At 33.9% G+C, this 548,281-nt stretch overlaps 7 protein-coding genes and 1 non-coding gene across 22 annotated transcripts; 2 read left to right on the top strand and 6 right to left on the bottom strand.

Annotated features, from left to right (window-relative positions):
- Window positions 1-19,487: 19,487 nt before the first annotated feature.
- Window positions 19,488-35,657, bottom strand: LOC140434271 (apolipoprotein D-like). Its single transcript, XM_072522411.1, has 4 exons — window positions 35,423-35,657; window positions 29,478-29,700; window positions 22,406-22,557; window positions 19,488-19,906 (listed from the first exon to the last, which is right to left on the bottom strand). Exons 1-4 carry the CDS (start codon window positions 35,543-35,545, stop codon window positions 19,610-19,612), a joined length of 795 nt encoding a protein of 264 aa, XP_072378512.1. The 5' UTR covers window positions 35,546-35,657; the 3' UTR covers window positions 19,488-19,609.
- Window positions 35,658-46,910: 11,253 nt separating this feature from the next.
- On the bottom strand, window positions 46,911-62,727 carry LOC140433211 (aldo-keto reductase family 1 member A1-like). The gene is made up of 5 exons (XM_072521249.1): window positions 62,510-62,727; window positions 55,914-56,261; window positions 52,134-52,381; window positions 49,062-49,325; window positions 46,911-47,045 (listed from the first exon to the last, which is right to left on the bottom strand). Exons 1-5 carry the CDS (start codon window positions 62,579-62,581, stop codon window positions 46,991-46,993), a joined length of 987 nt encoding a protein of 328 aa, XP_072377350.1. The 5' UTR covers window positions 62,582-62,727; the 3' UTR covers window positions 46,911-46,990.
- Window positions 62,728-68,336: 5,609 nt separating this feature from the next.
- On the bottom strand, window positions 68,337-105,453 carry LOC140434270 (uncharacterized). Of its 3 annotated transcripts, none has more exons than XM_072522409.1 (12): window positions 104,736-105,453; window positions 103,251-103,514; window positions 97,929-98,621; window positions 93,887-94,008; window positions 90,146-90,296; window positions 88,091-88,264; window positions 84,166-84,472; window positions 80,377-80,659; window positions 77,460-77,685; window positions 75,435-75,641; window positions 74,593-75,042; window positions 68,338-72,057 (listed from the first exon to the last, which is right to left on the bottom strand). In XM_072522409.1, the coding sequence occupies exons 1-12, from the start codon at window positions 104,886-104,888 to the stop codon at window positions 72,037-72,039; spliced, it is 3,051 nt and encodes a 1,016-aa protein (XP_072378510.1). In that variant the 5' UTR covers window positions 104,889-105,453; the 3' UTR covers window positions 68,338-72,036. The 3 variants fall into 3 exon arrangements, with proteins under 3 accessions (XP_072378511.1, XP_072378510.1, XP_072378508.1); XM_072522407.1 differs by having other exon boundaries at window positions 97,929-98,717; window positions 104,736-105,452; XM_072522410.1 differs by lacking the exon at window positions 75,435-75,641 and having other exon boundaries at window positions 68,337-72,057; window positions 97,929-98,717.
- Window positions 105,454-111,022: 5,569 nt separating this feature from the next.
- On the bottom strand, window positions 111,023-111,658 carry LOC140433623 (uncharacterized). Its single transcript, XM_072521605.1, has one exon. It carries the CDS (start codon window positions 111,656-111,658, stop codon window positions 111,023-111,025), a length of 636 nt encoding a protein of 211 aa, XP_072377706.1.
- Window positions 111,659-119,241: 7,583 nt separating this feature from the next.
- On the top strand, window positions 119,242-120,872 carry LOC140434269 (lymphokine-activated killer T-cell-originated protein kinase). The gene is made up of 3 exons (XM_072522406.1): window positions 119,242-119,644; window positions 119,732-120,244; window positions 120,455-120,872. The coding sequence occupies exons 1-3, from the start codon at window positions 119,545-119,547 to the stop codon at window positions 120,808-120,810; spliced, it is 969 nt and encodes a 322-aa protein (XP_072378507.1). The 5' UTR covers window positions 119,242-119,544; the 3' UTR covers window positions 120,811-120,872.
- A 4,915-nt stretch (window positions 120,873-125,787) lies between these two features.
- baz (par-3 family cell polarity regulator) lies at window positions 125,788-482,199 on the bottom strand. Of its 13 annotated transcripts, none has more exons than XM_072522395.1 (22): window positions 295,360-295,561; window positions 237,551-237,866; window positions 176,112-176,315; window positions 161,090-161,418; window positions 160,661-160,990; window positions 159,309-159,469; window positions 158,262-158,494; window positions 156,073-156,261; window positions 155,163-155,327; window positions 151,690-152,084; window positions 151,369-151,630; window positions 149,252-149,406; window positions 148,864-149,189; window positions 148,252-148,320; window positions 144,166-144,251; window positions 143,696-143,831; window positions 143,417-143,591; window positions 142,448-143,021; window positions 141,652-141,816; window positions 141,141-141,286; window positions 135,357-135,443; window positions 125,788-129,520 (listed from the first exon to the last, which is right to left on the bottom strand). In XM_072522395.1, the coding sequence occupies exons 2-22, from the start codon at window positions 237,737-237,739 to the stop codon at window positions 129,223-129,225; spliced, it is 4,674 nt and encodes a 1,557-aa protein (XP_072378496.1). In that variant the 5' UTR covers window positions 237,740-237,866; window positions 295,360-295,561; the 3' UTR covers window positions 125,788-129,222. The 13 variants fall into 13 exon arrangements, with proteins under 13 accessions (XP_072378496.1, XP_072378494.1, XP_072378500.1 ...); XM_072522393.1 differs by having other exon boundaries at window positions 295,377-295,561; XM_072522399.1 differs by having other exon boundaries at window positions 141,168-141,286; window positions 295,377-295,561.
- On the top strand, window positions 298,886-300,996 carry LOC140433056 (uncharacterized). The gene is made up of 3 exons (XM_072521121.1): window positions 298,886-299,263; window positions 299,320-300,318; window positions 300,387-300,996. Exons 1-3 carry the CDS (start codon window positions 299,178-299,180, stop codon window positions 300,994-300,996), a joined length of 1,695 nt encoding a protein of 564 aa, XP_072377222.1. The 5' UTR covers window positions 298,886-299,177.
- Window positions 482,200-482,903: 704 nt separating the features above from the next.
- Window positions 482,904-483,010, bottom strand: LOC140435339 (U6 spliceosomal RNA). The gene has a single exon (XR_011950146.1). It is a non-coding gene; the product is annotated as a U6 spliceosomal RNA (small nuclear RNA).
- Between the last annotated feature and the right edge of the window lie 65,271 nt (window positions 483,011-548,281).

The following is a 548,281-nucleotide window of genomic DNA, read 5'->3' as shown; positions in this document are numbered from 1 at the left end:
GGTTGGGTTTACGGTTGCATAAGTTCTTTGTTTAATTTTATGGTTAGCTATTTTTAATTAAATGTGTATATATTTATGTTTATTAATAGGCTTGTCTATGGTGATTTATAATTAATCGAATTACTGGCAAATTGTGATAAGGGTATTAATAAAAAATATTATGCATAAACATTTCTCAGGCGAAAAAGAATTTATAACAATACACTTTGAGTGAAAGAGAAATTTAAATGAAAAGCTTTACAAATTTACTTTTCGGTATTATTGATTTTGTAGTGAATACACATACACATATACAAAATACACATACTTGTATGATTTTGAGATAAATAGAAAGTTAGCAAAGAAATATAGGATTAAAAAGGTAGGTAGGTAGGTACTGTAGACGGATTGTCTCCAAGTTTTTCTGACTTTCCAGTCGGTGGAAATATCTTTGAGTATCTGATAATCTGATGATATTAAATAGCTGCTACAAGCTAGGAATATTGAAAAGCTTATATGTTCCTACAAAAAAGTAACAAATCAGGTACATATTTATATACAAATATTTTACGTCTATAATTGAAGAACAAAAAAATGATAATCACAGTCTCCTCTTACAACTGTTTAATATAGGTGTGGTCTCAGTCTCAACAAAATATAAATTTTTTTGTATAACACCTGTGCGGGGTTTGTATACTGTTAACTGGTCACAAATGATCAATTATCAGTTATTTTCTGACCTAACTTAAACATCAAATATACATAAAGGTCAAAAATGATTCAGACAGAACGCTATAAGGTGTAGAAATTGAATGCCAACATAAAGTAAAGAACTATTGTATCCTGATGATCCAGGAGAATATGATTTGAAGCTTACAGGGAAAACAGGAGGTATGTCAGAAATAACACATTCTGAAATAAGGCGATTTTAATAGGTACTTCAAAACGGCACAAAGATTATAGTCTTGTCATTTACCTTGATAAAGGTATTACAAGAGGTTAAATATAAGGTTTCAGTTGAATTGCAAAAACGTAAATTATTCTACTTTCTTTATTTTGCCAAACATTTAGAAATTTTATACAATAATTCAAAATATTAAAGTAAAAAAGGAGGTATGTCAAGAAAAGTAGCAACAACGTTGATACAAAAATGCATTTTATTTCAGAAAACAAACAACGATTATTATAAAAATAATGTTTATGTAAAAGAACATAAAAATAGTTTTTTTCCAACAATTTTATAGCTTCTACCCGAGATTTGGGTCTCTAAATTATTGATGCGAAAGTTCATCAAAATAACGTTGGGCATCTGAACCACAAAATTTTTTTATAAAACTAATTAATTTGGGGATTTTATCTGTATAAGCATATGGAGGTAGCTCAAATTCCATTCCTGGCAATTTGGGGGTAGTCAATATTTGCTGTGTTATTACTGTGGTCTCCCAAGTTCCATTAAATATTGGTAGTACAAAAGACGAGGATGATCCCTAACAGTTTTTACCTCGCGGATGGGTCGTGTTAGAAAAGGGCATTTATTTTTATACTGCTTGCGTAAATATTCAGTCCATTTTCGAAAATACTCTTGAGGACATTCTTCAACATGAAACGGTAATGGTTTTCGTCTATCAGTTTTATACACTTCTGTCCAGTCTTGAAAAAGTTCGGCTTTTAATTTTTGATTGACAAGTCCAAAATCTTTGTCACATTGCAGGTAGGAATCATTTGAGATGTGGTGCTATAGAAGGATTTTGAAAATACCATGGACCCAACGAGTTACAAATGCAGAAGTGTTAAGAAGGCTACAAAAGGATTGCGAGGTCACAACACATCACAACAAGAAAGCTGGAATATTTAGGCCACATTACCAGAGGTGTGAAATATGATATATTAAGGCTCATAATGCAAGGTAAAATCAAGGGTAAAAGATCCATAGGAAGACGAAGAATTTCCTGGCTGAGAAACCGAAGAGAGTGGTATAGTTGCAGCTCAGTAGATCTTTTTAGAGCAGCCGCCAATAAGGTACGGATAGCTGTGATGATAGCCAACCTCCGATAGGAGAAGGAACTACAAGAAGAAGGTAGGAATGTCCCCTAACAGGAAAAGTTATTTGGATAGAGTCCAGTCTCTTCTCATGATGAACTATGTTATGAGTAAACCGAAGAGCAGTGTAGTTTTTATTCTGTCCTCTGCACGAGTCGCAGAAAATATTCAAGTTTCGTACTTTTCGATCAAGATAGTTGTAGATATAGTGATGAAGCAGTGAACAAATATCATCGCTACCTTTTTTGGCAACAATCTTGGCGTGCATAGAAAATATGGACTCAGCTGTAGACAAGACGTGTATATTGAACGAGTATAAACCCAATTATCTCTTATAGTAAACATCATTTGCACTAATATTGAGTATTTGCAGATTTTTTGCAAAATCCATGCATGTAGCCTCTGTGTGTACATTTTTTGTACTAGCTATTCTCGCAGCTTGTTTTCTGTTACAAAATGCTTGGGCTTTAAATTTATGTAGCTTATTTTCTGTGTCTAAACTCGGATTCACCAGTAGATTTCAGCGTTGGCTCTTACGGACAATGTTAATCAAATGGAAGAAAACGCTGCAGCGTTGCTAGTTCATCGTCGGCCTCAACGTGGCAGAGCCGGCTTCGTACTTAACACTCCCTTACACACGAAGCACTTGCAATTTTGCACTAACATTCACTGATTTGCCCTAATGACTGTTCCAGAAAATATTCGGACGTCGTCGTAATATAGTGCTCAACAATTGATAAGGATCATAATTATGATTTCAAATATTTTAAGTTTGTTGAGATCCTAGTATGATCACTTGAATAGAATAAATGAAAATAGACGACTTTAATATTCAACTTTTTGCTGACCCTAGTAAAAAATTGCCATAATGGCAAAATTTATTTTATTTCGTTTAAAATTGATAATAAAGTCGGGGTATTAATATTATTTTTAATTATATTAAATTTTTACAAACTTCGGCTATTTCTGGAGTAAAATATTACTTCGATCCTTATCAATTGTTGAGCACTGTTGTATTTGACGAATAGAAAATTTCTTACATCTCGTGTTGTCATATTTACGGAAATGGATGTTTGGAGACCTTTTGAATAGAATTGAAATGAATAGAAAGAAAATGCCACGATTAGTAGATAAGTCAAAAATATATTGAGGATACATTATTTATATTTTAGTAATATTTATACAGGGTGTTTCATTAACAGTTATCCATATAGTAATTGGAGATACCTTAGCACAAAATACGAAGATTTAACCTAAAACACTAATCACATGCTATGATTTTTGTGACTGATATTTTTAAGTTAAAGTTGATTTCATATAATTGAATGAACTATCTTTCAATAAAATCCTTGCAACTCATAAATATTGGCAATATCATTTTGATGTCTTCTACTTTAAAATGTTTAATATGTCTGATTTGCTGATATGAATAAGTCAGATTAAATTTAATTATTAGAAGAATTTTTTTACTAACAACAAAATTTTTGTAATTAATTAATATTTTGTATTTCGATAATAACCTCCGAAGTGAAAGTCGTAGAATTCGTAGAATAGCTTACTGACTAATGGGCGTTTGTAGAAATAGTTTAACCGTGTAGAAATTTCGGTATTGTTGTAATCAAATACCCATTTAGTATTTTCCTGATAATAGTATCTACTAATTGTTATACGAGTGCATATATCTATAGCAGTTTAGAAACGGTTTAACTATTTTGTGTGTGCATTCGAGAAGGTACGCTAACTTGTCAAAAAATAAGTGCAATTTATTTTTAAACTTTTTTTATGTAGGTACTGTGTCAAAAACATGGAGCATTTAGAGGTGAAAAGTTTTAAACAAGGACAAATCTTAGATTTATATGCGCGACAAATTATTTTGAATATGTTGATATATACAACAAAAACAAATTCCGATCTGACTCCAACACAAATTGTTTCTAAAACAAGTACAGGGCTGGGTGTTAGCGATAGGACAGTCTGGAAAGTTCGTCAGGAAGGATTGGATCATAATGGAGACTTACCCAAAATTCTGAAAAACCTTCGTAAACGGACCAAAAAGGAAACTAATCGGGAGTTTACCTACGATGAGAATATCAGGAGCCAATTGAGAAGACTTGTTCACATGGAATTTTTCTTAAAGAACATACCTCCCACAATCAAAGCTATCCTGGATGCCATTAATTTACACGAACATTTGCCTAAAATTTCCAAAAGATTATTTAAAGTCAGAACTATTGGATGTAGCAAACAGTTATGCAGATATATACGACAAATATAACATCGAAACTTTGGTCGAGAAATATGGTGTAGAAGTATTACGATTGCCTCCCTATCACTGTGAGCTTAATCCAATAGAGATGGTTTGGAGCCAAGTTAAACATTACGTTGCAACCCGAAACACTGACTTTAAAAAAGATCGTGTGCAACAACTCATCCATGAAGCGTTTACCAAAGTCTCTGCCGAACAGTGGCAAAATTATATACAGCATGTCATCAGAATTGAAAAAGAAATGTGGATAGCTGACAACCTACAAGAAGATATCCTACCGGTGATTATCACAGCCAACACCGGCAGTTCCAGTGAGGACGATTTTTCCGAAATGGAGTAGAGACCAGACACTGTTATTGTAAGTCTTATCTTTATTCATTAGGTAGCGTTTAGGCTACATAAATTTTTATTCTTTTATGAGCGTAATTTTATTCTTTGGTGTATACACACTTTTCTTTGTAATAATTGTTGAGACTGTTAATAGTAATAATTGATCCAAGTTGGTATATATCTTGTCGGTATATAAATTAACAATTTAAATTTGTAGCCACTACGGAGCTACGAATTTTTTTTTGTAGCAGTTTCCCTAGTAGACTCCGTTCTGTTGTTACACCCTGTATAATTTAGTAAAAAAGATTTCAAAGAAAATAGTTTTATTAAAATTTGTGTAATTTTCAAAACCATGAACTTGTAAATAATGTTACATTTACTTCTAATAGGATTGCATGATTAAATGTTATCGTACAGGAGCGCCAACGCGGTAGTTTTAGTGACTTTTGTAGAACTTCTAACTTTTTTCCCAATTCCATGGAATGCCAAAAAGGCCTTCTGACATACTGGAACTTCTTGTATTTCGTCATTTACATTATATATATATATATATATATATATATATATATATATATATATATATATATATATATATATATATATATATATATATATATATATATATATATTTAGGGATTCTACAGTATTCACTGCCTTCCCTCGCTCAACCGTTTCCATCTCTCTCTGCTGTTCCATTCTCCATCGTTTAGTCCTCTCTTACTCATGGCGTCGTCTACTTCGTTCCTCCAGGATTTTCGGGGTCGTCCTCTTTTCCTCCTTCCTATGGGGCTCCATTCGGTTATTCTCTTTATCCATCTGCTCTCGCTAGTTCTTCTTACATGTCCATACCACTTTAGTCTTTTTTGTTCTATATATGTTAGTATGTCTGTTTCTATTGATGTTCTTTGCTTTATTTCGTCATTACTTCTCCTATCCATTCTTGTTACTCTGCAGCATCTTCGCAGGCATTCCATCTCTGTTGCTACTATCTTACTGCTGGTTTTCTTGTTTATGATCCAATTTTCAGCCCCATATGTCATAATACTTCGCACTAATGTTTTATAAATCTGCGTTTTTGTCTTCATATTTAGGTGTCTATCCCACCATACTGAGTTAAGTTGTCGGATTGCTGTTCTTGTTTGTCCTAATCTTTGTGTAATTTCTTCCTCTGTTGTTGCCTTTTTCGTGATTATAAACCACAGGTATTTGAATTTATCCTTTCCTTTCATTGTTACGTTGTCATCAATCTCTAGATCTTCTATGTCTTCTTCACTTGTAGATAGGTACTCTGTTTTCGCGAGGTTAATATCTAGGCCAGCCTTGGTATATTCTTCTTGTAGTTTCTTCATTATGTAGCTGAGGTAGTCTTGGTCTTGTGCAATCACTACTTGATCGTCTGCAAAACTTAATGTATATAGGTATTCGTTCCGTACCGCTCCCATGCCTTCGCATTTTCTTTTCCATGTAGTCAAGGCTTTCTCTAAGTATATTTTAAATAGGGTTGGAGATGTGGAACAACCCTGCAGGAGCCCTTTTGTTGTGGTGAAGTCTACTATGATTCTTGTTCCCATTTTAATGGACACTTTATTTTCTTTATACAGAGCTTTTGTAGCTTCTATTGGTACAGTCATACGCCTTTCTCAGGTCCACAAATGCCAAGTGTTTATCTCTATTTTTTGCTTTTTTCTTTTCCAACAGTTGTTCCAGTGTGTATATGTGGTCTATGCATGATCTTCCTGCCGTGAAGCCTGCCTGATCCTCTCCGATTTTGCCTTTTATCGCTTGCTCTATCTTTTCTCGCAGTATCTTCCCATATAATCTTCCTATTGATGATATTACGCTTATTCCTCTGTAGTTTTCGCATCGTTTTCTATCTCCTTTTTTAAATATAGATGTCATATATGCCGCCGTCCATTCCTTTGGGAGCTGTTCTCCATTTATGGCTTTCTGAAATATCCATTGTATCATCCGGTGTAATTTTTTTGATCCGTATTTTATAAGCTCAGGTGAGATGCCTCCAGGTCCCGGTGCTTTCTTATTTTTGATTGCTTTTATGGCCGTTCTCATTTCCCTATCTGTTATTTCTATTTCTTGTTGTGGGAATCTGCTTCGTCTTCGCCTGTTTTCTTTTCCAATGAATTGTGGTCTCTGTTCTGTTAATAGTTCCTTGTAGTAGTCCTTCCATTCTTTGTCCTGTATATTTCCCAATTTAATTTTTTCTTTTGAGTTTTGTTTCAATCCTCTCAGTACTTTCCATGATTCCGAAGTTCTTGTACCTCCTATATATGTTTCAATATTTAAGCAGATTCTTTCCCATTCTTCATTCTTTTGCTGTGTTATTTGTTTTTTCACTTCTCTATCTTTTTCTCTATATTCTTTATAAACTTCATCGTTGTTTGTAGTCAGCCATTTTCTGTATAGTTGCTTTTTTTCTTGAATTATTCTTTTTGTTGGTTCATTTATTTCATAATAGTGCTGTTTATTTGTTATATGTTCTTTTTCCCCAAGGGCTTCGAATGCTGCTTGCTTTATACTCGCCTTTATATGCTCGTATATTTCTTCGATGTTGCCGTATCTGAATTCTATTAATTTTTGGTCTAGACGTTGTTGGTATAGTTCTCTTATTGATTGTTCTTGGAGTAGTTCTATATTGTATTGTTTTTCTCTTATAGTGTTCAACGGTTCTTCTGTGGAGGGGGTCTTGTTATGTTTCCAATTAATGCTCATTTTTGCTGTCAGTAGCGTTGCATAGTTGCTGTCCGTTATAATTTACATTATAACGGATTCTATATCTAAAGGCGGCATCATGAAGACGTGCAGAGTCCTCTGATACTCGTGGTGTTCGTTGCTGTACAGTTTGTACAGTACCTAATTATTCCGCATAAGTATATATGTTGGGCATCTGTTGACTCCATGAGGTTGATCTTTCTATAATTTGAATTCTTGCTTTTTCCGGTATTTGTAGAAAACACTTTAACCTAACGCACTTACAATCCGGTCCTATTATATGGCTTTGTCTATTTAATTTTTTATTTACTTCATGAATTCGTCCATATTTTCTACATTTCTTTGCATTATTTTCCTGTGTGTCCATTACATTGAATTTTATAAATTCGTCACTCTCACTATAAAGACATATATATATATATATATATATATATATATATATATATATATATATATATATATATATATATATATATATATATATATATATATATATTATAGACATATTTACAACTTGATAACTCTCCTTTTAAGTTCCGTAAACAAACATACACAACCTCTAAACACCTCTGAACCACGTACAAACTAAATGTATCGTCGGCGGGGGTCACATTGACATCCCTCCTTTTTTCCCTGTAGCGCTCGGACATGCCTCCTTTTTTACTCTGTATAACAAATATAAAAATATGTGTTACATCCTAACTAACCTCTTTCATCAATGTGAATTTTTTACATGAAATAGTATCCAGTTTGTGCCACTATATGGTCTAATTATCTCATTTTCGCCCGTCATTGGACATACCTTCTTTTTTCGCTGTACCCTTATCTGTAAATGTCATACAGATTGGAGGAACTCAAAACACTGACGGAGCACTACTATAGGTAATATTAATTATGTATGGACCATAGTCCACAGTCGAGAGATCTGGAGAAGCCAGCGAAATTACGCTGTCACAAATAAAATTGTATTTTAGAGGAAAGGAATACATGAAAGGAAATAAATTTAAAAGTATCAATCAAATTACCTGTATTCTTTTCAGAATAGTTGATTTTAAACTCTTTAGAATTTTAGATACATTTTACATTTATTGTTAGTTACGTTGTACTATTATTGGATAATAATGTAAGGGGAGAACTAATACGCACACTTTACATGAGTTGTTTTTACTTTTACTAAAACTTTCATTAGGTGCCTTGTTTTTCTTTCACAATAATAATTTTTAGTCACATTGTATCGTTTACATATTGCCATTTTTGCTGTTCTTGACCTTACTCAATAATTCAAATTTTGATTGAAAAAGTGCCGGGTGGTAAAGATATAAGCTGGCGCCCGTAGTGGAATACCAATCGTGCAATCGTGCACCTGTGTAAATGAAACGTGGGTACACTGAGACGAAAAAATTTGAGTCTTCATTTTTTTTTTAAATGTTTTTATTTAGTAAGAACATAACTAAAAGAAGAAGAAAAAAGAAGAAGAAGACTAAATGAAGAAAAATATCGTATAGAAAACGTAGTATTCGTAACGTAGTATAAAAAATATAAAAGTATAGAAAACGTTATTCAATCAAACAAAATAATAGGTGCAATTTTCTCACTGTACCCTTCCTTGGGGGAACAGTGAGACAACAGTATTTTTTTGATCTAATAGACAGTCTTAAATCGACATTTATTGCTGTTTTTTAAGACTTGTTACAAAAAGAGAAGAAAAACACATTTTGGAGCACTCACACATACTTTAAAAAATAGTATCAGTTACTAAATTAACAAAAAAATGACGCCCTCTGGTAACATGCGATTCTTTTAATATTTTAACAATGCCAAAAAATGCGAAGATTACCGTACTATAAGCCTCATGAGTCATCTCCTAAAATTGTTCCTAAAGATAATTGATAAGAGAATCTACAAGGTGTAAAAAGCTGTGAAAGTCAAATTTCCCCCAACCAGTTCGGGTTCACAAATGTTATTGGTACTTTTGTTCTCAGTACAAGTCTTATTCCAGAGATGCAGACGTCAATTCGAACAATTTTTGAAGTAATTCTATATAAAAATTATTCTAATAATTTTTCTGTTTTGAAAGTGCTTGACAAACTGAGACTGGGTATTTTGGAGGAACCATAATTCGGTTTATTGCAGGATTTTCCGCATATAAATTACTTTGATCGCTTAAAGTTGATGTTTCGTAATGTGGTCTTTTATGAGAAAGTGGTGGTGATGAATATGGTGTTATTAATAGGTAAAGCACTATCTCATTTCAGCAATTTGCAGGTAGGCAGAGGTAGAGCCTTAAAGTTACACTTAGGTACCTCTTGATGCAAGTAATAATAGCGAATACAAATACTTGAAAACCTCATCAATGAAACAGGTGACCAAAATCACGAGATAAAAAGACGTATTGAAATTGCCAGGTCTACCTTTATAAAAATGAAAAAATTATTTTGTAATCGTGATATTAGTATTCAGCTATGAAGTAGAATGTTAAAATGCTATGTATTTAGTACTTTGCTTTGCGGTGTTGAGGCATGGACTCTTAAATAGAGGAGGCAGAATAAATAACGATCCAGAAGTTATACTGAATATAAAAAAGAGAAAACTTGAATACTTAGGACACCTGATGAGAGGACAAAAGTACACATTCCTACAAAATATAATGCAAGAAAAAATCCAAGGACGCAGAAATCCAGGCCGTAGAAGAATTTCCTGGATGAGAAATTTAAGAGAGTGGTTTGGCTGTACCACTAACGAATTATTGCTTGCCAGCTTGTTATTATTCTTATTATTAAGTTTTTTGTAGTTCTTAAGTCTTTGATTCTTGAAGCTTGGTATAAATAATATTTTAGCTATAAAAAATAAATGTATTAAATATTGGATTAACAAGTCTTCTCCTTATTTTTGTATAATTATGGCTTTTTGACGTGACAACGTCTTAAACTAGGTTGTGGCTCGGAGTCACTCATGAAAAAGTGTAACGCCCGCTCACGTCTGTTACGATGAGTCACCGAACGAGAGAGAGGCCTGCCGGACCGGCGAATGCCTTGCGTCTCTCTCCCACTCAAACATGATCTGTCCGCTGCGCGCGCAGCACTAGAGAATTAGGCGCGTTGAATCGGTGCGTGCTTGTGTCTCTGTCTTTCTCGAGCGTTCTTGGCGTTGGAAAACCGAGAAAGCGTCATAATACAAGTTCACACGTGTGGTTAAAGTATCGTCAGCTGTGTCTGTAGTGAAAATGTGGAGTGCTTAGATTCGTCATTTACAACAACTACAACAATAAAGGTAAATAATTGTACACTAATATTTCATTATCGTAAACTATGATTGATTGATTAATTGTTAGATTGACACAAAAGTTGAGAAACTGAGTTTATAGGTTATGTTATACTATTGACAAATGTTGATAGTGTTAAGTAAATTATTAGTTTAAATCACTCTGCAATCAATCGTAATTCAGTCGATTGAGAAGAAACAGCGCGTTTCAACTGCAAACAACTATTGTGCAATTTAATAATATTCATATCAATAAATATTCTACCGAGAAAAAGACGTTGTCACGTGAAATCTTCGCCCGTAAAACCGACTTCACAGGCAACCGATTTTTTTGTTAACCAAAAGAACTAGAATAAATTTGATACCTAAGTGTAATGGTGTAAAAAATCAAGAATATTTAAGCTGACGCTAACAAACTTTTTTTTGTATTCGGATTTTATTATAATTTATAATAAACAAAGCCCTCTGGTAGAAATGTTTTTCTATAAAAAATTTTCTAAGCTAAATAATTAGCCTATGAATTTTGATTTACCCTTTTTAATCTTTGTCATATGAATCTTGTTAATGTATTCTGCCACTGGTTTCTTCCAGAGTTATTTAGTCTGGCTCTTTTTTATGGTAGTATTTACTGCCTTATTGTCCTTTTCTATGCATAAATTACTGGTATCGAGGAATGACCACTATTTTCGCGGACAGAACTACGCCAGGATAAGTACCCTACTACGGGAGGAGTACTTAAGAGTGTAGGCGCAAAATTTCGGGCCAATGCTTTTTAAATGCATTTATTTTTTTCGAATCCTGGGAAAACTAATAAGTATTTTTGAAAAATTTAAACGCAGAATAAAAGATTACATTATTACCGAGGGCCGAAAGTCCCTGAAAACTTCTATATGGTTTATTTTAGTAAGTTACAGAGGTGAAACAGGTGTTTATTTTAATTTCAAATATCCCATTCAAAAGGAACTTTTCGTTTATTTTAATGGATTTCGGCCCTCGGTAAACATGTAATCTTTCATTCTACGTTTAAATTTTTCAAAAATATTTATTAGTTTTCTCAGGATTCGAAAAAAATGAATGCATTTAGAAAGCATTGGCCCGAAATTTTGCGCCTACGCTCTTAAGATTTCGGCAACCCCAGCAGTTATCTATTGAGTTGAGTGTTTCTGTATTTTTTATAAATACCATTATATTTAAGTGTCACCTATTGACCATGTAACTTAATTAGAAAATTAGGAGCACGAATATGACGTTAATAGGTATTCTTCTTCTTGTAGTAAAAAAAGTTTATAATACGTTATTTGACGAGTGAACGCGAAAAAAATCACAGTTTATATATGTCACATGTACATGTTTATACATTAATATGTTTGAGTTATTTTATTAAGATTTATGGGTTCTATTATGCAGCCTTAGTTTATTCAGAAAGAAAATTGAAGAACGTTTAAAATAACAAACACCTTACACTTGCGAGATGCCCCCCTCAGAGAACGCAGGATGGTGCTATTTTATTTTAACGACAGTCGACTTCCTTCCATTTTGTAAAGGACGCTGAGCCAGTTGCTGCGTCATCTGTGATCATCGAGTTAGAATCTATGAGCATATTAACGTGTGTATTAAAAACGGCGTAGGTAGGCGTGGCTAACGGTGATACCAATATGGCGGTGGGATCATGGCCGGACTCAATAATATTAAAACTACTATAAAAATATGACTAGTTATTCAGAAGATTTAATCATAATCTACAAAGTGCAATACATTTTTAATAAACTATGATTTATTTATCCCGCGGTAAACACTAAAAACACGATATATTATACATAAAGATAAATTAATACAGTCAAATACTATTAATTTATTCTCTGAAGTACGGGCCATTACTTTGTTTACATATTTGTATACTAACCTGTAGAACGTTATTCCTGAAGATTTTTTATTAATATTGCTTCTGCCACTGCAACTACGTTGAGAACAAGAAACCATTATTATGCACTATCACAATATATTATTACAGTGTCTATAAAAGAATTATAAAATTAAAAATATTCGAAAAATAACAAACGTAAACAAACATATACGATCTGTCAAAAGTGTCAAAACAATATGGCTGAAGTAAGGTCGTTTTTAGTCAAGTGATGCCCTCTCCATAGATTCTAACTCGATGTCTGTGATACAGAAAAATATGTTTTCCTATTCCGCATTTTATGACTCCATTAAAACCACGAGATTTCAAATATATATAGATACAGTAAAACCTCCGTTAACCGAAATAATTGGGGGGGAAGCCGTTTCGGATAACAAGAATTTCGGTTAAAATAACATTGTTTTTTATAATATTCTTGATCAAAGTATTGGTATTAAAAAAATACTATGAGTTGATTTCGTAATGTTTTCTAATAAGTAAATCCAAAATAAAGTAATAAAATTAAGGAAAATGAACAAATGAACAACATTTTTAAAGAAATCTGCTATTTTTTTTCGTTTTCGTTTGACAACGATGTTTCTCTCTCCCTCCATCGTTAATTTGCAGGACGTCATGAGTTTGCCTCATTCGATTGTTCGACGAAACGTAAAGCAATCTGAAAAGGTCAAAACTTTATGTAATGACAATCTTCGTCATCTGATATGCTCAGGTTGTCTTGATAAAGAACCATATCAATGATGTCCTGGTCGATGAATTCACGTTCTGAGTCATCACCTGCTAACCAGTCACGTATCTCTTCTTAGTTAATTTCGTCATGTCCCGGCAAATTTTTAATGAAAGGTTTAATTTCTTCTGTCGTTTTCTAACTATGGATCGTCAATCAAAATCTTATCAAAAAGTTTGTTCCAGCATTTTTCAAAAGTTGAAGATTTGATCTTGGCCCAGGACTCAGCTCACCAATAAAAATGTTTTATTGTTAAAGATTTGAGAATTTCGGGAACACTTTTGGATTAATTCGTCTCCTGTAATAACAGATGTTTTGAGAATGCTTCTCTATAATGTCTCTTGAATGTCTCTATGACTCCCTAACGGGTGGATTAAGCTCGTGACATTCGGTGGCAAAAATCTGACAATTGTCACCATTTTATAGATTTTGAGGGTGATGCGAAATTTTCAACAAGCAACAATGCTTTGATGGGAAGGTTTTTTGATTTTAAAAAGGATTTTACACTTGAGACGAATTCATTTTCAAACCATTCTAAAAATAAAGTGGTCGACATCCATGAACTTTTTTGGCTTCTATACCTTAAAATGCCTTTTCGAAAAACCATTTAGAGCTCTTGGTTTTTGTGATTTCCCAACACACATAGACATCAATTGGTGAGTGAAATTAACGGAATTGTTTACGTTTTGCGACAAACATTTACTTTTTATTGACGAAATTATTGACACTGTCAGCCGTTTCGGTTAAACGATGTTTCGGTTAAAAAGGTTTCGGTTAAGGGAGGTTTTACTGTAGATATATATATATATATATATATATATATATATATATATATATATATAGATAGATATATATATATATATATATATATATATATATATAATATATATATATATATATATATAATTAATATATATATATATATATATATATATATATATATATATATATATATATATATATATATATATTTATATTTATTTTAAAGTTTAAATATTTTTTATTAAAAGATAGTAAAATTGTTGTCTTTATAACAATATTGCACGTATCCCGCGAGAATTAGATGACCTGCAGCACACCAGTCTAGAAGCCCGTGGAATGAATCAAGTGTTCGAAGCAGCAATTAACCAACGCCCAGACAACTCTAGAAGCGTAGGCGCACGGTATAAATAAGAGAAATTAAGTTGAAGAGAGTTAGTCTAATAAATATATTTGTAGCGTTCTAAAAATATAATGTTATAAATCGTGTTTTTAGTGTTAGTGTTAAAATACTGTAAATGAATTAAAACAAGTGGTAAAAGACTGAATAAAATTTAAATATTTAAATTATTATTATAGGGTTTAATAAAATACTTTTATTGATGGATCTTTCATTATATTGAAGTTTACAATACATCAAATAATGTTTACTAAATGACTAAACTTTGTGTTTTTGCTTAACTTGAGGTATAAATCAATCGGTTTTTACTCAGAAAGGCAACTTCACGAAAATATATTTTCTCTTTCTGGTATTTTGCTTTGCAATTTCGTTTTTACTTACAAAAATTGAATTGCGTAATGTGACAGTATTATTTTTTTCTTAAAAATTAAAATTAAATAAAATATTCTTCATGTTGGACCTTTCTTTACATTAATGTATACGTCAATTGATGTTTACACCCTAAAGAAAACCACTTAAAGAGAACTTCATTATTTGATTTATGCGCGAAAATGTGCAATATTGCTACTGGTACATTTTATTTGGTAATTACCAAAAAAGAGTATCGATAACAAAGTAAACTTGATGATTTTGCTTAATTTAAGGTATAGAAGGTATAAATTAATTGGTTTTTACCTCAGAAAGGCAACTTCGCAAAAAAATATTTTCTTCCTGGTATTTTGCTTTGTAATTTGGTTTTTTTTTACAAAATTGAAGTGGGTGTTTGTGAACACAGTTCTGTTTGTTTGTGAACGTCTGGTACTCTGTTTCAACAATTGCACTGTAAAATTTTACAGTGCATGTAACAATAACAATTTTTTCGTAACAATTAAAATTGAATAAAATATTTTTCATGTTGGATCTTTTTTTTACATTAATGTATCCATCAATTAATGTTTACACCCTAAAGAAAGCCGCTTGAAGAAAACTTCATCATTTGATTTATGCGCGAGTACATTTTATGTGGTAATTACCAAAAAAGAGTATCGAAATCAAAGTAAACTTCGTGTTTTTCCTTAATTTAAGGTATAAATCAATTGATTTTTACCCCAAATAGGAAACTACTCGAAGTAATATTTTTGATGTTTGGCTTTTTGCTTTGAAATTTGGTTTTTTTCCCATAAAAATCGAATAGATTATGTACAGAGCTCATTGTGTTTACGATCAAACGCATAACATTGCAATATCTGGGACACGTTATGAGAAATCAGCACCGTTACTCCCTGCTGCAGTCTATATTGCAAGGTAAAGTCAAAGGTAAGCGAGGACCCGGTAGAAGGAGAATATCATGGCTGCGGAATTTAAGAACATGGTTTAAGAAAACCTCAACGGAGCTGTTTCGAGCCGCAGCGAGCAAGGTCATGATTGCCAATATGATTTCCAACATCCGAAACGGATAGGAACCAGAAGAAGAAGAAGACAGAGCTCAGGTTGTGCCAAATTCTACGTATAAAGAAACCACTATTTTTTATTTAAACAGCTTGATCTGCATTTAATTCTGACTGTTATTATTGGTTAAGATATACCCAAAAATTAAAATAATATCAAATAATGCTTATACTAACAAATAGTTTCCTTTGCATGCTTTTAGCATTTACTACCTACGTGTGTTGTGTTATTTATGGACATAATTAAAGCTATCATTTACGGATGTCCGCGATCAGCATGGCTATCCTTACTTTGCTTGCACCTATTCAGAATAATCCGGTTGTAGACGTATTAAACCACTTTCTCAGGTTTTGAAGTCAAGATATTCTTCTTCTCTTTGATCCCCTCCTTCTAAATACCTTGCAACAAGCCATACCTCTGTTCATTTCTTATAACATGGCCAAGATATTCTAATTTGCGCTCTTTGATTGTGTTAATTATCTAATATTTCTTGCCCATTCTACGTAGGACCTCAACATTAGTCTCACGATCCACCAATGAAATTCTTAAGATGCGTCTGTAGCACCACATCTCGAAGGGTTCGAGCTTTCTTAAAGAAACTACGGAAAGTGTCCACGCGTCTACTTCATATAATAACGTAGAAAATACATAGCACCTTGTGACAAAGATTTTGGTACCAAGTGGTAAAGCGTGACTTCTGAAAAAAAACTTCATATTTACGAACGCTGATTTTTTTACAAGGTAGTAAAATTTACGAATGATCTTCGAATGATCGAATGAGCAGGTAAGGTGTATTTGTAATAAATAAGATTTTAAACTTCATAGTTTGATTTTTGCATAAAAATATGAAATTTTGCTAATATTACATCTTATTTGTCAAAAGAAGTATCTGGTTATATTGTTTTACACTTTATGAAGATGCGAGATTCAGATTATTTCTTCATTCATTAATATTTTTCGACACAGTCGCTGGCGCTCATTCCACAGCGATATTCGACGCCTAAATGTTTCGGCAGAAACCTAAGAGTGGTATAGATAACACTAAATCTTTCTTCTGGAATATCAGTTATCACGGCTCTTTGTGTAGCGTCTTTCTCGAGAAAAATAAAATCTTCTAAATATTTTAGTAATTTCAGAAAGTTATGGAGTCTTCTAATTACGTGAATTTCTTTTTTTATAATTTCTTAGTTTTTTTCTTAGTAAGAGTGGATTAGATAACACTGAATCTTTCTTCTGGAATATCAGTTACCTCGGCTCTTTGTGTAGCGTCTTCCTCGAGAAAAATAAAATCTTCTAAACATTTTAGTAATTTCAGAAAGTTATGGAGTCTTCTAAGTACGTGAATTTTTTTTTGTAATTTCTTGGTTTTCTTTTTAGTAAGAGTGATATAGATAACACTGAATCTCTCTTCTGGAATATCAGTTAATTTATCTCGACTTTTAACATTTCAACAACATTCAAAACAACAAACACGTTGAGATCTATCTTGTCCAAAACCAAACCTAACAATGAACAAGAAAGGACAAAGAATTGCATTTATAAAATACCTTGTGAATGCGATCAGTTTTATTTAGGTGAAACATCAAGACCATTAAATGTTAGAATAAGTGAACATCAATCCTATGTTAAAAATAGAGAATTTGATAGATCTCAAATCTGTAAACACGCATGGGATAATAAACATAGGGTTCAATGGAATGATTCAAATATAGTCCTAAAAGAAACGGATGGTAAAAAGAGAAAAATCAAAGAAGCGGCTCTAATTATGCTAAATGAGACCAATTGTGTCGCGAAATCCTCGGCAGAATGTAGTAGGATCTGGTTACCCATATTGAAAGAGGAAGTTATTAAAAGGAAAATACCAGTATTGGTAAGTCAGTAACATATAGAGAATACATCATTTATGTTTTTTAAATAACAAACATATAAGATCGGAATTTGGTGTTTATTGAAGGTAAACTAAATGCACGATCAAATACTTACCATGTCGGGATAGTATTATGAGGTTTTTTTCCTGGTTTTTCCCTCATAATTTACTATGGAATCACTAACAGGAGAATTTTACTGTCATCATGGCATGTATTTGTCTTTTTAAAGACGAATTACATGTTATGATCTTTTCTGACGGATATTCTCAAGTTAAAGTTGATTTCATGTAATCGAATGAACTATCTTATAAGTAAAGACGTCCCAGGAACGCAACTCAACAATATTGGCAATATCATTTTAAAGTCGTCTACTTTAAAATGTATAAGGTATGCATACCTAAGGTATGTCTAATTTGTCAATATAGATGAGTCAGATAAAATTAAATTATTAGAAGAATTTTTCACTAAGTAACAAAAAACAAAATTTGTTTAATTTACTAATGTTTGTATTTTGAGAACGATTTCTGAAGTGGAAATTGAAACGTCAATAAACGTATTTTAACCTCTAATTGTGGCTTATTCCCATTTAAATATAAATTAATTTAAAATGCCACAAGAAAATAGCTTCAGAACAATATTTTGTATAATAGTTTCTTGTCTTGGACACCATTTTCTTATTATTTCGTCATCAATAATATTAATTAAAACAAGGTACATAGATACTCACACAGCTGGTAAATGGTATTCTAGAAAAAACCTTCAGTGATAACCCAGTCGCCGGCGCTCGTTCCACAGCGATATCCGACGCCTAAATGTTTAGACAGAAACCTAAGGGTGGTATAGATAACACTGAATCTTGCTTCTGGAATATGAGTTGTATCGGTTCTTTGTGTAGCGTCTTTCTCGAGAAAAATAAAATCTTCTAAACATTTTAGTAATTTCAGAAAGTTATGGAGTCTTCTAAGTACGTAAATTTTTTTTTGTAATTTCTTAGTTTTCTGTTTAGTAAGAGTGGTATAGATAACACTGAATCTTTCTTCTGGAATATAAGTTATCTCGACTTTTGTAGTTCTTAATCTTAGACGTCATTTTTTTATTATTTCGTCATCAATAATATTAAATAAAATAAGGTTTAATTTTTCTTCCTTACCAAATTCAACATTTGCCCCTACAGATACTCACACACAGCTGGTATTCTCTATGATATTCTCGAAAAAACCTTCAGTGATAACCCAGTCGCCGGCGCTCGCTCCACAGCGATATCCGACGCCTAAATGGCATCGTATAGGTACAGGCAACCACTGGGAATTTCCGATTAGAAGTTACTTTTTACCCAGTACTATGAATACTTTGGATACGATACTATTACATCTTGCGATTGGGGAACGCAGTACTCGCAGCATATTTTTTTCCTTATAATGAGTCAGTTGTGACACAAGCGTCGGGTGATTTGCTGATTGAACATGGTGTTGATGTGCATGTGTCAATTTTGAGTTTGTTTATATGCTTTTGTGTGTGTGTGTGTCTCATGTTCAATCAATAAATCTCTAGTTATTTGCATTGATGTACTCCACTTGATTCGCGCTTTATGAGAACTTCCCCACACAGTTGTGCCAAGTACTGGAGAGCTCAGTCTAATGGTAATAATTGTAGATATTTATCTTGTTCTTCTGTGTTTAACATATTTTTAAAATGTCTGTCATCTTTCCAATTCCTTATATATTTCGCCCAATAAGTATCACCTTCAATATTCACTCTAGCTATATAAAAATAAACAAACTGAATAGATATGTATTTTTAAGTTTTATTTAATTTTATCCTAATACAGTCTTATAAAATTATTCATACAGCACAAACTAATTCAAGTTAATTGTAAACGAAAAACATCACATCTTAGTTCTACTTTCTATGGCAACCACTCAGTATCTGGATCTTGAGTTAGTTTAGAAGGTTTGGGATGATCCGATCCCGTATTATCTGCGATTTTATGGTAAACTTCTTTAGCCTTTTCGGAAATGTACTCAACTCCATCACCTATTTTTCCACCTGCTTTTCTGATAACTTCTGCAGCAGCGTGTGCAGAAATGGTTTCGTCGTTGATGTTTATGTTGTAACCTGCGTTGGGGTCTTTGGGACAGTTCGATTGGGAGATGATGGAGAGATCGTAGGGACTGATTTGAGCATTTTCAAGTTTTCCTCTCAACTAAAAAAAAATTAAAAATATTGAAATATAGAAATCATATTAAAAGAGAAGCAAAGCAGAATATGGAAATATAAAGTTCTCATATACAATGTTTTTTAGGTAATAATTGTTATAGCCCTTTATTAATATTTATTGGCAAAAATTCGAATTTTGTTAAATATCTTACACATGCAAACTTTTATTATCTCATGAATCAGACCCTTTGGTATATATTAATTACATAATATCTGAGGAGCCAACCAGAGACAACATTAAATCTAGGTCAGCGGTATAAAAAACAATTTGAACCGAAACTTTACCTACACATGCATTTTTTCATTCTCACTAAAAGGGTCTTTAATAGTCGGTAATAAGAAATATATAAATCATAACAAAACATATAAATCAACATATTTAGGGACACCTTTTAGAGAGTTAGACACATTTGAATTACTTACAGCAATTACTTGAATGTTAACTTTGCTTCTTGTTACTTTTTTATGTTTTTACTTTCAACTTATTGCTATGGTGCATCTATTCTTTGATCAGCTGTTAATATACAGTTGAGAACTTTTGTCACGTCATCGGAATAATTTTTGTCATAGATGCTTTAGTCTGCTTCTGTAAAATTCCAATTCTCGGAAAAGTAATGCCCAACCTAACCAAGCAGAGAAGTTCCAAAAATATTTATGATTTATAATAGGTCAAATTGTTGAAGATGACATATACAACCACATTTTCGCTTTTTTAGAATTAATGGTATGAACACTATTCATTTATACATTATGGTAGGAAGCATTGTCAGTGACAACAACAGATCCTACAGGCAAATTGGGGATTATCTGTTCTTTCAACCATGTTTTGTAATTTTCTGCATTCACGCCATCTTGATAATCTCCTGGCTTAGATCCTGATGTAAAAATCAAAACTACATTCGCTATGACACTCATTTGTCCAGCATCGTGTATGATAACCAACCTACTTCCTTTTGAAAGGTTTTTGAACAGTGCTTTACCACTATTATCTGATCAACTATTCCGCGTGGTATGTATGCATGTACATAGGTTTCATCAACATATACAGTTGGCTTACCTTCAGTTCTGTAGTATTTAATGTTGTATAAATACTTACGTCGATTATATTTGGTTTTCTTTTTTTTTTAACTCCCAAATCTTTTACAACCTGCAGAAAGAACTCACACTTCCAGTCTACTCGTACGCCTGTTCAAGCCTTTTTTGCAAAAGTTTCAATAATACACGACAGCCTTCAGGCTCATAAAAATGGTAAATTGTATTTCTAATAAACTATTTGTCGTAGCCCGTCAACTCTGCCACAGTTCCTTTCTTGGAACTCTCAATTATCTTCAGAAAACAATGTTTATATGTATTTACACACTTTGTAAATTATCTCTTTAGATTCCGGTGTCAACCTGATCTATTCGTACTCTCCTTAACAGTCCCCTTCTATAAAATAGTTTCGCACCTTTTTTTATGAGACTGGAAAACATAATAAGACTGAATTACAAACTCGTTTCAAATCCAGTGGTAAGGAATTCTCGAAAATAATTCTTATCAGTTCTTTGATTATCCCTAATGACTATATAATTTCCACAAGGAATCTACGTTCCTGTATTTGGCTGTATACCATATATTAAAAAAATTTATTAAAATCCTTTGTAAAAGGTATATATTTTTAAAAACCCAAACGGGCTGTGTTAGACAAAACGTTTTCGGAATCCATTATTCCATCATCGGTGTCTAGGAGTACATGAATGTAGCCACTAAATACATGGGTAAAAACCCGTTAACAAATAATTAGTTACATTTGTTATACATTATATTTTGTAAATTATTAGGATGTTAAAGTTACCGTTGGATTAGGTAACATGGCAAAAAATATATACCTTTTACAAAGGATTTTAATAAATTTTTTTGACTATATAATTATTTTAAAGATAAAAACAATCTTTGTAAAAACAAATTTCGTCTATTGTTTAAGTAATACAATATTTTGCGGATGCAAATATAAAATATTCTTCCCAAATTGCAACGCCACTACATATCTGTTTCTATTGTGTACGCGTACCTACGCGATAAAATATTTCGTGGAACTGTTCGCCACTACATTTGAAACAAGCTGTAACTATGGTTCGATGAGACAGACCATTGATCACGCGCAAGGATATGTTTATATTGAAATTGTCTTGAAAATGATTTCAATTAATATAGGTTACCATTTTTCACAAACAGTTTAAAATTATTTAATTTTTTTTTAATAATTTTAAACTGTTTGTCCTTGTTTAGTGTAGTTTTACGTACAATTTTATGTTTATGACATTCTGCGATTGTTGGATAGCCCAAAATTGACGAAATGCCCCTGAAAATGTTCTAGGAACCGAAAGTACTTGGGCAAGATTTAATTAATAAAACTGTGCTCGATATCTGCCTTTCATTTTATTAATGTTCATTTATTCGAGCATTCAACCTAATATCAATTAATTTTAAAATAGGCAGTACGTACCTTATTAACATAAAGAGAATCGAGTGTTTTTGTCCTTGATAAAATTGTGGCCGATTGACGGTGGGCAAAAGTCAATTTTTGGCAAGTGAATATTCCAGCGTAATTGCTGTAATCAGTATTAAACACAGTGAAACTTGAAGTTCCAGCAACACCTAAAAATAATAAATAAATATAGATACATAGATAGTTCTTAATCTTACCAAAACTTATTTAGTGAGATTTGGCAACAATGTTACGTATCCCGCAGATTCTATAGTATACATAATATACAGTCTACAAGTACAAGTATATAGTCTACAATACAAAAGTTCCTATCCCACAGTATTAACAGCTTAAATAAACTTTTATTACAGACTTCTTTTATTGAAAAAAGAAGAATTATTTTAAATAGTGAAAGTGTATACTAAACTCATAAAATTTTGGGTAGTATATATTTAAAAAATATATTTCAGTTGTTATAATTTAACATATTCCAGTAAATATTTGTATTAACCACGCATATAATTTTATTATTTGTTATTATACAATATATGGTGTAACTAAATTAATATTTATTGTCGGTAATTCGTAAAGTTCTATTTTATTTACCTTTGTTTACATTAATATTAGACAAGAGCACTTGTGCTTGTTTGTATAGTAATTTCCAGCCACTTCTAGTCAAAAAGTAACTAACTTCCCAAAAAAAAAAAACATTACTAAATCCAGTAGACAGTTCGGACCAGTGGCGCACCCAGGGGGGGTTTTGGGGGTTAACCCGGACCCTATTCCGACACTGTTACTTACACATCTTAAGGACTCAAAATGGAGGTAACATCATAAAAAAAATTTCGGTGACTACCAGCCAAAACCCCCCCCCCCCCAAAAGCAAATTCTAGGTGCGCTACTGGTTCGGACTGGGTATAGCGAACCGACTATATAAACATGCTTCTTTTGTACCGTTGCATTCTATATTTAAAGTCTTATTTTAGTCAATTTAGTTTTTCTATTAAACTGTTTATAAATATCTTATTTTGTATATATATATCGGATATATATCATATATATTCGGTATTTTGTTATTTATAAAAATATCAATAATATAATAGAATAAAATGGCATAAGCAGCTACAACACCCAACTTCTACAAGTAAAAAAAGACGCTACCTGCTCTATAATGAATTAATGGCGACGACAGGAAAAAGAACCTGTAGTTGAAACATATATACATGTCACGTGGATTGACTATCTAAAAAGCTATATGCAGAGGAGGAACAAACGACGGTAGAACCGGAAACACCGGAAATTACCACAAATGAAGAACTTAATATAAATGTACAAGAAGTTCGGAAAATAGTTAAAAACCTGTAGAACCGAAAACCAGCAGGTAAAGACGGAAGACGGGATACCAAACGAATTACTGAAATATTGTGGAGCAGCAATGACAGAACAATTAACAACATTAATTAATTAAATTATAAAACACAATAAAATACCGGAAGAATGGAGAACAAGCGAACTAATTCTATTATTCAAAAAACAAGATAAAAAAAAGCCAGAAAACTATAAACTTGTTAAATACTACGCTAAAACTTACAACTAATATTTTACAAGTGCTAATAAATCAAAGGATAAGTTTAGCAGATGAATAACAGGGTTTTCGTAGTGGAAGATCGTGCAGATGCAATATTCGTTATAAATCAAATTACTGAGAAATCACTAGCGTATAATAGACCAGCTTTTTAGTGTCTGATTGACCTAAAAAAAACGTGTGACAGAGTAAGACTCAAAGATGGAATCCATCTTCTGTATAATAGAGTTCCTCTAAATATTATAAAAACTATCGAAAACATCTACCAAAACAACAAAATGGAATTCAGAATAGATGAACAACTTAAAGAACCTATAGACATAGGCAGCGGAATAAGACAAGGGGATTCATTGAGCCCCATGCTTTTCAATTTGATCATGGATGAAATCATCAAAAGCATTAACAAAGGAAGAGAATACAGAATGGGAAACAAATAAATAAAAATACTCTGTCATGCAGACGACGCAATATTGATAGCCCAAGATGAAGATAGTCTGCAAAGACTGGTCCACAGATTTAACATAAGAGCAAAAGAATTTAATATGACAATCTCATCTCAGAAAACTAAAACAATAGTAGTCAGCAAAGAACCAACCAGATGTAAAATAGAAATTGATGGCATCAGTATTGAACAAGTAATAGAAATAAAATACCTGGGAATTACACTGTCTAGCTATGGAGGCCTGGATAAAAAAGTGAGAGATCAAGTACAAAAAGCAAACAGACTGACAGGATGCCTTAATAACACTATATGACGAAACAGACACATTAACACTGAGATGAAGTCCAGAATTTATAAAGCCAGTGTAAGACCAAAACTGACATATGCCTCAGAAACAAGACCCGACACAGCCACAACACAAATGCTACTGGAAACGGCAGAGATGAGAATACTGAGAAGAATTATAGGAAATACGGATCGAAAGTGAAGTGAAGACATTAGAAGAAAATGTAACGTACTGTGTATAAATGAATGGACACAAAATAGAAAAAAAGAATGGAATAACCACATAAGCAGAATGGAGAAGACCCGTGTCGTCAAAATAGCATGAGATAAGTCACCAATCGGCAGAAGAAGTATCGGACAACTTCGAAAAAGATGGAGTGTCAACCTTCCATAGAGGTATTAATCCGCCAATGAACAGGCAGAATTGCTTATAAAATGAAAGAAGAAGAAGAAAAGATACGTGTATAATTCGCATAATATAAAGTGCGAGGCATAAGTTAGGGATGTAGTTAATATTAAATAAACAATAATACAACAATTATACAACTGTATAAATCAATTAAGTCACTTATTACTGAGTTTTTAACTGGAATATCTGGGGGAAGTCAATAGTTATATTATCTCGTGGTTATCGAAACTTTTACTTGCTTTTTAAAATGAAATTTTTTATATTAAAAATGTTTATAAACAAAGCGAAAGATGGGCACAATCGGTCAAGTTGTTTTTAAACAGTTATATTTGTTTATCCCATTTGAGAGAACAGAGGTCATTTCAAATGGTTGCATAGGTGCTTCGTCAATACTTAAAATGTTTTTTTGGTTGATTCTGTTTATAGGGTCTCAAATTGTTTACTTACAAATACTTGATGCAGAATGACCATTACCATTACCATTATATTTGCAATATCCTTACCTTATGCCGCACAATATGTTTCTGCTTCAAATTAATTACGCTGTAGGAAGTATCATTAAATGGGAAATTTGTAAAATAATAAAAAAAATTAGGTTATTTGAAATTTTTAGTATCTGTAGTAGAAATAATACAAATTTTTTATAAAATAACCTTTGCACATATTTACTCAGCTTAATGCAAACTGAACAATACAATTTAGTCGACTCGGTAGACTACAATACAATCGTAAACAGATATTTTCACCAAAAGAGATATTTACGTCTTTAAAACTACTTAATTAAACATATTTACATCGATGTCAAGGTTTTCATGATCTTAGCTGCATATATTTTTTTATTTTTTAATAAAAATTCTTATTTTTATTCAAATAAACAGTTTTATCACATCATAAAAGTATAATGTTTTATTTTGTGCAATTTGCACAATTTTTGAGTTTATTTTCTTCAATATTTCGACAGATGAAGAGTGAATTTAATGAAATTGCAGATTTAAATACTTAAACCTTTGCCTATCGGATTCCAAAAACATATTTTTTATTATGAATACCTTTATGAATCTTTATGAACAATTCGATCAACCAAAGAATATAGACGCATAATTATGCGTATATATTTTTCGTTGACATGTATATATTCTTTGGATCAACCAGTGGCGCACCCAGAATTTGTCTTAGGGGGGGGTTTTGAAATTTTTTTATGCTACCTCCATGTTGAGTCGCTACAATTTGGGTTTTAGTTTAATTTAAAGTACTAAAGATAGCAGTTCCAAAGATTCAGGTATCTATTATCCTGCCTACCAACTAAAACCACCCTCTCTTACTTATGCGCAGTTGACTCTCGCACGTACCGTACTCCGAAAGTGGGGTGGCCACTGTAAGGCTGACGACATTTTTGGAACACTCCCTTCTCTTATCTAGATCTTATCTATTGTTCTGAAGCTATTTTCTTGTGGCATTTTAAAGTAATTACTATTTTAATGGGAATAAGCCACAATTGAAGGTTAAAATAATGTTATTGACGTTTGACGTTAATCCAACTTGTAAATACAATACATTTTGAAGACGGCTATCGCCGTATTCCCGTTCTCCTCAGGGAATCCTCCCTGTCCAAGGCATGCTCCTTCTCCAAACCTGTCGATTCCATCGCTCTTCGAATTCCTTCATTTCATGTGCGTCGAGGTCTACCTCTTTTTTTTCTTCCAGGGGGCTTCCATTTGTGAAGTTTTTGGGGCCAACGTTTGTCAGGCATTCTCAATTGATGTCCAAACCATTTTGAACCTCTTCTTTCTATTCTGTCAATGACCGTTTCTGTAGCATTCATGTTATTTCTTATAGATTCGTTAGTCTGCCTTTCCTGCCTTGATGTTCTAGCACTTCTTCTCAAATAATCCATTTCAACTGTCAACACTCTTCATGGTTCTTCATGGATTCAACCATGGTTTGCCCTATTCTTTTTTTGTTCCTTTTGGAAATGTGGTGATCCCACCATAAGGAGTTCAGACATCCTACAATTTTACGTCCATGATTAATTCGTGTTTAATTTCGGTTTCTCCCAAGCCGTTCTTAGCAATGAGTGGATCTAAATATTTAAATTTTTTCACTTGTTTGATTTCCACGTCCCCGTCTATCAACACTTCAAACCTAGCATCTGAACTGATAATTAAATAAATATTCTGTTTTCTTCATGCTGACTTGTAACCCCCATTTTAAATATTCTCTCTATAGACGCTTTATCATAAATTCTAGATCATAAGAATCTTGAGCTAGGATGACTTGGTCATCCGCAAAGTTCAGGGAGAACAGTATGCCATTTCCTATGGGGATTCCCATTCCCTGGCAGTGGTTTTTCCAATTTTGGAGGGCTGCCTCAATATATAAATTAAACAGTAAGGGTGACATACTGCATCCTTGTTTTAGTCCTTTAGTTACTTTTATTGGCTCTGATAGTCTATATGTAGTGTTATCCCTGTATACTTCTGTGATTATTCCTAAAAGGTATGGACTAATGTCGAGTTGTTGTTAAGCTTGCCACAATTTAAGTCTTGAAACTGTATTATACGCCTTTTCTAGGTCGATGAAGGCTAGATGTACTTCTGTACCAACCGCTATTCTTTTTTATATTAATTATAGTAATATACAAACGTCAATAAACTTATTTTAACCTTCAATTGCGATTTATTCCCATTAAAATAGCAATTAGATCGTATCTCTGTCATTAGCCCGGTTGGTGTTTCTCTTCTTCTTCTTTCTTTTTAATGACTGCTTGGATGTAATTGTGAACACTATTCCATCCCTCCGTCTTTCCCGTCATCTTCACGATCATCTCTTACAGTCGCAGGGTTCATACCTATTTCTTTATACATTCTGTTTCTCTCCACTGTATATCTATTACACTCCAGCATTGTGTGAGTAACAATGTCGGAATCTTCGCAGTATAGGCATTTATCTGTATGTGTCTTTCTGATCCTATGAAGATACGCCCTAAAACAGACAATCTACCCAGTCCCTTAGGCTCGGGATCAGCATCTTTGTCCACTGAGCATCATCTTCCTTGTTGTTCCACTCTTCTTGCCATTTTTCCATTGATCTTTCCCTTTCTTTTTTTTTATAGCTGTTGTCAAATGCTTTCTTCTCCCATAGAGATGTCTCTTTTCTTTTCTACTGCTAACACATGCAGGGGAACATAACCCGTGATAGTCCACAAGGCCGCCGCAGATACAGTCCTGTAGGCGCATGCTACTCGCAACAGACTCGTTCTGTTTAATTTTTTATAAGCCTAATATTAGGTATCTATATCTAAATATAATAAAAAATATTATTAATTATTGCGTATTTATCCAATAATTATTGTGTTCTACATATTTAAAGTGGTAATTTAATTATTCAATCAGCGTTTTGGATTTTTTGTATTGTGTGTGAAAAACAAATTACATTTTCCTACTATTCTTTATATATTGTTTACTTTATATGCCCTGGGGAGGGGGGTTTAACCCCCAAACCCCCCCCCCCCCTGGGTGCGCCACAGGGATCAACGTTGATCAATGAGTAATTTCAGACGCATACATTTGAGGCATGGCTAAAATTGCCGTTTTTAAACGGGCACCACAAACCATCAATGAGTTAAAGGATGCCGTAAGAGCCTTCTTCGCGGACGTGAGACAACCTTTATTCCAGAACAATACGAGAAATCTGGAATATCGGTATGAAGTCTGTCTTGAGAGAGGAGGAGCTCATTTAGAACATGTTATAAAGTGCCAATAATATGTATTTTTTAAAACAATAAAATAATTACAAGTTCAGTACAGTTTATTTTGGGCTATACTGTATTACTCTGGTCTGTTATTATAATTACTCATAATACCACTAAAGAGAATACCGTCACCTTAAGTTTATGGTTTTATTGTGTAGCCTCAAACCTGTCACTTCAGGGGTCTCCCGGCTCGAGTAAAAGATGAAAGCATTTTTGACCTATAGTTAAAAGAGATATCTGAACGACGCTTAGAATATTACTTCATGAACAGATTTTATGTTCATAAAGAAAGAAATTTTTGAAATAGAGATAGCCCACTAAAATTCACCGTTAGTATTATCGAGGATGGGCCTTAAACATGAAATTATACCTACTGTGGGGCAAATTGGTGCGTATGGTCTGTAGTCAAAACCTGCTATGCACCAGTCTGGCGAATAATATAGAGTTTAACGTGCTAATCTTATCTATTACTTAATCTGAAGGTTTTTAAGAAACTTAAAAAAATCACTTTACATAAACTCATGAACAAAAATCTCGAATATTGTACATCAGAAACTTGTACGTTACCAAGATATATTATTATCGTACGAACCGATTAAATCTTACAAATTTACTTACTTAATGGAAACTTCACAGTCATTCTTGCTGGAACCGATGGGTCTACTACTTTCAATGTTCCTCTATAATGATATCCATGTTTAACTGGTGTTAGCGATATTAAGAAATGCTGACTGGTTTCCTCGACTTGGTATTGTCCAGGTTCATCAGATTTGGTTATGTTGTAAAGTATACAGTTGCTTGCTGTGCCCGTTTTTTCAATTACGTACCAGATACCTAACATCTGAAATATAACACGCATTTTATTATAAATGCTTTTTAAATAATGTTAGATGTGTATAATCAATATGGATGTGAGAATCATAAATGCTCTATGAAAAATAGAAAACGTTAAGTAGAAGGGTTAAATAATAGAACACTGGTTCCCAAAGGGGTCCCTATGGATCCCAAGGCGTCCCTGTGGGAAAATTAAAATCGATCCGCGCAAGGTTTAATATAAAATTTAAAAAATGTGATTATTTTTATTAATATGAAAGTTAAAATAAATAACAATGAATAAAAGGAAAGTCCGTTAAGATTTGATTTCACGTATAGTGCCTCATATATTCGCTTATAGGTATTTCATCCTAGCAGAAATCATTAAAGCGACTATTCACAGAAGCTCTGAACGTGAAAACAAATCTATTTTACCGAAAAGGAAGCAACAATGAATATATTATTAGTGATTTTTTCGTGTCAAATAAAATATAAATATAAACATAAAATAGAGGAGCACGGGACACGTTGAAACACGGGGCACCTTGAAACATTGTTCGTATTTCAAATTCTGGCGGGTAAATGAGAACCTGTTACTATCAGTGGCGCTTCGGTCCATACCAGAACTATAACAGTACACAGTCTGTTATAGTTCTGGTCCACAAGAGTCCACAATACACATTGAATATAATAGTTTTTTCTCCCATCGAAAAATTTGGACGTCGTTTACTTTTACTGCTTTCACTTTCCATATTACTCACAACACTAAAATACATGTTCACTGCTTAGATAATCTAATCGAAATGTGAGTCATGTCCTGCGGTGGGACCACGATGAGTAGAATAATATTTTGCTGTCGTCACGTTGCATAGCAACGACGAATAGAATCGACGGTTGCTAGGCAACGTGATGTCAGCAAAATAGTATTCTACTCATCGTCATCCCACCACTGTTTACTTCGATACCAAAACAACTGAATCCCTGAGTAGCCGACTTTCACCGACTATCGCGGTTTAGGGAGGTATAACTATTACCTTCTAACCTAAAATTATTATTTATGGTAATTAGCTCAAATTTATAAAACTATAATAGAAAGTATTGAGTTGTACGGCGTTGTACGGCGATGTAGTATATCTTTTCCAAGTAAAAATATTAAGACAATAAAAGTTTTGATTCTAAAAGTATGTCGAGTAGGAGATAAAAAAATTGAACGTATTAAACGAGCACTGAAAGACGTATGTGGCGCCCTTCATCATTTTTAGTGGCGAATTTAGATTTCTCGTCCCAAAAAACTCAGCTTACCAAATTTCGTGTTGTTATCCCATGCCTGTCACGAAATATTCAAAAATAAAAGTTTAACTTTGACACCCTTCATTTTGCTTATTATCAACTTTCGTACTAAAGTAAGTTAGTTTAAATCGGCCTATTTCAATCTCAGGAATCTAAGATTAAGTTATGGCCATTCGTTACCAAACACCATGTATATTATATTAATATATATAATAACCCAAATGTCAATAATAATCATATTAAAATTAACATAATTATAAATAGGTACATATTTATTTAATACAAGTAGCTTTGTCGTAACTTCTTATGGCATTTTTCGTACGCCATTGGAAGACCTACAATAGCGATGAACCGTCACTATTACTTCTAAGAATTTACTGCCTACAAATGAGAAACTTTAGTATAGTTCTCTTTATTTCGTTATAACACTATAATCTCAGTACTCAGTTGTAGTTTGAACACGGCTAAGGAAATTGTGTTTCTAAATTTTTACGTGCAGACATCGTTTGATTTTAAGGTAAAAACTCCAATATTTTATCCAGTTGAGTAGCATTATTCGAAACGTTTATATTTACTGAATTGCTTTTATGCATTTTCTTTTCTATAATTGTGATGTTTTTTGTGAATTTGGCATAAAATAGAAAATATGGAAGTTTGGGGTATAATGAAACATAACTCGACGGGGCGCTTTGAAACGTTTCAAGGTGCCCCAATAATATTTAATCAAAATAATATTTTTATTTTTGTTCCAGTATGGTTCGAAATCTTTAGAGAAAAACCAATTAAGGTTTGTTTCCCGAGACTGACATGAATGATGCAGTAGAGCTCGTTTGTCAAGGCCACTCCATCAGGCGGGTAGCAGAATTAAAAAATTTAAACTATGTAACATTACCTAGGTAGGTGAAAAAGAAAAAAGACAATGAGTGTGATACAAATTTCAAGTATGTTCTGCACTACAATATACGACAAGTGTTTAAAGTAGAACAAGAAAATAAACTAAGAGAGTATTTGCTAATGTGTTCCAAAATGTTTTATGGTTTTCCAGTGGCGGAATGCAAGAAAGTGGCCTATGACATGGCAGTAATAAATAAAATAAAATATCCAATTTCATGGGACGCTAACGAATCGGCAGGACAACATTGGTTCTATGGGTTTTTGAAAAGAAATCCATCGCGCAGCCAAAGAACGCCTGAGGGATGTAGTTTGTCCCGAGCTACTTCTTTCACAAGGGCAAATGTAGAAGTGTTTTTTGACAATTTGCAAGCAGTGTACAAGCAGTACAGCAGTGTAAGCAAAAATCCTTACTTTGCAGATGAAACACGAGTATTTAATCTGGACGAAACAGGCACATGCACAGTTCAGAACCCTCAAAAATAACTGCCGAAAAAGGAGCTAAGTAGGTCAGCAAGTGCGCTGGTGCTGAGAATATTACTAATATGACAACCTGTTGTTTTATCTCAGCGAGCGGCGACTGTATCCCCCCCGTCATGATATTTTCACGTGTACACTTTAAGCATCACATAGTGCAGGAAGCTCCCACTGGTACTCTTGCTTTGGCAAACCCATCAGGCTGGATGACTTCTGTATTATTTGTTGAAGTTGCTAAACATTTCAACCGCCACTCAAAAAGCAGCATGCAATCGCCCACTCTGATAGTATGCGACAATCACGAGAGTCGTTTATCATTGGAGGCACTTAATTTGTGCAAAGAAAATGCAGTGACTATGTTAACTTTTCCACCAATAAACTGGTTTAAGACATTCAAAACGTATTACAATGCTGCAATAGATACTTGGATGATGCAGCATCCTGGACAAACAGTAAATATTTACAATGTTGCTGGTTTTGTAAAGATTGCTCACGAGAGAGGAATGAATCTATCAAACATCACTGCTGCTTTTAAGAAAACAGGGATTTACCTATATGACAGACATGTTTTCACCGATGCCGATTATTTATATAATTACGTTACCGATCGACCAATGGCGGACATGCCAGCTACTTGTCAGGTAAAAGAGGATCCATCGTCAGGTGATGCTCCTGCTGATAAAATCAACAACTCAACAATAGAAATCGATGCAGATGCCAACTCCTCAAGTTTCAATAACAACTCTCAAGACCCCAGTACTTCTACTACCATCAGTAATGTAAAAATTTCCTTATGCGGACCTTAAGATTTTAGAGGATTTCCCAAGGCAGAGAGTAGAAAAAACAATAGAAACGGTCGAGCAAGAGGAAAAAGTATGATAGCAACCAGTACTCCAGAAATGACTGCAATTGCCAATAAAACGGCGGTATCAATAGCAAAAAGAGAAATGGTCAAACAGAAAATAATACATTTTAATAAGGACACTAGGAAGAAATCCAATAAAGTCGAAGAGGTTCAGTCTTCATCTGAAGAAGATTTAGTCAATTATATTGAGACTGATGGCGACTTGGACCCCATTGAAGACATTTTCATTTTTAATGAAGACAAATTCATAGAACTGGATAGGTCATCCATTAAAAATGATTATGTACTGGTGGAATATAAATTAAACAGCCATAATGGTAAGTTCTACGTTGGACTTGTTCTAAAAGAAAAGAAGACGAGCGGAGATTTCGAAGTGAAGTTTTTCAGAAAAAAAGGACATAACACCTTTGTAGCGCCACCAGTTCCAAATGTATCAATAGTCGCTGAGAATAGCATTAAGATGATTTTGGAGAACCCGGTTTTTGAGGGATCAACCCAACGCCAAAAATAATTTATTTTTTCGGAATCGACTTAACTAATTTAAATATTGGCTAACTACTATATTCAACGTTTGAATTATTTTTCCTTTGATTTTATATTATTTTTTTTTATTATTGGGCATACTTCTAAGGCAATCTTGTTGGTTTATTGTACAACTTGGTCGTTTTTATATATGTTACATTTTACCCCTATGTACCCTATGTATCCCAGTGGTGGGGAACAATCATCGAGCAAAAAGACAAAAGAGGGAATCTAATCGTTATGAAAAGGCGACCAAAAAAGTGGCCTCTGATGGCGGACATATCCGGAAATGCGAATGCGCCAAATTTAAATTTTCCGACACTTATTAACAGTAGCTATAAAATAGTTTTCAGAATGTGTCTTAGACGAGAAAATTTTAATTAAATATTAACGATAACAGTCTAAAATGTGAAACAATTGTTAAAAAACTTCAATATAAATAAGATTTCATGTGACAGTTGGGACAAATAATAACATAACCCAACTAAATTTGATTTCTTAAACAAGGAAAGACTCCGTTTCCTTGTTTAATGTGGCCTCTCAAGATGGCACTTCCTGTCTAACAATATTTTTGCCCCCACTACCTTTACATTCCCTCTTTTGTCTTTTTGCTCGATGGGCACAATGAAACATTTTTTTTAATTGATTATTACTTAAAATAGTTAATAATAAGGTTTTTGATGCTACTATAAGTCTGTTCCTAGTACCGAAGGGCATCTTTTAAAACAAATTTGTTTCATTGTGCCCCGTGCTCCCCTACAAGTAATAACAGGATCGCAGTGAGTCAGACAGGTTTATAAAGAAACGCAACAGAGTCGATATTTGCACCAACTACTCTATAATATGAACTACATAAGAGTGACGAATCAATCTACAATTTAGTTCAGATAGCACTAGATACCTATAGTAGAAGAATGGAGTATCCAATGGAAAATAGCGATAAATCTAAAATCGACTAGGCAGTTATGTTCAAAAAGAGCAGAGGTAGCCCAGAAGAAGAGCTGACAGTGTGAGACAGACCTCGTGACACACCCTGTATAATCTGATGTTTATAAGAAATCAGTTGTCTTTTAAATTGGAGATAAATGTGGTTTAATAATGTTAAAGATAAGATATTTTTATTGTTTTATTCTAGCAGGCCGTGTATGAATGTGTCATAATTGTCATTATTTGTGATTAAGTTAAGAGATTATTTGCAAATGTCAAGATGTACAATTATGGTTTTGGTTTATCAACAGTTTTGATTTATAATTGTTGCATTTGTTGATTCATGGAGTTATGTTATGGTCATGATTTGTATTGTTTATAATCACTTAAAAATTGTCTATAAATGGATTTTTAAGATGAAATAGTGAACGATGAACAAATGGCACTAGCATACAAGACACCTGCATACCAACATAGTAAATACCAACATACATTCCGGGAGAAAGAAGTAAAAGAGAAAGATATCCATCATCATGGCAGAAAAAATAGAATTTCGGCATGGAGGGGTGATGTCTGGAGGAAGGTGATTAGTTTATTAAATTTATTTTTTTGTGATCGGGAAAATGTCAAGGAATTTTTTTGAGTGCATACTCGTATTTCGAATATTTGTATAACATTTATGAATCTACATTTCTGTAGTATCTGTGCCTTCAAGTTGGTTACGACTAAGTTAGTCGAATGTACTCGATGATTTTCTCAAAATAAAAATATTACTTACCCTGTCCATTTCAAATCCAGACATAGGTTCTATCACCGGACATGCCCCCAGGTGATACGAGTGCATCTCCACATATCCCGTAAAACAAAACACCAAAAACAACGCAACGAATTGTTTAAACATCTTCACCCGTTACTCTCTATTAGTGTTAACAATACTGACCGAAGTGATTAACTGATATAATTCAATTTATTGTTGACATTATATAGTTTGACGCCTTGCAGTTGACCAACCAAATAACTGAATGCTAATAGAATTGTGAAGTTTATTAAATTAGCACTGACCTTTAGGATTAGTTTATTAATACGTATGAATGAGACACAGCAGGTCAAATAGTTCACGATAAACTAGTTTTTACCAAATTCTTTTTAATATTTTGTTGGCTTGTTGGTTCATTGGTAAATAACGGCTTCTTAAGAAGCGGTTTTATTGTTTATTATGAGGACATGATTCATAGAAACTGATAGTGGATTTAGTAGTAGAGTAACAAGAAGTTAAATAATTTCATTTTGGAAAACGATGAATCATCTTAAAATATAAAATTTCTTGTAGAACAACAAAAATATATTTTTTTGGCATTGTTTAAAGAAACTATTTTGTTAGTAAAATGTTTAGGTATATTATTATCGGCTAAGGAAGTCCTACAGCAAAATCTCTTCTAACTAATCAAAAGTTTGAACAGATTGTCATGTTCAGTTCAAATAATTCTTTATGATTTAAAACAGGATCTCAGTTTTCGAAAGTTGGGATCACGGATGATTTCTAATACTACAGAGAAATAAGTAAAATTTAGCGGTGTTCACGACTCCGCAATAGTCAGGTATTTAAGTTTTTCTGTTAATACATTTCAGTGATGTTCTATATAAGCTTGTTTGTATCTTCAATAAAGCATTTCCTTTAATTAAAATTAAGTCAAAACATCATAACCCCTGGAGTACCAATGGTATCCGCTTATCAGCCAAGAATATGCGTTCAATACTGTACATCAAGAAATTTACTACACACTTCCCTGTCACTGAATATCATCTAGTACAGAGAAACCTATCTAAATCTTATCAAACCAGCTAAAAAAGCGTACTATCAAAATCGTCTGAGAAGCACTAAAAGTGTTGCAAAAGAAACTTGGTCCATAATAAGCGATCTTCGAAATAAAACTTCTTCTTAAAGTTCCATCTCCTATCGGAGGTTGGATATCATAACGGCTATGGTCACTTTGTTGGCTGCTGCTCTGAAAAGTTGTAGTGAACTACAGTTAAACCATTCTCTAAGGTTCCTTAGCCAGGAGATGCGTCTTCTTCCTATGCTTCTTCTTCCTTGGACCCTTCCTTGCATAATAATTCTCAGCAGCTCATATTTTTCTCCTCTGGTTATGTGACCCAAATACTCTAGTTTTCTTCTTTTTATGCTGTTCATAATTTCTAACTCTTTATTTAGACGTCGTAGTACCTCAGCATTGGTAATCCTTTGAACCCACTGAATTTTTAATATTCTTCTGTAACACCACATTTCGAACGCTTCTATTTTTCTTATGTGTTGTTTCTTCAATGTCCAAGCTTCCATTCCATATAGTAAGATAGAAAATATGTAACATCTTAGAGCCCTCAATCTGAGATGTAACTGAAGGTCTCTGTTGGTAAGCATTGTCTTCATTTTCACAAATGCTTGCCTTGCAGTTTCAATTCGGACTTTGATTTCTCTGTTTTGGTCATTTTTGTCATCAACCCAGGTTCCCAGATATTTGTATGTCTCTACTTTTTCTATTTGGGTTTGCTCTATCATTAATCTTTCATTTCCATGTTGCGTTTTTGAGACAATCATAAATTTAGTTTTTCTCTTATTTATTTTTAGTCCGTATCTAATGCAATAATCGTTAATTCTATTTACCAATTCTTGTAGCGATTCCAGGGTATCTGCATTATAACGGTGTCATCAGCGCATCTTATGTTATTTACTATTCTTCCGTTTACAGAGATTCCATCGCCCAGATCTGCTATCGCTTCCTGAAATATGGCTTCACTGTACACGTTAAACAGTAATGGTGACAAAACACAGCCCTGTCTTACTCCTCTCTTTATATCTATATTTTCGGACTTTTGTTCTTCTATCTTTATATTGGCCTTTTGATTCCAATACAGATTGATAATGATTCGTAAGTCTCGTCTGTCTATATCTTTGTTTCTCAGTACTTCTATTAGTTTTTCATGTCGGACCCTGTCGAATGCCTTCTGGAAGTCGATGAAACAGGAATAAATATCTAGGTTCATATCTAAGCATCTTTGAGAGAGGACATTAAAAGCAAACAATGCCTCTCTCGTTCCCAGTCCCTTGCGGAACCCAAACTGAGTATCATCCATATCATCTTCTAGTTTTCTATATAATTTTCCACGAATCACCTTTAGAAATATTTTGAGGGTATGGCTTATTAGTGATATTGTCCTATAGTCTGAACAATCTTTGGCATATACTGTTTTTGGTATTGCTACAAAGGTGGACACCATCCATTCCTGTGGGATTTTTCCAGTTTTGTATACTTCATTAAATAGGTCCAGAAGTACAGGTAGAGTTTCATCGTCTAGACATTTCAGCAGTTCCGCAGGTATTTCGTCTGGACCTACAGTTTTTCCGTTTTTTGCGTTTCGTATTGCTTGTTCGATTTCCTCTATTATGATCTCTGGCCCCGTTTCGCTGTCGATTTCTTCCGGTTCTTGTCGATTATCCTCAAACAGATCTGTTATGTATGTCTTCCATTTTTTAAATTTCTCTTTAATTTCTATAATGATTTTTCCATTTGCGTCTTTCAGAAGGGCATCTTTCTTTTATCTCAGTGTATTTGTCATTTCCTTTATTTTCTTATGCATATTAAAGCTATCATACTGTTTAGCATATACCTCTATTTCACTGCATTGATTAGCAAGCCAGGTGGATTTGGCCTCTTTTATTTTCTTTCCTATCAATCTCTGTTGTTCCTTGTATTTTGCCTTTCTCCTGCCTTTATGTTTTCTTCTTTCCTCCATTAGATCTAAGATTTCTGAAGTCATCCATCTCTGTTTTTTTCTTATTTTTGTCTGCAGTAGCTTTTCTCCTGCCTTTATTAAAGTTTCCTGTACCATGTTCCATTTGTCATTAACATCTGTTGTTTTTATCACGTCTTGTTTAATTTTCTTTAAGTTATCATTTATTTCTTGTTTTAAGCTCTGACGTATAGGTTCTTCTTTTATCTTTGAGATATCAAACCGTGGTATATTTGTTTGTTTTTGGATCTTCTTCAATTTTATCTGCATTACGCCTACTAATGGATTATAGTCTGAATTTATGTCAGCTCCGGGGTATGTTCTCAGAGGCTTTATAGCGTTTTTATATGTAGATTTTATTAAAATGTAGTCTATCTGGTTTCGAACAATGTTGTCTTCTGAATTCGCAGGCGATTTCCAAGTATAAAGTCTTCTTTTAGGTAATTTAAAATTTGTATTCATTATTACCATCTCCTCGCTTTGGCAGAATTCGACAAGTCTGCCCCCTCTTTCATTTCTTTCTCCCAAGCCAAATTCCCCCACACATCCGTCCACTTTTCCTTTTCCAACCTTGGCGTTGAAATCTCCCATCACCAACAATATATCATCTTTTTTTGTGGATCTTATGATTTCGTTCAATTGCATGTAGAACCTCTCTATCTCGGTCTCATCTTTGGCAGTTGGTGCATATATTTGTACAATGTTTATCTTTTTAGAGAATGTCTGTAATTGAATCATCATCAATCTCTCTGAGTAGGGAGTAAAACCAACTACTGATTTATTTGTCGCTTTGTCTACAAGAATGACAACTCCAATCCAAATAAAACTAACACATCTCAAACATTTTCCATTTCAAACCCTGAAATTCTAAATGAATACTGTGAGTATGTTAATGAGAATAAAAATATAACATCAACTATTTTGCCACAACAAGATCCCATTTCTTTTCTCCAAAATTCAAAAAAGGTCTCGAATTCATTTTTTATAAGACCAGTTGATAAGTCTAAACTGATCCAAACAATCAATAGTATCTGACACTTGGTGGTGTGTACGAATTGAATATTAAGGTTAATAAAGATATTGAAAATTATTGTTTATTTGTCAATGGTGAAACATGGCATAGAAGGTTTGACCATATAAACAGAGTTTATTTACATAAAATGAAAGATGGATTAGTAGATGGACTGAATGTGACTGGGGAAATTGACATTAAAAACAAAACTGTATAGTTTGTTGTGAGGATGCACAAAGACGATTACCGTTTTCACAGCAAGGTCATAGAGCCAGTAGTTTATTGGATATTGTACACTCTGATGTTTGTGGACCTATGGAGAACAGATCATTATGTGGCTCTGGTGGTCTTAATATTGTTCTGAAGCTATTTTCTTGTGACATTTTAAAGTAATTACTATTTAAATGGGAATAAGCCACAATTAAAGGTTAAAGAAAGTTTATTGACGTTTCAATTTTCCCTTCGGAAATCGTTCTCAAATATATTCTCAGAAAGGTGTTTAGGTATATAAAAACTCTGCGAAGTGACAATGGTGGGGAATTTTGTTCAAAAGAATTTGAAAGATATTTAAGTGTAAATAGTACTATACATCAAAAAACCAGTTCCTACACTCCTGAACAAAATGGAGTATCCGAAGTGGGGGGATATCAATTAAACAAAATTTAAATATTAGCGCCATATGTCATTTAGAGGAGGTTAAGATTGGTGCAATGTAAGCTGTCAATTATATTCACTTTTGGAACAAAATAAAAATAAAGTTAGTCTCAACTGTATACTCAACTGGTTCGTTTCATTTACAAGTTTTATAGGTTTAATGCCATGTAAAAATAATATTTAAAGAATTATTTATATAATGTGGAAACATTTTTTACAAGATCGTACCTTAGTCTAAAACTCAGAATATTGGAAGGTAAAGTTCAGGGCAAAAGATCAGTAGGAAGACGCCAGAACTCATGGCTGAAAGACCTGAGTAAATGGTTTGACTGCTCATCCGCAGAAATCTAAAGCAGTCTCCAAAGTTACACTTGTCATTTGGATCGCCAACCTTAGAAAGGAGACGGCGCAATAAGGAGAAGAATGAGTATTATTATTTTTTGAATATTTTTTCGAATTGGACTTTTTAGCAATTCTTTTAGTCCCAGTAGATATGTTCTTTTATCGCTGAATCCTATTTTATACCAATTTCTGATCATCATCCCCATCAACTTACCTATTTAAAGTTGTTCATTTTAATTACAATGTATATTTTTTTATTTTTACTTTTAGGTTATATGGCTAGTTTCTAGTAAAATTGAATATCACGTGTAGGGTCTTTACAAAATCCAGTTGCATTGAAAACAAGTAATATTTATTTACCAAATATCTACAATTCTTGGAGAATGTGTAAAAGGTCAATCGATAAGAGTGTAATCAACTGATTAGTGTTAGTACGTAGAAAATACATAATGAATTAGAAATTTGCATGAACTTTATAAACTTCGTCTATAATTCAAATCTTTTACTCGAATTAATGTGAAATCATGAATTACAAAGAAAATCGATACTAGACGTGTGTAATATATTATTTTTCTTATCCTCAGGTCTTCTTATTTTCGAAAGTTAGGAATAAATATCTTAAAAGTTTGCTTATTTTAACAGCACTGCAAATGCCTGTATTTCCATTATTGTCGGATTGTATTAGTTAGAATTTTATAGCATTAGATTTATTTCTATTTGATTCAGATAAAGATAAAGACTGAAATATGTATAATGCAGTAGCAATTAGACGAAATGTTATAATGCTTATGCTATTTTATGATATGCACCATAGTAAAGTTTTGCCACTGCTTCCTAAAATTACTTGGACCAAAATTGATTCGGAAAAATATAAAGAAAGAATGTCTTGTGAAATTAATAGGGTGAATGAGTGGACTCATCAACCAGAGATAACTTTAGAGTTACAGCAATGTATAAAAAAGTCAGAACACAAGACTCATTGTCCTGGTTGTCTTTCTGTTTGATGGCTTCTGTTTTGGATGGTTTTGGTGTCCTGTTTTAGGCTCTTGCCTCTTCAGGACGTGTTTGTTTTTGTGGGTTGTTGCACTGGCGTGTTCGTGGTTCACTGGTGGTGGTGGCCTGGTCTTCTGGTCTTTGGTGGAGCGCCTGGAGAATCAGAGGTGAAAGGCAGTGTAGTAACGGTTCTTTTCAGAATTTGTTTGTCTAAAAATATCAGAACAAAAGGGAGAATCTAAGCTTTTTAAGGCAAAGGAGGAGTGTAAACAAAGCCAGCAATGGTTTGATGGAGAGTGCGCAAGAACTCTTTCTTGCGCACTCTCCATCAAGCAAGTAATGCCATATCTATAAGTATCTAGAAAGATTAGCTCGACTTATGCAACGAACATATATAGGGACGTTAAACAGGAATACAAGCACCTTTGTGACTTCAAAAAGAAATAATTTTATAAGAATGCTGTATTGAGTTTAAGAAATACAAAACATTTAAAAGATTTTTGGGTGGTTGTTGGGTTGTATAAGATTGGAAGTTTGGCCATTAGGGAAGGTGTTAACTAAAACAGTTTACTGCAACAATTTGCAAATCATTTGAATACGGACATCCTGTGTTGTATGCAGAACCGTTTATCCTCAATGAACATTTAGACCGACCGTTTAGTATGGAAGAACTTTAAATAGTATTAAATTGTTTAAAACCAATAAAGCACCAGCAGTTGATATAATTTCTGCTCAGTTCTACAAGTTTCTTCCAGAAAACGGAAAAGTGGTTGTACTTGGGCTTGCTAATATTTTTTCGTCAAACCAGACTTTCCTCGGGGTTTTTATGATGCAATAATTATAAGAAAGAAAACATGGAAAGTGCAGAAAGTTATCTAGGTATTAGCTTCTTAAATGCAATAACCAAACTCATTGCGGCATTGACTTTAACCAGACTTACCTTGTGGATACAAAAGAATAACATTTTAAATGAGTTCCAGGCAGGATATAGAACCGGCTATTCAACTATAGAAAACATTTTTAATCTTACGAGTATAGTAAAAGTCCAACATGCACGAGGGGTAAAAAATGTTTATACATTTTTGTGGACTTTAGGGCTGCTTTTGATACAGTTGATCGACGGGCCCTTTTTTTTAGAAGTTGAGTCACTTGGGATTATCTACTAAAGTACTCAATTTGTTAAAAAGTATGTTCGCGAATAAAAAATCTCTGTAGTCTGGTCACAGAAAGGTCTATCTGAATGGTTTAACTGTAATGTGGGAGTGAGACAGGGATGTCTTTTAAGTCCATTACTGTTTGAGCTTTTCTTAAATGACCTACATGAAGCATCGGGAGACGGTTTGGAGATAAATGGTTTTATTATAAGACTTTTATTATATATGCAGATGATTTGGTTTTGATGGCAATCAACCGGAAAGTTCTACAGCGGATGATTCATGAACTGGAAAAATACTGCAGAATGTGGAATCTGAAAATAAATAGTAGTGAATGGTAATAAATGGTAGTGAATAACTATAATTATTTGGAAATGATAGTAACACAAAGTTGTCGATTAAAGCTCATCTAAAAAAGCGTTAGAATTTGGCAACAGTGGAGTTCCAAAAAGTGGTATGAGTCGGTCCTAGGATCAATTTTGATGTGGTCTTTTTGAATACGATGAGTTGAAAATAATTGGAAGATTTTACATAAAAAAAAATTTTTTCTTGTCCAAGGTATTATCCTAACTTTATGTTAGATTTGGAGACACCTATTGCTAGAGTCAGCCTATATATAATGAATTTACATAAAAAAATATATTCAAAATTTTTTAGGATATTCGAATGATCTTCTTCTTCTAGTGCCGTCTTCACTAATGAAGGTTGGCTATAACCATTACAAATTCGTCTCTATCTTCTGCTTTTCTTAAGAGCGTCTGTGTGTTTAACCCAGTCCAGTCGCCAATGTTTTTCAGCCAGGATATTTGTCGTCTATCAGGACCCCTTTTTCCTGCGATTTTATGTGCCCCAAATATGCTGTCTTTCGCCTTTTAATGGTGGTCAAAAGTTTTCTGTTTCTTCCCATTCTGTGCAACACCATTTCGTTCGTAATATGATCGGTCCATGGTATCTTCAAAATTCTCCTAAAAAGCCACATCTCAAAAGCTTCCAGTTTTCTCATTAAGTCAACATTAACAGTCCAGGCTTCGACACCATAAAGAAGAATAGAGTGGATATAACATTTTACCATCCGATATCGGATTTGCAGATTGAGTCTTTGGTTACTCAGAAATTTTCTCATTTTCAAAAAGGCTGCTCTTCATTGCACTTCCTCAATATCTTCATTTTTTATCTGGATCCTTGTAATGACTTTGCCCCTCTCTTACTGATAACCGTGGTTTTTGTTTTCTTTATGTTTAGTATTAAACCAAACTGTTCTCCAGTAATACAAATTGGTTTTAGTAACGTCTGCAGGCCTGTCTCACTTTCAGCGATAATGACTGTATCGTCAGCATTACGGATGTTATTTATATTTTCACTATTTATCTTGATCCCTTCTGTACAGTTTTCAAGTGCTTGTGTAAATAACTCTTCCGGAATATATATTAAATAGTAATGGTGAAAGTACACAGCCCTGTCTCACCCCTCTACTTATCTGTTGCGAATCCGTGCTATTTCCATATAATGTTACCACAGCCTGTTGGTTCCAATAGAGATTTCTCACTCTTATACTACTCATTAGAATGTTAGGATGTCAAAATTTCTTTTGAAAGAAATGATGAGAGCGAGGTGTGGCGGGTGGAAAGATTGGATGAGCATGGGAGAAAAATTTGGTATTGAGGAAAGTTGTGAATGGTAATGAAGAGATAGCTGGCCTAGTATTATTGAGAGTATGATGAAAAAAAAGAAGGAGAAGATACAGTGTCAAGCTGAGAATAGGGCGCTGGAATCAAATTTTTGTGGACAGTATAAAGAACTGCGGGAAGAAGGAATAAACATGCATTATCTACTGGAAATGGAAAATTTTTGGGACATTCGATGGCTGTTCAAATTAAGATGTGGAGTTCTATATTTGAATGATGAAGGAAAGGGAAGATGTGATACATTTTTTGGAAAAATGGTTTTAAGACAGATTAAGTTAAAGCTGTTGGGTAGAAATGAACTTAGTAGAGTGAAAGTAGTTACTATGATGAGACAGGGACGGGCTGAGTTAGCAGGTTATTGTAGAGAGGCATGGCCGTATAGGCATGAGTTAGTGAGCCTATTTAATTACTAAATCGATTAGCATGGTGTTAGTTCAATATGACGAAAATATTAAAATTAGCATTAATAATTTGATTGCGTATAGCTATCTGTCTTGTCTATCTTGTTATTATTGTTATTATTATTATTATACAAACAACTTTCACTTCCTCTAAGGGACAAATTTACTTATTACAAATGCATGCTATACCTTAGTGTTATTCATTGTTATTATTGTTAGGTCTAGTGTGAAGTCTTACTCTGTAGAATATACACATCTAGTTTATTACTATAACATTTATAAGAACATTTATTTAATTTAATATTTAGTAATTTTAATGACCTCGTTAGATAGAATTAGCCTTAATGTAGTTTTTTGTCTATTAGAGAATAATATTTGTTTGCCAACCCTCCTGATGGCATGTGCCAAGGAGAACAAATTTCGCTAAAAGAGAAATTTGTTCCCCTTCTTTTTTTAATAAGAAATAAAAGGCATTATTGATTGATTCATTAATTGAATGATTAGTCACTATTACTGCTACTATCTGCGCTAGTTCCACTGATTTTCTATCAAATTATAAGAACAAGAAATACATTTCTGTATAAAAAAAGCCTTGGTAGTCGAATTTATAAAGTGATATATTATAAGTGAAAAGATTGTATATAATATTAAGTACGAATTCGCCAGGCTCTAATTTCTACAAATAATACTGGTTAAAAGAAATATTCTTCCAGAAGAGCAGATTGCAGTTCCCGAATTCTTTGGAATAAGAGATGCGGGTTATGCGTTAGCCAATCTGTCGGATATAAACATTCAAATAATCCTTTACAACATTGGAGACATGTGGAAAAAGTCTGGCTCTAGAAGCGTACATACTAAGCTCTACTAAAAATGGTCAATAAAATATCCCAGTGTTGTTACGTATTATTTTCCATAATTACTAAATTTGTGCGAGCTTCTAATAATAAAGTTTCCCAGATCATAATGCTTCCGAGTTCATAGAGCGATCTTTAGTCAAAGTAGCAGTGTGAATAACGTACAGTAGATCTTCTTCAAATACTTATCTCTTCTATAGAAAATGTCACACCGAGAGTGCAGTACGGCTAATATAGGAATGCACAATTGCCGGATTTCACGCCTTGTGCTTGGCGATACAAACAGGTCCAAGTGGTAGTCACAGAACCGTACCCAGATCTCTACGCCGGGCTCTGTTATTTATTATAAAATAATATATTGATAAAATAATTGCCTTCAAGTAGCCAAATAAGAAGCATGAATTTGAATAAAAAGACCTTAAGTTTTTAGCGAGAATTTTATTATAAAACTGTATACTTTATTAAACTAACAAATGTATTTTAAATTACATTTCTTGATAGCTATAAATATACCGGGTGGAACCTCCGGTAACTCGATTTCCGTGCACCCAGCCCAATATCCAAGAAAAACTTTTTCTTTTGTAAATATGTGAAAAATTATCAGGAACGGGAATATCGAAAAAGCTTTGCACATTTTTTAATCCCGGCGATGTTATTAAAAAAACAAGTTGCGCACTTGAATCACTGCGAAATTTTAACACCTACTATGAAATTTTTTTTGTGGAAATCTGAAGTGCAGTTTTTGTCCTTGTTAAAACATAATGCAGTCTCGCATTTTTTACACACAACATAAGTTTACCTAGTTCCTTGGCATAGCAACCTGGTACTTTTCAGCGAAACCTTGTGTTATTCCATATGGGATAATGGTTTTCCTTGTCCACACTTGACCAGATGAGCAGGTATAAGGTTTATAGTGTAAGTTATTTAACATTATATTATATTTATACTTTATTAAACTAACAAATAGATTTTAAATTACATTTCTTGATAGCAAATCAAATAACACTCCTCGAAAAAAATGTCTTTTTCCACTAGCCATTCCTTGATTGCAGCTTTATTCCAGGAATTGTTAGGGAATCTCTCTTTACGGGAGTGGTACGATGCATTGTTCATTACAATGACATTCCTGCGACCTCATTTATAGTAATCTAAAACTATATTTGGACTTACTTGAGGAGATAACTACCTTTTAGAATTAGTGAATGTTATATCAAAGCGATCTTTGGAAGGATTTTAAGATCAAGCATTAATTTCCGTAGTCTTCCATACGCTATTTTTTACAAAATCATTGGTAACACTCGTATAATTAAACTTTATGCAGTTTGAAATCGCTATCTCGTTATTTATCTTCTCATAACAACATATTTGATGAAAATCAATAATACAGGGAGTGAAAAGGAACTTTTATTGTCACACGTGCTTAAAAATAAATGTGTTTATATGATTATAAAAGTATATTCTGCTATTCTGAAGCTTTACTAAAAGTAGGCCACGGCCATTCAAGCTGATCTGCTAACCTAAAATATGATAATAATTTAATAATAATAATTGATTATTTTACTATGATTTAATCTACTACATTGTTACAAGAGTTGTTAAGATAATATTCTTGTTGAGATTACTGCCACATCTTAAATCTGTACGAAGAAAAATAACTTGGATAATAGGACTTTTCATCAAAAAGCAATTTCAGCCATTTTTTTAACATACATTTTGTAAACAAACAGGTTAGGTTCGTAATATAAGTAATATAGATAATTAATACAAAAAATATAAAAGAAAGTCTAGTTATTGAAAAAAATAAAAGACACAATTAGCAAATCAATTTTTTTAATCGATATTATGATAGATACCTGTACGAAAAGGAACAACGAAGCGGTATTGTTACGGAATATGTAAGAGTCATACACGCTCTAAATCATTTAAAGACAATACATATATTATGTTACTTATAAATTTTCTCAAGCCTTTATTTTTATAAGCAATGTCTTTATTAAATAAAAAATAAATATTTAATAAATATTTCTTTATAAATTGATAAACGTACGACGTATAATATATATTATACGTCATTGTCAAATCTGTCTGTACAGGGCGGCTGATGAAAAGTCCTATGAACGGGTGAATCACACGATACTGTAGATTTCCCACCATTTTCGAACGGTGAATACAATAAAATACAGCTCAGTGATTCTAAAAATGCCGGTGGAGGGTCACGTATAATACGTGCACCAAAGAATATAGCATATATAGACGCATATACATAGACGTATGTGTCCATATTCTTTGCAAGCTCAGTCGGTGTCAGTTTAGTCGATGTCAGAGAGACAAAGTATTAGAAGTGAAATCCACGTTCCAATATTGCATTGAGCATGAGGACGAATCATTTATTTCGAACCGTGTGAGCCGTGTGTGAGTTTTGTGAAAGCGGTTGAAAAAAAGTGAAGACTATAGTGGTTAAAAAATATAAGAAATTAGACTAATTTGAACCTACATGCACTGTTTCGTGTTGCACAAGATAAACATTACTTCGCTCATATTCGTAATATGGAAGCTATTCCAGGGGGAACACCATTGTAGTTTAAAAAAATCGGGATAGGGTCTTGCAGGTCTAACAGGTAAGCGTATAGTGCTAGTGGAGGCATTTAAAAGAAGGAAAAACATATTTCTTGCATCCAAGGGACAACGTGAAAAGGACAAAGGGGGAAAGAACTAGATAAAATTCATAAATTTTGACGTATATAGGGAAAAGTATCACTATGAATATAGTTGGTATAATGGCATAGATAGAGAAATGAAAGAGAATCTGCTAGACATTGTAAGAACCTTGTTGAATGTTGTATGTGTATGCCCTTCAAGTTAGACTGGGTAAGAATGAAAGAAAAGCTTTCTATGATCAATAAGGGGACACACTTAGAGATATTCTAAAAGAGGGAAGAGTAATATTAGGAGATTATTTTAGTGCACATTTGGATCAATCCAAAAGAAGATATCAAGCGATAAATGAGGGACAAAAAAACCTAGAACTTGATGATACTAAGGAAATCAAAGGCACTGAAAAATGTAAATACTCAGGATTCATACTTGCAAAAAACGGAACCACTGAAGAGGAAATACCCAGCAAATTAACGCAGGTAAGAATATGTATTAGAGAAATAAACGGCTTACTATGAGATCACCAGTAACACAAAAAGAGAATTTATGATGCTATAGTATGGTGTAGAAAACTGGATAATAATAATAATATAGATATAAAACGAAGGATGGCACTGGAACAAGGTATACTGAGCTAGATAAAAGAAAAACGTTTAATTTGGTATGAACACGTAAGGAGAGAAGATCAATTGAGATGGATATCAAACATCTAGGAATGGAGTCCAATAGGAAGAAAAAGAAGAGTTAGACTACGAAGAAAATGGAGCAATGAACAAACGAGTGGTTACTTCCCTTATATCTATGTCGTTAAATGCTAACCGCCAACTTAATCTCTTTAATTTGTAGTAAACAAAAAGAGAAGCGCACTAAAAACTTACTTTGGAGATAATACGGAGTAATCTACAATACGAGCTGCTTCACCAACGTCCAGAGCTAACAGCTGTTCCATATCTTCTTCGTTGATCGAAAAATCGAATACGTCAAAGTTTTCTTCTATTCTGGAAGGTGTCACACTCTTCGGTATCACTACGATATCTCTCTGCAGTTGGAATCGTAAAAGAATTTGAGCTGCAGTCTTTTCGTATTTTTCGGCGACTGCTATCACAGTGGGGTCTTGCATCAAATTTGGTATATCTCTTTGTCTAAAAAATAAAGAAATTATTGCAGTATATAGTCAAGAAAATTAAGGCCTACATAGTGGAAAATATATTAGAAAGAACGTCATCATCATAATACTTGTACATTTCCATGGAAGCTGTATCTGTCTTTGCTTGAAAATCTTTTTTTGTGTATGGAATCCGTTTATTTTCTAAGACATTGATGCTTTCTGCAGCTCAAAGTATATTTGACCTTGTTGGTTTTAGCTGTCCAATATCTCTATTCCCCAAACTGTTGCTACAGAAATTTTTGGGAAAAGCGCCATGCATGGGATGCTCCAGTTGAGAATGGAATGACTGAGGAATTTTGTAAATGGGTTATTTATCTTCCTGAACGGTCGAGTATTAAGATTTCACGCTGGATTCAGGCTGGACTCATGGAAGCTGGTCACTGCAGCTAGCACATAAGATCAGATGCAAGTAAGAAAGCTTGTGCGGCCGTAGTAATTTTAAGAGTTGTTCGGAACGATGATGTTTCAATTTTTCTTGTAGCAGCTAAGAGTCGTGTTGCGCCGTTAAAAAAAATTCTATACCCATTATAGATGTTTGGAACTGTTGGCAGCCACTATTGGTACTAGACTTTATCAATCAAAATGTTGAGTGTTATTGCTCTAGTGATTTCACTACTGTTCTTTCTTGGATTCAACGTAAGGATGACTGCTCTGTTTTTGTTTTTAATAGAGTTCAGGAGATTAGAAATTTGGCCAATCCTGGGCTTTGGAAATATGCACCTGGTTTTCTCAACCTTCGACTCTCGATCGTGGGAGGGCCCAGAACGGTTGTACAGAAACGGAAATGATTGGCCCTAACAAAAAGTAGAGGATGATGAAGAAGTTTGTATCGAGAAATAGAAAAAAGCCAGTTCGTCACTATTGAACATGACTTCTGACGATTGAATGATAGATTGGGCGCTACGATTTTGTTATAATACAAGAAATTCAAATGAAAAACGTATGAGTGAATTGGTCGCTGAGGAAACCGATAAAACCAAAATGTTTGTATTAAAGCTAGTACAGAACGAAGCATTCGGTTCAGATACGAAACGAATTTACTCGCTAAACACATTTGTCGACGAATTTATAGATACTTATACATTTAAAGATTCGCATTACTAAGAGACTTGACATGGAAAATTTTCGTGTGCCTATCTTACTTCCGGGTGAAGATTTTATAATGTTAAGTTAATTTTGGGCTTACACAAAAGCTACGTAAACACACAAGGACTACTTAGTTTGCTCCGTAAAAAATATTGGACTTTAGGGGGGATCGTGCGGTCTATTTTAAAAGAAAGAGTCATATACAAGAGACAAGAAGGGAAATTGTTCGACGTAAAAACGCCTTCGCTGTCTCCGATATAGTTCGGGATGCTAAAGTATTTGAAATTTCCGGAGGGAGCTTAGCTTTTTACTTGAAACCGGGCGAGAAAGCATGGGTTTGTTCATCCTCTTGTGTCATTTATCGTGCAGTATATCTGTAACTCGTTACCTTTTTTTCAACAAATGCCTTTACACAAGCTATCGTCGCTTTATTGCAAGGCGAGGACGATCGAGAACGGTTTATAGTGACAATGCAACAAAGTATACGGGATTCGAAAACGCGCTTAAGCAACTGTACTGGAATACTATCGCGAAATATAGTCCTACACAACGTATTAAGTGGAGTTTTAACCCCCTACAGCTGCATGATGGGGTGAATTTTGGAAGCGATTAATAGGTATTGTGAAAGGACTTTTGCGAAAAGTTTTGGGTCAAGCTCCTTTCCATTATAAAGACCAATTTTCCATTCCATTCCAATTTTTGTGTGATTGTGAGAGTATAGGCAACAAATTCCGTTGCTGTATCTGTCGGATGATCTTGCTGAGTTAACCGCGGTAATACAGGTATATTTTGAGTGAACAAGTCAGTTACAAGTTACCGGATTGTGATTTTCTAGAGCAGAATTCTCTCACATGCAAAATATGACGTTTACACGAGTTGAGAAATCATTTGCGAAAAAGGTTTCGAGCTGAATATGTGACTTAACTCAAATAAGAAATGTAGAAGACGAAATTGTCTAAAGTGTCTATCGGGATGTCGTTTTAGTAGGTGATAGAGATGACCAGGTGCGGTAAGTTCGTCTTGCAACCGCACAAGGCCAACATCTGAGACTATTGCAAAGGCTTTACCCGGTGGAAGTCGTTGGGGTAGTTATTTCTGGTAAGAATGTCCCCAGTAATGCTATAGCCTGTAGAAGTAATGTGGTTCCACAGAGTGTGCCACAAGAAAACGTTTGTCAGGTCCGGGTTGAACAAGAATCAAATGAAAAGTGGGCGGGAGTGATAAAAAACAGCACCAGACTTAAATGAAAGATATACGCGAAGTGGGCGTGTGGTGTAAACTCCTTTAAGATTCAAGTGCTGTTTTCTTACTTGTAATTTTTCGCGACTCTCTGTATTTTGTAGAGAAATTGTGTGAAATTTCTCAAGGTGGGAGGATGTCGAGTTTGTCTACTTAAAAAGTCCTCTAATCAAAGCCCTTAATTTCATCTCTCACGCCGAAAATTGTTATGAAGTAATAACATTTAACAACTTCCTGTCACCGCTTAGTCATAATTTTTAGATATAGGGACAGGGAACTTAGAATGTTATAAATAATATTGCATAGTATTTGAGTTGGTAGCACCAAATGATAATAATAATAAAAATAAAATTTATGTATTTAAGTAATTTTTGTAATTTTAATTCATTTTCTATTACATATTTTCGAACCCGGGTTAAACTTAACAGTGCATGTTGACAAACAAAAGTATACTTACGATCTTCCTATTGAGCTTAAAAATTGATTGAACATTGGACACCCAAAGGGAGAATAACCTACAACGACTATATCGCGGTCTTGGCAATAGTAAACTAAATCTCTTTGTTGTAAATATATGTGATTTTCTATTTGTAAACACGCCGGTTTGATTCTAGCTTCATTGTAAATTCTATTCAATTGGCTTATATTAAAATTTGATAGACCTATAGCCTTTGCCCGGCCAGCGTCCACTTGTTCTTCTATTTTCTGAAATAAATATAAATAAAAACATGGTAAATTTGTAAAAACGTATATAAAAAAGGTTGTTTATCTTTTGTTACTAATAGAAACATGTGAATAAAAGCAATATTTGTATATTGTAATGTTAATTTTAATTTATTAGAATCTTCTAACACTAACACTAAAACACAATTAATTTATAACATTTATTTACTTAACCTCCCAAAACCTGACCACCTTAAAATTTATTCAAAAATGTTTTTCTTTTCAATTTAGTAAAATAAAATGGGTTAAGATACAACATAGTTTTTTTATAACAAGCATTTTTGTTTAAAATATAGCTAAGTTGCCGTAAATAGCTGTCTAAATATTCATACGCTAGGCTTTCACAAAACTACGATTTTATTATTAGAAATTATACAATAAAAAAGTAATTAGACTGACAGAATTCTTAATAACAGCTGGATTTACGTAAAACAATACACAGGAGCAGCGTTCCTTGATGTAAGCAAAACCTTCTACAGAGTCTGGCATAAAGGCATAATATACAAAATGAGAGACTACGGATACAGTGAGGCCATGACGAGACTGATCTCTTCATACTTTAGCAGCCTAAGCTTCAGGGTACGAATAGGACAAGTACTATCCGAGCATGGAGCTTCGGAGGCTGGAGTGTCACAGGGAGCAGTCCTGTCACCCCTAATGTATACAATATACACCGCAGATGTTCCAGGAACACTACTCAGCCTTTATGCAGGCGACACAGCGATTGCGGCCAAACACAGAAACTTAGAAGTAGCGGTCAACAATTTACAGACAGCATTGGATAACATTGAAGAATGGTGTATACAATGGAAAATAGCAATCAATTCAGAAAAGACACAAGCAATCATATTAAAAAAGAAAAGAGAAACCCCAGAGGAACAGCTGTTAGTGCCAGATAATCCCATCGAATGGAAAAAAAGAAGCGAAATACCTAGGAGTCACTATGGACCAAGGCTTAACCTTCATGGAACACAGTCATCCAAAAAACAGCAACAGCCAGAGCAGCAATAAGAGGACTCATAGGTAGAAAAAGCAAACTGCGCATAAACACGAAAATGAGACTGATAAACAGCATCATACTTCCAATAATCACATATGCATCTCTCGCATGGGAACACATAAGCAATTCAAATAAAAAGAAAATACAAGCAGCCCACAATAACATACTCAGAGAAGCGGCAAATGTACCCAGATACGTCGCTGAACGCTTTCTATTTAGAGAACTGCAACAAGTAAGGGTAATAGATAAAATGGCAGAAAAAGCCAGAATTAGGTTTGCGGAATTAGAGAATCATCCAAGCCCGATCCTGCGAGAGATAATAAGATATGATGCGTTCCATCGATGGAAGCACAAAAGACCAAAACAGCAAATCCTGGCAAACACATATGGTCTAGATAATTCGTAGGTCTATCAACAGAAGAAGCTCCAGCACGCAGCACTTGAAATTTTATTAAATGATGTTTATTTTCAGGACAACCTTCAAAAAAATAATAAAAATAAATAAATAAAGGCTTTAGCCACCAAAAAATTTAAAAAATACTAACAAAAAGGCGACAGCCATCCAAAAAAAAAATTAACAAAACTCCAAAACCTGGATATGAAGGGCTCACATCCTCGGACACCGAGTCGCCGAACTGGGTGTAGCCCGGAGCGAAGACTCGAGGACCGAGCAAGAAATTTCAGTTCGATGATAACTCGAGTTAATACACCTCGCTCCAATGAATTGTTACACCCAAACGTAATTTTTAGGGGTGAACATGTCTCACAGGCTGGGTTTACTTAAACTGCTTGCTTGCTTGAACGTTTACAAAGAAAAAAACCTCTCTGTGTTTGATTTTTGATCGGCCAATGATCAAGTCTGTTACATCGAACTTCATCAAGGACATTTGAGGTTCTTTGAGGTGTAAGAGTACGAGGTTTAGGTGGTAAGAGTATAAGGCAAAATCCTATTGGTCGAATTAAATCTATTTGTTTGATCTTTGGCTCAATATTTCTGAATAAGACCCATGGCGACCTCCCAACTCGATTATTTTCTCGTAACTCGTTTATTTTTTGTTTTTAAATTAGAACCCTCTTCTAACTCTTCTTTAAAATGCAAGGGTTTACACGAACGTCTTGTTTTTTCGACTTTTAATTTTTTAGGCTTTGGTATGTTCTTTGCTGATAAACTTGTTCTCATTTTTAAAGTTGAGGGTTCCAAATTCTATTCAATCCTTTCACGGTCGTGTTTAATTATTTTCACTGAGAACTTTCTGCTAGTAGACCAGGGCCCAATAAATTCACGCTTTTAGTATACACCAAATTTTCTTCCTCTGAAACTTCATTGACATTCTTTTGATACAAAGGTATCCTCAATTGAAACGACTTTCACATTTTTTTCCATTCTCAAACAGGAAATGTATTAAAAAACTCATCAGGTAATTCCATAACGTTATTTAACTTTGAAGCAGACATTTCTTGGATTAACGACTTTTTCAAGTGCAGCCCAAACCAGTTCAACCGGATTTAAATCCGGATAGTACGGTGGCAGTCAGAATAGAGTAATAGGTTGAGTTTACCGAAAGTACAAGCTGAATATAGCCGCAAATGTCAAAAATATTTCGGTTTGGCAGTGTTGACATGTTTTTATAATGCATATGTGGTATGTTTCAAATATAAAGATATAAAGCTTTTAAAAAGTACATTTTGATTATACTATTTTATGAGTTCTGCAACTTTTAATTTATATGAAGCAATAACGAGTAGATATTTGTCTCTTTCGAGATTAATTGCAAACATTTGTTGTAATCTCTCAACTGCTGATTTGACGATTGCCAAATCTATCTCCTAATCTATCCAAGGGTAATAGCTAAAAAATGTCTAAGAACTAACTGCAATTAATCTCTAAAGAAACAAATATTTACTCCTTGTTGTTTTATATAAATCAAAAATTGCAGAATTCATAACATAATATAAACAAAATGTACTTTTCTAAAGCTTTATCTTTTTATATTTGAAGCATACAGCATCTACATTATAAAAACATGCTAACACTGCGAACGCAACTGCTAACGAAATTTTTTGTTCCATGTTTGACATTTGCGGCTATAATCAGCCTGTACTTTCGGTAAACTCAGTAATAATATAAAATTTGGTCAACGCGCAAAAGGCTATTTCGAGCTTGTCGTACTCTACTGGATTGTGAATAATCTCAGTTTAACTGTCCATCGTATTTTCAACACATATATGTAGATTTTTAATTTGGGAGCTTTGTATTATTTATGACTTCGGTGTTTATCTAATAAAAATCATACTGAGTTTAAACGAGAAAAGTTATTAAAAGAACTGAATCGATTTTTCAACGATAGCAGAAACTAAAAAATTATTTTTCTTCACGTCGGCGTCCCATTGTAACCTGTAGTATGTAATAATATTAACTAATTATTATTTATTAAATAATTAACAATATGAGTATGTAATATTCTCATAATGTTAATTTCTGTCACTACAGTATAAGAATTAAATTATAAATACCTTCCATAGAGCAATATGATCAGTTTCAACAAACTGAGCGTTATCCAAACCATCATCGTAATTCATATGTACCGGGAACTGAACCAAGTACATATCCACGTAATCCATTTGTAAGTTTTCCAAAGACTTCAACATATATTCTTCAACAAGATCTTCGTGGACTCCAAAAATTGGCAGCTTTGTGGTAATAAAAACTTCTTCTCTCGTTAATTTTTCTTCCGTAATAAATTCGTTGACGATCTTGCCGATTATATGTTCGTTGTCGTAGAAATAAGCAGTGTCTATGTGACGGTAACCAGTTTCTAGAGCTGCTCGTAATGCTTCTTCTAGTTCTGTTTCGTCCGAACACTGCAATCAAATCAATATAATTTATGTAAATTAAGATTTTTTAGAGCAAACTCAAAGTTTTGATAATATTGTTATAACGTACGTGACTCTTAAGGCCTGTGTAAGATCTTACAGAAGGGATCCTTTACAGAAAAATGTAAGCGGTTATGAGGTAATACTTTGGTTGCATTTGTAGTGCATTTGATATATTGCGACTGGGATGATGCTGATCTAAAAGGTATTCAGGCATCAAATGTCCAAACAAAGGTGGCGTAGGGCATGGGCGACACAGCCCAAGGCCTCGCGGTCCGAGGGACCTCACGCCATGGAGATTTATGTATTACTTAAACCTAAGCCATGAATGTGCCGAAAAAGTACTTGCGTCGCTGTCGCTCGCGAGAAATACCGCTTCAATGCACGTCACCACTGGCCTAAAAAAGGGTATCCCCCTGAAAGTGCGTTCCTGTCTCTTGCAAAGAATTTCTGCTGCACATCGCCACCCAAAACAAAATAGGGTATTTCCCGTTCGTCAAACAGAAGCCTCCCCCTGCACACCGTGATATTCTATTTAAGAAAAAAAAACTGTTGTTCACTGTTTCAAAACGCTGTTTGGTAACTAGCCTAGTACTTAACTATTGATTTATTGTTTGTGATGTGAAGAAAAACTGGTGTACAGCTAGATTACGAGCAGCCAATTTAAAAATTTAGCACTGTAAAAAGTAGAAAATTTCTGTTCCTGTAATATTTAAATTAAATTGTTTTTTTAACGTTGGTAAGTCTTATCCTAATATCCTAAATATATTTAGGTGAGTTGTAAGTTTGACTAGATTTTGCATGAATAAAAGTTCAATAATGAAATGACACATGTTTTTTGTTTTAAAAAATCTGTCTTTACGCGGAGCAGAGGGCCTCGCAAAATGTATCTTGCCCACATAAAATTATGATCTTGCGCCGCCACTGTGTCCAAAAATCTTTTCAGTCGATAATATTGAAAAAAAAAACCTCAAATATATCGAAAATAATATTGAAATGATGGCATGGGCTGAGGTAAAATATTCCGGAAGCAAAGTGAGTTTCCGGATGAAGAGTATTATATGAGGAACAACATAGAAAATTTTTGCTTGCACTGGATATCGAAGGTAAAAGCGATACTAAAACAAAATATCGAAGCAGTGGCGGATCCAAGGGGTCGGTAGGGGCCATCGGCCCTCCTGTTTATCCAAGATAATTAATTTTTTGTAATTATATATAAATATTATAAAAACATTAAGTTTTTTTTCAAATGGATAATTATAAATTTTTTAAAATTACAATATATGAATTATATAAATATATTTTATTAGTACCGGACTATTACCGTATAGTAGAAAATAAAAAAATATATATTAATTTTTTATTTTATTAAAATTTTTCACTAAAAATATTTTATTGGGTAATTTTTTTGTTTTTGATTATAACTTTCATTATTTAAATATTTAAAAAAAATATATGTAAATAATTTATTGATCATCCATAATATTATGGTATATACAGAGGGGCTGAAGCCTAAACTCGTCTAAATCAATAATTAACTCATTTCTTCCGTGGATAAAATCGATATATAAATTCGAATAAAACTGCGAATGCCCTTATGTCCAACGTAGAAGCGTGTGACAAAAAATATTAAAGTTATTATAAATGTTTATAAGCTAAAAAGTCAGCTCTTTTCCAAACTGTTTTTTAATAACAAATTTAATAAAATGTTAAAGGTTTTTAATATACCTTAAAAATGAAACCTCAAAGAATCGACTGCTATTTACAAAAAACCTTTAGAGTGGCTGTTTGGGCAAGTGCAGTTGTTTAAATAGTCGCTTTCTGGGATATATAAATTAAATAACGTATAAAATATTTTAGTCCAGTCGTCAGAGAGTTGGCCTCTAAAAATCATACGAACAACAACCAAGAATATTAATTTTGGGACCCCAAAAAAAATGCAAAAAACGCAAAAAAATGAATTTACCAAGAATGTGTACGCCGTACACGCCGTATGTAAGGCGACATGAAATTGAAGATACTTAAAGATAAAAACGACAGAAAGAAAAGAAAGAGGTGGAATCGGTCGAAACTAAATACAGATAATGTAAACAGAAAATTCTGCAGTAAATTAGAAGAAAAACTACTAGTCCTAAAACCATCAAACATAGATAAAACATGGGAAGACATAAAAGATAGTATCTTAACAACAGCAGAGGAGACGATAGGACTAATGGAAGACAATAAAAGAAAGGATTGGTACGATGAAGAATGCGAGCAAGCTAGTAAAGACAAGGACAAAGCAAGACACAGGTGGGTGGCCACAGGGAAACAAGAAGATCTCCTACACTATAAAGAGAAGAAGAAAGAGTCAGACAAATGCTGCAAAACAAAAAAGAAGAAATGGATCGAAGAATTACTGCAGGAACTCGAAGCCAATAGTAATGACAATGCAAGACTATACAAATACATAAAATCACAGAGAAAAAAAGAGATACCGGCAAATATTGGAAAAATGGAATGGGAAACACACTATAGAGAACTGTTTAAAAAGAAAGACGAGGCTGAAAATGCAGAAAATGAAGAACAAACAGAAAATAGGAATGGAGAACAATCAGAGCCTCCCTCATACAGCGAAGTATTGGCGACCATAAACAGATTAAAGACAAGGAAAGCAGCAGGACCAGACGACATTATAAATGAGTTCTTCAAGAAAGGGGGAGAGGAACTAGCCCACAGAATCCACAACCTAATAGAACGAATATGGGAAGAAGAACGCATGCCGAACGACTGGAATTGTGGTCTGATAACCCCAATCCCTAAAAAAGGCGACAAGACAAAATGCACTAACTACAGGGGAATCACGTTATTAAATACAATGTACAAAATATTAACTAATTTGATCAGACAAAGAATAGAAAAAGAAACTAGAACAAAAATAGGTGAATACCAACATGGATTCAGGGAAGGTAAGTCAACAATAGATGCAATACACATTGTAACGCAAATCGTCGAAAAAAGTTACGAGCACGGAATAGATCTACATATACTGTTTATTGACTACAAGCAAGCTTTTGACAGTGTAATAAGGGAGGAGCTAATTAAGGATATGAATCAATTAGGCATCCAAGAAAAACTAATAAGTCTCACGAAAATGACGATGAAGGAATCCAAGGCACGAATCTTAACAAGGGAAGGCCCGTCAGATGAAGTACACATGGAGGTAGGTGTCAGACAGGGAGACTCCCTGTCAACAACATTATTTAACATTGCCATAGAGGGGGCAGTAAGAGCAGCCAAAATTATGGGAACGATTATCGAATCTTCAGCCCAACTGATAGCGTATGCAGACGATATTGCACTGGTTACTAGAGATTTAAAAACCATGCAGAACATAATATTAATACTAGATAAAGAAGCAAAGAAGAGAGGGCTAGTAATAAACCAAAGCAAAACGAAATACCTCAAGTGTTCAAGAGAGAATACGAACATAGAGAAAGAAATTAAGCTTGGTGCATATACATTTGAAAGAGTACACCGTTTCAAATACCTGGGAGTGATGGTGAATGACCGAAATGATAGAACGGATGAAATAAATGAACGCATCCTACTGGGTAATAAAACCTACTGGAATTACCAAAAATTCCTGAAAGAAAAGTACATTAGTAAGAAAACCAAATTAAAAATTTACAAGACTGCAATCAGTCCATTGATCACCTATGGTGCAGAGACGATGTGCCTAACACAAAAAGATGAAATGAGGTTGGAAATCCTAGAGAGAAAGATAATTCGACGAATAATGGGACCGGTAAGAATAAGTGTAGGCGAATTTAGAAGATTAACCAATGAAGAAATTAAAGAAGTCATCGAGGGTGAAGACATAATCAAGTTCGTGAAAACGCAAAGGCTCAGGTGGCTGGGACACACAGAAAGAGCTAACCCAGACTCTACCCTAAAGCGAATAACTGGATGGAGACCAACAACAAAGAGACCAAAGGGGAGACCCAAAACAAGATGGAGAGATCAAGTCTTAGGAGACATAAAGAAGCTGAGAATCTACAATTGGAAGGAGCGCTGTAAGGACCGGAAAGAATGGAGGAAAATTGTAGACAGGGCCAAGTCACACACGCTGAATTATCTGTTCTCTTAGAAACAACGCTTGAAACGATCGTCGATTTTGAATGTCAGTTATGCGCGCGAAATGAATGTTTATTAAAACTTGTATCAACTTGACGGTAAAAATTCGATATCTTTTAATCCAAGTGTCATATCGGCAAAATTTAAGATGCGTTTTAAAGGTAAAGACTACAGCTTTCGTATACCGTTTTTGTATTTTGCCGAGAATAAACTCAGTTTTTATAAAGGTGTTAAATAAATAAATGTGGCGCAATTTTTGCCACTTTTTACGATTCTCGTTAGATCAATAAAATTGATCAGTTTATTTCTAGCCGTAGTAAAATTTCCATTTTTAGAGATCAGTCCTTAAAACCTATGACACGAAATTTCAATTTTGAGTTGTGGCAACAAATATGAGGTATTTGAAATATAAATAAAAACGCCGAATTTAATGTTTTACATTCAAACGATCGCAGGTAGCTGGAAATGCATCCAAAGAGACGTTTTTGGTGTAGTTTCTAGCAGAAGTTTGGTTCTTTTGAAAAACGTACTGGTGTAATTGAAAAAAAGTTTTAAATGTTTTAGATCGTTTGTTACGTGAAAGTTTAAATCCAGTGTTTTTTAAGCATATTTCAAATGCTTCACATTTGTTCCCAAAACTCTAATTAAACTAAAAACTAAAATTTCATGCTTTAGCTTTTACAGGCTCTAGAAATCGAAACTTCATAGTGTCCAGTCAATGAAAGGGATATATTGTATTGATATCATGAGAATCATCAAAATATGGCAAAAATTTCGCCACGTTGATTTATTTAACAACTTGATAAAATCTGAGTTTATTTGCGGCAAAATACAAAAATTGCATAAGAAAGCTGAACTCTTTACCAAAACGCATCTTGATTTTTATCGATAGGACACTTAGATCAAAAGACGAGCTAATACAAATTTTATTGAACATTGATTTCGCGCGTAACTGTCATTCAAAATCGACGGTCGTTTCAAGCGTTGTTTGTGAGAGAACGATTCATTCTACACAAAAAGTGCTAATGAAGATTTTTGTTTAAAATTATCTCAGCTACATTTTTTATTTAAAATATTTTTTTCTACGGCGTACAGGTTCTTGGTATTTCGTGTTTCTTGGTATTAAAAAATCGATTTTTTACCCCCCTAAGAGGGGGGTTTTAGGGAAAGGCCGGGGGAAAAGTAATCAATTTTGTTGCATCTTTTTTGGGTCCCAAAATTAATATTCCCGACAAAATTCAACTTGTTCGTATGATTTTTAGAGGTTCAGAGGCATTTTCGTCTCTGGCGACTGAAGTATTTAGTCGATCTGTATGAAATTTAGCACATTTTATTAACTTATTAACTGCCATAATTGTAAGTATTTATATTACATGTCATTATGCAAAAAAACAAAGTTATTAACAGTCATAAATTAATGCAAAACTAAGGTTTTTTGCCATCATCTCGGTCAGTTGTTTTTGGATTTAACTTTTATTTAAATAATTGTTCCCTAAAATGTATAAGAAACGTTTTATATGCATAAAATATACTTTTTTTTACTTTTAAGATTGTTAAAAAAAAACAAAGCAATCAGCTGTACTTCTTTACGGATTTGTCATCAGCTACCCCCATATACCTTTTAGAATCTTCAAATATCAAAGATTTTTACGTGAAATTAAAGATTTTGTTACAGACAAACTGGTAATAGAATATCTAGAAATGCTAAGAATGTACAAAATCTGTATTTTTTAAAACAGTTTCCGATGTGAAAGTGGAAACATGAAATACAATGTTCCAAGTTAACAAATCTCATTATATAATAGTTATAAAAGTAAAGTGTCACAAAAAAATACATAGTTTCAAACCAATATAAAGAGATGCATTTTAAAGTATCCGATCGTTAATGCGTAGTTAAATTTCCAACTATTTGTGCTACCAAGTCACGGAAAAGGAAAGAGAAGAAGAGCTACTTAACATAAAACCTGAGTGCCTAGATTGACACAGATATATTCAGTGCTGCAGATGACAAAGTGCAAAGATTATTTTAAATTCCATTAAAAAGTAACTTATTAAAATGATTAAAAATAATAAACAATTAAAAACAAAATAGCATAAATAAATTTATCAAAAATACTTACGAGCCACGTCCCTAAGCCAATCGAGGGCATTTTCTGTCCTTCACCCACTTCCATATACATTTGAACGGCCATGTTACGACTGACAAGACACAATCTCAAATAACCCCCTATCTTCCTTCTCCAACTTCCCACGCTCAAAAGACACGTACATTCCAATACATATTTAATGGCAAACTCCAAAAAGATGCGCAATTTTACTCGAGTTTTCGAAATTAACTTTTCAGGTGGGCATTCCCAATTAAAAATTTACGAAATAATAAAACGGTCTAGGTCTCGATCGATTTTTATTTTTCTGACGTAGCGTAATCGGAGATATTTTTAGAAAGATAATAACATATTACTTCACAAACTATATTAATAATTCCTTTTTTCATCCCTTTGGTAAACTAATAGTTTAAAACGATCTAAAACCCATTGAAAGCCTTGATATTTTAAAAACGGAAAGACAAACTAGCCATAGGATTGTCACTAAAACTCAGATCACAAATAAAACAAAAAGATGATACAGTAGATGGTACAGTAGACTTAAAATTCAAACAATATTTTTAAAATTAAATAAAGTAACTTCATTATTTGTATTTTAAACAAATTATATTATTATTAAAATATTTCAAGAAATTATTATGTTTACTTCTGACAGTCCTGTCAAATTCGGACGACACAATAATTTACTAATAAAATATAAATAAATATCATTTAATAGTACATTTAATTCTAATATAAACTAAATAAAATGTTTAAAAATAATTATTATATTTAAATGAAATTGTTTTAAAACGAGAATTGTTATAAAAAGTTAAATAGTTGACTCAATATTGTTATTAATTGGATGACATTTACGACTTTTAAATTTTGACAATCGTTACGAATCGAATCTTTCATTGATATTTATTTTTTAAATTTTTTACTTCTCATTTAATGTCTGTATTTTGTTACTTATATTTATTAATATATATATATATATATATATATATATATATATATATATATATATATATATAGGTATATATAGATATATATATATATATATATATATATATATATATATATATATATATATATATATATATATATATATATATATATATATATATATATCAACGAAATGATTGAGAGTAGTGAATCGATTTGAAGAACCGCTATTTCGTGACGTCTTCTCGTGACGCTCGCTTTAGCATTTTACTATAGAGACAAAAGTAATACAACGCCAGTATAAAAGCTTTGCTTCAAAATGGTTTATTTCTAAAAAAATCTGTGATATATTTGGTATTTTTGAAAACAATCTTTAATTTTTCAAGACAACAGCCTTAAGAGTACATCACAAATAGTTACATGCCCATTGAGATCTTAAGGGTTTGACTCTTGTGCTACAAAATGCATATCTTCTACGAATTGTTCTAACGGGCTGACGAAAATGAAGTAAATTTAAGTGTTGGATACAATAGACGACTTATATTATCTAAAGACTCTCCATCATTGTGGAAGATTGGCACGGGCTCGGCAATATTTGAGGCTGTGGCGCCATTGAAGAGAGAGTATTTACTTATGTCATGTCCGACCTTATATAAACAACGCAACTAATACAATATATACTTCATCGAATTTAATTATCGTTGCACGTCATCCGCGTCATAGCCCGTGACGTCACATGATACCAACACGAAATATTTAGGCGGTAGGTGTGTTCTTTTTTAGAATCACTTTGCCGAGTACACTGGCATGACTTTATTATTTTGAATTTTAAAGTGAATACCTCTTGTTTTATATTTTTACCTATTTAATAAAAACTGTTCGTTTTAGAACAAAATTAGTGTGTTTTATTTCAAAAATGTCACGTAAGAATTTAAATAGTCGTTGTAAAGAGATGGTAGCTCTTTTGCAATAATTATGTAACCTATTTGATTTAAAATGGATTCAGGATTTTTTTATACTTTGACAACTATGTCAACTTCGATCTCTGTCGATGATAATGATGTGATAATAATGTGCAACGGTAAGTAAATTAGACGAACTGTATCTAAATCGAAAAAGTAGACAGACAGAAATTAATTAGTATCTCTGACACGGTTTATAATGTAGTAGCAACATGACCTGGGCCAACTTTATAAGTGTTAAGTTATACAATAAATTAAAAAGCACAATCCGTCTTTCTTTTGGTAAAGTGAACATGGAAAATAAGTTGGGTTAATGCAACGGGAGACCGACACCACAGTAGTATTGGAAAGTATGAGAAAAAAAAACCATAGACACTATCAAAATTAAAAAATTGCAATATTTGGACCATGTTATGAGAGGTGAACGCTACGAATAATTCTAGGTGATTCTATATCAATCATCCACCTGTGACTGTAAGAGACATGATCGCGAACATGACGGGAAGTAAGGAGGGATGGAATAGTATGCACAATTACATCCGTGAAGTTATTAATAATAAAGAACAAGAGAAACAGAAGCCGGACTAACGACAGATATCTAGATGTAGGAATCCATAACCCCTTAGTGTGTAGGAATATATAGGGATATGGATTCAACAGATAATTATTTTTTTCTCCGATTCACGTGCAATAAAAAAAACATACATTTCTTAACGTGAAACGTATATGTTTGAAAACCTACGTATTTTTTAAATCTGGCAACCACGCTTCGGGTAGTGAAATAACACTTACCTATTTATAGTGTGCTCATGTGCCATGTGGTGTAATCCTTTACAATAAGAAGCAAATTGATCTTTAAACATCTGCGTTTTACAAATTAGCAGTTTTTTTTATTTCTAGCTTAATCCTTGCTTGGTCTTTACAACAGCAACATTTGATATGTCGCATGTTAGGACTCGATCAGCTGTTTATTTTGTACACAGCCAGGGGCCTTCTTTAAGTCAATAAATCAAAGTTTATCTTATAGTAAATCTATATATATATATATATATATATATATATATATATATATATATATATATATAAATATATATATATATATATATATAAATATATATATATATATATATATATATATATATATATATATATATATATATATTTATCTATAGTGCCCTATGATATCTCGTAAGTCGCTACAAGTTCATTAACAATGAAGATACTGTAAAGTGCCCTTTTATTAGTCGCCTTGTTTTTTTTATATCTGAATATATTCGTTACACTTGGCTTGACCAGCCAAGTCTTGGATACAAGGTGTTATGGAAACCATGAAAGACAGAGCCATTGATGAAGACACCTGGAGAGATAGAAAAAGATGGCGATCGAAATGCGGGAAGCGGCAGAAGCTGTAGGATCCCCGCTTATATATATATATATATATATATATATATATATATATATATATATATATATATATATATATATATATATATATATATATATATATTCGTTACATCATCCCCTTTCATTTGCTATATCGCATGTTAGGATTCGATCATTGTTTATTTTGTATTCGACCAAAGGTCTTTTTTACGTCAATAAATCAAAATTTGTCTTATAGTAAATCTATTTGTATTCATAGTACCCTATTATATCTCGTATGTCGCTATACGTTCATTATTCATGAAGATACTGCATAGTACCCTTTTGGTAGTCGCCTTGATTATTTTTTATTACTTAATATATTCGTTATTTCCTCCCCTTTCATTTGCTATGTCGCATGTTAGAATTCGTTCAGTTGTTTATTCTGCACTTAGCCAGAGGCATTCTTTAAGTCAATAAATTAAAATTTTTCTTTTAGTTAAACTATTTTTATCCATAGTGCCCTATAACATCTCGTATGTAACTATACGTTCATTAATAATGAAAATACTGTGTAGTGCCCTTTTGGTAGTCGCCTTGTTTGTTACATATTCGTGATATCCTTCCCTTTTATTTAACGTATGACACGCTCGAATCGGATCAATAAGAAAGGAGATATGATGTAGTGCCCTCTTAGCAATGTGTGATTTTTGTCTCATACTTCGAACATATTCGCTACCTCCCCTCCTTTCCAATGATGTATCATACGTCACGATCCATTCTACCCCACCACAAAACGCTCAAAAAATGAGCAGAATGAACCTTAGCATTTTCTTATGGGATTTTACATGGGAAATGAAGCAGAAACGGTATAGCAACGTTTTTGCAGGTATAGTTTTTACTTAATTTTATTTAATTCTATTTACCTTTATTTAATCTTATTTAGTTTTTATTTTATTTTATTTTGGTAAAGCGTTGACGTTTTGGTAAAGCGTTAAACGTCATTTTATTTTTTTAGTAAGTTTATGTTTATCTTACCCAATGACATATAATAAATATATATTATACGTCATTGATCTTACTTTACAATTACAGTAACCTATATTTTTAGCAATTTTGCGAAAAAAATAATTACTGTGAAGTAGTAAAATTTCTGATATTTCAATACAACAATATTTGAATCATCAATTTGTAGAATGAATTAGCAATAAAGCAATCGTATTTGTTTCAAGGACAAAATATGATTGAAATGTCAAATGTTTGTAGTTCAAATTTCTTTCCTAGGTGGCGTCGTTACCTTACTGGACAAACGGTGTGACTTGTCATCATAGCCTTTTATATTCGCGTTCTCAAATAACCGGGCTGACAAAATAAATAACTAATAAAATAGGGATAAATCTCAACAATTTGAATAAATTAGAGTTTAAAACTGGTATAAATTTTATCAAATTTTAAAAATAGTGAGCTTGCTTGCCCTTCAACTAGGGGTCTTTTAAAATTCCCTATCAAATTTACAATGTCAACAAACGATATCCCTATTTCGTCCGCCATCTTTAAAAAAAAGTGCTGCCACCTATAGTCGTTTGAGAACGCGAATAGATAAATATTATTGATCCATCACTTACCTGCGTTTATTCGTGGCTAGAAACTATATTTAGTAGTAAGTCATATATGGCTTCATATGCATTATCAAAAATGTGCAATTGATGTCGGAGCCATATATGGTTTTGTATGCATTTTATGTTATTTTACAATATATATCTTGTGGCGTAGAGTTGGATAGCTAACAGTAGAATGTCTAACTATTAGGCAGAAGGCCGAGATTGGATCCCCAGCGCCGACGAAAATCTCTAGATATTTTTAAAACATCTAACGACCACAGGTCGACTCAGCCTGAAATAGCAGACTACCCTGCTATAATCTCAAAACTGCACTAGCGATGTAAAGATAGACCATTATACATGTATCTTTGGCGTCAAAAGAGTGGAGATATACCATATTTGACTTCATGCAATAAGTTGGGAGAACATGTGTGGATAAGAATAGTTTGCCAAAGAAACGAAATCGGCCATTATCAAAAGGTAACGTTCATTCCTCAACTTTAAGTCGTATTGGAAGCTAGGTAACTCGGAGATTGAAATCTCACGGTATTTTGATAAATTTTTTTAGTATTTGCAGACCAAACGTAACAAATACTGAACACCTTCAATGTTATTCGCCAGAATGACCATATCGTTAGCGTGACGAAATTTATTAATGGATGTGACGTTAACTTAGTCTTTTGTTTGGCTTTCTAGCGCAATTTCAAAGACTTTCAATGTTGAATAGTATCATCGACATTACAGTACTTATATTTAATAGTACTTATTATGCTCTGTCTTCATGTGTTTATCGTTTTTATGGTGCTTTTACATTTTTTAGTTATCTAATTGGTTCCCATAGTTTATGTACAGCTCTTTTATTTTTTCTCCATTTCACTCCTTCCTTCCTGTCTACACTTCTCTAGTTGTATTAATACAACGATATAATCAAATAGGTAAAGAGAACAACATTTATTTCAGGTACCAAATAAATACATACAATTAAAAACTCACTTTATTCACAAAATTTACAAGTAAGTAAAAAAACTTAGTTTCAGTCCAAATATCTCAAATGCCAAAGTAAAAGTAATAAATGTGTTCATTTTATGAAAAAAGAAATGTACAATGTGATCATAAATTCATCGTGGAAAAGAAAACTACAAATTCTAGGTCTTATTGAATGTGGATCTGATGAAATATCACGTCCTGTGTTGCTACGCGTAAAATGACAAGCAGAAAATTACATAAAATGATATTTACGATTCTGTCATATCGTGAAGATCTGTCAGTCAATCTAAATTAACTGACAAGTGACAATAAATGCTACCACCAATCGTATTGGACCTTGAAGCTGATGCTAAACAGTTAATTTCTCATGTTGAGGGAGCATCAGCTGAAATTAATGAAACTGCAGTGGATGTAGTTTAGTTTTTATATAGCTTTTGTTTTATATATAAATTTTCTTTTATATAAATTCTTACACTTATAAGTACCTATAAAAATTTTATTTGTATTACATGTAACTTCACAGAAATTAAAATAAGAATGTATATACCTCGCACAACTTTTTTGCAAAATATTTGTTCTATTTCGTGACAATTGTCTTGTATACTGAACATTTCATTATCCTCGAATTCGTTTCATAATATATACTATCCAACTACTTGGTAACAAAAGCCAATCTACCAAATTTATAGGCTATACTTGAATCTCCTGAAAATTTAATAATTTTTAAGCGTTTTCGCGCCACTACCAGAATGCGGCGGTCTACACCGAAGTACTGGTCACTTTGGGAATACACAAGGTGGCCAAGAAAGAATTACGTTTCATAAAAAAACTATCCTTAAAGGATATTGCAAAATATTTCTACTTGGCGCAGTATAAATGAAATAGAAACGATACAACTGGAACGGAAATAAACCCTTTAAGACAAAAAATGCCCTTTAAAACCCTAAATAAACCCTTTAATTATGATATTTTTTGTGACCAACCCGAACGAATTATATCAAAAATAGTTACATTAGTTCTAAAGCGACTGTATACTGCGCCATCTTGGCCAGATTCATAACAGTTATTGGAAAATAGAAATGATCACGCAATCACGGTAAATTCTGAACTATAGAGGAACCTGACTGAAGCTTTTTCGGTCCTATTGTAGAATATATCCCCGATTTATAACAAAAGTCCTTGTTTTCACCAACGGGGAGCCACTATTCATATTGCAAGAACGTCATTAATTAAATGTAGTGCGCACTTTTCTATACAAGGTTGAGAACATTTCCCGCAACCCTGTGGAAAAACGCGTTCGTGAATTTTTGCTCTCGGTTAGGGGAGTACGGGAGGATGAGGGTAATTTGAATTATTTTCCAAAACTAATCCATTTTTGATTGGTACCTGAATTTTGTAGTTTTCTTTTGGGTAGGAAATCTCTGAACACTGTGTATTGTATTAATTATTAATTTTTATAATTTTTCTGCCAAATATTTTTGTGGAACAAAACCTAAATGTAAATTATTATTGTGCACGGTATAGTTACGACACTGGGCATTACTATGATCACAAAACCAGAACTATATTAATAATCTATAAACTATTCCTAGGTAAACAATAATTCGGATTAAGTCGGAACAAAATTAAGTTAAAATTATGACAGTAGGTACAATAAAAACTTCAACGTTAACATAGTGTATTCCATGCAAAACTGTAACTTATAGTTTATCCATTACCTAGCAATGCTATATCTAAATATCTCAAAATTAATACCAGATTTGAATTTGGCGCCTAGGGCGTACTAAGTCGTTGCCAACGAAAAATAATGACAGCGTTAGAATTGCCAATGGTTAAAAATAAAGTGAATGTGTATCTGGGATACTCTATTCATTGATCCCAATACCAATCGTCTAGTAAATTTAGTAATTCATTTTTTGCTACGTTGGACAAATTCTAACTTCCAGCGCCTGGAAGTTACTACACAATTAAGCACACGTGTTTACGGCCAATATTAATTTTAACTGAAAATGAAAAGTTATTTACATACAGTTTAGTAACAAAATGAAACTGCTCCAATTAAAGCAAAGGTTTAAATGTTTATTTTTGAAATTTTGTAGCTTCTTCTTCATGATTAATCTTTGTGTTGTATGTTTCCGACATTGACTGTCAAAACATTCCCAAACTGAGTGAACCGACTATATCATTACCATTTTAGTACGTTGAAGGTTAATATCTTATAGATTATACACTTGTGGACACAAATATGGAATATTTTAATTGGATATGTTAATTGGACTATCGAGCAGTGAATACTGCTGTGAACAATGATTTGTTCATTTTGTTGATGTATCATGTTGTTGATAAGCATCGCTCAGGAGTTATTGGAAGAAGAAAAATTTATGATTATGGTTATAACGTCGAAATTCAATCCCAATGTAAACTGCAAAAAGAGTTAAGACCGAGAAAGGCAAGTTTGGTCAAAAGAGAAGTTTTGGTAACTGATTTATTTGATAAAAATTATGTGGAGCATGAGTTCTTGTCAGAAGGTGGTACGGTCAATAAACAATATTACCTTGAAGTTTGCTGATTACTTGTTTTTACCAAAATAAGCACCGACATTATGCCTAAGCCACCTTATTCACTGAACTGAAAGACGATCAGTAAGAAGACCACGAAAACGGTAGAATGACAACTTACTGGAGCCACATTGAAAAATAGTCATGTCTATATAAAAATAACAACAAGAAGAAATAGTTCTCCGACAAGCTGCAACTGAAAATAGCATATTAGGCAGTCAAGGTTACAAGCGTTGCCAATACAAAGGTGGTTGTAAAAATAATAAGTGTGCATGTCATAAAAACAATAAAATTTGTAATTCAAAATACCATGGTTCACTATCTTGTCAAAATAAAAATTATTAGTCTTCAAAAGTTGTTTTAAATAAAAAATAATACATCATTGTATATCTTACGTCGCTTGGAACTGGCTGCAGGAAGCTTAAGACTCACAGAACTGGAAGAAATTAGGGGAGGCCTATCAGTCACAAAATTGGGGAAGAAAACAAAAGGATCTTGCTGCTTCATCCTTTATTGAAGACGTTTCGTATATGAATCCATACACATTATCAGTTTATACAACGAATTTGCAGCTTTAAAAAGATGGATGTGAAGCATAAGTTCAACTAGGGAACTATGGAATTCGTTCAGTTTTTTTTTTAAGAAAAAACAACTAAGTCAGTTTTTATAAAATTTGCAAAGAACAGAAGTATAGGTATAGAAAATTGTGTAAACGAACAGTATACTTTCTCACATGGAAAACAAACAGAATCCCAAAACACTGATAGTGTGTGTTAGTATTTAGTTAGTATTTATAGTATTAAAAAATGTAACTAAATAATTAACCAGCCATTATCTAATTTAATGGTGATAGCTGTCAAGTTAAAACACATTGGCAATAATGAATTTAATGCTTCTTAGATAACACCTTGTAGTAAGAGTAGTACCTTATCTTTGAAAGTGTAAGATCTGAGGTTATATTTAATATAAAATTTGTATTAAATATTCTAACAAAAAGAACACATTAATATAAATAACAAAAAATATATCGTTTACCTTAAAAATCACTTTGTAATTAATAATAATCAATAATACAACTATATTTATCAACATTTGTAAAGCTACTTAATAATATTTACAAAAAACACATTAGAATTCTTGGAGAATTAGTCATTAGAACTTTTCAGCTGAAAAGAAAAAACAAATAATTAGATAAATCACAATAACAATTAGATATCGTAGTGTCCTAGAAATATGTGTCTTAAAAACGATAATTCACAACATCAAAATGCATTTCTTTATATCAAACTTGGGCTCTGAGGGGTACACCAACAGCAGATGTGGAGGCAATACTGGATATCCTCCTCTGCACTTCGTTATAAGAGGGGAGGCTGGAATGGAATAATATACACTGCGAGCGAACTAGAGCAAAATAAATTAACAAGAGCTTTGTAACTTAAGCGTATCAATATACAGGGTGATTTATTATGAATATCAAATCCCTGAGTTGTAGATTCTAGACCTCAAAATATGATGATTCTGCCCATTATGCCTTAAACAAATATTGCTAGTTTCCGAGATACCGAGTGTTTAAAGTTTAAATATGGATTTTAATTTTTACAATAATTTTGTATATTTTCACAATTTCCATTTCAAAATTGGCAATTTTACGTTTCTTTGGCATGAGGATTGCTAATTTAGACTATAATTTAGCATTGCTTATTTAGGGCGCTAGCTACACTATATATTCGACTAAGCACATGACAAAATAGACATTGGGAGGACATGCTCTAATAGGGCGGAAAACAAGCACAAATCGTTTCAGAATAGGTTTTCTTGCTCTTGCGGTTCGTGCAAAACCGTGTAATCAGTTAAAACGACATAGACCTGACGATTTTTAACCACGCGTTAAAAATCGAGCAGGGAGACATGTAGTCCCTAAAGTAATTAAAATTTATCCATTGTCATCGACCTAGAGTCACAACATAATCAAAATGTAACATTTGGAATGATGTAAACCCGTATGTGAGCTACAATTACACAAGGCACTGAGGATGATCTGTTCAGATCGAAAACGTTATGCTAGTACTTAAATTTTGACGACACTTTTTATAAAGTTTTAACTATGTTTTTTATACCACAATACAAGTGTGTGAAGTGTTTTAACTTCTGTGTTTTTTTAAACGATGGTATACAGCCAACTACGGGTTTTTCCCATTAATTTTAAATCTGGTTACTTTGAAGGAAAAGACACCTTAAGGCTGGTAGCTGATGGGTGTCCAGGCCAAAACAAGAATAGTATTGTATTAACGATGTGCATTGCTTGGCTGCACAGGACTAAAACTTCAATCACAACAGTGAAGCTTGTGTTTCCTGTTAACGGTCACTCATATATGCCTAGTTATAGAATTTTTGGTGGCATAAAACGAAGTGTAAAAAAAGAGATACAATTGTGCAGCTTGAAGAGTTTAGTAAGCATGGGACAGTCAAACTTTTAGGAAAAGACTGGACCAACCAAGATTGGAAGTCAGAAGCTAAAAACTGTGTTAAAGACCCAACAAATCTTCATTTCAAAATTCAAAAGTTAATTCTGACCAAGAAACAAAAGTCAGTAACTGTCAGTGGCAAACAAAACTACAGTTTCCCAATTAATTCAAGTTTGAGTGTCATGAGACCAGGGAAAAAAGTGTGGAATATAAACCCAACTGAACTTAGGCTTGGAGTCAAAATAAAGAACTTTTGTTATTAGTGTATTGATCGGGTTTTTAAATTTTATTGACAAATATTATATTAATATTTTTAACACATATTTCAAATTTTTTATTTTCACCAAAAAAATCTTTAGTATAGGGCACGCCCTGATGCATTGCTACTGATATTTTACTGCTGACTTAAGATATCAGCGACACCATCAGCAATAGTTTTGGTGACAAAAACGACTATCTCCACATGTTGGTTACAAACACGGCCAACTCCATATTTCAACGATAATATCCCATTAACTACAGTAAAAATCATAAATATTATTATTCCAAGATGCTCTGGAAATAATCAATAATCAACAAAAAAAAAATTCAACAGTACAAATTGTGTGGACGTAGTTTAAATAGTTTTTTACCTATACTGAAAGTTTTGCTAAATGGAGTTGGCCATCTTTGAAACCAGGCTACAGAATTTCAAAAACACTTTTTGCTTTATATAAAACATATAGCAATTGTCACAGTATATCGCTAAAGATTTCTTTTAGCAATAAACTGTGCTGCTGTGATGTGTGAAAATTGTTTTAACGGCCAGATGGGCCGGAGTGCCGCGGAGAAACTTGACCAAATGACGATTCTACACTGAGAAAATGTGAATATAAATAATTGAGTCTAAAGATTTATACAATACATAACTTTAAGTATAATTATCTTTTTATTATTTTATATTTTAAAAACTAATATGTTCGTTTCTGGAATATATTATGTTTTTTGAGTATTTTTTGGTTGTCTTTTAATTTTTAGTTATTGAACATTGACGTATTTTTTAATTCTGATTAAAGATGGTAAGATCTTAAGATGGTACGAAGTTCGATGGATCAGATAGTATACATATATATCTAATAAAACATTTAAAAAGCAGTATCTTTTAACCATAGAGAAATATAAAGTAGTCAGTTATTATTTTTTTTAATGACACGTTTATTTCTAGAACACAAATCAATATAAAAAATTATAACTTACCAAGGGTTTTCTATTTCGTGTACACCGCCTTTCAATTTGCACTTGGTCCAAACGATTCGAATTTTTTTTGGACCTAACAGACCTTCGCGGTAATTCAGATCTTCTTCTTTTTCGTGGTACATATTCAGAATAATCTGGATCGGACTCGTGATCAGGTGAATCCGAGCTTTCACTACCGCCAATTTTATCTTCTTTATCAGGTAATTTTTTATCAGGTATTTTTTTGTTTTCGTCACGCTCTGGGAGCGAAACAGTATGTGCTGCTTCTGGATGCATAATAAGAACATCTGGCAACAGTACATATGGATTGGGTAGAGATTTTTCTTCTGGTTTTTCGTTTTTACATTTGATATCTTCTATTCGATTGCCAGATGTACTTGCTCCCAGGTTTACATCACTGTCGATCTTCGAATGCTTTTCGTTTGGTTCCACCTTACCATGTTGGTTTTTCTGAAATAGACGAGAAAATATTCATTACTATTTTTAGATATTAATTCATGTTTATGATTTTTTTAATATCATAAAATACGATATACATTATACTAGTAGGTATATTTGGTATTTCAAAAGGTAATATTAAACTATGCGCTGGAATAAGTGTTAACCACCCTCCCTCCCTCTCCTATTAACTTATTTATATTTAGTACGTAAGCAAAACGTCCAGACAGGTCGATTTTTAAAATAATCATAGTATATTATTGCATCAATGTTTCGAACTTTACGCGATCCCTCTTCAGGTGAGAGTCATAACTTCGATTTTTTTTAATGGGAAAGTACATCATGCAACACCTCATTTAAAAGCTTTAACCTCATTTAAAAATATCGTCAAAAGTATCACTTACTTTTATTACAGAGGCCTTGATACGCAGTGTACTTCCCTTAAATTTCTCACCAAACACATCACGAAACTTTGCTGATAACACCTCTTCCATATTCTTCGTAGAGAGTTGCGCGTTTTCCTCCCATGTTTTCTTCAGCAAAACGTCATGTTCAGGGGTCCATGGCAAACTCGATGCTCGCAAACCCTCGCGTAGAAGTACCTTTTCCTTCTAAATAAATGACATGAATTACATATTTATTTTATGTAACATATTATAATGAATTAAAAGTAATGATGGTGCCACCTATCGGTATTAGCTTATGTACTTTCCATAACAGATCGTACAAGAAGTAAAAGTGACAGTATAAAATATTATTTGTTAAAAATAAGCATTATAATCATTATTTTATTTTTCGATTATCTCTGAAACCTACACTAACAAAATTTGAGGAGACGCAATCGACAAATTGAGGGTTTTTATTTGACACATACCTTGAGCTGGAGTGACAACTGATTTATTTTAATATAAATATGGTATAATTTCAGATAATCGAGAAAAATGAAGATAAAGTTTCTTCCTAGCTATAAGTTAAAATACAAGCGATAATGCCGAAATTATTTCACGAAATTTACACCAATGATTTCTGTGTGTACCGTCACATTTATATGCTAAGCCTTATAACATATGTAGAACTATCTAAGAGGATCCTGATGATTCTACAAGGTTCCATTACAGATGAAAATTATCTACAATTTTCTAGATTGATGCTTATGTTACATTGCAGAATCAACAGAAAGCTTCTGTGGAAACTACTTTAATATGGGCAAAATTTCAAATGCCTCTAAAATCTGGTAAACTGCAAAGCGAAAATTTTTCTTTCCGAGTAGTGTAGTAGTCTATGGTAGCGATTAACAGTAAAAAAATCAAAATTTTTGGTATTAGCATTTTTGGAAAAAAATGTTTTTTTGAATAAAAAAAAATCAGAAAGCTGTATCACAATAACTTGGATACATATTACCAAACTAAGAATACCAATTTATTCTATAAGTTAAATTCAACAATATTTGAGACTATGAAGGTAACCCCCTGTCTGTATGAACATTATATACAGGGTGCGGCAGATAAAAGACCAATTAGAAATATCTCGAGAACTAAAGGTATCTGAATCATGAAAATTGGAATGAGGGGGTTTTTGAAGAGTGAACTATTTTAATAAAAATATTTTCACCTATTTGCCATTTCCGGTTATATTATAACTTCGATTTTTTACTGTGAAACCCTGTATATCTTTTCATTTTAGAAATATTCCCGTTATTCTGAACATTACAGCATTACTAAGTAAGTACTAAGTAGTAATGCTTTGATAAGTGATCAGTGTAGTAGTCTCTGTGGACTCGGGAGACTGAGACCTCGGAAGCCCTGAAGAAGACATCGAAGAGGATGTCGAAAGCTCGACGCTATGATAATCAACGCGATTTAACTCGAAAGACTGGTAAGGTTAAACTAACCGCGGAAACCTTTCGGAACATATATATATATATATATATATATATATATATATATATATATATATATATATATCAACTGAATGAAACAGTCGATTCAACACAAAAAGATGATTTCCTCGAAATGTTTAAGTAAGTTAAGTAAGGAATGTGACAAATACCAAAAAAATATGCTAATGATACTAAGAGGTCAAACATCATAATGGAAGAATAAGAGCATCTCGGGATCGCTGGCAGTGGAAGCTCAGTCACAGTCATACTGTCTTTCTAATTTAACTGAGCCATTACTGTGCTTCAGCTACTGAGCTCGTAAAACTCTATGGTTATAGATTCGTAATAAAACTAATGTTACAATTCCTACAGGTGAACATAATAGATCAATTTATTCAATATGAAATACGGTCTGATTTTCTATATCATTCAGGACTCGTCACTCTCGTCAGTGTTGCCGCATTTACAACCTATAAATACGCCTACGCCTAATTGAAAAATTAATATACTGTATTGTATATTGAAAAATGTATTCCAGAATTAAACTTACCCCTAAACTTTCGCAGTTATTCTTGGAATGGTATTTTAATGTTCCTACTGGAACCTTCTTACCACACTTCGTACATTCTACTTTGTGGTTTTTTATATGTGTATTACACATTAAAGCATTTCGGAAATTCCTTTTACACACTTTACAAAAACGTGAATGTCGAACCATATGGCCTAGATGCTTTTCTATCGGATGTACGAATCCACAAATGTAGCACGATAATATTCTGAAACGACGACAAACGTTAAATATTAACATTACTTAAATTTGATGTATTCAAGTTTTATTATTAACCCAAACAATGATTGCTTTTCTGAATGTGATTCAGATTAAAATATGATTAAGTATAATAAATTAGTAAACCCAAAATTATTGAATTTATTATATTTATTCCCAAATGTACACCACTATTGCGCGTTAAGAGTCTGTACTTTATTTCATACAATGAAAAGACCAGTTCAATACATCTATTCGGGATGAAACTTTCTGTAGGTATAGTAAATATATATATATATATATATATATATATATATATATATATATATATATATATATATATATATATTTAGAGAGATCATGACAACAATATAACCAAAAGTATGCTACGTAAAACCGAAATGGATATGTTAGACTATTCCCAAAAAAAGAACATATCAAGTCCTAGAGTAAACCAAGAGAAAATAAATTATTTTGTCAAGGTATCGTATTCAAATTTATCTCTGAATGTATCTCTGATCAAACGATATCATATTAATAATCTTAAATATCCCTATATTTCTACATCTATAATTTCTTAATCCCCTACATCTTTTTTTAGATATAGAAGGGACATTTAATAATGTTACTACCAGCTCTTTGATAGGAGCTATGAGTAGACGAGGCGCACCTGCGGTAATATGCAGATGGATAAGGGCATCCCTGGTGAATAGGACAGTAATATCCACTCTGGGTAAAGCAACCATCAAAGCAAAAGTAGGTGGAGGCTGTCCACAAGGAGGAACTCTGTCCCTTCTACTTTGGGCAACCTTGGTAGATGATCTTCTCAGAAATCTGTCCACAGAAGGCTGTTACTGTCTATAATATGTTGTCAGGGGCAGGTTTGCTCAGGTGGTGTACGAGAGAATGCAAGCAGCCCTAAATATAGTTGACGACTGGTGTAAACAAGAGAGACTGATAGTCAATGCTCAGAAAACACAAATCGTCAATTTCACCAAAAAAACAGCTCTACAAGGCCTAAAACCACCGGTGCTGGGAGGAACAGATATTTCATTTGCCAAAGAAACAAAATACCTTGGAGTATATTTTGATCATAGGCTTACATGGAATACTCACATTCTGAAAACCACACGGTAAGCTACTATGTCCCTGGGCAGATCTAGAAGAATGTGCGGTAAGAATTGGGGACTTAACCCCAAAATGACTCTATTATACACAAGGGTTATTAGACCCATGATAACCTAAGGCTCGGTAACGTGGTGGACAAAGACGCAGCAAGTGGGAACAATAAGGCTGCTAGGTATTACACAAAGGCTAGCATGCCTGTGTATTACGGGGGCCATAAAAACAACTCCTACTGTATCGTTGGAAGTCCTGCTGAATCTACCACCACTTCGTATCTTTATACAGGGCGAAGCCTACGAATCTGTACATCAGTGATGCACAGATTAATCCATAGTAAGCGACATAATATAAGCCAGATGCATAGTGCTGACAACAGAAAGCTAATTGAGGGGCTAAAATCCAATATTGTGATGGGACAAACTATCGATGCAACAGCTACGAAATATAACTTTAACAATAAGTTTACAATTAAGATATCAGGCAGGGAAGACTGGAATAAAGGTATACCCATACAAGCTGCTGCTACCTGGTACACGGATGGCTCAAAAACATCTTAGGGTGTGGAAGCCGGCATAGTAGGGACAAATCAAGGGATATATTTCCCGGTAAGTCTAAGGATGTGAGTTTTCCAGGCGGAAATACCGGCAATCCATCACTACGTGGAAGAAATAGAAAGGCAGGAAAGAACGTTCTGTTCAGTTGCCATCTTCGCAGATAGTCAGGCGGCGCTTAAGGCACTCAATTCTGTAGAGGTCAATTTTAAGCTAGTATGGGATTGTGTGTGTGCCCTAAATAAACTAGGAGACCGTAACAAGGTTACGGTAGCCTGGGTACCGGGGCACAAGGGTCATAAGGGCAATGAAAAAGCAGATGAAATGACCTAACAAGACTCATGAATGCCATTCATTGGACCGGAACCCTTCTGCGGCGTTGCAAAGTCAGTAACAAGAACGGCTACAAGGAAGAGGGTAGCTCACAAATCTCTGGAATGGAGGAGGAATTCACCAGGACAAAAACAGGCGAAACAGTTCATTACAGAACATTCGCCAAAATTTACGACAAAAGAAATAAGCAAAGACAGAAAAACAGTCAAAGCTTCTAAGTCTTCTAACAGGGCACTGTAAGCTGAATAGGCACTTGAAGCTGATGGGATTATCAGATGATGACCTGTGCAGATTCTGTCACCTCGAAGAAGAAACAGCAGAGCACATGTTATGTCAGTGTGACAGTCTGGCAAATGTGCGGTTCTTTACATTAGAAGAAAATCCACCGGCAAATAGCTACATGGATGGTACAGTCTCGAAGCTATTAGACTTTATAAAAAGGGTCAGGCTAGATAATGCTATCTAGGACTAGAGGACCACAATAGATCTGAAAAGGTCGCAGTGGAATAGGCCAAAAAGCCACCTCTCTAAATATATCTATCTAACCCTACATCTTTTATTATCTTGACAAGACGGCAACCCTGTGCGAAATTTTCAATGTCAAAATTGGGTGACCTACAACGTCATTAGGATTTCAGAATTACGGAATTTTCACAATAGAATGAAATTTTTTGAAATATATAAATACTTACTCGAATTTGCCGTTTTCCTGTAAAATTCCAGATCTGACATAAGGTGATTGTAAATAATCATGATCATGTATAAAATATCCTTGATAGTTAAAAAACGTGGGCATCAAACTGGAATTATTCGGGTCCCAGGAGTTTTCATCCTCATCTCTTTTAATTTCATGCTGCGTAAATAACACATTGGATTGATTCGGTTCCTTTGGTTGTTTATTCGTAACTTGTGAATCTTTCGATTCGGGATCAAAATCATAACCTACGGGTTCTATGCGAAACCTTTTTTTCTTGGCTGAAACACAAAGTGTCAATTGAGAAAATTATTTTCTGAACTAAAACGTATATTTGGTAATGATGCTAAAACGGCTACTATTTGATATAATTATGTGTTGGGCTTAAATACAAAATATTTATCTGGTTGTACAACGCGATGCTAGTACCAAAGTTAGCATATTGTTATGAGTGACGATACTCTAATTACGACCGTGGGGTAAGAGTAATTCTAGAAGCCGAATTAACCACTTTGTCAGCAAAGTTCGAGAACTTATTTTTCGAAGTGTTTTTGTAAGCGATACCCATTTTATTGTAGGCGATAATTATTAGTGTATTTATAATTAATAATGAGATATTTTTTATTTAGTAAGCTTTTTTTTAGTGAGTTAAATACAAAGAAGAAAGTAATATTTCTCTGGGTAGTGGCCCAAAGTTAAGCAAAGAGGAGTTGTAAACAAACTCGCAAGAAAAAAAGCTTGGTTTTAAGAGGGGGTTGGTACTAGGAGCACAACTCTGGCGACAAAATCTCTAGTCATGCTGCTGGATCCCCTTTGCATCTTGAAATAAGGGGCATTGCAATCGGGTCAGCGCACATATTGAAATCACATAGGTATTGGAGGCCAGGGATCATATACAGAGATGGCGTTACTAGGGAAGTCACTCCTTGAGATGAGAGATGGGCAATTTCCCAGCTTGGCATGAATATGAGGATATTGTAGATTAAAAGGCAGAGTTCCTTAGGAGACGGATCAATATTGTATACAGATGGTTCTAGGGTGCTGAACACTGCCTGGAGTGATTACGGGGTGGATTGAGTAGCTCTGCGGTTACCACAACAAATACTGCTCAAAGAAACAGTGTACAGCCTCGGAACCGGATTGATACTATGAAGACGACCACGGCAAGAAATAAGGAGAAGCGAAAAACATCCAAAACCCAGATGAGAATTACTACTTGGAATATCAGATAGCTCAACTCAAGTATTACTTACTATTTAAATCGGAATAAGCCACAATTAAAGGTTAAAATACGTTTATTGACGTTTCAATTTCCACTTCGGAAATCGTTCTCAAAATACAAACATTAGTATTAGAAAACGGAAGCATTTGGATATCAAAAAATTGCAAGTTTCAAAAAATAGAAGTACCAGTTTTTAAAACTTTGACACCAACAGAAATAAAAATGTCGTAAAAATCATTAACTCACAAAATATTATCTGAGATGACACCTAAATGTCAAACTAGTAGCTTTAGCTCAAATTCAAGTCAGACAGATACCTGTAGCAATCAAAATAAAAGCCTTAATTGCAAATCTTCAAGAGCAGAACCTAAAGGAGGGACACACTGCAAAGATGAATTACAAAAGAAATCTGCTAAAAGTACAAGGAATTTGTATAAAGTTTGGATGTCCTAATAAAAGGAAAATAATACGTAGGGTTGACAAACATATGTGCGAAAAGTTAAAAGATAGAAAAACAGTTAATAGAAAATTGCCATATGTAATAGATAAAACTTCAGCAGATTCTCATGACGAATTTGAAGTACCAAAATGTTTAGCAGCTGTTAAGAAACAAAAGGGATCCCAAAACAAATCATCAAAAAAATATAAAAAAGAAAAATGTGGCGATTTGGATCCATACAAATCGAAGAAAAATAAGAAAAGTTCGCACGAAAATGATGATAACAGCAAACGTAAATCAGAATCAAATTGTAAAAACAACAGTGAAAGCACTAATGACAGATTTAGAAGAAAATTGTGTGCATTAGAGACAGAAATAAGGGATGCGAAAAGAAATTATAGCGTGTGCAAAAAAAGTCATAATTGCGGCGAAAATGAGCAACAAAGTCAGCAACTAAAAGTATCAGTCGATTTAAAACAAACTAATATTTGTATTTTGATAACGATTTTCGAAGTGGAAATTGAAACGTCAATAAACTTACTTTAACCTTTAATTGTGGCTTATTCTCATTTAAATAGTAATTAATTTAAAATGCCACAAGAAAATAGCTTCAGAACAAAAGTGTATGTCCTTCCTTCAGGAAATTACCAGCTCCCCTAAGCAAGTACAAGGGACCTATGGTCGAACTTTCTCTAATATTATTAAACATTTCCTAAAATTTATGGGAGAACGTATGGTTGATTTAATCTGACGCTTTAAAATCTAACTACCCCCGCGGTGTGAAAGGACGTAAGTTATTTAGAATTTCAATTCTTTACTCGCTGATGGGAATTTGACACGCTTTCTCAAGTTAGCGACAAACAGCTTAAAAATTGAAAAAGCATAACTCAGTAGCGTATCATTAGTATGTTGAAGGAAAATAAATTAAAAATAAGAACTTAAAAGATTAAAAAAATATTCTATGCAGACTTATTTTGAATTAATGAATGGATATGAAAAATGCAAAATAATAAACGGTACACTACAAATAGGCTATAGTATCGTGAATGCAACTTATTGTCAAACAGACTTCGGTCTAATAGTCATCATTTCTACACGGGTGGTGACAACTAAAAACTGATTGATTTTTTCTATCTTAATACATTCATTATTTCCTCCGCTTTCATTTGCTATGTTGCACGTTATGATTCGATCAGCTGTTTATTTTGAATCAGCCAAAGACCTTCTTCAAGTCAATAAATCAAAATTTGTCTTAAAGAAAATCTATTTTTATCCATAGCGTCCTCTTATATCTCATATGTCGCTATACATTCATTTATAACGAAGATGCTGTTTAGTACCCTTTTGGTAATCGGCTTGTTTGTTTTTTCTATATATTTGTTATATTCTCTCCTTTATATATCAACATAGTCAATATACTCTCATGTGATACCTCGTATGTCACTATATGCTCATTAATAACGAAGATAAGGTGTAGTGCCCTTTTGGTAGTCGCCTTATTTGATCTTAATATAATCGTTCTCCCCTTTCCTTTCATTTAACGCATCACACGATCCAATCGGACGCAACGGAGATATGATGTAATGCCGGCGCTGTAGTTTGCATTACGGACACACAAACAGAATAAGCAAATTATATATATATATATATATATATATATATATATATATATATATATATATATATATATATATATATATATATATATATATATTGCTTGTGTATACATTCAACATACTTCTTAAGAACAGTAATTCTTTAACAATAAATTGCATTTATTTACACTGTATAATAGACTTTTATTAGAAGTAAAACGGTACACTACAAATAAGCTGGAGTCTCGTGTTTGCCGCTCCTTATGATATTTGATTAATATATGCACAAAACACTAATTTTTACTTTACAGTCAATACATTTAAAACTCTATCTCCAAATGATCATCCATTGTTTCATTATTTCAAATATTTAACATTTATTTAAGCAAACATGTTAGGTTAGTAATATAAATAACAATAAAGTGTATATGAACAACAACATACATATGAACACATAATTATGATCAAAAATAGACGAGACTTCAAATTGAAACACTTAATTTTATAATAAATAGTTCATAACAGACTTACCTTGCTCGGGCTTTAATGAAACCTCAGGTTTTATTAGACGGCGCTGTACAGGTGAACGTTTCACATTACTTGTTTGCTTGGATACTGAAGATTTATTGACAGGAGTTTGAGATGCCTGACTAACAGATGCAGTTGTCTGACTGTCACTTACAAGTACCACAGGTTGAGATTTTTGATTGATGATATTGCCAACTTTGTCAATTTTTAGTTGATACAAGGTCCCGTTATTTTCTAGGCTAACTGTTGCTTCATCTTTGTTTAGAAAGTAGCCTTGTAGAGATTTTGGATATTTGAGATTTTTTGGAACCTACAAAATATATTAGACATACGTATTTTGTATTAACACATTAACATAACCGGAAAAAGAAAACGCGAAAATTTGCTACGGAGAAGACAAACTGGGGAAGGATTGAGAAAGGTGTCCAGATAACGCCGTACAATATCATAAGTGTCATCTCGATTGGCAATGAATATGGCAAATATCTTTGAGATTAACAAATTAGTTGGTTTCCTGTTGTATGGGTCTACTGTCTTATGTTAGGTGATATTATTTTTTCTTTCTCCCTATACTTCTCTTTCCTTCTAATATTACTTAAGCTAGTTCAAACTCTCAAGAGCATTGACCAAGGAGCTCCTTTTCCCACCTTTTTTGTCAGTAGCAGACCATGCATATCCATAACAACATTAAACAGGTAAGGACTCAGTAAACAGCCCTGATGCAAACCAACCGCCACTGGAAAACTTTCGGTCAACTTTTATTACTGTTCGAGTTATCTATCTTTAAATATTAAGGCATTTGTTAAAAAATGTTACAACCATCCTGTGCCAAACCCCGACTCTGTAAGAAAAATATAGCTCAAAAATATTGACTTACATAATAAAGTATAAGCATAAACAAATAATATTAGATTCGGAACTCACATATTTTAACTAATCAAATAAAGGGCAGATAAAGAGCACAGTTTTTTTATTAAATCTTGCCCAAGTACTTTTGCTACTAGAGCACCTTCAGCGGTATCTGAAATAAGCCAAGAAACGCTTTTTCAACTGAAGGAAAATTAATTAACTTCGAAAAAACTTGTTGATGGTTGGTAAAAAAATTTTTAATATAAAGTTTTAGACCTACCTCGTCAAAATTATAGGCTATCCAACAATTTGATGAATGTCATAAACATTAAAAAATACATTTAAACAACACCAGACAAAGGACAAACAGTTTATTTTTTTTTTAATTTGAAGAAGCTGCATAGTGGGTGACAGCAGGAGAGAGAATGGCTCCTCGTCTTAACGGAAATGTTAAAGTGACATCTGACATATGACAACTTGGGATGGGCAGTCACAATCATGGTGATGTGATCTGCACATTTCAAAATTCTATGAAACTGAACATTGACCAAAAGTCCAACTGACACTACTATTGGAAGTCAACTAATGAAATATGAAATTATATAGATTAAACCTGTCAGTAATAATTTGGGTGTTAGTTTGGGGGCAATTGAAGTGGACATAGAGTGTGAATGTAAAAACTAGACTAAACAATCTATTAGATTGTGGGTAGTTGACTACAATAAAAAGGTCTACCAAGCAAAAATTGAAAACAAAGTGTATAAATGGGGTATAATACCAATAGTTCAGTTAAACCCACAGTCAATGGGAGAACTATAAAATTAAAATGTCAGAGCATTACTCAAGATCAACTGACCAATAGTGGGAGATGTTGAAATATACAACTGTTGTACAAATATTAATTAAAACATGTAATTAATAAACTCTTAATGGATATACTCAGTGTAGGAGGTGTAAACAGTCGAGCTGGGTCCCCTACGAGGTGAAGCTGCAATAAATTAAATTAATACAATTTAAATTAATTTGAGTATAAAGACAGTGGGAGTTTTCATTTGTTTCCCGTGTAATTTAAAAATCTTCCAATAAATCCAACTCCAAGTAGTTTTTCTTTCTATTAATGTCACGTAAAATAGATGAACCAGTATTGATATTAAAATTATGTTTACTGGGTAATAAATGGTGACCCAAAAAAGAAAACCAAAGAGTTTGGTCTTTTCAAATGTTCTGAAATTCTAGTAGATAACTTTCGAATCGTTCTGCCTACATGAGAGACATCACAATCATCACATTTTAATTTATAAATACTTTTGTCAAGAGTGTTCATCCTATCTTTGGTGCTGATTAAAACGGAACCTAAAGTGTGACTTAAAGGAAATTTTGATGTCTTCAATTGTAGAAGTAAAATTTTTGATATTTTTTGGAAATGTTGCTGATATAAGTATAGGAGAAATATCTGATGTTATTTGTGGCATTGGGTTGAAGCAAGCATTGTGATGAATAAGCAAACTTTTCTGCAATTTTAAGTTTAGCTCTATTTAGAAGCTTATGGATGATATTGGGATCATAACCATTATTAAAAGCAATTTGAGTATTAAGTTCTAAATTGAAGTTCTCATTCATCATCATCATAAGTGGTTCGACAATCCGTTGTGGATCTTGGCCTGCTTACAAAGAAGTCGCCACTCCCGTCGATTCCTGGCAACTTCCCTCCATCTTCTAATCCTTAGAATCTGTAGATCTTCTTCCACATCATCAATTCATCTCATTCGTGGTCCTCTGCTTCTTGTGCCCTCTGGTTTTGAAAATGTTAATCTTTTCGTGTATTCGTGATTTGACATCCTAGCAATGTGTCCAGCCCTCTAAGTCTCTGCTTTTTCATTAACGGCCCCAAAAATCTTTTTAAGAATTTTTCTCTCAAAAGAATTCTCATTAGAAAGTTAAAATTTGTAACTGTTGAAAGCAGCCATTTTATGTTGGGTTGGCTGATTAGATGTTTCAAGTATAACATGATCTGTTTGAGTAGGTTTTCTGTAAATATTGTACTCTAGATAATCTTTTTTCAAGATATAGTCATATCCAAGAAGTTCAACTTATTGTCAGATTCTGGTTCCAGTGTAAAAGAGATGTTAGGGTGGAGGTTATTAAGATCATCTAAAATCTGTAAAGCATGATCTTAGGTTCACTGTATGAGAGCTATACAATCATCAATATATCTTGACCAAAAACTATTTTGTTATTGTTGTTGAGAAATTTCTGTTCTAAGGTGTGTAAGAAAATATCAGCTAGTTAGTTGTTTATATATTTTTTGATTAAATTGGAAGAAGTCCTGATCAATCAATAATTTTCCTTCAGTTGAAAAAAAGTTTCTTGGCTTATTTCAGATGCCCCTGAAGATGCTCTAGGAGTGAAAGTACTTAGGCAAGATTTAATAAAAAACTGTGCTCGATATCTGCCTTTCATTTGATTAAAGTTCATTTATTCGAGCATTCAACCATATATCACTTCATATATTTTAGTTCTGTTTGTTTTTGTAAGTAAAAATATTTGAAATTGAAATATCTAAAAATATTAACGTTTTTGCACTTGGACTCATTTGGTTCTAGCCCCCTCAATATAATATAAACCACAATAGCACCAAGAGGTAAAATAGGTAAAAAAAAATTAAAATCCTAAACACACAGGATAAAGAGGACTGCTGGGAGAAATATTGAAAGGACTAGAACAAAATACTAGAGAACTGATAAACAAGTAATTTTTTAATGACCGAATAATATTTTAAGAACATTCAAATATTATTCGGTCATGCAACGGCTGTTTATAATTTGAATATTCGACATATATTTTTTTTTCGTTATCTACTAAATGTACTATAAAAAGAAATGGGGTAATATGATAATGAAAAAATATTTTAAATAAAAAAAAATAAAAATCTGTAAAAGAAAAAAAATAGGGTACTGAAAAAAGGCCGTGAGAACTATATCAATATTTTAAATAAAAAGATAATAAAAATCTGCAATGTATGACAATTTACTTGAAGACATAACATAATTTGCAATGTCTTATTCAAATATTTACCTACCTTACTGACACCTGGGACTGCCTTTCTGATAACTCTAGATCGTGGACTTACTTGCAGACCGATAATTTTTGCTTTATTTGGGGGTTTACTAGTTAAAGGCGCTGCTGTGGTTAATTTGCTGGTATTTGTTATTTCTGGTTGATTTTGTAAATCCATTTGCATTTTTCGTATATCCTGAAAAAAATATATTAAACATTTTTTTTGTGTTAACGTATACTACAGTACCTGGCCTAATTTATTAAGCCAAGCATTAAAAATTTGCATTTTTTTTCAACATTTGAATTCTAAACGGTTTTGACCTGAAATTTAATTGCAGAGGTGAGTGATTTATCCTTTTTTTATTATTTTTTAGATTATAACCATATGCAGTGAAGTTATTGGTATAATTAAGGGTATTATACATTTTAAGATGGGGAAAAACGCTGATCTGTCACCAAAACGAGTAGGCCAGGTATTTGGACTCCTAAAAGCTGAACAAATGTCTCAAAATGAAATAGTCGTAATGGTAGGAGTATCGAGAAGTTCTGTAAGGAATATAAAACAGAAAATTACATCAGGAGTCAGTTTAGATCATCAAGGGCCACAGCGGAAGACATCGTATGACTACTCCTAGGGCTGATCGCAAAATAAGAGATATTTGCCTAGTAAACAGAAAGAAACTACTGCGAATGTTTACCCAGGAGATAAGAGATGAAGGAATTTGTGTTTCAGAAAGAACAGTTCGTCAGAGACTGATCAAGGCTTACTAAAGAGTCTATGGCTATGATAAAGAGTCGTTTCGAATGGGCACAAAAATACAAAAACTGGACAGTGGAAGACTGGAAAAAGGTATATTTGTGTTGTTTTGCTTGAATATCAATATTAAAAACTAAAAAAACATGAGCATTTCTAAAAATTTTGTTGATTTCAGGTCTACTTCTCGGACGAATGCGTTTTTCAAGTTTTGACAGAAAAAAATGAAGTTTGTTCGGAGACGTCCCAACGAGAAATGTCCGGCTGCATTGTGCCCACCATCAAACACCCACCGTCACTCATGGTCTAGTCTGTCCCGACCATCTGTCCCTACGTGGTGAAAAACACGATGAGACAAGACCACTACCGGAAAATCCTCGAGACTAGACTTTTGTCCCAGCTGCAGGAATGGTTTCCTGGAGAAGAGGAACCCATATTTATGCACGATGATGGTGCTCATTTCAACTTATTTAAAAAAAAAAAAATAATAATTATACTTTTTTAATAAATAAAAGTTTTTTGTTAACTTTTTTAATACAGTTTAATTACCTAAGAGTAAATATTCACAAAAAAGAACAAAACAGTATTTTTTTTTCAAATATATTCATAATCATGAGAGAAATAACTTTATATAGTAAATTTTTCCTTTATAAATTATATAGTAAATTTATATATCAAAGGTTGTGATAAAGTTGGTGACTTTTTTAATGAAATTTTGTATTTTCAAAAATTTTAAGACGCTTTTAAGAAAACTCAATTTCTATAAAGATGCTTTATTACTATATTGCATTCTTTATTAATTTTCTAGGTTAATGCCATGTTTGGAAATGCTGGTAGCGATCGGATGAAAAATTTTTATAATATGGCAGTGGACGATACGAGAAGGATGGTCTGGGGCATAGAATCTGAGATGATTAACCATATTTTGCATAACTGGGAGGAATATATACATATATATATATATATATATATATATATATATATATATATATATATATATATATACATATATATATATATACATATATATATATATATATATATATATATATATATATATATATATATATATATATATATATATATATATAAATAATACTGCATATAAATCTAGAAATACAAGCCTGCTTTATGAATTTTAGAAAATGCACTGGTAAACCGAAACTTGTACCTTGGACAGAACAAAAACATGGAACGTCAATGGTTCTAGATGAGTAATATGTCGTCCCCTATGGAGCTACTTACAGAAACGCACTAATTGGTAATTTCTTGTGACAGTGAAATGTCACAAAATGAGACCCTCCAATGAAAAATTGTACTTACCGAAATGGAGCAATTTTGAATCCTTATTAAATCTGGAGTATCTATATATTTATCTCTATCTTCTTCGCTGTACAAAGTGTTAATGATTTTCTGCACAATAGGCGGTTGGTTGACCTCCTCTGGTAGACTCAATGTGTCTTCGTCATCGACTCTAGAAATATACATTAATGTACGACAATATATATATATATATATATATATATATATATATATATATATATTGGACAACAAATCTTATTTATTTATTAGTGCTAATCCAATATTACTATACGTCACCAAACATGTGAAAGTACCATTAAATATCAATGGTTCAAAAATTCTCATGGCTGATCATGCTTTAATTTAAATTTATTCTGCATTTAGAAGACTACAAAAAGTCATTGGAAATAAACGACAAAATATATAAAAAAATATATAATTTATTTTATCGATCACCCAAATCAAAAATATATACGTTCAAAAATACAAAAGTTTATATTACTATTATTATATACTACTATATTACTATTACAAGAAACCCCCCTAATGACTCAATATAGATTATTTATATGTACTATGATGGTCTTCTTCCTTCTTGTATGTAGGCTTTAAAGCCTGTTTCTTCTTCAATATTAGCCTCCTAGTTCGTTCTACTCCTGTTTCCGTTTTTTCACCCATCCATGTATGTCTTCTATATTGCATGCTCTTCAAATGTTTTCGCTTCTCTCCCTATCCAACATACTTTTCCCTGATAATCATCGGAGTATTTTCATCTCTTTTGTAGTCGTCTCGTTTTAGATGTGTCAGGTCTTGTCTCCGCCGTGAATATTAATATAGGTCCAACATAGGCGGGCCCAAACCTGAAAGGAGAAGGGCTCTGCACGGGGTAGTGCAATCTATCGTTCTTTATGCGGCCCCAGTCTGGAGCGGAGGGATAGATATATCATCCTACCGGAGACTTTTAACACGAACAGACAGAACAAGCCTCTTACGCGTAGCAAGCGCCTATATAACTGTTTCTGCAGCAGCATTGTGGTTCATCACCGGTTGCATGCCCTCTCACATCTTGGCATGCGACAGGACCCGTTTATTTCATCGTGCTCGTAATACTGGTGTGCCTGAGAGAGCAAAACGTGAAGAGAGAGTCACATCTACACAGATGTGGCAAGCCGAATGGGACGCAACTGTAGATGAGGCACAGTGGACCAAGTGGCATACCGAACGTAAAGACGTAGCTCGAATATGGACACCGGCGTTTAGATTATTTCCTGTCGCAGGTTCTCAAGGGCCATGGGTGTTTCCGCTTATAGCTCTTCAGGTTCAAGAAAGCGGCTACAAACAGATGCCCTTACTGCGGTTTGGTCGACACTGTGCCACATACACTGTTGGAATGTGTAATATGGAGTAGAGATAGATTAGAATTGGAGAAAAGGAATGGTTTTCGTTTCGATTCCGTGCGTGATATGGTTGCGAGGATGTGTGAGGATGAAGACAGGTGGGCAAGAACCCATGCATTCGTTAGACAGACGCTCCAGTCCAAGGAGACTGAAGAATGACTGTTGTAGTCGAGTAGATTAGTAAGTAATTCAGTCGAGTCGATCCATTTGATTGGTTCACCAGCTAAACACATGGTATAAAGAATAACAGGTATGATACTCCTGAGCGCGAAATTGGGACCAAATCGCGCATTACGTCACAATGAGAGTGATTTTGAATATTCCCCGTAAGGACATTAGCAATCGGAACACAATTAATTTTTAATTCCTTCAGGAGGTTCCATTCAACCATTCAAAACGTGTTTTCTTGGAAATGTGCTTCATAAACTCCAATACGTCTTGCATAAATAAAAAGTCTGACATAGATAAACTGAGCAACATTTATTGTATATATATATATATATATATATATATATATATATTGTTATGGATCAGTTTATCGATCAGAAATAGAATAAAGAGTTTTTTTATTATTTTAATATACCACGGGCATATAAGTTAAAATACAACCCTGTACTTATTTGTAATAGTTAGAATAAGAGAAAACAGTGTTCCGTGAAAGACTGAGTGAATAGTGAAAGGACAATGGAACCCGTATAATTATAAATTTAAGAATAAACTTGTAATTGTATTTTGCGGTGGGCATTTTTCGAAAGTAAATAAGAATTAGATTTAGATATGAGATAACAAGAATTTGGAAACTTATTTCTGTTGAAAAAGGCAAAAGTGTTAATGGTTTCTGAAAAGTAATTTGAGTGAAAGTAGTTTATTTGTTTTAAATATCATGTTGGAAATTTTCTAAATCGAAAATAAGTGGGAAAGATGAATGCTTATGATTGGTTAAAAAGGAATGGTGGGAATGAGAAAGTTGAGAAGGTTTGTCTGGGAGAAATTGAAAGAATTATTATGTTACCGGCAGACCAGAAGAGAAGACGTGTTTTCGTGTAGTCAATCTGAGTACCAGTGTTTTCGTTTGTTAGTGAAAAAGGTGGAAGCTGAGGGCAGATCAAAATCGAGAAGATTAATACCTCTTTTGAGTCTGCATAGTCCACGAGATATAATTGAGAAAGAAAGGAGAATTTGTGAATAAAGAGTACCGGTCAAAAGGGGCTTGGGCTTGAGTTTTCGGAGGAGTAGTTTGCTGGTATGCGGTTTGGATCGATGCTGAGAACGGGAAAGATTTGATGGTAGCCGGACATAATCAATCAAGGAAGGAACTGTGGTTTGATCGAGAGGAGACATCATTGGTGTAAAAAAAATAAAGGTCAGTCAAATAATTTGAATGAAAGAAAACTTTAAGACATTCTAAAGATAAAATCAAATATAAGCATACGAACTAAGATTCCAAGTTTCAAAGAGTTAATTTTTTGTGAATAAATTATATTTTTATATGGTCATTTTTTTTGTAGATATTATTATAAAACAGGTCAATAGATAGTTTGTAATTAAAATTAAATTTAGAGTATAGAAGTTTGTTGGGAAAGATAATTGCCCACAAAAGTTATTTATTAATATTCATCGTATTGCTTATTGAAAATAAATAATAATTTGTGTGCATATTTATGTTGTTTTAATGTTAGTTCCGTTTCCTGTTCTATCCCGATTATGAGCAACTAGGAGATACTGAACCCACTAGAAGAGATATATAAAGTAAACTGATTAAAGTAAAATTAAGAAGGCACCCTGAGAATTTTTAATAGTAATTGATTTGTATGACTCTGCATAAATTAGTGAATTAATTAATTAAATAATTGGATTAATTAAATTAGTGTTAATTAATAATAAAACATCATAAAGCAGATCACAACAATATATTTCATACTCCTAAGGGATAAGGGTGGTTCACAAATTTTTAAATTTTTTAGACTAAACTTTTTTGAAAATATTAAAATCGCAAAAAGTCAAATCACAATTATTAAATAATGTTCATTTTTACGTTCATCACAATCGACTGTGGCTTATCTCCATATATAAACATACTATTTAACTTAAAAATGACACAAAAAAAAAACAGTTTTAGAACCGTTTTGAGATGTTAATGTGTTTTATTCAGATTTATCCAGATTTTTATACCGATGCTTTTTTTCTTAAACCTTGATTATTTCAGAAATATTTTGATTATTTCTGCAAAATGTTGAGTTTTATAGAAGTGCTAATTTCAACCTTTCTATTATAGCCTTAACTTAATCGGTGAGGTCTTGGTGATAAAAAACGCCCAGTAAAGATTGTGTACGGAAAATATAAGATAATAGACTCTTATACTTACGCAATATCCACTGGTCCTTCTTTAATCGGTTTAGGTCCATTACTGGTGTCATCAACTAGAGGTGGATTATTTTTAAGTAACTCCGATAATGATTTAAATTCTGGTTGTGTAGCAGGTACATTCTATACAATATTACAAATAAAAAGATATAAATAATGTATACTAAACAGACTAGGTGAAAATTAAATCATAGTGCCATATTAAAGTGATATTTTCAAAAGTTTGCTGGACATTTGACAACACTACTTTTAGACCATGGAATTAACGATTTTCCCACGACACTCGTTATAATAATATACAGTGGTACTTGGATATTACAGCCTCGGTAGTTATTTTCGCTACTTTCAAATTGTGTTCGGCTCGTTTTGTTTTAGATTTTAATTTAGTAATTAACTTTTTATTTTTTAATATGGTAAGTTGTAGTACTAAAAAGAAGCCTTTGCCTATTAAAGATAAAGTGCGTGTTATAAGAGCATTTGAAAGTGGTCGAAAAATTGCTGATGTATGTCGGCAATTTGGACTTGTTAATTCGACTGTCGGCTCAATCTTAAAGCACAAGGACAACATTTTAAAAGCCTTTAATGTTAAAAAGATTAGGAAGTGCATTCGTGGTAATGTAGATTCAGCTCTACTCAAATGGTTCAAACAGTGTCGCAGTTCTGATATTCCTGTGTTCGGGCCACTTTTAAAGGAGAAAGCGGAGAGTTCGGAAAACTGTTTGGTAAAGATTTCACAGGCTCTAACGGCTGGCTAGATCGGTTTAAAGCCCGGCACTCAATTTCTTTCGCGCAAATTGTTGGAAAGGCAAAATGTGTGGACGAGAACGTGACAGGTGATTTGTTACAAAACACATGGTCACAACTAAGTAACCATACAAGGATGAAGATATCTTCAATGGCGATGAAACTGGTGTCTTTTACAAATTAGCGCTAGACAAAACTTTAAATTTCAAAAATCAAAAATGTGTCGGTGTAAAGCTTTCAAAACAAAGAGTCACGGCTTTTGTTTGTGCAAACATTACGGGTACAGAGAAAAGAAAGTTTTTGGTTATGGGAAAAGTTTACATCCTAGATGTTTCAAAAACATAAAAACACTGCCTGTAAACTACACAGCCAACAAAAAAGCGTGGATGACTTCTGTTATTTTTGAAGAAGAATTGGGAAAGTGGGACAAGGAACTCTCTTCAAAAAAAAAAAAAAAAAAAAATTCTTCTCTTAGTTGACAACTGTGCCAAGCTTAATTGGACCAATATCAACCTAGTTTCCTTACCAGCCAATTGCACGAGTGTCTTGCAGCCTATGGACCAAGGAGTCATATGAAGTTTAAAGTACCATTATCTGAAACAGCTTTTGAAACGGATGATTTTTTGTATGAACAATGGGGAACCCGTGAACATTGCCATCCTTGATGCAGTTCAGTTTTTAAACAATGCGTGGAGTGCGGTTATGTCAGTGACAATTTTTTAGTGCTTTCGTCTAAGTAGTTTCTTCCAATGTTCAGGATGTTAACGAGGATGACTCCTACATTTCAGTAGACGATCAGGTAGAAACATTTCAAGTTTTAAGTGATAAAAATATTGTGGAACAAGTGCAAAATGTGGAAATGGATGTTGATGAAGATAATCGAGAAGACGGCGTTTATTGCCCTACAATCCAAGAAGCAATGAGAGCTGCTGAGACCATATTCAGGTTTACCAGTTCAGGGAGACATCCACAACTAACAAAGAAGCAGCTCAGATTATTAAGGACACTACAGAAAAACTTTATTTTTCGGAAAGGGTTATGCAGAAAAAAATAACTGACTTTCTTCAGCATTAGAGATTTTTTCATAAAAAATGTAAGTTCCATATACATGATATGTTTTATTTCTTAATTTTTTTATCCTAAATGCAGCTGTAATAATAAATAATGCTGTAATAAAATTTTGCCTCGTTAAAATTTCATTTTTTTCTACCTCTTTTATAACGTTACTCTGATATAGCGTCATTTTTTTACTGGATCCTTTAATGGCTCTATAACCAAGTTCCAGTATATATATATATATATATATATATATATATATATATATATATATATATATATATATATATACAGTATACTCCCTCTATAACGAACACGGTTATTACGAGGTTTCGCTTATAACGAGGTACATTAGATGTCCCGTGAAATTTCTATTGAACTATAACCCTCTATAGCGAGTTAAATTTGCTTATAACGAGATAAAATAAGATTGAAAAACGTGTTTTTTACGTTTTGGCCCGGCTGTAACTATAAATAAATACCCTTTTTAAGTGCGGGCCGCCCGCAATAAACTTCTTACAATTTATGATTCTTAGTCGGAAATGTAAAATTTATGATTCACAAGTGTCATTGTATTGGGTTGACCATTCACACCTAATAATATGGCTCCTAATAGACAAGAGGTATTTGTGGAAAGTGTTTTAAAGGTTGTCAGAAACTTTATCCAATGACAAAACGCAAATGAAGAAGCATAAAACTGTTTCACATCTTTAGAAAATATGATAGATAGAATACTGGACAATTTAAAGCAGTCAAAAATGACAAAATAACTTTATACGCTTTATACATATTTACAGAATACAGATTTTTTGTTTTAACGTATATCATTGACAGTAAAAGTAAACAACTCTTTTTTTGTTTTAGTGCATTTCATTGACAATAAAAGTAAACAACTTTGTTTTAAAAACGCCATTCAAACAATATTTATTAGCATCTTATATTGCTCCGAATGGCTTCAGTATAGAAAGTTAATGTTTTAGAAAACTACATATTCATATGTATGCACAGTATTATTGTTGATGGATATAACGAGATCCGCTTATAACGAGGTAATTAGTCTGCCATTTAAGTTCTCGTTATAGAGGGAGTCTACTGTATATATATATATATATATATATATATATATATATATATAATATATGTTCAGATAAATTTCCGCGGTCGGGTAAACGAAAATTACTAAGTTCTCGGGAAAATCCATGTTGAGAATTTAAAAGTCGACGTTTCGGCACCCATTTCGGAGCCATGGGTCTCAATCTGCCTACTCCCCTCACTCGTGACTTACCAGTATCTTGTTCTGTATAAATACAAGAACCGTCAAACGGCACTGAGGTCTCAATCTGCCTACTACTCAGTGTCGAGTGACGACCGGTCTGATCCTGTGTAGCTGCTTTTATACTCTCACTATGCGCAGAAATGGTCTTAAGGCGGGGGATCGCTGAAGCAGCGGTTGCCATGTTGCCAGCAGTCTTTTAGCGCCATCGCGCGTGTTTAAGCTGTTAGGGCGTTTTTCATTTTCGATGACTTTAATGACGAATAATTCTCGATTCTAAGGAGCGGATAGGAGCGATGGTTTTTGCGTTTTCGAAATCTATTGAGTGACCTGTCTGAATATGATGTTGGGCTAGGGCTGAAGTAGTATCGGAATGTTTGACAGATATACAATGTTCGTAAATACGGTTGTGGATTCGTCACTTTGTGTGTTCTATGTATTTACGTGGGCAACTGGAACAAGGTATCTCGTAGACACCATGGTCTTCATTGGGGATTTGGTCTTTTACGGATCTGACAAGATTGAACAACTTGGAGTGAGTAGTCACTCCAAGTATGTTTTTGATGTTTAGAGGGTTAAGAGTTCTACTGATCTTGTCAGTGACACCTTTGACAAAAGGTAGAAACATTTTGGGTTGATCATGCGGCAAGGTGTCTTTTTTGGATGGAATGGGGTTTAGATGTTTTCGTCGCAAATGCATCGTCAGTGCATACAACCAACATTATCGCCAAATGTATCAAAGGCAGTTGTTAAATACCTGTATCAAAGAGTGTCACGAAAAAGACTTTTTATTTGCCAATGTTTCTAGTCTATTTTTCCAATTTTATTTAATCTATGTATATAGCTCTATTGATATTGAGAGTTATTGATTAAGCTCGTGTCACACAGAGATGTGATACAATGTTTAATACTTTTGGGATAAACCTCGTAATTTATACATAAAATTAAAAAATTAAAGAGTATACTTTACCTTATTTTCTGTATTTGCCTTACAGTATGTTCTTAGGTGTTCTTTGGCTAATAAATTATTTATATTCACAGGTCTTAAATACGCTATGGGTTTGGATGATGATGTTTGGTTTATTTCAGATGTGGATGATGATGTTTGGTTTATTTCAGACGTGGATGGTGGAGTTGCTTTATTTAAGGCATTCTCAGTATCCTTTTGTGAAGCTTCTTGGTTAACTTTTTTTGGAATTTTCTCATCATCTATTTTTTGCTCGCCACTTAGTTGAGAATCTTTCTTTTCATTCTTCCCGTTCTCTTCATTTAGAGTGAAAACATTTGCGATTTTACATAATTCCTTTTCCGTAGAAATGGCCCTGTTTTTCTCAGCTTCAACTTCGTCTCTCTCTAAGGCATTTCCATAAAAATCAAAGTAATGACCATTTTGATCCTTCAAATAACCTGTATCTTCACATATACCTAAAACATTTTCTTCTGTGTTTGATGTTGACATTTGTTTCTGTGCTTGTGGTTGTTGCCGGGTTACACTTTCTTGGTCAAAATCATCTTTTTCTTCTTTTATCTGTACTAATTGACCTTCTTTGCCTACTGGTATCAGCATCGGTGGTGAACTATTTATAATGGGTTGAATATTAAAAAAAGTTCCCTTATTATCTGTCACTAAAATATTATCTTCAATCTGTGAAAGTAGCTGCACCTGCAATGGTTGTATTGAGTTAGATACTACAAGACTCTTGTTTGGTTCTACCGCTGGTTGGTCTGTCCAATTACCAAGTTTTTTCACAGTGTTTAACTGAAATTACGATATTAATTATATTATATGTACATATGTTTCAGCAGCACATATTAGGAATGTCCAAAATTAAAGCAAATGTGATCGAAAAAAAAAATATATCAAAATCAGCTAAAAAATTAATGTCAAGGAAAAGGAGTTGACAACAAAACAATTCTTTATTTGTTGGAGAATTGGTGCAAAACGTCATGAAGCTCAGAAATACGCATGCTCGAAGAAAAATGGATTCTGAAAGCATGGACTGTTTTAATTTCACACTGAAATGCGTGACATGGTCGGATCTACTGAAATGTATTGTAAAGTACAGCTCACATGAACTGCAAAATTTTATGTTCAAATTCTGCATTAGATATATGATGTGGATAGATTAAGTAAGTAATTAAATACGATTATATATAAATTTTAAATATTTCATTACAAAACCTATTATTAAGACAGGTTATTTTTAATATGAGTAACCCGCTATTTACACTTGAAGATATGATTTAATTTTTGTGCAAAGAAAAAAATTAATCTTAATAATAATGTATATTTAAAACATATACAATGTGTTTAACTATGTACAGTACTTGGCCAAATTATTAGGCTAACCATTGAAAATTTGCATTTTTTAGAATTAATAATTTTTATCAACGGGAATGTTACTTTTTTTTCGCATAGCAGCATTTAATATTCGCTCCGTGCAGCTTTATTAAGTATCGCCCTCTATTGGTTATTATATCATCACCATAAGGTTTCAATCATTAAAAACATTTATAAATCTGCAGTAATAAAAACAAAAATTTGTAATTAATCGTAAATATTGTCTGTATATTAATTATTTAGATATAAATAACATCATCTTAGTATTTTTAACATTATATTACTATTTTAACGCTGGTAACACTGACCTATCCACCACTTCTAGCCAACATTGCGTCCTGTCAAGTACAGCACGACCGGATTCACTTTGTATTTGAGATGCGCGAAAGAGAATGGCAACAGTGTAACTCTAAGCGAGTCAGGAAAAGAATGTACACTCCGTGCAGGTATTTTACTTAGCGAGACGGTTGGGCCGTTTGGCCTAAGACTGATCGTTCTGGGTTTACCGAGCGTCAGCACCATTTCGCATCCAAATCTCAAATACAAAGTGAATCCGGTCGTGCTGTAGTGTGCATTTTATAACCACAAATACTGTGTGTGGATATTGAGTTTAAACCAGTTTTGACCTGAAATTTTATTGCAGAGGTGAGTGATTTATCTTTTTTTTTATTATTTTTTAGATTATAAACATATTTAGTGAAGTTATTGGTATGATTAAGGATATTATACATTTTTAGATGGGGAAAAACGCTGATCTGTCATCAAAACGAGTAGGTCAGATATATGGACTCCTAAAAGCTGACCAAATGTCTTAAAATGAAATAGTCGCAATGGTAGGAGTATCATGAAGTTTCGTAAGGAATATAAAACAGAAAATTGCGTTCGAATTCAGTTTGGGTCTAAAGCCTAAGGGTCACAGTGCAAGACATTGTGTGACTACTCCTAGGACTGATCGCAAAATAAGAGATATTTGTCTAGAAAACAAAAAAAAAACCCACTGCGTATGCTTACCCAGGGGATAAAAGATTAAAGAATTTGCGTTTCAGAAAGAACATTTCATCGGAGACTTATTAAAAACAAGCTGCTTGCTAGGACATCAGTTCGAAAGCCAAGGCTCATTCCGGCTCTGATGAAGAAACGTTATGAATGGGTACAAAAATACAAAAACTGGACAGTGGAAGACTAGTAAAAGGTCTTGCTTGAATATCAATATAAAAATTAGTAAAACATGAGCATTTGTTGAATTCAGGTCTGCTTATCGGACGAATCCGTTTTTCAATCAAGTTTTGACAGAAAAAACAAAGTTTGCTTGTAGACGTCCTGACGAGAAATAAAATCCAGCATGCAATTGTGTCTACCATCAAACACTCACCGTCACTCATGGTCTGCTTTGTGGTATCCGACAAAAGTACAGGCTGTCTCTACGTGGTAGAAAACACGATGAGACAAGACCAGTAACGGAAAGTACTCGAGACAAGACATTTGCCACAGCTGCAGGAATGGTTTTCTGCTTATTTAAAACAAAAAAAAATGAAGTTCTTGACTGGCCAGACAACTCGCCTGATACATATGAAAGCTATTGAAAAGAGAGTTGCTTAAACAGCTCATATATGAATGGAATCATAATCCACACCTCCAGTAAACAATTCAGCCCTGTATTGAGAGCATACGTCGACTTGTTCAAGCCCTTCTAGCAGCCAAAATTGGTCATACAAAATATTGAACTTCACTACTTTGTAAAAATTATACTTTTTTAATATATAAATGCTTTTACTTAATTTTTGAAACAGTTTTATTACCTAAGAATTAATATTCACAAAAAAAAGAACAAAACCGTAATTTTTTCAAATGTATTCATAATCATAAGAGAACTAACTTCAAATAAGTACTCATAGTAAATTTTTCCTTGCTTGGCCTAATAATTTGGTAGCCAGGTACTGTACATTGCACAAATTTTGATTATAAATAAACCTTTAAAGAACAGGAAAAAAAGGATTTTGATTTTAAATTCAGCAAAATGTATTTGCATTTGTAGGTCGTTGTTGTTGTCAACGCTATTAGACAGTTCTGTTGCAGACTCGCTTCCGTCTTGCTTAATCCATCTTAATTTATATCTAATACATTCAATCACTTCATCTCTAATGAATTCTTGGCTGAAATACTCTTTTTTCAACATGCCTGCAAGTATTTACCCATATCTCTGGCATAGTTCCATTTAGCCTGGTGTTTGACCTCTATTTATAAGTGATGTTTCTTACCCCTTCATTTTTTAAAGTGGCCCATATTTTTTCAATTGGGTTAAGTTCCGGATGATATGGTGTTACACATAAAACCGTGTGTCCATACACTGCTAGTTATTGGTTTATTGGCTTATTGTGTAGCTCCAGTTTTGTTTCACTTTACCCGAAAAATTAATTCCTTTCTGTCAAAAATTTTTCTCACAACATCTTCTTTCCATCATGTCAAATTGATAGAAAGGTTTCCACGGAATATCTTAAGTATTTAACAGGATAAAATCGAATAATATTTAACGAATATCATAAGTATTTAACAGGATAAAATTACTGGCAACGAAAAAAGAATAAAACATTAATTGAAATATTTTTCAATTTCGTACATAAATTCAATGATTTATTGATTTATTTTGAAATAACCCTGATAAAAATAACAACAAAATACCTTGAAATGCAGTAAAAACATAACCTTAAAATATGAACATTCATAGTAAATATCTTAATACTTTAATATTCTTACCTCACAAACTCATGAAACAAATAATACCAATCACACAGAATGAATGTTCATAACCAAACGTCCTTATTTATTCTTCAAACAATTAAAAAAAGCAATACTTCCAACTTCTTATGGGACAAATACACACACGTTAGAAATGTTTGGAAAGGTTTTTAAAACCCCCGCCCATTGTGATGTCAGACTTAGGCAGTCCATTGTTTGTAGGTCTTCCTTACATGCTTCTAGCCACTTTTTTCATGGTCGTCCTCTTCTCATCTTTCCTTTCCCTCTCAGCAGCGAGACCTCTGCCCACCTATTGTCTCCCATTCTCGCAAGAGGACCTAACCATTCAAGTCTTTTTGTCCTGACGATCTAGCTAATTTCTGGTTTCCTATTCAACTCTTCAATCTCTGCATTTGTTCGCCTCCTCCAAATGTCTTCATAGTCTTTTACTCCTTTGAATATATTTCTTAAAACACCCCTTTCCCAGATGTTCAGCATATTTTCTTGATTTTTGTTCATAACCCACGTTTCGGCAGGTTGCTGTTCGGTATAGCCTCAATTTTGCTTCTCTGTAGATGTTTTTTGCTTTTAGTAGTTTGTTTAGGGCTCTGATCGTCTTTCTTCCCCGTTACTTGTTAGGGTTATTCCTAGATACTCAAACTCTGTCACCTTTTTGAAACAATACTGTTTACTCTTGTTGTTTGTGGTAGTCCTCAGTTGTGTGTCTGTCCCATTTCCATATACTTTGTTTTTTGCTCATTAATAAACAGTCCATACTGTTTAGCCTTCGCTTTAAAGAGTTTAAAAAACCTCAGCAGATCCTCTTTAGTTCTTGCAATTAACACTACACATCCGCAAAGGCCATGGCCTGACTTCTCTTGTCATAAATCATACCTTTCATTCATATTCCTCTCTCTCTCTCTCTCTCTCTCTTTCACTCTCATTCCCTCTCTCACTCTCTTTCTGTCTCTCCCTCTTTCTTTCTTTCTCTCTCTCTTTCTTTCTTTCTCTCTTTCTCACTCTCTTTCTGTCTCTCCCTCTTTCTTTCTTTCTCTCTCTCTCTCTCTCATTATCGCCTCTAGCAAAACATTAAAGATAATTGAAGAGTGAATTAGGTTCATGAGATTTGGTAAGTAGTTTAATGTTTTAACGAACTTCTAGATTTAGAAATAAATTTCTGATACATTCCTTAAAGACAAAATTTTAAATACTTACTGGCTTTCCGGAACTAGTTGCTCCTTCATTGGAATCATCATTCCAGTCTGATAAAATAATATCTGCAGTTTTTTTCATTGTGTTCATTTTTATCTGTTTAATAACAGAACTAAGTTCTACAACCTGATAAGCAAGTTTTTGGTTTTGTAAGTAATTACAAATAAGAGTTTCAGTCTCTATGCATTTGTTTTTGAACTTATAGGAGGTTATTAAACTCTCTTTGCACATAGCACATATTTCAGGACCATTAGATAATCCCAAATACTAAAAAAATAATCTTATTAAGGGTAAGTAGAAAAAAGTGTGTTACAATATAATATTTTATGTCTTCAATTCTATCTAGTATAACTGAGCGATCTAGTGCAAGACTTCATTATTTACCAAACAACATTTTTGATATTACTATGTACTTCAAAATTTATTATAAAACCTCATTTGCCTGTGTGTCTATTTTAAGTAGATTAAAAAGTTCCCCGAATATAGAAATCATGTAAAATGTGTTAACATAGAAACTAACTAAGGTGGAGTGAGCCACTATGACACAGTTAAAGTACCTATTTAAATTTAGTGACAGGTTTTGCAGTCTATGAGCAATTCTATGAATTTCATCTCTACCCATAACTCCACATTGCAATTGGCTGATTTAAATATAAATTGTTTGACTTTGGTAGTTGTTCGACACCATAAGTCTATTTCATCACAAAATATTACCTAGGTAAGCAGATCTTCTGTTACTTTTCATAACTAACACAGTTTAAATAGCTGAGTTTTATGATATTTACATTTTGAGTTTCTATGTTTAAAACCGGTTATAATAACAAAATAATAAAACTCTGTGTATTGGGCCACAATGATCTTTTTGTCTCATTGTGGCCCATTATAAAGTTGCTTTTTAAATTTTAAAAATAAATAAAAAAATGAATTTAAACATAAATAAGTTTTTAAACATCCTGTATCTTTATTTATCAGAAATCAGCTATGTTGAATAAAATACTTGAAAATTTAATTCACTATTTTTTTAAATAACCAAATTTTATTTTTTTACAATTTTTTTTATTTATTTAGTCTATTTTTTATTAATTTTTTTTCAGGTCGCAATGTTAATAAGTTTTTTAGTTTAAAAATTATGGATGATTTTTATTTATTGAAGCATTTATTTTATTTATAATATATTTCTTTATACTTAAAAAAAAAATAGATCTATAGTTTGATCATTATTGGTAACAAAATTCTAATAATAATCACAACACTTTTTAAATCTACTTTTAATATGTAATAGTAATAATTAAACTGTTTACTGGTTTTAAATATTCCCAAAAAAGATTAAAATTATGATATAATATTGTTTCCCAATAATTATTAAATCCGAACCTGTCATCCAACTTTCATTTAGGGACAATCCCAAAGTCTAACCTAACCTATAAACCATATATTTAACAAAAAAAAAATAGCTCAAAATTTACTATGAGGAATCTAAATACTTACCAAAGCTGGTACTACAGATCTTAGAATATGGGTGTATTTCAATCCATCACCTAGGCCACTATTTTCGTGTAAACCATAAGAATGGCCTGTAATAATACATAAGCAAGTTCTACAAACAGGAGGATCTTTTACTTCATCAGACATTTTCCCCATTTTATTATTATTTTGTTTTGAATCTGTTTTTATTGGGGTTTCTTGAACTTATCTTGTTGACATAACAGACATAACTGAAAACTGACAAATGACCAATGACAGATTGGCAAAAAAAAAACAAAAACTGGTAAAATCTAGTTTTTGTCTTAAAAACCACAACATCCAACTTGAGATTATATACTGTCTTTGCACTTATGATAAACAAAATCTTAGACGCCAAACAACGTATTATTTGACTTTCAATTCAGTTTAAACGGTAAACTAATGTCACTCAGTAATTTAACTGCGCAATACTTCCAATTTATTTTACAAGTTGGCACCACATGAATTGTTTGTCATGTGTCACTTTACTTTTCTGTCATTTGTCAGAACAGGTAAACTTTCTAACAAAACCGTAATTCACAATTTTAGTAAACTGAATTACTGTTGTGCATCTGTTGTGTTTGAATTTTACTTTGAAACGTCTGTTTATAATTTAAGGTTTCGTATACTATTTTATTCCGAGAAATACGTACATCAACTTTAGCTGTAAATAGACACTAAATACTAGCAACATTTCAGTATGAACTGACGATGACGAATATATGTTAGAATTGTCATTTGTCAAAGTAGCGTCTTTTGTCATGTTAGACAACCTAAAGGTTGGTACTGTTAATATCGTTCAATGATTTGCCTAAGAAGTTTTAAAAATTAAAACAAATTATTTAATAGAATGCAAAATATACTCTATACTGGCCTTCAAGCTTGAAACAATAAATTTAATGTTTATGATGTATTTAAAAACTAAAGGAAAATTTGATTTAGCTTGCTTGGTTGCGTTTATTTAAATATTACCAGTTTTATTCAAACGAAATATGCTTAAGTTCAAGGAATGAATTGTCACTTGTCAATATAGTTGTACCGCTAATTACGTTTGTTTAATTTTTGTTGTATTTTCATCAGTCTGTATAAAAAATAATTCTCCTTTGAGCGAAATTATAATAGTTCAGACATAAATTCAGTGTCAAGCTCGAGTGGGAATTATTGCTAGGTTATGTTTTGACACTGAATGCCTTGTCTGTTACAAAGGCTAGTTACAAACTATTGTAGTATCGAATGACTAGCAAAGTAAATGTCTGTATAAAAAGAAGAATCTGGGAGATAACCAAGTTTTTAAAAGTTTACAATTTTGAACTAAAATATAATCTTATCAAGAGGTGCTCCAAAATTTAAAATAATACTGGCCTATCTGGATGTTCGCTTTCTTCCTGATTTTTTGAATTTTCCAAAATTTGCAAGAGCTATGTAAGACAGCTTATACAACTGCGCATGCCCAAGCGATATTAAAGCGATTGAGCGCGTTTCATGCTATTTTGATTGATGCAAGTTATTGTCAAAAATTCATGTTGCCAATATAACAAAATTTATAAATTAAAATAAAACTTAACCTTATTGTGTAAGTTTAAATGTTATTTATTGGATGTAATAACTTGTGATTTATATTTGAATGTATTTAATGCTTAATGAATGTACTGAAATTTGCAAGTGAAATATCTAAAGTTAATCTTTGCATAGCCTAGATGTAAAGCTACTTTTAAAAATAATTGTTCTCAAAAATGGCTGCGTGTGGAAAGACAGGAGGCCATAAGAATAATAAAAATAACAAAAAAAGAAAAAATATTTATTTAAAATAGTTGTCTAGTTATATTTCACACTAAATTGTATACCAGAACAATAAAGTATTCTGATATGGGTCAACACAAAAGAATACATAGTAAGTATTAGGTTAGGTTATGTACATTTCTTTAACGTTATCTCTCTTGTTCGAGTACAAATATCTTTATTAAAGAATACCAAGTTAATTACGATATGCAGCACCAGTATGGCAGCAGATAATGCATAAACAAAAATACAGAACAATTCTGGAGAAAGCACAGAGAAAGGTCCTGCTGAGGGTCGTCTGCGCATATAAGACGACTTAGACAATTGCTTTACAAATGATACCAGGGGTGCCACCAATTCACCTACTATTGGGAGAAAAACAATCACGTACGGTATGAGTGAAAACGACAAAGCAGAAAAGAGAGGGGTAACCAACGCGAAATGGCAAGAAGATTGGGAAAACGAACATAGGGCTGTATGGACAAGAACACTCACGCCGCCATAGGGAGACTGACTGCATAGGACACGGCCATAGGGAGACTAACTCCTTCTTCACATAGTTCCCTACGGGTACGGCACGGGTTTTTCAGTGCGTACCTGGTAAGGATGGGGAAGCAAAAAGACGGCAACTGCGTTGACTCGGGGTTAACGACACGGCGGAACACGTTCGATTGCAAAAGATTCACGAATAAGAGGGCGGAGCTATACGAAAGGGTGGGAGAAGTTATGGCGAATACCATAGTGGAAGTGGCAGGAAGAGGAGAAAATTAATATAAAGAAATCCTGGGGGCAATAACTAGAAGAATAAAAAGGGATAAAAGAGGATAGAAGGAAGCCGTGCACGCTTGTTAGGACGTTCTAAACAAGACTAGCCACGCGTGTGTAGCTGAGAGTGGTTTTAGTTGGTCGGTAGGGCATAATGAACGCACCCGAGGGCACAACTTCCAAGACGAGAATTGTACTCAGGCGTATGCTTTTCCTCTGAATCCAATACACGATTTTAGAAGATTTTACACTCTCAAAAAAAAGTTAATCACGACATTCGTAAATTTATTTATAGGTTTTTTCTTGTGCTTTCCGGATTTTTGCTTTATAACATTTATTGGTACGGTAAAAAAATATTGAATACACATTATTTTTCTATATAATCCCCTCTTTTATTCACACATTTTACAACCGAATTGAAAGTTTTTTAATTCCATCCTAATGAATCAGGTTTCGTTTGTGATCAACAGCGCACAACTGTTTCCTCGCTATCCTCGTCGTCAAAGTGATGATCCTGCCAATTCTTCTTGAAAGACCCAAACATGGGATAATGATACGATGGCAGATCGGGACTGTAGGGCGGATGTTCCAAGATTTTCCAATGAATTTTGTCCAATTTGTCTTAAGTTAATGCAGCTGTGTGTGCCCTAGCGTTGTCACGGAGCAGAATCGCACCTCGAGTAGGTTACTTATTCTAAGTGCGAATAGCTGATCTATTCGAAGTGCGATAGGTTTTTATTCGTCGATAAGCCAATTTCTTTGTAGGGTTGGGGGGTACTTAGCGTTAACTGTACGTTGTTCATGGAGAAAATCAACGAGCAATAAGCCTCCAAAAATATTTTGTATAAGACGTAGACTTGAATTTTCGAAAGCATTTTTTCAGTGAACTGGTCTGTTAGTCGATTTTCGCCCTCCCGTGACAAAATTTTAATAATAATACGTTGTTTAACAGTCCTATGTACTCCTTGCTTAGATATCATACTAATAACCAATCAGCTCTGGCGATACAAACTAATATATTCTAATATTTTGATTAATACCGAAATAAATTAGAAATTTATAAAGTAATTTAAAATACATGGAAGACAATTAATTGATTTAATTTATTATAATACTAAAACATACAAAGAGTTAAGTCAACTTTCAAGAAGTAATTACAATAATGCAGAAATTTAGATGAAAATATGAGGGTGCGGAATGCTATTAGGGTAGCTTCAAGGCGATCTGCGTACTCTTCCGGAAGTTCAGCGATGCAGCTTAGAAGAAATGGCGGTGAGTAAAGTTTTATGACTCGTACATTTCTGAAGACTAAACAGAAAGTTTTTTAGGGTACATGTACGTCCAAGACAACCCCGTACTGTAGTCAACACCCCGAGATATGAGCGGGATACACAAGATGTATCAATACTCATACTTTTATGAAACGCACCTGGCGAATCATAAGGGCCTTCACTTTTTTAACTTTTCTTGAGTGAAATGTCTTTAATCTTTTCTATTCAGCCTCTCTTTGCTAACTCTTGGTTCTTCCCACCCTGAATGGCTGTTAGGTTTCCGAGGGCAGACGGTTCACTATATTTCCTTCTACTAGACACTCTATTAAGGCAACGGGAAACCACCTAGAGACTAACTTTCCCAAGAAACAATCATGGAAATGGCTGATAAATACTACGGCCCCGAGTACGGGCGCTCCTTAAACGGAGCAGGAGTGCTAAGAATCTCCCGATCAGTTAAAAGCATGAATACATTTTCTGATGAAAGAAAAATAGGTAAATGGAACGAAAGAAGCGTGTACAAACCAGGAAAGGTTCACAACACCATAAATGGTGTAGCAATAATCGTAACGAAGGAGACAGATGAAGCTGTAAAAAACATTGTCCTATTTTCAGATAGGCATGTGCGTGTATGAGGCTATAGTTAAAAAGTATTATACGTACTCTCAACAAACATATTCTATAATTTATAGATTCAAAGCATTTTACTAGGGTAATTATTCTTTTGCACACTACAAAGCTTACCTCAAAGATGTCTGCGTTGAATAACAGCTGTAGTATATAATGTTCAAGTTGTTCTTGAGGGTTCTTTTCCAGCGTATTTCCTTTACACAATAGAATGTCCGGTTTTTGTATCTGTAGCTCTCGCAACATACGTTTTTTACAAGGTAGGGTTGTTGGTTCTACGTCCATTTCCAACCTGGAGGGCCAGTAACTCTCCTGTTATAATTACCTCACCTTAAATATCTTGTACTTGTAATCAATACTATCACCAAGACCCGGTCACTAGCCATTTAGGCTGTTCCTTTGTCATCCGGGTTTGGGACCGGCAGTGGCGGGGTTAAGAGATCAAGTACAAAAAGCAAATACACTAGCAGGATATATATAACACTATAATGCGAATTACAATAAATACATTCAGAGACCGAAAGATGAGTAAAGACATCGAAAGAAAAGATAACGAATGGGGTATAAAAATGCTTAGAAGACTGAGATAAGGATTCATACTTGCCTACTTGGATCACTCTTAATTAACGTTTACAGCGAAGTCATATTTAAGAAAACTCTATCGGAAGTTGCGGCAGGTATTATGGTCAAAAGAAGTAATATAAGTAACATTAGACTTACTTATAGCTAGATCTTATGCGCTGGAGCAAAACTTCCTAAGATCTACATATGAAACATGTAAAGAAAAAAGGGGCAATTTGTATAAAATTAATAAGGAACAAAAAAAAAATAATCACGCAGATCATCTTAAAATGTAAAATATAAAGAAAGGTAAATGCCAATCCGAAACATTAGGGGAGGATGGGGCATTGTGAACCATCTAAGGAAGATATGCACATACTGTTAAACCAGAAATGATTTTGTTTTGTTTAATTAATTAGGGACGTTCATTAAACATTTAACTGTCATTTAGTTGCAATTGAAACATAATTTATTTAACGTATTTTCAACAAAAAAATGACAACTGACTATATGTCAAAAGTTCACATTGCCTCATAGGGTGGGGCAATGTGAACTACTGAGGAAAGTCACACTATTTCATTATCTAAGGGCTATGTTTGGTAAATAAAATCAAGTAAAAAGAATTTTTTTATTAAAAATACTTAGAAAACCGGTAACAGAACATTAGTAAAAATAGACACATGTTATATTTATTCAGAAATACAAAATTCACACTGAAATTCTTCATCATCTTCTGGATCTATTCCCGCACATGCTTCATGAGCCCATTTCAGACAGGCCGAGCAACGTACCCATCCTTCTTCATTGGCTGATGAGGAGAACCACTCGTTACAGTAAAAACATTCAGCATCTTCACCATTGCCATCATCTTGTACTTGATGGTTACATTTATTTTTTTCTTTCCCTTACCGTCTTTGGAAGGACAAACTTTTATTTTTTTGTTACTTCTTTCACTATCTTCGTGCTTATCATCATTTATTTTTTTCTTAGCTTTTTCCTTTTTCATTGTTTCTATTGCCTCCTTCGTGTTTATTTCAAGTTCTAATTCTAGCTTATACGGACTAGATGTCAGTACAGCCGTTTTACCTTTTTTGGATTTCCTCTTTGGTTCCATTAATTTACTTCTCTTTGGCAGAGGACGAATGTCTTTAGGGCTGTTTGCTCCAAATGAAGTTGTTGCTCTATTGTGTGCAGGGGAAATTGTCAATTGAAAATCGTTACCAGTATGAAGCTTTGCAACTGAGGTTGAAGCAATTACCTCATCTTGACTTAAGTGAGGCTCTGCAGTGAAGTTGAAGGAATTGCCTCATCTTGACTTGACACTGGTAGACTATTATTCTCCAAATCTCTTTCAGTCGTAGCAGATGGTGCAAAATCGAGGTCTGTAAATATATTGGGATCATAAGGTACTATCCCACATTTTTTAAAAGCGTTAATAGCAGTCAAAGGTGTTGCAGCTTGTAAGAAAGCCTCACCAAAAATTTTAGAGATTTGGAAAGCTGTTACCACTCTGCCTGGGTTGTTATTAAGAAACTTTTCTAATGCCATATCATAATATCGTGCTAAAGGAGCCATGACACCAACATCGGTTGGCTGCATTCGATGGGTGGAATGTGGAGGCAAACAAATGATATGTACATGTTTTTCCCTAGCCAAATTAATTACTTCTATGTTTTTTGTATGGCTGCTGTGTCCATCCAAAATCAATAAGATCGGATCGTCTTCACTTGGTTTCGTTTGTTGAAGAAAATGTTGAAACCATATTAAAAAGAGTTCACTATTTATCCAGCCACTATCGCTACAGGCGAATATTGAACCTGGAGGTACACCAGCTTGGAGTTCAACTTTCATTCTCTTTCTTGCAAAGATTAACATCGGCGGTATGAAGATTCCTGATGATGACATGCAAATAACGGCTGTTGTTATTCCACTTCTATCAGCAGAAGTAAGCCGTCCAACTTGTTTCCGTCCTTTATGCGTCAAGATTTTACTATTACATTTGGGGACTGTACCTAGACCTGTTTCGTCACAGTTAAAACACGCGTTGGATTGACATGTTTAGAATCCAAAGTAGCTTTATACAGATCAAAAAATTGTTTTACATTGTAACGATTAAAAGCTTCAGCTCTTGCAGCAGATGTTGATTCGGGTTTACGTAATGAAAGCCCTGGGTGCCGTTTTCGAAATCCGTACGCCCAATCTAAACCTGCAAGTTTGTTTGTTTTATTATATGGATGGTCTATGTTATTTTTTTCGGCTAACTGGAAAGCTAGGTGACGAAGATCAAGCAAAGTAATTCCGTATAAACGCTTCTCCATATCTAAGATATAATTATACAATTCTTCTTCCTGTTCCTTGGTAAAAACCGTTTTGTAGAAACCTAGACTCTTTTCATCAGGAGAAATTCTTGTTACTTTTTCTTTGCATCTGCGAATTAACGTTGCTTTCGGGATACCATAAACTTTACTAGCTTTTAAATAGCCCATTTCCCCAGCTTTAACTGTCCGGATAGCATTCTTCAAGGCAACAAGAAACCAGGATTGTTGCTCAGTTTTCCTCACATAATTTCGTACCATTTCTAACTGCAAAAGAAGCATATAATTAAAAAAGTGTCAAGAAAATATAATGGGGCAATGTGAACCACTCCTAGTCCACGTTTCCCCATGCGTAGTACACATTCAAAATATGGAAATTAACGTACCAGTTCACAACGTATCAAAAGCAAATCTTAATTATTAAAAGCACATTTTACAAGCAACACCGCAGTATCAAAAAGTTAAAATAATCATGTCTACTTACCGAGAAATCTTTAGTCAAAAGTAGTAAATTCCTTAGATCAGCAGCGACGAAACACGCGTTTTTAATTATAACACGTCTGAACGTACTCCCCGTGCGTTCACACTCATACTAAAAGTAGATAAGATGTCTACGCATATTTGTAGTAGTTACTAGATGCAGTGTTGCCAATTTTAAACAAAATAACCGATGTGGTTTACATTACCCCCATGGTCCATGATGCCCCGTCCTCCCCTACTGCTGCGTTAAATATGTATTAAAAACACAAATATGATAGATCAATCATCTATGATAAACCTATATTTCCAGAAATCTTTCGTTAAAATACATTTTTCTACTTCTTCTCAGCCTTCTATTCTCTATTTTTGGACATAGGCCTCTCCAAACTTCTTCCATCTATCTCTGCCCTGAACAACATACTTCCAATTTGTTCCGGTTATTTTTTTTTTTTTGATGTCATCTAAGCATCTCATCTATGGTTTTCCTCTTGGTCGTCTACCTTTGTAGGATCTCCAATATTGAATTGTGGCTTTCCAACCTTGGTCTTTTTATCTAGCAGTGTGGCCTCCGATGCTCCATTTGATTTTGACAAATTTTCCTCTTTCTATCTGACAGTCGTATATTTACCATACACGGTGCTTGACAACGAGCTTACACTCTCTTATATCGGAAAGAACTTACACGATATTTATGAAAATTACTTTATGGGGGTTGCAAGTTATGACGAACTTAAAGAAAATGTTTGGACAGACATGCCACTTCCAGTTATACCGGAAGTGAACATCAACTTTTTTATTTAATATGGAACACCCTATATATTATTGAATTTTTTAATGATATATAGGGTGTTCCATTTGTACTTTGTATAAGATACCATGCTGGTATCTGATCGGCCTATGGTGGAGCAGTACGGCAAGAGATAAGGGCTTGCGGCTCGGTGATACTCCTCCATAGATCCCTACCGGAAGGGCGTGTGTCGCCTAAATACCGGGTATATATATATATATATATATATATATATATATATATATATAAGGTACCATACGTAATCAGTCTATCTTCAGTGAACTTTTGGAGTACTTGCGTAACTAACCGCAAAACCAAACAGTAGTTTAGGTTGAAGAAAACATACTTAAAAGTATTAAACTATACGGCAATACGACGATGTAATTGGATCACTAACCGGGAATCATAAGTCCCTACTCGAAGTAAAATTTCTACATCCGAACTTTCGTACGGGTGTTTGTTAACTTATGGCTCCCGGTTAGTGATCCAACTACATCGGCATATTGCCGTATAATTTGATCATCATTTGGCTCTACAACTCTATGTGAGTCTTGGCCGCGTTTACTATTTCCCTCCATTGTTGTCGGTCCTGAGCAGCCATTTCCCATTGCTGTATTCCCATTTTGCTTAGATCACTGGCTAAGGCGTCCTTCCATCTCTTTCTTGGGCGACCAACTGACCTTCTGCCATCGGGCCTTTCCCAGAATGTGGCGTTCAGGAGTCTTTCGTCACTCGATCTTAGTACGTGGCCCGCCCATCTTATTCGGTTTGCTTTAATGTAGCGTACTATGTTTTCATTTCCATATACTGTCTGGAGTTCATCATTGTGTCTTCTTCTCCATTCTCCTGTTGTCTCTTCTCTTCTCTGCAAGTCCCATAGATAGTCCGCAGTATCTTTCTTTCCAGTACCAATAATTTTGTCGTTTCCCGCTGGTTCAGAATCCATGTCTCGCTTCCATACGTTATTGTGGGACGAATTATTGTCTTGTACACTCTTATTTTTGCTGGTATAATTTGATACTTTTAGTTATTTTTTCTTCAATGTAAACCAACCACTGTTTGGTTTTGAGGTTAGTTACACAAGTACTCCAAAAGTTCCCTGAAAATGTACTGATTAGTCCGAAAACTTTCTGAATTTTATTTTAATCCATTTCGATTTTTTAATTAAATATACCACTTACAACAGTAGTTTTTTACATCGATGTTCGAGTTTTTTAAAAAATTATTCTTCGTTATTATCAAAAAATATGAGATTTTGACCTATGGTGCTATATACGAATTTTATCTTAGACAAAATCTAAAAATGCAATAATATGCAGGGTGTTCCATTTAAAATAACAAAGTTGCTAGTATAACTGGAAGTGGTATGTCTGTCAATATATTTTATTTAAGTTCGCCATAGATTATAATCCTCATACCAATTTTCATAAGTATCGTTTAAGTAATTTCCAATATATAGATAGCGTAAGCTCGTCGTAAAACACCCTGTATATATAAAGATTCATTAAAGGATATATTATCGTCTGTTTGCCATATAATATGATCTTTGATGTCTATTTGACATATCAAAGATCATATTATTATAAACTGTAGAGGACCGTTGCGTTAGGAAGGTATATAAGCCTATACCGAAGACGCAACATAGGCCCGTGGGAATAACCGTATACAGCGCTATAAAAGCTCCCAAAATCCCTTTCAAACGAAGGTTTAATTTCAAAAAAGCGAACTGGGAAAAATTTGCTGATGAATTGGAAACACAAGTGAAAAATATAGTCCCGATCCCCAAAAACTATGACGCGTTCATCAAACTTGTAAAAAGAATCTGATGTAAACACATACCCAGAGGATGTCAACAACATTACATATCTGGTCTGAACGATGAAGCAAAAGACATTATGACAAAGTACACCGAAGACCCGTTTAGCGAAGTTACGGCAGAGATAGGGGAGAGACTGCAGCAAACACAAAGTGCCTCCAGACAACAACGGTGGAGCGAGACTTTAAGTAAATTGGATATGACGCACAGTAGTAAGCAGGCTTGGGATATGATCAAAAAACTTAATGGTGATTCCACAGAGGTGAAAGAGCTATGTGCAATAACGCCAAATCAGATAGCCTCCCAGCTGCTTCTGAACGGCACAACAAACAATCTTTGCAAAACGCCAAAGATTATAAGAACTCAAGACCAGGAAACCACTCTCTTGCGAAACCCATTTACCATCGAAGAGCTCAAAAATGGTATTGACTGTATGAAAAATGGAAAATCACCTGGGGTGAACGAAATCCTAACAGAGCAGATAAAACACCTCGGGCAAAAAGCGAGACAATGGGTGCTCGATCTATTTAACATCTGTCGCTCTACCGACCAGATTCCAAAACTGTGGCGTAAATCAAAAGTAGTAGCCCTTCGAAAACCTGGGAAAGACCCTGAACTACCGAGTAGCTAGCATCCGATATCTCTGCTATGCCATTTATATAAATTGCAGACACGAAAAAGTAAAGTAAGTATTATAAACTAAACACTTTACTTGACATTTTGATAATGTTCTGCTACAGATGAAAGACCAGGAAGAAATAATTTCGGTCTATAAGCACGTAAAACTTAAATATAATTATTATATACATGTTATTTTGTCATATTGTCACGTATAATTATTCGCACATTATTGTCACATAAACTCGCGGATAATCTTCAACGTCATACTTTTGCTACGGCAAGTACGATGTGTTAAAAGAAAACACAGAAAATTTAAATTAAATAAGTGAAATGTATTTGATAATTTGTAAAGACGATAAAACCTCTAGTGTTACAAGAAAAATTTGAGTTTCATTACCATTGAAATACAACTTTTCATCGCAAAATAGTGTCAGCCATTTTTTTCGTATCTACAGTTTTTTGTAAACACACATGTTAGGTTACGTTAGTAATATAAATAATAATAAAGTCTATGTGACAGCATAATTAGAATAAAAAATACCACAGAAAGTCTAGTTATTGAAAAAAAAAAAAGAAATATGAATATAAAGAAAAAAGTGTCTCAATTATTAACAAATCAATTGTTTAAATCTATTATTAATATGAAACCATGAATGAAAAGTAACAGAAAGCGATGTTTTTATAGTGTATGTAAGAGATATACATAATATACACTCTAAATAATTTAAAGATAATAAGTAAATATTATTTTATTAATTTTCCAAAACCTTTATTTCTTTATAAACAATGTTATTTCTTAAATAAATAATATGTATTTAATAATTATTTCTTTACAAATTTATAAACCAGTGACGCATGACATATAATATATTATACCTCATTGATCAAAACGGTACGAAAAACATGGCGGATGGCGGCTAATGAAAGTCCTATCAAAGAATATAGACGCTTCTATATTCTATAAGCTTCTATATTCTTTGGTCCTATTTCATCAAAAAGTAGTGTTAGCCATTTTTTTTTCGAAGACATTTTGTAAGGAAACAGGTTAGGTTCTTCTTCTTCTTGATGTGCCTATCATGACAATCTTTATTTTATTTGCAGCAGCGCGGAAAAGCTGCACAGATGTTGTATTGAACCAGATTCTGAGGTTCTGTAACCAAGATGTTCTTCTTCTTCCTGGACCACGTTTTCCAAATATTTTTTCCTTGCAGGATGGCTTGAAGGAGAGCATATCTGGATTCATTTCGCATAATATGTCCGAAGAACTGTAACTTTCTAGATTTGATGGTGGTCAGTACCTCTCGGTTCTTATTCACTCTTCTGAGTACCTCCTCATTTGTGACTCGGTCAGTCCACGGGATCTTAATCATTCACCGATATAGCCACATCTCAAATGCTTAGGCTAGGTTAGTAATACAAATAATATAGATAATTAATATAAAAGATACCAAAGAAAGTCTAGTTATTGAAAAAAATAAAGTGCTACAATTAGAAAATCTTTTTTTTAATCAATTATTATTATGATACCTGTGCGAAAAGGAACAACGAAGCGGTGTTGTTATGGAATATGTAACTCTTTATTAAATAAAAAATATTTATTTAATAAATATTTCTTTATAAATTTATAAACCAGTACGTATGACGTGTAATATATGTCTGTATGAAAAACATTGCGGCTGATAATATGAATTTTCACAAAAAATAAAGTCAGCCATTTTTGTCGAACAGACATTTTGCAAACAATAATGTTAGGTTAGGTTAGTAATATAAACAGAGATATTAAACCAAGATATTAGTTTGATTTTTTTGAATATAAATAATATAGATAATTAATATAAAAAATACCAAAGAAAGTCTAGTTATTGAAAAGAATGAAGTGTTACAATTAGCAAAACAGTTTTTTTAATCGATTATTGTACCTGTATTATGTACCGATTATACCTGTACAAGAAGCTCTTTCGTTGTTTAAGAAATCAAATTTAGTTGGGTTATGTTATTGTTTGTCCCAACTGTCACATGAAAGCTTATTTATATTAAAGTTTTTTAGTACATAGCCCAAAAAAAGAATAAGAAGAAGAAGAAAGTTTTTTAGCATTTGTGTCACATTTTAGACTATTATCGTTGTTTAATTAAAACTTTATTGTACACTTATTTTTAAGTGTTTGGAACATAGTGCTTATAATAATATTGGAACATAGTCTTAAATTTGGCGCTTTTTCATTTCCGGATATGTCTGCCATATTAAGAGGCCACTTTTATTAATTTTGGTCTCCTTTTCATAACGATTAGATTATCTTTTGTCTTTTTGCTCGATGACAAAAAGGAACAACGAAGGGATGTTGTTATGGAATAAGTACGAGTGCAATATGTAACACGCTCTAAAGCATTCTAAGACAATTTATATTATTTTATAAATTTTCTAAAGCCTTTATAAACATTGTTATTTCTTTATTAAATAAAAAACATTTATTTAATAAATATTTTTATAAATTTATAAACCAGTACCTATGATATACGTCATTGTCAAATCTGTCTGTACGAAAAACATGGCGGCTAATGAAAAGTCCTATTGTGTGATTAAGGGAAATATTTAAAATCATTCTGACTATAAGAAAGAAGCAGACACATTCACAAAATGTACTCTGGACATATTCAGCGTACTACCAACAAATATAGACGCATTAAACTGATCTTAATCACATGATAAATTATCATACAAGACAATGTATGTACAAAAAAAACAAAGGGTAATAAATGAGAAGTGGCTGTGTGCCGAAAAGTTAGAGATCTAATGAAAATAAAAAAGAAGGAGAAACAGTCAAGCTGATTATAGCCACAAATGTCAAACATGGAACAAAAAATTTTGATACAGCAGTGTTGGCATGTTTTTATAATGTAGATGCTTTATGCTTCAAATATAAATAGATAAAGCTTTAGAAAAGTACATTTTGTTTATATTATTTATGAATTATGCAATTTTTGATTTATATAAAACAAGAATAAGTAAATATTTGTTTCTTTGCAGTTAATTATTAGAAATTTTTCTTTGATAGAAATTGCCTTTTGATAGACTAGGGGATAGATTTGGCAATCGTCAAATCAGCAGTTGCCAGATGTTTGCAATTAATCTCGAAAGAGACAAATAGTTACCCAATATTGCTTCATATAAATCAAAAATTCCAGAATTCATAAAACAGTATAATCAAAATGTACTTTTTAAAAGCTTTATCTCTTTATATTTACATGCCAACACTGCTTAACCGAAATACTTTTGACATTTGCGGCTATCTTCAGCTTGTACTTTCGGTAAACTCGACCAATAGTTTGATTTCGGTTACATCTGAAAAAAATATGCTAGCACTTGTTTTGAAATTTATTCTGGATTTGTATGAAACATGAAACCTAGTTTGCCTATGGAATGTGGAAAGCGAACGTTCTGTGTTTCAAATAGGTTAGTGACAACTGACAAATGACATAAATTTAAAAATAACGTCTTCATTTTAGCACTGGACAACCGTTGTTCGTTCTTCGGTGATTTTAGTGTTTTTATTTTAGTTTTTTAGTTTGAGACAGAGTATATACCCCCCGTTTCAGAGCAGAGTATTTACTCTGGTTTTAGAGTGTGTACAAAGTCCTTTTTTACTTTATATTTAGTTCTTATGAGTTTTTTATGAGTACGACTTATGAAGTTTATAAGCACAAATATATACCATAGCAACTTATATACATTGATATACTTATATCAAAGAATATAGCTTATATATTTTAAACTATGGATAGTTTTAAAACTCCTTTAAAAAATAAACTTGCTGATAATGTGAAGGTTCAAATACCTCCGAGTCCGCTTATGAAAAAAATTGGATTTGGAACAAGTAAATATATTGTTTTAATTGCATTCTATAATAGTTACCAGTTGATTGTATTAGATAGTATTAAGCATTTATTAAATCTTATTTTAGGTGTTGTTGTGTATGAACTCCAAAGATCTCCCCTTCCCGGAAAATTTCGCTCACCATGGGCCATAAAAAAATTAAATCGGGCCCACAAAAATAGAGATGCATCGACATTTATTAACGAACGCCTCAAAAATGAGGCAGATATACTTCGAAAATTAGATCACCCAAATGTAGTGGGCTTTAGAGCTTTTACCAAGGATTCAGATGGAACTAACATTATAGCCATGGAAGAATGTACCAGTTCTCTTGGTGATCTAATTGAAAATCGTTTGGACTATTTGGGAGATGTACCTTATCCCAGTGATACTATCTTAAAAGTTTCCTATGATGTAGCAAAAGCTTTAGACTATCTGCATAATACTGCCCTATTGCTGCATTGTGATATTAAATCTTACAATATACTTGTTAAGGGAGAGTTTGAGGTTTGTAAGATATGTGATTTTGGAGTTTGCTTACCATTAACCAAGTCGGGGGAAATGGATAAAAATAAAGCAGGAGAAGATGCAGAATATATAGGTATATAAACATTGATTTTCTACCATTTTGTTAAAGTGTACAACATATATATACAATTATCTCAAAAAAAGATGTAAAACACCCAAAAGTAAAATGAATTGTAAGATTAAATATTTTTGTACGTTTTGTTAATTTATGTTTTATATACACTGCTTCCTATTTAACTTTTCATAAAAGGCTTATCATACTAATTTATTGTTACATTTACAGGTACACCTCATTGGTCCGCACCAGAAGTACTTCTATGTAATAGCACTATTACCACAAAAGCAGACATGTATTCTTTTGGGCTAGTAATTTGGGAAATGTTGTCTTTAACACCTCCAATAGATGATGACTTACTTGAAAGTACTGAAGATGAAGATTATTCAGATGACCTGCTCCCTATATCCATAAAAAAAGAACTAACAACTGTTAGACAAAGGCCTCCTCTTCCTGATGTTGATCTGGGACCAGAATATAACTTAGTGTTGGAGATTTATTTTTGTTGTACTACTGTTGATAGTAGTAAAAGACCAGATGCAAAGAATTTAGTACGTCTGTTTAAAGAAGCCCTTCAAACTTAAACTTGTTTAAAGATTATTAAAGATTTTTTTTTTTAGGGAATAAATTATATTTTAATAATGTAGATCTATTTTTGTATGTCTGCTTTAACAGGATCTAATATGAAATGTATTGTTAAAACTCATTAATTAAGATGGGTCAATGTGGTCACCAACATAGGATGATAGGCACCTTTAGAGAGAGATGCAGTTTATTTTCTGTTAACCCCTTAACGTATGTGCCCGTCTCAGACACGGGCGCGCCTTATTGGTAATTTTGTACGCGCTCGTCTGGGACACGGGCGCCGGTTAAATCTTATCCATCAAATTTTTCAAGCCCTTGCAAAGCGGATATTTGTATAAAGAGACATAATATGTAAGCATAATTATATCTTAAGTATTTTTTATTATAAAATAGATGACTCAGTCAGTATTGAGTTACTTAAAAATATATTTATTCTCTCATAACTTGCAATTTTGCAATAGTCACCGTTGATAACCGATATTATTGTCGAAATTTTGTTTTTATACCTTTTGTCTTGCCGGTGTAAAGTCGTCTGCTGAAGTTGATATTTATTGTGTTTTTGCGTTTGAACTAATTTGTGCCTTATTTTCATCATTATTATTATATTGTTTGGTAAGTAAATTTTGCATATAATAATTGGCGGGTTATAGTAATGTGTATATTTTTTATTTTACTAAATTTCATTATAATTTATCTAAAATACTATTTGAATTATAAATCAGAACTTTTCTTTGTTGCAATATATTTTGTTTTTATTTCAGTAAAACTGCTTGGAAATGAGTGACAGTGAATCAGAATACACAAATCTATCAGCAAGTGGTTCCGAAGAGAGTGATACCGAAATTGAAACTGATTCAGAGGAAAGTGATGTTGACACCTCTTTAGATTTAGCTAGAAATTGGTATCCTATTAGTACAAATCAGCCAGCCTTTGCTCCACCAAGATTTCCCTTTATTGGAGCTCCTGGATGCACTTTTGCTTTGCCTGATGAATTTGACGTTTTATCATATTATCAATTATTTTTTGATGATGTTCTCGTCAATCATATTGTAACAGACACAAATAGATTTGCTCAACAACAGGAAGCATCAACATCATGGTCACCAGTTACTGCTGAAGAATTGCACATGTTTCTGCCAATGAAAATACTTCAAGGAATTGTCAGCAAACCAGAGGAAAGAATGTACTGGACAGCATCAGAAGTCTTTGAAACTCCGATCTTCTCAAAGTTGCTCGCTTACAGGAGATATTATGATATCCAAAAGAATTTGCATTTTAGCAATAATGATGAGTACAATTCTGAAACTCATCCACAGCCCAAACTAAATAAAATATGGCCTGTTTTCAACAATATAAATAATAAATGCAGCTCTTTATATATTCCAGAAAGGGACATCAGTGTCGATGAAAGTCTTATGTTGTATAAAGGACGTCTTGGTTGAGTGCAATATATCCCAATGAAAAGGGCTCGATTTGGCATCTAACTTTATTGTCTCTGCGAATCAAAATCTGGATATTTATACTCTAGCATAATATATACAGGGAAAGGTACAAAAGTAAGTGAAGAATACAAAGATTTACCCAAGTCTTCCCAAGTGGTACTCTCCCTAATGAAACCACTGTTAGGTATGGGTTATTGCCTAACAACAGATAATTTTTATACATCTCCTCAGTTGGCAGACATACTAATAAAACAGAAAACAGATGTGTACGGAACTTTGAGTTCGAATCGTAAAGAAGTTCCCATAGAATTGCAACGGAAAAAGTTGAAGAAGGGAGAAACGATCGCGTTTCAAAAGGGGTAAGTAATGGTGCTGAAATGGAAGGACAAGAAAGATGTTTGTCTTTTATCTACCCTTTTATCTACCTTTTATCTACCTGTCTTTTATCTACCTTTGTTCACAACCCACAAATGGAGATTACAAGAAAAAGAGATAGAGAAGGAAATCACATTTCTAAACCGAACGTAGTCATCGACTATAATGATACAATGGGAGGTGTTGATCGGCTAGATCAACATCTTCATGACTACCCAACAACGAGAAAGAGGGGAAAAAAGTACTACAAAAAGATATTTTTTCATTTATTGGATATTTCGGTATGGAACGCATTTGTGTTGTACCAAAAAAATGGGGGCCAAAAAAGAAATTTGGAATTTAGAAAAACTCTAGTAGAGAGAATTGAAACTTATCATACACCCACTAAAAAAGCTGGAAGACGTAGCATACAACCTGGACCTTTACGTCTAACTGAGAGGCACTTTCCGGAATATGTTCCGCCAACCGAGAAAAAGGTTAATCCATGTAGGTATTGTGCAGTATGTTGCAACAAAAGAGACGAAAAAGGAAAGAAAAAGCGAAAAGAAACCAGATACTTTTGCAAAAATTGTAATGTGGGATTATGTGCTGTGCCGGTTCGTATGGTTTTGAATTATTTGTATTTTTCATATAAATCATATCATCATTCACAGTATTTCCTCTGCACAAAATTTTTAAATTTCAACGGATTTGCATACAAAAACAGTGCGCCACTGTCATCTATAGTAATTTGTAGGACCATTGGCATTATATATATATATATATATATATATATATATATATATATATATATATATATATATATATATATATATATATATATATAATATGCGTATATTATTAGTATTTGTATGACAACAAAAATAAATATTTCGCCTGATCCCCCAGGAAAGTAAAGGTTCTACGCCACTGAAAATATTTTTTTTATTCAATTATAATCAAAACAAAACATTTTCACTAAAAAAAAAATTCGATCATTTTTTGACCATAACTTCAAAATTAATGTGTACGTTAAGGGGTTAATCCTAATTATCAGTTTTTGTTAAATTTAACAAAATGTGAGTTCATAGTAGTGCCGATACATTAATTTGCAATTTTCTGATATTGTGGGGTTTCAAAATTTAGAATGTCTGGAGTTTTAATGGTTAAATCAGTTTTAAAGAAGAATAATTTGCATTCACTCTCTTTTAAGTATGTCTACTAACTCAATACTCTTACCTGTAAGACTCAAAAGACCCTGTCCTAATTTTTGTAATCAGAATAGAAGATCAATAGAAGCCATATATTAAGAGAAAATTGTGTTAACAACTCCATCCGCCTTGGAATTTGTTCTAAATAGGGTCATTATTTTCAAAAATATTTTCAAATAATAAATAATATTTTCTCATTTGATGGTTTTAATCTTCTAATTCTGCGATTTATATACCAAATCGGAATATTGTTCAGAATTTGGAAAAATGTTAAGTTGGAAAAAGAAATAAGCATACTTAAAGATAAGATTGTGTCTCTTGAAGACAATAACACTAAAAAATATATCCAGTGCTGTTTACTATGAAGTCCAGGAATGCATAGAAAGATCTCATAATCTTATGATTTACAATATTCCTGAATTCAACTCAACCAATCTCAATGACCATATTGATTATGATAGGAATAAAGTAAGTGAAATTTTTAATAGACTTGGTTTGCAGCAGAGTGGAGTTACTGTAAGTCGAGTTATACGAGTAGGCAAACTTATTGGGGTTATAAAGAGGTTAGCAAGACGCTTTGAAATTTCTTTACGGTTTTTCGACTAACAGAGCATAACACATTTCTATTGATCTATTGAAACTTCCCTTTATTAAAGACACTAAACTTTCTAACCGTTGACCCTAAATTGGTCACACATCTACTAATTTTAGGAATTAGATTTGGCATATCTCATGGTAGGTATTTCAAAGGCTAGCTGTGAATCTCCTAGAGGAAAGAAAATCACTTTTGGTGCCAGGGGTAGAGAACTAGCTCTTTCACGATTTTTGTTTATTTTTTTAAGTGCAGTAATCTCACTACAGCAATATATAGTTTTTCTATTTAGAGATATCTAGCGATACTAATATCTGATCCCTCGCTAAGATACATAAAATACATATTTATTCGTAGTAATACTAATACAGTTGAATTAGTTATCAGTTTCTTAGTAATTCGTTACAAGCTTAATAGAGTCATTGAGTTTTCAACGAGCAGACAGACGACAACGAGTGTACGTAAATTATTTTATTTTTGAAAAACTTTGAGAGGTGCATGGATCTTTTACAATTTTAGATCAAATCTTTGTCCACCTGTTGAGGTAATATTAAGTACCAGAGTAATCAAAGAAGATTACAATCGCATGCGTGTTTATTAATAAAATAAAACAAACTCGATTGGAATCGAATTAAATCAAGTGGAGTCGAATCAAGTCAATTGGAATCAAATCGCTCCGTAGTGTAGACTGTAGGCGATAAAAAAGCTTCCCCTTCTTGGAGTGCCAATCTCGTTTTTTGTTTTTATGTACGTATATTTCAACGATCTGTTGGAATAAATTGTTTTTTAATAATGTATTTTCTTCATTCTACTACCAACAAGTTCCCTGAAAAAATATTAAATTTAAACCATTTGATAGCATAGTTCGGCCAGTATCAGTCTTAGGTAAGTGTGTAGACTATTTCCACCGACCATATTTTTATTTCTTTATAGTGTGTGACATTTAATTAGTAATAGTAACTTCTATATCCTTTACATTTTTGGTTTTCAGTTGTTGTTTCTAAGTTACCTTCTAGATCAAAGGTTTCTTAACTTTCTCCTTTATTAAGTGGCGTCCTTTTCTCTTGAGCATCTTTTTCTATGTATGATAATTTTACCATACCCATCTATCTATTTAACTAGCGATATATATTATATTTTATCTTATCTCTGGTAATTTGTTCTGTTGAACCAACTACCAATTCCAAAAGCTAGTTTCGAACCCACGACTCGCTCTCCACCAACCATGATCTAGCTGCCGTTCGCAGTAAATCCAGTGGTAACCTTTTATAGCAACATCCAAAAAGGGATACACATTGGTATAGATTTAATTATTTGAACTGGACAAGTAAATAAAGTGGATTTGCTTTTCTTTTTCGATATTAAAAAAAAACTGCCTTTATAAAATATATATTTATTTACAATATAAAATATACTGTCTATGTACATAATAAAATCAATTTAATATAAGAACTGGCAAAAGCCTCATTCAATAAATTTAAAATTATGAGCACATATGTTAAAATACATACATTTATTTCGAATGTTTAATATGGAATGACAATTACAACATTAGTGATTCACATAATTCGAGTAATATACAAATATTGAAACGATTTTAGAACAAAAAAAAGTGAAAACAATTTATTTAAAGAAATACTGTAGTAGGTAAAGTTATTATTTTATATTTATGTGAATCACTTTGTTTGCGGAATTCTAGGAAGTATTTATATAAAGAAAATATAAATTAATAGTTTAATAAACAAATATTAAAGCATCGTCAGATGGTTGAAAATTTTTACTAATGAATCAGACGGTTTTATGATTTATTAATAATCAATGTAAAAAATGTTTAAATTTTTGACATAAGTAAGTATCATTACTATAATAAAATATGATAAGTAGAATTGCCTGCAATTTCTTAGCTATCGATAGTGTAATTGCAGAGGTTTATATGCTATTTTTTTAAATTTCCGATTTAATAGTCTTTTTGTCCTGTAATAGTACAGTGGGGCTAAAATTGTTAAAGCCACTTGATACAATTTACCTTAATGTTCAAATATATTTAAACTGTTATGACGACGGCTATAAGTACTTAGCTTCATCGTCCGATGGCGCCACTATCGCAAGAGAAATGTACTATCGTGTAGTGCATCCTCGTTGACGGCTATTGTTAAAATTTCACGATGTGCCGAGATTGTAGACATCTCAAAACATCGCGTGGGTCATATTCTGCACGAAATTTTGGGCATAAGAAAGCTGTAGGACGCGATGAGTGCCGCCTTTTCTAGCTCTGAGTTTATGACGCGGTTTAAATGCAATTCCAAGGAACTTCTGCGTCGTTTCGTGACCGTCCACGAAATATATATCCACTGGTACACCCCAGAGACTAAGAAACAGTCGAAAGAAAGCACTTCACCCGGCGAAAGCGCTCCGCCGTTCTTCTACCATGACAACGCATAGGCTCACACCTCCGCCGTCATAAGACTCGAATTGGACTATGAACTACTGGCCCATCCACCGTATTTTCCAGATTTGGCCGCGTGCGAATTCTTCTTGTGTGCAAATTTAACAAAATCACTCGCCTGGTAGAAATTTGAGTCCAATGAGGGGGTGATCGCCGCCACGGAAGCCTTTTTTGGATTTTTCAGACGGGTTAAAGAAGTTGGAGCATCGTTGGGTTACTCCACTAAACTACTATTAAAGGACATTAAGAAATTACAATTCAGAAATAAAAAAACTTTACAAGACATATCAACATCTGCCGTAACCCATTTTTGTATAAATTTCTAACAATGTTTCCTTTACATTTTGTAAATAATTTATAAGTTTTGTAAGGAATAAAATCGATTTTAATATAACTACAATTACGTTCAATATTATCACAATTACTTTTTACAATAACGTCCTAAGTTCAGCAAAAGGGCTGAAATATTTTAAATGTAAATAAAATTATTTCGATACAATTTAAATTTTAGTATAAAAATCAAATACTAGTGAATGATTGCTGTAACACAAAATGTTTGTAAGGTAATGTGTGTTATTAAGATTTCCTTCAAATTTCTGAATGACAAAATAAATAAATTTCAAAAGAATTTTGAATTTTTATAATTTTGTATTAATTAAGAAAGAAAATACAAGGGATTTGATTCATTGAAATATTTGGAATAAAACAACTTATAGTTCGTCCCAAACTCTTCTTTCAGTGCGTCATAGTCGATCGAATTCTCTCTAACACATTAAGCTAGAAGTGACAGACAAAAACGTGAGTCTGTGATTATTATACATAGAACTTAGAAAATTATTTATCGTAAAGCTAATTCTACTTACGGATGTATAATTGGTTGGAGTTTAGAATACGCTAAATAGATATCCAATGAATGATGCGCATAAATATAATTTGACGCAGAAGGTCTCGATCTTGACAGTACTTTCACAACGTCAACTGATAAAATAATTGTCATTCCAGGTTAGTATTATCAGACATTTTACAGTGAAAATTTAATTTTGTATTTATTGTCATAAAAATATTTTAAATATGCCGAGATATATCGAGAAAGAACAAAGACTAATATTAAAATTATTAAATTATTTTCAATTAGAAAAAGAGGGATTACGATCCTGCAACTGTCAAATTTAACTAAAATGACATGCAATAATTCTCGACATTCTTAAAATCCTATATTATGTCAAAATTAGTAACGCACTGAAAGAAGGGTTTGGGACAGACTGTACTTTCCAAATCACGCGTCTAAATGCAAAACCCGACAAGTCACATGTTTTACGTCATTCTAAGCATAATATAAAGGGCTACAGTTGCTGTATAATTTTAATATAAAAGTCGACATCTTACACGAAATATTCAGGATAGAAAACAAGCTCTAGATGCAAAATCCGACATATCCACAGCCGACTTCTGTGCAAACACCGACATTTCCACGTCAACCAATAAGAATCGAGATGGGTGTACCACGTGGTTAAGGCTCATGTCCGAAGGGATGGTTTAATAGTAGATGTGTATAGAATGCATAGTAGATGCATTAATGGAAATTGTATTAATAAAAAACGAAAAATTTTAAATATTACCAACAGGCTCAAAGAATGTAATGTAAAATAACGTCGTCAAGGTGACAGAATGAAAGGAAAAAATGAAAACAAACGAGCCGCTGATAAAAATGTTGACTTTCTAAAGTTATGTGTCTCATTACTGTCGTTCCAAAGATTTTATTTACCAGCACAGCTAACGAACGAAAGCTTTGGAAAATGTTTAATAAAACTGTAAGAAACCTGAAGGTTAGGGTTACAAATTTGATTGATGAATTATTCTAATGCATTAGATAGTGTCATATACCAAAAATTTGAAGAAAATCTTATTTAAAGTGCTTTTTGAACAATTAATAATCATTTATTAGCAAGGATGAACAATAAATAACACAATTATTAAAATCAATACGAGAATATCAGTCGATTAACCTAGTAACTGATATCAGATTGAACATCAATCGTTTATAAATATTAACTTCAGTAGCAATATTGCCAATATGTTCATCAATTCCAAAAGAGACCATTCTATTAGTGATGACACCATGCCGCCATATTTTATTGACGTGAAATTCTAAACAAACCAATGGGCCTATTGCCGCATCTTAAAGATTTTTGTGCGGCATTTTCGATGACTTAATAATGTTTCAAAAAAGTACAAAACAAACAAGTAAGCGATTTGGTTGTTTAGAATCAAAATCTGAATCTAACACCTCAAATATAAAGCTGGCATGACGTCATATTAATACGTATAAAACAGTTACCAAATAAAATATACGTCTAAAATGAAAATTACACTTTCGTCCCACTTTGATGATGCTCCCCTATCGTTACTTGCGTCACGAAAGGACCCCTTCCTCTACCAGACGTATGTCTGCCCTGTACTGGTTGATTTCTCGGAAGAGAGTTTGAATTAACATCTTGCTGGTAATGGGATGATTGTTGGGAGGTAGTTTGGGGAGCATTTTGTCGGGATCGGCCTCCGTTGAGGATGGATTGAATGCTTTCGTATTCGTAGTAGTTGGAAACGGGACGCAGTTGGTTATCTGACCTTGTTTGGCGCTGTGAATGATACTGATGTTGCTTTCGACTGAAAGTGGTTAATTGTGAGTACAAAAACTTTAATAAATGAGCAAACATCTTAATTACAAGTGATATGTAACGGAGTCTCGTAAAATATCATGAAGTGCCAAAATATTGAAAAAAAAGTGGTACTACTGTGTGGCATTACTGTAGACTAAAATGGTATAAAGTAATTTTATTATTTATTATTTTTATATACTTTAATAAAGTTGAAAAAGTTTACATGTTGTATATCTGACTCTTCTCGTATCGTAAATAGACTCTTCCAACTGTTTACTGTGACTGCGCACTACGAACCTCTATTTCATTTCGTGGCAATACTTCTGTGATGGTGGTCGACTCAGCATTTTACTATAGAGAGAAAGTAATACAACGCCAGTATAAGGATTTATGAAGTGAGTAAAACCGAGTCGCAAGCCCCCATATCTTGCATTAGTGTTCATCCATAGGACGATCCGATATACCAACATATTCTAGTCTAAGTAGCAGATCCATTTGGATTTTATATATTACTTTGGTCTTTTTGTTTTTCTGGCCAGGGTTTGATCTACTACACTAGATCATTCACAGTTAAGCCTCAGGCTCAGGTTTGTAAATTTTAAGGTTTTTGTGTCGTTTTTTCTTAAAATTTCCAGTTCTGTCCGATACTTTCATACTCCATTGGATCGATTTATTCCTTAGAAAAATAAAATAATATCATCGGCGATTTTGAATTTTCACCAGACTGTAACTTGGCACTCTATATGATAGAATTGGAGACGTTAGACGGCAGTACTGACACGATGTTTTAAATTAAATGTTGATTAGATTTCTTTGGAAATTGCATAGCTATAACACGTTAATTCGTGCAGCAGGTTTCTATAAACAATTGTAACTGTAAATCATTTCTTTTATCTTTTGCTAGCTTTCTTGTGCTTCAATCAATTATGGTGTTGTTTTGGCGGCCCTAATCCTAAAAGCCTTATTTTTATTGAGTTTGGTAAACCCATATGGCAAATATTCCTCCTTGAATTAAGTCGTTTTCTGTTGTGTGGTCCTTAGTTATGCAACCAGGACTTTTATTTCTTCCTATACTCTCCACCCCCCGATTTTAATCTTTTAATACAACGTTAGTTTGTTCAAAGTTCTTATGACGCTTCAGCTGTCCAAGGGGAGTGATGTCTTTCTAATATAACTGGCGTTAATTAGATGCGGGCGTAGCTCTATGCTGTTTAATTCCTCTTTGAGCTGTCCTGACGATACATATGTTAAAATAATTATCAACACTTTTTCAGACACGACTGTTAACAGACACGACTGTTATTGAAGTTAAATTATCAGATTTCCAATTTCGTGAAAATATAATCTATAGAGTTTTCTGAATATTTCAGGAGACCCCGCAATGAAAGTAGATCAACCCTTAAATAGACACATATTGTTTATTTTAAGGGATGATTAGAAACAAAGCAAAACATGCAAACTTGCTAATTATACTTTTTTTTAATAAACTTTTAATTATTTTGAGATCATCGTAATACTTAATCTAAAAAAAATAGAAGCATGCAAAAGCGATTCAAAAAATAAATACACACATATTAGTCCTCCCAAAAGATTTTTGGTAAAGTAGATAAGTGAACCTTTAAATGTGTTAGTTTAGGTAATCTAAATCCATAATTTGACATTATTATAGTCTTCAATAGATGGCGTTATAGTAGAAGCCACAGATCGAATGCAGTGCAGGTAAGATAGTCAATGTATTTCTTACGGGAGAACTGCCGACCAAGTTGCCGGTTTGCCCCGAACGACGCATCAGGGCCGGATTTAAGAATCATAGTACTGGAATATACGCGCACAAAATAATTGCCTACGGTTGTATAAAAGACTATCATTATTGTTTCAACTAAAGCATGATTCAATCATCGATGTATAAATAAGAGAGTTACATTGTCGAACTAAACAATAACATGAAGAAAAATACTATAAAAAAAGTAAAATATATCAAAGACTCATTGTCGATAGCTTATCTATATTTATCAACTTTCAATAGCGAATTTTGGGAAATAAAGATCATTATAAAGTCATTAGGAGAAGCGAATCATTTTTAATCCCCATTGTCCACTAAAGCAAACATGTCTCTTTGTCGATTGGGGTACTGGCCATTAGATCAAAAACTTGTTGGCAAAAACTATGAAAGCTCAGTTCTATTTAATTTTCGCAAGCGGATGAAAGTACCTACATCATGGAGCAGTTGCCAGTATCTGTCGTGAATTTCCAACAGAGTATGGACTCTTAGTGTGCAAGTAAAACGTGTGGTGTTAAATGTATTGAACTATCATCTGAACTTAAAAAATGGTGACAGCTTGGAGAAAATAGAAGAAGGTAGAAAATGTGCGGTGTGAGTGTTCGCAAAATTTATGACATCCGCGAAGAGGCCCAGTAAGACAAACTGAAACCGATACAAAAAAGGAAGAAAAACAGTTTCCAGTCCAATGTGAGAATACTTACAATGAAGGAGTGAAATCTCGAATAAGGAAAATTGTCCATAATTTTTTTTTTGTAAAACATACATGGTGAGGACCTATCAGCTTTTTCAAAAACCACATTTTGTAGGCTACTAATTGACATGGGTTTTGAATATGGTAAAAGAGGTCGAGATTCGATAATAATGGAAAGAAAAGATTCATATCCTGGAGACACAAGTACTGGTTTTGTGGCAAGGGCCGAATTAACTTTCTTGGCCAAGAAGGGAACAGCTGATTACCACGACGAAGTAAACGGGGATCTATATGAAGAATGGTTTCAGAAGACGTTAATTCCAAACTTGTCGTTGTTGTCGTTTTGCAATTGCGGAAAAATATGGCGTTAAGATTTTGAGACTGTCGCCTTACCATTGCGAGCTGAACCCGATTGAGATGGTGTGGAGTCAAGTGAAAAGGTATGTGGCTTCAAACAACGTTGATTTTAAAGAAAAAACGGTAGAACTGTTGATAAAAGAAGCTTACCAACGCGTATCTAAAGAGCAGTGGCATAATTATGTGAACCACGCCAAGAAAGTAGAACAAAAATGTTTGCGGTAGACAATTTGCAGGAAGATATTGAACCGGTGATAATTAATATAGAAGATGATTCAGAGGATAAGGATGATTTAGATATGGATTGCGATTAGTATTAATTATCGAGAAATATCATAGATTTATTTAATGGAAATTGTTTTACAAGAGTTCGTGCTTTAAGGGAACAATTTGTTGTAATGAGAAAATAAAAGTTGTAAATGTTCTTAATTTTGTACACTGTATAAAGATATCTCGCTGAATAGTACTTGCATGGAATTACACCACACAGAGTATAATGTGTAGATAAACTGCAATTTGCCGGCTTTTCTGGATAACTAGTCCCTAAAGCTACTTAGTCAGTTACATCTCACTCAGTCGATTAGTTCCAATGGTTCCGATCCTGATAAGTTCTAACGAAGCATTTCGCACCGCACTAAAATGAGTTGGCCCGGTAAAGCGGATCCAATGCTGCAGGACCGACGTTACCGTTCGGTTTGCCTGTTCGGTACCGATTCAACAAAGAAAATATATTTGTTTGCATGGTTTAGGGACCGCCCACACACGCCAATCACCAACGTCGGTAACAATTGGATCTGAATTACTGACCGACTAATATTTTTAGTGTGATTCGGAATACTGCGTTCTTTGTTTTCTATTTATTTTGAGGGAAATATTTCAACTGTCAGATTAAGAGATTGTGTTTTTAAATTCGACAAGGTATCTCAAAATAAGAGAAAAAAACACAACTTTAAACCTCGTATATGATTAAAATGAAGTGTTAAATGTTAATTGAAGGTCATCCCTTTCCTCTACACAAACACAAATGTTAATTTCAATTTTTTAAAAATAATTTTATGCCATTTTGAGACTGTCAAATAAGGTTTGTATGTTACACTAGCTGTTATGACTGCCGACAGTTACTTTCTTATAGTTTCCGTGATATGGATTGATTAATGGCGATATTTCTCCCATATTTCACTTTGAATAGCATACATTTCTTCAGTGTTAGGTTATGTTCAATATAAGTTAGTGCTTAACCACCTTTTCACTCGGTTTAATAGGTCTATTGTGTCTCATCCTTAGGTTAAAGCTGTCCTGTACGCCCAGCCTTTTTTACCAAAGTTTATTTTAGCCTTTGGTGACGCTTCTACAAAGTCGAACCCTGGGCAGTTGCATTGTTATACATAGCTGAAATTCTCAACCTAATTATTTTCCTTGGCATATCTCCGGACTGTACAAATAACCTAATGTATTATACTAAACACAAATTGCAAACCAAAATACTTGCATTTCGTAAGATGTAAGTCAGTTCTTTTAAATTTATCGGTGTGTTTTTCTATGAAACCAAAGTAATAATTACTCGGCAAGCGGTATAAACAAGATAAACAATTTCAGATTAATGTCTAGGCAAGTTTTAGAGAGCGCATTGACAGTAAAATCATAAATATAGTGCAAACATTATATTGGAACCAAAGTGCCATAGTTCAAATTGATGGGCAACACTCAGAAGAAATGAAGATCTGTAGAGGAGTTAGACAGGGATGTGTTTTATCGCCACTTTTGTTTAACTTATATTTTAAAGAAATTTTCCAAAACACGCTCAATAATATCGAAGCGGGAGTTACCGTTAACGGAAAATTAATTAACAACTTACGATATGCAGATGACACTGTGATCATAGCAACGAGTATAGAAGACCTACAACATCTTATCGAAAGCTTAAGTATGAATAGTGCTGAGATGTGAATTACTATAAACGCTAAAAAAACGAAGTACATGCTAATTACAAAAAGACCACAAAATATACATCACCTATTGACAATCAATGGTAACGTGATAGAACAAGTAGAAAAATATCAGTACTTGGGAACTTTGATCAATGAAACCAATGATCATACTGCAGAAATAAACAGGCGAATAGAGATTGCCAGATCAGCATTTATACGAATGAAGTCACTCCTAACGTGCAAAAATCTAAATTTGGAGATCAGACTACGTACCATTCGCTTTTATATCTTTTCAATATTCTTATATGGAGCTGAGATTTGGACATTAAAAAAATGCAATTTAAAAATAATCGAGGCTTTCGAACTGTGGTTATACAGCAGAGTATTAAAAATATCGTGGACTGATGGAATTACAAATAAAGAAGTACTGGGGAGGGATGGTAAAGAAACAGAACTAATCACCATTATACAAATCAGAAAACTGGAATACCTAGGCCACGTGATGAGGGGACCAAAATATGAAATTTTGAGACTCATAATACAGGGAAAGATTCAAGGAAGATCTGTTGGCCGAAGGCAGAACTCATGGTTGAAGAATCTACGTGATTGTATCAATGCAGATCGATTGATTTGTTTAGAGCAGCAAGTTCAAAAATAAAAATAGACGTTATGATTGCCAACCTCCGTAAGGAGACGGCACACTAAGAAGAAAAAGGTTTAGAGTTTAGCTTACATAGTAACAAGGCATTTAATTAACACGCACACATCACAAAATACAAAAGGATTAGACACAAAAAATATCGATAGTCTTGGTAAATAAAGGCTGCTACATAGCCTTACGACTCTATACTACAAATCTATAATACTATCTAATAAATATATTAATTACTAATCAATAATGTTAGTTAAATTTGCTAATTTTTTACTATATCTACTTTTTTTTGCAAAATATCTTTGTTATTTTTCTCTAAGCAGTGTATTTATTTTTTAAAACATTTAACGCCCACAAAAAGCTTGCGTGTGTTAGAAAAGTAAGAAAACGACAAAAAATAAGAAACAAACGGTAATTCTTAAAGGTGCATACCTTTCCTCCTCCACCTTTAATCTTTGCTGTTGCACCTGAAGACGCATCTGCACTATCTGACTATCAGATAGGGTGTCTTTATTGCGGCTAACAGGACAAAACAAGGTGTGTTACATACATATTGCAGACATAGACATTTTCAAAAGTTACGACAGGTACTGTTGTTTTGTAATATATCTAACTCTTTGATTAGCTGCTAATAAAACGCCGGTTATGTAGTAAAATAATATAAGTCTTCAAAATTATATAAAAAGAATTAAAAAAAAATCTTTGTATACCTTGTACACCTAAAGACACTTAAATTTCTTTGTTAAGTAGTAGTAAATCATTTATAAAGTTAAAAACAATTGATAAATTTTAAGATATGGCAACATTCAGTGTGTATGTATGGAGATGTGTAACAAATGTCAAATGTGATATGAAGTTAGTTAGTCGTTACAAGCTGCTGTGTAAATATCTTCTTCTTAGGGTACCATGCTCCTAGGAAACGTAAGCGACTACCAGTCTTATAATATTCTTATATTTATCTCGGTATTGCGCTACGATTATCAAAGGTCTGCTGTTAAATATGTCCATTGTCGCAAAGTTCTCAACCAGGAGAGTTTCTTCCGCCCCATTTTCTTCTTTCCTGATTGTCTCATTATATTTCCTGCTCCTATCAATGTCCAAGATATTCTAGTTTACACCTCTTAATGATATTTAAAACAGTTCGTTGAACTCTATTCTTCTAAGAATTGTTTAGTTTCGGGTTCTGATGAACCATGATATATTGAGTTTTCTTCGATACCACCACATTTCAAATGCCTCTATTTTATTCATACTTTCACCGATTAAAGTCCAAGTTTCACATCCATACAAAAGTACAGACTATACATAGCACCTTGTAAAGTTTTCACGGGATTTCAAATTCAATGAATTATTGGATAATAAAGGTCTGAATTTTTGAACTGTGGTTCTTGTCTGTTCAATTCGGCGTCTGATTTCGAAGGAGTGATCTAAATGTTGGGTGATTTGTACTTATTACACGGTATTTGTACTCTTTCCGGCATTAGTGTAAATATTAAATTTATTAAAATCCTCGTTTTATTTCTTTTTTGCTTTTATAGAACTTCTCATAGGCAATAAAAAACTGTCTTCGGCCTCGTTCTTGTTTCAATTCCGATACATCTGCATTTTTCTAAGAACCTAGAAGAACCTAAAATGTCCTCAGTTTCGAATGTAAATAAACAAGGTTGGTAACCCGGGAATAGAGGCACTAATAATCAATTTTTTTGCGCAATGCATACCAACTTTGTGCAATAGCTGTAAAAACAAAGTTTGGTCGAGTGATCAAACATGCGGCTATTATTCTTATGGATCGCTGCCAAGCATGGCACGATGGTTTTACATCTCGAAAATGGGGAACGCAGTAGGCGCAGCACAAATCTGTATGAGTCCGTTGCTGTGCGGTTGTCTGGTGATTTGCTGATTGAGCATGTGTGTATTTTGTATAGGTACGGCAATTTTATGGTACCGTAAATTTTAATATTTTTGCCTCTCTTCAGTATATATAGTTGTATAGGATGTACTGACCAACATAATGCTTTTTAGACATATGGGCATTAAGGTCTTTCATAGGTTTCCATTTGCTATCCATGCAAGATATTTTTGTGAGTCAGATACCCCTAATTGCGGCCCTGTGAGATCTTCGAGAATTTTCGGAGTGCCGGTCAGCTGTTTCGAGATAGTTCGTTCTAGATATTTGTAAATAAGAGCTTTTGAGATAATAAAGTTAGTTAAACTGCGTCGTGCTTTACTTCTCTGAATCCACAGAACAATCTAATAATATAATCTTTTTTTTTTTTAATTCATGCCAATCCTAAATTCATCCTCCAGATATGGCAAGGACGTTTCTGGACTTCTGCGGAGTTTCCTTTATTTTTGGAAATAAGAAAAAGTCACACGGAGCAATGTCTGGCGAATATGGAGGCTGAGGCACCATTACAGTATTGTTTTTGGCCAAAAATTCACGAACAAGCAATGAAGTGTGATCTGGTGCATTATCATGATGTAAAAGCCATGAGTTGTTTTTCCAGAAATGGCGTTAAAGGTAGTACTTTTTATTGACCGTTCGATCTCATAGCAAAAATTCATATTGCACTATGCCATTAAAATCATAGAACACAGTGAGCATAACCTTCACGTTCGACTGTACCTGTCAACCCTTTTTGGTCTTGGCGAACCAGAAATCCTCTACTGGGATGATTGAATCTTAGTTTCAATGGCATATCCATAAACCCATGTTCCGTGACCTGTTATTGTAAAGCTTTAACCTTTTGAGGAAATCTGGTTCGTCGTTTACATAATTTAAAAACTCCTGAGCAACTTCCGTTCGCCGCTGTTTTGGTTCAAAATTCAACAATTTTGGAACAAATTTTGCTGGCACGCGTTTCATACCCAAAACGTTTGAAAAAATATCATGGCATGTGCCAATTGATATGCCAACTTCCTCAGAGACTTCTCTGATTGTGATTCGCGGTCGTTCATAATCATTTGTGTCACTTTTTTTACGTTTTCATCGGTTATTGATGTGCTGGGGCGTCCCGGGCGTTCATCAGCTTCACAGCCATCTTGGAAACGCTTATACCACTCGTAAATACTTGTTTTTTTTTATAGCATGTTTACCATAGGCCTTTGTTAATAATTCACACTTTGTTACACTTTATTTCATTTTAACGCAAAATTTAATATAAATTCTTTGATCCATTTTTTTAAACAAATGGAAATCGCCGAGCTCAGAATAACCGTCGAACCTTAGCGGCTGCTGCAGACAAGGTAAACAATAAATATAGCTCTGCAAATTTTTTTGTATACTTTAGGACCATGTATACCATATATATATAATGTCGGTTTACAATGTTCTTCGACGTCTTACGATTTCCAATCTCCATCTCATTCTATCGTTCCATAGATCGTCCTCCAGTTCTCTTTCTCTGATTTCTTTATCAACTCCTTCCATGTATACCATCATGTATACCAACATAATAAAAATTTTTTTTTGACGATTGGACTCTCCAAACCCACGAAAATTTCGGGTATTATTTTAATAGACCTCGTATATAGATACGTATATGAAACGTTTTCCAATAATGGGATGAAATCCTTTCAAATGAAATTATCTTTACCACTATACTTCCAACTTCAACTGATAAACTCCCTCATAAGTTATTCAATTGATGCTACTGTGCTTGTTGAGTTGTTGAGTCGACGTGGTTGACGTTCGAGGCTGAAAATGATGCCAGATATATCGGTTCTATTTCGGTGTTGCCATATATCAAAACTTACCTTTTATAATATAAATAGTGATGATGAGCGTCACAAATTGGAAAACGAATAGGCATTTAAAAAAAGCAGAATCATTTAATCGTAAATATAAACGTATAAAGTGTTTTCCTGCCATGCGTTTGAGTCAGTGTGTTAGTGACAAAACGAAATGTGCAAAACAGATATACAGATAAGAACAAAAACAATGTTTAATAAAATAATAATCATTCAGACATGTTTTAATTAATATTGATAATTTTCGCTAAAAGATTTTAATAAATTTAGTAAATAGTAAACCATAAAAGTTAGTTCTGTTTTGTATACTAACTAATAATGTTTCACTATACAGGATTTCCCAATTTTTTATCTCTTACTTCACTGGGTGATTCTAGCTTCATTTAGATTGCATCGCAGTTACGTTATTTTTGACACTCGTTCTAATTCAGTGTCGTTTATGTTTTATTCTTAGTCTTATTTAAGTTCTTGCTGATAATGGTCTTATTCTCTCTGTGATTCTTATTTCTGATGTAAATTCTACCTTAATTCTATCTTATGCATCAGTCTCTGTAGTATTTCTTCGCTATCTGCCGATATCATTGTGTCATCCGCATATCATAAATTATGAATACGTATCTTCTTCTTCCCGTGCCATATGAGAATTAACCGACGTTGGCGATCACCATTGCAAAGGCATCTCGATCTTCTGCAATATGGAATAATTGTCCTGCATTTAATATCTGAGTCCATTCACGAATGTTTTTTAACCAAGAAACTTGATTTCTTCCTACATCTCTATGGCCCTCTATTTTGCCTTTAAGGATCAGTTGTAATATTTTATACCGACTTCCCCTTACTATATGTCCCAGATAAGACATTTTTCGATGTTTACCAGTCTTTAGCAGTTCTCTATCTTTGTTGACGCTCCTTAGTACTTCTTCATTAGTTTTCCTTGCTGTCCAAGGTATCTTCAGCATTCGTCTATGAAGCCACATTTCCAATGCTTCAGTTTTGTTCATGATCGATACTTTTAGCGTCCACACTTCTGCGCTATACATAAGTACGGACCAAACATAGCACTTAATCATTTTTTTGTCTTAGTTCGAAACTGAGATGATTATTATAACTGGTCCGAGTAAACATTGAACAATGTTGGCGACAAAATGCAACCTTGTCCTACTCCTCGTTGTATGAAGATTTCATCGGTGTAGTCTCCGTAGTAGTTTCATCTCCAATTTTTACGATAGCAGTTTGATTCCAGTACAAATTTTTAATGACACGAATATCCTTTTCATATATCCCTGATATTTTTCAATATTTGCATTAATTTTACATGCTGTACTTTATCGAATGCCTTTTAGAAGTCCACGAAACATGCAAATACATCTTTTCTTTGGTCACGGTATTTTCGTAATAGGATGCTAAGCGCAAAAAGTGACTCCCTGGTTCCCATAGCATTTCTAAAACCAAATTGGGTATCTTCGAGATCTTCTTCGCATTTGCGTCTAATTCTGTTGTCATGTATTCTTAGGAAAATTTTAAGAGTGTGGTGGCTCATTAGACTAATTAATCTATATTCTGAGCATTTTCTCGCGTTGTGTTTCTTAGGTATTGCGACAAAGATGGATTTGAGCCAATCTGTGGGAATCACTCTGGTGTTATATATTGAATTAAAAAGTCTTCCTACTACTTTTATGTTATCATCCTCTATTAGTTTCAGCAACTCAGTTGGTATATCATCTGGACCACAAGCTTTTCTAATTTTAGCATTATTTATAGCGTGTTCTACCTCGCATTTCATAATTATTCTCCAATTTGATTTGAACTGTTTTTGTTCATCAAATGTTTCAGATAACTTCCATAAGTTTTTCCAGCAATTTCGAGTCACTTATTCAGTCGCGTATCTGTGAAGTATTAGTTGGAGTTATCTGCTATTCAGACAGAAACGTAATACAATAATTGAGTACGATTGTGATTTCTTTGAATGTTTTTGAAAGTAGGTATATTGTTTCATGTTATGTTAAAATGGTTTGCTTTCTTCCGAACGTTGGCAGCCAATAGTAATCTTGACATATACCTTCAGTGCGAAAACTAAAGATATTGTGACGTTTGAAATGGTATTAATAACTCTTGTCTAGTTTTCTCCTTTAGTTTTATTTTCTGTATAAGACCATTATGACAAATATGATCGAAGACCATGACAAGGTTAGTTACAATGTCTGAACGATTCATATGAGTTATTAATTCTTAAAAAAAAGGTTCACAGAACAACAGACCCACCAAATAATCAATGTCTACTAAAAATAAATATATTAAGTATATAGAATACAATATAAACTGGGATAAAAAATAATATATATTTTAAAATATAGTAACAATAAATCATAATAAAAAAATATTATTTTGTACACAATAACTTATAAAAATAAAATAGTTAAAAGTAAGGGAATTTTTTATATCCACGAGTCTGTTTTTTCCATGTACCTTTTTACATTCAAGTCCTTATCATACCTAATGTGGTTCTGGAGTTCATTATAGTTGACGTAATGGGTAAATGGAACTGAGTCGGTGATGCCTGATCTACTTCCTGGTCTTCCATACTCTACGTAAGCATTTGATGGATCTATCCTCTAAAAATATACAAAATATAAAATTATATTGTTGCAAAGATATAGTAAATAATATATTAAGTATTTGCTTATAAAACCATTGCACGACTGGTTACCCACTACAGGAATGTAAACAGATTCGACGACCATGAAACATCAATTGAAAGATGACAGGTATGATTAAGAATGACCTTGACATATAATACAAAGTGGTCCCTGCATCTCTTTCTAAAGGGCCGGGTTTATCGACTACGTGACCTTCCTATTGGTCATTTAGCTCATCAATTTAGAAATCAATTAAAAAATATAAGAAACGAATAGTCATTTATTAGTAATCAGGTTACGATAGAATTTCTGCACCAATATTTTATTATTGAAGTTTTTACCTGTGGTTGCTGGTGCCGTGGATCGTACACGTCTCTTTCATCGCTTTGATAATAGGTATGTCTTTGGGTCATTCTCTGTTTATGCGTTTCCCTATCATGCCTTCTATGTTCCGACGAATTTTGCCTATATTTAACAGGAGGAGCTACCGCATTTTCTGGAATGACCTGGAAGAAAAAGTTGATATTTAACTAAAATTGATTTAGCTTACCAGAGTGAGAGCATTGACATAATGGCAACGAATGCTTAACGTGAAGGATCTGAGAGGAATACATAAAGTCCATGAAATATTTGTTGTATAGAATGTAAATGTAGTTTAGAATCTTAAACATATATTTCAAGCAGCATCCAGGAAGTACGAATAACCAAGAGTTGTTTCAATAACTCCATTTTGGTGACATCAAATGCATTAACAAAAAAATATATTTACGTTAGTATGGAACGATATTATGTATATGAGACTTATCTATTCTAAACTACGTACTTTGGTCATTCTGACCAATTAAAGTCATTTAGAATAGCTTGATATTTTCAAGATTCTAATATCCGAAATATTAACAATATATTGACCACCTCACATACGACAACCGTCGTATACCACTAGTAACTAAATTTTAAATACTATATGACAAAGTTGAGTGGTACCATGACCTTGACCACCAAGAAGTAGGCGTAGTTATTTTATTTTCACTCTGTTGAGCGGCGTTGTCAGCTAGATGTTGTTTCTAAAATTTTTATTCCTAAGTAATTGCATCCTTTGTATAAAATTAAACGATTAATAAAATAAGAGATTCTTACCTGGACTTGTTCAGCGTGCCTGTGTAAGTAACCATGCCTTTGATATAGAGGCTCCCGTATAATATGTTGCTGTTCTCTATGTCCATGGGACGAACTCTGTTGGGGATGGTGTAAGTTCTGGTTTGTTGTAGGCGAAGAACGACTTTGAGAATGAGAACCTTGCGTTTGAGATGCCATATGAGAGCTTTGTGATTGATGGGGAATGTTCTGGGAAGGGTGATGTGTCGTTGATGATTGATGAGAGCTCTGCGAATGCGAATTCGGATAATGCGTGTTCTGGGACTGATGTGACGATTGGGAAGAATTTTGCGAACTCTGAGAATGGTGCGAGTTCTGTGAACCTTGCGACTGGTGGTGAGAAGCTTGGGAAGTGTTTTGGTTCTGGGGGTTGCTATTTTGAGGTACTTTTTGTGAATGCTCTTGCGTTCGTTCTGTTTGACTGCTTTGCGTCCGGTTTTCGGTATCGGCGGTGTGTTGTTGAGGTACATTGGCGTTTGAATCGAATTCGTTTGTATGGTGATAGTGTTGGGCAGACTCTGCTGCTTGGAAGTCTAGTTTACGATGTTTGCCAAACCTGTACAATAAAACAAATATTTCTTCAAATATATACTTTACAAAGCTTATTTCAAAAAACTGTTTCATGAATATATAATAGCCCTAGTAGCATGTGAATTCCTTTTAGTTATTTGCATGCCTTGATTAACGCCAAAAGTTGTTTTATTACCGTGTAAGGCAGTATTATCAATCAATCTATCAATATTTTATAGTGCAAGTCAAGATGTACTGTTTTATGTTGCAATTATAGTAGATCATAATTGTAAAAATATTTTTCACACTTTGAAAGACTTACTTGCATCAAACATTTTTTATTTCATCTGATATTTTAGTTTTAAGAAAAGTTTAAAAATAGAAAGCATTATGTTGAAATTACTTTATATTGTAAATAAGTGACTTTAAAATTTTCTTTACCTGAACATTGAGCCAATGCCTTTAAATATACCGGGTTTCTTCTTTGCTGATTTATTTTTTATATCAATAGCTGCATTCAGAGAAGATTGCCTAGGAGCTCCTCGGATATTGGTAAAGCCATCCACTTCTCTTTCGTTTTCCATTGGACCATCAATTAACCAATGCTTTTTGGCGCCTAAAAGTAAAACAAAGGTAAAAAATGTTTTCCAATCTTTTATTTCACTCAACAAAATATAAATAAATTGCATGGTAATATATTTACTAATATTATATTTTTACCAATCTCACTTCGGTGATTTGGATCCACTACAGCTGCCCTAAAGCTTTCTTCACAGCCTTTCCCCCTGATTACTTTTAAAGCTCCATTAGGCCCTCTATAACTATAAGCTGGGTCGCCTTCTTCTTGCATTTGAATCTAGAAAGGAATACATTATCGATTAAAAAACATGTTTTTTTTTTTTGTTTAAATAATAAAGCACAGAAATATTCTATACTACAATATCAGCCAAAAAAAGTATGCAAAATAGATGAACACAGTGTGATCATCTTTTGAACGATCGTAAAATGTAGTACCGAGAGTAAGAGAGGAGTCTTACATCTCCTCTGTAGACAAGGATCAGTATTTGTTCACGTGTAATTGTTTAGGCGCACTTTTACTTGGCATCGAATTATTGAGACCTAGCAACTTAAATGAAATGATTTCATTGATTGTTTGTATTAAATATCATGATAGAAACAAAAATTCTTACCTCTTGTACCATTGTCTGTAACGATTCCAAGCTTGAAGATTTCTTCATACCTAAACTTGGTCCTAATTGGCCTAATTTATCAGCATCTATCGAAAAAAACGTGCAATTGATTTAAAAGTTCTGTAATTTGTTGAAACGAGAAGGCAATTCGGTAGAAATTGTAGATCAAACTTAATTTTTGTTTCTCTATTTGGAGATTGTTTTCCAAGTCTTAGTCCAAGTCCATTGAAATAAATATTTTAAATTTATATATTATAATTATATTATTTTATTATATTATTTTAAAATTATATATATATATATATATATATATATATATATATATATATATATATATATATATATATATATATATATATATATATTCACGTTTATCTACACAATTATAAGTCCCATATAGGTCCCACTGTAAACTTTAAGATGTTTCTAAAATTGCTGATTTTGTTATAAATTTACATTTTTATTAATAAACTTTGATTATTACTCCGAGAGTCGTGAGAGCTTGTCTTTTCAGTGACAACGACCCAAGTGGAAACTACATCAGGTTCTACTCGCATAAACAGGTTTCTAATAAAGTATAATGAAGATATGCGGAGCTCTGGAGAAAGTGACCACCAATTTCCTAGCTTATCATAGAACAAGAATCGATCAGGAACAAACAAAAACCGCGACGAAACTCAGCATGTTTCATCATTCAATCTTCGCTTGTCCACTGCTGGACATAGATCTCCCTCATAATTTTCCATCTGTTTCGATCTTGCCTCTTGCAACCAATTAATGTGGCAACGTGTTAGATCGTCAGTCCAACGTGTTGGTGGACGAGCTTTGCTTCGGTAGGCATCATCTCGTGGTCTCTATTCCGGTATCCGCTTTGTCCATCTGTTATCTGTCATTCGAGAAACGTGACCTGTCCAGTTCCACTTCGGTGCTGCTATTCTCTCTACAGCATCAGCCACTCCTGATCTTAGTCGTAGCTGGCGGTTTGGGATCTTTTCGCGTATTGCAACGCCAACATAGCACGCTCCATCGCCCTTCGAGCCACACGGATCTTTTTCACTGTTTTCCTTGTCATAGTCAACGTTTCCGCTCCGTAAGTCAACACTGGCAAAACACACTAGTTAAAGATTTTTTTTAAGACATATTGGTATGTTGGACGATTTGCAAATGTGGTTTAACTTATCGAAGGCAGTCCAAATCAGTCGTATATTATCTCTTCCGATGCGAATCTCTTGACCTAGGTACTTATAGGCCATTACCTGGTCTACGGATCTTGTTCCTACGCATATATCTTCGCTGACTACAAAATTTGTTATCATCTGGGTTGTAGATATAATTATTTTCAATCCCCCTACTAGCGAAGAAAGGTAAAGCTGACTTTAAAAATTTTTTGGCCTCGTTTATTCTATCAATTATTAGCACAATATCATCTGCACACCTCTGGTAGCTAAGCTTTTCTCATTATAGTTAATTCGGCATTATGTAAAGGCTTCGGCATTTTTTGTTGATTTATGGCGTCAAAAGCCTTTTCATAATCCACAAATATTAAAGCTAGTGATAAAGCTAGTAGCAATAAAACCTATTAAGAAACATTAATACAGATGAACGCAGAATCCACCCTTGCTGTAGATTCTATTACGTACGTTATACGAATTATTTTTCCAAAAAAAAAACTGATCCCAAAATGCCCCCGGAGCAGCTATTATGGAGGTCTGCTATTAACACGACCTTGGAAGAACAATTTGGGGCACTGTTCTTGTTCCATTTGGACTCTCCGATTTGGAGACTCCCACTGAAGCCAGTAGCCCTTCACTACTTGCCCATATTTGGCAATCTCCTAACACTGTGGCCTAGCTCCGCTGTTTAGAAACTCACGGACTATCTTTAGATCTGTATCTTTTTTCTGCTCACGGTCTAACTTTAGATATGGTTTTTTCGTCGGCTCGAGGACTAGCTTTACATCTGGATCTTTCCTCTGCTCACTGACTAGATTTAGATCTGGATCTGTCTTCTGCTCAGCCTGTAGGTTTTCCTTGATTAGAGCTTCTTCGTTACTTCCGCCCTCTATGGTTTTCAACTACCGAATCTGGCCCTCTCGCAGAATCGACAGTTGCACCCTTCGCATGGTCTTCTCGAGAGGTCGAAGGCATTTGCTTAACTTATTCCTGCTCGGTGACTATTAAGAAGTCCATCGGCATCTAAACCGTCGCTGCTTCGTCTTATTGTGGATATTGATAATCTGAGACTGCGTTGCTATGATGGGAATGGCCTGTCCGCAAGCACGTTGAAGGTGGCCTACCATGTGGTTACAATTGTAACACTTTAGGCGCCCTTGACGTTTTTGTTTCAAAGAATCAGGTATTGGGCCGAGATATTTCTCGAATTGGGCGGCCAACACCTGGGGCAGCGTATTTAAATCGCCTTCTTCACTTCGGTAGAACCTCTTACTTTATGGACTTTGCGTTGATGGCGGGACACATTCTTCACGACTTCATACTCCTATGCTGCACAATAGCGTCCTTTAATATTTGGTAGCATCCTCTTCCTAGTCGTAATGGCTGCTGGAGATCTACATCAAGCAGGCCATCAAGGAAACATTGGATGGTGAATTGGTGTAGGAACTCTTTCGAGGCTTCGGGCCAAGCGAGTCGTGTCATCATTTCTAGTTCCGTTCCGTATTCATGCACAGATTCGTTTGAGCCTTGGATACGCACTTCAGTTGACTCTGGTATACTTGCATCAAAAATTGCAGTATCTTAGTTCTAGAGCCGATAAGATGGTCTCATAGTTCTTTTGTGCGTCCTCTGGGATGTTTTGGGGGATTTCGACAGCTTTACCTCGAAGTACTAATATGAGAGCTGTTGCCTTCTGTTTATATGTCCATCCATTACTTTGTGCAGCGGCTTCGAATTGTCGTCTATACATTGGCCAGGAGGTGTCGCCGTCAAATGTATGGGGCTTAATTATTCCGTTGACAGGGGAACAAATCACTTTTGCTTTAACTTAACTCTCCGTTGCTTGGTCTTTTTATTTCTAGGCGGATATTTTCAAGGGTTCTCACTCTCATCATGTCTTTTCTCTACTAGACCTCTTGTTACTTCAACTTCTTTAATCATGTCTTCTTGTTTCTTCGATTTCTCTTTTCATCTTCCTTTGCCTCTTCTATTTCTCTTTTCATATCTTCTTTACTCACGTTTAAGGCTTTTAGTTCTGATAAAAGACTCATGCAAACTCTCTCTGTCTTCCTTAAGACGTTTCTCTTCAGCTTCTTTTTCTTCCTGAGGACGGTCCTCTTTAACTTCTTTTTCTTCCTGGCGACGTTTCTCTTCAGCTACTTTTTCTTCCTGACGACGTCTCTCTTCAGCTTCTTGTCGACGTTTCTCTTTTTCTTCTTGCCGTTATTCGTCAGTCTCTTTTTCTTCTTGACGACGTCTCTCTTCAGCTTTCTTTTCTCCCAAACGACGTTGCAATCATATACCGAATTTCCTTCATCTTGGTCTCGTTTCCCGTTTTTACCATATAAATTTTGGACAAAAACTACTTTCACTTAATTTCACTTTATTCTGGCACCAATTGTTACCTTTTTCTGCGGGTTCAGAAATTAAGTGAAATACGTAGTTTAACTAATTTTATTTAAACATTCAAATAAAAAAAAACAACTAATTCACTGTATAATTAATAAATGTCTCATTAATAATTATTATATATCACTTTACAAGATAAGCACTTCGTCTTAAATAATTAGATCGTAATTTCTAGATTTTGCGTGTCTATTACACTGAAAGCCCGGTCAGCGCTTTGAACCGAAATTCCAGAAAAATATCGCTAGTAATGCCAGGTACGTCAGGTAGAATTTTCGAGATATTACAGGAACGTAATTAGTCACATAACTTAAAAAATCTTAAAATTTATGAAGAACTATTCTTAGACGCTCTTTTGATTTCATGCTGTATAGCGACCGTACACGTTTTTTTATAACTAAATTTTTGTTTGTCTTGTTTTACTGTTTGATCATCAATGTCTACCGATGTCCTATCTCTAAATACTAGAGGATAGAATGACAAATGATAAAATGAAAGGAATGCTTACACTCGGGATGTTCTGAAGATCTATTAACACTTATGACAGACTCCACTGAACCTATACGGACTAAGCCAGCTGTTGGGTAAGATGAGAAAACACATACTATTAGCACATTTACTTAAACTAGCGATTTGTTAATTACATGATTTATTGGAAGAACGAAAAAACGAATTGCACTTCTAAAAGATTTCTGATTCTCTTTTCAATACATTGCAAGGATAGGTTTCCTTTTATAAACAGAAAAACCTTACCTGAATTTATTCATTTAAGTAGATTGCAAGCCCTATTTGTTAATATTCAAATGTTCATTTGCAAAACTTCGCGTGAATCATTCAAACAAATTAGTGCAAACAGTTGGATATCATATAAAAGTGAATATTAAATAATACTTATACAGATCGACGGGAAGGGTTGCTTCATCGTGAGCGTTGCCTCTCTGATCGATAATTCTGGATTTTTGGGAGAAACAAATTGACGGGAAGACAACGCTCGTCACGTTTAGTGAATCTTAGTTTATTTTAAAAAAATACATGACAGTTACTTGGCAATTAATTCGTTTTTTCGTTTTTGCTACTATAATGACATACACAGTTGACATAACAAAGCATTTTAACTTACTTATTTCTTTCATCTTTCTCTCCTCCCTAATCTTCTTTGATTTCTGATATGTATCGGTATTCTTGGCATCCAACGTTGCATGTCTTTTCTCTGACATACTCTGCCTTCCAAAAGCATCTCTAGAAAATCCTTTGGGATTCTCTAGAGACAATTGGCTGGCGTACGTTGCGTCGGTGCACTGAATCGTCGTTTGTGACGAGGTATCTGTACTTTTATCACCGTTGCTGCCTGATAAACTGGTCTTGTTGTCCTTACCGTCCGGTTCGTGTTCGGTTCGAATATCGGATATGTTCGTGGGAACTTTGTTAGTAATATGAACATTGATTCTAAAAGAAAACAAACATTCGTTAATAGATTATTCGTTTTGCTTTGTTTGTGGTTTACTTACTGTTGTTGATGTTGATTAGAGTGGGTTAGTACCCTGGATCCATACTCGTCTTCTATTAAAATAGGTTCAGCGGTAGCGATATTTACAGTAGTACCAGACATGTTGCCAAATGAGTTATTTCCAAGCATGCTACTCGTCCAAGTGTCGTGAGTAGCCTAAAACAATTTTTGTTTTTATTGAACATTACTAATTAGACATATAGATAACTTATTGGTTAGATTATGTATAACCATAGACATAAACTGATTGTTGCAATATTAGCCCGTTCCCCCAGTGCGACAGAAAGAACTGACACAAAGCAGTCCTTGAATCTCTTTCTAATTTGCCAGGTTTATCGATCACGTGACCTAAGTGATCAATGAGAAGGTCGCGTGGTCGATAAACCCGGTCGCTAAGACTGCTTGGCGTCCCTGCCAAAAATGCATTAAGTGTAATTTAAATGTAAATTCCATTTACATTTAACCATTAATTTACATAAACCATAAAAAATATTTTAGTTTTTCATCGTTTTATGTGAAAACTAACGTTCACGGAAAAGAAGAAGGATAGGCAGACGGAAGATAAGACTATTTTATAGAACGAGAAGAAGACGAATTGACAGATGGAAAAGTGACAGATAACATGAGAGCTGACATGACAGCGACATCATAGCCACCTTTTGTCATGACTTACAGATAATAGCTGAACTGTGACAGTCGCTAATGCAGATTCCTTATTTGACATGTGTCTATAATTAATTAATTTTGACTAAAAATGTCGGACGACTTGCGGTCTTTCCCACACACACCTCTTACAAACATAGATTAAAGCACTTTCAAATTTCCCCAGACCTAATGAAATTGTGACGTTACATCCTATCCTTTACATATAATTGAGTTCACAGTTTCCCCAGACCTCATTCAGATGCCCCTAGTCTGTCTACTTCTATTTTTTGTTCTTTTATAAGTATTTACACTCTTATAGAGAGAACTATAGAGTATAATAAAACACTGGTCTTAATATTTTTGTATTAGAGACAGGATTTGATAGAGTCAACCAAAATAAAATGCTTGAAGCTTTAGCAGGTTGTGTGGAATAGACGACTAAATACTACATATCCATACTGAACATAAATAAAAACAGTAAGTGTTAGGCTCCATGAAGATACTAAGAAATTTCCAATTGTAAGTAGTATACGATAAAGAGATACTGCCTCGCCTAAACGGAGTAAAGTTTTAACCCTTAAGTACTAAATGCAAAAAGGCTTACGGTACAATAAGTCAATATACGAATGATTTATAATTCAATTTACATTGAACCGAGTGAACCTATAGTGAACGAGTAACATTGAAAAACACACTTGTTTGTATAAATACGTTTGTAAACGCATACGGGATTAGAATAAGGATAAATAATAATTAGTAGTTGTTAATATACATATTAGAATAGTATTTCATAATGTTAGTGCTGGTCTCACATTTGTTATTGTTATTGTAAGCAACCGATATTGTAAACAAGGCAGTGACCTGTATCCGCATCTGAAATAAATACAGGTTTAAGATGCAAACAGTGACAAATAATTAACAGCCCCTAACAACATAATTTTATACCACATGGAGATCTCTGCGAACTAAAGGAAAAAACGTGGAAATAGTTATACCAAACAAAAAGTGGTGAAGGAAAAATGGACATTGGACAATCCCGGATGGACTGGAAGAGAGAACTGGTCAAAAGACACAGTGCTATATAACATTAAGTAAAAATTTAATTTTCTTAATCTATGCACTTCGTACGTAATGATGGTCAACAAGTTTATCTTCGGCAATTCAGTTTTTTGTTTTGGTCCTTCGAGCTTTATGAGTCTCGGTGACGTTGGGCTCTTCCAGTGCATGGATTAACGTTCCGCTTTAGCAACACTGTGCGCATTTTTGGTACTGACAAATTCCGGACTTAGACAGTTCAAGAGTTTTATTAGTCAACAGAATAGCAACTATAGCCAATCTGTAAAGGTTTAATAAAGACTAAGACTAAAGAAACTCAAATAGAGGACTGCAATATCAAAAAGAAAAGATCTTTGAATACGTTTTTAGGTTATAAAAAAAGAAAAACAATAAAATGATGTATTTAAACTTATTTACCTTGTAATAACTTTCATTCCGCAACTGTTGTTGTTGAAACTTTCCGTTACCGGTCAATCGTTCCAAAACAGGGTTCCACGTATGCATCGGACTTAATTGACTACTGAGCTGACCATTGAGCTGGGTATTAACTTGAGCTTTGTTGTCGGAAATATTGCCCATGCCTCCATGTGGATTGAATATTACCGTGTTTGCAGAATCACCACTGTTGCCGGAATTATTTACAGATTCGCTTTTTTCTTGAGAGTCGCCAGTAGAATTGCTAGAAACGATTAATTATTAACACATTATAAAATACTAGCAATTTTTTCTTTCACTTACCCCAAAATACTATCAAGGGAATTCTTCCTACTGCTATTATTTGGCGATTCTACTCGTCGAGCTATAGTTAAAGTAATGTGACCCGGGACAGGTCCTTCAGTATGCGGAATGGCATTCTTCAGCGTCTCCATAGCATCGCTGTTGGTCTGCTGCAGCAAAGATATGCCGTTGACGTTGAGCAATTGGTCGTTAGTACGTAGTCTGTTGTCTCTGGAAGCCGCTCCACCACACATAACTCCTTTTATGAAGATACCAAGGTCTTTGGGGCCGCTGGTTTTACCTTTCACGCTTACACCCAAACCGGCCTTTTCGGAGTCGTGCACGGGGATGTTGAAGGTTAGTATTTCGCGGTGTTTCCATGGGAACACCATAGTTTCGTCTATTTGGTCGGAAGGCTACAATTTACATAAAGCACAAATTTTATTTAGTTGTCAAACATCTTTACGATATGTAAATATTAGTAAGTTATGTTTATTAAAAAAGCTTTAACAGCAAAAAGCCAGGTAAAAGTATATATTTTCGAAAAATTATTTACTATTCTATGGTTTACACAAGGTTAAATATAAGAAAATGGGAAATTAAGTCACATTAATGAAGAATGTGTTGATATATTAGACAATAATATCTAAGATTAACAGGATAAGCACAAATAAAATGATGGGATATTTATTCAATACAACAACAAACAAGCTGTCAAATAATCTAAAAACACTCTGTATGTAAAAGATTAAAAGACACGTTTAATATAATTCCCTAACGAACAAGAACTGAGCGTTGGCAAATACTGCAAAGCGTACACGGTAACTGACAAGTAGATCAAGTACAAGATAATCATAAACTTTTTTCACATTTGTGTCATGATAGGTAGATGACATTTTTTGTAAAACGGAGTGTTCGGAAAAGTATTTAGTGCTTACTTAAATATTTTATTTCTATTATTGTTTATATTTTTAACGTATGACCTTAATTACTTATTTAATTGCTTGGTATTATCTTCTTTAAATTTCTCACGATAACATTGGCATTCTCTTCATATTTTGGGAAAAATCATGCCATTCTCTGGGAAAAATCATTAATTTTACCCCGAATATACTCGCAAGTGTTTTTGATTTTTTATTAGTTCGATAAGGCTGCGAACCAACCGAGAGTTCGACTATTCCCCACGCGATTTCTTGACTTAGAACCTTTACCCATTGCGTAGGGAGGCAGACTCGTCGTTCCATAAATAGGACACCGTCATATTACCCTATCAGTCCTGCCACGATGATTAGAATATTTACCACCGCGTGTTGCGAAACATCAATTCTTTACTCTGGGTACGACGAAAGCGCATTTTTTCCATTTCCATCATAAATACAAACATTCGTTGCAACGATAAGTATAACAAAAGGGAAGTGGTCATTTTTTACTGCTTTAATTAACCAGCTAACTTTATATTTCCTACATAAACATTGTTTATCCAGCTAATTTTATATTTTAATGTGTTAAAATAGCCGTTACCACCTAAAATTTACTCCAAAGTATTCCTCATAATTGTAAAGTCCCTTACAAAGATATCAAACAAATACACAACAATATCAAGAATTAACCATACAATCCCAGATTGACTCATAAATGGGAGAGAATATAGTTAGTTTCAAATACAGTTTGAGTAAATAAGAGAAAAGATTTCTGAGCTACGAATAACGGACTGTACACCACAAAGTAATAGATCAAATAATAAGCCGAAAATACTATAGATGGAGCAGATGAAAGTGGACATACAAAGATGGAGATAAAATGGAAATGATGGAGATGGATAAAAGATGGATATAATTTAAAATAAAAAAATTGAAGGCAGAAAACAGTCATACAGGAATCAAAAACACACCACAATCAAAAATAAACCAGAATTAGTAATAGAAAACTAGAAAACTTACGAGGGCGGTCCAATAAGGACTACAAAAAAACCAAAATTGTGGAAAACTGGATTTTTTTTCTCAACATAGTCTTCGTTAGCTCGATACAATTGGTCCAGCGATGCTCCAACTTCTTTAACCCATCTTGGTTTGCAAAGTAGGCCTCTGTGGCGACGATTGCCTTCTCATTCGACTCAAATTTCTGCCCGGCGAGTTGCAGATTATGGTGAATAGGGCAGCAATTCGTAGCCAAATTCGACCAATTTGGTCGTGACAATGGAGGTGTGAGTCGGTGTGTTGTCATTGTGTAAGAGCACTTTTTCTTCTCCGTTTCTTCTGCAATTGGACATAGAATCAACCCAATAATTAGGCATAGTAGAGCTCCGTAACTGTTTTGCCATTCTCTATATATAAAAATATATAGAGATATAAATGGGGACGAATGTAGACGTTATTCCTGTAATTCGCTTGTAAGAGCACGTTTGCCGGGTGAAGGTCTATTTCGACTGTTCATTGGCCTCTCGTGTGTACCAGTGGATCCATGTTTTGTCACCAGTCACGAAACGACGCAGAAACTCGTTCGGACTGCGCTTAAACAGCGTCAAATGCTGTACTGAAGTGATCTCACGGTTGCGCTTGTTGTCCGGAGTGAGCAAACACGGCACCCATCGCGCCGACAACTTTCTCGTGTCCAAAATTCCATGCAAGATATAACCCACGCGGTCTTTTAAGATGCCTGCTCTCTCGGCTATCGCGCGCACTTTCCATCGACGGTCTGCCAATACGAGATCGTGGATTTTTGTCACGTTATCCTCGTTATAGCTGTTTTCAGGGCGTGACTCATCTAAAACCTACATGGGACCACATTGAAACTCGTTAAACCAATTTTTGACGGTCATCATTAAAGAAGAAGAATCACCGTGCACATCAAAGTGCTCTTTCATTTGATTGCGTTATTTACCTTACAAAAACAAGAATCGAATCAACCACCGATATTGCTCTTTTTGCTTCCACGAGTCCGATTCGGCCGAAATTTTGACATTAGCCGTCAGAGAGAATGGACTACATGATAGTAAATTTCGCTTGCGATAGTGGCGCCATCGGGCGGTGAGGCTAATTACTTATCGGACCGCGGCTGTCATATTGTCAAAACTAACTACATGATGAAAAAGCTACTGTCTGAAAGATAACTGATCATTATTTGTCTATCTTACTGTAAATAGACACTATAAAATGTGCCTGATATAATGTTCATAATATTTAAACATTAAAATTAAAAGCAAGCTACAAAGCACACTTTTTATAAACATACATTAACATATACAATTTGCGGTATTTGCAAAACTAGCTGGTGCATTCGATAATAATTTAAGATTCGCACTTCCAAATTCTCTTAGAATACTGTATTATTATTATTATTATTAACTACTAATAAATTTTTAATGAAAATACTGTCCTCAAATTAATATTTATATAACGGATTCTAGTCATATTATCAAATTATTTATATAAACCAGCGATCTGTACTCTGTGCGAATCTTAAAACAATATAAACAAATAAAAAACAATAATTACATTGCCGTTGACAGCGTCCTGGAACTGCGATATGATTTTTGCTACTGATCCCTTTTCGGGGGTGCGATTTTGAAGCGCTTGAAGATGACTTTGCGGTAGCGGTGGAATGGTGGGTGGTATATCTTCGGGAGATTCCTCCTCGCGGACTTCTTTCAAATCGACGTCCTAAGTGACAAAGACAAAACAATAGGCTAAAGATAGACTACACTTTTGCGAGCAAAACATACAAGCAAATTGTTTAGAATATAATATTTTTCATAAGTGATAGATTCGACCGTTACTGGATAGAAATTCATTTTATCCAACAATAAAACACTGAAAACTTTTGTTTTCAACACTTCCACATTTTTTTTTACTTTAACGATATTCTAATTGTATAAATTTAAAATAAATCCACTTAACCTAACATAACCTAACAAATATTAATCTCAAAAAGATATACACCTGTACAAACTACATTTTACCCTAAATTCGAAGAATATTCTTCAAAAAATTTTGAAACAATTTGGGTAAACATAATATGAACAACCAGATAATGTCCAATTGAACAATCAATAAGTCAACATGAGATGGGCAGGGTATGTAGCTTGAATCTAACAAATCTTTATGTTGTTTTAAGACTTAAAAAAATATATTTTTAACTAGAAAGGCCCCCAAATGAAGCAATACAGGTGTAAATTATGCCACACTTAAGCATGCTCTGACAAATGAACAAATTGTGGAACTAATAAATATCAAATACAGCTAAAGAACTTGCTGAATAAAATTTAACTTCTTTTTTTCTTCTGAATTTGCTTGTATGTCTTAAAAACTTACTATAATAATATGCTATTTAAGCGATACTGGTCATACAACACGCAAAAACGAATAACACACAGACAAAAAGTACACAGTTTTACATAATACTTACAATTATTCTTGGCAGTGTAGTATCAACCACGTCCTCTTGTCTAGACACAACAATCTTTACTTTACTGCCTAGTGGTAAGCTTTTCAACAGAGCTACTGCTTCACTTTGTGTTTTACCGGTCATTTCTATGTTGTTGACTTCAAGAAGCCTATCTCCGATTTTCAGCCTACCATCTTCTATGGCTGGACCCTAAAAATATATTACATTTAGAATAAATACACGATTTCCAGAAGAAAAAGTACTTTATTTGATAAAGAAATTTAAATTTAAGTTAAGAATGGGTTGTAACTTATAAAATACAGTTGAATTTTTTCTGCAATAGTTACAAATGGTACGTGTCTCTGATAGGAGAATGTTTGTTTGTGAAGAAATGATGGCAATGTTAGATAACAATGTAATCCTATTAGGTTAGGTATGTTCTGTATCTTTATACTTCACGGGCATGCTAATCGTTAGAATTGCGGCCATTGGTCTGGGAAAGTCCTCACAGGATGAGGGAATAACATACACAATATTTTTGAAAAGGTTGGAATTGTTTGAGACCATATTACAGGTCCCTTTTTCATTTATGGCAATGTGAATTTCGATAATTATTTATCATTTCTCCAAAATAATGCCACACCAACTTAAAATCCTGATCCAGCAAACCCACAAGTTCCAGCGAATATGATATACTTTCAGCAAGATGGAGCAGCGGCGCATTAATGTTCGGCATTGCCTTAACCGTATATTTCCAAATCGGTGGATAGGAAGGCAAGTATCGATGAAATGGCCAGTACGATCTCCTGATCTAATCCCATTAGACTCCTTCTTATGGTTATATGTCAAAATATTAGATATAAAACTAAACCCCTCGACTTAGCTGATTTAAGAAGAGAAATAATGATTGCTATTAGATCAATCACGCCTGAGATGTTGAGTAACGTTGGAAGAAGTCTCTACGATTAGAATGTTGCCAAGATTTTCGCGGAGAGCATTTTGAACATCTACATTCACATTAATGTATTTTTTTGTTTTTATTATCAAGAAATAAACAGTATCACTTATTAGTTTCTAAGTGTGTTGTAGCAAATTTCTGTACTGAGATAATTTTCTTTTTTATGTTACTTCTTGCAATAAATTAGAAAACACTTATTGTTTCCGAAACAGTTAAAGCTAGGTACAGGATAGTAAAATTGAATAATATATAGGGTGTTGTATTTGAAATAAGAAAGTCGGTATTGGCCACGGTTACATGACACACCCTGTATGAAAAGTTTTTATTGCAAAAATTGCGCAACTAAAAATACTAATCGAAGTCCACAAGTAAAATGAAATTCCTGTAGCTGGCTGTATACCTACCATAAATCACAAAAGTTTTCTATAAAAATCCTTTATAAAAGGTATATAATTAAAATACCTTTTCGGGCTACATCACAGAACGTTTTCGGGCTAAAAACTCCATCATCAGTGTATTATCCGGTGTACATGAGTCAAGCAACTAAAGATTTGGGTAAAGACCCTTGAAATATTACAAAATGTATTATTTATTACATTTTTGTTAAAAATATGGTGTGATGAATTTTTTAACAGATACCCATCGAGAAGCCATACAGAGACATTGTCTCAGGGTCAGCAGCAACCCCCATTGGGAGTCTTACGTTGCAATGCAGGCTAGCTGTTAAAAAATAATACATTTTGTACCATTGCCATGGTTTTTACCTACATTTTTAGTGGCTTGGCTTATGTAAACCTGGTAATACACTGATGATGGACTTTTTAGTCCAAAAACGTTCAGTGACGTAAACCGAAAGGGTATTTTTAATTATATACCCATTATAAAGGATTTTTAAATAAAACTTTTATTAATCGAAGTGTCCGAGCGTTTTTTAACACGCTCCCATTTATTTATTATCGAATTTAATTCTTTTGGCTGTTCCACTTTGTATATTTATTATGTAAAAAAAGCGATGGAATTTTTTTGTTAATTACATGAGCAACTTTTGCTAAAAAATTTAATTACTAACAATTTACTGTGCTTGTATCTATTTTTGTCCTGCATATAATACTTTCCCAAATATTAAGTAAGTAAAAAATGGAAATGTCCGAGTTTTTAACGTCGATTTAATATACAGAGAAAATATAGTACATAAACTATAACTTGTTAATTGTACTTAAAACTAAAGAAAAAAATAAATCACTTAACTTACCATAGCATTGATATTCTTAATATAAATAGGACACTTTCCTCCTGCTGGATTGTCTCTGGTCGTTATGCTGAAGCCGAGACCGTGGTTTCCCTTAATTAGTTCTATCTCGATTTTCCTACCGATCTTCCTGGTATTGGCTGTTAAAAGGCCTTTCAGATTTTTAGAAATAGCTGGAACCTTTTTTGTCGGAGATACTGTCGCCACTTTAGTATTTGTACTTTCTGTAAGGTGTCCTTTTATAAATACAATTAGAAAAGTTATTTAAATAACGAGATTTTGTAGATCATCTATATTTTTGTCCTTTTCATCAATACATTGGATACAAAATGCTAATATTGCTGTCAAATATTATTAGTTTAAGTTATTTAAAAAGTGCTGATATTCGAAATATAGTTAATCTACATTTATCTCGCAGAAGATGATTTATTAAAAAGTTAATATAAATACAATAAATGCGGCGAAAACTATTATTTGCAATTGTATGCCAAAGAAAACTATAACCTTTAATAAAGCGTCAGCGACAAGAATTACCCTGTGTATAGATGGCGTGAGCAACATTAATTTGAATATTTAGTAGGAATTATAATAATAAATTTTTGTAATGTTCTGTATGTAATTCTATGTCCTCGAAGAATATAATTCCTAATACACCGCGGTGAAAAAAATAACTCTGAACGAGTGACTTTTTATGTAAACACGAAGACTAATTCTCATACTGCGCGGGCAAAAGAATAACTCGGTGACTCGGTGTCAGCGAGAACAATCACTTCTGATTCTGTGACTGTAAAAACTGTAACTTATAAAAATGATCGGTAAAAAAACTAACTCTTCAATGTATTTTCTAAAAATCAGCGGCGCAAAAATAACGTCAATGCGCGACAGCGAAGAAACTCACTTGTAATAATATTTGTGAAAATTATCACCCTTAAAATAACCGTTAATTATGATTCCAATTGTGTTTTTGTTCCACGCATTTCAATATGGGTATCCCACTAAAGTATTTATTAACGAAGTAATACACAGTAAATATTTACAAACTATACTTACGTTTTTGTTCGCATTCTACCATCGAAACGTTTTCTTTGTCGTCGGGGTAACTTGGGTAAATCGGCGGGGGCGGTTTTCGAAGACCTTCGAGTCCAGACGTCTTTATTACTTTCAGTCTTAATTCAGGAGAAGTGAGGGAGAGTTTAAACAATTCTTGTACCCTGAAAACAAAAATAGCATAAGAAAAAACCTCTTGATTTCTGTCACTTTTCACTGTCACATCAGGGTTGATCTCAAATCTTTTTAATAGAATATAACACGGATGGCCAGCCCACGGCACGCTATCATTGAGTGACACGAGGGAATCGTAGAAATGATACGCGAGGATTTAATGGAAAAATAAAAACTTTCATTTTTCCGTCAAACTCAGTAAAAGTTCATCTTTTGTACTACGACGGTGGCTCGAGCTGTAAAGCAGCAGATACAATCTTGCCAGACATCTTATTTATCGTAAGAAAAATCCACATCCCGATAAAGAGGAGATAATTGAAAATAGTTTACTAATATTCGCTCAAAATATCGGAGATTCAAACACAAAACATGTGGTGGACCAAATGGATCAGGATGTTGAAATACAAATAATCGTCGACTAGGAGACTGCAAATATTTGTCACTGACTTTGGATGAAAGCTGTGACATCACAATAATGCTTAGTGGAGCATTTGTATGTTTCGTAACAGATAGCTGGGACCTGGGGCTCTGGCCTGTTCAATTCTGGATAAAAAGTTCTGTTCAAAACATTTTGGGAAGAAACATTTTCAAACACCATTGTATAATCCATCAAGAATCGTTAGGTGCCCAAAACCTCTTAGGTTTTAGGTGAGACAAATCTATTCTCGATGATTGAGCCTGTAATGCGTTGTATTAATCAAAATCACGCTCAAGCTACAATTCGACGACCATTCCGCTAACGTTTTCAGAAAGAAAAAAAAAAGAATAGTAGCGAATTGCTCCTTTATTGCAGTATTCGGTGGTTGTTTGTGGAATCTGAAAGAGCGTTTTTTGTAATTTTTGGAGGAGAACAAGGAATTGCCATAAGAATGCTCTCTGTTTAAAAAATAAAGTCTGGACAATAGTGACACCCTGTCAAGAAAGTTTGGCCACTTCTGGTATATAATAATGTTCTTTTCCTCGTAATTTCATTAGTAAAAATTTATACCTTAAATATGATTCAATCATCTATGAAAATTATTTTTTCTTGCAATCCTGTATTATTCGTTCCCTGCACTTGAACAAGAAAACAGTGATGGTGGTAAAGGTCTACAAACGGTCAACAAGGAAAAACTAAGGTTGTTTTCTCGATATTTTGCAGCATCTATTAGCTTTAAATTCTTATAACAAAAAAAGTTTACCTCTGGAATGGCATATTGATCAAGTTTTCCCCATTGATCTCCACCACTCTGTCATAAATAGCCAATCGGCCATCCCTATCGATTCTTCCTCCAGGTTCGATTCCCTTGACCAACAATCCTCTTTCTCTTCCCAACGTATCATAATCTGGAATGACGTGAATGCCAAGGGGACCGGGTTCATTTCGTATCACAATAATTTCTTCGCCGTCGATCGTCGTGGAATTGTTAGCCTGTCCCAAAGGTTCTTTCCGTCTGGATTCTCGAGGAAGAGAACTCGTTATGTGTGGTCTGGAAGCAGCTGCTCGCTCTGCGGCCTCAGCCCAACGGTAACTAAAATAGTTAAAATGTGAATAATGCTATAGATACAGATTAAATCATAAAACTGTATCGGAGAAAGTATTAAAAAGTTAAGGAGTTTCTGGTACTTACCCAGCACCGTCCACGCCTAAAAACTGCATCGACAGCCTATTGCTTCCGTCTCTCGCTATCCTTCTAAAACTATGATCCTCTTCCTCTTCCCTGGAGTCGTCCATCCAATCGGGACTAGCGTATCCTGAACTAGGCGGTTCCAGAATCAAGGGTGCGGCACTCCAACGTTTCGGATGATCCGAGGGTGCGGGAGGCCCAGTGGGTAGTTGGTTCAGACTTGGTTCACTCCCTCTTCGGACCTGAAGAACTGGTACTCCCGACGCTATTTGTTCGCCTGTCACTTCTATGTCGGTGCGCGGGTAGTTTGGTCCGTATTTGTGTTCACCATCCTGCAAAATCAACAAAGAAAGAATTTTTAAAAACAATCATATACACTTCTAAAAAGAAATCCAGATAATAGTTATTTGGTCTTCAGAAAATAATTGTCCTACAGCGTCTTAAACTAAAGTATCAAGTAAATAATATTTTTTTACTACTACCAGATACTTGTTACTATAGCACGGGCATATTTTTGTTGTAGATAACTCAAAATGCCTCCGAAGGCATACTTCTACAAAAAAAGATAATATTCCAACATGGTTTTATTTTGAAACTAGAAACCCAACGGACTAGCATTTATGAGAAGAAAATATTGATATAACCATTTACCTTTCCCTTCCTTTCCTTCCTAAGGTAATTTTTTTGACGTTGGTTGAAATAATTATTGCTTGCAATGAAACATTTAATTTATTTCGTTTATTGCCCAACGTATATTACTGTTGAACGTTAAAAGTCTGTACTTTATTTCATAACAATGAAAAGACCTGTTCAATACATCTTTTGCAGTGTGGAACTACCTGTATAGTGGACAAGCAGAATAGATATAATATACAACACGGAAATTTACCTTTAAATTTTTATACATACTTTGGACATGTTTTGGATACTTTATCAAGATTTAATACAAACATCAAACATTCTCAGTTTTGACTAATTAGGACTTCGAGTACATTACGGAGGATTTCCAGTCAGCAGCAAGTTCGGGTCTTTATTCCTATTATTTGAAGACTCCTAGTTCGGTGTCCATACACTTTTATTCTTTTATTTGGAATCTGACTTTTATTTTGCTTTTTGAGATTTTTGTTATTTGGCATATAACTATTTTATTATAGTGGAGGAATTGCTCTGGAATCAATCACTCATTTAAGAGATAACAACAGAAGTTCGAATACGAAGTGTCACACTACATTACTCGACTTCACGAGTATGTAGAGAGTCACCTAGCCTCGATTAACTTTACTTCGACATTTCGTCCGAAGAACTTCGATCGAGAGTGTAGACGGCGTTTAAGACTAAAAGAAAAACTTGTAGTTTTTGTGAATCATTGTGAACGAACGAATTTGAGCTAAACTTCAGTCTAAACGTGCCTATAATTTCAAAATTTATAGAAAAACTACATAATACATACGTAAGGTAAACGTCGTTTCTAAAAAATTAGTTAACCTTGATGAAACACAAACGATCTTGAATCTATGAATGATGTTTAGCATTAAATATAGCTGATAAAATCAAGATTTTTATGCACTACCTACTTGCCAACGGTAGAAAGGAAATATTGTTATTCTGTAATAGAAAATTGTTATTTCCTCTTACCCAACTAGAATATTTATCGTGCATTTGTTCACTAGTTATAATGCAAACTAAGTGTAATCAAATTTCTACTGTGTAGAATATTTAAAATCTTTGAATTTTTCTGTACCACTTTTTTTACGCTTTTCTGTTTTAGTTTGTGCTATTTCGTACCATGAATTATCCTAACTATTCGTCTAAGATTTTCCCTGTTATATTTTCTATAGTATTGTGCAAATTAATGGAATCATTGTGACTTGTGTGTAATTAATTGTGTTTTAGTGTTACTGTTAGAAGACATACATATGCGATTTTAGTTTCCTTCGCTATTTCAAAGATAAGATTCTTGATTATTTCTATCATTCATCTTCCTCTAGCTCTCCCACCTGCCTCGCTCGCTTTTTCTTTCTCACTCGTTCGCTAGCTCTCTCTCTCTCTCTGTCTCTCTCTCTCTCTTTCTCTCTCACTCTATAATTCTACTATAATCTTTAATTTTTTTATCTATGAATACTTACTAAAATCGACTATTTACAAAAAGTGATATAAAATTGGAACTTTGCCTCATAAAAAATTTCACAGTGATCTTTCAGATCTACTAGTAACTTCAGTTTAATACCATACAACATTTTGAAAATCTGTAACCGTTTAGAGGTAAGAGTAAATTAATACATTGTAAATTTTAGAGTACAACATCCTGGTAAAGGGTACCTAGCTACCTAAGGTAGTAAAGTGATTTTTTGGCACAATTTATCATTCCAGTGTGTAAGTGTGTCTATTATATTTCTTGTATATTTCGTAGTTCACCACCACATAAAACGAATCTTTAAAACACATGTAAAGAGTTTGATACGTGTTTTATTCGTAACGAATACAATTATTTTTGTTTTTATTGTAATAAAATTACACTTTTATGCACAGATTTTTTTGTTATACCTAAAGTATTTATTAAGTAGAATAAATATTTTATCTCTTCGGTCAACGCAAATGTTGTAAAGATACCAAAAGCAATAACATTTTAATTATTAATTAGAGCGTAAATCATAAAACAAGTAATGGAAATGTTAATTAAACTTCAGGTAATATCTATTTTATGAATTAAATATCAACCTTGAAACAAATCAACGCATGGAAGTGTTTTTAAGATGAGCAAACATAACGAATATAAACGTTTTAAAGGTCCAAAATAACAGTTATTCGGTTTATAAGATATACGGAATATAAGGAATATTTAAGGAATACTTTAAATTGATAGACAAACAAAATTATTGAGAAGAATACAATGAAATAAAGTCGAACTGCATCTGAGACTATTAAACATCTAAAGAAATAAACGAATAAAAACAACAAAATTAAGCAAACACTATATAAAAGGAAAAGAAAAGGAAAATGAAGAAATTCCAAAAGAACAAAAAAGCTAAAGCAAAACAAATGACAAGTCAAAGAAATAGTCAATAAATAAATATTAATAAAAATAAAAGAATAATTTGAGCAAAACACATAAAAGTTTGAAAAATGGAATGACTAAGCTACATCCCGATGAAAGCTTATTAGAAATGGTAACAAGAATCACAAATATGAAAGGTGAACGGTATAAAAAAAATCATCACTATTACCATATTTAATGTAGAATAATAAATACTCATATATTACAGAGGAGTAAACCATATAGCCTTTTTTATCCCCTATATAATATATTATAAAATTCTCAGTTTCTATTAAACACACGAGTTGCGTTTTAAAATTTCGAACGAGAAAACATAATCTAAGTGTTTATTTGCGCAGCCAAATTAACTCGGGCCAAAGCAATCAATGTTTTTCTTTTTAATTCGTTTCCTCTGATTCGCCCATAGTAAGTCTTTTTTTTATTTTTCCCTGTATCTTATTTTCTTTTTATAGTTATAATCCATTATTTTTTGAGCGTCATTTTCGTATGAATTATTTATTTGATAGTTAGGTATTCAAGAGATTCGTTAGATTCGAGATAGATTATTGAGTCGAATGTTGATACTTACAATTAAAAGCAGGGTGATGGAAAATTAACGAGGAAATTGAAACTGAATAGTATTAGACAATTTTGAAGTTAAAAAATAAAATGACAAAAGCATTTGGAAATGCCAAAATAACCAAAACACCGAGAAGACAAAAGATCGAGTATTAAATAAAAAATGAATTATTCTAAACAAGATTTAAACAAATAAAATAATAAAGGGAGGAAACAAGACTGTTATTAACGGTCCTTTAAATTTAAAACTATATACTGCATTCAAATCCAAATAAGACAACGAGCAGTCTATGTCTAAATTAACTACTGGCAGAATAATTGATTGTTCGGCTTGATTCTTCTCATGTTTTTCATTTTCACAGTAAAACACGTTTTATCCACCAACGTCATATTTAGAATTTTTGGTAATTAACATTTTTGTATAAATTTTAAATAAATAGCCAAAAAACTGTCTTAATTGGAGCCAATTATACTTCCCAAGATTAAAAATATCCGAATATCCTGAATATATTCCGTTATTTAACGTGTGTAAACAAAAATTCAGCTGTTATTTTATTTTATTGACGAATACAAATATTTTTGTAATATATATCAGTGGGGCACATAATTCAAGGTGTAATTTGAATACAGATATCTTAAAAGTGATCCAATGTAAGCAGAGCCTGTAGCCTCAAATTAATTGAGTAGAGAAAGGCTTAGATTATTTATTAGAGAAAACTAATATTCAAGGTCAGCCCAAAACAAAACTATAAATGTTAACTTGTTAATTAACTTAGCTCATAACAAAGGAACGTTTTCTGATATAAAAACATATTTAATGCAAAATACACTAAATACACTACACAATAACATGAGATCAATTTCGCACACTTCGTGAAAAATTGAGTGGTGGCTGAACCAAAAACTTACTGAACCAACTAAACACTGCTTATTCCCCAGAAGATGGCCCCCAACGATTATCAACTGGAGTGTGCTGCTGGATACGGACGTTAACAGAATACCAGCACATTTTATTTGAGGTGTATGGTGGAAAGAGCTATCGGAACGAAGGCAGCTGAGACAAAAATCCATGTTTGATCAAAATGTACATGGAAATCTAATAAAAGAAGCGATCTCTGACAAAAATGAACGACCAGGTCCAGAAAACTGCATTAAAATAATCAAGAGTGTTTACAAAAAAGTCGCAGTTAAAACAAGGACTTTCAGAAACCTAATACCATATTGGTGGTCTGAAGCTATTGAGGTGCAGCGGAAATTAAGCATACAAGCAAGAAGAAAACAAACAAGGTCAAAGAAGCACGGCAACGACGAAGGTCCACTGTTAGAGTCCCATAAAGACGAGAAAAAAGCTCGTAAGAAGCTAATACAAGAAAGTAAGAAAAGTCCTTAGGAACAACTACGCAATAGCTAGAAGAATACATATGCGAAAAAGGCTATCACCTGGTGATAAGGGAATCCAAAAGTGCTGGTCCACAAATATAGTTGACCAAAGACACAGACTTGGAGCTTATAAGTGAAATCTTCCCGACGCATCAAGATACCTGTAGTATAGACCCACCTACACAAGGCGTAGTCCTCTTCGGCATGGAAGAATTTTTAAAGATGGAAAAGTACCTAATTCGACGGAATAACACCTGAAGTTATCAAGGTAACCGCCAGTTAGAACACAGAATTCCACGAAATCTGTAAAGTATCACGTTTAGTGTTAATACCAAAACCAGAGAAAACTTATCTAGTGACAAACGCATTCCGAGCCCTATATCTTCTAGCTGCTATTTATAAATTATACTAGTACATATTGAAGAACAGGCTAGAACAATACTTGGAATCCGGAGAGAAAAATTCTAAAAACCGTATGGATCCATGCTGTCCAGAAGGAGATAGACCTGACAGTATAAACTAGAAAAGTTGCCTCAAAAAGAAAATGATGCGTACTTATAACGGTAGATATCCGGAATGCCTTCAGTTCGACACCATGGTCCATAATGGTTGAGAATCTTGAAGAGCAGCATGTCTTCACTTTTATAATAAACCTAGTAAAAAGCTTCAGACAGATTAACGCCGGAAAAACAAAAATAATAATCTACCGCACATACACCAAGTGGCGAATTTCTAAGTGGTAGACAGATTTGTATACTTGGGCTCCCTGTTAACAATAATGGCGATTGCTCCTTATAAATCAAACGTAGACTAGCAATGCCCGAACCGCAACAGCTAAATTGATTAAAATATGGAAAGACCGACCAATAACAAGGAATACTAAGCTCAGGTTGGTTAATGCCCTTATTTTTCCCATTGCTACATACGCACCTGAAACATGGACACTCAAAGAAATCGATAGGAATAAGATCGAAGTCTTCGAAATGTGGGTCTATAGAAGAATTCTACGCTATGTCACGTTATGTCATGGACATAACATAGAACCAAATTATGGAAGAGCTTCATATAAAGGCTTCATATAAAGAAGAGCTTGATATTGAAAAAAGTAAACCGAGCATACCTAATTTAAGCTACTTACAGAGATGGAAGATCTGAACTACAGCAGGTATTGACTTTAGTGCCTCAGCAGGGCTTTATTAATAGGCCCAGTTCTATGGAACATTTTGAATGAACTTGTTCCAAAGAGGAGTCCACACAATAGGGTTTGCAGGCAATTTGGGACTAGTAATAATAGCCTGTGATACGGAGGACCTAATGTTTATAGCAAATGAAACACTGGCTAAAGCAGAATGGCCTGAAAAAACCTGCAGCTGGCATCCGAAAAACCGAAGCCGTAATCCGTTCAGGTAGGAGAGGCAGAGAGGACATAGTATTTGAAATAGAGCAGTCAACTATAGTGCCAAAATCCTTTGGAAAGTACCTGGGGGGTCGAAATAGATAGCAATCTTTCTTCTGGACACCATTTAAGCTGAGTAGTAAAGAAGGCTGCACTTAAGACTACGGCAGTGTCGAGAGTTTAGGCCAACGTAGAAGGGCCAATTTCAAGTAAGCCCTTTCTTAGAGCAATAGTGCAGTCGATTTTATTATATGGAGCCCCAGTGTGGTTAAGAGCACTGCACGCGAAGTCACATAGAAATAAGCTAGAGAATGCTCAAAGAAAAATAATGCTACGTATAGCCATTAAGTTTAGGACAATATCCACTATGACTACAAATCATAACGGAATCAATCTCGATCGTTTTACTTGAGTGGTAAGCGTAAAAGTACTGAAAGTAGAAAAGAAGACAAAATCTACTATGCAAAAATGATAGAATTTATGGAACAACACCTGTAAGAGGCGGTGGACACAGCAATTGATACCGGATACCAGAAAATGGATAGCGTACAAACATAAGGACCTGGTTACCATTTTAAGGCAGTTTTTGAGTGACCATGTTTATTTTCGAACATATTCACCTAGGACCGGAAAAACTCAAAGCCAAAACCAGCATTACTGTGACGCTGAAGATAGTCCAAGACACGCGATTCTCTAGTGCGATAAATGGGTCGAAGACAGACCATGACAGACAACATGACACTCCTACCGATCACGTGTTTGAAACTACATGTTTACCTTGAGCTTACCTTAAAATTGAATGAAGTATAGAAAGTTGACCGTCAAATTGCCAAGGATGAATGTGACGGATATTTTGGGTTAAAGACTTAAAAGAAAAATGACAGATAATATTATCGTAGTAGGTTTGCTCTTATATAATTCTGAGTGCACCAGTCGTTGAATGACTGTTGACTGAGGTTTTGAATTAACCACCAAGAGCCAAGAGTGAAATGTGCAGAGACTATTGTAATAACGCTTTACAAACAATTTTTTGAATTATAACCGACCCTAAGTCGGTAAACTCGTCCTTGTTATTGAATTATTTCCTTTATTTAATCTTCTTGATTTTTAAAATAATGAGTATAAGACTTACGCTACATTTATAGTCATTCAGATAATTTTAGTATGCAATGAATTGTGAGAAAGTGTATGAAAGTCTCTGCTTCGAAACGAAATTAATTGTGGTAAGACAATTACGTACGCATTGTACTTATAACACTACGGTATGTTAGCAGACAATGGTAGGTGAAGATATATATTGCATATTTTAAGTCTATATATGGTAGGACACCTACTGCCAATGTTAATGATAATCATATATTTTTTTTAACAATAGACATCAATAAAAGATAGTGTTATTCTGATTGCCTGAAATATGATCTTGCAGAGCCGGAATTTAGTACAACTTCAAAGACAACTTACTTACCGTTACGAAATATAAAAGAAGCAAAATTACAAAACTAAAAGCCAGAACTATGCAAAATATTTAAAATTATTGTCAAAATACTGCAAAATCATTTTACCATATCTCGTTTTTAAACTAGGAGGAGTACCTAATTCAAATTTACCGCGCTGTAATGCTTGTTTGTAATTGATCCAACCGCAAGAAAGTTTACTTCACTAAATTATAAAATTTTGACATTTAAAATTCATAGGTTAATTAAGTTATATAGGCGATTTTTTGTGTTTTCTGCGTTATTCTTTTAATTTTAATTTTTAGATTTTTAGTCTGCATTTGTATAAAAAACAGTTCTTTTTAGAACTCTTTAGCGACGTATTAGTGTTTTTAAGCTAAAAATATGAATTCAATGTCAAGTACCAGTGGTAATTGTCCTTCTCCACCTAAACAACGCCGAGTGGATTTGGGTCATTTATTATCAAATGAAAAACAATGCATTATAAACATACACACTTGAGTGCAAAACAATCGACTCAAAAGCGATATTTGAGATAACACCTTCTGTTTCAATGTAAGAAGTATGAAAATAAAAAAATGTAATGTGCAAACAATAACTTTATTATTGAACTTACAAAAACTTCTATTGCATTATTTGGAAGACGCATTTTAAAAATAATATGCAATACGAACAGAGTTTCCTAAATATTCATTATTGGAACTAATGTAAGAAAGACATTATAAACAGAGACATTGTTAATTATAAAATAAATTTCTTTAGTTTTCAGTATTTGATATTCCCAGCCCTACTCCTAATTATACTTCCAATCGATTTCTCATGGATCGGATGACTTTTCTAACAAATTCTTGAGACAATGCTTCCATTCATCATTAAGCGCCGCTCTCAATTCCATTATGCCCCTTGGTGCATGATTGCTGTCCCGGACACTTCGTTTAAGCTCATCCCAAATATGATCTATTGGAGTTATGCCCGGGCTCAATGCCGGCCAATTTATTGTAGGTATACCGATCTGTCAGATAGGTGGTGGTGACTCGTGCGGTATGGCATCGTGCATTAAAATAAAGGCATCACCAATAAATCCCGTGTATGGAACCATATGATCCTCCAAAATGTCTCTGATGTAACGATCCGCCGTTAAACCTCCTCACGTCCTCCACCAGGCAAGAAAACCAACTTGGTTTTCTCATTCATGGAAATGCCTGCCCAAAACATACAAGACCCGCTTCCATATGACACAATTTCTCGTATACAACATTGAGCCCTACTTTCATCGGAGTATAATATCCAGATGTTCGCTAGCAAATTCTAATCGCCTTTGCTTCTGGGATGCTCTGAGCTTGGGACCCGTAGCTGCTCTTTTTGGTATCAGGTTGGCTCCCTTCAGTCTTCTTCTGAATGGCCAAACGCTGGTAACCACACACCGTACCTCTCTAAGCTCTTCTTTGAGATTAGCACCAATCAAATGGTTTCTCCACTAGTTTCTCAGGGATTTCTATACAAGAATCGAATGCAAACAGGTTGCAGAAGGAGAAGAGATTCACGTAGTTCATACACCTTATCGACTAATATTTGGAAATCTTCTTTAGTGTTAGCTATAATATACATCTCCTAGTCCAAAGTACAGTCCGAAGTAAGCATCTGACTGGTACTCCGTAGTTTGCTTTTGATTCTCGGGAACGCAGAACTTTTGGCAAACAAATAGTTTGCAAACAAATAGTGCCCATTCAATCAACACGTACCTTTTTATGGATAGCAGCCAAATTATGAGAAATCCAACGACTGTAGATCTTTCTTACTACCAAATAATCATTCAAAATTATTTGTATTTGACTCATGTCTACGTTCAAAGAAGCACAGATCTCCTGATTGATAACACTGCTTCAATCTGCTTCAATCATGCCGCGCATACCATCAAAGTTTTCTGGGACAACAGCTTTGACTGGACCAATTTTTTTTTAGTTTTAACCATTATGCCAAAATTAATCAGAAGCTTAGGTTACATCTAAGAGACAGTACTAAGAGACTTTCATATTGTCTAATTCTCTTGATAAAATTGATTTCTCTAATATGAACTTGGTTCTTCTTCTTCTTCAAGTGCCCTGTCCGTTGCGAACGTTGGCTATTAACATGGCAATTCTGATCTTGGTTCCCAAATCGAAATTGGTGATTTATCAGATTTTTTCTTTCTATTATCGGTTTCAGTATTTTCAAAAGAAGCTTTTTAAACAATTTTTGAGTTTACAGGTAGTAATAATATTGTTCTAAGTATGTGAAATGAAATTCAAATAAGCAATAGTATATCGTGCTATATTTATAGTTTTTTAGGTGGAAACTTAACACCTTACCGCATAGTGGGTCATATATGGCACAATACTTAGTTTTATACCTATTCGTTAGAGATCGAATCTTATTTCAAAGTATTTATGCATGACATGTCCATATAACGCACATATTTCGTATAACAGGTAATAAAGCGCCATCTCAATATAGCAAAGCGAACTTTTATGTCAATTTGCAAATGGCCGCGATCTGACAGCTGTTCATAAGAGTTATGCAATTTGATATTCAATTATCGAAGTTTCTACTGAATATTTTTGTACAAAAAAATAGCGACATCAAGGATAGATTTTCAAGAAAGAATTTCTGTAAGTATTTTCACGTATTTCTTTATATTTTGGTATTTTTTGATCAAAAATATGCTTGTGCCACAATATGCACTGCCGTGCAAAACTCTCTTTCATATATGGCACAATATGCGTTCTGAACTAGGTATTACTATATTTTCTTTTTATTTTAGATAATGGATCCAAAAAAGTTTTATGGTGAAAATTTTGTGGTAGTGGACATACCAGATGGTAGTGAAGACGAAGGGTTATCAGATGATGATATTTCCCCTATTATGTTAGCCACAGAGTCAGACTATAAGGATGATGTAATTGATAATAATGAATCAGATATTATTATCCCAGAAACGGATTTAGAAAGCAGTTCGGATAACGAAAATGATATTTCTTTGGACTTTTTTTTTTGGACTGGAAATCATTCAACTTGAAAAGAAGGAAATTTGGTAACATCAGATGATGATATCAGATTTCTCGGTTCTACTGACCTGCCACCTGAGTTGCAACAAACGGATTTCCTTTACGCATTTTTAAATTTTTTTTTAACAAATGAGATGATCAAAGATATAGTTTATCAAACTATATTATATTCAGTGGAAAAGACCTCAAAAACCTTTGAAACTTTCTGAAAATGAGCTAGAGCAGTTCTTAGAAATCTGTATTTATATGTCAATAGTGCCATTGCCAAAGGCTAGAAGTTATTGGAAATCCAGCCTGAATCATCGATTGATCTCAGATGTTATGTCATGCAATAGATGGGAAGAAATAAAACGTTTTTTACATTTTGCGAACAATAGCGATGCTATTGCTGTCGGTAATCCTGGTATGATAAACTTTTTAAAATCCAACCGCTACTAAATAAACTAAGGAAGCAGTTACTCCAAGTTCCGAAAGAGGAATTTTTAGCTATAGATGAGCAGATAATTCTAACAAAGGCGCGTCATTCTATAAAACAATATAATCCGTAAAAACCCCACGTATAAGACGTTTGTTCTTAGTGGTGTCAGCGGATTTTCCTACGATTATGAAATTTTTGTAGGAAGCCAAACTAATGTTGTACCCGATGGTTTTCCTGATTTGGGGATAAGTTCAAATGTGGTTCTTCGACTAACACAAACAGTAAAAGACTTATAAATTAAAAAATATTCTTTGATAATTGGTTCAACAGCGTCACATTGCAAATTTATCTAACGAAACAGGCTATGTTACCACTAGGAACAGTTAGAATAAACAGCGAGCCAAACGGTAATATGCCAAAAGATGCTGAATTAAAAAAGAACGGCCGAGGAGCTATGGTAAAGAAAGTCGCCACAATTGATGGTACAAAAATATCTGTTGTTACATGGAATGACAACAAATTAGAAAACATTTTATCAACATATGCTGGGAGTATGCCAACAGAGAAAGTTAACCGGTTTTCGAAAAAGAATAAGACGCATATAATGGTTCCATGTCCAAAAGCTGTAACGATCTACAACAAGTATATGGGGGGAGTAGATTCCTGGATTAAATGTTGGGATATTATAGGATCAAACTCAGATCCAAAAAAATGGTACATGCGTATATTTTTCCATATTATTGATTTGATGACTGTCAATGCGTGGATTCTTTGGAGAAGAAGTGACAATGAGCATAATAATTTAGCTCTGATAGATTTCAAAATGGCAGTAGCAGAGTGTTTATGCAAAGTTAATAAAGCTGGTTTTACTACAAAAAGGGGTCGTCCGTGTGGAGCTATGGAAGAAAATTTACAAAGCAAGAAAAGAAGGGATTCAGCAACCGGTATTCCAATGCAAGATGTACGAACAGATGGATATAGTCATCTTCCATTATGGTGTAGTGAAAGGCAAAGATAAAAATATCCCTGTGGTTCAAAAAGCTTCATAACATGCGAGATGTGTAATGTTTTTCTTTGCTTAAACACAGATAGAAATTGTTTTTACTATATAATTAGAAAGTAATAAACGTAATTTTTTTAATTAATTTTACTTGTTGAATTTTGTTTTGAGTGTATGACTGTTAAATATATAACCTTATAAGTAGGATTTCCTTTTTATATCTTTACCGTAATCTTGAAGTCAAGTTTGTAATCATAGATTTTTTTTATAAAAAATAGAAAAATCATGCAGTAAGGGGTTAACTTTTACCATTAAAAACATTAAATGTCTTCCTATACCGTTTCTTGTTTAATTTATCTTGAGACGGTCCTGCGTGATTACACGTAGTGCGTTTCGTAACATTTATCATCGGTGCATATCTCGTTTTCGTTTCGAAAAATCCCACATCACCAGTAATTGCTACCATCATATTTATTGTGATACCTAGTTGCTTGTCTGAGATAATGCCGTTTTTAACCTATAATTTTCGATAAGGGAATTACTGAAATTAGAAACATGGTGAAAGTTCTTTAATTGTTGAATAGTTAATGGGCATTGACTGTATTTAGTTGAGGAAATCTATAAAAATTGTCGATGTAATTAAAATTAACTAGATAGCTGTTTAATTGGACGACGGACGGATGTCAGTTGATAAATGCCACCAATAAACGATGAAAAGTTGTCTTTTTTCTAATAAAGGACAGTGTTCTTGTTGATACAACTTTTTATTCAATCATTTATGCAACCTTAACATCACCGTGATGTCCAGAAAATCCTTTCTTATTTTTTTGGAGTTTTCTTTTAAACATTCTGAGTTTTGTTCTATTTTTCTACTGTTTCATTATTCTTTTTATTGTCCTTCCTTGATTCTTATCTCGTTTTTTTTTCTACCCTTTGGTTATTTAGTTGGTTAAACCTCTTAATGGCAAGGTATTCCTTTTCTCAATATTTGGTTGTATATTGTATCATGTGTTTTTATTGCTCTTACTTGATTCCCATTTTCATTCGTTTTTGTATATTCCTCATGGTTCGTATATATGTGATCTTATTTGATTCTATTTTTTTTTCTTGAATAATGTTGTTCCTCTCTTTCTATTAGGATGAATTAAACAAATCGGCTTTATTGTTTTACGAAGTATTCGCCTGTAAGATCACTACTCTTTTCCATTCGAACAAACCAATCGTCAAGTATTTATGGCAGTCCGAAATAGGTCTCTCAGAAATTAGATTTTTGTGTGCTTTGACCGTATCATATGGTGTCTTAAAACGTTTACAGCGTAGCTCGTTTTTGATTCTCAGGATCGCAAATAAATCACACGGGGCCAAGTCAGGACTGTATGGAGGATGACCCACCAAATCGATGTTTTTCGCCTTCAAATATCAGATGTTATATAAGTGGTGTCAAAGCAGTGTCAACAAATGGTTGTATTTCAGCATATTCTCATTTTCCAAAAAAAACTCCCAAACATTTGTTTGTTGGCATTGGTTCGTCTTGAAACACCCATACCGTTGATTGGTTTTTCGTTTAGGGGCTCATCGCAATATATTCATGTTTGATCACCACTCACCTTGTTGTCTCCTTCTCCGTTGAATCTTTTATGTGCCTAAGAAGTGCCTTCTTATGGACAGCAGTCAAATTATGAGGCATCCAATGACTGCACATTTTTCTCGCTGCCAAATGTGCACGGCAAAATTGTTCGTATTTACATTATGCTTACGCCTAACGATGGACGGATATAATGATAGGTAACATGTCAATCTACTTCTATCATGCTGCTTACAGCATCAATATTTTCCGGGACAACAGCTGTGGCCGGACGGCCTTCATGGAATTCGTCACTGAGGCTGGTACGTCCACGATAGAATTCTTTAAACAATATGTGAACAGTTAATGGGTTTGGATCCTTACAGAAACCAAGACGAAGTCGATCGACCGATTGTTATTTAGTTAGGCCAACTTTAAAATAGTATAAAACCAACGCACGAAAATTTTCACGACGGTTTCCATTTTTTCACGAAATTGATTGTTTTGAAAATTTATTCCTGCTAAACCACGTCATGCTTTTTAATCAATGTAAGATTTTCAATGTTGCTTACTTTCAATGTTGCTTGATTTTGTTTTTGTTAGATCTCTACATTCCTCAATGAACCACTGCTTCATTTCTTTAAATTTATTCTCATATCCGAACTCTAGTTGATCTTTTTACGACTCCCATTTGTAGATGGTTGTATATTCTTATTAAGAAATGATCACAGAGTCATGTAGTGTCCCCCTGAGTCATATAGTGAGCTCCTGATTTTTATAATGATCGGATGATATTTTTGTTTAATAAAGATATGGTCTATCTGGTTCGTTCGGTTACCATCAGGATATTGACTATAATCTTTGACCATTTTCATTAGTTTCTTCGTGACTGTTTGTTCCTTCGACTGATTTATACATAGCTACTTTTTCCATTTTCGCACTATATTCCCCCGAATTATATATAAATTATATTATATTATAACTGAATTAAACTCTTCTGTTACTAAGGTAAACACATAATTTTTTTTAACAGTAAAAATAAATTTCAGACAAATTTTCTTTCCTCCTAACATCAATTGGTTGATACGCACATACTAATAATCTTATTTCACATCATCCATAAACAGTATTTGAAAAATCAGTTCGCAAAACTTACGTGGAAAATATCCGGACTTCCTGTTCCGACCGAACTCCCACTGGCTCCATCACCGCCTCCATGGATATGGGCACCTTCCCCATCTTCGAAACTGGCGAGGATCTGTTCTCTATCGTCTGCTACGTCATTGAGTTTATCGTCTGGATCTAAAATACCACCTCCTTGAGATTGTAAATTGTGAACTGAAACCCACGAATCTGAACCCTGCAATAAAAAGCATAGTCAATATTTAAATCGTGGCAAAAAGGTATAACAGGTTATTAAAAATAGTTGACAAATGACATACACACTTATATAAGGACCATAATATCATTTTAGGTGAAAAATTGTGATAGTCTGCACTTGTTTTCATTAATTGTTCATCAGAGTAGATTTTTATAATTAAGCTACTACCATGGTAACAAAAAACTAATATATAGAAAACTTTTCTGAAAGATTTATTATTCACATTTATATATTTCAGGTTCATAATGTATTGCATATATGTAACATTATATTCTTTTGAATATGTCAATATGAAATGCATTGTAAATGTTACCCATGACTGATTCGTTGCCAATCCAATCTACCCATGGGAACTCAAAGGGAATAGCCTTTGGTCTGACAGTTCTTTTGGAAGATAGAGTGGATCATAAACGGGGCAACATCGTAATCGCTCTAAATTTATTATGTGTAAGATACATTCAATTGTACAAGCTGAGGAGTTGAAACCTGTACTGGATTAGTATCAACTGATTGACATTGATAGCTCTCACTAACAAGTAATCTTTGTTGTTTTCACATTTATAAAATGTGAGTACTTGTGCAGAACATATCTAACCAAGAGCTGCGAAACAAAGTGCTGTTACTTTACAGCAAATTTTGTGTTTTGTACTCTTATTTTTTGGAATTATTAAGACAACTGCTTAACGTTTACGTTAAATAAATAAATCTTTTCGATTATTTGAAATTTACTGGAAAAAGCACAACTTTAATCTTGCCCTGCAAATATTAATGCACGGGGCAAGTTTGGAGCATGTGGCGGGGTAAGACCGGAATTGTGATTTTCCACACAATAAGGGATTGCTTAAAAGGTAAACATGGTACAATTAATAAATCATTTGGCAGAAGAACAGCGGATGAGCTAAGAATAGCCAACGGCATAAGAATACAGAAGGCAACGGGAAACCATTGTATTAAAGATCGTAAGATATCCGTAGTCGAATCATCATGAAATGAGAAGACAGAGTAAGCAGACGTGTACTGATCATGGGTATTGGAGACCGAGATCCGACAAGAAAGGAGTCTGGGCTTTTCAGGTCGTCAACTAGCGAAATCCCTACCAGAAAAAGAAAAAAGCAGAACGTCAATTTAAAATGGAACGTGGAATGTGACCAGCATATTCGAATCCGGAGAAACACACAATGTAATCCAAGAAATGAAAAGAATTAACATCAATATTTTAGGAATAAGTGAAATCCGATGGATAGGAAATGGAAAATGTAAAGTTAGAACCATACGATATACTATTCGGGTAATAATGACACACATCGACATGGCGTGGCAATAATACTGAACATTGAAATCTCACCACACGTCCAGAATTTTCTACCTTTTTCCGAAAGAGTTATGCTACTACAACTAAAAACGAAAGACAGAAAAATAAACATAATTCAAGTCTATGCCCCAACGGCTGAAAAAGATGTCACGTGGTGACAGATATGAATTCATAAAACTAATCATGCACGGAAAGATTCAAGGAAAGCGCAGCATAGGGACAGGAATAATGTCTTGGCTAAGAAACCTAAGATAATGGTTTGGATGCAGCTCGACTGAACTCTTTCGGGCTGTAGTGTCAAAAGTTAGAATAACAGTGATGATTGCCAACCTTCGTCGCGGAGATGGCACGTAAAGAAGAAGAACAGCCATTTCAAAAGAACATGAAAGGCGACTTGCCGATCGACTCAAGGCAATGAAGAAGAAAGGATTTGGATTGTCCATAAAAGAGGTGTTGGAGCTGGTTGGGCAATTTATAAAATCCAATGAATTGAAAACTCCTTTTAAAGACGATCACCCGAGAGAAGATTGGTCTTTAGGCTTTAAAACGAGAAATAATTTATAATTAAACAACCGCAAGTAGTATCATTTTTCAATCCTTTTTCAACCCAAAAATATTTTAATTTATTGGAAACTACCATAAAAGATCTAGGATTAGAAAATAGTTCTTCAACTTGGATGAGTCTAGTTTTTATACTGACCCCTCCAAAACTAAAGCAGTTGGTGGTAAGAGCATGCTCTGCACTCGAACAATAGTGCACCTGGAATACAGAATTTAACTGCTGCTAGCAGCTTTTATATCGGGTGACAAAATCACACCACTTATAATTTTTAAAGGAAAAACGTCTGGGATCAATGGTGTGCCCCAGAGAATACTGGCTTTTCTGGAACCACATATGCTGCAACTGCCAACGGCATACAAGTCACGTGCTTCTGACCCTTAGACCTTAGCGTCTTCGAACCATTGAAGACTTCATGGGATCAAAAGTTACTAGAAACAAAACCATTATAGACGAAACGTACCAATTGTAAACTGGAATTGCATACAAAAGACGAAAACTCCTAGATCTCTAAATCAAAAGATGTTATGTTTTGAACAAGCTCCCTGGCTATGCAACCGCTCATTTTTACTACAAATTTATTGCAAAAATTATCACATTTCAATTTTCCAATATCTAGAGGATACTCCTATCAAGAAATACGACGTCGGGTAAATACACTTAGTTATAAATTGTAAGCGACCGACAGTATGCATTAGCATTTAGCGGTGTCCGTCCAGTACATTATCTTTCGCATATAAAATAATAAGTTATGTAAATATTCGCCATTAGACGTTGCAAAGAAGAGGTAAAATGTGCAAATTGTGCACCTAGCATAAAAATACCAACCTGTCGTGTTATTAGAAGGTTTCTCGGCTTGAAAAACTGGTATACTTATATGAGGGAGCTCAGGATCGAACTGGCTTCGATCATTAAACCGTCTATAAATCTAATTAAATAATTGAGGAAACTGTTTTAGCTGTTAGCAAATTTTAAAAATAATTAATCTGTAGCTTGTAATCTAAGGGATGGTACATAACACCATGACACCAGACGACCAAATGCCAACCGTACTTGCAAAAGTGATAGCAACTTGGTGGTGATTTTTATTTACCTTCCTGGTACCAATTTTTTGAACTTCTATACTGGCGTTGTACTAATTTTTCTCTATAATAAAATGTTGAGGCGATCGTCATGAAATTAGCGTCACGATATAGTTGGAAGAGTCTATTTACTCGACTAGGTAAGTCCGTTATACAACATGTAACTTTTTCATTTTGTAAACGTGAATTTCTTGTGATTTTGAAAATGTCGAATGAACAATATTTATCACCTGTGAAAGATAAATACAGTAATGATGATAGTGCTGGAAAAACACGTGATGAGTCTATAGATGATTCAAATAAACAAAATGTAGTAAGTAGTAAAATAAAGTCTAAAATGTACGTAAGTATCTTTGAATATTTTCAGTAATTTCAACACGTATTTATTAAAATTACACGTGTAATTAACAATAATAAAAATATTATTTAAAATTTAAAAATACAGAAAACATAGTATGAAGCTCCGCGCTACAGTACCGCCTGCTGTACCATTTTTTTTATATTCATTGTCAATGTTTTAGTTTTTAATTAAATTATATGTTTAAGGAAATATATCGTTTTATTTTTTGCTTAGTTTTGTGTTTTTTTGCGTGTGACACACCGGTAGTCTCGTGGTCCCACAATGAAATTTTAAATTCCTGGACTGCCTGACCACCGGTGGAAACACATCTTTGCAAGAAATTAATATACATTATTTCTAGAAAGTCTTAACCTGAAATGGAACTCGTTGAGGAACTGGAAAACCTTTTTATTGTGGATATGAAAATTCAAGAAGCTAAACATACAGGTTTCTCGGTGGATGATTAAACGTAGTTGCCAGATGAAAGGATCCGAACGAAGATTCGAAAGATGACTACAATATTTCTGGTTTAGACTCTTGTGACAACGTTTTCGACTTTGAAGATAACATTGTACCTCTTACCCAATTGAACGAATGAATAGAGTTGACGGGTTGTTCTAAATTGAAAAGTAATGAGATTAAGCTCTCTCCCCGTCGGATTCCTGCGTTAATATTTACTTTCGATGTTAGTTCCATGACGACTTTATGTTTTTTTGTGTTAATGCTCTTAACTTAAAAGGCAACAATTGAAATAGAGCACACAACATCCGAAGATATAAGAATCCGACGAGGAGTGCGACAAGGTTGCGTCTTATCACCGTTATTATTTAATCTGTATTTGGAATCTATATTCAGAAAAGCATTAGACGAGGTTCAAGGTGGAATCAAGATTAACGGAACCAGTATAGACAACATCAGGTACGCTGGTGATACCGTCCTAATAGCAAGCAACGCACAAGAACTACAAAATATAATAAATGCGGTAGTTCGTCATAGCAAAATGTTCGGTTTACATCTAAATGTTTCCAAAACTAAAATTCTAGTAAAAAAACAAAAAGAGAAATCAAACGATTTCTACGTGGCGAAACCGAATTCAAATTTTTACCACCGTGCCTTCTAAAACTTGAAAAGCAAACAGCTTGATAAATTACTCGGCAAGGGAATCTAAAAATTGCATCCACCTGCCGTTCATCATAGTCAAAATTCGTAGTGAATTCAGTTTCTGGTACTCCAAACGGAGTAAAGAAGTAAAACTGTATCGAAACAAAAATCTAATACCATCAAACAAGCGAGGAAAACATTCATGAACATGAAAATGTTTTTTACGAGATCAGATTTTAGTCTAGAGCACAGAATTCGAATGATCAGATGTTACGTTTCCTCTGTTTTCCTGTATGACTATATATACAGACAGATGCTGAGAATTTCATGGATACAAAAAGTTACCAATGGTGAGGTACCCTTGGCGCATGAGTAAACAAAAAGAATTACGCAGCATAATCAAAGAGAGAAAAACAATACTGTGTTGAGAGATGAAAGATATGAATTATTCCAAATCATATTGGAAGGTAAAGTGCAGGGTAAAAGATCAGTTGGAAAACGCCAGAATTTCAAAAAAGAAAGGAGGCCACGGAAAAGATATAAGGATCAAGTGTTAGCGGACGTGCAAATTTTGCTAGACGTGAGAACCTCGAGAAGATCGGCGCGGAATCGGCAAGGTTGGAGAGGTCAAGGCTCGATTTGAGGTAGTACCATTAGAAAAGTTTATATTAAATAACATAATGAACATGTAATAAAAAAAAATAGTCTCTCTTTATGCTCACCAATGAACTTTAAATGCAGTTATAGCAAATCCTGATCCACATCGGATGTGCTTATCTTCCGGTTCGCTTCCACAGTTTTCTGTTTATACAGTCGCTCTTTTCAGATATTTCACTCATAACCTCTCCCTTAGGCCTCCTTTTTGGGTGTTGCTAGATACCTCTCCCTTGCCAAAAGAGCTGGTGCTTATATTGATCTGCTTTAGTTCGAAAGCAGTCATGTTGATTTATCTTACAACTCACTCTTTCTGAAATAAAGAGGTATATTCTTTTAGTGGAATAGAAATGTTTAAATTTACACCACAGCGGAATATTCCAGAAGTGTGTGTACCAGGTATAACCTTGCAGTGTGGGTCGAGTGTTTTCTTTGCCCCATCCCTCTCGTATGCAGATGTCCACTTGGAAATGTCCATATGGTCAGAAATCATGATTTATTCGGTATCCCTAATTGTACTTATTATGTTACTATATCCTGGTCTAACCGGTACAATGCTCAGGTTTTCTCGCCTTCCGGCTTATAATAATATCAAAAGGAGGGGATGGTAGACTGACGCACTTTCATGAGTGCGTCTGATTACCGTTAACGTAGTTACCGCTCTCCTGATTATTCGTTCTATCTGCTGATTCTAAGTAATACTCGGGTCTAATATTACCTCAAGATACTTTACTTCACTCACCAGATTTATATGTCTACCATTTAGGATTACGGTCGTGTTGATCTTAGTCACTAGATAGATGATAAATTGCCAAATCTCGGTTCCGTATTTAAGTGAACTTTTAATTAGAGAAATTTAAATGTGTAACTTTGTTGTATTTCTCATTTTATATCTTTGTTGGACACAAAGAAGGAAGTATGTAAAGCATGGATCCACTGATTGCAAAGATCTAAGACGCATACATAACCCTCTGGCTCAGTTGTGATCTATCTCTTGGATAGACGACACTCTTAAAGTAGGGTAAAAAGTCCTTTATAAATAAATATTAAATACTACACGTCTAGTTTGAAACTTGGTTAAAAAAAGTTGCATCACTACAATCACTGGTAGTGATGAATACGTTGCATCTCTCTTAGCAAATTACAAAAACTTTAGGATCTTAAATAACTGACCAAACTAAAGAGTACAAAATAAATAACTAAAAGTATTTAGTTATCTACATTAGGCCCGTCCCTGAAAAAATCTAAAAGGATTTCAAGTCAAGGACATACTTAGCAGACCAGAAAAGATTTCATGGCGTATTAAGTAGATATTTTTACTATTTTCTACAATAAAAGTTGAATACCTATAAAAACTATGGACATATACAGCAATTAAACCTGTTTTAATTATGTCTTTTGTACCATCTCAGATGGGTGCTTAAGATGAGTATTTTGTAAGAAATACGTACACATTCTTGAAAATATATATGATATATATACGAAATTTATTAAGTATTAGCGAGATTTACATCTACATTGTAATAGTTGTGGTCGTAATCGCTAATATGTACTTTAATATGTAAAAGGAAGAATTTCCACAATTATGCGTGTTAAGCCCGCATTACACCATTTCACACAGGAATGTAGATCTATGCATGCAACTGCATAAATCCAACGGTCAGTGAACAAGTTATTTATCCCTGAATCCCTTTTTCTAACTTTCTTTAAACTTCTTTATGAGATTTTTAACCTAGTATAACAATAAGTTGCATTCAAATTTTACACCATTCAACCGTATTAATCAATTAGCCATATTTCATCAAAGTAGTGGGATCCTTCTTTTTGGTACTCCCATAACTCCCTGGACTTTTTCATTATTATCCAGATTTGACCATACGGCTCTCACTCCTTCTAAGGGGAAAATTCACTCATCCCAGAAAGGATGGAGCTCTGGTTGGACCCTTTCCGTGTTATCGAGCCCTAGGTGACTTGGTATGCTGGAGTATCTCCCAAAAATTTTCGTACACATCTGGACGTCGAGAATAGTACATCTTTCTGCATGGTCTTGTAGAGATGTTCATTCAGACCCAGCTTTTTTATGTTTTCTAGGAGGTTCTTCGGAATGACTCCAGCAGTAGAAAGGATAATAGATGTACTTTTCATTTTGTTTAACACACAGATTATTGTTGTTAGGTATCGCCACATCGATTAGTGCTGTTTGTCTCGTTAGTTTATTAACTAGTACGAGATCTGGTCTATTATGTGCTACTCTTTGGTCTGTGAGCACAGTGCGGTCCCAATATAGCTTAAAGTTGTCATTTTCAAGCATACTCTCTGGGACGTATTGATAATCTGGAAGATGGTTTGCTTGGAGAAGTCCCAGTTTGATAGCTACTTCTTGATGAAGGATTTTCCCTACTGAATCATGCCGTTACTTGTAATAAGTTTCAGTCCCCAGTAAGACGTTGGATGGTTTCTTGGGCTTGACATCCATATCGGCATTTGTCGTTTTGGAGTTGGGGGTCTTTGATAATATATTTGAGGAAATTTTGTTGTTGGTATAACCTGATCCTGAATGGCAAGTAATGAACTTTCTGTTTCAGGGAACATCTTTCCTAATACCAGCCAATAGTTCGACGCTATATTGTCGACATAGTCTTGACTGACTTCATTGGGATGTCGTCCGTGCAGAGGTTTACCCATCCAGATGCGCATTTTTGCGTTCTTAGTAAGAACTGCACAAATCGCAAGATGTAGAGTAGATGTCTCAGTCTGCATTTGAAAATAATTTATTAAATTAGTAATCTGTTTTTCTATTTGTTTATTTATATCCATAAGTCCTCGTCCTCCTAAATACCGCGGTAATGTCGTTCTTTCTACTGCACTTCGAGGATGGTGTTTTTGTGCCTTTGTGAGGTATGTTCGAACTTTTCGCTAAAGATTTTCTATATCCGTTTTCCGTTTTTGTCCACTTAACAATATCAAATGAGTAGCTAAGCGCGGAACATGCGTAGGTGTTTTTAAATTTTTACTGTTAAGGTGTGAACAAAACAGCTGTTTTACTCTTCGTATAAACTCAGTAGTTATCTCAGATTTCATTTGCTTATGGTCAATCTTCCGAGTTTGCTTTATTCCGAGGTATTTATACATATCATTTTCACCTATGGCCTCATTATTATTTATTATTATTAGAAAATTCGAAACTTCTCCGACATGTCCTGCCTAAGAATCCCCAGGTCTTCTTTGCTCTTCATCCAACCCACTTTAACTCTACTGCATGCATCTTCATCTATTTCCCCATTATGTTTATTTGTAAACCCCATCATTCAAATTCTTTTATTAAGTGCAAATCAGGCAAATTCTTTTATCATTGGCAAAAAGTAGACTACACTGAATTTTCATGGATTTTGACTCCCACTTTATTCTTTCACTAAGTTTCCACGTTAAAAAAAGAGTGCCAAACGTTTAAAACGTTTTAACGTTTGGCACTCCTTTCGTCAGGTAGCTGTAGCCTCCTCCGTGGTTCTTGTTAGTTGTTACCCTGGAAACTATCAGGGTATTTTAACTCTATTGTCACAAATTGTTATCTCCTTTCCTTTCCCAAGTTAACATGCTCTTTTTCTAACTTAGCTGCACAGTACTGATGACGAACAAATAGTCAGAAATACGTATAATATTTACGGTTGCCTTTCATCGATATACCTATTTTGTTTTTTGCTTTCCTGTTTGCGAGGTATGTCATTACATTTTACTTATATGTTACATTACACAAAAATTGACATAAACTCAACAGGCTTCCGGGTTGAACTGCGTCGATTATTACTACGTCGGGCTTTCGACATCCTCTCTAATGTGTTCTTCAAGGCTTCCGAGGTCTCAATCTCACGAGCCCCCAGACCCTACTACACTGATCACTTATTACATATATATTCTAACTAATCTAACAATTCTAACAATATTTCTAGGATAAATAACTCAATGTATTCTCATTTTTTATTTTGTTCAATTTACTTGCAAGTGATTAACAGCTAATTAAAACGGTAATTAAAATTATCACTTTTAGCGCAACGTAGTACCGATTGCCATTAAATTAACTTTTTGCTATAAAAGGTCGAAAATAGACTGGCTAATTCGATATTAATTGCCCGTAGTGAAATACTAAAATTTCACTTTAGGTCGATTTGTCACACTAGTGGATGTTTTTGAAATTAATTGGACAATTGACCTAGTAAATATCTAGCGAGTGATTGAGACGTTTGTAGAAAGTTAAGTTAAGTCTACTAATAAAACATTTATAAAATTTATCTATCTACAAATTTTTTTAGTTTTATAAAAAAATGGGTTTAGTGTTAAATTTTTAATTAGTTTATCTATTTTTTTATCAAGGAAAAATACATAATACTCATCTTTTAATATTGCAAGAAAGCTTAGGGGCTTAGTAAGGTTGTCCTCTTTTTATTCGGCTCTATAATACACTAGAAGATAACAGGACCAATGTTACTCTTCAATTACAATTTATTGCCAAAAGTTCTGTTTTTACCCAAAGTACTTCTTTTAATTAGGCTCGAAGATAGAATAAATAACGATTCAATGACTTCCTCATTACTCGTATGGCTGGTTCAGGAAATTTTGAATTCGTGGGTAACACCGCATTTCAAAGAATTCTATTTAATTCATGGTATTAGTTTTAAGCGTCCATGTCACTTCGAAAAGGCCTTTGACCGAGTAAACCATGACAAACTTATAGGTGCAACAGGTGAAAATTGATGACCGAGACCTCCGTATTATCAAAAATTTGTATTGGCATCAATGTGCAAACATACGAATTGGACACAACACGACGGAAGTAGTGGAAATACGACGTGGATTGAGGCAAATATGTATTCTATCGCCTCTACTTTTAATTCCTACTCCGAATTTATTTTCAAAGAAGGCTTAGTTGAACATACAGGCATTAGAATCAACGGAAATAATGTCAACAATCTCAGATATGCAGACGACACGGTACTTATTGCCTCCAATGAAGAAGACTAGCAACGACTTATGAACAAGGTAACCGAAGCATGTGATGAATATGGGCTAAAACTTAATACTGCTAAGACAAAACTTATGGTTGTCAGCAAAACGGAGTTACAACCAATGAACATCAGAGCGTATGGAATAGAGTTAGAAAGAGTCCACAATATTACCTATTTGGGCGCAAACGTTAACGATAACTGGGATATAAATAAAGAAATAAGAATAGGCATTGAAAAAGCCAGTCGCCTTCTATAAATTAAAGAAAATTCTAATTAATAGAGATATTACGTTAAACCTTAAAATTAGATTAATACGCTGCTACATATTCTCCACATTGCTGTATGGTATGGAGAGCTGGGCCCTTACAGAGACATTAATGAAAACATTGGAGGCCATTGAGATGTGGATTTATAGACGAGTATTGCGGATAAGTTAGGTTGATCGAATAAGAAATGAAATAGTTTTACATCGAATGAAAAAGAGCACAGAAATAACAAAAACGATAAAAATTCGAAAGTTACAATATTTCAGTCATGTAATGAGACATCCAGAGAGGTATAATCTTCTACACCTCATAATACAGGGTAAAATCGCCGAAAGTCGCCGGAAGGAAAGGCCCAGGCCGAAGAAGAACATCCTGGCTCCGAAAATGGTATCAAGAGCCCACCGCTAATTTATTTAGAGCCGCCGTAAACAAAGTTATTATTGCCAATATGATTGCCAATGTTCGATAATCGGACAGGCTACTGAAAGAAGAAAAAGAAAGTCCATGTCACATATCCATAAAAAAGAATGCTCTATATGTAACATCGGAATGTTTCATATAGACCTATTATATTTAATCGCGTTTGACCTAGAAGGTTTCTATTTGTAATTGTAGGTATTCATTTGCGAAAGGTTCTATGAGTAATTTCAATCCTCACCGTTATCTCTTCATCGTATGTATTTTCTTTACTCAACTACCTAAAGCTCATCAAAATGGTGCGACCGTAGATTTTTATCCGAATCGGTTGTATATTTAATTTACATACAGCCAACCATTTTGTTTTTTTGGTTGGTAATATTAATGCCCCATCAGCAACCTGTCTCGTGCACTCTATCCAGTATTTTCAAGTCTTCCATGGTTTATACGATGATGGCAATATCATCGGCGTATCTTATACTGTTCTTTATAGGATGATCTCACATCCTATTTTTACTCCTTCTGTCCCTCATGTAGGGCATCACGAAAGATGTTTTCTGTATATATGTAGGCTGAATACCAGAGGTGACAGAACACAACCTTGTCTTACACACTACGCGGTTACCCAACGTCTATCTATCTATATAAGGATTTTTACAGCTGTCGCCGCCTTCCTTCTTTCAGCCAACTTCTCCAGTCCTTTCTGTTCTGCCATTATCCATCTCTAAGGTCTCGTCTTTCTATGGCCTCGTCCACTTCATCCCTCCATGATCTTCGGGGTCTACCTCTTTTCCTCCTTTCTATTGGGCTCCAATCCGAAATCTTTGGTATCCACCTTTTATGATCTGTTCTTCTCACATGTCCATAAAAAATTAAACGTTTTTCTTCGATGTTGCTGAGTATGTCTTGTTCTACTGCCATTCTTCTTTTTATCTCCTCATTTCTGATGCGATCCATTTTTGTCACTCTGCAGCTTCTTCTCATGAACTCCATTTCAGTAGCTGTGCTGTTGGGCGTCAAGTCTATTCATGCTGAAATCCCAAACCGAACTTAACATAAATAACTTGACAGCTGTCAAAATGGACGACAGTTAAAAAAGTGTTACCAACTTACATTTCTGTACCTCTAAAAAAACAACCTTTATTTACGAAAGGCCTTAATGCTATATTTATATTTTCAGTCTTAATCACCGCGTATTTGGATTTCAACCGAATTACTTCATACTAGTAGGCGAAATAACATAAAAATACATAAAATACTAAATTCTTAATCTAAATTGTTTAAAAAAATTTAAATAGCTAACCAAATATGGTAATAAAGATAAAAAGAAAGCAATACATGACGTATCTTAGATTTATAGTGTCATTTAGGATTTTATCCACATTTAGACGATTTGATTTTTTTATGTTTACCTGCCATCAAAATATCTCCGATATGCAAATGTATCACGGTTCTATTAAAGATTTATTATAACGAGAAATATATTATAAGGTGAGTCGTCTTAAAATTTGTAATAGGATTAAGAAGTGTTACATCACATGTATATAATACGTATTTCTAGATCTTTACCGTAATATCATTTGAAAAATCTCTTAAGCCTATTAGAAGGTTGGTTCTTAATATAAATATATAAGTTAGGATCTTGAAGACTTGTGTAAGAAAACTTTAATAACAGTATTTGAAATGACGACAAGCTATATGATGATATGATTTTAAAAATCTATTTGGAATCTAGAAAATTATATAAATTTTTAATTAAATAATTCAATTATTATACAAAAATGATTTATATTATTTTATTACCTATATCAGAACATAAACCATAGGCGTCTCTCAATATTAAGATGTGTCATAAGAAGTCCTGAATCAATTTCGGCGTATCCTCCAATTTTGCTAACGACCGGTTTTCGAGATACCGAATAAATCGTTTAGGTCCGTTCTTATTCTTCTTAGTGCAGCTCAAAACTACTGTAACTTGAAGTAATTGTGTAAAGGCTATAGCGGGATAAGATGATAAATCTGGAGTCGGTTGGATTCTTATTTGGGATTGTACATATTTAGAAACCCATTTAGCCAAATTTTTAGCTCCTTAGGTGACCACGGGGTTCCCTATTGCAAAAACTTTTCCTAAGTGATCCTTTGCTTTAAAAAATGTAAAAAATACATGAACATACATTTTAATGCCTAAAAACACTTTAGACTTTTTTCAGATTTTTTGGATCAAAATTGAGCTCAGGAAAAATATTAAAATTTTTCAAAAAATGTTTAGGTTATGTAGATAATTTTAAAAAACTTCTAAATAATTACTTTTGGCGTATTTTTTTCTTTAATTTTAAATGCCGCAGTTAGATCTGCCATTTTTTCTCCGGAACATCCTAACAATTCGAAAAAAAAAAACCATTTTTTGGTATTTGTGTCCATGTTTTTAGCACACAAACTCAACTGCATGTCAATAAATAACGATTTTTGATATATTTTTAGTCTAAAATCTAATAAATGTGACAAACAACCATTTTTAACTCCCCCATCCTTTATTCGAGTGGTGATAATCATTTAAATTTTATCATTTATTGATTAAATTAATAAATAAATTAACAAAATAATTATATTTAATTTTCTATTTGACTGGCTTTCAATTTTTATTATTAACAATGTAATTTTATAAAATACCAAAATTACAAAATAGTAAAAAATGTTCAAAATCACGTTAGAATCATACTTTTGTATATATGAGATATAAGTTTCAAGTTATATCTCAAAACCTTTCTATTTAATCTACTTACTTAATACTTTCCATTAAAATATGGCGATGATGAAAGCAAAAATTCTTTCTTTTCAAAACTATGTTGTGTATTATTCAACGTTTTCTTTGATATCATTTTTATCAAAATTGAACAACTTTATTTTGATGAAATTATAAACTCACATATAAAAACACACTAAACTTTCTAAACAATATTCAGATTTTAACATTTTAAATCCATTCACTGCTCTCCATTAATTCGTTTCTAGTCATCATATATTTATTCTAAGCAGCCTTAAATTAAAAACATTAAATGAGAAGTATAGTATATTAAAGTATAAGTGGATATTGAGGTCTTTTACACGCGCGATTTTTCCAGTACGTTGGCACAGACGGAGTGCTTCTGAAAGCTTCTGTGCTTCCTAAAAACTATGATACTTTAGATATCCCGCCTAGAAGTATAACATTATAAAAATCAGAAAAATTAAAAGGCGGAGCAAAGAAATTCAGAAAAAAGTGTGTAAATAACAAAATTTCTTGAAAAAGCATAAAAACACGAAAAGGCAATACGATAAAGAACGGTACATAAAAATTTGGAATATCATAAAAAAAATAAAACCACCAAAAAACAAAAGCTGAGAAAAATTCGTAAATGATGTAAATGAAAATACACAACGAATAGCTGACAGTTCTGGTGTAATATAAGATCTATAAATGGAGACAAGAGGAAAGAAATCATGGATAATGAAAATGAATTAAAAACAAAAACAAGTGATAACTAAATATATGGGGAAGATTACTACACACACACACATACACACACACAGATAAATTTTAAAATAATTGAAGGAAGAAGGGACAAAGAAAAACAAGAACCAGAAGATATAAACATGGAAGAAGTAGAAGATGAAAAACAATGGCCGGTGGAATTATACCGCAAGGCATCGCAAAGTAGACAGATTCCAGTGGAATGGGGAAACAACCTGCATACAAGAAAAAGGATACCAAAGTCTATGTGATAATTATAGAGTCGTATGTTTATCTGCAATAAAATTCATTCTATACAATGATACTGGAAGAAAGAAAAAACGTAAAACAAAAATAACAGCTCTAGAAATAAAACATCTGAAAAAGATTGCTGGAAAGACCAAAATGGATAGATACAAAAATGAAATTAGACAAGAGATAATTCAAGAACCCCTGCTAGAAAAAATGGAGGAAACAGTTAGCTGAAACGGTCATATAAAAAGGAAAAACCAAAATAACTTAACCAAAAGGATAATAAAAGCAAAGAGAACAAAGAAAAAGGCAGAACAATTCCCATTATATTTAGTAGATAACATATAAATTATACAAGAAAATAGTTTCAGAAATTTACACATCTTGTATATAAATTAAGAATAAATATGGATCACATGAATTAATATACAACTTACAAAATTGCTTATTATCTGTGCTTCTGTTGTCTTTTTTGTATTTTTTAAATGTATAATCTATAATAATTATAGTAGTTAAAGACTTTGTCGCTGCTGACATTTTTATGTTACGTCTAGACATCGTTATTTATATGAAATAATCGTAATGTAAAGAAAAGTGTAATTTAGAAGTATCGTAAGAGAATAATTGAGAATTTACATTTCGAACAGGTAGCCATTTAGAGAAACATTAAAGTGGTTTCTTAATTGTATTAAAACAATAAACATGGTGCACACCAGTAGACAATCGTTTTTTCAACAATTACAACCTTTCCTTTTTCACACAATAATATCAATAATGAAAGTAACTGACCAGTTTCTCTTGTTCTGCTCATTTACCAGTTCCGAATAGTGTATTTGCTTCATTGGCGTAGTTGTATCCTCCATGAAAATATTAGAAAAATCAACGAGTTTTTAATAAACTCTGAAAAATCTATTATAGTGTAAAGTATTTATTACAGTTAAATTTTTAAAACAAAGGTATTTAAAAACAGAAGAAGAAATTGAAAGACAGAAAATTCATTCAATTTCCTTTTTATTAGATTACAATTTTATTCATTTCTCTAAATGTTCTCGTCTTACTATTGCTTTCATTGCAGCTGAGATGAGGAATTCCTCCCTCTAATTAACTAAAGGCTTCCGATTTTCATATTTAAAAGATTTCTGGATTTTCCAAGATTGTGGAAAACTCTTCCAGGAAATATTCCAGGATAATTTTAGAGAACTATGTGAGTTCAGTGATACAGATAATGATCTAGAGGAGTTAGAAAATACATTTGACAGCGACGATAGCAATGAAGATAGAGACTATGATCCTGCGCAGGACGAAGAAAATGTCCTCACAAAACTGTCTAACACCTGGGCAGATACACCAGCAGAAACTCATAAAAGAATAAGAAATACGTGCCCTCGTAAAAGAATTAAAATTACGCAGCCGCCGTCATCAGAATCAACATATACTGATAACTGTTTTGAACAAAAATCTTCTTCTTCATCCTTCTTGTATGTAGGCTTTAAAGTATTTTTCTTCTTAAATATTAATCTCCTAAATTGTTTAAATTATCGCACCATCTTTTTCTTGGTGTGCCAATACTTCTTCGTCTATTTGGTGACTTATCTCGTGCTATTCGTACTATCCTATCCTCTGCCTTTCTACTAATGTGTTCGTTCCACTCCTGTTTCCGTTTTGCCACCCATCCATTTATGTCTTCTTTATTGCATGCTCTTCTTAGGTTTTCGCTTCTCTCCCTATCTAACAGACTGTTCCCTGATATTCGTAGGAGTATTTTCATCTCTGTTGTTTCTAGTAGTCGTCTTGTTTTAGATGTGTCAGGTCTTGTCTCCACCGTGTATGTTAATATAGTTCTAATTGCTGCTTTATAGATTCTTGTTTTTGTGTCTTGTCTTATGTGTTTGTTCTTCCAGATTATGTCACTAAGAGATCCCGCCGCTTTACTTTCTTTTATGTTTTGTTGTATTACTTCTTCTTCAAGATCTCCGTAACTAGTTATATCTATTCCCAGATATCTAAACCTTGCTTCCTGCTTTATTATTTTTCCATCAATTTCGATTTTACATCGTAGTGGGTATTTAGATGTTGTCATATGTTTGGTTTTTTCTGCTGATATTTTTATATTGCACTTCTTGGCTGTTGTATTGAAGATGTGTTTTAATTTTTGGAACTCGTCTTCTGTCTCAGAAATTAATGCGGCGTCGTCTGCATAAGATAATATTTGGATTTCTTTGTTCCCCATTCATAAAAATCGTCTTATAATATGGGATAAACAGTCTTTAGTAGGTAAAACGGGTTATAAGTGGAGTAATTTGCCAATAAATGATGTAGGTCCTAAAGTAGCATCCAGAAATATTGATTAAATCCGTCCAGGTCCATCCAAATTAGCCAAAGATGCTATAAAACTTATAGATGTTTTTAATTTATTTTTCACTGGTCAGATTCTGGACGAAGTTTTGCTACGTACAAACCAAAAAATTGCAGAGTTACGAAAGAAGTACCAGACAAAAAACGCTACCGTTTTAGAAACGACATTACCTGAACTGAAAGCACTGTTAGGTTTGTTATTTTTATCTGCAGCTTTAAAAAATAATCACCTCTCAGATGATGTTTTGTTTGGTGGCACTTATTGTGGCCATAAATGATTAGCTGGTTGAGGCCATAGCAACGATGAGTAAAGAAAGGTTTAACTTTTTGATCAATTCTTTACGATTTGATAACTTCTTGACAAGAGAAGAATGTAAAAAAGAAAGTAGTTTTGCTCCAATATCTAAAATTTGGAACTTGTTTATTGAAAACTGTGTCAAAAATTATAAAGCTAGTTCATATGTGAGCATCGAAGAACATTTAGTAGGATTTCGTGGCAGGTATCCATTTCGCATGTACGAGTATATGCCAAACAAACCTACTAAATACAGCATAAAAATACTTATGGTTTGTGATGTAGCTACGAAATATGTAATAAATGGGTAAATCTACTGTAACCAACGGCATTCCTTTAGCAGAACATTTTGTCACAAGCCTGTCGAGACCTTACACGGAAGTAGACGTAATGTGACAATGGAATGGAACTGGTTTTCCAGCATCCCTCTTGCGAATAAATTAGTATCTCCCTCTTACAATTTGACAGTGGTCGGAACACTCCGAAACAATAAAGGAGAAATGCCTCCTGAATTGCTCGAAAACAAAACTTAAAAGTGAGGTTTTGTGTACGATGAAAACATGTCTTTATTACTTTATAAACATAGGCAAAATAAGACAGTTCTACTTTCAACTATGTATTTTTCTGGAAACATTAATCATGAGAAAGCAACCTGAAATTATCCATACATATAATTCAACTGAAGGGGCTGGAGATACGTTGACCAAACGTTTGCTGTACTAGGAAGACTAGAAGGTGACCGTTATGCATATTTTACAATATGATGAATATTGCAGGAGTAAACGCTTTTGTAATCTACCATCACAATGCAACAAACAAACAGGAGCCATTATCCAGATTAAATTTTATGCTGAAACTTCATGAACAATTAACTAAGCCATGGCAACAAATAAGTACCAACTTTATCAAGAAGTCTCAAAGAGAGTCTTTCCATGCTTTTGAATTTAACGCCAGTTGCTGAAGACCGCCTAGGTCTCCAAAGAAAAGAAAAATGGACTTACTGTAGTTTATGCCCTACAGCAAAGAAAAGAATGACAACTACCAAATGTTACAAGTGCGGGAGTGCCTTGCAATCAAATAAAAATTTGTAAGGAATATATATGTACATCAATAGAAGGTTATTGTTTCTATATTTGTAATGGTTATTATATGCACAGGTTTATCGTGTACATATTACAAGATTCTGTTATGTGCCAAAAGTATCTATTTTTTTTTGAAATTAAAACATTTTGTTCTAATTAGATTTAAAATAAAAAGAAAATACTAGATCTAAATCAGTGAGTACGTAAACATTTTCGTATGTTAAAGGAACGTTAGTATTATAGGGTTAATTTTGCAGTGATTTTATAGAGAGAAGACGATATGATGTAATAAAAAAAAATCGTAACGCCCATAACAAGCGCGAACAGTAAAGCACACAAAAGCCTAAAAGCAAAAACTCAATTTAAACAAGCAGTACGTGACTTTCACCTCCATTTCGCTACTATTTATTAAGAAGAGTATCAGGTACCACCTTACGAACCGTTTACACAAATAAACAGGTATTGTTAATTACCAGCCGAATTTTTCAAACCTCTGTACGTGATCTTTCGAAGATCGTAAATCTGTTCTTGACTAAATGTTGATCGTACCGAGAACTCGGTACTGAAATTTGAGTATTGGTACTTTTTTCAAGAGTACACGTAGAAACTACAAATCCGAAGAAGTATGCCCGCAATAAAATAATTTTTCTCCACGTCTATTCCTAATGTCGACATCTATTTCCGGTAGGGAAGCTAATAAATTTTTACGTTTAAAATTAAGATCAAAAACATGGCTTAAAAAGGTTCTCAAACTGTTCTTGTAGCAGGTCTAAGTTAAAATTTATGTTTATATGAGATTAAGCCACAATTGATTGTAATGAAAATTATACTTTCAACTTACGTTTCGACTTCCACTCCGGAAAAACTGGTTTTCAAAAAAGATTATTTGAAAAAACAGTGAGGTGTGTGAACTGAAAAAAACTTGACGGGTGACTTACTTTGGACTCGACCTTGTAGGTAAATAGCTATGCTTTTGCTTTTAGTGTGGTGTTTTTAGCTTCAGGATGATAACAAATTTTAATTATTTTATGTGTTTGTGTATTATGTCATGTTGTGTATTATGTTCATGTTGGTATATTCTCGTTGGTGCTGACTTCTTCTTTTAGTATTGACTGCTACATTCTGCTGATGGATTTGCTACAAAGGTTTATTCAGTAAGTAGCATAAGAGCTCCTTCTTTGATATTTCACTTTTTTATGTGTTTCTTTCATGATAATGGATGCATCTTTCCATTGTACTCTGTGTTCATTGACTTTTTTCTCTTCTCAATACCTCTGCCTATCTGTCACTTATTTTTCTGTTTTTATCATCTTATATACTATGGTCTTATTTATCATACATTCTTGTTTTTCTGAGTCATTCATGGTTTTGCCTTGTTTACATCATTTATATTTTGGTCTCTACTATTTTTTATCTTTCGAAGATTTTTAGTTCTAAAATATGCATTGCTATTCGCATTTTATTTATTTACTATGCAGCTCTTCAACCCATTGTGGGTCTTGGCTGGCTGCATTATCTGTATCCATTTCTTCCGGTCCACCATAAGGTCTTTGTCCACCATGTAATTTTGGTTCTTGTAAATATTGTTTTTCTTATGAATTAAATATGCCACTTAATAATTCTTCTTATAGTTCTCGAAACTGATAGGTATTTAATAATTACATTTCTATTCCATATGATAATCATTGATAGCATACTTCCCTGATACTTAATGAAAGATTGGCACAGTATACTAATAATATAATAGGATCCTACTAAAGAAGCTGTTTGAAAAACAGATCTACCATTGATCACATATCCCACATATCACCCATCAGACAAATATTAGAAAAAACGACGGAGTACGACATAGATAGTGATCACTATGTAGTTAGCACGATTTAAAGAGAGAATATCCAATTTAACAAAGGAGATCGGGAGAAGAAGAGAAAAACTCGACATTAATAAACTAAAAGATCCCTACATTACAAATGTATACAGACAGAAAATAGAAGATCAAATATGGACAAAAAACTTAGAAGAAGAAGACATTAACCAACTATGGGCAAATATACGAGATATTGTGTTACAGAAATCGGTTGAAATATTGGGCAAAACCAAGTCAGAAAAAAGAAATCAATGGTTTGATCATGAGTGCGAAATGACCACAAATAGAAAGAACGCTGCATATCAAAAAACCATCGACGCAGGCTGTACAAGGAGAAAAAAAGAAGAGTATAGACGTCTTAGAAAAGAGGAAAAACGTATCCAGCGACGCAAGAAGAGGGAATACGAACATAACACTCTCAATGAGATACAAAGTTTATTCGATAAAAATGAAACGAGGAAATACTACAAATTCTTAAAAATAATAGCCGTCGAGAATTTAAACCACGATTAAAAATTTGTAAAGACGCTAACAGTGAAATTCTACATGATAAAAACTCAGTTCTTAACAGATGGACATAACATTTCAGCGAACATCAAAATATAAACGATATTGAAGGAGGTTACAACATAGACAATCAACAAAATCTACAACGTCAACTACACAGTGGTGGTGATCAACTTTTTGCAGCAATCCATAAACTAGTAGTACTTATATGGCAGAACGAATTGGTACGAGAGTGGCTAAAGGGAATAATATGTCCGTTGCATAAAAAGGGTGATCAACTGGAGTGTAAGAACTACAGAGGCATTACTCTGTTAGCAGTGTAATGCCTCTATTATCTGATTGTTTCTCTATTGTTTGAAAGATTTAAATATTTTGCAAAGGATATTGTTGTCAATATCAATGCGGATTTACTGCTGGAAAGTCAACTACACATCAAATTCAAGCACATAGGAAGATTTTAGAAAAGTCACTCTACGTTTCTCTAGAAGGAGAAAAGTTTAATAGATCGACGCAAATTCTCGCATTCGCCGACGATATAGTTATAGTGGGCAGAAGTATGAGAGACATGGTGCAGTGTTTTATTAGGCTTGCGGACGCGGCAAGTGAATTAGGACTTGTGGTAAACGAGGAAAAAACCAAACATATGTTGGTTTCTAAAAACCCCCGAAATATCCAACAGAGAATTCAAATTAACAACTATACCTTTGAGCAAGTCACAGAATTCACATATCTTGGATCGCTAGTAAACGCAACAAACACGACAAGCGACGAAATAAAAAGACGCATAGCAATAGCAAACAAAACTGTTCACATTCTCCAGAAACATTTAAAAAATAAAAACCAAAAATATAAAACGTGCGGAAAAGCTCAATATATACAAGACCTTAATAAGACCGGTTTTGATATATGGGGCTGAAACGTGAACCTTATCTCAAAATGATGATGGTATTTTTGAGAGAAAAATTTTTGAAAAACTTTGAACTATATCAGTTATACACCGATCCAGATGTTGTGAAATTCGTTAAAGTGCAGAAACTTAGATGGGCATTGCTTGTACAAGAAGCAGAGGACGACCACGAAGGAGATGGATTGATGATGTGGAAGAAGACCTACAGATTCTAAGGGTCAGAAGATGGATGGAAGTTGCCAGGAATCGACAGGAATGGCGACTTCTTTGTGAGCAGGCCAAGATCCACAACGGATTGTCGAGTCACTTGTGATGATGACGACATAGACTGCCATTACAACTTCGTAGATTTTAAGGCAACGTACGATATCATCAACAGACCCCAACTATATTAGACTATGATCGAATTTGGAATACCAAAATGATTGGTATAATTAATTAAAATGATAATGAGAAAAGTTAAAAGTTAAAGGTAAAATGCGAGTACAAGGGGATCTTTTAGAACTATCTGGGATATTGTGAATCCTAAAGACTTGTACCAAACGTCATTTTGAGGAGGAAGGACGGAACTTTTTTTTTCTGCGAAGCAATACCTATACATGGGTATTGTATATACAATATACCTATCAATGGGTGATATGAATGCCAAAATAAGCAAGGAACCGCAGTTCTATGGCACAACAGGAAAACACTCACTGCACAATGAAACAAGCGAGAATGGGGAGTTTTTGATAAATTTTGCCACCAGTAAAAACATGGTTGTAAGCTCCACATGCTTCCCACATAAAGACATACACAAAATGACGTGGATCTCACCACGTGATGGAACCACAACCAATCAAATTGACCATGTGATGATAGACAAAAGGGCAGCCAGTAGTATCTCTGATGTGAGAACACGACGAGGAGCATGCTGTGGATCAGACCATCTTTTACTGCAAACCAAATTTAGGTGCAGAGTTAACAGAGAAAGAAACGAAAGACAACAAAGAACAAACAAACTAGACCTGGAAAAACTGAAGACTCAGGAATGTAGAGAGAAGTTCGAGCAAGAAGTCACAAATGAGCTAAGGACACAAGAACTGCACTCCATAGAGAGCAAATGGAATAAGATCAAAACAGCAGTGCTGACAGCAGCAGCGTCCACCGTGGGAAACAAGAAAAAGAAGAGAAGAGGAACATGGTTTGATGACGAGTGCAGGCAAGCGATAGAAGAAAGAAACGAAGCGCACAAAATGTACATAACAAGAAGAACACGGGAAAGACGAACATCATTTGAAGTCGCAAGACGGAAAGCAGACAAGATATGCAGAAACAAAAAGAGAGCTTATGAAAATGGACAAATAGAAGAAATGGAACAAAATTTCAAAAAAAACGAAATTAGAGGAGCTTACGAATACCTAAAAAAGATAAAAAGTGGATATAAACCTCAAACAAGCCTATGCAAAGATGAAAGTGGGCAAATAATCAGTGACCAACAGAAAGTCACAGAAACCTGGAAGCATTATTTTCAGACCCTACTTGGAACACAAGTAGATATGGAAGATGAAATGGGTACGAACCATGTAGAAGAGAACGAAGTTGAAGTAGAAGCTCCAACCATAGAGGAAGTTCTCGAAGCTATTAAGGCCCAGAAAAACAATAAAGCCCCGGGAGTTGACGAGATTCCAGCAGAACTGTATAAGGTAGGTGGCAACCACCTATCAAGTCATATCCACGCGCTTATCAAAGAAATATGGCAAGAAGAGAAAATACCCGACGAATGGAAGAAAAGTATAGTATGCCCAATCTATAAAAAAGGAGACAAACTCCAGTGCAAAAACTACCGTGGAATTTCTCTACTATGTACAGCGTATAAAGTCCTCACGTATATTATAAACCAGCGACTCCAACCACTAGCAGAAAATATTATTGGAGAATATCAGACGGGCTTCAGACGGGGAAGATCGACAATGGATCAAATATTTACAGTCAAGCAGGTCTTGAGCAAATCGTGGGAACACGACATTGATGTTCACAACGTGTTTGTAGACTTCAAACAGGCATACGATTCAGTCAAAAGGGACAGACTATACTATATATTGGCAGAATTAGCAATACCACATAAGCTAATTAGACTCATTAAAGCCACAATGGATGAAACTCAGGCATGTGTACGAATACAAAACAACCGGACAGACTTTTTCAAAATCTCGCAGGGACTAAAGCAGGGAGATGGGCTGGCACCAACATTGTTTAACCTGGCACTGGAGTATGCGGTTAGGCAAATGCAAACTGGACGAGAAAACCTACTGACCAATAAAACGGTTCAACTGGCTGCCTACGCCGATGATATTAATATTATGAGTAGAACACCAACAGGAGCACAGGAAGCATACGCAGAGTTAAAAACACAAACGAAAAGGCTAGGTCTGGAAATTAACACAGAAAAAACAAAAATAATGGTACAGACGAGAAGAAATATAATCCCACAAAACATTATGCATGAAGATGACATTGAAACGGTTGGAAATACGGAAAATGGAAACGGTTGGAAATATGGAAACATACCTGGGAGTAGAAATATATGCCGATGGAGCAGAGGATGGAGAAATACGAAAAAGGATAACGCAGGCAAACAAAGCTTATTTTGCCCTCTCCCATATATTTCGGTCTAAAAGTGTCCACCGAAATACAAAGATGAGAATCTATAAAACTTTAATTCGGCCAATAGCATGTTATGGCAGCGAAGCATGGGTCCTGAAAGAAACATCCAAAAACAAACTCGACACATTCGAAAGAAAAGTACTGAGGAGAATACTAGGACCTGTGAGGGAAAAAGGAATCTTCAGAATTCGATATAACAACGAGCTCTATCAACTGTATAAGGAAACACCCCTGTCAGACTTCATTAGAATACAAAGATTGCAATGGGCCGGACATGTGATACGAATGGGAGAGGATAGGCTACCAAAACGAGCACTGAACGCCAGAATGCAGGGAAAGAGACCAGTTGGAAAGCCAAGAAAGCGCTGGGAAGACACAGTAAGCAGCGACGCACAAGCACTTTTAGGAGTCCGTGTATGGAGAAGAGCAGCCACAGACAAACAAGGGTGGAGGCAAAAAATAAAGGAGGCCAAGGCTCATTTTGGGCTGTAGTGCCGTAGAAGAAGAAGAATACCTATACATATATCCCCGTGAGAAAAGTTATGGGACAAACAAAAGAAAAATTTCGTGTTTACCTGTTTTTCTTTTTGCTTCGTTTTTTGAATATATTTTTGTCAAGAAAAATTATTTTTGATTTTAAAATGTGACATTATGATAGGAAATTTAACTTTTCTGTAGTGCGAAAAGTGCATAGAATTCACCAAAATGTATCTTAAGGCATAGAGACTCATTCACTCCTGTTTCAAAAACACACCCCTTTATATGTAGCTGTCCGCGGTTTTTTTATATTTGGGGGCCCCTTTACCATATGAAACTATAAAAACCCTTTAACGTTGTAGTTCCTCTCTAAAGTAGATGAACAATATCCAAAAGAAGTCCTTTAGTATTCTAGCTCACTGTTTCTACTATTGTTGACCTAAATAAATCTTTTTTTCATCTTTAACATCCAGCATTTGATTGGTACATCGCAAGAGTGTAGAAGTATTAAATTATATTAATCACCAGACATGATGAATATTAATCTAACTGAAATAAATGGTTTAAATGAGCTCCTCCTATGTATATTTTAACATATGTCTAATTGTTAGGAAGCTCTTTGTTTGTGCTATACGTCAATAATCATTTTCATCTTAAAGAATACTAGTTTAGTTATGAAATGCACTACATTATTTGTAATATTTTACCTTTGGTGCTTAAACCTCGTCATGACCCAGACAAAGCACCGTCGCTACATAATTTACATCTATTTCTTATACAGCGTCTACATTATTACATGACGGGAAAAGTTCGACACACACACTATCTCTCGTCATCTGGTAACGCGATCTCCTTTAAGTAAAAGTCTATGGTGTCCTTAGAAAACAAAACTAAATCGAATTAAGGCCAAAGTGAAAGTAATCGTTGCTGGTAGGTATCGATCGCAAGATGCGAAAAAATTATAATGTAATCGGACGTGCGATAGGTGTGTATGCAGTTAAAGTATTTATAAGACCAACGATGCCGACTGAGGACGGAGCTTTCTTTTCAAGGTCTTTAACCCTACACCAAAGCCAAACAGCTGGTCAACCGTAGTGGTCATTTTAATATTAACAATGGATAATGAATTAGCGCAGAATGGGAAGTTAATTTATTACTTCGAGTTTATTCGAATATGAATAACAGATATCTTTTCGAAGTGAAATAGTTGTTTGTTATCCAATACAGTAACGAGAGTAACCAAATTAACAGCAAAATAATTATCGCTGCAGATCATCGATTTAATGACGTTATTAATAAATAGCCCAAAAAAGAAATTAAACAGATTTCTTGCCTTCATTCAATATCGTAGGGTATTTCCGACAAAATATCTATTCTCGTAACACTTAATCGGGTATAATGTTCTTTTCTTTTACAATGAGCTTTTAATATTTAAACGAAGTTGTATACTTTTCTTTATCTTATTTTTATGCAGGCAAGACATTTTCTGTCGCTGGTACTTGGGCAAAAGATCTTTGAACCAAATTTAAACTTTTTATAAGAAATTAGGATTTATCCTGGTTTAACATTTGTTTTGCCGGTGTATATCACTAATATAAACTTGTTAAATACTAAACAACAGGGTTTTCGTAGTGGAAGGTCGTGTACAGATGTAATATTCGTTATAAAGCAAAGTACTGAGAAATCACTAGAGTATAATAGACCAGCATTTCTGTGTCTGATTGACCCAAAGAAAGCGTTTGACAGAGTAAGACTCAAAGATGTAATCCATCTTCTGTATAATAGAGAAGTTCCCCTAAATATTATAAAAGCTATTGAAAACATCTACCAAAACAACAAAATGGAAGTCAGAATAGATGGACAACTTACAGAACCTATAGAAATAGGCAGCGGAATAAGACAAGGGGATTCATTGAGCCCCATGCTCTTTAATTTAATCATGGATGAAATCATCAAAAGCCTTAACAAAGGAAGAGGATACATAATGAAACAGGTGAAACAAAGAAATAAAAATACTATGTTATGCAGACGACGCAATATTGATAGCCCAAGATGAAGATAGTCTACAAAGACTGGTCCACAGATTTAACATAAGAGCAAAATAATTTAAGAAGACAATCTCATCTCAGAAAATTAAAACAATAGTAGTCAACAAAGAACCATCCAGATGTAAAATAAAAATTGATGGCATCAGTATTGAACAAGCAATGGAAATAAAATACCTGGGAATTATACTGTCCAGCTATGGACAAAGAAGTGACAGATCAAGTACAAAAAGCAAATAGACTGAGACACAATAACATTGAGATGAAGTCAAGAATTTATAAAGCCAGTGTAAGACCAATAATGATACAGCCACAACGAAAAGGCTACTGGAAACGGCAGAGATAAGAGCACTGAGAAGAATTTCAGGAAATACGCTGAGAGATCGAAAGAGTTGTGAAGACATTAGAAGAAAATGTAACGTACAGTGGATAAATGAATGGACACAAAATAGAAAAAAAAAAAGAATGGAATAATCACATAAGCAGAATGGAGGAGACCCGTGTCGTCAAAATAGCAAGAGATAACTCACCAATCGGTAGAAGAAGTATCGGACGATGGCCCAAAAGATGGTGTGACAACCTTCCATAGAGGTATTAATCCGCCAATGAACAAGCAGAATTGCTTATAAAGAGGAAGAAGAAGATGTCACTGATCACTTCACATTGACAAGGATATATATGGCAATTTCTTCCTTCACTTCTAATTTCTTGCATCACGGAATTCACCCTACCTATGTGGGGAGTAGTTGGTAATTTCCAGTCATTATTCCTGTATCCGTTTGTAATTCTAGTCTATTAACATTTATTAGAAATGACGAAAATCTTCTCTTAATACTGCTAATGTTTTTTTTCTATCTTGCATCCAATTCTTGCCAGTATCTTTGAAATCTTCGAAATCGCAGAATTGTTCTGCTGTTTCAAAAGTTTTTCTATCGCTTGGTGGAATCGCTAATAGGTGGAACATTTTACGAAAGGCCTACGTTCAATAGTGGAAAAATATAGGCTAATTGATAATGATGATTATATTTCTTGAGAGTGAACTCAGCCTTTCACAGACCACAACTTTTGTGGACCTTTGTTGGGCCTGCACTCGTAGAAAATTTAACACACCCAGGAGTTGAGGGCAAACGACCATAGACAACGACGTGTGTTGGCTGAAAGAGCTCTGAAAAAGTTGAAAACCGAACCTTAATTTTCAAATAAAAATCATCTTCAGTTCTTCAATCAGAGGTCGATGATTAGCATTATTGAAAGGAAGTAAAAACCAGAAGACGTCCGGGCAAACGAACAAACTTCTGGCCCTATCATCGGGAAGGGGCTCGTATTTAGATTAGAGCATCACCAAATAAAGTAACCATGTAAGTAAGTTAAATAACCGCGTTAGTAGCTAACATACATAACTGATAGGCACCTTAAAATTAGGACAAGGAACAAAACTGAGTAAAGCAAATCAGAGGAAATTAAAAGAATACTTCCTCTTCTCACATGCAACTCACATACAAGAACATTTACCAAAGACAAGAAAAGATAGTGAAAACACAATTATATATAATCTAATAATCAAAATACTCATACAGTGCATACCGTGGATTTACAAATGGCAAAGAAGACCAGAACTTGGATGTACAGGTAATAAAAAGAGCTGGATGCCAATACGTTACGATAAATAACGACAGGAGAAAGATGAGGAAGCTTATATCCAAAGGTGGACATTCTTGAATGAATAGATAGATAAGATTAACATCCCTTTAATCTTAAAATGTGTGGCTTAAAACTTACGCATAAATAAAATTGTACACGATGTTTTATAAATAATTTTTTTTTGTTACTTCTTCAACAAGGTTTTCTCTTTGATAGAAGAGATATTAACGCATTGGATGTTCAAAAAGTTACCTATCTGGGATTATTAATTTGATTTTTTTCGTAGGTATTGAAAACTTCCACAAAATTTATTATAATACTTATCACTACAGTCGTTTCGGGGGAGTGCCTTTCTCCACTTGAAAAACGCAGTCTGCCGAAACAACTGTAGCGATAAGAGATTATAATAAATTTTGTGGAAGTTCCAAAAACAAAAGTTTTCAGTGTTTTATTGTTATACAAAATGAATTTCCATCAAGTAACGGTCGAATCCATCACTTATTCGTTATTATTGTTAATTTTTGTGTTGTTATTTGTCACATTGTACAATTCCTTATTTATAAATGATATAATCATTGTTTATAGTTTAAAAATGTCTTTTATTTACAAAAAAGTAAGCAATTTTGTTGTTTATATCCAGAAAATAATTTAAAAGGTGCATATAGAAGAAGGATTTTGATATCGAAGCTTAATAATTAGTATAATTATTGATCTAAGAAATAAATAAGTTAAAAACTATAAATAACAAACTTACAGTGACAGCATTTTGATTAACACAACCACACTCGAAGTCTATTTTTCTTAGAAACTTCCTAAATCCCCGTGCCGATACGTTTTCGAAAAACTTTTCGAGTTTCACCATGTTTACACTCTATCACTAAGGTACAGTAACTGATACGTCGATACGACCTCGCTCTTCGATGGACACAGGTACACTGACTTGTCTCCTGATGCATTTGGTTTTCTTAGAACCGAGGAATTCCCATTAGTATGGACAACTGAAATATTTCTACCTGTCCGGTATTCTAGGTATATTACAAAAAACTTTGATTCATTCCTTCCCTAAGGGTCGCTCATCAAAAATAAGGGCGATGTGTCAGAGATTGATTCCGCAGTTGCAGGACCGAATTTTGGTTGGATTTAAAAAATAATTAATTGTCATTTGCGCTTATCAATTTTTAAAATTGAGGTAATTAAGTATATTATTTAATACCCATTAAATATCCATAAAAAGTCTCATTAAAAAAATGTAACTGAATATGGCATTTCTAAATGGTAAAATATTTGTTGATTTTTAAACAGTAATTATTGTAGAAAATGAGAAAGATTATTAACGGATTTTTACCGCTGTCGCCGTCTCTCCGTATTTTTTTTTTTTAGTTTTCTTATCATATAATTTATATCATCTTGATCTTCGGCAATTACGATTTGGTCATCCGCAAAGAATAAAGTGAAAAGCATGTCATCCCCTACTTTCAGTCCCATATTTCTGCATTTTTAACCCATTTCACTGAAGCTATGTCTAAATATATATTGAAGAAAGTAGGAGAAAGACAACATTCCTGTCACAATCCGTGGGTTGTATTTAATGGAGTGGTAACTCCATTTCATATTTGAATCATCAGACCGGTTATCTCTATTTATAATTTCGCGTAGCTCTAATAAAAACGGGATTTCTGACTATAGTCGCACAATGGGTACACTGTCATATGCTTTTTCCAGATCTATTTAAGCTATATGTATTCTCTATTCCGCTGCATTCTGTACTCTTTTTCCCAACGCAATTTTTAGTATATATATTATCTATAGTAGACTGCTTGTTCTTCCGGTGGTTTATTTATAGTGCCTTCCTCGATAAATTCTTCCTACCGTTGGTAATACATACTGCTATGCCCCTTTAGTTCTTTGGATCGGCTTAGTAACCTTTTTTGTGGATAGGCTAAAAATATAAGACTGTTTCCATTCTTCTGGAACATCCTCTTCATTTAGACATCTTTCAAAAAGTTTTTGGGACATTTCTAGTAATTTTACTGAGCCTAACCGTACTAGTTCTGAATTTATTCCCCCTGGACCAGGAGATTTACGTAGTTTTGTTCTTTTTACAGCTCTTTCTAGCCTTCCAAGTTTAAATTCATTCTGTCACTTGTTAATTGAATGCTCATTCTCTAGAAAATTTTCTAGTAATTTAGTCAATAGTTCAGTGAAGTACGACAACCACTGTTTATCGGATATGCTACTTATAGCACTTTGCTTTTATCATTCGTCTTTATGTTTTTTAGGGTCTTCTAGGCCTCAGAGCTTTTAGTACCTCCAATGTGGTTATCTATATAGTTACATTTATTTTGTCAGGTACTGTTCTTTTTCTTGAGTACTTCTTGTTTTACTCTTTTTTTCATTCGCTTTTACTATACATACACTTCTACCCTTCTACTTTCCATTTTTAGCTAAATCATTTCTTCAATGTTTTTGTGCCACCAGTACAGGTTACTAGCTTTTTTGTCTTTTCTTCCAAGTGCTTCTTCCGCTGCTTCTTTAATGCCGGTTTTTATATGTTGATATTCTTCTTCGGTAAATCTGTTTTCTTTAACAAGCCTTTGTTCCAGACTCCAAGAATAAAATAAACGTGTACTTTCATTATCTACATTATACAATGCTTCTTCTTCTTCTTCCTCGCTAGAATCAATTTGATTCTTCATTGGCGAAATAATATCTTTGAGATTATTCTTTTTTGCGGTCGGTCCACACTTTTTCTACGTTTGGTGATATCTCGCTCGATCACACTGTTTTATCCTAAGTGATTTAAGTGGTTATTCCATTCTTTTTTGTTGAGTATCCATTCGTTTTTACACTAAACATTATATTCCCTTCTGATGTATTCACTCCTCTTCATTACTATGATTTTGGTTTTCTGAGTTGAGATTGACATGATAAATTTCTTTACTCTTGTGTTGAACATACTAACACAGCTATCTTTATAGACTCTTTTTGGCTATCAATAGTGCCTGTGTGCATAACGAGTATTTTGAATTCTCTCTTCCTGTTTTGAAAATTAAAGAAAAACTATATAGAAATAAAGTGACAATAAAATAAAGATGAGATACCATAACCACCTTTTTCAAGTGAATAAAAATAATATAAAAAAACATTAATAAAATAATGACAGAAAAGATTCATTGAAGGTAGATGATATTATAAGAAGCTAAAAATCTTCAAAGAAAAATGATTGTAGGCATTATCTTGACAAAAAAGTGAAAAAATTAACAATTATTGGGTGTCAAAGAAGCCTTCACAATTTTTATCAAATATTTCCATAGAAACTATTTTTGTTATTTTTCTTTGCCAATATTGTTCTGAAGTTATTTTCTTGTGGCATCTTAAAGTAACTGTTATTTTAATGGGAATAAGCCACAACTGAAGTTTAAAATAAATTTATTCACTTCGGAAATCGTTATCAAAATACAAACTGTTGCGAACTGTTGTAGCACGTTTTAGTTTCGAAAGTAAGAAAGAAATTATACTGCATACAAACATGTGATATGAAGTAAAACAAAACTCCGAATGGGGCTAGCACGGAGCACGGGAGCAGGCGGACAGTGGCAGTGGCGACGACACGACACGCACCAGCCGCAGCGCGCGGTCACTCAAACACACCCGCACACTACGCAAGGGCGGATTTTGACGCTTCGCAAGCCAGAAATGGCCCGCGGGCCGTAGTTTCATTTCATACTTATTGGCTTAATGGATCATCTTCTAAAGGCATTGCTTAATCATATGATTCACGCAAGAACAACTATTTAGTCGGTACACTCATCTCAAAAGTACTACAATTAACGACAGGATATTTTATATGATTCTGTAAAAGCGTATATTTCTATAACATATAGATATAAAAACTACTTAAAAAGCAATTCTACATCACAATATGTCCTTGAACGATTACGGATTATTTAATATATGTTGCAGAAACCTAGCCACTAAATGTAAGAAGATTAAACTTCATTGAAGCATTAGGGATATGGATCCTTTGTCAAGTATTTAAATTTCCTGTATAGAACATGTTACAAACGAAGAGGTGTTAGAAGAGAACTTAAGAACTAAGAGAGGATTTGAAAGAAAACAATATTTGTGGTTGGGCAATATCTGAGACTACTGTGGAATTTCCATCGTGTATTTTGGCAGGCAGAAAAAGATGGTTGATCCTAATGTACTGAAAGTAAACGGAAGAAAATACACAATGAAGGAAAGACACAAATAATGTGCCTCAATTCACATCACAGTTACATGATAGCTCTAGTGATTTTGATAATTTTTGAAGTATAAGTATGTGAGTGATATTTAAGTGAGTATAGAACAGCTTTATGCAGTACTAAAACCTGTAAGTAAAACTAGTAACAAGCTATAGACTACAAAATTTAATATTGTATTTGGTTCCAAGTAATTCAACTCTTTCTTGTTTACAATGTAATATTATTTATAGTAATTTTAAACCTTGGATATGATTAAGATATCACTAGTTCATTATTGAGTAATTGTGCGGTTTTCTTTTGGGATTCTTTTCGTCTATTTCGGATATAGTGGTGACAGGTTTATTAAACAGCTGTCTCATTTAATACGAATTACTATCATTTCTAATTAAGTCAAAATTTCACTAAACAGCTTGATAAGGGATCAAAATTAAAAATAAATTTAGTAGAAGTATTTCCGTGAACAATGCGGTTTCTTAAATATGGTAAATATAAATAAATATACACAAACTTTGGCTTATATGGGTTAAAACTAAAAGATAACACGTTTCCCTGTAAAATACATAAATACCTACATGTATTGCGTTCGTTGAATATAGTCAGTACGTCAACGTTTGTATTTGATAGAAAAAAACAAACAAAAAATACACCTGCATCAGAGTAGCATAATATCTAAGAGCAATAGTGGTTTTTTAGCTATACCCTTTAGTAGCATATGAGCAAAAAATAATGACTAGATTTCTAAAATAAAAGTTTTACATCGAACATAAAGAATGAACCAAAAAATTTAAAGTGATATTTGTTTGATGCCCCTTTCAGTTTGGTAGTCAATATTTGGTAAATTCTATCATACTCGATTGGCTATCTTCATTGGATATTATGTATCAAAGAAGAAGTACTTACTACCTTAACTAAGAACTAGGAATTGTCAAAAAAACTGGCCAAATGTAAAGCCAAAGGAGATGAAGGCATTCGATACTCAAAATGTATTGAAAAATAATTACCAAAGACCAATATTACAACAATAAATAAAATAAATAACCATATTAAACATATCTATTATGTAGGTACCTGTAAAGAATAGGAATCGATAGGGTCTAGTAACTCCGGATCTGACCACTATTAAATTTTTTTCTTCTCTACTTGAGCACAATAAAATTTTTTGGATGTTTGGATGCATGAAATTCTGGGAACGAGGATATAATTTCGTTAATAACATTTTGTGATTATTATCCTTTGTCACGGAAGTCAGATATTAGGTGATCTTATTGAAGAAAACTGGGAGAATCGTAAAAGGAATTCAGTTATACAGGGTGTTTGGAACTGTATTAATTAGCTGTGAATAAAAAATGAGTATCTGGCGTAGATATGGAATATTTGTTTGGTACGTTCAAGGTAATTTGTTTAACTAGTTGCAAAACACCGAAGAAATTTTCAAAATTTTCATTCACAAAGCATTTTTCATTCATTCTTAAAAGAATTTTTCATTCTATGGAAAATGCATGTACGCTCTTGACACATTGTGAAAATAAGGCAGTAAAATATTACCCATAAATTAACAAAAAAATGTAATTAAATAATATTTATTAACAATAAAACACTTTTTGGCATGCGTTTACACTTTATAGTCTCTAATAAAATAGGTTGAGGAGGGGAGAACTGTTTGTCTCAAGTTGGTCATTCAGAATTATATCTGTTTTTTAATTTGTTGATTTCCATAGATTCTAACAAAGATAGCTTAAGGCCTTTATTTTGAATGTGAAGAATTTTAAATTTGTCATTAAAAGAATAATTATGATCTAGAAGGTGAAGTGCGTATGTAGACTCTGTTTTTCTATTATTGACAGCCCTTTTATGTTCTGGTATTCGTTTATTAAAATTTCTACCAGTATGACCGATGTAAGTTTTTGGGCAGTCGCCACATTTAAGTTTGTACATACCACTGTGTAAGTGTTTTTTATTTTGGCTCTTGTTGTTTTTAATATATTTGCCTAGGTTGTTATTTGTAATATAAAATATTTATTAACCCGTGAGAAAATAAGTTCTGGATCTAACCAAAAAAACAACATTTTTTTGAAAAAATGATTATTTATTCATGAAAATAATCTCCTTTAGAGGCGATACAACCATTCCAACGCTTTTCTTTGATTATCTTTGCCATCAGAATAGGCTTCGGTTTCGGTTGACTTGTTACGGAGCATTTTTTAGATCGAAAAGAAGGTAGTACTCGCTGGGAGCCAGATCTAGACTACACAGTGGGTGTGAAAGCAATTTAAAGCCCAATTCGTGAATTTTTGCCATCGTTTTTATCGACATGTGACATGGTGTATAGTCTTGGTAAAACAACAATTTTTTCTTGAACAAATGAGGTCTTTACTTTGCGATTTCGCTCTTTAAATGTTCCAGTAAACCAATATAGTGGTCTCTATTGATTGTTTTTCCATGTTTCAAATAGTCAATAAAAATACTTCCTTGTGGATCCCAAAATACAGTGGCCATAACCTCTCCGGCGTTTGATTGGATTTTTGATCGCTTTGTACGGCTTTCTCCGGGTGCTGTCCACTAAGATGACTGCCGATTTGATTCGGGAGTGAAGTGATGCATCAATGTTTCATCCATTGTTAGATACCAATGCAAAAATTACGATTCATTCTTGCTAAACATAACCAAACATCGCCAAGAATCATAATTTCGTTGTTGTTTTTGCTCTAGTGTTAAAAAACGCGGCACCCAATTGGAAAACAGCTTTCAAATACCCAAATGTTAATGTATAATAGTGAAAATGCTACCCCTTGATAATTCTAGAGTGTCAGCTTTTCTTGCAGCTTCACTCTGTGGTTCGATCGCGTTTGAATTCAGTAAATCACTCAATCTCTCACATCACACACACAATCACAGTTTGGCTCTCTCAACTAACCTTCCTCGAAAATCCGATGTTTAGGTAAAATTTTTTCTGCTCAGAACTTTCGTAAATTCCTAAATTTATGCATGACTTCTGGGTGACACTTTCCTTCTGTGGACGTGGACTATAAGTTCAGTGATTTTTTAGATAGGCTTGTCTGTATATCCAATAAGGCATTTTCTTTAATTATAATTAAGCCAAAACATTAAAAATCCTGGGCTACCAAAGGTATCCGCATATCAGCCAAGAATATGCGTTCACTACTGTACATCAAGAAATTTACTACCAATCAAACATTTTCCCTTTTAAACCATGAAAATCTAAATGAAAACTTTGTTATTGTGAGGAAAAATATAACATCAACTATTTTTCCGCAGCTTCTTCTTTATGTGCCGTCTTCTACCGAAGGTTGGCGACCATCAAACGATAGGTTTCTCTGTTTTGTGCCGCATGTATTATGTTCGCAGCTTCTGGTATTTGAAACCATTCTCATAAGTTTCTCAGCCAGGATTTCTTCTTTCTGCCCAAACCTCTTCTACCTTCAATCTTGCCTTCCACGATAAGCTGTAGCAGACTGTACTTATCATTACGGAACACATGGCCCAGGTATGACACTTTCCTGCTTTTAACAGTTGTTAACAATTCCACCTCTTTACCCATTCATCTTAATACCTCTGTGTTGGTCACTCTGTCTGTCCAAGGTATTCTCAGTATGCGTCGATACAGCCACATTTCTAGAGCCGCTAACTTCTTTATAGTTGCTGCTGCTAACGTCCACCCTTCAACTCCGTAAAGTAGCGTAGAGAGTACGTAGCATTTCGTGGCTAGAAATTCAAGAAATTTCAGCCACGAAACCATAAAAAACTCATCCATTGAAAATATTTTCAGTGTACTGATGTACCTACGTCTACTCTGCTGGGAGATGGAACACAATTCTGCTGGATCCATACCTCTCTCTATCGAAGTCCTCTGGACTTATAACTAAGAATATTCTGTGTCACTTTCCAGCAACCTCACAACATCATTTTCGCACTTTTTACTAAGTATATAATGTTATTAAATGAATATCTATTGTTTATATTACAAATTTTTGTGCCATCTATCAGTCGTGCGTCATATTCTGCCTATAATAATTAAATGTTTTCCAAAATTGGATCGCTTCCTCACTATCATTCATCTACCTTACCTATAAATATTGTCGTATTCACAAATAAGGTTTGGTGCTTAATTAATTATAAACTTTATTGACTGTTTAACAATATCAAACAGGTGACGCAAATTAAGGTAACTATATTGACAACAAAATTTGCATTTAAATGTACATATCATTTAGATAAGAATGCTTGGAATGTCCTAGAAATTAGAGGTCGTTTAACGAAAATTATATCGAGTGAAATGACATAATTATAATTGATAGAAATAACAGTTTGAAAAATGACCCTGTACGAGCACATTTAAAAAGTAAATTGCAACACCTATCGATTAATAACATTAGTCAGCGTCACAGAAACACGACATGCAAAATTATTTGACAAAATAATCAGAGATCGAATTAATAATAGTGCACGTTCTAGGATAAAACATAAGAGTTCTTTTTCTTCAATATTGCCTTGTGGCCTCTTGTCTTACAGCATACAGTCAAGTTCCATTCATTAACTTCGTTTTGTAATAGTTTAATGGTATTTAGTTGGCGACCGTCACGGCTATTCGTACTTAATTGGCAGTAGTACGAAAAAGCTCTGTCGTATTTGTTTAAAACCATGTGGCCAAGAGATTCTTCTTCTTCCAGGATGCTTGTTAGGTATTTTATCTTTAATTATTACTTTAACACTTCATATTATCTATTCTCATTTCGTATTGTGTGTCATATATACCCGAGATTGTGTTTTTGAAGTGTATGAAACAGTTATTTGGTGTTTTCAGGGAATCCTGAGTGTCTGGAAAAGTATGTAGTATTTATTTATGTTTTGTTTTATTATTCTAATATTTTTAACGTATGACCTCATTTAATCGTTAATATCTTTAAATTTCCTACGTGAAAATTGGCTATTTTCATATGTTTTATCAAATCTGAAAACCACTTGTCTAAATTACCACACGTCTGTGGGAAACCGTTCATTTTACTCCATAGTAACCGGTCAATGAAAGGGATACATTGTATTGACCTCCTAAGAATAATAAAATATGGCAAAAATCGCACCAAGTTTATTTATTTAACTCCTTTATAAAAACTGAGTTCATTTGCGGCAAAATACAAAAATTTCATACGAAAGCTGCACTCTCTAACTTTAAAACGCATCTTGATCTTTGTCGATAGGACACTCGGATCAAAAGATATTGAATTTTCACCGTCGAGACGATACAAATTTTATTGAGCATTGATTTCGCGAGCGTAACTGACATTCAAAATCACCGATCGCTTCAATCGTTGTTTCTAAGAGAACAGTTCATTCTACACAACATTATAATGTCTATACTTCATGGTCATTTGTTTACTACAAAAATTGCCATTTTTCTTTGCTTCGTTTGCGCACAAAATGTTAATATATCATAAGTAATTTCCATAATACTAGGGAGCTGAAAATGTTACAGAACAACTGTAACGTTATAAACGTCACATCTCTATTAATTTATATTTTAATAATTATTTCATTTAAATTTTTTTATTGATTTATTAATTTCTTTATCTTCAGTTTAATTTTTACTATTTTTTATTTTAGAAAATAGTTGGCGCCCTCTGTTTTTTCTTTTCTTCTTCTGTCTTTATTTTCTCTCTCTTTCTGTCCTGTAGAATAAATATTCGCCCTCTCACTTTTGTCCGGCAGACTATTCTGTTCCGTGTTGACAGACAAGCTAGTTTCATGATATCTATAGCAACATCCTATGACATCTGTGCTAACTTCATTCAGTCTCCCACTTTCTGTCAAAAAAACTTTTCTGTAGTGGGATTATTTTTTGCTTCTTTTTGAAATTTATACAAGAAGGCAAAAATTATTATAAGACTCATTTTTATGGTCTACAAATTCTCTTGGGTTTATTGGGTTTATTGGACATTTTATTGGATTTATTGGTTTATTGGCATATCAACAATTTAATTGACGAGATCGAATTGATTGGCCACATTCAATTTTAATAACAGGATATACAGCCATGTGTGACTGCAGCTCTCCAGAAGCCACAAATTCTAATTGGAGGACCTAACAGCTAGAACACACAAGCAGCCCATCGAAGCAATAAGTAGCACTTATTAACTGTTAAGCTTTGGCAAGGTTAATTATTGTTTTTTATTCTTTTAAATAAATATGTTTGGTTAAAATTTGTCTTATTTGCTATCAACTGAGAACTCAGGTTCAATCCCTAGTTTAAGACAAGACGAACTCACCCTTGAGATACTGAGCTAGGCAAGGTATAGACGATAAGCTCCCATGGTTGATTCAGGTATTATTTTTACAATAGTACTTCAATTTTCTTTGGTAGTCTTATCGTTACACAACATTACAAATGTGTCAGCTGATACACTTTATAGCTCAAAAGGCACCGTTGCTCAGTCGTTATAGGTGATAAGCGGAATCGTTTAGGAAGATAAAGAACACGTGAAAGATATACACAAAAAAAAACAAGAAAAAAAAAGGAGAAGAGCTACTGTTAAAAAGCTAGATGCCTCTGTTTTTAAATACTTGAATCTAAATGTATCCTCGATATGTTATTGACTTACTTATAGTGGTATTTTTTTTCTATTAATTTCCTATTTTAATATGGATAACGAGATCCTACTGCATTCTGACGAGGAATTTTCGACGCAATTGCATTCATTTAACATAACTGAATTATGATGACAGTCCTTTCTAACCAGTGAAGTCAAAGTGGGAAGAGCTTAGAATGTTATTGAGATACAAAATTTTCTCATGCACAAATGCCGCGTACTCTACTACAGCAACAGAAATATGATGCTTATAATACAAAAAGAATAAAGAGGTGAAAGGACCGATATAAATGTCACAATTAAACTGCATGTCAAATTTTATATGTCTATAGAGTCTAAGAAAACATAAAATTATATTAAGTTAATCCTATTCATCTTTAATCATGATTAAGCTTAAGAGACTGTACAAAGAAATAATAATAGTATTAACATATGCACTGCCTAACTTAAATGCGATGTAAATCTATTGAGTATTATGCAATTGTACCCAGTCTCATAGTCACTTTAAACTCAAATAAAGAAGGTGCAAAATACCTAGTTTACTGGTTGAGTATTATTCGGCCTCAAAATCAATAAATACTATCTCGGTAACCAGATTAGCGCAGCTTAAAACCTTATGAGAACTTGGCAGGTTAAAATTCATTGAACACCGATCGAAATTAAAGACATTGTTGCAAAGATTCCCAAAGTACTGGTCGAAATTGGGATTAATGTTGGTGGCGAAACTTTGGAGGGCACTGGAATTCTTTATTACTGTAAAAATTTGCAAAATGGTGATAAAAATAATATGGTGAAAAAGTACAGCGAAAAATAAGTGATTATACATGATGTCTCAGGTGTCATAGGTCAGACAATGTGTGTGCTTGCACTTCCACCTGTTGTATTTCTGTGCCATTTCTGAAGGAGACTTTAAAAAAGTATTTGATAGAGAAGAAATTTAAAGCTTACGTTAAATGAGCCCTCCAATAGCCATGAGATCTTGTCGTGTTGGAGGAGCTTGCTCTTCCTGCTCGATTTTTCTTCTTGGAAGACCACAATAAACCAGGAACTAACAAAATAAAGTAAACAAGGAAAAAGAATAACAGTATTCCACTATCAACATACTTCCGAAGATGAAGTGTTGATTATATATAACATGATTGCTATTATTGAGTAAGACCACTTTTGCCTTTTCTCTTATCTTTAAATACACAACTTAAGGAGGCTTAGTTTAGAAATTTAATGCACCCAGTTTTAAATAATTAAAATAAAAATATCACGATGTATATTACAAATTGGTGTCCAATTAAAACTTTTTGCTTCTCTGATTCTGACCCAAATATTTACAATTACGTTGAATAAACAAATCGATGAGGATACTTTTACTTTCCTCATCACTGTTGTTTCATTACTCAAGAATATTGATATACATGAGTTATATTTTTGTTACGAATGCTACAATTTAAAATTAAATCTTCAGCTGCAGTTTTCACAAAGCATTTTTAGTAATTTAACAATAAAATTACTTTGAGTTATGGTTGTTGGCCAAAGCTAAACAATCACAAAAATGAAATTGGAAAACTAAAAACAAAAAGACGAAAAAATATCCAACATAAAAGAAATGTTCGCAATGCACACGAAGAGATACAAATTAAAGTGGAAGCCCAGACTGGCGAGCCAGACTTCTAAAAAAGATTAGGTTGAAAAAATATTGGAACATTTACTTAAACATAATGCAGCTACCGTTCTCTGAAAATTTTTTACTTACTCCTGATTTCCCCCTTTGATTCATTCATTGATGCAAAGATCAATTGAGATGGTGTACTACTCGTATCAGGTATTAGATACTCATAGGACAGCGCACATAGTTTTAAAATGGCACCCAGGGTTTTGTGCAAAATGTCGCTTGTCAAAATGTTTAATGTGTTTTAAATGTATTCATTTTTTTCGAATCCTGAGAAAACTAATAAGTATATTTGAGTAAATTCAACGCAGAATGAAAGATCACGTTATTACCGAGAGCCGAAAGTCACTGAAAACTTATATCTTTATTTTGATAAGTTACAGGGGTGAAGAGAAAAGAGAAAATTTAGTGTGACTTTTAATTTTAAATATCTCATTGAAAAGAAACTTTTTGGTTATTCTAAGGGACTTTCGACCCTCGTTAATAATGCAATCTTTCATTCTGCGTTTAAATTTTTCAAAAATACTTATTAGGATTCGAAAAAAATTAATACATTTAAAACGCATTCAACATTTTGACAGGCGACATTTTGCGCCTATGCCCTTAATACTTAAATGTGACATGCGCGCCTTTGAGGCTGTCATCAATATCCGCTGATTCTGTTATAATATAAGTGCTTCATCCCAAAATTGGCCTAAAATATACAGGTGCCGTTTTCTGCGCACGCGAACTTCATTAAACTTATAGAAATATAGTAACGGCAACTACTATATAACAAAAACTGTGGACCCAACAAATGGCACCCAAATTCTAACAATGTTTGGTAGTTTACTATTGTACATATAAGAGTGGGTGCGGACTGTGCCCAAGAAACCTACATAACGACGCCAATGGGTACAACAAGAAGTTTACTTCTTTTAAAATGATTCTGACAGCCATGATATTTCTCTTGATGTATAAAGCAGCCACTACTACAAATACTGTGTATTTTTTGTCAACTTTCTGTGTACTTTGTAATTTTTCGCGATAATAAAATCTCTACACGACCAGTTTGCTTAAATGATATATCATGTGGTGTGAATTTTGTGCATTAGAAATTATAGATATTAAAACTATTTTAGTAACAGTGTATAGAACCGGAATGGGAATTTTAAAGTTTTTCTAGAGCGATTTGAAAAGTTATTGGTGTTTTGCTCTGCTAATTTTTTGGAAATAATAATAATTGGAGATTTCAACATTGATTTCAAAAAAGTTTCCAATGAACTAAACAGTTTCCGTGATCTAATTTCTAGTTTTGGCTTAACCATAAATATTAATGAATTTAATAGAATCACAACTAGATCAGCAACTTGCTTAGATAACATTTTAACAAACATAAGTAATGAGATAGTTAGTTGTGGAACTGTGGACCCATGTATTTCTGATCATTTTGCACAATTTTTCTACTTAAAAACAAAATCTGAAAAAAGTCATACTGCTAATACATACAGAAGACATATAACAAGTAATGGCATCCTGATGTTAAAATAGTCCTTACATAACATTGACTGACTTTCAGTTGTTTCTCTCAAAACAACAACAGAATTAGCTCAATGTATTACTGAAATGTATATAAAGTTAACTGAAATTAATTTTCCGGTAAAAAAATAACGAACTCGTAGTAAAGTTCCAATTTTTTGGTTTGATTAATTAATAGTAATACGAGAAAATCTTTCTACAGTCAAGATCAATATAAACTTGACATTATTCTCGACGTCTTATGTGCGCCAGTTACAGATAACATAAAACATGTTTGTATGTTCAAAATAACGGACAAAGAATAAAAGAAAGCCCTGGTACTTAATAATTATCGCTTGATGTTGCTCGTGGTGTTAAAATATGTTAATGATTATACTCTTCAAGAGTCTTCACTTAGAAAAATTCATTCAAGTTAATCTCCAAAATGTGGTTCTTATCACTAAAGTACCTCGTAGAAGTGCCTAACGTCTGTTGTGATTTACTATTACGGACTGTAAGGTGATATATCTCGTTTACACATAAAAAAGTTTTTATTGGCCATATGTTTAAATAGAAATTCAAAAAACAACAATAATTTTTAATACTCACAAAGATTAGGCTACAAATTTGTCCATAAAAGATGACATACCTGTAATAAAAACACGAAATTAGTAAAATTTTAGAATAGGTAAATAAAGGAATGTTTTAGCAATAAAATTTACGATAATTGAGATACCTTTAGAATATGCTGGAAACAGTGGACGCTTTAACAAATAAAACAATGTCAAAAATGTCAAATAAAATAACTTTTTCTATTAAAATTATTCGACTTACACAGAGAAAACATTTTAGGCGACTTTGGATATATGCATCGATGAAATTGGAGATCGTTTTATAGACTTCTGCAAGTTTATAGAGCGTTGATTATACATTTAAAAGTTAGCAGCAAATACTAAAGATACAATCATAAGAAACCAGATCGATTGTTTGAAAGTCACCGAAACTTAATCAATGTAACTAAAACATTACCTGGAGCAGATGTATGCTCAGATCATATATTGTGTTTCTTAGTGACATAAAGGTCAAACTTTAGCTTCATAAAGAACTGCCAAACAAATGATGCTAAAAAAACATAAACATAATGTCGAAAACCACTGGAATCAGATCAAAAGTATCAAGCAGGAAACGTTAAGAAAATATAAAACTATTTACTAAACGACAATGAATGACTGATGAAATCTTGGGACTGATAGACAACAGGCGAAAATGAAAAAAAAGACATCGAAGAATACATAAAAATCAATAAGAAAATTATAATGAAAATAAGAATTGTAAAAGAAAAATGGTACAACAATAAATGTCTTGAAATAGACGAACTGTAGAAAAATAATGAAACGTTTAGTACAACAGGTTGAAAGAATTAGGTGGAAAATTCAGATCAATTGCAGATCTATTTAACAAGTAAAGAAATATCGTTAACAAATAAGACCAACTGAACAGATAGGAAAAATATATTTAAGAGCTGTTTGAAGAACAAATAGAAATAGGAAATTATATCTGGACCAAAGATACCTTAGACGGAAGATAAACAGCACAGAATTGAATGGGACCAGATGAAATATTTAGCAAAGTAAAACGTAAGTATTCACTTATAAACCTCGTTAACAAAATATACAAAACAGGATACGTACCAACACGCTGGCTACACAAATGGCAACGTTTATAATTATACCGAAAAAATATACACAATACAGCGATCTTCGTATCGTCAATCAAATAAGCCATGTACTGACAATTTTTTCAAGAATACGGCACTTAAAATTCACAATAAAATATAAGCGAACAATTAGCGAAACCGCTTGACTTCAGAAGCAACCTTGGAACTAGAGTAGCGTTATTCAGTTAGTCGACATCATGAAGGCCTTTGACGGTGGTTAGCTCAAAGGCTTATCAAAAAAACCCATGGTTTAGGGGGGGGGGGGAGCTAAGACCAAATGTGAAGAAAAGAAGATAGCCTTCTGGCTATCATCCTTTCCTGGCTGGAAAATGGACATCCTCTCATCTATTTCGAGCTATGATCGCCAACTTTTAATTGGACATAGTACTAGAAGAAGAAGACGCATCAGAATCAATATTTATAAGATTTTAAATACTGCATTACATACTAAAGGGCTGTTTAAGTATTAGGTTTGCATATAGGAGAGAGGGGATCTTTGCTGTGCTTATTTACAATCGTTATAATCAATATATACAATCAATCAACATTTGGAAATATCCAATTTTAAGTTTGCAGGAAATGTGTGTAAGCAGCTGAAATATGGAGTTTGGAAATTGCTGGCTACAATGTTACTGCAAAATATATTGGACCTGGCGAACAAGATCTTCCTGATTTCCCAGACATTAAATGATATTCATGTGCGTGAATGCTAATAATTGCTTCAAATTGTAAAATGTAGGTACAGAATGCTTTCGTCCAAGAAGTGCCCTATTTACATTACTAGACAACAGATTTCTTCCACCACCAGTAAAAGTAAAACAGATAGTTGATGACTTGGTTTTGGATGATGGAGGACATTTTTTGAATCTTCTAATCCATTTAGCTCTACGCAATGCTTCACTCAAAGATTTCCTGCAAATGCCCAACGATAATTTTTTCCCAACGGTAAAATTGAAGCTATTAAGTCAAACATGTTAAACATGTGGTCTGTATGATGCTTCCGTCAAGACACTAAATCGGCACTGCGCATAAAGACGAAAATGAAATTGATAAACAGCATCATACTTCCAATAACCACATATGCATCTCCCGCATGGGGACACATAAGCAATTTAAATAAAAAGAAAATACAAGCAGCCCACAATAACATCCTCAGATAAGCGGCAAATGTACCCAGATACGTCGCTGAATGCTTTCTGTTTAGAAAATTGCAACAAGTAAGGGTGATCGGGCTTAAGTGATTAGAGAATTACCCAAGCCTGATACTGCGATAGATAATAAGATATGATGCGTTCCATCGATGTAAGCACAAAAGACCAAAATAGCAAACTTTGACCAACACATAAAGTCTAGATAATTCATAGCTTTACCAACAGAAGAAGCTCCAGCACGCGGCACTGGCAATTTTAATAATTGATGTTAGCAAAACCCCATAACCTGGGCACGAAGGCCCCACATCCTCGGGCACCGAGTTGCCTAACTGGGCGCAGCCCGGAGCGCAGACTCGAGGCCCGAGCAAGCAATTTCAGTTCGATGATATGTCACTAGAGAAAGCAGGAAAAGAGCGCCTCACTCTAGACTGCATTGATCGGGTTAGGATATCGTGTTGTGAGTGATGTACCCAGGACTTGCACACGAAAATCATTTGGCTGATAGTGAGTCCCTATCGCGTATCAGAGTGCTATAGGGGGGAAAGGGATGGTCTGGAGCATTCCTGATAACACTAATCAATACACCTCGCTCCAATGAATTGTAACACCCGAATGTCATTCTAAGGGGTGTGCAAGTTTCTCTGACTGGGTTTAACCAAATTTCCTAAATCGTCACATGGAGAACAACGTAGACATTCCAAAATCGGAGAAACGTGAGCAGATACACAACATTGAGCAGCAAACATCTAAATGTAATATCATCGAAAACTTAAGTATCATGAATTCGAATGTCATGGAATGAAGACTGTTAATTCGAATTAATAAGTATACCAAAAATTTAGAAGAACATTCATTCATTAACATTCGTGAATTTAAAAGAAGTTTGTTATGTTCTATATTTGTACCTTACTCTATGTTGAATACCGGGTCAATAAAGTTTGTTTAATTTAATATTATGTGCGTTACATGGGGGGGGGGGGTAAATAATTGTAACAAATCTTCTTATGTAATACTTGAACCGTCCCTTGATATAATTTTCCAACAGCCTGGATTTAGTAAATTTATATTTTCTGCGTTCATAAATTTTACAACGTAGGTAAAAATGTGGTAGGGGAAAAACTTATTTATGAGCATCGTATGTTGGAATTTATTAAAAGACAAAGACGCTAGTTTTGAAAAATGGTGTAGCTGCTGGCGAATGATAAGAAATTCTATTAAAACACTTGTTTCGGTCTGATGCATGAGAGCGGAAATTTTATTAAATCTAAATTCACCCTTCCATGGTACTTTCTTTATAGCTCTCGAGTTAACCTTTGCCGAATCAATTCCACCAAAAGTTAATATGCATTAGTATGAACGACATATTCTGTAAAAATAATTTATTTGTATGGAAATTATAACTTCTACCTTATCAAATTTCAACATCAAATCCAGATTAAAATTTAATTTAAACCACTTTATATAATGTTGGTAGTTAAGAAGAAATAGTCTACTACAATGGAGTTCAATTGGACAACATATATTTCGCTGCTTTTACATCCATAGGTCAATAAAACGGATAAAGATAGAAGGAACAGAAAATTTTTGGTTTTAAAAGAAAAAAATAACATAAAAAATTAAACAAGAGGTATTTACAATTAAAAAAAAAAAGATAGCGACTCGTCTATTTTTTTTTCATTGGTGAGAGACCATTAGCCAAACAAGTAACAGGTGCAAAGTAGTGCAGCATCTGTGACCACTACAAACAAATTTTCATACAAAATGCCATTTGCCACAAAAGACCAAGACAGTTGTTGAAGAATGCTGTTATACTTGAATGATTTATTTTCTTTAATTGTTTTAAAGTAAAAAGGTAAGATCTATACCTTTCTTCTTCAACTATAGTCATATCTAGATACTTCTGTTTTTTGCTTTTTTTTAATAATTCCTTTAGTATAGAACTATAAAAATCGGGTATATACATATGATTTTTCTTATTGTTAAATGTGGAATTAATGACATTGCATAATTCTCTAAAAAACTTTTTAGCACCGGATCACTAAATTTGTTCAGCGGAATGTCAGCACCAATAAAAGCTTTGCACAAATCTTCATTAAATTTTGAACGCTTTGGTACTGATGAAAGCGATGTAGTTATTAAAACTTATTGTTTTTGACGAGATTTCTTATCCTTTAAATGTTTATGCTTTGCAGTAAAATTTTAAAAATCTTTCACAATTTGAGTTAATACAGGACCCATTGATTGTTTTTCTTTAGACATCTTGAGATACGCTTTAGAGATGACTAACAACGAAAATGTACTACTACAGACTACCGACCACCAGTCGCCAAATTATTTGTATCCAACAATCATTGTCGTGTAATTCACTAAATTTGTGCTGCCATCTAACAGGAGTAATGACAGACGCGATGGCGTCACTGTTTAAAAACTGCAAGTTTTCTTCTAAACTCCGAGATCCGTTGTATAGTTTTATACGTAATAACAATTAAAAGTCGAAATAATACAACTACAAACTCTGTTTTTCTAGTTACTTAGGACCATATAAATCTAGACACGTAAGGTGTCCGAATTACTTCTTTTTTGTACAAATAAAAATACCCACTTTAAATCAAAATTTACCTAGGCATAAATTTCCAATGGCGCTACATCCCAAATCAAGCCTTGGCCTTCTCCAAATTATGCCACCAACCTTGTCGGTCCCGCGCCGATCTTCTCCAGGTTCTCACGTCTAGCAAATTTTGCGCGGCTGCTGCTACTTTATCCTCCCACCTTTTTTGTGGCCTTCCTTTTGGTCTTGCCGGTACCTAATCTTCCAAATGAATATCAATAAGGCCCCTCGTCCACTGGATCCGGAAGCTGCGAAATCAATTTATACAAATTCGGTCAAAAACGGACGAAAGATCCAAACTCGTGGCTAGGAGAGGAGCGCGTTGACTGGGCCCGTACCGTTCGTACGTTTTCGTCAGAATGCGGACGATGCCAGATCCGGAATCTAATTGGGAAATAGTCCGAAACTTGAATCAGGTGAGATTGACACAATGGACTATAAACGGTTAATTTTGCTCATACTGGAGAGATAATATCTATGGGATCAACGCGAATAGAATTACCAGATACGAAATGTACAAAACAGTTGGGGAAGGTTTCTATAAAATGAAATTTCCAGATGATTCACCAAAGGTGAAGAAGGCTAATAATGTATTTTAATGTATTCATTTACATTCAACAATAGTGATGTCGACTTGGAGATCGTACCACAAATGAGCCAATTCCCCAAATACTGAGGCAATAGACGATCGGCGTTCGTACGATTCCATTATAACGGTATTCGTCCGAATTCGCACCTTCCCAGTTCGCAGCTTTCCGGATCCAGTGGACGAAAAGCCTAAATATAAGATCGCGCTAAGCGCGTTGCTGGCACATGGTAATATTTATACGAATGCGTCAGGCGCGTTGCCGGAGATAAACGTACTAAAATATAAATCGTCATTAGTAGGATCAATCCTAATGTCATAATTCTTGTAGAAAAGTTTATCGTTACACTTGGTGGCATGCCTGCCAGCCAACCTGAACTTCTTCGTGTGTGTATTACCATTTTTTATAAACGGTGAGAACGAGATATGCATTTAAAAAAGACTAGGTATATATATAAAAGTGTAATTTGTTTGAGAATCACCGGATGACACTCAAGGTCGAGCCAGTCATTTATTTTGTTTTTTTAAGGTAGAAAAGTTTTGTTTCTGTTGAGTGTGATTAAAGGAAACGCGGAACAATTAGTATTGTTATGTACATGTAGCTAAAAGTTTTTGATGACCGAAGTAGATACATTAATCGTTGGACTGTGAGTTAATACTTTAGTGAGTATTTAAATGTTGTGAAAACTAAATTGTCGCGTGGTTTAGCACATTTGATGATTTACGATAAGATATTGTCACATTATGTTACGTAATTAACGAAAAATAAAAAACAGTTTTGTATTTTGCATTCTGCTGACGACCAAGATGTATTTGCTAAGGATGAGAAGGATACAATATATAATGACCAAAAAGTTGGATTGAAGAAATTTAAATATCATACTGTTGAAGGTACAAAACATAATCTAGTATTAGAACAGGGTGAAATTAAAAGTATAGATTTATACAAATACCTTGGTGTTACAATTACCAATTCGCCACCACAGGAACTGTGGTTAGGAAAAGAATTTGATAATACCGACACTTGACAAAACACTAAGCAGCACAGACAGCACTGTCGAGCACGGCGAAAAACTAGAATGCAAATTATGAGGTAAACCTCTACGAAATAACTAAATGGCTTCAAACTAAGTTACTACAAACGAAAATGTGATTTTGGTGACGCTATAGGCTAATTGACCACACGACAAGAAATGGAAATTCATTGATACCACTGACACACTACTTCTGTCATATCTGTACCTTCTATCTAGAGACACTACTTCTGAAACAAAGACTGGAGTCAGCACCAAAAAGAACAAAGACGTCTGCAAGTAATTGACTAAGCAGAACACAAGAAAACTTGTTAGAAACATTTCTATCATCATCATCATTCAATCTTCGCTTATCCACTGCTGGACATAGATCTCCCTCATAATTTTCCATCTATTTCGATCTTGTGCCTCTTGCATCCAATTCCTATGACAACGTTTTAGATCGTCAGTCCAACGTGTTGGTGGACGACCTCTGCTTCGGTAGGCATCATCTCTTGGTCTCCATTCCAGTATCCGCTTTGTCCATCTATTATCTGTCATTCGAGCCACGTGACCTGCCCAGTTCCATTTCAGTGTTTCTACTCTCTCTACTGCATCAGCCACTCCTGTCCTTTGTCGTAGCTGGCGATTTGGGATCTTGTCTCGTAGTGAAACGCCCAACATAGCACGCTCCATCGCCCTTTGACATACACGGATCTTTTGATCTGTTCTCCTTGTCATGGTAAACGTTTCCGCACTGTAAGTTAACACTGGCAAAACACACTGATTAAACGTTTTTCTTTTAAGGCATATTAGCATATCAGACGATTTGAAAATATGGTTCAGCTTGCCGCAGGCTGCCCAAGTCAGTCTTATACGACGGAGAAGCTCAACGGTTTGGTTATCTTTTCCTATGCGAATCTCATGACCTAGGTATTTATAAGCCATTACCTGGTCTATGGATCTTGTTCGTACGCATATATCTTCGCTGACTACAAGATTTGTCATCATCTGGGTTTTAGATATATACATTTCTATCCATCATCCAGCCTCAAGAGCCTCAAGAAATTCAGCTTTAAGCGGTGGTCTCCAATAAACGCCGTATAACGCGTATGGGGTTACGCCCTATGTCGTATCGATACGCTTTATGTAATAAATCATGGATGCCATCTCTTTTTGTACGCTGAATGCAGCGTGCATGGTGCAACTGTCGTACAAGTATACAGGCGAGACGTACGGCGTAAAACTATACGCGACCTACGATATTTATTGCATACCACCGCCTTGGCGGATGCTTATACAGCAGTTGCACGTTGCATTCAGCGTACAATAAGAAACCGCATTCATTACTTATAGGCCAGGCTTGTAGGTTTACGCCTACAAACGACTAATTTTTTTTGCATTTCTCCCGCAGCAAAACTTTTTTAATCGATTTTATATTTTTTTCAAGTTCAAATGTATTTTTTTGTAATTTTTCCAAGTGGGTCGGAAATTGTTATTAACAAATAACTTATACCAAAAAAACAATTGCTTTATGCGTATCTCATGTAAATAAATACTTTTTTTATTTTGGTAATTTCTCGAAAAATGCTTCCTTTTCGAGTTAATTTTTGGGATTTTTTTTTTCAAAAAAACTACTAAATTAATTGCGATTCTATAAAAAGCTTTATAATCTTTCAAGTACAAGTAAGAATATTTTGACAATGATACATGAATTTTATCTTGCTCAAAACATGGAACCAAATATTTCGAATATATGCATTTCGAGTAATCTACCGCTGTATATAATATTAAGCGTGTACGGTTGCAGCCTTAGATTAACGAAGTTGCAGCAATACAGGGGCGCGACGATTAGAAATTTTTGTTTAAATTTAAAACTATGTTTTTAGCAAAATAAAAAACCACTTATCCTTGTCAAAATATTCTTACTTATATGTGAAGGTGTAAATATTATAAAGCTTTTTGTAGAATTGTAATTCATTTAGTAATTTTTTAGAAAAAAATCACTAATTTAGGCATTTTTTCAACAAAAAATTACAAACAACTCGAAAAGGAAGTATTTTTCCAAAAATTAATAAGAGAGAAAAAGTATTTACTTCGATGAAATACGTCTAAAAAAATTTTACTCGAAGCGATTCGGGAAATTGTTTTTTTGTTATTTGTTAATAACAATTTCCGATCCACTTGGAAAAATTAAAAAAAAAATACATTTGAAATTGGAAAAATATATACAATCAAATAAAAAAAGGTTTGGTGCGATAGAAATGGAAAAAAATTTAGTCGGTATATTCCATTTCTAAGCGTCTTTTTATCGGTAAATCACTCGTCTATTATTTTGTAGAGCATACAGACACGCCGTATGGTGGACTTCAACAAACGCGGTATGCCGCGTATAGCGTTACCCCATACATAGCGTGTAAAACAGTTGCACGCTGCGTTGGACATACATTATTTTTTATATAAAGTATACAGGCGTATTTATGGCGTAACACTATATGCGGCGTGCGGCGTTTATTAGAGATAACCGCCTAAACTCAAATCTGCTACGATTAATAAAGATTTCACATTGCAAATTTCTATTTACTTTATACTGATAGTGACCACATTATATTTCCTAAACATGGCATTAATTTATTTGTCAGCGCAATATAAATAGAATTTCTATTTTTCCGCAGTTTTAACAGCAGAGGTTATCGATAAACAATTATCTAAATTACCTAGAGATGTTTGACATATTTCATATTTCCGTTTATGAGTTGTAAAACAATTCAAACAGAAATATGTAATGCAATATAAGGTACGCGTGTAATAAACAAAAAACGATATGATAAAATCAAGTTTTACGACTTTGAAAAAGTCATTATATGAACTGGTTTACCTCCGATGGCAGAAAATATGCAGTGTATTCTACCCGTTCTGGAGAGGAATTGTTTATTTTGCTTTGCCCTACGATTATTTATTGCGTTGCTAATTACTTCATGGGAGGGAAATGTGGGAAAAATCTTACGATTTATTACCACCATCTTAACTAGAAATTCTTGCTTGATCGTTATGATACGTACGCACAGGATTTACTTGTTCGCAAGAGTTATTGAGTTGAAGAAATCTAAACGCCAAATGAAGCAGTTGACTAATATGGAAATATGTTCACACTTATATATTTTATGAAATGGTTGGGCTTTTAAAACGTTGCGAAGAAAAGCTGAGGTGAATGTTAACGAAAACAAGTTTTTGGATAAAAACTATATACGCATTTTTCATATACGCTTAAATACAAGGTGTTTTGTTTCTATATCCAACTTTGTGTCTATATTTTTCTTACAAACATACTACTGACTTAATCACCTCAATTAAATACCGTTTTAAAAATATATCATCTTTAATTGAGGGTTCTCTAACTTTAAATTTAAATTAAACAAAGTGTGTGTGAAATAACAGGGAAATTTTTTATTCGTTTGGAAAGCCTTTCAATTTTATTCTGTATCCGCGGCTTCGTTGGTTTTGTTGTCGTAAATTATATATACATAGATTAGTCCAAAAATCTACGAAAAACGGCTTTGGCCACCAAAAAAAATTAATAAAACACTAACAAAAGGTACAAGCCACAAAAAGTACTAAAAAACTCAAAACACGATCAAGAGGGGCCCACATTCTCGAGCACCGTACCCAGGACTCCCACATGACAAGCACTTTGCTGATAAGACAGCCACTATAGAGTAGGGAGCATTGGGGGGTGAAGTGATTCTTGTTCACATGAGTTAATCCTCCTCGCTTCGATGAATTGTATCTGTCTAATGTCATACTTAAGAGTGTAGGCGCAAAATGCTTTTTAAATGCGTTCGTTTTTTCGAATCCTGAGAAAACGAATAAGTATTTATAAAAAATTTAAACGCAGATTGAAAGATTACATTATTACTGAGGGCCGAAAGTCCCTGAAAACTTCTATAATGTATATTTTAATAAGTTATAGGGGTGATAAAAAAAGAGAAAATTTAGTGTGATTTTTAATTTCAAATATCTCATTCAAGAAAATTTTTTGTTTATTCTACGGGACTTTCGGCCCTCGGTAGTAATATAATCTTTAATTCTGCGTTTAAATTTTTCCAAAACATTTATTAGTTTTCTCAGGATTCGAAAAAAATGAATGCATTTAAAAAGCATTGGCCCGAAATTTTGCGCCTACGCTCTTAAGGGGTGTGCAAGTCTCCCAGGCTGGGATAAACTTCGACAATTCTCTTTGTTGACGAACCCATTCATTTAAAAATGGGAAATCATTAAAGATGATTTTTCGATGAAAATTAGGTCAGTTTCCAATTGCTCCAGAACCCATTCAGCGATCACACGTCTATAGTCGCTTACCTGTAGTTGGCCAATCACATTTTATATGGATACAGACCCAAGTCACGACGCAAAAAATTCGCAAAGTTGTGGTTTGTGAAAACTCAAGGTCACAGTTCGGAAAACCCTATTGTAAGACCCTGCATCGAAAAAAAGAAAGCATTTTTCTCTCCCTTGGCATATCACTTCTTCTTCTTCTTCCTCTTTATAAGCAATTCTGCTTGTTCATTGGCGGATTAATACCTCTATGGAAAGTTGTCACTCCATCTTTTGCGCGGTCGTCCGATACTTCTTCTGCCGATTGGTGAGTTATCTCTTGCTATTTTGACAACACGAGTCTCCTCCATTCTGCTTATGTGGTTATTCCATTATTGACGCTCCGTCCGGCTCGCGGAGATAAGAATACGGCCGGGGTCAGAAAGCCCTGCCTGTCGTAAGAGGCGACTAATGGGTAGGAATTGGGAGGTGGAGAGCCGTCGCTTGAGGTGTCGGGTTGGTAGAAACGCACACGGTCGCTTCGGCGACACGGTCACCGGTCTACATTCCTAGTATCCGAGACGAGACTCTCGTGGGACCACTCTACTCTCATTCCAAAAGAGCTGGTGAGGTTGAACGAGCTGGGCCCGTATATACCTCTCCTGACCTTGGTTAGGCGTGGTGTGGGTGTCCCGGCACGTACCCACCGGGAGATCCAAGAGTGGTAGAGGAGAGATCCTCGGCGGCGACCTGTCTACGCGTGAGGTGGAAATTCCTCCGCCTGCCGAACCTATCCGCCCGTGGTGTGGGAATAACGGGTAGGCAAGGTATTCACAACACATGTACTACGGGGAAGGTGGAGCCCCCACGGGACGTGTATAGTGGACGTGTCGTGGTAACCCCACGGGGTAAACCACGGGACGTTTTTGGTATGCGTCGCGTGGCACCTTCACTTTGGTGTTGGACTCGTAGGGGCAGAGGTCTCGCTACGGGCGTATGCCGAAAGGTTAGGTAGCCCAGGGTCCTGCCAGGTCTTTATACTTGAAGGGCACGCACTATAGCAATGCTATTTTGACGACAGGGGTCTTCTCCATTCTGCTTATGTGGTTATTCCATTCTTTTTTCTATTTTGTTTTCACTTCTCTTTCGATCTTTCAGCGTATTTCCTGTAATTCTTCTCAGTACTCTCATCTCTGCCGTTTCCAGTAGCCTTTGCGTTGTAGCTGCATCGGGTCTTGTTTCTGAGGCATATGTCATTATTGGTCTTACACTGGCTTTATAAATTCTTGACTTCATCTCAGTGTTAATGTGTCTGTTTCGCCATATAGTGTTATTAAGGCATCCTGCCAGTCTATTTGCTTTTTGTACTTGATCACTCACTTCTTTGTCCAGGTCTCCATAGCTAGACAGTGTAATTTTCAGGTATTTTATTTCCATTACTTGTTCAATACTGTTGCCATCAATTTCTATTTTACATCTGGTTGGTTCTTTGCTGACTACTATTGTTTTAGTTTTCTGTGGACCAGTCTTTGCAGACTATTTTCATCTTGGGCTATCAATATTGCGTCGTCTGCGTAACAGCGTTACTATTATACTCTAGCATATCATTTCATTGTATGAATTCGTCTCATTAATTACAGCAATTTTGGTACACTAGTCCTCATCTAAAATCCCAAAGATCAACGAAGTTAATTATCGTTTGCATGGAATACATCACGTACACTTCCATACAAATATCTGCTTAAAAAAAATAATAATTAATGGTTTCGACAAATTAAGATTTATAACAGAAACCGAGTATTAAAATAAACTTTATTGGTTTTTTAATACCAAAACAAAAGCCTACAATAAAGATATAGAATTTAACGACACATCCTAAACGAGTGACTAATCAGTGCTAAACTTCGTAAATATTTTTAGCAAAAAGAATGTTACCGTTACGTAAGGAAATGAAAACTGATAAATGTTTTAAGCGGGTTCACTCTCCAATAAACTTTCACCTATTTTATAAGTTTTCCTCGGATAAATCCTATAAAACATGAACGATGAGCATAATTTTGGTAAAGTTTGTTCGGAAATAATATGATACTTCCTTATCGATTGGTGGGGATTTGATGTAGAAATAAGCTGCACTAGTATTACAGGTCTAATCTTGAATATGTTGCCTCTGTGGGTCCGTTTTAAATAGGTAAAAAGCTTTAAAATTGGTTAAATAAACAAAATAAAACTTAAGTGAAAAAACAATCTAGTAAAATTGAAATTAAATAAATAAATATTACTTACATGCCGATAGATGGATTATTACTTAATGTTTGAGAAAACATAGTTAAAAACTGTTATGGTAAACTGGTGACAGGTGATCATCGGCTTTATTGCAACGAATAAAGGGAAAATTCTTGAGGGAAAATATATTAACACCTAGACTAGGAATGTAGGCATTGTGTAAATTATTTGTTGAAATTAAATGTGATGTGTTATGTTATTTATAAGTTATTTATATTAATTAAAGAGGTATATTTTGGAAATGTGTGTTAATTTATTGAAATTATTTATGCTGAAACAGACAGCACTGTGATAATATAGGAAAGACATATGTTCTATTTTTGATATAAGTTTGGGTGTGCAATAGCTCCCACTTGTAATTATCAAATTATGATGAACAGATGTTGGTCTGTAATATTTGGTTTAATGCTTAATATTGTCGAAACACCATGAAACAAGACATAATGTCAAGCTTGTCTCAAATATCAATAGAAAAAAAAAAACTTTTAAAATCTCTCCAAAACTCTAATAAATTTTACGATGACGTTATAACCCATTTTGCTACTTCCAAACAACGTAGATAGAGTTAATTTATAAACAATTTTACGTTCTAAATTTATAGGAAAAAAAACAAAAAATCTCCTATGATGATTGAATTTATTAGACGGTATACCTATCTGAGAAGACAAAAAAACCTTGCCGACCCTGTCTCTAAAGCCACGAGCCGCCACTGTTTTCATACATATGTAGGTCTTTGGTTCTGGGGTTTCTGAGGTTCCACCTCTATTATTTTATGTACATCTCCTAAACATGGTAGCCTGGTTATTTTTTAGTATTTGTGGACAAAGAAATCACAACATCGGAAGACGAGCAGAATCTTGTAAGTTAACACACTAAAAAACAGATGATGCACGGTAAGATGTAAGGGAGAAAAGCCAACAATGGCCGCTATCTTGGCGTGTAAGTAGGTTTCAATATACTTCAAGATTTTGGCGACAATAGGGATGAAGAACTCGTATTCCGAATTGATTTATCACATAAACACATCCTTATTTGAGAAGATCTAATGCAAGGCACCAACAACATTTTCATTTCTAAAAATGACACGAGCTGCCTACCGTACTTCGTTAAGCCGTCGGTCCCCCTGAGTTAGTGTGTACATCGACACTAGCTACTGTACTAATTGCAAGCATAATTGCAGCCAATGGTATTGCCCGAAATTGAAACTCAATTCCGGCTTTACGATTGGTCGAATTGCAACGATAATTGCAGCCAATGGTATTGCCCGAAATTGAGTATTGGCTGTTGTGCAAGCTCCAATAGCAGAGCGCCATGGAGCAGTTGACCTAATTAATTTCGTATAAATATAGGTGCACAACGGCCAAAAATTCGTTCTGGTCTGGACAGGGCTCCGCAGAACCAGCCTTCTTGGCATTAGAGACCTTTTGGTTGATTTAGTTCCCAGAAACTCTGCTTTTTATTGCACCTTACCGCTATCCTTTTATTTCAGGATTTTTCCAAGTTCTCTAGCGACACTTAGTCTAATTTATATTTAAATTGTATTTATTTCAACTTTTTCGACTTGGGATATTTCTCGTGAAAAATTTTATTTCGAATTAAATAGTATTTTCGACTTAGTACGATTTCATATTTTTCTTCTATTTTCAGGGTATTTTCGACTTAGAAAATTTTGGTAAGATATTTATTTCTGATTTAATAACTTAGGATAATTTGAATTATTTGGTTATTTCTTTCAGGATTTTTCTTAAACGAACTTAGAATAGTTTCTTATTTGATTTATTCGATATTTTCATTATTTGAAATATTTTCGGATGTAAAATAACTTAGGATATTTTACTAATATTTTATTTCTTTTTTAGGGACTTTGAAATATTTCTAGTATTTTATTTTTCTTTATTGACTTTGAAATATTTTAGGTATAAAAATAACTTCTAACTAACGACATAACTTGCTTTGTGTTGATATTTCGTTACATGTGTTTGTTGATTCGTCCCGAAGTCACCACGACGAACACTTCTATCACGTTTTGGATGAAATCGACTTAGTAGAAATTTCACCTTTTTTCAAAATTTTTGGGAAAAAATTTTCACTTTTTTTCATGTTTACTTTTTTCTATTAATTAGTCTTAGGTGTGATAACTGATAACTTTCTCTTACAGATTCTTAGTTCTAAGACTAATTAACACTTTATTTGCAGATTCTTAGTTTTAGTAAATATTTATTTGCATTTCTTTAAAAAGGTATTTCCCTCTAGCTTTGTGGGCATATACGGCCTATATGTCCACGGATCCTTACCTGCTCCAGTCCATTTCAGCTATGGATAGTGCGACTGGACCACCTTCCCTCATTCCCGAGGGTTCAGGCCAGCGACACTACTTGAAACAGGATTAAAGATGCAAATGGCACCGGAACCTGTCGAAAGGATCTCCCTGACAAAAATGCCATTCTATATTATTATTATTAATGCAAAATTCATCAAAATTAATTACATACCTTGAATGACGTGATTTAAAGCAGACGTATTGCCCCTCTAAAAGTTCTGCATGTGGACTTTGTGAATTCTCAAATTCTAGCGAACAAATTATGAAAGTGATAAAGTGTATTTGTTATGAGAGCCAGTTACCGTTATTTCGTCCTCTAATTTCTGGAAAAACAGTACTATGACAAGTTTCTGTGTTACATGCCCGCTGCTTTGACATTTCGAAAACTAATATTCACGTACAAAGTGAAACTACAATTAATGGCTTGCAGGTTGTATGAAATCATGAAGAGTAATGTACCGTTTGAGGTACCAGGTTAGACTTTAAGTAATATAATGAACCAAATTTTAAAAGTATATACCTGCATGAGATGCTTAAGTTTTTTTTCTTTCGAGTTCTCCGCCTTTGCGTTTTGTTCTCTCTCTCTCTCACAATTATCGCCGACAAACAACATTTTGAAAATGCCAGAAATTGGCTAATTACACAAGGAACAAACCCCGTGAGAACTATTCTAAATTAATTTAAACATACGGTTCCATTGTTTTAAAACAAAAAGTATAGTACAGGTAATTGAATTGATAATGTGTGAATGTTTGTTTTTCAGAAAAAATGGGATTCTTGCTGCGTGCCGCTCTAAATCTTGATCAAATAACAAAAGGCTTGACGTACGATAATTAGTATTAATAGCTGTACCACGTGAAAGAGGAATTATTTTATTAATTTAACTTAATTATTATTTATTAATAACAGTATTATATTAATTAATGCATTTAAAACACGTGCAAGGTCAATTCACTATTTACTACTGTACTTGTGCATAATACAACAATATGAAACATGTTATAACCCGTTTTTATGTATTTTGATCAAATACACAAAATAAAAAAAAAAACAATTGGACCTGCACCACCTCGAAAAAAAGTTATATTTTTTCGCGTTTTTGTGTAAAAAATGCATTTTTAGGTTATGTACTTAACCTACAGGTCAAATAATCAGGATCAGGATCAAAATAGACAAATGGCGCCGAGTCCTATTTTTTAATAACATAAAAAGTAAAAATATGAGAAAATTGATTTAGGTTGTGTCGATCTAACAAAATATATTTAACCCTGCCAAAATTCCTAAAAACCGTGAAAAACATGGTTTTTTGGGAGGTTTAAAGGTGTTTCGCCAATATTTTTGAATGTCCTAAAGGCCTCATTTAATTTAGAGTATATAAAACCCTTAATTTATTCTATTTTGAAGTCTATAAGTAGCAGTAGTAGTAATAGTAGTGTCGAGTAGCTCGACAGAACTGTTGCCGGTCCCAAGCCCGGATAAAGGAGGAGGGGGTCTACAGCCAGGTTTGCACCCTACTGATACGACTTTAGAACCATTACAGAACAACAGGATTATGCCTCGGAACAGAAATGATTTATTGAAATGAAATTACCACAAAAATGAAGAACTTAATATAAATGTACGGGAAGTTCCGAAACTGCTTGAAAATCTGAAGAACAGAAAAGCAGCAGGTAAAGACGGGATACCAAACGAGTTAGTGAAATATTGTGGAGCAGCAATGACAGAACAATTAACATTAAATAATAAAATTATAAAACACTAAAATACCAGAAGAATGGAGAACGAGCGAACTAATTCTACTATTCAAAAAAGGAGATGAAAACAGACAGAAAACTACAGAGGTATAAACTTATTAAATACTACGCTAAAACTTACAAATAAAATTTTACAAGTGCTAATAAATCAGAGGATAAGTTTAGCAGATGAACAACAGGGTTTTCGTAGTGAAAGATCGTGTACAGATGCAATATTCGTTATAAAACAAATTATTGAGAAATCACTAGAGTATAAATCAGCATTTCTGTGTCTGATTGACCTAAAGAAAGCGTATGACAGAGTAAGACTCACAAATGTAATCCATCTTCTGTATAATAGAGAAGCTCACCTAAATATTATAAAAACTATCGAAACCATCTACCAAAACAACAAAATGGAAGTCAGAATAGATGGACAACTTACAGAACCTATAGAAATAGGCAGCGAAATAAGACAAGGGGTTTCATTGAGCACCATGCTCTTCAATTTGATCAAAAATCTATAAAATGAAATAAATCCCCCGAAACCATTTAAAAAAAAGATTTTTCGGATTTTTGAAGATGGCGGTCTATGCGGAAAAATCTGTAAAAAATCAGGGATATAGTTTTTGATCAAATACACAAAATAAAAGAAAAATTGGACCTTCAGCCAACTCCAAAAAAAAGTTACACGCTTTTTTCGAAAAAAAAAATGCATTTTTAGGTTATGTAGACTCAACCTAGGGGTGTATTAAAAATAAACACTTTTTTGTAAAACTATGTGGGTCAATTTTTTGAAATTTGTAAATTGATTGCGTATAAAAAAAAACTAAAAACGAAAAATTGACGTTTTTGGGGGTGGGAGGGGAGTTGGTAGGCTAAATTTGCCCTTAGCCTTATTTTTTAATCACATAAAACGTAAAAAGGAGGAAAAATCATCAATGAATGGACTAATAAAACATCTAAAGATGGGGATATACAGGGTGATCTATTTCAAATAAGTTCATTATATTTTCAGAAAAACGGGAAATGAGACAACATTGTAAATACGTAAGATTATTATTCGTAGGACAAAACCCTAACAAACCAAAATTTATATAAATCGTGCAAGCAGTTTCCGAGATAAATGAGACATTCCATATTTAAATCACACTCTGTAAATTTGTGTATTGTCATGGACCTTACCTTGCTGATGGACTTTTCTTTTAGAGAAGACGGTCTCGTTATTGAAATCCTAGTAGTTGCTCTTCCTGGCACATTTCTTTGCAGCTTTTCCACATTATAAGTCTGCCTCCAACCGAACAAAGACACTAACTTTTCCGCCACTTCTGTACACTTCGGTCCAGCATTTATTGTTTGACAAGTATCGAACATTTCACATCACTTTTCAACTAAATACCGTCTGTTAAAGCACTAAATTGCCACTACCAAACTGTTCCAGTTATTTTTATGCCTTTTAAATTATTTTTATATCACCTGTTTAGCTGAACGGTTTTTTAAGCTATAAAAAAAGATAAAATGTGCATCGAAACGAACTGATTTAATTGAGGTTAATTTTTTAATGATTCACGAATTCTCAAATTATAAAATATCTGTAGAATCTAGGAAATGGACAATAAAATGTGGTCAATGAATAATTCATGGTCTATATTTGTTGTGGATCTGATTTAGACTAAGGTATTCCAAATGACTAAACACCTCAAAACTGTTTTGATCAATAAAAAGATATGAGCGATAAAGATTAAATTGATAATATAGGTGAAATTGGCGTATTTATTGAAAAATGAGATAAATTGATTGCAAATAATGACTAAGGTTTCGTAAATTTTTTAAATAGATACTGAATAGATTGTTAATATCGCATAAAAAAGCTTCCTCAAATAAAATATTTCAACAAAAATAAATACTGGTTATTAAGAAGAAGAAGAATTTAAAAGGGAACGATTACTAGCCCCTTCCCATATCGTTGGCCCACATATGGAATTTGCAGTTTAAGTCGATTACCATAAACAAATTATACTCTGCATGTTTTTATAAGTTCCCATATTAATTAATATGGCATTTTTATTAATATTTATTTAAAACATTACCCTTGTGGTTTTTTATTTATTTTCAACAATAAAAAAAAATTTCACTAAACCCCGGCTATGCATTCACTTTTATGTCAACTGACGTTGATTTTTTCATAATTACGTTAAATCCAGAGGTAGCTATGGAAAATGACATCAAAACAATAATATTGTCAGTTAATATCAAATGTATTTTGTAGTATTGTAAAGCTTTTTGCCGTTTGTGGATTGTACAATGGGTCGAGGTAAAGTTATCGATGAGAAAATTTGTTGAATCATTATTAGATTTTTTAATTTTGAAAAATCCAATTCGGAAATCGCGAAGATGTTGCAATTGTCACGCTATAGTGTAAGAAATATAGTCAGAAGATACAAAACTACAGATTCGGTCGTCACAAAACCTAGAAATGTATGAAAACGTAAAATAACCGAAGCAGATCGAAGGGCATTAAGACGAATTATACACAAATTAGGATTTGGTACTTACAAAGTACGTCCTATAGTTGAAAAAATTAGTACGAATTGTTTTTAATAAATTTCATTTTATTTTAGGCTAAGGAAAAGCCACTTTTAATATTACATCAAAAGAAAAATAGACTAAGATGGTTGAAAGAGCATAAAGATTGAACTCAGTCGCAATAGGATTCAATACAATGGAGTGATGAGTCCAGATTTGAAGTGTGTGTTGGAGACAGTAGGAATCTTTCCATCCCGACTGTCTGAAAAGAAAAGTCAAATTTCCTGCATCTGTCATGATAAGGGGCAGCATGTCGTCTAAAGGTGTGGGAAAGTTACATTTTATCGATGGGATTGTAAATACGGACAAATATTTGAATATTTTAGAAGAATCTCCTTTACCGATTATGGAACCCCGTTTAACATCAGCAGAAGATTGTGTCTTCCAACAGGACGGCGCAGGTTGTCATACCTCAAAAAAGTTTAGGTTTAAAATTGATTTAAGACCTTGGTATACTACTTCTGCAATGGGTTTCTAACAGTCCGGACTTGTCCCCGATAGAGACGTTGTGCCGCGAAATGAAAAAAGCTTTGAAAAAACATCCTACCAGATCCGTCAACGAATTGAAGGAAAAATTGCAAGAAATATGGGATTCGTTTACATTAGAATTTTATCAGAACTTGGTAAAAACTATGCCTCAAAGAACTGTGAATGTCATTAAAAATAAAGGGGATGTAACTAAGTGGTAAACTTTCACATTTTTTTTTTGTTAATATTACATATTATATGCGTTTTTTTTTTTAATTTATTAGTATTCTGTTTAATCAATAGTTTTCATTACGTTATAAAATATTTTCTATAATTAGGAAATTAAAAAATTTTGTTCAATGCATTAAAACTTCTAAAATTTACGCTGCGCTTTTATTTTTGTTCTCTAAAATTTAATTTTCTTATCAATCTAACGTTGGTCCAACTGATATGGGAAGGGGCTCGTATTTACTCAAGTTGGTTAAGTACCTACTTCTTAAATACGAGTTTATATTATTATAATCTTTGTAGTATCTGGCGATATGCTTGTACTTTTCCTCACAAAACACACAAAATAGTTCAAATAAATTACATAATAAAAACTCACATATCATCTCAAGCATGAATCAAAGAATCCTCTAAATGATACGCCAATTTCGTACGAACTTGTTTTTTCTTTTGGTACTATTGTGGTACTTACATCATTTATATGGATACAACGCACTGCCGCCGATGTCAATAGACTGTTACGAAATACTTACGTCAAGTGAATAAAAATTCTAGGTAATTTTTTAATGTGTGTCAAGTGCGACATTGATGCTTTTTAAGTTTGTAAAACAATACCGTATTCAATAACAGAATTATTAGGTAGAGTTTGTTTTGCGAAAAAGGTAAAACAAAACGTTTTAAAAGCAAAAACGTTAAGTAAACTCTCGTGCGAACGAAAACCTATTAAAACAATGATAAAACACTCATATCATAATCAAATTGATTAGTATCAGTGTCTTTAGACCAGGTCGATCGACAACAGACAAGAGATTTTTGTTCGAATACAAATACTAGAAAAACATATTTTCATTTAAAATCAGCGTATAGCGTACTAAGAAATAAATTATATAAAATAATGGACGAAATTACCATCCCCGACCTGGGCCCTGATTCTAATTGGGATTTCGACTCAAAACATGTCGAAATTAATATGGCGACGTCGAAATGTGACTTTGCGAACCTTGTGGATTTCAGCTGAACTAACCAAACGACGTCACTAATTTTCGATTTATCGAAATTAATTTCAACTTCAAGAAAGTGGTTGAAATGTAATTTCGAGTCGAAATTAATCTGACATCTGACATGACATGGCTGCTGGGCTGGACTGGGAGAAGTGAACTTAGGTGAACTTAGGTTCAGTTTAGGTAGGCGGTGTTGTGTTTTGATCCTTGCAAGGAAAACTGAGGCAAAAAGTATTAATATGGCTGTGTTTTACGGACATTTGCTAGTTTTGGAGGAATTAGAGAGGATAGATATCCGACGCTCACAACGGAGGATAAGAAGAATGTTACGGGATACTCAAAATTCTTTTTCACTAAGTGATGCTCAATTTAGGCAGCAATTCCGGCATAATAAACAAGCTGCAAATTATTTAATAAGGGTATTAGAACCATATTTGGAAGAAGGTGTTTATGCCTCTAGAATACCCAAAATGTTTAGGGTTAGTGTTACTAAGCTGCAGTAAATTTAAAAATATATTAGAACATAACTACTAAGTCAAATCTTAGTGGTTATAACTTAAGGATCTCCCACATCGCCTTTTTTTTTCTTGCCATCTTTTCTTTCAATTCAAAATATAATTGAGAATGGCCAATATTTATGATTTAACAACTCAAACAAGAAAAAAAAGACGTTCACGACGTTCACGTAACGTAAACAAAACAAACAACAAACATTCAACAAGCGTAGTGCAGCCAATAAACAACAGGGCCAACCCAAATTTTCAGCAGTGTCAAAATGATAAAGTAAATATCCCCAGTTTTAACTACAATCGAAATGAATGAGAATCGCTAGCGATTGCGACTGTCATGGCGTAGTCGCTTTTAAATTTCGACATCGAAATGAAATAAAATCAGCACCCTGGATAGAGCTATAATGCATATAGAGTTTTAAAGAGTGAACGTTCACAAATGTTTGAAATACCTACCGGACTGTGGCATTGGACAGTAGTGAAACCATTTTTAATAAATCCAAATGATGACCCCGGAGATGATCTGCCTATTCGACAATTCAAGTGAAAAATAATGCTAACTAGTGTTTCATTTGTCTTGGAAAATAGGCGAACGACATTTTCGTAGTGCCATTTAATATTTTCTTTTATTTGATAATTTTAAGAGTTATCGGAAATGTTATATTTTAATATTTTGTTTCTTTTATTTACGTTTTCTTAGAAAAAGCTCTAGAGCAATTGTAATGCATGCTTACTCTATCAAACTGATTTTCGTACATGGGTTTGTAGGTTAAATTATGACCAATGAGAACTTTATTACAGAAGAAATATAAAAAGATATATTATTTCTAGCAAACAAGTAGCGATGGACCATTCACGGACGATCCAGATCGAAGTATTTATTTCTGGTGCTAACAATTAGCATATCGTAACACCTTCAGCGTCACGTTAGTTCACAAAATTTTTATTCTGACCAAAATGTTTTTTTGGATGAATATAATTTTTTATGTTATTTAGGGTGACTGAAGCAATTTTTTTATTTGCAGTTTATTTTTGTATTTTTCAAGGGTGTACCATCTTCGATACACTGGCCTAGCATAAAGTTTTTCGAAGACTTTCGCGCAAGCGCCATATGTATCAAAAAAGATACACGCCTTGTTTTTAATATATTTTTATTTCTTTTCAGATTCTGACTGACCAACTTCTTTGCTTAGAACATTAACCATTCTACAAACACCAGTGTTCGCCTGTAAAGATAAACAATTTGATAAAAACAATACTGCTGGAAAGTAAAAAACAATTCTACGAACAAAATAGTGTTATTGTGTATTTGAAAAGTACTTCCGTTGTGCTCTTACTGATTTAGTAGTCTTTGATTAAGATGTGTTTCTCTAAGTGACGATTTTGACAATGATCCAGACTTTGAACTGGGTTTAGATTCAAGCAATGATAGCAACACCGGTGACAGTGATCAATGGAATCAGCTGTCAACGATGATCCTTCGGTTATTGAAGTACCGTGGTCCAGTATGAAAGAAATTTATGCAGGAATCCCAGCAGATGCCGACCCCATACACAGATATTTCTGATCAATCACGACTACATGGGTGGCAACCAGTAACCAAAGAATATAGACGCTTATATATAACGCGAATATAGCGTCTATATTCTTTGCAGTAACTGTCAAGGAAATACGTTCCTTCTTAGCACTTGTATGGGTTTGGTGAAGCTGCCTTTTATGCGAGATTATTGGAAAAGCCATATATCATATAATATACCTTTAGCAGGCACAGTGATGGCCAAAAATCGCTTTGAAATTATTCTCAAATTTCTACACTTTGCTGATAATGAAACTTCAAACAAAGAAGAAAGATTGTATAAAGTTCGCGAAGTTATCGATATGTTTATCAGAAACTATCAGAAGGTTTTTACCCCGGGAGAGAAAATTTGTGTTGATGACTCTGTAGTTGCTTGGAGAGGCAGGTTGCTCTTTCGGCAGTATATCCCAAAAAAGGCCGCAAAGTATGGCATAAAAATATTTAAACTTTGTACTGAAAAACGTTATACATGGAACCTTCTGGTTTATTGCGGCAAACCGAAAAACACTGAATTCGAAGTGTCAGAAAATACAGATATGGTTTTAGCCAAAGATCTTTTGGGCGATGGTAGAACATTATTTATACTAAGTTACTATACCAGTATACCTCTGTCTTATCGACTGACGAAGACCAACACCTATTTCGTGAGAACGATTAGAGCAAATAGGAAATACATGTCATAAGATGTGATGTGTGTCAAACTAAGACGAGGAGATTTCTCAGCCAAACACACAGATGACTGGATTGCTGTTTTGAAATGGCGTGATAGGGGGATGCTGGAAAATTGTCAAAAAGTCCTCGGCATTGAAAACGCTCCCTTATGAAAGTCGAACGGGACGAACTACATATTCAAAAACCAATATATATTTTTGACTATAACAATGGAAAGTCGTCCATTGATGTTAGTGATCAAATGGCTACGTATTCCTCTGCATTACGGCCGTGCACGAAATGGTACAGAAAACTTATGTTCGAAATTATTTGGGGGACGATTTGGTCAATGCTCCGATTCTGTAAAACGAGAACACTATTCGTAAGAAGCTCACTATAACGCAATTTCGTGAAAACGTTATAACTTTGATGCTTGTAAAATGTTCTACACAAAACGTCACCATTGCTGGCCCATCTGGAACCATAAAACAAGAAGTGCATCATCTAGTAACAAATGTCCAAGATGGCAAGAAAATCAGAGGGCGTTGTTCAGAGTGTTACAAGAAATACGGAAGGAAAGGAGTAACAAATGGCGAGGGAAAAATTGTGAGAGCATCTCAAGTAAACACCAAATGTTCTGTGTGTGACATTATTATTTGTAAAAAATGTTATAATTCAAGGGCCTGCCTAGCGCAAGCGGTAGGATGCTTGCCTCGCACGCCGGTGGTCCGGAGTTCGAATCTTACCGCCGGCAAGAACAACTAGACATTTTAAAAAATGTCTATAGGCCCCAGGTCGACTCAGCCTGAATAAAATGAGTACCTTGGGTAAAACCAGGGGTAATAATAGGCGGTTGAAGCGTAGCACTGGCCATGTTACCTTCCTTGTATACCGTAGGCCCTAGATATAGCGGACTACCCTGCTATACTCCCAAAGCCGCGCAGCGGTATAAAACGGGAGACTATTATTATTATTGTTATAATTCAACGCACTAAATATCACATCAATTGTTTCTAATTTAATAGATATATCTTTATTTGTATTTTAAGAATTCGTATATTTTTGTTTTATCTTTCAGAATAAATATAATTTTTATAACACATTCGAGTATATAAATAAAAACAATAATAATATCTAAATATTAACTGATTATTGCAAAAATGGGTTACAAATAGTTATGTACTACAATAACATTTTTTATATGAATTTCTAGTTAGATACAACCTATCTTTTCATATCTAAGGCCAAACCCAGTTATACCAGGAAATTCGCTCCGGCCTTAATATTATTCTCTACATATAAAAACTTGTCCTTGAAAGAAAGTGTGTCCTTTAGGAGACACAACAGATCGAACACAACGAGCCACGTGTATCTTTTTCGGTACACAACGTTGAGGACAGTGTATATCTAAAAGGATACACTGGCGCTGCGGTGTTAATATATTATTTTTATTACTTTTTGTTTTTATTACTCCTTTATTTTTATAACGATTTCATACCTTTTACCTAAAGGGTTATACGATTTCATACCTTTTACCGATAGGGTCGAAACCATTCAGTATCTATTTATTCGTTGACAATGAAGTCTATATACGCTAATTCTATCAGTAAAGATTCCAATGACGTGAGACCGGAGTACTGATCCCGGAATCGTAAGTGATCAGGATGCGTTAATCCTGGTTTTAAAAATTTAAAAAAAGTGTTACTGTGTGCTGAATACTAGTCATTGGACGTAGAACCCTTAGCGAAATATTTGATGGCATCTCTATAAATGTGTCATAAAAGAAATACCTATCATCAGAATCAGATGATTATAGACAAATGCTTAGGTCGCAGGCAGAGACACAAGATGTGGAGATGGTCTGCAACTTAAAAAAAGCATGGTGTAGTAAGTGCATAAGGACGCTAGTAAAATTCGGGCGACAAACTAATAAGATTGTCAATAGATAGGGAAAAAAATGAAAAGGTCTAAGCTATACTTTATGGCTGCAGCACCAATGATAAAGATAAATCGTAGAATAAGGAATACAAATGAACATTAAGACCGTTATAAAGGCTACACTTCCAAGATGACGTTAATGATATAAGTACATGGTGTTACATCTTATTTACAAAACAATAAAGCACTTTTTGTTGTTATTATGGTCATGCAAAAACTAGTCTATTTGTAGGTATTTTTATTACACAACTGCAAAAATTGTAATAAAAATAATTTGACAAACAAAAAAAACAGGAAATCCTACGATATCTATAAGTCAAGTAGTTTACTGGTATTTCATGACAATCGTCTTGCAATGTCAATTACACGCACTAAATGCCGCAGCAATGCTAGAAACGCGTTAGGTGTTTTTTAACTTTTCTATAATTATTATATAATTAAGTCGATTGATCTATTGTTCGAAATGCAATAAATAACGTAAATTTAATGAAACAAAGATATGGTGTTAGTGAAACAACGTTATACAAAAGCATTATTGTTATTAAAACAATAATTGCGACTTTAATTTCAAGTAGAACGAGGTTACAATTCTGCAATCGTGAAGATCCTAGGAATTTCTTAACGAAAGTAGATTACGAGGTATATATATATATATATATATATATATATATATATATATATATATATATATAAAGCTAAAAAAATATTGACATATCTCATAATAAGGAAACAAAACAAAACAGAATAGGTATACAAGGTGGAAGCCAACCGTAAATACGGATTTCTGACTATTTAGTCGTCATCAGGATGGTGCAGACAGGTTATAATAGAAGACAATTATCTTCAGTAAGGATCACTACAGAAGTAATGCGACCAATTTGTGGTCTATCCTGCAAAATACCTTATTTTGCACTCTTACATAGAAAAAAGAGATTAAAATGAAAGTAGATGATTGGAGGAGGAGGTAAACTGTAGATGTATTGTCAGAAAAAAGGTAATTCCTAACATCGTCTAATAGCTTCCAGCAAGCTTGGATCGCAGTTTACCTATTTCGCTATCGAAGAGAAGTCTCATCCAAAAATTGATGTTTGAAAAAGTTGTGTGATAGAAAAAAAGGAAAAGACCAAAAATACGCTTACTGGACTAGATATGAATAGGAATGATCTACGAATTATCGTATGCCTCCTAACAAGACACTGTCGCCTCAAGGGACACATGAATAAAATCGGACGAACCGAAAGAGCGGATTGCAGATTTTGTCAGGCTGACGGCGAGAACACTTTCTGTACAACTGCCCAGGTGTTAGATAGGATAAGGCTTAATACATTTGAAAGGACTAAAAGGATAACTTTAACCTAGGAATGAGCCACAATATATTTCTTAGGTCAAGTGGAACAGTGGAAGGGTGGTTAAACTCCTACTTATATTAAACGTAACCTAACGTAAAGTAACGCTTCCTGGACGATGTGGAAGCAGATCTACAGGTACTGGGAATATTTTAAGAAAAACCATGGCTTATTAAGAGCCGGAGAGCTATAAAAAGAAGGTGAGTGATTAACTCACCTTCTTTAAGAGGAGCATTAACTGCACCTAATCTGTGGAACTCCTACTTTTATATTGTTGACAAACTCTAAAGCTTAGGGGTACGTTTAAAAGTTAAAGGTATCATGAAGAATATTATTCGAAATATCTCTTATGAACAAGGAATCATAATAATGAAAAGTAGAGATAAATTAAGAGTTTGACGAAAATAGATTCCAGATACATTCACGCTGTGCTACACTAAGAAAAATTGGAAGATCCTCCAATAACTCTTGTTGAGGTGCACAGTTGCTTATTATATCTTTAATAACATCTACTGTACAGACCAGTTTGCAAAAAGTGCGAAGAGAATATGCAAAATCCCGACTTGGATTTCTTGTTTTGATTCAAAGATGTATAGAATGCTCTTATGTTGTGTTTATTCCACTTTGTTGTATGGTGTTGAGGCCTGGTTTTTGTCAGAGACAAAAAAAGAGAATACAACCATTTGATTCTGGATATACAAAAGATATCTTAAAATCTCGTGGATCAATCGAATTACCAACGAAGAAGTCCCCAGATGATTGAATAATAATCGTGTATTCGTAATTATTATTTACAATGAAATGTTAAAATCTGGGATATCTTGGACATATTATCAGAAACAAAGAAAAGTACGAGTTACTCCTGATTATTATTCAAGGTAGGATTGGCGGTGGGACAGGTTCCTCAAGAAGAAGAATCTCCTGCCTTGCTAAAATGGTTTGCAACCGAAATATTTCCCAATTCGTATTGCTCTGATGATTGCGATCATCCGGAACCATTAGGACACTCCAAAAAGAAAAAAGGGCATCGTCTTGCAACAGCCTTCTTATCTTATATCATGGGAACCACAAACATAACTGGAAGAATCTTAATAAAACCAAATAAAATAATATACCACTACAAAAAGTAGGATCCACACGAATATAAGAAGAAATCTATTGATAAATATTCAGGACAAATCAATCGATAAATTCCCGTCAGCCTAGTCAAACACATATTAATAATGAATAAAGAAGCCTTGTTCGCCTTATTCACAGTGAACATACCACGGGATACAAGATACGTCTCAGCTCTTGTAAACATAATGCAAACACCCTACACTATAAAACGAGAACAATAAGAGAATATATAGAGATAGAAATACAAGAAAAATTCAAGGACGGAGATGACTCCCTAAACCTGTTCCCGACATATAAATAACTAGCTAACAAACTAATCCAATTGGCATGAAAAAAAATTACCCCCATAAAGTAAAGACCAATGCAAAACCCAAAAACACTCTTCAACATAATATAATAAATACCTGGGGAAAATCCCTTAGTTTTTCCCTGACAAAAACGTCTATCTACTTTCCTTCTGCCAAAAAAACAAGATCTGAACGAATGAATATCCGAAAACACAAAACACATCACCCTTGGAGTGCTCACACTACCAACTTAGAGCTGATCGAAAGAGCTGAGTACTGTATGCGTCCGGACTAGGACGCATACAGTGCTCCTGGTTTATGAACGTACGAAATTGAATAGACTTACGCTCAAATGATTTGCTGAGGAAGACCCAAGCCAGAAGAAAATTTGCCAAAATTGGCATCTTTCATAGAAGACACAAGATATCCGGGTTAGTGTTATTATTGTATAATATATAAAATGTATCACACTTAATACGCACAATATAGGAAAAGAAACAGATCTTACGAGCCTATATACAAGAACAAGGCCAAAGTTTTGATTTACCTGCACATAATTTTCAGTACGATTTGTTCTACGCTTATTTACCAGCATTAGTTAATATCTTCTTTCCCAAACAAAATATAAATTAGTCGTATATAAAATATACTGCTATAAACCTACAACAATCGACTGATTTTGAATTCATCGAGTTGTATACACCGATTAATAAGTTTCACACTTTTACAATGTGAACGTACTTTAGAGTTAAGGTTAACATCTATACATACGCAATGGATGGTGATTTGCACCTGCAGACTGGTTTGCAACATTGCATTCTTTCACGAAATTAAAAATTATAATGATTTCCCAATCGTTATTCCAACAGATAAAGATCTAATACTTTATAACACGTACCTAATAGAACGAACTACCAATGGCGTAACGTTCAGAACGAAAATAGTACGAGGAGAATTGCACGAAAAGCAGTATGGCTTTTAGAGGAAACAAAGTTTTATAAAAAGCCTTCAAAAAGTCGGATTAGTTAACTAAATATGACTTAAGTCGTTGAAATCAGTGTTGATAAGTTATAGTGTAAGGAATGCACATAAGTTAGATTTAATATAGTATAGAAATGTGTGTTGATATAAGGTTCTCATATACGTTAGTGTTTTTAGTATACTCTTGGTAACCATCTAAGTTCAATTTTGTCTTTTGACACGAAATCGACCATTTTCAAAGCTTCAAAACTAAGTAAAAAGTCATTTTTAAAGTTAGAAAGTACTTAAAATAAAGTTTAAATATCCATGTACAAGATTCTGATGAATTTTTCAAAATTATTTTATTGCAAAATCCTTGTTTTAATTGTTAACATTGCGCGCTCGACACGTACCGGTATCACCACTATACAAGTATGTTGTGTCTCCCTGTAACGCCGTGTATAGGTATCTGGCAAGTTTGTAGCTGGCGATTGAACCTCTATGAAATGTTTCATTTTCTATATCTTTTTATAATTATTAAATTATTTATCGACTAAAAATCTTTCAAAAATTTATACTTAATATTGATTCTTAATAATATATGTTGAAAATGCTACATTTTAAAGCGAATTTAATGAATAAGCAATTATTTACTTATTGTGCTGAGCGTAGCCTTTGTTCGATCTAGCCTGATTTCGAATATTTTCTTTCTGACGCGATAATTAAAAAAAAACTTAGAATTTAATAAAATATGGTAGGCATTTCCGTGGTGAGTCAAGGAACAGCTGTATAGTTTTTGGTGTATATCAACCATAATATGGGAATGTATTGCATAAAAAGTGCATTATTTAACATTTTGCAGTAACTTTAGCATGGGTTGATAGAATAAGACGAAATTGGTCGATTTTTTCGGGGATGAGTTTTGCGCTAGCGGGATAATGGGGTAATTTTTGAGGATTGGTCAATGTAACGATCAATAGCAATTAATTAACCAAAAGGGCCCTGTAACCCTTTTCGTTGCCGAGAAATAGCTAGGGCTATGCTAGCTTTACCCTAAAATTAGCATAATAATTGTTTCTCGGAATCGGTTGCAGCAATAAATTACTCCCTGGCGAAAAACTTTGGTAATAAATTAGGAATCAATTCCTTGTGGTTCGTTTTTTGGCCGATATCTTTGTTTTCCGGGGGTGTTTTGAGCTAGGGGATGATGGGGCAGTTTTTGGGGATTGGTTAATATACCAAGCAACAGTAATTAATTAGCAATAAAATATGCAGCCAAAATGGGCCCTGTTGGGAATTCCACCGCGATGTACACCAAATCTTCGTGGACTTTAAGCAAGCTTACGTTTCTGTTAGCAGAGAAGCATTGTGGGAGACCATGATAGAAATGGGAGTACCTGGAAAGCTGGTACGATTAGCACAGGTGAGCACAGAGAACGCTTCCGCACGGATCAGAATTGGCAGCACCACGTCGGAGGAATTCCTCATTGACACCGGGCTTATACAAGGAGATCTTCTCGCCCCCCTGCTATTTAATTTTGCACTGGAACATGCGGTAAGGAAAGCTCAACCACAACTGACAAACAGATTTGCCACCCAAGGATCAAAAATACTATTGGCGTTTGCGGATGACGTGGATACAATTGCACAATCCACCAGAGATGCAAAAGAAGTTTTCACCCTATTCGAAAACGGAGCCAAGGAAATTGGTCTGAAGGTCAATGAGGATAAGACCAAGTACATGGTGATTACGAAGAACCCAAGACCAGGAGTTAGACAAAACGTAACAATCAATGAATACAACTTTGAAGTCGTCAAAGAATTCAAGTACCTGGGAGCGATCATAACATCTGAAAATAAATATGAAAAGGACGTGGCAGCCAGGAGCATTGGAGGAAACAGGGCATATTACTCATTAATGACCGTACTCTCGGTACTCTGATACCGAGTATCAAACAAAAATATACTCAATACCAGCAAAAATAAGAGTGTACAAGACGATAATTCGTCCCACAATAACGTATGGAAGCGAGACATGGACTCTGAACCAGCGGGAAACGACAAAATTACTGGTATTGGAAAGAAAAATACGGCGGACTATCTATGGGCCTTGCAGAGAACAGACAACAGGAGAATGGAGAAGAAGACACAATGATGAACTTCGGACAGTATATGGAGATGAAAACATAGTACGCTACATTAAAGCAAACCAAATAATATGGGCGGGACACGTACTAAAATCGAGTGACGAAAGACTTCTGAACGTCACATTCTGGGAAAGGCCCGATAGGCCAGTTGGTCGCCCAAGAAAGAGATGGAAGAACGCAGTAGCCAGTAATCTACGCAATATGGGAATACAGCAATGGTAAATAGCTGCTCAGGACCGACAACAATGGAGGGAAATAGTAAACGCGGCCAAGACTCACATAGAGTTGTAAAGCCAAATGATGATGTAGAAGATGGACCCTGTATCCCTTTTTCTTGCCGAGATATAGCTATGGCTGTGCTAGCTTTACTGCAAAGTCAGCATACCCACTTTTTCTCGGAAACGGCTACAGCAATAAATTTTTTCTTTCCGTAATAAATTAATAATAAATCATAGTGTTAGTCTGAATTCGGCCTTTAAAATGGATATGCTAACTTCACAGACATGAAAATTATCTGTATACGATAACTTGGTCCGTGTTTCGATTTTAGAGCAATTGAATTTCGATTATCAGTAGAATACTTCTAGAATCTACCCTCTCAGCAAAGAGGGTAATATAAACACACATCGTTGTCTATGATCGTTTACCTTTAGCTCCTGGGTCAGTTGAATTTTGTGCTGGTGTAGGCCCAAGTCTCGACCTAAAATTGGCCTAAAGTTGTTTTATGTGAAAGGCTGAGTTTTTGAGAGTGACGTGAAATCTTCTGACTAAGATTCTCCAGTACACTCCCACGAACAACGGCGATCATTTGCAGATGTTTTAGTATGCTATATCCATCCATGATAATTTGGCATGACTATCAAACAGACTGAATAGATGACAGTATGAATACGTATTATTTGGGTTAGTAGGCTTGTATTATCTGATTTGGCATATACTACCGTTTGAGGATACACTTTACTTGTATGGTCATGAGGAAGTTTCTTCTTGTTCTTATAGCGTACGCTATGCACCATGTAGATGTTACTGCAGCATGTAGATGCATTATTTTTGTATTTTGACATATTATTTTTGTCATTTGTTTTTCACTGAAAACGTTTACTGCTACTTTGCGTTGTGTTGTGCTTTTAAGTATCCTAAAAGTATTAAAACTATTAGATGGTTTTATCTCGAGCTTCCTGTTTTGTTAGTTTAATGAGCTGTAAGATTGGTCTAGTCTAGACTCTAGAGGTTCAATATTAATCTAACTGGCGCCTATTTATCGTTTATTTGTATGACTTGTATTCATTGCAGCAACCGGAGACAAAGATCGTCTATCAAATAAAAACTCCAAATGACGTGTAGGTTTATACTGACATTTGTTTTATTTTTTACGGTATTCATTTGACGCCACATTTTATGACCGGTAAGGTTTTCGTTGTATCTATTCCTTGCGTTATTACCATTATATTCGTTTTCTTGATGTTTATTTCTAATTTTCTGTTCCTTTTACACATATAGCCATTAGTTTTTGCATCTGTTTCATATTCTTAGCTATTATTAGTGGATGATCTTAGTAGCAATAAGTTCCTGTAACCGGTTGTAGTTTGTAGAATGCATTGATCTTTTTTTCTCACTTTTTATGATTTATTTATCACTCTGTATCAAATGCAGATTTAATATCTATCTGGTGACGTGAAATATTAAAGAAAAAAAAGAATAAATATGAACCCTATAAAAAAACCCGCTCATGAATGTGGTATGTAAAAATGAACATTAATCTGCAAGGCAGCAATGAGAATGAACGGCTATGAAAAATATTAATTCACACGAACTAGGGGGATATTGTTTTCAATATTAATTAGCTGTAAATAATTAATGGCTAAACGTATACGTAGCTTTTCTGTTGCCTTACATGGTTAACTTCTATTATTAGTCGTCCATACGGAATAGCAACGTGAATGAGCAAGTGCATGATTGTTTTTATTTTTTTGCTGTTTATGTTAATTCGGAACTCAATAAATCTCTTCGGTAAAAATAATTGTAGTGTACGGAAGTTATTTCTTTTACATTTTTATATTTAATTGCACAGGTAAAGACTGCACTCTGCTGGATTCTTATTTAGGATTAGGCACTAAAAAATACATATTTAGAAACCCCTTTAGCCAAATTTTTAGCTACCTAGATGTCCCCCGACCATGTTTATTGCTAATAGAGCGATTCGGTTTGTCATTTTCAGACCAGAACAAGCTCAAAATACGACAGCCCACGTACACACGTTGTTCTCTCTTCACACGGAGATCCAAAAACGGCTTCAAGGCAAATAAGATGGAAAAATGGTTTTCAACATTACATTGAAAGCGAATGAATTAAAATCCACTGATGTAACATTCATTTTCCATAAGGAGACTTTCCAATACAATTAAATAAAGAAAATTATACGACACTGAAGATGTAAAATGTTGAGGACCTTGCCTATACACAAGACTAAAGGAGCAGGCAGGATTCAGGAAGCATTACAGTACAACAGAACACCGGATGGTACACCAACTGAGCTAATAGATGAAGACAACATAAAAATAATAACACTGGAGTGTTATCGATTAATTAGCCTAATGGACCACACTCTTAAGATTTTCCTAAAAATACTCCACAACAGAAATAGACTCAAATACGAAGAAGATACCCAATTTGGTTTTAGAAATGCTTTGGGAACCTGGGAGGCACTTTTTCCGCTAAATATCCTATTACAAAAATGCCGTGATCAAAGAAAAGATGTATTTGTATTCTTCGTTGACTTCGAAAAGGCATTCGATAAAGTACAGCATATAAAATTAATGCAGATACTAAAATAAAAAAGAAATTCGTGTCATTCGTATCATTAAAAATCTGTACTGGAATCAAACTGCTCTCGTAAAAATTGGAGACAATTACACCGACGAAATCTCCATACAACGAGGAGTCAGACAAGGTTGTATTTTGTCCCCAACATGATTCAATATTTACTCGGACCAGCTATTAAAAAAGGCACTTGAGAGACAACCATATGGAATCAAAATCAACGGGGAAGTATTTAATGTAATTTGATTCGCGGACGATACATTATTTCTGTTAGAAAATATTGAAGGTCTCCAAATTCTGTTAATTAATTAAATGGAATTTAAGTTGAAAAAGTTCACAAAATTACATCTTACTTGGGAAGTGTCATAATGGACCAACTAGAACTAAGACAACGAATGATTAAGTGCTATATTTGGTCTGTACTTTTTTATTGAGCAGAAGTGCGGACACTAAAAGTATCAACTATGTACATAATTAAAGCATTGGAAGTGGGGATTCAAAGACGAATGCTGAAGATACCTTGGACACCAATAAAAACTAATGAGGAAGTACTAAGAATGGTCAACATCGGAAAATATCTTATCTGGCACATATGGTGAGACGAAATCGATATAGAATATTACAACTGATCCTTAAAGTAGAAGGCCGTAGAGGTGTAGAAAGAAAACACGTTTCTTGGTTAAAAAACATTCGTGAATGGACTGAGATATCAAATGCAGGACAATTATTCCATGTGGCAGAAGATCTAGAACTATGATATGGCCCGTAAAGAAGAAGAAACCCTTTAAGAGTGTTTACCTCCCTGCATATGACTCGCCACTCTTTGCGGTCCAATACAGCTCTTTTCATTGGTGCAGATACATTAAGCTTCTGGAAATCCCTTTTGATGTTGTCAACAAGTCTTTGTCGCGGATGACCCAATCGATGCTTTCCGACTGGCGTCGATACAGCTATATTTCTGGTAGCTCCCTGATTACCACTTCTCAGGACATCAGACATCCATGCAAGTCTTTGGGATCTGACAACGCTGATTATTAAGGGTTGTTCGGAGAGGTTTCTAATTTCTGCGTTTGAGCGAATCTTTCAATTATCTTTGGGATCTTGCTTAGATCCTAGAATCTTTCCTAATATTTTGTTTTTAAAGGCGTTGTTGCCCTTTTAGTATTAGGCACCATACTTCGTAACCGTATAGTACTACTCGTCTTATAATAGTATTACAGATTCTCAGTTTTAGATTTTTTGACAGTAATTTTGATTTCAAGTTCCCTCAAAACTGAATTTTATTTAAAGTTTCTACAGCATTATTTCCCGCTGATATCCCCTCTTTAACTTCATTTGGGAGGGTAAAGAACTTCAAGTACTTGGGCTGAATACTGAACACCTGCACACAGTCAATAAAACTTCATGAACTAAAGAAAAAGTTACGATACAAAGAGGAATAAGACAAGGGGATATAACATCCCCTAAACTGTTCACACTCATACTTGAAGATGTGTTTAGTGATTAGCATAAAGGCAAAATATATGAGCAACCAACAAAACGAACATCTTGGTAATCATTGGTGGTGTAAATTAATACCTGCTAGCCCAGACAGAAGATCTTTAAAAATACTGAAGAGCAATGAGTTATATCGTAAAGATAGAGAACGGCTGAGGAAGATGAAGAAGATAAGACTAACTTAGCAAAAACACTAAAAAACAAACTTCTGGTCCAAAAAGCCATTTTAATCCCCTATTTGAACCTATGGAGCCTTGGGAGTTGCTTTTATAGCAATATAAACATAATACGTTTACAATTTGATGTAAGATGGAAATATACAAAGAAGAATAAGTACGGAAGGCAAAGAAAATGATGATAGTCAGTTGATAAAATGAAGATAACGTATTCACTATAAGCAAGCCCACTACTCCAATAGATTCTCGCGTCAAAACTGTAACTATATAGTTCTGATTATTAAATAATATTATATAAATAATCCTTCCCCTGTTAAACCATTGAAATGCCTCAAATATTTCTCCACCGGACTACTTTTGTTTTACCTTTGTGCTGTATTGTGCATTTTGCCAATTCAGAAAAATTTTATATCTTGTCTTCTCATTTAATCAATGAATCTTTTAATTTTGTCAGATTACCCAACGAGAGTATCGAATGACACCGGATACACGGTATGGCAGTCCCTATTGTTACATGAAAAAATGTATGCCTACATATTCATTATAACGTGCTTCATACGTTGTCGTATCAGTTTCACCGACCTCTTTCATGCTAGAACCCGTATGATAAAAAAATTGCTTCCTTATTTACTATAAACTACATTTTTAAATATACAGCATATCTACAACAATTAATTTGTAAATGTTAACCCTATAACACAGTTGTTTTGATTAAAATTTACAATTAGTCATTACCAAGTACAAAACTCACTTTTAACAGAGATAAATCTGCAAATTTAGCACAAAAACCAGACTGAAAATGTAAGTCATAAGTCTACTTGAACTTTGTCATCAATAACAATATTTTTACAAGTAAACTAATTTGAGTTTATTAACCTGAAAAATGATTACAAAAAAACTTTGGCCAAGAAAATCTACAGGTGCAAACAATATTTTGCTAATACGAGGTCGGGCTATTAAATAACGAGACTGCTTATGAAAAAGAGTTTTATTTTAAAAATTATTCTACGATCGAATGCTCTCCTTCAATATATTCCCCTTCCCTCGCCACACACCGTTCCATTCGTTTTTTCTATTGGTCAAAGCGATGCTGGACGTCTTCTTTTGTAAGAGCTTTTAGGAGCTCCGCCGTTTTTCGCTTCATCTCTTCCATCGACTCCAACCAGATTCCTTTTAAGGCAGACTTGATCTTCGGAAACAGGAAAAAGTCACAGGGTGCTAAATCAGGCGAATACGGCGGGTGTTCGAGCACTGGAATGCGTCTAGCGGCTAAATAACGCTTCACAGACAGCGCGTTATGGGCGGGTACGTTGTCCTGGTGCAAGATCCACGGCTTGTTTTTTCACAACTCCGGCCGTTTCTTACGAACTCGCTCTCGCAGCGTTGCCAAAACTTTCAAATAGTAAGTTTGGTTTACAGTTTGACCCTCTGGAACCCATTCAGTCATCACCATGCCGTTAATGTCGAAAAAAAAAACGATTAGCATGGCTTTAAATTTTGATTTCGACATCCTTGCTTTTATCATTCTTAGAGATGCAGGAGTTTTCCAGTGCATGGATTATCGCTTAGATTCAACATCGTATTTGAATATCCAGGTTTCATCGCAAGTGATGATGTTTTCCATTAATTCTCTTCATGGTACCTCTCAAGAAAACCTGAGCAGATCTGTTGACGTACGAGCTTTTGGTCAGGAGTCAAATTTTTTGGGACCAACTTCGCACAGACTTTCTTCATGTTAAATTCGTCATGTTTAATTTTTCTCATAGTTTCTTTATCGGCGCCGGCGTTTAAAGTCTCAGCAATCATCCGAATGCTCATACGACAATCTCCGCGCACAATTTCATTTATTTTGGTCACTGTTTGCGGAGTTGGACGTTGGTCATCTTCGGCGCTCTCTCGGCCTTCAGAAAACCGTTTATACCATTCGAAAACACGCGCACGAGATAGAGAATTCTCACAATAGGCCCCTTTCAACAAATTATAGCACTCAGTTGGAGTTTTTTTTTTAATTCAACGAGAAATTTTACATTAATCTGTTGCTCATGTTTTTCGTCACACATTGTTATCGGCACGAGAAAAAAACAAGTTCTTTTCTAACCTCTACAGAAAAAATACTACTACAGCGACAAAATCGTGTTTTCGTACTGAAAGAGTAGACACTTCCAGCTATCCAATGCTGCATTCGTTTCTCACTCTTCCCCTCTAGGACGCCTTCTGCGCGCGCAGTCTCGTTATTTAATAGCCAGACTCGTATTGGGACTAAGCCACATATTGTAAAATATTTTTTTATTTCACGTACTGGTTAAAGGTCTTAGAAAAGAGATTGAATAATCATATTGTCAGTTTAGTTCACACTGTGTCAATGATGACAAACGATTTGCTCTAAAGAGTTTGAAGTCGAACTGGATAAAAAGAGTAGCAAGAATAGAAATATATAATGATAAAAAACTAAATAAGAAAACTAAGTAGAAGATAGATATGGCCGCCATAACTGAAATTAAGATCAAAAACTGTAAGCGACTAAACAATAAGCTACAAGGTGTAGCAAATATATAAATGCGTATATATAATTCATACAGAAAAACCCACAAGAAGATAAAACATTATAAACAAAAGAGACAGCTAACATGAAATGATCATTACAATCCTGGGATAAATTTATTTCTGATATCGAACAGGAACTTCATGGAAAAGAAGCCATAGATGATGAAATATATAAAAGAGACAGCGAAACTGAACATAACCAGAGTCCAATGAGTACACTCAGAACTACAAAGAACTCTGGCACAAACCAGAGGAGTCAAAAAAATAACAATGTTTTAGACAACAAGAAATCGATGAAATAATAATAAATAAACTAGTAAGCACGCTTAAAAATATGAAAAATAGAATAGTTCAGTCTTTTCGACCCATAAAATATAGTGGAGGTCATTTTTCTAAAAAAGAGCAACAGAAACGACTGCAGAAACTACAGAGATGATTAAATATCGCATATAAAATGACTTAGAAAAACACAGGAATTTAACCTTGAACCTGACAGAGTTTTCATCAACTTCGAGAATCGAGTAGACCAAAACAATATTTTCTTCTTCTTCCTTCTCCTGTATTATATACGAATCACCTGCAACAACGTTCAGATTGTCGTTCCATCTGTTTTCTAGAAAATAATGAATGAATACGGCTACTCATTATATATATATATATATATATATATATATATATATATATATATATATATATATATATATATATATATATATATATATATATATATATATATGAGCGCTACCGGACTTGTAGGCCCCTGGCTTCTAAACACTTGGTTATTTCCCTCTCCATTTTTTCGGTCCCTTGCTTTCTCTCTCTGACAAGTCTTGCTTTACTGCTTCCAACCAGTTCTTCTTTGGACGTCCTCTTTCTATTTGTACGTCCTATTCCTTAGAAGAAATACCGCACATAACTGACTATGAAATAAGAATGGCCCTAATCAACTAAAAACAAATAAATATCCGGGAGAGGATAAAATTACAGTTGAAATGTTGAAAATGGGTGGCAGAAAATGGAACAGGTATTAAATATTTTATTTAATAAAGTAATTGATGAACGAAAGATTCCTCAAGAATGTTACAACTCTGAAGTCATTCTTCTATTCAAGAAAGGAGACAAAGTAAACATCGAGAATTACCGGCCAATATCCTTGCTATCAGATCTGTATAAATTACTAACTAAAATCATAACCAACCGCCTAACACATAAGCTCGATTTCTATCAACCTATCGAGCAGGTTCGATTCAGAAAACATTTTGGTACCATAGACCACTTGCACACCGTAAGAACACTGATAGAAAAATGCACCGAGTATAATGTTCCAATTCATATGGCTTTAGTCGATTTCCATAAAGCATTCGATTCCATCGAATTATGGACAGTGCTTGAATCTCTAGAAAATGCACGTATAGATTCAAGATACAGTAACATAATTAAAAACATATATGAAAATGCCACCATGCAGATAAAGCTGGACGAAAGCACAAAAACTAATCCCATAAGACTACAACGGGGAGTAAGACAAGGAGACACCGTCTCTCCCAAACGATTTACCCTTGCTCTAGAAGACATTTTTAAGAAACTAGAATGGAACAGCAAGGTATCAACGTCGACGGATCATACTTAAACCACTTGAGATTCGCAGATGACATAGTTTTAATCTTCTTCTCATATGCGCCGTCTCCTTTCGAAGGTTGGCAATCCAAATGGCAATTGTAGTTTTGGAAACTGCTACGCGAAAGATCTCTGCGGATGAGCGGTCGAACCATCTCCTCAGGTCTTTCAGCCACGAGTTCTGGCGTCTTTCTACTGATCTTTTGATTCCTACTGATTTCCTGGCGTCTTCCTACTGATTTCCTGTACTTTTCATTCCAGTATAACTTGAAGTAATTCATATCTTTCGCCTCTCAACACATAGTTTTAACAGCCGATAATATCCAGGAACTAAATAATATGTTACAACAATTGAATGCAATTTCAGAAGCGGTAGGCTTAAAAATGAACTACAACAAAACAAAAATACCGAGCCGAGACCAGACAAATATAACAATACAAAATCATAGCATAGAAAATGTTGAACATCTAGTTGTATATCTAGGTCATGTCATCAAACTGAGAAAACCAAATCAAGATGCTGAAATTAAAGAAGAACATAACTGACATGGGGCGCTTTCGGCAAACTAGCATCTATCTTGAAAAACACCTCCATTCCTGTAAACTTAAAGAAAAAGGTGTATAACACATGCATACTACCAGTTTGTACCTACGGCTTGGAGACAGTAGCCCTTACCAAAAAATCTGCTAAAAAATTAGAAACAACACAAAGTGCAATGGAACCAATCATGCTTGGAATATCACTGAGAAATAAGATTAGAAACACCGAGATAAGACGTAGAACGAAGATTAAGGATATTGTGGAAGAAATAAAAAAAAATGGCGCTGGGCAGGTCATATAGCCCGATATAATGACAACAGGTGGACACGGAGAATTCTAGAATGGAGACCAAGGACGACAAAGAAGCACGGGAAGACCTCAAAAAAGATGGGTAGATGACATAAGAGCAGTGGCAGGCAAACAGTGGATTAGATTGGTGCAAGATAGAGAAAGATGGAAGCAATTGAGAGAGACCTACATTCAGGAGTGGATGGAAAATGGTTGACAAAGAGAGATAACCGAAAACGGACAGCTAATATAGCTATACAAACAGAAAAATGGCAGAAATATTTCGAAGAAATATATCAAGAAACGGATAGAGAAAAAGAAAGAGAAACAATAACGAACTCAGAAGAACAAGATGATGAAGAAGAAGAATTGAAGTATCCAGAAGTGAAAGAGAAAACATGCAAACTTAGAAAACGAAGCCAAACTGAGATGACTGGAAATAAATGAAAATAAAACAAAATACATGAACGTCAGCAAGAAAAAGAAGACACAAATGACAGAAATGACAATAGATGAACACAGTTTCGAAGAGGTTGAAACATTCAAATATTTGAGAGTACTAGTCAACAGGATAAAAGTGTAGATATAAAAAGAAGAATTAAAGCGGGAAATACAGCGTTTTATAGAAATAAAAAAAGTTTAAAGATAAGAAGATAAGCTGGAACACAAAAATGAAAATCTACAAAACCACCATAAGACCAATAGTAGTATATGCTGCAGAAACATTTACATTAATAGCAAGAGAAGAAAAGCCATTGAAGGTTTTTGAGAGGAAGATTATCAGAAAAATTCTGGGACCAAAGAGGGAAAACAAAGAGGATGCAAGACAATGGATGAATCACGAAATACAAGAATGGATGGGTTAAGAGAGAGCACAGTTAAAGCAATAAAAGCACAAAGAATTAGATGGTATGGACACATAATGAGAAGAGAGAAGAGCAATTCGTTAAGAGTTATAACGGAATGGATACAACCAAGTAAAAGAACCAGAGGCAGACCTAAACTGAGATGGAGACAACAAGTGGGACAAGACTTAAGCAGTATGAAAATCAGAAATATAAAAAGGACAAATCAAAGAGAGAGGGGAGAATGGATAAAAGTAGTGGAAACAGCGAAGTCACACCAGAAACTGTAAAACCAAACCCAGAATGGGATGATCCCCCACACAAAAAGGATCTTCAAGTGAAAACAGCTTCAGCTTCTTTGGGAGCGTATAATTTGTATATTATATAATATTTTTTCTACTAATTTTAAACCCCACTATATCGTTATAATAGTTGGCAGATCAGTAGTGACTTCAAAACATTATTTATCAAAATTTCTGTAAATTTTTTTTATCTTTCCTATCCCACCAAAAACAATCCTAGGTCTATCAAATTTTACTGGAATTATTCGGTTGTTCCTATAGTAATGCTGGCAATTGCAGATCTGTGCTGGTTAACATTTTGTAGTGTTCAAGCTAACTATTATTAGAACGAACGTTTTTGACGAGGTGGTTCAGGACTCAAAGAGATATGATCGACCTGTTGACAAAACCGAGAAATAGAAAGATTTTAACTTTCAACCAAACTTCTCTATCCACTATATCGGTTTATTTTACACAAAAATTTACAGATTTTTCTGTGAAAATCGTTTGAAGACACCTTGTATATAAAACAATGACTAAAGTACATTATTCCATTGCAGTCAGCAAATTCTTTCTATATGACGAGTATTTTTAATAAGTGGGACCAAATTGTTGTGATAAGTAATAAACTGTCTTCAAAAGCAGTAAGTGTTAACAAATTATCTGTGTGTTCACCAATTAGCGATGTACGACTAAAAGATAAAGATATACTCAAAAAGGTGTAGCCGGAAGCTAAACGACAAAAAATGACTAAGTTTAAAGATATTACAGAGAGTGTTCTGTACACATTGTCGTAGGAAATGTATTTGTTATCTTCAAATAGTTAATATTTGACTATTTGCTTGCTGCGTGTATCCTAATTTTGTCGCTGACCTTGTTTTCGTAGTTAATCATGGATTTAGATAAAAAGGTCCGTGAATATATACATAAACAAAATTTAAATAAGCCAAATGTACAGCAACACAAAAACCTCAAAATTTTAGATAAGAATATTGTAATTAAGTACATAATATACATAATATGAAAAAAGTCAATACGGGGTTTCTATTTATGTTTTAACACGTTCAACCGGTATTATAATTTTTTTTCTTGTCCATTGGTCAGCATTTTATTTTTTGTAAATAAGACGGGAGTCGTGGATGCCTTTCCGCATTTCTGATTCATTTTCAAAAAAAATATTTGACAATCGAGTTATTGCACAACTTTTTAGAGGCATCACATTGATACCTCGCTGTCCGAGAACTATAAATTTGTTTGTCTGGACAGCGTGGCATTTACGTGATGCCTCAAACTTGTTCATTCTTGTATGAAGCAACGGAAGTATTTGACGTTATATTCTGAGTCATTCTTTGTTCGGTGCTCTTTGCGTACGGTTATTGTATGAGTGTACTATAAAATATTAGATTACACGAATTTTTTCGATGGATTCCTACGAAAAAGAACAGAAAAGACTTGTAAGTTTATACGAAGAGCTTATGTCAGATGAAGACGTAGGAGCGGACGACCCTTATGCAAATTCTGGATCATCAGATGATTATATACCCAGTGACACAGAAACCAAGGATTCTTCCGAAGAAATTCCTAGGAAACTGAGAAAATTACATGGCATCAGTGAAGTACCGGACGAACGCAAACTTGCAGTGACAGGGCCTAGCGGTGTACTAAAAATAGCGTTACGGGCCGTTGAAAATGAGGTAAGTTTTACTAAACTTTTATGTTCATTCTGGAAAGCCATACCTAATTTCTGTTTACGATGACCTGATACAACAGACAATAGAAACTGTAATTTCTGCATTTGCTCTTGTCGCAGAAGAAGATGACGGGGAGAGTTCAGATTTATTATGGAGCGAAGTTGACACTTTTAAGTTGAAAAATTTTCCGCAGACTATTCAGAATGCTGGGGCAAGCTGGAATATTACAACAATTTTACAGAAACTCCTTATTTCTTTTACAAACTATTTGTGACTGATGACTTGATCGATTATATAGTTGATCAAACGAATTTATACGCAGATCAACAGATAAATGGCCGACCTGTTGTAGCCAAATCTGAATGTAAATGTTGGATACCAACTACAAGAAAAGAAATGGAAATATTTTTTGGGGAAATATGGATGGAATTGCTAACAGCACCACGATTACGCGACTATTGTAGCAGAAATTACTTATTTGTTACCAATATAACACACAAAATGTCTAGAAATCGTTTTGAGCAATTACTTTCAAATATTCACTTCAACAATAATGAAACAGCGCCACAACCAAACTCACCAGATTTTGATCGGCTTCACAAAATATCTCCGTTGGTTCAAAAACTTATTTCTAGATTTCAGCAAATTGTTACTCCATGAGAAAATGTCTGTATTGACGAGACGATATACCGTATCGTCGACGCATGAAATTCAAGCAATATATCAAAAATAAAAAACACAAATTTGGTATCAAATTATATAAGCTTTGCTTAGAAAACGGCTACACTTATGACCTCAAAATTTACTGTGGAAAAGATAGTCAGGGTGGTCAAAAAATGAATTGTCCCGAGGTTGTGTGGGGGACGAAATGTTGAAACGTCTATACAAAGGCAAAGAAATTGAAAAGCCCAAAATGATTGTTGATTACAATGATTCAAAATCCTTTATTGATCTCTCAGATCAGTAAAAAGCGTATTCACTTTGCTTGAGACGAGGGAATAAATGGTACAGGAAATTAGCCACAGAATTAATGTTTGGTAGTGTCTTGGTGAATGCTCAAATTGTATATGCACAGGTTACACAAACTAAATTGACTATAACAGAGTTCAAAACAGAAGTCGCTATAGAACTACTGGGTGAAATGTCCGCTGAAATGAAACTAATATCAACGATAACACCGATGTCAGTCATGAGCTGTAGAAGGAAGAAAAAACATATGTGTGGTTTGCTACGTCAGAATGAGGAATGAATTGGGGCGGAAGGAAGCTCAAAACAAGTGTTCTCGTTCTAATTTTTTGTGCAACCAATGTAAAAAACATTATTGTATTTCTTGTTTTTTCTCAACACATAATGCTGTTTTAAAATAATAAGGTGTTATATTATTATACTTATTTTTGCACATTCTGAATAAAATCTTTTATTTTTTTCATAAAGTTTTATAATTTCCATATCTTTCGTAAAAACCGTCTCACATCCGATCAGGAAATATTATTTTGCTCCTTGGATCACTCTGTCAAACTTACAATGCAATTTATATAGCTGTGGGGGCACAGTTGAAGCCACGGTGTCCCGAATACAAAACTGTAGTGTGACATTAGAGTGATGCCTCACTGTCCCAAGAGTACTATTTAGCGAGGCATCATATTGATGCCACCCGGGGCTGAACGTGTTAAAAACAGCTTATAACACCAAATATTTTTATGAACAATAGATTGTTTTTCAAAATACGATTCATAAAGATTAAGGATCTATTGATAGTATCGATCCGCTATCGGTTAGATACCAATTCGATATTATCTCCTGGTGATCACATCTACGATTAGGATCACATCTAATTTTTTTTTAAATCAACTTTTTATTACAAACAGAGAATTAAACAATAATTCTCTGATATTCCGCGAATTTGTCTAGTATTTACTATTTCTTAAATTGCTTGAAATGTTGCATTCTATCACTAATTAATAAAGAAAAATAAATGTACAAAGCGGGATGCCCTCGAATGTTTGTTTATATATGTGCTAAAAGGTCGAAGAAGCAAAACGAAAAAAACATTTCCTATATTGTTGACATAACTGGACTTCCACTTAGGCCAATGTTTTACACGAATACGAGGTTTTCCAGCCTTGTTTGCAAGTGAGAAGTTGTGATAAGTAATGCAAGGAAAAAAAATCACATTTCTCATTGGGAATCGATGTCCCCGCATTCCTCGTATGTTAAGAAAACGACCGGTAACATAACGTTATTCAAGCAGTAAACCACACTTACCAAAACAGCTTTGGATCCGCCCAGTTGGATTTTATTAACTTTTTTATTAGAATCAATATCTTTTTATTTAAAAAAAAATTAAAATACTGTTCAGTAAAAGTCTAGTGACTATAATATAGAGACCCATTATTCCACTGTACAGTGTAAGATAAAAAATTGTTCTATATATTGTAGGCTTGTATTGTAATGATTTATAAACCAGAAAAATTAGTTAAAAAAAACACCATTTCCAAGATACTCATTGATACAGGTATGTAGGAGTTATTCTTAGTAAATTTGGTTATGATAGTACATAATATATGAAATATGCAAAATATTTTTTTGTCATTTTTCACTTATAAACAAGATATAAACAAATTAGGATAATTGTTTACTGAAAAAGCATGCAAAAACCTACAATTTGAGAGCTATTTAGACTTTTTGTTAATTTGTTGCTTAACAAATTTTAAAAAAGTGGATTTTTTCATTATCTGGCATTCTTTCTAGGTGACCAAGCCAGTTTAGTCTTTGTGACTTTACAAATCTAACAATATCTGCGCTCTGCATTAGTTCATCCAGCTCGTGGTTCATTTTAATTCTTCACGAACCATCGCTTCATTGGGTTGGTCCAAATATCTTCCTTGGTATTTTGTGCTCAAATATCTCAGTTGATTTTCATCAGTGGTTGAGGTCCTCGTTTCATATCCATATGTGACCACTGGTCTAATTACTGTTTTGTAGATTCTAAGCTTAGACTCACGATTCAGTAACTTACTTTTCATTAAGTCTTTGTATGCATATAAGCACTTATTACCGCTAAGAATCCGTGCTTGTATTTCTTGAGTGATGTTGTTGTCATTTATTATTGAGCCTAGGTAGGGAAAAGAGGAGGCATCTTTTTAGGTATGGTTGTCTACCTTCAGATTCTCGTGAATCGATTGTTGATTCGATTTTGTGCACTTCATATATTTTGTTTTGCTTTCATTTATATATAGACCAAACGTAGCAGCTTCTCGTTTCAGTTCTATAACTTTTTCGCTTAATATCCTTTTGTTGCGGCTTATTATGGCAACATCATCCGCATATGCGCATATTTGAATTGATCTTGCGCATATGGTATCTCCAGTATGTCTTGTTGCCTGCTAGTATTCGCTCCGTTATTTCTTCACTTCTTTTACTTTTACTTGCTTGTAGTTCCCAATTTTTTCTCTGAGAATAGAGCGAGTTTTTTCTGATGAGTTTGCCAATAGTTGTATTGTGTCTAAAGTAGAAACCCTCAATTTAGAAGAGTGATATCATAGTTTAAACGCGGAATATCCTCAAATTTAAATGTACACAGCGGCCCTCGAAAACTGCCTGTTTTCTCGATTCCAATTTGCGTTTCCTCATAAGAAATTACAGAATATATAAAGTAGTATATTTATTTGTGCTTCTCTATAGTAGACTTGACCAGAAGTTGTCGAACAGTGTAGCCAATTCTTGTTCACAAGTAGTAATTATGGTCATACAAAACCTGTATTCTTCCATGCAGCGATTATTACCGTCATAAAAATACAAAAAAACCTGATCTTTTCAATAGTAAAAATTAAGCACAAAATTGTAATGAAATAAATTTTATTTATATGTTCCGTTTCGTTACATATTTAATTTTATAAAATAAAAATCGATATTTTAAAACAATATTTTTCAATCGTTTGGCAACTTTGGAATTAGCGAGGGAACTCCGTTTCAATTCAAATCCACAGAAAGCCGTCAAACTAGTTTTTGTCGAGCGAGTGCCCATCAACAATAGGTTATTTACATTGGCGTATCTGAGAGTAGGGTATTTTATGCGATAAGTTTGTGTTATTGATAAAACGTGTTATTGATAATACGAGTGTTATAGTTTGTCGTTTTATAGTAAATGTTTAGTTATATTCTGTGATTATTTGGTTTGAGTTTTATTGGAGTTGGACGAAAAACCGAGTTGTTCCAAGAGAAGACTGCAAAATTCTGATGTTGATTCCAAAAATGAAATGCCGCAAAAGAGACGGAAAATGTTAACGTCCGAAGAGAAGGTAATAATACGAAACGTTTATGAAGCAATTGTCGGCAGAAAAATGGAATTAAATGTTAGCCAAGCGGTCGACATTTGTAGCAGTTTAACAAAAGTATCCGTTAGCTGTATTTATCGTGTACTTAAAAATACATCGGAAAATAAAAAGCAAGAAAAAGGTAAAACTAGAGGTAGGAAAAGCATTGTTTTGGATGACGAGACAAGGAATATTATACGTCGAAAAATTCATTCATTTTATTTTCGGAATGAAATTCCAACACTGAAAAATATTTCTCAAGAGCTGGAAAACGATGACTCCTTACCCAAGATATCTCGTAGAGTCTTAACCAGGACCATGCGTGAAATGAACTTTCGATATGTAAAACTCAACAGAAAAAGTATGCTATTAGAAAAAAATAAAATTATTGTGCGGAGAAGAAAATATTTAGAAGAAATACGCAAAATTCGCAGCACTGGACGCAAAATGTTATTTGGATGAAACCTGGATTAACCAAGGTTGGAAAAGGTCATAAAGTTGGAAAAGTTTGGCAAGATTTAAATGTCAAAAGTAAACGCGAAGCATTTATAGAAGGCTGAGATACAGGATTAAAAGCTCCATCAGGAAAGGGACGGCGTTTAATCGTCACCCATATAGGAAGTGATACAGGGTTTCTTGATGATGGTTTTCTTCAATTTGAGTTGAAAAAAACAGGTGATTATTAAAGAAATTGAAAGGGAGGATTCAAGAATGGCTTACAGAAAAGGGGATTGCATACGAAGAATGAATGCTCAAAATTTAGCTCCTTGACATTGCACGGTTAAGGAAAATTGAATATCTTAAATATGCTGTAGATGAAACTGCAAAAGATTATGGTGTCAAAGTTCTGCGTCTACCACCTTATCATTGCGAACTTAATCCCATTGAACTTATCTGGGAGAAAGTGAAAGGAGATGTAGCACGCAATAACAAAACGTTCAAATTAAACGAAATTAAGAAACTTTTGATTCAAGCAATCCTCCATGTAACTCCAGCGAAATGGGCTAAATGTATAGGCCACATAATTAAAGAAGAACATCGTATGTGGGAACTTGACACTCATATCAAAGTTTTACTAGAGCCAATTATAATTACACCAGGTGGTGAAGATAATGACATCGATAGCAGCACTGCATCTTCAGGTTTAGACAGCGAATAATATTTTCTAATAGTTTAATAAGAACATCAGCATAAAAAAAACCAAAAACAAAAAAAAAACGAGAAGAACATAGTAAGTGTGTATAGTGTTTGTGTTTAAACACATCAAACATTATTTTTATTTTGTTTTTATAGAATTTTATTTTGTTTTATAGGATTTTATTTTGTTTTGTTTTATACTGTTTAAGTGTTTTGTTCATTTTATTTAATAAGACAATATGGCTCTTGGCAAACACCCATTTAAAAAAAGTATCGCGCCACAAGACATACCTCTGGGGTGGTGTGGAAACTGTCTTAAAATTTGTTTTAAAAAAATTTCATTGTGTAACTGTTTAAGGACGGGTCACGTCAAAAGACGTTTTAGCGTAACTTCCGCGACAGCCGGTTGGCATCAGTAAACTTTCTGCAAAATTACTTCTTTTTTATAGCTTTTTGTTTGTGGCATTCTGTATTTTTAGGGGAATGTAGGGAATGAGCCACAAAATATTTATTCATATGTTTATTTATTGACGTTTCGATCTCTATATCCAGAGACCGTTTTCAATTATACAAATGATAGTACTATTTATTTTCTATGGCTTTTCGCTTGTCGTTCTGTATTTTTAGAAATGATGTTGGGAATAAGCCACAATATATTTATTCAAATGTTTAATTTACGGACGTTTCGATCTCTATAAAGAGACCGTTTTCAAACATACAAATGACAGATATATTTATTTTTCTATAGCTGCTTGTTTGTGGCATTCTGTATTTTTAGGGAGAAGGTTGGACATAAGCCACAATATATCTATTTACATGTTTAATATATTGACGTTTCGATCTCTATTCCGTTTTTAAAGATAGAAAAAAAAAAAGAAAATAAACAATATAAGATTATAAAAATATATTGAAAGCGGTCTTTGGATATAGAGATCGAAACGTCAGTAAAAACTTGTAAATAAATATATTGTGGCCTATTTCGAACATTAATATTTGAAAAATAAAATATAATTAACGTTAAAATAAAAGTAAGTGTACGTCACTGGATTTACAAACAGCTTTCCGCATTTCTGGGCCTTTAAACGATGACTCACTCTCTCAAATAGTGAAATTATACCATAATAGAACTTGAGCAAAGAGTACCCATAAACTGGTCCAAATGGTACAGCACATTTTGGGTCTGATCGCAGATTAACAATGAAAAATTTTGTCCATGCCACCAACAAATACATACAATTTGATTATTGTGAATATAATGAAGATTTTAAATAAATTAGGATGTCATTCAAAGAATTCTAGATGAACATTTAGAGCATAAAAACTCTAAATGAAAATCTAAAATAGAACGGAATAAAATAAAAGTAAGTGACATTTTTACAGAATCATATACAGTATTAGACAATAGAAGCGAAATAAACATTAAATATGGAAGAAAAAAAATTAGACTAGACGATTAAATAATGAGTATTATTTAATAACCCGGCCCTGCAGCGTATTCTCCGGTGCCATAACTGTTTCAATTCAATTTTAGTCTCCTTGTAACGCAACCAACCAACTTTTATGCAAATATAATCAGTGAACACTCCGTTTACCTCTCTCATATCTAATATTTATAACGATGATGAAGGTTCTTGAGCAGATCATTAACGGCTATAATCACTAATAATTAAAAATCTTTCTTCTTTTCGTTACGCACTGGTACGATCTTCTTCTGATTAGATAGAAGCCAGATCTAGGGCTCGAATCTAATAACTGTGTTTATGGATGGAGATCTACTAAATGATCAGGTTGGAGATCATAAATCGCTCCTTGTTGTTTATCGTTCGATATGGAATTAACTTTTTAAATGGAGCTGAGGCAACGGGAGCTATTAATGTAGTTTATTTACCCAAGTATGACGTTTGTAATTAGAAATGATCAAGAACAAATATTGAAATGTTAACAAGCAGAGATAAAACGGATCAAGTGAGAAAAGATAGAAGTAATTAAGGTAGAAAAGTAATCGGATCTACTCGAAGCACATTTTAAAGAAAACGAACAAAATATATACCTGGGTAGTATATATTCAAGTTGCCAGGTGGAATTCATATTTTAAACTATTTCATACAAATGGCCAAATTAATGATTTTTTTCCATATTTGATTTTGCCAAACGCCTAGTGGCCTCATATGGGACCACCAATAAAGAAAGATTTTTTTATTTCGGCTTAAATTTAAGAAAAATAAGTTGTTTTCACATAGTTTTAAATAAAATGATTGAATATCAATATGGGTTGTGTTATAGAGGTAGCACCTTTTATCGGAACGACCACATCGAGCGTCATAGACGGGAGATGGTTCTTGATAACTGGTCCTCATAAGACACCTAACTCTCACTTATGGCTCCACGAGCCACACCCCGGGCAACTGCATTGGTCTGCAGGCTAAAGTAAGTGAGGGTAGACAGATATGTCGAAAATTTCACCGAATGACTACCGGTATAAGTAGTCCCCCACTTGTCGGTCAACAGCTTTGTGTGGAAGAATTGACAAGTGGTAGGGCAACCCCTTGTCCTAGAGGCGAGAAATTACCTCTAAAGGCGGAGGAATCAAGATTGATCAACGGCATGGAGATGCGGAAAGCAACGGGAAACTACCGCATTAAAGATCTATAAGATATCCCTAGTATAGTTAACATGGCAAGCGACAAAGTAGAAATGGCCCTAAGTCCCCGGCAGCCCTTAGATGGGCATAGGGTGCGAAGAATCCCCGGGAGGATAAAGATTGCTACATGGAATGTGCGAACCATGTATGAAAGCGGCAGAGCGCACAACATCGTCAAAGAGATGGAAAGACTAGACATTAATATACTAGGAGTCAATGAAACTCGGTGGCCTAACTCTGGGCAATGTACAATTCGAAACCACACAATCTACTACTCCGGAAATGTCACTAAGACACACAGAAATGGAGTAGGCGTAATCGTACGCATATTAAAAAGGGTGTACGACAGGGATGCGTCCTCTCGCCGCTCCTGTTCAATATATACTCTGAACAAATCTTCAGAGAAGCACTGGGAGAAGTTTGGGAGGGTATCAAAGTAAACGGAGAGGTAATCAATAATATTAGATATGCTGACGACACAGTTATTATCGCAAATGACTGCAATGAGCTTCAAAGACTCATGCAAAGCATACACACAGCAAGTCAAGAATATGGTTTAGAACTCAATACAACCAAAACTAAATGCATGCTCATCAGCAGAACACAACAACCTCCGATGCAATTGACATTAAACAACCGAAAAATAGAACAAGTGGAGACATACACATACCTTGGAACCACAGTCAACACAAAATGGGACCAGTCAACAGAAATAAGATCACGAATTGAAAAAGCGCGAAACGCGTTCAACAATATGAAAAAGTGGTTCACAAGCAAAATCTCAATGGAACTAAAATTAAGACTGGTCAAGTGTTATGTCTTCCCGGTCTTGTTCTATGGAGCAGAGGCATGGACCACAACGGAAGCCACCCTGAAGAAACTAGAATCCTTTGAGCTGTGGATATATCGCCGTATTCTTCGGATATCCTGGACAGACCACATCACTAACGTGGAAGTAATGCAGAGAATAGGCAAAAGCAAAGAAATAATCTTCACCGTAAAGAAACGGAAGCGGGAGTACTTCGGACATGTCATGAGGCGTACTAAGTACCGGCTGCTACAGTTAATAGTCCAAGGAAGAATCGACAGTAGGAGGGGACCGGGAAGAAGACGACACTCATGGATGCATAACCTGCGACAATGGTTCGGACTAACATCGACCGAACTGTTCAGGGGTGCCGTAAACAAAGTCAAAATAGCCTTAATAGCCAACGTCCGAAACGGATAGGGCAAAGGAAGAAGAAGAAGATTGAATATCAAAAGCATTTTCTTTTCTCAGCGCTAATGGGTTTTAATGCTTAGTTTTAAAACAAGTGAGATGATACAAAAAATTCCATTTTTTTTCAAATAAATCGAAAACTATTAGAGATATGCAAAATTTTGTAGAGTACAAAATTGCAGGTTTTGCTTTTCGATACGTATACAGGTTGAACGAATTTAAAACGGAACATACGAAATCAATGTATTTCGGATCAACTCCGCTCTAGGTGGTTGGCCAACAAAAGGTTGTCAAATAATTATATTATAAAAATCCAATACTTCAGAGGGCTGCTGGATTCTGAACTCATTCAAGAACAAATCAAAACTCCACCCAAACAGGTTGCCTAGAATCACTGTGAAAACTAGACTACACAAGCAGTTATTATGCTGTCAAACCACCTATCGCTTAGTTATAGTCCAAGAGATAGAGCCGAAATTTTGAACTGATCAGTAATATGACATTTCTCTATTGGAATATATTCATTGTGACTGGGTTAAGACTTTGCCTTACAGGCGGACGCTTCTCAGAATAGTAACAGAAGTGAGCATACAAATTTTCAAATCAATCGGTATAAAAATATCATAATAAAATCAGTTTAAAAATTGTTACCGAGACCTAAAATGTGGTACAGTTGACGAGGCAAGTGGTACATTTGACCCCGTTTTATGGCTCTCTGTACCAACCCAGCTGTCCGCCACCCCTTATGTATCCACTCTCGCGTCCGCCCTTTGGGATTTCGTCTAGTTATATCAAGATCTTACTCTGGGCAAATTTTCAGCCATATTATCGATCGTTAATTTTTCCGAAAAAAAATGACAACTTCATCCCTGTATAGCCACCCCCTGTACCACGAGCGGCGTCCGCCTGTAAGGCAAAGTCTTAACCCAGTTACAATGAATATATTCCAATAGAGAAATGTCATATTACTGATCAGTTCAAAATTTCGGCTCTATCTCTCCGACTATTAGGCAAGCTCCTCTTTCCTTTAAAGGAGACAGATAGTTGAACGATATTTTATACAATGTCAATCACCGGGTATGGATTTATTTTTGTCCAAGTTTTATATTGGTCCACTATTTCAAATGTAGTTCAAACAGACATATATTAAATTGTATGTTCCGTTTTAAATTCGTTCAATCTGTATATTATGTATATGCATATGTAGGTTTCGGTTTATTTGAAAAAAAAAAAGGTCCAAAAGGTTCAAACTCAATTTTTTTTTCAAAAATAAATATTTTAATGCAGCCAAAGTTCTAGAGCATACTATAAGTACATTAATAAAGGGATAAAAAAATTGAAAGAAAAGTTCTATGAGTTTTTTACAAAAATGCATTGGTTTCTTTATATTCCCCGTTGAAACTTTCAATTTTAACGTTTGACGAAGAAGAAACAACCTTCAATAAGCTATTTCTTCGCTTATATTGGGGCTACAAACCCCATTCTTTTGTTTTTATAAGCTACATTTTTTATATCAATGACTTAATACATAGTTTTTGACTAATTCGCAAAAAACTGTTTTAAAAAGTGTTATTATGAGTTTAGCGGGCATATGTAGGCAACTAGGCAAGCTCAGAACTTAGAAACTCACGTTGAAGTTGTAGTACAATTTCTTCTTAAAGTGCCCTCTCCTCAATGGAGGTTGGCTACTACAATTTTAAACTCTTCTCTATCTTCAGCTGTTCTTATTAGCTGTTCAAAATTTAGCCCTGTCCATTGTCGGATGTTTCTGAGCCACAATAGTCTTTTCCTTCCTAAGCCTCTCTTTCCCTCGATTTTTCCTTTCACTATAAGTTGGGCATATTGGTACTTATTATTTCTCAGTATGTGGCCTAGGTATGATGTTTTTCTAACTTTTACTGTGTTAAAAAGTTCTCTTTCCTTGCCTATTCTATGCAGCACTTCTTCGTTTGAGGTATGCGATGTCCATGAAATTTTGAGTATTCTCCGGTAGATCCACATTTCAAAGGCCTCCAATTTATTTACGGTTGATGTTTTAAGGGTCCACGTTTCAACTGCATATAGAAGAGTCGACCAGACGTAGCATTTTGATAAACGTAGTCGAATTTCGAGTTTTATTCGAGAATCACAAAGCAGTTTTTTATTTTTTCGAAAGATTTTCTGGCCTGTTCTATTCTCGATCTTATTTCTAGATCAGGATTTAGGCTGCTATCGATCCAACATCCCAGGTACTTAAATCTATTGACCTGTTCTAAAATGTGCCCATTTATTGTGCAAGGTTGAGGTACGTTTTGGTTTTTTCGGATTGACATCACTTTGGTTTTTTTAATGTTTATTTTCATACCAAATTGCTCACAGGTCGAGTTGGTCTTGTCGATGAGTCGTTGTAGTACAATTAATTTGCTTTTATTGAGATTCTAACTATGTTTCAAAATAAAGAATGGTCCTCGTATATAGTCTTCCTTTAGTGGTGATGCACATCTTAATTGGTTCTCAAGGGTAACAATACCTGAAGGGACAGGTACTTTTCGTAACGACCACTTCTACAGGTGAACGCATCCGTTTCCTGTCTAAGTAGGTAAATATTTTTACTGTATGCTTTTCAGGTCTTGCTGTTACTTCCGGTAGGTTCGACCGTTTATATAAATTATATTAATATTCAATAGGAACTCACGAGCGAGCAAAATCAGTCAGATTGAGTATATATTGGCGGAGGAGCAATGGATAATAGCAATCGTAAATATAAAAGATTATAGTTGACGCTTATATATCGTGAATGTATTATGGTATCTGCTAAAAGTGGTTTAGTCCGTACGTAATGTTTATTGTTGTCATTATGTACAGGTTGAACTGATAATCAGTAACTATGAAAACAGTTATGTATATCGATAATTGGACCTTTTTATTAACGTCTATGGTAGAATGATACAGTAGGCATATTTTATTATTCGTACATACAATATTAACATTTAATTAACTAGAAAAAAAAATCAGTTATTTGTGTTATAATTTTACCCATTGATATACTCGTCTCATTTAACTGTGTTTATCTATGCTTTTATAAATCTGATGCTACTTTTTTTACACTCCCAAGACCAAAAGTGTGAATAACAATTAATCAGTTTAGATACATAGAGCATGTAGCTCAATATAAAGGTTAAGAGGTCTATATGGACAGATGGCATAGATTCTCTTTGTGAAACCAAGCACAAAACCGAACAGAATTAAATTGAAAATATGAAGACATGGTGTAAAATGGCGATCTTAAGTATCCCTGCCTCCGAAGGCGAACTTTAACTGAAATTACTATCTTGTGGAGGCAGCAGAAAGTCGCGTTAGTGGAAAAAGGGACAAATGGTAGAGTGAAGGATTTACCAACCCAACAAAGAAACGAAAATGCCAAAATGCTCTACAAATAAAACTTCACGGAACCAGAGAGGAAGATACTGCCGAGGTATGATGATGAATGCAAAACTGCAGCAGAGGAAAAAATCAAGCTAGACTTAATCAAGTTCAAAGAAACACCTGAAACAGCAGGGAAATTTATAACGAGAATACAAGCGACTAAAATATGCAGTCATCAGAAAAATGTACTCAGCCATATAAATACCATCGAAAGTGTAGATGCATTCACATATCTGGGTGCAGAAATCAACCAAAAAAATTCCGTAAGTAGCGAAATTAATGCACGTATTTCCAATGGGAATCGTACATACTGTGTTAATAAAAGATTGATGAAATCGAAATAATATTAGCCTTTCTTCTTTCTTTTTGTTTCTATTTTAAGGAAAAGGCGAAGAATTTTAGGAAAAGGTTCTGAATAACTCAGAAAATGTCAAAGGTTTTGATGAGCTACGCTTTTGTTTATATGATTATGAAGGTTGAAGATATGCCACCAACATCTAACTCAATTCAACTCCAAACGGGTATAACTTTAATACAAATTAAGATTAAGTAATTTTGTTTGAAAGTTTATAAATTAAGCTTTAAAATGAAACTATGTAAAGCTCATTTGCATGTGTAGAAGCTGAGTTATGATCGAAAAAGCCTCGAAAAATTAGAAGTTCAATGGATAGACGTGAGCTAAAATATGTCACAAAATTTAGTGACAACTTTGTAATAAAAATATTATTGTAATGGTCAATACAAAATAAAAAGTAAACTCATTGAACAATCTGGATGAGTATAACGAAGTGGTATCGCCATTTTTGCCCTACATAATCGTTCCGTTAATAAATTGCTTAGAAGCTGCATTCCGAGTAGGTACGCCGGGAGATAGTAGTATTACAATTTTTCTCCAAACGAAATACAAACTCAAGCACGTACTTCTAACTCGGCAATGCCCAACAAAATGTATCATAGGCCAGTGACTGTAACGAACTATGTTAAGTAAGGTCAGTTAGTAGTTGTTTTCATGAATACACGATTAAATTGTTTTACCTGGTTGGGACAAGCCGAAAGACATTTAAGAATAAGGCTTAAAACTTACGTTAAAGTAAAGTATCTGTAATGTTTATTTAAAAGATGGAATTATTACTATAAATATGGTGCAAATTTTGCATAGTGAAATGATTGGTGACAAGAACATTACTACAGAGCAGATTACAGATTACGATTTAAGACGGCTTACGGCCTATACTGTATAAATTTGTTTTGTTTTGCTTTGTTATTTAAATCATCTTAATCAACCTTGTCGTTTTGCTTTTCAGAGAGCCTGACGTTTCTCGTTTTTCCTCGCCAAGTACTCGCAATGCTGCAAGTCTTTAACAATCACATAAGACATGTAACACAATTTCCTCTTCCGGACATAACTGACAAATATTCTCTTCTATTAAGCTTATATAACTCAAATGTTTATTGAACCTAGTGACCGATCAACACCTGTACCATATAAATAATCTTCCGACTGTGGCTAAGTAAGCCTGCTGTAAATTTGACAGAGTGTTTTTTAATGAACTGTTTAGCCTGTCTAGGGTCTGGAGTGTTCCTCCAACAATCAATAGTATTTTTTGCGGTCTTTCATCAATGTTTGCTCTTTTCGGCATGTCTGCAATTGTAAAGAAAGGTTCCACGGCAACTAATGCATCTCGTCGAGACAATTCGTCAGTCTTCTCGTTGCCCTGGTACGTGGCTAATATCAAGCTACGCATGAACACCTAATCCATCCCATACCAGTTCTGAATTGACCCGAGTGGAACTGAAGTGCTTTTAGAGCTACTTAACTAATAGAGTTAATCGCAATGTTAAGTCGCTAAAAGTCTCATTTAGTATAGAGGTAATTTTCAAGGTCCAGGCTTAACTGGAACTCCTTCTCGGTGGTAAGTCTTAGTAGTCACAAGAAAACAACTGTCCTAGCTGTGTAAGATTAGACAATGGACAGGTCGAACGGTCGAACACTTGTTTCATCTAACTGCAGACCAAGAAATATTTCATCAGCTTGTTATTACCACGATAGCCAATGCTTGAAAACAAGCACGGCATACAAAGAAGAAGAATTGGAAGAAATCACGATCCTCATAAATTAATGTGAAAACGATAAGAGCAAAAGAGAGTATCATACTGTATTTTTATATCTATTTGTTTTGGAGCCCTGAGTATATAAAGTCTGGTATGTCCAGTCCTGATATTTTAGTATACAAAACATGTAATTGCAAAGATAGAAGATTCACAAAGGAACATTGACGTCTCTCAATGGTAAAACAACTATCCAATTAGACCATGTATTGATCGAACATCAAAATCAACAAATCATTAAAAAACAAAGAAGTATGAGACGGATCACTTTATAACTCTGACCACTTCTTAGTAAGAATAAACTTTGTATTAGAAGACACTCCAAAGATGAACCTATTAGAGACAGAAGTAAAAGCAAGCTGGGAAATGAAAAACGCAAACAAAGAAATGGTCGGATATGAACAACACTGCAAAAAAGACAGTACAGTGAAAGAAAGTCCCAAGACATCGAAGAAAATTCCGAAAAAAAAAAAGGAATTAAAACCTTCCGCCAAGAAGTAAGGAAAATTAATAACATAAAGTTACGTAATGTCCGAATGGAAAAATTTCTTCGATGAGCTGTTAAATAGAAGTGACGAAGAAGAAAAAGTCAAACACAATGTTTGAATGCGAAAGTACCCATAACAAACCAACAGAACAAGAAATGATAGACAAAATCAAGACTGAGAGAACAATCAGAGCTCGGGAGCAAATGGGATAAGGTGAGGAGCTATTAGGAAAGAAACTAGGTAGATTGGAAAAAGGAAGATACCAGTAGATTGGTTTTAAGCATGTATTTTTTAATTAATAAAAAAGGATATCCGATGCTTTGCGAGAACTCTACAAGTAACAATAAAACACTGAAAACTTTGTTTTCAAACTTCCACAAAATTTATTTTAAATTCTAATCACTACAGCTGTTTCGGCTGATTGCCTTTCTCAAGTGATCTGTTTTTGGTATGGGTTTACATTTATAGTCTCTAATGAAATAGGTTGAGGAGGGGAGAACTGTTTGTCTCAAGCTGGTCATTCAGAATTATATCTGTGTTTTTTAATTTGTTGATTTCCATAGATTCTAACAAAGATAGCTTAAGGCCTTTATTTTGAATGTGGAGAATTTTAAATTCGTCATTAAAAGAATGATTATGATCTAGAAGGTGAAGTGCGTATGTAGAATCTGTTTTTCTATTATTGAAAGCCCTTTTATGTTCTGCTATTCGTTTATTAAAATTTCTACCTGTTTGACCAATGTAAGTTTTTGGGCAGTCGCCATATTTAAGTTTGTATACACCACTGTGTAAGTGTTTTTTATGTTGGCTCTTATTGTTTTCAATATATTTGCCTAGGTTGTTATTTGTTCTGAAAGCTGGTGTTATTCCTTTCTTTTTTATGTGTTTGGCTATTTTTGTTGATATTTTTCCTGTATATGTAATCGAGCAGAAGGTACTGGGTTTTTTCTCTGGTGGTGGAAATACTAAGTTCAGGGCTTTCTTGTGTAGTTTTTGATTTAATATTTTATTAATTGTTTGTTCGTTGTATCCATTGTTTACTGCTATTTGCTTAATGATATTTAATTCTGTCTCAAAATTGTATTTTGACATAGGAATTGCTGTTAATCTATGTAACATACTATGATAGGCTGCCAGTTTATGTTGTGTGGGATGGGATGATGAACTGTGAATAGTCGTGTCAGTATGGGTAGGTTTATGAAATATGGAGAAGTCATGTTTGTTTTTAAGTCTTGTAATTTTTAAATCTAAAAAATTTATGGATTGATTTTGTTCTGTTTCTATTGTAAATTCAATCTGACTATGAAGAGAATTAATATACGATAAAAATTGGTCGAGTTGCCTGTTAGTTCCTGTGAAACATACCAGTACATCGTCTACGTATCTCCACCAATATAAAAACTGTTTGAATATGGGATGTTTTAAAATCTTTGTCTCTAGATGATCCATAAAAATATCTGATAGCAATGGGCTTAGAGGATTGCCCATTATAAGTCCTGCACTGTTATTTGTATATAATTCATTATTAAATTCAAAGTAGTCCTGGTTTATGCAAACTTCAAGAAGATGTAAAATTTCAGATGTAATGATTGGATTTGTACTATTTTGGTCTAAAAGGTTTTTTACTAGAATAAAAGTTTCTGTGGGAGGGATACTAGGAAAAAGATTTTTTACGTCAAATGAAATTAATCTGGAGTTGTTAGGTAACTGAAAATGTTGTATTTTATTAACTAGTTCTATTGTATTTTTTATGGTAAATTTAGGTGAAAATTTAGTGTGTTCTAAAATAATCTCTAGCAGTTTTTTTGAAAGTTTATATGACGGAGCTGTATAAAAACAAACATGACTTCTCCATATTTCATAAACCTACCCATACTGACACGACTATTCACAATTCATCATCCCATCCCACACAACAAACTGGCAGCCTATCATAGTATGTTACATAGATTAACAGCAATTCCTATGTCAAAATACAATTTTGTGACAGAATTAAATATCATTAAGCAAATAGCAGTAAACAATGGATACAACGAACAAACAATTAATAAAATATTAAATCAAAAACTACACAAGAAAGCCCTGAACTTAGTATTTCCACCACCAGAGAAAAAACCCAGTACCTTCTGCTCGATTACATATACAGGAAAAATATCAACAAAAATAGCCAAACACATAAAAAAGAAAGGAATAACACCAGCTTTCAGAACAAATAACAACCTAGGCAAATATATTAAAAACAATAAGAGCCAACATAAAAAACACTTACACAGTGGTGTATACAAACTTAAATGTGGCGACTGCCCAAAAACTTACATTGGTCAAACAGGTAGAAATTTTAATAAACGAATAGCAGAACATAAAAGGGCTTTCAATAATAGAAAAACAGATTCTACATACGCACTTCACCTTCTAGATCATAATCATTCTTTTAATGACGAATTTAAAATTCTCCACATTCAAAATAAAGGCCTTAAGCTATCTTTGTTAGAATCTATGGAAATCAACAAATTAAAAAATACAGATATAATTCTGAATGACCAGCTTGAGACAAACAGTTCTCCCCTCCTCAACCTATTTCATTAGAGAATATAAAGTGTAAACCCATACCAAAAACAGATCACTTGAGAAAGGCAATCAGCCGAAACAGCTGTAGTGATTAGAATTTAAAATAAATTTTGTGGAAGTTTGAAAACAAAGTTTTCAGTGTTTTATTGTTACATAAAATGAATTTCCATCAAGTAACGGTCGAATCCATCAACTCTACAAGTACTGATTTTCTGGTTATAAAATTTTTAGCTGCTAGTTTTTAGAATTGTGAGGGTACGAGGAGATTTTATTGAGACAATATCAAGCTGGCTTAATATTCTCTAGTTGAAATGGGGCTAAGGTAAAGAGACTCACTATCGACAACTTGGTTCAATTTACTTCGGGAAAAGATAATACAAAACAGTGATTTAGAATTAAATAGAAACATTTTCTTATACGTATTTCGCCCTAAAAGGGCTCTTCAGAATGGCTATTCACAGTCGCTCTGAACGTGAAAATAAATCTTTTCTGTCTTAGGAAGCAACTCTAACATGGCTTCGTATGGACGCAAAGAGCGACCCGAAATCTGATATTAACACCCGTAAACTAATTTTCGAAACCAAATTCAGATTTTTGCTTTAATCTATGCCTTCTAAGAATTGCAAGGCAAAACATCTTTAACATCTTTATCAACGTCTGCTTTGCCTTGCAATTCTTAGAAGGCACAGATTAAAGCAAAAATCTGAATTTGGTTTCGAAAATCAGTTTACGGATTTTAAATATAATAAAGTTTATGAATTTGAAAAAGTCAATAAAGTTCGTTTATTTGAAAGTAGCAGTAGAAAAGAACGATCATGAAAAGAACGAGATAAGCGCAAGACTAGTAGAAGATAACAGAAGACTAGTAAAAGGTAACATAACAGGAAATACGGAAGCCTGAGAAGTCTATTAAGGTCAACTTTCTATTCAAGAAAATAACCCTCAGAATATACCTAACAATGTTAAGATAAACTACTACATATGAATGCGACAAAGAATGACAACGGAAAGAATTCCAAAGATGATCTTACATAGGAGTTGGATAGTTAGTCGAAGGAGATGAAGACCGAGTACAAGATAGTTAGAAGAAAAAGTGGAAAGTGACTTAAAGGAAGTAAGTGTCTTGATCTCGAAATGAGAAGACAGCACAAGATAGTTAGAAGAAAAAGTGGAAAGTGACTTAAAGGAAGTAAGTGTCTTGGTCTCGAAATGAGAAGACAGCAGAAGATGAAAAAAAAAAGCAATAAGAAAAACTTTTGTGCATTTAGTAAAAAAAATAGTTTACAGTAATACAAATTTAACCTTGTGTTTAAGGCCTAAGAGTCCTTTAGTGTACTGCAAATAAATTAATCAATTAAGCAAGTACTTCTAACTTACTCCAATAAGGACATTATTGCAGTTATCTCTTGTCATCAGACATTTTATATTAATCACTATACATAGGCCGCAACGTTTTATCTAAAATATTCGTAGCACGAACTCCCTATTTGTATCTAAGATTCTACAAAGAACAATCTGCCTGGCCTAATGGTAAACCATAAAATTAATTATGTGAGAATGGAATGATAAGAGAATGCAGAAAATCATCTAGTGTGCAGTTATTCGCGGCACCGCCTTTAGAACTAAATTATGTCGGTTGCTTATACAGCAGTGATTACTTCAACCGAGGACAACAATGTGTATTTTTAAGTAGTACTGGTCATTTGGTGCATTTACAACACGGGGTCTAGGAGTTATGTTATGCTAATGTAGGGTAGGGCTCTGCAATTAATCTACCGCATTTTATCGTACTAAGCAAAGAGAAGAAAGTTTTATCAAGAGAACATCTTGAAAATGTTATGAAAATTCTATCATGATTAAAGATATGAGAACGGTATGAGAAAAATGGCACCTAGGTAGTTTTGAAAGTTACGTGATGTTAGTGTAAGGTAGGGCTGTATAAATAATACACCGTATTTAAATAACTGTTGAAGGTTATGAAAGTTTTGCTAAGTTTGAAAAGAGAAATGGGACAAGCCTAATATGTATTTGAAAATGATTTCTCTATTGTTTTAGAAATGAAAATGTTTAGATAAATTGGTGAGATTAAAAAAAAATTAAAATAGATGAATATAATGCTATAGAGGAGGTCCTAAAATGGAATAAAGGGTCCAATGTTCTCAGTTTAAGTATAGACAAAAACAAAGTTATGAGTAGACTTCGGCAAATATGCATATTGCATATTTTGCATATTGTGCATATTTTATGCAAATATTTCATATTTTGGCATATTTGTATAACAGTTTGCATAAAGTGCATAAAAGTTCAGATTTTTATACTGTATTTGAAAATTTTTAAACATACCAATTTATTTCAATTCTTATATAAAATTGTGTAGTCATTTTAATCAAGAAATGATCTAAGTACGTAATCTCTACAGGTACAAAACATTTACAATTTCAAAGAAGATCAATTTAAGTAGCCCTCAACATTCTTAGAAAGTCTCGGTCACTGAGGCATTCAGTTATTGGATAATCGCTAAGGGTTCGCTCATTTGCATTTTATGATCTAAGCGCCAAATCTATCTACAATTTATTGTATCTTAACAGCAGGTAAACGGCTAATAGTTTTGTTCCTAATTTAGGGATTTTCCAAAATCTCCCAGTTTATTGAATTAGGTACCTAAACATTTCTAATTTGATGCTCAGATTTGTAAATCATTTTTGTTTTGATATTCAAAGCGTAAACACTCGTTGTGCGTAACAAAAAGGAAGATTGTGATTTTATAATGCCTAAAACAACCAGTGCTTCAACTTGGATTAAACCTTATAAAGAGCTGTCTATGGATATGGGAAAAATCTACTGTTCAGTCTGTGGCAAAATTGTAAGTATCTAATATTTTCTATTAAATATCTAATATTTCATACATACAGGGTGTTTCCAAATGACACTTACAACGTTTGACTGTAGATACTTCTCGAAAAATTGAACAAAACGATATAGTTAATGAGGGGTCAAACTTATTTACTTTTCGAGATACAGGGTGTTAAAATTAAAAAAAATTAAATTCTTTTAGTTAATAACAACAATAACTTTAAAACCAATAAACGTATTTACTTGAAATTTAGTACTCGTAGGTTGTTTTTAAATGAAAAATAGCTTCCTTTAGTAAAATTGTCCATGGTACAATACAATGGTGTGTATTTAGAAAAATTTTTCACCTTTACTTTTTTTTATGAAGTCAGCTATTCTAAAACACAATTATTTTTATTGTAATTGAATTAACAAAAAAAAAAACTTTTGTTGAATTTTAAAATAAGTTATATGATATACTAATGGTTAGTAACAAAAACTAATTTGTGGATTAATACTGCATTTAAAACACTTAGCGAGTGTTTTTTTTTTCAAACCAGTTATTTGATTAACCAAAAACACCTTGTATATTTTTATATTTTAAAGGTTGGGTTAAAATAAAGGTTTTTATTTTTATTTATAGATAGCATGTAAGAAGAAATTTCAGATAGACCAACATGTGAGAACTGCTTCACACATTGCAAAAAAAGGAAAAATAGGAGGAAAACATCAAACTTCAATGGCTAAATGTTTCCAATCTACTTCAAAAAAATTAGATGAGCAAGAAACTTTTAATGAAGACTTGTGTCGCGCATTAGTGTCTGCAAACATACCGCTTTCAAAATTAGCAAATGTAAATTTTAGTTCGTTTCTAAAAAAATATTGCAAACTTAATGTTCCAAGTGATCGGTCTCTAAGAAGAAATAATGTGAACGGGCTATACTCGTCGGTGTTAATTAATATTAAGGAAGAAATTGCAGATAATTATTTTTACATATCTGTAGACGAAACCACTGATTCCTCAGGAAAGTATATTGCTCATTTATTGATTGGTGTTCTTAAAGAAGATACCTTACCAAAATCTCTTATTTCATGCCAGCAACTTGAGAAAACAAATGCTTTAACAATTTCGCGTTTTATACAAGAAACATTAGCAACTTTTTTTCTTCCGACAACTATTCCTTCTAATAAATTACTGCTTATTTTATCGGATGCTGCTCCTTATATGGTGAAAGCAGGACAAAATTTTAAAATATTTTTCCCAGATTTAATACATGTTACTTGTGTAGCGCATGGATTAAACAGAGTTGCAGAGGAAATACGAAAAAAGTTTCCTCTTGTAAATACCATGATATCCAGTGTCAAAAAAGTATTTCTTAAATCTCCTATAAGAATTCAACTTTATAAAGAAATGCTACCTAACATTCCTCTTCCACCACAACCTATTTTAACGCGATGGGGAACATGGTTAGAAGCAGCTAATTTTTATGCAGATCATTTTGTTAAAATAAAGAACATAATTGATACGTTAACAGATGAAAGTTCCCAATCTCTTTTGGATTCTAAACAAACTTTTCAGAGTAACTTGCTTCAACAAGAACTTTCATTTATAAAATCAAATTTTAGTTTTGTTCAAAAAACAATTACTCAGTTAGAATCACCAAAACTGTCATTGTTCGAAAGTACAGCATTAATAAAAGAATTTGCGTCATGTTGTCGGAACGTTAGAGGTAATATTGGAAAAGATATTTTAAAAAAATTTGAAGCTACTATGGAAAAAAATAAAGGTTACCATATTCTTTCTGAAGTAGTCAGTGTTCTAGCTGGAAATATTTCGGAAACAATTAATTTAGAACCAAATGTTTTCGTTAGTTTGAAAAATGCTCCCGTTACATCAGTTGATGTTGAACGAAGTTTTTCCATATATAAATATATGTACTCAGACAAGACAGAAGCCACAAGTTTTTGTTAGAAAATTTTGAACACCACTTGGTCATTTATTGTTACCATAATTCTAAATAAGTTTATTCATACTTAAAAATGATGTAGTTACTTAAAATAAATGTAAATCTTAATGAATAGTAGGAAATATTTAGTTATGTATACTTTTTTTTTTAAATAAAATTGTTACTATTTTACGATTTTTTTATTTATTTGTATGCATATTTTGTAAAATATTTGCATATTTTCGGGTAAACACGTGCATATTTATGCGCATATTTTCTACATTTTTATTTGCATATTTGCCGAAGTCTAGTTATGAGTCTTGTGCATGAGGGCAATGCCATTATGCAAGATCGAGAAGAAGTATTAAGTCGAGTAGCAGGTTTCTACAAGAATCTGTACTCCTGGATACACTCAGTGCTGCTTAGGAGCCCAAGGGACAAAAGAGCTACAGACAACGAACTAATTGGAAAATATATGAGAGATAACGAAGAAAAAAAAATGAAAATATGACTCAAATCCCAAATTAAAAATCCTACGACTTATATACTAACAGCGCTATACATTTCTGGTTTATTCGTACCAAGATGTTTGAGAAAAAAACAGAAACGTACGAAAATAATAAGGGGCGTCGATACTACGGTCAGAGTTATAAATGTTCCTGATGAAACTGATTCTCAAAGAAGATAGTCCTGTAAAACGTTTTGTGGAACAGATCGTGCTCCGTTTGGGGGCGATGTGCACTCTTACTTTTAAGAAATGTTCATAATCAATTTATTTTTAGAGAGAGTTTATTACTATTTTCATGATTATTCGCATTTTTGTGGGCGTTCCGGTTTCTGCACTTTATTATCGACGAAAGTGTGTCATCGGAAGTAATTTTGACAATAGGTGAATGTTTCTAAATACGGGTTTATTTATCAACATCAAATTTAATTTGTTAGCTAGATTTTAAACATTTTTAATTTTTAAAAATTTGCGTACAAACTGTTTGCATATTATTATTGAATAAAAATGTATCGTTAAATATTCAAGGAGTTTTCATCATTGTCATGAAGCTGAACTGACAACTGAATTACTTTCTTTTTCATAGAGATGGTTAATTCGTTTGTTTTTGCTTTTGCTAGAATATGTACAACTTTATTTTTAATTTAAAGATTTATTCTTTTTATCGATTATATAACTAGCTTTTTATCATAAATTGCCGTGGAACTGTGTCTTAGTGAAAAACATCTTAGATCTTTTGGGAATAATCTTTACCGTCTTTGAAAAAAAAAAAGTGCACACACATTTAAAAAACCAAGAACGTCCTCATTCAATCGCCATTCATATGAAAATAATTTATCACTGCCCGCAAATCGGAGTAAGCCAACAGAAATTTTTTTTATGCTACCTCCATTTTGAGTCCTTAAAATTTGTGAGTAACAGTGTCGGAATAGTGACCTGGGGTGGGTTTTAACCCCCCAAACTCCCCCTGGGTGAGGCACTGGTACTACCAACGAATATGCAGGTTAATGCGAATATGCTACTCCTTAACAAAAAAGTGTCCTTTGATTGAGACAATGTCGGAATGTAAATAAGCAAGGTTTGTAACCCGGTCAATAAAGGCGCTGATAATCAATTTTTGCACAATTCATAAAAAACCTTTTGGTAATCATTGTAAGATTAACATTTTCCAAAGTGGAGGAGGACCGAGATCTGCATCGAGCAATTCTTTCTTGCTGATATTTTACCAAACCTTACTTTCACAGCGATTGGCAGAAGTTGGTATGAACTGCACTAACAAATTTATTATTAGTGCCTCAATCAACCTGTTTACAAACCTTATTTATCAAATTCGAAACGGAGGAGACATCGCCTTCATAAGATTCCTTCTATGATCGTCTCCGTCTCTATTCATTGGTACTATCCTATTTAACCTATATAAGTAATATTTTACAGAAGTGGATGTTATGTAAACGAGGCTTTTGAAACATCATAAATATCTCTTATTCCTATTAGAATAGATTCGAGATATAGGCAACTAATACATAATATATATGAAAATGCAACTATGACAGTGCAACTAGTTGAAAACACAAAATCCCATCCCCATTAAGACAGGGGTGAGACAGGGAGACGTAATATCGCCAAAGCTTTTCAACCTAGCCCTAGAAGACGTCTTCAAAACTACAAATTGGTAAACCTATAGCATTAACGTTAATGGCAACAAGTTAAACCACCTCAGATTCGCTGACGACATAGTGAGTATAGCGAGCACATTCGAGGAACTGCAAATTATGATGGGGGAACTAGCAGCCAGCTCCCAATACGTCGGCCTAAAAATGAATATGAAAAAAAAAACAAAAATAATGACAAACACAGATGACCCCAGACGTATAACTATAAATGGCAGTGGGAACAAATCCAGGAATATATCTATCTAGGCCAAATCCTGAGACTTGACAAAGAGAAACAAAGTGCGGAAATTACTAGAAGAGCAAGACTAGCATGGGCAGGATTTGGAAAACTTAGTTGGATACTTAAGAACCGCAAAATACCCCAATACTTGAGGAGCAAAGTGTTCAACCAATGCATCCTTTCTATCATGACATATGGATGTCAAACCTGGACACTAACCAAGGCAAACATGAATAAACTAGCCACAACAGAAAGAACAATGGAAAGAGCAATGTTAGGTACACGACTGTCAGATAAAAAGAGGAACGACTGGTTAAGATCCAAAACAAAAGTCGAGGACATAGCAACAAAAATTACCAAACTTAAATGGAGCTTCGCGGGCCACACTGCTAGACAAAAAGACCAACGTTGGAATACTACAATACAACATTGGAGACCTTACGAAAGTAAACAACCAAGAGGAAGACCACAGATGAGATGGGTTGATGACATTAAAAGAATAGCTGGAACAAATTGGAAATATGTTGCTCAGGATAGAGACCGATGGAAGGAGTTGGGAGAGGCCTACGTCCAAACATGGACGACAGAAGGGTAAGAAGAAGAAGAAGATCTCTTATTCCAGACAAAAATGATGAATAAAAAAATAATTAAAAATAAAAAAATCCCAAACGGTGCATTTGGTGTACCTACATACCGTGGATGTAGCGTGTTAAATATAAGCGCGATAAGAGTTAAATAAGCGCTAAACAATTTGCATTTGGCCTAACACCTGAGAAACTGTTTAGTCTTCAAAATAAGCTATTCAAATTTTTTTTATTCCGAATTAACGTTTCTCGACATCTTTCGTCATTGACACGGGAGCAAAGTTTTACAATAGTACCTACAGAGTTACGATACAGAGTTTACAATAGTAAAGAATAACAATAGTCTTTAAGAAGTCTATTAGGCTCTCGAGTCGGCTTGAACAGTTAAGAAGTTCTTTTAAACTGTGGATTATATTGTTTTCAAGGTGAGTGGCCAAGAAGTGTTGACATTCTGTGAGGATGTGCTTGATGGTAATAGGAATATCGTTGCAGTGGGAGCATAACTGTTGGTCTGTAGAAGACATAAGATGACCGTGTGTCAAACGTGTTTGTCCTATACTCAATCTTCTAATTGCTATCTTCTCTTTTTTGTTCAGGGATGCTAGGAATAAATAACTGTTAACATTAGGTTGTATTTCTCTGAGCTTCGTATCTTTGGTGATCCAAAGGTCCTGCCATTTGCCTTAAAGTTGGATGTAGATGCTTCTTTTACAGCGCTGTCAGCTATCTCATTTCCTTGGATGCCGATATGAGAAGGCACCCATATTATTGTTACTGAAGTTCCTCGGGAAGTGTGGAGATGGATCGATTCTAGTATTTTTTGCACTAGGTGATGTTGATTGAAAATATTTTCTAACGAATGAATTGCGCATAAGCAATAGGGGCACAGAACTACACTTTGATGATTGCCAAAAGGGAACTTGAGAGCTTTTGAAATACTGAAGAGTTCCCCGGAAAACACGCTACATTCGTTGGATATTCGGTACTGTCCTAATACTGTACCAACTGTAGTGACAGAACAGCCGATCTCCATCTGCGTTTCGAGATGCATCGGTATATTGCACCTTATCATAGTGGGATATATTTACAATATCCTTTAAAGCTTGTCGAAAAATTATATTTGTTTGTTGCTTATTAAATTTACAGAGGGAAGTGTTTCTAGAAGGAGGTGTTCTAGACCATGGCGAGGATTCTGATTTTATAGACGGAATTGTTTCGAGATAAATTTGTGTCTTGACACAAGGATTATAAGATCTGTGTTATTGAAAGTATACATCTGGGCGAGTTTACGAGTCCAGCTCTTGGCGAGGTCAGAAGGTTAAATACTGGGTTAGTCGGATTCGATGAAATTCTCCTAGCTTAAGATAGGAGTAGTTGCTGCCTCTGAAAGTAAAGGGGGAGTTCATGAAATTCACAATAGAGACTTTCAGCGGGACTGGATCGAAATACTCCTAAGCATATTCGGAGAGCAGTGTTGTGAACAGAGTTTAGCGATTGTAATAAATTATTGGATGCTGACAAGTAAACTATATTACCATAGTCTAATTTGGATCGGATTATAGCTCGATATATTTTAAGTAGTAGATTTTCATCGGCGCCCTATTGATGGTGGGATGACTTTAAAATTTTGTAATCAACAGAAATCTTTTTCATATTATATTAAATATTTTAAACAATACTCTAGAAATACTCATAAGAAATCAATTATAGTAAAATGTCATTAATGTTAATTATTTTTCGAATACTCCATTATAATAAAGGAATCTTTATAAAACATTTTTCTATTATCAATTACCAAATCCAAATTTACTTAACGTTTTATGAGGAATGACGTTATCTGCTATTGTATACTTTGGTAACTAATGAGTGTTATATTATTACTTAGATTATATAAGTACCTATAAAATATTTAATGGATTGATATACATATGAAATTTAATATGGGTACGAATGAAACACTTAATATAAGGTTGTCATAGTGGTGCCCTATACCCCTTTAATAGCATATTAAGACCGGATCGTTGGTACTATATTCTGTTATATATTCTTCTAAGCAAGATGACAGACGCAGTCCTTGGATTACATTCAACCCAGATAGTTATAATAATAATTTTAAAAACTGGATCCTACAGGTCGGTCGAGGACGAACTAGTGAGGTTCTTGTATCTATCTAATCTAAATCGGAGGTAAATAGCCGGTTTGCCCTTGCCCTCGATTTACTGCTAATATATGGAGAGATCAGAATACTAGTGGACCGGAAGACAAGTCCACTTTTTGTCATTTACGAGTTAACAATGCTATAGCATGCCCAACTAGGTAACATTTCAGTGTAATAATGAACCAAGTACTAGTTCTGATAATATCCGCTAGGGTGCAAATTCTGGTGTTTAGTGACAGATTGATATTTCTTTCGAAATACTACTGAATCAAGCCCAGATAGTGTTTTAGTAGCTTTTGGCAGTTTATTACACATTATGAAAATGATTATTGCCCCAAGGGGGAAAACAGTGACGCGTAAAATTGACGACTCAGATGTTATTGTATGATGTTAAGTCATTTTTCTGCTACCAAAGCCACTACACAAGAAAGGACAATGAGAACAAAAGATACTTAAGCCCAGATTTGAATATTAAAAAAATGTATGATTTATCCAAACAGAAATGTGAAAGTGAGAACAGAAGTCCTATGAAAGTAAAATATTACTACCAAGTCTTCAGCCAAAAATTTAACTTGTACTTTACAACATCCTTCAAAGGACACTTGTAGCAACTGTGACAAGTTATTTAAAAAAATCCGTGCTGAAATTGACGAGAAAAAGACAGTCGACATAAAGGCAGAAAGGGAATTGCACTTAAGGCGAGCAGAAAACTGAAAAAAGATGCCGCGGAAGCCTCGCAGGATAAATATGTTTGCACATTTGACCTTCAAAAGGCATTGGCCTTTCCTTAAACTCACAACTTCAATACCCTATTATAAGAGAAATCTTTATATCTATAATTCTGGCAATCGTTGTAATTGTTTAATAACAACACTGCCTATACGCACGTCTGAGATGAAACTAATGGTGGAAGGAGTTCTGAAGATCTATTTTTTGAAGATGTATTAGGAAACATTTGTATGGAAATTCCAGGAGATTTAAACACCTTATGTTTTCTGACTCATGCACTGAGCAAAACGGGAATATAAGAACTAGCTTTACTCTACTGAAACTACTACTCAACGATACTGAATTCGGTATAATAGAGAGAGCAGCCTCATCATTAAAATCATAGAACATTAAAAGGCAAAAGTGAAAAAGCCTCAGTTGTTGGAGTTTTTGAGAACAAATCGCCTCGAAGATTCAATCACAAACAGGAAAAAGGACACTGAAGTACGCAAATCACTTGGCTTAAGACACGGTGGTTGAGGTTTAAAAAAAGAGCACCATTCCAAATAAAAATAAATTAATCTTTCAGTGAAATTTCGAGGTTTAGAACCTAAGACATATCGAAAAAAAAAAAGGTTAAAAAAGCCTGGAAGATCCGTGGAAGTACAGACTTTGTTGATTGTACAGAAGGATCAGCTTTACCCAACCAGAAGACAAATGAATTTCAAAAAAAGGAGGACATGTTTTCTCTGCTGCCTTCCATACTCCCTATTCATCATGGATACTTCAAAAACCTTCCAGGGAATCAGCCAACTCATCAAACCAAGGACAACGACGCGACTGAAGAAAATGACATCAAGTTCCAATAAGAAGGAATATTTTGTTTTAATATTTTTAATATGATCCCTAAGTAGATGTAAAAATACAGTGTATTAACAACATTTGGAGTTGGTTCATTATCTTCCTAATATTTTTAAGAATACATTTGAACTAAGACCACTTTTTGCATTTTTTGAGATTATACATACAGGCAATTTGGTCAATAAAACAATATAAATGCCTAAGTTACTCCTTAATCTTCTTCTTCTAAAATGTTAAATGGTAATATTGTTATGAAACTTTAACTTTATACCTCTGTAGCTCAAATGTAGCTAAGTGGACTAGTTCAATTTTATTTTGTACCACCAAATATATGAATAATACCTAATGGTCTTTGTAGATTGGAATAAGGCATTTGAAAACCTTTAGATATCATTTATAGTCCCTATTAAACACAATTAAAAAATATGTAAAAACATTTGAAATAATCTTTTATGTGGTAGGTAATCCGATTAATATTTGAATCAATCTGGTCTTTGGAAAAAAGTACTGGTAGGACTAATAGATTGTTGACACGTAGCAATAGATCTATGACGAATTTTTACGACTTCCATTGGACAAGTACAAAATATACTGATTTTCAGTATCTTAGTCAATCATGGGCGGCGCAATAGAAATAAAATGAATAGAAACAGGTGGACATGGATAATCCTCGAATGGAGACTACGGAAGACGTTGGTAGATACCTACATCCAGAGTGGATAGATATAGAGATAAAGGTTGACAAAGAGAGTTCTAGCTGTATTAAACAGATTTTTTTTATTCTTAACGGCAACAAATGCTTTAATAAATAATAGAATTAATTTAATATTGTCTGATTTTTGAGTGATATTGAGTATCTCAATAAGATCTAAACAATGCGAATAAAAATCATAACAAAATCGCAACGTGGAACATAATCAGCACTTAAAGGAACTTTAGTAAGAGTATATTAAAAAAATGACCTACAAATAGAAAGTCAAATAAGGATATATAAAAAACCCTGTACGTTTAATCAAATCAAGATTTTAGTAACAAACAACAAATCTTTACTACATTGAAAAATTATTTCAAATATTTAGATCGAAAAAAATATATATATATTTTGAGGTTACAGAAGGCAAGCACCTACATTTGCTCAGATAGTTATTAATCCAAGATGTCGCCTATATGATGAGATTATGATGAAAATTTTACTTTTAAAGTGTTTATAGTGGTTGTTAACAAAATGTGTTTGGACTTTTTATAACTACTTTTTGCAACCGAAGAAAAATAAGATATCCTTAAGAATTTTGATCACAATTACAGGATGACGACTATGCAATGCCCATGTTTGTTGTTTCAAATCGAAAAGCACTTGCTAAAAATGAATTTTTTGTAGCATAGTTTACATATAAAATGCAATGGAATAGAGGTGGTGAAGTTGGTTGTATCTGGAAATGTGTATTTTGTGAGATTTTACAATATTTCCCCACTGTCGTTCATATTCTAACTTTATTTTTTATTGTTTTGAGGACGTTTGGAATTATATAAATATTCAGAAAAAAACTTTTTGTGCTACCTCCTTAGTCAAAATATCAGATTTTTCATTACTTAATATGCCTATATGATGAGATTAATCCTTATGAGACATGAGAATTTTTTTTTATTTTCCAATAGCAATTTGTTAAGCCTTATTTTACAATATTAGAAATTTGGAAAGGACACTTTGGATTATAGATCCGTAGCGGACAGACATTATAAGAAGAAAAAATCCCAATGTGAGCGCTTTAGAGAAAATCAGGAGGCTGTGAAAAGGGTGGACATAATAATGTTAACTACATACATAAAGCAGAAAAAATCAATGCAGTTTATTTCTCTTTCTTTGAGAGTGCAATAGAGACATTCATCAACAGTTTTCAAATTGCATTTGTTTTTCTAAAAGATCTGATCTATTTTACGATTTCTAAGGTATCTCTTTCTAAAGATATTAAACACAATAGTGAAAGAGGAAATGTTTTGTTGTGTCTAAAAAGCGCTAGAAATTGCAGTTTTGTTTCCTATAAACTTGAGCAGAAACACATAGAATATATTCTGGTGAATATAAAAAGACACCTTTAAAAACATTATTACTTAACGTCAACATATTATAACTGACGGAGAATATTGTAATAAGACTGTCGTTAAGTAAAATCCATAACCGATAGAAACAATTTTCATGTGGCAAGGTCACATATTAGTACCTAATTATTTTTTTAGAACTAGTTAATTTGCTAGTCTGTCATAATAATTATTGCAATTAATTACTATCCAATATTTTAACATATTTTATATTATTAATAGGAAAATATGAAGTGTCGTTAAGAATTTTAACAATTCTAGTATTGTGACAAATTTCAAACGGAACCGTGAGCAAATTTCAAAACATACCATCCTCTCACTCTACCTCTTCCAACATACCAACACTAAACTACCTTACACAACACACCAATAAACAATTTCGCAAAATACCAGCGGCTGACATTTATTTACCATTCTAACTTTCTAACCTCAAATAAATCACGATCCAATGCACTACAACGGCGTCCGGCGAAAGAACGAAACTCCAAATTTCCGAAAATTTTGTGAGTACACTCGTATACGAAGGGCGCACTAGTTTTTGAAAAACAAATGAAACTCCTTAGGCCGATAACGCGCGATGCAGTCTGGTACGCTCGTATATGTGGTGTTCCGATTGGACTGACTGACAGTCGGTGAGGTAGATAAGCACACGAGTTCGGTTTTCCTACTGATATGGTGGGAACGCCGCGTTTTCTATTAGTGTACGAGGATCAGTCAATATATAATTAGTATTTTACAAAAATCAACAGCACAAAACTCTACAGGAAACTTGATGTAGCTTCTTATTCTTATATTTTTTTATAGTATTTTAATTATGCTTTATATTATTCGAGAAAACTCAAATTGCATTATAAATTCGTTAATAATTTTTTCACATTCAACTCGGACAATACGAACCCGTAAATAATTTTATTTTTTATTAAAGCAAACTTGGTCACAGTTTTAGGTCACGCTTTAGGTGTTGTAAGGGATCATTGGTTAAATTTATTAACTCTTATTTCAATAACCATCTATCTATACGCGGATATCCTACAACTTCTTGATGCATCCCATCAGGATCAATGAAATGAGTAAAACCGAGCCGCAAGGTTCCATATTTTGCGGTAATGCTCACTCAAAGGTCGATCGGATACGCCAACTTATTCTGGTTTAAGTCTAGATCCATTTGAATTCTATACTATTTTGTTAAGCTGTTTGTTTTCTGGCCAGGGTTTAAACCATCGATCCAATAGAGAATCCGAATAAATACACCTTGTTTTCTTCATGCAGTTTTTTTAATCATCGATTATTTTTATTCGGAGATGTGGAATACAAAAAGTGTCAGGTCGTGTTTCTGCCGCGTATGTTATTATTAGTCTGATGACTATTTTGCGAAATCTGCCTTTCATCCCTTTTCCGATATTTTTATCTCTCCATATTATTTCATTCAGGCATCCTGCGGCTCTATTTGCATGATTCACTTGATCTTCCACATTTCTGCTTCGAGCTTACCGTAGCTAGATTGTGTGAGCCTAGATATTTTAATTTCATCACTTGTTCTATTATCTGATCCTCCAGCTTCAATTTACATCTCAGTAGATCTGCTGTTATAACCATTCGTTTTTCTGGCGGTTATATTAAATTCTCCGTCGTATAAGACTGACTTGGGCAGCCTTCGGCAAGCTGAACCATATTTTCAAATCGTCTGATGCCAATATGCCTTAAAAGAAAAACGTTTAATCAGTGTGTTTTGCCAGTGTTAACTTACAGTGCGGAAACGTTTACCATGACAAGGAGAACAGATCAAAAGATCCGTGTATGTCAAAGGGCGATGGAGCGTGCTATGTTGGGCGTTTCACTACGAGACAAGATCCCAAATCGCCAGCTACGACAAAGAACAGGAGTGGCTGATGCAGTAGAGAGAGTAGCAACACTGAAATGGAACTGGGCAGGTCACGTGGCTCGAATGACAGATAATAGATGGGCAAAGCGGATACTGGAATGGAGACCAAGAGATGATGCCTACCGAAGCAGAGGTCGTCCACCAACACGTTGGACTGACGATCTAAAACGTTGTCATAGGAATTGGATGCAAGAGGCACAATACCGAAATAGATGGAAAATTATGAGGGAGATCTATGTCCAGCAGTGGATAAGCGAAGATTGAATGGTGATGATATTAAATTCGTGCAGCATACGCTGTAAATCATCTTCACTTTGAGAGATTATACTGCGTCTTCTGAATAGCAGATTATTTTAAGTTGTTTGTTCCCATTTGGTATCTTTTTTTCGCTCTTACTTTTTTTATTATTTCATCTATGATAAGGTTGAACAATAGTGGGCTCAGAAAATCCCTCTGTCTCATCCCATTGTCAGCTTCAATTAAGTCAGTTTTGATTATTCCTAGAGGTATCTCCCTTGCATACAATAGGTGGATAACGTCCTTTAATTTGACCCTATCAAATGCCTTCTTAAGGTCAACAAAACATAAGCATGCTGATTTTTTTTATTCTAACGATATCTTTTGCACTTGCCTCATTATAAATATAGCGTCGATGCATGATCTTCCCGACCAAAAACCTTGTTGTTCCTCTGCTAGTGTTATAATTTTATTCTGTTTATTTGTTATCACCATTTTTGTTAATTTTAGAGTTGTGTTTAGTCAATTAATCCTTCCTTACTTCGCTGGGTTCGATTTATCTCCCTTTTTGAAGAGAGATATTAGGATGCTTGAAGAAGAATAATAGAAGCCACCGAAATGGATGCATTTAAAATCAATCATTACTGACACCAAAAAGAAATAACTCATCTGGTATGGACACGTACAGAGAATGAATGACAACAGATTACTTAAACAAGTCCTCAATGGGATACCACATCATCGAAAAAAAGGGGACGCCCAAAAAGAAACTTGGAAAGAGGAAATTCGTAAAGCTATGAGTGTGAGGCACTTAGAGGATGGACAATGGGGAGATCGAAGAAAATGGAGTCTCGATATCGGGTAAAGTCGCCGCAGGAAAACACAAAAACAAAGTTAGAAGTTTCCGATAGAAAATTTCAAGAAAAAATTTTCAACCTTTCAAAGATACACCTACGCTGGAAGAGCGAAACATCAAAATGTGATAGCAAGCGGCATATACATACTCGTATATAGGCCGTCTACGAGAGGCAGATATTACAGGAAAGCAAGGCTAGAAGATTATTTTTTATTAAAAAACTTATCATTCTAAAACCAATAATGCAGCATGATACCTAGACGTAGCATGGAAATAATATATAGAAGGGTGCAAGACAAGCCCTGGAAGTATGGAAATAACAGGCCAGCAAAACGAATACTAAATGTTAATTTACCATCAACAAAAAGAGATTACAAGCGATGAAAAACATTATATCTTAGCTATAAGAAATGTATAACAGCAAGGAAGCGCAATAGATACATAGAAGAAAGAAACAGTGTGAACAGAAAGTTCGTGAAATCAAGAAGAATGCGGGAAAAAATTCAGTAGCGGAAAAATGGCAGTACAAAGCCCAAAAAGGGATTTTGTAATGAGTCATGAAAAGGGATTTGGTAACAAGGCAAAGAATTGAAACGAAACCATATAACTAAAAACTGGAATAACCAATAGAAGCCTCGTAAAATGTCACAATAGATGAACAGGCGATAATCATCAAAGAGCCAGTGATGAAGGCAACAGGGTAGTTAAAAAATATGAAAAACCCAAACGAATATAAAATACCAGATAAGTTAATTTAATACAATAATTGAGGAGCATACATGCAAAAACCGATAAATCCATTTTTTGAATTTTTTAACCTGCATATGGATTAGTATCAATTAAGTAGCCCTCTATGTTTCTAGAATATAAAATCCCAACAAAAACCGATATTTTTCCTTTAAAATGATGAACAAAGTTCACCAGTTCGAGCAAATGCCGATAAATCCAAATTTCAAGCAAAACCCGATATATCTTTAAATAATGAATTCGCCATCTATGTTGTAAATCCATAATATAGTGCGTACTTATAGCAGGTTTGTTTATGCTGTTTTGGGCTTCGTTTTATAGTAGTAGCATAAACAAAGAAGTATACTTCTTTTCCTATGGTAGTAGTTTGTAAATTAAAAACGAGAGGACTGTGTTAACATAAACACGTTGTCGGAATTAAGGGGGCAAGAATTAAGAGGTTATGTTATGTTGATTATGAATTACGTATTAAGCAGTTGTTTAACATACTCTTATTAAGTTTTAACAATGGAAGCAAGTGTGTTGGAAATTAGTATAGGAAATAGGAAAAAACAGAAAAGTGAGACCAAGAGGCAGAAATTGCAAAAGCAAAGGTAACAGGTAAAGAATAAATTAAGACGTTCGTTACCTAATCCATTTTTTGTTTTAGATATCGTGATAGCGATCCTCATTTGGAAAACTTTACAATAGTTTGCAAACATAATGGCCCTACTTATCACTGCAATAGCATTGCTGAAAGTGACATTCGAGCCATTCGAAATAAAATTTTTGAAAATAATGTGAAGTCAGAACAGGATATCAAATTGTGTCATTACATGTCAGTAGTTCCAATTGAAAGGAAAAGATCGACAACAGAACGAGCAATCAAGGGGCGTAACTTTTCCGTACACTACTTCTTGTCGAAAAGAGTCAGCAAGAAAAAAGTTCAGGTATGTCAGGCATTTTTTTTGAAATGTGTGAATATTAAAAAAGATCGCATAAACTACGTTGCTAAAACATTGTCAGACGGAAATATTCCAAAAGAAAATCGGGGTGGAGATCACGTGTCCACAAAATCTGTTGTCAAAAAGAATAAAATAAGAGAGTTTATTGGTAAACTACAAGGAAAAGAAAGTCATTATAATAGAAAGAAAGTAAGACGAATTTATTTGGCCGCTGATCTAAGCATAAAGAAATTACATGGCATGTACCTCACTCAATGCGACCCTGAACATAATGTAAACTTTTCGATGTTTAGAAGGATATTCGTTAATGATTTTAACATTGGGTTTTCTACTCCAGCATCAGATGTGTGCGCACAATGTACCAGACTTAAATTCAAAATTAGAACGGAAATTAACGAGGTAAAGAAAAGAGAGTTTCGAACTGAGTTAAGTATCCACCAAAAGAGGGCTAATGCATTTTATAGTCTGCTAAAAGAAACTCCTGAAAATTCCATTACATTCTGCTTTGATATGCAGCAGGTGCAGCCTTTGCCCAAAACACCTATTAATGATGCGTTTTATGCACAGCAGATTAGCATGTATGTTTTTTGCTGCGTTGATAGCCAATCCAAACATCCAACTTTTTTTACGTGGACTGAAGATCAGGCAGGTAGAGGATCAATTGAAATAGGTTCTGCACTTGTAAATTACTTGGATTCTTTAGAGTACGATAAAAAAACGGTGGACAAAACAAAAACTCCCATATTATTCATTCGCTGTACTTCTGGCTTAGATTTAAAGCTCCAGTTCAAGTAACAGAAATATTACTTGTATTTCCAGTCAGGGGCCATTCGTATTTGCCAGCAGACAGGGTATTTGGGAGAATAGAAAAGCTTCTAAGAAAAAAAGCCACAATTCTCTCTAGAGAGGAATATGAAGAAATTTACAAACAAATTGGAGTTGTTAAAAAGATAGGCACTGATTGGAGATTGTTTAATATGAAAGAGCTTCAAGTTGGCTTGAAAAAAGTAAAAGCGCTAGCCGATACAAAGAAAATTGTAATAAAAAAATTTAAAAATGGCAAATTCATAAAAATACGTTCATTCCAAAACTATTATTTTACCAGTGGGTTGGAAAATTTTGAAAAACTTTTGAAACCAAAATTTTCCGATGCTGAGTTAACCATCACAGAAAAAGATTTGACTCGGGGTATCCCCGAAAAGAAAAAAAAATCCCTTAAACACTTACTAAATCAACAGTTCGATAAAGATTGGGAGAAATTACAAGAACTTGACTGGTACCGGGAATTGCTTAATGGCAAAAGTTCAAATGAAAAGGATGAGGAGAAAGAGGAAGAGGAGACATGTGACTGCCTGGAAGAGGAACCAACACTTCAGATTTAACTTGACTTTTTTACTTTTTTCAACTTGTTAAACAATAAAAATAATTTTCTACATTCTAGTTTGTTTATTTTCTTTTATTAACAACAAAAATATGGTGCTCTTGCAAATATCTTTCCAGGCAAAACCCGATAAATTAAAAAAAAAATGACAAATAAAAACAGTAAAAAAAGATAATATATTAAAATTCTAGGATTTTATTACATGACTTACTACTACTATTTAATTCCAATATGATGTTTTTTTAAATTATTATGGGATTTTGCTGTATAAGTTTTTGGCATTTATCTCGAAATTGGAAAAAGTGGATTTATCGGTTTTTGCATGTATGCTCCTCAATTACAAATGCTAAAAAGCAGGAATTGTTGAAGAATATACAAAGTAGTGTTGAACATTGTAATTTAACTGAGAACAACAATAAATAATTTAACATGGACAAACAGTTCTTCAAGAAACTTGCAAAGCACAATAAAATAACTTTGTTGTGGGTACCATGGTACAAAGGAATTACTGTTTATGCTACTGGTGATAGTCTTGCTAAATAAGAAGTTAATACTTCTTTTATCAGACCAGACCCATTCTTCCGAAGACCAAAAATTTGCATAGTTCAAGATGTACGCAAAATGAAAAAAAAAACGAACTTTAAAAAGGGTGTCACAGAAAAACCATTTTTAGAGCTTTAGAAAACTAAAAAATCAGAGTGTCCTATCGGTAACTACTAACTTATACTAAAGAAAGACTCAAAATGATAAATAAGAAACAACCAAAGAAATGGACAAAACCAACTAACATTCAGGAGTTCGAAAAATATATTGGTAATTCATTGAAAGATACAACAACAGCAGGCATCAATATATTGAACAAACAAATAGTCAACACAATGCAACAGGCTCAAACTAAATATTGTCCGACAAGCAAAAAAGATGAAAAACTGAGTCAACCCACGAAAACCCTTATAGAACTAAGGCGATAAATGAAAGGAGATAACACTACAAGCAAAGAAGCGATAAATCAAATAAATAAGACGATCACAAAGGCGATAAGAAAAGACATAAGAAACTAGAATGTAGAAAAAACAAAACAGGCAGTAGAGCAAAATAAGAACATGAAACTTCTGAAGAGGAGCGTACAAAAGGGGAAAATAGAAATTAACAAACTGAGAAACAGAACTGAAGAAGAAACCACGAACAGGGATGAAATATTAAGAATAGTAGAAGAGTTCTACACAGAGTTATATAGATCAAGAAAAAAAGATAACAATACGAAACCTCCAATTACACTAAAAACTGGGGTATTAAACCAAGGATCAGATTTAATGCCCGATATAACAAAATCAGAAATCAAAGAAGCCCTGAAGAAAATGAAAAATAATCGAACTCCGGGTGAAGATGGAATAGTATCAAAAGCACTAAAAATTGGAGGGGATGTATTACTTGAAAAAATTAAACAACTTTTCAATATCTGCCTTCACAGCGCCAATATTCCAACACACTGGAACAACGCTACTATGATTCTATTACACAAAGCAGGAAACAAAGCAAATTTAGAGAATTACAGACCGATTAGCTTCCTCAGCCATATATATAAGTTGTTTACGCGAATACTAGTTAAGAGAATGGAAAGAAAATTAGAGACTTATCAATCAAGGGAACAGGCAGGATTCCGAAAAAGTTACGGAACAAATGACCATCTACAAAGTATAAAAACCCTAATAGAGAAAGCAGTGGAATACAATAAACCTCTAGTTCTAATATTTATAGATTTTCACAAAGCCTTTGACACAGTTGAGCTAAGCAAAATATTACAGGCGCTTAAAGAATGCAGGCTAGATTATAGATATACTAAATTATTATACAAAATATACCTGCAGGCAACAACCACTGTCAGATTACATACTAATAGTAATCGCATAAAAATAGAACGGGGGGTTAGACAAGGAGACCCAATGTCACCCAAACTTTTTAATATGGTGCTAGAACATGCTTTTAAGAATTTGGATTGGATGACAAAGAGAATAAAAATAGATGGAGAATATCTAAACAACTTACGTTTCGCCGATGATATACTTATAATAGCTGAAGATCTAGGTATGGCAAGAGAGATGGTACAGGAACTCGTTGTGGCTACAGAAAATGTAGGTTTAAATATAAATATCTGGAAAACAAAAATCATGACCAGTTTGGTACCCAACCAGAACATCAGTATTGGTGGGAAAGAAATAGAACTCATAGATAGATATAAATACCTGGGACATGAAATTATGATTGGCAGGGATAACCAGACTCATGAACTGAAGAGAAGAATCGGCCTTGGGTGGGCAGCATTTGGAAAACTGAGAGAAACTTTTAAAAGTGAGCTGCCCACATGCCTAAAGAGAAAGGTATTTGGTCAGTGCGTCCTCCCAGTCTTGACGTACGGAGCAGAAACACTTACCTTAACAAAAGCAGCAGCTACCAAACTGAGAGTCACGCAGAGAAGAAGCAGCGGTCCATGTTAGGAATAACTCTGCGAGACAGAATAACCAACGAAGACATCAGGAGAAGAACCGGAGTGACTGACATCATCGAGAAGATAGCCAGACTAAAATGGAGATGGGCAGGACACATAGCCAGAATGACAGATGGGCGATGGACAAAGAGGTTATTGGAATGGAGGCCAAGGGAAGACAAGAGAAGCGTCGGTCGACCACCTACAAGATGGTCTGACGATTTAAGAAGACTCAATAAAAACTGGATAAGAGCGGCGCAAGATAGACGGGATTGGAAACATGAGGAAGAGGCCTATGTTCAGCAGTGGACTCTTGAGGCTGGATGATGATGAACTTATACACCATCTCTGTAAAATGGGAAAAGTAGAGAGAGCAACATGCATATTCTGCGAAAATGTAGAAGAAACAGCCGAATACACTGTCTGCAACTATACTGTCTGCGACCAGAGTCTCTCTTGTCCTCAATCTTGCCTTGTAGAATCAACTGCAGAAGTCGGTATTTATATGTCGGAATACTATTACGCATAATGTGTCCTAAGTAAGCCAATTTTCTTTTCTTTACGGTGTTAATAATTTCTTTGCTTTTTCTTAGCATCTGGAGAATAGTTATGTTAGTTATGTAGTATATAGATGAAACCCTTAACATGCGTCGGTAGCACCATATCGCAAATACCTCTAACCGTTTTATAGCATCTTCTGTGAGACTCCAGCTTTCTACTTCGTAGAGGAGGACACTAAAGACATAAATATCTAAGAATTCTTATGCGTATATTGACACTTAAAAATAAGTTGCAGATAAACCTAAAACAATCCTTATACGGATTTGCTACTCAATGATTCTTCTCATTTGGAGATTAAAATGATCGGGCCAAGTTCACCGTTGAAACAGGAATACCAATAAGAAGGATAACTGTGTAAGTAATTCTTGGCAGAAGAAGGGGTGAAACTGGATTACAGTTAAACGAGACATGCCTTTGCAGGGGATTAATATTGCCATGATACAAAAAATAGAGAAATTAAAAAGATTATCCATAATAGGGATAAAAAAACTGAATGATAATTCTTTATTTATAACTGGAAGGTAATAATTAGACAAACAAGCCCCGTACATAACAAAAGGTGAATTAAGTAGTTGGATCAATGACAGTGATTAATAATTTTAAATTTATTTTAATATATGCACTCGTGAGATTTTATGTCATAAGTATTATTATTTTACTTTATATAAAATAGTATATTGCTTATTTCCTTTATATAAAATATATCTAAAATTCTTTATGTTACAGTTACCTCATGTTATTGACATGTTTTAATATAGATACGGCATTATAAATGCTGTGTCAGCGAATATGCCAAAAACAAACGCTCTGGTTCGAATTATTTTAATTATTATTGTTTGTTGATAAGAAGTAATATAAGCCAAGTGTATTCTATATATGTAATCTCATTTCTTTGGAGACGATTAAGTTTAACTTTTGTTTGATAATGTAAAGAATTCGGTACTTATCTTAAAAGCTGAGTTGGTTGAATTTAAGATACACTGCTCAGAGTAATTATGACTTTAGGTGCTTCTGTCAAAAAACAGAAGCTTGTCATATTTTTAATCTGCAAAAAAATTAAGGAAAGTGCCGAAAGAAAGTTATCCTTAATAAGACCCTTACAACGAGCGGTAAAACCTAGTAGTGGTCAGGTCCGTCTTGTCGATATAAGAGCAGACAATGTGATTTTATTCCCCAATGGGGAATCCCCATTTAAAATTTCGCTCCATAAAGTGGATATTCGTCACGTGATCTCTGTCGCTTTCTGCACATACGATGACTCTATATAACATATGAGGCAATCGGAAAGGATGGAGGATGTCTATGTTCAATCTAGAACTCACTTAGAGATCGCTTGACTCGAAAGTTCAGATCACGATAGAATACGAAATAAAGTTCGGCACAAAATAAAAACATTAATTTGCAGCAATAAAGGTATCTTCTGCTTCACGTGCCATATCAGAGTTATCCGACGTTGGCGATCACCATTGCACAGGCTTCTAGATTTCCTGCCACATGGAATAATTGTGGCAAATAGTTAATGTATATAACTTTGTTATACAAATAAACTTATTTAAATATAACATCAACAATGGGTTTAATATTGTAAAGATTCTATACAATAAACGAATGTGTATTTAAAAGTGGTACTTTACCACATGGAATGGTAGCAGCAGCTACCGAAACACCTTCTTCGACATGCAGCAACAAAAGTATTAGCGATTTTGGTTAACGAATTGTTTTTTACAAGTTAGGGAGACGCCTGATAATTACCCAAGAGATCTGCAATTTTAACGAAGTACGCTCATTTTTCTAAGCTTCATTGTTGACAACAATGAGTAAACAGCCTATTCTTTGCAACATTGTATTAACAACCGTTTATTGTTCGATAGTGCCTGCGTTTTTGTATGCGAAATCTTGGCTAACTATACGGGGAGAATCAAAACTAACAAAAAGTCTGTTAATATTTTAATAGTTTATATAAAATTGAGAAACTGGTACTGGAACACTGGTAAAAAGTTAAGACGTTATGAAGTTCCGGCCCTTTGTATCTAGAAATATAAAATGTATACTTTTGTTCATGAAGTTTTAAGCTAAGTAGATAAATTTAGCAGTAATTGCACTATAACGTTCACTGAACAATGTACAATGTAGTCACTGACAGCTATGATGACATGGGAGTGATTTAATTACAAATTAAATAAGAAAAATCCCAGCGGTTGGCTGTTTACCATAATTTTAGCTAGTTTCAACTTAACTCTTTATATGTTTTCACTGATGATGGTCGGATAGGACTGAAAACGTTCTGAAATTTTTAATTCTTTTCGGATAATTTAAATTTTTTAATAAATATATACCATTATACAGCAGAAGTTTTTACCTCATTGTGATTTAATTACATTTCGATTATTGATTTGTAAATTTAACTAAAAATTTTTATTTTTTTACCATTAATAATGGAAACTACCGTTTTGCAGCAAAATCGTATTTTTATTTTAATAAATTTAACATACTTATTGTAAATACTCACGTTCATTCAGAGAGTGACTGTGTGTGTACGTACCTGAAACAAAAAAAATTGTTACTACATTTAATAAAGAGTAAATATATATTGTACAATTATACAGGGTAGCAAAATAAACAAAACGATCAACATTTATGAGTGAAACAATTTACAGGGGTAAATCAATTAATAATGTGCCATGCAGCTCGGTTGGCAACACACTCTTGGATAGGCATGGGCTCGCTTCTGATTAGGTGATCCTCCTGAGGTATCTCGTTTTATGCCCTAATTAACTCTTCCCGAAGTGCTCCCAAAGTTTGAGGAGAATGCTCTTATATTCTTTCGTTATCCTGCTGAAAAATTGAATGTGGGAGCGTCTGAAGATGATACGAAGTTCCAGAATTTTTTCTGATCGTGGCTTGGTTATCATGCATCCCTTAACATACTCGGGATTCATCACTAAAAACAGCCCACATTCCATTTATGGTTCTAAGACATTCGTTCTCTGTACTATTCAAGACGATTACGTCGATGTTTAGGGGCCGAAATGAATAAAGGCTAAAACTGCTAATTCGATGATAAATTGTTCGCATTTTGCCAATTGTGCACCCCGATCTTCGGTTTTCTGTTCGGTTTCTTGTCGCCCGAAAACATCTAAACTATTGTGAACCATATTTGCAATTTCCCGAAAAGAAAGTCCGGCTTCTCTATGCCAACTATACGCATGCTATCAAAATCGTGCAATTGATGGACATTTAGGCGTCTTCGTGCTCTAGCCATTGTAAACGACTTTTAAAACAACCAAAAACCGCATACTACTACATTTTGATCGGTACAATATGGTTTTATTTGTGTTAAAAGTGAGAAGGACTTATTTTCGACGTATGGTGAATTGTGAAATTTAAAATATTAGGTAAAATTAAAGTAAAAATCTATAATTAAAATAAAAATAGAAAGTGTTTCGTTTGAAAATTCAGGGAAAACTTGTTTGAGGTTTGCACTATAAAACAGCGATTAACCGTATTATTATGTTATTATGCTATTATGTTTTAAATCGGGGAAAGATTGAAAAAGTTAATTTATTTAAAGCCTTTTGTTTGAGGTATATCGAAAACCAGAAAATTATAAATTGGATGGATTTCTGAGGAATCAGAAATTCTACTAGTGTGTCTGAAAAGAGATTACATGCCGGTAAATGTGAACGGTAGAGAAAAATTAAGTATGGTGAAATCAAAAGTAATTTTATTTTCGAAAAAGTTGTGGCAGTGGCGGTTCCATGTATGCTGATTGGTAGCAGTGCATAAGTTAATGTTAACAGTATTTGTAAGTAAACTCCATTCGCTTAGCTCGGGCATATTTTGACAGATTCATTGTCGGAAACCTACAACACAACAATTCCTACTTCTTAGTATTAATAGCTCAAGTATCCTACTATTGCAGACTTCTTTCTTTAAAAAAAGAAGAATTATTCTAAATAGTGGAAGTGTATACTAAACCCATCAAATTTTTGGGTAGTATATATTTAAAAAATATATTTTAGTTGTTATAATTTAACATAACTATTTATTATATGGTGCAGATAAATAAATATTGATTGTCGGTAATTCGCAAAGTTCTATTTTATTTACTATTTAGTTTGTTTACTATTAATATTGGCAATTTGTACGTGTGCTTGGTTGTATAGTAATTTCCAGCCACTTTTAGTCTGTCAAAAAGTAACTAACTTCGTAAAAAAAAATTACTAAATTCACTAGACAGTTCGGACTGGGAATAGCGAACCGAGTATACCTATAAATTATCATTGCGTCAGGAGAAACATCACAACCAAAAATAATTACAAATTTGAAATATTTTTATTGATTTTATTCTTCTAATGATTTCCTCTCCAGTGTTTATTTATCTCTGATTCTTTTCCAAATTCTTGCATATTTATTCTTATTAATTTTGTCTATACAGCTAATGTTATTCGCTTTTTACACCTTTTTACACATAAAATTATTTTCATTAAGAATTTTTATAGCACGTTGTATCTTTTTTAACGTAGTAGAATAACAGTCCAGTACCTATACTTTGCACAAATCATTGACTTTGATAATATACCAAACAGTTACCACAACGATTTATCTTTTATATTCAAGCACTGTGGTACGATTACCTCTTAAAAAATTTGCACTACAATGAAATCGTTGTCTATAACATTTCATCCATATGTTACTGACAGGTATTTTGATTGCTTCATAAAAAACAAACAAACATTACTTCTTAAAAAAAACTATCAATTTGTTAAATAATCAATACCTACTCTATCACTTCTGACATGTTAATAATGTAGATATTTTTTAATAAAAAAATTTGACAAACAATATTACAGTGTAAATGCCCTTTCTGTGTAATATATTTATATCTAGCGGTCTCTGTATGGTCAAAAGATTGTTAAAAAAGAACAATACGCTGAGAACAAGAACAGACATAAAAGTCCAAAGAAATAGAAATTTTTTAATATTTACATAATCTGAACAAATATTTTTTTAATCAGGCTTCAGACCTAACTTTTGAATTTTTTTCATCTAGGCCTAAGAGAGATAAAATCTGCATCATATAAAAGAAGATTTAAGCCACATAACTGCAGTGTTAAGTGAATTGATTTCTCGAAATTATACTTAATATTTTCTGGGTGGAATGGAAGTCCTATGGGAAATTTTCCCATTTCATTGTAAATAATTTCAAATCATTTAAATACGTATGTATTTTATTAGACAGCAAACAAAAAACTAACGGCACATAATGGCCACAAAAATATTTATCAGTTATTTTATGCATTTTCAGATGTCTAAAGAAAAAGAACAGCTCTGGGACTAACCAGCGATTTGAAGAAAATGGCTAAGATATTGCAAAGATTTGAAGGTTTGTTACCATAGCTACTAAACTTAAGAGAGACAGCTTCGGGCAGTAAAAATTAAAATATCATATGATGTAGGTACTAGACGAGAATCAGCGAAAGTCGGGATACAACGGCGTTTGGAATGCTAATCCTCTCCCCAACACGGTTAGCGTATCGAAATATGATCCGGCCATTCTCATGAAGCCTGGAGTATCGAGTTTTTTAGTTTAGTTTTGCGTTCCGGCTTTCGAGGTCCTTTGAATTGTGTTAATTTACCGACTAATGACGGGACTCACCGCGCCGACAGAAGATCGCCAATTCCCTATTCAATAGTGAGTGAAATATCAAGATTAGAACGAGGAGTGGCACACTCCGCGACGTTGGATCTCTGCTTTAAACAGGACTTCATAGAAAGGAGGAAGGTCTATTAAAGTAAGGTAACTACGCTACTAAAAAGTAGGTCACTAAGCCAATTATTAATGTGGATTAAGATATATATATATATATATATATATATATATATATATATATATATATATATATATATATATATATATATATATATGTATATAAATATATATATATATATATATATATATATATATATATATATATATATATATATATATATATATATATATATATTACAGGATCCAACTTGTAAATACAGTACATTCTGGAGACGGTTATCGCCGTATTACCGTTCTCCTCCGCCAATCCTCCCGGTCCAAGGCATGCTTCTCCTACAAACATCTCGATTCCATCGCTCTTCTAATTCCTTCATTCCATGAGCGTCGAGGTCTACCTCTTTTTCTTCTGCCAGGGAGCTTCCATCTGTGAAGTTTTTGGGGCCAACGTTCGTCAGGCATTCTCAATAGGTGTCCAAACCATTTTAAACCTCTTCTTTCTATTCTGTCAATGACCGTCTCTATAGCAATCATGTTATTTCTTATAGATTCGTTGGTATTCCTTTCCAGCCTTGATGTTCTAGCACTTCTTCTCAAATAATCCATTTCAACTGCCAACAATCTTCTCTTCAGGTCTGCATTAATTGTCCATACTTCAGAGCCATAACAAAGAACTGATTCAACCATTCACCCATTTTTTTGTTCCTTTTGGAAATGTTGTGATCCCACCATAAGGAGTTCAGACATCCTACAATTTTACGTCCCTGATTGATTCGGTGTTTAATTTCGGTTTCTCCCAAGCCCTTCTTATCAATGAGTGCACCTAAATATTTATATTTTTCCATTTGTTTGATTTAAACGTCCTCGTCTATCAACACTGCAAACCTTGCATCTGAATTGATAACTAAATATTCTGTTTTCTTCATGCTGACTTGTAACCCCCATTTTACATATTTTCTCTATAGACGCTTTATCATAAATTCCGACTTGGTCATCCACAAAGTTCAGGGAAAACAATACGTCATTTTGCTATGGGGATTCCCATTCCCTGGCAGTGGTTTTTCGAATTTTGGAGGGCTGCCTCAATATATAAATTAAACAGTAAGGGTGACATACTGCATCCTTGTCTTAGTCCTTTGGTTACTTTTATTGGCTCTGATAGTCTATTTCCGATTTTTAGGTAAGTAGTGTTATCCCTGTATACTTCTGTGATTATTCCTAAAAGGTATGGACTAATGCCGAGTTGTTGTAAAGCTTGCCACAATTTAAGGCTTGGAACCGTATCATACGCCTTTTCTAGGTCGATGAAAGTACCGAAGTACATCTAGGTAGATGTACTTCGGTACTAACAGCTATTCTTTTTTCTATTAATTGTTGGAGTATAAACAAGTTATCAGTGCAAGATCTACCAGGCGTAAATCCACTTTGGTCTTCTCTAATTAGATGTCCTATATCATCTTGTATTTTTCCATTTATTATCTTTCCAAACAATCTCCTGAAAGTAGGTAGGACACTTAATCCTCTGTAGCAGTTAGGATCTTTTCGATTACTCTTTTTAAAGATGGATACTTAATAAGCGGTTTTCCATTCAGATGGTACTTTAATTTGTTGGCAGCATTGTTTCATTAGAAAAGTTATTCGTTCTATTCGGAGTGGAGCTCTTGCTTTAAGTAACTCTACAGCTATATTGCCAGGTCCTGGAGATCACCCGTTTTTTATTTTAATTAACGCAGTACGGACCTCGTTGTTAGTAGTATTAATGTTACTATTTGTTTGTCCCTGCATACTGTATTCCTCTCCCATATATTCCAATCTGGACTCTTGGAGTAAATTTTTATAGTGATTTTCCCACTTTTCTATAGGAATAAAGTTGCTTAAGGAATTATGGGTGTTTTTCTTTAGATTAGTGATAGAGTTTTTAGATTAAGATTAAGATTATCAATTTATTATTTTTCAAAGTTTACCTATTATATTGTTCTGAAGCTATTGGTGTTTATTGAAGGTAAACTAAATGCACGACCAAATACTTACCATGTCGGGATAGTATTATGAGGTTTTTTTTTCTGGTTTTTCCCTCATAATTTACTATGGAATCACTAATAGGAGAATTTTACTGTCATCATGGCAGTATTTGTCTTTTTAAAGACGAATTACATGCTATGATCTTTTCTGATGGATATTCTCAAGTTAAAGTTGATTTCATGTAATCGAATGAACCATCTTATAAGTAAAGTCGTCCCAGGAGCGCAACTCAACAATATTGGCAATATCATTTTAAAGTCGTCTACTTTAAAATATATAATGTAGGTCTGAATTGTCAATATAAATGAGTCAGATAAAATTAAATTATTAGAAGAATTTTTCACTAAGTAACAAAAAAAAACAAAAATTTGTTTAATTTACTAATGTTTGTATTTTGAGAACGATTTCCGAAGTGGAAATTGAAACGTCAATAAACGTACTTTAACCTTTAATTGTGGCTTATTCCCATTTAAATAGTAATTTACCTTTTATTTTTGATATAAAAGAAAAAATTTACGTTTTGCCAACATAACAGTAGTGTAATAAACCGGTATCTGTATTTTTTTAATGTGCAAAAGAAGTTGAACCGCCTTATTTAAACGGAATTTACACGAAATTATAGAGATTTTAATGTAACTAAATTCATAATCAATGTAACAAGATAGCTGAAAATATTTTAGTATTGTTTTTGATTAACGGCTACAAAATTATCTCGACCTTTTTGCATCCGATCCGATATATATCCCTTTTTTAACTTCGCATACTGTGCTCATAGTCCTCTATTTGAATATTTTCCTACCACCAGTTCCAATGTTCGGAACATTCTCTCTAAGGACTTCTGTGACTTCTTTGTCAATATGTTCTTTCAGAATGTTACATCGTTCTTCAGTAATTCCACTGAATTGTTTATTTCTAACAGTGCAAGTTTTCTTCGTGTTTTATATTGTCGTAAGGTATTTATTTCCGAAAGAATCAAATTCCATTTCCTCATTCAAGCATGATTGGTTTGTAAAAATATAGACATTAATGTTGTTACTAATTACGAAATACTTTACTAATTAGATTACGTGGTAAAAATGTATTAGTTTAATTGGTTTCTACGTAGACTAAGATAAAATATATTGTTATCTAGAGAGTGGAAAGCAATAAATAGGAAATTATATACCTTGTTTCTAATTTAATTGGAAATAACATATTTTGAGATTCTTTTGAACGATCAATGCTAATTGAATCACTGAACCGGTACCAATGATTCAAAGAGTCGCCAATGTCAAAGTGCTGCGACGTCGAAATAAAGAATTATAAATTACAAAAATTATAAAAATGAGGAAACTGATGTTGCGAGCTTGTAATTTCGCGTCTCCACGACCCCCACAATTATTAAATAATCTTAGGTTTTATAGGTGCTAGTTCACTGATAAAAAGTAATTAGCTGTGTACTTAATAAATAAGTACTGTGTATAAATAAGTTCAAATGCTATTTGAACTTATTTATAAATTCAATTATTTTTATATTAAAAAAAATGTTTTCAAAATTAAAAAAATTTTCGGAGAAACATTTATTAGACTAAAACATTTTTTTATTAAATATTTTGAAGATGTAAGCAGTGATTTTTACTTACCAAACTAATTTTTATTTGGTAAGTTAACAAAAATTGTTTTTTCTTTTTACTTCAACCTTGTAAGTACTTTGTCTTTTTTAGCTCTTGATAATAATTGTAAACACAATTGAAAGCTCGAGAATAAAAAAATAGTTAACCAATAGCCCTATTATTGACTCCAACCCATCCAAAACAGTTATATATTTGTTCCAAACGAGTCACAAGTACTTCTTTTTTCTTATATATATATATATATATATATATATATATATATATATATATATATATATATATATATATATATATATATATATATATAAAAGCAGTGATAAAACAATGAAAAGGGATGGAATGTTAACTATTCATTATATTAGCTGAAACGCTTCGTTTTGTAGTTACAAAACAGCATCAGTCCATATGTGAAGTATATATAGTATTTTTCATATAAAAATGCGTGCACGTCATTCAAGATTTACGACGTCAGAACCCCACAGCGTTGCCGAAACATCAGAATAGTTAGTAAGTGAGGAATTTTTAAAATGTCAACTATTTGTCAAACTATTATATAACAGTAAATACACTTGGTTTTAAGACTACTGCAACACACTAAAATACATAAGAAACCATTTTAATACAAAATTATATATTCTAAATTTTAAACTTACCTCTATTTAGAACATTAATAGTAAAAACGTCCCGCCATTATTTCTTGTTCAAAATAATCTATCTTATATGGAAGCTTATCAGCTTTCTACAGACTATTTAGTTGTTTTGGCATAGCACAATCACAATACACAACAATAATTAGTTTTTAAAGCTATTAATCTAAATTTAATATGTATTTATAAATACAATTTATTAATATATAATATATTATGATCAAATTGTGTAAGAAATCAAAACATAAACAAAACTCTTACTCTAAAAAAGCGGCAACACCTTAAACAATTTTGCCACACGCTGAACTGTCAAAAAATTTGAAGTATTCCTATATCAGTTGCGTACAATTGTCTAATATATTTAATTAAAATTATTATTTTGTGGAATATTAGACTTAAAGAGTTATTTCATAAAATTTATATGATTAATAATAACAAATGTTTTTGGTTATTTATTCAATATAATTCTAAAATTCCCAATATAATGATGATGACATTTTTCTGATTGTTACATCATGTTGAGGCCTATGAAAGATCGGGCAGTTCCGTATTATTAGCTGTGTTAGGAAAATTTAAACTCTAAGGTTGACGTTCTGGAAATTTTAAATATAAGTGACGTCACTTTATATAAATTGTGACGTGCACGCATTTTTATATGAAAAATACTATAATACAATATCGATGGTAATTACAGCTACCCAGTGTTACTCAAATTTTACCGGTATGCACTTTTAAGTGCCTTTTAAACAAGTAATTATTAATTGTTATTTTAATGATTATTTAAAAATTTTACTGCGAAATGTTTTGTAACTTTAACTACATTTGTTTTCAATTTAACCTTAAAATAGACACGTGCTTCGTTTGTCAGTGTCATTACTTGTGTTTTAAATCTTCAAATAATTACCAGGCGGCTTTTTTCCAAGCTTCATTTAACATCTTCGTTATTTAGCTTCAGTTAACATAACGTATTTTGCCAATACGATTACATTATGTGAATTTTTTATTTTATGACCAAGTCTTCGTAACTCTGGGTAGCTGTAATTACCATCGATATTGTAATACTTCAGATTATATGGACTGATGCAGTTTTGTAAATACAAAACGTAACGTTTCCGCTAATATATGGAACAGTTAACATCTAGCTTGTTTCTTTTTGTTTCCTTTTCGCTTGTTTCGTTTTGGAAGGGATTCCACCCCTTTCAATTGTTTTATCACTGCTTATTGATTTTGATAGTCGCTGCTCCTTGTCCTTATGGATTCTGTTACAGGAAATATACCAATTGCAACAGAAGTGTTTTACTTCAATGTTCGAGTTTTTTAACACTTTAGATCTTTTGTATAGGAATAAATATTCACTTGTTTGTTTACACACACTAATATGGGAATTTCCCATTAAGATTGTTGGAGAATCGAAGAAATAACGCTGATCAAACGAGTAAATGTAGAGTGGTTTCGCTTGGGGATTTTTACCGGCGAAAAATCATCTATACGTGAGAATTGAGATAATTCAGGAACGAGATCTTGAAGAAAGAGGTTAAATTCAAAGGCGTACCACTGTTACCGGCTTTTTAGAAGGTAAAAGGGATTTTGTTTATTGTTTTTGAGTATTGTATCGTCTGCATATCTGAGATTATTCACTAGTGTTCCGTTAATTGATATGACTTCATTAATATCTATCTCTTCTGAGCACATATTAAAAAGTAGAGGAGATAGTACATATCCTTGCTGTACTCCCCTTCTTATAGGTATCTCTTTAAATTTTTGTTGGTCTACTCGTATTATGGCTTTTTGATATCGGTAAATTGGCAATTTCTGATCGATAAATTTGTAATAATTCTAACATCCTGATCATATATTTCTATGTTCCGTAATATATTTGCCAGCCTTCTTTGTTGTTTTTTGTTGTTTTATCAATAATCTTGATTATTTTCTAATCTGGATTTGCCCTTGTGGCTCTCCATTTCTTTTGATGATTCCTTATCAGTCACTTCTGTACCTCGGTTTTTGCAATACCTTTGGTGCCACACAATGGCTCTGGGCTTATAAAGGTTTCTCTTCAGCCTTGTTTTGCCAACAAATCTGCACGTTTAATTCCATTATCTAGGATATGTTTGTAGTTCCACATCCGTTTTAATTTGGTGAGTGGGTTATTTTGTTTTTTTGGTATCCATCCATGATTTCATCAATGCAGGCATAGGAAGAATAAACTTAAGCCTGGAATACAGGAACAGAATGTGCTCTTGTTCAATGTTTTAATTATCAACAGTGTTATCAACAAATAATATATTTTTACCTATTGATTAATATTCAGATACTATGATCCCTAAAGCATGACAAAATTCTCTTTCAAATGTCGTACATTCCCCTCTTAATGTAATAATAAATTCATTCAATTACCATCTATACTGAACGCTGAAGAAACTAAACCACAGAGGACATGACTGTTAATCAAGATTCACCCTATAGATCTCATTGCGCATACAATGACTGCCTAAATTGCAGACACAAAGACTAACTTCATTTATTTTCAGATTGTGATTACCGTATGAACTGTTCAGGATTGTCGCAGAGCCCATAATTCTGCTGGCGTTCAGTTTACACCACTCCCAAGTACATTGTTGATTGTACAGGTTCGGTGCTTTGTGCATTTAGAGAAGGTACCAAAAAAAAACATTTACAAATAAAGTTATTCCATTGTTCATAAATCATTATTGTCAATTATTACGATTATAAATTCATATTGACAACAGACGATGAAGACACTTACATATATCGTATGGATAGGATACCTGAGAAGAAGGAGGTGATTTACTAGCAAACTTAACTAACGCAAATAAAGTCTATTAAACTTTATATTAATAAATTCATAATTCCAAGCATTTTAGGGGTTACTACACTACATTCATGCACTAAGAGGTCCAGGAGTTAAAGAGTTAAATCAGTGTCTTATTGAATGGAGAGCAAGAAAATCGATTTAACTTTCTACCGACTTAACCGACATATCCCTCGGAAGGAATCAGTTATTTTCTGACCTAATTTAATAAATAGCAAATAATTAAATCTAAGGGCTTACCCTATGGCTTACTCTTATGTTATCTATCAACGAATACACTACAACTAACATGTATCACACAGTATACTCTGCTTTTTACACTAAACTTTTACACATTTACACTAACTCAAATTGTTTTGTCATTATGAGCCTTCTCTTTAGTTCAGTGTTGTCTAGAAGCAGGATTGCCTCGACATTCACATAACTATGCAGCCTCTGCTCGTGACTTGCTGCTGTTCTCTTGATTATTTCGGTCACAGTTTCCATACCCAGGTCCTGGTGGAGGTTGCTGTTACGGATATACCAAGGAGCATCAACAATGTTCCTCAGTACTTTACATATACCCCATACTGGCCTCAGTACTTGCGAGTAATTGGATAATTTATTATGAATGGATAATGTTGAATTTTTTCTAATCAGCCAATACAATTTCTATATCTAATATCAAGCTTCCCTCTTTTCTTTTTGACATGCAATTATTTTGCTAATGTTGCATAAGGAACTTGGGTATCATTTATTCTAACTGGGAAATTTTCAATTTTTTTATTTCTAAGTTAATGTGTGCAGATTTACTCTCATTTAATTTTATTCGCCACTTTTGATCCAGGTATGTATTGTATTGTATAGGACAATTCGGCTCTGGAGTTAGAAATGAGAGGAGAAACCTTGGTTAACTTCTTACAAGCCCACAAATACTATGCAATGAACACATTCTATAAGAAAAAACCTCAAAGAAAGTGGACGTGCCTATCCCCAGACGAAAAAACTCGGAACGAAATGGACTACATACTGTGTAACAAAACAGATATCATACAGGACGTAACACTAATAAATACGGCGTCAGTAAGTAGCTATCACCGAATAATTAGAGCCAAATTAGAGATAAAACATAATAAACATAGAAATAAATTTGGAAAAACTTGGAATATACACAGATAAACTAAAATCTAGTACAGAACAATATAAAAGCAAGTTAAAACCAGCGAAAGTATTAAATCTAGATAAACTTAGCTTAAATGAAATCAATGAAGTCATAACAAAAGAACTATTAAATGCAAGCTCAGAAGTGGCAACCGGTAACAGGAAACGAAAATCCAAAATAAGTGTAGAATCACAAAACATGCTGAAACAAAGAAAAGATCTTCTGAGAGACAACAAAAGAGACACTGCAGAATTTAAGCAACTTAATCGAGTAATAAGAAAACAGATAAAAGAAGACATTAAAAAACATCAAGAAGACCGTATAGAGCAAGTTATAGAGAAAAACCGAAGTCTCAAATGCACCAAACCAAAACTACGAAAGAAAAACATAATAACCATTCAAACTGAACAAGGACAACTAGAAGAAAGTAAATCTAATATAGCAAACTCAATTGAAAAGTTCTATGCCGATCTGTATCGTTCCAGAAACGATCCCCCTAACTACTCAAAGCAGAACTTGAAAAGGCAGATAAATGTCAACTCAGAAGTGATGCTCGAAATAAGCCACGAAGAAATAGAAAGGCTTCGCCCGCGAGAGAAGGGCTTAAAAAAATGTATTGTATTTACTGATAGTTGCAACTTATCAGTTGCTTCTTCACTAGTGTCTCCTATCGCTAGTATGGCTGTATCATCCGAGAAAGTGGCAATAGTGTTTTGCTCTAGCTTTGGAATGTCACACGTCTACAATATGTACAGGACCGGACCTAATACACTCCCTTGTGCCACGCCAGCTTTGATCTCCCTTAAATCGGTGTACATTTCTTCTTGTTTTACTCTGAAATATCTATTCGCAATATATGATTCTAAGATCTCTGAATACTGTTTAGGCGTATTTCTGAACGTACTTAATGATGTGGTACATAAGATTTTTTCTTTCTATAATTGGTTTTAATTTAAGCTTTTCAATAGAAGTTTTTCAAACAGTTTTGACATCACCGGATTGGTAGCAGAATTTATTTTATGAGCTTAGTCATTACTTCCTGGAGATCAGCATTATGAATAGTATCTTTGTCCTCTGTTTCTTCTGGGGGAAGGTTGTTTCCTCTTCCGAGTTTTGACCTATATGATACTCACAACATTTGTAGTTGACTGGACGCCGGTGACCGGTGCAGTCTGCGCACTTCATGGATGGATCATCACAATATGATCTCTTGGAAGTTCTCTATGTATTGTGCCGTTTTATGCTTTCTGCAAATTCACGCATTTGGCGATTGTGTGACATCTACTACTGGTGTGATGGAATATCTGGAAGTTGTGGCAATGCATTTGTTTTGTCAGTATGATTTAGATTTTCTAGTTACTTTTAATCGTGTCATTTTGGTCACTTTTCTCTAAAGAGTTCAGAATGCAGAGAATCATTCCATCAGGAACAGAAACCTTGATGATGATGATATCAAGATTGTAACTATAATTGCCCCGGATTATTTCTGTCTATTTCTGTATATAACAGTATACGTTTTGTTAACAGTCTAATGCAGTCTTCGTAATCTTTGTGTTATTCTATTTTTCTAATTGCAATACCTGCCTCTAATTTTCCCCCCTTAAATACGACATTACGCATTTCTTCTGAGATCATGTTTCTGCATTCTCCTGATCACCAAGTGATGCATTTTTTCTGCATATTTTAGCAGCATGTTATATGCCTAGGTTACTTTTATTAATTGGACTTAAATTTTTATAAAATGTACCCAAATATTATTTTTCTCAGTATATTTCCTTCTTTAAGATAATACTGACTACACCACTGCGTTTGAACAGGCATTAAACCATATATATTCCCATTCTTTTATGTTTAAACCGCCTGAATACATAGTTATTTAAATCATAGGTGCTTATTGGAATTCTTAGACTAGGTGTAACACTCTAGGGTAATTTGCAAAACGGTTGTATTCGTACAACGAAGTGAAAAATGCTAACTGCCGTGATTGCGAAAAGCTGCTAGATTATATTTATTGCTCTTACACTACATACCTCTGCATAGAGGTAATATTCTATTCTTTGAAGAAGAAATATTTTAGGTTGATTGCAATGAGTAATTTGATATCGTTTATTAAAATATTTCGATTAGAATAGAAAGGTCTCATTCATTATTTAATACGGAACTCATATTTTTCAGTCTTATAATAAATTATTATTATTTATTTTATGTCCCTTTGGGGCCTTAACCTCAAAAGTTACAATCCTCAATAATATAATAAAAACTACATAATTCTTAAAAGGAAATAAATCTTATAAATTACATAATTACATCTTATTCACATACTATACATTTATTTAATACTTCTTTCAAAATTCTATCTTTATAGTTTTTTAAGGCGTTTTAAAAATTTAAAATCTTGACCATAAAAAAACAAAAACATCTCTGATCAGGAAATTTTTGCAACAGAATGTTCAGCGAACGCAGTGCATCTTTAGCTTCGCACTGCATTTCTAAAATCAACAGTGCTTATTCGAGGTTTTCTTCACATTTGTGTCTGAATTTGCTATGAAGTATTCTTAGAAGGAGCACATAGAACTTCCGTCAGAAGAAATAGGTCCATATATTACAAAAGAAGAAATAATACACGCATTAAAAACAATGAAGACGGGGAAAAGCCCTGGAAGTGACATGCTTCCTATAGAAATCCTAAAAATTCTAGATGAGAAGCACATTGATGTTTTAGTTACACTCTTGAACCAAATGAAAAGGTCTTTCAATAATAGAAAAAAAGATTCTACGTACGTAAATCACCTTCTAGGCCATGATCATTCTTTTAATGGCCAATTTCACATTCTTCTCATTCAAAATAAAGTCCTTAAGCTATATGTATTATGTATTAGTTATGTAGAAAAGAAATGATCAACAATAGAAACAGGAAGCAGACAGTACTTATAGACCAACAAGGGAACATGATAATGGAAACAGAGGAGAAACTAAAACATTGGCAGACATACATAGAAGAACTGTTTGACGATCAAAGGCAGCCTCCTTGTGATAATTTTCCAGAGGAGACAGGTCCAGAAATAAGCAAAGAAGAAGTAATGCAAGCGGTGAAGTCATCAAAGAATAGCAAAGCTCCAGGACCAGACGAGCTACCAGCGGATATACTAAAGTTGACAGACGAAGATCGAATCCACTTGTTAGTAGACTTATTTAACAAGATTTATGAAAACAGTATAATTCCTGAAGAATGGCTAAGATCAACGTTTGTCCCTCTACCCAAGAAGGCACATGATAAGCAGTGCAGTGATCATCGCACGATCAGTCTGATGAGTCACACCTTAAAAATATTCCTCAAAATAATTCACAATAGAATTTACAGAAAATTAGAAGAAGATATCGGAGAAACTCAGTTTGGATTCCGGGAGGGATATGGAACTCGCGAAGCATTATTTGCCTTTAACATCTTGACACAGATGTGTTTGGATGTGAATCAAGATGTATTTGCTTGTTTCATTGATTACAACAAGGCGTTTGATAACGTCAAGCTTGACCAACTTTTAGAGATCTTGGAAGCTAAACAGTTAGACACTCGCGATATAAGAATAATATCTACTATGTATAATCAGAAAGCAGTCGCACGCATCGAAAATAGCACAACAAATGAAATTCAAATTAAAAAAAGGAGTTAGACAAGGATGTGTGATGTCACCAATGCTATTTAATCTCTATTCGGAAGAAATTATGAAGAAAGCATTGGAGGAAGAAGAGATTGGGATAAAAGTTAACGGCCAACCAATTAATAATATTAGATACGCAGATGATACGGTTTTATGGCGGATGACAGTAGAAGACCTGCAAGCCATTTTAAACAAGGTAGTCACAGCTAGTGAAGAGAAAGGGTTAACAATGAACGTCAAGAAGACGAAATTCATGATTATTTAAAAAAAAAACAAAGATTGAAAACCTGTACATTCACAATAACGAAATCGAACGGGTGCACAAATATAAATTTTGTTTGGTAACAAGCGTTAATAACAACAATGACATCACAGAAAAAATAAAAACTAGAATTGGAAAGGCTCGAGCTGCTTTTGTTAATATGAAGGACATTCTGGGAAGTCATGACATTAACTTAAAACTGAAAATGAGATTGGTTAGATGCTACATCTTCTCGACACTGCTGTACGGAGTAGAGACTTGGACTTTAAACAAGAGCAATATTGATAAACTAGAGGCCTTCGAAATGTGGATATACAGAAGAATTTTGAAAATACCTTGGACAGACAAAGTAACAAATAGTGAAGTTCTTCGAAGAATGAACAAAGAACGGGAGCTGTTGATCACCATCCAGAGAAGAAAGTTGGAATATTTTGGTCATGTGATGAGAGGGAAAAAGTACCGATTGGTCCAGTTAATTATCCAAGTAAAGATTCAGGGCAAACGAAGCATGGGGAGACGACGTATATCTTGGCTTCGCAATTTAAGAGACTGGCTTCAGTGCACATCTAACCAATTATTTAGAGCAACAGCTTAAAAGATACGAATAGCAATGATGATTGCCAAACTCCGTAGCGGAGAGGGCACTTGAAGAAGATTATGTATTAGAATCTACAGAAATTAACAAATTAAAAAATACAGTTATAATTCTGAATGACCAACTTGAGACAAACAGTTCTCCAGTCCTCAACTTATTCAGTTGAAGACTCTAAAGTGTAAACGCATACAAAAAATAGATCACTCAAAAAAATTGTCACTTGTTGATTGGGATAGGATATCGTGTTGGAGTTCTTGTACCCAGGACTTCCACACGACAAGCACTTTGCTAATAGAGAGTCCCTATCGCGCATCAAAGTGATATAGGGGGAAAGGGATGGTCTGGAGCATTGGGGTGCGGTGGAGTAGTTCCTGTATCCCGAATTAATCCTTCCCACCCCAATGACTTGTACATCCCGAATGTCGTTCTAAGGTGTCTCTCAGACTGAGTTAAATTAAATTGCTTGTTTGAAATAGATCACTTGAGAAAGGCACTCTGCAGAAAGAGGATAATAAGTTATAATAAATTGTGTGCAAGTGTTGAAAACAAAAGTTTTCAGTGTTTTATTGTTAGATAAATTAGTAGTGTTAAGTAATAAAATATTATAAATTAATTAATTGTGTTTTTAGTGTTAGTGTTAAAATAATTACAAAATTAAAGACCAAATAAATTAAAAATAACAATTTAGTACAAACACCAGTTTAATTGACAATTCAAATAAGATGTTTCGGTATTCAATTAACAGAAGATTGAAATACATACAATATAGTTAAAACAATTTCGTAGAATTCCTACAGGATTAGTAACAAGGTAACAAGTATATTATCAAACTACAATCTTCATTAACTTTTGTAATTTTATATTGGATTCGTTTTGACATACAATGACGTCATAGTTTTTTGACACTGGTCAAATTGGATGATCGGTACGAAATTGAATCTCAGTAAACATCAAAAACAAAATTCAAATCAAACACTTTAGACACCGTTCTATTCACGCAAGATAAAATATAAGAAAAAAACCTTTTGAAACCCGAGACAACATACCTGTTCATCGAGTAGAAATGATGAAAAACACACTTGAGCCGTCTCCAGTTATTTCAAATGACAATAAAGATTTAGATCTTCCCGTTCCCAGATTAGAAATTCAATATGACCTGAATAATGGTTTAAAAATGTAAGTTGATGGTTGCGATGATTGAAAAACAATCTTAATGAAATCTAAAGAGCTCTTTGGGCTTCTGTCTTTGTGTTGTTTAAGTGCACGTGCACGACTTCGTTTTATACGAAATAAAGGAATAAAGAAATTTCTTGCGGTATATAATATTATAAAAGAAGAAGAATTAAACAAAGATATTGCGTGTATTTTATGGTCAAACTGGCTTAGTTCCCTTATTCACTCAGTGTTGTTTTGTGTGTATTATTCATCTACGAATATATATCTATACGAACAGTTAAAAATGAAAATCAAAATGTAAGTGAAGGAACTAGGGTTTCACACCGGACAGGCTGTTGTCCCATCCCGTGTCTCGCACTTTCCATATGTCCTGTCCCACGGCTATTTTCGGTTTCTCGTCCAGCGTCTCGTCCCGTGTTCAGCAAAGCTAACTTACATTGTATTTTCTAAATAAGTAAATATATTTTTATAATAATGATATAAAGACTTATTAGCTGAATACTAATTTAATACCAGGGACCTATATGAAGCTTTATATTGTTGTTTTAGACATCGGATTCCAATATTCGATAACATAATTAAATGCAACCATAGTAAGAAGAAAATTTATCAGTGTAATGACTTGACGATATACAGCAATGGAGGAAAAAATTGTCATGGAAATTCTAAAATAGAACAAGATCGGCTGATTTGTAGGTTTCTAGCTGTAGAAGAATCGTTTAGAAAACGAGGTGGGACAAAGTCTCGGCAAATCTCTATTAGTTACATGCTCAATTTTTTTGGCAACTAAAAGCAAGGGGTTTTGTTTTTAGATACCTTATAAAAACAGCTACAAAACAGTATGTTCTCGATTTTTTCTTTAGAGTTATTAGAATTTCTAAAATCTTGGAACGAGAAGATGATCCTAAGGAAAGACGAAGGGGAGATAAATATCACATAAGTTAGCTTCAAGCAGAGAAGAAATCCGGAATCAAAAAATCAAAAAATTGTTTCGTCTATACCGCTTAGCTGCCAAAATTAAAATTGTCCGATTTTCAACATTTCAAAGAATTTTCGTAAAAGAGTTCAACATTGGGTTTAAATCTCCGTCAGCGGATATATGCAGCTTATGTGAAAGACTTAAGAATACTCTTAAAAGAGAAACAAATCCTACTAAAAAAATTGCTCTGCAGACTGAGAAAAGAATTCATAAACTGCGAGCTAACCAGTTCTACAAGTTAATGAAGGAAATACCGGAAAACTGTTTGGCTTACTGCTTCGATCTACAGTAAGTCCAACCCTGACCAAACAGCTGGTCAGATGCTTTCTACTTAAGGCAAATAACTTATTATAACTTTGGCATTAAACCAGTACACCCAGGTGTAGCAAACTTCTTTTTATGGACAGAAGATCAAGCCGGAAGAGGCAGCGTAGAAGTAGCATCTGTACTTTTACATTTTCTAGACTCTCGGAAATCTTACCAGAAATAAATGCTATTACTTTATTTTATGATGGATGTGGTGGACAAAATAAAAGCAAACACATTATCCATATGCTAATGTATTGGTTAGCCAATACTGCCACATTTATTACTATGTTTAAAATAGTATTTCCTGTAAGAGGACATAGCTTTCTTCCAACCGACAGGGCATTTGGAAGGGTCGAAAAGTTATTGAGGAAAGAGCTATTTATCAAGACAAAAGAAAAATATCATAAAATTTATAAAGTGGGAAAAGTCTATGTTTTGGAGAAAGTGCCATGAAGAGAATATAATAGAGAAGCATACTCAAGACCCCAAAATTAAGATCCAGGTACGAAGACATCAGAATTATAGAGTAGATCTTGACATAGAGGAGAATCAGAATTTGTGGAAGAGAGGAACAAATCTATTCTTCCAGAATTAAAAATTGCTCGCCTATTAACCCCTACAAAAATTAAGAACATGTTATCCTTATTGAAGGCAGAATATGGCGAAAATTGGGATGCAGATACTGATTTAGCATGGTACAAAATCTTTTCAGAAAACCCCAAGATGCAAACTGTCCTGAAAACTGTAAGTGGGAACTTAAAGAAACTTGTTCATGCCTTGACGAAGATCCAGGTTTTCACCTTTAGTTGTATGTTTTTTTTTTTGTTTCTTGTAATACTTTTTGTTTTTTCTAATTCTTTAAGACATATTTGTTGTTAACGATCATATTCACGAAAATAAAAATAAAATCAATCAAAATCTAATATTTACGTTAACCTATTCAAACAAAACTTAATAAGTCCATAAGATTCAAGTAAAAGTTGTTAATTTCAAAATTTAATATGATTTTTTAGGGCTGTTATAGCATTTAATTTATTGCTAATTAATATATGAGTAGTTATCCGCACAACAAATTCAGTTGCTTCAAAGAGAAAATAATCAACTTTTGCGTGAATGCTTTTCATTTAGTATGTTTCGCATTGTAATCACCTCCGATGATGAATCTACTTTCTTTAGAGTTCAAAAATGAGTACAAATATGTATTTTATGTTTCGGCTGGAAATATATGGCTAAGACTACTAGGTTATAGGTCTTACTTTTGATTTTCACAGCCGTGACTTGTATTTCTACTGTTTGTTATCCCATCTCTACTAGTCTACTATCCCAAGTCTACTATAATATCTAAGGTTTCATCACAAATTTTAAGCATGATTCTGGGATTAGGTCTGAATCTGCTGCTTTGTCATTTTTGCTGTTTTTTAATGCCATCTTAATTTCCTCTTTTAATACCTTAAAAACCATTTTACTTACTTCTACTTAAATCTGTTCTGTTCTATTGTCTTTCAACGACTCATTGAAGTATTCTGCCCATCTCTTTAATTTTTAGTTGTGAGCCAATTCATTAATTGTTTAAATTTATTTTATTTTTTAACCTTGTTAAGTACCCCTATAAACAAAATCAGTTTAGGAGAGATCTGTATCCAATAGTGGCCACAACGGATACACATAAACATATTTAAATAATCTAACTACTATATCCAAAGTAAATTAAATTTATTAAATAAATCAAAGTTATCATCAACAAAATTTAATAACCAAAGCAACGAGACACTATATTATTACAATAATTATTAAAATTTACAAATTGGACTTCTACTATATAGGCAATTTACAATATAATTCAATTATAATACAAGACACGTATCATAATCCTTTCGATTTTAAATTGTGGCGGATGCACCATTATGAGACCCACTCCATAGGCAACCCACACAACGCTCGAAGCCGTCGCACGAGTTGCATACCTTCAAGTGTACGCGGAAAGAATTTTCTGCGTGTGAATAAATAACTTGTAGGTGGCTTTGTATTATGAATAAAAAGGTAAACAATAATAGTCGTGGTCTGTGAGTCATAATACGTTTTTATTGAGTAATCTTCGAGTTAGAATTGATAGTTTAACGGCGAAAAAAAAACGTTGGGATATTTGTAGACGTAGTTTAGTTGTTTTATTTTTTTTAATTAATGAACATTCATACCGATTTTTTCCTCGTAAAACTAGAGCCAAATTAGGTTATGTTCCAGATAAAATTGATGTTATCATTAAATTGATAAAAATTGTTTATAGAATCATGTGAGATACGTTCTAAAAATATTGTAGTTTTTCTATTCCTGTCAACTTTCCGATAATAATAAGATCAAATAAATAAAGCCACTGCGAAATATTCTAATTACAAAGTCAATTACGAAAATCAAATGTGTTTGGGATACATTTTTACTCAGATCCACAAAAGATGCTTTAATGACAAGTGGAAGGAGTTTCCTAATAAAATTGAAGATTGAAATTAAAATTGAAAGAATAAAATTAGTTTTTATAGCCTTTAGACAAATTCTTTACAGTTCTGCTCCATAGATAAAAAATAATAATAAAACTAATAATAGTTAAAATAAAAAAAAAATGCCATACGATATTATTCCATAGAGCAGGGGTCACCAATTATATTTCCTCAAGGTCCGTTTCGAAAACCTACTACGCTTCCGCGGTCCAGACACTCCGGTCCAGCACTAGACTAGGCAGTGGACGTGGAGTAACCGTAGTGGGGGGTTACCCAGAAATCCTTCAGTAGTTGTAACCCCCCCTGAGGAGATCATCCTGGTTACGTCGTTGAAACCAGACAATTATAAAATTCCACAGAATGGTTACTATGTCAGAAATATGCAAATTGAAATAAAGTTATTATCAAATACAAAAGAATTTCAAAATTTGAAATACAAAAGAATTATTGTTCTATTACCTGAAAGTTTGGAAAAAACATTTTAGTTTTATTATAGACTGGTTGTACGTCAAAAATATGTAAATTAAAATTATTTTGCATTAAAATAATTTTAGTGTTCAAACAGTTTCCCTATTGTAGTTTGCTAAAAGAGTATTTTTAGGTAGGTACTTCCTGAAATTTTTGAAAACCGTTTAGTCGTAGCATGTTGTTTAGATTATAAGTATTTCTATATAGCATTAGTACTGTGCATTTTAATAATGAAAAGATATTTATATATTTAGATTTGATTATAATTTTACACTAGAATTTTATTACTATATTTTGAATTTAACGGTGGTCCGCAAAAAACAAGCTCACGACTCACGGTCGGATGTGGACCGCGGTCCGCCATTTGGTGACCCCTGCCATAGAGTAAAATACATTTAATAAGAGAATCAGTTTTATCTTCAGAAAATGAAAAAAGTTTTGTCATTTTTCCTGTTAGTCCAAAATGTATTAGATGCAACAAATAGTTCTTCTCATTTGGGCTATAATTTTACCACCTTACGAATTTAACCCCATTGAACTAATCTGGGCTCAAATAAAGACTTATGTCGTGCCAAACAGCAGACATCAAATTTAAACTTAAAGCTATTCGTCAACGACTTCTTGCTCCAATATGAAAAACTTGATGTTCTTGCCTGGCTTTAGAACTCAGGGTGAGTTTTAGCCGCATCGACTATCGCCCTCCATCATCTACGATCTTGTAATTCCATTTCCCATCGTTGTAACCTAATCTTAGGCAAATCTGTTTCGATGTCATCCTTTATTACTTCGTGGGTTATCTCCATGACAATTTCAGAACCCCTGAAAGGACCAAGAATATGGCAGTATATAATGTGACAATAACTACAGTACTACTACAGAAAATTTTGGTCTTCTCTATTAACAATCTACAATACATACTACCATAAAACATTATCAATTATTGTAACAGCAAATTATTAAAAATTTGTAACATTTAGAGTAATACATTGTGCCGTTTCACAAATGGAAATAAACAAATAGTCAAACTCAAGGATAGAAATGGCAACATCACATCAAACAGAGAATATTTGTTACAAATTGTGGAATCATTCTATGAGACATTATATAGCAACCAATCGACTCTAGATATAGTTGAATATCAGCAGAGGAAGGTTCAAAATCAGGGTTTCGAACATATCCCAGAAATCTCCTTGGACGAAATTTACAAGGCTCTAAAAAAGATGAAGAATAACAAAGCTCCGGGGGAGGACGGTGTCGTCACGGAAGCGATAAAGATAGGAGGCTCAGTACTGATAGCCAAAATTCAAAAGCTCTTTAATCTATGCTTATGGAATCAAAATATCCCAACAAAGTGGAATAATTCAATAACTGTACTCTTACACAAGAAGGGAGATATAGCAGACCTGGAAAGATACAGACCAATCAGTCTCCTTAACCATCTTTATAAATTATACACCCGAATAATAACTAACAGATTAGAGACAAAGCTGGATTTTTACCAACCTCGGGAACAAGCCGGTTTCCGCCCTAATTACGGCACAAACGATCCCCTGCAGTGCCTAAAAACCCTGATAGAAAAAACTAACGAATATAACCGTCCCTTGGCATTGATATTTGTAGACTTTGGCGTTTGATACAGTGGAACTACCGTCCATCTTAAGAGCACTACAAGATTGCAGGGTCGACCACAGATATTGTAATATAGTTAAAAATATATATGAAAATGCCACAACAACCATAAGTCTACATTCAGCAACTAATAAAATAAAGATAAAAAGGGGAGTCAGGCAAGGTGATACCATGTCACCAAAGCTATTCACACTGGATACATGAAAACCATACTCAAAGACCATAGTGAGTACTCAGTTAACTGGACCGTTTTTTATAGACGATTTTAATTGGGTATGGTTTCAGCACGTCGGAGCTCTAGCTCAGACATTTCCCGGACAATGGATTGGTAGATTAGGTAGTTTTGAATCGCCTCGTCGTTCACCCGATTTGAAACCTAAAGATCATTTTTATCGGGGATAAGTGTTGCAGAGCTAAGGCAAATAATTATGGATGAATAAACATAAAGAAATCTAATAGACGCATTCTACCATCGTTTAGATACTGTCAAATTAACAACGAAGGACTTTTTGAACACTTGATTGGGTAGACATTAATTTACCAATGTACTAAAGTTTCAATTATTATGTTTACACATAGGTAAAAGAAATAAAATTAGATTTACTCACAATCAATTTAATTTTACTACCAAAACGACCGGTTTCGCTTTCTACACTTTGCAAAGCATATTCAGGTCAAACAGTACAAAGTAAATTAAATGCTGAAATTATAAAAAGCCCATATTAGGGTGCTGTCTTATAAAGATATAGATTAAAAAAGGTTAGTAATTATGCCAATATTAAATGTGTGTTTATTAATATGCATAAAATTGATTTAGCAGACAAAGTGAAAACCCACAAATTGGCAAGAGATAATCTATTGAATTGTAATAAATTAGAAACAAACAAAATACTACTTACATTCCGGTACAAAAATTTTTAGATAATGATTCGTGATACATAGTTCAAACTATCCTGTAATTGCTGATAATGGGTGATCTTCGGTTAATGTTGTAACTGTCTTATCTGACAATTAACGAGGAAGTTTCTTGAGGGGAGAGATGTTAACAAATGAAATAGGAGTAAGGTATATGCGATTGTTTGTTAAATGAAAGTGATGTTTTATATTATTTAAATTATTAAAGTTATTTATATTTATTCAAGAGATACATATATTTTAGAAATGTGTGTTAATTTATTGAAATTTTTTACAGTATGAGGACAGTTATATGACAATGAATGAAATTAGATGTATTATTTTGTGGGTGTGCAATTTCTTTGACAAAAAACAATTAAGGACAAACAGAACACAATTAAAAGGACAAAACAGACATAAAACTTTTAAAAAGGGGGCTTATTGGCACTACATCACTTTTTAGCAGAGGAACTGGTAAAAATTGAGTTTTTTGTTGTCCCTATTTGAAATGGACTCACACAAGCAACACATTCATGATTTATTATGTTTACATTTAGTTGTACATAGTTTGATTCAAAAAATTTATTTAAACTACTAGGCGTTTCTAGGCTTTTGTTTTATCTTTTTAAGATGTTCATGACTACATAAAGTATTGTATAGAATTAAATTGGTATTGAAGTGGAGTTTCAATAAAGGTACAATATATAGGGTGTTGTATTTAAAAATCCAAAGTAACTAATGATATCAGAAAAATGGTAAATTTGACAACGTTACAAACATCAACTATCAAATCTCCATATTGCAAACAGTTGAATCTCTGTTTTTGTATAATTACCATCCATTTAAAAGATAATGAGGCGTTTCCAGACTTTTGGTCCACTCTGTATATACAACAAAATCTAAGAATACAAACAATGCGGGAATCATTAAATTTTATGGTTTTAAGTAAACGAAGATAGCAATAGCGCCTTTGTTGCTTTTATAACATTGACAAAATGAGAATCAATTTGCTTAACCTTGCTATGTAATTATCGTTCAAACCAATTGGATCTATAGAAAAGGCAGGTGCGTAAAATGGCTATTATTACGTTGTATAATCAGTGCCACTTGATTTGTTTTCCTGTCGTTCCTATTGTCTTGCCCTCTATGGATTCGTAACACTTATTAAGTTCGTTTAGCATACGTAGCTATTGAAAATTGTAAAAATTGGATTTGGTAATTTCTTTTTCAGGGTAGTATAACGATTTTTTAAAACACTATTTTCAAAATATAATTCACTTAGCCACTTTGAAATTTTTTTGACTTAGTCCAGTCGGCAGAGAGGAAAATGTCACTAAAAATCTTACGAGCAAGCTGAATTTTGCTGAGAATGTCAATTTTGGGACACCAAAAATAACACTTTTTTTGTAGAATGAACCGTTCTCTTAGAAACAACGCTTGAAGCGACAGACGATTTAAATGTCTGTTATGCGCGCGAAATCTATTTTTTGAATAAAATTTGTATCAACTTGGGGGTAAAAATTCGAGATCGAAACGATCTAAAACATTTAAAACTGCTTCTTTTTGATTGCACAAGTACGTTTTTGGAAACTACATAACTTCAGCTACAAATTCCACCTAATGCTTTCTTCATGGAAGCATTTCTCGTGACGTGAGATTGTTTGTAATGTGAAAGTTTAAATTCAGCTGTTTTAGGCATATTTCAAATTCCTCATATTTGTTACAAAACTCAAAATCAAAATTTCGTGTTATAAGTTTTGAAGAATAGGCTCTAACAATGGAAATTGTTTTTAACAGCTATATAGGCTAAATGAACGTGTAATAAGGCAATACACTGTAATTTTCCGTGTCACCACCGAGTTGCATAAAAATTTGGATTTAGGCTCTACTTACACTTTTGGACTTGTGTCGTGAGTTGCTTTTTATTTTTAAGGTGATGAAAACTACCCCTTCTAGAAAAAAATCGCATAATTTATTGTAAATTAAAGCGGGTAATTAATTCAAATCACCTTTTAATGAAGTGAATGAATGTCAATTACCATTAAACAACATAATTTAAGATTTTATTACAGTTTAATCCCTAAATCTCACCCCCTAGATTAGTTACAATTAAAACAATGTAATTGAGTACCTTGCCTAAACCGATTACATTGAAATTTGGATTTAGGTTATAGTTACCCTCCACTTCAAAATTGTGCCGTTGGTTGTTTTTATTTTTAGGGGTAAAAACGACTCCCATTAGAAAATAATCATATAAATGTAAATTCAAGCAATTTGGAATTATTATTTCTACCCTTATAAAAACCACTCCTTGCGAAGAAGTTCTAATAGTTGTAGTATTTTTTTTTTCAGTGCAACTATAAATACAATAATTTTTTAAATCAGAATGTTATGAATTTATTTTATTCCAACTTAAAAAACAAACCTTATTAGTTTGTAAGGATGGGTGAGGTTTGTAAGGTTTGTACCTTAATTACGACACATTATATGTATCTTATATCTTACAATGCTCCAGTATAAGCGTTCTGATATCTCCTAAAACATGTGATTGGATTTTAACTCATAACTCAGTTAGCTATGAAGTGCTTAAAAAAACCAGTTTGTAGGTTTTTTTAAGGCCAATAAGATTTAAATAAATTTTTTTAAACCCTTATTTTTAAAAGGATTGTGGTTGAAAGGGCTTGAACTAGTCACTAATCACTTTGAACAGCAATATCTTAGCCAATTTTTGTCTCACAGAAAACAAAAAAACAACCAAAATGTTCAAAAAGCAAAATCTATATTTTTTTACTCTTTAAGATTTGTCGTATCACTTTTTAAGTTATTTTGAAAAATAGGCATTTTACAAAGTTTCCAAAAATTTTCTTTTAATTTAAAACCATGTTTTTTTAAATAAGCACTTTGAGCCGATCATACTTACAGATCATATATAAATAAAGTAAATTATAAAGCGGTAATGATTAATTTTATTTTGTATGCTAATTAGAGGGTAATTTTCATGACGTTCTTACCAACAAAAATGTGGACCAACCAAATTTTTTAAACTTAAAACTTAAAAAAAAAGATAAAAATAAAGCTTTAAACACTTTCAAAAAGTTTTGATGAGTTTTCCTCGAAAAGTGCTTCATTTTTTCATTATTTCACGTTGAATAGTTACTTTTTAAGTTACTTGTGAAAAACCGTCTGAAAACGTGGTTCTTATTTTGGAGAGTGAACATTTTCACTTGCTAAAACTCAAAAAATATTGACTTGTGAAAAACTTTATAGAATAAAAGTTTCTTAGAATTAGCCAATTTATCCGTTTCTGGACTTATTTCAAATGTATGTTTTTTCACCCCCGAGAAGGAGTGGCCTTCACCACCAAATAGAAGTCACCAGTAAGTGAAGTAGGGGGTAAGGGGAACCTAAACCCAAATTTTCAAGCAAATTCGTCGTGACGAGGAATATTACGCTCCAAAATGGTCATTTATTGGAGTATTCTTGAAACTCACTTCATTTGCGGCAAAATGCAAAAATTGCATACAAACGCTGCACTCTTCGCCTTTAAAATGCATGTTGATTTTTGTCGATAGGACACTCTCATCAAAAGATATCTAATTTTTACCGTCGCGTTGATACAAATTTTATTTCGCGGGCGTAACTGATATTCAAAATCGCCGGTCGCTTCAGAAGTTGTTTGTAAGAGAACGGTTCATTTTACAGAAAAAGTGCTAATAAACATTTTTGTTAAAAAGGATCTCAGCTGCTTTGCCTCCTTCCCCCTCCCTATTAGAAGGGTTTTAGTGGTAAGCACTGGGGTAGGAGTGGCAAACTTTTTTGCATATTTTTTTGGGGTCCCAAAATTGATATTCTTAACAAAATTTAGCTTGTTGGTCTCTTTTTTAGACATCAAATCTTTGACGACTGGACTAACTGGTCCATTTTCGTGGACGTGGGAAGTAATATTTAGTTTTCAGTGTCAAAGAAAATAACTTTCTGTCCAGAAAAATTAGTATTTCTCAGGACTTCGCAACAGTAGGATATTTGAAGAGTTTTTCTGTTAATATATATCTAAAGTAAGAAAAATTATACGTTTTCTACAACGTTTCGGTTTTTGAGAAATACTGAATACTGTTTTGTTTATTTTCCTGAAGTTCTGTTCGGAAAAGCATCGATTGTATGAAACATAATTTTTTTTTAATATTACGAGTAAAAAAATGTAATACGATAAAAACGGATGAGTATGGACTATTCCTAATAATGTGGTAGTCTTCAGATTTTATGGTTTCTAAGATCCAATAGGAGAAGCAATTCGCATTAAGACCACAGGAAATCCCTTAACTTGGTTAAAAAAATATTACCCGCCACTGAGCCCTTTTATTGAAATTATTTCGTCAATTTTAGAATTGGTGTTAAATTGATTTTTAGTGACACTTGTATACCATATGTTGTAGATGGATATCCTTTGTGGTACTTTATTTATTGCTTTATTATACCACTTGAGTCTCAAGAGATGTCCTTTCAAGTAGGTACACCGGATACACACAAATTAATGTTCTTTAAAGAATTCTAAAGGTCTATAAATCATTATATACTGCAAATGGGGAATTTCAGAAATAGCAAATGTTAATAATGATTTCCGATAATGGGACCTTTATTGTACATCCAAACAAAGTTCAGAAATGGTCACCGGACTTGAACCAAATATTTTAGAGGCAGACCCTTTGGCATAGATTACTTCATGGTTTAGTTGAACCACTTGAATTTTTGTATCACTGATACAGAAGTGACTAAACAAGTGCTGTTTTAGGGTAGGTATTTTAAAAGTGTTTTAAAATTCCTTTTAAAGAATTTTAAGTTTTGTTAATAATTTTATACTAAAAATGGGAAATTTCTTAATGGAACATGAAACTAGTAGAAAAATCATGACCCTAATACAATTTTGACGAAAAGTTGTCTAGAAAAAGAAAAGAAAATTGTATAAATTCGCCAATCGCGGCTGCAAACAACCGAGTAGTGCCGAAATATTCAGTGAATATTTCAGTTTTTTATATTTTTTAGTGTTGCTTTAAAATATTTGTAACTAGTAAGGTAATTTTTAAACGTCCTGGGAAACAAAAAAAAAACTTTTTTAAAGGGCCTCGACTTCGCCTCCATATTTAGTTTTCACATACCGCTCCGAATATCTTGCGTAGTATCTTTCTTTCAAAAATCGATAGGGAGGATTCGTCTGTTTTGGTCAGAGACCATGCCTCCGAAAATTTATTTGAGAACTGGGACTATCTGAGGAACGACAATACTGATATGTCATATATTCTGGTCCCATCCTCTTTCTCCAAAATGGTACCCAGAAGAAAGCAATTGGACTTTTGAAGTCTTGGTCTTGCGCCAATAGACCTGGTCTTGGTCTTGGTATTGTACTCCCGGTCTTGGTCTTGGTCTTGCAGGAGTGGGGAATGGGAAAAAAATTGAATTATTAAGTGGGTGTCCGTAACAATTATATTTTTTATTAGCTAGGGTGACATATTTTAAAAAATATCGATACGATATTACTGTCGGCGTCGCAATGCAAGATTATTTTTATGAGTAGAGGGCGGCTATTCTCAAAATGTGGACAATTAATTTCAGAGCGAAGAAGTCGTCTGATGGAAAATAATATTTTATTTTTACATTATAATTATGACCTCTGAGCACGTGTCAAATGTGTTTTTTTAATGAATATTTTGGTTCAGTATGTATGTTTATGGTATTGTTTGTAATGCGTATAAGTCCAGTTTTTCAAATTTTTATTACATATTTTTTTGCGTCTCATAGAGTCTTTAAGCATCTACCCGAACTACTATACTCGCTAAAACCACACTCAGTTCTAACTGCAAGACGCAAGAGTCTCGCAGGCTTAGTCTTGTTCTTGCTTAAATCTTGCACGGTCAGTCTTGGTCTTGGTCTTGCAAAAACGCAAGAACAAGACCAAGACCGATTTTGGGCAACAATAGCGCTGACAAACTAGCCAATTTCTTTTAATTGTACTTCGTAAGTAGCAAACTTTTTACATTAAATAACTTTCTGTACTTTTAGTTTTTTCTTAAAGTTTTGTATTCTTATTCATTTCAGATTTACCTACCTTCTCCTAAATTTATAGCTGAGGATGACAGAAATGTCGAAACGCGTCCAATGTTTTAAATAATAAAATAATAGATTTTTTACAAGTTGTGGTTTTACTTCGAGTTGGTAATTGTATTATTCCCTAATTGGAGGTAACCGATGTCCTTAGATATGAACTCTTTGAACGCTTCGAAGTTTTGGTCTTTGGTAATAAAATTGATCATCCTGTATATTATCTCAGATTTAACAAAGAAGATTCAATAAAAATGTTATACATTCATTTAAAATCCATAATAGTTACTTAACATGACTAACACAAGACACTATTGTAAGTCGATTTTTTCCAAGAATTGTACGTAGCGATTATATATGCAAATATTGTATCTTTTCTAAGAATAGAGTAAATATTTTAACAATGATAAATCAAGAATACGCACAGGTGGTCAGGATTATTTGAATTCATTGTATATGTCCATGTAAAAATGATGTTGATAACTACTGGAATATGCATAAAAATTTAGCCATTGGTATCTCTAAATGGAACCACCACAAAATGAATTCATACTATATCAATAATACTCAGACTACAGAAGAATATTTGTCCAACAAAATATTGTATAGAACCACACTGTTTTTAATTTTCACAGAATATAGTTGACATACTTCGCTGAAACTTCAGCTTTCCTGAGAAGAATGATAATTTTAAATCATCACACTATTACATTATAGTTATCAATGGAAATTTGTGAAAACATTAACATATAGTTTAAAATTATTATTCTTTGTTACACAACGTCTACGACGTACGAGCGGTTTTTTACCAATTAAGTACCATACAGCCAGAGTAAGAGAAAGATTTCCTTAACTTAAACTTAAGAATGCCCGTAAGTATTAAAAAATCTCATGTATAATTTAAAAATTTCAAAAATATTTTCCAAATACCCATGATTTTTTTCAGAATAAAGAATTCTAAATTGTCCAAACTGCTGGATGCATCTTCTGATACAAAAATAAAGTAAATCGTACATGGGATTACCCTTTGATTGCAATTAGGGTAGTAACACCAAGGGTGTCATTGTGTTTTTTTTTAAATCAATCTTATTTTCATCATAACTCTCTTAGTTCTCATTCTAGAAGGTTTTATTTATCATATCTCATTTTAAAGTTTTTTTAATGTTCTTTAAAAAAGATTGAATGAATTTTCCCCGTAAAATTGACCGTTTTCGTGATACTCAATATGGATTTTTTTTTTAATTTTTTGTTCGAATAACAATTTCAATCTTTAATAGAGCATATCTCAGTTTGTATTGGGTCACTACAATATTAAATAAACGAATCACTTCGTTTTTGTATAAACTCCATTTGTAGAGTTATTTCTGATATAAAAAATTTCACCCCCGAGTCAGAGTGTGCTTTTTCCCCCAGCGAAAAAGCACACATCGGCAAAAGGTAGATTTTGATTGTTGAGGTGTTCTCTAGCTACTGTTAAAATTTCAAGGACATCGATGCGTTGTCAAGAAACTCATAGGTGAAAATCTTGATAAACTGGTCTATTATCTTCATAGATTTTTCCGAAGTGCGACCTGAAAAATCTTTTATGTATACGCTACAGCTCTCTGTTTCTGTCATTTTTTTTTTCGCCTTTATAGAGGAACTTTAAAGCCTGGATGAGTAGGATTCGAACGGGGTCGTTGCAGAAAAACAAATATACACACATCAAAATAATCTAGGGGACAAAAATAAAATGCGAGATTACAGAGGGATTTCAAATTATTTATTTCAAATATTTTTAATAAAATCTTATAAACAAGGGTTCCGAATATAATTTTTTTTTTAGAATCATGGCAATAACTCTTAAGAAAGTTAAAAACTCCATAAGTCAAAAAATCGTAACAAAAAAAAATAAAAAACTAATTTGTTGCCCCTCAACTCCCAACACAGTAGTCTTTAAGTTAAGTTAGTATAGCGTATGACCTCCATGGTTGTTGATTACTGTCCTACATATGTAAGGCAAATTCATGATCAGATGGTCAATGTCTTGCTGTGGTATTCTGTTCCACTCCATTAAAAGACCCTCAAGCAGTTGCTGTCTTGTATTGAACGCAATGTTTTGTTGGAAAATGTGTCTGCCCAATATGTCCAATACGTGCTGAATTGGGTTTAAATCTGGCGATTGTGCAGGCCATGGTAAAACCTTCTAGGAATGTTTGAACGACCCTGGCAGTATGCTGACGCACATTGTCATGCATTAATTGAAACTGGGGACCAGCTTGTTGTGCAAAGGGTACAACAATAGGTTCGAGAATAATATCGCAGTACTCTATTGCATTTAGAAGCCGTTCCAGACAAATGAGATTGGTCCTTCCACCAGGAGTGATGCTACCCCATATACGGCCGCCTTGCTGTCTATGAACATTGCCAGATCGTCTTCAAATTCTTGTCCATCTTGTATCTGCTGCAAATCCAAATCGGGATTTGCAGCAGATTTGCAGCGAAACGTCTCTTTGGCTTCTGTCAGCTTGAAGCATCCCGATAACACGCCACTGCGTTCTGCGATTTTAATGATGTCTGTCCATTATTGGCAATTGCAAAACTACATAAAAATCCACATAGACATCCAATGAAGAAATATTACTTTTAATCTTATAGACAAAAAACGCATATTGAAGTTTTGTTAAATTTTTATAGCCATTCTTATCAGCATTACCGTTCAAGTTAGTATAATAAATCGACAAAACAACAAAAAATATTAAAAACATATTATTTTTATATTTGCAGCTAAAATTGATTGAAAGCTATAAATATAGGTGCCCCTAGATTATTTTGATGTGTATGGTTAAACGGGAAAAATAGACCAAGATGTACCAACTGTCGTCTCCGATATATTCTCCAAGATTTACGACTCGTAAACGAAAATTGAACTGAAGTACAATATTGAATTGTAATATATTATGTTAAAGGTAAAAAAGAAGAAGACCGATGACAGACAGATGTCATCCGGTACCGCCATACCTATGTCTAATGAAAATCTAATTCCAAAAGTTTTAGATTCCAGTATTATACAGGAAAAATTGAAACAATCAAAATGTTCAAAAAAAATATTTTGACCGAAATGCAAAAGAATTAGATAAACTTAATAAAGGGGATACCATTTTAATTCAGAAAGGAAAAGTATGGGAAAGGGGAGTAATAAGAGACATAGTTAATGATAGGTCTTATATTATTCAGGATTCAAAAGGTACAGAATGTAGACGGAATAGAAAGTTTCTAAATAAAACAAATTTATCGTGTAATAAAGACTTTGAATTTATTTAAAAATGAAAATATCTTGCTTGACAATAACGAAGTACACAATGTTAGTACCCCAACTGGTCATGGTAGATATGATATCCCAACTGAATCTGATATTAAAATTGTGAGTCAGAATGATAGTGATATCTGTGAAAATCATAGTGACCATGAAGGTCTTACTGATATTGAGATTGAGATGTTTGAAAATGTTAATTTAAATAATGACGTTATTGTTGATTTACCTAGATTTAAAAATAACACTTGCATTTCAGATAACCTACTGAATGTAAGGGATGAGGAGGAAGGTAACACTATCATTAAAACAAATAAGAGATCTCACAAGCCTCCTACATATTTAAAGGACTATGTGTTAAATTGAAATTGTGGCTACTTGTTTGTATTTGTATTTTAGTTGAATTTGTATTTTAGTTTTGTACTATCTAAAAAAAAGGGAACGTGTAATATATTATGTTAAAGGTAAAAAAGAAGAAGACCGATGACAGACAGATGTCATCCGGTACCGCCATTCCGGCCAGGGTCATGTAACTTGTAACTTGTAGCTTCTTGATTGCTATAATAAAGATTCTGTATGAACTTCTTATTTAATATATATATGACCAAAGGAATCAAAACAGAATAATAAGCTGTCTGGCTGGATATGACATAGTAAAGTAATTAAAATGAATACTACTTCAATGTAATTTACGATTCAAAAATATAGTAATAAATACGACATAACTAATAACTTTTTATATACATAATATTAAACAACATATATTCAACAACAAACACACAAAGCACATAAACCCATAATTGATACTTTTTGAAACCTGATATTATATATCTAAAAACACATGTAATTTATATAAACGATCATTATTTTCTGGTATTACAGAATAAGATCCATAAATAAACATATTAATTTTATTCCAACGAGGAAATAATGTTTTTGTGAAGGTCGTTACGTTGAGTCAAAAGTCAGTTCAGTGTAGAATTTAATTGTTTCTTAAGAAAACATCATAGGTCGTGAACTCGCGAATTTTAAAATAATACAATGAAATTAATACCCGGATTTTAGTACCTTCTTACGTCAAAAGGATATAAAAAATATTTAATTACTTAAATAACCGTCTACAAGCCATATGCTTATTTCTCCATGATTTTACTAAAAATCTTCTTCTTTTTAAGCCTAAATATATTTTCTGAGACAGAAATTAAAGATGAAATCAAGGACATGAAAAACAAACTGGAGGATATAAAGCAGAAACTTAAGCAAAACAAAGTGGAAATCTTCTAATTGTGCCTATTTTCTAGAGATGTTGGCGACCACATTGACCCATCTTATTCTATTCACCACAGCTTGATATAGATCAGTTGACGTTAGGCCAGTCCACTTCCTAAGATTGGCCAGCCAGGATATACGCCTACGTCCAGGACCTCTCTTACCCTCAATCTTGCCTTGTAGAATCAACTGTAAGAGTCGGTATTTATTATTACGCATGATGTGGCCGAAGTAAGCAAATTTTCTGTTCTTTACGGTGTTCTTACTTAACATCTAAAAATTGTTAAGCCGGAGATACACATGCCTGTGACTAGCACCAGCTACTCTCCCCAAACTGGCAAGTGTGTACTTTAACTGGCATGCTAGTTCCTGGCATGCTAGCTAATCGCAAAGGATTTGATTTTTCTTGCAAGTATCATGCTGTTAGATGCAGCAGAACAGAAAATAAAAGACACAACTTTTATTAACTTAAGACAAACAAATGACATAAGATTATGAAAAAAAAAACTGGGACCAAAGAGAGAAAACGAAGAGGATGCAAGACAATGGATGAATCAGGAAATACAAGAATGGATAGGTCAAGAGAACATAGTTAGAGCAATAAAAGCACAAAGAATTAGACGGTATGGACACATAATGAGAAGAGAGAAGAGCAATACGTTAACGGTTACCAACCAGGTAAAAGAATTAAATGCAGACCTAAACTGAGATTGTTCTGAAGCTATTTTCTTGTGGCATTTTAAAAATTTCCAGAACGATTTCCGAAGTGGAAATTGAAACGTCAATAAACTTACTTAAAAAAAAGGAAAAGACAGTTAAGATTTGATTTCACGTACAGGGCGCTTGCGCATCCGCTTATACGTATTTCGGCCCAATAGGCCTCATCAGAACGGCTTTCGCAATCGCTCTGAACGTGAAATAAATCTTTTCTGTCTTAGGAAGCAACTCTAACATGACTTCGTATAGACGCAATGTAGCGACATCTGATAATAAAATTTGGTTTGAAAATTAGTCTACGATTTCATACCAGAAAGTGTAAAACCAAACCCAGAATGTGATGATCCCCCACTCAAAAAAGATCTTTAAGTGAAAACAGCTTCAGCTTCTTTAAGCGTATAGTTTGTATATTTATATTTGTGCTAGGACAACTATGGGATATTTATAGTAATAATAGGAATTACTAAGAAAATAAAAGAATAACAATTTACTATACAATACTCCTCAATAAAGAAAAATGTCAGAAGAACAATGTATTGCACTTTGTTTTCTTATTGCTTTTGTTCAGAACAGAGACACATGGCTGAAAAATAACAAATGTCTGGGGAGGATTTGATCCATCGTTCATTAGCGAAGATTCAGAGAGCCTTTCCATGGCTCTCTGAATCTTCGCTAACTTATCCATGATTTGTCGTTGTCCATGTTTGGCATCCGTATGTCCTTAATGGTAGAACACATTGTTTTGGAGGACGTCTGAAAGTTTTAATATAGTCAACGTTAGAATAAGTAGAACTAATAACAGTAGCTACATACATGCATAAGATGCACTAGAAATAAACAAACCAAGACACTTGAATGTTACGAGGAGCACTCCCGAATCATGATTTAGAATGTATAAACTTTGTAAATCATTATTTGAAATTTATACGATGTATATACATTGTAAATCATGATTCGGGAGTGCTCCTCGTAACATTCAAGTGTCTTGGTTTGTTTATTTCTAGTGCATCTTGATTGTGATTTTAGTATTGTTAAACAAAGTAGAGATGGCTGAGGCTCAGTAGCTATAACATACCTGATGATGATGTAATACCACAGAAGGACATCATTAGAAGTTATTAGATGGAGAGAAACAATTTATTGAAAAATATAATGAAACGTTTTTACAAACGTTCGGTCATTCTCCCTTTACCCATAACGCAAAAAAATTAACCATTGTAAAACATGGTTCTCATGACTTGTCGGCACATTAACATATTCAGGAAATTTACAAAATAGCAACATTTCTAGGAAATAATTTTTTCGTTATTTTTTTCCACCAAATTAATCTAGACCAACCTTCAAACTGCCTAACATAAAATATATACACTCATATAACACAATAAGTAAGTTTCATGGGAAATACGAATTCAGTTTTAATAATTTAAATATCTGAGAATTAGATATTATACCAACATTGTTGAATGAATTAATTAAACTGATTAATTCAATTCTTTTTTTAGCTATAAATGATATTTAATTATTCGTTAACACAAGTTTTAATTTTACGGTTTTTTTTATGGTTTACATTAATTTTTATGCAACTACATCTGGAGAAATGGGGTTTTAAATAGTGTAAATATATAAAGAGGATATTCCGTGGATAGTACGAAAAAAACAACGAAAAGGGGGGTGGGGGGTAGGGTTTATTTTCAATATTTTTAAGATTTTTTTTCTGAAAAATTGTTTAATATAAATTTATTTATAATACTAGTAAATTATAGTACAACATATTACAAGAATTATCTGAAATTTTCGTATAACAATATTAAAAATTAAGAAAATTGCTGCTAATGGATGAAAAAAAAAGTTACTTTGCGCTGTTCATCAAACTTAATACTAGATCATCTGTTAACAAAAAACCAAAAATATTTCGTTAGCTTATGAGTTTTCCAAGGAAATGTCGAGATATTTTTCATTTTATCGTTTTTCCAAATTTTAGAATTTTTTGAACGAAAATTTTTTGTTAAAATTTGACTAAAAGAATGTAAAATTAATTATAACAACCAAATAGACAATATCTCGACGTAGCGACCCAGTAATTTATCTGTAGAATCTGTGTGTAAAATTTGAGAAGGATCGATCAAGCAATTTTTGAGATACAGTTAACACCGACTTAAAAAAAATTATTCCGGAAAAAAGGCGTTTAAAAAAGTTAATTTTTATACTTACACAGTATCGTCTATTTTAGCCCTTGCCCTTTCAACCCTTGCTTCTTAATAACAGCCAGATAGTATAATTGATTCTGTAAAATTTCTTGGTATTTTTATAGACAGCAACCTTAAATTTTTTTTTAAATCCCTTCTCTCTATTCGATTGCCAAATATAGGCCTCTCCTAATTCTCGCCATTCATCTCTGTTGTTTGAAAGACGTTTCCACATTGGTCCTGCAGTTCTTTTAATATCGTCGCTCCAGCGCATTTTCGGTCTTCCTTGTGGTCTTTTAGCTTCATATGGCCGCCATATCTTCATTGGTTTTATGGTCTTTGAGTGAGATACCCAGCATCTGTCGTTACATAGCTCTCTGAGTTTTTCTGATCTTCGCAACCTTAAATGGTCCCTTCATATCGATTTGTTAAGTAAGAAACTAGACTCAGCTTGCTATGCAATAAGATCTGTTTCATCTTCGATATGGCCTTCCTTTTTGGGGTTCTAGTACAGCTGCTCAATCTGATGTTATTTTTAAATTACAAAAAAGGGTAATACGTTATCTTTTTGGCCTCAGTAGAATAACACATTTCAGAAGCTACTTCAAAATTCACTGGATTTTAACTCTTCCCTCTTTATATATTCTAGAAAGTGTTTGCTTAATTCGTAAACACCTACATGTTTTTCCAGCAAGACCTAATCATGACTAGTCCACCGGAAATTCAACCTTTAATATGTATTTACCGATCCCGTCCACTGAGTTAGTAAAGAAATCTATATTATTTTCGGCAAAAAAATTACACAACCATCTCCCTTTGCAACTTAAATCTACAACTTATTTCCTTAATTTCCGTAAATTGACAAAAGCCTATCTATCTGAAAGACCATATTATTTAGTGGAAGAGTTTCTAATAACTAAGAAATTACAGTACGTTTAGGTAAAAGCAACGAAGCAACGGTTTTATATATATTTGGGTATCACATGCAGCAACTTAAACTTTTTAGTTCGTAAGGTTTTATTATGCAATTTGCAATTTAGTTAAATTTTGCAATGGATTGTGTATTTTATTATCTTTTATTCTGTGATATTGACGATTTATGTAATTTCAGTAAATTTTAAATTGTTGTTATTTTTCTAATTTTTTGTAAGCTCTGTCCATAAAATTGTACAATTTTCAGTGACAATAAAGCATATTTCTATTATATTCTACCATGAATCAGAATCTAAACCACTTTAGAATACTATATGTCTACTAATTTATGGTACAAAGGTCTTAAGACCAAGTTCCAGAGATTAACGTGTCTCGCCTCAAGTAAGAAGAAGAGAACTACTAATTTTTTGTCTTAAATACTTTATAATAGAGAGGAATGCGTCTTAACAAAACGGAAAATGCATTTTTTATGTAAAAAGCGAAGATAAGTCTGTCGCCGTAGCGCCATAAGAGCTGTCGGCCTTAAGAGAAATATTTATATAAAGATTATTTAAAATAGTTTCTAATTTCGATAATTATTTGATATATAAACGTTTATTGATGACGAAATCCTACAAATGTCTACTTAAAATAAAATGGAAAGTTGGTAAACAGATTTCGTAACAAATGCTCATAAATCCACCTTAGAGAAAGAACGAATTAGCATTTTCGACGCCAATGAACTCAGTCAGAAACAGGTGGGTGCCACATGGCACGGCCATGGGCCAGGACATGGTAAAATTTTACAACAACCTGTCAAGAGGTTTGGATCTGCCATTTATTAGGGTGGCAGGTTGAACAGACCGTGATTTTTAGAGAATGTTATAAATGACACAAATAGGCCTGCTTTATTGATGGTATTGATGAAGGTTCTTGTATGGATAAGGGGAGGATGTTATAAATCGGAACGGAAACAGAGTATAGTTAGAATGAAAGCTGAAAAATGGAAATGTCTTTTAAAGAAAACAAAAAAATCTGTTTTTTTTTTTGTTAGTGCCATATTTTGTTTAAAAAGTAGGATAATATAGGAAATATTATGTAATAATGTAGGATAATACTGAAAATAAGCCTCAATATTTTCTAAGTAATTTCAAACGTAATACAAGCTATAGACAACAATAAAGAATATGAAATAATAATCCTAATGGGAGATTTCAAAGTTAAAATTGGAAGAAAGATTGCAGACTCTGAAAACAAGAATGGAAATTTCTGAGGCTTAAAATGTCTAAGACCAGCAGTGAGAGTTCAAAAAATTAGGAGAGAGTTGCCAATATTGTACCACTTAACATATTTCGACATAATAGAAATGAAGAAACACAATATTGACATCTGCGCAATCTCCGAAACAAAGAAAAAAGGCCAAGGAACATCAAATTACGGGTTCTTAGTAGGCCAGATTATTTCGTACTCTACATTCTACATTAGCTCCTGTTCCCGAGTTTTGCTGCCTTCATGGTCATTTAAATTTTCAGCCGCACAAAAGTCATGATATTTTAAGACCATGCGATCAACAGGTTACTCCACTAGTTTGGAAACCATTGACTGAAATTTCAATGCTTGCTGCTCTCCCATAGGCTTCACAAATCAAGCCAGCTACGTAAAGTATTTGGAAAACTTAGTTGGATACTTAAGAACCGCAAACACCCCAATACTTGAGGAGCAAAGTGTTCAACCAATGCATCCTTCCTATCAAGACATATGGATGTCAAACCTAGACCCTAACCAAGGCAAACAAGAATAAACTAGCTACAACAGAAAGAACAATGGAAAGAGCAATGTTAGGTATACGACTGTCAGATAAAAAGAGGAACGACTGAGTAAGATCCAAAACAAAAGTAGAGGACATAGCAACAAAAATTGCCAAACTTAAATGGAGCTTCGCAGGCCACACTGCTAGACAAAAAGACCAACGTTGGAATACTACAATACAACATTGGGAACCTACGAAAGTAAACGACCAAGAGGAAGACCACAGATGAGATGGGTTGATGATATTAAAAGAATAGTCGGAACAAATTGGAAATATGTTGCTCAGGATAGAGACCGATGGAAGGAGTTGGGAGAGGCCTATGTCCAAATAGGCCTCTCCTTCTCTTTCGTCCAGAAGGCTAAGAAGAAGAAGAAGAAGAAGAAGACGTGAAGTTGTGTAACACTTAATGCAAGGTTAGAACGAAGCCACTTTTCGACTGATTGAGTGTAGTAGCCTTTGAAATGCTTAAAGAATAGAATGATCTATCCAAATGCTGCACGCAATGGGTCGTATTCCCAGGCAATTGTAGCATTATTACACCGTGCTCTCTAGCTCTTCAAGATTTTTGGAGTGCGTTTCTATAATCATCATCATCATATATATATATATATATATATATATATATATATATATATATATATATAATGGTTTACATATAGCTTTATTGACGCTGTAACCTTACGTATGGAACTAGAAAACTTTACTGAAATAGCATGAAATACAAACAATTTGATAAAACAAAATAGACAAACGTGAACGTTGTAAAACTTCAGCACTTATCTCTTTTTAAGTTCCACTAAAGGATGTGAGAGCCCTCTGGCTTCCTGGTGGTACACTATTGTCGCCGCTACAAATAAGGCTACTTTCTTCTATTACGAATAAAGAAGCGAATAAAAACCAATACATATGTAAAATCCATGTAGATTCAGAGATGCATATTATTTTATCATTATAAATAAAAATGTTATAGTAGTTTATGATTAACATTTTCGTTAAACTTTTGAATTAATTTGTTTATTATAGTTTTAAACAAAATTGAGCCATAAACGTTGGCAGTTTGGTTAATGAAAGTTACATAACAATTCAAAATGAACATTTTAAGCTTTGATAAATGTTTCTATGTTAAAATGAAAAAGACAGAAAACATTTGATTTCACGTTCAAAGCGTCTATGTATCTATTGATACGTATTTCGACTTAAAAAGTCTCATCAGAATAGTTATTCATAGCCGTTCTTGGAAACTATCGAAACTATCTTACCGATGTTTCTATGTTAATTTCTTTGCCGAGATATTGAAAATTGATTTAAGTCCAAATTGGTTGCCTGTAGTATTTACTTTATTGAGTATCATCGATAAATCGTTGAAGTTATCGGCCAATATAACAGTATCATCTGCATTAAAACAGACAAACTGTTGTCGACTTTAACTAATAATAAAGAACTGTCTATACCTTAATATACTGCACACTCTATATTGTCTATCTTCGGTGCTAATTGCACAAAGCGTTTGTTTATAATCAGAATCTGTTGTAGGTTCCTCTAAATACGTCTCTGACTCTAAAGTAACAAGTTAATGTAACATTTTTTCGTTCAGCCTACCATAACGTTAATACGATTGCACCTGCTTCCTACGAATGTGTCTACCTGCGTGAATCCTGACTTTATTTTGTTTGTTCGATTAAAATCGTCTGTACCAAACTGAATTAGGTACAGATACCAGCGTGGTCATGGTTTTTACGTAAAATCCTTTTACTTTTTATCTCAGGCTATACACGTATAAGGTAATCGAGCATTATTTTGAGTCATTCACTTTAAACGTGGGTAATTTCGAAAATTACATTATCATTCTACCTTTGTTGAGAATAAAACTACTACCAAATACCATATTCACCCCAAACTGGTTTTCTTGTATTGTGAATGCAAGGCAGACTTTTGTTTTCGATTCATATTGTTTCGTTTTAAGTATTTGAAGAATACTCTGAGATTTATTGGTAGCAGGAACACCTCTGATATTAAAGTTTCATTTAATAGTGCATTTGAAGATTGTAGTGTTAAATGTACATGAACAACCTAGTATTGTTCGACGTATAGTTTCCAAGTGTTCTACCATGACCGGAATTAAAGAAAAACTCATTTATAGACTTTTGAAAATAACGACAGCAAGGAACAACTATAGAATCACTGAAAACGTCAACACGAAGAAAACTCCAGCAAATAGACAATATTGTACAACAAACTATACGAAGAAAAGTGCATTCATTTTAAAAAAGGGACAATCTCCAGGAGTTGGCTGTATACAATATAGTTAAAAAAACTCGCAACATAGAAGTAAATCACTTCTGTTGTATATTTAATTAAAAATTAAATTTAAAAATCCAACAGGATCAAGTTCAGTTCAGAACGTTTTCGGACTAATCAGTCCATCTTCAGTGAAGCTAAAAGCAAATAATCCCACTGAATTAATAAAAACTAATGGTAAAATTTTGCAACAACCATACTTAAAATTGTTAAATTATCTGGCTATATGCCGATGAACTTGGATTGCCTACATGAAACATTAGTCTCTACTCGAAAGAGTTCTTCTACATCCGAACTGTAGGAAAGTCAAATGCCAACTAATTTGATATGTCAAAAGTGATAATTGACTGTTTAAAGTGACAATGACATTCGGAACAAGATTGATTGTACATTTTTTTCAAAATGTGAGCCAGCTCAAACAGTAAAGCAGTTTTATTTTCAAAATATAATAACAATTTTGGACACACTTTTAGAATACATTAATAGTACGAAACCTTGCCATCGTTTGAGAGAAGCACGATAGAACATCTGTGCTTATAAAAAAAGAAGAAATAGTTTGTTGGAGGAGGCGATGTATAAAAGAAATTTGAAAACTAAAAAGAATTCGTTAATATTTTTTATGTGGATTAAACAGATTATGAACGACATTTTGTAAGACAAAAAAGAAAATAGGTTTGAAATGCTCGTCAGGTATTTACTGAAGGGTTATCTTCTTGTTATTGTGCCGTCTCCCTTCGTAGGTTTACGATGTAAATGACAATTGCAGCTGTGTGTCAAATCTTCTCCTCAGATCTTTCAGTCACGAGTTCTAAGGTTTATCTATTGGATTAAAATTTACAATTGGTAAAACTAGTTGAATAGAAGAATAAGAATGGGATGGGCTGGATTCGGAAAACTCTCATATACTGTCAAAAACCAAAAAATACCTTTAAAATTAAGAACGAAAGTATTTAATGCATGCGTCCTACCTGTTCTGACATATGGTGCCCAGACGTGGACGTGTACCAAGAGCAACTGAAATAGAATAAAGAAAACTCAAAGAGCTATGGAAAGACAAATGTTGAGAATATCGTTGAGAGATAAAAAGAGGAACGAGTGGATAAGATGCAAAACCGAAACAACAGACGCTGTCGAACATGCATTGAAATTAAAACGGAAATGGGCTGGGCATAACGAAAGATATCAGGATGGAAGATGGAATAAAGAAATTGGCCGCTGGAGACCATATACTGCAAAAAGGTCAAGAGGTCGACCGCAAATGATATATAAAGATGACATTGAGCAAAGCGCAGGTCCAATGTGGAAAAGACAAACGGAAGACAGAGACAAATGGGAGAGGCCTATATTCAACACATGAATAGATTTTGGGCTATAGATAGAGATAGAAAACTAGTGGTTTGATCAATCATACTGGAGGAGATAAAGTATTTGTTGATCGAGGTGTATTAGAATTCGATTGAAACTCTATGAAGGTCTACTATGAAGAAAACTCTTCCGATGTTTTCGCAGATTATTTTAGTCTGTCGTAGTTATGGAGACATGCCTTTAACATGAAAAAAGGCAATAGCGAAGACTATAAAGAGTGGTCTATGTGGCATACTACAGCAAAAATGGCACAAGAAAAATACTTTACGGAGTACGGCATAAAAATCGACCCTTTCACAGATATAATATCTTTCAAATGTGCAAGATTGGCCAGATATACCAAGCGGAGGCAGCTTCAAAGTGTTCAAGAAAAAAGAAAACTCAGTTCAAAAGCATTATCCACCGAAGAACTATTAAAAATCATCCAAAGCTAGGAAGCGGAAACCCCCGATGGAGCACAAAAAAAGTTTTTTCACCTTTGCTCATTTGAACTTGCTTGGAGAGGTAATGAGGCCGTAGACGGCAAGATTCACTTTTTCTAAAAGCAATTTGATGTTATGGGAGAATTTTCGGGCCGAATTGAATACAACAGACAGACTCTTTTTCAGATTTTATCAGACAGACTCTTTCTTACCGTTCCCCCAACTGGAAGGATGGATCTTGGTTCAAAAACTGTCCACTGAAAAAGTCAAACTACTATAGCTTATAATAATTGTACATTTAATATTGTTAAAAAATAAATAAAGATTATGTTTCGTTAATATGGTGCATTAATTGTCTCGTAAAATAGTCTTGTCGAATACAATTCGAGAGAAAATTATTTACCGGCAAAATTTTCTTCTGGTTTTATTCAAATTGGTTGACTTTTGGCAATTTTCGCTTATGAAATTTTGACAAAATCACTCGACTGACATCTAGTGATGTAACTGTCAAAATTTAATTCTCGAGAATAACCAGTAAACAAACTTTCATACCAGTCGAAAATATTGCCGGCAAAATTTGCTCTCTTGTGATATTATATACGAAAAAAATCATGCAAGCATAAATCCGCCAGCGAAATACCTCTCTAATGTATATTCCCTACTTAAAATATCAACAAAATTTGGCAAAATATTGCCAAATATCAGCAGGGTGGAGTCTCTTGAGTGGGTAACCCTGTATATTAATTTTTAAAGTGAGCTAAACACAAACGCGCTTTTATGGTTTGATTAAAATAGTCGAAATGAGAGTAACTCCATTTAATAAGAAAAAATATTAAAAAACCCTTATCACGATGCGCCAACGTTATCACAAAATAAACAACATAGGTATGTACAGAAAACGAAAAAATGTTCTTAAAAATATCAATAAAACGGTTTTTTATCGGATTTTGCCGCAAACATGGCAAATTATTCATAATCACATAATTTAGGTTGGCCATTTGAAAACGCGAATTATTCATTAAATCGCGAGATGAGATGAATAACCTTTCGTTCGATTCAAACACAAACTTGGATGTTATTATTGTTTTTTTAATAAATGGCAAAAATTGATAGTAATTTTATGTTATTATTGTTTGGGTTAAAAATTATAATGAAGGATACTACATCTAGGTTGTAATATTTGAAATGTCAGTAAGTCGTTGTTTTTCGATTATAATACAGTTGTTAGAAGATCAAGAAGAAACGTATAACCACAACGTACCGCTATAGCGGAAGGGACTCTCGTGGCATTATGAGAAGCCTTCAATTCGCAACAAAATTAATTTTATATAAATTTATGAGTAAAAATTAACTAGAAGAGATATTTATTTTTCCATCTTAACTGATCCTAAGTCTTAAATGCACTAATTGCGTTTTTTCTTTACAGCTGTTTTATTATTTATTAGATTATTTTATTTTAATTTCAATTTTATGTTCTTTTGTCGCACGCTGGTTCCTTAACATTCTCTAAAGAATTTCTTTGTTTTTTAATACACATAATATACAATAAATCTATTTCAGTATAATACAAAATTGTAACACATATTTTTTAATCTTTGCAATCTATGTTTTTGTCTTTAAGAAGTTGTATAAGGTGGTCATGTATCACTTTGTCGAATGCTTTGTTGTAATCCATAAAATATAGGTATCTTGATTTACATCTAGTAATCGTTGGGCCAATATATTGTATAAAAACAGTGCTAATTGGTATTGAGCGATGCCTAGAATAGAGTTAAACCGGTATAAATGATGGAAAAATTACATTTAAATTGAAATATGTCTACTATAGGACCTGTTATGACGTATATCATGTTTGTGACTGCAATGGAACATGATAATAAGAAAATTTAAATATATACTCACGAATTTAATGACCACTTTTGACCGATAATAAGATTGCTCGTACCTGAAACAAAAAAAAAACTGTTTAAGTGATTATTTAACATAATGACAGTACAAAAAATATAAAGCCAAAGCTCAATGCCAGACCCACAATTCGACTTGACTCCCTGACGATGACGATGTAAATGGGAATGCTTCCTTATTTTTTTTTTCACGACGATGCAAGCTGTCTTAAGCTCCTCTCTCCCGATGCGCAGAACTCACTTTTTAGAGGCATCTGTCAGAGGCATATCCCAAGCAAACAGAGTATATTCCAAACAAACTCTTAGGTTCTGCTAGCGGTATTTTTCAATTTAAATAAATAATTCTGCCATATTTATCCTCTTCAAAGATTTGAGACGCAATACTTTAAGTGTTTAATAGGAACTTACCTTTTCAAATTTCAAAGTACATACCTCTCCTTTGAAGATTTGTAAGAGGCAAATTAAAAGCATTAAGCAAATTTTTATAAGATATAGAATGGAAAAAAAATGGAACAGTAGGCCCTATTGTAGACTAGCGTTGAACTTCATACTATGTTTGCTATGTTGTAAATTATTTTGCTTGCTCCTAACGCCACCTGTTAACGTATTAACAAAGCATACGTTGTTGACTTATGATGACAAACCTGTCAAATTCAGACCAAATATTAATAATAAAATATAAATAAATATGATTTGATAGTAAATATAATTATTATATAAACTAAATATTATGTTTAAAAATAATAATTGCATTTACATAAAATTATTTTAAAACGAGAATTATTATAAAAATTTAAGCAGTCAACGTTGTTATTAATCAGAGGACATTTATGACTTTTATTAAATTTTGACAATCCTTACGTATCGAATCTTTTAGTGATAAATATTGTTTTAAATTTTTACTTCTCATTTAATGCCTATATTTTGTTAGATATTTTTTATGCAGTATTTAATTGAAACCTGACTAGAAACGAATATATGACTAGAAACGAATTGATCGAGACTATTGAATCGGTGTCAAGAACCGCTATCTATGACGTTACCCGTGACGACGCCATCTTGTGGCGCTAGTTCTGTAACGCTCAGTGTAAACACAGACGTGTCAACTACTACTTTACCCAATTTATGACGGAGCATGGATCTTTCCGGTCTTATACATATAGAATAAAAAAGACCGAGGAGTCTGTTTCTACTTGTATCTCGTGTACGGTGTGTGTCTTTTTTTGGAGCAGCCTATTACTAAGTAATGGGCTGGAGTAGATGGAAGGATGAATGGACCACCCCCATAATAATGTCTGGAGTTGCTCATACCTGTTGTTTGATCTTTCTCGTTAAGTTAAGATGGTTGAAATAACGGTGCGGTCGCTCCTTCCGCCTATCGCTCTGCACAAGGATGGTTACCTTACAAACCAAGTCCGGTGCAGACGTGGATGGGGTGGCGCGACTGGGATGCTATGGAAATCACGGAGCGCAGACGAAAGCGACATGGGAATTATGAGCAAAGCTGACGGGTCAGATGGTAATGCTCGCTAAGAGCGGTCCCAGACCCGTCGGTTGGAGAAAGAGGGGATGAGTTTAGTTGGTAGGAGGTCAGCTACGGTGAGGCGTAGTCGTCCGAATCCAACACACTTGAACACCTTCCCAGAGGTCTTTTGAAGATTCTCATGTCCCAAAAAAAGTCCCGTGACGCTCGCCTCAGTATTTTATTGTAGAGAAAAAAGTAATACAACGTCAGTATAGAAACTTCGCTTTAAAAATGCTACAAGAATATGTGATATAAATCTTAGCAGTTTTATAGAAGTGGACAAAAATTCAAAGAACTGTGGAGGATACCACAACATTAACAGAATATCACAACGTTAACGAATAGAAAAGAAATGGCAGCCAACCGAATAACCATGGAACTTCTAAGATACGGAGGTCTCTAGATACACTTTATAATGCTATATCTGATAAATCAATATTGATTGAAATCCCAAATACCTGAAACAGAGAAATGAAAGATATTAGATGAAAGATGAATGAAGACGTAAGATCTGGATATCGACTACAGTAATGAGAAAATAAAAGAATGGCTGAAAATCAACTAACTAAATTACAAACAGAAAAAAAAGAAGTATAGACGTGTTCGAGTAGTCCCCAACATTTTTTAAGTACACACCTGAAACAGATTTAACGGGAGCGTTCATCTTGGCACAATTTATGTGTATGCATAACAACCAAACTAACAACGAAGTAGTCCTGTTTCCAAACAGTCAAATAACTGCCTGTCCGTCTCTGCATTTTATAGAAACAATTAAGCCAGCACGGCCACCACCTGTCCCCCACTGACATACGTGATTTAGACCATTTTAAATTAAAGTCAGAAAAACAAGTCCTCCATCAAGACCTAAAATACCTCGAGACATCCTGACGTGTGTTACAAACTTCCCATTAGCATTCATTTGACATAGAAATCACGCAAAACTCAAACCCAGCGATCCGACCCCCTACAGACGGTGTTGTCTTTTTATTTTCAATATTTTTCGTTTGTTTTTTGGTTAGCGCAGCCCTCACAATCGGAACGGGCAAGTACCATGACACGGCTCGTCGCAACGACCGTGAACTTTGCCCTATCGCGGTGTGCCTTTAAGGCCTGAATTTGGTACCTACAATTTTCCAAAGCAGTGTCGGAATCTTAAGGGCATCAAAAGGCAAATACGAATTTTAAAACGAAAGACGGATCTAATTAAAAAGATCAAAAGTGTGGCAGAGGAAGTAATGAAATAACGCTTAGAGAGAAGAAATAATAACGAAACATAAAGTTAAGACAGATAAAAACAAAATTTCACATTTACAAAATTTTCAAATTCGATAGCTGTCATAGCTTCATCTCATCTTGGAATTATAATGGATTAAACCAGGTATGAAGACTAAAACTCAGTAAGAATAACAAATAGAGTGTTATAGAGTAACAAGCACATAATTATTGGACCATACGGCAATTGAAGATATGTATAAGAAAATAAAATAGGTCCATTAGCGCAAACAAGGCTTAGTAACATGATGATGTTATGATGATGATGATTCGTTATTATCGAAAATTTATATAGTAATTTGTAAATACCTAAATGTATTAAACTTAAGAATTTAAGAACTTAACAAATCCTGCCCACGCCAAAGGATTTGGAAAACTGAGTTGGATCTTGAAAAGTACTAAAATAGAACAGTATTTGAAAACCAGAATTTACGATCAATGTATTCTCCCTATACTCACGTATGGTTCACAGACGTGGACACTCAACAAGTCCAATATGGATAAAATAGTAAAAGCACAAAGAGCGATGGAAAGATCAATGCTCGGGGTGAGACTTATAGACAAAAAAACAAACAAATGGATTAGAAGCAAAACGAAAGTAAAAGACGCAGGAGAACATGCTGCCAAATTAAAATTGAGCTTCGCAGGACACAATGCCCGACTGAAGGATAAGAGATGGAACCACGAAATACAACAGTGGAATCCATGGTCAGGAAAGAGAAGCAGAAGAAGACCACAAATGAGATGGGCTGATGATAGATCGGAGGACACAACTGGAAGCAAGTGGCGCAAAATAGAAGACACTGGATTGATTTGGGGGAGGCCTATGTCCAAAGTTGGATTACTGAAGGCTGAAGAAGAAGAAGAAGATTAAACTTAAAACTCAGATTAAATTTGAAGACCTCAAATGCTAATCGATCTAAGTGCCATATTAACCAATTTCATTTTATTCCTGCAAAATGATCTATGTCCTGACGCCAATGCACTGCTGAAAGATCTAAGTGTCTAACCCCCTCCAAACGGTTTAAATAAATTCCAAAGGAATGCACTGTGCGCAAGTCCCAGAGCAATGGAACTGCTAGTTGATCTATGTCTATTTCTACAGATATTAATACTAGTAGAGCCTTTTGTGATAAATCTGAAATTAGTAGGAACTTCAAGAAGAAACAGAAAACCGCCAGATTTAGTGGCAAAACCTATGTTACCCTAAACAAAAAGAAAGAAATCCCAACAAAGCCACAGCCGTGTGAAGGGGTTAGTATAATATTTATTTACAAAATTTTGTAATTTAGGTCATTCTGCTGTTTCTGTACATGTGTGATTGTTGATGACAAGTTTATTTATCTTAACAGTTTCCTATTAGAATCTAATAAATAGGTTTTGGTTACCGCTATCACTATTCGATCCACATTTTACACATTACCATACAAAACATATACCCTAACTCATTTTTTTTTCAGGTGATTTGCAAGTGTAAAAACATATGCAATCAAGTTTCATTTGAAATAAAGAGGAAGTCCTACCACCAACTTGGATTGAATGACCAAGGTTCTTATTTGATGGGTTTGATAGACATTCTTCCTATTACCAGACGGCGACACGGTTCTTACGATGAGCCAGAAAGCAGCCGAAGGCAAAGCACTCTAAGTTACAGGGTACCTGATGGGAAGAGGAGTTCCTTAAAGTATGTAAAAAAACTTTTTTAAATATTTTTGGAGTTTCACTTCAAAAATCTCTTTTATTGTGAAGAAGAAAAAAAGTGGTGAAGTGGTTTTTAAAGATAATCGTGGTGGCCCCACTACATTTAAATTTACGGAGCACGACAGGAAACAGATTAAAACCACATTAATTCTTTGCCCCGAGAAGTGGGTCACTACGGCCGTTCAAAGTCCCAAAAGGAGTACTTAAGCTCTGAATTGAACAGGACTAGGCTTTTCGGATTACCGATACCAATGACGGTATTATGAGTGTATGGCATGAGGGCCAATCAGTGAGAGGAGGGAGTCAGATGGATGCCTGTATATTGCAAGCCTTAAATATAGGTATGTTGCCGGCTCACAAGAAAAAACTTGTATTAAGTGACAACTGCGGTGGTCAAGTCAAAAACCGTATGTTGGTTTTCTTGTACATTTACCTAGTATCTTTGGGCCTATTTGAGTATGTAGAGAATAAGTTCTTGGTACCTGGTCACAGCTTTTCTGCAGCAGACCGGGACTTCGCAGTTATAGAAAAGAGATCTAAGGTAGCAAAAATGCAAACTGTTAAAGATGTGGAAAACGTAATTAGATCAGCCAGACCATCATGACCATTCCGAGTGCTAAGCATGGATAGATTTTTTAACTTTGACGAAGCATCTGCAATGTGTATCAACACTAAAGATTTAATGATATTTAAAGTGTCGTATTTCAATATTGATCAAAACGAACCTGGCTACGTACTTATCAAGAAAAACTTCAGCGAACTGTATGGGTTTGACAAAAATGCTACGTTCTCAAGAAAAATATTTCTAATGAATACATAGCTTCCATGGAGCTTACTCAACAAAGGTTCCACTAGCAGAAAACAAAAAAAAAGGACTTAGGAAGCATGTTAGGTTTCATTGATGAAGAAAACAGAGATTTCTGCTATGAAATACTCTGTGATGGCACTTAGATCTTTACAAAGTTAAACATACCAATGGACTTAGATCGCTTAGAAGTGAAACCTATCAATGGACTTAGATCTGTTTAAAAAAGTATATGGTTAACATGCGTTTTCTCTGTTTCGTTCTTGTAAAACTGTACAAAAATTACAAAACCAACTATTTACATTAACTTGTTTGATTAAAACCACTTTTTGTAAATAAAATTGTATTCTGTACAGTTTTTTTACTTTTCCCAACCATTTTATCATTTTGATCTATTAAATCTCCATTCTTGCTTTTACAATAAAGTGTCCTATTTTGATAGCCACTCTTAATTTCTATAGTACCTTTATAAAACTTTCTTATTTTCTTCCTTCAATTTCATTTAATTGTCTTGTTTATATTCCCTTTTTCATTCCATTTCTCCTTTGCTTTTGATATTTATTCTTATCTTCCCCCACTTGACGTGATGTATTGCATATATTTCTGCTTGAGTATTTTTTTAAATTGAACTTCTGCTTTACATTTCTTGTCAACCCAATCATATTTGAATTTTCTTTTCTGTGTCTCTATTTTTTCTTTGTTTCTTTTGGTTTCAACCCGTAGGTTGAAATTCGAGCTCGAATTGAATACTCAAGATCTGCATTCCTTAAAATGAGACACCTTTTGACCAACATAATTCTTTCACTGAACACTAGTTTCGATTCGTGAAAACAAATATATTATATTCTCTTATATGGGACAGAGGTATGGACAATAAACCTAAGTGTTAAGAGAAGGTTTAAGGCCTTCGAGATGTGAGTGTTTAAAACACTCCAGAATATACCATGGATAGAGCATATCACTAACGAGACAGTATTGGATAAAATTGGCCATGACAGAGAACTTCTTAACATTGTCAAGAAGCGCAAAACTATCTACCGGAGAATACATTATGCGCTGTTGAGGTTGTTGATGTAGTGGAAAATTCAAGGAAGCAGAGGTTTAGATAGGAGATATTTATTGTTGAAAAACAGAGAGTGGACGGGACTCGATACTTAATTGTTTTATTGCCGACCTTCCGAAATGAAGGGGGCACTCTAGGAAGGAAATAATTAGAATTACCATCTTTGTAACCTCTGTAACTACTCACTTCTGCCTATTTTGCATAAGATTTGTCCATTTGGCTTGAATAAATACATGATCAATCTGGTTATCTTCCTGTCTTCCTGGGATTTGCCACCTAAGATTCCTACGATTTCCTCTGAATACTCCATCTATCTTCCTAGATCTATGTGTAGTTAGTAGTTATGGCCTTCTTTGCAAAATCTTTTATGAAGAAGTAATTTAAAATTCAATTATAGTAAGTATGCACAAAAGTAGTTCTTTATAATTTATTTCGGAATCGAAGAATTTCGATATTGTGATTAATATTTTTTAATTTCTTGCTTTTAATCTATGTAATACATTGGTAATTTTATATGATCTCTACAAGCAACAGGAAGGTCCTTGGTTTTAATAAAACTTTCGGCCACCAAATATAATGTATCAAGAATTTCTTAAATAATTCAAATCAATCGATAAATTTAAGAATGACACCCGCGGACTGGGCTTTCAGATAATAGGTATAGACCACGAACAAATTATTAACCTTTTCGCTGCTGAATGCTAACAATTTGTCGTGCCACCATTGCGCGAGAAATTATGACGTGAAAATAAATGCGTCTTGAGAAGTACAGGAGAAAATTGTCAAAACGGTAATTCTGTTCCAAATTAATCCAGACGTATGTAACCGCTAACAATAAAAAAAAAGATGAAAAATAATATTTCTTTAAATACTTTTTATTCAGAACACACATAACTAAATATTTTTCGGAAATGTCGAAGATGGAATAATATCGGAAAAATGGCGAGCAGAGATTACCCTGCCTTGAACGATATTATTATGGAAGTTTCTCAAAAGCTTTCTAATAAGTTCCAGTTGAAAATCTGGAAGCAGAATTGTTCGTTGAATTGTTGAATTATATAAAACGTGTACATTGAGACCATATAAATCAAGAGCATGGAAACACTTTTCGGTACTATTTTGTTGTTTTCCCTACTATTTCCACATAATAGCATATCAGTTTTATCCATTATCACCACATTCTGGCTTATAAATTGTGTTTGTAGGAAGTATCGAAAATAGCTGGTTAATTAATTGTAGCAATATATAATGAAATAAAATATATGTGATTGAAAATAAGAAAACAATTTGCATAACTCATAATATGATATCAATTTGTAAGGGACCGCATTCACCAATTTGTTAAAATGTGTTAATTGACATGTAGCGAGGACAGCATCTAAACTCGGCGGCCGGCGTCGCGATACAGACGAAATGAAAGACGGCATCACTGAGAAGTGACATCTTTAACGCTAGACCGTAGATGTGATCTCGAGTTCTTGTTAACTACTGCCCGTTTCATAGGGACAAATCCCCTTATCTAGCTTGTACTGGTCTAAGGTTAAGTTACTTTCTACCATTTAATGTCTATAGGTTATTCCACGAATATACGACTGTTTTGGATTACTTCGACAACGAATATTTTACTGTGCAAGTAGAAGTATGAAGGTAAATTGGTCTAATCATTATTCCAATAAAAAGGATCTACTATTCTTTGGTATGACATCTAAACTAAAATTATTTCAGTTAATAGATGTTCAGATAGACGCAAAATTTATTGTGAAATTTAATCAGAAAATAACAAAAATTACATTACATTACACAAACGCTACTATAAATAAATATAATGACAGACATTTGGGTAAGCTTTCCATGAAACGTAAACACCAAAGAGACGTGCCGGGTTTCTTTGATATTACACTATTTTATTACTTTATTAGGTACTACAACTGTAATAAGAAATATACTATTTTTAATATAAATGAAAAGAAATTGGCAGATCGATGGTTCAGAAACCAGAAAAAGAATCTAATATTTCACTTTGTTACTTTTAAATATTTGTTTGCGTTGAGTGGATGTACTCTTAAAAGTTCCGAAAGTAACGGGTATAACATACCGGCTATTGATAGCTAAAGTAACAAGTTGTTACAGATATTAAAAAGTAACGAAAATTTATATACAGTTTCATATTATATCGCTGACTGATTATGGCTGTGAATCTGATCGTTGATGATAGTTTATGGAGATTAGGAGAATAAGAGAATAAGTAAGTTTTTTTTTAATACTAATTGAATATTCGACTAAATAAATTACACTATTTGATCACTTAAGTATTGCTACACTTCGTTTAAATAACTTAATTCAAAAACCAACTTGTTTACAATACTAAACTCAATGATAGTAATTATATACTTCAAAATCTGAATTACTGTTCTATAAACTATTAACTCTATATTTATATCATAACTTCATATTTAAATCTAAGGTTTATATCTGTCATGGGGAGAATTTACTATTGTACAATTCAGCACATTGGACCATTTAAATCGATACCTTAAAGCGAATTTAAAACAGACGTATATTCGTGGAATGGAGTATATTCCATGCTCTTTAAACAATTTTAAGGGTTATTAGGACCGGCTCTTTGATCAGCGTTTTTGGCCAACGCAGGCTAGTGCCTGCGATATTGCATTGGGATGGTTTTTAAAAGGTTCCAGTACTCATCAGGAAGTTGATGAGTTGATTTGCTCTGTTCGATTTTTCGCTTCGATAATTGGTCTTAAGAAAGTTTTATATGTGAATAGCATAAAAAGTTTACTTGAACATAGAAGCAAAGTTATTTCCTAACGGTCGACTGGCGCACTGAGGGCACGAAAAACAATTTGCGAATATATTAGGCTAGGGCACCGAAATGTTTAAACAGACACTTCTATATTAGTTGTAAACAAAATAATTACAGACCACAATGATATAAAAATTGCTAAAAAATGAAGAATATAAGCCTCCCTGGATACTGCTTTTATTATAAATTTTGTTGTTTTATTGTGTAAAACTAAAATGTAATATAGCTTTCACGAACCTTGAAATAATATTCCCTTGTTTGTCTGCCACTGCTCGAATAAGGAGTTCTTCAGATGAAATAATACTTGCTAATGCTTATTCGGAATTTTCGCATGTGGGCGTTTGACGACGGCCGTTTTGGTTTTAGCTCATTGTTAAATATTATTAATCGGCGTAAAAGAATTCGACGATATGGTCTTGTGTTACCGAAGGCTCGACTTGCAAATGAGCGTTTATTATAGTAGTTGACGAACATTGTTTCAAATCGGGGATGGTTTCTTAGAAGTCGGACCGAGGTATTAATGTTTCACGGACCAGAAAGAAAAGAAAACAAATCGGAGGTTTACCATAAGATGAGTCATTTTTTAAAAATATTGCAACAAACTTGGGGACGATGATAAATTACATTAATTATAATTTTTAAACAATTATTATTTTATTTTATTTAAATGCAGCCCATCAGTCATTATAACAATAATTAAACTATAAATACAATGACGACAAATTAATATTGTATATCTAACGATAGAGTTATTTAGAAGGTTGTCTCTCCATTTTGCTAGAACAATGATCTACAATCCTGTTAGGAAAGAAACCAGAGCCAAAGAAGGAGTCACCCTGTTGGGACATATAAAATTTAATTACCAAATACAAGAATGTAAATAAATCTATAAATTAGCATAAAATTTAAGCTAAATGTCACTTTGAATAAACTTTGAATGTGGTAGCAATTGATGCACCTGAGAACAAACGACATCAATGTAATAATAATATTAAGTCCTCGTTTCATTCTTCTTCTTGTTTTTATGTAGACATGACACTGGTTTTCAATGTGCATCCAGTAAGTTGTCGTTTCATCGTTTTCGTGGCCTTCCTACTGATCGTATTGGGGAACCCTTTCTTGTCTATTTGTTGTCATTCGGCTTGTATGATCGTTCCATTCTACTCTTACCCAGTTCTTGATGTTCTCCACCTTGCATCTACGTCGTATATCTGTACTTCTGAATTTGTATTTCTCCATATTGTTTCATTCAGGCACCCTGCGGCTCTGTTTGCTCTATTCACTTGAACTTCTAGTTCAATATCGAGCTTTCCTTAGCTAGATAATGTGATGCCTAGATATTTAAACTCCACCACTTGTTCTATTATCTGACCTTCCAGCTAAAGTAGTAATTCTCATCTGGGTTTTGGATGTTTTTTGCTTGTCCTTATTTCTTGCCGTGGTTGTCTTCATAGTATCAATCCGGTTCCGAGGCTGTACATTGTTTATTTGAGCAGTATTTGTTTTTACGATTGGTAGATTGCTAACCTTGCCAATCACCCTCCACATTTTATCCAGGCTCGGGACCGGCTGTGTTGTACACACTAATACACCCCGCAACCACCCCAGCCAGTGTTGTTTCTATTCTGTACGTCATTATTGGTTTTCTTCTTCTTCACGTGCCATCTCCTCTAAGAAGGTTGGCAACCATCATGGCAATTCGCACTTTCGACACTGCTGCTCTAAAGAGGTCAGCAGAAGTGCAGTTAAACCAAGCTCTCAAATTATTCAACCAGGAGATGCGTCTTCTTCCGCGACTCCTCCTATCCTGTATTCTTCCTTGCATTATTAATTGCAACAAGTTATAACGCTCGCCCCTCATGACATGACCCAGATATTGCAGTTTCCTGACTTTAATTGTATTTAAAACCTCTTTATCTTTTCCCATTCTTTTCAACACCTCGACATTCGTGACTCTATCCACCCAACTTATTCTTAATATCCTTCTGTAGGCCCATAACTCGAAGGCTTCCAATCTGTCCGAAACATTTTTCTTTAAAGTGCAATCCTCCAACCCATAAAATAATACGGAGAACACGTAGCATCTCAGAAGTCTTATCTTTAAAGAAATTGAAATGTCCCTGCTGCAGAGTACTTTTTTCAGTTTGTTGAAAGAATTTCTTGCCTGTCCTATTCTTGCCTTAATCTCTTCTGTGTACTCATTATTTTCGTTAATTATTGTACCCAGATATTTATATTTTTCAACTTTTTTAATTTGTTCTCCATGTATTGTTATGTTTTCTTGGCGCTGTTTGGCTTTTGTAATTACCATAAATTGTGTCTTTTTTGTGTTTAGGGACAGTCCGTTTTCTTCACTGACTTCTACCACCCTGTCAACCATTTGTTGTAAATCCTCAAGACATTCCGCTAATAAAATAGTGTCGTCTGCAAACCGTATATTATTGATTGGTCGACCATTTACTTTTATTCCCATAGTTAGTTCTTCTTTATTGGTTTTACACATGATATATTCTTGAGAAATCCTCTCTCTTTATTTGCTTTATTTCTTAGAGAGATTAAAGTGATATAAATAAGAAAAAAAACGAGGAAAATATAGAAGTATGGCAAAAAGTCAAATTATCTTGTACCGAAAACCAGTGCAGAAGAGAAGAGGAAAGGCAAGGTCGCGTTAAAGATGGGATAATAATGTTGAAGAAGATTTAAAAGATAGAAGATTGAAAAAAAAAACGTGTACAGAATAGAAGTAAAAGAAAGTGAAAAGAAGTAATAAAGAAACCTGGGAATAACTGAAATATTTGTAATTTTGTACATCGTAAGATTGTATTATGTATATAGTTCTTCAAGAACTATTAAGCTAAATAAAATCAGTTTTACTATAAATCTTAACACCATTTAATTAGTTTCTTCGCGAAATATTGTCAGGTGCGGTTTTTTTTGTAAACTATGTTAAGTATTTTTCTTTTAAATGCCGACTTATTAAAAAAATATTTTGGGATTTTATTACCAATATCTATGCGTCGCCGTCAAACGAATGAAATCACTCCAGACATTTAATTGCACACCAAACGGAGAATTTGAGTACCTTGACTAATGTTCATCACAGGATTAATTATTTTATAATTTATGACCGTTTAAAAATATTTCCTGTTTTAAAGAATAAACTTGTTAAACTTTGTTTTGTAATTTACTTTCAATCGATGAAAAAATTCATTAATTACTATCGGCTCAGTACAAATCAAGTATGTAGTTACATTCCAACTTAATAACAAACATGTTACGACGTTACAGTGGATCCGCTGGATCTTTGCACATTGTCATCATTCGTATTATAGGAATTAAACCAAAATATGTGAGAGAAACTTACATAATGTCAGTTATAAGAATTAGAAAATGGCTAATATTAAAATGGACGTTTCTATACTTCTCTTCTATTTAATTTATTGCATTTAAAAAAATGGTTACCCCTTTCACTACCTGTTGATATAACAGATACTCATATACTGCCATAAACTCCTCCTTGGATTAATAATAAACCAAAAATTAACCTTTCGATTAATAATTATCACAAAAATGAAACCAATTCTTATGCAATCGTTGTTGACAACTTAGAGTTTGTCAACCCAAACTCATATGACGAGATTCTCTACACAGATGCATCTAAAACTGAGACAGGTGTCGAATATTCTGTAACAACTTCGAATAGTATCATTCAGAAGATCTGCCTTCCACAATCCACCTCTATCTATACAGGAGAGCTGTGCGCCATCCTGCAAGCATATTAAAAGGCTTATGTAACCAAACTAAAACCAAGAACACCGCGATATGTACAAATTCGATGTCCTCCATCGACTAGATTAAAAATATATATCCCGAACATCCATTAGTTCATGCCATACATGAAGCAACACACTGTCTCACTTCTTCTGGAACAAACATAACATTAATCTGGATTCCTTCATTCCTTAATGAGACTGCTGATACTGCTGCAAAAGAAGCATATATATTTAGGGATTCTACAGTATTCACTGCCTTCCCTCGCTCAACCGTTTCCATCTCTCTCTGTTGTTCCATTCTCCATCGTTTAGTCCTCTCTTACTCATGGCGTCGTCTACTTCGTTCCTCCAGGATTTTCGGGGTCGTCCTCTTTTCCTCCTTCCTATGGGGCTCCATTCGGTTATTCTTTTTATCCATCTGCTGTCGCTAGCTCTTCTTACATGTCCATACCACTTTAGTCTTTTTTGTTCTATATATGTTAGTATGTCTGTTTCTATTGATGTTCTTTGCTTTATTTCGTCATTACTTCTCCCATCCATTCTTGTTACTCTGCAGCATCTTCGCAGGCATTCCATCTCTGTTGCTATTATCTTACTGCTGTTTTTCTTGTTTATGATCCAATTTTCGGCCCCATATGTCATAATACTTCGCACTAATGTTTTATAAATCTGCGTTTTTGTCTTCATATTTAGGTGTCTATCCCACCATACTGAGTTAAGTTGTCGGATTGCTGTTCTTGTTTGTCCTAATCTTTGTGTAATTTCTTCCTCTGTTGTTGCCTTTTTCGTGATTATAAACCCCAGGTATTTGAATTTATCCTTTCCTTTGATTGTTACGTTGTCATCAATCTGTAGATCTTCTATGTCTTCTTCACTTGTAGATAGGTACTCTGTTTTCGCGAGGTTAATATCTAGGCCAGCCTTGGTATATTCTTCTTGTAGTTTCTTCATCATGTAGCTGAGGTCGTCTTGGTCTTGTGCAATCACTACTTGATCGTCTGCAAAACTTAATGTATATAGGTATTCGTTCCGTACCGGTACTCCCATGCCTTCGCATTTTCTTTTCCATGTAGTCAAGGCTTTCTCTAAGTATATTTTGAATAGGGTTGGAGATGTGGAACAACCCTGCAGGAGCCCTTTTGTTGTGGTGAAGTCTCCTATGATTCTTGTTCCCATTTTAATGGACACTTTATTTTCTTTATACAGAGCTTTTGTAGCTTCTATGAGTTCCGTCTGTATTTCTAATTTGTACATTGCCTCCCATAGTTCTGACCTTGGTATAGAGTCATACGCCTTTCTCAGATCCACAAATGCCAAGTGTATATCTCTATTTTTTGCTTTTTTCTTTTCCAACAGTTGGTCCAGTGTGTATATGTGGTCTATGCATGATCTTCCTGCCGTGAAGCCTGCCTGATCCTCCCCGATTTTGCCTTTTATCGCTTGCTCTATCTTCAAAAGAAGCAATAACAACCAAATCAGGCATCTCAAATCTGTTCAACTAGCCTGAGATCTAAATCGAAAATGGAAGAATTCAACCTCGAAATTACACAAATTACAACCTACCATCGAAACCTTTCAGCTACCTAACTTAAGTAGAAGAGACAAATTAATCGTTCGCAGACTAAGAATTGGTCACACACGGCTGGCACATGGACACCTGATGGCTTCGGAGAAATCACCTGTTTGTGAAAAGTGTAAATAATCATTAACCGTTCAACATATTCTTACACGGTGCGTCAAATACGAGCAAGAACAAAAAAATACTCTACACAAGGTCTTACAAATGTAATACTTAGCCATTTAGAACTTGTTCAGAATGTACTAGATTTCGTTCGAGAACCGAACTATAACAACGAAGGTTATAAATTATTATGGACGTGATTTTCCAATTTTTGGAAACCTATAGGTTGCCCAATAACATACAGTAAATAAATATTCAAAGCGTAGTAATCAGAAATAAGTGTTTTCATTGCATATAAGCTAATATAAGGGTTATCATCTAAAAAACTTGATAGAAATCTACCTCAGGGCTCCATCATCTTGATCATTTTGTTTATTAAGTGTTAAATACGGTTTTAAGAATTAATTAATGACATTGTTATTTTTACTAGTGTTGAGGACATTGATGAATTCAAGATCGAAGAGCTTTGAGCCTCGCAAAGGTTATTATTCATAAAAAATGACTAAAATTGTAATAAACATAAGAAGATGCAGGTTACACTAAATGGGAAAAAAATGTACATAAAAAAATTAAATAAAAAAAAACAGAACAAAATTCAAATAAAGAAACCTATATAGGGTAGTTGGGGGCAAAAACACGCAGTTTCGTTATCTCCTGTCGTCTTCAGAAATTATGATAGTTTAGAACTTTTTCAATGTTATTACGGGAAAGCCTACGTGTTTTTTTTTTTCATTTTATGTATAGACAATAATTCTATAAGTTCACTAATAAATAAAAGAAAAAAGTTTTTAAAAAATCTTCATTTGCGTACTCTTCCCCTACAAATTGGGCAGTAGTACGCAAGTAGGTATTTTTCCCCAAAACTAAAATGTATAAAACCCCAAATAAAAGAGATGGTAGGCGTTTAAAAGAAACCAATCTTTATTGAAAAAAACCAAACGTAAAATACAAAACGTTAATCTGAAAGGGGACGTATTTGGCGAGGTCGCCAGAGAATCCTACTGAATTTGAAAATCTGGGAGATTTTTTTGGAGAGAGAGTTTTTATTGGCTTTGAAAGCTTTAAAGCAATATCGTCCTTTCGAAAAAAGGCATCTTCCGTTGTATCACGAAAACGAAATGTTGTGGGCAGTCGCTTAAAAAGTACGCCTTCATAACCATTAACCATCATCATTTACTTGGCAGTCTTTGGCGACAAATAATCTGTATGATTTTTTCCAAAATCCTTCACTACGACAAAGCCATCAGGTAAAATATTTATTACAACATCAATGTCTTGCTCTTCATGGTTATCGGAAAAATTAATGTCATAAGAATCAATACTTTCTTGATAGGAGAGTGCTACTGATTCATCAGATGATGATTCGTCGAAAACTTTCCTTTTGGCGGCCGAACTTTAGCACTTTGAGATTTGATCTTTTGATTCTTCAATATTGCTTTCCCCTCCTCTTTTTCTGCTTCCTCCTTTTCTTCTTGTTCTTCTAAAAGTCGCTGCTTATTAGGTGTCGATGTTAATAGGGTTGACTTCAAACTTTTTCTGGTTCGTTTCCCTTTTATCTTAATTTTTGGGAAGGGTATAATGTCTGAAGGTGAAATTACTGACTGTTCTGATTTTGAAGACGGCTGGGGCTCATTCGTGTCAGTAACAGTTTCTTTTTCAATATTTGAAGGACCAGGAACATAAATTCTGATTCCGATTTTGATGACAGCTGGGGCTCTATCGAATCAGTAATAAGTTCTTCTTCTTCTTAAAAATCTACGCCCGAAAAAATATTTTTATCTAGTGGGTAGATTCCTGCAGACCGAAAGCCCTGCCTTGCTATATTTACAGTAGCAGTTTTTGCAAATGCTGTGGAAAACATACCAGCCACATGGTAAATGAAGAGAGCCTGTCCTGGATGGGAACTGGTCGAGCTGTAAGTGACGCTCTTATAATAAGCTTTTAATGGATTGAAAAATCCCCGATCGAGTGACTGGGTCTTACATGAGTGGCGATACATGATCATCTAGAATCAGAAGAATGGGGTTCTCCTCTGTTGGACTTGTATGTTTTTTAAAATGCTCCAGGGTACTTGATAAACGTGTTCATGTAACCACTATCAGTAACAGCTATGTCGCAGGCAGTGGGCTCGTCTTTGATTAGAAGAAGATTCATACGTTTTCCAGCAAATAAGAAAAATGGAGATACATGGTGACCAGTTACACTCATACACCAAACAGCCGTAATTGTTTGTCCTTGCTCGGCAGCTACAGTTTTTGCTACATCTCTCTTTCTAACTGGGGCAACATGTTTGGGCAGATGGTTTGGAACTGTCTGAATGCCCGTTTCATCGACGTTATAAATACGGTTGGAAGGTAACTTATATTTTTTTATAGTGTTCTCCAATATTTCAAAATATTGAGCTAGTTGCACTCTATTGAAACCAATGGTTCTAGCAATACTTGTTTTTCGTGGAACTCGTAAAGATAGTCGGTTCCTTTTCATGAAAGATCTAGTGAAGTCCCGACCAGCCTACTGATTTACAGGTGAAAATGGATGCTCAATACGGTTTCTTGCACAATAAGAGTGAATTAAAAAACGCAATGACTTCAGCGTCATTCCATAAAATCGTTTGTCGAGTTCTTTGCAATGCTGAACTATTTCATTCTCTTGGATCTTGGTTAGAACTGCTTTAAATCTGCCTAAAGACTGGACACCATTTCCTTTTTTCAACCTTTGCCGTAGTGCCGCTTCATGAAATCCCACAGCTTTTGCTGTCTGACGTATTGAAACGATATTATTAATAAGTTCACGAGCTTCGTACAAAATAAATTCTGTCAAAGGATTGCGCTCTGATTTTCTTTTGTAGTTTCTGGAAATAAATAAATAAATAAATTATTACCCTAATAAATCGAGCGCGGAGGTAACACTTGGTTTATAACAACTGTTTGTTAAAAAATATGTATATTCAAAGTACGAAAAGGATTGAATATTAAATGATTTATAAATACACTACAAACGCTGTCAAAACAAAACTTACAATAATTGCCAGTAGGTGAATCAATCACCGCCATCATCCTATGGCTGTCTTTGTTCGATGTATGCTGTTGTGTATGGACAGACGGCTTAAGTTCATCGATTTAGTTTCTGTGAGTAGGAAAGAAACGTCATACAAAAAATAATTCGTGAATAATGTCATACTGGTGCAAAGATCCAGAGGATGGACTGTACTAATGTATGGTATTGATGTGAGAAATCGTGCAGATGATTAATTTCATGTAAAAGTAGAATTGTATCATGGCAAAATGGCTAGTTTTTATTTGTTCCAATTCATGTCGATAAGAGGTAACATGAAAGCTACAGATTATTATTCGCTAGTGCTTAATGAATGCTGGTGAATGTGGAGAATATTGAAAAGGAATTAGAACAAAGACTAGAACACTGAAGACGAGCTTTTGACGAAAAATGTTTAAAAATTAATATTAATATAAATATTTAAAATAGAAAAAGATCGTGTTCCCTGAATATTAATTTTAGCTCTAAATAGATGGGGAAGCATGTAGTATAGAGTTAGCGCAAGATGGATGAAGTGGAAGTGTGTTGTGTGACAGAAAGATTCCAATGAAAAGGAAATTCTATAAAATTTCCACAAAAACAAAAAAGTGTAAAAGTATAAAAATATCGTCGGCATCTTTGACAAATATGAGGCTCAAGAGAATATAAAAAAAAAGAAAGTTAAAGTGGCAATTTTCCTTTGCCACTTTAGGTTTTTTCGGTTTAATATAAGATATATGTATAAGTATATATAAATTTACATAAAAAATTTAAAAAATTAAAGATTAAATGAACAAAAGAAGGAAACCCCACAGCGAAGAAAAGACGTATTCAAACCAATAAAAAAATATAAGAAAACTCTTTCTTAAGGTTACGTAATTTTGCTTTGTATTTTATACTTTACGACCTAAAGTATTTCTCGTCTGCAAACATAAAATTCTCAATGGGTTGGTTTCTTTTTAATTCTGCCTTTAGCATTATGCGGGTGACATAAATCAATTGCGATGATGTATACTTATCCGATATGTGTGTACTTTTCTGGTTTCATCGATATCTGGCATGTTTCTGCAGAGACGTGCATTTCCAAGAGCTTTTATATAAATGCGCAACTAATTAGTGCAAATATTGACAAAAATGCAAGTTATGTTTATGCAAATTTTACAAAAACAAATTCGTAGGAATTTGTTTTTACCATTCTTTTTATAAAGGTACATTATAATAATTACTAAGAGTGGTATAAGATGAACAAGAATTTATGAAGGCGATCTTACCACTATTTATAGCAAAGTAGCAATTCAATAAATTAAAGATCGAAGGACCACTCACCGGTGTGGAAATAAAAGAATAAAATAATTAACAACTATTTAATCTACTGTCTAATTTTACTGCTATTGCTAAATTAAGATCTGATCAAATCCTTTTGTAAAGTTCTGATCCCACTGACGATACCACTGGTCCACTGCTAAACACAAAAACCCTAGCATTATTTACAGTTATTAAAGGTGTAGCATTTTGGTTGTCCACTGTCTGTGACGAAATATCGAGACTTAAATAGTTTTATTTCCTACTGACCGAATTGCTGATAATATGTATACATCATCATCATCATCATCATTCTCAGCATATTCTACCGATTATGGTGCAGCCTCCCTTACATATTCATTCTTCATTTCTGTCTATGATTGTCTAAAATTCGCTCTTCTGTGCCATGTTGTACCGGCTTGTTTCCTTATGTCATAGTCCCAACTTAAATTTGGACGTCTTCCTGGTCTCTTGACGTCTCTTGGATACCACAGTGTAATTCTAGTGGACCACCTATTGTCAGTTCTTCTCGCTAAATGTTCCGCCCACTGCCATTTTAAAGATTTAATTCTATGGATTACATCAGTAACCTTTGTTTTCTTTCTGATCCATTCTATTCTTTTTCGATCTCTCTTTGTTATACCTAGCATGCATTACTCCATTGACCTTTGGGTGACTTTGAGTTTCGATATTCTGTCTTTCTTTAGTATCCAAGTTTCGCGTCCGTATCTTATGATTGGGAACAAAGTACACTGATCAAATGTTTTTTTCTTCAGGTGGATTGGCATCTTCGATTTGAATATAACTGCATTTCTACCAAAAGATGCCCAAGCCAGTTTCATTTTCTGTTGATTTCTGGAAGGTAGGAGCCAGATTTATGTATTATACATACTCGTCTACTGTCTCAAGTGCAGTGTTGTTTATTATTACATCTTGGATATCCACTAGCCCGTTGTACATGGTTTTTTTTTGCTCATTTTTAGGTCAACTTCACTTGGGAAGTTTGGATTATTGTTTATGATCGATATTTCCCGTATCACATCATTTTGTCTGCGGATATTTAGGGGCTATAGATAGCTTAAAGCAGCGAGAGTCATAGAAGTGGAATAGCTTTTAAGAATTAATTAATCATATACATCGTCTGCTTGATGACCCTGTCTATCTTATGGACAAGAGGACTGTTAATCCACGATTCTTCTCCCCAGATCGATCCAAAAAGTATCTGCATGATATTACTACCGATGCGGAAAGAGTGAGGTTCAAAGTGATACATAAATACTTTGACGTAGGATTGAATGGAAGAAGGACGTTCTTACAATTAACTACTAGATTACGTGCTTGATTGTTAAGATTAATTAATTATTCTCCCAGTACTTTCCTTTCTTGAAAAAGGGGAAAACTATTTCTCCCATTATGAATTTTAAACTCATTTATTTTCTTTTCCTTTTTTAGGAAATAAAAACTAAAAATAGACGCCTCTGTACTAATAGACTTATAGAAGTCCGGTGTCACTTCGGTCTTACCGACAACAGTGAAACACTCACATCAGCTGATTTTTAAAGAGCGAGACTATAAGTAGATAATTAAATTCTGATTTAAATAATAATGCAAAATAGGTAACTTTTTATTAGACACAACCTACAATCAATGATATCAATGTAATACAGCCGGTGTTTAATTACAGCAGTGAGGTATTAATAATTAGTCGTTTTATTATATTTTTATTTATTTTTTAAAACGCGGCTATCGTTAGATTGGTTTGTGAAAGCAGACTTTTAATATGAAATAAGTAAATCTAATCAACTCAGCAGATTAACGTCTATATATTGATAAAAAGTTTAAAACAAATTATTCGCTTTCAATCTATCTATAAAAGAGAGCTAAATATATTTCAAAAATTGCAGAAAAACATAGTGGTAAAAATTAGTTTCAGGTATAAATTGTTTTTCTGCAGCACAAAGTCAAGTGTGACAAAATATTAGGAACAATCTGGGAAAAAATTTATTTTATTATTTATTATTTATATATATTTTTTTTTCGACAGACTATAAACGATCGTGATAAGAAATCTTGTTTAAAATTGAATATATTGCCCTTAATATTATATAGAGTTAATTTGTTCAGTATAGAGTGCCTGCATATAGTATCAAATGCGCCTTCAATGTCAAATACAGCAGCGACGACTTCTTGACTTTTGTGAAAGCATCGGAAAAATGACTTTGGAGAATGACTAGATTGTCTTGAGTTGAGCGATTTTGTCGAAATCCTGACTGTTCTTTAGGAATTATGTTATATTTGTCAAAGAACCATAGAAGTCTTCTGTTAATCATTTTTTCTAAGATTTTGCACACGGTGCAAGTGAGTGATATTGGTCTATAAGCACTGGGTGACGAGCAATCTATGTTAGGCTTTTTAATGGGTATTATAATTGAGGCTCGCCACTGGTTCGGAACTTTGTTGGATGACCAGATTAAATTGAACACTTCAAGAAGTTTGAAGTGATCTAAGCTGGATAGTTTTTTTATAAAGATATAGGAAATATCGTCAGGGCCAGAAGCATCTTAAGAGTTTTAATGAGAGAAGTGAGTTCTACGTAAGAGAATGGCAAATTCAGATATGTAATATCCTTAATTGTTTCGGAAGAACACGGAGGAGTGGTTCAATGTGTTTTGTCAGGCTTTCGCCAATTTCTTTATTATTACTAATAACAATTACTATTTAAATGGGAATAAGCCACAATTAAAGGTTAAAGTACGTTTATTGACGTTTCAATTTCCACTTCGGAAATCGTTCTCAAAATTGAGAACGAGGCAGTACCTAATAAGGTTCCTTTTTTGACATAGGCTTGGATATATATGACTGGAGTCGGTTATAAGTTATTCTTTGCAGCCCATGAAACTCTTTCGGTTGTGGCTTTCATCATTAAGCAATGATGGTGTTTCCTGTGGATTAGAAGATTTCCAGTTCTGAAGCTCTTAAATAATGTTCGAGACTTCTTCAATGGTGAAGGATTCGTAAGGAATATTACCGTAGTTTGACAGTTGTAAGGAGTATGTTCAATCCGTTCAGCAGTGATTTTCCCAAAATTCGATGAATTTCTTCTTGCTTTGGATACGATTTATTGATATTTTCTACAGCGAAATTGAGTTTACTGTACAACTTTGTATCTCCTTGGGCGGTCTGCATAAAAGGATTTTTTTTTGTTTTAATGTGTCCAGGCATTGTTAACTGTCTTGTTTTTTGGATCATATTTGAGTTTCTTGGGAGTGCTAAGCATTATTCCAAATTTCTAACCTTTTCTTTTCAAACATAAAAACTGCTTGAGTAATCAAACCTCTCGAAAATTTTAAAGAAAGTTGTTGCATGTAAACAGATGCCTTCAAATGTCGGAATCACGTCGGAGCTCCATTTTCTATTCCACGTTCCTCTTTCTAATTTAAACTAATTACCCACAACTTATATTTATACAGTAGATCTATGGATTATTACAAACTCCCGTTCATATTAATAAAACAAAAATTACAAAATATTTAAAGTCTCTGACAACAAACAGTTGATTATATGCCAATAACCCCATATTCTTATTAATTAAACAATAAATAGGTAGCTGATTTACAAAAAATCTGCTCTGAGGTCAAATTTATATCGGTTCTATCTCATTCCGGAATAAAAGGAATTGAAGAAGCTGACTTTAACGCAAGAGATGCTACCCAACATCATAAATCTACTACAGTGTCAAAAAAGCGATATCAAGAGATCTGAGACAGTGTGTAAGACACAATCACAGTATTCCATGTGATTTTAAAACGTTATTGCGTGAACACATGGACGCTAAAAATTTAATTAATTATTTAAACGAATTTTTTGAACCTATTCTCTATCCTTCCATTGTTGGATGTAGGTCTCCCCCATTTCTCTCCATCTTTCCCTATCTTGAGCTGTTCTCTGCCATGTGGGACCTCCTTGTTTCCTGATGTCATCTTTACACCTCATCTGTGGTCTGCCTCTTGATCTCTTTGCATTGTATGGACGCCACTTTCCGATGGCATTGTTCCATTTCAGTTTTGCTGCTTGTTGTATCGCGTCTACTGTCTTTGTTCTGGTTCTGATCCACTGGTTACGTTTTCTATCTTTAAGTGATATACCCAACATTTGTCTCTCCATCGCTCTTTGTGCCTTCCTTATCCTATCCAAATTGGCCTGTGTAAATGTCCATGTCTGTGCTCCGTAGATGAGCACCGGTATTATACAGGAGTTATATACCTTGCTTCGTAAGTATAGAGGGATTGTTTGATTTGTTAGAAAGTAAGAATGTTTGCCGAACGCTACCCATCCCATTCTTACTCGTCTCGATATTTCGGCTGTTTGACTTTCTCTGTTAGCTCTGATTGCTTATCCTAGATAGATATACTCATTTACCTGTTCTATTTTTTCTGTTTGTATTTTTATTGCCTCTTGGTCTTCCGTGTTTGTCATTACTTTTGTTTTGTTGAAGTTAATTTTTAGGTCTTTTTGCAGTGATTTTTCATGAAGTTCATTCAGCATTAATTCTAGTTCTTGTCGTTCCGAGGAGATCATATCATCCGCATATCTAAAGTGATTTAGGTACTTTCCGTTAATACATATTCCTCTGTTTTCCCAATCTATTGATTTTATTATATCTTCGAGGTCAAGGTAAACAGTTTAGGTGAAATTATATCGCCTTGTCGGACTCCTCGTTTAACTTTTATATTATCCGTTATTAATTTGTCGTCCAGAATTACGGTCATGGTTGCGTTTTGGTAAATATCATGTATCAATTGTCGGCATCTTGAATCTATGCTACTATCGACCAGAGCTTCTTCCACTGCCCAGTGTTCAATGCTGTCGAAAGCCTTTTCATAATCTACGAATGCTAAGTACAGCGGAAGGTTGTATTCATTGGGTGTCTCAATTAATATTTTAAGCGCATGTAGATGGTCGATTGTGCTGTATCCTTTCCTGAATCCGGCCTGTTCCACTGGTTGGTAGTTATCAAGTTTATAGGTTAGTCGGTTGTTTATTATTCTTGTGAAAGTTTTATATAGTTGTGACAAAAGGGAAATAGGACGGTAGTTGTTTAGGTCTGTTCGGTCTCCTTTCTTATGTATTAAAATTGTGTTGGCATTTCTCCATTGTTTAGGTATTTTACCTTCAAACAGACATTTGTTGAACAGTATTTTTAGCATTTTTTTATCGTGTCTCCTCCTTCTTTTAGCAGTTCCGCCAGCATTTTGTCCTCACCGGCCGCTTTATTTCTTTTCATGTCGTTTATGGATTTTTCGATTTCATCTTCAGTTATTTCTGGTAATATCTCTGAGCCAACATTTTGTATTTTCCTCGAGAAATTCTGTTTAGATGATAGTGGTGGGTCATTTTTAGAACTGTATAGGTCTGTGTAATATCTTTCTGTGATTTTTACTATTTCTCCTAGATCTCTTTCTTCATTGTTCTCAGCTTTAAGCATGATTAGTTTTTTTCCCCTATATTTGTTTCCATTGTTTTTAAACTTTTGTTCTTCTCTATGATTTTCTTAATGCGATCTTCTTGGTATTTCTTTAAATCTTCCTTTATCTGTTTTCTTATGGTTTTGTTCAGTTCGGTAAACTCCACTGTATTTCTTTTGTTATCATTCAGGAGTTGTTGTCGTTTTTTTAGCATATCTTGTGATTTAGTGCTAATTTTTTGTTGTTTTCGCTTTTGTTTATTAGCAATCTTCAGGCCTTCTTCTAGTAGTTCTGTTATTTTATCGTTTCATTCGTCTAGTTGCAAACCCTTTAGCTGTGATATGTCACTTCTTTTTAAACGAATTATGCATCTATAATTTATTGTAAATTCGTAAATATCGGTAATGCCCAGGTGTGATCTAAAGTGTTAAAGTTCAGTGAATTTTATCAGCGAAAAATTCCGTCTTGGGATTTCTCTAGAGTTTTAATAATTTGTTGTTGCCAATTTTAGCAACAAATATATATATATATATATATATATATATATATATATATATATATATATATGTAAATAATATATATGTGACACTTCTACGTATCATTAAATATTCAAATTTCTTCAGTTATTTATAACAAGTCAGCTTTCACATTTCTAAATTTAGTATAATCGTTTTCGGAAACATGATTAATACAGACACATTTTTGTACGTATTTTTGCATATATATATATATAAAAGTGTTAATTATTATAAATTAATTTTTCCACTGTTGTCTGCTGCAGTGACAAATTGCGTTAAATAATGATTTAAAGAAATACTTACGAATTTAATTGCCAAAACTTACAAATTATTAAAATGCACATACCTGAAACAAAAAAAAAACGGTTTAAAAAAATTATAAAAAAACGAGTGTGGTGGCATTAAAGAACTTTATCAAAGATTATCAGTTTGGTTTAATAAAACGGCATTCTATTGAAACCTAGACCATAGAATATACAATGTAATAGAAACACTAGTATGATGTAACACACTGTACATTGAATAAAGTAGGTATGTATTAACACAAGCAATTGGACTACGTAAGTTCTAGGTTTTCACTCAACGTGACCGGAAGTCTATATTTGAACTCTTCGTGTTAGTTTGCGTCGATTGATATACGATTTCACTAATTTTGAGTCATGTTTGCCAAAATTCCGGTCATACTTTTTAACTAGAAGTGATTTAAAAATCGGAAGTATATATTTGCTGTCGTCTTGCTAAGGCGCGTTGAATAATATATCGCTTGTACAATTTTGGCGACTTTAAAAAAACAGTACTTCCGGTTGTAACCTCCGAACTGGAAGTTCGAGATCAAATTTCTCACCTTTAATACCATCTTTGATATTAAAAATACAAATCGCATGAGAGTAAAAAGTGAGTTTAATAGGTTAAGAAGAGTGCAGCAGTGCAATGCAGAATGAATACAGGATTGAGATAAAAAGATCTAATAGAGAAAGGTGGAGTAACCTGCTTCAGAATCTCGAAAGGTATCTGGGGGCAGGGCTTCAAGATTGTGTGTACCGAATTAAAGGGGAAAAAGACACCATAACCCCTGCCTGAAGAGGAGAAACTCCGTTTAATACGGGAGCTCTTTTCTTAGATGGAGGATAGGCGTGAGAGGGTTACCGGTTTCGTAGAGGCGGCACCCCTTACTGAGTTTTAACTCGGCGAGGCTATTGGACAAATGAATATCCAAAAGACACCTGGCATAGACAAAGTCATGCCGCAGACAGTAAGACTCGCCGCACTAAGATACCCGCTGGTTTTCCTGAGATTGCTAAACAAACTGCTTCAACAACAGCAGTTTCCAACACGGTTGAAAGATGCTAAGGTTGTCCTTATCCCGAAAAGTAGAGGGGCCGAGGAAGAGATGCGCTTTCGGCCAATTTGTCTTATTAGTTCGGTAGCTAAATTGTACGAACAACTTGTGAAAGGCCGTCTTGAGCGAGAGCTGGAAGAAAAGCATGCGCTGAGCGACCGCCAATATGGTTTTAGGGCCAAAAGGTCCACCATAGATGCAGTTACAGGAGTGACCTCTTTAGTCACGCAGGATACAAAGAGATGGGTGGCTCTCATCCTGCTTGACGTCAATAATGCCTTTAACACGGCATCAAGGGAAAACGTCTTGTCCAGACTGAGAGAATTGGGCGTTAGTGAGTAGCTGGTCAACGTGGTTGACAGATACATTACTGGCAGGTCTATAAGGAAAAAAATTCCAGCATCAGGTTGTCGCAGGGTGGTCCGGTTCGGTACTAGGTCTCATCCTCAACGGGGTGTTGAGGCTACAGATGCCAAGGGGATCGTACTTTCGAAGGCGAGTCAGAAAACGGACATGGGTTATGCGGCTAACACAGCCCTGCGTCATATGAGTAGGCGGACGTAGTAGAGAACGAGAGACAGCTAGCGCCTCACAAAACTGAAGTGGTAGTTTTTAAAGGGAACCGGGACAAATCCTCTCTTCGCTTTATAGTGGAAGGGTGGAGGTTGCACCAGTTAAATCGGTTAAGTATCTCGTCTGGCTGTCGGAAGGACTGAGGTTCGGAGTAAACATCCAAAAGACGGTGGAGAAGGCGAACCGAAGTCTGGAAGCGTTGGTACGGTTGATGACGAACATTGGAGGCCCAGGTAATACCAAAAGAAAGGTGTTGAATGGAGTTTTCCAGTCCGTGGTAACCTACGTTGCCACCATGTTCCCGAGGGTCAAGAACCGATAAGTACCAGAATTAGTTTATGGCCTCACGAAAATATTTTCGTTCTTTTGATTTCTTTTGGTAATAGGCAGTTCGTAAACATTTTCTTTCCAATTTATGGTGATAGGTATCTTTATAAGTGTTAAGTTATACAGTAAATTAAAAAGTACAATCTGTCTTTCTTTCGGAACAGTGAACATGGAAAATCAGTTGTGCTAATGCAGCGGGAGCCTGACATCACTCTTGATTGAGTGTTTGATTTTTAAAAAATACCTCAAAATGTCTTTTCCATTAATTTGTCGATATTTTGATGAATTGTGTGTATTCATTGAGTGGTTTCTTTCGATTTCTAAACATATTCCATTTTTTCTGTCTTCCGTAGCTTCTTTTTATGGATTGAATTTTTACATTTACTTAATTTCTTACTGTCTTATAGTTCTCGTATGCTTACAGCTTCTGTAATGCAAGTATGATTTTCTCTTCTTGAGAAGGTATGGTTCGTCTTCCTTTTGACTTCATATGGAATCTTCTTCATCAGATTTTTATAATATTTGTAGCTTGTTGCAGGAGGTCTCTACGTCATCTTCGGTAAAAAAGAAGTGCAAAGTATCCGATAATTGAAACTTAAGAAGCCTTTAATAGAACTATGGTAGCAAAGAGAAACACTGAAAAATTTTGTAACTTTCCTATTTTCCTGTCTAAGTTTTATCCAGATTCACAAATTTAAGAATTTTCACTTATAACATAATTATTTAATGTTCACTCTCTTGACCATTCTCACCTCTCAATTAATGTTATAAGACCTAACCTCTCACAATGTATTACGGAACATTTCCCCGATCAAATTCTACAAAAATACGATCTAGGTTGAAGCCAAAACTGGTAGAATGTCTCAACAAAACTTATTGTTGCCACAACAACAATACAAATTCTTTCATGAATCATTTTTCCGTGTAATTCCACATTCAAATTACGTTATGTTCGAATAATGGCTTTTCTATGGGCGATGAAGCGGATACGATCCGAGAAATGTTTTTACATTTTTTTATGTAGATGCTACGGATGGATTGTAAGATAAATATCTCTATTTACATTTACTTTCATAATTCAGAAACCGTAATGTGAAGATTAGACGTTTTTGTTTTGTAGTAGTAAATATTTATAGTTTCATGTTTATAATTTTCTGAATCTTACGAGACACTAATGGCCAAAGCTTAGAATTAAATAGTTAATATTGTTTTTGGTAATATTGGAATGAAATATTTAACGGCTTCATTAACGCAGTGGGTACCAGAGAGGCACTTTTCGGAGTACAGGTACTGATTCAAAGATGCAGGGACGTTAACTGCGACGTATACGCGTGCTTGATCGACTATTAAAAGGCATTTGACAGAGTTCAACATCAAAAGATGATAAACATTTTAAAAGAAGCAGACCTGGATGACAAAGACCTTAGAATAATTTCAGAACTATACTGGAATCAGACCGCATACATGAAAATTAACGGAGAAGAAACAGATCACATAAAAATACTACGCGGAGTTAGACAGGGATGTATTCTATCGCCGTTGATATTAAATATATACTCAGAAAAAATTTTTAACGAGGCTCTTTACGGAATAGACGAAGGCATCCTTCTAAATGGTGAAAGAATAAACAATGTTAGATATGCCGACGACACCATGGTGATAGCAGATAGTTTAGAGGGACTTCAGAGGCTAATGGACAGAATAAACGAGTACAGTCAACAGTACGGACTAAACATTAATACCCACAAAACCAAACAAATGATTGTAAGCAAGGAGAATATAAATGGGGCTCATCTATACATTAATGGGACGCAGATAGAGCGAGTAAAACAGTATTGCTACCTGGGAACTATTATAAACGAACAGTGGAGCAATGTACAGGAAATAAAGTGCCGCATAGGAAAGGCAAGAACGGTCTTTAACAAAATGAGCGCCATCTTCAAAAGTCACAACATATCCCTGGATACAAAAATGAGATATTTGAGATGCTATGTTTTCTCTGTGTTGTTGTACGGGGCGGAGGCATGGACGCTTACAGACACCACTATTAAAAAACTTGAAGCATTTGAGATGTGGCTTTATAGAAGAATGCTGAGAATATCATGGACAGCAAGGATCACGAACAAGGAAGTTCTAGAAAAAATGAAGAAGGAACCAGAGATTGTGTTTACGATCAAACGCATAAAATTGCAATATCTGGGACACGTTATGAGAAATCAGCACCGTTACTCCCTGCTGCAGTCTATATTGCAAGGTAAAGTCAAAGGTAAGCGGGGACCCGGTAGAAGGAAAATATCATGGCTGCGGAATTTAAGAACATGGTTTAAGAAAACCTCAACGGAGCTGTTTCGAGCCGCAGCGAGCAAGGTCATGATTGCCAATATGATTTCCAACATCCGAAACGGATAGGAACCAGAAGAAGAAGAAGGAATGAAATATTAGGCTAAGATAAAAAAAACATTTGTTTTTGTTTCCTCTTTTAAGTTCCATAATAAAATCCGTCACATTCTCTATGCAGGTCTACAGATATATGCTATAGTTTTCAAACAACTAATATGATCGGTAGATCTAAAAAGACTACAATCTTATTAAATATTTTGAAACTATTTAGTAACTTTATTCTCCATACACTACATAACCAACTGGTCATATTTCCCAATAATCTCTTAAAAACCGTGATTCATGTTTACCAACAGAAACAATGTATCTTTTGATCTCACAAGGCCGACGATTAATACAGTACCCACTTATTAATTGTCTCCGAGAGCCGATTTTGGCCAGTCAATCACTTTCGCTGAAAATCAATGAATGAACAAACAAACATCAGGAACCGGTCCCCACCCAAGCAAAAACAATCAACTCCACCACTGACCTTGTATCATCTACAAAAGTAGTGTAATTCCAGTAGTTCATAGACGTGCTAAAAAGTTGAATATCGCCAAACAAGGAAGGAAGCGAGTAAATAACAGACAGATGATGATTTCAGGGCGTTTTGTCGCCATTATGAGCAGGATTAAAGATGGCCGTTATTTGTGTGGACTATTACTTGTGGAAGATTGGAAAAAATATTGAAGTTGTTATTGAATACTTTAAGAAACCTTCTTTTTTGATTGAAAAGCAATTTTAAAGAATTGTAAACAAATGAATCAATTTTAATTGACCAAGTTTTCCAAATTCGATTTTCTTCTGCAAATCGATTCTGCGATTTTCTTCTAGCCGAGCTACACAGTCCGTCTTAAATAATATCTTTAGTAATTGGTGAAGAACAACAAAGTAACTTTGTTGAGTATCAGAGTATACTAAAACCTGTATCAGCGGCCACCTGTACTAACAGTCAGTTTCAAAAAATTTCCTAAACCGATTATATTATGTAGATTCCCTTATTTATGACTAGTATTTTCGGCCACCTTTATAATACGGACGCTGCCAAATAATCTCAAATGTTTCCATAATACGGACGCAGCCAAATTTCAAATTTTTAAGCCCATTTCATAGAAATTGACTTATTGATGCACCTGTTAAATATCCAATGCTATTATGTATTTAAATAGGTACCTACCTAAAAAGGGATGAAATACTGCATAATGAGGATCTGTCTTTCTAATACATAGATATGTATGTCGTTAGTTTAAAAGTTTTTTCCGTGTTCGAAAGGTTCTTAACTAGATATCCATTTGTATTTTATTATTGCAAGCAGAAGATAAGAATCTATGAAGCTTATTGAAATGGAAGATAAAGAGAGGAGTCAGGCAAGGATGCATACTATCACCTCTATTATTTAAGGCTTATTCTGAAGAGGTAATTCGAGAAACTCTGGAAGATGAAACAGTCGGCATAAGAGTAAATGGAGTCTTAGTGAACAACATCAGATATGCAGATGATACAGTAATAATAGTCGATAGTTTACAAGACCTGGAAAGACTCATAAGTAAAATAGTAATGTGTAGTAGGGAGTACGGACTCTCGCTCAATATCAAAAAGACGAAGTTTATGAAAATTTGTAAAAACAACCATAATACTAACGAAATCTTGACAGTAGAAGGCCAGCAGATCGAAAGAGTAAAAAAGTACACTTAATTAGGAACACTTATAACAGAAAATAATGACTACACTGCAGAAATCAAAGTCAGAATCGAAAAAGCACGTTCTAATTTTATGAAAATGAAAGTGGCAAAGATTTAATGTGCAAAGTCCTATGTGGCAAAGATTTAACATTAGCTCTTAAAGTACGCCTAACAAAATGTTACGTATACAGTGTACTATACTATGGAGTGGAATCATGGACGTTAAATCTAGACACAATGAGACGACTTAACGCCTTTGAAATGTGGACCTATAGAAGAATTATGAGGGTTTCCTGGGTAATAGAGTTACAAACAATGAAGTACTGAGAAGAATAGGTAAACAGAAGGAAGTTGAACTTACAATTAAAGAAAGAAAGCTACAGTATCTCGGACATGTGATGCGGGGCGAGAAGTATGGCATCCTGCGACTCATAATACAAGGAAAGATAGATGGCAGAAGAAGCATCGGAAGAAGACGAATTTCATGGCTCAAGAACCTGAGAGAATGGGTTGGATACAGCTCAATACAACTTTTTAGATCTACTGCCTCAAAAATTAAAATTGCTATGATGATTGCCAACCTCCGTAGCGGAGATGGCACCTGAAGAAGAAGAAGCTTATTGGCTTTGATACCGCTCTGAAAACGTACATATATTTTCTTTCTCTAAATATTTTATTGTAACGCTTTAATTTTTTTAGTTATAAGTGCCATAATTTTTTATTTCTGCTATATCATGATATTTCTATGCCATCCAGTAGACTGTATTTCGTTGAATTACGTCGTAGTTTCAAGTTTGCGAATAATTTATTTCTTATTTCTTGTTTATTAATCCATTTAAACATTATGTATTATATTTAGCATATACGGACTTTTGTGTGATACATCTGAAAACAACTTATAAAAACTTAACAAGCCCTTAGTAATCGATGGTGACTTCTGGAATTCTGCTTGAAATTCATTGGCAACCATTAATTACTCCTACTTGACAGTGCATTCTTACGTTGTTGGAATATTTTTGACAGTGTATTCGAATAAACAATGTATAGAGATAATATCTTCCTCTTTAATCTTGAATGCAAATATTGTGAACGAATCACAGAACGATATTGTAGGAAAATATGGTCTTGGAAAAAATAATGAGCGAGGAGACCGCATGGTTTAGTTCTGTAACACCTTCTTTCAGCTACCACCTAGGCTACTGCATACCTGGGAATCACCAGCAGACTCTTCAGAACACATGATCCGCAATCAAACAACTATCCATAAAAATTTTCAAAATGCAAAAACAGTAAAAAGCTCGTATCTCGGAGCTGACAACTAGTGATTATAACCCGTTGGTGTGGAAATTGCAAATCAAGTTCAAAAAGTTTGATAGACGCACTATTGATCAAAGAACGGACGTTACAAAACTCCGAGATGAAAAAACGAGGCTTGTGTTGCAAAAACACTTAAAATAAAATAGAAATGACAAGCAGAACACCATCAAATAGCGATCCCTTAGAAAATGGAGTAAGATCAAACAGGCAATCGAAAATACGTGCAAAAAGGAACTGAAGCCAAGCTTTAGAAAAAAAAAGGCTAGATGTTCGAAAATATTCTGCAACAAATGGACAATGGACAACAAAGAATGATAAATGATGCAAGAGAGAGGTGGCTGGCAGAAAAATGCAGGGAATTAGAATAGCTTAAAGAGAAATATGACCGTCACCATAACAAATCAAAAGTAGGCGACCACTGCATTTAGTGGATAAAGATATCTCACATCTACTGAAAGTGTAAATTTCATTTCATACTTGAAGAATCACATAACACCTGGCCCTGACGGTATCTACGGAAAACTTCCTAAAATTAATGTGTAAAACGGACTGTCAATTCACTGATATGGTACTACCACTATTCAACAACATATATGTGATCGTGAGGAATTCCCTCAGTAATGGACCAACTCAGTATTTATTACTATTCCCAAAAAACCGCTTACAAAGAATTGTGATCAATACCGAATAATCAGAATAATACGATACAAAAGTATGGACTAAAATTATCCACAATCGCATGTACACAAAATGTGAATCGAATGTGGCGGAAATCCAGTTTGTCATTAAAGAACGTTTTGTTAACAGAGAGTCTATTTTATCTCTTCAAGTACTCAGATGCACAGACATGAACCTGAATATATTTGTGTTTCATAGATTTCTCAGAGGTGTTCGATATTGAAAAGCACGAAAAATTAATAAGACACTTCAAAAATGGAGAAACACATTCGAAAAACTATACCTGCATCAGAATCATAAGAAGCCTATAATCAAACAGATGAGCAAAAATAAAAATCAAAATCTTGTCAAAAAAACATTCCAGTTAAAAAGAGAATTCGACAAGAATGTGTAACGTCACCTACGCTTTTTATCACGAATTAGAACTCAGAAGCGATCTTTGACGAGGTACTTTATGATGTTACAGGAGACATAATGATAAAAGGGGAGAGCTGATAAATAACATTAGTTATGCGGACGATACTGCCATTCTTTTTCCTATTGCGCCGTCTCCTTTCGAAGGTTGGCGATCCAAATGGCAATTTCAGTTTTGGAAACTGTTGCACGAAAGATTTCTGCGGATGAGCGGTAAAACCATATCGAGTTTTGGCGTCTTCCAACTAATCTTTTAACCTGTACTTTATCCTCCAATATGATTTGAAGTCATTCATATCTTTTACGTCTCAACACATGAACCAATTGTATTTGTCATTATAGCCAGCAGAATCTAATGGAAAGACTGAGTGAAGTATCTGAAAACTACGGATTAAAGCCAAACGCCCCAAAAAGAAAATGGATGGCAATTACGAAAAATAGAACATCTACAGAAAATCAACTGTCCACAATGAATAGAACATGACAACGAGGATTGTACCCAGGATTAAAAAATCAGCATCAAGCTTTATTAAAATGAAGAAAATATTTACCAGTGGGGTCATGGACCCTGAAAGGACCATTAATGAAAAAACTCTCGGCCTTCGAAATGTGGATATATAGAAGACATTTTTCAATACCCTGGACAGACCATATACAGAACAGAAAAGTACTGGAAAGAATGAGTTAATAATAGGAATTTGTTTTGTGAATTATAGTGAAAAAAAAACTATAATACCTCGGTGATGTTATAAGACTTAGTGAATATCGCCTCCAGCAACTCATTCTCAAGCGAAAAGTCAATCGATGGGTTCGGGTAGAAGAAACTTTTTTACAACTATTTAGACAAGCCTCCAACAAGATACGAATTGACATGTTACAGCCAACGTCCGAAATGGATAAAGCACGAGAAAAAAAAGAGATGTCATGTCACTTAACATCATTATATTTCACAAGCTTCTTGATTTCAGTGGCCTTTGCTTTAGCGTATATTTTATTTTATTTTAGTTTATGGTAGAATTAATAAAACGCAAAATGCCACAAGAAAATAGATTCAGATCAATGAAAGGCAACATTTGAACACGTACAACTTTTTGTTAGTGATTTCATATAAAAAAAAACTAGATGTAGATTCAACTGCGTACTTCTTGACTTATTTTATGTAGCATGACACGTACGTGTACCAACAACGTTGGGTAGAGAAAGTAAAAAATGTGATATAATAGAATCTACCGTTACAGATATTTTTCTGTTACGCCTTTGGATCTCCATATAACGTAACGCCATCCGAGAAGAATAATAACAAGAAAAGAATTCGTATTGGAGATTTAAAATCCTTGCCCGGGGCTAGTAGGTGACCGCACTAGCCACAGCACATTTGATGATGATGATGGAAGGAGTTACCATGACTCGACTTCGAGAACCTTTTTTTATTATTTCGGGTTAGGTTCATTTTGACACCGGTCAACCGGACTAGTTTTTTATGTGGAGTGAATTAGACACGAACGTTGTTTATTTTCTTCGTCGAAAAAGTATTTTCTTTGAATCATAGTGGTTTGGTCTTTTCAGGGAATACCGTTGTTGAAGCGAGTAACGCCTACTTAAATAATAATCTTTAAAGTACGTTTAACTATTTGCTGGATTCTTCTTCTTAATTAGATGCCGTCTACATTACTGACGCTTATCCATCTTTACGCCAAATTTTCTCTTATATTTTTTAACAAGAGTATTTTCTTCTTTTCGTAATCTATCTCTCCACTCTGAGATATAGAAGTTAGCATTTCTATTCTCGATGTGTAAGTCCTAAGTAAGTTAATTTACTCATTGTATTAACGTACGAGATTAAACGTAGGATCGAAAAAGCAAGGAGTGCCTTCCAACAGATGAAGAAAGTTCTCTGCAATTTAACCTTGAACTTACATCTCCGACTCAAAATCCTTAATTGTTATGTGTTTTCTGTTCTTATGTATGAAGCAGAGGCATGGACACTCACTGATGCGTCTTGCAGACAATGACAGTCTTTCGAGATGTGGTGCTATCGTCGCATGATCAGAATATCATATGTACATCATATAACTAACGACGCAGTAATGCAACGTTTACAAAAAGAACCTGAAGTCTTGAAATCCATTAAAGAAAGAAAGTTAGCATACTTCGGACATATAGTGAGAAATTAAAATAAATACAGAATACTACTGTTGATATTAGAAAGGAAAATAGAAGGAAATAGAGGACCAGGACGCCGCCGAATATCCTGGCTTAAGAATTTGAGACAGTGGATAGGTATGACCACCACAGACCTATTGCTAATAAAATACGATTGACTATTGAGGTAGCCAACATCCATAGAGGATAGGCACTGGCAGAAGAAGATTAACGTTTAGATGCCTTTTATCGGTTCCCATCATTTGTAGCACACTTTAGTTCTGCAGTTCATGAGATTTTTAAAATTCTTAGGAATACATAAGTAAAATACTAAAAAATCTTTTTTTGAGTATTCCTTCTTTTACCTTTATTTCTTTAGTTATGAATCAATCCGAGAGCTCTATCTTTTCTAGTTTCTGTTAGATAATGGTTCCTTTAATCTTGAATGACATTGTCTATTAATATGATATAATTGATCCGTAGGAATAACGTCATTTGACCAAAAAAGTTTTACAAAACATATCAGAAATCATTCGTTATGGTATCTTTCGTACAGTTTTAAACAAATTCTAAAAAACCTTGATTAATAAATCCTTTATCTCCTCCAATACGAGTTATAATCAAACGACGACCTTTACCAGTTGGAAACTTTAATCCTTCAGTCTCTATAAGCACAGATTTTTAACGTGCTTCTGTCGTACGGCCGTAGCATCCACAGAGGTAATCTCCGTATCTGGATAATCTCCGACCGCCGCTCTGGAGGAGGATCGAAGATTTCTCGACTCCATCCTCGACCTGGTGGTAATGGTGTGTACCTGTACCACACTCCACATAAAGTTCACTTTTGGCTCTGTAGTCCTCGAAGGCCCACCGACAATTTAGAATACTAAGAGCGTAGGCGCAAAATTTCGGGCCAATGCTTTTTAAATGCATTCATTTTTTTCGAATCCTAAAAAAACTAATAAGTATTTTTGAAAAATTTAAACGCAGAATGAAAGAATACATTATTACTGAGGGCCGACAGTCCCTGAAAACTTCTATAATATTTATTGAAGTTATACTTCTATACGCGCGCTCCACGTTGGAAATTTGTATGGGAGTGAATCTGTGAAATCATTACATATGTAAGATAATGAGTAAGAGAGAGACAGAAGATATATTTTCTCTCTTTTCCTCTCTCGAATATAAAAATGTTCCTTTTGTATATATAATTTAATATTATATATATATATATATATATATATATATATATATATATATATATATATATATATATATATATATATATATTATATAAAGATATATATACATATAATATTATACATTATAATAAAATATTTATTATTATTATTATTTATGTGATATGTTTTGTATTATTTATTAAATGTTCATAATTATATTAGTCTTTTGTATTTCAAAATAATAATCTCAATAAATCACTGTATGATCCAGAACTGTCAATTTTGAAATACATTTGTGTCATGTCCTCGGTAGTATAGTAGTCAGTATCCCTGCCTGTCACGCGGGAGACCGGGGTTCGATTCCCAGTCGGGGAGGACTTTTTTATTAATATTATTACATTATTGTCATTTTTAAATACTTATGGATATTACATTTTAATTTGTATTGTATTATTATATGGAATTATGTTGCACTGTATTGTAGTGTATTTTTTTATGTATATTATTGTCATTTTTAAATACTTATGAATATTGCAGTTTAATTTGTATTGTATTATTATATTAATAACAAAATAAACAATGAATTTTACTGCAGAGTATGTGTAAAAAAATTTTTGCATTTAACTCCTTTCATACATATGTATATGAAAATAAAAATATACATTTTCATCAAAATATTGATTCAATCCCTCATTGTTAGTAAGTTGTTATTAATTCTGTTTCTCTTTCTGCTATGTCTTACCTATATAATTACGTATGTAATGATTGTGCAGATTGACTCCCAAATAAATTTGTAACGGCGAATGCGTGTATAGAAGTGTAACTTCCACCGGCAGTCCCACTGGACTGCTACACCCGTTTTTATTTGAATAAGTTACAGGGGTGAAAAAAAAGAGAAAATTTAGTGTGATTTTTAATTTCAAATATGTCATTCAAAAAACTTTTTGTTTATTCTAAGGGACTTTCGGCCCTCGGTAATAATGTAATATTTCATTCTGCGTTTAAATTTTTCAAAAATATTTGTTAGTTTTCTCAGGATTCGAAAAAAATGATTGCATTTAAAAAGCATTGGCCCGAAATTTTGCGCCTACGCTCTTAAACAGTTTGATAGTTTCTTACTTGACGGTGTATTATTTTCTTACATGTATTGAATATGAGTATTCTAATTGCGGTGTACGCCCTAGATTTCGCAGAGATGCCAGCCCTTTACGTTTTGACGTGTGGTCGAGCACACACCCCACAAGGTGTGTAAGAACACCGTCGGAGTGGCGACTCAAGACGTTGATTATTTCCGTCAAAAAGGTTTCTACCGGCAAAGCGCGACTTCGGCTCGGCCACCGAGTGAGAAGAGATTCTAAGTCCACTTGGGTCTTTTATTCACTTCTAACCATCGGTGGTCCAGTGGAAAACTGTGCCAGTTCGGCATGATCTGAGATAGGTATAAGGCAAACTGTCTTTCCTATCTCAAAGATCGATGCTCGCCCAGGCAGGAAATGTTCACTCCAAGTCGACATTCACAACAAGGTCTAGCGGGGCTAGGAGTGTAAGACGACTAGCTCCCGATCGAAAGATGTGCTGCCTTTTTATACACTTTGTGTTTGCAACTTAGCAGCGATCTTCCACCGGGAGACCAATGACAACGCAGTTAATAAAACTGTTTGTGATTGGCCGGCCAGAGTGACAACCTGCGTCGTGACTGGTCACTTCTGGCGACACTTCTTCCAAAGGAAGCCTAATTCGTGCAAAATTTTTCAAAATTTCTCTTGTTATGTTTGGCAAAATTCCGTCCCGATTAATATCCGCTAAAAGTTTGTCCACTCGACGGAATTATTAACCCCTAGAAAGCGCGTTTTAACGTAAATAATATTGAAATTCCCGACCCGGTTTACTGGTAGGTAGGAGGGAAATAAAATACCTTCCGTGGACCAATGCTATATTTAATTGTAATGTAAAAGTTAAATTTAGCGATTTTTAGGCATAATTGAATGCCTCATATTTCTTGCCAAAACTCAAACTCGAAATTTCATGCTATAGGTTTTGAAGATTGGGCTCTAACAATGGAAATTCCATAGCGACCGGTCAATAGAAGTGATAAATTTTATTGATCTCATGAGAATCAAAAAATGTCAAAAATCGCGTAAGCTAAATATTTATGTAATAGCTTTATAGAAACTGACTTCATTTAAAAACGAATTGTGCTTTTGGCGATAGGACACTCTTTATATAGGATACAACTTTTATTTGAAAACTTGTATAGTATAGGCATATCATAGTACAGAACAATTAAAATTTAAGGGCAGTTATGTCAGCTACAACAGTGTCTTTGATAAAATATTTCAAAGACGTTGGTAGTAACGAGTCCCGTGTATATTAAAGGAAAGTAAAACACCATAGAAAATATTCTTAAAGGACAAGGGGATCCGTAAGGTAAAGACAACCTTCTCTGATATTAGTAAATAAATTTGTTTTTATCTACCATGTCAGTCTATACAGATAAAATCGCAAAAGCAAAGGAAGCATGAAACATAATTACTAACGAGCCGTAAATGACAAATGCAATATTCTAAAGCCAAACATATTCACACTGTAACGCAGTTTTCACTCGCTGTATTCCCAAGAAATTAGCGAACGAAACAATGGCAATCAAGATCTTATTTACAAACACACTTTGTTTTAGTTCGTTGTCAAATGACACGAACTTTTCTATAATTAATAAGCAATTTATTAAAAAACACCCAATCAGTAACCTGAATTGAATGGATCTCCAAGAGTTAGTCACACATATTGTTTTGCGGTGAAAAATGTTAGTTTTCTTAGTTATAGTCTGGCAGATTAAATTAAAAGAAAAGACATTTTACAGCTTTTTATTCATTTTAATTTATTTAACACGTTGCTGGAGCCGTCATAAATCCATCTGACGGTAGCAGCAGACGCATAAAGCATAAAAATGATTTAGAAATATAATAGGTGTTCCGATAGACCATTTGTAACATTAACGACATATATTTTAGGCATTGTTGCATCAGTATAGAAGGGGAGTTCATAGTAGATGTTGTGCAAATGTTTGACCTAATTTATTCGGGCATATTTATTATTGAGATTTCTTTCTGAGGAGCAGGTAAAAGTAATTTTACGTTAACTGAAAAATAAAAATAAGTTTTTTTAGCTATGAATCCGCAAGACGAGCACCTATTGAGGTTATATGAGGATGTGAATACAGATAAAGAGTCATACTCCAGTACACATCACTGAGAAGGACCTCAAGTTTGTACCACCAGGTCACAAGAAGATTCTTCCAGACAGGAGATATCCTCGCCAGAAACAGGGTGCAGGGGATACACTGTGAAACCCATAAACTGATGGACCATCTAATCGGGGTCTAGCTAGATCAGTACGGTGCCGAAAATAGTACCTAGATCACCAGGAGCCCAGTAGTATATAGATTAGGTACCCGAATAGGATGCGGTTCCACATAGCAAGCGGCACAGAAGCGGAATGATGGCTCAAAAGAAAGAAGACTATAATATGTATAATACATTTTGACATATAGGTACATGCGTTAGGAAAATATACGTTTTTATTTTTTTATTTTTTATTATAAAGAATCATATTCAGAGTAATATTCAGTTAGTGGAGAAAGTTATAATACAGGAAGTGATGGAAGTATTATTTCTGATTCCGATTTGATAATTCAAATAGTCAGAATAGGAAGATTAAAGAAATTCATGCGGAACTTCTCTTCGCCCAGCTATATTTAGACGTTATCGTGATTTTTAAGTTATTTGAAACAAAAGGCACCTGGGAATTTTGCAATTCGTTGTTTCATCCATCAACAATATTTAGTAGCTAAAATTCGAATGCTAGATTACGTGAAATCAATTGATAATAATGCAGTAAACAAGATTTGTAGCAACGCATTAAATTCTACATTATTATCTCAAGAAAATGAAGAAGAATTTCATAGATTAGGTACTTCTTTACACCGAAGTACACTAGTTCTCGAAAGGATTATGTTTAGCAAGATTTGATTCACTTGGAAGTGTTTTACAGTTTTGGTATACTAAAGATCCCGATTTAAAAAAAAACTTAATAAGATAGAATTAAGCCAAAGCTTATTTAATAGATTCGTTTACTAAATCCAATAAAGTTAAATCGCAGTTACAACGTGACAATTTGTTCAGTGGTAGCGTGCTGTGGATTAAAGCCAAACTGGTGATGAGGTATTTTTGTTTGTCAATTAGAATTGGCTCTATTCTGGATAACAGCAGTTTTTTCAGTATTTTAGACATAATAGGGAGCGGGCTAATAGGTCTGTAAGATTTTATTTCCTCCAAGGATTTTCCCGGTTTTGGAATTAATATTATTTGGGCTAATTTCTAAGCTAGAGGAAAATGTCCTGGTCTTAATACGCCGTTATACAGTCGGGTAAAATAAAGTAGGGCTTTTCTTGGTAAATATTTTAAAATTCTTACGGTAATCAGGTTAGTTACCATACCCTGGGGACTTTTGAGGTTTAATTTAGTGTGAATATTATTTTAGGAGTTTCAAGATAATGCGGAGATTCTAAATAAATTTGGATTTCATTATCTGTATCAATACGTTTATCAGCGAAAATTTCGGCATTCTCTTAATACTTTTTGCCGGATTGGAGGGTTGGAGAATTGAGGACGTTCTATTTGCCTGGTTGCTTTCCAGAAAGAATACTTGGTAGCTTCTGTAGACGAAAGAACTTCTTCTTCTTCTTTTTATGTAGACATGACTCTGTCTGTTTCAATGTGCCTCCAGTAAGTTGTCGTTCCATCGTTTTCGTGGTCTACCTACTGATCGTCTTTATTACTCTATTTGTTGTCATTCGGCTTATATGATCGTTCCATTCTACTCTTCAATTTCTTAACCATTTCTCGATGTTCTCCACCTTGCATCTACGTCGTATATCTGTACTTCTCTTCTAGCTCTGTCCCACAGTGTCTTGCCATCAATTTTAGTTCTTACTTTTTTTATTATTTTATCTATAATCAGGTTGAACAATAGAGGACTCAGGGAATCTCCCTGTCTTATCCCATTGCCAGCTTCAATAGGGTCGATTAGTTCTTCTGCCACTTTTACTTTTATTGTGTTGTTTTGGTAAATATTGACGATCGTTTTGATTTTTCCTAGAGGTATCTCTCTTGAGGTGGATAACGTCTTTTAATTTGACCCGGTCAAATGCCTGCTTAAGGTCCACGAAACATAGATATGCCGGTTTGTTGTATTCTAATGATATTCTTTGCACTTGCCTCATTATAAATATAGAGTCGGTATATGATCTTCCCGAACTGAACCTTGTTGTTCTTCTGCTAGTGTTATAATTTCATTTAGTTTATTTCTTATCACTTTGGTTGTTAATTTTAATGTTGTGTTTAATAAATTAATTCATCTGTCATTTTCCTGGTCAGATTGGTTTCCCTTTTTGAAGAGAAGTATTAGGATGCTTGATCTTCATTCTTGAGGAATTCTGTTTTGTTCTATTATTTTTTGGATTAGTTTTAATAGTTCAAATCTGGTCCTCTGTACTTTAGGAGTTCGTTCGGTATACTGTCCTCTCCTGGTGATTTTCTATTTTTTAATTTTCTTAATGCTTCCTTTATTTCTTCCTCCTCAATATTTATTTCTTCGTTTGTCGTCACCTCTGGTGTTGGTGGTTCATTATCGTCTTCTTCTTCTTCTTAACGTGCCCTATCAAGTCCCCTTGACGTTGGCGATTAACATGGCGAAACTGTCTCTGTCTTGAGCTATTCTAAAGAGTTGCTCAGCTTTCCTTATCGTCACCTTTAGCAAATAGGAATCGAATGTGGTCTACCCATGTTTCCTTCTGAATGTGTTTCGTTTTTATTAGTTCGTTCATCTCTTTTCTTTGTCCTCTGATCATTCCCCATATTTCTTATAGGCGAAAGATGTATGAGATAATAATATGTATACCATTGTTTTGTGGTAATTTAATAAAGCTTTTAATTGTGCTGTAGCTCTATTCAGAGTGGTCTTCTCTTGTGGTGCTCTCGTCAGCTGCCATCTACGTCTTAATGTTTGTTTCTCAATAATTTTTTGTTGGCTTTTATTGAGCAGATCATGAGTAGGAAGGTTTATTTCCTTGAATGTTGTTGATTCCCATAGAAAAAATAAAATAAATAAATAAAATATCAAATTGGGAAGCAATGTATCAGCCAATAAAAATACATTTCTAGGTAGTTAAGTTTTTTTCTTAAATAGACTTGCGCATCGAATAAATTTAGAAAAATTCGACGTAAGAAATCTCAAGAAAACAAAAATATCGGTAAGTGATCTACGGCACAAAAAGGGCGAAGGAATATTTATTTAAAATAATTCAAATAAGCACAGGATCCGAGATCCGACGAGGTAAAATGGAAATGAATCTAACTACTTCAAAAGAAGTTAAAAATGAAAATGATAACACAAATCGGAAAAAGGCCCCATGATCTAATATCTGTAGGCACCAGGACAATTTGAAGAACTCACCACAAAAGCAATAAGATCACCAAGCTGATCAATGCATTTTTTCGACTAAAATATTTTTCACAACTACAGAGGTCATCATGATTACCGAATATCAATCCGAAGGACAAATATGAAGACCAGACAATAGTCGGAATAAAACCATAACTAGAGAACAAGAAATATTTGAATTAACATGCAGAAAAGTTGAAAGCAGATCAAAAAATTATTATTTTTATGACAGATTATTCACAGAATAGACGAGAAGGAAGATAAGGAGAGCGATCCATCACATTATCAATCTAGAAACGCAGAAATGCCCAATGAATCAAAAGGAGTAGGTGCTAGAAAGACGGAATTTTTAATATGTGGATAAATTGGGGTTAAATTTGGTTGATAAAGTTTGGTCCCAATGACCTTTGTGGAGTGTTATTCACCAACGCTTTTGTTAAATATCACACCCCATAAAGAGGTGATAAACAGTTTATCTAATCTAATCCTTTAAGTAAGATTAAAATAATAGATGAGTTGATTAAGTACAGGTTTAATTATCAAAAAACAACAAACATACAAAATTAAAAATATTAAACTAAAAAAGAGATAAATTGAGAGTCTATGGATGTAAAACTCTTTTAAAAATGTTTATTAAAACGTTCTGTTATATCTACCAGTCCTATTGTACACCACGATGGCTGGTGATCACTGGCTATTCCTCGAACTCAAAACAAATCTGCTGTGATCCTATTGTACACCCCGATGGCTGATGATCACTGGCTATTCCTCGAACTCGAAGCAAATCTGCTGTGTCTTGAAACTTTGTCCTACACAAATCAGCAATCTCCTTAGCACTTTTAAAATTTATCGGTGTTATCACTAAACCAATAGACCCCAATGATCTATGCTAAATTATATACTTAGGTAACAATTTTCCTAACTCACTCTTATATAAATTAAATGGAGTTAAGGTACAATTATTTTAACCAACACTTCAAATTACAAACTTTTCACATGTGGTTGACAAATTTTGCAACACAAGTGTGTACAACTCAAACTGAGTCAATGTACTAAATATTAGTGTTGGTGAAAAAGTAACTATTCGTTACAAAGTAATCGTTACTTTCGAATACCCGAAGTAACGATTACAAATTTTGGAAATCGTTACATTCGTTACTTCGTTACTTATGAGTATTTTCTACCGAGTACAATATACCAGTACCGATTATAAAAGTAACCAAAGCGACTAAGGTACAGTAATCATACGCTCTGAATATACGTGAAAAATATACCGATACCGGCAGATGATAGATACATTCGATGTTGCCTTGTACTTAGGCAAATAGAAATTCTGAAATTCTAATGAAAATGATTTAATATTGTCAAAGTAAACAAATTTATACATTAAAAATTTATGAAATAAAAGAATTCAATTTTTTCACTCTAGCCATAAAATAAATGTATAACCAGATGGTTATCTCTTTAAGGGCGACGATATTTTAAGATAAAATTTTTTATGAAGAATAGGTATTAGTCAAGTTTCATATTATTTCTGTTTATACAACGAGTATTATAAATATAGACAAGGCAATAACTTTTATTATCTGCATACCTCTTCAAAAGAAGGGTACCAATTAAGATAAAGAAAACTCTTTAGATTATGATTTATTTGTTGGGGCTGGAATAAAAGGTTCTTTATGGGAAAGGTTTTTTTTAACAGATAATTAACTTGTGTAAAATAATGATCACAATACTGTTAAAAAATATATTTGGAGAACGAATATTCATAATTTATCCAAAGAAAGCAACTAAGGGTAATCAATTAATCATGATCACTTATCCCAAAAATGTCTTTGGTATGAATGTTTATAGAAAGCAATACAAATCTAAACATTCTAATGCTTAAATTGTTAATGCCATCACTAGCCCTTCATGTGGTAATAGATTGATAATGATGAAAAGGGTTTCTTTATATTTTAACTTGAACCTCTTACACTCGTTTTGTTAGTTGTGCTCGAGCTGTTTAGTAGCTAATACTGTAGAGACTTTTTTTGCGTAAATACCCCAAAGTGTATTTGTTACGTTTAGAAGTTTTGTTGTACAAGAAAGTATTTTGGTTCCTGTTTTTTCTCTTAACAAAGGTAAGAGCTAATATATTGAATAATGCTACTGGTATTTTTAATTCAACTGATGAAAGACAAATTTTTGTTAAAGTTTATTTTCAATAAAATCTAATTTTAGATTACATACTATGGAAGGAAAATATAAAAGAAGCGACATCTGGTTACATTTTTCTGTCTTGAGCAATGGCAAGGCAAAATGTAACATATGTGGAAATAGCTATTCCTATAAAGGAGGATCGACTTCCAATTTAAAAAAACATTTGGAAACAAAACATCATACCTTTGTTTTTAAAAATGTTCAAAGTCAGCCTTCTACATCAACAGCGACTATTGAAGGTAACTATACTATATCTTATAACATATTGAAGTGCTAATCATATGAAATAATTTTAGAAAGAAACATGCAAATACAACACCGCCCAGACGAACAGTCAGAGTCATGTTTAGCTTCTGTTTCTGGTGTATCAGTACAAGGCAGTAACACTAGTAAAGTAAGAACCATTAATTATCCATTTCAAACATCTATAGCTAGTCATTTTCTAAAACCGATTTCTTTGTTGAAAAAGCAAAAAATCAATGATTTAATAATAAATATGATTGTAAAAGATTTACAACCATTATCCGTAATTGAAAATCCGGGATTCAAGGAATTAATTGCCGGCCTTGAACCATCTTACTCGATTCCCAGTCGATTTACCTTCTCCAATTCTTTCTTGCCACAAAAATTTCAACAAAAACAGGATAAATTAAAGGCATTGCTCTCTAAGACTTCAGCTATAACTATAACTACAGATTCATGGACAGCTCAACATTCACAGACTAGTTACATTAGTTACACCGCTCACTTTATCGATAATGATTGGGGTCTATATTCTTGTCTCCTAACGTGCCATCAGTATGAACAAAGTCATACTGCTGAAAACTTAAAGGATGATTTATATAATGTTTTAAAAGAGTGGAACATTTTCGATAAAGTGTTTGCTGTAACAACCGATAATGCGGCTAACATGAAGGCTGCAATTAAGTTAACTGGATGGGGCCATATAGGTTGTTTTGCTCATACAGTTAATTTAGTTGTACAAAGTGGTATCGAAATCACCGAAATCGCTCCACTGAAGAGAAAAGTAAAATCAATTGTTGAACATTTTCATCGCAGCACTAAAGCAAATAATAAATTAATAGATCTACAGAAACAAATTAATGCCGGTCAACCTCCATTAAAATTAAAAAACGATGTAATTACTAGATGGAATTCGACTTATTTCATGTTCGAAAGATTTTTAAAAATTAAAGAACCTCTTAATGCTGCGATGGGAGTGTTACAAATTGGTGTGGAACTTTTAACGGAATTGGAGTGGTTAGAATTAAAAGAAATTTGTTTGGTACTAAAGCCATTTGAGCAAATTTCGACAGAAATGTCCGCCGAAAAAAATGTGAATTTATCCAAAATTATCGTTATAGTAAAGGGATTAGAATCAGCAATGCAAAAAATTAAACAGAAGATTACCACAACAAATGCAGCAGCGTTAATAAATCATTTCGGAAAAGAAATAGTTTTAAGATTTGGTTCTGTTGAATCTAATGGTCTAATGGCAAAATGTACGCTATTAGACCCTAGATTTAAGACAAAACTTTTCTGTTCGGAAGCAAATCTTAAAATGGCAAGGGAGCGATTGGAGAATGAAGTCGCCAACTTAATTGGTACACAGCAAAGAACTGCAGAACTCACCCCACCTGAAAATGAAATGGAAACCGAGATAAATAAAGAAGAGGAAAATTTAATATGGGAAGATTTTGACAAAATTGTTCATACTCCAAAACAGACAGACTCAAAAATCAAAGCAATAATTGAAATTAAATCATATTTAAATGAAAATTTAATATATAGAAAAGAAAATCCTCTTGATTGGTGGAAATCTAGGATTTCAATATACCCGCATTTGGCAGAACTCGCTAAAAAATATTTAAGTATAATGTCAACGTCTGTGCCATCGGAACGAGTATTTTCAAAAGCGGGTATATTGATATCGGAAAGAAGGAATCGGTTGAAGGGAAAAAATGTTGAAATGATTATGTTTTTGCATTGTAATCAACAACTATAGATGTTTTAAATAAGATACTTTTTTATATTTGAGTTTTTCTGTATTTTTTTTAAGTTTACATTGAATGTACCTATATACATATTCAAAAGATATATTCTTCATTATTTTAATATTTTATTCTTAGTTATTTGTTTTTTACACTAAAGAAATCTATATAGTTCCCTTAAATACCCCGTATATACATTTTTTTATATTTAGCAGTTTTAAAAAATTTTTTTTATTCCTAAAAGTACTATGTTCATTTTGTTGTTGCGGGTCTCCGATTTCTTTGTCGTTATCAAGGATGATTTCTATTAATTGAGAGCTGTCGATTTGATCACGCAATCTCTCATTAATTGCCCTTTGATACTGATCTAAGTTTTCTTTTAGATTATTAATATTTATACCGCTTATTGATGGTTTTACGATTAATTTTATTCTCTCTAGTTTTAGATCTAAAACAATTTTTGCTCTGATTAGTCTATGGTCGCTGCCTGTTTGAAATTTATTTATTACACTGATATCTTTTATTGTAGCAATCTTGTTGGTTAGAATGAAGTCAATTTCGTTCTTAGTGATTCCATTTGGTGCTACTCAAGTCCATTTTCTGTTGGATTTTTTCTTAAAGAATGTATTTGCAATATGCATGTTTTGGTAGTGAGCCAACTGAACCAGTCTCTCTCCCCTTTCATTTCTCTCGCCGACTCCATACTTTCCCATGACTTGTTCCTGCTTGTCGTTTCTTTTTCCCACTTTGGCATTAAAGTCACCAATTAAATACTTGAGAAGATATATTCTTCATTATTTTAAAATTTTATTGTTAGTTATTTGTTATTTTTATAGTAAATAATAATTAAAGAATGTGTTAAAACATTATATTTTTTCTTAATTGTATAGATTTTTGTTTATTTTGCTATATTTATTAGTTAAGAAACTTTGTATTTATTTGTAATCTAATTTAACATGCTTAATCACAATATATTCTTAATTTTACTTTATTCTTCATTATTTTAAATGTTTATTGTTAGTTATTTGTTGTTTATATAGTAAATAATAATTAAAGAATGTGTTAAAACATTATATTTTTTCTTAGTTGTATAGATTTTTGGTTATTTTGTTATATTTTTATTAGTTAAGAAATTTTTTATTTATTTGTAATCTAATTTAAAATGCTTAATCACAATATATTCTTAATTTTTTTTACTAAGTTTATTTATTTCTTGTGCTCTACCCCTTCTCTTATTCCATACTGCTATGAACGTGACCAAGATTTATAAACTAACGCAAAACATCAACGATAAGTACATAGTACTCATTTCATTTGTAATCTATATTCTAACATAACAACTAGTAATCAAAGTAATCAAAGTAACGAATAGTTACTTTGATTACTCGATACAAAAGTAACGAATTGTAACGAGTACTCGAAAGTAACGATATTCACCAACACTACTAAATATTTTACTTTAAGGACGAACGAAAACCGTCTTTCTTCGCCCTACTGATAAACGTGGACATAATATATCGGCTTATTTATTACTTCGCACGCTAATATTTAATTTCGACTTTAAAATCACGCGCTTTCGGAACAATATGACAATATAACACAATAAATAAAAAATTCGGAAAAGTCGAAATAGGAAACTGTATCTTTATAATGAATACAACCGCTATCGAAAATAATCAAACTGTCTGGCATTAATCATATGCTAACCGTCTTGACATGCTGTAAACCATATCTTTATATCACTGACTAACATCTTTGTCTTTAAATAATCCTCTCCACTACGATAGTATCGCTAGGAAAATAAGTATAATATTACAACCGTGAAAGCTTCACAAATGAGATGTATAATTTTAGAGAAAAAAAACCGAAGAATGCAGCATTGCGGTGTAGATGAATATGCAGATGTTCGAGGGATATATGATAGCGCGGAAAATGGTGAGCCGCGATAACATCTTAATGAAAAATTAGCCACGTGTTGTGTGCATTTTTTACATTAAAAACAGACGTGAACATGAAAAGAGCTTGAAGTCCACTAGATATGTATTATAAAAACCGTAGCTGTTGTCCCTTCCTCTTCAAACTAATGATCTAACCATTTTAGGTCGGAACAATTAACATTTAGTCATAGAAGGTGTAGAACAAACAAATTGCACAATGTACACAGCCATTGATTATTTATTCTGTAAAAATCTGTGCGAAGTAATTAATGGACATACAAGGTGTCCCAGTCTGTTACTTGGAAATTAATTCATATCGGGTCGAAAAGATTTTCATTGGTTTTAAATCAGCTTATAAGGTCATGCTAAGAAGAAAATTGTATTGATGTCCACGATAAACTAATAAGACTGGCGAGGGTTACAATCAATAATGTTATCTGTAAAGTACAAATACAGGGCGACTGTTCACATACATGACTACGACAGATATGCGCGTTAACGTCTCCTTTTCAACATATTCCTGAAAAAGTGACATAGGAGCGCCAAATTAGAGAATAGGCGAACAGTTTTCCTAAATCTTCGCAACTTATGGCAAAAGTGTAAATTGTGTTTGTGTGTTGTGTAAAATAATTATTGTTGTAAAAACAACCTATTTATAAGATTTTAATCGTAATATTACATTTATTACAGTTGTTTTATTAACTTTTACGCTCAGCTCGTCAGGTTAATGTATTTGCGAACCTCTCCCTCATAATCTCTCTACACCCCGCGTTATATAACTTCACAGTGCGAATTTAGAATGCGATTAGTGCAGATTGCGATTTAGATTAGTGCGAAGTAAAGATGGGGTGTGTTGTCGATCCCGAAAAGTGCGTGAAGCGTGAGTGATAGATGCGCTAACGTTAGAGATGCGCTCTCAATACTCTGTATCTTCTGTATCTTATTGCCTCCTAGAATTGTACAGATAATGATATTTTTGTAATTTTTTTTAGTATTATCAGAATTGCGATAATTATCAATGTAAAATGAGCCCTGAAGTTCACTATAAATAAATCTTAGGTGTAGGAAAAATACGTCTTAGGTGTTTTATTGCTTCATTGGTCCTTAATAAATATTTTGAAACAATTATGAGTTCAATTACGCCTCTCTAAAATGAGGAAAGTTTGGTAATAAATCTATCCTGTCCACCAATTATTTTATTCCAATATCTTTTGATTTTATTCATGATTGATATCTGTTAACTTTGTTTTATTTTAATATTTTTATTCTAAAAATAGTTGGCGCTCAACTTTACTATCTTACTAAATATTTCATTATTCTTCAATTTAAATTTATCACTTATTTCAGTTCTATTCCCATTTACTCTTTGTATAGTCAGAAAAGGGGAAGACAAGTACCTGTTTGCCTTCTGTCGTGCATAGGTATATTGTACAAGAGGCTTCTGAGAGGGCGAATCGACACAGTCATTGAAGAATCAGGCAGTACGGTTTCAGAAGCACGATTGATGCAGTGATGTAAGTCTTCCCGGGAGTAGCACAGGGTGGGGTTGACCAGTTCAGTGAGCGATCCTACTGCTCTTTGACATCTGGAATGCTTTCCGAATGGAAAGAGGTAATGAAGGTTTTACGAGAGAGAATGTGTCCAGTTTACTTGATGAATTTAGTTTCGGACTATCTGTCAGAGAAGAAAATTGTGATAGTAAAAGGAGTGGTGATTGACGTGACGGCTAGAGTACCGCACCAGTTCAAAGACTCCCGCTGTGGATCTTGACATATGGCAGGGATGTGAGCCAACAACTCGGAGAGAGTGAAACCCCTTTCGCATCTGCGAACGACCTCGCTATGCTGGTAGTGATGTGGGATGGGGAGGGCCTTATCTTCGATGCGCAGCGTACATGCGACCAAGTCGAGGAATTAATTCATATGCAAGACCGAGCTTATGGTTCTCAAGGGACCAAGGAAAAGGGACAATAAAATTTGAGTGTACAGTAAAGGGACTGATTCAAAAGAAATGGGTAAGATATTTAGGTGTAACTCTGAGTCATAATGAAAGGTCGGGGGTGCACGTACAGGAGGTGACTCACAGAGGTGCAATGAGATCTGCCGCGATTATGCCCAACATCGGAGGCTCCAAGTCTTTAGAAGAGGAGGACCCTTTATTCTGTTGTACACGCGGCGCCTGTCTGGGGTACGCCAATTTTAACAAAGTCGTAAACAAATCACCCAAATGGAAAGGTTCATTAAGGTGTCACAAGAGCAATGGGACGAGTTGAGGACGGTAACGCAGTGGACGAAGTCGCTGATTCCTAATCTAAGACGATGGATGGACTGCGGGCATCGAAGTTTGAATTACTTTCTGACGCAGATGCTGACAGGACATGGTTGTTTCAAAGCAAATCTTAACAGATTCGGAAAGGCAGAAAGTGGCAAATGTTTGACACTCTGTTGGTATGCGATAAATGGAGAGCTGAACAGAGCCTACTTCAGAGGAAACTACGAGCTAGAGAGCAATCAGTCACGGAACTGGCGGAGAACGAAAAAAATCCTTTTGCAAGTGTTCATATATGGATCCGAAATATATACCATCTCCAAAACAGATGAAAACTTTATGTAACCTTTGATCTGCTTAAAACCAATCAAATTACTGACGATATGCGAAGGAAATTCAATTAATAAATTTCTGTTACGTAGCAAATAGAGGGGCTTATAATAATAGGGGTAAATAGTAATATAGTTTTTTTACGGAAATGTAATTCACTTGGTTTTTAATTTAATCTTTTAATTCAACATTTTTACATCTTGCCGTTACACTTCAGTCATACAAATGTCTAAATAAACATTAGACAAGTAGATGGTAATGAAACAAACAACGAAAAACTGATTATAAACAAATTCAAGTGGGACAAAACAGTAAAGCATCTGCAACAAACCATCAATGACAATTATGTCAACAACTTATAACAACAAAAGAAAAACTCGGTTGTGAAATTAAGCATTTTATATACTCACTATTTTAACAAGCAACAAAATTGTTAACCATAAAAATTATCACCATTTCTTTATGTCTCTCACATAATTACCTATTCCTCAAAAACCAACGACGAATCTATTATAATCACTTGCCTTCTGGCAATATATTAACGAACACCGGACACTTTCTCTCAAAAAGTTGGTTTTTTTCTTAAAATCGAGCACGATCTTCCATGTTCAACATATTTACAAATATCTTCAACGGAAGTTTCTCTTTTAAACGCAGCCGATTCTGAGTAATATGTGTGATTAACGAATTAATTTTTGGTTTCAACTCAAATAACGACCGTCGATTCAATCTCCGTTACCTCGTGACAACTGGAATAGGTCAATTGCAGCATTTTGAATACTGGAGAGTCACATTTACTTATACAAAAATTGGTTGGCGCGGAAAAGTGAAATGTATGAATAAGGAAAATTTAAGGAAATATAGGTTTTTTTCTTTATTAATTTCAATAATAAATCAATTTTCTTTAAATGGTAAACCATACCTTCTAGAAATTTTTAATGGTTGGTCAGTGAAATGAAAGTATCTGCCTTCATCCTCCGACCTGTACGACTGATCATCTATTGAAAAAACTTCTAAAAGGCTTACAAAGTTTAGACTTAACAGTTTATCTAAAGTCGATCTCCTTTACTAAAAATTCAGTACGTATTTTATAGATTTAGGGCTTCCACAGACTGGTATTCAATTTACCCAATGCAGAGTTTCAGAATTTGGTGAGCGATTACTTACAAATGATTTAGTACACTGAAGTGATATCTACAACATATGAGCGACGCATGATTGACTTGTGACGTCCTTTTGACAGCATACAAAACTGACTCGACAAATCAGGTTAATATTTCACAAGATAAAAGTGTCCGTCTCACCATACTCAGTTAACCAATAATTGCCTTTTAGATAAATACTTAATAATCATACTGAACTTGGCCGATGGCCAGGATATATTGGCTTTAAGGGCCCCTGTAGTTTGCGGCTTATTCGCATAGATAAGAGACTTAGAAAACTCAACAAGAAAGAGTTACCTCCACGTGAGATGAACATGCCCTCAAATCGCTCGAACAGAATTTTCAATGTGGCATGGGCTCTGTGGCCGTAGTGTTGTTCTGTTAAAACTACATGTTTTTGTCCATATCATCCAATTCAGGTCTGGTCCCTTAAAGAAATATGAACCGATGATGCCGCCAGCTCAAAACGACACCAAAAGTGACTTTTTCGGGATGGATTGGACGCTGTTGTCTTCTGATTTAAATGATTGGTCTGGATCGTAAATTGACTTGGAAATTACATATTGACTATACATAAATCGATGCAATAAGGATTTAAATTTGTTTAAAGCAATTTAAAAGACGTGATGGGGAGCTGATGTTGAAACTTCTCTGCTTTTCTATCGATCATATTATATTAGATCTATAATTGATTATGGAAGTGTTCTGTATGGTTAAGCTTCTAAACATTCTAAACAAGGTAGACATTGTACAAAACTTAGGACTGCGCATTTGTTTGGAAGCTATGAAGTCAACTCCAAATAAGGTTTAACATGTAGAAGCTAAGAAGTAGGAATGGTCACAAGCTCGAGCTTAGCTCGGCTCGAGCTAAGCTCGGATAAGCTCGAGCGAGAAAAACAAAAAGAGAGGTAACGGGTACTAGTGAATATTAAAATATAGAACGATAACAGTAAGTACCTTTTTATTAGAAGTCTAAGCTTTCGTCTATATTTATTCTGTCGTTGTCACAATATTTTAATTATCCCTCCATTTTTAATATTAAAACATTGAAGTTTGGACATGCATGTTTCTCTCGACATCTAGCAAGAAATAATGTTTTTGATTAATATCTATGTACCGAATGTCATCATGGTTTTAGAAACTAATAACGGCGTTACTGATCATAGCCCTCGGAAGCCAAGATCCGGCAGAGGAGAAGAAGACAAGGACTCTCAGGTCGTTAATCAGCGAATTCCTTGTCAAAAGAACGCAGATGAAAAAATAAGACTGTCCAACACTAGAATAGGAACATGGAATGTTCAGAGCATGTTTCAGCCTGGTAAAATGCACAATGTTATTCAAGAAATGAACAGGTTGAATATCGATGTACTGGGTATCAGTGAAGCTAGGTGGCCCAACTCAGGTTGTTGTTCAACAGACGAAGCCACAATATATTATTCCGGTAGCGAGAATAACCAACACAGACACGGCGTGGCAGTAAAAGTTAATAAAAAATCTAATAGAGCGGTGGAATGCTATTTCCCTATCTCAGAAAGAGTAATGGTACTGAAGTTAGTGACATCTCATGCCAAACTGAATTTGATACAAGTTTATGCTCCTACGGCGAATGCCGACGAAGAAGAAGTAGAATTATTTTATCGAGATATCGAAGAGGCACTTAGAATAACGAAAACAAGAGAAATCACGATAGTCCTAGGTGATCTCAATGCAAAAATTGGAAAGGGACAAAGCGGAAAGTGTATAGGAAACTATGGTCTGGGAAATCGAAACGAGAGAGGAGACCGTCTGTTACAATTCTGTCAAGAGCAGAACTTTATTATTACAAACACATTTTTTATGTTACCAAACAGACGACTGTATTAATGGCGATCGCCCGCAGATACATCGGAGAAAGTAGTCAGGAACCAGATAGACTACATTATGATCAATGAAAGATACCGTAATGCTGTTAAAGCATATCCTGGATCAGACGTGGCCTCAGATCACAATCCACTTATAGCCAAAATTACACTCACCCTTAAAAATATTAAAAGACATCAAAGAATCCCTACAATAGACACAAGAAAACTTAAAGAACCTAAAGTAAAAGAATGCCTCCAACATGAACTGCATGTGAACTGCAACAAATTGAACACAAACACCAATGATATTGACGAGTACTGGAATCGACTAAAAGATTGTCTACTGGAACCCTGTAAAGAAATACTAAAGACTTCCTCAAGGAGAAAAGAGGAATGGATGAATGACGAGATACTCAATATGATGAAACAACGGAGACAATTTAAAAACAAGGATAACAATAAATACAGAGAGATAAACCACGAGATTAGAAAGACGATAAAGCAGGCAAAAGAAAAATACTTTGAAGAGCAATGCAAAGAGATCGAAGACCTTCAAAATAAATATGATCTGTTTAACCTACACAAGAAAGTGAAAGAACTGGCAGGACTAAGAAAACAAAATCCCACTTGTGCAATTCTGGATAGACACGGTACTGCTATAACACATACGGACGAGAAAATTCAAAGATGGGCAGAATATATCGATGAATTGTTCGATGATAAAAGAGGAGATCTGGAGCACATAGAACTTACGTCAGAAGAAATAGGTCCATATATTACAAAAGAAGAAATATTGCACGCATTAAAAACAATGAAGAGCGGGAAAAGTCCTGGACCTGATCTGCTTCCTATAGAAATCCTAAAAATTCTAGATGAGAAGCACATTGATGTTTTAGTGACACTCTTGAACCAAATTTATAGTTCAGGCGTATTACCCAAAGAGTGGTTAACATCTATTTTTATTTGTCTCCCTAAAAAGAAAAACGCAAGAGAATGCAGCGATTACCGCACCATTAGTTTAATGTCTCATACGCTAAAGTTACTACTTAAAGTCATCCATAACCGAATATATCACAAACTGGACATATACGTTAATAATACACAATTTGGTTTTCGCAAAGGCCTAGGAACACGTGAAGCTCTTTTTTCACTCAATATACTAATACAAAGATGCCTGGACGTCAATCAAGATATATACGCATGTTTTATTGACTATAATAAAGCATTCGATAAAGTAAATATTCGATAAACATTTAACGAATGTCCTGAAATCAAAGAAGATTGACTACAACGACCTCAGGATCATATCAACTTTATACTATAAACAGCGAGCAAAAGTACGTGTTAACGAACAGCTGTCAGAAGAAATTGAAATTAGATGTGGAGTAAGACAGGGATACGTATTGTCGCCAATTCTTTTCAATGCCTACTCCGAAGAGGTCCTGAAAAAAGCTCTTGAGGGTGAAACAGCTGGAATAAAGGTAAATGGAGTTCCCATTAACAACATTAGATATGCGGACGACACTGTGATCTTAGCCGAAAACATTGAAGATCTTCAGAGACTGGTGAGCAGAATAGCAGAGTATGGAAAAGAGTATGGTCTAACAATGAATGTCAAGAAGACGAAATTTATGAGAATATTGAAAACTCAAAGAAATAACGAGAATCTTCTAATAAACGAAACCAACGTCGAACAAGTGGACAAATATGCATACCTGGGAACAATGATTAACTCCACAAATGATTACAATCAGGAGATAAAAATAAGAATAGAAAAGGCTAGAGCAAATTTCAACAAAATGAGAAGAGTTCTATGTACCAGGGATTTAAAACTGGAACTAAGAGTTAGGTTGGCGCGGTACTATGTTTTTTCGACTTTATTTTATGGAATGGAATCTTGGACCTTGAATGCGACATCAATGAAAAAACTGGAATCATTTGAGCTGTGGGTGTACAGAAGAATTTTGAAAATATCATGGACAGAACACGTCACAAACAAAGAGGTTCTGGGAAGGATGAACAAAGAAATGGAAATTTTAAATTCAATAAAAACAAGAAAATTAGAATATCTCGGACATATTACACGTGGAGAGAAATACACCTTGCTCCAACTGATTATGCAGGGAAAGATCCAAGGAAAGAGAAGCATAGGGAGGCGTAGAATGTAATGGCTGCGCAACTTGAGAGATTGGTACGGATGTACATCAAATGAACTTTTCAGAGCAGCCGTCTCAAAAGTCCGAATAGCTATGATGATTGCCGACCTCCGCCGCGGAGATGGCAGTTGAAGAAGAAGGCCGAATGTCAGAAAGTACGAGACTTAAATCACATTTTCTTTGAGTGCACAAAATACATTTCACTTGCCTATAATTTAATCGAAGATTTAAATAAAATGTAATGTTCTTCCACCTTTTAATATAATGCTTGAAGAAATGATGCCCAATGCATGGTAAGAGAGTGTGATGGTATCATTGTATAGATAAAAGGGATATTCAGAACTGTAAGAACTATAATAGAGGGATGAAGTTAATGTCACACACAACGAAAATTTGGGCGAGAACTGTAGAGCGAAGGTTGAGGAGAGAGACATCGATAGGAGAAGAATAGTTTGGGTTTATGCCAGGAAGAAGAACAACTGACAAAGAAGGGGGCTCCTTGATCAATGCTCTTTGGTGATGATATGACGTCAGTAGAGGAGACCAAAGAAATATTGGAGGAGAAGTTGGTGGGTTGAAAAATTGACTATTGAAGAGGGGAGACTTACAGTTGGCCGGTTCAAAATTCAAGAAAAGAAGATGGAGGTAGGTGAAATGAAAATGTTATTGTGAATGTTGGGTAAGACTAGAAGGGACAGGATCACATGAACGACTTGATTAGGGACTAAAGTCTCAAAAAAGATTCAAGAACAAAGACTGCAATGGTTTGGTCACGCCGGATGTAGAAATGAAAAGTATGTGGGACGAAGGATAAACCTGTTAGAAGTTGATGGAAAGAGAGGTAAAGAAAAACCGAGGAGAAGATCGAAGAACTGTGTGGCAGACTTGATAGAGAAATATTTAGGAGGAGAAGACAAGATGGACAAAAATGAGTGGCGAAGAGGAGTAATGTACAACGACCCCTGAAAAGGAGTCTGCTTCTCTAAAAAAATGTAATGATATTTATTTTAATTTTTTTTTGTAATAATAGTCACTTTTTTTCCTTTAGTGAAATTGTTGAGACTGGCTGAGTGGGTAACGCCTCGATCAAGAAAAAACATGCAAATCGTTTTACGATAGATTTTTGTTCATTAAAATAAAAATATTTCTACAGTTAATATTTGTTTGATTTAATATGGTTCAACGTACTCGTTTTGAAATTATTATCTTTGATGTATGGGTGTTAAGCTTTAGCATTTTTATGAATTTGACAATTTATAGAGGGCGCTTATTTATGGCGGTTAATAATAAAGGCTTTTTGTCGTAGCGGCCAGCCTGTGCTTTCAATGTCGTGAAGAAATACTATACTATTTTCCACGAATCAAAAATGTAAAAATTGCAAGTACTAAAAAATAATAAAATTGTTGATTTAATTCCAAGGATGTATAAATTGACACTGATGCTGATAAATTCCAAACTAAATACTTTTTGATAGTGTTGTGTCTTTTGTAAGGCACATATTTACTAATTAATAGAAATATCCTAAATGCGAAGGTTTTACAGTGAACAAAAACAAACAGCAGATATGTACAAAACTTATCCACCCTGTTTTGTAAGACTGTATTTATAGTAGTTACCTAAGTATCACTTCAGCAAGTCTAGCGCTTCAGCTGTTAGATAAGGTGATGTTTATGAGATAAAATGGATGGCAAAATGGCCGCCAGCAAGGATACTGACCCTAAGGATATGTCGACTTGATTTCTTTGCTTTATCACAACCTGTATTAAATTATGCAATGCGAATTAAGTCCACAGGAGATTCTGTAGAAATACCACAAGCAGGAATTTTTAAGTAAACTCCATAAAAGGTAAGTTTAGACGCCAATGTATGAAGATAATAATTATAAAAGAATAAGTTCATTTAAAAATTAATCACAGAAAAATATCGCTTCGCTAAGTGAATTTAAACATATTCTGTTTAAGATTTACGTCTCTGAGATGTACAAAAATAAACTGAAAGTATTATATGGTTAAAGAAATTGAAATTTATGCGCCTTTATCCTTATGCAGGATAGGCTTCTTTAATTACATATTTTTACTTATTTCTGTTTTTGGTCATACCCGTATGAATACCGTCTATCACATGTCTGATCTAACCGTCTCTCATCATGTCATCCTTGGTTTCTTTCCTACTGCTTCCAGGAACTTGACATTCAGCCATTATTCGTATTAGTTAATCAGATGTTTAATCTTATTTTTTTTTTCTTTCTTTTTATCACACGTAATACTACGTATTACATATGTCCTACTTTTAAGTTTAAAACCTTTTTCTCCAAAAATCTCTCTCCATATTAGTCTTTGTTCCTTGAAAACATTGAAAGGGATTTACAAGGAACGTCACTTTGGAATTTCTGATATCTGAACTAACATATATGGAAGACTCTACACTTGGAAATCTCACATGGACTCTCTAGAACATGAGAAACTCTATGGAAACTTAGAGACTCTATGGAAACCAAAAATATCGGTAAGTCGTCTACGAGGCAAAAAAGTTTGGGAAACACTGGTCTACATTTCTAAAACTGGTTATCAATACATGCAAATATTAATTTCGTATTTTGCTCTAGAAATTTAAACCGAAATGAAGTTGTCTCCTTCTGTTATAGTCCAGTCGTCAGAGGGTTGACCCCTAAAAATCATACGAACAAGCTGAATTTTACCTAGAATAGTCATCTTTTAACCCCAAAAAAGATGAAAAAAAGTTTACCACTTTTACACCTGGGCTTCCCCCTAAAACCTCCCTCGTAGGGGGGTAAAAACGCAAAAAAATCGATTTACCAAGAATCTGTACGTCGTAGAAAAAAATCTTTTAAATAAAAAATGTAGCTGAGATAATTTTAAACAAAAATGGTTATTAGCACTTTTTGTGTAGAATGAACCGTTCTCTTAGAAACAACGTTTGAAGCGACTGCGACTGTTGATTTTGCATGTCGTCACTTACGCGCGCGAAATCAATGTTCAATAAAATTTGTATCAGCTCGACGGAAAAATTCGATATCTTTTGATCCAAGTGTCCTATCAACAAAAATCAAGATGCGTTTAAAGGTAGAGTTTTTTTAGAGTAGACTAGAGTAGGTGGAGTAAACTTTTACCTCCGTACGAGGGGGATTTTTGGGGGAAGCATAGGGGTAAAAGTGGTAAACTGCATCTTTTTTGGGGTCTTAAAATGAATATTCTCAGCAAAATTCAGCTTGTTCATATGATTTTTAGAGGTTCAGTGGCATTTTCGTCTCTACGACTGGAGATTAAAAAAATAATTAAAAGAGAAAATAATAAAAACCATTTACTTATATATTTTAGACAACTTTACAATGGCGTAAATTTACATCACGTACCTTAATAATTTAAAATTTCAACTAAAATCAATATTAGTAAAAAAATTGATGTTTATGATGGCTGGAGCAAAAAATATAGGGAATGAAGATGTTATGTACCAACAGTAACAATTTTCTAACTGATCAATATATTTTTTTCTGTCTGTCTCAGCAATCACTTCGAAATAATTTTAATAAAAAACGATTTTTTACGGAAATTTTAACCCTTTTTCAAGGAATTTCTAATTTTTTAACAACAAATGATGTCTTTGTAGCAACTTGGACATTACCTGATATTGCATAGGATATTAAAATATTTATTTCTCTTTCTTCCTTCATTGAATAACAGCATTTAAAGTACTACATGTTCGATTTCCATTGGGACTTCTAAGTTCCTTTCTATATGTTCTAGTGAAGTAAACATGTCTATAATTATTACGTTCATTTATACACTTAACTTGAAATGGACTTCGTTCAGCTCGCAATAGCGGGCAATATCGAAGGTAGACGTGAACCAGGAAGCATACAGTGTTCCTGATTTAAGACCATACAAGATTAGGCAGGGCTAGGCTCTAACGACTTGTCGAGGAAAGCAAACTCGACATTGTTTTAAAATTCGAGTTTTTATATAAGTGAGACTGATGTTTTATCTTTTCATTGCAGTCCAGAGCCTAGACAGTGGTATTCTGTCGTACGCTTCTTCAAATCGATAAAAACTAAATCAGTTTTTAGATTATGCGCTAGCTTTTATCTGGAATTTGTCGACAGTCGAACACAATCTGCAGTTTCGGGGAGAAATGGTATGTCACGTTGTTGGTTGAACTGTGAGATGGGGGTTAGGCAAGGCTGCATTCTTAATCCGCTGCTATAGAAAATACGTTTAAAAACGAATTACAAGTAGAATTACTTAACAAAGTCGAAAAATGTTCGAATTTACAGCACACACAACACTTGCAAGATTCCAGGGGGCGATGGTGGTAACAGCATCTGCTTATTCTGCATGTTCCATGCTTGGTCGATGTACCATCTTTCTTCGGCGGGCTCGTCTTCCTCTCAGCTATCCGGTTCCCATCTGCATTAACCACGGTGTTTAGTGTTCGAGTTTGCCCGAGCCTCCGTGGTGACGGGGACCAATATTGATAGGGCAAGCAGGGACTGTGGATACTCCAGGATCTCCGTAGCTCCCGAGACTTTAAAAAACTTTGAAGAATACTAGCTCGTCGAAGAGATTTGGTACACTGAAGGCATTAGGTCTGCTAAAGATCTCGATGTTAGATCGATAGTGTATAAGCGTATAAATGTTAGATTATTGAATTCTAACATCCGTGGCTCTCGACGCTGTTATTTTGAATCCAACGGTGGATTCACGTGTGTTGCCTTCCGTGTATCTGGAACGTGGATTCGGAAAAACTAGTTGGGCGGCATGTCGTATCGGGGACAAAGACTTCTAACATCCACTTCTCTCCCCGTACGCTCTGCAAGGTACTTCGTATGTAGAATACGAAGTGTACCTTGCTTTTGTCCATATTTAGGTAGGAGTAGCATGTGTATTAAGGTAGAACTAGTCTTAATAAAGACTATTTCATTTCTTATATGAAATAATAATGAAGACTAGTTAATAAAGACTAGCTAGTTTCTTACATGAAATAATAACATCATTTGAAGTAAACTAGAATCAGCCGCAAAGTCTGTAGGTGGTGGACTGTGGAAGAGCCTAGACATGAGGGCCCTAGAGTGTAAGGAACTCTAGCTAGAGGACCCGAGAAGGAACATGTCTTTTGGTTTGAAATCAACTAATATTTATTTAAACCAATAGACCAATGGGAGAAGTGTTCAAGGCGGGGTGATGCACATAATCGTGCTCATTGGTCGATTGACTGAGGCACTTAATGACATTATTTCTTTGTTAACTCCACTGTATATTGAGTATAATTTCCGATATTTTCTTTATCATATCTTGACCTTTCTTTTATTTTCTGTCAGCACAGTTATACTTATTCTTATCTATCTTTCTAGTTCAGTCATAACTTCTGATTGCTTCGTGCTGAGATCGTCGACATTCCATATTCCGATATTCATGTACCTTTTTCCTTTGCATCCCGTTTTACATATGATACTGCCAGTTCGTTTCGTTAGGAATGAATGCGACAATAAAAAAAACATTACGGGTGAAGAAGTGCTGGCCCTACGTTTCAACCTCCATGTTTGGAGGACTAGAATTTTCTGTTGAGGTTCATTCCCCTAGCCAATCTGACCCAGTTCTGAGGAGCCAGGACCTCGCCTTTTATTCTCTCTCGTCAGCTGCATTCTGTACACCATTGCACACCATGCACATAATGACTACGCGGCAAAATGCCTTCGAGGACGTGTGAGTAGGATTTTCTGGGAAAGCTGAATTCTATTTCTAGAACCTCGGACTTTTTTGCCAGAAAACAGCGAACATTACCCAGTTGTATTGCAGTACGAGCACCGGCAACTCATATTACTTCTGAAGTTTCTTACCAGCATTTAGCCACCAAATATACTCCAAATATTACTCCCACATACTATTAGCCACATTCGAAAGAAAAATCTTGCGACACATTTTATGGGGACAAAAGAAAACGGAATATGGCGAAGAAGATACAACTCTGAACTATACAAAATATACCAGGATTCGGATATTATAACATTCATTAAAATAGGACGGCTGCGTTGTATAGGACATGTAGAAAGAATGGAAGAAGGCGAAATACCAAACAAAATATTCAAACAGATGCCAGTAGGAAAAAGAACAAGAGGAAGACCGAAACTGAGATACTTAGAACAAATAGAAAATGATATAACAACCTTAAAAATAAAAAACTGGAGAAAAAAAGCTCGAAACAGATCAGAATGTAGAAGAATCTTGGAACAGGCCAAGACCCAAAAAGGGTTGTCGAGTCAGTGATGATGATGATGACTATTAGTTATGGTAGCTTTTATTTTTTTTATATAATAAATAAATATTATTCAATAAATGCTGTCTATTCTTCAATTTCTATTGAGTATTCTTTAATTAATTTACGCATCATATTCTTTACATTGTTCCTGTCATTTGAAATTATGACCTGGTCGTCTGTAAATTTAGCCTATATAGGCAAATATTGTTTACCTGGAAGTCAATGTACTTTTTCCAAAACTTTAAAGACTTCTATAACATGGATTTTGAGAAAGGATTGGGGAGAGACCTTTGGATAGTGCAAAACTATTAAGTGAAGAACTTTCCGATTTTTCAGAATAACAGATGAATTTCTCTTTTGTTGCAGGTTTTTTAGTCATTGGACCGGCTCCCCAGCACTAGGAAAAAACAATCTACCAAATCATTTTTAATTGTACAAAATGATAGAGAAGATTCATCTTAATGAGAGCCATCTTCGTATTTGGTCACGTAGTTCTCGAATCAATCCCGTAAAGTATAATATATGCATATAATTTCTTACGAAATTACCTTGCACAAAATCCATTAATTTCAGAAAAATGTCTCTCTTACTTATTGACATATATACAAAACAAAAACAACTACAATTTTAATGGTATAATTATCAAGGCCTATATAAGCAAAACGCAATTAGATGTACAATAAGAAGTCTTACATGAAAAATGCAAATAACCACTCATACTTGTTATTAAAGCACGTCTAGACAATTTTTATTCTTGGAATGTGAGAAAATTGTGGTATTTAGAATAATTCGCTAAATGTGCAAATTGCAGTTTTGGTACAAACAAGTGAAAAAGGCATTTCCAGAGAAAAAGTAAGAATTAAAAAAATTAATATATATGATTATATTATTATGCTCTTTTATAAAAAATATAGACAAATTATCATGGAAGTTACCCACGTCTAATTTGAACACGGTACTCAAAGAGGAAGATAAACAATATATTTTGATTTTTTCCAGATTATAGGAATAACATGTTTATGAGTTTGTGTATAAATATTGCTAAAATAGCTTCCATTTCAATGTATTTCACATCAATTTATTTTCAATATATTTCTTTGCTTTTATTTTATGCTTTTGTAGAGAGATAGAAATGGCTAAAAATTATTAGGAATGTATCTACAATACTGGATAAAGTGTCCACATGGAGGCCTTAATTTGCTTCAATTTTACACAAAAATACCAATATTCAAATTCCTAACTGTGTCCAATATTGTCCATTTTGTTATTATAATTAATTTTGCATCAAGGTAGTAAAATTTTCGAAAATGCAAAAAACCTTTTTTTACTTATAAGTTTGAAAGAAACAATAAAATGTTTTTACGAACAACATTAATAACAGTCAGGGAAACTCATAAACTAGCGAAATCTTTTTGGTTTTTGGTCAACAAGTCACTTTTTTTTCATCTTGGAAAATGGCTGTCATTTGCTCAATTTTTAATATTTTTGTACCAAAATTTCAGATAATACTCTTGAAATTTTGTACTATAAGCACTAATGTTATAAATAAATTTATATTAAACAAATCATGAATGTGTTGCTTGTGTGAGTCCATTTCAAAAGGTAAAAGAAATAATAAATTGGACTTACTCACAATCAATTTAATTTAACTATCAGACGACCGGTTTCGCTTTCTACAATATGCAAAGCATCTTCAGGTCACGATACAAAGTTAAATTAATGCTGAAAATAATAAACCCATATTAGGGTGTTGTCTAATAAAGGTAAAACAAAGATAGGTGATATATATTATATAAATTACAGTAATTATGCCAATATTACATGTCTGTGGTTTTTAAAAACGAATAAAATGTTTAAGCAGACACGGGGACAAAGGGGAAGTTCTTGAGGAGACAGATTTTATCCAATGAAGTAGAGATAGGTAAATGTAATTGTTTGTTTGATGAAAGTAATGTTCTATACCATTAAGTTCTTTAAAGTTATTTATAATTATTCTGAAGATATATTTATGAAATGTGTGATATTTATTGAGATTTTTATTTTTATTTTTTTTTATTTTTGTTTTGTTTTTGTTTTTACAAAAATAAAAATCTCAATAAATAACACACATTTCATAAATATATCTCCAGAATAAATATAAATAACTTTAAAGAACTTAATGGTATAGAACATTACTTTCATCAAACAAACAATTACATTTACCTATCTCTACTTCATTGGATAAAATCTGTCTCCTCAAGAACTTCCCCGTTTACTGTTAAACAATTACAATAGTTGACTTGAGTTCTCCAATCAACAATACAAGATAGTTTGAACCATGTTCTTTCAACCATCAATTAATAGAGTACCGGCATGTAAGTAATGTTTTATTTATTTGTTTATTTATTATTTCATTACAGTTTAATAGACTATTTTACCAATTTGTGGGTCTTACCTTGTCTGCTTAAACATTTTATTCGTTTTTAAAAACCACAGACATGTAATATTGGCATAATTACTGTAATTTATATAATTTATATCACCTATCTTTGTTTTACCTTTATTAGACAACACCCTAATATGGGTTTATTATTTTCAGCATTAATTTAACTTTGTATCGTGACCTGAAGATGCTTTGCATATTGTAGAAAGCGAAACCGGTCGTCTGATAGTTAAATTAAATTGATTGTGAGTAAGTCTAATTTATTATTTCTTTTACCTTTTATATTAAACAATTTAAAAAAAAATCTTAAAAATAGAACCTATAAATCGGAGGTTCAAGATTTTTAAGTCTGCTCCACCAACGCGGGATTTTTAATTCGGGATACGTTAAGAGGGAAATCTCCAGATTAGTTCAGGATTTGCGAATACAGTTTATATTTTCATTCCTATTTTTGCGTCATATCTATAAATCTAACGCATTCAGCGTTGTCATCTTTGTTTTATTATAAGGATTTTGCCTCTGCCGACTTTATGAGACAGGAACAATTTAAAAGATCTAATTGATACTAGTTAATTGCGTCTACTGTCACAAACCGACAATGAATATTGTTCCGGCCTGTTTGGCGTCTTCTATCCTCTGACACGCGTCGCTACGCAGGTGTAACAATTTGTTTCTATGTACGTAACGAGACATTGTTTTGATCTTAATAGGGGTATGGATGTGATCATATCACACCTAGCTCCCATACGCCACAAAGTAGAGATGAGCCCGTCACACATTGAACGCTTGATTCATAACGAATAATGGGTAATGAATCATTCGATACTTTTGGGAGGTAGCTGATACTGACAATTCAGTGATTATGACCACAAAATATATAACAATCCAAGGCTACTGTACTGTAGCGAATGACAACACAAGACATTAGGTAAACAAACCTTTCGCGTTTGACTCGGAATATCAAGAGAACGATATTACTGTTATTTCGGTATCTCTACCTCATCAGTCGCTCGAGTTGATTCAAATTCAAACCTGAAAGGTACAAATAATGCCTCCAAAATACTTCTCAATATTGTCCTGAAGCTATTTTATTGGAGCATACATTTAAATATTTTATAAAAATTAAATTAAGAATAATTGTCACATTGTATTTTGAAAACGATTTTTGCAGTGGAAATCGAAAAGTCAAAAATAAACTTATACCAAACTTAAATTTTGGCAAATATTCCCAACAAAAATAGTAAATACTTCCAACTTTCAGTGGTTCGCGCATAGAGGAGCCATCTTTTGGGTTTGAATTTTAATCAGCTCGAGCGACTGACGAGATAGAGATACCGAAGTAACAGTTACATCGTTCTTTCGATTTCGATTCAAACGCAAAAGGTTTGACTAATTTGTGCTCCAACACCATAATATTTGTCTTATTTCATCAGAACAGTAGCAAGCTTTTAATGAAATTAAAATTAGTTGTTTTGAGAACTGTGTGAACTATTGTAGTGTGCTAAAGAGGTTCTGAGATATCTTAGTGTTACACTCTCCTCCTTGCAGTGAAGTCTACGTCTTAAACATGATGGAAAAATATGAAAAGTCTGTTTTGTTTGTTTTGCAAATGGAGCAAGCCAAAGGGATGTGACAAGACAATTGAATGTGATTTCTTGAGACTGGCTCTCATCAACGGCGACCCAGTACGAGTGCCAAAAGATCAGATGACGATGGCTTTAATACTATTGCTGCATTGTGAGACCGGACGCAGACTGATAGAATGCTCTAAAGTCATATTCAGCAAACCCAAGGAGCAGTAATCAGCGTTTATAGTGTTCGAAAAAGGTTAAAAAACAGAATTTGACAGCTTGAAGTCTAGCAAGGGAGCCATTTCTTACTGCTGCTCAGAAAAGACGAAGACTTGCATTTGTCCCAGAACACGTTAGTTGGACAATAGACGATTGGAAAAAAGTATTTTTACGGATGAGTGTAGAATATTAATTTATGGTAAAGATGGTCGAAATACTATAGTAAAGATGGTCGAAATACGGTCTACAGAAGGAGTGGAGAACGTTACGCTGTGGCTCAGTAATGTTTTGGGCAGGGATTTCTTTAGAGCCATACCGATCTCATCTTGATTAAGAGGGGCGCATTAACAGTACACAGATACATAACGCAGATCCTTCAACATCAGGTGATGCAATATGCTGGGTTTAATGACAATGGTTTTCTGCTAATGTTCGATAATGCGAGACAAAAGATAAATGTCCCGTAAACGGGTGGCCCGTTTTCTCTGACGCGCAGTGTATATACCAATATCATTAACGAACAACAATGGATGCAACATTATGAGAATCCGTGGTATAACCTTAGTAGTTGTATAAAAAAATGTAACTCCATCTTTAAACGAACATTCCCAATTGTTTTTTCGAACGATTTCCGAAGTGGAAATTGAAACGACAACTAAACTTATTTTAAAGTAAAATTGTGGCTTATTCCCAACAAAAATAGTCAATTACCCTGTTTTAGTCATATTAACAAATGTTAAAACCCTGGAATGAAGAGGAAGACGCTTTGGATGAGGCTAGCGGTAATCTTAGGCGATTAAATCACAGCACAACGTATCAGCGAATCAGATCTAATAATATCAAAAGCAATCTTGATATGTTTAATATATACGGCCAAAGTTTTGTCAATTATTCAAATTCCAAATTTCAAAAACATAGAATGGATTTGACGGAAATATGAATCGGAGTTGGAACTGAACCAAGCTCTGGTTTTCTCATCTCTAGCATTTGTCAATTGTACTGCATTACCTTCAGTTTAAAAGTACTAATTATTTGTTTACTATTTAAACGTTTGTAAAATAAATTAGATTAATAATAATGGTTGCGAAACCATTGTTATTGTTGAACAGAAAAATAAAAACTACTTCACCAGTTAATAGCAAGAATTGTTGTTAGAGAAACAATACACATACGAGTATATTCAGGCTATTTGTACAATTTAAAATCAACAATACTGTATGATCTACCCACCTGGGGACTTACTCCTATCGTTTTAGAATTCGCCATCATTTTGGGGAGGTTACAAGGGAGGTTTGGGGAGGGAACAAAGAAGTTGGAAACTGGCGACCGTACGATGCGAAGAGACCAAGAGGAAGACCTCAAATGCGCTGGAGCGACGATATCAAAAGAGTCGCAGGACCAATGTGGAAATGCCTAGCACACAACAGGGATGAATGGCGAGAAATGGGAGAGGCCTTTATTCGACAATTCGGATAGAAAAAGGGCTATAAAAAAAAAATCAACAATAAGGTAAACAACTATTTATGAAATATAAATGCATCCTTTCTTTGTAGTAAAGTACAAAATTTACAATAAGGTTTTCTTTTTTGGGTTTAAGTCGAATATAGCGGAATCATCAGATGAAGATCATAAATATGCCAAATAATGTACTTCTTTTTTATATGTATATGATTAAAAATTCTACTTTTTATCTGACTTTTCTCTATTTGAAAAATTAAAATTTGTATTTTGAGAACGATTGCCGAAGTGGAATCAAAACCTCAAAATAAATGTATTTTAGAATGAAATTGTGATTTTAATGCTCATTACAGACACTGAATACTATTATAATGCCACCAGAAAATAGCTTCAGAACAATATTAAGAAACCGGTATGATCTTACTATTATTCAAAATTTTAGGGGATAAGAAATCCACGAAAAACTGCAACGGGTAGCAAATAGTAGTAATAAAGTTGCTACCCGAGGTCCAATTAGAGAACACGTCTCCGGACCAGTAACTTACGTTTCAGTGTTCATTTGTTTGTTCTTCTTACCAACTGCTTTGTTTCATTTCGTATTCTTCTATAGGTGTCTGGGAATTCTGGAGTATTTGATGTTTTGTACTTTGTGTAGGCCTCTCGTTTCTCTTTAACAAATATGATGGCACAAACGATATTTCTTCTTCAAAAGCAAGCGAAAATGAGTCTTATACCTTAACTTTAAACGGAAAACTGAATAGAATAGAGAAGGTAGTGCTTTTTATAGAAAAATATTTAAATAGTGAAAAGCACTGTTACTTAGTCTTCTCTGGATAGTTGAAATAGACGCAACTTTACTTCGCCTAACGGCACATTTTTCGGTAACTTCTTTAAACGAGATATGTAAAATAACCAAACCGTCCCCCATTTTATGAGAACACCTAAGCAGTAATTTTTTAAAAAAGGTTTATCGAAAGTTTATCATATTTAAAAGTTGTTTTATATAGAAGATTTGCAATACAATCATTAACCGAGGAAGTACAGAATATTTAGGTAAGGATTACACTGGGTGGTAACAATATAATAGGCATTTTATTAGCACGACAAACAAATGATTTCGTGAAAAAAATTTACAAAAATTAAAATCATGTACAGAGTGTTTTTAATAAAATAAACAAGATAGAACAAGTTATAACGTACCGGATTTTTGGCACGTTACACACAAAATGTAAAAAGATTCGCTCGTTTCGGAATTCTAAAAGTTATGAAGTAGTAAGATAGCTTAAGTACAACGATAATTGTTTTTCTCATACTAAATACGAAACTATTGCAGGTCTACAGCTTTTGCTAACTTGTGTACTATCAACGACCACTTTCTGCACTATTTAAAAAAAATACAAATTATGAAACGAATTCCATTCAAATTTACAATATTATGCATTTAAACTAGCCAACATACATACATTATTATACTAAATTATGCAATTGACTCAACAAACCCACCTGTTGTTTGAAGTTATTAGAAGTATATAATTTACTAAAAAATTGTTGGCTGCTACTACTAAAATTATGTAATACTAGTCAATAGCAGGTTGACTATAGAGATTTGTATGTATTGGAATATTCGACAGATATAATCAGTATATCAATGAAATGTTGTTTGAGAGTGTATTATGAGAACTTAGATACCAGGTGTTTAAATTATGTGGCAATAGTTGAGTAATATTGTCGGTATTTGCAAAAATCTACATGAATTTAATCACGCAGTCGCATTATGGTATCCCATAGTCCCACGAAATTATTGTTTCAATATTTTATCGGGGACAATAACTCAAAGTGTTATTTATTGGGTAAACTTTTAATTTTTTATTGGGTTACCAGAGTATATCTTCTTCGCGTGAATTCCTTAATCTTGTTGCCGAGAGGCGTGGAGGGCGGCTGTTTGGCTTATCTCCGGCTCTACGGGCTTCTTACGGTACGTGGAATTGGACCTAGATGTTCCTCGAGTGTCCACCATTCTTCTCTGAACAAATAGTGCAACTGAGGTTGATATTGGGTGAGATATGTGGAATCGTGTATGTTTTCGGGGCGAAAACTATCACAAATCCGTGACCAGAGCTTTTTAGTGTACATATATAATACAATTGAATATGTGCAAAAGGTAGAATATAAGTTTGAAATAATGTGCAAACGTCTCTCTCGTGCTTAATCTAAGTAGTAGAAGTTCCACTATAACGTTATCTGCACGACAGTAATTAGAAAAATAAGAAATAATATTTGTATACACAAATAAACATGAAATGCAACAATAAAAAAAGGCAGTTTGAGAGATTCCTTGACTTACGGAAGGGTTCCTCGAAAAATCCTTGTGTCTCCTTAACTTACGGAAGGCGACCACAAGTAAAATACAGAAATATAAATCATGACAATTCAAGTGATAACTGCAATTCAACTGGCAATGGCGTTGATGTTGTTGATGACGATGATAATCGAGATGCATCGGAACTTCTACGTGACAATTGAGCTAGCCTCTTGTTCGCATAATTTTTCTGGCACATTTGATGCATGACCACGCTGTCAACGTTTTCGAGCATCGCCTTCTGTTCTTCATCACCACGAATAATGCTTGATGATATGAGTTTGAACACCACATATTTTCACTGTAACAATATTGTCAGTTGTAGCATCTCCAGACACAAAACACTGCTCCATTTTGATTGCAATACGTTCACTCTGAAGAGCCTCAATCGATAAACTGAGCCTTTGTTCACGAGGCAAGTTCGTTCTTCTTTATGACCTACTACTGATGACTTCACATGATGCTACCTGCTACTGATGACCGCACGAAAAAAATTGCACAGAAGAAATTGTAAGAAATCGCATTTGCAGCAATTTCATTACTTACAACTGTGGATAAGTTGAAAGTGAGAGATATTGAGCAAAAATAGTTCTTCTTTAAATTCTTTGATCAATCAAGCCAAGCATCACGTTTCGCGTCCAACAAAAGCATTCTGAAATGCAGAGGCCAATTAATAACAACGTCCAGGATCATTGGAGATAGCTGTGTAATGAGTGCTCATCAGTTGACACCGTTGAACTTAGGGAAGAGCTGGCAACAGTACATGGATTACCGTACCCTATTTGCAGAGCTCTAAATATACGAAGAAGAGTCATGATACGATGTAAAAAGAATTTAAGAGATGGGATTATACAGAGAATACCAGATGTGTCTGCGGAGAAGGTGCAGGAGAACCAGCACCGCTCACAGACTTCAGACTGGCCAATAAACTAAGCATTCATGTGACGAAGAAATATAATTTAGAAGGCACATGTCATCGGAACACGGAAAGTAACTAAGCACCAAAATGAACAATTCAGGCTTCAAAAATAAACGCTGCGAAGATGAAACATCGATAAACGATGATACGAGAAACCAAATGGGTCAAAATAAGTATCAAGGATATCAAAAGAGCAACTGAACTGAAATAAAACCTGGAATAGAGAAAATAAAACAAAATTGAATTGGTATTAACACGTAAAAAGATGAAAGCAGAAACGCAAACTTAAGAAATTCACAAAAAAGGGTAAAAAATGGTAGTTTATCGCAACAGATGGAAAACAATATATAAAAGATTCGACACGATTTTACTCGAGTTTTGACAGGACAAGTGATTGAAAAGAAAACGTCATTAGTAATATGTAATTACTCCGCGTACTAAGAAAGATAAAGGTGTCGATTTTATTAGAGACATTCACAGTACTAGTTGAGAAATTCAGATAAATCTGCGTTGTTATCAGTTAATTTCAAAAAAGCAGGTTTGATTTTGCTGTAAAAATTACAAAACTTATCTGTAACATATTAAAATCTTGAAAAAGTATGAAAGATATCAAAATAGGAAAGAGACTGTATTTACATATAATATGTTGACCCGGAGCTGTTTAGATCTACATAACAATAAACCGTTTGATAAGTCAAGGAACTAGTATATATAAATGCTATAAAAATTGTTGATATCTAAATAGCAAGTATCGTTCTTTAGTTCTGACAAAAAATTATCTGTTTGCTCTATGTACCCTGTGTAATACAACATTTGTTCAATATTCTCTGTATCGAGGCGCTGAAAAAATCCTAGAGAACCTAACATATCACTTAAAGGTTTAAAATATTTAATTGGCACTACTCTAAAAATTACCCCGTCAACTTTATAGTCCAGCTCAAAGTTTAAAGAATACGATCATAAGATAAACGTAGAGATGGATTTAAAAGAAAATTATATGGTCTTAAAAAAAGGCCTTATTCATGAAAATAGTGTCGTTTTAAGCTGATACAATGATAACACTTTTCGAGTAATTCGATGTTTGTTGTAAAACGATTACTCTTCTTTTAGCTCTTTATCTTCAAATAGGCATGAATTGCTTGCAATTAGCCATCATTGCTATGGACTCAAAGTACAATGCGTGCATTTTTGCCATCGTCACCCTCTTTTTATTATTTGGCACATCTTTGTGTGTAGAAGAGCATTTTTTTCTACATTTGTGGTTATCTGTGGCATTATCTAGCATTCAATATGCGAAGTGGTGGATTCATGTTTAATCTAATATCACATTCTACTTAAAAACCCTTGATTATTGCGCCGTACTAGGTAAAAAATCCTCTAAATAATCGACGCGAAAACAGCTTTCTCATTGACAAATATTTATGAAAAATGGTTAATACACTTCCACCTTACAACTGCTAATTGACTAGGTTGTCAACGTCATAGGGGATAATTGTTAAAAAAGACTCCAAAACTCCAATTGCTCTCTTCTGAATATCATTTTGAAGATAGAGAATGGGACCAGAATTTGTGACACGTGTCAGTATTGTCATACCTACTGTCAATCGACATTGAAACTATTCGGCTATGCAATTGGAAATTATGATCTTTAAAGGGGTATGGAAATCTATGAAATATTAAATGGATGTTAACGATATGTGAGATAACTACAAAAGCTGGTTGCAGCTAGGTGTTTTGCGAGAGAAACTTTAGTTGTAAACTTAGATAGGCAACCAACCTTACTTTTCAATTTAAGAAGAGCCTAGTAAAGGGGGAACGGTAGCAAGTATTGTCCGGTAACAGCACCGGTCGCGCAATGTAATAGAGAGTATACATTAAGTCAAAATATGTTATAATAGAAAAGAAATTAAAAGTAAAACTATCCTAATGACACCAAAACTGGAGTCAAGAATCTAGTCAGGTAAGTTCAATTGAACTATGGCATTGAATTAATTTAAAAGTTTATGCTGTTGGAAATGTAAGGCTCTGATGGCAGAAGCTGTTCATTCTGTGCAATTTTTTTCCTGCGGTCAATATTTTGCGAGTTACAGGAAAACAGTGACTAAGTATAATGATTGATTATCTCGTTTATTATTACCTTTACAACATAAATGTACATAAACAAAAATGCAGAGAATTATATCTTACACAATTTTGATTTTTTGTGCTACAATCAACATTTCAAGTCCTACGCCTATGACAAGCCTAATGAGACACAAATGATTAACGAACCCTAGACGTTGACGTCATCAGTAGCTTATCATAAACATGCACAACCTTTTGACTGTTGATAAAGACCTATTGCAATCAAAATGAAGCAGTGTTTTTGTGTCTGGAGAGGCTACCACCGACAATATTGTTATAGTGAAAATACGTGGTGTTCAAACTCTTTTATCATCAATCATTATTTGTGGTGATGAAGAACAGAAGCGTATGCTCGAAAATGTTGACAGCGTGGTCATGCATCAAACGTGCCAAGAGGCTAGCGGAATTGTCACGTAGAAGCTCCGACGCATCTCAATTATCATCATCAACGCCATCGCCAGTTGAATTGCAGGTATCACCAACATTCGGTTTCAAAAACTACTGCTTCATATGCACAGAGAATGTCAATCCAGTCGCGGACAAAAAGCGTTCCATATTCGTAGCCGTGAATTCCTGGATAATTTGAAAAACCATTTAGACGAGCGCAACGACGGATTAGGGCGAGAAATGTTAGCACGCATGAGTGAGAAATGTTAGCACGCATGAACGTTAGAACGTTGATCTAACGGCTGTTGAAACGCGGTATTATCGAAATTACTTGATAAATTTTCTTTTTTGGTCGATGGGTGAGGCATCAAAGACATATTTTCTGCGAAATAGCCCAAGGAATTCATCATCATCATCATCATCCAGCCCCGTTTTCACATCCATTGTTGGATATAGGCCTCCTCCAAACGTCTCCAGTTCTCTCTATCTCTAGCTGCTGCAATCCAGTTTGTTTCTATTCTCCTTAGGTCGTCGGTCCATCGGGTGGGTGGTCTGCCTCGACTTCGCTTGTCAGCTCTTGGTCTCCACTCCAATAATCTCTTCGTCCATCTTCCGTCTTCCATTCTAGCAACATGTCCAGCCCACCTCCACTTTTGTTTATTGATTCGCAGTATAATATCGTCAACGCCAGTTCGTCGGCGTATCTCCTCATTTCTCACGCGATCTTTCAAGGTCAGACCCAGCATTGATCTCTCCATTCGCCTTTGTGTTACCCTCAGTTTTTGGGGCCCAAAACTGAGGGCCCAAGGAATTGTCTACAGTCAATTGTATCACAATTGTTTTGTAAGTTTTTTTTAATTAATAAATATCTTTAAGTTTTAGTATACTTTCGTTTAACGAATAAGAGTTTTTTTGATTGTTATCTCCCAGTTATTCTCTCAGCGTCTTTAACACTATCCACCCTCATGAAATGATTATTTATCTATCCATGAAATATACAGCAAAATTTCTTATGCCCATAATCTCTTGACATACAACCATCAAATACTATTTTGTATTGTTTTGAAAATATATGTTCTATAACAGTGTACTGCGTATATTGTTATATACATTTATTGACCAAACAAGTATAAGTTGAATTGGGTCATTTGAATCTAGGTAAAAGTGAAAGAAACCATTTAAAATGCTTTTCTAATGATTTATGTTACTTAAATTTTTGTTGTAAAATAAATTTACTTTGTGTTGACTTTTATTTTGGACCTAAAAAAGTTAAACAGTGGGCAAGTGTTAACGACTGTCATTAAATTAAAAATATTAGTTAAAAATGTCCAATTTAGTTTCCTGCTTTCACTAATGATACATGATTTAGAAACGAATATTAACTGTATCTGTTTTTGAATCAAGGACTAAGTAACTCGTGCTTTGGTGGCTACAGTAAACGAGAAAAATAGTTTAATTTAGAGAAAATTATATTTATTTTTACAAATAATATTTGAAAATTGGTACTAGCTCTTATTGGGTATTTAGTTAAGCATTAGTAGCTCAGAATTTTCTTGAAATTGGCGATCAACAGATAACGGATGATCTAGAAAATAAAGACTTAGTTTGCACACATCAAGCAAGCATATTCGTTATTGAGAAACATTGGTGCCATTGTAAAATGACAAAAGAGAGTCGTAAGATCATATGCCGTACATATGCGTTCTTCTTCTTCTTATTGCGCCGTCTCCTTTCGAAGGTTGGCGATCCAAATGGCAATTGTAGTTTTGGAAACTGCTGCGTGAAAGATCTCTGCGGATGAGCGATCGAACCATCTCCTCAGGTCTTTCAGCCACGAGTTCTGGCGTCTTCCTACTGATCTTTTGCCCTGTACTTTTCCTTCCAGTATAACTTGAAGTAATTCATATCTTTCGCCTCTCAGCACATGACCCAAGTATTGCATTTTCCTCTCTTTGATTATTCTTAGTAATTCTTTTTGTTTACACATGCGACGAAGTACCTCAACATTAGTAACTCTTTGTACCCATGGAATCCTCAACATTCGTCTGTATATATACATCTCAAAGGCATCTATTCTTTTTTCTATTTCAGAGTCCATTGTCCAACTTTCACAGCCATACAGTATGACAGAAAAAACGTAACATCTGATCATTCGGATTCTAAGCTGTAGACTAAGGTCTGATCTTGTAAAAAATGTTTTAATGCTCATGAATGTTTTCCTTGCTTGTTCGATTCTTGATAGGATTTCTTTTTTTGGATTACACTAACTATTGATATTTGTTCCCAAATATTTTATGGAATTTACCTGTTCTATTATTTGACCCTTGGCATACACCTGTACGTTTATTGGTGTCTTTGAAAATACTAAAGTTTTAGTTTTGGAAACGTTTACATGTAAACCGAACATTTCGCTGTGGTGAACTACCGCATTTATTATATTTTGTAGTTCTTGTGCGTTGCTTGCTATTAAGACGGTATCATCAGCATATCTGATGTTGTCTATGCTGATTCCGTTAATCTTAATTCCGCCTTGGACCTCGTCTAATGCTTCTCTGAATATAGACTCCGAATACAAATTAAAGAGTAGCGGTGATAAGACGCAACCCTGTCTCACTCCTCGTCGGATTTGTATGTCTTCGGATGTTGTGTGCTCTATTTCAATTGTTGCCGTTTGGTGCCAGTGTAGTTCTGAGATAATTCGCAAGTCTTGTTCGTCAACTCCAGTTGTTCTCAGAATTTCGATCATCTTTTGATGGTTAACGCATATGCGTTATGCAAACATATGCGTTACATATAGTAAAAACATCCAGGAGACCAAAAAACAAAGCAGACACCCTTAGTCACTCTTACCCGATCTGTATACAGAGTTAAAATATTGGTTTTTATTGAAGATACATAAATTGCACAAAACTCAGAACTATGCTCTACATTATATTCATTTAGATTAAGAGAAGAATACATAAGATTTTCTTTGACATAAATTGCAACTCCGCCTTTTTTCTTTTTTATCCTACAAAATAAACTAGCTAATGAAAAGTCGGAGATGCTAATTAATTTTAAGTTTTCTTCACTTTGCCAGTGTTTTTATTTTCTTTTTGCTTATCACTCATGTGTGAATGAGGTAGACTTGTGTTTTTGTTTAATGACATTTTAATGGGTTCTTGACTGGTAGAACCTAGAGTTGCTCGGGCCTGCTTTATTTACAGTTTGAGTCAGTTGTGGTGCGGATATCTGGTGATTGACTGATTGAGCATAATTATTGTACATGTGAATTGAGTCTGCATGTGTGTATATGTAAGTACGTTTAGAGCTCTCCCCTCATATAGAGTCAGTGTCTTTATTCGACTACAGTGTATGCGCGCTCGAGACTTACATACACAGTACAATAACTCTCTCTTTTTAATAGTATTTTTAAAAGAAAATTGTGGCGGCGACTAAATATTGTCTTTCTAAGCTTTTAGTTCTACGATGATACTCTTTTTCCAGTTTTTTTTTCTGTTGTAGAGCTATCTATTTACCATTACGTCGGTATAACACACCTCTTCTTCATCTTATCAATTCATATAGACCGGAAACATTCTTCTTGCCACACCTAGTTCACCAATGCACTTCAATTCAGCGGCTGATACCATAGAAAAAAATTGATTAATTTTCTCTGCAGAATTTCAATCGACATTTAGGTTTCTAGTCCGCACCGCCCATGAAACAACATTAAAAGGAACAGACTACTATGTAGTAGGTATTTATTTATGGCGTGCACATAATTATTTCTTAATTTAAGGCAATCAAGATACATTCACAATATTCCAGCTCGAGAGGTGAGCGGACCAAATAAATAATGAGTGAAATGTCAAAGGAAATGAAAATTACACGAAGAAACTGGTTTTTTACGTTATTAAAATGTACGTAAATCGTTTAGATAACCATAGCAATGGATTTGCTGGTAATGCGAGATGTACGAGGGGCGTGTTGGGTAAAAGATGACTCTGATTTCATCATGTTGAGATAATGAAACTGTCGTCACAGGATCGTGGATAAACGAGTTATTTATGCAATAAATAATACAAAACATATTGCCTTACTTAGTATTCCAAATCAACGACTCACTATACGCAGAAAATTAAACACATAATTGTTTGCAAAAGAATAAAAAATTATTTTGTTTGACCGTTTAATTTATTCACTGACTAAATTTTATCAACTTGTATCAAAAGTATTCAGGAATAAAAAGTCCAAGAATAAAAAAAGTTAATAAAATATTAAAGTTTATTGTAATTATACCTATTGCAAACTAGAAAGAACAGATTTTCAGTTTCGAATCGTTTCAACTGGAAGGGTGTTGAAAACGGACTGAAAATATTCGGGAGAAAAGTCTGGTCCTGAAATTATTTCCTTGTGACATTTATATAATATGTACTTTATTTATTTCACGGGAATCGACCAAAAAATATATTTATTTTGAAGCAACGAAAAGTCAGGAGACTTCTCGTCGATGGCGAGTTAGATTAGCTAAAATCCAAGCTTACTGGAAGCTATTCGACGATGTTAGGAATAACCTTTTATTCCGACCATACATCTACCTTTTTGTCTTTGAAAAACACCAACTTTTACACTCTTTACGTACAGAAAAGACGTTGGAATAAAACTAGATGATTGCTATTCTTTCCAATCCACGCTCCAACATTACTCTACACGTCTTTCAAAGTATTCACCTCTCATCAGGAGCACTTGTGGTTGTGGTAGATTAAACTGAAATGAATGAATGACAAACGTTATGACGGCCTCGATATGGGCTTTTTTTTGTTGCAGGGGGTCTGAGTAGGGGGATTAACAGTATCGTAGTTTTGGGAAACGAGGAAGTCTTAAGAAAGGCAAATACTGAGAGAGAACTACTCAATTTGATCAAGGTACGAAAAATTGGATACCTCGGCCATATCCTGAGAGGAAAAAAATACGCAATTCCTCAACAAATCATCCAGGGAAAGATTGAAGGCAAGAGAGGAGTAGGTCGCAAACAAATGCTATAATCACCCACTTGCTCAGGTGGGTGGTTTTCTGTTATTAAGTTATGATTTTTTAGTTTTGTGTAGTTATTATTAAGGTTGAGTTACTATTGATTTATAGTCTATTCCATGAAAATACTATTTATACAGTTCCCGGGGTTGTTAGGAACGGCTCTTAGATCAGTGTTTTAGGCAAGTGCAGGTAATGCCTGGGGTATTTTAATGGTATTATTTCCAAGATATTCCGTTAATCGGGAAGTTCGTTGCCCACTGTGTTTATAAGCTTAGCAGGTGGGACTAAAACTTTGATTTTTAGACGTCTAGTGAGTACTTGTCCTCGACGGTGGCATGTCTTTTTGAGATAACGTATCTCTTGCTTACGTTGAGTATCCTATCATGGATAGAATCTATGTTTGCTAGTTGATGGATTAACGCTGATGGATAGTCCCGGTTTTTACCCATGATTCTCTTCAGGATTTTTCTTTCGGTGGCCACCACTTGATTGAGTTGTGTTTTATTTAGCAGAGTGTAGATTTTGCTCTGTACTCGATAATTGGTCTTATGAATGTGTTATATGTATACAGGAGAGTAACATGACTGGTGTTCTCAAATTTGCCACTTAGAGCTGTTAGGAGTCTGGTTCCGTTTCTTATTCTGTTTAGGGTCTTTCGTAGGTCAGCGTTCCAATTGAGTGTCTTTAAAAATTCGACACCCAAGTAGGACACTGATGGTCTGAAATCGAGCCTTTCTCAGTTGAACAGTATAGGAGTTTCCTGTTTCAGCACTGGGCGGGAACATTTGAGGTCTCTGAATACAAGTAATTGAGTTATTGTTGGATTTAGAGTTACTCCCCATTAGTTGTACCATTCGACTATTGGGTCGAGTTGTGTGTGCCTTTTTGAATACAGAGCGCTCCCTACGGTTGGACCTTAAAAGAGCAATGTCGTGTCGTCAGGGTATAGCAGGATACTCTCAGATAAGACATGGGGGAGTGGGAGGTCGCTGTTATAGACTGTATAGAGAATTGATGTAATTATTGAGACCTGTGAGATGATGAGTGAATGATGTGGATAATTTGTCTTCGACTTTGACCCGTATAGTCCGAGCAGACTGGTAAGATCGAATTATTCTCAGGAATGGGACGAGCACTGCATCTCGTGGAGTTTTTCGATCAGTACAGCATGCCAGACCTGGTCGAATGCTTTTTGTACATCTCAAAAGATGTCATAGCTTGCCTGTTGTGCTCATTTATTGCCTGAGATATGAAAGATGCTGCTTCTGTCAATGCAATTTGTGTAGCAATTCTAAATCTAAATTGGAAGTATGGGATGATGTTGTACGTTTCTAGGTCTTCTATGAGTCTTTCTTTTAGGATGCACTCGTAGATCGTGCCTAGAGTGTTTAGCAGTGAATTTGGTCTGTAGGATTCAGCAGTTTGCTTGGCTTAGGGATCATGATTGTGACGGATACCTTCCAAGGAGTACAAAAGTATCCAGATGAAGGCAGGCATTGATAGTTTCGGCTAGCAGCGGGCATATGGCTGGCAGTTGTTTGAGGCATCTCCTGTGTATGCCATCTGGGCCAAGGACTGTGTTTTTGCCTATGCTACACAGTCTCCTGACGGAGTCGGCGTCTATTAAGGCCACTATCTTATGATAATTGGACATTCTTTGAAGTTCTGGTCGTGCCAGAAGATATTGTATGTTTCGCTCGGTTTCTATACAGAATCTTTGTCTGAAGTTGGAGTTTTCAGGGGTTATAAAGGTGACTTAAAGTGTATCTTTGAAGATTTCAGCCTTGTCTTAGTGGATTGGTGATTATTTGATTGTTGTGTTTGAGATATGAGTGATGTTGGGTTTTTGTTTAGTTAGGATTTTGATTTTTTTCCAGAATTTACCTTCGTCTCGGTAGTCCAGTCAAGCGGTCACCTGTTTCCATTGTTGTTGTTTTAACAGTTTAACGGCTAGTCTGATTACTGCCGAATATTCTGTAACTAAAATGAAAAGTTCTCAAGTATATAGCCGTTATAGTAACCAAAACATGCCTGAGTACGCTAGTAGCGACCTCTATATGAAGCAACGAGAAGTCAGGAGACTTCTCTTCGATGGCGAATTAGGTGAAGCTTACTGGAAGATATAAAACGATGTTAGGCATAACCTTTTATTCCGACAATACATCTACAGTTAACCCTTGAAAAACATTATCTTTTGTCCTCTTTATGTGATAAAAAACTTATGAATCGGTAGGTCTCTCCTGTTTTATTTGTGAGTACGGTGATTGAATTATTCCACTGATCCAATTTTTTCCTTCCACAATGCATTCATTCATTACGGCTTGTAGGAATCTGCGGACCTCTACTTTTACTGCTTCGATTTTTATTTCGTCTTCATCTGTTACTTTGTTGTTTTTTATATCGCCAAATGCTGTACTTTTCTCCGACAGAGTAATTTTAGAGAAGTTCTCTGCTCCTTGATTAATGACTCAACGTATTGATTTCGTGTTTTTTTTTGGATATGGTGTAATTCTTCGAAAATAGTTTCCGCTGATTAAGCACTTGTAATCAGTGTTATTAATGTTAGTGGTAGTAGACCACTACAAATAGTATACTACTATTTATTTGTTACCGATCGTTCGCTTGATTTTGCAGATATTATTGTTACCATGACTTTTAGACTTTTAAACTTTATCTCTACTATCAGTGTAATCGTCTATTTCTTATTATACGATTTCATGTCCTTTCCAACGACGTTTGAAATTTATTTATTCAGTCTTCTCAAATAAAAGACAGTAGATAGGCTAAAAACCTCTACTAAGAAATGCGAAAGATCGACATCAATTTGCCACTTTCAGTAATAAAGAGGGTTAATAAAGAAGATAGTTTTTGGTAGTTGCTTAGTATTTGGTAGTTGTATATTTAATAAATCAGTACCTTTACTTACTAAAATATTATTTGGATGAAGTTCGATATTCGATAGTTTATTTAAAAAATGTTGTGTATTATAAATAAATTAGTTTTATTGTGAACGTGATTTTATTCCTAATCAGCTCGTTTTGATCAGTGTCCCTGAAATGTCCAAATTACATCCTCACAATTCCAATCGCAATCCGATTGAACATAACCCCGATATTAAACCATAATTAAAATCGGCTTCATACGTGTATCTATTAAATTAAGTGAATATAAATTTTCATCGCATTTGATATGGTATCTTTAAACGCAAACCAAACGCCAAGATAAAAAAAAACAAATAGGTATCTTGTTATAACCGCGGCGACCTTGAAAATTGTTTATATGGTCGTACCTATTAGGTACCTATGCAGAATTGTTTATTAATAAATGATTAATTTGCTACACTGTGAAAAATCGTGTATGAAAAATTCATCTGACCTGCTTTCTGCTTATTAAAAATCTAGTAACGAGATAAAATTTTATCTAACCTCTTTAAAAGTATACAAATACAGGTCCTTATTTTGTTAATGCACACGTCTAGACATACTTAAATATATTTTTATACATGAATTGTCTAATATTTCGAATGTTTTAACGATGAAGAGTCAAAAATAATGTTTTAAACCTTTCACGATTGGTGGCAACTACCGAATCCACTTCCAATAGAGAATAAAGAAGGAATTTTATCATATCACACAAGTGTACTCAAACATTTAGAGATATCAATAGCGACCTTTTTACGTCCCATCACTTAAGTTTAGTTTAAGCATCATTTATAGGTGTCACGAACGGTACCGATCAAGCGTTGCATTCTTGCACTGCATAGTATTTATGTATAATAAATTTGTACATATCTGGAACGTTTTTTAATATAACAGTTGAATAACTCTTAAATTGTAATTATAAACGTATATAATCAATTAAGAATATATTATTCCATATATCAAGTATGTGCCTACTACTATTGGTAAAAAACGGGCTGACAGAGCAGTCCTTACAATAATGATTGTAAAGGTCGTGGCATATTATCGTGCACGTTGCGTTTCCAGCACATATCGTTTCCGTAAAATATAATTTAAATGGTTTTAAATATGAACAACGCACACTGTCCGGAACATTGCGTTTCAGACACTTGTTCAGTATATTCGAACACAATATATTACTGATGCCGACGGCTGCGTAACGAGTCGTAACCGGTTTGTAAGGATAATGTTAATTAGATACACGTCGTTTTCCCCTTGTTGTTTATTTAGGTCTTTGTTTGATTTTGATACAGACTATTTAAAAAAAATAATTTTCGAGGCTGTTTTTAATAGGAATTTAATAATAATTAATAGGTTTAACAATTATTTTAGAATGAATAGGATTCAGTTTAAATATGTTTTAAATTTAATTTCACCTTCAGTTAAAAAACAAAATACTACATTTAACGAAGCCATACATATCAAACCAAAAGTATTTTTAAAAAGAAGAGGTATCACTTCCGTACAAAAGTCCTACTTGTTTATCACTTCCGTGATTAATTGTCACAAAGCAATAAAAACACATGCATAAATGACAAAATAGCCTCAAAAATTATTTTTTAAATACTCTATATCAAAATCAAACAAGTTCCTAAATAAACAACAAGGGGAGAACGACGGACATCTAATGCACATTATCCTTACCAATCGGTTACGACCTACGTCCCGGACAGTGTGCGTTATTCATATTTAAAACCATTTAAATTATATTTTTCGGAAACTAAACGCTATGTGCTGGAAACGCAACATGCACGATAATATGCCACGACCTTAAGGACTCCTCTGTCAGCCCACAGAAAAATGTAAGCGGGAGCGGGTAATGCCGTTATGGTCGGGTGATTTTGATTTTGTAGTTGATGTAAAAACTATAATTTCTATATGAAAGAGGGGTGATAAAGAAAATCGACCAGTAGTTTTTGCCAGCTCCGTGCATAACTAGATTAAAATGATGAAAAAAGGGTACCTATGCACAAGTGATTGTCATAACCCACATTGTCAACCTTTCATCAAATCACTGAGACAGATACATATTTCCATCTTTTAGACATATGAATGAAATGTATAAGACAGTTTTTTCCCCATTTGGACTAAGTGCCATACCATTTCAGCTGATGTTTTGCCACGTTCTCTATAATTGTTTGTATGGTATGGTATTGACAAGTATAAAACCCAGGATGGACAGGACATGCACAGAGAGCCCAGGACCAACGACTCATTAAACGGAAATGATAGGAGACCCCAGTCGGCAAGATCTTTAGGCGTATCCAGACATACAGAGATACGATACAAATCGTATTGGCAGCGAAGTCCCAGGAAGGGTTTTGAAGCTGTAAAGAGAGAGAGAGAAATTTCACCATGGCTATTCCTGTAATTCGTTTCATAGATAATGGTGTATTAGAAGGCAAGAATGTACGGTTTTCAGGCTAACAATCTGTTCTTCGTGATGTTTCATTGGTTTTAAATTTTTAACCACTAGAAAGCTTCCCTTTATCCAAAAAATACTTAAACAGCCTATTTATAGTTTAAAATGTACATAAAATATACATATTAGGGCTATAGCTGTTGAATTTTTACTACTATCGAATGGCATTTTGCCGGGGAGATTATTTCGAATAGGTTTCAGCGCCATTTGCATCTTTAAACCTGTTTCAAGTAGCCTAGTGTTGATGCACGCAAGCCCAGGAGAACCGACGGCTTAACTCCGAAGCACGGTGGACAGCTAGTATTATTTCTAGAAATGAAAATGTTGTTGGTGCTGAGATATTCATCTACAAAACTATTATGTGTACTTTAGATAATATGTGAGAGCTCCAAAATACGTATATTTTTCACGCCCTAAAATTATCTCCCAAAAATATCATTAATAAGTCAGTTAATTTTCAAGCTTTGGTATATCTCTACATAGCTATTTGAAAGGTAATTTCAAGGGCTACACGGCTAGGTTCATTAGAAATCCAAACCACCCCTCAAGTTTGAAGAAATAACGTTTGAAACACTTGAAACAGGGGGTGTTCACACCAAGACATACATTTTAATCGGTGATATCTCCATTGTTTTTTGTGGTACAGAAGTTTATGAAAACGGGAATATTTATTGAAAAAAGAACTACATTTTTGTACTCTTTAATTTTTTACGCCTATATTATAGTTTTTAAGTTATTTAAAAAAAAAAGAACAATTTTTGGAAATTTTCAATATAGACGATGCAATTTATTAACTTTTTTCAAAAATAATGTCAAATCTCTTGGATGCAATGAAGAACACTAAAATAAAATGTAATAGGTATAGAAGAAAAACGATTAATTTTGATTCTGGTGGTTATTAGGTTAATTATATTGCCCTTTTTTGGTAAAATATTCGAAGAATAGGCAGATTCTAGAAAAGTCACTAGAATATAACATAGAAACACACCATCTCTTCATTGACTTGAAAGCAGACTATGACAGTGTGAAAAGAACTGCATTATATAATGCAATGATATACTTTGGGATCCCACCTAAGTTAGTTAAGTTGACCCAACTAACAATGAAAAACGTAAGCTCATGCGTTAGAATTGAAGGAGAAAACTCTGCGTTCTTTGACATTAATATTGGTCTAAGACAGGGGGACGCGTTGGCGTGTCTGCTCTTTAATATTGCCTTGAAAAAGGCAATCAGACAATTAAATATTAGAATGAATGGAACTATTTTTAATAGATCGACGCAAATTCTCGCATTCGCTGACGATATAGTTATAGTGGGCAGAAGTATGAGAGACATGGTGCAGTGTTTTACAAGGCTTGCGGACGCAGCAAGTGAATTAGGACTTGTGGTAAACGAGGAAAAAACCAAATATATGTTGGTTTCTAAAATCCCTCGAAATATCCAAGAAAGAATTCAAATTAACAACCATACCTTTGAGCAAGTCAAAGAATTTACATATCTTGGATCGCTAGTAAACGCAACAAATACGACAAGCGACGAAATAAAAAGACGCATAGCAATAGCAAACAGAACTGTTCACGGCCTCCAGAAACATTTAAAAAATAAAAATATAAAAAGGTGCACTAAAGCTTAATATATACAGGACCTTAATAAGACCAGTTTTGATATATGGGGTTGAAACGTGGACCTTATCTCAAAATGATGAAAGACTTCTTGGTATTTTTGAGAGAAAAATTCTTAGAAAGATTTTAGGGGCCGTAAATGAAAATGAGCTATGGCGTCGAAGATACAACTTTGAACTATATCAGTTATACACCGATCCAGATATTGTGAAATTCGTTAAAATGCAGAGACTTAGATGGGCTGGATACATTGCTAGGATATCAGATAACGAATACACGAAGAGATTAAGATTTTCAAAATCAGAGAGCACCAAAAGTAGAGGACGACCACGAATGAGATGGATTGATGATGTGGAAGAAGACCTACAGATTCTAGGGGTTAGAAGATGGAGGGAAGTTGCCAGGAATCGACAGGAGTGGCGACTTCTTTGTGAGCAGGCCAAGATCCACAACGGATTGTCGAGCCACTTATGATGATGATGATGATTCGAAGAGTCCATCTTTTACGAGCCGTACTTACTCAGTTTACATGCAAATGACTTTTTGTAGTGCTCATTTTAAAGGTCTTTTCATAGACTATAAAAAAAATTTGTATCATTATTCCCAAAAAATCAACCCTTTTCTCACAATTTAACGTTGAAGATCCAAATATTCGCAAAAAAGTCTCCTTTCTCCGACCATAACTCACTTTGTATTGTATCGACAATATCTTGTAAAAATGGGTCTGATTCTTCTTTTATAAGTTTAATTTTTCTTTTGCATACTTTTTCGATCAAAGGCATATTTTTTGAGTTATTCATGAAAAACCGTTACTTTTTTCAATGAAAATTCGCTGTTTTCGACCATAAATAGCTCATAACAGTATTGACTTTCTGAAAAAACTCTATAGAAGTTGCTTAGAATTTAATCCTCTATCGATTACCGTGATTATTTTGAGTAAAAGAATTTCCATCCCCGAAAAGGGGTGACAACCACCACTGGGGCTGAAGCACACATCGGCGTTATATAACTTTTGTTATTTGTGCACTTTGTTATCACCTTACCAAATTCCAATTGGGAGATAAGTAGCCTGAGTGACTGGAGTATAATGGGAGAAAATAGATACCAATGTGTCTATATAAATTGTGTTTATATCTAGATAAGTTATATACTTATATGCATAATTTTTCGTCTGCAAGCTCGTGTGCAACGGTAGTACTACAGTCATTACGAAGAAAAACATATTAATAGTTTTTCCCATGTTATAAATCATCTACACACCACAGAATATTTATTAAAAAAAGAAATTATTTTGTCCATTAACATATTTTATTTACCATTTAAATAGTGAGAACAAGAGCAGACTAATACACTTACATAAATTTACATAAAAACAAATAAAAATAACAATCCATAAAATCTGACTAATTTGATATTAAATGTTTATAGCATCACATTCATTGACGTGGAAACATTATTCGAACGGAAGCTCTTTGTTAGTGTCGAAATACTGATGATTTTTTTCAATGCCATGTCAGGTAACTACTTATTTCACAAAAAATGTATATAGTGTATATATTTGTTATGTAATCTCGTCAGATTTTAATGACCAGGATATATTATGGTAAATTAAATCTTCTGGGGCAGGGGCATACAATTTTAAACATTCTAGTGTATAACAAAGTATACGTAATTTGTGTATGATTGGTAACACGATGTGGGTGTTGATCGCTATTCCTTATAAGGCTCCTAGAAAGGTTAATATCCAGCATGGTCTAGAAATGGTCCATAGAGATATGGTTTATTGTTGAATTTGCTAGTTACGATCTCTTGGCTTCAGATAAAAACGACATCACATATTTTATATATGTTTATTGCAAATGCAAATATAGTTAAGAGGTTTTGTATAGCCTTGTATTTTTTAAACTGATTTGAATAATACATGTTCAATATAATGTAGACAGGGTTATAATTTTTTTTTTCAAAATTATTGATGATGTTGTTTGGTTATAGATTTATTCCAAACTTAGTTAAATCATGATATTCATGACGTATCAGCTACAACTCTACAGCATGTCTTAGTCTTGATAACTCGATTTTGGTAATAATATAATAACTCAATTGTAATATAAGACTAGGTCTGTAAAGGTAAAGCAAATATGGCCAAGTCATCCGCATATCTCAGCAACATATAACATATTTATCAACTTACAAACTATTTAGTCGATCTAACTCAGGTTTAGCACATTTCAATAACTCATTAATTTTTATAAATTCAAGTAGTTATATTAAATGTCATTATTTAAAAAAAAAGTTACTAACATTTATAAATTACTGCAAAACTTACTGCAAAACTTACTGCATAAATTACTGTATGTTTCATAGATCATCAAAATACACGTACCTGAAACAAAAAATAAACTTAAGACATTAATTAAATGTAATGTTTTAGGTGTCCATAATGCGTAACAGCTCTCAGTTATGAGAAAATAGATGAGACCGCGTGCAGAAAAGTTAGGTCAGAGGCGAATAAATGTCGCCAATAGCAAAATTCGGGCTTTACGATTGGTCAAATTGCAACCTTAATTGCAGCCAATGGTATTGCCCGAAATTGCAGCTCAATTGCGGATTTACCATTGGTCAAATGGCAACATAATTGTAGCCAATGGTATTATCAAAAATTGAGCATTGGCTATAGTGCAAGCTCCAATGGCAGAGCGCAATGGAGCTGTTGACCTAATTTAATCTGTATAAATATAGGTGCACGATGGCCAACAATTCGTTCTGGTCAGGACAGGTCCGCAGAACCAGCCTTCTTGGCATATAGAGACCTTCTGGTTGATTAAGTTCCTAGAAACTCTGATCTTTATTTACCTAAACCGCTATCCTTTTTATTGCAGGATTTTTCTAAGTCTCTAGTGAGACTTAGTCGATTTTATATTTAAATTGTATAGGATATTTCTCGTGAAATATTTTAATTCGAATTAAATCGTTTTTTTGACTTTTGGTAAGATTTATGTGACATTTTTCAGGGAATTTTAACTTAGCATAATTTGTGAATTATTGTTATTTTAACTTCTCTTTCAGATTATTTTTCTAAGTTCCTAAACGAACTTAGGATAATTTCTTTTGTTTAGTAATTTGCTAATTTAGCAATTTTGCCTATTTACTAATTTGACTATTTTTGGGACTCTGAAATATTTTCAGACCGAAAATAACTTTTCGCTAACATTATTTTTTCTTCTAGGGACTTTGAAAATATTTCTAATATTTTATTTCTTTTCAGGATAAAATAACTTTTTGAACGAAATCTGACATTTAGAAATTACACTTGTTTTTCGAAATTTTTGGGACTTACTTTGGGAAAATTTTCACTTTTTTTTCAATTTTTTTACTTTTTTTACTTTTTGCATTAATTAGTCTTAGGTGTGATAACTAATAACCTTCTCTTACAGATTCTTAGTTCTAAGACTAATTAACACCTTATTTACAGATTCTTAATATTAAGATAACTAACACTTTGTTTGCAGATTCTTAGTTCTAAGACTAATTGACATTTTACTTGCAGATTCTTAGTTTTAGTAACATTTATTTGCATTTCAATCAAAAGGTATTTGTTATAGAAATTTAATGTTATAGGTTTTAACAGAAAACCAATATGTAGCAATAGTTTTATTAATTACTTTTCAGCACATCCATCTCCCATGAAGACCAACCTAGTATTAAATATGAAAAGTAGGGTTCTAACTTTGTCACATCCTGAATATAGAACAGCCGGCCTTAAAAAACTAAAAACGATCCTGTTAGATAATTCATCCTCAGCGAACCTTCTGAATAGAAGTCTCACAACTGTTAAATACATTTAGAGAAGTGCATAACATCAAAATCGGAACCAGAAATATAAAACAATATCGAAATTACACACAAAACTAAAAACACCCTTAAATATTAAAGAAAGCTCCAATGTGCTGTACTCTCTTCTCTAGTCTGTAATAATTGTAATAAATTATATATTGGAGAAACGTCCAGAAATTTGTCCGGAATATTAACATCGCACAAGAGTGACATTAATCTGAATAAAGTACAAGCCTGTGCATTAAGTGAACATTCTATTACGATGGGCCACATGCCTAATTATGATCAAGCAGAAATATTGAGAAGGGAAAGAAATTACAACAAAAGGCTGTTTCTAGAAATGTGTTTAATTAAAACTACACAAAACACCTTAAACAAAAGAGAAGACATTGAAAATCTTAGTGCTATATACAGTAATCTTCTTTTAATGAAAAAAACAACTATATAAAAGTTCTTATAAAAATTACACAGATAAGAGGGATTATTCCAAGTTCAAATGAAATAATTTTTTTTTGTTTGTGTTTGGTTTTTCCCTTCTTAATTCATCATCAGTGGCATTACAGCTCGTTATGAGCCAAAGCCTTCTTCAGAACAATCTTCCATTCGCCCCTGTCTCTGGCAACTCTTCTCCATGCTTTAACTCCGATGGATTTTAGATCATCCTGTATGTTATCTTGATACCTAAGTTTTGGTCTTCCTCTGGCTCGTCTTCCCACTGGTCCTCTTCGGTCGAAAATTTTTCTTATCGTTGCATCTTCATCTGGCCTAATTACATGTCCTATCCATCGAAGGCGTGCTAATTTAATACATTTTACAACGTCAGGTTCCCCAAAACTTCTATATAACTCAAAGTTGTAGCGCCTACGCCACAAACCCTGTTCTTGGATTCCTCCCTATATATTTCCTTAGAATTTTTCCCGCGAAACGTTTAAGCAATTCTTGGTCGTTCTGTCAGTGACCACGTTTCAGACCCGTATGTTAACACTGGCATTATTAGTGTTTTATATATATATTGTAACTTTAATTTTTCTGGGTAGTTTTGGGGCCATATGTTTCCTCAAGCCATAATAGCACTTATTGGCAAGCACTATTCTTCTTTTAATTTTTTCGCTGACATTGTTGTCTTTGGTCAGCAGCGAGCCCAGGTAGACGAAGGTGTCCACACCTTCCAGTTACAGATCATCAATTAAAAGTCTAGGTATCTGGTTGACTGATCTAGTACAATACATATACTTGGTTTTCTGTGCGTTTATTTTTAATCCCATTCTAAGTGCAGACGCCCTTAGTGATCGAAATGCTTCGATTAGAGATTCTGTGGACCTAGCAATAATGTCTATGTCATCTGCATATCCGACCACTTGTACAGATTTATTACAGATGGTGCCATTCGTATTAATATGCCACTCACGAATTACTTTTTCTAGTGCAAGGTTAAATAAGAGACACCACAGTCCATCTCCCTGTCTCAGTCCATTTTTACAATGGAAGGGTCTGGAAAAGTCGTTTTGGATTCTAACTACACTCTCTACGCCTGTGAGTGTAAGTTCCGTTAGTTGAACAAGATAAAGCGGCATTTGAAATTCCACCATAGCCTGTAGAAGTTTTTGTCTGTTGACTGAGTCGTATGCGGCTTTGAAATCCACGAATATGTGATGGGTGTCGACTCCGAACTCAAGCGTTTTCTCAAGAATCTGCCTGACTGTGAAGATTTGATCCGTTGTTGATTTATTGGGTCGGAAACCGCACTGGTAGTTCCAAACTATTTGTTCAGCATAGGGGATCAATCTTCTGTACAATACGTTGGACAGTACTTTATATGCCACGTTAAGTAGGGCGATGCCCCTATAATTATCACACACCATCATATCTCCCTTTTTGTGAAGAGGGTGGAAAGAGTTCGGCAGGAAGATTGTCCAAACCGGGAGCTTTGTTATTTTTCAGTTTTGAAATGGCTTCTCTAATTTATTCTTCGGTGGGGGGCGGCTCTTGAGCGTTTTCATCCATTTCAGACAAAGTAATTTATATTTGGTCTTCTTCACGACTGTCGCTAATCAGTTCTTCAAAATGATTCGCCCACCTATTTAGTATCTGTTCTTTGTCACTAATTATGGAACCATCTCTGTCTTTGCATGCTGTTATTCTGGGTTTGAATTCTTTTCTGCAGCTGTTTATCTTCTGGTAGAATTTTCGCGAGTCTTTTCTATTGTGGCGGTTAACAATCTCGTTTAGAGCGTTTTCGTATGGCTCTTTCTTTTCCCTTCTTAATTACTTAAGTAAAATGAACTTTGTTGCTTGTTTAAAAGTGCAAACGAAACAATTTTTACATATTATGTCAAAATGTGCGATGAAGGTTTGCATAAGCATAGGCACTTCCTCTGTCAAACTAACCTAAAATGCATATAAAAAATAGAAGAGATATGGAAACCATAGCAATAAGTTTTGACTGAAAGAAGAAAAAAAGCAAATTAATAAAATGTCAAATGTTAAGTAATTCTGTTGACTATTTCACTCATCTTAAAATTTTCACATAATCTGACCAATCACAAACCAAAGACAGCTTGTGTTATCGTGAAAACACCAATTGTCTTTCAATTCTGATTGGTCTATCAGCTTCGTGTTTTCAACGACGTAACCATGGATACCGATCGCAAAGCAAAGTTTGACGTTTGCCAAAAAAATTATTGTAGCTGTATATGTCAAAATGAGTCGTTTCGGTGGTACTTCAAACGAAGTTATAAACCAAAACATTGAAGAAAATATACCGAGTAACGCAAGAAAATCTAAATCTTATATATGGAGACAATTTATGATGTTCTGTGTGGATCGCAACTACAAATTAGATGCAGAAAATAACAACGAAAGACTAACTAAATTCCTTCCTCTCATTCTACTGAATTTTTGACCTATCCCTTTGTTCATGAAATAGTCTAATAAAATACCACTCGTGATTTAATTTAGCTTATAAGTCTGTCTTTTATTTCTAAACTCAACTGTGTTTCTTAAAGAAAACACCACTCGTCCTACGGACTCGTGGTGTTTTCAAGCAACTCAGTTTCGTTTAGAAGTAAATCGACAGACTTTTCGCGAAAATTGAATCACTAGTGGTATTACTATTGAAGATACAACTCTAATGTAGTTTTTTGTTTTCATTTTTAGTATGTTTTAAAAAAGAGTTAAATAAACTCGAAAGCTTAACAAACCTTAAAGAGTTTTACTTAAAGGCCAGTAATTGACTAATATCTATATATATATATATATATATATATATATATATATATATATATATATATATATATATATATACACATATATATATATATATATATATATATATATATATATATATATAATGTTGTTCATTTTCAATTTACAATATGAAAAGTTATTTCAGAAATAATTTTAAATACACACTCATGGACACACACTCATGTATATCTGAATTATTTTTGTGTAGCAATAGACACCTGAGTGATTCCATGCCGACGCAACGGTTGGTTTATTAAGCAGGTAAAATCGCACTCAGTTATGAGTAAAACGCGAGCAGTTCGCTACCCTCTGTAAAAAAGAGGCAACAGCTGTAAAGACCGTTGGCGCGTGACCCCACTCGCCGGACACACGTTTTTCAAATCTCACCCCACTTCCTATTGACAACACTTACCCGTTATTATTATATTTATCAAACAGAAAAATATTATCCACATTTCTTTTATGCTAGAGACTATGATTCGATTTGTTCATTTTTGGCGTTCTTTAATCTTAGCTCCAATAAATTAACTTCAGAAAAATAGGTAATATACGTCTTTGTCTTTCAGACGGTGATCTAGCATACATATGGCTCAGTTGCCTTAAATTGTAGATCTCTATCGCACGATGAAGTTAAATAAATTAAATTCTAGACAGTTAATTCTCTATTTGCGATCACGTTTCTTGAAGTCAATTACCGTTTTCCATTCTATGTATTCATTCTATTAACGTAGAAATAATTATAAATAGAAGAGAAAAGAAAAGACACTCACAATTGGTTCAATTATGGTACCTCTAGAGGACCGAACTCTACAATTTCCAGTTCATCGGCATAAGGACCACTAAAAAAGGATGTTTCAATCATAATATACTTGTGTACTGCTGTAAACTATTTTCGTATATTGGCTAAATAAATTCTATCAGACTCTATTCTATTTATTGAATCTCTCATAGCATGTGATTAGGTTTTTGACCATTCGGAGAAATACCTTACTTTAGCGATACTCCCAAACCGGTTGATATTGGGAGAATTTGATATTAAGAAAAGTCTCTTTAGAGTATCGTCATCTACAAAAACAGTTAAAGGGTGTATCTGATATAAAAAATATAAAATTCCTTTTGATTTACAAGAGCAGGTGCAATTGCGACCATTATCAGATCATTTTTGCCATTCGTTAGTGTCTTGTACTAGGCAGATGCAAAGTGAAGACATTTATTTTATTCATAAAATATCAGTAAAATTTATTATACTATAAAGCAACGATGAATACTTTGAAAAAACGTTGAAAGTGCAATTAAGACTGTTTGCTTTTATCCATGCGGGTTTCTCATGGATTAGTGAAATATAAAGGCAAGAGTTATAATCGTACGGTTTACTAATGGAATCATGTTAGTTAAATTCTTCGTTTACATTTTTACGGAAATAACTTAAGCACAGTATATTGCTTCAATATACTGTGACTTAAGTATATTATTTAAGTCCAATAAAAAAGGCACGTTTCATATAAATAAAGTATCTGAGATTCGCTTTTTTTGTCATAAATATCGTATTACTTTTTGTCAAGGATTGCGTCAAGTCAACAATATGATCGGTAAAATCACAAGATAGAACAGTACAAATTGACAAATCAAGAAAAATATAGAGCTAGAACGTACGAGACTTAGAGGACTTGGAGAAAAATGTGAAACGTAATGTGCTGAACACGTTATATTTTCCGATTTTTTCTCCCCACACTTTCGTTTATTGAATCTAAATGACTAGGATATTCCGAAAATATACTAGAGTTATTCAAATTTTTCCCTAGCTACCTTGACCTATCATAATTCTGATCTAGCTTTCTCTCTGTGATCTGTTAAATCGGTCTTGTTGAGAATCTTCCTCGTGGTCTTCGGCTTTCTAATTTCCTTGGAAAATGAGTCTCACCATATTGTTTGTGTCTGATCTCATGAAATCTCCAAAATATTATAATTTTTATAGTTGTACTGTGCCAAAATAGTACTGATCGTTTGCTATAATTATTTGTTATATAATCGCTCCATGGTATATGTAACAATTTTCTTCAACAAAACATTTCAGTGTCGTCTATCTTTCTTCTTCCCAATAGTCTTCCCTTATTCTTCTTTTTCTTCTTCGGCCGTTCTCTATCTTTTCGATATAGATATTTCTCAATGTTCTCCAGTTTTCTCTATTCTCGGTTAGATGGTACCAATTTTGTCCCGTTGTTCTTTTTAAGTCATTATACCATCTTTGTTTCCGTCTTCCTACCCTTCTTCTTTGTCGCCATGGTCTCCAGCTTTCTTGAATTATAGCCCAATGTGCGGCCCAGTTCCATTTTGAGAAACATACTCTTTGTATTATGTCTTCGACTTTTGTCCGTTGCCTAATTCATTTGTTAGTTTTTCCATCTTTAAAGTCATTACTAAAAATTTTGTAGGTGTTCTGTTGTACTGAGATGGTTCCTGAACCCTGCCTGCTGCTTTGGTTGGTATAGCCCAAATTTCCCTTACAGTCTACTTATTATTATTCTCATTAAAGGCGTATATCTTTGGGAAATGATACTTATCGCTCGGTAACGCATGCCAACAAAATTTGACCAATACTCAGACCCAGAGATCAGAATATCCTCTTCAGAAGGTTTTTTGTGCACTGAATCTGAATTCAAAATTGACAAATAAGCTTTGGTTTCTAAGATATCGTAACCTACAAGTGCAAAATAGCGTATTTTGGCATAGACATATAATATAAATAGCCTAAGCGCTACAATACATCTTCATTCCCACAATCTTCTTCTTCCTATGCCGTCCCCATTAACGGAGGTTGGCGACCACATTTTTAAAAGCTTCTCTGTCTTTTGCAACGTGGAATAATTCGTCTACAGTCATGTTTGTCCAGTCTCGAATATTTCGCAGCCATGACTTCCTCTTTCTACCTATTCCCTTTTTGCCATTGACTCTACCCTGCATGATGACCTGCAGAAGGCTATATTTATTATTTCTCAATTCCCACAATGCTACAGAGAAAACTAACGTAAAACAGTCCCTGCATCTCTTTCTAATGGGCCGGGTTTATCGACCACGTGAGCCAAATGACCAATAAGAAGGTCACGGGTTGATAAACCCGGCCCACTAGAAAGAGTAGCAGTGACTGCTTAGCGTCAGTTTTCTCTGTCGCACTGGGGAAACGCGACTGTATTGCAACGCTCAGTGCAATACAATTTTTCTCTCAGAATCTGTTATAACCATCTTAAAGTTTAAGTCTCAATAGTTTAAATGACGTTGAGTTTATTCAGATATCTTCTTTTTTCGCTGAGATATCTAAAAGTTTATCTTTTAAAGTTTTAACAAACCTACAAATCATATGATTATATAGTACCAAGGACAATCGAACATCTAAATCCAAAAATCCCAAACTCATAAAACCCTATTCCAACAACCTCAAACTTTACCTCAAATCAATACAGTAATTGTGTTAACTGAACCAAATAAAACACCTCTACGCCTATCAATACCTATAAACCAGACCCTTTAATCCAGAAGCAGGAAAACCCACCAACAATAGCCAAAACCGCTGTTTTTGCACTTTTAAGTTAGGATATCTCAGAAACCAGAGTCAAATCAGCAATTTGGAGATCAGAATCGTACCTATTCAGCGCACCAAAAACCTTCGGAAAAGTATACTCTGTTTTCTGGGCATCAGGCTTGTGGTCTGTGTAATTTTCGAGACCTGAATCATCTTTTTTGTATACAGTAAAACCTCCGTTAACCGAAATAATTGGAGGGGAGGCCGTTTCGGATAACAAGAATTTCGGTTAAAAATAACATTGTTTTTTATAATATTCTTGATCAAAGTATTGGTATTAAAAAATACTATGAGTTGATTTTGTAATGTTTTCTAATAAGTAAATCCAAAATAAAGTAATAAAATTAAGGAAAATGAACAAGTTTAACATGCTTTTTTAAAGAAATCTGCTATTTTTTTGCGTTTTCGTTTAACAACGATGTTTCTCTCTCCCTCCATCGTTAATTTGCAGAACGTCATGAGTTTGCCTCATTCGATTGTTCGACGAAACGTAAAGCGATCTGAAAAGGACAAAACTTTATGTAATGACAACAAAAATTAGGAATCTAGTCGTGTCCCTAACTAATTAGGCCTACTGTATAAAATTCTTTCCTCTAAAGCATTGAAAATCTCGTCGACGGTCTTGTGCTGCCTGTTGCCTCTTGGGTCGTCATCTTCGTCATCTTATATCCTCAGGTTGTCTTGATAAAGAACCATATCAATGATGTCCTGGTCGATGAATTCACGTTCTGAGTCATCAGCTGCTAACCAGTCACGTATCTCTTCTTAGTTAATTTCGTCATGTCCCGGCAAATTTTTAATGAAAGGTTTAATTTCTTCTGTCGTTTTCTTACCATTTTCTTCTTCAGGATCGTCAATCAAAATATTATCAAAAAGTTTGTTCCAGCATTTTTCCAAAGTTGAAGATTTGATCTTGGCCCACGACTCAGCTCACCAATAAAAATGTTTTATTGTTAAAGATTTGAGAATTTCGGGAACACTTTTGGATTAATTCGTCTCCTGTAATAACAGATGTCTTAAGAATGCTTCTCTATAATGTCTCTTGAATGTCTCTATGACTCCCTGGTCTAACGGCTGGATTAAGCTTGTGACATTCGGTGGCAAAAATCTGACAATTGTCACCATTTTGTAGATTTTGAGGGTGAGGGCGCATTGTCAACAAGCAACAATGCTTTGATGGGAAGGTTTTTTGATTTTAAAAAGGATTTTACACTTGAGACGAATTCATTTTCAAACCATTCTAAAAATAAAGTGGTCGACATCCAACCTTTTTGGTTCCTATACTTAAAAATGCCTTTTCGGAAATATCTTTTAGAGCTCTTGGTTTTTGTGATTTCCCAACAAACATAGACATCAATTGGTGAGTGAAATTAACGGAATTTTTTACGTTTTGCGACAAACATTTACTTTTTATTGAAGAAATTATTGAAACTGTCAGCTGTTTCGGTTAAACGATGTTTCGGTTAAGGGAGGTTTTACTGTATCAATATGACCAATGCTCTTCCTCATTCGTCTGAGATATCTTTTTCTGTTAGGCATCTGTTAGGTAGATTTCCCAGTTTTTTTAGTTCCGTGGTACTTTCCTGTAACATCCCCATCTGCCATCTACATCGTCTGAATGAGGTAAAACCTCGTCTTCCCCTGCAACTTTTTTGTTTTTTATTTGGTGGAGTGCATAATGGATTTCTTCTATTTGGATGTCTGGCATTTCTTCAACGTTAACATTTATTATACGTTTTCTATTTTCTACACAATTTTCCTCATAGAGACTATCTTGTGGAGGTTTGGGGTTTTCAATGACTATGACATCCAACTGTTTTTTGAATTTGTCTTCATTTTTATTATGAGTTGATCAGCTTTTATTTTTCTTTTCTGTTTACATAATTTATTTTTTCCTTCTAGTTTACTGTCGATTCTAATTTTACTTATTAATATCCTGTGATAGCTGCCTATGGAGAATTGTCTTGAAATATATACTTTTTGTTGGTTAGTTAACAAGTTTATCTCATTTTTTTTTGGTTCGACTATTGGGACTAATTCAAGTTCATTTCTTGCTGTTTTTTTTTTTATAAAACGTATTCATTATATATACTTACACCTTGTTTGCAGCGAAGTTAGATAGCATATCAACTTTTTCATTTCTGGTACCCAAACCATACTTTCCTATATAAGTGTATTCATCGCCTGTTTGCTGATCTATTTTTGGGTTGAAGTTACCTCCTATTTTTGTGATATTAGTTTTATTTTTAGTTTAATATTATCTTTCAGGGTTTTGATAAAGTATCTATGGTTATTATGACGTACAGTTTATATATTAACACCAGGAAAACCAAAATTATCAAAAATGTCGTTTTAAAAAGTTCAAATTATGATGTCGTTTCAAAAAAGTTTGTGCATTAAAAACAATGTAACTGTCCATTCAAAACAACAATTGTGGACAATTAGTTTTTAATGGACAGATCATTGTGCGGGTTTCTTGATTACCATACCTTGGAACTATCCCTCTAAGAGATAGAGGGCTTTCAAATGTGGGTCTACAGACGCGTTTTCAGAGTGTCCTGGACGGATAGAGTCACAAATCAGGCAGTACGGGAAAGACTGAATATTTAACCTGAATGTTTAGTATAAAGAAGAGAAAAGGAGTTCCTTGGCCACGTCTCTAGAGGCACAATGAGTTCCTATAGTTTATAATGAAAGGAAAGATAGTTGGACGAAGAAACGCGGGACGTAGAAAAATTTCTTGGTAACCAAACCTTCGGAATGGCATCGGTCGAATTATTCCGTACAGCAGTTTCGAAAGTGAAAATAGCCATGTGGATCAGCAACCTCTACAGACAACCCTGTACAACCCAACATCGACTACCTTTACCAGATATAAATTTTAATCCAGTAGATAAACTCAGCCAATACCTAACGAGTATTTGCAACCTCTTTTATGTTGCCAAAATATTCTTACAAAATGTCGTTCACTAATCCGGATTTTACTCAGATCAAAAATATTAGGGCATTCTTTTCTAAATTTTCAAATTTCTAATAAATCACACGTTTCGTCACTATTAATGACTTCTGAAAGTTTATATAAACTAAAGTAAAGTAATTGTTATGTAGTGTAGAAAAAAATTATTCAAACAATAATTATTGGCACTATTTTTTTCATTTTGATACTATCGTAAAGTAAAATATAACAGGTACATTGTTGACATTTCTTTAATTACCGTGAAAGTCACGTACAACATTTTTAAAAACAACATAACGAGCTCTCATGTTGGCAGAAAGAACAAAAGAAATAAACTTTGCCAATAACTACTTAGACTACTTTACGTTTTAATGGGTACTCCGAACCTGCTGCTAAGACCACATTTCATAATCAACTGAAATGAAGGTGCTTAAACGTAACTGCCAAAAAGACATGAATATGAATAACGACTTCTTACAGTTTCATACTTTAGTTCTTACAAGCTATATATAGATGTATTTTTAAGACGATCAGGACCGTAATCGGAATAACACTTGACAACGAAATACCAAATCTTTGAAATTGAAAAGACACTTTTAATATGAATTTCAACTTTGATTTTATTTTTATTTTATATTATTGAAAAAGAGATGACAAATATAGAAAAACAAAATGTTTTTGAGCCATATGTTGCAATTTGTCGTATGATGGTTTTATAGGTATATTTTGAACTTTATTTTAAACAGCTTTAATATGTATGTAAATATGTATATGTATATAAAAAAATATAAGTTAATATGTATGTAAAAAAATAAAGAAACTCACAAATACCAAAAAGCAAGCATATTATGGGATACTCAAAAATGATGATAAACTCATTCCAGACATAAAAGATACACTAAGATTTTGGCAAGAATACATAATGAAACAAGAAGAACCACAGGAACAAACAGGACCGAAAATAATAATGTGCAAATTAAAACAGGCAATTAGAAATGCAAAGACTGCAAAATCAGTAGGCCCAGATCAGATACCCACTGAGCTAATTAAATGCATTGACGAAGAAACACTGCATATACTTTTAGATCTGTTTAACAAAGTATATACAACAGGAGTAATACCCGAAGATTGGTTGTTGTCCACGTTTGTAACACTACCAAAGTCAGTACTTGCGACAGAATGCTCGCAGTAAAAAACAATTTCTTTAATAAGCCACACACTTAAGATATTTATCAAAATAATACATGGAAAACTATACAAAAAAATAGAAGAAGATATAGATGACACCCATAAATCCATAGATGCATTCAGAGGAGGACTAGAAACGAGAGAGGCTCTGTTCGCTTTTAACGTTCTCGCGCAAAGACGACTAGATATGAACCAGTATCTCTATGTCTGCTTTATAGATTATGAAACGGCTTTTGATAGAGTACGACATCAGAAACTCATAAAACTGTTAAAAGAAAAGAATGTGGATAGTCGAGATATAAGGGTTATTGTCAATCTGTACTGGAATCACAAAACAAAGGTTAGAATCGAAAATGTAGATACAGAAACTATATAAATCAAAAGAGGTGTTAAACACGGTTGCGTGTTGTCCTCATTGTTATTCAACCTGTACAGCGAAGCTATTATTAAGGAAGCAATATCAGAGGAACAACAGGGTATATCAATAAACGGAAAAATCTTGAACATAAGATTCGCAGACGACACAGACAGTCTAGAAGCACTGCAACGCTTAGTAAATAGATTACATCAAGTCAGTTTAAAATATGGACTACAAATGAACGTTAAGAAAACCAAGTGCATGATTATTTCTAAGCAATATACAGTAGGAAGACTAAATATCGAGGGAAAACAAGTAGAAAGAGGGAATAACTACAAATATCTGGGAACCTGGGTAAATGAAAACAATGACCAGGGTAGAGAAATAAGGATATGCATTGAAATTGCAAGACAAGCATTTATAAAAATGAAAACAATGTTTGTTAATCGAGACCTTCCTCTGAGGATAAGAGCCTTAACACTAAAAGTAGATCATATAAAGAAGTTGGAATCATTTGAGATGTAGTGCTATAGAAGGATTTTGAAAATACCATGGACCCAACGAGTTACAAATGCAGAAGTGTTAAGAAGGCTACAAAATGATTGCGAGGTCATAAAGCACATCAAAACAAGAAAACTGGAATATTCAGCCACATTACCAGAGGTGCGAAATATGAGATATTAAGGCTCATAATGCAAGGTAAAATCAAGGGTAAAAGATCCATAGGAAGACGAAGAATTTCCTGGCTAAGAAAGCTAAGAGCGTGGTATAGTTGCAGCTCAGTAGATCTTTTCAGAGCAGCCGCCAATAAGGTACGGATAGCTGTGATGATAGCCAACCTCCGATAGGAGAAGGAACTACAAAAAGAAGAAGAACTTTACTTCCCTATGGATGTCTTTGGATCCAAACACCTGGGATAGAAAGAAGTATATTTTGTTAGCAAGCACTATCCTTTGTCCTCAGCTATTTGGACACTCAGGTATGTAAACTGTTTTACAACTATTTGCGTCATCTATTGTCAAATTCTGCAAGCTTCGTTATTTCCTTGCTTGCGTTAGTTTTAGAAAACTTCAAATACTTGGGAGTTCAAATAATTTCAAAAGCAGGAACTAACGAAGAAATACAGTCCAGGAGTCACTAGACAGTTACACGAACTTATCTGGGGTAATAGAATAACAAAAAGAATTTATAAAACAATAACAGAAAGTATTGGGTTATTGTAGGGCGCCGAACTCTGGGATGTAAATCAAAGAAACAAATCAAAAATTTAAGAAACAAATCAAAGATAGGTAGTCCAGTTGTAGATACGAAAATGCCACTAAATCTCTAAAAAATCATACGAACAAGCTGAATTTTGCAGAAAATGTGAATTTTGCGATCCTAAAAATACGTAAAAAAGTCTGCCACTCATACTCCGGGCTTCATCCTAAAACTCGCCTTGTAAGGGGGGGGGGGGGCACGGAAAACATCGATTTAGCAATTTAGCAAGAATTTGTACGCCGTAGAATATTTTATTTCAAACAAAAAATGTAACTGAGATAATTTTAAACAAAAATTTTATTAGCACTTTTTCTGTAGAATGAACCGTTTACTCAGAAACAACGCTTGAAGCGACCAGCGATTTTGAATGTCATTACGCGAGCGAAATTAGTTTTAAAAATAAAATTTGTATCAAGTCGACGGTAAAACTTCGATATTTTTTGATCAGTGTCCTATCGACCAAAAATCAAAATTCGTTTTAACCCTAGAATACTAACCATCGTCATTTTTACGACGCCAATGTCATTGTTGTAGTATATTGTGGAAGGGGTACACCAGTATCTCTCGCCCGCTCATCTATTCTTACATTAGTGTATATCGAAACGTTTTACAAGTACAGTGACGCCTACACTATTAGTGAAGTACCTGCAAATGAGCACAGCTTCGTAAATATTACGAAGGTAAGTGGTAACGTTATAATTGCCAAAAACAACGATATTGTCAGTTTTTATTTTTTTTATTGTCAGTTTTTATTTTTTTATTATCAGTTATTTTTTTATTATCAGTTTTTATTTTTTTTTAGTGTGAAATATGAATATGGAACAGAGAGACATGCACAGGCCCCTCACGCAGCGGGAGTTGGAAGCTGAGTTGCAATTGTGCCTGGAAGAAATTTGGCCAGATGAATCAGATAACAATTCTGATAAATCGGAAAGTGGATCTGAAACAGAAGATGTCGTTTTAGAAGCATTCAGTCCATCTGAATCAGAGTTCGAACCATCAAGTGAAAACGACTCAGATTCCGACCATGACTTGCCATCCACTAGTAAGAAAAGAAAAAGAAGTTCTAAAAAGAGTAATGAGTTGGAAAAACAGTTTACTTCAGTGTTTCCAAGAAAAGAAAGTAATGGCTCTAAAATCGACAAGGAAAATAAATGTCCTGCTCAGCAAACTCTACCAAAAGAAGAAAAATCTCCAGAAATTGCAGCTAAAGAGAAGCAAATTCGGTTGCCGTCGAGTCTAAAAGGTAAAAATGGACACAGATGGTCCTCTCAACCAAAGGCCGCAACTAAAACTCCAAAACGTAATTTCGTACATTTTGTTCAAGGCCCCACTAATAAAACCAAGGAAGCACAAACTCCCTTAGATGCTTTTCATTGTTTTATGAGTCCAAATTCACTGGAAAAAATTCTAGAATATACAAATGCCGAAATTTCTGTTAGGGCACAAAAATATGAAGTCGAAAAACTTACAAACTCGAAAGTGAATATTGACGAATTGCATGCACTCCTAGGACTACTTATTTTTGCTGCTGCCCAAAAAGACAATCATTTAGCGACAAGACAAATGTTTGATGACAAAATTTCTGGTGCGATATATAAAGCAACTATGGGCCGGGAAAGATTTGAATTTCTTGTAGAATGTTTACGTTTTGATGATAAAATATCTAGACCACACAGAAAGGAAACAGACCTATTAGCAGCCATTCGTGAAATATGGGATGATCTTATACAGAACTGCAAAACGTCCTATAAGCCCGGATCATACCTAACAATCGATGAGCAGCTACTGGCTTTTAGGGGAAGATGTCCTTTCCGGATGTATATCCCAAACAAGCCAGCCAAATATGGACTGAAAATAGTAATGCTGTGTGACGTAGGTACCAAATATATGTTCGATGCAGAATTGTATTTAGGAAAGGGAACTAAAACCAATGGACAGCCTCTAGGAGAATATTATGTAAAACAATTAACTCAGGGTGTATACGGAAGTAAGCGTAACATAACCATGGATAATTGGTTTACGTCAGTACCACTAGCAACGGAGCTCTTAAAACCTCCTTACGATTTAACTATTGTTGGTACCCTACGGCAAAATAAAAGAGAAATACCTCCCGAGATGATAAATCTCAAAAATCGTGAAATTGGTCATTCCTTATTTTGCTTTGATGGTGAAAAAACAATGGTATCCTATAAGACAAAAGTAAATAAGTCTGTGCTTCTTCTGTCGACAATCCACAATGGTCCAGTAGAATGTGATCGAACAGTAAAGCCAGATATCATTAAATTTTATAATGCAACCAAGTACGGAGTAGACACATTTGACCAAATGTGCGGAAACATGAATATTTCCAGAAAAACACGAAGATGGCCTCTTTGCCTGTTCTATGGCATGTTAAATATAGCTTGCATAAACTCTTGGATAATTTATAATCATAACCAACAACGACAGCAGAAACAAACCATCACCAGAAAAAAATTTATGGCCATTTTGTCTGAACAACTGACTGAACCTTGGCTACAGCATCGTGTAAATTGGCCAACTTTGAACCGCTCGGTAAAGTTACTTATTGAAAATATTTTAAATATGGACCCGCAGCAAGAACGAATATGCCCTACTGTGTCAAAACGTGCCATGTGTCAATTTTGTCCGTCTAAAAAACGTCGAATGACAACTCATCATTGCGAACACTGCCAACGTCCATTTTGTGGTGAACATCGCGCCCTTTGTTGTCAGCAGTGTAGTTCTAAAATTTAGAATTTATATTTTTTTGTTTTTCACAAAACATCTCAGATCAGAAACATCTCTTTGTTCAAAATAATTTGTAAAATTACGTTAAATAAAATACTTTTTCAGTGACCACATTTTTTTTCTCAGCGTAGTAAATTTTACGATGGTTAGTATAAATGAAGGTAAAAATAAGGTTAGTATTCTAGGGTTAAAGGTGGCATGAAAATCAGCTACTAAATATAAAATAAAATTCATTTCATGAAGAAGAATCTTATCTAAAATTCCGCAGATAGGTCAGTGACACTGGCACCAACTGACGAACGGTCGTACTTTTTTAATTAAATAATAAATATGCATAAACCATTAAAATACTCAACTATTTGCTAGAAAATAGTTCCTGAAGATCTTTACGAATATATTATTTTCGCTAATTCGAATAATTACAAAACAAATTTTATGGCAATATTTTCCATTACGTCTATATTTAAAATAAATAACAATATGGAATTAACTTCTATATAATATGTACAATAAAATAAAGCACCTATTTTTTTAAGACACAGGAATTTTTGAATATATGTATATATCCCATTAGCGTCTACAGTCACCATGTGATGACTGTAGACGCTACCTTTACACTGTAAACGATACCTTTTACGATTAATAAATAGTATAATAATTCTTCCTATACTAACATATGCATCTCTCGCATGGGGACACATATGCAATACATCAAAAAAGAAAATACAAGCGGCACATAACAACAGTCTAAGAAAAGCAGTCAACGTACCGAGATACGTGGCAGAAAGATTCCTCTTTAGAACTACAACAAATCAGAGTGACTGACACAATGAAAGAAAAAGCTAGGACAAAGTTCGCGGAGATAAAGAACCACCCCAGCCACATATTGCGAGAGATAATGAGGTACGACGCTTTCCACAGATGAAAGCACAAAAGACCCAAACAACAAATAGTAGAATAAAATCATAATACTAGAGAGAAAATCAACAATCACACCAGAGAGAAAACAAAACACCAGAGAGAAAACACTTAAAAAAAAAATAACAACGCACAATGAAGATAGTTCGTAGCTCATAACACTCGTGGACAATCGCAACGTACAGCGTGGATCCAGTTAATAAGTAGATAATTTATTATATTAATATGCACTAATTCTGATTTTATGTTTCAGGCATCCTACAAAAAAATCCAAAAAACAACAAAAAAACGGCTTCGGCCACCAAAAAAATAAAAAAACTACTAACAAAAACCGGCGCAAGCCACAAAAAATATATTAACAAAATCCATTAAAACCCAGGCACGTAGGGCACAACCCTTGAGCACCAAGTCACCGAACTAAGCCTAGCTCAGAGCGGAGACTTGAGGCCCAAGTAAGCAATTTTAGTTCGCGGATAAGCCACATTAAGATACCAGGAATATAGCGACAATGCGTTGTCATGAGTTTTGGATTCGGTTAGGAAACCATGTTGGGGTTCTATTACCCAGGACCTCCACATGAAGAGCATTTGGCTGATAGTTGTGCCCCTATCGCGCATCAGAGTGCTATACGGGGGAAAAGGATGGTCTGGAGCATTGGAACGCGGTGGAGTGACTCCTGTTTTTACTCGAGTTAATACACCCTCCAATGAATTGTTACACCCGAACGTAATTCTTAGGGGTAAACATTTCTCAAAGCCTGGATTTAATTAAATTTCTTGCTTGCTTGCTTGGATCAAATCAATTTTACTTATTTTAAAAGATCTTAAAATATAAAGTATTGTATATATTTTTGTATTAAGATTACAAGCGACAGTTAAAAACTCATGTAAATATTGATGTACCCATTTCAGTGGACTGGCACTACAGGAAGCTTTAGATTTGCCATATGAAGATGATGTAACAGACATTTTTTTTGAGCCGCCTGAATGAAATTTGCTTACGGATGAGGATTCAGGTGACGAAGACGAAGGTGCTCGTCAACTCCGTGATGGTGTGAAAGTTGTATTTGCAGAATCTGAACGTCTAGGAGATGTACAATCAGAACTAGAAGCAAAATATTCTGGTGTCCGATGCCATGAGACGGGACAGGTTTCTACAAATTTGTCATTTTATCCATTTTGCAAAATTATTATTATCCAAATGAGATGGGCAGATGATATCAAAAAGCACGTGGGCTCTAGGTGGATGACTATAGCGACAGAGAGAGAAGAATGGAACAGGATTGGGGAGGCCTATGTCCAAAGATGGACCGAAGAAGGCTAATTAGATAGATAGATAGATCCATTTTGCAGACAATTATAATATAGATAAAAATGACAATGTATGTAAATACAAAGTCAGACCACTTATAGTTAAATGTTAAATGTTATAATGTTAAAAAAATCGTTTATGGAGCATTTTGTCTCAGAAGAAAATATAGCTTATAATGAATCGATAATACGCTACTTGGGGCATCATGGATGCAAACAGAGAACCTGTAAGATTTGGCTATAAGGTGTGGTGTATATTTGATACACTAAACACCTAGTGGATATTTGATAAACTTTGAAGTATATCATGGAAAAAACCATAGATCTAATGAAGAATATCAAAAATATTTCGGAAAAGCTACAGCTTCCATGGTACAAATGTTCGAAGAATTGAGTAACAAAGGATCTCTGAGATACAAGTTTTTCGTTGATAATTTATTTACCAGTGCAAACTAGTTAAGTACTCTAAAAGCTAATAGATACGAGGTTACGGATACTGTAAGGTAAGAGATAATAGAATTCCTAAAAATTGTCCACTTGTTTCCAAAAAGACGATGGAAAAGAGGGCATCAGGGGAATATTGTTCGACATTAAATAAGGGAACTGGTATTCAATAGTAATAATTCGTTGGAGGGACAACAAAGTTGTAATAGTCGCAAGCACATGTTTTTGTGTTCAGTCAGTCAAAAATGTAGAAAGATTCTAAAAAAGATAGCAGGACTATATAAGTAAATAATCCATATCTTTTTTCTCAGTATAACAGCATGCCAGGATCCGATCTCATAGACAGTAATATATCTTGGTAAGAAGTAAAATATATATGGGTAATTTTTTTAGTATTGATTATAATATGATTGAAAGGCAACCAGTGGAAAATATTGTACCAAAATTATGAAGGGCAATAGCAAATCCGGAAAGTGGGCACAGATGAGACATACCGCCAAACAATTATCATATTCACTGTAGGTGTGGGAAAATTGCCTTACATGGCCTTAAGAAATCTGAAAGGGACAAAGGGAAACCGATTCCAAACACCCAGCAAATACCAACTATGGAAACTCCACATGAGTTGCCTTTGAGCTATGGAAGTCTAGGAAGAAGAGGACACCACCTTCACTAGTGGGGGCAGCACCTTCACGGAAAAATAGTGGGGGCAACACCATCACGGAAAAATAATAAAATGGATGATAATAAAATCACCCAAGAAAGCAAGATAATGACACGAGTATTATCATATAGACATTTAGAACATATATCTACAGTCCGCCAACGATTATATGCTGTAAGACTTAAATTTGCAAATGGCTAATAATTTAATTATGTGTTTTTTATTTAATTATTACACTATTAAGAGAATAACCCTGTACGTAATTGCATCTACTTCCCTCATGTCGACGTGAAATTCCACATGTGCATCCCACAAATTGTTTTTGATTCCGAACTTAGAATTTTACCCATAAATTATTTTTTCTAAGGCGTTCACCTCGTAACAAAGCACCCACACAATGTACTTGTAAAAATTTACACTGTAAAAATACAAACAATGTTGTTTGTTTGAACTTAAAACAATTAGAAAGCAATTGCTTGAAGTATGCATAAATCTCTAGATCACACCTTCTTCTTGAATGAACAAGTAAAAAAACTCTAAGTTTCTTTACTCTCTAATACTTTTCTTCTATTTTTTATTTTATCATTAGACTCGTACTATTATCACATTAGTCTGCATCGTTTTCCTTTTTTGTATACGTCATATAGTGGCAGACTTCGTTCATAGTATATGTTCATTGCATTGCAAGTAGAGACAAAGACGAAAAGGCAACAACAGATAAACAGAACATCCTAAAAATAACTAGAGAGTTTTATAAACACATCTATAGCAGCCAGCGACCACAAAAGACAATTTCCCGACACGAGTAAGCACTCTCATAAATCAGAGATCTGAAATATTTTCACCCAATACAGCGTCTGAAGTACGAGCAGCTTTAAAGGAAATGAAGAACCATCGGCCGCAGGAGATGAGGCAGTTATTCAGACAGGAGGGGAAATCCTACTAAAACCAGTAAGCGGATTGCTTAATAAATGCTGAGACGAGGTTACGATTCCAAAAAACTGGAAAGATACAGTGATAGTGCTGCTATAAAAAAAGGTGACATTACTAAATTAGAAAATTATAGACCCATCAGCCTCTTCACACATGTGTACAAACTCTTTATAAAAAACTTAACGAAGAGAAACTTGATTTTTATCAGTCCAAAGAACAGGCAGGCTTCAGAGCAGGATATGGTACATTTGCATTCCAAAAAGATATTAGTCGAAAAATGCATCCAATACTACACACTAATGGTCCTTGCATTTATTGATTACGAAAAGGTTTTGATGATGTAGAGTTTGAAACAGTACTGACAGTACTAAAACAAAGCTGAATAGATTACAGGTACACGCCACTAATCAGGAAATATTTATAAGACAGCTACATCAAATAAGTATACAACTACATAAAGACAGAAAAATTCAGCTTAGGTCGAGAAGTAAGACAAGGGGACAGTATTTAATCAAAATTGTTCACGGTAGCTCTAGAATCAATATTTAAGAACATTCAATGGCAAGATATGGGCAAAAATATAGATGAAAAAAGATTAACTCATATTATGGGCTCCACAATATTTCAGTAATTCGTTTGGTATCCCGTCTTTACTTGCTGCTTTTCTGTTTTTCAGATTTTCAAGAATTTCCGAACCTCTTCTTCATTTGTGGTAATTTCTGGTGTTTCCGGTTCTAGCGTCGTTTGTTCTTCCTCTGCATAGAGCTTTTTTAGGTAGTCAATCCACGTATCCTTTTCTATGTGTTTTGGTTCTACTAGTTCCTTTACCTCCGTTCTTTGACCTCTTATGAAGCGCCATATTTCCTTTTGCAGACCGTAAAAATCATGTTCCATTTCTTTCGAAAAGCGTTCCCAATGATCATTTTTTATTTTTCTTACAAGTACATGTGTTTCGTTTCTAATTGTCTTGTAATTATGGTATGCCTCTTGTGTTTTGGTTGACATGTATTTCAGGTAAGCTTTTTTCTTTTCTTTACATTTTTCCTTCACTTCTCTACAAAACCATGGAGTTCTTCGCCTTTATTTATATTTCTTTAACCAAAGAATTTCCTTGGCCAAGGCTAAGATATTAGACTTAATTTTTCTCCAGCTTTCTTCGACTCCATCACTTTCTGTGATACATGTGTTACTGCTTTTCTCGGTTATTCTTTTTTGGAATAGGTATCTTGTGAAGTTTTATTTCATTTCAGTTTGAAAATGTTGTACGGTTCATTTTGTCTTCGTTTTTGATATTTAAGGAGAGTACCGACTCGACGATATAACAGCAAGATATAAAAAATTTAGTCTATCACAGACCTATGAAAATGGTACAAATCTAAATCTGATGAGTGAAACGAAGGACCTTAAGATAATACTCCTATGGAGACCCTACTGAATCTCCCTCCTTTGCACATCGCTAAAAGGCGCGGGACGACAAAGGGAACATTACAGTACTACAAAGCTGAGTAACATAATTGTTAGTATTGTTCTAAAGCTATTTTCTTGTGGCATCTTAATGTAATTTACTATTTTTATAGGAAAGAAGACACAATTTCACTTCTGTCGCAAAATACAAAATGATAATCGTTTGATCAGGACATAGATGCAATTAATTTGGTGATGAATTCTCACTATAGGGTATTTGATACAAGTTCAAAGTACCCCTTCTTTCGAGCTTAAGCAAGTTGTACGAGAGGATGTTGCGTGAGAGAACCGAAAGGGTGATGGAGAGGTCTGGGGGATTGTCCCAAAGTCAGTGTGGATTTTGTAAGAGTTAGATAGAATACGGTAGACGCGTTGATGGTGGTGTTTCGAACGGTGGATGGGAGGAGAGATCGCAACAAGTGAGAGGTTCTGCTCCTCTTTAACGTCCAAAACGCTTTTAATACGTGGTCCTCTATGCTGGGTCCTCTAGCGGTGAGAAACTGTCCTGCATATTTGATGAATATCTTCTCGGATTATCTGTCCAAGAAGAAAATCAGGGTTGAGAGAGACATGATCGTATATGTAGCAGCTGGGTGCCTCAGGGCAAAAAGGTCGAATGAAGAAGTTATGCGACTTCATATATCTGTTCAGACATGAAAAAAACTACACCCTCAGTGAATTATAAAAGAAATATGGAAGAAAGACGCAGCATTGAAGAAAAAAAGCTATTGTAGATGAAAAACACCACACAATTAACTAAGCTAGAATAAAAAGTTTATTCTTTGATGTACAGATGATCTGCTTTAAGGATAGTGTTATTTGCGAATCGCACAAAATTTGAAAACTTGCCAGTTGATCATAAAAACTTTCCTTCGGTCATGCAGCATCTCTTGACAAATCCACTCCCTACGTATTATTAATTTAGTTTATTAATTAACCCCAACTCTTACTGTTTATTAATCTAGTTATTTTTTAACAACATCTTTCATGCACATTAGCAGAAAACACAAAATATTTTTATAATAAATGTTATATTGGCATCTAGACCTTCAACCTTTACCGATATTTTTTTTTATTTTTGTAGGTACTATCGCGTACCAAATAATCGTTAGCATGAGGTCGAAAACCCAGGAAAAAGTTGCAAAAATAGTTTATATAATAAAATCGAATACAAACTGATTATTTAACAAAACTGTGGCAATTATGGGGTTTATTGAAACGGAATATTATGATTAAATTTTTGATAGAATACGTCACGAGCTATGATTAGAACTAAAATATTACGATTGTTTTGTTTTCTAATGTACAACAAGTTGTTATTTAAATTTTGAGACAGAGAAGCGAAAAGAAATATTTTTAATGTGAATTTACTGTAGCATTGTAATATAGGGAATATTGGTTTTTTTATTATCATTATATTTACTTAGCGTCAAAATTAAAATTTTCTTTGTTTTGATATTTAATATCCTTTAACCTTTTGTTTGGACAGACAACCAACATATTCTAGGCGCTAGGGGGTGTTGATTATGCACTTTAAGTTTTTTGGTTGTGGTTTTTGTAATATGTTGGGTGTATAGAGATCTTTTTGAGAGGCTACCAGATTTTGGAGCGATTGGCAGCAGAACCAGATTGGCAGAGTTTTTTTATTTTTGTCTGATAAAAATACTTTCTTTGGGCAAAGTTCTAATCAGGAGGAGAAGTCACTCAACCAGGAGAAACCATATTCCAGAAGAAGAAGACGATCTAATTTGCAATTTCAATTTTGATCTTACATTTCTCAAAAAGGAAAATTATACGAAGATCTTTATACGAATAACATCTTTATCAACGTCTGTTTTGCCTTGCAATTCTTAGAAGGCAGAGATTAAAGCGAAATTCTGAATTTGGTTTCGAAAATTAGTTTACGGATTTTATTATCAGATGTCGCTATTTGCGTCTATACGAAGCCATGTTAGAGTTGCTTCCTAAGACAGAAAAGATTTGTTTTCACGTTCAGAGCGACTGCGAAAGCCGTTCTGATGAGGTCTATTAGGCCGAAATACGTATAGGCGGATGCGCAGGCGCCCTGTACGTGAAATCAAAACGTAACTGTCTTTTCCTTTTTATTCCGATATACTCTGTACGAGTACAAGAAACCAATTCGCTAAGAATTTTGCTTAGTTGAGGAGATATGTTGTGGAATGCAATTTTTAGATTCCCCATGTCTCTAATAACATCTTTATCAACGTCTGTTTTGCCTTGCAATTCTTAGAAGGCACAGATTAAAGCGAAATTCTGAATTTGGTTTCGAAAATTAGTTTACGCATTGTAGTACAATTCAAAATCCATAAATTTGATCTTGTGTATTCAGTTTTATCGTCCATACCTTCTTGGTGCACTTCTTTTAACGATAGAAACGCGCTTTAAAAACAGAAGAGTCTGTGTAGTGTAAGATATTTCCTACATACATCAATTCCTGAAGAAGACAAGAACCGCATTTAGAAAATGCCCATATAAAAATGCAATTTTCATCGTGTAGTTTTCTAAGTAAACGTCGTCTATTCTATTGTATCTGTACAAGTTCATCTATTTAGCATTAAACTCGGTAGGATTTGTCATCAATCGCCATTCCTACTCAGGTCATGCACAAAGTGTTTTGTTCTGCTGCGACATACCATTCTTAGTCACATTCTGAATGCTAATATGAGAGAGTGACTATTATTATCGTGATTTAAACCAATAGGAATTCGCGTTTTTTAATTCGATTGTTTCGTAAAATACACTATGTTCTCTTGAATGGGTTTTGTAGTGTTTACCGAGAATCGTGATATAAAATGTTTATTACGGTATAAATACTCATGCTCGATCGTTTCGATTCAATGGCGCTTCAAAAGTTTTTGGCCATTGAATCGTATATTTTTTGATTTTAAAAATGATATTATTCACTATATTTCTCCTAATATTTGAAGCACTGTCGATGACAAGCAAAAATACGGTTTTAATTGATAATTTATTTTACATTCATTTAGAGAAATATACAACTATTATAGTGTATTTTTATGTATGAGAGAGTAATAAAACAATAAATTATGTATGCAAATCCCTAAACTGTTGATACAGGTGACTCAATGAAAAACAGATATTTGTCAACAAGTTTACAGAAGTATATAGGAAAACAATTTTAAATTGAGTATGACCACCAGGTATAAAGGTTGGAGCAGAATACAATACAATAGTTGTGAGGGTTACTAATCCCTAAATAAGGTTGCCAGTGTCGGAGTGATGGAGGTTAACAGGTACTAATGAATTTGCAAGAAATGTAAGATGTTTATTTTATTGGTTATATATAACCAATAAAAGTTTAATAAGTACCTACCTATTTGCAAAATAAAGTTTAATTCTTTAGATAAAATAAAACGTTTTATTTTATCTATTTGCAAAATAAAGTTTAATTCTTTGCCTATTTGCAAAATAAAGTTTAATTCTTTAGATAAAATAAAACGTTTTATTTTATCTGAAATGAGTGCATTCCACGAAGTAAGGGTTTCAACAATCAAACATTTAATTCTTTAATTCCAGGAATCTACGACAGTAATTGACTAGATAATTACCTTCTAAACTTATTCCACAGAAAATGTGATAGTGGGTTTTTCCATTTTGTATATAGGAAGGTCCAAGTGGCGTATTCAAAATTCTTAACAGTTCACTAAAAGTAGGTACTTCAGTTGCAAGGTGCAGATTATTGTGTATACTAGTGTTATGGAAAATTTGGAAGTGCCGTGTAAACGCCGAAAAATTGGTCCTCTAACAGTTAATGAAAAAACATTAATATTTAATTGTTTTAAATCATTTACAGACAAACGTTTATGTGAAAGTGTTGATGAGACCGTTGAGTTAGTTAGCAGTACACTTGGTGTTGGGAAATCTACGATTTACAGAGTTATTAAAGAAGAGAAATGTGGTAGTTTTCAAATGCCACGTAATGCTCCAGGGAAACCAAAATTTCAAATAAAATATCATTTTAAAGAAGGACTTCGACGGAAAGTGCATGAATTCTTCTTTAGACAAGAATTTCCAACATTAAATAAAGTTCTTGTCTCAGTTCGAGATGATAAGGATTACCCAGAAATGAGTCGAAGTACGTTATGGAAACTTTTAAAAGAAATAGGCTTCCGCTGGAAAAAGAATCCCAGAAAGTCTATTTTATTAGAAAGAAGCGATATTGTCATATGGAGAAGACATTTTCTAAGAACCATAAAGGAAATGAGAAACCAAAAAAGAAAAATATTTTATCTTGATGAAACATGGATCAACGAGGGTCATACACCAAATAAATTTTGGCAGGATGAAACTGTTACAAGTCAAAGGCACGCTTTTGTAAATAACTTATCTACTGGTTTAAACCCACCATCAGGAAAGGGACGCAGGCTGATAATAGTACACATTGGCAGTTCAGTCGGTTTTGTTGAAGGTGGTTTATTAACTTTTGAATCAACTCGTACCGGTGACTACCATGAAGACATGAACGCTGATGTCTTTCAAGAATGGTTCGAACAAATGATAGATCTTCTTCCTAAGAACTGTGTAATAGTAATGGATAATGCAAGTTATCACTCCAGACTTATAGAAGGACTGCCCACAACCAAGTGGTTAAAAAAAGACCTGCAGAATTGGCTGAGTTCAAAAAATATTACGTACCATCCCGGATCTATAAGAAAGGAACTTTATTCGTTGTGTGCCCTTCATAAGGAAAAATTTAAAAAATACGAAATTGATGAAATTGCCAAAAATCGTGGAATAACAGTACTTAGATCCCCACCATATCATTGTGAATTAAACCCGATTGAACTGGTATGGGCACAGATAAAGAGTGAAGTTTCAAGAAAAAATACCACTTTTAAAATTCATGATGTTAAACAGTTGTTTTTGGAGGCCGTAAATAATGTAAAACCTGAAAACTGGGAAAAGGCAGTAAATCACACTATTAAAGAAGAGGAAAAAATGTGGAAGCTGGACAATATTACTGATAAAATGATCGAGCCAGTTATTATAAATCTTGGTTCTGAAAGTTCATCTTCTGAATCTGATTTGGATTTGTAACAAGTAGCTGTAAGTTTTATATTAATATTTTTATTCATCTATTTAACATACCTTAGACGGTTTTAAAAACTCTTTTTCTCTTTTGTAATTTTTAAAAATTAAAAAAAAAATGTGAATTTTTTAAAACACTTTTTAATATAGGCCAGTCAGTTCTAATATAGTGTGTGATAAAAGAGGTCACTTTTGTTTACATACACATAACACTTTATAACACTGAAATAATTCATTTATTTTTTACAATTATTCAAAGTAATTTTTCAATTAATCTTTAGCACGCCCATGGAGTGGTCGGAGCTACCAGTTAAAATTATGCTAATTACTCTCTCGTTCATAAAAATAAACTATAGTGTAAAAATAGAAGAAAATTACAAATTCTATTGTTTTGTAAATTGTAGCGGTAAGTATTTACTGATAAAATAATAACAATAACACTCAAAATTTTTCTTAATGAGAAAATGAAAACATATTACCTTCGTGTAATCAAGAATTAGATACAATAACTGTCGTCGGTCTCTTCATTTGGATTGTTTCGTAGAGTGAAGAAGGCGATAGAAATATATTCACAACTGGAAAGAGCAGCCAAGGAAATTTGATTTAAAATAAACATACACAAACTTTCTCAGAATTCGCTAGGTAACGCTAGACTTCGATAGGCTAGTCATGTATAGTCATTATAGTGAGGATGGATGATGAAAAAATACCGAGAAAATCTCTAGATTGTAAAATTCAGGGCAGAAGAAAAAAAGGTCTCGTAAAGAGCAGATTTGAGAGTGAAGAGTCAGTGGTTGCGCACAATTTAATGAACGTTAGAACTTAAAGGCGAGCGGCATGATCGCGAATTAAATAATAAATATTGAAGGTCGAAATATAGGAAACCAAGGCTCAAATTTGAGTGTCGCGCATTAAAAGAAGATTTTTTTGCATATATCGTTGAAAAAGTCTCGTTTTTCCGTCGTTAATTTCTAGTTTCTCTTCGAATTTTCGAAAATTTCAATTACAAAAGGGCCATATGCTCCCCATTAATATTGTCCTAAAGCTATCATTAATATCTAATAATAATAATATTTGCATACATAAATAAATAAATAATAATTGCAAAATATGGAATATAACAATGAGTTCAGTTAATATAAAGCTTTCTGAGAAAAATTCGAATTTATTAATTATCTTTTTTGACAAATCTTCATTATCTCGTAAAGAACAAATAATCTACCTGTCGTTCCTACCATTCCACCTGCTATTGGTACAACTCTTTGTATTTATTGATACCTGCTATAATATTTAAATTTTTTCTTTGAAAATGATGTTGTCTGGCAGTTAGTTCTAGGGTTTTTATTGTAGGAAATATTATGGGAAAGATATCCACTGTAATACCTGAATTTGTGGTTAACAATTTATATTAGCTTAGAAGTACTTTCAACAAAATTACAAAAAAAGGATTATTTAGTATTACAGTGACACAAGTATTCGAAGATGTATTGATAAATTCTTAGCCTACTACAACAACAAAAAATTGAAAGAACACGTTTTATTATTCATCATACTCTTTTTTTAAAATATAACATTTTTATAGAAATGCGACAAGCATAATATTACACAAAAAAGGCAACGAAAGAAAAATCTAAAGAGGTGTTGGACAGGATGACATATTGTCGCCAACCTTTTTATAATCGACAGGGATAAACTACATAACTGCAGTTGTGCTGATAAAATAAGAACTAGAAAGAGCCTGCAGAGAAATCGGTTTGAAAATAAATATCTCCAAAAGCAAAATACGTAACCCACCTCTTGCCCGACGAGGGTAGTTTTTAACAACTTAAAAATTCAGAAAGAAGGAAGTAGAACTTGTTTATAAATACATATAACTTAGACACCAAATTAGAATAGACAAGGACAACTAAACAGGTGAGGTATAGAAGTATGGCACATGGATATGCAGCGAACGGAGCTCTTAAAAACGTATTTAAAGACGGTAACATACCGATTAATATTACCCTCGAAATCCTCGATCAGTGTGTTCTGCCAGCAGCGGTTCGAAAACACTGTCCCTGACAATAAACAATGATTTAAAACTAAGGACAGCACAAAAAATGATTGAACGTTTGATAATAACTTCGTAAAATTCAAAGACAAGAGTAGAAACGGAGACCTACGAAATAGAACCAGAGTTACAGATTTTTGGAGAGAGACCAAGAACAGATAAACAACAGAAGACCACATACACGATGGCAAGACGATCTGCGAAAGACGACGAAAAATTGGATCCATATTGAACAAGATTATACATTTTTGATATAAACAGGTGAGGAATTTGTCCTGGAGTGGACCTAAGACAGGCTGATGATGATGATTGATACTCTTTTCTTGTGATGTGATATATTTATTATTACGAACCTGCAACATTCTAACAAAAAATATCTTGCTCTATAAACGAGTCGCCATAGCCTTCTATCATCTCTTCATTGGAATCAAATTTACGACCTTTTATGACATTTTTTTCATTTAGAGAAAGACATGATAGTCGGACGAAGCCATATCTGATGAATACGGACAGTGTTCGAGTAATTCGTACAACAAGCACAAATTGTTTGCATAACAACTTACGATTTGTTTGCACGGGTATTGTCCGGCAAAAACAAAATCCATTTGGATAACTTTCCGCATCTTCCCTTCATAACTTTTTCTCGCATAGTACTCTGTTATTGTTCTACCCTTATCCAGAGAATTAATCCCTTAATAATCCCAAAAAACTAAACCAAGCACTTTTCCAGCAGATTCTTCAACACGGAATTTCGTAGGCCTTGGAAAACCAGAGTGTTTGCAGCTTTATTTCTGAGTCGTGGAAGTCTACCCAAATTTCATCCATCGCTTAAGAAATTTGGATCTTTCCAAACTGAAAACTTGCATGCTTCTGGTCAACATTCAGACATTTATAGATCTATTTTGCAGAAATTATTTTTTATAGCCAAATCGACTTAAAGTATACCTGATATATGCATTGATATCAAATATTCAGTGTCTCAAATATTCGTTTTAACCCAATCCGATGATATGATAAGATCATGTCATAATCTACATCGCTATTAACGGGTGGTGGACATAAAAACTGGAGTGGCGCACTTCCCAAGTCGTGGGTGTAAGAACACTGACATCAGCAGAAATAGAAGGCGATCATAAATAATTTGGTACTGCGCAAAATCCAAGTGAAAGCACGTATATTTATATGATAATAACAAAAAGCAGAATACACTACAAAGATAAAAGTTGAAAGCATACAGTCACAAGATACCTATTCCAAAAAAGAATAACCGAAAAAAGCAGAAACACATATATATCAAAGAAAGTGATGGACTCGAATAAAGCTAGTCACTAATTAAGTCAAATATTTTAACCTCAGTTAAGGAAGTTCTTGGTGAAAGAAAGATAAAAATAAACCGTTCTTAGGGTGAAGAACTCCACGGTTTTGCACAGAAGTGAAGGAAAATGTAGAAGATAGAATTGTAAGATACCAAATAGATTATGTATTACTTAGTTAGACAAAGATAGATGAATGCAATTATATCAGCAAAAACATCCGAGTGCCGATAAAGCATCAGATCACAACCCAGTAGTGACCAAAATGAGGTTCAAAATGAAAATAATAAAACAATGTACAACAGATGCACAAATTAATACAAGTAAATTAAGGAACCCACTCATAAGAAATCGTCTGACAGATGAAATCAATATTCGATTAATGAATGTTAAAGAACATAAACTGTTGTTAAATGAATGTTAAACATTCATAAATGAATGTAGTAAAAATAAAAATAATCGCGTTAATTGGAAAAAAGTCAGTCAGATAAGATCCACACAGAGTTGTGACAATACACGACCATGATGATTATGATCAAGCTGTTTCTTCTAGTAGTATATAACAATCTAATTTGTAACAAACATATTTATAACAATAGGAAAGTTCGTTCAATCCTTCGATTCGTGTCAGATGTTTCCCCACTCGGATCGCTATAATCGATAACGTATAAAAAGCAGACATAATAGTGTGAATAGATCCTTATTGATCAATATTTTAACATGTTCTTCAATGCTGTCTATTCTGTATATAGACTAAAAATAATATAAGTACAATATAGCAGATTGAATAATAAAACGATATGGGATCATATGGGAAGAGAACATTTTGAAGAAAGAATAGCAGAATGCAAAAATGAAGAAGTAAACAAAAAATACGGCGAAGAAAAAGGTTAAAGAAGACAAAAGAAGGGCGACAAAGAAAGGAAAAACCATGAAACTTGAGTCGGAATTATAGAATGTTATGCTATGTACGTAACTTTCTTATAGTCCAAGATCCCAGAGCGATCAGACATAACTTATTTTCACACAGATGAAACCTTAGAGTCTGAGTAGCGTCTCGTGTGCTTTGAATACCTGCGTATTTATGAAACTTGCTGAGTGACACCTGGGCAGGTACCAGGTGAGAAAGGTAACTAAAAATAAGAGCTATTTAACTTAAATTTACATAACTGATTTTTATACATATTTTGTAGAATATTATTTTGAAAATACTGTAATAAGTGTCAGACACTTGTCATGGACCAGAACTTTTGTCAGACGCTTTCAAGCTCCACTAAAATTAAATGAACTTTACTTACTTTTACATGTCTGATTTTTAAATTATTATGGATGTTATTAATGGAACTATAATAAAGTTATATTTAATCAGTCAGACAAATTAAAATGACCAAACATCCCTCAAATAGAAAAATTAGTTAACCAGAAGTATGAGCGCGAGAGTGCTGTACGCATGAGCCTCAGAGTAAAAAATTCAAATACATTAACAATAGTTACTGTTTTCGATCCGATTAAATATTTTTGCTTCTCTATTTAAAAATCAGACATGTAAAAGTAAGTAAAGTTCATTTAATTTTAGTGGAGCTTTAAAGCGTCTGACAAAAGTTCTGGTCCATGACAAGTGTCTGACACTTATTACAGTATTTTCAAAATAATATTCTACAAAATATGTATAAAAATCAGTTATGTAAATTTGAGTTAAATAGCTCTTATTTTAGTTACCTTTCTCACCTGGTACCTGCCCAGGTGTCACTCAGCAAGTTTCATAAATACGCAGGTATTCAAAGCACACGAGACGCTACTCAGACTCTAAGGTTTCATCTGTGTGAAAATAAGTTATGTCTGATCGCTCTGGGATCTTACTCTATTAACAATACATCTAGATGCTAAGGTATTTCTTTTTACAGAACGCCTTCATAATATTTTGATTCTAAAAGGATTATACTTTTTATTTGATACGATAAAATTTCCTTAAAGATATGGGACATATAAAAAATAATAAAAATTAATTTGTTTCGAAAGTATACGTTTATCATTGAAGATTTGCCCAGTTTGTGAGGCCGCTCCTCCCCAGTAGAAAAATGTTTCTGATTCGGTTTCTTTGCGAATTCCTATTCAAAAATATCCCCTTTAAACAAATCTTAAGGATGCCGAACGAAATTTTTGGCAGAAATTGTTTAAACAAATTCTAAAAATCACCTTTTTTCTCCGGAAAACATTTTTTACGGTTTTTTTGGGTCATTTTAAATAAAAAAAAGGTCTCTTGTCTTGAAAAAGGTTTTTTCAAATGCGTATTTTTGCATTTTCAGATTTTAAATTGCTTATAACTCGAAAACTATCAACTTGAGAGAAAGATGACACCATATCTTTTTTTATAAAATATTTTTTGAATTTGTTTAAATAATTTTTGCCAAGAACTTTCACTCGGCACCCTTCAGATTTGTTTAAAGGGGACATTTTTGAACAGGAATTCGTAGATAAGCCGAATCAAAAACATTTTTTCTACGGGAACCGACTTACAATCAGGACTAGATTATTTCGAACATGATAGCTACTTAAAACTTTCTGTCTAAATAGGAATATGGAATGTATAAATTCACCAACATTCATGCCTTGCTTTTAGAGAGCCGGAAGCCATGGACGACACAATGGAACAAGTTTTTAGTTTTCGTCTAGCTGTAGTGCCATGTTTTTCGTGTACTCTTACAGAATTTAAATAACTTTAAATTCGGTGTACATTTAAATAAAAATCTAGTGTGCTTTTATAGGTTCAACTACCTAAAGAAACTAGTGGAAAGGCATACTAAAATATTGACATACTAATTCTTCGTTTATTTGTCAAAAAAATGTTTACAAGTGATACCTGATGACAAATCTTATTTTTGTGTTTTTTCCTATAATTTTTTTTTCCTATAAAACGTTTCTTATACATTTTAGAGAAAAATGGTACAAATAAGAGTTGTAGATCTTAAAAAGTTCTTTAATTTGCGAGTTTCTAAATTAAAATATGTATATAATTGACCGAGATAATTGCAAACTCTTTTTTTTAGCAGTAATTTATAAATGTTAATAACATTATTTTAAGCTTTTAGCTTAAAATTGAAGCCTCAAAGAATCGATTGCGATCTGCTAAATACCTCTAGAGCAGAGATTACCACTGTTTTCTTTTTTCTCTCGTAGACCCCTTATCATGTTTTTCAATTTTAGATATTCCATTGGAAAGATTTAAATTTCTATCAATAGTGACACATTTGTACACATTTATTAATTAAATTTAAATCAAAATATAGTAACTGCTACATGAAAAAAACTAAGTAAAAAATAAATCCATTTCATGTGAGATATGAACTTGATGTAATTACTATTTAAATGGGAATAAGCCACAATTAAAGGTTAAAGTACGTTTATTGACGTTTCAATTTCCACTTCGGAAATCGTTCTCAAAATGTATTTATAATTTTACTATAATTAGTCAATGAAAGTGTTTAATTTTATTGATCTCACGAGAATCGCAAAAATGGAAAAAATCGCGATACCTACGTTAATTTATTTAATACCTTTATAAAAACTGAGTTTATTTTCGGCAAAATAAAAAAACTGCATACGAAAGCTGGCCTCTTTGCCTTTAAAACCCATCTTGATTTTTGGCAATAGGACATTTGGATCAAAAGATATCGAATTTTTACCGTCAAGCTGATACAAATTTTATTGAACATTGATTTCGCGCGCGTAACTGACATGCAAAATCGACGGCCACTTCAAGCGTTGTTTCTAAGAGAATGGTTCATTCTACACAAAAAATGCTTATAAACAATTTTGTTTAAAATTATTCCAGTTACATTTTTTAAATATTTTTTCTACGGTGTATAGATTCTTGGTAAATCGATTTTTTTGCGTTTTTAGCCCCCTGCGAGTCGGGTTTTAAGGGGAAGCCCAGGGGTAAAAGTGGTAAACTTTTTTGCATCTTTTTTAGGGTCCCAAAATTAATATTCTCTGCAAAATTCAGCTTGTTCGTATGATTCTCTCTATAATGAAAAATTATCAAAACGATTTAATCTTAAATCTCCTCGGTTAAGGATGTCCAGTTTGTTACTTTTTTTCTGTTATGGGATCTATAACTGCACTGAAACTCCTTTTTCATAGGTTTGAAGATGCAATTAAAGCAATTAAAAGTTTCTCGCGGTATTCCATAATACGGCATAACTAGCAGGTATGTCTTTTTGGAGCCAGAATTGTTGATATCCGTTTCTAAACTGTACCTTCAAGTTCTTCGTTAGTGCTTATTCCAATCAATTCCTCTTCTAATGTAATATTCGTTTCTTTTAAAGTCACCAAATAAATTGATAATCCAGTGCGGTATTACCAGCGTCAAAATATCCTCAAATCTAGTTTCAAAATCTGAATAGACGGTAATCAAATGTAGGACATAGATTGAAACATCGTCTTCCTGGCAGATTACCTGGAACAAATTGGAGAACTGGGAAAATTCGTACTGTTTTTCTCTTTTCTTCCAAATTTTTAAACTTTATTATCGAGAAACTCAAAAACAGTTTCAAATAGTGTAAAAAATCTTGTCAGGCATAAGCCTTTCGACAGCCAGCATACATTAGTGTGAAGAAGTACCTAATTGATGGAAGTTCTCGCCATTTTCTCTTCACACAACTGCGCAAAAAACCGCGTATTCAACGCATTGTTTCAGATTCGGTTTACTGCATCAATGACAGATTGGAGGGACTCAATTTTTAGCAACTCTTGTTATCTCTGCATGACGCAGTGTATTGCTAATATTTCGGGTACATTTTCTTTTAAAAAACTTATAAAAACACGATAACGTCCAACCATGACTCCATCTGTAGCTACCAATATAATATTTGATACACGATTTGCTTTTTCCAAGAAGTAAGCCTTCAAAACATAAAATATTGATTCGCCTTTAGTATCAGTTGTCAAAGTTCTCGTAAATAATAATTCTTCGTGGATATTTTGATCCATAATAAAACGATCATATGCAGGTAAAATTGAGTGGTTGAGCTGTATAGGGGAACAGGTCGTTCGCAAATAATTACACAAAAAACTTTCAAACTCATGGCAAAATTAATAACACTTCGATAGTATGCGGTTTTTCGGATGTTGCTATAGCAACCAGATATTGTAAAACGCTCGCAAACTTCTGAAATTTCTCTTTAAGTGTTAATATTTCAAATCTCTATCTGTTTTATCAGGGTGACATATTCTCAGATGATCATAGCGTCATTTCTAAAAACTTCGCTGCATAAAAGACACAAAGGCATTTGTTTGTACGAAAATAATAATTGATGATTGAAATTTTTTGCCATTGAAACCCATTTTCATTTTATAGGGAATCATTGCTCTAGAGTCACTGTTTGGGCAGATAAACAGTTTTTTTGAATTATCGTTCTCCGGGATAAACAAATTGAATAACTTACAAACTATTATTTGGTCGAGCAAGTTGAGATTTAGCACACTTCAATGACTCATTAATTGCTATAATCTCAAGTAGTTATGTTACATGTCATTACGCAAAAAACAAAGTTATTAATATATATTTATAAATTACTGCAAAAATAAGGGTTTTTTTGCAATTATCTTCTTTTGATATTGGTATCATTTCAGAACATATTAGCGTTGGCGAAGGATCGAAAATTTGCAGACAAACTGTTTTTGAAGTAAAATAGATATATCCAACACCTACAATCTAGAAGTGATATGGGAAAAAGAATTTGATAATTTCAATTTGATCTTACAGCACGTCCGTTATTTCACTGTTAAAAACTGTTAATCCTCTTTTTTCGAAAACCGAAATTTTTTCAAAAAGATCATCTTTATAATCAGAGTTTATGTTTTTGCATAATTATTTGAACCAACAATAATCATAGCTCGAGCTTTTGTAGAAGAGACAACTGTCACTGCCCCATATACAGCATATATTATCTCAAATGTAATCTGAAAGTAGAAAAGAATTTACCAACACCCAATATAAAGAGAAATTATTTAAAAATGAATTAATAGTGAATAAACAAATAAAATCGCGCGTGGGAAAAGGTAACGAGTATTTATTAAAAATCTATTTAGGTTATTTATCTACACTAAATATTTGCTTAGTTTTGTAATAATATAATTGATAAAATTCTTTATAAAATCTTTACTATCTTTACATAATCAGAAGTAAATAAACTATTAAACTACAGTTTATGTGATACTTATAGTATCGTATAAACTATAGCAGCTATCCAAAAATTAAAGTTTTGAAGTTTAAATGACCCTGAACTGGGTATCTTTCGGAATCTGGGCAGAGGGCACTATGCCCTGATTCTATACTATACTATAATTGCCGATCGCTATCAAATCAATCCAGACTTATAGAACTGGAAAATGAATCTGAAACTATAAAATGAGACGTCATAGGAATCCGCGAAGTAAGACCGAAAGAATGAGAGGCATTGGAATTAGCGTCAGGAAACACATTGTTCTACCGAGGAACTGTACTAATACCGAGTATTGGATTCCTAATCAACAAGAAATGGAAACGAAGAATAGTAGAAATAACTAGTATCTCAGGTAAAGTAGCTAGCTTAACTTTACAACTATCAAAGAGATACAATATAAGATATAAAGAGAGAAATAAAAGGGGAGAAAGGCTGGTTCAGTTTGCACAATACCAAAACATGCCTATTGCAAATACATTCTTTATGAAAAAATCGAACAGAAAATGGAATTGGATAGCAACAAATGGAACCTCTAAGAACGAGATTGACTTAATTCTAACCAACAAGACTGGGAAATCGAAAAGGGAAAAAGATATAAGCAAACAAGAAAAGCATTAATCGTTACAGACAGAAATAAAATAGTACAACTCATGACAAAATTCTACAGCGAACTATACAAAGCCCCTGAAACACTTCAGAAGATGCAATCAGTGACCAAGAAGATGTACCAGACGTCCTTCCAGAAGAAGTAGAGTCGACAATTATTACAAAAATTAAAAGCGGTAAAGCAGCTGGAATAAACGGCATAACAGTGGAACTGCTTAAATACGCTGGTAAAAAATCCTTGAAAATCTTAGCAGGCATATTTGCGAACTGCCTAAGATCAAGATGCATATTTTTTTGTACCAAACCACTGGACGGTTTAGCTACAGGGCCCATCTTCGCGGCATATTGTATTGCTAATTAAGTGCTGTTGATTGGTATCCAATTCACAAAAACTACTCAACTAATCATTTCCTAGCGCAAAACCCACACCCGGAAAAAATCGAGATATCGGTTACAAACGATGAAACTAGAAAAGTGAATCGCAAGAAATTATCACAGGAATATCTAATTCAGGACATATTATATAATAACATAGTTTAACGTACATATACATGAAGCAGATAGAAATTTACTACGAATTATTGAAGAAAAGAAAATAACTAAGCATGGTGGAGTCATGAAATACAACAAAGTATCCAGAGAAAAGCATTGAAAAAATAGTTAGTTATATATGCCACAGCAGAGAGATCGATAAGACTATTTAGAATAGAAACAATTAGAAATGGGAAGCGAAGATAATACATACAAGAAAAGAGAAATAGATGAGATAAGAGACGATTTTTAAATTTTAATCAATATGTAATCAATCTGATTTTCCAGGTATACCTATATCATGAACGTTGAAACAAAGTCTTTTTACTTAATTCTTAGGTTTACTTCTTGGCAGATTAGAACCAGTGTTGTTATTCCTCATAGATCATCTTTGATCCAAAAAATTTTAACAGTCTTCAGTCCTCCCTTTACTACAATAATATTTATTTAACTTTGTTATCCCCTATCTATATTTATTACAGGGTTATCTAGTTCTTTACATTTTTTTTACTCTCCTTATCAACTATAATAGTATAAGCAAAGTATAAGTATTGTATGATCATCGTGGTATGTACTTTCATTAGTATAAAATATCCGTATTCAACTAAAATCAATTAGATAAGTACATTGCAACTACCTATATCTTTACGATATGCCTAATTAGTCATAGGTGTGTGTATATGTGCAATTAAAAACATTATGGATATATAAAAGTACTCCTCCTAGCAATTATCTTAACATTCATAATACTATTAACTGGTAATCAAGTTCTTTCCCTTTACCGTTGTGTTGAGCTATCCGATCGTTAATCTGGTTTATTGAGCAGTATAAACTCAAGAGAATAAAAACGGTTCTTCCTAGAACTACAAAAACTAAGAGCTCCATTCTGCTGGGTATTTTATTAACCAAATAAAAGCCGTGCAAGTTCAGGTAGCAATAACATACCAAAGTAGGTAAGTTGAATGAACCAATACAAATAACTAGTTTAGATTAGCACCGCCTAAAAAACGAGATTCTTATCAAAGACACGGGCTTGCATCGTATAATATGTAGGTATTCAAAGTACTTTAACGGTTAGTATGTTAGAGTGTTTGCATAAATAGTGATAAACATTGCCAAGGCAACGAACATTCACTGTATTCAAAACATAACCACAAAATTGCAAACACAAACAAAACTTACCTTTCCCGTAGCTTTTTTGTATCTTAAGGTGGCTTCCCGTATTAAGTCCTTCACCAGGATATCTCCATCACCACAAGGCACAACCACTCTGACATTCCCGAAACACACAGTAACCTTCATTTTCGAAAAAAAAAAATAATCGCGCTTTACCTCAGGTATCTTGACGCCATGCCACTTTTGTAACGTACATTTCACTTAAAATTTATCACTGGTCGGCCACTTCGAACACCTGTTAATTAATTAGGGAAGAATACCCGATTGTGTCGCGAATTGTGCACAAGGGCACAATTTTGAAAACAAACAATCGTTGGCTAACGTAACGTTTGCTTTCACTCGTAGAGTTTTACAAACTAAAAATTTTAAACGAGTTTTCCCCCCCTTAGGCTACCTGTGCGATGTGGCCAATGGTTTTCGGGATACCAGCATGTGGCAAGCATGACAACTATCAATGGAATGTTGTTTTTGCGACGTTGCCGATTTTTACAGGTAAACCCTAGTTTAAAGTAAAAAGTATTTGGATAATAAATATATCCGTCAGTAAAATTAAAAACATGTAATTTATTTAATATTTTGAAACGACGAAATAGGCATTTTTGAATTAAAAATATATTTTTTTCTCTGACAGTGAATTTTTCGTTATGAAGAATGAAGAGGAACTGTTCTAAGTCAAAACTTGTCTCGATTTGAATGTACATAATATTCAAAATAATTTTTTTTAAGAATAAATGTTCATTAAACAAAACAGTATTTACAACGAAAAACATACCAGTGTAAACATTATATTGGATATATATTTATTCAATAGTTTATTCGGATATTTATTTATTGCAAAAGCCGGAGAAGAACAACACGGTTTTCGAAAAAAAAGATCTTCTTCTTCTTCTTCGTTTTTTTGGGTTTCGATTGCATAATCATTTACCTAGTACATGTAAGGTCGTCTTGCTCTAGGTCTAGGCAATGCACAACCTGGGATAAATTTCTGTTTACTTTTCCATTTGTTTTTATTCTTCCTGTGATAGAGGAGAAGAAAGTGTTACATACATTTAAGGTTAGATTAGACTTTCTCATTTGGGGGTAGCTTCCAAACACTCTCACATTAGGAACGCTTCACGATTTTGCGTGTCATCCTTGCGAAGGGCCCATGCAAATCTTCTCTGTATCGTTCCAATTTTAGTATATGTATCGCCGAAGCGAGTACAAAAAAAAACAGGTCTATTAACGACAATGTCATTATCATAATCCTTCTTCTTCTTCTCCGTACGGGACATGATTTCTTGTTCGTATTTTCGTTTTATAGGCTGCCAAGACATTTAATGCCAAACTTGTTCGATCGTTCGATTCGTACTGTGATTTCTTTTTGTATACAGGGTAACCAGAAACTCTACTGACAAACGAAGAGATTCCTCAGATAATTTTAAAACAATTTTACTCTATTCACCTAGTCCAAGAATGCTCGCTAAGAGCGCTACGGCTCTTTGAAGACGACGCTTTCTAATTTTTTTTTAAATACATCCAAAACGCTACTGTTTAGAAAAACAAAAACTGGTACGATATTATCGATCCTCCAGAGTTAAATCGATTCCGTCAATTGCAAATTTGTAGTACCGGTCATAGGTATCCGTTTTAGGTAGGTCAATGGTTATTTTAACTCATAACTTTTTTGTCTTTAATTTACAAGCATTCGTGATACTGGATTATTAAATTCTGAAGTATTCTAGTACTTAAATGTACTGTTATTTTAAATCGGTAGAACACACCGTTTTATTGAAAAATCGAATTGAAATTTTTTCGTTTTTTCCTCATGAAAGTTAATTTAATATTTTCTGCACTAGTTGGCTTTGAACCGTCAACAGAAGTATAACCTACGTTTTTCATTGTCAAATTGTTGTGAGTTCGCGAAGTTTATTTTTTAGTTTTTTTACTTTATGGCATTCAAACACAACAAAAAATGGATTTTTTAATGTACATAATGCACTTTATATTCGTACGGTTGGTGACAATCCTCATGTTCAAAAATTTAAGCATCAGCATAAGTTTAACATAAACGTCTGGATAAGGAGTAGAGTAGTTGACGGTTATCTACTTGGACCTGTGGAATTACCTACTCGTTTAAATGGTGCTCATTACTTTTATTTACAGCAAACTGTTTTACCTAATTTGTTAGATGATGTGCTTTTAAATATTCAGCAAAACTTATGGTTTCTACATGACAGCTGTCTAGCCCACTTTAGCAGGAATGTACGAGACTTTCTTGATAATAACTGCGAAGACCACTGGATTGGAAGAGGCGGTCCAGTTGCTTGGCCAGCAAGGTCACCGGATTTGAACTCGTGTGATTATTATGTTTGGAGATACATACATAAAAGCATTTATTTCTTCCTTTCCGATACAAAATCGTGCACAACTCTTGTTAGGGATACAAAATGCTTTGCAACGAATTTAGAAATAACTTTGGAATGTTTGCAAGAATTCGGCGTTCTCTAAGCAAAAGGGCAAATTTATTCATAGAGACTAATGGTTACCATATCGAGCATCTTTTGTATCTATCTACCTTTGATATTTGTTTGTTGTGATAGTTTCGTTCTATCGTATTAAATATTTTGTTTTTAACAACCTTTAAATACAATTTTATTTCAATTTCTCTTTTGCTTCTTTTCCCAAACTATTTTTTACGAATTGTGTGTTGCATTCACTAAAATCAAAGATAATTCATAAGAAATATTAAGGTACCTATTAATTAAACTTTAATGACGAAAACCGAAAAATTTTTGAATAGATTTTTATAGAAAACGGTGTATCCTACCGAATTAAAGTAAGAGTACCTTTTAGTACCAGAATACCTGAAAATTTAATAATCCAGTATCACGAAAGTTTAACACAAAAAACTAATGTGTTGAAATAACTGTTGACTTACCCAAAACCGACGCCTATTACCGCTACTAGAAATTCGCAATTGAAATCGATTCAACTCTGGAGGATAAATAATCTAGTTTTTGTCTTTCTAAATAGAATCTTTCTGGAGGTATTAAAAAAAACTAATTACAAGGCGCCATCTTCAAAGAGCTCTAGCTTTCTGAATGTTTCAGACTAGATGCATTGTGTTTAATTGGCTGAAAATTATCTGAGAAATCTCCGGTCTTCGTTTATCAGGAGAGTTTCTGGACACCCTGTATAAGTATAATCAACTACTATTATAGTTTTTTTTAAACATTTATGTTGAGAAAATTTATGTTATTCATTGATTTGCCTTATTTCATTTACAGATCTCTGAAAATCTTTTAAAATGTTTATTAATAAAACAGTTTCTTCAGCACACCTTCAGTTGTTTATAGGGTTGAGTTTACCGAAAGTACAAGCTGATTATAGCCGCAAATGTCAAACATGGAACAAATAATTTTGGTACAGCAGTGTTGGCTTGTTTTTATAATGTAGATGCTGTATGCTTCAAATATAAAAAGATAAAGCTTTAAAAAAGTACATTTTGTTTATATTATGTTATGAATTCTGCAATTTTTGATTTATATAAAACAAGAATAAGTAAATATTTGTTTCTTTGGAGATTAATTGCAGTTAATTATTAGAAAGTTTCTTTGGCAATTGCCCTTTAATAGACTAGGGGATAGATTTGGCAATCGTCAAATCAGCAGTTGCCAGATGTTTGCAATTAATCTCGAAAGAGAAAAATAGTTACCCGTTATTGCTTATTATATAAATTAAAAATTCCAGAATTCATAAAATAGTATAATCAAAATGTACTTTTTAAAAGCTTTATCTCTTTATATTTGAAGCATACACCATATGCATTATAAAAAATATGCCAACACTGCCAAACCGAAATACTTTTAACATTTGCGGCTATATTCAGCTTGTTCTTTCGGTAAACTCAACCTGTTTATAGTCTTAACATTGAATGAAATTCCAACTGGCTCATCTTCTGGGATCTCTTAAAAAGCATGAATAAGAGAATACGATCCTTGCCTTTCCCCTTTTTATGTTTATTTTTTTGATACGGTGTTTTCATAGACATAGACGTCCTGGTGTTAAGCATAGACGCCCTAATGCACATAATGTCATTTTTGTATTAATACTGTCATTGTGGACTTAACCTCACTGGTACCCAATCCATTACAGGATCCAAACCGCTCAAATCAGTTACGTATTTGTTATATATTCTGGCGTGACTGATTATACTTATTAGTAGAAAATACATACTTAAAAGCTCCATCTACTTGAGAGACAAAGGTGGAAATAAGCCATGCTTGTGGAATAATCACAGTCCTAGATAGGTCTTTAAACAGTTCTAACAATACTTGCACAATAGATTTCAGCAAACAATTTTAGGAAGTCATTGTGCTTGAATAGCTTATTTAATTTCCATGATTATCATTTCTGAGGTTCCTCGTTACTCTTTATGTTAAAATTATCTGTTCTTTGTCATTGAAGAGTTGGATTATGTATCGTACTCAATTATTTAGTGTTGTTTCGTTGTTGATAATAATTATTCTATCCTGATTGTTTCTCATTCCATCGTAATTTTGTATGTTATAAATAATTGAGAATAATATAATATACGTAAGCGTAATAAAACTTAAAAAAGGTGTAGTAGAATGCACTATCTTGACTGTTTATGTTTGTCATGAACACAAAATGGTGTAGTAGAATGACAGATAAGTGCAATAACCTATTTGTTGTAACACTGTAATAAATAACTAGTTATTCAACTAAATAAAGTTCAAGAAAATTTCGTTTTGAGCTTGAACGTAGAGAAAACAAATACGAAGAGCTCATTATAAAGGTAGATGACAAAATTCATAGTTTTTATCTATGGATGATCAAGTTACTATGGTGGCAAATGTGCTAAATGTGTAGATATCCAATAGATAATTGTTACAAAAGATTCAGTCTAAAACTTCTTTGGCATGATGCTATCTTTGACTTTTCTTTTTTCTTTTTCTTTTTCTATGTCGATATATTACATATCCCCTTCACATTCTAGTGAGGCCACATATGTTATGATGTCGCATCGCCACCATTGATACGTCTTGGTGCCCAGCTGACTTCATACAATCTTTATTGATTTACGTTGATATGTTTTTAGTTTTCTCCCTTTTCCTTTTGTACATCCTACTCATTTTCCTTATCATTTGCCAGGTCCAAAGAAATAAAGAAAACAAAGAAGATGAGCAGCGCAGCCTTATTCTCCGAAAATTATGGAACTAGATACAATTATAGATCATACTTTCTAAAATAAAGAGAAACTACTTAAAATAAAGCTTAAAATAAAGCTTAAAATAGAGCCACGATGAGCAGTATAGGTTTACGCTAAAATCTATCCAAAAGTTGCATAAACAGATGTAGAGTATACACAAAAGATATTTCAGGTCAGTTAGTGAAAAATTCCGAATGACCACTATCTACAACCAATGCCCTTTTGGGATGATATTATCTTTTTTTTCTATCTCTATATCTTCTGTCTTCACACTTCTTTCATGTCATATATTATAAACGTCTTTGTAATTATTAATACTGAGTAAACTCTCATGTTTCTGACATGACGTAATCAAGTGTTGTTTATCTATGGTAGAAACATCTTTCAGGGAGTTATTGTAATTAAAAAATGGAACAATTTATTTTTAACTTAACTCTTCTCAGACCCTTTGTGTAATACTAATGCAAATCAGACTTAAATATACCACTATTAACGTTACACAAACATCGCCTCAACAGAAGACAAAGATGAAAATGAAATTGACAAAACTTATAACAACTTAAAAGGCGTGATGAAATTAATAGAAACTCAACACATCGCCATCGTAATGGAAGATTTCAGTGCTAGTGGGGTAGGGTAGAGTTGGTGAAAATGTAGAAAACTATGGCCTTTGAATTAGAAACAAGGGAGTCGATTTGTTTAGATTTAACAGATCAAAGATTTAATAATAACGAATGAATATTTTTTCAAGCTACGTCTTTACACACCATGGACATGGACATCACAGCACACATAAAAAAGTTAGAAACCAGGTAGTCTATATAATGACGGAGATATAGTAATTCCGTTAAGTGGGGTCGATGTCGGATCAGATCATAAATCTTCTTCTTCTTAAAGTGCCTATCCGTTCCTGATGTTGGCGATCATCACGGCTATCTTTACTTTGTTTATTGCAGCGCGGAACAGTTCAGTGGTAGTCGTGTTATACCCCTTTCGTAAATTTTGAAGCCAGGAAATGCATCTTCTTCCCGGTCCTCTCTTATCATTTACCTTCCCTGGAGAATCAGCTGGAGAAGGCCGTAACGTTCTTGATTTCTCATTACGTGTCCTAGATATTCCAACTTTTTAGTTTTGACGGTTATGAGAATTTCACATTCTTTCCCCATTCTACGCAGGACCTCCACATTAGTAACTCTGTCAACCCAGGATATACGTAAGATGCGCCTATAACACCACATTTCGAAAGCTTCGAGCCGATTCATAGATGCAACAGTCAGTGTCCACACTTCCATTACGTAGAGCAGAACTGTGAATATGTAGCAGTTCAATAGACGGCATTTTGTTTTTAATGATATGTCTCGACTGTTGAAAATGGTTCTCATTCTAACGAATGCTGCTTTTGCTTTTATTATTCGCTGTTTAATTTCTGTTGAGTGGTCCCATTGGCTATTTAAATTGGTGCCTAGATATGTATATTGCTCGATTCTTTCAATATTCTGTTGGTTGATTGTAAGTTGAGCGTTTAGTATTGGTTTTTTACTAATTGTCATCATAAATAGATAAATAAATTGACGAAGATCCCAGTCTGTTTTCAGATTAACTGATGGTGTGTAGGGATTTATACACAAAACGTATTCAATAAAAGATAAAGTAGCAAGATCCTTTTGTTTTTCTTTTCTAAATTGTAACCGATAACCCTCCCATAAGTATTATCCCTGCGAATTTTATATGTTATATGAACGTTATATGTTATAATGTTTGTTATTTCCTGGCCGTGAATTTTAAAGTAGAAACTTCCTGGTTTTCCTTTGTTTCTGCTTCTTAATGTTTTCCTTTTTTAATTTGGGTTTGTCGATCTGCTATAAATAAAACACTTAATTATTGCTTAAAGGTTTCAGCTATTTTCCATTTTCAATAAGCAGTTTAATTATTTAAACATTACATATTACTCAATATCAGGTAGTTCAAAATACGAGTGGTTTAGAGTCTTATGATAAATATCTGCCAATGGTGCATTTAAAAACAACTCAATTTATTAAATTAGAATACACATTGGAAAGATTTTTGATATCCATTTGTTTCTACACTATGTTTGTGTGCAACAATCCTTCTATGTAGATACTAGTGTGTTTGCCCAATATATGTTTAAATGTAGTCTTTACGATTTATTTTATAAATAACATATGACTGATGATCGTTATTAACATTGGGTTTAAATTTTGAAAAATATTTGCCGGATGTTTTTGTCGATTTATGACCAACATTAATATCATATTTTGCCGACATTTTCGACATTTGTTCAGAGAATCCATTAAAGTATGGTAAGGACATACAGTGTTGGTTTGATTAAGTAACATTGCTATTATTATTGCTAGATATGGTTTGGGTTTGTTTTGAATTTGTATTGGAATTAGATTGGTTTCTAATAATTCAACTTCTTTTTTTTTAATTAGATGTTTGTAAAATCCTGGTGGATAGTTATTTTTTTCTAAGATATGTTATAGAAAGTTATATAAGAACAGCTGATTTGAAAGTAGAAGCCAAAATATCGAACAAAAAACGCAAAGCTGAAATTCAGTAAATCAAAGAAACTATAGAAGGAACACATTAGTGCGAAGAAGTATAAAATACCATATGAAAATTACTTTTTAATAACTAAAAATAAAAAAGTTTGTAAGCTAAAATTAAATTTAAAAAGATATATAAATACAAAGAAAAGAAATGCTAAATAAAACAGATTTGAAAAAAAACAAAAATCTTTCTTTTTTGGATCCTTTTTTTATTATTAGCAATATTTGTATAAAATAATAGTAAATAATATTTTGATTATTGGTCTTCAATTATTTACAAAAATTAATTTCTAGTAAATCCTTGAAAAATATTTTCTTGGCAACACTGTAAAAAGTTCACGCTCTACCGGTAAGGTATGGAAACAATGCAATTTAAATTCTCATATCTTTTAGTACAGGTACTTTGGCAATCAATATTGCAATTCTGAAAGTAGGGTTGCCTATGTATTAGTTTATCTTTATAATATGGAGACCATTATTGTATTATGTTGAATTAAATTTTTGTAGCGTTTATATCAGTTTATTTTTTAATTATAAATAATGTCGTTTCTCCAAAAAGCGGGTGATTTTGATTTACTTTATGATCTAAGTAGTTCTTTGTTTATCTAGCAATCTCCACATATTTTTATTGTAGGTACAGTCTTTTGTACTTTTGTAGATAATTAAAAAAACTCAGTAAGAACCAAGTTAAGTTTTTAAATATACTATAACAAAGCAGTAATAGTAGAAATGTACAAATAACAATTTTTTATGGTATTTTCAATGAAAAAGTGAGCAGAAATACGATCTTAGATACAATATACGATGTAGTAAAAAGATAATCTGAGAAAAACATTCATTCATTTTGCATTTATGTTTTTCTTTTGTTAGTTTTTTATTTTGACATTTCTGCAGTTTTTCTTCAGATTATTTACTCCATTTATGTTTTCGTTTTGTACATATATTTGGAATTTTTTAATTTGTCTTCTGGAGCAAGTAGGGGCACGTTTTGACAATCACATGAAGGTAATTAGCTGTAATGAAAAATTTAAGCCAGCAAATACATTTTTTTTATTCAATATAATGTGCAATTGTACTCTTATATACGTACTTATTAAATATTGTTAGACCTATTGGTGTGCTATTGCCAACCTCTTTATTTTTTTAACAACCAAGCTTCTTATTCTGGTAATCCGAAATTTCTTATGGAACAGAAGTTCTAGGAGAAAAAAATTGAAACTAAGAGCCACACCTATACCGTATATAATGTAAGCTGCGTAACAATCCAGAATAGCTGCACTGGCAAAGTTTGCTCCTTGTCCAAGACATTCTGGTTTTCTGGTGTAAATGCGTTCTATAAAGCGATTTCGGATTCCGATCTCGGCTAGTTTTATAAGTCTGGAAAACACAAAAAGAATATCTTATTTGTAAAAGATATTGATTTTATTGTAAATTTATTTAAACTATTAGTAGGCCGAACTTAGTGCATCATATGCTTAATTGTAATGCACATGTTGGTCAATCCAATAGAGGATATAAAATGGGAATAGATTGGCATGAAATTTGAACTGTAGCTAGGAAGTAGCCCAAGAACAAAAGTTGTATAGTGCCGACGTGTGCATTTTTATAAAAAATACCCATAACATTCGATAGAAGGATAAATTATAAAAACACCCCCAACCATGATTTAACTATTTGCCATTTTAGAAAAATCCTTAGTCACCATAAAAATCATACCCAGATATACTTCATCTAATTTAAATACCGTTGCACGTCATAGCCCGTGAGGTCACATGATACCAACACGAAATATGTAGGTGGTAGGTGTGTTCTTTTTTAGAATTACTTTGCCGAGTACACTGGCATTACAGCCACTAGACATATTTTATTATATACGCGTAGAAATAATATTTACAGATTTCTATTAGTGTTAACTTAAAGAAATACACAATAATATGTTTCATTTAATTTGTATAAATGCATTATAAAGCGTTTTTATGAAGAAGCTTTGTTCGGAACACACTGTAACTGTAATCGAACGAAGGTGATATTTTGGCATAAATTGGTAACACTTATTTGACAGTTGTGGTGTTAAATAATGTTAATAAGTAATGAAAAAAGTGTTGTTTTTGTTTAAGTATTCCATGTTACATCTTTATACGACGCATACAAGCGGCTCAAATTGTTTTTAACAAGATTATTTCTTACCTCTTGTTTTGTTTTTATTTATTTACATTAAATATTAATTTGTTTTGTTGTGTTCTCCACTTTTGCAATAATTATGTAACCTATTTGATTTAAAATGGATTCAGGATGTCAATTAGATGGACTGTATACACTGATGGTTTAAAAACAACTGAAGAGTGTTTGTAGTAACTCCAGAGAAGGTCCTTAAATTCTAAAACTAACTAATGTTAGTAGCTACTATCCATACAGCCTAACTACGCTCTCTATCGTGCCATAGATCTAATCAATCTATAATTTGTAATCATTTGTAATTTATATTTGAATATATTTAATGCTGGACTAAAATTTCCAAATGAAATATCTGAAGTTAATGTTTTGATATATTTCTTCAGTTGGCAACAGTGAAAATGGTATCTCAAAAGGCTAGGCATGAGATACGCCACGCAAGACGGTCTTGCATATTATGAGACTTGTACAGCCTAGATGTAAAGCTATCTTTAAACGAAACAGCTACACATGCGAGTGACAACGTTGTTAAACTAACTCACGAAATAGCACACGTGTTTGTTGGTAGTTACGTTTGAGGTTATACAAAGAGCAGGTAAGGTTTTTTCCAAGTCTTGTCAATCTCGTATCGCTTACTATTACTATATTTACTATAATACTTATAAATTTTAATTTTTATTGAATTTTTTTGATACCATTTATGTTTTTTCGCTATAGTTTGTTAGTAATTAACACAGAGATTTATCACATGGAGCAAGTGCGTTTTTTGTGTAGGGGCAAATGCGCCCTTACGTTAACGCACTTGCCCCGGCATACAACCCGAATATAATTTTTTAATTCTCCGGTAGAGATGGTCCCAAATTACGTTCGAAAAACGGAAAGAGGTTCGCAATATTTAGCAGAAGCTCGTAATAGTGCTTTAACGGATATAAGAAATCAGAATTTCACTGTCAAGGGGCCATCGCGCTTATACAATATCCCTGTGGCAACATTGCAGGATGGAATGATGACTTGAGTGGAAGAAGAGATGCGAACGGATCAGAATAAGGTCGATCAACCGACATTCTATTGGCAGAAGAAAAGCGACTAACAGATTTGGTCAATTACGCGAGATCGGAAGAAATCACTATCCTGAAACTACCGGTTCATACAAGGCACATTCTCCAGCCATTGGATTTAGCGGTGTTTAAAGCTTTAAAATTAATGTGAGACAAAGAACTCGTGAAGTGGCAGCGACAGTTTGCTGGTCGGAGACTTCCCAAAAAAGTTTTCTCTAAGCTAATTGGGAAAATATGGAACAATTAACCGAGAAGTTATTAAAAATGGATTTAAGAAGGGCGGTAACTTTCCATTTTATGATAAAGTTGCACTAAAAAAATTATTGAGGCTTCTTCTTTAAGGCTATGGCAGATTTTAGCGGACGTCGGTGATCAGCGCCAAGAGACTTCTCTAGATGTGACAGATGTTGCAACCTTCGAGACAAACTCGTGAGTATTTCAACAATATGAACTTGTACTATGTAAGATTTTAGTGAGCTACTCTCGTAACCTTATGATTCTGTTTTTCACAAAACAAAAAAAAAAGAAGCGAATTGCAGCAGACAGTGAAGTGATCTCTGCTGGACGCAACAAAGGCACCTTACAAGACTTAATTGATGAAGACCAGGACGATCAAATCTCTCTACACGATGAGTCTGAAGATAGCGATTTCGTGGGCCAGATTTCGTTAGAAGAAGGCGAAGAGGACGAACTATTTCATGGTCCTCGCCTGAATTTTTTGTAGGAGACTGGGTTCTGGTAACTTTAAAGATAAAAAGCCAAAGTCGGGACAGAAACGACATTATATATATATATATATATATATATATATATATATATATATATATATATATATATATATATTTTTATATATATATATATATAGGCTACGTGATTTCTCTCATTAAAAGTGATACCCAGGTAAAGTTCCCGAGGAAAAAAAACAAATTGCTTTTTCTCAGATGGATGATATATCGCTTGTGGCAAAAGGGGATATCCTTAAAGTATTACCCTCTCCCCATGTTAGGAAAGGAATGCATAATTTCAATATTAAGTTTCATACAACATAAATTAAGATAAATTTTACAATTTTTGCCTTAAATAAAGTACTTTTTTATTTTGTGGTGTCATTTCAGCCCTCTGAAGATATTTTATTTTCAACATTATGAAAATTCATAATTTTTTTTCAGAAGTGTGTGCAGAAAAGCCGAGTAAATAAGAGCACTTACCCCGTCATGCAACGCAAGAAAAAAATATAAAACTATGCCCGGAGACGCATATACCCCAAACTGACGCGACATGGGCGCTACTGCGATATGTAAGAGAAAAAAATATCATAACTAATAATCGTGAAGCTAACCCAATTGAAGCATTGATACAATTAAAATAAAAATTGAATAAAGAGGGTGTACCTGCCGCACCTTACCCTACTAAGTTTTATAATATTTATTTATTTATCGTATGGCAATTACAACACATTTAGAACAAAATTACAAACACTAGTATATGACAAACTTTAAATAGTTGCAAACAAACATCAAGTGTATTAATATAATCAATTGACTCTGAAGTTGCAAACTGGAAGTCTTCAGGGCTACTATTGTAGGATCTTGAGGGACACTCTTCAATAATGTGGTCGATGGTTTGGTTATCCTCACAGTCACGTTGAGGAGACGGGTTCTTTCCCCATTTATGTAGCATGTATGCACATCTGCCATGTTTGGTTCGGATCCTATTTAGAGTGGACCATGTTTTGCGTGGAAGATCAAAACCTGGTGGCTTGTGGGTAATGCAGGGCATGTTATTCGGCCATGCGTTGCATTCTTGGGACCATGTATTTGTGATGTTGAACTCCTCATGTATCATTCTTGCCGTTTTCATTGGTGGTTTTCTAGAACGGCTACGGGTATTTCGTGATCTTCGGTATCTTGGTGGATCGGCAGGTTTATATTGTTCATGATCTTTTTGTATTCACGTGTAAGTGCGTCAACTCGTCGTAAATGTGGAGGTGGGATGTGAATTAATACTGGAAGTCATTGGGTGGGAGTTGATTTAATTGTACCAGCTATCATCCTCATAGTGCTGTGCAGCTGAGTGTCGAACTTTTTTACGGGTGGACTGTGTAGCCAGACTGGAGTACAATATTCAGCGGTCGAGAAAACAGAACACTGACCCCTGTGGTAGACCATTCTTAAGTTTCTTTGGTGGGCTGATATCTGTGCCCATCACTCCTTGAAACATTCTGTCGTTGAGCATGCTATCTATTATATGCTAAGTTTTATAAAAAAGATGGTTACAGGACAAAATGTTATGAGTTATGACTCCTTGAAAGTCGATTTTAATCACATTACACTTTTTGAAGAACTTGAATAATAGATCTTTGAATTAAACACTGGTAAAAGTCATTGGCATAAACATTAAAAAATAAAATGGTTATCTTGATTTTCGAGAAAAAAAATAATATGATTATAGAATTCATAAATTAACTACAAACATTGAAATTGAGCGTAATTAGTCGCCAGTCTATTTTATTCATATATCAACAAAAGATTCTGGGGGTTTTCTGTGTTTCAAAATATCGACTTTTTTTTAAAACATTTCAAAAATTTACAAACTTATGAAAAAAATAATGGAATAAAAAATTGGAGTTTTTTTCTTACTGAAAAATTAACTTTTATTTTTGTAGAACCAAATCTGACTGAAACTTTGCCAGGGTTTATTGGTTATAAAGTCACACCCTATTTGTCCCAAGTGCAGCCAAAGGAGAAGGGTTAGGCAACTTATTTATGTATAAGCAACGATTCTTACGCAATTTTAATGATATCCTTATATGGCGATCCTTTTCTAATTGCAGTATATGGTTCCCTAAGTTTAAAAAGTGATACCTCCATCAAAGAACATTTTTCGCCTTCATCAAACGTTTTAGCTATTTCTTTATAAGCAGAGGAAGGATCCGTTTGAAAAGCGAAAAATCCATTTCGCATTCTTGCTATTCCTTCTTCTAAAGACATAGATTTCGACTGCTTTTCTTTCTTAAATATTTTGTCATACGCAACTTTCACCAGAGGATCCATTGACAACTAAAAAATAATAATTAAACTTCAAATTTAGAAACAGAAGATGAGGTTGCTGGAATTAAAAAATATTTAGTACCTACATCAGAAATAATTATAGATTGAGATCAATAAACTGATCTATAATTATTGGAATAATAAAACAAGGGGAACTAAGAATAATGCCAAAGGAAGAACAAACAATTACCTTGAACATTTCCTCAATCAAACTATCATTTTGGACACCTAAATCCATTTTCGAATTAAATAAACCTTCTATGGTATTTGTACTGTCTGTTGTGCTTTGCAAAAGGGCTACGATATTAGCTGAATAAGCAGTAAATTGTTGTGAATTTATTAAAAGGTTCAATATTTATAACACTTACGGATTTAATTTATTTCTTTATTTATATTAACTTATCTGACAATAATTTATTATATATCCGTACGTTACAAATTCGCGAGCGCGGGTTCAGAATTAACTGTTCCTTCCAAATCAAATGTCCTTTATATATGCCATTGCCTTTACGCTAGAATCATCGAACAGCCTTCTCGATTTGCGGCGAAATTATAACGGTAAGGCAAACGGGTATTTTTTACATCGGCTCGACCGTTTCTGGAAGGTCCATTCAGGTAAATTTCTGCCGGCTAATAGAATACTCTCGTAAAATCTAAAAACAGAACACATTAGTCATAATATTTACGGTTATTTTAGGCCAGGATAATTATCGTAACATTGCCCCCCTCTTAAAAGATGGTTCCTCCTGGAACCTTGTCGGGACTGAAACCGGAACTGTATGCTGGTATCGGCAACTGGACCCTCTTTTACAACTTCCAGTTGTATAAAAATGACAAGGGACGGTTTTCTCTCCGCACCAGTAACTATGCGGATTGCAACAGACTAACACCTGGACTTCGGTGTCTTTAAAGATCTCCTCCACCATATTTCGGATAACCCTCCAATCTAATTGGCGGCACTCCAACTTTGGCATGGCTAACTTTTGCACGTCGGACTCTAGTACGTGCTCTCTCAATTGAAGTAAGGCTTCCCACACATCTCGGTAGGTAGGTTGGTCACGGGCAGTGTCTTTTGTTACCAGGTAGAAAAGGTAACGTGATGCATCTTGGAGTTTCAAGGTTTTACCGGGAGCTGGCACCTGGCATTGAAGTTCTGCAACTCGACCAAACTTCCTTCGAAAGACGGATGCCAACCCTGGTGCGTCTTTGATACTGGCCGGGATGGTAAGGGCCAGCGAGTAGTCATCGGGGAGCGCGAGTAGATCTTGCTTTTCTTCAGTGGTAACACCATGTCTTGCTTTACCGGTACCTCCATAGGCACCCATGAATTCCTCAAACGTGAGGTCAGACACGTCTTGGACTTGGTTTACTTCCACTTCTTCATCTACGTCGTGGTCACCTTCGAAAGACGCCAGCCGGTTATGGTGTACTATCATCGGCTTTCCCCTCGGAATCTTGCTTATTCGGTAGATGACATCGTTGATCTTCTCCATGATGAGGTATGGACCTTCCCAAAACTGCTGCAATTTGGGAGAACAACCTTTTCGCTTCTTGGGATTATACAGCCATACTTTGTCGTTCTTCTTAAAGCAACCCTTTTCGGCTTGTGTATCGTACCGTTTCTTCATTCGGTCGCTAGCGATCTGAAGGTGGGAACGGACCAACTCATGTACATCGTCCATTCTTCTTCGTAATTCGATCACATAATCTTCACCTGCTACATCTTCTCCAGGTCGACACCCAAATTCTAGATCACAAGGTAGTCGCATTTCGCGTCCGAATAGGACTCTGGCTGGTGTCTGGCCCGTTGATTCGTTAACAGCAGATCTGTAGGCCATTGTGAAGAACGGAAGGTATTGGTCCCAGTCTCGCTGATGATCGGACACCATCTTTGTCAAATACTTGCCAACTGTCCTATTCATTCGTTCTACCATACCATCCGATTGCGGATGATACGCGGTAGTTCTTGTTTTCTTCATGCCTAGTCTATCACATATTCCTTGGAATAGATCACTTTCGAAGTTCCTGCCTTGGTCACTATGGATCTCCAAAGGCACTCCAAATCGGCTGATATATTCTTGGATCAACTTATCTGCAACGGTGGCGGCCTTCTGGTCTGGAAGTGCGTAAATCTCGACCCACTTAGTGAAGTAATCCATTACTACCAGCATGTACTTGCCTCCATTTTCACTTTCTGGAAATGGCCCAGCGATGTCCAAAGCTATTCTTTCAAACGGGCTTCCAACATTATATTGTCTCATAGGAGCTCTCCTTTTTCGGTAAGGCCCGTTACTCGTGGCACAAATAGTACATTTCTTACACCAGTCTTTTACATCGTCGGAACTGTTCATCCAATAAAACCGTTCCCGAATTCGCTGAAGGGTTTTCCTTACACCAAAATGCCCTCCCGATGGACTGTCGTGTAACTGACGAAGTACTTCGGCTATTCTGCTCTTTGGGATCACCAACTGTCTTCTCTTCTCTGAACCGTCATCATTTTCCAGGACTCGTTTGAGCAAGCCATCTTCGATGATAAATGAGTCCCACTGGGCCCAATACGTCTTAACTACTGAGCATAGGTTCGATATTTTCTGCCAAGGTGGTCGACGGTTTTCCTCTTTCCATTTTCGGATTTTCTGTATAACTGGATCTCTCTCTTGTTCTTCCCTTATCTTAGTAGGCGTCCAGTCGTCGTTGAGAATCGTCGTTCTTAGCACTGCTGCTTCCTTGGATTCCGTTTTGTTGCAGTGGGAACACTCTGCTGGGCATGGCCTTCTGGAAAGAGAATCAGCGTTTCTGTGGCTAACTCCGGCTCGGTGCTCAATCTTAAAATCGTATTCTTGGAGTCGTTCGATCCACCTGGCTATCTGACCCTCTGGATTCTTAAACTGCATCAACCACTTAAGGGCGGCATGGTCGGTTCGGATTAAAAACTTCCTTCCATAGAGGTATTGATAGAAGTGCTCTACTGATTTCACTACTGCCAGAAGTTCTCTTCTCGTGACGCAATAATTCCGCTCAGGTTTTGAAAGAACTTTACTAAAATATCCGAGGACTCGTTCCTGTCCTCCTTGAATCTGAGACAGCACTCCTCCAATTCCCACATTACTTGCATCCGTATCTAAGATGAACTCTCCTTCTGGCAGTGGATACCCTAAAATTGGTGCTGTTATTAAATGCTTTTTCAACGTTTCAAAGGCATTTTGGCAGTCTATATCCCAGCGGTATTCTCTTGCTTCCTCTGTAAGTCGCGTTAATGGCTTAGCGATATCTGCAAACTTCTTAATAAACCTCCGGTAGTAAGTACATAGTCCAAGAAAACTTCTCACTTGATGTTTGTCAGTTGGTTTTGGCCATTCCTTAATAGAATCGATTTTTCCCTTATCCACGGCCACTCCTTCTTTACTGACTATATGACCCAGATAATTGACTTTACCTTGAAATAGCTGGCACTTCTTGGGGTTTAGCATCAATTGGGCAGCTTTAAGTCGATTAAAAACGTTTTCTAAATTCCTCAAATGATCTTCGAATGTCTCCCCCAAGACGATTATGTCATCTAAATAAACCAGGCATGTTTTCCAAGATAACCCTCTCAACACATTTTCCATAAGCCTCTCAAATGTCGCAGGAGCATTACAAAGTCCAAATGGCATAACGTTGAATTGCCACAATCCAGATCCTGTGGTGAAGGCTGTCTTTTCTTTATCGACTGGGTCCATTTCTACCTGCCAGTATCCAGACTTCAAATCTAAAGTAGAAAACAATTTACTTCCAGCCAATGTGTCCAATGTGTCATCGATCCGAGGCAGAGGATAACTATCTTTCTTGGTAACGTTGTTCAGCAAACGGTAATCCACACAGAACCTCGTCGTTCCGTCTTTCTTCTTAACCAGGACCACCGGAGAGACCCATGGACTCGTAGAAGGTTCTATCACCCCGTCTTTCTTCATTTCCTGAACAATCGTTTCAGCTTCCTCTCTCTTCGCCTGTGGTAATCGTCGAGCTGTTTGACGAATTGGCTTAGCATTACCAGTATCAATTTTATGCTTAACAACGGTAGTTCTTCCCGTCTTTCCTCCTTTCGGTACGAAAATATCACGATACTGCCGAAGAAATTCCCTTAATTTCCTTTTCTCCATCTGATTTAGAGACTGTCCTGCAACTGCAACCATTTGGTCGAATTTGTCGTTGGAATTATCAGATGTTGTCGCCTGACGGATTATGGATGTCACAGGTACACAAGTTCCTACTTTTGTCTCTCTCTTGATGGTCACTGGGTAGTCGTTAACATTGATAAGTCTCACAGGAATTTCTTTAGCCGAAGTCACCAATTCCTTTCCAATTATGATTCCACGGCCAACCTCATCGTCGTGGTTCCAAGGCTCCATCATAACAGGTGTCCCTTCGTCTACAATTCCCTGTAGTCGCGCTACTATGATCGTTTCGCTTCTCGCAGGCACGACTGTATCTTCTGTAATGGCTGCTTGCACAGTGTTGTCATTATGTGGATGGAGAAATACCTCCTCGTTGCCAACTTTGATTACCTTATTCTTAAAATCCAATTGGAATCCATGCATATTCATTACGTCCATTCCTAATATAACATCCTCTTCGATGTCAGCAACTATAACAGTATGGACGAACTTTTCTGCTCCAACTCCCAATTGTACCTGGATTTCTCCATGAATGTTGGCATTTTCACCTGTAGCGGTCCGAAGTCGCAACCTCGTTGGTAACAGTTTCTTACGGCTGTTTATAACTGTTGGACGTATAATGGTTCTGGTCGCTCCGGTATCCACCAACAACGTATGTCTTTTACCATTTATTTCTCCATCTACATATACACTATCTTCACGACATTTCAAAGAAGCTATTAGTATGAGAGGGTCTTTGGAAAAGTTTTGGGTCGAAGCTGCCCCCCTAAGGCTGACCCGTTCTAGTTTTCCTGATGGTGAGTTTCTTGATTTGCGTCATACCTAGGGTGCTTACAGGAGCTTCGTACGTGTCCTATTTCGCCACAATTCCAGCATCTGATGGTCTTCGTTTTCTTGTATGTCATGCTTTTCATCATATTAACGAGCTGGTCAAGTTTATCTTCATCTCCTTCCTCTTTTACAGTCCTAACTTTACTGTACCCGCCAGAGGCCTGCGTAGCTGACTCGTATTCGAGGGCGGCGGATAAGACATCAACCAGCGTCTTGTGACGAGCTAATCGTAGTGTTCTCTGCATTTCATGATCACGAAGACCATCAATAAACGTTTGAACGGCCAATTTTTCCATCATGTCTTCGGGAGCTGTTGGATAAGCATATCGTACCAATCTGGCAATATCTACCTCATATTCCTGAAGAGCCTCATCTTTCTTCTGTCTACGATTTTTGAGCTGCGACTGATATACATGCTCCAAATGTTCGTGGCCATATCGCATATTTAACCTCTTCTTCAGTTGTTCGAAATCATCGGTCTCCTCTACGGCTATGGTCTGAAGCACATCTAAGGCATCTCCTCGAAGAGCGATAGTCAGGTTTACAGCCTTTTCTTTTTCAGACCATCCATTTGCTCTTGCGGCTGATTCGAACTGTTTCATGTAGTTGTTCCATGATGATTTTCCGTCGAAAGTTGGGACTTTAACATGAATAGAACCTCCACTTCCTTCAAATTTCGGCCGTGTCTCCAACTTAAATTTCGTCTCGTCTTCTTTTATCTCCACTGTAATCGGATTGTTACCTCTCTCCGCTGTCCCTGTTTCTTCCATCTTCCTTTCCATCTCTTTAATCTTTTCTTCGAAGGCCAACATATCGGCAGCAACTTGGTTTTTTAACGAAGATATTCTATCGTCCAGGGCAGACATCTCAGAAGTGACTTTAGAGATTTCCGAAGAGATGTTAGCAGAGACTTTGCTTTCCAGAGAAGAAATCTCGTTAGAAACTTTGCTTTCTAAAGAAGCGATGTCGCCGGATACTTTGTTCTCCAATGATGCGATGTCGCCGGAAACTTTGGCTACATCACCAGAAACTTTGGCTACATCAGAAGAAACTTTCGAAATATCGTCAGAAACTTTGTTCTCCAATTTCGAAATCGACGAGATGACAGCATCATGTTTGTCTTCAAATATATAAGTCTCTGGATCTAGTCCTTCTTCTAGCAAAGCGTTCTTTAGTCGTTGGACTAACTCAGCCTTTTTTCCGGTGGAAGATAATTCTCTGTCTTCAAGATGTCTTCTTAAATTAGTCACTGTCAGCTCATAAATCGTAGCCATTTTCACAATTTATTTTATATTCACTTGTATTATTATTATAAGTCTAATTTATGTTCGATCTCACTCTGACACCATTTGTTGTGAATTTATTAAAAGGTTCAATATTTATAACACTTACGGATTTAATTTATTTCTTTATTTATATTAACTTATCTGACAATAATTTATTATATATCCGTACGTTACAAATTCGCGAGCGCGGGTTCAGAATTAACTGTTCCTTCCAAATCAAATGTCCTTTATATATGCCATTGCCTTTACGCTAGAATCATCGAACAGCCTTCTCGATTTGCGGCGAAATTATAACGGTAAGGCAAACGGGTATTTTTTACATCGGCTCGACCGTTTCTGGAAGGTCCATTCAGGTAAATTTCTGCCGGCTAATAGAATACTCTCGTAAAATCTAAAAACAGAACACATTAGTCATAATATTTACGGTTATTTTAGGCCAGGATAATTATCGTAACAAAATAAAAACATAACAGCTATAACAGCAAAGACAAAGGTAATCCTTCCAGAAACACTTTTTGGTTCGGCTTCAGCCCCTTGCTCCGTAAGTATTCCTATTTGCATGATTAAACTGTCAAGAATTCTTGGCTGGAGTTGCTCAACTTGGTTGTTATGATCTATCTCTTTAAAAACTGGGTCATTTACTTCCCAAAGTGCTATCAGATAGGCTACAAGAAACCAATATACATAATGTATTTAAGAAACAAGAACTTTTTGGAAAACTTACCCATGTTACACATGATTATTAACAGGACAACACAACTAAGCCACACGTACTGGTCAAACGGTAGCACGAATAAGTTCGAAACGTAGGTCAGGGGTGGTGCTCTTAAGATAAACTTAAGAGAATATGGACAACAAGGCGCAAGAAAGTCAATAGTTTCTATCTTGTCCAGTGAGATAAAAAGTGAGTTACCTACAAAAAAATAATAAACAATTTAAGGTAAAATTCTCATGTTCTGTATAACTATATATATTTCAATACATTTAAATAGTGGCAAAAACAAATTGCATGGATTGTGTAATTGTAATCTCTCTTTTTCTTTATCTTGTTCGGACATGTGATTCATAAAATTTCGGCCCAGTATCGGGCTACGTCGGTTCCATCTTTGTTGGCGAGCCACAAATCTTCGAGAGGACAGTTTCTGCATGTAAGAAGATGTTCCATATTCTGTGTTTCTCCACAGTCACAGTTCACATCATCTTGGTCGACTTTTCCCCAATTTGCCATGTTTGATTTTACTGGAGCGACCCCCGTTCTTATCCTATTCATAGTTTTCCACGTTTTAAAGTCTAGGGATTGACCGGTCCATTGAACCTGGGGAAGAGGAGAATACTCAGGCGGTTCATCCTGCACTGTTCCAAGGAAGCTTTTCCTATACTTTAGTCGCTTTCGTGGTGTTCGAGCTGTGTATAGGGCATGCCGCTCGTCCGCGATCTGTTTAATTTTCTCTATGTGCTCTGCGACGCCTCTGCGTGTTGAGGGCTCTGCAAAACCCGCTGCTTTATATAGATTTGAGAGTGGCGTTGGTTTCATGTACCCCGTTACTATCCTGCATGTCTCATTTTTCGCGGTATCAACTTGTTTGGTGTGGGCAGATCTGCCCCAAACGGGGCACGCATATTCAGTAGTTGAGAAACACAGTGCCTGTGCCGTTGTTCTTCAAAGGCCAGGATGTACGCCCCATTTACTTCCCGTTAGCTTTCTGAGTATGCTGTTCCTAGTTGTTACTTTCCCTCTCGTTTTTATGCAATGTTGTCTGTAGGTGAGGGACCGATCCAGAGTTACTCCAAGATATATAGGTTGGTTTGTGTGTTCTAATGTATTACCATTCCACGCAATTTGGAGTTTTCGCTTGGCTTCATTTGCGCAAAGGTGGAAAACGCAGACTTGGGTTTCAGAGGGATTGGGTCTCAGGGAATTTTGCAGGTAGTACGTTGTCATTGTTTTTAAGGCAGTTTCGAGTTTCTCCTCCATTTCTTCAAAACTGTTTCCTTGAGCACATATTGCAAGATCGTCAGCATAGAGGAAGTGCTTGGTTTCGGACGGTGTAGGTTGGTCATTTGTGTATATATTGAAGAGCATTGGTGCTAAAACACTTCCCTGTGGAAGGCCATTTTTTTAACTCTCCACCTACTTACTTTACCCTCCAGCATAATAAAAAAACGTCTGTTTTGCAGTAAGGAATATACGACCTTACCTTGATGGTGATCATTGAGAGTGTCGTATAATTTGCGGAGCAATGTTTTGTGCCTTACTGTGTTATAGGATGCTGTCAAATCTACGAAAGCAGCCCCTGTTATAAGTTCTTATTCAAATCCATCTTCAATGTGTTCTGTTAGTGCGAGGACTTGACCGGTGTAAGATTTGCCAGGTCTGAATCCTCCTTGTTGTGGGATGAGGTGCTTGTCGACATTTTTTCTATTCTGGCGAGTATGAGTCTTTTGTATAGTTTGAAAAAGTGACACAACAGCGATATAGATATGTAGCTACTGGGGTTTTTTTAGGGTCCTTTCCTGGTTTTAACAAGGCTATTACTTTAGATTTCCTCCATGATTTTGGAATTTCGCAGGTTTTGCAGCACGTGTTATAAAATTTCACGATCCAGTTTTTTGCTCCTTGGCCTAGATGCTTTATTTGTTCACTGCATATATCATCCACACCTGCAGCTTTCCCGTTTTTTAACCTGTTCATACCGTCATGGAGTTCTTTTAGTGTAAAAGGAGTACCTAGGTGGTTTGTCTCCGAATCCAATCTTTTTCTAATGTTTGGGCCCTTATATCTGTTCGTAGTTCTTCCATTCATAAGGAGTTAAGCAGCGACTTGGTTTGCTGTAACCTTGCAAGGTGGTTTATGTTCTTTTGGATCACCGCTAACTTTTTTTACAAGATTCCATGCTATTTTGCTACTATGTGTCATGTCCATTTTTTCCAGGGTCTCAATCCACTTTTCCTGTCTGGCTTGACTTAGCTGTTGGAGTAGTACTGCTCCGCAGTCAACCGTTTATTGGTTAAAAGGATCAGTGGAATAGAGGGTTTCGTATGTTCTCATTAGTGCTTTGGACTCGCTGGACATCCCGGGAACATGTTGTTGTCTACATCCTCTGGGGATAGCTTTTCTAGACACATTTTTGAGTGCCTCTACAAATTTTTCATAGTTCTCTACTTTTGGTTCAAGACGTAGCAACTCAGAATCTAGCATGTCTGCATACTTTTGCCAATTTGCCTTTTTAAAGTTAAATTGTAACGAAACAATTATCTGTCATATTTAACTTAGGTTGGTCTTCAGTATAGAGTACAACAATTTATATGTCGTCTGACAGTTTAACATAGATTATTGCCTGGTATCTCTGCTAGTCCATTTTCCAAATCTTCAATCATTCCGCTGCATTTATTGGAACCACTACCATGCGCCATTACTGGAGTAATATTAACCATTTCCGTGATAACTTTTAGCATGGCTGTAGTGACTTTCAAAGGTGCATCCGAATGTGTTTCCCTAAAAATAATAGAAAACAGATTAAACAACTTTCACCCATTCTTTTGCAAACTTAATTGTAATTAATAATAACCACGTTAATTGTAAAATAAATTAGATGTACTGAGAAATGGACATTCAAAAAAATTGGAATACTGACAGACCTCTTCAGATCTGAAACGATCTGAAGAATATTGGAAATTTTATATTTTTACTTACTTAAAATGGTCCAAATGATTATTTCCATCAGCAAAAAATGCAGTACTCGATATTTTCATATCCATACCCATTAAGTTGGATCTATTTCTATATGTTAGGTAATTATACCATAAAAATCCATGACCATGCTCCCATTCCGCTATAAAATCTTCCATAAATTCTATAGAATGATCATTTAGTTTGTACAAAGATTTAATTGAATGTATATTTTTATCTTTCAGTTTGTGAATAGTAAATATTTTACTGTCAATTCTAAAATATAGATTTTGCATCTTTTGATAGTTATCGTGGCCCCAAAGAATCCATGTAAATGGGGGATGGAAGAGGTTTTGTCGATTAGCCTAAAATAAAATTATTACATATTATGTTTCTAAGTTAAAATGTAAACTATAATTTGATAAAGGAGAAGAAAACAATACTTAAAAACACTAAACACATCACTCAAACGTAAGATAGAAAAAACTGGAAAGGAAAAATATGGATAGAGATGTAGAGTGTAGAAGTACATGATTATGTAGTTTAGATGAAAATAAATAGTCTATATCTAGGAAAAAAAATTAAAATCTTCTCATTGTATCAGTTGAGCCATCTGTATAGAATTTTTTGTATGAAGGGAATTTTTATACTATGTTCACTACATTTATAAGGTTGAATTCATTTTTTGTAATGTTTTCAATCAGAGTTCCTATTGGTTAAAGTTGTAGTTCATACAGAATAAGCTATTTTAAAGTGCAACATATGCAAGTGCAAGTACCATATTAGTCAAACAAATGTATTTAGCAATCGACTGCTAGGAAGAACCACCGCTGTTCAATTTAAGGATTCCCGAATTTTACCGCAAAATATCCTCAATACGAGTACAATCTCATATCGTGGTCGGTGTTTAAACCGATCAGGATTGAGCATTACGAATATATGAATCTGTGCTGGTTCTTTCTAGCTGGCGCGAGTTATATTACAAAAAAAACTTACAAAGAAGTAAAGAAACATCTTGAGATTAGTTGAAACTAGTTACCAACCTAGGTGTAAAAACCTTTGGATTACACAAAAATCATATTATATTGTAAAATTGTAATGACACAAGGTCGATATTGTAGGATATTACTTGTAGAACATTACATTTTCCCTCTTTGAAAGAAGGACAACTTCGTCCAATAGTTAGAACCAGTCAACTGGTTCAGTCCTCTAGGGACTTTCGAGCAGGGAAAATATATGTTCCTTTGAAGTGATATTCTGTAAGATCAACGTTGTGTCCTTACAATTTTACAATATAATATGATTTTCATGTAATCTAGAGTTTTTTACCCTTAAATTGTCACGATGAATGTCCATCGTCGATCATATCCTATGTACAAATAGTATACTAGGAAGATTCGATGATGAATGTTTGATTGCAGATTCAATAACCTCTGACCACGTCCCTTTGCTGTTCAAAAGTGTCTATAACTCCCTTCCACCTATAGCAATTGAAATATATAGATCAGATTATCGTAAAGGTAATTTTGAACTGTTCCATGAATTCATCAAATATACCCTCCCTGAGTTAGGCAACTGTTGATACAGGAATTTTCAAAATTGAGAGTCTTTTTAAGAAGTTTCATCCCTTTCAATTCCAACTACAAAATATGCTCAACATACTCCAATACTCCCCTCCCACAAAAAATTATTATTAAAATCAAAATTAAGCGTAGACTATTCAGAGAGTATAAAAGATTCCGAGATCCTATCATCAAAACAGAATATAAGAATATAACCGACTATCGGCGTCAATAAAACTAGAGGTGAACAAACTTAAACAAGAACAGTGGATGCGAGTCACCTCTGACCTCGACTACAGAGAAGGTTCAAAATTCTGGTACAAATTCAATGTACTAACCAATCAAAAACTTAGCTACATTCTCATCTGAAAGTAAATAACATCATACTAAACAATCCACAAGACAAGGCTGATGCTCTTAAAAATTCACTACAGGCCGCAATTATTTCCCTAAATAATCCAAATTTCAATGTACGTACACTTGAAACTAATGAACGGAGAGTGGAAGATATACTATACAACCCTCTACCGCACATGGGGGCCATCATAATCCAATGGTAGCTCCTGAGCAAGAGAACTCCGTCAGACAGACAGAACCTTTCGAAAAAAACCATCTCCCGACCCAGATGGTGTCCATAGAAGATGCCTCAAAAAACTTCCAGGGAGTATCATACCGCTGTTTACTAATATAATCAATGTATGTCTAGGGTTGAGTTACTTTCCTATCTCCTGGATCTCTAAACCAGAGAAACCCAAAACCAGTACAGAATCCTACAGACCGTTTTCACTCTTAAACACGCTAGGTAAAGTCTACGAGAGGATCCTCAAGGAAAGGCTCGTAAAATTTCTAGATGCTCACTTTATCATCCCCAATTTCCAATTTGGATTCAAAGCTCGTTACTACACTCAAAATGCATTGATTGAAGCAGCCACTTTCATCTCACAATCCATAAACAAACATAATAGGTTCGCCATAGGCATCTTTCTCGACGTCTAAAACGCTATTGATAAAGTCTGGCATGCAGGACTGAACTAAAATCTCCACCGAACTGGACTGCCTATATCCTTTCGTCAAAATCATCCATTCCTATCTTTCCAATCGGACAATCCGAGTAAAAGTAGCCAACAAACTCTCAAATCCATTTACTCCACTAGCTGGAGTCCCACAGGGCTCAATTTTAGCTCCAACATTGTACACAATATATAATAGTAACATCCCCCACCCCTGAACAGGTCAGAAACTATCTTGTTATATGCCGATGACACGGTATTACTTTCCGCTTGTACCCTCAGAGGGACACCGGGGCACACGTATGTGTTCGATAGAGCAAAAATGCAACTAAACAAAATAGTAAACTGGTGAAACAGATAAAGGATCACGGTAAACCCAACCAAAACACAAGTTATCTTATTCAGATCACCATAGACCAGAGTGGAAGAAGGAATACGGATAACTCTCTTAGGAAAAAGGCTTGCATACATACCAGGTCTCTTAATTGGGACACAGATCTCCAATACAGTATTAACAGAGTTAGGAAGATAACTAATCTCCTGGACGCGTTGTCCGGCAAAAGAGCTGGTACCAGCTGAAAAACTCTCTTACATACCTATAAAACATTTACAAAGACCTATCATCGAATTAGAGTTGTGTCTATCGTTCATTTGACGAGGACCGAATCAATCAGTGACCGACTCCGAATGCGATCGAATCATTTCAATCTTTCGTTCGTTTCAATACTTTTCGTTGCCATTTAAAAGAAATAACGAGTAACCGATTGATTGAGCTGAATCGACTGAAACCGAGAGCATTGCTTACGCTTATTTCATATGAGTATTTACCTTCACCTAAATTATTGGAATATCACGTTTATTTTTATCACTTACATATATATTGTTTAACATTTAAGTTCGTACAGATGCTTAAGAAATTATTTGAGATTCTAGAATTTATTATGTTTTTGTTTTTAGATTCTTTAGTGTAACTTAAAAATAATTATTAATTCATATGGAAATATGTGCTGCATCTAAATATAAATATTTATCGTCATTTAAACGTTTGGTCTTGCTCTAGCTTTGTTTAAATAGATATTTTATGATTTTAACTACCTAATAACTATTAACAACACAAGCGAAAGCAATCGCTGTGCCCGATAAAATATTTTCCAATTCCAATACTCCCAGTCTGTAGCTAAGTTCCTACCTTGCACGCAATTCTTAATTCACTATTTAGTATTTTAATTTTTCAATCATTCAAACGAACGCATTCAGCCGATCGGTATTCATCACAAGTCAGGAACGACCGAGGACCAAAAGTAATGAGAGTATTGGCTGTGGGATTTTGTTTTGGTTCGATCGGCGCCGTCGGCGGTCGAACGAAACGAATTAAAACGAACGAATCAATCGCGATTGATACAACACTACATCGAATACTAAGAGCCCTTCGCGTTGTATATCCGGTAACAGCCAAGGTGCTTTCTCCTCGAGACATGCTGGGCTTTTTCAACTTCTCCTTTCTTAAAAAAAGGCTCATCTTCAGCTTGCCCCGCTTCACTAGCAGAATACTGCCTTTCTCTTCTTTTACTTACGTTGCTGGACCATCCAAAACTTCGCAAAAAAGGGAGACCCTTTTTGACGAGGCACGCCGCTTAAGCAAGGTAATAACATGTTTAGATTCATTCATTCACATAAATTGGTAGCTAGTTTCAACTATTCTCAAGATGTACCACATTAATCATGGTCCGACTGGACCGAAAATATTGTTCTGAAGCTATTTTCTTGTGGTATTTTAAATTAATTACTATTTAAATGGGAATAAGCCACAATTAAAGGTTAAAATACGTTTATTGACGTTTCAATTTCCACTTCGGAAATCGTTCTCAAAATACAAACATTAGTAAATTAAACAAATTTTGTTTTTTGTTACTTAGTGAAAAATTCTTCTAATAATTTAATTTTATCTGACTCATCTATATTGACAATTCAGACATACATTATACATTTTAAAGTAGACGACTTTAAAATGATATTGCCAATATTGTTAAGTTGCATTCCTGGGACGACTTTACTTATAAGATAGTTCATTCGATTACATGAAATCAACTTTAACTTGAAAGATTTTTAATTTAATTAATTTAAAATGTTTTGAAGATATTTGTAATCCTTTTGAAATTTTTTTAAATATTTAAATTTAAATATTTTTTTTAGGTTTGGTATACAGCCTGCCTCTGGAATTTTTCCCTTTTATTTTGTAATTATATTACCTTTTGTAATAATATTTTAGAGTCACTGCAGTTTAAATCTAGTAGAAATAGTTGATAAGTTGTTGAAAAAGTATAAACCATACTGCTATTGTTAACTCCAATCTGACCCATCAAATTTTTAAATCCAAGCGATCTCCCCAGTTGCAGTTTTTCATCTAATAACAAAAAATATTATGTATAATAATTATATAAAATATTGGACAAAGAGTTCGGTCTTTTCTTTTTCGGCAAATAATAAATGAAATTAATCATCCGAAACCACGCGCCGTAAGTGGTCAAATTTAGCCGAAATCACGTGTCTGTCATGTATTCTCGGAAATATATCTCCTTGCTGGTCACTTTACATTGTATTAATAGAATATTATATTTTTGCTTATAAAAATAAAAATTATACATTAGATCTAATTTATAAAATATGTTTTGTTTTCATTCACATTAATAATGAGTCGACTAAGCGGATGAGCAGGAGTAGACTATATACCTAAAGATGTAAAATACTCAAATTAGTATATACTTTTTATTTCAGAAGGATATTTAATTATTTAGTCAGCCAATAGAAAGAGTGCTAGCAACCCCAGATGTATGTACAACTGTTTTCTTTCTATATCTTTCATGATTGTGTCTTCTATTCCCATTTGAATTATAATGTCTTGATTGATTATTCTATCTAGTCTGGATGTCCGTAGTGATCTTCTACGTAAAATCTATTTCCATTATTTCGATCTTTTATTTTTGTTTTGTTTATTAGTCTACAAGTTTCTTATAATATATTGCTGTTAATCATAACCTAATATATGTTAAATTTTCATTTTCAATATTCCTGTACTATATAAAGTATTATTTGTAATATATTTATACTTGTATAATTATTATGGACTTAATTTCCTTGTAGTCTTTGGCGGACTAATACGTTTTCATTATTTTTGATGACACGATGAACCCCATTTTCTTCTAAAAGAACACATAAATACTTGATCTTATCGATATTGCCATTTATCCACATCTTGAGTACTCTTCGATTAAGCCACACATCATATACTTCATAATTAAGGTCCCTATCATTTGAAATTATTATGACCTGATCGTCCGCAAATTGGAGTGTAGGTATATAAGCAGGTATTGTTTACCTTAATATCGATTATATCTACTTTCCTCTTTCACTTGAACCCTTTGCATCCCAGTAGTATCGCTGTGAAACTACCTACAAACGAATTTTTACTGAACATTCCAAAGGTTTCACGGTAAATCTACCTGTATAATGTGTTGCCTATAACCATTGCGTCGATCCTCAAACAATCACAGAGAGTTTGATGCATAAATTTGGTTTTATTGTATGAAATTGGAATTTTGGAAATGAAATATTTATTATAAAACAGAGTCTTTGGAATGTTACCGTATACGGATAAAGATAAAGACAATAATTCGGAGATCTTTGACCGAATGTTGCATTAGTTCTCAAACGGGACTAATTGTCTGTGTAATTTCAAAATAAATAGCATTTACCTAATAATTTAAATAATAGAGCAGAAGACTATATACTAGACAGGAATTAGAAACAATTCATTGAATGTTATTATGCCCGAATTTTTAAACAATATTTATGGATATTTTATCTTGGAGAATATTTTGTTAAAACAATCTTACCTTCTGACCAACAAATGTAGGCTGTATATTTAAAAGGATAATTTAATTTGACAACCAGATCCGTTATTAACTCTATCATTTCCGTATTATGTTGATAAGATAATTGAAAATATATTGTTAATATAAACAAAGAACTCTTTAGTTGCATTTTTCCGTGCTTTAAGAACTTTCAACCCAGTTACATCTATAACAGTTAAATAAGGAGTAAATCATAAACTATTTAAAACATAAATCGTTTATAATGTCCTTTCTAACAGGATTGTCGTAAGGGGTTGTAATATCTAAATAAATCGTTAGTGGGTGTTAACTTCTTTCGACTCTAAACAATCTTTTTATCCTTGTGTATGTGATACAATCAATATTTTTATCTTCATTGGGCCCAAATTAGCTTTCTTTAGAAATAAACTAATAACGCAAGAGGAAATAGGAAAGATTAAAATAATTTATGCAAAACCAGAATAGCCGAAATGTTGTTAAAAATAAAATAATAACAAACTTAGTGTTTTATAGAGTAATTTAAAAGAAATTTCAATAAATCATCAATAAAATATAGTTGTTAAATTCTTATTGCATTTCAGAGCCTCCTCTGATAATATTACCTTTCAAATGATCCCCTATTAAGTCAAAATGCCCCTAGAAAAGCTACAAGAAAATTATATAGTACTTGTTTGGTATTTCTGCATATTTATTGCCATGATTATTTGTTTCTTGTAGTTAATAATTCGTTAGGATTTATAAATAAATAGTATGCTTTCCTAAGCTACAAGAATTGTGGTACATAATTTGATAAATAACAGAGAATAAAAAAAAATAAATATAATTCGCTCCGTGCAGCTGAACACATATCGCCCTCTATAGGTTTATCATTTTACTAGCTTATTCTGTATATTTTTTGAACAATAATCTAATACCAATTTCTATATTTACAGAGTTTATCTGTGCTAAAAAAGAGTAACTATTCTATTATTGTTTTACAGACACGTTTTATAAAATTAATTATTACGTTGTAACAATATGTGGAATTTAATTGATGGTAATCGTTAAATAAAAGTTTCTTTCTATATAAATATTAGACCTTACAGCTGCAACCCAGAGGTCACATTAATGCTTTTTATGGTTTTGACTCGGAAATCGATAAAACGTGCAATCACTTTCACTATTACTGTAGCAATTTGCTATGGAACAAATACTACCTACCATCGTTTTGAACAATTATATTTATTACATGTTATAAAAATCTTACGTTTAAAAACGTGGGTCAGATAGCCAAGCAGACCAGACTTCACTGTGAATAATCAGTGGATTCGTGGTTCAAACCCTTTCCAAAAAATAAATTCTAACACAACAGTATACAGTCTAAATAGTCTGCTATTTAGGCTAGAATATGCTGCTGTATCGGATATACCACTTATTAACACTTATTAATTACTTTTACTAACAGTCGGTATATTTGTTATTTGGCAATTAATTATCTAAACAAATTATTTAAAAAAACATTGTTATTTATCTATTTTTATTTTTCAAAATAAATGTCTCTAATTAATTCAAATTTCGATGTATATTATAGACAATACTTTTAAGATGCCTGCATGAAACGCCACTGATCGAGAGTCAATTGTGCTGACCAAATTTGAATGTGCTAAAACGTATCTTGAATATATCTGTTGTTACAGCTGGCTCACTGTAAAAGACCGCATATTACCCATTAAAATGTACGGAGAGCTATCAAAATGTTGTGAATCAAAAATATTTTGATTTTCTTATTAGTAAACGGCGTTTTGATCGTACAATTAGTAAATTATGTTACATTTAAGAGTCACCCTACCAAAGGAGAAGTGTAGGACGTCCTATGCTATGAAAAGATTATGAATCAAGATCCACGACTTCAACTTGACATAAATATATTCCTGCCTACACTTAGTTTATTTGCATAATAAAGAAAGGACAAATATATTTTTATTTTGTCATTTGATAAAATAATAACAAATAGTGGCAACGATAAAAATCTCCAACTTTTTTATTATACATATAATTTATTAGATGAAACAATGCCTTCTCTGGAACACATTTTGATGTTATTGTACAATAACATAATAACATAGTTACATCACATAAATACACATATAGTCTATTTGTTCTATATAAGTATACTAAGTACATTTATTACCAACCGATTTCGGTTATAGCGTCTTCTGAATATTATTGGTAATCGAGTCTAAATAATACGTTGTGATTTAAGATACAAGTGGTAGACATATTATTAAAATGATGCAATACATCTTGCTTTTATACGAGGGTAAGAAATAGTACATGAAAACCTACAGTTTTCTCGTTTCAGGTATGTCTCGTAATGTTATCTTTATTTAAATAAACATATTTGAATAACCAGATCAGTTGACAATTACAATAAGTGATAACAAAATATACAGTGTAAATAAAAATGGAACAATTTGCAACGAGTTGCACTGATTGTAACCACGGGTTGGAAACTCATAATCATAGAGGTAACCGCGTAGTCCAAGTACATGACACGGTAATCTCGAATACGTCGAAGACATTATACCTGGACATCGCCACAACATATTACACATACTGTTTTTTGAGAAGCTTTTTTGTAATGTCTGCCTACCGCTGTGGAGATCTACCGCATTGGCGCTGACTTTGTGGTCTTCTTCGGACTAACAACCGCTCCATTTTGAGATCGCTTTGATGGATATGACCAAAGAACTTTAATATTCTAGAGTAAACGGTACTAGAAAGACGTTCTTTTTCTTACGGTGTCTGCATGGCTACCCTAACTTTGCTTGGAGCTATCCGGAGACGTCCGGTTATAGACGTATTTGATATCCACTTTGTAAGGTTTTAAAGTTAAGATATTCTTCTTCTCCCTGGTTCTCTCCTTCCGAATATCTTTCCTGGAAGAATGAGATGCAAAAAGCCATGTCTCTGTTCATTTCTCATAATTTGGCAAAGATATTCTAATTTGCGTTTTTTGATTATGTTAATAATCTCGCAGTCCTTGCCCATTCTACGTAGAACCTCAACATTACACACGATCCACCCATAAAATTTTTAAGATGCCTCTGTAATACCAGATCTCAAAGGCCTCGAGCTTTCCTAAAGAAGCTTCAGAAAATATCCATATAATAATGTAGAAAATACATAGCATCTGATGATAGAGATTTTGGTACCAAGTGGCAAATCATGACTTCTGGAAATATACTTCATCTTAACTATCATCTATAATGTCATATAAGCAATCTCATTGCTTTATTTGAGTAGCTGAGGGCTAACCGTGTAATTCCCGTATTTGATAATAATAGAAAAACGTTGATTGGTTTTAATTTCATCTGGAACCGAGAAATTTGTGCGGTTTGTTGAATTAAAAATATTGGTCTGTGGTCTCCATGTCTATATTTCAAAAGTGTTTAAGCGTCGTCTATGAAATTCTTCGATCAATTCTATCTAATTCTTTCGTATGCATAGTAAAATATTGAGAAGACAAGAGTTCTCTCAACCAAGAATCGAATCGCTTCTTTCTTAAGTCGCTGTATCAATTGTGTTCTTAGTTCTCTGTCAATACCTTGTAAAGCTTCTTGTGATCGGTCCTGCGTACATGTAAGTAGGCGGGGTCTTACACTAATTTAATTTATATGTTTTTCTGTCTAATTGGTTTCCATGCAGTTGGGAATCTTTGGGGATCATCTCTTGTATTAAAAATTTTTTTTTGTGTTTTTCAATTTCTATTGCTTCCCTGTTTACACGTTTGGTCCTAATTTCAGTGTTAGCTGTGTTTCATTTTAATTTGTTCTATGTCTAGATGGATTTGAAAGCCTTTCTATAGCTCATAAAATGTTCAAATCGACTATCTGAAAACTTTAGTTTTGCACTTGCATAACTTTGAAAATGAACTTTTTTAAAGTTGAATTGTAAAATGATTGTGGAAAAACTATTATTTAAATTTTGTTCTGATAATTCAACAAATTAGCAAGCATATAATATGTTTATGTAAAAAATCACAAAAAAACTTTTTATAAGTATATAATATATATTTTTTTATTTTTTCTTCATTAATATAATTTTTAAGATCTACAACCACATTTATCTTATGTAAAATTTAATTGCAAAACTTTTATTCCCCTTCAAAATTGTGCTAAAACCAATAGTTGCTGAGTTATAAAAAAAGAGGAAAAATATCGAATTTTTTAAAAATTTATTGTTTAATAACAAGTTAGGCCACTTTTGAGATCTCACGCGTAGTGAAATTATGATTTGTAGTGATATTTGGAAGCGATTTATACAAAAAACTACGTTTATGTACTTCCAACCCAAATTTGGTCATTTTAAAACAGACACCGCCTGGTTTGTAGTAAAATTTCTTATTTGGCTCCTTTAGCGTTATGGAGGCGGTACTAAATGTTTCAACCCACGTTTGGAGTGATTCCTACTAATTGACTTTTAATTACTACTTCGTTTTTATTTGTCGCAATTTATAAGAAATATAGAACTTTATGATTCACCAAGAATTTATTGGATGTGAGCATTTGGAAGGTTTGGTCTTTGTATTTTTATTTTTTGCTTTAAACAGAATAATATAGGAAACTAAATTTAATTATTGCTTGATATTGGAATCTCTAATAATATTTATAGTTAATCTTAAGTCAGATAACACAAGTAATATAATGTGAAAAATAAACACATAAAAATATAATACCATGGGTTAAAAATATAAATATCATATAATAGTTGTTAAAAAGATATTATTATAAGTGAGGAAGATATAATTAAATTATTAGAAGAATTTTATTTCCAACGTATCAAAACAAAATAATTTGTTTAATTTTTCAAAACTTGAATTTTGAAAACCGCTTTCGGTTTTCAATACAATAGTTTCAATTTTACAAAATGACAAAAGTTAAATTATCAATATTAAATTACTAAAGTTAAATTATTATTTATCAATATTCCATATCGTTCTGTACACCTTTATTTTTTTGTAAGATAACTTTTAACGCCTTGTATCCATTATTGTTGGAGATATACTCACCAATTATAACCAAGTACCTACTTGATTTCTGTATTAGAAACTCTAAGTTCTGTAAAATGTGCATTCACATAATTGCAGTCCTGCCTTTGACCAGGTAAATTGAAACGTTATTAGAATGGTCTTGTCGATATTGAAATTCAACAAAAAAAGTTGTTGTTCAATTCATTCTAGGACACATTGACACCTGTAGGTCCTGTACTTAAGAAATGTGTCCAATGACTCCCCTCTTTAAGTTCACGCAGTTCAGATATAAGGTTTATAGCTTCTATAATTATAGGATTGATAATTTAAAGTAAGACCCAGACCGATAATATTCACAGAGGAATTTCAAGGTACGCTTTCATTTAACTCCACAGAACAAATCAGCTTTTGAATGACCTTTTCACAACTTTTACTCCAGGTGGAGACACCCGTGACGAATTCACAAAGGAATAAGTTATAGAATCTGGCAAAACGCTCTAAGCAGGAAAAGCGACTAAACCTGATAGCACCCATGCTATCCTATCAGGAAATCATCCTATGAAAAGATCATCATTAAGGAGAAGGTGCAATGGATACAGGATATTATGAACAACCTGCTAAGAATGCAATAGTCCCCCGAAGATCTAACATCGGTAAATCTCATAGTTATCCCAAAACCTGGAAAGGAATTAGAGAAGCCTGGAGCGTACAGATCTATATGCTTGGTAAATACCTTAGGCAAGGTCTTTAAGATTCTTATGAAGACAAGGCTGGAGAGGGAAATAAGGGGAAAGGTGGCATATGCTACCGTCAGTATGGATTCAGGAGAGGAAAATCTGCGGTGGACGCCATTAGCAGGATCATGAGTGATATATTCAAAATGTAAGAGTAGATGGATTATATTTCTTCCTCGATATAAGAAATGCTTTTAACTGTGCTACACAATTACATAGGAAGGTAGGATAAGTGCAAATATCATAATGTCGGGAGCAATAAGGGGAGAGACTGAATACAAGGTAATACTGGAAGCAGTAACTCAAATTGCCAGAAAGAAGAAAGTATTAGAGAGGTTTCTGCAGCAAAGATAAGAGAGGATGGAATAGAGAGGGAGAGGGTGAGAGAGAGAACGAGTTATTCACGTGATGCACCGGTTTAGAGAAGACCTACCGCATGATTAGTCCCGATGACTTTAGTTGGTAGGCAGAGAGCTATGGATGTATCTGTGAGCACGACTCCTCTGGAGATAGACCCTTTCATTCTGAGTTCGACACACACCAGGTCCTCGTTAACGGTACTTCTTTTTTTTTAGTTGGTGAAGAAATTTATGTTTTTTTCTCAGCTTCAACTTACAGATGGAAACGACTCACTGATATATTGAAAAATTGTGGCCATACAACATTTGTTCCAAAAAGAGTTAATGTGACTCGATGGTCAGGACGATTTAATGCATTAAAAGCTCTTAATTTATGCTATCAAGATATAAAGCAAGCACTTTTAGAGTTATCCTCTAACGACGACGAGAAGATGCCAGTTTGCTGTCAAGCAAACAATTTACACGAAAAGATGGCTACGTTAGAATTTGGTATTTATGTTGCCTTTTGGTACGAAGAACTGGAAAGAACTGACCTAGCGAGTAAATCTTTACAAAGCGCAAATATGGACTTACATACATTTTTGCCTTTGTATAGCTCATTACAACATTTTTACGAGTCTCTTCGTGGTAAATGTAATTTATTTGAACAAAAGGGGCAGCTCTTATCACAACAAACGGAATACAGCAAAGAAATTGGAAGTCGTAAAAGAAAATTACAGTTTGACGAACCAGATACAGAAGAGATCCTTACACCGTAAAATAATATTAAAACCCAAGTGCTGTATAAACCGATTGATTATTTGGCAAATAATCTGAAATCTCAAAGAGAAGCTTATAAAGATCTTGCCATCACTTTCTCATTTTTATTTTCTCTACCTCTTTCAGAGGATAACGTGATTTCAGACAAAGCGTCGATAATAGTCGAATGACTATTTATTCATATTTATTTATTCGAATGACTTGGATATATGTATCTCTAGCAAGTGAGTGTATTCAATTAAAACATTTTATAATGTCACTACTAGGCCAAGTTGAGTATAAAAATCCAACAACTCACAGTGCTACTTATATGGTGGAGCTTTTGCATAAAAATAATATAATTGCGACCTCCCAAACACAGAAATAGCACTAAGAATCTTCTTATCGTTGATGGTTACTATCGCAACTGGTGAAAGATCATTTTCATCAGTTTGCATGTAGGAAGACCAGGAAAATTTGTTTATGTTAATTTACTTTATATAAGTTGTGAGTTTGTGTCTTTGTGGCTTTTTTGTATATTTGTAATAAATTACCTAGTAATATTAAAATAGTTTTAATGAATTGTTAACCTAAGACGCATCTTTACCTACTGGAGAGTGGCGGTATAGTATGACAGCCCCCGGCGGTCCATAAACTAAATCCGGCACTGCTCACAGTAGTGATGTGGTCTATGAAGGAGGATTCTGATCTAACTTTTTATGAAGTTTGATAATGTTACCTTTTTCCAGCCTGCTGTAAAGTGATTTATTTCCCTTGCGTCTCTGATTATGTGGAACAGAAGTTCAGCAGTTAGATACGAAATAAAATGATTAGTTGAATTGAAATTGCATTTATTAATACGAGGTTGATTCCATGACAAACAAGCAATTAATTGTAGTGAAATGTGCAAAACTCTCTATCCTAAAATATTAATTATACTTGTTGAGTAATGTTTTAATACTAATTTTATTAACCAACGCATGTTTCCATCTCTTATGACACGTTTTCAGCTTCATATGGGAATAGATTTCTGCCAACAATAATATACTGGCCATAGCTAGTCCAATGCCATAAATAAGGTAAGCTGCGTAACAATCCACTATAGCTGCACTTGCGTAAGTACCACCTTTTCCCTTGCATTCAGGTTTTCTATTATACACGCGCGCCACCAACCGTTTTTGAATACCAGATGATAATAATTTTGTAAGTCTGAAAGGAAATTATACAAAAATTATTTTTTTAATAAAGTGTATTGTTATCAAACTTCGATACATATATCGATATCAAACTAAGACTGAAACCTGTTAAATGTTTTGTTTAGTCTGTTGTTCCCTATGTCATTTGAAATGTGGGTATACCGGAGAATTTTAAAACTTCTTTGGACGTCACGAAAAACAAATGAAGGAATGTTAAATAGACTAAATAGAAAAACGACCATTGAGATTAGCGATCGAAATAAGAAAAACCAGGTAATTGGGTCATTTGCTACGCAAGTACTACAGAAGAAGAAAAAAAAGTACTTCATGCCTCAATTGATCATCTAGAAAAAAATAGGGGGAAATGAGATATTGGAAGAGACGAATTGTCCTGTCTGCGTACAGATAAATTTTTGCTACCATAACCGCTAACGCCCAATGATGAAGACGGCATATGAAGAAGAAGAACAATGTCTTGTACACTAAATTTTCAACTCTGATTTGAAATAGCTTATAGGATCTTGTAAGAGATATCATAATCAAGAACTTTTATGTAATATGTAACGTTAATTTCAAACTTCTAATTCAAAGAATACAGGAAGTTCGGTGAACATGTAATGGTCCGGTTAATATGGAGTAGCGTTTTTTTTCTATATTCTGCTAATGCTACCTCGATTAGGATTGGCTTACACGTACCGCCAGCTGTTGTTGCCCGCTCATACTCGGTCATTCCGATCTGCTTTCGTGTTCGTGGAGAAGCCATTAGCAAAAGTTTGTCCGGTGAGTATGCGAAGTTTCGGTAATTCTGCTTTGTTTTTGGCGATTACATTTTGGCGATCAGGTACGAATACTGTAGGTACCATTGTATGCATTAGCTATTCTAAAAATTAGCAAATTCAATTAATATCAGCTCATTATACAAACGCATAACGTCTAAGTGATGAGGATAATATGGAATATTCAATATAAGCCGATATTTCATATTGCTAGATATTCCGTCTTACCAGAAGCTCCGAAGTACCTATAATGTAGACATTTTTGACAGACACCTATAATGCCACCTAAGAAGCCTAAAGCTAAAAGACAAACCTGGAATATCGGTAATATGTCGAATGCTGCAAGAAAAAAGAAGGATGGGTTATTTAGCGGCATCCAAGAATTTTGGCGTTTCTTGTCTCACACTCTTTCGCTGTTGTAAGGAAGGTGGTGATTTTATTCAGAAAACATCATTTGGAAGAAAGCCAGTTTTACCATCAGCCCTAGAAAGTGAATTGGTAACATATTTTCCAAAAATGGGCTAGGATTGGCTGTATGCCTTTCTGGAATGGCATAAAAACACTCTCAATGTAAGAAAGCCCATAGACACTTCAGTGATAAGAGCAGTTGGCTGTAATTGGGAAAATGTTACTCAATTCTTGGACTAGTAAGAAAGCGTTATGGAAAAAACAATTTCGCACCTAATCGTGTCTATAATGTCGTGTCTATAAAGACAAGATTATGCATAGTACAAAGTATATATCCAGAAGTGACATGCGAGTCAAGAGGCAAGTTGGCGCAATTACTTCAGCAGAAAGGAGAACAGTTGTTCTCTAGGCGCAGGGCCTTTCGTTTTCCCGATGATCATTTTCCCCAGGAAAAAATCCAGCGAGCTGTTTAAAAAACATGCTCCACCAGGGTCTCCCTTCGCCTTCCACCCATCTGAGTGGATCCAGACCAGCTTGTTTACCCAGTGGTAAATCCACTCAAGACAGTCCTATACTGCTGGTATTAGATGGGCATCATACTCATACCAGGAACTTGGATGTCATTTTGAAAGCTAAGGAACATTTTGTGTCAATTATTTGTTTACCTATCGAGAGATAACTCATTTTGACGTATGTGAATTATTCGGGAATGCTTATTTAAAAATCTAGACAGGAGAGAGAGCAGTTAAGGCTTTAGTGCTATTGGAATTTATCCAGTTAAAAGTGATTATTGTGATATTTTCGGAACAAGACTTTTTACCAGAAAGTCAGCTGCAAAACGAAGCAAGAATAGAATCAGTCGAGGACCTAAATAAATCTGTTCTTCCACAGATATTATTCCATACTACAGCTTAAAAAGAAGGAAGGACCACATGGCAGAAAATGTGGTAAGTCGGCGATACTTACATCAACGCCAAATAAGGACGAGTTAGAGCAAAATATTTCAGTTGTTTCAAAGAAGAAAGAAATGGTTATGGGAAGAATTGATGATGACACACTAGGAACTAGAGGCATCATGTCCATGTCCAAGAAGATATGCAAACGACGCAAGCCAATAACAAAGTTAAAAATCATTAGATTCATATGAGAATAAGCGATCAAGATTCTTTGGCTGACGATATTCCCGCACCTATTTGATTTCTAAAGACCCTAACTAACATGACATTAAATTATATATTCTTGTTATTTTTGGACTGAATGTTATTTATCAAATACATTTTTCTCCATAAGGGAATGCATTTGGTCATCCATATCCTTCTTTTTATCAATTGTTACTCTGTTGTTGTGATTTATAAGTATGTATATAATAAAAATTGGTATTTCATATTCACCGAACTTCCTTTACTAATAATGTAAAAAAAAAACGTAGAGATAAAATTCAGATTCGAAAAAGATGTGTATACATATATTATTGTCACTGGCTAATTAATAAAGACTATAAGAAGATTATTTATAAATGCAATAGAAATAAAATTTAAAATTTTGATTAATTGTACTTACCCCACCTTAACAATTTCTTTGTACGGTGAATGTTTCCGCATCACAATATGCGGCGTTGAAGTTTGAAGTAGACGGACTTGCCTTAAGTCACACTTTTCGCTTTCTTGGAAAGTTTTTTTAACAATACCATACGCCACAGATGGATCAGTTTGAAAAGCAAAAAATTCCTTCCGTACTCTATTCATTCCTTCTTCCAGATCTAGTATATTAGACCTTCGACCTTTTTCCGACACTTTTTGGTATACAGCTTTTGTGATTGGCTCTGTAGATGTCTAGAAATAATGAGATTTTAACCATATTAAACTAATTGTAAATAAAAATTACTAAATTAACTAAAAATAGATATGGCTGCCGAACAATTTCAAAAGATTGTCATATTGGCGTTCGAAGACAATGTCGAAGGTATTTCGAGAAGGTAGAACAGATTTAAGAAATATCAGGGCTCCATAAAATTTTCTCTAACGACCCTCAGATAAGTATAACTCCAAAAAGTGTCAGGTGAATTTACTCAGAATGGCGAAAGAACTTTTCATGGTGCACTTTCCTGAGTGTGAAACAAAACTGATACCACTAGACGCATGGCAGCACGCGCATAAATTCTAGGACGCACTGGACTGAGGCACAAGAAGTGGTGGGTAAGAACAAAATAAAAAGTTATTTGTGCTGCATATGACTAGGATAAATGCTTGGAGTACTTCTAAATATAGAGGGAATATTAGACAATACTTCAAGGACGCAAGAACGAGTGCGATTCGTGTAAAAGATATAGAAGAAACAAGTTCAAAATGGTTAGACTGCACGAGGAGCCTTGTGATATTAGCAATGTCACTGGGGATACAGTGTCAACACAGGTAGCCAAGGGCTATTCGTAAGGAGATGCTTATTTCCTTTCTTGTAAAATCTGGTTATGGATGAGCTTATAGCTAGACTCAACAACGACTGATACTATGTTATGGGTTATGCAGGTAACATGATCATTTTAGCCTATGACAAATTGAATACCACAGTCAGAGATATAACATAACAGGCTCCGACTGTCGTTACAGAGTGTACTTCAAATGTAGGGTTTAATTTTAACCCCCAAAAGTCCAGAATCATACAATTTAACAGGGACAGAAATTTTGAGGAATTGGATCTTCTAAGCCAAAAAGTATAAATCTGAACCTGGTGAGGGAATGAAAGTAACTTGGAGTAATATTTGAGGTTGATTAACTGCTTAATATTCCCAATACTGACATACGGATGTAAATCTTGGACCCTACGACAAGCGGAAAGAAGAAAGATAGATGCCACTGGGTGTTAATGGTAGATAGACGCATTTGTGAAAAAATAGACGTTTTAAAATCAGAAATGTTATATTGCAACGAGATAGGTAATAATAAATTTAAGCAATGTGATAGTTATATTAGGACATAGTACCGAATGCATGATGATTTCTGATCATATGATATAGAGATGCAGTCCTAAAGGAACTTTCCAAATAGTCATATGACAATAGATGGATCGGCAAATAAAATAGACAAACCAGGCTGCAGGTACATATGCATATTGCAGGCAAACATATCTGGTAGACAAAACCAATCTATTCCAATAGAACAAACATTAACATAAGGAATTTAGAACTCAGCAGAAGCCTTGGGGTGAACTCTAGACTAGCGTGAGAATCGCGAAAAGAACTCGAAAGATTGGAGGAACTTACCAGTGTCACACTGATATGCGTTCCAAGTTATCCGTGAATACACTACAATAAAAGAACTGATGAACTTGCCAGAAGAGAATCAGCTACAGAATATTTCGGCTAAGAGCCAGCTAAGTAGTGTAAAATTGCACTGTCTGCAACTGAAAAAATCAAGACTCGAACATAAATTTTACGTGGACAATACATACGCTATGAATAAATTGTACATCGTAACAGGCTTCATTATTGGATACGTGCCAATCAAGAGACACCTGCACACAATGGGACTGTTTTATGGAGACTTAAGCTGCAGATTTAGTAGCAGAGAATCTCAAACAGTTAACTACATCTTATATAATTGCGTGGCATTAAAATGCAGGCGGAAAGCACTATTTGTAGACTCTTAAGTGACTATAAAAACATATGGTACCCATCCACTAGACCTGTACAAGCTGGTAAAGGATTCCAGAATTCTGGAACGAATATCATAAATTAATGGAAGACTTACAATAGGCCAATTGGCTGCAGTATAATCGGCTAAAACCAGATATCTCCCGACAAAAAAAAAGCTGCACTAAAAACTTTGAAATCGACAACTAATTAATCGGTAACAGCTTGGAACTGCAAACATTTCCTTAAGCAAGCATAAAAAAACAAAATAAATTTGCTGTGGGTGCAGGATAAGATAAAGCTCAATGACACCTTGTTTTACAAGTAATGAAGATGTGAAGTAAATATTTAGGTTATGGAGTGGCCTTCTATAATAAATATGTGGGATGAACTAAAGGGCCAGTTAACCTTAAACTTGAAAAAGCTTAGCTTGCCAAAGAGAAGAATGGTTCACAAGCCATCATTTACAGCTGAATAAGTTGTATACCTACACATTTGTATAAATAATTCGTATTTACAAAGGGCACACATTGATAAAATGTTGGCATAAAATTTTTTAAATGATCTGTTTATGGCATTTTAAATCCCATTTAAATGTATTGAGATGTATTATTCTCAGTTATTAGTTTATCTTTTTACCATGATTTGAAGGTCAAAGAACGGAGGTAAAGGAACTAAGAGAACCAAAACACATAGAAAAGGATACGTGGATTGACTACCTAAAAAAAACTCTATGCAGAGGAAGAACAAACGACGCTAGAACCGGAAGCACCAGAAATTACCACAAATGAAAAACTTAATATAAATGTACAAAAAGTTCGGAAAATAATTGAAAACATGAAGAACCGAAAAGCAGCAGGTAAAGCCAAACCTGTAATCAATTACCAAATGAATAACTGAAATATTGTGGAGCAGCAATAACAGAACAATTAACAACAATAATTAATAAATTTTTTTATTAAATTACAATTACCAACATTAATTAATAAAATTATAAAACACAATAATATACCGGAAGAATGGAGAACGAGCGAACTAATTCTACTAATCAAAAAAGGAGATAAAAAACATTCCAGAAAACTTCAGAGGTATAAACTTCCCTAAAACTTACAACTAAAATTTTACAAGTACTAATAAATCAGAAGATAAGTTAAGATGATGAACAACGGGGTTTTCTTAGTGGAAGATCGTGTATATATGCAATATTCGTTATAAAGCAAATTACTGAGAAATCACTAGAGTATAATAGACCAGCATTTCTGTGTCTGATTGACCTAAAGCGTTTGACAGAGTAAGACTTAAAGATGTAATCCATCTTCTGTGTAATATAGAACTTCCCCTAAATATTATAGAAACTATCGAAAACATCTATGAAAACAACAAAATGGAAGTCATAATAGATGGATAACTTACAGAACCTATAGAAATAGGCAGCGGAATAAGACAAGTGGATTCATTGAGCCCCATGCTCTTCAATTTGATCATGGATGAAATTATCAAAAGCGTTAGCAAAGAAAGAGGATACAGAATGGGAAGCAAAAAAGAAATAAAAATACTCTGTTACGCAGACGACGCAATATTGATAGCCAAAGATAAAGATAGTCTGCCAAGACTGGTCCGCAGATTTAACATAAGAGCAAAAGAATTTAATATGACATTCTCATCTCAGAAAACTAAAACAATAGTAGTCAGCAAAGAACCAACCAGATGTAAAATCGAAATTAATGGTATTAGTATTGAACAAGTTATGGAAATAAAATATTTGGGAATTACACTGTCTAGCTCTGGAGACCTGAACAAAGAAGTGAGAGATCAAGTACAAAAAGCAAATAGACTGGCAGGATGCCTTAATAACACTATATGGCGAAACAAGCACGTAACAGTGAAAATGTAAGGTACAGTGTATAAATGAATGGACACAAAATAGAGAAAAGAATGGAATAGCCCCATAAGTAGAATGGAAGAGACCCGTGTCGTCAAAATAGCAAGAGATAACTCACCAATCGGCAGAAGAAGTATCGGACGACCGCGCAAAAGATGGAGTGACAACCTTCCATAGAGGTATTAATCCGCCAATGAACAAGCATAATTGCTTAATAAAGAAGAAGAAGAAGAAGGTGAAGAAGAAGAAGAAGATCATGATTTGAAATGATTTATGGTGTAAACATTTGGTAAATCAATATTGTATTTTAAACAGCTTAATATAAGGCTATATACATTACCTCTAAAAGTCTCAGAACAAATGAAATATTCCGAAGTCCCAGTCCTATTCCAGAGTTCACCAAGTCTTCCGAATTCTTGATTACGTCTGATGTACTTTGTAATAGAGCTACAATATTCGCCGTGTATGCAGTGTACAAAAACAAAATGGAAATAAAAGTAAAAACAAACACCATCCTTCCAGAAATACTTTTGGGTTCAGCTTCAGCGCCCTGTTGGGTTATGGCACCTAATTGCACCAGTATAATATCAAACCACGCCGGCTCTAGTTTTGCAGCATTGTTGTGTTGTTTGTTGTTTTTGAAAACTGGATCAGTAGCTTCCCATGTTGTTATAATGTAAACTGGAAAGCAAAACATGGATGTACTTAGCTTTAGATATAAACTATAACTGATTAATTAAGCCGTTTATCCAGTCAACTTGAACTATTTTGCGCAATTTCTAAGGTATGATTTCGGTCATGTCATTTCTTGAAATAATTTCAGCAATAAATAATTTTTTTTTTCATATATTCACAAAGAAAATTCATAGATAAAACTTTAAAATTAAAGATTTTGTTTCCTTTTGAGTTAGTATTCCAAAAACAATAAAAACCAATGGACACACTTCTAAGTAGAGATTATACCTATTTTATAGCGAAAGCAATTTGGGTCAAATCCGAGAAATAAAACTTTACGATCAGGTGTCAGGTTGCAAACAACAATAAACGAGGGAAATAGAAATTTTCGAGATGAACCAGTTTTGTCCTGGTATAATAACAACATATAGTTTACAAGTAAAACAATAAGAAAGGAGTTGATGTTAGAATGATATTATGATTTAACCCGTAACTGGTGAGGTCCATTTTTTGTTACGTGTATGGTGAGTTGGGGTCACACTGACCCCAATTTGTTTTGCAAAATTAGACACTGATATTTGTTTAAATTAAAAAAAAATGACTTCAATAACGTAAGGACGTTTATTTTGTTATGACATAAATTTAACAAATATTTGAAATACTTATCACGCATAAAAAATTAAACTAAGAAACAGTCTCAACAACTAAGTTATTTTGTAACTAGACTAAACATTATCCAGGAACAAAAAAAATTTTACAATCCATTCTTATAGGCAATCTTTGCAAATGTGTGTTTCACACATGTGGCATATTGGCGCTTTGCAACTAACGCAAACTATCTTCGTTTTTATATCCAATGATCGTGGTCATTTTGAGCACCTTACTCTTTTTTCTAAAATAGCATTTTTCTGTTCAGAATGTCTGTTTTTAAAATGGAAGCGATATTACGTCTCAGTTGCTTGGCATTTGAGAAATAGTTAGTCTTCTTTCCATATGATCGTGCACAAGCTGCCGAGCCAAAGATTTGATGAATTCATACCTCGACCTTTGGGGGATTTCCAGGTAGGGATGAGTATATTATAAACGCATTGATGGAAGAAATATCCAAAATTGTATAAAAACAAGTAAGAGGCCATCTTCGGTGCGGAGTGGTTTAGGTACATATGAAACTAATGTAACTCTATCGCCAAATTGAAATAGAGATGATCCCGTGAGCCTCGTTTTAGTTGGTGAAAAAGAAATAGGTATCTCCCTTATATTTTTTTAACAGTACCCACGTAAGTTAGGCCTAGGTTCCTCAACTCAGTTATCACTTCTAAGGATGTAAACCAGTTGTCTGCTGTTAAGTTACGGTTAGAACCCTCAATACATTCTACTAGACGAAGAACTGATTGCGTTGGTTGTTTAAATTTTGTTTTCACTTCTGACAATGTTTGGCCATCACTTCCAGCACCTGTATATACATACTTATCCAAAAAGTAATTGGTTTGGGTGTCAGTTAGTGCCATTATCTTTAAGCCATATTTTCGGGGTTTTTGAGGCATGTACATGCGAAATAAACATCTTCCCCGAAAACCAATGAGCATTTCATCAATACAAGCATACTGCCCTATGCAATAATTTTTTTTGCTGTTTTCTACAAACTTATTGAAAATCAATGAAATGGGGGCAAGTTTTTCGGTTTTTTTACGTTCTTCCCTCGTAGTTTCGTCATCAAACCTAAGTGCTGTCAAAAGTACTAAGAATCGTTTTACTGACATGGTGCATCTAAAAATTTCTCTACCAGTACCGTCGGTGGCGAATATCGAACTCAAGTCATCCGTATTGGATTTAAATATGGCTGAGTAAAATAACAAACCGATAAACGCTCTCAGTTCAATAATGCGTAAATCTTTTAGATACCGTTCTATTACTATCGGTATATTTCGTTCTAATCCTGGCAAGTTTTTCATTCGTTTTAAGAACAATCTCTTCTAAAATATCGTTTGTTATTATACATTCAAGCACTTTTCTGGAGACACAATTTCCCAAGAGACTTGGCTGGCCCAATAACCCCAGGAAGATGAGAGATACTGTTGAAACTTCTTGTTCTTACGTTTGAAGGTGGAGCTTCTGCAGTCCACTTGTATCGATTTTTGCCATAGTACGTTCTCGAAGGGCCTGCAGTTTGTTGCTGCTCATGTGGATCCGAGTCCGAATTAACCTCCGAAGGTGCTGCATTTTGCGGGATATTATCTTCAACATCCAATAGAGGTTCCACGGTTTCCCCTCCCATTCAATTTCTGAATCAGTTTCGTGTTCGCTGACATACTCGGGATAGTCTCAGTCATCGTTACCGCTGAAATCACTCTCATTCGCGTCTAGAATACCCATTGTTCAAACCTAGGATCATCGAAATCCATTTTATTATATCGTGAGAGGTCCATTTTCAACTGAAAATAAAAAAACTAATTATTAAAAAAAACGTAGCCGGTGAGGCGGGGTCACAGTGCTCCACGGCGCAGTTATTTCCGTATAATTTGTAAACATTTACCTATTTGCTCACGAGTATCCCGCTCGATATCACACAACATACTGACGGAAAGGTACTGACTACTGAGGCGGTCAAGTAGTCGCGCTAAATAATCTAGGACGTATGTCACTTTAAAAATCTGTTGGGGCTCGCATGAGCCTGCATCACCAGTTACAGGTTAAACTGAAAGAGTATTGAAGATAACTTTGATAAACATCCACCTGCAGACAAAGTTTATAAATAATTAGTTTACTTTCAACAACAATACTACAACAATATACAACAATACTACAGTAATATAAACAAGTTCCCCTGTTTTTCTTTTTATCGACACGATATAAATAAATGTAAAAAGTCACATAAAAGAATAGAAATATGGACCAGTTTTGTCCTGGTATAATATTAAAATATAGTTTATAAGTAAAACATACATTATAATGTATGTTTATATGGTCACTAAAAGTAAAAGTAACCTTCATGTAATTTGCAAGTTCAGAAACAAAAACTGAATTATTGTGAATTTGGACTTTCCTAATTATGTATCCACATTATGACCCACATTTGAGCTGTGGGTGTACAGAAGAATTCTGAAAATATCATGGACAGAACACGTCACAAACAAAGAGGTTCTGGGAAGGATGAACAAAGAAATGGAAATTTTAAATACAATAAAAACAAGAAAATTAGAATATCTATTACACGTGGAGAGAAATACACCTTGCTCCAACTGATTATGCAGGGAATGATCCAAGGAAAGAGAAGCATAATGAGGCGTAGAATGTCATGGCTGCGCAACCTGAGAGAGTGGTACGGATGTACATCAAATGAACTTTTCAGAGCAGCCGTCTCAAAAGTCCGAATAGCTATGATGATTGCCGACCTCCGGCGCGGAGATTTCACTTGAAGAAGAAGAAGAATTATGTAAATTAGTATATTTAAGATATAAGTAATTCACTACACTACGGAATCAATGAGCAATTTATCTCTCTCTATCTTATGGCAACGTTGATCTTCTATTCGTTTCTACTGGTCCTAGAACACAATGTTGTCATGTATGACTTTTACAAAGAATATTATCGTACTTTAGATGTTTTCTATATATAAATATTGCATAAAAATATAATATTATACATAAATATTGATGTTATTAAAGACATTTTATTAGATACCTTAACAAATACAAAACGATCATTATTCTATGATAATTTTCTGCATGTCAATCATTAAACTATAAATTGCTAGAATATCTATCATTACAAACTGGCAACGATGTCATCGCCTTAATCGCATTCACATTTCTGAGAAGCTACTGCCTAGAATTCTGAGACTTTAGTTTAGTTAAATTACTTACCTGTAATGGATATAATTACGATTAATCCCATACAGCTGTACCATACATCTACGGTGAATGGAAGTTTGAACAAATTGGATACGTAAGATAATGGTGGAGCTCTATAGATGAATCTCAAGCAGGAGTGACAACAAAATAAAAGGTAATCCACTACTTCTACTCTATCTACGTACATGAATAAAACGTTTCCTAAAAATAAAACAGAACTGGTAAAGAGGACTAATTTTTAAGTACTCTGTATTTAGCTGAGAATAAACTCAGTTTATTCTGAGTTTATTCTCAGCTAAATACAAAAACTACATACGAAAGCTGAACTCTTTACCTTTAAAACACATCTTGATTTTTGTCGATAGGTCACTTGAATCAAAAGATATCGAATTTTTACCGTCGAGCTGATACAAATTTTATTGAACATTGATTTCGCGCGCGTAACTGACATGCAAAATCAACGGTCGCTTCAAGCGTTGTTTCTAAGAGAACGGTTTATTTTACACAAAAAATGCTTATAAACATTTTATCTCAGCTCCATTTTTTATTTGGAATATTTTTTCTACGGTATACAGATACTTGGTAAACCGATTTTTTTGCGTTTTCACCCCCCTGCGAGGGGGATTTTAGGGGAAAGCCCGGGGGTAAAAGTGGTAAACTGTTTTGCATCTGTTTTGGGGTCCCAAAATTAATATCCTTCGCAAAATTCAAATATCCTTCGCAAAATTCAGCTTGTTCGTATGATTTTTAAAGTTTCAGTGGCATCGTCGCTAATTCTTAAATCATTTAATAAATTTTCATGGGTGTACTTATTTCTTTTTTTGAACCATTCTTTCATCCACCTGCGTTTATTTTTTTTCGTTTCTTGTGATGCTACAACTAATGCGATAGCCACACAACTCTCCGTTTTTTTATTCCACATGTTGATAGTACAAGTTTCAGTCGGGAACTAATTTATTGTGCAATAATATTGATTCGTGTGTGTTGGCCTACTAATATTATTGTACAATATATGGTACAATAATATTGACGCTAATATTGACTGTCTAGGGGCCGCTTTACATCCACTTACACCAAGAAACTTTTCTTCTCTTCTGGTTCTGTTCTATCTATCTAGAATTCCTAGTGACATCCTTGATGACCTATTTGATGACGATATCAATGATAAACCATTGTAGAATCCTACACTAAATTCTGGTTCTTTGACGAAGTCAACTGACAAGCTGACAAGAAATTAACAGTCTATAAACTTATTTTAAAGTAAAATTGTAGTTTATTCCCAATAAAAGTAATAAAATTTAGTTGATTGGTTTAAAATGAGAGGTCCCTTAAGCTAGCGGGGACACATGAGCGGAATCCAATTTAACCTACGTAATATTTTTTCACCAATTTTTCACTAATTTATTACCACCCTAATAATTTTTCACCACCAATCCAACCTTAAGGGGAGCGATTCTGCTGGCTTAAGGTTCAAGCTAGCAGAATTCAAAAAAAAAACTTTTTGTTGATGGCATATTTTTTCACCAATTTTTCACTAATTTATTACCACCCTAATAATTTTTCACCACCAAACCCCCCTTAATGGGAGCGATTCTGCTGGCTTAAGGTTCAAGCTAGCAGAATTCAAAAAAAAAACTTTTTGTTGATGGCATATTTTTTCACCAATTTTTCACTAATTTATTACCACCCTAATAATTTTTCACCACCAAACCACCCTTAATGGGAGCGATTCTGCTGGCTTAAGGTTTAAGCTAGCAGAATTAAAAAAAAAAACTTTTTGTTGATGGCATATTTTTTCACCCATTTTTCACTAATTTATTACCACCCTAATATTTTTTCACCACCAAACCACCCTTAATGGGAACGATTCTGCTGGCTTAAGGTTCAAGCTAGCAGAATTCAGAAAAAAAAATTTTTGTTGGTGGCATATTTTTTCACTAATTTTTCACTAATTTATTACCACCCTAATAATTTTTCACCATCAAACCACCCTTAATGGGAGCGATTCTGCTGGCTTAAGGTTTAAGCTAGCAGAATTAAAAAAAATATTTATGATCTACTACAGTGTTCTGCTAGGTTTTTACGAATTTATTACAACTTTAGTAATTTTTCACCCCTTACTACCCCTTTAACAAAAATTAAATAAATTTGTTTTTTCAAAAATACTTGAATACATTTACACGGTGTGTGTGTGCGTGTGTGTGTGTGTGTGTGTGAAAAACACTTCTGTTGTAATAATTGGTATATTTAATTAAAAATTACTACTTACCTATTACTTATTAATTACTTACTAAAAGTACTACAAATTTCACTGGACTGATAAGTCCGAAAACGTTTTGAACTTAATCCTTTAGGATTTTTAAAATTTAATTAAATATACCAATCACAACAGTGTTTTACTTCAATGTTCGAGTTTTTTAACTATATGATATACAGCCAACTCACGAGAATGATCCCTTTTTAAGTTGTAAAATTTTGTTAAAAAATAGGTGGTGTACAAAACAACAATATTGCAATGTTTAGCATATAAAAAAGTTGGTGAAGTTGGTGTTTGTGTAAATTCTAGCATTTAAAGATGTAAACTACTTTCCTTATTTGAATTTCTAGTATTTATGGGAATTATCTTCCACACTGACACATACGGATTTCAAGATTGGAGGGTTATTGGAAAACAGATCCACTATTCAGCTTAAAATCTTTTTTGCAGAACATCGGAAGAGATCTTTTTCTTATAATTTTAAGGTGCTTAATCTTCATCCATAATCCAATGGGACCGAATGTTATTCCTGAAGATCGGTTTTATAGAATAAGAACAGTTATAGACTTTTTAATAATAAAATGACTGCTCTGCGTTATCCAGTAAAATAATTATCGCTAGATGAATCGATGGTACCGTGGAAAGTTAGACTTAGTTTTAAACAATATACTAAACAAAAGACATAAAAGACGATATCAAGGTTAGAATTAATTCGTAAATTAATTTATAAAAAAGCAAAGAAAGACGGAATATCGCACGCGAACATTTACTTATAAATAATTGCTAATAAATCAGAAAAGATGCAGAGTATGTCCTATCCTAAAAATAAGAAAAAACCCAATTTATGAGTGTGTGGATTGTGCCGAGAAACCAGATCTCTCCGTGGGCGATTCTTTCAAACATTTTCATAAACAAAATAAATAAGTTAATATTTTTTTGTAATAACCTTTAATTTTTACCTATATTCAACTGACAATGAATGAAAAATCGACAAAGAATTAAAATACAAATATCTTTAAATTTTTAAAATGCTGCTAATATAAATTTATTTTACTATATACGCAAATAATCTATATCAGCTGTTCTGACCAACCGGTAATTTCGGTCTCATTTGAATATACCTACTTAAAATGTTTTGCAATATAAATTCTTTATGTTATACACCTAATCTTAAAATTATGTTTTGACCAATCGTTAATACTCTTCTTATTTAAATATTATTAAAATATTAAATACCTAAATTATTTTTCAAATTTTCATCTACCTAATGAATGCAAATCTTTTAACAATAGGGTGCAATAGGTGCGCACGATCCCGACGACCATCCTTTACAATCAGATAAATAATGTAATAGACGTAATAAAATTATTTCAATTTGAATATTTCTTACCTGGTAATTTATTCTGTGAAATATAAAAATTCCATTGTATTTACTAAAACTCAACTTGATTTCAGTTATTTTATATTCATAAAAAGGACTAACGATTCGATTTCGCTTAGCCATGTAATACGACTCGAATCAGAGTCAATTTTTTAAAACGGGTAAAATTTATAGTCTTTGGAATAAAGTGTTTTCATATTTTTAATATTTAAACATTGAAAAAATAAATATTAGTTAGTATAGAATAACATTTGAAAATGTTTTTCAATTAGGGTAGTTGAGAAAAACATGACTAGGCTGGTAAAAATATAGTAAAATTCTAGCAGAGCACTCTTGTGTTTTCAAAAAGATTTTTTATTCACCTAGCGTCAATGTGTATCTTGTTAAATGTTTCCCATTATCTGAAGCTTAGGGGGTCAAAAATTATAAGGGTGGATCAAATTTAGTAAAAACCAAGCAAGTAATTTATATTTTCAGTTACAAGTAGAATACAGTAAAATTATAAAAATAGATTTTTTATCACCTTAAATTTTAAGGTAGTAGAATTATTGACTCCTCATAGAGGGTAGTTGAAGGGTGAAAAATTACTAGGATGGTAATGTATTAGTACAAATCTAGCATAATACTGTAGTATCTCATATTTCCGAAAAGATTTGCTTTGCATTCAACCAGCGTAAATGTGTAGATGGTGGAATTGGTGAAGTTCGTTAACATTTAGTAAAAACTAACCAGAGAGTTTCTTATTTTACTTATAAATAGTATTTAGTAAAATTATAAAACAAAACTTTTTCACCTTTAATTTAAACATAGCAGAACTATTGACTTCCACTAAGGGTTAGTCGAGGGATAAAAAATTACTAAGTTGGTAATAAATTCGTAAAAACAGCAAAATACTGTGGTATATCATAAATAATTTTTTTTAATTACGCTGGCTCGAATATTAAGCTAGCAGGAATGTTTCCAAATAAGATTGGTTTAGAGATGGAAACTTATCAGGGTAAAAATACTTTTTTATGTCAGTTATAAGTAGAGGATAGTGAAATTGTAAAAAAAGATTTTTTTCACGTTAAATTTTAACCTAACAGAATTATTGACTTATCACAAGGGGTAGTTTAGGTGTGAAAAATTACTAGGGTGGTAATAAATTAGTAAAACCTTAGCAGAATACTGAGATATTTCAAAAATAAGTTTATGGGAGCAAAATTATCAGGATGGTCAAAGTTTAGTATAAACTTAACAAAACACTTTTTTTATTTCAGTTATAAGTAGTGGACAGTAAATTTGAAAAAAAATTTCTCCTTAAATTTTAATCTAACACAATTATTGACTTTTCACAAGGGGTAGTTAAGGGGTGAAAAATTACTAGAATGGTAATAAATTCGTAAAAACCTAGCAAAACACTGTGGTATATTATAAATATGTTTTTTAATTCTGCTGGCTTGAACCGCAAGCCAGCAGAAAAATTATTAGGGTGGTAATAAATTAGTGAAAAATTGGTGAAAAAATATGCCATCAACAAAAAGTTTTTTTTTTGAATTCTGCTAGCTTAAACCTTAAGCCAGCAGAATCGCTCCCATTAAGGGGGGTTTGGTGGTGAAAAATTATTAGGGTGGTAATAAATTAGTGAAAAATGGGTGAAAAAATATGTCATCAACAAAAAGTTTTTTTTTTGAATTCTGCTAGCTTGAACCTTAAGCCAGCAGAATCGCTCCCATTAAGGGGGGTTTCGTGGTGAAAAATTATTAGGGTGGTAATAAATTAGTGAAAAATTGGTGAAAAAATATGCCATCAACAAAAAGTTTTTTTTTTGAATTCTGCTAGCTTGAACCTTAAGCCAGCAGAATCGCTCCCATTAAGGGGGGTTTGGTGGTGAAAAATTATTAGGGTGGTAATAAATTAGTGAAAAATTGGTAAAAAAATATGCCATCAACAAAAAGTTTTTTTTTTGAATTCTGCTAGCTTGAACCTTAAGCCAGCAGAATCGCTCCCCTTAAGGTTGGTTTGGTGGTGAAAAATTATTAGGGTGGTAATAAATTAGTGAAAAATTGGTGAAAAAATATGCCATTAACAAAAAGATTTGTTATTTTATTATTCTGCTAGCTTGAACCTTAAGCCAGCAGAATCGCTCCCATTAAGGGTGGTTTGGTGGTGAAAAATTATTAGGGTGGTAATAAATTAGTGAAAAATGGGTGAAAAAATATACCATCAACAAAAAGTTTCTTTTTTGAATTCTGCTAGCTTGAATCTTAAGCCAGCAGAATCGCTCCCCTTAAGGTTGGTTTGGTGGTGAAAAATTATTAGGGTGGTAATAAATTAGTGAAAAATGGGTGAAAAAATATTACGTAGGTTAAATTGGATTCCGCTCATGTGTCCCCGCTAGCTTAAGGGTCCTTAAAATGAGTATCTTGAAGAAACAGACGATTCGTTAATTAAAAGTTTTAATAGCAATAATTGATGTAAAACTCAATAAAACTCCACTACGTAATAAAATAACTTAAATTATTTAAATTCAGTTACAATGACGAGGTATTATTAGTATTCAGCTTCGTTATTTTTTAATTTTGAGTTATGGATATAAGTAAGTGAAGTTAATGATGTCGGTTAATTCTGAAACTTCATTTGAATAATCTTTAAAAATTATTTCAGGATGTTGATCATATAAGATATTTTTTAGAATAGGTTAAAATAGGTTTGAAAGTTATTCCATTATTTTTGATATACCTATCTAGGGAGTGTGTACCTTTTCTTGTTAAGGGTGTAAAATCTTCTAAAGACGTCTAAAGTTGGATTCAGAGTAGACCTCTTTAGAGCAGCGGTATCGAAAGTGCGAATTGCCATGATGGTTGCCAACCTTCTTAGAGCAGATGGCACATGAAGAAGAAAAATAGTAGAAGAATACGCCCGAGTGCATTTCCCCTCTTGAAAGTCGTACCTTGGGTGCACCATGATGCCTTGCCTACCAACTAAAATCAACCTCAGCTACACACGCGCGGCTAGTCTTGTTTAGACCTGTTAAAATTGTGAGAAATAGTTAGCCTCCCTATGGTTATTTCTCTCACTAGTAGGTGAATTGGTGGTACTCCTGCTATTACTTGTAAGGCAACTATCGAATTCTTCTGTATTTTTGTTTATACATTACCTGGCTGCCATACTGTTGCTGCGTATAGTATGGTGGAGTAGACCACTTCCATGAGAATTCTCCTTCTACCTGTCCCCGGACCTCCCATGTTTGGCATGATCTTTGTTAGCTCTGCTGTTCTCGATCGGATTTTTGATCGCAGCATATATTATGTGTTCTTCAAAGCTCTGTTTGGTGTCCAGTATTACGCCCAGATATTTGACTTTCTTGACAGGTAGGATATTTCGTCCTACCAAAGTGAAGGACACATGCTCTCTCACTCTTTGACACTTAAAGATTATGGTCTCCGTCTTCTATGAGGTTAGCGTCAATTCTCTCTCCTCTAGCCATACCCTAACTAGTTCAAGGGCTGTGTTTGTCCTATCCATTATGGGCTCATTCTCGAAGTGCTCCGCTGGTATGACTAGGTTGTCTGCGTAAGCAATTGTCTGTATTACCTCTCCTAGGTTTATCTCCAGTATGTCATTATAGAGTACATACCAGAGCAGCGGCCTAGGACCAAACCCTATGGCACTCCCGTAGATATCTTCATTGTGTCATCTTTAGTTATATGAATGCTCCTGTCTGTGAAATAATTCCTCAATAAGTTTTGCATGTTTGGAGATATTTCCATTTCTTCTAATAGTATGATGATTTTCCCCCAGCTTGCGTTATTGAATACGTTTTTGATGTCTAGGAAGAGTGCCAGAATCCACCTATGTCATACATGCTTATTTCTCCAATACTAATCTGTTTATGTTATCTATGGCATATCTGCCTTTTCTGAACCCATACTGGGGGTCTGACAAGCCTCCCTTTTCTGCTATTTCTTTTTTTGAGCCTTGGCTTTATGAGGATTTAGAATAGCTTGCCTAGTGTATTTAGCAAGCATACTGGCCTAAAAGCACCCGTTTCTTCCATTTCTTTCTCAGATTGAGGATAAGATTTGCCGCTTTTCATACTGTGGGGAATTTCTGTCTTCTAAGGAGGTCATCCATGATGTTTTTATCCAGTCTTTTCCTCAATAATGGCAGGTCCGGGTGCCTTTCTTGTCTTTAGTGCCTTTCCTGCTTCCATTATCTCTTCCATTGTGAAGTTGTTTGTTGGTGCCTCTGTAGGTATTACTTGGAAGACTTGCTGCAATCTTGCTGCAATATGCGTCCCGCATATTTTCCAGGATTTCACATAGGTATTTCCAGCACCTTCTGTTTTCGCTGTTTATTTCTCTGGTTAGTTCTAACTTTTTTAGTCTTTCGGCCTCCTGTTCTACTAGTCGGTGTTTTTTCCTGTCTCTGGTGACTTTTCTTCTTAATTCGTTGTAATTTTTTTTATAACTTCTTTGTTATCTGTCCACCAATATGGGAAGGTGCTCATTGTTTTTCCCCTTGGGTAACATTTCTCGGCTAGCTCCTTTATTGTTTCATATCCAGCTTTAAAATTATTTGGGTGTTCCCTCATTCCCTGTAATTCTTCTTTTAATTGTTTCTTGTTAATGAATTTGATCCGTCTCCCGTTTCTTGATTTTTTTTTATATTCTCCCTGATGTTGTATTTGATATATTTATGATAAGCGAGGATTTCCCCTTTTACTATATCCCATTATTCTACTTTTCTTTGAATCGGGATCATTGTCATCGTCACGTCGATGTGCGTATGGCTCTCTCCTCTTTTTAATGTTGGCTTTCTGTTATTTAATACGGCCAAGTTCATAGCTTGAAGTATTGAAAAAAACGAAACAAAAAGTAAGTGTGTACCTACACATTAAAAAATAGTTTACCTGAGATTTCCGCTCTGCCTGTTTGGAGATCCCCTACCACACCATTATATACATTAGAGTTGCTTAGTTTGAATCCGTAAGCCGATTGATATATGTTAAAAGTTGTTGCATTTAACATTTCTAGAGCATATTTTACCAGAATTGCGTTTACTTTCAGCGTAGGATCTCGATGTGGATCTCTAAGAAATATAAGACAAACACACAACATAAATAATAGTAATATATTTGAAAAGTTATACCTAAAGTCATCCAAGTGGTTATAAGAATCATTAAACATTGCTGTATAAGAAACGTTAATGGTCAGATGCATTAAATTTGTGCGATTCCTTGATAATAGATCGTTAAACTCAATAAACCCACTTTTGGGGCTCCATTCTCCTACTTTATTTTCCACAATATGTGAAGAATTTTCACTTATTTTATATAAAGACGTAATCAGAAAAATATTGTCATAATGATCCTCTTCAATAATAAAAAACTTGCAATCAAGTCTTAGATAGAAGTCCTCAAAAATCGAACGGTTGGTATGTCCCCACACAACCCATCTGAACGGAAGTCTGAATAAATTTATTCGTTCAGCCTAAAAAGTATCAAAAATTACAAAAAAAGTTTGTAAATGAAAAATATCTTGTTTCAACAGGTTATTAGTATTATCCGTTAATAACAAACAAGAAAGTTATTCAAGCACTTTAAAAAATAAAGAAAGGTGAAGCAGTTGTACCAGATGATATTCCTGAAGAATTGTGGAGAGCATTAGGAAAGACAGGAACAAGGTGGCATTTAATAGAATTATGGTGGGACAAAATCCAGATGAATTCAAAAACAGTATTGTTACACTTCTTTTAAATAACTTTATTCAACACTAACTTGTTGACAATACCTTACTACAATGTCTCGGGTACTTGAAGAAACCGAAATATCGGATAATAAATACCAAACATAATTTACACTTCATAATATGATAATATTTAAGTTAATGAATAAATCAATCAAATATTGTATAATGTCTTAATATCTTCTCTCCTAATATCTTTTTTTGTAGAGAATATAAAATTTTTCAGAATAATTAATAAGGTTTACCTTACCTTTCGTAAAATATCTCCTGTATGCTTACAACCAGCATCGAGAAGAAAAATTTGTTGTGTATATGGAAAAGCATTAACGAAGTGACCATCACTGCGTGAAATCATGGCTGTAAAATTACTTTGCCAAAGCGTTTTCATCAGAAGTATTTCATTTTCTAATAATAAAAATTAATCCCTGTTTATGTCGATAATTTAAAATTTATTATTAATAATATTACCTTTAGACCAACATACAAATGCTCTGATGTGACGAGACGAGAAATTGAGTTTAACCAAAAAATCATTTAATATTTTAATTATATTAGAATTTTCATACTGCAATGATAGCTTACATAGTAAAAAAGCTATGAATAATATTTGCATTATCTTCATTTTTCCATATTTGACTCAAAGGAATGTTCAAACCTTTATTTATACTCAACCTAGATATTATTTTAAATATGTAATTGCCAAGGATACGCTAAACGCTAACAGATCTGTACTGAGGAATTTTTTTTATTCAGTTAAAGAATTTCTTTAATTTTAAATGCTACTATTTTTGCTGTTAGTTAGACCAGGAATCAGTGCCAGCAAGTCATTAGGATCAGAGCTTGCTGCACAAAAAGGACGGGAGTTAAGAACTGCCTCGATTTGAGTAATAAGAGTATAGAACTCTTCATAAATCAAAACTTGTATGCCCAAAACACGAGGTATATATGGTTCTTAAATGATTTGACCCCCAGCCATTAAAATGAGGGGCGCAGGGCGGATTAAAATCCCAGGTGATAGAAAGAATCTCAGCAGCAGAGTGAGCTAGTTTATTAATTTCGTAGCTGGCTCCTTTAAAATTGGTACCTTAATCACTCCTAATTGTTAGGCATTTACCGCGTCGAGATACAATTCTATGAAACGCAGCCAAAAAGGACTCAGAACTCAGACTTAAAGTTACTTCTTTGTATGTTTGTGCACCTATATGTTTAGATATTAATAACGATAATAGTCCTGCAAAATCCACATAAATAGACAGGTTGGCAAATTTGTCATAAGATTTAGGTCGGCACCTAAAACAACAATGGAATTTGACAAACAGCGATAAATGGCACTTTTCGGAGACAGAATTAAAAAACGCTGAAGTAATAGCAATGGATGTTTAACATCAATAGACAACTGAGACTTTTGTACTCGACCTCCTAAATTTAAAAGACCATACTCATCAACAAAAGGTGTGAGTTAACGGAAAGGTTAGGGTAACAGAGAATTCTGTCTAATTTTGAGAAAAATATCCGAAAAACGTCAGCTTGTACCTGCGTAACAATGTATCGTCACACAGACTCCATCTCTAAAGGACTGACAAGGCAATCCGTGAGGATTGATGTATCCATGGGGTTGATTTGAACACATTTTGTTTACAATGATTGCGTCCAACGAGAAGATCGGGCTGTCACGATCACAAGGTTCAATATGACAGAACGTGGTACCCTGAGTAGTAACTACACGTTGACATTCCGTTTAGATATTCCATTGGGATTGATCAGTTCTTACCTAAGCGTCGAATACAGCTATCCGAAATAATATTAGCCATAGAGCCTGTATCCAGCAGGATGCAAATTTTTTGAAAATCGCCGTAGATATCTTTGACGTGTATCAACATGTTGATAATAATACAGACGAGAATGTTAAACTTGATTGTGTGGAAAGGTTAACGGTCATTAAAGACGTTGGCGCAAAACTAGCCTAAGAATGAGCTAGATTCGTTGGACCGTTGGTTGGTGAAAATGCAGAGCAGTATGATGCAGTGATTTGCAATCCCTACAGTAACCGAAGAACCTTAGATTGCAAGATTTGTTTAATTTCTATTAGGAGTGAATTTGTATTAATAGTGACAATTTCGGTATAATTAGCTGACGGAAGATTATAATCTTACTGGAGTTTTAGCTGAAAGATATATATTATTCTGAAATTGTGAGAGATATTGTGGCATAAAATAAAGTTTGAATTGACAATGAGAGTTTAAGAGATCATTACTCTACGTAAATAAAGTCTGAACTTTTTGATTAGGTGATATTCAAGTTAAATATTTCCAAAAGAGGTGCCGGCGTTGATGACAGCGGAAAAGTTCATTAGATTTTTTCTATAAACTGTCTGCGGAGCTCGACATGAAGTTCCAATGCAAATTAAGAAGTTGTAAATTTAATTGGATGAATAGACATCTTTAAATCTCAACTCAAGATATTAACAATTTGTTGACTGAAGAATTATACTGTAATGTTAAGTTATTTCGTTAACTAATTTGGTAAAACCCAACTCTTATTGAATAAAGTATTTAAATGCCTCTCTGTAAAACATTTTGGTAATATTGTAACAATGTAAGGTAATAACCACTTGTGGATAAATATTTCCATATCGTGTTTGTTTTGTATAAGCAGACTATATTTATGACAAATTTCGTTAAAGCATCTCCTCAATATTACTGGTAATTGGGTCTAAATAATAGGTTGCGATTTAAGATGAAGAAGTAAGGTATATTATTAAACTAATGATGTAATACATCTTAATTTTAGAAGATGGTATAAACTAGAGCATAAACAAAACGACTTTTGATATAATTTGGTTAATGTATAATAGAAGCGAGTGAATAGTAAACACTATCATTAAGCACAACTAGGTGAAACGGAATTTTTGCTTCAATAAACTTGAACAGTTTGCCGAGGAAGAACGATGAAAAGAAAAATTAATTGAAAAAAGGGGAAGGGGGAATTAATCTCTCTTTTGTGCTGAAGTGAATGTGTATTCAAGTCTGTCCTATTTATTACATTTTTTTTAAATCAGGAATATTTTTTTCTGCTTCTTCAGTTTTAACTTATTTATTTTTTTCTATAAAATTTCATTTATATCTGGATATAGGTCCTTATTATATCTTAATTTTTCTTATTATAATTGTTACGCCATCTTTGGAAGGTTAGCGATTTAAATGGTAGTCGTAGCTTTCTGTAGATGGTAGTCAAATCCTCTTCTTGGGTCTTCTGGCGTCGTATCACTGACATTTTTCACTTTATTTTATCCTCTATTATAACGAGTCTCTTAGACATTTGATTATTTTACTTTACTTTGGAATTTACTTAATATACCTTACTTATTGTGCTCGAAGTCATGCCAGCGACTCCCCAAGGAAGTACAGCTCTACCCCCACCAACAGAGAAGTAAACCAAAAGAGACTAAAACGGCACGTAAACTACCACTAGTACTTATAAAAAAAATTGGAAAAAACGACACCCTAGTGATACACCTCTCAGGTAAACAAATATCTTATCGATCATGCTAGCAGTTGGATACATAAAAATTAATGTAAACGACGAAAATAGCTACAGCACTCTAACAAAGACGCGAAATAGCGCAGATCTCGAATGGTATTCATCTGAAGATAAACAAAATAGGGGTTGTAAGAAAACCTGCACGTATGCATCAAACTTGCCAAGTTAAGGACATAAGGAAAGATCTAAAAAATAAGGGATATAAAATAGAAAACACAACCCAATTACTAAGAGGAAAGGACAAATCACCACTACCATTTTTTGCAATTACTGTCAGTGAAAAGGAAAATACAAAAAAAAGTATATCAAATCACCGAAATTTCACACATGAATGTCACCGTAGAAGCTTTTAGAAAACTGAAATTAATTCCCCAATGCAAACGATGTCAAGAGTATAGACATACACAAAATTATTACAGAAGAGAACCGAGATGCGTAAAATGCATCGGGAAACATTTAACAAAAGATTGAGAAAAGCCACAAAGTAAAGAACCTAAATGTATACACTGTGATGTGCCCACCGAGCTAATTATAGATAGAGGTTGCACCATTGCTATAGCTCTTCAAAATATACGGAACAAATAGAAAGCTACAATAATTATACCACAAAACAAGGCAGTAGACATGTAGAATCCTATACAAAACAAACCAAGAGAGGTTAACCAAATCCAAACATATGTAACAATTAGTAGAGAATGACCAAAACTCGATATCACTTACTAATATTACGCATGAACAAGCAAAAAGAATTTAATAAAAAAAAATTCTAGAAAGATTAAATAGCATAGAATATAGAATATAGTAGAAGATAAAATTGTGGAAGAGTTAATAATATTACATTGACACGTAAATAGCCTGTTGCAATATCAGCATGAAATACCATTTACCTTAAACAACCAACAAAATCGATATATGTTTAATATCAGACACAATTCACAAAACAAACGTACCTTAAACTGAGAGGATATCAAATATATAGCTCTTCACTCTAGAACAAGGGTGCTTAGACTTTGCGATCTATCACAAAATATTTATTAGACAAGCGATCGACTACCGACTATTAACTATACTGGAACCTAGATACTAATATTCGTAGATTTTTGAAAATACGTATAAACACAAAATATAATTGAAGCATCTAATCAAGTATCTAATACTAATAGTTGTTGTAAAGCAATAATTTTGCATGGTACTGCATATCATCCATAAATTGTTTGTAATATATATATATATATATATATATATATATATATATATATATATATATATATATATACCCGGTATTTTAGGCGTCACGCCCTTCCGGTAGGGATCTATGGAGGAGTATCACCGAGACGCAAGCCCTTATCTCTTGCCGTACTGCTCCACCATAGGCCGATCAGACACCAGCATATTCTAGTCTAAGCCGCAGATTCATCTAGAATTTTAAACTGCTGCGTTAGACTTTTTGTTTTTCTGTACACCGAGTTGGGGACCGAACCCACATCCACTGAACCACTCGCAGTGAAGCGAATGAGAAGCTGGCCGCCCAGCCCGCTTGGCTATCTGACCGACGAAAATTGTTTGTAATATGTTGCGTAATTACTGAGTTCCAACGTAAGCCCTCTTTTTTTTTATGTAGACTCTATTCTTCCTCCATGTCTCTGTCTGTTTTTGAATGAGCCTCCAGTAAGTTGTCGTTCCATCGTTTTTGTGGTCTTCCTACCGATCGTCTTCCTATTGGGGGACCGTCTCTTGCCGTCTTTACTACTCTATTTGTTGCCTTTCTGCTTATGAGATCGTTCCATTCTACTCTTCTATTTCTTACCCAGTTCTTGATGTTCTCCACCTTGCATCTACGTCTTATATCTGTACTTCTAGCTCTGTTCCATAGTATCTTATCAATAATGTTTCTAAGTGTTTTCATCTCTGCTGTTTCTAACATCCTTTTTGTCTTTTCTGTGTTAGATCGTGTTTCTGCCGCGTATGTCATTATTGTTCTGATGACGGTTTTGTGAATTCTGCCTTTCGTTTCTTAACTAACCGTAAGCCTGATGTGAGATATTTATCCGTACTCATTTCGTGTTTTGAATATTGCTATTTTACTTCTTCAACTCGTATTTAATACCTCTTAATTTAATAAAGACTGACATAATGCTCCGTCACCACAGCTTGTTATGTATGAAATAGACACTTGAGAACAATTGGTAACATTCGCCAAACGTAGCGGGGTCCCATTGCCTCATATATGCCTAGAATATTTCGATACTAGATTAGATCGACTCCAGATTGCGATCGACTGTTTGGGCACCGCTGCTCTAAAAAATACAGCTGGTGGAGAATTAGCATTAATAGTGAAAAATAATCCAATTCTCTTTAAAAGATAAAGTACCTATAGAGACTAAAGCAATCCAGGCAGCTAGTATAAGTGTCAAAACAAAACAATATGACGTAACAATAGCAGCTGCATATTTTCCACCAAAACATAATCTTAAAAAAATATGCCGAGTTGCTCAACACGCTTGGAGAAAAATGTATCATTGATGCAGACTTTAATTCTAAAAAAACCGTGGGGTCCGAGATTATTCAATACAAAGGGTAGAGAATTACATGAAGCGATATAAAATATAAATGGAAAATGGCACCCAACTGGAAAACCCATATATTGACCCACTGATAAAAATAAAACACCCGACTTAATTTGCTTTTTCATTTAAATGTTTAAGCCTTAACATATCATCAATAATCCCTTACTCTGTCCGTTACAATTAATAAAGAAAGATCAATTTAAACTTCTATTTATGTTATTGCCAATTCTCCTCGTCTCAACATAAAAGTTAGTAAAAAAGGTTTCGCTTTACGACCACAACGGACCATGAAATGTTTTTCCTATAGGATCAACCGCTTCGCTAATTCATTAGAAAAAACAAGTTTTATGTCTACCACGAATTGGGTCAATAATGTTTATTTGTTTTCGGAACTCGTAAAAGGGCAATTACTCTTCAGTTTTATTGTTTCATTATCATACAACTTCTTCGTAAATGTATAGAAGATATGGCTTATTATAACCCACTGTTTGGAACGATAAAGTTCGTTAAATTCGTTAAAGGGGGTTAGAAATTGGCGGGTCACCCTTCCCTATAAAATGTCGGATTGGAGCGGCATTTAGAGACTCCTTTCTCGGTTCCCGTGCTGGATATTAGATACAGCCCGACCTCTAAACCTTGTGTAACTGCATAGCAGCTCGACCACTTATCGATTCACTTCCATATACACGCGCTCTACGTAAATTTTCGTTCGTACATAGCAGAAAAATAACAAGTTTTAGTTTTAGGTAAATACATTTGTAATAAATACCTTTTGTAAGAGTGTAACTTAAAATAAAGTTCCTTTAAACTCATCACCAGGAGCTTCTTGACCCGGGAAGCTAGCACCTGCTAAGGGTCCCTTGTCCAGGGTCAAGGATGAAGTCCAGAACGGCATCCAAGGCGACGAAGAATACTTTCGATACGGCGAAGAGGGCGGAGCTGGCAACCCTTGATTTTAGGGATAGTATAAGATCACAAACTGTAGCGTCTGATCCAGAGTGGACGGCTACGAACAGCGTCTGATCCAGAATGGACGGCTGAATACACACTCACCAACACGTCTGGCCAGCGCGGTGTTTTTAAGGCTAATAACCTCCCCAAAATGATGGCGAATTCTAAAACGATAGGAGTAAGTCCCCAGGTGGGTAGATCATACAGTGTTGGTAAGTCCCACTCCTTTATAAAAAAGGACAGCTTCATGGAATCTGGGGGAAGCAAGAAATCGCTAAAAACAACAAACTTGAATATAGCAACACTCAATGTAAGGTCCTTAAA

This window comes from Diabrotica undecimpunctata, chromosome 2 (assembly GCF_040954645.1).
Source record: "Diabrotica undecimpunctata isolate CICGRU chromosome 2, icDiaUnde3, whole genome shotgun sequence".
Lineage (NCBI taxonomy): Eukaryota > Metazoa > Arthropoda > Insecta > Coleoptera > Chrysomelidae > Diabrotica > Diabrotica undecimpunctata.
Note: the sequence above shows the minus strand (reverse complement) of the source record. Positions and strands in the feature narration are given on the sequence as shown.

Excerpts from the sequence above, each read along its gene's own strand:
- LOC140434271 (XM_072522411.1), bottom strand. The coding sequence starts at position 35,545 with ATGTTTAAACAATTCGTTGCGTTGTTTTTGGTGTTTTGTTTTACGGGA. Across the intron at positions 29,701-35,422 it reads CTGGATTTGAAATGGACAGG|ATGTTAGGTATCTGGTACGT; the intron begins GTAAGTAATATT and ends GTTATATTTCAG. Across the intron at positions 19,907-22,405 it reads ATTCTCTTTATGTTAATAAG|TTGAGAGGAAAACTTGAAAA; the intron begins GTACGTACTGCC and ends ATTTTTTTTTAG.
- LOC140433211 (XM_072521249.1), bottom strand. The coding sequence starts at position 62,581 with ATGGCCGTTCAAATGTATATGGAAGTGGGTGAAGGACAGAAAATGCCC. Across the intron at positions 56,262-62,509 it reads TTGGCTTAGGGACGTGGCTC|TGTTCGGACGAAACAGAACT; the intron begins GTAAGTATTTTT and ends ATTTGATTGCAG. Across the intron at positions 49,326-52,133 it reads TTAAGCTCAATAGGAAGATC|ACAAAGAGATATACCAAATT; the intron begins GTAAGTATACTT and ends TTTATTTTTTAG.
- LOC140434270 (XM_072522407.1), bottom strand. The coding sequence starts at position 104,888 with ATGGGGAAAATGTCTGATGAAGTAAAAGATCCTCCTGTTTGTAGAACT. Across the intron at positions 88,265-90,145 it reads TTCAAAATTGCTCCATTTCG|GATATACGAAAAATGCAAAT; the intron begins GTAAGTACAATT and ends TATTTTTTTCAG. Across the intron at positions 75,043-75,434 it reads TCAAGGCCTCTGTAATAAAA|AAAAACCAACATGGTAAGGT; the intron begins GTAAGTGATACT and ends CGTCTATTTCAG.
- LOC140433623 (XM_072521605.1), bottom strand. The coding sequence starts at position 111,658 with ATGTCATCATCAGGAATCTTCATACCGCCGATGTTAATCTTTGCAAGA.
- LOC140434269 (XM_072522406.1), top strand. The coding sequence starts at position 119,545 with ATGGATAGTTTTAAAACTCCTTTAAAAAATAAACTTGCTGATAATGTG. Across the intron at positions 119,645-119,731 it reads AAAAATTGGATTTGGAACAA|GTGTTGTTGTGTATGAACTC; the intron begins GTAAATATATTG and ends ATCTTATTTTAG. Across the intron at positions 120,245-120,454 it reads AGAAGATGCAGAATATATAG|GTACACCTCATTGGTCCGCA; the intron begins GTATATAAACAT and ends TTACATTTACAG.
- baz (XM_072522395.1), bottom strand. The coding sequence starts at position 237,739 with ATGTTCGATACTTGTCAAACAATAAATGCTGGACCGAAGTGTACAGAA. Across the intron at positions 160,991-161,089 it reads TTAGGCGTGGACGGTGCTGG|TTACCGTTGGGCTGAGGCCG; the intron begins GTAAGTACCAGA and ends TAACTATTTTAG. Across the intron at positions 129,521-135,356 it reads TTAAAGGTGGAGGAGGAAAG|TCGAAAGCAACATCAGTATC; the intron begins GTATGCACCTTT and ends AACCACTTTCAG.
- LOC140433056 (XM_072521121.1), top strand. The coding sequence starts at position 299,178 with ATGGAAGCAAGTGTGTTGGAAATTAGTATAGGAAATAGGAAAAAACAG. Across the intron at positions 299,264-299,319 it reads CAGAAATTGCAAAAGCAAAG|ATATCGTGATAGCGATCCTC; the intron begins GTAACAGGTAAA and ends TTTTTGTTTTAG. Across the intron at positions 300,319-300,386 it reads AATTACTTGGATTCTTTAGA|ATTTAAAGCTCCAGTTCAAG; the intron begins GTACGATAAAAA and ends CTTCTGGCTTAG.